This window comes from Lissotriton vulgaris, chromosome 5 (genome assembly GCF_964263255.1).
Source record: "Lissotriton vulgaris chromosome 5, aLisVul1.2, whole genome shotgun sequence".
In the NCBI taxonomy this organism is placed as follows: Eukaryota; Metazoa; Chordata; class Amphibia; order Caudata; family Salamandridae; genus Lissotriton; species Lissotriton vulgaris.
The window spans coordinates 1,554,364,368-1,554,915,988 of NC_141693.1; the positions used below are offsets into that span (position 1 = coordinate 1,554,364,368).

The 551,621-nt window shown below is 46.7% G+C and overlaps 1 protein-coding gene and 1 non-coding gene across 3 annotated transcripts; both read right to left on the reverse strand.

Annotated features, from left to right (window-relative positions):
- Positions 1 to 132,052: 132,052 nt before the first annotated feature.
- On the reverse strand, positions 132,053 to 486,968 carry LOC147715138 (receptor-interacting serine/threonine-protein kinase 3-like). 2 transcript variants are annotated; one of them, XM_086923624.1, is made up of 13 exons: positions 486,870 to 486,968; positions 441,720 to 441,944; positions 412,843 to 413,173; positions 394,705 to 394,856; positions 389,565 to 389,614; positions 331,729 to 331,887; positions 302,601 to 302,683; positions 226,960 to 227,137; positions 222,288 to 222,406; positions 201,211 to 201,259; positions 201,043 to 201,116; positions 171,190 to 171,232; positions 132,053 to 132,811 (listed from the first exon to the last, which is right to left on the reverse strand). In XM_086923624.1, the coding sequence occupies exons 2-13, from the start codon at positions 441,863 to 441,865 to the stop codon at positions 132,705 to 132,707; spliced, it is 1,491 nt and encodes a 496-aa protein (XP_086779750.1). In that variant the 5' UTR covers positions 441,866 to 441,944; positions 486,870 to 486,968; the 3' UTR covers positions 132,053 to 132,704. The 2 variants fall into 2 exon arrangements, with proteins under 2 accessions (XP_086779750.1, XP_086779749.1); XM_086923623.1 differs by having other exon boundaries at positions 331,729 to 331,890.
- Positions 273,118 to 273,249, reverse strand: LOC147715139 (small nucleolar RNA SNORA26). The gene has a single exon (XR_015296186.1). It is a non-coding gene; the product is annotated as a small nucleolar RNA SNORA26 (small nucleolar RNA).
- Positions 486,969 to 551,621: the final 64,653 nt, after the last annotated feature.

Consider the following 551,621-nt stretch of genomic DNA (forward strand, 5'->3'; position numbering starts at 1 on the left):
CTAAACATAGATCCCGCACCATTGCTATCTTTGGCATACTAGAAACCAAATGCAGTGTTTCATATGGCTGAGATACCCGCCACCCCCTCTCAACACAATCCCCAAGAATGGGAAGACGGAAACGGTTCTGAACTTTTGGAAGGCGGGAGGGAGTTACCCTCCCGGCCGTATTTATTAAAATATGAAACAAAATTAAAACATTAAAATAACAGTTTCATATCATGTACAATTTCATTTACACATTACGATGTTCTTGGCTGACCTTAACACATCTCTAATACAAAGGTTCTCCTAGCCGAAACGAAACATCCTGTAAATGCATTTCTCAAAATTGAAATTGTACATCCTAACATTACGGGCCAACGGCAAGGTCGTAACCGGTGTCAGATCCCTAATACCAGAACTCCCCCCTCACTTGTGAGGGGTGGGCGCACAGAGGACTGTACCTCTGTGCCCACTTCCAATTTCCCTTGTCTTAGCGGGGGCCCCTGTTAACTCGACGCCATCTTAGTGGTCGTCCGAGGACTCGTGTGAGGTGTCTAGAAGGTAGCGTAGACCCCCCTCCCACCCCACACTGCTTACCACATCTGCCGTCGCAGATGTCCTGGCCCCGGGAAATTCCCAGGAGGGGCCCGTAGCCCCTCCTCCCCAGGGAGGGGCCTATGACCGCCTTCCCTTTCGGCGTCCCCATCCTTAGAGGGGACCGCCTCCCCGTTTGAGGGGCCAATGGCCGCCTCCCCCCGGGCGCTCCCATCCATAATGGGTGACGCCCCACCTCTAGGGATCTTCCAATTACTGCTCACCGATCATGACCTTACCGCCCGACCAAAAATAAATACGACATTTTAAAACTAAAGAGGATGAAAAAGACAATTATACTGAGCAATTCAAAGTATAAATTCTACTAAGCATCACTGTTTAACTCTGGTGCAACTACTTTGCCGAAAAAACCTGCTGAAACAGCAACAACTTTATTACATACCAAATTACCAACTTTTATTCACAACAACCTGTAAAAGAAACAATATCACGTCACTCGACTTTATTCAAACAAATCGCTGTCATCAGGGGCTGGTGGGTGGGTCAAAATTGGCTCTTCGTTCCGTCTCGAGCTCACGTGCAACGGGGAGGTGCAGCTTCAGAGCACAGGAACAAGAGGATGCTTCCTTGGCTTGTTGCTCCTTTTATCCTTCTTCGGGCGGGCGTGGACCCTCCTCCAATCCGCCTCTGGGGCGTGGCCAGCGGTGTAGGTGTCTAGGACAACCCCCTCTTGGGCGGGAAAAGGCACGCCCCGGCTACGCCGCTTCGGGCATACCAGCCGAGACTCGCCTCCCGCCCAAAATGGCTTCCCGGGGGGATCGGGGCACTCCACCATACATTCGGGGGGACTGAGTGGTCGCCCCTTTCCATATGGCTGAGATACCCGCCACCCCCTCTCAACACAATCCCCAAGAATGGGAAGACGGAAACGGTTCTGAACTTTTGGAAGGCGGGAGGGAGTTACCCTCCCGGCCGTATTTATTAAAATATGAAACAAAATTAAAACATTAAAATAACAGTTTCATATCATGTACAATTTCATTTACACATTACGATGTTCTTGGCTGACCTTAACACATCTCTAATACAAAGGTTCTCCTAGCCGAAACTAAACATCCTGTAAATGCATTTCTCAAAATTGAAATTGTACATCCTAACATTACGGGCCAACGGCAAGGTCGTAACCGGTGTCAGATCCCTAATACCAGAACTCCCCCCTCACTTGTGAGGGGCGGGCGCACAGAGCACTGTACCTCTGTGCCCACTTCCAATTTCCCTTGTCTTAGCGGGGGCCCCTGTTAACTCTACGCCATCTTAGTGGTCGTCCGAGGACTCGTGTGAGGTGTCTAGAAGGTAGCATAGACCCCCCTCCCACCCCACACTGCTTACCACATCTGCCGTCGCAGATGTCCTGGCCCCGGGAAATTCCCAGGAGGGGCCCGTAGCCCCTCCTCCCCAGGGAGGGGCCTATGACCGCCTTCCCTTTCGGCGTCCCCATCCTTAGAGGGGACCGCCTCCCCGTTTGAGGGGCCAATGGCCGCCTCCCCCGGGCGCTCCCATCCATAATGGGTGACGCCCCACCTCTAGGGATCTTCCAATTACTGCTCACCGATCATGACCTTACCGCCACAGGCCGGATAGTTGACCGGCTATCCGGACCCTCCACAAAAACTCCTACTTAAAGGTCATGGTTGCAAAAACTCTTTAACCAAGCTACGAAGTCTCCTATGAGTAAAGTATTCCCCACCCGGGACAAATGGACCCCATCCTCTAGATACATATGGTGCCCCCTGATACATCCATGAGGAATAGAATGCAATGTACTTGTACGGAACAACCTACCAAGTTTGTTATTCACTTTCTTCACCGAATGATTTAAAGCTGACACAGAATTAGCCCCCCACCAAACCTTCCGCGGAATCATATGGGACCATGCAATCGTGCACCCCGGAACCCTTCTCGCCAACCAACTTACTGTGGATAGTATCAATTCGAGAAGTACTCGTCGACCAGTGGTCACCAAATCATTGCCCCCAAGATGCACTATGAGTACAGATGGCGGTGACCTTGTCCGCCCTAACAAACCCTCCATCAAAGTTTGAAACTGGTCAATACAGAGTCCGCCCCTTCCGTGGAAGGCCACCCTGTACCCGTATTCCCCAGCCATGTGAATCATGTCACCTGCTTTGAATACGTCTGCGGCACGCCTCACGTATGAGTGGCCCACGACCCACACCACTCTTTCCTCAGCCGGTGATCTTTGACCGCTGGTTCCCAGGTGTCGGGTCGACTGCACAGTCCGCCCCGCCTCGCAAGCTCGCGAAACTGTAAACCAAACAAAAGACAAGAAGCGTGAGTGCATGACATTAGCTTCACAACATGTGCAACCGCACATACCTTTTATAACAATTCGAGGACCAACGCCCCAACCGTTTCACTTTTTCCACACTCAGACCCCGGGCTGTAGCCTCTGTAGCAGCCCCTATCCGGAAGGAATGGGTCCCAAAATCGCACGGGTTCAAGCCCGCAGCTGCGATTGCCATTGTTAACACCCGCTGGAACTGGAACCTAGTCAGTGGGGTGGCGTCGGCATGCCTCAGCAAGCTTCCCCCCCATGATGCCGCCCTTTGCGCTAAATACTCCTCAACGCATGTTACCGGGCACATGGGAGATCCCGGAATCCGCTGGACTACTACACTGTCCCCCATCGCTCCCTGATCGGTCTTGGACCTGGCAAATGAGACTACCATTGTCTCCCCCTTAATTTGAATGTGCTCTCGGCACAGACCTCCCCCCGTACCCTGCTTGTTCCTCGCTACCAGTTCGCTTACCCGCATAGCCCCATGGAATGCTAATGCAAAAGCGGGCCGGAATAGCACTGTCTCTGATTGAGATGAACATGTCGCAGGGAGTACGGACAGTAGCAGGGCCAACCTATCCAGACCTATCGGGTGCCTCTCATCCACTCTGCGGCCCTCAAGGCGTTGCCACCCACGCAGCGCCTTTTGGACTAGAAAAGACGATGTGGGATCCTGGATGCCATGAGCCCGTGCCATGAAAGAAATGGCGGCCCGGTGCCTATTGGCCGTAGCCACTGCTTTGCCTGCCTGATGTAAAGATAACAGAAAATTCAGGACATACTCCTCTTGGCCCCAAAGCTCCCCCCTAGCTGAACCCAAAAAGGACCAATAAGAATGGAACGCCCCTTCATATGCCTTCCTTGTCCTGGGTGCTAGACTCTCTCCCACGAGGTTTTGTAGTCCGGGGCACCGAGAGACCAGAGAGCTTCGGGAAATGGTGCCACCACCGGGTCCGCTGAGGGCAGAAAACCCCAGAAGGCCTGCATATGGGAACGAGAAAGCGCATCAGCTGCCTGATTTAGTACCCCTGGCACGTGTTTTGCCCTAAAGTGGACGTTTAGTCTCATACATAGCAGGACAATTTCCTTCGGTAATCTCAAGATCCATTTGCAGCGAGCTGCCTGACTATTGATACACTCAACCACGGTCATATTATCAGACCAGAACACCACAGAGCGATCACGAAACCCCTCCGGCCAGGTTTCCAAGGCCACCAGAATGGGAAACAGCTCCAGAAACCCAATATTACCAGTGAGTCCATTATTGTGCCACCAGTCTGGCCAGGTCCGTGCCGACCATCGATTGCCGAATATGGCGCCAAAACCTACACTCCCCGCCGAGTCAGTCCACAACCCCAGTTCTTCCGAGGAAATAGGTGGCTCGGTCCAGACCACACGACCGTTGAAATCCGCCAGAAATGCCAGCCATATGCGCATATCCTGGTGAACCTCTGCTGACAGTCTTGTGCGGTGGTGCCCTTCCCTGAGGCCCACCATGGCTTGTGCAATAGAACAGGAAAAGGGGCGAGCCATCGGTATAACTCTCAGGGCAAAGTTCAGCTGACCCACAGCCTGCTGTAACTGATGGAGAGTTACCTTCCTTTCGTCAAGACATGTTTCTAGCGAGGCCCTCAACTTCGTCACCTTCTCTTTGGGCAAGCGGAAGCACCCCTCCACAGAATCGAGTTGAATTCCCAGAAACTCGAGTGTAGTAGATGGCCCTACCGTCTTACCGGGTGCCAGCGGCACACCAAACTCCTCCATCAGATTACAGAATTCCTTCAAAGCCTGCGCACATTCTGTGTCCCCGGCTGCCCCCAGAAACAGAAAATCATCAAGATAATGCATAACATGTGTAAAGCCCGTGGCTCTTGTGAACGCCCATTGCAAAAAACTACTGAATTTCTCAAAATACGCACAAGAGATGGAGCAACCCATTGGCATACATTTATCCATGTAATAGCGTCCCTGAAACATAAAACCTAGGAGACGCTGATCATCTGGGTGTACCGGGAGCAACCGGAATGCCGACTCGATGTCTGATTTAGCCATCAGCGCTCCGGGCCCCAGGCGATTCAAAATGGGGACGGCCTCATCAAAAGATGCGTACCGCACCGAACAAACTCCCGGGTCAATCACATCGTTTACCGAAAGGCCCTTTGGAGCTGACAAATTATGTATCAACCTGAACTCCCCTGGGTCCTTTTTGAGGACCACTCCCAGAGGTGAACAAACAAAATTGCCAACTGGCGGTATGTCATATGGTCCAGCAACCCGACCTCGGGCCACCTCTTTCCCAATCTTTGCTTGTACCACCGCCGTATTCTGTTGAACCGATAGTTGGTTCTTACATTGTGCTTCCCCCTGAAAATCCCCCGCCGGGATGCGGAAACCATACGAAAAACCGTCTCGCAACACCCCGGCGGAGATATGATCCGGGTATTCGTTCAGCCAAGGGATCAGTGCCATGATATCAACCGGGGTAGGTAAAGGCGCCCCTCGGACTACTTCAGACCTGTTTGGCGCCTCCTCTACTTCCCGTATCACCAGTCTTGGATCTGCACGTACTCTCCGGGTGCGAGGACTGTCCGCACCCTGCACACTCATGCCTGAACCTGCAAGACCCCTGTGGCCTAGAACACTTGCCTCTGTTAAAGCTCCAGCAGACCCCTTTCTTACCTGAGTTACCATTATTCCTCGTGTTCTGATCACTGCTTGTACCTGCCCGAAAGGGCGCCCCTGCCGAATGGCGGGAAGGCTCAACCCCGTTTCCACTTAAAGATGGCGACTTCGCTGTGCTCGACTTCTCAATTTTTTGCCAGGAAATGGAGTCGAAACAATCCCCGTCAGGGATGAGTCGTGCTCCTTGGACTTACGAAATATGCTATCATAACAAAACCATTGATTACCCCCATATGTTTCATAAAATTCCATGATACGTGTCTGATAAACGGCTAATTCCACCAATAATTCGGGCCTACGTTCCCCCATAATTGCAGTGAACATTCCAAACGCTCTGGCCCAATTGGCTATCGATTCATCTACTCTGAAACCGGCCATCTTTGCGCGCCATACACTAGGATGCAAAAACTCTTTCTGGTTTTTTACATGCTCAATCTCATAATGATCGGTCAACAAGGAAAACATGTTCACATATTTATCTGCCCATATCCTTTCTTTTACATCAATCGGGATATGTTGAACAACTTTTTCCCTTCTTGAGGGTACCGATCCCTCACCCGCCATTGGCAATGGCTGCTTACCTGAACCGGTAGCTGTGACCGTTGTCGCTGCCGATCCAACGCCCGATACTGGTTGTTCCACGGGAGCCTGTGGGGAAACAAGAGGACACGGTGCCTTCGCAGCATCTTTCGATTGCCGTAACTGCTTCATTATCGACCTGGCTTCTTCAGCCGTGGCCCCCTCATTCTCTCTTCCCAACCATGCCGCCAACTGGGCAGCCAACTCAGGAGGCATATCCTCCCCGTTCACAGGATTGACTACCACAGGGATCCGTTGCCCCGCGTTCGGGACCGGAATTGGGGCCTCGATCGGGGTGACCGGGTGCGCTGGAGGTAGTTCGGGAACTGTGGCCTCCCCACCCGACGCTCCCCTCTTGGCCCTTCTACCCCTCCTGTTAGGGACCACTCCCGGCAATGCTGGACCGACGACTCTCTTTGGCCCCCCCGCACCATTCAAAATTGGCTCTTCGTTCCGTCTCGAGCTCAAGTGCAACGGGGAGGTGCAGCTTCAGAGCACAGGAACAAGAGGATGCTTCCTTGGCTTGTTGCTCCTTTTATCCTTCTTCGGGCGGGCGTGGACCCTCCTCCAATCCGCCTCCGGGGCGTGGCCAGCGGTGTAGGTGTCTAGGACAACCCCCTCTTGGGCGGGAAAAGGGGCGCCCCGGCTACGCCGCTTCGGGCATACCAGCCGAGACTCGCCTCCCGCCCAAAATGGCTTCCCGGGGGGATCGGGGCACTCCACCATACATTCGGGGGGACCGAGTGGTCGCCCCTTTCCAGAAACACCCACCACCCCCCATACACCATGGACAGAGAGGGCCGACCAGGGTGGAGCCAGTGATGAAAACCAACTGACACTGCACGAATCATCAAGACCCTCACCCTGCCCATGAGGAAACGAGGAATGAAAGTGACTGATTAATTTTCAATTTTTATTGATGACATTGTATGGAAAATAACCTGAAATGTTCAGGTGATGTTCATCACAGAAGGCTGAGTCCCTTTAAATGGTCATGGATCTCCCAAATGACTTGCAATATCCCTTTAACTGATAATAGAGGGTAGAAAATGCCTTGCATTACATGGGCACACCATCGCCCTTTCCACAAATATATTAAATCCTTGAGGTCTTGCTCCTTCATATGAAAGAGATAGCATGATTGCAGACTTGATAAAAGCTAAATCTATAGTGGGAATGTAAACATGCGGTTAGCACTTTGCTGCAAAACATATTGGGATCAGCCAAATGTAAATAAGATTAAGAAAGGATGGTAGCCCGGCATGAGTAGTAACACAAAGAGAGATTGTTTCTTTCCTCAATGAACTATGTGCAAAAACTAAACGTGTTGTCACAAATCTCTACTCTCTGCTGATAAGTATTATTTTCAGCAAAACAGATCAAAAGAAGCAGAACCCAGTTCTCCTTTTAACATCTGCAATTATGCTCTTTGACCTACCTTTATGATCCTTGTCTGCTGCCTCCTGCAGAAGGCATTATGACATCACAAATCAACTGCAATAAGTTATTAAAGTTGAGTAGCTCTGCAAGTTTCTGTGTTCCTCCCCTAAAACTGTATTGAAACCTAAACCCAATTGGCATTTCTGGCCACATGTTAACCCCTGGTATGGTACCCTAGGTACCCAGGGCACTGTGATCAGAGAAAGCCCCTAAGGGCTGCAGCACATTTTGTGCCAACCTAAGAGGGCCTGTACCCTGACACACACAGACTGCCTTTGCAGGCCGAGTGTCTTGGTGCAGAACAAACCGAAGAGTCGACATGGCACACATACGTGTGTGCCATGCCCACAACACACTGCCCTTGCATACCTCAGTCACCCCTCTAGCTGGGTGCCCTATGCCAGTGGTGTGGGTAAAATGGCATGAGCCCTGTACCCCTACAGTACCAAGGTCTATTCCTGGGCACTGTAAGTGCAGTGCTGCCATTAAGAGTATATGGTGCTGGGAGTTCGTCATCACAAACTCCACAGTACCATGATGGCTCCACTGAAGACTGAGAAGTTTGGTATCAAACTTCTCAGCACATTAAACCCCAATGATGCCAGTGTGGGATTTAATGTAAAGTGCATAACAGAAGGCAACTTAGAGTTGCCCCTTGAAACTAACCCACAACCAGCATCCTGACTGAGAGGCTGCCTAGGCTGCCACCCATCAGACATGTTGCTGGACCCCTGGGTAGAGAGCTGTTGGACTTGGCCTTTCTCCTGAAATGTTTCGCTTTTGTCCCCCCCTAATCTGAAAATGTCTCCCTCATGAGATTAAACCTGTATAGGCCATGAGTGGTGTGAGACACCTTGTTAATATGTGAAGTCATGTAATGGTGTGAGCACTTGTAAATTCCCCCCATTGTAAAATGCACCTGACTGAAATGTACTGTGTTTAAAATAGATGCCATGGCCATGGGTTTTGCCACCGGACTGGCATAGGTCAGCGGTCTAGATATTATTACCCAGGCACCCCTAGCTTTTGGAGGGAAAGCCTGGCACCCAGGGTGCTCACCCCCTACCCTTGAGCCAGTTTAGGCCAGCTTTGCCAACATTCTAGAAGGTTCTGGCACTGCCTGAGAGGAGGGTATAAGTAAGGGGATGTGCCACCAGAGAGTCGGTCAGAGCTGGGACAAGACAGAGAGGGGTTCTGCTGCGAGGTGCTACCGCCACATGGGCCTGTGAGCTGGGCCCTGCACCCCTAAAAACCCCTTCCCCTCTGCTGTCCCCTGGGCCCCTGAATTATGAGGGCCCACCTAGGTCCCTGTCACTATTAGGGACCGTGAATTACGCCAGCGCAGCGCGAAAGGAGCGCCCAGGAGGTGAGGAAGGGGCCCCTGTAAACTGTACTGGGACTGTCCGCCCCCCTTGGGAAGTTGTGGCCCCTGTGGAAGCGCTGGACTGGGAGGATTGTGCCCCCGAGGAACGGTGTCTCGCTGACCGGCCTCAGATAATTTGCCCATGGACTGCCTACTAAGCGCTGTGGGGAGAGAAGCGCTGGGGCTGGTGTGGCCCCCGGAGTGCTGTTGGCCCTGAAAGCTACATGGGCCGAGAGAGGAGCGGTGCGCTGTGAATAGCGCCATATAAATAATTAAATAGAAGGGAGCCTACCCCTTATTGCCGCCGATATCACCGCCGCAGCCCGAGGAGTGTTGGCACTGCCTTGCACCGGTGGGAAATTGTTGAACATCACCGCTGTGGTGGGCACCGTTACGGCGGCCCCCGGTGCCAGGAGAGGGCCGCCGAAGTGAAGAGAGGGCCCTGAAGTCGACAGGTCCCCCATCACGTGACGGGGGCGCCCGGCCGCGTCATCGGCCCGCCCCCGCAAACGCCGTGCAGGGATTGGCTGCCGGCCGGCAGCCAGAGAAGAGGAGCCGTCTCCAAGCCCCGCGGCCTGGAAGGGAGAACCCGGAGTCCGTCGTCTCCGGATCGAAGTCCCAGGTTCCCCTGAGGCAGAGGGAACCTGGGCAAAGCCAGCCGGAGGAGCAGAGTGCCTGCGGGGCTCCCGTGAGGACGAGGGAGCCCCGATTGTGCTGCAGGAGCCCGTGGGAGGGGGGAGGAAAGCCAGGCAGGCTTCCACCCCGTGGGCCGAGTCACGGCGCTCGCCCCAGGTGGCCTCTCTGAGGCCGTTTGGAAATCCCGGGCCCCTGTGGAGAATAAGGACCCGGGTAAAGACACACGAGGAGGAGCAGCTGCTGAGGGAGAGGGAGCGTCGAGGCACAGGATCGGTGCTGGTCCCTCCCCCTCATCTAGTGAGGGTCCTAGAGGAGTCAAGAGGCCGGAGTTGAGGGAGCCCCATGGGGAACAGCCGAGCCCGGGCCTCGAGGCACATTGTCGGTGCCTGGCCCCTAGGCAAGGAAGATCCGGCTCTTGCATAGGGGGAGAGTGACCCGCGTGTTCCCTGCGCAAGCCTTGAGGAAAAGGAGTGCCAGGAGGCGAAAGAGGAGCCCCGGAGTAGCCCGGTGAGTCGGGACTTAGTCAGACTGTTTGAGGGGGTAGAGAGGGCAATGGGGCACAGGGTTGGTGTCCGCCCCCCCTCCCCCATGGCTTGGGATATTAGAGACCTTTGACGGTAAACTTACCCTGAACTGGACAACAGCCTGAAGAGTGAACTGGTGTAGGCTGGAGGTCAATGCTTTGCCCCTGGGTCCTCCAAGGAGATATTAAAGCCCCAAGAGCCAGGGCCAGGATCTATGTTAATGCTGGGTTGATGTTCAGGCCGATGGTTTCGCACCCAGTGTGCTTATGGCCTAGTGTTAATGCCCCTGTTAGTGGTGGGCATCCCCATGCGTTATGCTGCTGAGGCTGACTGCCCCTCTAGGTAAGCGTTAGTCGCCTGTAGAGGTATTTAGGGTTGCCCTACTGAAACGTTTATTCCTGCATAAGTGACCGGGTTAGAGGAAATGTTTGATTATCCCTGCCCATGAATGGTTGTGACCTGTTACTAATGAATATTGATGTTTCACGCCTGTTAGGTGATCCTTACCTGACCCCAGGCTGTTATGCAAATAAGGTTGTGGGCCCCTGCGGATGTTATTTACCTGCCTAAGGGAGCCTAATTTACGCACGGGTGAGGTGCGCAATGTGTTGGATGCCCAGGGTATTGCTCAGGAAAAATGCGCCAGTGTTGAAATGCTATGGTCAAATGCCTAATGTCACAACGTAATGTGTATGCCTAAGGTTCAATTGCATACAAGGTGTCTACTACCCTGATGAGATAGTCATCTCCCTGGCCTAAGGGAATGAGACCGATATCTAATGTTGATGTGCCCTTTTACTGCAGGTGTCCTGCCCCGGTGCTGGCCTGACGTGTCATTTCAGGCCCCTGGTTATATCCCATTTGCAATTTATTACAGGTGTTCCTGTCTGTTGGGATTTGCTTTACAGGGGTCGGGTTGGAATTATACTGCTAAGGAGGAGAGCCTGAGTTGGTCCCGCCATAGAGGCCCCAGGTTTTATGTCAATTTAATCACCTTCTTTATTTCAGCATGGACTTACAGACTCAGCCCTTACTTCCCATGTAAATAATCCCCCTTGATACACTTGGCTCTGGTGCCAGTTGGCGCCGTATTGTGATACCACTGTTGATGCATTTTTGTCTTGCAGGTTGGAGATATACTAAACTACTTATTGATTTTCCAACTCAAACTGGTGTCCTGCCTCTTTTGTGGTGTGCCTGGTAGGTCGTAGGTGGGTACTGCATGAGTGCTTCACATGTCCTCCGAAGTTTGGCCTGCCCGCTTGGTTCCATGCTACCCCCTTGGAGATTTGGGTAACCCCATTTCTTACAAGAGCCTCCGCTCTCGTGGGCCTGAAACAATGCACATCCTGGGGCGAGGTGCTAGGCCACCCCCCCAAGATGGGCAGGGGAAGCTTCAAAGGCATGCCACCTTTGTGAGCTGCTTCAGGCCACTTGCTGTACTCAGCAACTGGCCCCCACCGGTTCTGACCCCCACTCTGGCAGGAAGACAGGAGGGAAAAACAAAGTGAGGAAAGGGGGTGTGCCAGCCTCTGCCAACCCCACCAATCAGGTGGGGAAGGCAAGGTAAAGCACAACTCCGGGCTCTCGCCATTTTGAGAATAGGGAGCCCTACCCAATCAGAGCTAGGCTCCTGCCTCCCTCCCACTGGAGAGTGGCAGGATAGGGGTTGTACTCACCCCAGGAAAGGGACCCATTGGTCCCTGTCCTTGCCCTACCTGTAACCCTCCTGAATGTAGTATTTAGGGGCACTCTGAACCTTCCTTCCTCAGATCCGGATTCCGAAACAAGAAAAAGAACAAGAAGTAAGAAGACCTGCCATACGGCTGCTCACAAGAGGACGACACCAACTGACTTGGCCCCAGCCCTACCGACCTGTCGACCCTCGAACCTGCTCCTGCTAAACCCCGGCTTCTCCTGTGGTCAACAACCTCGAAAACGCCGGAGGACCTGACTGCCTTGTTCATCCAAATACTGGGACTCCCACGAGCCGTGGTCCTGCTCAAAGATCTAAAACCCCTGGTGCCAGCCAGGAACTGCAAATCCAGCACACTCTGCACCCGCCCTAGCCCGGCCCGTGCCTGAGTGGGCAAAGACCACAAGGATGTCCCCCCGGCAACTGTGACCCAGAACCCCGCACCAAAGGACCCTCCTCGACGCTCCTGACGATGCTTACAGCTTCACAACAAGGGACCCCTCCAACCGCGAACAGCAGAGGGTAATATTTCCCGACACCAAAAGACACCCCTGCACCCGGCGCCCCACGGCCCACTGTGCCCAACTCCTGGATGTCTACCCATCCTACAGCTTCCCAACTTACCTCTCGAAGTGGTGGTCGCACCTGAAGAATCTCCGTCCCGGAGCTTGCAGCCTTTGTTTGTCTTGCAGCTTTCCCATTGAAATATATTGGTTCCCTGACGGCCCAAAAGCACCCTGCACCCAGCCGCCCGAGTGCCACTGGAAGTGTAGTAACTATCCTATTCTACTTCCCCACTTGCCCTGTGTAAGTGACCAGGGGCTCAGCTCCTACAGCCGTGTGGCCTGCCTGCTAGCAGCCACCAACCAAAGGCCCCCTACCCGCCATAGGCTAACATTGGGCCTACTCTCTCTGCACCCAGCTACCCCTGTGCTGCTGAGGGTGTAACTATTGGACCTACCTGAACCTGGGAGACCCCTGAGTCTAACCCCAGAAGCTTAACTCTGCCAGTCAAGTACTTACCTGAAAACCGTTAACCAACATTTTCTCCAGAGGGTAACATTGACTGGTTTTCACTTGGAAAAAAAGTGTTGAGTTTTGAAACTTTAAAATATTCACAAACAATCATCCGATCAACGAAAACGAAATGACTCACCTGTTACCAGGAGAGATCCCAGTGCTGGATCTTTGTGCCCAACACTGACCATAAAAAGTAGTTACAACTGTGATTTTCCGATAACTTGAATTTCCTGCATAGGATAACATTGGCTGGTTTTTACAAGAAATTCTTCTAAGTGTCGATTTTTGAAACATACAAATATTCCTTAAAAAATTACCTGTGTAACAAAAACGTTTTCTTTCAACTGTTTACAGGAGATGCACCAGGGCTGAATCCAGGATCCAGCCCTGAGTAAGAAAAATCTATGCAAAGTAATTGATATTTCATTTACTTAAAATTCCCATTGAGCTGAACTTTATAATTGTGTTTAACTTGTGTTGCATATTGCAACAACTGAATCTATTGCATTCAAAAGTCTATTGATCATTGAAAGTAAACAACTGTAGCATCCCATTCTGAGAAAGTATTTTTATACCTACTTGTGGTAAAATTAAACAACAATATATTTTTATACACAAAACAATTGGCCCAGAGTCAAGTTCTTGAGTGTGTGAGACCATTTGCTGACTGAGTGTATACAACAAATGCTTTACACTGTCCTCTGATACTGCCTTACTGCTTGACCAAGCTACCACTTTAGATAGTAAGGTTATATTTAACTTTAACCTCTGCCATAACCCTGGAGACTGTGGACTCTGTGAACACTGTACCTTACTTTGGTGCAGTATATACAGAGCCACTTTTTTACATACCATATACAACATTTGAGCAAAGAAGTAAAAAAACCTGACTTCCTACCACCCATCCCCCACCACCCTTGATGTATGGCCTGCTCCCTTCCAAATTAAAAAATATGTAACTGCCAAACAACCTCCAACCGCTATAAAAAAACATCTTCCCCCGCTCATTATCAAATATTTAAAAAAAAACTGATGTCCTGTCTCCCACCAACACTACTTGCTTCATATCCTTCTTCTTTAAATACAATGGACCAAAAATATAGATGGCTTCTTGCCACCCACCAATCTCCTGCACCCTTATTACCAAACTGAGGCAAAAAAGATCTGGTGTCCTGCCACCCACCGCTCCCACCCTCTTCATATTTCCACCTCCTCCCATCCCAAAGCTGCACTTTATGCTCTTACACTGAAAGTGGAGATCCGGCACTTCACTGAATCTGGCTTTCTGAGAGCTCCTTGTCTGTACTAATCCTGGGTGGGTAACTCCGCTCCACCAGCGGAGTTTGCGGAGATTTGCCTACTTCGCACTCCATTGCGAATGCAGAGCAGACAAAAAAATCCTCCTCCATGGGGGTGGAGTTAGCCGCTCCCTCCTCCCTCCCAAAGGGGGGGGGAAGAGAGCCCTCAAGAACGCCACTCGCAAACACCACCAGCTGATCCGCACCACCAAAAAGACATTGTTCAAAGAGCGGCTGGACAACAACAAACACAACAGCAAGGAACTCTTCAGCATCGTAAAATGTAAATGTAAATGTAAATGTAAATGAATTTATATAGCGCAAATCACCGAGCGGTTTCTAAGCGCTTGCTTAGGGAACCCGTCCTGGTATTCCCCTGTGAGATAACCCCAGCAGGGTATCCGCAAGGTGAAAGCCAGGCATCCCGCCGCGAGGGGCCGTTGTGGAGATTAAGCAAGCTATTGCCCAGAGTCGGAGTGTGAACCCGTGAATCGAGTAGGCACTGGAGCGAGAATTGTCGAGTCCATGGACATTTTAGGACTCAAGACCCCGCCGAGCCGGAAATTGAACCCTGGTCCCGGGCTGACCTCTGCTTCCAGGTCTGCCTCCTCTAACCAGTGAGCCACACTTCTCCACCCCCAGCACCAGCAGCAACGACATCACACCATCGCAAGACCTTTGCAACTCCCTCGCAACATTCTTTCACCGCAAGATCGCTGATATACACGACAGCTTCAGTGCCCAGACTCCGCCCCTGCCACCGAACCAACATCCCCTACAACCACCCTCAGCGCTTGGACTCCCATCAGCACTGAAGACACCACCCATGTTATGAACACCATCCACTCCGGCTCTCCTTCTGACCCATACCCTCACCACATCTTCAAGAAAGCCGACACCATCATCGCACCCCACCTCCGGAACGTCATAAACAACTCCCACACGTCTGCCACCTTCCCAGAGAGCTGGAAGCACGCAGAGATCCACGCCCTACTGAAGAAACCCACAGCGGACCCTAAAGACCTCAAGAACTTCCGACCCATCTCTTTTGTTCCCTTCCCTGCAAAAGTCATTGAGAAGACCGTCAATAAACAGCTGACCGCATTCCTCGAGACCAATTGCTCCCTCGACCCATCCCAGTCCAGGTTTTGAGCCAACTAGAGCACTGAGACTGCCCTCATCGCAGCCACTGACGACATTAGGACCCTGCTTGACAATGTGAAAACCACCTCCCTCATCCTCCTAGACCTCTCAGCCGCCTTTGATACAGTCTGCCATTGCACACTAATAACCCCCCTCCACAATGCTGGGATCCAAGGTAAAGCCCTGGACTGGATCACCTCGTTCCTCTCCGACAGAACCCAGAGAGTCCGCCTCCCTCCTTTCCACTCCGCGGCCACCGAGATCATCTGCGGCGTACCCCAAGGCTTGTCGCTCAGCCCAACCCTCTTCAATATCTACATGAGCCCCCTCGCCGCCATCGCACGCAAACACAACCTCAACATCATCTCATACGCCGACGACACCCAGCTGATACTCTCCCTCACCAAAGACCCAGCCACCGCCAAATTCAACCGCCAGGAAGGAATGAAAAACGTCACGGAATGCATGAAACTTAGCCGTCTGAAACTGAACTCAGACAAGACAGAGGTCCTCATCCTCGGACCATCCCCATCCGCCTGGGACAACCCCTGGTGGCCCACAGCACTGGGCACTGCACCGACACCCACGGACCATGCACACAACATGGGATTCATCCTGGACTCCTCTCTCACGATGACCAAGCAAGTCAACGCCATCTCATCCTCATGTTTCAACACCATGCGCATGCTCTGAAAGATTTTCCGGTGGATCCCTACCGGCACTAGAAAGACTCTCACGAGGCCCTCGTCACCAGCCAACTAGACTACGAGAACGCCCTATACGCAGGAACCACAGTCAAACTCCAGCGCATCCAGAACGCATCCGCACGACTCATCCTCGACATCCCTCGCCTCAGCCACATATGTGCCCACCTGAGAGACCTGCACTGGCTCCCCGTCAGCAAAAAGATCACGTTCAGGCTCGTCACCCACACACACAAAGCGCCCCACGACCAGCCGCGGTTGGTAATGGGTGTACCTGCAGGGCAGTGACATGGGGAGTGGGAGGGGCAGGGTGGAGGGTAGTAATCTATGGATTACAGACCTTTACAGATAAGTAAACATATAAATAAATAAAGCAAATTTTGTTGCGTGCACTGCATCCCCAAATGCGATGCAGTGCGCGCAACAAAATTTCCACAGAGTTTTTTTTTTAAAACTCAGTGGAAATACGCTAATAGGCACTACACCTGCTACGCCCAGGGTTAGTCAGCACAGCTTTGTTTCCCCTCTCACACTCTCAGCACTGGTCTCCATTCTGACGGGGGTGGGGGGGAACAGGAGGTTGATGCAGGGACATTGTTTCCCACTTTCTTCTGCGTCCCGCTAAAGGTTTTCAGGGCAAGCCATATGCAACAAAGAGGTTAGAGACTACAAGAGACTATAAAATTATGCATCAATAAAATAATTATAAAAGTTACTCACCGTAGCGATTCCTGAGTCTTCCTTCCATCACATGCATGAGTACTGCAGTGCTCTTACAAATTACAGGTCTGTTCCTTTAAGAAAATGAATATCTCCCTGTCAAATACAGGCCAGCTCCCTCCATACCAAATGCCAAAGGCACTGCAGTGAGTATGTATTTATTACTATGTCCTGTCCCTTTTCCTCTATACTTGTGGGAAAGTTGAGAAGAATACAAAGTTGGAGCAGATGGAAGACCAGACAGAGGGAAGACCGAACCAGAAAGACTCTTGTGTAATGCCTGGACAGACTGATTGTTCAATTGACAGCTCCTATCCATCACATCACTTTTGGCAAGGTGTGTGAATGGGCCCATGTAGCATCCTTGCCTATTAAGTACATGGCGACGAGACACCTAAAAGCATTTTGAAACAGCCCTGGCTGAAACAGTAATTGCATGTATGGCTTTACACAAAGCAAGATCTTGTCAAAGCGCATAAATGGCAGAGTTATAAAAAGCATCAAGGAAAAGTAATCTTTTTCAGAGTTACTACGGTGAATAGTCTATGCAATGAACCTCTTGGTGAAGTTTTTTGATCCTTTGGTATGTTTGCAGCAATTATCTGGCTGGCAGACGAGACCTTATTGTAGTATCTTCATATTGTGTTATAATGTTCTATGTTATCTTGTTCCTAGCTGCTCAGCCTGTGAGTGTTCTGTGTGGAATGTTGGTGTGTGGGCCCTGAGTGGAATGCTTGGGTGACTGGTGTGAGTGATGGCAGTTGGTGGATGGGCTGAGCAGCTAGCAGGCTGCTCCTGCTGGGGCTGCTTTATGTAACGTTACTACCTGCTGTACAAGATCTAGCTGCACTTTGTCTACTTGAATAAATCTACTTGATCAACATCTTACCAGCGTGGACTACGTTACTACATTATTTTTGGCGACAAGTTTGAGACTTTCTCACGCTGACAGGAGTCACGATGACATCAACAAACTGTCAACTTGTTGGGAAAAAGCTACAAGCTTTACAAGCGCAGGCTACACACAGGAGGATACGCAACAAGTCTGTGTCACAGGAGGATGTTTTGAAACCTAAGAAACTGGTACAGCATGCCTTGCAGCCCTACCAGTGTCCATTACATTGGACGGCCACAGCTCAATCATGCTATACTTGGTTTCATGTGGTCACATCTACAGGTTCTGCACCTTCCGGGAGGGTAAGCCTCTTCCTTTTGACTTTCTACCTGTAAACTCTAATTATATGTATGCTGCACACATTGAGATGGACACTGCACATTGAGATACACATAGACATTTGATTGCTACTAGAAGGTGTGTTTTCATTAACAGTGGCAAATGGAATTGGCCACACAGCAGCAGTGCCTTTCAAGCGCCTTGAAAGCGCAAGCACGAGGTATGAGTAATGTCCAAGTTTAACTCGTCTCTGCTATGCTGGCCATTGATGCAGAGTTTATGTTGTGTGGAGACCTAAGTCCTGATGTTTAATTGTACACTTTATTAGCAACGCCTTCCTCTGAGAGATATCTTCACGGTGCATGGTGAGGAACATTGACGGTGAGACATCATTTATTTAAAAAAAGAAAAGTTGGCTGGTGTTGTACTTCGCTGTTAATTCACTGCTTTACCACACTATGTACGTTTGTGTCCATCATGCAGTTAAACCGCTGTGCAACATTTGAATCATGGCACAAGCAGTACACAGCGCTCACACACTCAGCTCATGCAGTCTTACTTGCGCTCATCAGACCTGCGATGCCTTCATTGGATCCTTCGTGACGTTTGTTTCTTCGCTAACCTTCCTGCTGTCATAGACGTTTGGCAGCACGGTGCGTGCCGCCATTTTGGGATTGGAGCAATCGACGTAGTGACCTGTAGTTTCCAACATACATTGTACACGCTTTGCCAACCACGTTGCCCTGTCAATAAAGTTAACTGATGGTTGAAGCTTAGCAGGAACGTCACAGTGTGCAAATCGGTTGCACTTCATCTCTTCATGCTGCATGGATATGTGACAGTTCGCAGGAGTACAGTGGACTAAAGTGAAAGTTTTGGTGGAAAAGGTAAACCTGACTTTGTTAGCAAGTTCGTGTGAGACATCTCTCACAACAGGATTTGCTGCGTCTAGTTTGTCAAAGGAAAAGCTTTTGCCTGATTTTGTGTTTTTTGTTACAGTAATTTATTTTATGGGCTTTGAGTGATGGCTTGGTACAACTCGGGTGAGGTATCGCTCATCGGCCATGGGTTTGTTTTAAGGAAAATACAACAGTCTATGGAAAAGTATTTTTGTGTCTTAAAGTTCACATTGTGTTGATGTTTCCTTTATCTTGGTGTCTTAGTGATGCCACAGTTTAAGTTTCCTTACGTTTATTTAATTTTATTTTTAATTTTATTTATTTATTTTATTAGGGGTCATGCTTGATCAAAAACTCAGTATGGAGACTCATGTAAAAAAAACGACCGCCTGCTGTTTTGCTATTCTTCAATCTCTGAGGAAAATCCTGCCACTTTTACCATTCCAGGCACGTGCTCAAGTGGCAAGGTGTACAATCCTCAGTAGATTGGATTATTGCAATGCTCTTTTACTGGGCGCCCCTGAGTTTCTCTTGGATAGGCTCCAAAGGGTGCAATCAGCAGCTGCCAGATTGGCTCTGGGGCTTCCCAGAAGAGCACACGGACCGGCCGCCCTTGCAAAGCTGCACTGGCTACCTTTGCGACAGAGGATACAATTTAAAGCCCTCTGTCTGGTGTTCAGAGCTCTTCACGGAATTGGCCCTGCTTCCCTGCAATCGAAATTTACCTGGTACACACCAGCCAGGCCCCTTCGGTCCTCAGCGGCCAGGCTGGTGAAAGTACCCAGATTTAAGAAGGTTAGAGCAGGAGGCAGATCCTTCGAGGTGGCAGCTGCAAAACTATGGAATCTGCTCCCACTCGACATAAGACAAACCGCGGAGCTTCTCCCATTTAGGAGAAAGATTAAAACCTGGCTGTTTCCTGAGTAACTAGTTGTGTGGTTTTTTGCTCTGTCTGACACATGTTCTTTGCCCGTGAGTTAGCTAGCCCCAGGATGCCTGCAAGGTGACAGTGCGCTTTAGAAATAATAAATAATAATAATAATAATAATTTATTTATTTATATCATTTGTAGAGCGCGCTGCAACCCTGCGGGTATCCTGGCGCTTCAAAAGAGGTGCAACTAAGAAGTGATCAGCATAGGGGCAAGGATGGAGGAATGATACTGTTGCTCCTGGGGTAATTATACTTTAGGGAAGAGCCAGTTCTTGACCTTTTTGCGGAAAGGCAACAGTTCTCTGGTTTTCCTGATCGCGATTGGAAGGCTATTCCAGAGGTGGGCCACTGCTATGCTAAAGGCTCTGCCACCCTGGGTTGCTTTCCTGATCCTAGGTATTCTGAAAAGGTTAGTGGATGAGGAGCGGAGGGCCCGTGTGGGCTCATACCATTGGAACTTGTTTTGTAGTGGTTTAGGACCCTGACAGTGTACTGCTTTAAAAACAGTATATAGAGATTTGAAGAGGATCCTCTGAGGCACAGGCAGCCAGTGCAGGTCGGCCAGTGCTAAAGAGGTGGAGGATCGGCGGGCTCGTGAGAGTGCCAGTTTAGCTGCTGCCGCCTGGATACTCTGGAGTCTAGAAATCAGATATGCAGGTGATTCCAGTAGCAGGGCGTTTGCAGTAATCCAGGCGGCTAAGAATGGTGCTCCTGACTACAGTTGTTCTAGTCTGTGCTGGTAGAAGAGGCAGCAGCTTTCGGAGGCCCCGCATTAAGGTGAAGCAGCTGCTCACTTGTTTATTTACGTTGGTCTCCAAGTTTAAATTCTCGTTGAAGCTGACCCCCAAATTCTGCACCGTTTTTACTGTTAGGGGTTATCCTAGTCTTTAGTGGGTGGTAGTCACAGTTTCCTCCCTATATGGGGGTTGGTCTTAATGGGTGCTGTTCCCTTTCAGACTAGTTCACGTCGATAACACTTACACAAGGTAGGTCTTCATGGGTCGTGACCCATGTACATTTAGTTTACGCCCTTACGTCAGGGTTGGGTTATGGGTTGTAGTCCCATTCACACAATATACATCAAATCCCTGCACAAGGTGTGGTGTCTTGGGTGTCAGTCCCATGTACATTTTTGGCCATGGGTGTCAGTCCAATGTACATTTTTGGCCACTTATTGCAAGGGCTTGTTCCTTGTCTGCGTAAGCCACCATGTGCCGCACGTTCGTCTTACACATGGTTCGTTGTCTTAGGTGTCAGTCCCATGTACATTTTGGCTACTTGTTGCAAGGTGTTGTTCCTTGTGTGCGTAAGCCACCATGTGCTGCACATTCATCTTACACAGAGTGTGTTGTCTTGGGTGTCAGTCCCATGTACATTTGTTGCAAGGTTTTGCTCCTTGTGTGCGTAAGCCACATTGTGCCGCACATTAGTTTTTGTTGTAGTGGGTGTTTTCATTACCTTTCTATAGGGTTTTTGTCCTCTTGGTCCCTTATTTAAGGGCAAGAATTTGGGTTTCGGTCCCTTTTTCCACATTTTTTCTCCTTACATGGGGAGTTTTCACATTGTGTTTGAATTTTTTGATACTTTTTAATATAGAAGGAGGATGTGTATATTGTATGTATCTCTCCTTCTTGTGTAATCCTTATCCCTACAGTGATGTGGTTTCTTACTGTTCATCCCTGAGTTATGGACTTTTACTTCTGTGTACTTTGTTGTCTATAGTTTGAAAAATGTTTGGTTTCATTATTCTTCTATTTTATAGGAAGGAGATAATGTAGTATCTTCATATTGTGTTATAATGTTCTATGTTATCTTGTTCCTATCTGCTCAGCCTGTGTGAGTTTTCTCTGTGTAATGTTGGTGTGTGGGCCCTGAGTGGAATGCTTGGGTGACTGGTGTGAGTGATGACAGTTGGGGGATGGGCTGAGCAGCTAGCAGGCTGGTCCTGGTGGGGCTGCTTTATGTAACTTTACTACCTGCTGTACAAGATCTAGCTACACATTGTCTACTTGAATAAATCTACTTGATCAGCATCCTACCAGCGTGGACTACGTTACTACACTTACACAACCCCCTACAAATAACAGAAAAGCAAGGTGGATATGATTCCATTCTAAGTGCTCTATTCACTTCCACCTGCGATATAATGGATTTCGAGGAACAATGATAAGATAAAGAAATGGTGATATAGAACAAAAACCAAAGAAGGTTTCCAGGCACTCTCACCCTCATTAGCTTATAGTTTATCATTTTAGCCCTTTAGATTAGCCTTGTGTCACAGAACGTATTTCTACATTGTCACCATGTGAGCATATGATGGGGAAAATGGAAAACAGGAGCAAAATACAGCCATACCCACTTTATGGCGCGATCTGGCTTCGGGATCGCGGCTCCCTAAGAGCTGAGAGCTGAGTCTAATCGCTGTATGCTTTTCCGCAATATGTCAGCAGCCAGCAGTTGGTTATACTTTCCAGGTTCTGCATTCAATTGTCGTTCCTTCCAGACCCCTCCTTTCTTAGGCATCTTCTCTGGCTCTAGTGTACCCAATGGCATTCCTTCTCTCTGATGTATTATGTTCTCTCTGGCCCGCCATTCTCTTCCCCTTCCACGGGCGGATCTTCATCAGACTCATGAGCCGCGGGGCTCCATCGGAGTCTCCTTTTATGGAGGTTCCGGCTCTACTGCTGTAATCTCTACTGGTTTATGGAATTCCCTCCGTTAAGCCTTTCTGTGTGTGGGGTCTGGTTTAAGCCTGGGCAGAGTTTCTGGAGTTTTACTCTGTGGATCTCCGCAAACTGCCAGAAAAACTTTGCCCCACTCCACAGTGATCAGCGAGTGGCAGAGTCTGCTAAGTCGCTCTGCTCACACTGATTTTAGCACTGGGAGTTTGCCCCACGCTTTCAAATCAGCACGAACGGCATTACGTGTCACACCAGAGGAAGCTGCTGCTTTCTGCCAGCTCGAGTAAACATTCTACCCAAGCAGCAGCTTCCTCAATGCAAATGGCAGATTTCTCAACGCAAGCGGTCGCATCCGCCCACAATAAGAAATCTTGCTGGGAGAAGGTCTAGACCATGATTGTTTCTAGCAAGCGCTCGCCAACTAACCAGTGGCAAGCCGCTTGAGAAAAAAAAATCCGCTCCGCGTCACTTCGCAGACATTTTCAGAACTCCGCAGTGGAGTGTAGAGTGGGCAAAACTCAGCGAACTCCGCCAGCGTAGCGGAATTCTTCACCCACCCCTAGTCTGTATGATGGGGCCCTTCCTAATGCGGCCACCATTTACCCGCAGGATTATGATGCTGCCCAGAGAATGCCAGGGAGATAAAGGACCGATTCTGGCAGTGAGGCGCCTTCAACCTTAATAATAGGTTTCTACTGATTCTCCCAATCTTTTACTTCCTTGTACATTACAGATATACCATACCCTGCCCTCGTACTTCCCTTACTTAATATTTAAATATATACGTTGCTTGTTGCTCACACCTCTATTGTTCTTTTTTTGTATTTCACCCTTCTTTTTTGTGACCTTCAATCAATCAATCAATCAAAGCATTTATATAGCGCACTACTCACCCGGAGGGTCTCAAGGCGCTAGGGGACCTAATCATGCTTTGATTAGGTCTTGCCTTAGCAAAGGCCTTTTAATTTTACAAAAATTATACATGTATGTACATCATAGGGCAATGGGTCAACTCAGATCAGACACAGTCTAACTTCGCTGTGAGTGACGCATTCTTCCCTTTCACTAAGAGCACATCCACACACAAAGTAGCTCCCTTAAGGGCCAAGGATGAATACAGCATTGTATGATTTTTGAGACAAAAAATATTTTTGCCTTTAGTCACTATTTTTATTTAGATTGATAAAGGCCCAGAAAGCTGCTCCAACAGTACATTTAAAAAAAAACATGACAAAACAAGCATTGCCAAAGCTAAAAACCTGGCAGCCAATGCCAGACTTATTGGCTTTGCCAAAGCATGTTTTCAATTGATTTCTCTTTTGAGGGCTTCTGTCATCTTCAGGCCACGCCCACTCTACCCTTTCGGTGGCAGGGCCTCCATGAAGGGGGCTCTTTGTCGCGGGTCTGCTGTTCCGTCCTTCTTCAGCCGGATAATGTCCAGACATAGCAGCATCGTCTCAGCCGATGCCAAGGGCTAGGGGTGCCAGTGGCACATGCATGTGTACGAAAGCTGACGGATGCAGCCATTTCTACCCAAGGCACAACACTCTGACCTCCTTTCTTCTGTCTCGCAGGTCCATTCATTCTTTTTGTGGGGCTCGTTGTTCACTATACATCTTTGGAGCTCCTTGTTTGTCCGGCCCCATTAGATTCATCCTTCTGATGTTTGTGGTCAGCTCAGGAAGCTTGCTGTGACGACCATGCTCTAGTCTTTTCATTCCAGAGTACAAGCTTCCTCTGCCGTGCTTTTGCTATATTTTATTGATGCTTTCACTCATTGCAGCAGTTACCGAGAGCTGTCTTAGGAAACACCTCCGGCCACCCTTCACACAAGTGAACCCTTTCTACCACGATCGACTTCTGCCATGCTTAGGAAAGGCATGGCTCAGGGGTTAGAGGCGGCAGACCCGGAAGCTGAGATCGGCCCTGGACCAGGGTTCAATTCCCTGCCCCGACGGGGGTTGGGCTCAATAATTCCACGGACTCGATAATTCTCGCTCTGGTGCCTACTTGACTCACGGGTTCACACTCTGCGACTCTGGGCAATAGCTTGCTTAATCTCCACAACGGCCCCTCGCGGCGGGATGCCTGGCTTTCACCTTGTGGATACCCTGCTGGGGTATCTCACAGGGGAATACCAGGACGGGTTCCCTAAGCAAGCGCATAGATGCCTGCGATGTGGGCGATTTGCGCTATATAAATACATGTACATTTACATTTACATTTACTGTGAAGGATAACATTGGGCTCTTTTCGCCCGAATCCTGGTCCATTTCTTCCTGAACTTCTAAAGTTCTGAGCTCACCATGCATTATGGGAGGTCTGGTTGCCATTTGGATGCATCTCATGCGCTCTCCTTTTCAAAAGTTGTTGGATTGTCTTTGTGTTCTGGACCTGTCATACAAAACGTATGGCCTTAAAGTCTGGAAGCACTGCGCATATACCAACAAGTATGTCACCCACCATTGGCTTGGTTTACTCCTAGTGTCCTGATCATGTCTCAGGGGGGGTGACTGCAGAGCATACCTGCCCACTCCCTGATGCTTCCTGTGGCACTGTCTTTGTCTCTAGGACTCCTCCCGGTCTGCGGTCCCTCACTGCCAGTGCCAAGGCTTGATATTCCTCTACAGCCGGTTCTTGCTTGTTTTGGGAATTGATGCTGGCTCTGTCTGCCAACCCATTCTCTTCCTGCACGTCTGACGCAACCAGTAAGGCAGCACAGCAATATTTAAGATGGAACAGAAACACAGACAGCCTGCTCCATGTTTTGGCTCTCAGCTTGCTCCCACAGCCCAAGCAGCTGAAGGCATGTAGCGCTGACCCTAGCAGCCTGCTGTCGAAGAGCTGCATGCATTTAAAATCGGTTTCTATTAATACGCTAATAGGCTCTGTGCTGTGTAAGAACTTCCTTTTATTCCGAGTGGATTTTGTCAGCTTCTGATATACAAAAGGAGGCTTTTCACATTGTTCTGGGATTATCCGGCCCGCCGTTCTTCTGATGCTATTCCTCCTTCTACCGAATTGTGTGCTAAGCTCTCCGGGGTGTTAGACTATAAAGTGGCATATTTCTGCTTTGAATCAGCTTTGAAAAAAGACTCGGGCTGCTTTGCACCTGCGGCTTTACAAAGCACACACTGATAGAGAGTGGCACTGTTTAATTAATAATGCTTTGCAACATTATGTTCACCTTGAGAGTATTTCTGTGTCGTTTTATATGTATGTATGTGTGTGGGAGGGTGTGTGTGTGTGTGTATATATTTTTTTTAAACTGAAAAAAATCAAAAGTTGAAGTGATGTTAACGGTGGGTATGGTTATGTTACTGTACATTTTTTTTAAATTAGACATTCAGTGAAAAAACGATGATATAGTTAGATAAAAATGTCAGTTAAAACGTTACATTTTAAACTAAAAATATATATGACATTCACCATCTATAGTCAACTAAAGTAAGTATAACTCACTCCATCGCCATGAACAGTGTTGTCATCAATGATGTAATTTCAGATGTCACATTGATGTTATCAATGATGTCATAGACCATGTCATGAGTGATGTAATTTGTGAGGTAATAAGCAGTGCAGTGCTCCACATAGGGTTTGTTGCCTGCACCCATCCCCCCGATAGAACCTCAACCTACCACAGACTTTGACCGTGTATGGGGTGTGGTTGGTGACAGCACCCAAGCTCCCTTCCGCCCCCCAGGTGCAGCCAAGACCCAGTTGCAGGCCAACTCCTATGGTCTTGCAGCACCACAATGCCCTGGCTTTTTTCTCACTACTAACACAGAATTGCACTGGGGCTTCACGAATCGTCGTGGCAGTTGGGGCTGTGAGAAAAAAAATTACATTTCTATTGTAGTGCTGCATAAATACTTTACACATTGCCTTTCGGTTAAGCCTGTCTGCCTGCTCTGTGCCATAGATAGCAGGGGCTTGAGCACAGGTGTATATAGTGACTTTATTGTTTCATACCGACTTCATTAGGTGCCCCCGCTTAGACTTTCTTCTCAAGACTCTTCAGTTTGAACTATTTTGTATTTCGTGTGTGGCCAGTATTCTGAATGTACATTGGATCTTGCCTGCAGAGCCATGTTTTGCTTGAATCCATCCTATTGAGGATATCGTTTTACAGTTCCGGTGGGATCGGGTTACTTTCTCTCCCACCCTCTTCTCCTTCGTTCTGTGACTTGGATTCAAGCAGTGGGTGCCACACGAACCATGTGGTTGTGGCACTTGGCTCTCCCATTTTTATCTACTGGATATTCATTTCACAACTAAGTGATTGTGAAGATTGTGAGCCTCTTGCCTAGTGCACAGCTCTGTATGATCCTAATTAGTATGGATGGCCCCCTGCCACAGAAGTTTTTTGTACAGACAGCGCCCTGATGAAGGTTGATATCATCAACGGCTAACTTCCGAAATGTGTATCAGAGTTTTTCTGTCAGCTATATCCAATACTCACAATGTCATTAATATTTTCATACTGAATAAATATCCCTATTTAATGAGACTTCTCTTATTGTTTGTGATGTAATTATTGTTTTGTCCAGTGTTTTGTAAGGTTTCATAGATTATTGTTGTCCCTGTTATTATTGTATTGTGATTTATTATGTGTCCTTTCTTTTTGCTTGTGAATTAATGACTGATTGTTCGTACTTGTGGGCTCACAACTACATCTATGTATGAACTATTTTCCCTGTTTTTATACAAAAAGATTTACATAAAAAGAATATTTTTGTATTATACATATATTTTGTTTTAGATGAATAAATTACAAAAAAATACTGGTCTGATTCATGGCTTTTTGTATATTGTAGACGTATTGCATGTGATATATACAGTGTTTTGGAGGAGTTCTTTTTTTTGTTTGCAACTCCTATGGTCTTGCAGCACCACAATGCCCTGGCTTTTTTTCTCACTACTAACACAGAATTGCACTGGGGCTTCATTGATCGTCGTGTCCGTTGGGGCAGTGAGAAAAAAAAGTTGACATTACTGTTCTAGTGCTGCATAAATTCTTTACATATTTCCTTTCAGTTAAGCCTGCCTGCTCTGTGCTATAGCTACCATGGGCTTGAACACAGGTTATATACAGACAAGGATTGTAATTATTACTTGCAGTATTAACTTACCCCCTCAACTAAATAACCGAATTTCGTACACTTGCTGCGAAATTTAGTGCTTCATGACGCATAATGCTAGTAGCCTTGACAGTGTTACGGCCCTGAAGAGTGGTTTGGGGTCTGTCATTTGAATGATGAAATTGGCAATTTACAAGAAACTGTGAAATGTTTCCCATATTTCACATTTCCCTGTGAATTCTGGGTTTTTAAACCACTGCATTTTGTGAAATAAAAGCATAAAAACATGCAATATATTCATCATACACTGAAGCCTGTTTTTATCTTTCTTGTTCGCAGATGTAAATTCCTTAAATGTAAATATTGAGCCCTAGCCCAAGCAAAGATTTCCCGAAATTCACTGGGGTACTGTTAATATGGATTTATTGATTTAAATGGAATGAATGAATTCACACCTTTAATATGAAGCCTATCCAAGGTGGCAAAATACAAATTTATATTTGCACACCAAAATCAGGCTTAATGAACTGATCACTTTGCTTTCTAAAAGCTAACTGCGTTAACACAGGAGGTCGATAGAAGTAATTAATATAGTGCACTTGGGGGTATTATGTAGGTGTACAGAATAACTTCGGATGGCCGTTGTACCAGTCATTTTAAGTCCGAAAGGGGTGTCAGGCAGGGGTGCATCCTGGCCCCCCTCTTATTTACCATTTATATAAATGCCCTGGAACCCGCGCTAAAAGAGGCATCCCTCGACATTCCGCGTGTAGGAGAACTTGGAATTCCAGTTCTCCTATACGCGGATGATGCCGCCTTGCTTTCGCGGACTGGGGTTGGTCTACAACGCCTTCTGGATGTATTTGAGAACTTTATGGGTTCTCTGGACCTTAAGATAAACGTTAAGAAGTCACAAATTATGATAATGGGTAGGAGTATAAAGAATAAGAACTTAAAAACCTTTACCTGTTGTAAAGAAGAACTTTGTAGAGTAGCTACTTTCCCATATCTGGGGATTATTTTTAATGAGAGAGGGAACTGGGGACTACAGTTAAAAAACAAATATTTCCCTAACAAGAACCTCTTCTGCTCTACAGGGTTTCTCGAAAAAACTGGGGGCAAGGCCAATAGTAACATTAATGAAAATTTACAAAGCAAAATGCCTTGCAGTGGCCACTTATGGTAGTTCAATCTGGGAATATTGTTCCCCGGATAGTATACAGATTACAGAGAACACATTTTTAAGAGCTGTTCTCTCTGTGCCACAGTCTACCCCGTCATATACAACCCACACTGAACTTGGAGTAGGTTTTATTTCAGATATGATCAAAATGGCCCCTCTACTACCTTGGCTGAAGATCTGGTTGAATCAGGAAATTCCCCTTAATCACATCATTTTGAAAGACTGCTTACAGCTAGATAGATATAACAAAATTCAGTGGCTAGCATACATTAAAGACAGTTTTGCCAAGTTAGGGAGACCAGAGCTTTTTTCCTCTCCAGAGTCGATAGCATCAAAGGACATTGCACTTATTAAGGGCGCAATGGGAGAAATGCTAAGTTTGGAGAGAGAACAAATGGAATTAAAAAAACCTACTGTGAGGGCTAACATCATTATGAGTACCCCAGAAGGTCCTGAAATGTATTTAACCATTGTGAATCGACCATATCACCGGTTCCTTTTAACTAGATTCCGTTTTAACTTGATCCACCTGAACCTTGGACATTTCCAACTTGGAGTAGCCCTGAAAACGAAATGCCGTGTTCTTGTGACAATTTCTCTACCCAGAACACAATGCACTTTTTGATGTTCTGTGGTCACTACACGGAAACAAGGGCGAAATTCTTGATCCCTATTCTAAAGGAGGCTGGGTTTATTCAAGTAAAGCCAGCACTTTTGTTTCTACAATTACTGCAGACCCCTAGGATCATGTTCCACGTTGCCAGTTTCTTAGTGGGTGCTGCTAGGATTAAGAATAGGAAGATGATCAATAACTTCTATAATGTTGCTTCATAGTTGGATGAAATCGAGTAGTATTTTTACATAACGGAAATGTTTACAGATTGATAATGAAATGTGGGTATCTATAATGTATGTTGCTTTGTATCCTTTTTAATATGACCTCTTTTTAAATGTATTTTTCACGTATTGTTAAAGGGTAATTTTTAAAACTTTTGTACATATTTTTTACTGTCTATATTAATTGTGATTTTATCTTGTATAACTTATGCATTACAGTATATGTAAATTTTGTATAGTGCTATTGTCTTTTTATGATATTGATTTATCGAAATAAAGTATTTTGACTGACGAAAAAACCCACTGCATTTTGTGAAATAAAAGCATGAAAACATACAATATATTCATCATGCACTGAAGCCTGTTTTTATCTTTCTTGTTCGCAGATGTAAATTCCTTAAATGTGAATATTGAGCCCTAGCCCTAACAAAGATTTCCCGAAATTCACTGGGCTACTGTTAATATGGATTTAATGATTTAAATGGAATGAATGAATTCACACCTTTAATATGAAGCCTATCCAAGGTGGCAAAATACAAATTTAAATTTGCACACCAAAATCAGGCTTAATGAACTGATCTCTTTGCTTTCTAAAAGCTAACTGTGTTAACACAGGAGGTCGATAGAAGATATTAATATAGTGCACTTGGGGGTATTATGTAGGTGTACAGAACACGTTTTCATTACCGACATCTCAAACTGTGCAGGGATCATCCCAGCTGCACACAATAAAGGGAAGAATTGTTGTTTTACATGTTTTACATGATCTCAGGAAAGTGCTATATATGAGCTAAAACATCCTACAGAACATTCCTTTGACAAATTCCATGAGGTTGGGGGGCACGTTTACCCTTACTTTTACTACTCTCTTGGCTTTCCTGATCTTGGCATCAAAACATCTTCCCTCTTTGATCCCAGGTAAACCAGGATCCTAAGGTCTTTTATTTTCCTCATTCTGCAATAGTATGTATACGGAGTTTTCAGGGACCCGCTTCTCTGTTTTCTGTTCCTTCACTACCCCTTTCTTTAATCCAAGGGCTGAAAACGGTTTTGGGGAGTCTCCCTGTGTGAGTATTCAGCGTGGGGTCCCCTTATTTCCATAACACCTTCAATAAATCTTTCCATTCTGGGGGAGCTAACCACCCTGGTTACTCACACAAGCACTTTGCTTGTATATTTATTGCCATCGCATAATCATTGGATATGTATAGCCCTTTGCATGTCATATAATTAGTAATCAGCATTTAGTTTGCAAACTGAGACTCCTCCCATAACTCCATAACTCCCAGTAGTTGTACTTCCTGCTGGGTTTCCCTTTTCTGTCCATCTTATTTACTCTGTTTATGGAGGCAACCCATTCCAAGTGTGTGGGGGTAACCGGTCTTATCCACTTAATACAGAGTTCCCTCCGTGCTAGCAAAATCAGCATGAAGAGATCCTCTTCTTTTTTTGTTAAGATTGTTGACCCTTCCTGCCTAGTAACCCCAAAAATAACAAGATCCATACTTACATTTGTTATTCTTCTTAATACTGTGTCTATGATTTTACTCACTTCCTGCCAGAAGACGTCCAGCTGGGGGCACTGCCAAAACATATGTATATCGTCTGCTCTCACTAAACCACTTTTGGGACAGCTTTTTGTATTTGACCCACCAAATTTAGATAGCTGCTTCGGTGTCCAGTAGGCTCTGTGGGTGGTAAAGAGATGATTTCTCCTTAAGGCAGCAGATTTCACAATTGACCAGCATTTGCTCATAGATACTTGCCACAGATTCTGGATATCCAGCGAAGGCAGATCTTTCCCCCAGGGCACCTCTTTAATCAGGAAGTCTTCCTCTCCAGCTAAAATGAGGGCCCAATACCAGCACGCTATTTCTTTCTTCTTCAGGGGGGTTCTTTATCATAGTTGTTTCTAGGGTCTTATATCCACCCCTTTTCTCCATCAAAGTTTTTGCCCAACTAGAGAGCTAGTAGTATTTAAATTTTGCAAGGGACGCATTTGTCTTTGTATACAGAGTTTCCCAGCCCACTATGGTATTCTCAACCATTAATTGTCCCCATACCTGGAAACCTGCTGTTTTCAAAGGGATTGCCAATTTATCTTTTAGGCATTCTGGGGTTCCTGGTGAGTCCTATATTGGAGCAAACTCACTATAATATGGTATATTTAGGGTACATCTTATCTGATACCATAGTTTTTCTGCTGATCTAAGAGTCTTAAGTTTCACCTTTTTAAAGTACTTTGGATGTCCGAACTTGTACAGGAAATGTCCGGTCTTTCCAGCCATTGCTTGTAGGTATTCCGGGTACTGGTCATAGTTTTTCAGCAGGATCCTCATAAGCTTAAATTATTGGAAGGCCCTATAGTATTCCAGTATATCTTGGCTTGCAATTCCTCCTTGTGCTTTTCCTCTCCTTAATTTCCCCCAGGCTATTCATGTGCTTTTTGATGACCAAATGAAATTTGCGAGTTCCCCTTGTATTTTCTTCAGGGTTTACCTATTAAATTCTAACAGGATTGCACTAAAGATAAACGTCAATTTGGGTAAAATAGACATTTTAATTATGTTGGATTTACCGAGAAAGGTCAGAGGGAGCCCTCCCCAGGCTTTTACCAGTTTTCTCACTTCTGCTGTAATCCTATCTAGGTTTATCTTCGTTATTTTAATCAGATCCTTAATCAGATCTATTCCTAGATATCTAATTTTCTCCCTGGTGTGACTATTGCTTACCTGGGTGTTCCAGCTCATAATCTCTGTTTTAGTTTGGTTGGTTTGATAGCCGGATGCCCTCCCAAATTTTGCCAAGGTATCTTCTATTGCCTTAATGGACCCTTCATAGTTGTCAGTGAAGATCATTAGGTCATCTGCACACAGGGCTATTTTTTTTACCCATCCATGATGGTTAAAAGGAGTTATGTTGGGATGAGATCTAAGCATGTTTGCCAAAGGCTCAATATATAAATTAAAAAGAAGCGGGATAAGGGACATCCCTGCCTTGTTCCTCTGTTGATATGTATATTCTCAGTCAGATTCCCATTGATTAGGACCTTGGCTTTCGGGTCTCTATAGAGTTCTTTGACCACTCCCTGGAATTTGTCCCCTAAATTATATTTATTTAATGCCTCATTCAGGAATTCCCAGTTCACCCTGTCAAAGGCTTTAGCCGTGTCCAGGGTGATTATAGTCAGATGAGTTTTTTCAGTTACTGCTATATCTATAGACCCAATGAGCTCATGTGTTAGGTCGTGCAGTTGCCTACCATTTACCCTTTACAAACCCTTTGTGATCTTATTTTATCAGGTTTCCTGCTATTTTCCCTAGCCTTTTTGCCAAAATTTGTGAGAAGATTTTATAGTCACAATTAAGTAGGCTAATAGGGCGGTATGACTCACATTTTGCTGGGTTTTTCCCGGGTTTCAACAGGATGTTTATCGTTGCATCATTCCAAGAGTCTGGGAGTTTCCCCTTTTCTAGGTAGATTGTGTTCAACAGGTTTGTAAGCGGGAGAGCCAGAACCTCACTAAGTTTGATGTATTTGTAAAAACAATAAAAAACATTTTGAAAAAAAAAGAATGATGTTTGATAGGGAATGAATATAAACGATTCTTGTTGTGAGACAGAATATGTTGTAAAGACTGCATTAATTCAGCCTTCCAAATTGTGAGGACAAACTACTCAGAGGCCGTGCGGGACGCTGCGGGTTGCTGGGCTCTGGCAAATGTTTCATCACTCCGTGTCGCAATGTTGACATACTCTAGAGAGAGTCTGTATTCCATCGGTCAGGTGAGCCATAGATGTAATCTTCCGCCTGTCCATCCGCTTTGCGGTCCGTACCGTTGCTCTTGCAACGGTTGGGTGCTTGGCCCTCCGGGGTGCATCCTCCGGAAAAACACCTCAGATACGCACCGCGTTAGGAGCTCTCCCTCCTTCTTGCGGATCCTAAACCTGAATGTTAGATCGGCTCTGAAACACCATCAAAACATCTACGATCTAATTGAGGATGAAGCCCCTGACATTTTTGCCATCACTGAAACTTGGCTCCAGGACGCGGACGCTGCTATTGTCAACTTAGCATGCCCCCCTGGCTACTCTATGTTCACCTGGAATAGATCTTCTAGAGGTGGGGGTATAGCTCTTATAATTAGGTCCAGTTTCTCTTGTGTGTGGAGTGGCCTTAACATTGCAGGGTGTGAAAGTGCTTCTTTTAAGATTTCTGTTAGTCCGGAGTTTACGCTCTCTGGGATGGTTGTGTATCGTCCGCCGGGCAGCGATGTGGTGTTCAGAAATTCTTTCCCCGACTTTGTTGGCACTTTGGTCACTGACTGTGCCAACTATTCCATCATGGGTGATCTGAACCTACATTTTGACACCCCTTCCAATCTGACGGTATGCAGCATTTCCGCTGACTTAGAAGCCTTTCAACTATCCCAGTTGGTGTCTCAGCCTACCCACATTGGGGGACATATCCTTGACCCCTTTTTTACCAACCTGCCGGAGACTAAAATTACTTCTATCTCTCCGCTAGACTGGACTGACCATTCCCTGGTGTCCATTCTCTGTCCTATATCTGTCACCCCCCCTACCCCACCAGCTAGACGGGTACCCAGGAGGCTCTGGAACAAACTCAGGCTAGAAGACTTCCATCATCTTCTGGCAGTGGAGCCGCTGAGTCCATTGAATGGCGTAGAAGAGGGGTATGACCTCTTCTGCTCTTGGCTTACCAGGGCTCTGGACACTCTGATACCCATAGTATCGTGTAAAATCAACACCAGAGAGTCGAGTCCCTGGTACGACGGCGCCTTGCGTGCCTTGAAGGGAGCCTGTAGACGGGCGGAGAGGGCGTGGCGGAAGACGTATGGGGCTGATTTAAAAGCCGCATACGCCGCGTCCGTCAAGCTCTATCATCGAGCTATCTGTCGTGCTCGAGCGGCATTTAATGCAGCAGAATTTCGAAACAGCACTAACCCATCGAAGGCCATCTTCAAGGCCGTGAAAGATCTCATGGCGAAGCGGACGACCCCTGTGACCGTGAGCTCCATCTCCCATTGCGAATCCCTTGCCTCTTACTTTTTGGGAAAAGTCCAAGCCATCTATCGGACATTCCCTAGCATAGGGATCGACCTGGGAAGTTCCAATGGGATACCTCACCAGTTTACCCTGCTCTCTTTTCCCCCCCTTACCTCGGATGGGTTTGACAAACTTGCGCTGCAAGTTAAATCTGGTTCCCCATCTGATCCAGTAAGATCTGCTCTCTTCAGAGATCGGGCCTTTATGGGACGCCCTGCTGTGTGTTCCCTTGTCAACCTTTCCCTGGAATCGGGTGTAGTTCCAACTAAGTGGAAGCAGGCGGTGGTATCCCCGATCATCAAAAAACCCTCTCTGGACCCGTCTAAGCCTGAAAGTTACCGTCCCATTTCGCTGCTTCCCTGGCCGGCAAAGATAACAGAGGCTCATGTCAATCTGGCCCTGTCAGAACATCTAGCCCGGACCAACGCCCTCGACCCCACACAAAATGGCTTCCGTGCTGGGCATAGCACGGAGACCGCTCTTCTTGTGATGGTGGAACATCTCTGTGCGAGGTTGGATGCTGATCAAACGGCGGCGCTGATATTATTAGATCTCAGCTCCGCCTTCGACGCGGTATCTCACAGCATCCTCCTGCATCGGCTCGAGGAGATTGGCGTCGGTGGCCAGGCGCTGCAATGGTTCCGCTCCTTCCTAGGCAATCGTTCCTTCTGTGTTGCCATCCCCCCCCTCAAGTCCAACTTCCAGCCTCTGGCCATGGGGGTTCCGCAGGGGTCCTCGCTGAGCCCCACGTTGTTTAATCTTTACGTGAGACCGCTGGCTGATGTCGCTAGGCAGTGGGGCCTAACTTTGGTCTCATATGCCGACGACACACAGCTGGCGGTTACTCTCAGCGGGGACGCGGAGCAAGATGCCCCCAGGTTCCAGGATGGACTGAAGGCGGTGGCCAGCTGGTTGACGGGAAACTGTCTCCAGCTTAATGCCACTAAAACGGAGGTAATGATTGTCGGAAGGGGAGTGGAGTTGTGGGGTGACCAATGGTGGCCACCAGAGCTGGGACCTACCCCGATCCCGGTGTCAGAGTTGAAAAATCTGGGGGTCTGGCTGGACGCTGGTCTTTCCTTTGTAGGACATACGAAAAGAACAGCAGCCTGTTGCTTTGGCCTGTTGAGAGGCTTAAGACCTGTGCTTAAGTTCTTCGATGCCCCAACCAGACAGCTGGTAATCCAGGCTACTATCATCTCTCGCCTGGATTACGCTAGCTCTCTTCTGGTTGGGGCTAACCAGGCTGAGCTTACTCGCCTGCAACGGGTTCAAAACGCGGCGGCCAGCGCGATTGTCGGCCTGCCCAAATTTTGCCCGGTGACTAGTGTTCTTCGCTCCCTACACTGGCTTCCAGTGAGGAAGCGTATTCTTTTTAAGGTCCTTTGTTTGACCTTTAAGATCTTGAGAGGTATAGGCCCCGAAATTTTGTCCAGCTGTCTTTCCTTCTATGTCCCCGCACGCGCCCTTCGCTCTCAAGGCCAGGCCTTTGCTGTAGTCCCTAGACTTAGGCTCTGTCGAATGGGAGGCCGCTCCTTCAGCGTAAAAGCTGCACTAACCTGGAATTCTCTTCCAGTTGACATCCGTTTGCTGGAGGACCTCATGACCTTTCGGAAGGCAATAAAAGCTTTCCTGTTTTAGCTGTCCCTTTCAGTTTTCTTTTCCTGTTGTGTTATGTTTCTCCTTGTCTATGCGCCAGGACGCTCCTTGGCTGGAGTAGCTGTGCGCTCAATAAAAAACATTAACATTAACATAACATAACATATAATTCATTTGGGAGTGCATCTGGCCCTGCCGCTTTGCCTCTCTTTAAGCCTCTCAACACTTCTTCTACGTCCTCTTTAGTAATTAGAGAGTTTAACTCTTCTTTTTCCTCACTTGTTAATTTTGGAAGTTCCTGATCTTCTAGGTACTCGTTACGTTGCTCGCATGATGGGTTAGTATCCTCTGTGTATAAATCTGTGAAGCAATCTACGAATTCTTTCATTATTACTGATTCCTCTGAACTCGGATCTGTAGCACCTTGCAGCTGAATATTGACTATCTTGTTTCTACTAGTGTCCGTCTTTATTTTCCATGCCAGCAACTTACTGCACCCCTCTCCATACTCATAGTGAGATAGTTTACTTACTTCCCATCTCTCTCACCTTGCTCTCTAATAGTCCTGTTAATGTTTCCTCTTCGTTCCTCCTATCTACTTCTAACTTCCTTTTTTCAGTGTCTTCCTCAACTCCTATTTGTAAATCCAAAATCTTAAAAGCATTTTCTAACATCCCTATCTCTTGTGTTGTTGTTTTTGTTTTGTGTGAGGCCAGACTAAGTATTTTTCCCCTAATTACTGCTTTGTATGCATCCCAAGTAACTTGTGGAGATGTTCCCTCTTTGTTATTCTCAAAGTACTCAACTGATTCGATTTTAAGTTCAGCAATATTTTGTGGGTCGTTAAAAATGGTACGGTCCACTGTCCACCTTGCCACTGATTTATCCTTTCCTAAATGTGTTTTTAATAGAACCGCTGAGTTGTCCGACAAAAGGCAGGCAAATGCACAACTTTATGTATTCTATCCACCAGGGCTTTATCTACCAGGAAAAAGTTGATTCTAGATTACAGAACCAGTCTTTTATTTTTGAAAGTAAAAGCGTATTTTTTGTCACTTTTTTCCTTCCAAATGTCCACCAATCCTAAATCTTTTTCACAGATCCCCAACCAATCCCTCATTTTGGGAAGATTTGCTTGTTTCATTGGAGGCAAACGATCCGCCTTAGGATCTGGAATCAAATTGAAATCTCCCCCTAATATTACTGGGGATGTAGATGAAATTAACTGAGTATACAAGTTTTGTAGTGGGGCAGGATCGTCCATATTAGGCCCATAATAGCCCGCGATAGTATAAGGGATATTGTGTATTCTTACCCTGGTGATTGCCCACCTGCCTTTTTTGTCTAATTCTGTTTTCTCGATTCTGGCTTTCAGTGATTTTTTAAAAAGTATTGCTATTCCCTTTACAACGCATTCTTGATTCGTGCATACGTAGCAATCCACCCAATTTAATTTTTTATGATTTCTTCCCATTCCTTTTTTAACAAATGTGATTCTTGCAAGATTATAATCTCGCTGTCTACCACCCTGAGATACTCCAGGATCCAACGCCTTCTGCTTGGTATTCTGAGCCCATTTACATTCCATGACAATAAGTTAACGTTATTCCCATTATTCCCTCTTTCTCTTATTCTCTGTCTTTTCCTACCATCCTTTAACGGAATTCGGAGGACCCTGATATCTCCTTTTTCGCACTTTGAGGACTTTTTTCCTTTTTTTTTTCCTAGTTTGCGCCCCACCCCTGCGCACAATGTTATATTTCTATCTTCCTTGTGATTTAAAATGACCCTCCTTGGGGAAGCCTCCCTTTTTTCTTCTTTTGGCTACATTGTTGGCCCCTTTTGAGCTCCGTGACTGCCCTTTTAGTGAATGACATTTGTTTCTGTTAAATTTATTTTTAACCTCTTTATGGTCTAGTTTTCTTGTTTTCTTGTTACTCACTTATCTCCTTTTTGGTTTTACATTCAGACGTTCGACTCTGACTGACTTCTCATTTGGTCCTTCATTTGTTCGAGAAAGTGGGCAACTTCTGCTGGCTCTCTTATGTTGTGCATTTTGTTGCTCCACATAATTCTAAGCGCTGCAGGGAACTTCATTTGTACAGTGGCTCCAAGGTTTTTAGTTCTTGCATATATTGGCCTAATTCCCACTGTCTCTCCTGAGTAGCTTTGGATATGTCCGACCGAATCCTGAAAAACGAACCCTCCTTATCCTGCGGGCCGTTTATTTAGTGCTTCACTCAAAGTTCTCTCTTTAATGGTGTATGTTTTAAAGTTTATTAGGATTTTCCTTGGATTCTTCCTGTCTTTATTCCTGCCAAAGGGGTCTTGATGTACCCTTTGGATATCCTCTTCCAACACTATGGTTTGGGTCCAAGGAAAGTGTTCTTCAAGCAATTGTACTATAAATCTCCTGACATCCGTCCCTTCTTTGCCTTCGGGTACATTTAGTATTCTTAGGTTGTTTTTCCTACCTTGATTCTCTAAAGATTCCAGTTTTTCACTAGTGCTCTTACCACTTTCTTTCAGGACCCTTATCTCCTTTTGATTTCTTTCTACTTTTTTAGTGAGGTCACTGACTGTAGACTCTACTTCAGTGACTCTGTCGCCCAGAGCTATCAGTTTTGTGTCTAATGCTTCACACACCTCCCGGAATTTGCTTTGATTTATCTCTGCAACTGCAAATTTCGCCCTCAATTCATCCAACATTTTCTCTAGGAACTGGTCTGTCAAGTTTTGGACCAGAGCATTGTTTTGGGGCTGATTTCCCAGGACCCTGTTGTCATTGAGATGTGTCTCGGTTTGATTTAGGGATAGTAAGGATTGTTTGGCAGCCGCCCCATTAAGAGCTGGATTTAGTGGTTCCTGTGATAATGCAACCCTTAGGTTGTTTTGAGAAGTTTCCATGCTGTGTTCTGGCCTTATTTTTGTAACAATTGGGGTCTTGAGTGATTCCGTAAGAGCCGGTGCAAAATTCAATACTGATGTTACTGATGTTACTGATGCTACTGAGGGTATTGCGGCTACTGAGAGAGCGGCTGCTTTTACTACTTGTTTCCCTCGATTAGTAATCACCTGTCCCTGTGTCTGCTCCTGAACTTTGAAAAAAGATCTGAGGGAGGGGGTTATTTTGAGGGGAAGTTCTGATGTACCTCCAACCCCCCTATTTCTTTCAGGGGTTTCCTCTTGGTAGAGTGGTTATTTGTGTCTAATTTACTTTATTTCTTGGATTTCCTCTTGGTACTACGGGGGGCTTTGGACTGTTTAGTGGCCACTGGGGGGGTATACTTAAGGAATTGTCTATTTCTCAGACAATAGCTTGACAATAGCTTGATCTACCCTTCTCTTGTGCCTCGTCAGGCCTGACTTCCTCTGTAATTACTTCCTCGGGTCATAAAGTCACTGGTGCTGCCCCACACTCTCCCCTTAGTGCTAAACAATTCCCCTTCACGCTGAGTACTTGTTCTGTACTTTCCTTACCCCCCTCTTTTAGAACTTTGTCCCCCTCATCCTCACCTCTTTCACCCTCGAGACTGCCTGAATTCTTCATCCGTTGTTGAGCCTTGCGACTTGCCCCGCTGCTCCTTCGACCACCGAGACCACCGGAACCCTTTCTGCTCTTTGAGGGAGTGTCAATCCTGCATCTGGGGCCTGAATGTGTTTCAAGAGCTGTCTTGCTCCCTTTGTTGTTGCCTCTTCTCTCCCAACCACTCTGTGCACCGGGAGCACTGCGGGTACTGATAGTTTTTTATCCCCTCCAGTCATTTTTTCTGTGACGCCTTCTACCTTGACTTGGATACTATCCTCGAGCTTCCTGGCTATGCTCTAGGGGACTGGAGCATTTTTCGCTCTATCTATCTGCTCTCTCAGTATTATGCCACTCACCTTCTTTTCTGGTGCTCCAGGTGCTCCAGGTGCAGTCTTCTGCCAAACCTCTGGACCTCTACCTTCGTCGTTCCTCACCGTCGAGAGGGCTCTGACGCTTCCCTCATTGCCCCGGAACAGGAAAGGGATTCTGCTTGCTGCTCTCAGGAACGCCCTGCGAGCTTCCTGTGCGGCGTCCCTCAGCCCGCTGTGCGCTAGGTCATTGTTATATGCACTGTTTCTTTTTTCTTAGCGTCTTCATTCTTTACATCAGCGCTAAGAGTTGCCAGCGCTTTCCGAGCGTCTGCTGTCCGAAATGAAGTTCCCCGCCTGAAGCTCCCCGCACATATTATAGTGACAGGGTTTAGGGTTTTGTGGGAACGTGCAACGTCATACCGGAAGTACCAAGTAACACCTATTCCAGGTTAGCAGTCTAGCTGCTCAAAAACTACAAATACTCTTGTTGGCCACGATGTGCAGCAGACGCGTGCAGCGGGAGCGCCGCGGGCGGCCCGAAGGCTCGCCTAAGGCAAGCCTGTCTGCGCCCGTCCGCGCCTGGCCCGGGCCTAGGGCCAGAAACCCTGTCTCTGTTCAAACTCACCCGACCAATCCCCCCCCGCAGTGACATCAAGCGCAACGTCCCATACTAAAAGGACTGTTTACTCAGCCAACTAACTTAAGAGCCTTCGTCCACCCCCACATTCACACTGTTCAAAAAATATACCACCGGAAAAAGACAAAACTTGCGATAACTGTGACTTCAAACTCACTTCCAAACAAAAAGTCTCAACCCACGCACCAAACCCTAATCCACTGACTGCAGATAAAAACTCCTTTTCCTTCATCAGCATAAATTGCCGCTCTCTACCAAAACATAAATCTGATATCTTTGATTTATTAACAAATGATAAACCAGATGCAATATTCCTTACGGAGACATGACTTCACGACAGCTCTGGGCCTGACATTGCGGCAGCGTTGCCAGAGAATTATGCCGTAGTAAGAAGAGATTGAAACGGAAAACCTGGTGGAGGGATAGCAATTATCTTCTAAAACCATTTTAAATGTGACCTGCAGTCCACTCACTGCGAGGCCGCCGCCTTCAAATTACACTTATCCCCCAATTTCACCTTCTCTGGCGTCGTGGCGTATCGCCCCCCTCCTCCCCATCCCCTGGACTACCTCCTTCCTCGAATGCATAACTCCACTAATCCTAAATGCCTCCAATTTTTCCCTTCTTGGCAATCTGAATCTCCACTTAGAAAAAGGATCAGATAACATCACTGCCAACCTACTTGCAGATCTTACCTCCCTAAATCTTGAACTCAAAAATTCTGGTCCCACTCATAACGCAGGCCACCTTCTTGATCCAATCTTCTCCAGTCTGAATTAGATAGTTTGCTACCCAGCCATACCCACTAGCTGGTCCGACCACTATCTAATTAATTTCGACCTAACCATTCCAAAAAGTATATCCCTTACCCCTAATATGCCTATTTCAAAAAGCAGAAACTGGAAAAATCTTGACATTAACAAATGAAACTCCGATCTAGACGCTCATATTCCCATCAAAACAGACCAAAACAAACAATTCTCATTAATAGTACAAAACTGGCTAAAGAAGGCCATTAATACTTATCTACCTATGACAAACACAAAATTAAGTCACATACGTCCCCCAGCCCCATGGTTCACAAAAACATTAAAAACAGAAAAATCACACTGCAAAAACTTAGAGAGAAAGTGGAGAAAAAACTAGACCACCGAGTCAAAAATTGCTTATAAGTCTGCTCTAAACAATTACCACAAACTCTGCAAACTAGCTAGAGCAGAACATGTCTTCAAAACAATCACTGAAGCTACGAACTGCTCAAAAACTCTTTTTAACACAGTCAAAATATTGGCTGGATCCAAAACACTGGCACCAGCGCCTGCACTAACCAAACAAAAATGCGATAACCTTGCATCCTTCTTTGTACACAAAGTTGAAAAAATATATCAAGACATTATATCTAATCAGGTCAATACCACCCTGACAATCGACCCTGTTCACATACAGTTCACGAGCACGCCACCAAACAATAGCTCCTCTTATAACCCTGTGGGAATAACGACACCTCTAAAACACACCTTGACAAACTGGCCTGCACTCACAGCCGAAGATCTAACAACACATCTGAAAAACATCAAATCAGGATCCCCTAAAGATCCCCTCCCTACACCAATACTGAAACAGCTAAATGCCCCCTCACAATCAGTCATCATTACCCTACTGAACACCTCCCTGCTGGAATCGTCCATTCCTCCGGAGTGGAAACATGTTATGATTCACCCACTCCTGAAAAAAGCCAACGCAGACCCGGAAGAACCTAGCAATTACCGCCCTATATCATTGCTCCCCATCTTCTCGAAGATTCTAGAAAGACATATACATAAGCATCTTAACCATTGCACAACAACACACAACCTACTCCACCCTTCCCAATCGGGCTTCAGAGCTGGCTTCTCGACCGAGAGCACTCTATTGGGAGTCACTGAAATGATACGGAAACAGCTAGACAACGGAAACACTGTAGCGCTCATTTTGCTAGACTTGAGCGTTGCCTTCGATACCATAACCCATGAAGTCCTCCTGAACACACGACACTCCTTAGGTATTAGGGACTCCGCTCTCCATTGGCTCACGTCCTTCCTTGACCAACGCACTTTTCAAGTTTTCTCACACTCTGTCTGTTCGGAAACACTTTCTTTCAACCATGGAGTTCCTCAGGGCTCTATCCTAAGCCCCCTACTGTTCAATTTATATGTCACCCCTCTGGCAGAAGTCGCAGAAAAATCTGGACTCTCTCTCTTCTCATACGCCGATGACTCTCAAATAATTTTTTCACTTTCCTCTCACAACAAAAATAACCCCTCAAACCTCAAAACTGGTTTCACCAACATAGCCCGCTGGATGCTGCAAAACTTCCTTAAGCTTCCTTAAGCGGCGAAAAAACGGAGGTCTTAGCTCTAGGAAAAGAAAAGGAACAAAGGAACTGTGGAACCCCTCACACTGGCCCCCTGAAATGGGCCGCCTCCCCACTCCAGCATCCCAAGTTAAAAATCTAGGCTTTTTAATAGACAACACACTCAGTATGCGCCCACAATCCATCAAAGTCGCAGCTACCTTTTTATCATTATCAAATGGTTAAAAAAAATCTGCTGGATGCTACCTGAGTCCACCAGAACAACAGTAGTCAATGCGCTAATAACATCTAGACTTGACTATGGAAACAGCCTATATCTAGGAGCAAATAAATCTGTCATCCATAGACTGCAATTAGTACAAAATGCTGCAATTAGACTCCTGGGTAAATTCCCAAGAACTTCCTCTATCACAATTCACAGACGTAAACTACATTGGCTCAAAATAGAGAACAGAATCAAATTTAAAATCGTGAGCTTCATGCACAAAATCAAGAACAATTGTGCTCCCCGTTACCTCCAATACCTTGTCAACCCATACATACCTTCTCGCAATCTCCGCTCCGCCACCCACGGGAGATTCATCGTACTGAAAGTCAAGCGAGTTAGGATGGGGGGCAAAGCTTTTTCTCATTTAGGACCCGCAACATGGAATTCAATGCCCACAACCCTCCGCAATGAACCAAACTACGCACAGTTCCGAAAAGCTCTGAAAACCTGGCTTTTTAATAAATAACATCACTACCACCTGTAAATCTCTGACATTTCCGTACCTTGCGCCGGGAAACCCTAACGTGGGTAGCTGTTGCGCATTACAAATTAAATAACTAAACTAACTAAACTAAACTAGGGAGGATGCGTCCCCAAAGCGAAACTGAATCTGTACAGGATGACCATTAACAGTCCTTATATGTCGTCAATTAGAGAGTGTCAAACAGCCCAGGACCATTCAGGTAAGAGCAGTGGGTGGTGTTGTCGGGTGAGGCGGTGAGGTAATGAGGGAAAATTTATTATTTATTTAATTTTCCCTCATCAACGTCCATCAAAATCTCCTTCACAAACCATATAAGATGCCACCCCAACAGTACCTCTTACTGGTGGAGATGGGACTTATGGAAGAGTCAGCAAGGAAGTGCAGAAAATCAGCCAGAACTCAAGCTAACACATTACAACCAAACCTCAGAGCAGAAAAGTGGACTTCATTAGCTTAGAATCTGCAAATAAATAGAGTATCCACCAGAGAGATTGTTATCAAACATATGTACCTTTATCTTCTGTGGATACTTTTGCCTGCAGATTTCTCAGCCCGCAAACCCATATTCTGGAACTTCCTATGCGGGCAAATCTGTGAAGGAATGAAGAGAAATTGTACAACTGGGCAAGTTAATACACCCCACCCACCCCACTCCGAGGCACCACATGCTGAAGGTGCAAAGGCGAAACCAGAGGTGAGACACACAACAACCACATTCAGACAGGAATTACAATCACATACATCAATCCAAGCATCCCCAAATAAGTCTGTCTACACAGCTTTACATAAAGCTCACCAATAGAACACCACTTAACATCAGTTGAGCCTCTAACTAGCACAATCAAATAAAACAACAAACCGAAGCTGAACATCGATTGCTGGATTCAAAGCTCTTAATGAGGAAACCCATTCTATCCCCATCACAAACACATACTCCAGCCACCTGAGAGAAGGACAAGGAAAAGAGACAACGACTAATACTAAAGCAGCGCTCTTGCCTCGGCTTTGCTGTATTCCAACAGGTCAACTCTCTATGAACACAACGACTGTAAACAATACAGCAGAAGCCCCTAAAGCTCCAAATAGCACATATCCTCATACTTTCCCACCCTAGGAAGCCCTTCTAATCACTGTGAAGTCTTTGATCAGGACAGCAATGATACAGTTTCTCTTTCACAAGGAATCCTGCTCACAAATACACTAAATGTTAAAACCTATTCTTGGTCCCTTGGCCCTCTACCTCGGTCATGCCTTGCCTCTCACCTAAGCTGTATGTCTATTAGTGCCAGATTAGTAATACAAAAAAAAGAATACACTTATGACCTACTATCTAATAAAAAAAAGTACAAAACTGTCCTTTTTTATCACTGAAACGTAGCTCGGAGAGAATATGGCTCCTGCACTCCCCCAGGTAATTCAATAAAGCTTCTTCTGCCTCACAAATAATTGGCAAGACAGAAAAGGAGGAGGTCTAGTGGTGTTATTTAAGGAACATGCACCCATTACCAAAATGGAAGGTAAGAATATCCGGATGTGCTACTAACAAGAAACACTCCACCCCAATATTCTCATACACATTTCTACTACTATGCGGACCTCCACCAAAAAAAGAAGAAAACATTCAAAGATGTCTTTCTAGACATCATATCAGACATTACCATCAAATATCGTGGCATTCAGCCTTCTCAGTGACCTAAATATTTAGTCTGACAAACCAAAAAAGCCACAGCCTAATACACCGTGGATAGAGAAGTAGAAGACCGGTCTAGACACATGCTCCATTCTAGTACTCCCAATATACAAGGCTAGAGGATGCCCCCAAAACTCCCAGATATTAGGTGACACAGTCAAGATATTTTGATAGGGAGGGAGAAATGCTCCTTATCACAATGATTTGTTCAGAACTGCGATTAACCATTAATTCAGTAAATTGCTAATGTGCCTATAGAACAGTGATCCAGCGAAAGGCCTGTGGTGAACACTTCACAGTCAACAAAAAATTACAAATGGGTCCATATACACTTTCAACTTTCCGGGCTATTTCGCTGGGGGTCAAGTTGAATCGCTTTGATCTTGATGAGTTAACTCACTGCAGACTCAAAATTATTCTTGAGAATTCTTATTCAATGTCTAACTAATCTTCACAGATCAATACTCTTCCTTTGGTCGATGGACCATTAGTTGAGTAGTTGATGGTGACATTAACAATTAATTAACTAACTTACAGATCTTAGTGAAATAAGCACAGATTCAAGGTAAGATTCAATGAATTTGATCTAAATCTCAATCATAAGATGGCGTTGGTGTGAGAGGTCGCAGAAGCTTTGCTCTGTGAGCCCTTGTCTGTGGTGTGTGGAGCAGATTGAGACCATGTGGACGGCTGGTGTGTGCAGTGTATAGTGGTGTATGCTACAGGAAATACACTCGCTATTGCAGGCCAAATTGTAAAAGGCAAACAAGATGACTGAAGCCTAGACTGAACTGTTAAAATGCCCAAGAGACCAATTCCGGAACGGCTGAATCGGAAAGACAAGAATTGTAGCTGTACCACAGAAGGGGGAGAAGATTTCAACCTGTGGCGAGGCAAGCCAAGGCAAGGCATTACACAGACTGAGGGGTTTATGTGCTGGTGTCTCTGTGCTCCTGCATCCTGCATCCTGCACGCCAGTGGGCCAGAGGATTAATGTGCCGAGCGTAGCATGGATGCCCTGTAAGCTCTGGAGCCCTTTGGTGATCTCTGCATTTTTTGGACTCTAATCGATGCCTGAGCCTGAGTCTGGGGGTGAGCAGCAACTGTGAGTAACTATAACTGTGTGCAATATCCGATAGTTGACGACAGTTAGCTTAAAGTTTAAAAGTGTATAGTTGTAGTTTGTTGCACGCCTAATCAACTCCGCCTGTGTCTCCGCTGCCTGTGCCTATGGACTTCTGGCTTTACCTGGCATTACCACGAGCTCTGTGGTAATGACACAATAGCAGCGACAACGGTAATGGCAACCGGGCGACCCAGCAACTCGCCAACTCGGCAAGATACGAAGCATCCTGACATTAATAGCTGGGTGGAGCATTGCGGCCGAGAGATTGAGAGATTGAGAGAAAAGAGCGGAATATAGAATACAGCTCCACATAAATCGGCCGATCTGCAGTTTCCTAGTACTTTTTTTGATTTGTGTGTTCTGTAATCCCTCTAATGCCCTGCAACGCCAAACCGCTCTGAGCTGCAATATCAACCCGTGTAGTAACGAGGTCGGGTTGTTGTCGTAGAATAATCTCAGTATTTATTTAGGATAAATACATACACCACAACAGGTGAGCGCCAGGGGGAAAAGGTACCATCAATGTTCATGTTCATGTTCATGTTCATAGTATTTCTAAAGCGCAACATACATCCTAGATAGGATATCACGGCGCTAAGATTGCAAGAGTGTGCGGAGAGCTGGTACATAAAACTGGGGAATTTAGTCTGTTTTAGGGAACAGTGTGGTTTTCAGTTTTTTCTAAAAGTAAGGTAACAATCCGAGAGCCTTAGATGTTGGCAGGTCATTCCAAATGTTTGCAGTCAGATGGGAAAAGACACGCCCGCCCATCCTGGCTCTCTTTGCTCGAGTGGTGGCTGCTCTTGCTGTGGATTGTGAGCGAAGATTCCGGTTAGGTGCATAAAACTTGATACTGTTTTTTAGGATGTTGGGGCCGGTATTATGCAGTGCCCTATGAGTAATGCATAACATTTTAAAGGAGGCTCTTTGCCTCATTGGGAGCCAATGTAAGGCTCTCAGACAACTTTTGGCGGAGTCGTACTTTTTCCTCTTGCAAACTGCTTTTGCTGCCGCATTCTGGACAAGCTGCAGCTTTGTGAATAAGTAGTCTGCCATGCCGACAAACAAGGAGTTCCCGTCGTCCAGTCTGCTTATCAGTAGTGACTGGACTAGTATCTTTCTACATTCCACGGGGATCCATTGGAAGACTCGTCTTAGCATTTTTAACAGTGCGAAACCTTTGCCGCATATTGTTGTAACATGATTTTTCATGGATAGAGTATTATCAATATGGACTCCCAGATTTCTTGCGGTCTGGGTTGGAATGGGGGGTGTACCAAGAGTATTAGGCCACCAGGTATTGTCCCAGAGCTGTTGGGATCCACCAAACAGGGGAATTTCCGATTTGTCGGCATTTAATTTCAAGCAATGACTGTACATCCAGTTAGACAGTTCGGTGAGGCAGTTAAGCAATTTATTTTTGGTGTCCTCTTCGCCATTTAGGGCGACCATTAGTTGTGTATCATCTGCGTATGAGCAGATGTTGATGCCCCACTTTTTCCCAATGGTTGCCAGGGATGATACATAGATAGGAATCTCTGCTGCCCTTGCTGTTGTTGCTCAGTTTTGTCCTGAGCGTACTGTGGACCTCTCCAGACCCCTGACTGCTTCCACGGACCAGCCCGCCTGTCTCCCGCTGCCCGACTGCTCTGATTCTAGCTAGAGCGGGGCCGCCAAGAGGAGACCGGAGAGGGGCGAACTACATCCCCCAGACGCCCTTGCTGGGGTCCGTGTCACCGGGGAGCGCCAGGCGGCGCATTAAAACTGCATCAGACCCGTCTCGCGGGACGCCGGGCGAAGCCCGGGCCAAGGGCAGGCCCGTTTTAGCCCGTTCTAATCTGTTCCAGGCTGGGCTGGGCCACTCCCCATGGTTCTTCTATCAAGCTTCACACATCTCGACGAACCAGGTACATTCATTCAGTCAACTGGTGTTGCTGCCAGTAGTCCTAACGTAACTTTCTAGGAAGAGTCCTAGACCTATTCACCATGACCCGGGAGACTAGAAGTAAGACAGCTATGACCAACGCCCTACCTACTGGTCCTATCGACCGCTTCATTACACAGACCAACGTAGTCATCAACCAAAGCATCTCCCTTTTAGAGCGAAGGGTGTCACAAGACCTCGCTATCGCCAGAAGGTCGTCACTGGGCCCCTTAGCTTTAGCCCAATCTCCGCTCAAATTGTCATCAGATATACCAGTGTTAGTACAATCACCAGTATTAATACAATCACTGCAATCACAGCCAACTGTTCTAGCAGAAATCCATTCAATTCCGAAATCTATTGATCTTTCTGTCTCGAATCTCTCACTAGATTCAGACACCCTAGGCAATCTAGAAAACACACCTGACCTCCAGCTATTACAGTCTCAAGAAACTTGCACAGGCTCTCAGCATACGGGGGTAAAGGAGGGAGCTGTCCCTAAGCAGAAAAAAGATAATCAGAAAAAATATAAGAAAAAAGACAATTGAAGAAACACCAAAGCTGCCTCAACTAACAAAGAAAGAACTAATTCTCAAACTACGCAGGGTTTTTCAAACGCTCCGCCCACCCAATCTATTAATTTAACAGATCAACCTGTTAATTTAATTTTTCCACCCATAGTTAACGCGGGGGAGCCCTGCAGTTTATGTAGTACAAACACCCAGCTTTTGCCAAGCTTCAGGGAAATCCTAAAACATCATCTCCAACCCCTAGAACGCAGCATAATGGCTATTGAAAAACAACTTGCAAAATTGACCCAAAAACAATCTAGCCATCATAGCATGGTTCAACCGAATATAGGGGCTAATAAGGGAATCTCCACAAGTTCTAGCGTTCAAGGCGGTCAAAAAGTCTGTGAACCCAAACCCTCCAAGACGACAATACCTCAAACCACACAATCAAAAGCCAAGAAGCTTCCCACCCCTGTTCCCCCAACCCCAACTTCTGGAAGCGGGACAACAGATGTGACCACGACTATCACCCTTACCCAGTCAGCGCCGCCACAATCAGTTCCAACTCGGCCCACTTTTTATAAGGGTCCCGTCCAGTCACAATCCCAGAGACCAATTCCACCCCTAATTCCTCGATACCCCACGTTAAACGCACCAGGTGACGGGAAAAGGGGGTTTAAGTCCAGACGACCGATTCATCTTCCACGAGAAGCGTCCCCCTTTACCGTCATTCTCACGGGGGTTCCGGATCTCCCGGAAACCACAAAGGAACCATTTTGGTCCCTTCAAAATAAGGTTCTACAGTGGCTTAACATTAACAGGCCAACACAATCTGCATATACCAGCAGAATATCCACTGTACGTAGAGTTTCGCGGATAGTCCCAGAACCTAAGAGTATACAGGGAGATTGGATCATAGTCAACTGTGAAGACCCGGCTACTGTTGATCATATCTGCTCATGGCCATTTCTAGCCATGAGCGGGGGGATTGACGCTTATTGTCTTTCCTTCTTTTATCCCCCGAAATATAACAACCAACATAACAACCAATACCCAATGGCTCCGAATTGGGAGCATCCCCTAGAGAGGCCATTGGACTATGAGGGTTCTTGGCTGACCCAGAGAAATAGCAGCAGAGAATGGCAACCCCGGCCTTGGCTTCCCAGCAGAGAACAGGTTCCTTTGGTGGGGTGGCAAGGTCTTCCAACTAGAAATAGTTATGACTGCCTGGAAATGGTCGACTGACCGCTAGCCATTCCACAGTGCTCTATTCAGCTTCAGAGGACATTTACCCCTTTATCGACTAGAATGAGAGCTTCGGCAAATTTACCGATAAACACAAATCGGTCACTCTCGACTCCTATCTGTGCCCGATCCCCATTATCCTTACCTCGTCCCTCTGTCCCTACAGGCTACGTTGTGGAGGACCCTGAAATTTTTCCTGGCCAAACGCCCCCCTCGACCGAGGGTTCCAAATCTCTCTTCCATACTGAGACTCGGATTAGCCTTCTACAACTAACTACGATTGACAACGCAACTACAGTTTTCTCACATACTCATGCAAGTGACTCCCTTCCATCTAACGAGATGTCCCTATCCGTCCTATATTGGAACATTGCTGGTCTCCGTACCAAGATCAACCTACAATCTTGGGCGGATGTGATCAATGAGAATCACATCCTTTGCCTCCAGGACACTTGGCTAACGGTCCCCATCCATCTGGTGGGCTTTAAAACGTTCTTTATTCCAACAACACAGGGTCTGTTCGGAAGACCTAACGGTGGTCTAACTGTTTACGTAACCAACATCCTTCCCCTTACAACAATTACCAGCTTAAAAGAAGAGGTTTGTTACCAAATTTTAAGTATCCATATCGACAACAGATTTGTATACCTTTTGGTAAACTTATATAACAATCTTTCACCCACTGATTGTGAGCAGATAATAAATGAAATCACCACTAGTTTAAAGTCACAGCTGAACAAGCCATCATCTCTCCCTCTTTATATCATTTGGGGAGGCGATTTCAACATCCCACTATGCTCAAACTACAGAAACGGGAACTGTGGACTGAACGACGAGACCGACTGCCCTCTGGCCCATTTCGTACATAGCACCAACGGTAATTCCCTGAACGAGAGCCTTTTCACGCTAGAGTTGGACTTCGCAAACCAGTTGGTCCACCCTCAAGTTGACTTCACCACAACATTTCATGGTAGGGGTTTGTCTAGTACAATCGATTTTATTCTTTGCTCGCAGAATTTAAGAGGCCAACTGGCAAAATTCTCCACAGGTACAGATAGTTGTAGTAATCACTATCCTAATCGAATTATAATACAATTACAATCAGTATCACTCCACACAAATGTCAGGAGCCTGTTAACGCAAGATTCGTAAAAAATGGACACATTGAATGGGTTCTCATTGAAATGGGCTAAAATAGATCCTGACGCAGTAACAGAGAAAGTCCTTAAAAAAAACATCTGTTCTGTTAACGATTGCCTAGACCCCTGCTCATCGCCCCAAACAGTGCTGGCCAGCTTTGGCAGGATTTTGGGAACAATAAAAGAGGAACTAACTCGCACTACCGCCCGGAAACCATCGGCCGAGGGCTGGTTTAATTCCGGGTGTCGGAAAGCACTTTCAAATCTCAAGGCAGCTCTCCAGATTACCCCGAGGGACTTCCAAGAGATAGCAAAACTAAGAAAACTCTATAAGGCCGAAAGGGTAAAACGAACTAAAGATATCAAAGCTACTCTGTGGTTACAACTTCATGATAGCTGTCGAACAAGTGATAGCAGACATTTCTGGCGTGTTGTAAAATCTCCCTTTTTGTCGAACTCGTCGTCATCCCAGCATCTCGACGTCGCAGTGACTGCAGAGGAATGGGTGGCCCACTTTTCAAGAATCTTTGGAGGATCCCTAACTAAATCAACCGAGGGAAGCTCTACCACCGTTTCTACAATGAACTCAAAGACCTTCCCACTAAACATCCGGTTTGAACACGGAGAGGTGATCAGGGCCCTAAAAATGTCAAAACCAGGCAAGGCCCCCGGTCCAGATGGGGTGCCGGTGGATATTTTCAACCACAACATCGAGCTTTGGTCCCCACTTCTCACCCAGGTTCTGACCGCGGTAACAACTTCGGGTCTTATTGACTCTTGGTCCACATCCATCCTCCTTCCCATCTTCAAAAAGGGCAACCGGAATGATCCCGTTTGCTATAGACCCATCTCCCTCCTGGACTCCCTGGGTAAGGTAGCGGGACGTCTGCTGCTGGAACGTCTCCAGGAGTGGGCAAAAACCAACAACATCTTAACCGACCTCCAATACGGGTTCCAGGAGGGTCTTGGGACCGTAGAGCAGGCCCTGAATCTTGCTCTCCTGATCGGGAAGTATGTGAACGCAAAAAAGGGCCACCTATTTTTGGTATACGTAGACCTCAGTGCAGCGTTCGACTGTGTACAGCATTCGAAACTCTGGGCTCTCCTTGAGGAAATGGGCGTCAATCCTGCTCTGATAGTATTTTTGCGCGAACTGTACTCCAACGCAACCTCAAGAGTTAGGTACGGGATCAGCGGAGAACTCACCCCCCCTTTCCAAATTACAAAAGGAGTCAGACAGGGCTGTGTACTGGCTCCCTTCTTGTTCAACCTGTACACCAATGGCTTGGAGGCAGCCTTGCTAGAAGGGAGCCAGGATCTTCCACAAATTAAACATCGCCCCATACCAACGCTGTTATATGCAGACGACTCAGTCATCTTCGCCAGGACGCTGATCCAACTTCAAGTACAGCTTAATAAGTACTGTTCCTATATGGATTCTCTTGGCCTTAAGGTTAACATTAAAAAGACATTCGTAATGCACCTTGGCCCTAAAATAAAAAGCCCTAAATCCATCTTTGTTGATAAGACCAAACTTGAAAGAACCCGCGTCTATCCCTACCTGGGCATCCTGGTGGACGATTCTTTGAGTTGGCGGCAGGCCGTGGCAAGCAAAAAACTGCTCTTCTTGAGAGCCAAGGCAGCCCTAGTTTCTTTCTCAAGGAAACTGGGGAAACCGGCTCCCCCTGAATTACTCACAATATACTACGCAAAATGCCACAGTGTGGCAACGTATGGTGCAGGGGTGTGGGGCTATGGTCCGATAAGCACTCTCCAAATGATTGAGAACAAGTTCGTTAAATATCTGTTGGCCTTACCACACAGTGCCCCAACCTATGCCTCGCTAGCTGTACTAGGCATGGATTTTATCACGGACACCATCCGTTGCCAACCTATGCTTTTGAGGCACCGTATATGGACCAAAGAGGAGTGCCACCTAACGCATTCCTTCATTTTAGATTGTACAGCCCTTGACAACTGGGAAAAAATACCCTGGCTAGTATACATCAGGAACTTTTGTCGGGACATGGACCGCACCAACTTCTTTAATGATCCACCGAGCATGAGTGACATATCGAGAATAGACCTCAAAAAGTTATATTTGTCCCACTTAAGAGCGCTCTGATGTTCAGCAGAACTTGTGAAACCTACAAACTCACAAGTTATTGCTGTACAGACCCATCTGGGTATCCAACCATACCTGACCTTCCTCTTGAACAACTATAAAAAGTATCTCCTTACAAGGTTTCGTTTTAATTCTTTTTTTTCGGCTTGTAACCTTCCCAAATGTCCAAAATTGGTCCCCTACTATTATTTGTTGTCCCTGTGATAATGTTTCCCCCCAATCAACAATACATATTCTTTTTTTCTGTAAATTTTACTCTTTTCCTAGGAAGGTTTGGATTTTGCCCTTACTAAGAATAATCGGCCTAAGAACTTGTCGTCCAGCATATTTATCCTTGCAATGTCTGGAGTCTCCTTTTATAGCGAAGTATGTAGCTAATTTTTTAAAAGCTAGTATCAAATACCGATGTAATCACGAGTAATTCATATTTTAGCCTATGCTCTTTTTATCCTGTCTATAACATGATTGATTTACTCCTTTAACATTGTATAATTTTAATGTTTTTCTTTGTACTTTTTATGGTTGCAATAACATGTGGCAATCGAATAAAAGTTTATGAAATGAAATGATACATAGACATTAAGTAATGTCGGACTTAGTGAAGCCCCCTGTGGTACCCCGTATTTGATCTTCCGGGGGTTAGAAGTGAAATTGCCTAGGCAAACAGATTGTGATCTGTCGGACACGAAGGATTCCAGCCAGCTCAAAGCTTTTGCCGGTATACCTTTTGCAGCCAGCATTTTTAGTAGGAAGTTGTGGGACATAGTATCAAACGCCGCTAATAGGTCTAATAGTATTAGGGCGACCGTTTTACCCTGATCAACCTGTGTTCTAATATCATCCAGCACGTCCAAGAGTGTTGTCTCTGTGCTGTTGTTGGCCCTAAAACCCGTCTGGGAAACATCCAACAGATTGTTGGTTTCCAAGAAGTTTGACAGCTGTTTATTTACCAGTTTTTCCAAGACTTTTGATAAATATGGTAGCTGTGAAATGGGTCGGTAGTTGGCGGGGTTGTTTATGTCAGCACCAGCTTTTTTCAGTAGGGGGTGACTACTGCATTTTTCCAAGCAGTTGGAAATTCAGCTAGGTCGACTGACAATCTCAAAGCAGCTCCGCAACTGACTACATACAGAATGCAAAAACCACAGTTGATGGACAGAATGCAGAACAATGTCATACATTCACCCCAGTACAGAGATCTGGGCCTAAATCCATTGTTTTTTTTGCACTACACACCACCCCAGTTCAGACATGGCCATATGCAAATTAGTCTGACCCTGTGCCTCATAGGAACAGTCCAGCCCGAACTGCCAAGCCATGCCTTCCCTGGACCGGCTGAAGACGGCTGGAATGCCAGAAACCGGTCCTCGGAAGCTTGTTTCCGGTCCAAAGGATTTAGGCCCAGATCTCTGTACTGGGGTGAATGTATGACATTGTTCTGCATTCTGTCCATCAACTGTGGTTTTTACATACAGAATCTCCTCAATAGAACTAACCTGACATTCTTACATGAGATAATTAAAGGAATACATACACAATAAGCAATACAACACATCCCCTCCATAACAACAAAAGGGAAGTATGTACATTCAGAAATAAAAGGATAAACAAAACTTAACCTAACTAAATTACACAAAGAAAAAAAACATAAATGCAAAATTTACATTACAAATCCTTTCAACCATCCAGGCAAAACTTTTGTTCTTTTGCAAGGCAAAGGCAAAACGTCAACATCATTAGTATGAATGTGATGCTGATCTTCAGCATCATTAGTATGAATATGATGCTGATCTTCACTACACCCAACCTTTCCCCCTTTATCATTAGAAAAGATGTTGGAATCAGAATCAGATTGAGAAGGAACAATCTGTCTACTTCCACCACAATCACTAGCCAACTGAGACTGTAATTGACTATTCTCAAAATGATCTTCAATCCACCCATAATCATCCGATGTTAAAATGGGCAGTTCACTTTCCTCTTGGTCAGGATTAATTGCCACACTCTTGAGATTCCAGGCCCTACCATCCTCAAGTCGAACAGCATTCTTCAACACTTCTGCCACCTTAACAGGAGGTTCAAAACGACTTTCACCCTTAGCTACTTTAAAAGGTTTTTTAATCCTAACTAAATCTCCAAACTTAATCTGTACCTCCTTAGTGTTATGATGTCTATCATAAAAATCTTTACTTTTAGTGTGAACAGATACCACACTCTTTTTAACTTCCACAGGAGACCAACTAGTCACTTTGCTGTCCAACAACCATCCAGTATTGAATTTAGCTCTAGCTGATCTACCTCTCATCATAGTGAACGGAGACAAACCAGTACCACTTTGAACAGTAATTCTGTAGGACCATACCGCTTTTTGTATTTGAATCTTCCATTCTAATCCCTTGTTCATAGAAGCTTCAATAACACCCTTTATCACACGCAGTAGTCTTATGCTTAACTCCACACCTGTCAAAATATTCTTTTGCAATCTTAGAGGTGAACTGCACACAATTATCAGACAAAATACACACTGGTAACCCTTCCATAATGAGAACCTTATCCAAAAATCTAATCACCGATTGAGTATCCACCTTCTCCACAAATGTTACAACTGGCCACTTTGAGAAAAGATCAATGACCACTAAACCAAATTCTTTTTGCTCTCCAATAGGTCCAATTATGTCCACAGCAATGGTATCCCAAGGTGAATCAGGAATCAACCCATCACTCATCATAGGCTTTAATGTCTTGAGTGTTTTGTCTGCTGAATTACAAATAGTACACTTCCTTACAAAGTCCTCCACCATTCCATCCACACCCGGCCACCAAAACATTCCTTTCACAACAGACTTTGTCCTCACAATCCCAGAGTGACCTTCATGACATAATGTAGCGACAGGGTAATTTTAGCCTATTTTTAGACTGGTGGTGACTATAATCCACTACCATCTCAGTCCTACTTGCAGTTGCGTTTATTTGTAGGGCTTAACTATGTGCTTTGACAGGGTTTAGTGCCTTTTTCCGTTTTCTCGGGCCTATAGGACCGAAAGCTAGAGAGAAATCATTTTGTAATTTTGTAATTCTGTCTCGGCTGTCCGAGGCGCTTGCAGGGTTAAAGTAGTGTTCAGAAACTAGCCTGTTGTTCGCTAGTGAGGAACCAGTCAAGTCTTATCGAAGGAATGTGTTTGTCTCCCAGCTCTAGACGCAATACGCAGGTGGCCACTGCGGAGGGCGAAGGGAACCGGGGACTGGTACAGGTATTTGGTGGTAGTCGGCCTAATACTGGAATTTTCCATAGAGAAAGAGAGTTCTGTATTATCAAGGAGCAAGCAGAGAGACAAGGAGAGAGAGTAACGTGTGGAGCAGACAGAAGAAGTTGGTCCGAAGGCTGGTGCAGAGATATTGATACCATCAGCTAATTTAAATCCTGAAACAGAGAAGGAAAGTGGCTAAGGGTCCTGTAGTGACATCATACAGGAGTGGCAGAGACTGAGTCCAGAAGAGGGTTCGAGTATTTCGGAACCATGGCAGCGTAGATGAGGCGTAGCGGTGCAAACGTGTATTCGTGAGCCATAGAGGAAGAGCAGAGTTCCGAGACGAAAGAGAGAGAGAAGATAGAGGGATCCGCTCCGCTGCTGAGATGGATAGGCACACGTTTAAGGTGAGGCGTTCTGAGCTTATTGTAGAATATATCTAATCATTCATTCTTATTTCCCCTTTTTAGGTTATAGGTAGCGACTAACTTAATTCATGTTTCTTTTGCTCATTCTGTCATGCTTAATTGTAGAATAAAGATTTAACGTTAAATATCTTTGAATGTTGTTTTTATAAATGGGATTGACCTTTCCTTTTAGCCAGATGCTGACATACAGAAGGATGGGATATGCCCTTCTGAAAAGGTAACTGATGATGATGGAAGAGTGTGAACTTCATTCGGGAAATAACTTTTAAAGGTGAATCCCCATTAGTGTAGATCGTCGGGTGACGTTAAAGATATCGTCGGGTGATGTTAAAGATATCGTCGGGTGACGTTAAAGATATGGTCAGGTGATGTTAAAGATAAAAGTCGGGAGACTATAAAGATATCGTCGGGTGACTTTAAGGATAAAAGCCGAGAGACTATAGATATCGTCGGGTGACGTTAAAGATAAAAGTCGGGAGACTATAAAAATATCGTCGGGTGACGTTAAAGATAAAAGTCTTACGGGACTATAAATATACCGACAGAAAGGTAACTATAGGATAAGATATGGAATCCATTGGATGTTAGTGGTATGTTTGACTGTACAGGCTTGTAAATAGCCCTTTTTCACTTTCTCAGGTGAGTACTATGGATATCATGTAAATAGTGGCCTGAGAAGAGTGTCGTTGCGTGACGACTGGGTTAGCTACGGTTGGTAAGCTGCTTGGTCTGAAAATCCGGTCGTTACACTTGGCGTCACAAACCGTTTTCGATTGATGGGTGCGGGTATGCCTTCGTGATTTCGTAGGGAGATCCGTGGGTTCTCGCCGTGAATGGTTTTGTATATATTTGTTTTATTATACAGTTTTTTTTAATATTTGATATTATTTTCTTTGTTTTTGTTTTGTTTTATACGATTGTGAAATGTTTTCGAAAAAAACGAAACCGTCCTGTCAGTTGCCTTTGGAAATTCCTGGTTGGGAAGTGACTGCTTATGAAGGTCTTGCTCATGAATGGGCTAATTCTACAGGTTTGAGTGAGAACTGGAATTCATGTTTGGAGGAGGCTGAGCCAGCTCAGGTGGTTGCGTGCTTGCAGAAGGTTCCGTTGGTGAAAGGTGATGAGCTTCCCATATTGGGACGTAGAGGTTGGATTTTATTAAATGCGTACAGGCTTGTACATGAGAAATGTTTCTCAATTACAACTTGAGAATAAAACTTTTGAAGACCAGATTCTTCAGGTTCAAAATGATGTTACCCTTTTACGATGTCAGAATAAGTTGCTTGCTGACAAGTTGGAAACTTATCAAGCTGTAGCCGAAAGGGCTGCTGTACGAATTGCAAAATACACCAGAAAAGTGCGTATGGTTATTGCGAAAGCAGGGCTCGATTGGAACCCTGACGAGTGGGACGGTGACATTTGGAATTCGTCTGATTCATTTTGTTCGGCTGAAGAGAATGCTGAGCGTGCGCCTTCTCGCACTAGACGTCATTGTCACTCTAAAGATCGTACTGAGATTTCTGCTCAACCGATTTATCACCGTAAATTACAGGGCAATCCTACTGCTCGTCATGGTATTCTGCTTGACAGTTTGGAAGATTATACTCAACAAGAAATTAATGACATTTTGGAAAGGTACCGGCAAAAGCCGGGTGAATCCTTACTTACTTGGATGGTTCGTCTTTTTGACTTGGGTGCTTCAGGAATCACATTAGATCATGGTGATGCTGTCAAGTTTTGTACTTTGAGTTCTGATCCTACGGTTCAAGAATGTTTTAGAAATTACAATAACAATAATCAGACTAAGCTGTTGCAATTGGCAGTGGATGGTTGTAGTCACATGTACCCTACTGAATCTGATTGGCCTCTTAACGAGAAGTCGTGGTATACTTTGAGAGATGCTTCTCAGCGACTGAAAGAGGAAGTTATGAAAACCGCTATCTTTTTAGGTACGGCGGATAGGTTAATGGATGGTTTGCTTACTGCCTTTGTGCGAAACAGAATAATTTGTACTTCCCCTGCAGCATATAAGCAAGTGATGATGACTTTGTTGATTAATCAGACTGGTAATGCTTTGTCTGAGGTGATTGAGGCTGTGCGTGAACTTGGTGAGTTGGGTGAATGGATTAAGCCTGAACGACAGTCTCGACCGAAAGGTCGCACTAATGATTACAGATTCACTAGACGTGACATGTTTCAAGCTTTAGTAAAGGATGGTGTGAAAGCTGATGATATTCATGATTTGCCTAATAATATCTTATGGACTATGTTTCGTAAGCGTTGTCTGGACAAGAAGGCAGGAGCTAGAAAAGTCCGTAAACAGGACTATGATGTTAATCGTTCTGATACTATGCCGCATCGAATGAGAGGCAGAGAGAGTGGGAGAGAGAGAGAGTGGAGTAGGACACGGGATTGATCGTCATATTCTAGAAGAGAGCGTGAGAGAGATAGAGAGGAGAAAAGAGATCATTCTGAATGCAGAGACAGAGGAGAGAGAGATCGATCCCCAGAGGTGAGGTTGAGAGACAAAAGATCACGATCCATTGAACGGAGTTCGCAATATTTTTCAAATTACAAAAATCCTTTTCATGAAGAGAAAGGGTATGAACGGGAGGCAACATTACCTAAACGATATGAGAGTCTTTATCCTGATTTGACTTGGGCTACAGAACACAGTAAACGAGACTAGGAAGTAGGTCAAGCTCCAGAACAAAATTGGGCTCACAAAGATTACAGGCCTTATGTAGATATTGAAATTTATTGGAGACATCGAAATGTACAGAGGGCCCGAGCATTGGTGGATACTGGAGCGGAGGCCACTCTAATTTCTGGAAATCCCAAAAAGGCTATACAATTACTGGATTAGGTGGTAAAGAAACCCCCTCAGTACAAACTAACTTGAAATGAGAATAGGTAGGAACCCCCGGAAAGAGTATCATGTATTGGTGGTACCTCTTGATGAATATATAATTGGAATTGATATTTTAAAAGGTATGACATTGTATTTAGATGACGGATGTTACAAATTTGGATGTAAGCATTACATATCAACAAAATCTGTGAGAGTAGGATGTTTAAAAATACCTCCGATTAAAATTCCCCAAGCCACGAAGGTGGTTTCAATGAAACAATATCGTATTCCCGTTGGGCACGATGAAATTAGTGCCGCCATTCAAGACTTAATGGATGCAGGAGTGGTAATTCCCATTACTTCGGCCTGGAACAATCCTGTTTGGCCGGTACGCAAAAGTGATAATTCTTGGCGCATGACTGTTGATTATCGAGAATTAAATAAACATACAACTTCTCTGACAGTTGCGGTCCCTGATGTAATTACTTTAATTGAAAGAATCCAGAAACATTCAGGAACATGGTATGCATCCATTGACATTGCTAATGCTTTCTTTTCCATCCCAATTGCCCCCGAAGTCAAGAACAATTCAGTTTTACATGGAATGGCTGTCAAATGACGTTCAGAAGTCTTCCCCAGGGCTATGTACATAGTCCGACAATCTGTCATCAGATAGTGGCAGAGCATTTAGATGAGGTGATTGCTGATCCAAACATTCTGGTGTGTCATTATATAGATGATATACTAATTCAAGGTGAGAAACAAGATCAGGTGCAAATACAGCTAGATCGAATTATTGCACATTTACAAAGCAAAGGCTGGGAGAATAATCCTGATAAATTACAGGGTCCAGCGCAACTTGTGAAATTCCTGGGTATTCATTGGCATGAGGGGAATCGAGAAGTGATTCCACAAGTAAAACAGAAAATTGCAGAATTTGCAGTTCCTAAAAACAGAAAAGAAGCTCAAAGATTCATTGGTTTTTTTGGCTTTTGGCGACAGCACATTCCACATTTGAGTCAGATTCTGGCTCCTTTGTACAAAGTTACACGTAAAAAGAACACGTTTGAATGGAACAGAGCACAACAAGATGCGTTTGATTTGGCGAAAGAAGCGATTCAACATGCTTTGGATCTGTGGCCAGTGCGTGATGGTGATGTGGATCTGAATGTATCTGTACAAGATATGTATGTAAATTGGAGTTTATGGCAAAAGCAGGGTAAAAAATAGAGTACCCCTAGGTTTTTGGACTAAAAAGTTACCTGAAGCTGGTGAGCGTTATACACCTTTTGAGAAACAGTTGCTTGCATGTTATTGGGCTTTAGTGGATACTGAGCAGTTTACATTAGGACATGATGTAATTTTGAGACCAGAAGTTCCTATAATGCAGTGGGTTTTGAGTTCACCGAAAACTCATAGGATTGGCCATGCTCAGGAAGTGAGCATTATAAAATGGAAGTGGTATATACAAGATCGGGCTCGTGTGGGCCCAAAAGGAGTTGTGATGTTGCATGAGAAAGTGGCGCAGGTGCCGATGGAAGAGAGAGAGAAAGAGTTCTCCGTACCTATAGTACAGGAATCTCCTGTTAAGTGGGGTATGCCGTTCAATGATCTGTCCGTGGAGGATAGAAAACATGTATGGTTTACTGATGGTTCAGCCAGGTACATAGGAGAAAAGAGACATTGGAAAGCAGTCTCGTATAATCCCACGACTCAGAAACTGTTGAGTACTACTGGTGAAGGACAAAGTAGTCAGTTTGCAGAATTGTATGCTGTGTACCAAGTTTTAAAACAAGAATTGCCAGGAACATGTCATATTTTCACTGATTCATGGTCGACTGCGAATGGATTGGTAATCTGGTTACCTACATGGCAATCTCATCATTGGACAGTCCATAGTAAGACGTTTTGGGGTAAAGAATTATGGCAGGAAATTTATGAATTACTTCCTCAAAGCAATGTGACAGTTTTTCATGTTGATGCTCATATGCCTATTGACTCACTTGACAAGTTATTTAATAACATTGCAGACGAGAAATCTAAAATTTCTGAGGCAGTGGTGGACCAACAAAATTCTGATTTGGCGGGATTGGCGAAAAGGGCCCACCAAAAAGGAGGACATTTTGGAGAGAAAATCACTAGCAGGTGGGCTACTGAAAGAGACATTGACATTCCCCTTAATTTGATTAAAACAGCAATACTTCATTGTCCTATATGTCAACATTCCCGACAAAGAGAGGTGCCTCGAATAGTAAAAGGTCAGTTACACCGAGGTAAATCCCCCGCACAAATTTGGCAGATTGACTATATTGGTCCTCTGCCTATGAGTAAAAATTGCCAATATGCTAGTACAGTTGTTGACACTTATAGCGGTTTCTTAATCGCTTTCCCATGTAAGAGAGCTACCCAGATTAACACTATGAAGACACTAGATTTGATTACATCATATTATGGTACTCCACTTCAGGTGCAGTCTGACAATGCATCACACTTCAAGGGAAGATTGGTACAAAATTATTTTGCAGAAAACAACATTGATTGGGTGTTTCGCATACCCTATTACCCGCAGGCCGCAGGTCTGATTGAAAGGATGAACGGGTTATTAAAAGACCATTTGTGCAAATTGTCAGATGGTACCTTAAAGAACTGGAGAGACCGTTTATCAGATGCTTTATTGATTTTAAATAACCAACCTTATTTGTATGCAAATTCTCCTCTGAAGCGTTTATTTCCTCCTGCTGTTGATGTTCAACCTAATTCAATTAAAGGTACAGTTTCCTATTGGGAAATCACTCCCGGAGCTTTGGCTCCACATAGAGCTACCCCTGGGTCCGCAGGCTTAGACCTGCATTCTTTGAAAACAACTGTTCTAAAAATTAACAGTATTGTTATAATTGAGACAGGAATTGGTGTTCAAATACCCTCAGAACATTTTGGATTGATTGCCCCGAGATCTGGTTTAGCTTTAAAAGGCATCCAGGTACTTGGTGGGGTGATTGATAGTGATTACCAAGGATAAATAAAAGTCATCCTGTTAAATAGTGGCGATTCCGAGATAATGATTCAAGAAACTGATCGAATCGCCCAATTGGTCATTATGCCTGTTTTCAGTGGTGCGATTCAAAAAGGCACTGCCCCAACTTTGTTAACAATGCGTGGAACTGGTGTATTTGGTTCAACTGATAATCCCGGAGCAAGAGTGTGGGTGCAATCGCCAAATAATCCCCCTGAACAGGCTGAAATTATAGCAACAGGATCTGACAACACAATAATAGTGATGAAGCCAGGGCAGGAAAGCTGGGATGTAGTCCCTGCAGACAAATGTTATCTGCGAGAATGAGTAATGCCTTTTGTTTTTACAGATCATTGCATGGATTGCTGCTGCCGGATGTGTCGTCGTTGGACTCCCTTTGGTCTACTGCGCCGAGAGTCAAGAGAGCGCTCAGGACCGGATTAACCATGTGGACAGAGAACGTCGTTCCATTGCTTCGTGGGACATCACTACTAACTTTTGGACGCATCTAGCCAAGACAATCATCAATTCTACCCACTTTTGTTTAGCATCGATGAGGTCTGTTAATGACCTCCTCACAACGTGCCTTGTGGCTGTCCCAATCTCAACAGCCTCCCTTCTACATTTTTTCAATGTATCTGAAGTTTATCCTACATTTATTCATTCAGATTTTTCAGCCTATGAATATTGCATTTCATGTACCGTTTTAAGTGAACCAGAACCCCCATTAACTTTTCAAATTTCTACATACAATATCACCGAAAGTGACATTTGTTATAACATGACTTGCCATCATAGATACATAGGCAAATGTGCCCAATTACGATTAGAACATGCTAATTCATTTTCTACTCATGAAGAAATGTTATGTGTCACCAGGACTCCTGCCGCGTGCATTTCAGTTCACAATACTATGAGTTGCAAACATTTTATAGTGACTGCAAGCCATTATTATCATGTGTTATTACCGTCCGGATGGCTCTTTTCCTGTGGCAATGTGTCCTGGTCCTATATCCCAGCAAATATTTCTGGAGATCCATGTGCTTTAACACGATTAAGCCTTTTGATGTTTTCCCCCGATGAGGTTGCATCATCCCGTATAGCGCGAGATGCACCTCTACTTTCAAGAGACTGTGATTATTCCTTACATTTATATTCTAAATCTGAATATCTTAGTTTAGCTATTTCTATTATTGGTGTTCCTGCACTATCTGTTTACAATGCTAAAACTATAGGCAAACTAGCTTGCTGGATGGTGAAATCCCTAAACAGTACTTCTGCTATTTTAACTGATTTAATATTAGATGCTCAAGGCGAGCGCCGTGCTATTTTACAGAATAGAGCTGTGATAGATTATTTACTACTAAAACATGTTAAGTTATGTTATGTTATAGGTTTGTTGAGCGCGACAGCTGCCCCAGCAACGGGGCGTCCCGGCGCTAAGAACCATAGGGGGGGGAGTTTATAGAGGTGGGAAGAGGTGAGTTTTGATTGCTTTGCGAAAGGCGGACAGGTTGTCGAGGCAACGGATGTGGAGGGGAAGGGAGTTCCAAAGTTTTGCTCCCAGCAGTCTGAAGGAGCGGCCCCCTATGCGGCAGAACTTCGTGCGGGGAACAACTACTTAGTGCTGCCCCGTAGAACGCAAATGGCGTTGGGGGGTGTAAGGTGTTAAAAGCGAGCGGAGGAGTTCGGGGCCATCCATTTTCAGGATTTTAAAAGCCGTGGTCAGGGCTTTAAATTGGATGCGGGCTTCCACGGGAAGCCAGTGGAGTCTGTGTATGGTGGCTCTAGCAGAACACCTTCTGGGGAGGCCTACTATTGCTCTGGCCGCAGCGTTCTGTATTCGCTGGAACCTGATTGTCTCAGCTTTATTAGCGCCCAGGAGTAGTCTAATCTAGCTAGGATGGTGGATTGGACAATGAGCTGGCGTGTTTTGTGGTCAAAGAAGCCTAGAATAGGATTGAGGCTTCTCAGCAGCCCGATGCAGGTAGCCGCTACTTTTTTTGTATGAGTCTGATAGTTCAGTGCTGAGTCGAGCCATACACCCAAGTTTTTGACCAAAGATTTGGGAGGGGGGGTAGGGCCCAACAGGGGGGGCCACCAGTGGTCGTTCCAGCAGCTAGGGTTCTTGCCTAGGAGTAGCACCTCGGTTTTCCCAGCATTCAGTTGTAAGCAGTTTGCAGTCATCCAGTTGGCGACTGCGGCCAGTCCATCCCTAAATCTTGTGGCGGAAGTGGAGGGCACCTCCGTCAGGGTGATTACCAGCTGTGTGTCGTCGGCGTACGACACCAGCGTAAGACCCCATTCCCTGGCCACTGCCGCAAGGGGCTGCATGTACAGATTAAAAAGGGATGGACTGAGGGAAGAGCCCTGCTGGACTCCCTGGCCTATAGTCTGAGGTTGGGAAATGAATGGGGGGGCTGACACACGGAAGGACCTGCCCGTAAGGAACGATCGGAACCACTCAAGTGCCAGTTCCTGGATTCCAATACTTTCCAAACGGCTTAGAAGGATATTATGGGAAACCGTGTCAAAGGCTGCGCTGAGATCGAGTAGTATCAGCGCAGCACTCTGACCGGAGTCCATAATCTTCCGGAGGTGTTCGGTGGTGGAAAGAAGGGCAGACTCTGTACTGTGCCCAGGCCTAAACCCGTGTTGGGAGGGGTCTAAGATGTTATTTTCTGCTAGGTGGTTCATGAGTAGTGTATTAGTGTGGGTCTCTGCCAGTTTGGATACCCAGGGGAGCAGTGATACGGGCCTATAGTTCTCCGGTTTAGTGGGGTCTAGGGTGGGTTTCTTGATAATAGGATTTACCCATGCTTGTTTCCAACAGGTGGGTACTGTAGCCAATGAAAAGGAAAGATTGAGAAGTGTGGCCAGCGAGGGGAGAAAAAAGTCTAAGGCTCCTAAAAAATAAGCTGGTCTCATGGGATCTGAGGGGGCACCAGATTTCACCTTTCTGCAAAATTTAGCTAGGTCCTCGTGAGAGATAGCTGGCAGATGGGTGAGCCTGGGTCCCTTGAAGGGGCAGTTAGGAGGGCTGGTGTGGACGGAGGGGTTTTGTGAGAAGGAATTGTAAATTTTCCTCACCTTATCAGTAAAGAACGTGGCAAAGTCTTCGCACTGTTGGGTGGAGGAAATAAACGAGGCAGGGTTGCCCCCGGTTTGTAGCTTTTGAACTAATTTAAAGATTGCTTTTGTGGGGTTGGACCTGGAGTCGATTTCCTTGGCATAGAAGGAAGCGCGGGAAGTGCGTATAGCTTTGTGATATATTTTGAGTGACGTCAGATACGAGTTTTTGTCCTCGTCCTTGTATTCTTTCCTCCATTGGCATTCTGCTCTTTTGCATTTTTTTCTCAATGTTTTTAGGTTTTCGTCATACCATGGATTAGATGGGGTAATACGTCCTCTTGTCCATTTGGCCGGTATGAGAGTATCAAGTCCTTTGGTAATCCTCTCTTGGAAAGCGGCATATGACGCATTAACGTCGTTTGTGATTTCAAAGTTAGGTTCTCCTAAGCTGGCCGGAAAGTCCAAATTCTGGAGTTTGTGCCAGGGTCGTTTGAGGCAAGAAGTAGGCGTCGCCCTGTTGGGTTGGGTAGCGACCGAGGACGCGACTGTGACGAGAAAGTGGTCCGTCCAACCCATGGGTTTAGGTGGATCCGCACTGGCTCCCGGGATATTGGTAAAGACCGGGTCAAGTAGGTGCCCGGCAGAGTGGGTAGAAGATTGTATAAGGGGGGTAAGCTGCAAGGCTGTTAGGTCAGCCAGGAGGTTGCTGATGATTGGATCCAAAATGGTATCAAAATGAAGGTTTAAATCCCCTAAGATCGTAAAGGTCAGATAGGGAAAAGTGGGGGCTAATGGTGATTTTAAAACGGGCACATTCACATCCCGTAATGTTTTCCTTTAAGAAAGAGCAAGAGTAAGATGTTCTATAAATGGCGGCAATGTCGCCTCCTCTAGAGTCTCTGTTAATGGAGGTCATAGAGAACCCCTCCGGTAACGTTAGATTAGGAATGCTAGTCAGTTCGTCCTTGAGCCATGGCTGTTCAGATTTTGAGGGCCTATGTTGTTTTAACCTATCAGATCATTCCAAATCCATTAGATCCCATCTTAATAAATTACTTGAGCTGGCACAAGAAGTGAGGGAACATTTAGATGTAGGGTGGTTTGATTGGCTTTTTAATTGGCTGCCAGATTTACATTTCTTACACCAGATATTAGGTGGAATTCTCTTAGCAGTTAGTTTCCTAATTCTTATTTGTTGTTGAATCCAGTGTATACCATCCTTTTTCGGCATATTCCGTCCACGAGTTATGGCTAGATCTTTTAGTCTTGTTTCATATTATTCTTCAACTGATATACGTCCTGTTTGAATTCCCTTCTTTATTTTAATTTTTGACTTTCGATGTTAGTACATTTAGTCAGGAGTGGAATGTAGCTACAGGGTAATTTTAGCCTATTTTTAGACTGCTGGTGACTATAATCCACTTCCATCTCAGTCCTAGTTGCAGTTGCGTTCATTTGTAGGGCTTAACTATGTGCTTTGACAGGGTTTAGTGCCTTTTTCCGTTTTCTCTGGCCTATAGGCCCGAAAGCTATGGAGAAGCCATTTTGTAATTCTGTCTCGGCTGTCCGAGGCGCTTGCAGGGTAAAGGTAGTGTTTAGAAACTAGCATGTTGTTCGCTAGTGAGGAACCGGTCAAGACTGACCCTTATCGAAGGAATGTGTTTGTCTCCCCGGCTCTAGACGCAATACGCAGGTGGCCACTGCGGAGGGCGAAGGGAACCGGGTACTGGTACAGGAATTCGGTTTGAGTCGGCCTAATACTGGAATTTTCCATAGAGAAAGAGAGCTCTATATTATCAAGGATCAAGCAGAGAGACAGGGAGAGAGAGTAACGTGTGGAGCAGACAGAAGAAGTTGGTCCGAAGGTTGGTGCAGAGAGATTGATACCATCAGCCAATTGAAATCCTGAAACAGAGAAGGAAAGTGTCTAAGGGTCCTGTAGTGACATCATACAGGAGTGGCAGAGACTGAGTCCAGAAGAGGGTTCGAGTATTTCGGAACCATGGCAGCGTAGATGAGGCGTAGCGGTGCAGACGTGTATTCGTGAGCCATAGAGGAAGAGCAGAGTCCCGAGACGAAAGAGAGAGAGAAGATAGAGGGATCCGCTCCGCTGCTGAGATGGATAGACAACCGTCTAAGGTGAGGCGTTCTGAGCTTAGTGTAGAATATATCTAATCATTCATTCTTATTTCCCCTTTTTAGGTTACAGGTAGCGACTAACTTAATTCATGTTTCTTTTGCTCATTCTGTCATGCTTAATTGTAGAATAAAGATTTAATGTTAAATATCTTTGAATGTTGTTTTTATAAATGGGATTGACCTTTCCTTTTAGCCAGATGCTGACATACAGAAGGATGGGATATGCCCTTCTGAAAAGGTAACTGATGATGATTGGAGAGTGTGAACTTCCTTTGGGAAATAACTTTTAAAGGTGAATCCCCATTAGTGTAGATCGTCGGGTGACGTTAAAGATATCGTCGGGTGACGTTAAAGATACCGTCGGGTGACGTTAAAGATATCGTCAGGTGACGTTAAAGATATCGTCGGGTGACGTTAAAGATATTGTTGGGTGACATTAAAGATAAAAGTCGGGAGACTATAAAGATGTCATCGGGTGACGTTAAAGATAAAAGTCTGGAGACTATAAAGATATTGTCGGGTGACGTTAAAGATAAAAGTCTTACGGGACTATAAATATAGCGACAGAAAGGTAACCATAGGATAAGATTTGGAATCCATTAGATGTTAGTGGTATGTTTGACTGTACAGGCTTGTAAATAGCCCTTTTTCACTTTCTCAGGTGAGTACTTTGGATATCATGTAAATAGTGGCCTGAGAAGAGTGTTGTTGCGTGACGACTGGGTTAGCTACGGTTGGTAAGCTGCTTAGTCTGAAAATCCGGTCATTACACATAACTGTAGAATTCTCTTCCTCAACGTCACTGGTGGAATCACTCTCTCACCTCTGAACAATACATCCTTTTCACATGATAATTCCATACGGACTTGCCAAAAGGCATTTAAACCATATTTAATACCACACTTCTTTGGCCATCCTTTACAAATAAATTCACAAACATCCTTTAAAATAAGATCCTTACTTTGTTCTTCCATCCACTCATTTTTACTAATAGCAGGAATGCCAGAATCATGTACAAATGCCACACAAAAATCATTCCACGGGTCATCAACACACTCCTCAAGAGGAGGCGGTAACCTAGATAGGCAATCAGCAATTACATTTTCCTTCCCTGGCAAATAAACCATTTTGTAAATGTACTCTTTCATCCGCATAGACAATCTTGTCATCCTAGCCAATGCACCGGCAATACCATCACTAGATAGAATCCTAACTAATGGCGTATGATCAGTGCGAATAGTCACTGGTTTACCCCAAACAAACGCTCGAAAATGCTCCAAAGCCCATACACATGCTAATCCTTCTCTCTCAATAACAGGGTACTCTCAGCAGGAGAAAGGGCTCTTGACGCAAACAAAATGATATTTTCCTTACCATCCACACCTTTTTGTGACAATACGGCACCCAGGCCACTATTGCTCGCATCAGTAGTCAAAATGCAGTTTACATTAGGATCAAAACTTGCAAGTGCACAAACTTTTTGTAAATCTGTCTTGATTACTTTAAATTCCTCTTCACATAAAACGGTCCACTCAAACTTCACATGCTTCTTCAAAAGAGAACAAATATTGTAAACCTTTGATGCAAAATTTCTAATAAACTTGGCACATTATTCAGCCATGCCAAGAAATGCCTTAACTTCTTCCTTTGAAGTTGGTGCAGTTAACTTAATGATGTTATCCACTAAGGCAGGTTTAGGTCTCACATCCTCTTCACTAATTACATGGCCTAAATACGACACACTTCTTGCACCAAACTTGCACTTAGATCTCTCAATCGTCAAACCAGCACTTTGCAACGTACTCAACACTCGTTTTAATTTTAAGTCATGATCACCTTTGTCTCCAGCGTGGAAGCAGAGGAGGTGAACCGTGGCTAAAGCCCTGTCACGCACATGCTGCGTGGATGCTCCAGGGTGGAAGATATAGAGACGCTAGACAAAACAACTAGAGTGTCAACCCCAGTGCAATGCGGTCCCGTCTAACTTCCGGGTACCGCAGGGGCAAAGCTCTGGATTGTTTGGAAGAAATGAGGCTAAGGGCGTGGCAAAAACAGTGCGATTCAGTAAGTATAAAGCAATGTTAGACAATTTAAAAATACAAGCCTAGATGGTGCAGTATTAAATGAACATAACTCTTTTAAAAAACGCCTCTAATTTCGGCAGGTGTAATGATTTACAGTGGCAAGTAGGAGCGCAGATTTTACCTAATAGTAAGCATGGGCGAATTTTGCGAATCTCGCGTTCGCGCATTTTGCGGATTTGCGAACTCGCAATCCGCAAAATCCGCGAATTCTCGCGAATTTGCGAATTTTTTTTTTTTATGTTCGCACGGGTTTCTGCAAGTTCGCGAGGGTTTTGTACAATTTCGCAAATTGCGAAATTGTACAAAACGCGTGCGAACTTGCAGCAACCCGTGCGAACACAATAATATGAAGAGAAAGAAGCTCCTGGTCACAGGAACAGCACGGGGATTGCGCTCATGAAAGTCAAGGATGCAAAGGCCTCTACACAGCATCACAGCTGACTTTCCACGGTAAATTTGGGAAGAGGCACACCTGTCCAGCCTCGAAGACGCTCATGATTGTTTTTGGGCTAATGAATGAGTCACTGAATTTGAGCATCAACTAGTTCGAGCGACCATGTGTGTGTTACTATGCAATCGCCCCGAAGGGCGCAGGGGTCCCTTGAGTGAGCTGTCCATCATAGTGGGTGAATGGCGGGAAGACGGTGCAAACCGCGAGTGTGTGCGCGGGGCCAAACGTGCGGGGCTTCCATGCGAGTTCACATGCCTCTTGTGTGCATAAAAGGTCAGAGAAAGATCAGTTCAGCAGATGAAGAGAAAAAGCTCCACAGGAAGGGTCACAGGAAGGGCATTTGTAAATATTTTAGGATGGCGCCGGCAAGCTGCCAGCGCCATCCTAAAATACTTACTAAATTAGCTTCAACAGGAAGCTCTAATAGATAAAATAAAGCAGTTGCGAGCACCTGCTTTATTTTATCTATTAGAGCTTCCTGTTGAAGCTAACTTAGTAACTATTTTAGGATGGCGCTGGCAGCTTGCCGGCGCCATCCTAAAATAGTTACAACAGGGCAGGCTTGAACTTTTGCCCCCGGAAAAATCCGCCGCTCGCGGATTTTCGGTAAATTCGCGGGAGTTCGCGGATTGCGAATTTACCGAAAATCCGCAAAATCCGCGAGCGGAACGGATTTTCCGCCCATGCTTACCTAATAGGCTGGCGCAGAGAAGGCGAACCGAGGATAAAGCCATCACCAACATGCTGACATTTTTAACTTTTTAATAAACCCTTTTGTTTAACAAACCCTTCCCCTTTAACTCATTCATTATTCTGTCTTATTTCCTTTCCCATATATCTAATGTTGCAAATCAAATAACAATATGAATACAGCTTCACAGTCGAGAAGAGGTTTCACACATCTTTCGTCCTTGGCTCTTGGCAGTCTGTTAGCGACACAGTCAGTGGGTCACATCATGATTCTACTGCGCATGCTCAGCTTGCCTCCATTTTCGCCGCCATCTTTTTCTCTTGGATGTAATACTAGGCCTAAACGTAGACTATTTATAAAGGAATGATTAACAGATGTTAATTTCTCAAATATGTTATTTTCACTGTTCGCCACCCACGCCACTTCTACTCTATCCCATGTTATTATCTCTTTCTTTAAGAAAAAGCATTAGCCGGAACAGCTCTCTTTAAAATCGGGCAAGCATATGGCGGGCATGCGGTGCCTCAAGACTTAATATTAGTAACTCCTGTGCATGCATGAGAGTTTTCTCTCTTAAACGGGTTAATCTCGTTGTTATCTTCGTAATTCTGATTTGCACATGCGCAAAAGCGGTTTCCAGTTTAAAGATGGTTTTAGTCACGTTGCATTTTATTCTTCGTTACTTAACCGTGCATAAAGCTTCTTCTGCCATATGTAAATGTTGTGCGTATATTTATTTTGTTTTCTTTACGGTTTTTACCGATTAATACTGTTAATGAGGGATTGCTACAAGCAAGTTTAATTTTCTTGAATCCTTGCTCCATAGATCCCCCCTCTGATGGCATTTTAGAGCGATCATAAATTACCCATTATTACCAAGTTCCAACTTTATTATTTAATCTTGGTATGTTCATTGTTCTCTATACATTCTTTATTTTTCTCTTTCATGTTGAGCTCTTCCATTTTTTCATGTAGATTTTCTCTTATTTCCACTAACTCTTTTTCTTCCCTTTTTCTCTTTCTTCCCATCCTTTTATGTTTGGTTTCAATCATCAATCCAGTTCTCAATTTTCCCTTGCAACACTTATAGGTCATTGTTATCAAAATTACTAATGCTAGTGAAATTACAGGAATTCATATTTTCCCTAATAAGCTACTCCCAAAAGTGGAAAACCAGCTACCTATAGTGGAAATACTTTTACTAAGTCTTTCCCAAACACCGTCAACCTCCAGTTGGGTCAAACCTTTATGAATCTTTGTAATATTCTTAATATATCCCTCAAAACCTTTACTTTTGTCTGGGATATATGCACAGCACTGTTGTACTTTCAACATGCCATAGACTCCACCTTCTTTTGCCAATAAAATATCAAGGGCAAGTCTATTTTGTAAAACCATAGATCTGATTGCAACCATTTTGGTATTAATCATTAAGAGCCCTCTGTAGGAAGGTGGAAACTGATGACTATATGGTTACCCCAACTTTTTTCCTGTTGTTTTGCTGGTTTTCGACTTAATTGGCCTGGGACCCTGCTATTCAGGGCCCCAGACTATCTGCTTTCTCTATAAAATGGACTCCATGTACTTTAGGTGCATGCCAGATTGGTTAATGGGTCACTCTTGTGAGCCCCTGTATAGTGTACCAGAGGTACCCAGGGCATAGCTTCACCCTAGGCCTACCAGGGGCTGCAGCATGTATTGTGCCACCCCTGGTTTGCCTTCCAAACTGACACCACAGGTCTGTTCACACAGCCTGGGTAACGTGGTGTAATCACCCCTTACTTAGATATAGTATAACTATATCTACCTTTACATATAGACACATAAACACTTATAAGTCACTCCTATGGTAAGCCTCGACAATCCTGGAGGCAGAGTGCTTGGTTTTATGTGAGAGGGTGCTCAGGTATGAGCTGAGACCCTCTGCAGCTTTTGGAACCATCTCCTTATAGCTATTCTATGATATAGCCATACCATATACTTTTAAGTGTATTATAATCCTCGTGGTCAATGCTAACTTTGGTTTGGCTTTATCAAAACATGTTGTGTAAGGTATCAAACACTTTGGAATACTACCCTCCCCCCCCCCGCATTCCACCCTTCTAGAGGGAAAAGACATGTAAGTTACTGCTTTACCCGGTTAAAGTTAAACAGAGCCTCAGCATCACAAAATGGATGCTGCTGCCAAAGACACAAGTCTGACCTCCTGTTGCTGGGGGAATCTCCCGCAAGGGCGGCCTGGACAATAGGGTTCCTGTCCAGGGAGGTGCCAGCACCTCCCCAGACAGGGTTTTTTTTTGTATTGGGGCAGGGAGGGCTGCATTCAGTGAATGCATCTCGAGACTGCCTGGGGCACACAAGGTGCTCTATGCATAGCCCGGTTCAAACCACTTACTGGGGCATTCCAGCCCCAAACCTGGCGCAAAACTGGACAAAGGGAAAGGGGTGTAACCACCCCTTCTCAGGTCCACCCATAGGAGGGACCTAGTCAGGTAATCCAGCCCCCATTCTTCGTATAAGTATAGGAGCTGTGCTCCCTGAGACTTTAGATTATCCTGGACGAATCTTTGTAAGACATATCTTGGACCTTTGACATTCCATTCTGACTGGAAGACAGAAGACATCTCCCTTGTGGTGAAGGAGTGACCACCCTGTGCAAACAGCCCCCAACAGCAACTTTGACAGTCTGCAGTTTCAAGGCTCCCGCCAAAACACGAAGACTATGTGACTCAAGAACTGGACTTCCCAACTTCTCTGACCCTGACCCACATCCACAGTAAAGTTGAGACCAGTGGTAGAAACAAAAGACGTGGGACCGGACATCTTGGACATCCTGCATTTTGCTACCTGCACTCCTTTCCTGAAGGCTCAGTAAGTTGTGCATTGGGTTACGAGAAGCCCCAGTCCCGAGCATCATTTGAACTGAAGCTCAGGCCCCCATACTCCACGATTGTCCCGTGGGCCCTGCCTTTACATTTGTGCTTGACGCATCTTCCTGGCTCCTTGCCCATTGGCTAGTGAGCCCCCTGAAGATGCCATCTTGAATCTAACTTGCGATCCTGGTTGCTCCAGGCTTGCTCCACCTTCCCTGAAAAGGAGAAGCATCACAGACATTGCTGGTCTGCAACAGAACCAATCTTGACATCCTGCATGGGTTGCGGTTGCCAAGGCTTGTTGGGTCCAATCTGGATACCAATGCTGCAGTCATCTATATCCATTGTGGGACAGCTCTAATCCACCTGCTAATCATCATCGTGCCTCCTGGATTACGTGACTGAAGAGACAAACTCACCTTCTTCACCTTCAAGCACCCGACATCTCCTGGTTCCTTCCTGGTACCTTACTTGTCACTGGCTAGTGATCCCAACTCTGTTCCCTCTGCTTTCAGGTTCTTCACATCTCCGATCCACCCGTGGATCCACCCGGACACTTTTCCTCTGGTCGCCTGCAGCACATCTTTGCAGCTTTCCATAGAAACCGAAAACGAAACCCGACACGAACAGGCACCTATGCACCCGGCTTCCCTGGGTGAGTTAACAAGAGTACTCCAGTGCTCCCATGGGTCTTGACTCTCGAAGTGTCCTAGTTTAAAAGGGTTCCATTCTAGTCCATCCGGAAGTGTCCTTAAACTGTAACTTTGTAACTTTTACAAACTCCATAGAAAGTCAATGGGAACCCGCGCCTGTGTTTAGACACTGCATGCGGCTCCCTTGGGTCTCCTACTTCCTAACCTTGGGTCTCCTACTTCCTAACCTTGGGTTGTTTAGTGTAGCCAAAGCGATTCTACAGGCCCTAGGCCTGTTTTCCAACTCTCACGTGGTACTTATACCACTTTCTTAGCATATGGTTTGTGAGGCCCCTAGGGCATAACGCATACTGTGCAACTTATCGTATATTAACTGTGTGACTTGTATTTTATTTTTACCTCTGACCTCATAAATAGTGCAGAGGGTTTGTGTTTAGATTAAACACATATATATTTGATATATACCTTGTGTAGTGTCCTTCCATTTGGCATTCAAGGGATTATATATGGTAAAACAACTTGCCTACTGAAGTCTTAGCCTGAAGATTGCTGGTTCATGCTACCACTAGGATAGCTTTCTATAAGGTTGACTTTACAACCACCATCAAGAAGGGTCGATTAGACTGGTACAAGGTGCCCACTAGAACTAGTGGACATCATATGCCAGGCTAACTTCTCACACCCTACAGCAGTATCTGTTGATACTTGATCAACTACTGTTGATAATTGACTTATTTTATGTGAATTCAACTCCAACTGACGTTATCAGTGCACCAAAAATGTCACCTACTATTTCTGAAAAACTTGCTCTTTTACTTCTTGTTAGTCCTTTACTTATTACATCCATTTCATTGTTCTTAGTTATGTGATACACATTCGGAAATACAATGGCAAAATAACTACCATACCATTGTGCAGGAAACCTATAATAGTCATTTTACCGCACATGTAATAGATACCTGTGAAAACAGGATCAGTTCCTCATTTCAGTCCCCATCCCCCCATGATTAGGAAGGTATGTTCACATTCACTAGTGCCAATGAAAATACTGTTATACTCTGTTTTTAGTCTATGTAGACAACACTTCCCCAATTTTGACAAGTCTAGGGACATTGCAGCATGAGTCTCGCCTTTCTTATAATCCCCCTCTAGAGAAGCCCATGGCGGTACATGTGACTGCTGCTCAACTGCCTTCTTTTGGAAATCCTGCCTTCTTTCCTCTACTAAGTTTAGAAAATCTTTCTCTTCATCACGCAAAAGACACTTTAAGTTATTTCTGTGAGCATGTGTTATATCTATGGGATTCGTTGTTAGGAAAATTCATCCATAAACTGCATCTTTACTACTAAGCACTGGATTCAAGTTTCTACGAATAGGGATTTCTGAAAAGACCAAATCAAAATTTGAATAGTAGTATTGCAACTTGCCGGTAACATAGAACCGACATAGAACACAGAACTAGACACAATGCTACAAGACACACCATAAGTTAACGGAAGATGGTGATATGTCACCCCTTCTGAAACAGAAGTAGCTATTTTCATACAGACTTAACTTTCACTCACATCCATCATATCAACATATTGATAAAGGAGTTTAGTAAATAAATTTAATGAGGATTCACAATCTCATTTGTCATGATAATACATGCTCTTATCCATTTGTTCTAATTCTATTGTAGTAGTTTTCTTAGTGACTGCATTCATTATTTCACTAGTATTTGTGTTATTTTGATTATTAGTCACCATTAGAATAGGTATCCTAACAGTTAACAATAACCAAGTCAACATTAGTATTGTAATACTACACAAACAACAATTAACATACATCTGTTTAAAACTAGATTTCAGATGTTCAATCACTTTCATTTCTACAGTTTTTAGTATCTAAATAATTTCTAAAAATATAATGTATAAATTAAAAATAATTGTGTGATCCCACACTTCAAAAGCTTTCAGCTTTAGTTAGCCCTTTTTCTTTGGATCTTTTCTTCTCTTTTCTTGATAATTTTCTCAATACATCCACCTTTTGTGAAAAAAGTATTTTCTTTAAGGAGGTCTCAATTCCCTTTCATCAGATCCTTCAAAAGTGTCACTTCTGGTTCTCCATTCAGAGAAAGATTTTCAAAATCTACCAGAATGATGTAAGTCCACTCTGGAGCCTTATATTTTCTACGTGGAACCCTCCCTCTTTTTGACAACCTTAATGATCTTCTTCTTGATTGAACTTGCTCAACCTGACTTGACACCTCATTTATTTGTTCTAATTCATTCCCTGTTTTTCTTCTTAGAAAGAGCTCAGTCTTTTTACTCCACTCGGCCAGTGATCATCCATTCTAAACCTTTTTGTCTGTACTGCCTTTTCACCTTCTTCACCTATTTCAAGCGTCCTTTTATTTTCTCTTTCTTTTGGTTGGATTTGTTCTGAATTCTCTTATTTTTCTTCTACTGTTGTTTGTATTTGTTCTGGACCCTCTGGTCTTTTCTTTACTTCATCTGACTGAGCTTGATCTGGATTTTCTTTAGTACATTCTACTATTCTTTGCTCACTTTGTTCTGGCCTTTCAAGCTCTAGCTTTTCCTCAGCCTCTACATCAGTCCCAGTAACTGGTGCCCACTCTACTTGACTTGTACATGGTTGTTCATCGTAAATGCATTCCTCAGTGTCTGTTTCTCTGATTTCTTCAACTTCACAACTTTCAGTTTCTGGTTCTTTACTTAGTTCTACCAGTTGCTGCTCCTGTTGTTCAGGTGGTCTTGTGACTTTCTGGGTATGACTGGCATGGATCTAATTTGGCAAGCCAGCACAATTCACTGCTGTTGTCATGACCAATATGATTTGATGTAGTCCTTTCTACCTGGGTTCCAAACATGATTTCCTTGTGTGCTTCTTCACCACGACCCAGTCTCCAGAACACAAATCATGAGCTTAGTTCGGAGGTGCTGTGGTTGCATCTTTTCCAACCTGGTGAAACACAGAACGTACCAGATCAGCTAGTCCTTTACAATAGTCCAACACTAGATCATCAGTTATACTAATCAATTTGTTTCCTGGTACAAATGCTTATCTCATTGCTCTTCCCATGAGGATCTCATGTGGACTTAAGCCTGTTCTTCGGTCAGGAATGCTTCTAAGGCTCATCAATACAAGGGGCAACCCGTCAGGCCATTTCAGTGAAGTTGATGCACACTCTTTTTCTAACCTGGATTTTATTGTACCATTGAGCTGCTCAAACACTCCAGAGGCTTCTGGTCAATAGGCACAATGCAATTTCTGCTCAATTTTGAAAGCTGTACAAATCAATTTGATTACCTCATTAATAAAATAAGATCCTCTATCTGATTCCAAAGTTACTGGAAATCCAAATCTTGGAATGAGCTCTCTCAACAGTAATTTTGCAACTGTAAGACTGTCATTCCTCCTTTTGGGGTCGGCTTCTACCCATCGAGAAAATAGACACACAATGACAAGGACATACTTCAAGCTGTTGCACGGTGGCAGCTCAATTAAATCAAGTTGCAATCTTAAGAATGGTCCCTTCACTCTACCAATTTTTCCCCAACTGTCTTCCTGCCTGGGTTTTGCTGTTGGCAGGTTAAACATCTCTGGCAGAGACTCTCTGCAATTACCCTAAACTTGGGATTATACCATGTTTGTTTGAAATGTCTAATCATGGCGTCCCTCCCAATGTGTGTAGTTCCATAATATACCCTAGACATTTGTGACAACAAACTATCTGGCATTATTGGTATACCATCTGGACACACCCATACTTCAACATCTGTCCTTCTTGTGCAACCTGACTGCATCCAGTGTTCCTTCTCTTTTGTGTCTGCCTCATCCTGTAACTGTCTAACTTTGTCCCATGTTTCAAAAGCAGAGAAAAACATTAGTTGGCAATTGGGAACTTCTTTTACCAACCCTCTGTTCAAAGACATTGTATTTTGAGCACAAAATTGTGCAACTTGGTCAGCGTACCGATTACCCAGTGTCACATAATCATTTCCTGACTTATGTGCAGCACATTTGACCACTGCAATTTCTTTTGGCAATTGCAATGCTTCCAATAGTTCTTTAACATTTTTGCTATTTCTGATGGGAGATCCTGAAGAATTCAGAAATCCCCTCTGTATCCACAATTGGCCAAAGTCATGCACAACCCCAAAACCATATTGACTATCCGTAAATATGGTTACTCTCATTTACTCCCAATTTTGCATGCTTTGGTTAAAGCGAACAATTTGGCTATTTGTGCAGACTTGACTCCTCTTAGACAGGAAGCTTCTGTGATACCTGACACAATACACACAGCATAAGCAGACATCAATTCTCAGTTCTCCCTTCTCAAGCATGACCCATCAACAAACAATACAAAGTCTGATTCTTCTAATGGAACGTCAAGGAAGTCAGGTCTGGGCTTTGTACACATTTCTGTCACATCCAAACAATCATGATCAACTTCCTCTTTAACTTCTTCACAATAGGAATCGGGCAACAATATTGCTGGATTCATCATGGTGCATCTTGCCATGCTTACATTCTCAGCAGCCAATATTATTCTTTCATACTTAGTCAGCCGACTAGGGGTCAAATGTTGAGTATAAGTCCTTGTTAAAAGGATCTCAACAGAATGTGGCACATACACCTTTATGGGATGTCCCATCACAATTGATTCACTCTGTTCCAGACTTGCACAAGTAGCAGCTACTGCTTTTAAGCAGCCAGGTCATGTTGCAGCCACTAGGTCCAGAGTAGCAGAAAAGTATGCAACTGGACGTCGGGACAATCCATGTCTCTGTGTTAACACTGAAAGTGCACAACCTTCCCTTTCACAACAGAACAAAGCAAATTCTTTTGTATAATGTGGCATTCCCAATGCTGGTGCTTGACACAAACAACCTCTCAGTTTTATGAATGTTTCTTAACTTTCATCATCCCACTCAATCAGATCCATCACATCCTTTCGTGTCAACCTTATTAAAGGTTTTGCAAGCAGCTAGAATCCACTGATTCATTGGTGACAATATCCAACCCCTCCTAAAAATATTTGCAATTCTTTCTTGGTTTTGGGCAGACTCATTTGTCGAATCACTTTTATTCTTTCTGGTGTCACTTTTCTAACTCCTCTTTCTGTCTTGTGTCCTAAATATTGAACTTCTTGTTGGCAAAACTGTAATTCTTCTGGTGACACCTTGTATCCTCCTTCTGCTAAATGGTTCAGTAAAGCTATTGTGTCCATGACACAAGCTTCTAGTGTCTTCGATGCCACTAATAGGTCTTCAATATACTGAGCCATAACCAAATTTCCTGGCATAACCAAAGTCTCCAAACATTTTTTCAGAATCTGATTGAAAATCGAAGGACTCTCTGTATACCCTTGAGGAACTTGCACCATGCCAAAACACGGTCTCAGAACCGGAACGCAAAAAGATATTGACTATCCGGATGCAATGGAATTGAAAAGAATGCTTAGCACAAATCAAACACAGTGTACCAATGGGCATCCCACGGTATCTGATAAAGAATTACTGCTGGGTTTGGTACTACTGGACAACCGGGTACTACTATTTTATTCATTTTCCTCAAATCTTGCAGTATTCTATATTTTCCATTAGATTTTTTAAGTCCCATGATTGGTGAATTACAAGGACTGTGCACTCTTTCTATTAAAATACCCTTTTCAATCGTTAGATCAATTACTGGGACAACTCCTACCTTTAATTTAGGACACATTCTGTATTGTGGTGTGTTTGGATATATTGCACCTTCCTTTACTACGATTTTAATTGGATCTACCTTTGCCATTAGCCCAATTTCCTTTCCTGTAAAATCCCACACACCTGAACTCACTGTGGTTCTCAATTCATCAGGCAAATCACAATCAGTAAGAAGTAAAAACATCTCCTCCACTTCTGTTCCTTGTTTCGCTAACATAATTTTGAAAGCAACGTCTTCATCAGGTGTTTGGAAAGCAACACCATCAGGCGAACAGAAGATGGTGCAGTTCATCTTACATAATAAGTCCCTACCTAACAGGTTAACTGGATCTGAGTCGCAAACTATAAAACGATGCATGTCTCTGAAATTACCAATAGTTACTTCCATTGATTTTGTGACTGGGGTCCCTATTTGTTTATTTGAAACTCCTACAGCTTGGATAGTTTCTCCAGAGAGGGGTAGGTTTGGAATTTCTGCTGCTTTCACAGTAGAATGGTTAGTGCCAGTATCCACTAGAAAAGTGATGTCATTTTCTCCAACCTTTCCATCAACAAATGGACCTGACTGATCTACCGCCAAAGATGTGCCAGGCACGCACTCTTCTTCCCCCCACATTCACCTTCATTGGGACATCTCTGAATCAGTCTCATTACTTTGCATCCAATATTGTTGAACAGTCTGTGTATTCTTACCACTTTCTCCACAAAATCCGGTGTTCACACTGTATCTCGGCACTTGAGTGCTGACATTGTTGGGCATAGGGGCTTGTGGCACCTGCAACTGAGAAGTAACTACCTGTTGCTGTTGTTGTTGGTTTACAACCATCTCATTCTACATCTGCGGATTCAAAATGTGATTTACTCAATTATTCTGTTGAATATTTCTACACTCATTCTTCCAATGTCCAAGCTTTCTGCATCCATAACAAGGATATTTATTTTTCGCTTCATCTCTACTCATTCGTCCTTTCTCCTTATTTCCATTTGATACCTAACTATTCCGATTTTGCCAATTCATCTGGTTATCATTTTGAGAACCAGAAGTTGCCTCTTGGTGTTCTGCCAACTTCACTTGTGCCCGCATCATTTTCTCTTTTAACCTTTTGTGCCTTGCATCAATATTGCCACTACAATTCTTTGCATACTTTAAGATATCATCTGTGGGCTTACTTTGCCAGCAAAGCCTATGTTGCTGAATCATCAGACTATTTTCTGATCTCAATCCATAAACAAGTCCATACACAAAATATCCCATATCCTTATCACCAATATTTTCAATTCCACTATACTGTTTAAATGGGAAACAACCTTTACACCACAGTCATTACAGTGCACTACCTTTACATAGCAGTCATTACATCGCAACATCCTTTACATCGCATGTCATTACAACGCAGCCCTTACATTGCATGTCACTACAATGCATGTCACTAAAACGCAGGCATTACATAGTATAGTACCCTTACACTATCCGACACTAACCCTACTGTTGCACTCACTGGAGTTAGAATAAGTCAAATGTACCTTTATTAGGGCCAACATAGCCCAAAAAGTGCAAGATATATATCACAATATTTGAACATTTTCGGCGAGATAAAATAGCATTAAAATGGCAGAAACCATGAAGTATGTACGATTTAAAATTGGGATAAAAGACGTGTAGTTAAACAAGTGGAAATAGTAACAAAGTTGTATCTACCTCCCCCACTCTTTACATAGCAGCATAAAGTTTAATAACAAAGTGCCTGGTGCAGTATTCAAAAAATTATTAGTATTTAATTGCCACCCTTTTTGAGTTAATATTTATTTATTTATTATTATTATTATTTTCGTCCACCCAGCACCAAATAGCAGAGTGAAGTGACAATGGCTAGTTCTTAGCTGCCAATATAATTGGAGATTTAAGAAGTATCCTTCTTGTACACCACATTGAAAAGAGAAACCCCGCCAGAGAGTAGACAATTGGGATGCTGGGGTCACATTTCAGTATCCTGAAAGTTTCAACACAGGTCCCCCTGCCTAAATTTCTGCATTTCTAGGCTAGCCATCTCCTTCTCATTTTGCTATACCCCGGACTTGCAAAGAAGACATGGAGCTCGGATTCCCCAGGATGGTCACAAGCCGGGCACCTGTGCTCATTTTGCGGGTTCCATTTGGTGGTCAAACATCGCAGGGGTAGAACTCCAAATCTAAACTGCAGATAGAGTTTTCTGGCTGCCGGAGGTTTAATTAAATCAAGAGCACTTTCAAAGACTGGGCTGTCCTTAATTTCCAGGAAGGTTAGTGATGTTTTGCATAAGTTAGAATTAGAATGCAGCAAGCCCATTCTATAGTTCTTATAAGTGGTTTTTAGTTGTTTTTTGGAAACTTGGGAACAAGCGGCCTCCGGATTAGACCAAAATTCCCCCATACCCATATCCACTAATAGATGTTTAATGTGGGTGAACAAAGGAAGCCTAGCAGCTCCCCAAATTTCTAATACTTCAGATAGCTCCTCTTTATAGATGATAAGTTCTGGGGTCGACCATATACGACGCCAATAAAAAAGGGGTCTGAGGCATAACACTGCCTCCAGTTCGATTAAACCCAGATCTAAATGAAGAGGGACTAAGGGGGTGCTGCGTGGTAAATTAAAAAGGTTCCTGATGTATTGGTTCTCTATCTGCTGTAACGACTTGGGCCTACAGTGTCCCCACAGTTCTGCTCCATAGAGTGCACCTCCGCAGGCCTGGACCTTGTAAATTTCCAGTGCCGGACTGACAGCGCTTTTGTTGGAATTATTGTAGACCTTCAGAATTCCCCCTGTAGACTGGGCTAATTTTAGTGTTGATTTCTCTATATGTGCTCCCCAATCCATTGTCTCAGTGATTGTGATGCCTAGGTATGTAAATGTTGTTACTCTTTCTAAGGGTACATTATTTAATAAAGGGTTTGGACGGGTGCTCTTGGGTTTATTAAAAACCATGAATTTCGTTTTCTGGAGGTTGATCTCGAGCCCTCTATCCTCGCAGAACATTTGAAATTCGTCCAACAGCCTTTGAAGCCCCATGCGGGATTTTGATACCAGGAGCGTATCATCGCTAGTTTCGGGGCATCTAGGTCTTTTTCCTCTGTCAACACTTTAATCAGGTCATTTATGTAAATGCTAAATAGTGTCGGAGCCAGTAGGCATCCTTGGGCACGCCTCGTTCAATCGGTATCGGGGCCGATAGATTGCCATCCTTACCATATCTTATCTGCGCAAAACTGTTTTCGTGCAGGCGTTGTATGAGATATACTAGGTATGCCGGGGCTCCCTGCTGCAGTAAGACAGACCATAGTTTTGACCTAGGCACCAGCTCGAAGGCTGACCTAAGGTCAACGAATATCAGGTACAAGCTTCCCCTCTCACGGCAAACCGTCTTCCAGTGGAGTAGCTGGAGTCTTAAAACCTGATCTAAAGTAGACATTTTTTCCCTGAACCCTGCCTGGAGCGGAGAGAGAACGCTCGCTTCGTCCATCCAGGATTGGAGTCTCAATAGTAGGACTCGTGCAAAGATATTTTGTGGGATGTCTATCAGACTAATTGGTCTGTAATTACTTGGCAGTAAAGGGGAGCCCTTTTTAAAAATGGGAATTATTTCTGCCCCTTTCCAACTTTGAGGAATTATCATGCCCGACAGGATTGCATTGAAAATGACCAACAGATACGGGGGCCAAATTTCAGGTTCACTCCTGAAGAGGTCCCCCGGGATTTTATCTAGACCAGGGGCTTTGCCTGGGGCTAGTTTCTGTATTGCAACCTTTACTTCCTCCATGGTTATGTTAGGGACCTGGATATCAGTCCAATAATCATCACTTCTGGGGGACTCTTGGATGTCTTTATATATAAATTCGAAGTGAGCCCGCAAGACTTCTTCTCCCAGGGTCGGTTCAATTGCATTTCCGGGAGCCGAAGTGCCCCTATTTACGATCCCCCTGAAGGATCTCATATCCCTTTCCCCAAGGGAAGTTTTTAATAAATCCCAGTTTTCCAGTTCCCACCTATGTTTTGCTTCGTGGACAGGCTCTTTATATGCCCTTCTGTAGGTTTTTATTTGGGAACGATTGTTTGATTCGATAGAGGCCACCAGTGAGCTTTTAGCTTTTTGGCAGAGTGAATTATACCATGGGTGGGGCACGGCCTGCTGATTGTAGTCCGACAACTTGGAAAGAAGAATTCTAAAGATATTTGCTTTAATTTTTCAAAATTTTCCTCGATCGCCTCTTTCTCCATACAATCCCTAACGGGGTTGTATAGAGTAGCGGCTTCAAGGAGCACCGGTATAAGTGTGTCAAAGAGGGTGCCCATATTTTCCTGGGATTTAGCAAAATTGGCCCATTTTATACGCCTTCTGCAGTTAGATAAAGTTTTCCCCTGATCATTGTGGGGATCAGTGCAGTGTGGTGCATTAGGAGTGACAGGGTAAAGGTCGATTACCAGTGCATCATGGTCACTGTCAATGCGGAGAAGTATTTTAAAGTCGATCATCCTGTCCCAATGTGTAGTGTTGAGCAGGATATAGTCCAGTATAAACCCAGGATTTTTGCTGTGAAAAGTCGGGGCAGACGATGTGTCAGAATGAGATCTGCCATTGCATGCTCTCATTGAATGATTTAGGAGGATACAGTTCATCTGAAGGACCTGGGGTGTCCATTTGGGTACTGGAGGGCAACCAGATTCTGGGATTTTGAGGAGCGAGTCCTCCTCAGATATGATGTCACAATTTAAGCCCTCTAGAGGCTCGAATTGGCAATTAAAGTCCCCTCCTAGTATAACCATGTTTTTAGGTCTCGCCTGTCGATGCGCATGCGCATCGAGCAAGCGAGACTATGGGGGCTTATCCACTCTTTATCCACACTGCAAGGAATCGTGGCGATTCCTTGCAGTGCCCGTGACTTTTAAGCTCAATGCGCATGCGCATTGAGCTTAAAAGCGCGTGCACGTCCGTCTTGTTTTACCCGCTCCGCCCCCTCCCCTTCCCGCCGTGTCGCATTTCTCCTCCCCCCTCCCCTCTCTTCCCTCCGGCTTGTTTGTTTATTTGACCCGCTCCGCCCCCTCCCCTTCCCGCCGTGTCGCATTTCTCCTCCCCGCTCCCCTCTCTTCCCTCCGTCTTGTTTTTTGTTTATTTTACCCGCCGTGTCGCCGTGTCTCCGATCCTTTCGCTTGAGGAGAAAATAACGCTAATATACAATTGCGGCACAGTACACATGAGCCTCGCCGAGCTCAAGCGCCCCAATGCTGACAATCAATGCATCACTTCACTCGAAATGGCAGAGCAAACACCCGCCCCCCAGCACGCACCACCAAAAGGAATGCTGTGACCCCCAACGGAGCACCACAATGGCAATTACCTCGTACAAACAGCAGCCGCCAACACGCAACTCTGAACGTAAACCCGAACACGCATGCGCCATCACCAGGCTATCAAATCCACCCGTGATAAGTCAACCAGCAAAGGCCAGAGCACACTGACAAAAGAGAAGGCGGCTGCTCCAGACTGGGACGAGTCTGCACAAAATGCTCCAATGTCCGACATCCCATACAGAACCGCACCACCGTCAGCTCAGCCGAGCTGGTCGAAAAGGGCGAGCTGGTCCACAGAGCCCCACGACAGCGATGCAGCCGCCTGGCTCCATGGAATTAAATGGCCAGCAGGACTGCAGTGCACTAGCACACGACAAATGCTCTTAGACTGTTGTGTCTCCGATCCTTTCGCTTGAGGAGAAAATAACGCTAATATACAATTGCGTAGAATGGTTTGGTTTTTCATTTTTACTCACATGTTTACTTTGCTGGTGGCACTGCCTTTATAAGAGGCCTGCTAAATACTGCTGCTGCTCCAAGAACAGTGCCCGCCTCCACGTCGTGCTGAACTCTGGCGGCAATGACTCTTGCGGTGCGTGTGCCGGGGCGTGGTCACGTGGAATTTAATTTGGAAAAAAAAGGTTACGCAGGCTGTTGTAGACTGCCCCTACCCCCCACAGGACCAAATGCAGTTATTTACTTTGTATGACGCCACATGTAGTGAGTTTGGAAGCGTCCTGCTTAATGTGAGTTCAAGTTGGCAGACTAGTATAGTGTAGACCCGGCCCAAACTGAGTTTTAAAATGACGTTCGGAAGCCCCCCCACCTTTCACTTCTGAAAGATATTGAGTCATTTGACACACAAAAATACTGACTGGAGCACAGAAGTGTGTTTTCACAACAAAGAACAGACGTTAATTGTTACAGCACTGTAGTTTTGCAGCAAAATTGAGTTTGCGATGCACTCGCTATTTTGGAGAGTTGCACTACAAAAGCAGAAAAGCTATGTTAGTGCAGAAACTGTAGCTGTAAAATTAGCTTGTTGTTCACCCCACTCACCCACACTGTACTAGAAACAATTCCTCATTAAAATATGAACTCCAACAAGCAATGTGGCGGCAGAAGGCAAGGCAAGGTGTGGACTACAAGATTACTGGCATGGCAGGCACAAATGATGCGTAAGTCTTTGAGTCTTTTCACATACATACCTAGAAGATCACCTCACACTCACTCACCCTCACCCTCTCTCACCCTCTACCCTCACTCACCCTCAATACCTCACTCACCCTCACCCTCTCTCACCCTCTACCCTCACTCACCCTCAATCCCTCACTCACCCTCACCCACCCTCACCCTCACTCACCCTCACCCTCACTCACCCTCACCCTCACTCACCCTCACTCACCCTCTACCCTCACTCACCCTCAATACCTCACCCTCACTCACCCTCACCCACCCTCACCCTCACCCTCACTCACCCTCACCCTCACTCACCCTCACTCACCCTCACCCTCACTCACCCTCACCCTCACTCACCCTCACTCTCACCCTCACTCACCCTCACTCACCCTCACTCTCACTCACCCTCAACCCCTCACCCTCACTCACCCTCAACCCCTCACTCACCCTCACTCACCCTCACCCACCCTCACCCTCACTCACCCTCACTCACCCTCAACCCCTCACCCTCACACAGTGCAATAGGTCTCGGAGCATTTGAGTTAGAGATTATAGAAATGTTTATTGTTTTTTTTTTTTCAATTCTTTAGCATTGGCTACAGGAAACAAAAATGCTAAAGATTTACAAAAAAACCCATAAACAATTCTAAAAGCACTAACTCTAATGCTGCGAGACCTATTGCATTTCCAATGCTTGTTTGCTGGAGTGATGGTTAGAACTGTATCCAGCTCCTCAAGTGTTGACGACTCCTTTCCTCCCGGGGTAGGTCTTGAGTAAACATTGATTAAGGTGATGGGGGTGTGCAGTGAAAACAACAGCTGCACACATAGTACATCCTTAGAGGATGTGTTTATTTGAGAAGCTGTGCCGCCTAGGTGAGCACCCACCCATATAATTAGACCTCCCGACGGTCTTCTTACACCCGCGTGGGTGGCCGGGATATGGAAGGAGGCGAACCCTTGCATGGTAACTTCATCTCTAGCCCACGTCTCTTGCAGCATACAAATATCATAACTTGCAATTCATATTCTCCATTCAGGGTCATCCAGTTTACTATTAATGCCTGCAACGTTCCAGGACAGGATTTTTGTAACGTCTCTATTTGGTAAACTCATTTGGGGGGTTTCCAGTGCCTTAGGGTAACAATTGTTGGAACCTGCGTTTGGAGTTACCTATGTGACTACTTTCTCTACACTGTTCTGGACTGAGGGGCTAGAGGGATCAACTAGCGAGGTGGACCCAACCCCATTTGAGGTGCTGGGTCGGGAGCCACTCAAGAGCTCTCCGCCCAGATCTACCCTCTTTAGGGGATAGGTTTTAGGTGCTAATACCCTATTGTCGGAGTCAGCTGCATTGTCCTTAAGCCCTTCCTGTGTTACTGCAGAAGCTGCCATCTGTCAATCAACTCCCTCCAGGGGACTAAATCTGTTGGAGGTAGGTATATTAAAAGTGTGTGGGTGTGACCAATTTTGATCATTATTGAATGGAAAATAATTTGGCTCAGGGGATCTCCACCCCATACGAGTGGCATACTGGTATCTTGGTGGTGCTGCTAAAAGGAGGTAGAAAAAAGCCAGGGGGAGTAATAAAATGTTGTCCTGACTCTTGCCCATCATGGATGCTAAAATTCTTTTGGTGACAACGGGATTCCTGAAATTAATAACCATACAATTTCCAAATATGTCTTTCTTACGCTGTCCAATCCACCCCACCCGTCTAGTGGTTAGAATTTCATCTGGCCTTTCGGAACCAAAATCACTGTGATTATTTAACCAATGTAAGCATTTGTTTTTCAATTCCTGATGGGATTCTGACTGCCCCATTCTCAGCTCCGGTATCCCAGCCAATATCAGCACATATTGAATTGAATTGAAACTGCACTTGTATAGCGCTATCTACCCGGAGGCCTCGTAGCGCTTATGACTGAAAACTTACTTAGCGCGGGCTCAGGGCAGATCAGCAGGATTTAGCATACAAGTGAGTTTTCAGGGCTTTCCTGAAGGAAAGATGATTAGTAGTTCCTCGAAGGGATAAAGGGAGGGTGTTCCAGAGCTTAGCCGCAGTGTGTGAAAAGGAGCGGCTTTCCCAGCGGGCTTTCCTGACTCTGATGGAGGTAGCCAGCTGGAGGGTACAGGATCGGAGGGAGCAGGACGGGACATAGGGAGTCACCAAGGGCTGTAAAATTGCAGGGCCGATGCGATGGAAGGCTTTGTGTAAAATACACATGGCTTTGAATTGTACTCTAGCCGCTATGGGGAGCCAGTGAAGCTCCCTTAGGGCATTCCTTGCTGACTGCCAGCGAGGAAGATTGTAGAGTAGACGGGCCGCACTGTTTTGGGTGACTTGGAGCTTCTGGATGGCAAAGGAGGGGGCTCCCATATAGAGGACATTCCCGTAGTCCAGGCGAGATAGTATAAGAGCCTGGACCAGGATCCTCCTTGCCTGAAATGGAAGCAGAGGGAGCACCTTCCGCAGCATCCTCATCAACCCAAAACAGGTAGCTGCGGTCTTTTTGGCTTGGACCGAGAAGTTCAAGGCTGTATCGAACCAAATCCCCAAGCTTTTTATTTGGGACTTGGGAACGGGGGGCGGGCCCAGACATGGTGGCCAGATGGATGCAAAGACAGAGGGAGAAGGATTACCCAATAAGATGACATCTGTCTTCTCCCCGTTAAGTTTTAAACAGGAAGATTGCATCCATCTGGCAACAGCCTCCAGACAGGGGCCTAAGGTGTTGGACGATCCCTCCGAGTGGTCTAAGGAGACCACCAGTTGGGTGTCGTCCGCGTAGGTGACAATGCGCACACCGAAGGGATGGACTATCCTGTCTAGGGGTTCCATGTAGGCATTAAACAGGGTGGGGCTCAGGGAGGAGCCCTGAGGAACCCCACACCTGAGTGGATGTTTAGATGACACCGCCTCACCCTCAAAGACCTGGAAGAAACGGTCAGCCAGGAAGGATGTCAGCCATTCCAGGGCCGGGCCCGACACGCCTATGTCCGCCAGTCGTTGTAACAGCGTGACATGGTTGACCGTGTCGAACGCGGCGCTGAGGTCTAATAAGATGATGGCGACTTTTCCACCCCGGTCTAACACTGCTCTTGCTTCCTCTGTTACCCCTAGGAGAGCGGTTTCAGTCCCATGTAAAGGACATATGGTGTTGATGCTGGCGGTAAATTTATGTTAGGGGGTGTAGGAGGAAGGTTAGCTTGGTCAGTCCGGGCGCCTACTACTGGTTGACTTATCCCAGTGCTCTTTGCAGTTACCCCAGCAGGATCTATTACTAGTTGTTTGGCCTCATTTCCCACCACTTGCTTTGTAGAAGGTTTAATAGGTTCTTTTTACGTTGCGCACCTTGCCTATAAATGTGCTCCCGGGATTATAGTGATTGTTGGCGATAATACTCTTCTACTCGTGCTAATAGCAGGGAGGTCTCTAACTGGGGAGTTTGATTCGATACCTCTGATGTTACTATCTTGTTGGGGTGCAATCTCAGTGTCAGCTCCCTTTGAGATTATCAATTTTAAACCCTCTAGGCTTCCTAAAATAGGCCTCAGTTCCTCCGTGACAATAACTCTCAGCTGAGTCTCTAGGTTTGTTACTATATTCCAAAACCCACCCGGGGTGTTCATCCGTTGTTGCGGGGTGGTCGCCTGTCGTGTTAGGCTTTGGGGAGTATACTGGATCCACGCTTTTACCTTGCCCATTTTTTCATTTGCGCTGTGGTTTGGTTTTGAGTCTGGTGTTAGTTTTAGTGTGCCTGTTAAGCCTGGGGCGAGTCCTGCCTATCCTGGTTTCCCCATTTGTGGTTTCCAGATCTATAAGAGAATCACTTAGCTGCTCTTGTGGTGATGGATCTGTTTCATCAGTATATTGGGGGATCAGTGTGCTGGTGGCTAGATTGGGTGTGATTGACAATCTCCTTTCCGTTCTTTCTATTTCAGTGGCTACTGCCCCCAAAGCTTTTGCTAGCATCCTATCTATTGATGTATGTTTCTGAACTGGTGTATGCAGCACTAATGGAGCTTTTTTTTCTAGACACACCTTTTTACCCATTTTGCAGAAAGTCAGAATCAAGAGGGAGGTAAATTAATTGTCAGTCAGTCAAAGAGCTAAAAGGCGAGATACATACAACAGAAAATGTTAATCGTCAGACTAACATTAAAAACACATAAGAAGGAATAGCAGCTTAATAAATACATGTTAAAATCTTAATTAGAAGGTAGAAAAATCTGAGCATCTCAAGTCTTTAGAGATACCGTTCGACCAGCCCAATTAGGGCAGGGTTGGTGGGGATGCCTGTTTTAAAATAGCACACCTTATGATCCACATAGATAAAAGAAATTTGGATGTAGCAAGTACAGTCAGAAATTCAGTGTCAGTCTTAAGGATTCTAAACACCTCCCTGTAATCCCTGATTCCCCTAGACCGACAGAGTAGTAATATCCATCTGGCTCTCGGCCGATGGTACGAGGGGCAGAAGAGTAAAACGTGCTGGGCTGTCTCCTTACCTCCCGAACACCCCGGGCAGATGCCAGACATCGGGGATGCGGGTTTTAGCCATTTGTCTGTTATGTCCCGTAGGGGAAGTGAACAATGCCTGAACTGGACATATATTTTCCTGTCTAAAGGAGGCATTATGTCGTCCAGCCAGCTCTCAAATTTAGGATGGGCCTTGATTTCTAGGAAGGTTTTGGTTAACCTACCCGAGGAAGAGTTGGATATTAAAAGGGATAAACCATACTCTCTCAGTGCCGCATTCCGATTTTTCCTAGGAAGCAAGGTACTGGTCTTCTTGGGTGAGGACCAAAGATCTCCCGTACCTATGGCCCGAGAAAGCTTCGGGACATAATTGAGCCAGGGAATTTTCTCAGCTCCCCTACTATCCAACAAGTCCCGTTAATCTTCCCTATAACTCTCTAGTTCCGGGGTGGCCCAGAGACGTCTCCAATATAGCAGCGGACGGTTCGAAACGACGTCCTGAAAAGGGGCCAACCCCAGATCTAGCCTAAGTGGAATAAGGGGAGTACTCTGGGGGAGTCTTAAAAGGCGCCTCAGAAAGCTGTTCTTGGTATGAATAAGGGGCGCAACATTAACATGCCCCCATATGTCCGCACCACATAGCGCACCGGCTCTCGCCTGGACTATATAAATTTCAACAGGGGGTCCCACCAATTTAAGAGATGATTCATTCAAGACTTTTAAGATGCCACCCGGGGATTGTGTGAGCTTCAGATTGGCTTTAGTAATGTGCAGGCCCATCCATTCTGTTATTTATAGTGACCCCTAAATACTCGAAGGTAGACACCCGATCCAGAGGCTTGCCGCCCAGGTGCGGTTGGGGACAATTAGAGTATTTCATATTAAAAACCATATACTTGGTTTTGATAAGGTTGATTTCTAAATTCCTCAACTTGCAAAACCCAGAAAAAGCATCTAAAGTTCGCTGGATACCCCCCACTGATTTAGAGAGTAGGAGGGTATCATCGGCAAACATCAGAGCCGGTATTTTCCGACCAGCTAGGCTCGGGGAGTCGAGATCTTTAGCACCCAACAAAAAAGCAATCAAACCATTAATAAAGAGGGAAAATAGGGTGGGGGCTAAAACACACCCCTGCCTCACACCCCTTTCAACAGAGAACGGGGTAGACAGCTCACCTCCCCTCCCGTACCTAACCATGGTGTATGTGCCCTGGTGCAGGCGCTTAAAAAGGTCACACAGATAAACTGGGGCCCCCATCTCCTTAAGAACGATCCATAACTTATCCCTCTGAACAAGGTCAAACGCAGACCGAAGGTCCACAAAAATCAGGAACAGGCTGCCCTATCCAATAGTAACAGTCCTCCAGAAGACCAGCTGGAGCCTGAACAGCTGATCAATCGTTGAGACCCCCGCCCGAAAACCTGCTGCAGGGAGGTTAGGATGTGGTGGTTGTCCATCCAACACTGCAACCTGGAAAGGAGGACTCGGGCGAAGAGCTTCTGGATGACATCAATCAAGCTAATGGGGCGGTAGTTGGCCGGGTCCAGAGGGGGAGCCTTTTTGTAAATGGGTATAATTTCGGCACCCAGCCAAGTCGATGGAATGGCCAAGCCCTGCATAATGGCATTGAAAAAGGTGCATATATATGGCGTCCAGACCCTTGGCTCTGACCTGAATAAATCACCAGGTATCTTGTCAAGGCCTGGCGCCTTCCACGGGATCAAACTCCTAATGGCTGCTTTACCTTCCAGCAACGTAAAAGGTTGGGCGCGGAGGTCGTCAACCTTCGGGGGCACTTGATCGTAAATGGTTACAAGTTCTTTTGGATCAACCACGGAAGCCTCACCCCCTAAGGAGTAGAGTGGCTTGAAGTGGGCGAGCCAAACCTCCTCACTAAGGTTAGGAGTAACTGCGGGGAGCCCTGTAGCTGGGCCTCCGCGTACCAAATTTCAAAAAGCCCTAAAGTCCCGGGCTTCAAGGGCTGCTTTCAGATGCTCCCATCTGGCAGCCTCCCACTCGACCTTGGCCGCATTGATTAAGGTTTTATAGGTCAGCCGTGCTTTCCTAATTGTCTGCTGAGAGCCCGAATTCACCTCCTTTAACAGGAATGATTTCGCCTCCCTGCAGCTTTTATTGAACCAGTGCTCAGACCTTGGCCTGGGCCCCCTACCAGGTACAGTGACTGAAACAAGATCAGCCAGTGTAGAAAAAAAAGAATTGTGGATAGACTGGAGGGCTATGAAGTATGAGGGCTCAAGATTACAACTCCTCAGGTCGCTGACCTTCATTAGGGCCCCTACTACCTGGTTATATAGGTTGGCCAGCTTCACCAGATTCTCCACCACCCTATCCCATCTTACCCACCTACCACCTGCTGTAAGTAAAAGATTACGATAATTGGGAGTGCTGGGGCCGTCCTGTGATGTTGGTTTCCCAAGAGGTTTAACTAATTCAAGAGACAGTAAATTGTGGTCACTGTCCACTCTTGGGAAAACGGTGAATGATTTATGTTGGGGCCAAAGTCCTAAGTTCACCAGGATGTAATCGATAGTCGTGGACTCCCCTATTCTATTATACGTACGCAACCCAGGTATATCTGGGGAGAGCCTGCCATTGCAGGTCCTAAGGGAGAATGCCACTACCATCTTATTGATTGCAAGTGACATCAGTGAGAGAAGTTTAGCGGGATACATAGAACACTCCGGTACTAAATGAATCTCGTCTTCGTCCGAGGTAACGCGGGGAATCCCCAGAAGCGGCTCAAAATGGCAGTTTAAGACCGCCCCAATTATTATGTTGTACGATGATGGGAAGGAAGATAAGAGAACTTTCAATGCCTCAAGAATGGATAGACCTTTTTGTTGGGGTGTAGTTCGTATATAGATATTGATCACTGCCAATACCATGCCACCATCAAATGACAATAAGAGGCGATATCCAAACAATTGGTGTCTAATACCTTGACTGCACACCCCAAATGGACTGCCACCCAAGTAAACAACCCACCCGAGGGTCTTTCCCAGGGTCCCTGGATAGCTGCTTGGTAGTAAGATGCATACCCCGCCCAAGTTGGAGCAGACAGGAGCCAGGTCTCCTGGAATAGACAGAGATCGTAATTGTCCACCAGCGCCCCCTACTCAGGGTTTTGAAGCTTGGGCCCCAAACCGGCTACGTTCCAAGACTCTATCAAAGTGGGACGATGTCCTGGGACAGCGCCAGAGGGGGTAGGTGTTGACTTTGTCAGGATAACTAGCTCCTGCCCATCATTGATGGATATGCCCTGGGCAGGAGAAAGAGCAGTAGGTGAGTCCGTAGAGGGGGCAACAAAAGATAGTCATTCCACACAACTCAGAACCGTAAATCCGTTTGCCACTGGGATATTGTACTCAAGGAAGGTGTTGCTATGGGGCAGGAGCAGTTTGGTACAGAGTTGCAGAGGCCAGACTTTGGCTGTAAAAGTATCCCAGGTGGTAGGTATTAATGGTACCTGGGAGAGCTGACCCACTAAACCCCAAGAGGTACCTAACAGCAGAGGGATCCCTAAAATTCACCACAATACAGTCACCCTCAATGTCTTTTGGTCTTTTCCCCAACCAGTTAACTCTGCGTGAAAAGAGATTCTCCCCCTGAGTGCTTCCCTTAGGGGGGGGGTTCCTAGATAGCCAATGAATTACCTTGTTCTGAAGCTCAGGATAGGTTTCACCCCGTGCACTGGTCAATGGTGGTACACCTGTCAGCACCACCACGTACGGTGCTGCCTCGGGGGGAGCTGCAAACAATGGCTAGCGTCTATAGTTTCAGGGGAGAAAAGGGGATTATAAGGGTGCCCTGCTGAGTGTGGAGGCGCGGTGGATGTCGGCAAGGGTTGCATACTAGCACCTGTTCTCCCCGGGGCAATAGAAAATGTGCTAGTGCTCCTAGCCTTGACAGAAGTATCTACTGGTATGGTGGACTTTTTTGTCTGGGTGGCGATCAAAGGTTGGGGTGGGATAGCTGATGCAATGGCGGTAGTTAGAGTAGTGGTAGACAAACATGAGCCATGACCTACACTTGTGTCAGGGTTACCTAGGACATTGGATGCCTTGGCACTCCCCGTGTTTTTATAATTGATAAAAGAAGCCAATCTATTTATCCTAGAAGAAAGTGTTTTAAAGTGAGAAGCTATACACAGTTCTAGGTGAGCCTGGAGATCAGTTAGCAAGTGTGTTGCCCACAGGAGGGGGCGTGGCTTGGACGCCGATCGGGATGGCGGCGTGAGCTCGCAGCTCCGCGCGGAATCCCGCTAATTCTCCTGTTTTTGGGACCCTAGGCGACCCGAAAACGACTCTCCTGTCCTCTGAAGTGTAAGGGGACGGCTGGGCGTAATCGGAGAATCGCTGGGGGACTGCTGGCCCCGAGGAAATCGAGGAAGAGGCGGCCGAGGTGTGGACCGGGGTGTGAAGAAAATGGCGGCGAGGAGGTCGGATGGTCCCGAATCTCAGCCCTGAATCTGGCTGTCACCAAGCAGAGAGGGACCCTGCACCCGACTGCCCGACGCACTGGGATTGGCGGCGTGAAGCCTTGAGACCGGGGGACGCTACCCGATTCACCCAGGGGACCCGAGGCTCCCGTCGGCCGCCGTCCCGTGACTCATCCTCCCCCCACCGGACTAGTGGGGGGCGACAGTACGGAGCTCATCCGCCTGGTCATTGCTCCTGAGTCCATTGGCGGTGACATTGTACTGCCTGGTGCCCGGTGCTCGGCACGGGCCCACGAGAGCACCCGCAGAACGGGTGGCCGGACTTGTGACGCAGCACCCTGACATGGCGGCGATCGGAGGGCCGACACCCGGGAGCCGCGACGGGGACTCGGCGACATCGACCCGGTTGAGTGAGAGTCCCTCCCCGGAGCTTGACCAAGAACAGCGGCTGAACCGGCGCTTGGATGCCATCCTTGAGGCGATCACCTCCACCAAGGAGGCGTTACATAACGACATTGCCCAAGTGGCCACGGGCCTGGGGCTACTACGTGCGGATCACGCGAAACTGGCGGATCGGGTCAAGGATCATGACCAACTATTGCTGGACCTGAAGCCCTCGGTGGTGACCGCGGAGCACAGGATTACAGACATGTTGGCCCGGCTGGACACTCTAGAGCGGAGGGCGGAGGATGCCGAAGGCCGCAATAGGCGGAACAACGTGCGGGTCGTAGGCCTGCCGGAACGGATTGAGGGGGAGGATGCGGTGGCCTACATGGAGAACTGGTTCCGCACTGTGGTGGCGCCGGAGGGGCTTACTCCATTTTTCACTCTGGAGCGAGCCCACCGGGTGCCCGCTCGCCCGCCGGGGCTTGGCCGCCCCCCCCGTCCAATGGTGGTGCGGCTCCTCCATTACAAAGACCGAGACCTTCTCATCCAGCGGGCCAGGATGTCGGGCCCTTACGGGGTGGAGAACAGCAAGGTGACGATATTTCCGGACTACACGCAGGCGGTCCAGAAGGACAGGGCATCGTTCCTTGCTGTGAAGAAGGAGCTCAGGGAGGAAGGCATTCAGTACTCCTTGCTCTACCCGGCCAAGCTGCGGATTATCATGGATGGCACCACGCACTTTTTCCAAACTCCGGATGAAGTTTGGCACTGGCTTGAGTTGTACAGAGCGGGGACGGACAGGACACACCAAAGTAGGCGAGACCAGCCCAAGCAGCCCCGGGTGCGGCAGTCACAACGCATAAGGTCCCGCAACAGGCGCCAGCGGGAGAAGCGGGAGGCCCAAATGGCGGCGGAGAAGAGGGACGCACTCGCGGCGACGGCGGCCATTACAGGGTCGCAACAGAATAGTGAACGAGCCGAAACGGACTCGGGAGGAGAGGGCAGCAGAACTGGAGAGGAACTTTCGGAGGCAGAGAGCCAGAAAGGGCCGACAGTGACCCCACAGACTTCGGATGATATCATCTGCGGCTAAGATAGACTTTGGTCTTAATCGGGACTTCATGGTAGGGTGATATCCTGTTGTTGGAGGGCGGGTTGCCGGGTGGGGGAGTGTATCAGAGGGGATGAAGGGCGGACGCGGGCTCCGCTGGCTGGGGTCGGCGGCGATTCACCCCCCCTAGGCCCTTAAGGCCGACTGTGGTGGAGACCACAGGGTAAGTGTGCGAGAAGTTGGTTCAAGGTTTGGATGGGGGCGGCCATTGGGTTCGTGTGCTCTGTCCTGGGGAATGGGGGTTGGGGAATGTTTCAGTTTTGGGCTTGTTGGGGGGGGGGCAACTGCATTGGGAGGGTCATGGATCGTTGGAGTTTGAATTGGACTGTACGGACTTGGAATGGGGACATTACCTAATTTGAAATGCCTAACGTGGAATGTCCGGGGGCTGCGGACTATGGTGAAACGTCACAAAGTACATGCATACCTGGTACGCAGGGGGGTTCAGATAGCTATGCTCCAGGAGACTCACCTCACTAAAAAAGAGTGCGCTGCCTTGCAGAAAAGATGGCGGGGCCAGGTTTTTGGCACCACTTATTCAGCGTATGCCAGGGGGGTCTTGATCTGGGTGAGGGCGGGGATCCCCTTTCAGGTGCTGAATCAGGTAATAGATCCGGATGGCAGATTTGTAGCGGTGGAGGGGAGATTGTATGGACGGGATGTGGTGTTATGTTGTATTTATGCACCAAACACTGACCAAGGCCGATATTTTGATAGCCTCTCGGGGTCCTTGGCCTCTTTCCTGGCGGGTCCGATAGTTCTAGGGGGGGACTTCAACTCAATTACGGATGTAGCTCTGGATAGGTCCCATCCCCCCCTGGTGGACTCTCCTGTGCGCAGGCTGGCCGCGCACAGGAAGGACTGGCAAGAACGATGGGGGTTGCTGGATGTCTGGAGGGAGAGGCACAGGGGAACCAGGGACTACTCCTTTTATTCCGCCTTACACGATTTACATGTTAGGATTGACGCGGTGCTTTGCGGGGGTTCCCTAGCTCCACTGATCACCCATGCTGAGTACCTTGCTAGGACGATATCTGATCATAACCCCCTGTTGGTGCATATTCAATGGCAGAGGGAGCGCTCAGTAATACCAACATGGCGGCTTCGGCCGGAGACGCTAGAAGATTCTGTGTTCGACGACGCGGTCCGGCAGGGCATTGAAAGTTATTTCGGTGTGAACGATGGAACGGCGACGAGCAGGTCTGTTGAATGGGATGCAATGAAAGTGGTGGTGAGAGGGGTGTGCCTGGGTAGGTTCTCGAATGCTCGAACGACTGTGCTGAATGACCTGAAGAAAGCGGAGGAGACTTTGAGGGACCTGGAACGCCGCAGGCCGACTAGGCCAGATTTACAGGCCCAGTTATTGGATGCGAAGGAAGTGGTAGCCGCGGAGACGGAACGTTTGAGAGGCTATGATTACAGGCAGTACATGATTAGGGCGCACGCAGAGAGGGACAAGGTGGGTACCCTCTTGGCCAGATTAGCTAGCCCGGAACTTAGGGGTTGCCCGATCCTCAGCATTATTGACGCACGGGGAGAGATGGTGTACTCTCAGGCAGCTGTAGTGGACCGCTTTCGGGGTTACTATGAGGAATTGTACCGGAGTCAGCTGGGAGTGGGAGAGCAGGACATCGTGGAGTACCTGGGGGAGAGGCCGCTTCCGGTCTTGGATGAGGGCGATGCGACGGACCTGGGTAGCCCGATCACGCTCACGGAAATTCGAGTGGCTATCAAACATATGGCCCGCAACAAGACACCCGGGGTGGACGGACTCCCAATTGAGTTCTATCAGCACTATGTAGACGCTCTGGCGCCCAGGCTGCTGGTGGTGTATGCGGAGGCCTTCGAGAAGGGGGTGTTGCCTGCCTCCATGCGGGAGGCCTTGATAGTACCACTCCTCAAGCCTGGCCGGGATGCCGCGGACGTGAGATCTTATCGCCCACTGTCCATGCTGACGGTGGATTACAAGATCCTGAGTCGCGTCCTAGCCACTAGACTGGCCCCGCACATGACGGGCCTGGTGCACAGGGACCAGGCCGGGTTTATACCCACGAGGAGCACGGCGATGAATATCCGCCGCCTAGTGGGAATAATGGACGCCATCTTGGAAGGGGAGGGGTCGCCAGCGGTACTGTCCGTGGATATTGAGAAGGCTTTCGATAGTTTGGAATGGCCTTTCCTGGATGGAGTGCTGGAGCGGTTTGGCATGGGCGATGGGTTTCGGAAGTGGACGAGGGTCTTGTATAACTCGGCGACGGCGAGGGTACGATTGGGCGGCCTGGTATCTGCCGCGTATCCGGTGGGCAGGGGAACACGACAGGGATGCTCTCTCTCCCCTCTATTGTTTGCCCTAGCGATGGAACCCTTGGCGGTCCATGCGAGGTCCGGCGACCGTTACGCGGGAGTGGTAGGGGATGGGCAATGGCATTATATATCGCTTTATGCGGATGACCTGCTCATGTACCTAGCAGACACCTCGGGGGCACTGGTCGGAGCGATGGATCTGTTGTCCGAGTTCGGCCGACTGTCGGGCCTTAGGGTCAACTGGGCAAAGACCTGCGTGTTTCCGCTGAGGGCGGGATCGCCAGCCCCTAACAGCGACCTGGGTGTGACGTGGGAACCCTCTTGCATCGTCTACTTGGGTGTCCGCATTTACCACTCGGCCGCCGACCTCCTGGAGGGCAACATTGGCCGTTGTGTCCGGTCACTGCGGGGTAGCTTGTCTTTCTGGTCGACCCTACCGCTGACGGTCCTGGGCAGGATAGCATTGTTGAAGATGGTGGCGCTCCCCCGCTTCCTTTACTATTTCCGAACGCTACCGGTTTGGATTCCCCAAGGGGTATTTAGGGACCTGCGGTCCATGATTATTGGCTTTCTGTGGGGGCATGGTCGTCGCAGGGTAGCCTTGAGCACGCTCCTTCGCCCCAAGCTGGAGGGGGGCATGGCTGTGCCCGACCTTGAGCTATATTATTTAGCGGCGCAGTTGCAGGTCCTAACGCAGAATGTAGCCAGGGTGTTCCGGGGGCCGGAGGAAGACCGGGGTAGGGGGATACAGCGCCACGTGCTGTCGTACATCGTTATGCAGCAAAGGCTCGAATTACGGGCCCTCACCATGGAGGAGCGGACGCTCCGGCTGTGTTGGCAGAGGAGCCTTCGGAGAGCGAGAGCATCGCGGCCTTATGCCCCGGAGATCCCGATCGGGATGTTGACGGCTTTGCCTCACGGAGGGGACTGGTCCCCGCTGATGGACTGGGAGGACGCGGGGTTGCAGGTGGTGGGTGACTTGTATATAGATGGGGCGTTGGCACCGTTCGACGTGCTCCGGGACCAGTTCGGACTGCCTGAAGGGGGCTTCCTACTGCACGCGGCTATAGTGGCTGCCGTGCAAAAGCACTGGAGAGAGGGGCTCCTGGAACCCGCGACGACTATGGCATGCCAATATGTGGTGATGGCAGCCGGCACATTTAAAGCTGTGACGTGCCTCCATAACAGGATGCTGAACGATGGGCTGGAACCACTCCATGGGCTCAAGGCGAAGTGGGAGGAGAGCGTTGGCCGGCCCATACCGGATACGGCATGGGGCCATATCCTGCGACGCACGTGGAAGGGCACTAGGAACGCGCGCTTTCAGCAGGTCCATTTTTATGTGCTCCATAGGGCCTACCTAACCCCAGAAAAACTGCAGCGGCACTTTAGGGTGCCGGATGCCTGTTGCCCCCGGTGCTCATACCTAGGGGCGGACATGGACCACTTGTTTTGGGGGTGTCCGCAACTGGGAGCTTATTGGGCTGAGGTAGGGGACCTCCTGAATGAAGTGACTGACAGGGAGGTAGACTTCGACATGGCGACGTGCCTATTGCTCTGGTTCCCGCACACTAAGCACACCAAGGTGACCAGTAAATTTATAGATCTGGGTCTGATATTGGCTCAAAGGGAAATATCGTGGCACTGGAAGGCCAGGGGGGGTCCCTCACTGCGTAGGTGGAAGAATGAGCTGCTGAAATGGTCTGACTGCGAGAGCGTGCTCCGGATGAAGCAAGCGGTGAAGTTGGGGAATGAGAAGGCTCTGGATGCAGTGCGTGCATGGGAGTTAGTGGTACAGGCTCTGCGTGATGCTTTGGTTGAGGATGAGGACGGCGAGGATTAAGCCGCTGGACACCGCGGGGCGAACACAGAAGTATGACATCACGCACTGTAGAGGACCCATCCAGTTCAGTAGAGCGAAACACACACCTTAGCAGTTGCCAGGGGGGGGGGGGGCGTTGGGGGGGTTAGTTGTAGGGGGAGTTGGGGAGGGCCGGAAGCCATTGGGAGGGTTGCTGGTGGAGGCCTCGGACCTACTGGGACTGGGGGTATTGAGTGGTGGGCGGTTTGATTGGTTGGAACGGCCTGGCACGAAGGCCCGAATAGCCTAGAGCAGGCCCCGATGGGGGCGATTACGTTGATACCTCAGGAGATGGCTGACGGGAATGTTGTTGCGGGTGGAGGGGTAAAAGCAGATACATAAAACGATCTTTCGCCAGGGTCCCAATGGGACGTGCACTGTGTTGTGCTCCTACGGAGCGTTCTGATATGCCGCCCGGCCTCCGGGATGCGGGCTGAATGGCTGTGTATAACTGTGAACTGTTACTGGAGGGGGGGGCCCGCAAGTGCACTGGCTGATTACTTTTTTCCTGCTGTTTATAACTCTGCAATAAAAATATATTTAAAAAAAAAAAAAAAAAAAAAAAAAGTGTGTTGCCCACAGTGGAGGTCCGGAAGAACTGAACTCCTCATGCGGAGCAACACTGGCTGAAGTAGGTTTTTTCCCCAAGTTATATGGAGAATGCGTCTTACTTCGCCTGGTTCGGGGTTTGGGGGCCTTTTTCACACCTGGGGATATGTGGGGCAGTGCATCTACTAAAGGGATGGGGTCTTCAGGGGCGGGTTGGGCACAGGGTACATCAGCAAAGGACATAAGGGATGAAGCCGAATCAGAGGGATTTATCAAGGCTTCTGAGGTGTCCCCTAAGGCCTGGGTTGGGGAGAACACCGGGGTTAGAGAGAGTCATCTCTCCGTGTTTTCAATAGCTGTAGCAACAACCCCAATCGATTGTTGAAGCATCTTATTGATTGCTGTGAGCGTTGGAATAGGTTGGTTAGCTGCTGCTAACTGTCTGGTCATCGGTCGTGCTGCAGTGGCCTTCCTAGATGTACCCATGATGCTCAAATATTAGTGATGAGAAAGGGCCCTACAAAGCACCAATAGAGATAAAAACTGGTTAGGGCAGTTGTGATGACCTATACAAAAAAAAAAAGAGTATAAAAAGATAAACAAACAGTCACTATGATAGCTGGCACGATAACGACTGAGCCTTAATTAATAAACCATAATAGATATAGAAGTAAACTTTGACCACAAGCTAAATACAGCAGTAGTAAAAAAGAAAGTTAAAACATTAAAAGTGGGTGCCCATGGGGTGTATTAAGTCAGTATGAGTACCAGTCTAGTTCTGGAGAAACGAAAGAGGGGTTGCCCGGCCCGGCCTCTTCTGGCCCCTGACGGCCACAGACGGTCCCACCCTTGTCCCGGGCTTCTCCCGGGACGCTCCAGGGACGCTCCCGGATGCTCCTGCGCGCTCCCGCGATGCGGGGAATGGTGCAAGAATTTAAGCGCCTCCTGGCGCGATAGCCCGGTATGCGACTTCCGGTCGCAGGGGCTGCAGGGTATTGTAGTTTCAGCCCCTCTCGCTCTCCCCCACTCAGCGGCGGCAGTGGAGATGTGGAAAGTGCGGCGGCGGAGGGAGAGCAGAGACAGCAGCGTAGGGCAGCAGTTCGAGCCTGGTAGTGGCCCCCAAAAAATGCAGGTACAATTGTTAACGTTTCGCCAGTTCTCCGAAAGAGTCCCCGCTCCACCGGGAATGGTGCAAGAATTTAAGTGCCTCCTGGCACGATAGCCCAGTATGCGACTTCCGGTCGCAGGGGCTGCAGGGTATAGTAGTTTCAACCCCTCTCGCTCTCCCCAACTCAGCGGCGGCAGTGGAGATGTGCAAAGTGCGGCGGCGGAGGGAGAACAGAGACAGCAGCGTAGGGCAGCAGTTCGAGCCTGGTAGCAGCCCCCAAAAGATGCAGGTACAATTGTTAATGTTTCGCCAGTTCTCTGAAAGTGTCCCTGCTCCACCCGGAATGGTGCAAGAATTTAAGCGCCTCCTGGCGCGATAGCCCGGTATGCGACTTCCGGTCGCAGGGGCTGCAGGGTATTGTAGTTTCAGCCCCTCTCGCTCTCCCCCACTCAGCGACAGCAGTGGAGATGTGGAAAGTGCGGCGGCAGAGGGAGAGCAGAGACAGCAGCGTAGGGCAGCAGTTCAAGCCTGGTAGCGGCCCCCAAAAGATGCAGGTACAATTGTTAACGTTTCGCCAGTTCTCTGATTAATACAATAACTATCTTAGGCACAATAGACTTGTGTGAGGTGGTAAGATTAGTCCATGTATAAATATAATAGACAGTTCTGTCCCATCTGCCGTCAATCAGTTTAAAAACCTATATATTGTCAACAGTACCTTATTATCCAGTACAATCACAGGTAGACGCAAGGGGGGTTGCCCGGCCCGGCCTCTTCTGGCCCCTGACGGCCACAGAAGGCCCACCCTTTGCCCGGGCGTCGCCCGGATTTGTCCCGCGTGAGTTCCACGGGGCGGGAGGTGCTCCTTGTACTTTGTAGCGCATCCAGGCGCGGAGATGTCGTCACTGGTGGTGCGCGGTGCGCCGGGCCCCGGGGCAGCTGGGAGATGTAGTTTCCCGCTGCCGACCCGTCCGGCATGAAGGAACTGCCGCCGTTGCCCTCACGGCACAGAAGGGGAGTAGGAAACTTCCTTTTGCCCAAGGACAGATAAGTAAGACTGGCTGTTGCCCTCACAGCATTTGTCCCAGTGTCAGCGTCCCCCAAGCACTCTCGGCCCTCCTTGCACTTTGTAGCGCCTCCGGGCGCAGAGATGTCGTCACTGGCAGTGCGCGGTGCGCCGGGCCCCGGGGCAGCTGGGAGATGTAGTTTCCCGCTGCCGACCGGTCCAGCGTGAAGGAACTGCCGCCGTTGCCCTCACAGCACAGAAGGGGAGTAGGAGGCTTCCTTTTGCCCAAGGACAGATAAGTAAGACTGGCCGTTGCCCTCACGGTGTTTGTCCCAGTGTCAGCGTCCCCCAAACACTGTCGGCCCTCCTTGCACTTTGTAGTGCCTTCGGGCGCGGAGATGTCGTCACTGGTGGTGCGCGGTGCGCCGGGCCCCGGGGCAGCTGGGAGATGTAGTTTCCCGCTGCCGACCGGTCCGGTGTGAAGGAACTGCCGCCATTGCCCTAACGGCACAGAAGTGGAGTAGGAGGCTTCCTTTTGCTCAAGGACAGATAAGTAAGACTGGCCATTGCCCTCACGGCATTTGTCCCTACACTATCCAACACTTACCTTAAATGCAATGTAATGGTATGGGTTGTACAGGTATAATTCGATGTAATGGACTGAGTTGTAAAGGTAGTTTCTGGAAAATTCAATGAAATGGCATGCTATGTAAAAGAATGCGTTTTAAAGGATGTTGTGATGTAAAAACTGTGTTGTAAAGGCATGCATTGTAAATGTATGCGTTGTAACGTTATACATTCAAAATACCTGCAATATCCTCTCATAAAACGCATGCACTGACTCTTTTGGTTCTTGAGTTGTTCTATCTATTTCAAGTGTGACAAAAAATACTCCAAAAAGCACCCTACTAAAGAAAGATTCAAAGTAGGTTGCGTTCATAGGAAAAGAACGGCCTATGTATGCGGAGGCAATAAACACTATACCTCTAGGGATGTGTTTGATATGCTAACCATATCTGTGTGTATGGACGGGGGCAACACTAGTTGTTTTTAGTTACCCTCACACACCCTAGTGGTGTCATGCTTCATCATCGGGTCACCCCGACTCCTATAGGTCAGGGTGGGCTCAACCACAGTGTTGGGAAGCTCTTAAGATAATGAAGGAAAAAATGGGGGGTATATATAAAATACCTCAATCAGACCCCCGGTATCCCTTTATTCATGGGTCTGGTTGGGTTATTAAAAATAAAATAAAAGTAGGGTTGTTTTAGGATTTTTATGGTCCTATGACCCTAGTGAAGTGCCAACATGTTTCAGTCCTTATGAGGCCCTAAAGGTCCCGGACTTTCTTCAGGGCAAGATTCAGAGACCCCCTTATGTGTGGGGATGCTAAAGAAAGGGAATTCCCTACTCTATTAGTATGGCGAGGGAAGAGTAGCTTCTCCTCGTGTTCATGTGATAATGGTATAAGAATTGCCAGGCTCCATCTGTAGAGAGATTTAGCATATAGAATTTTTTAGAAACAGACATTATCTGTATATTTGCATAAAATCCCTGTGCTTGGCATGCTGAGTGAACATGCTCAATTGGTGGAGAACACGTGTGGTCTCATTCTATGTCACTTCTATGTAGTATATAGTGGCATTCTCATTGTGTGACACCCAACATTCTGTGTCAATACATTACACTCCATTAAATTCTAACGGTGTGAGGCTGTTAAGTGAGGTATAAAACAAGTGATCGAAGTCTCAATGGCAGCAAATGAATCACACATAATACAAACACACATGCATATTCCACATTAATGTATCACACACCGAGAACATCTGTTCACATACTGCATGCACCGGTTGGTCAATGGTTTGTTCACTTACCCAAATTATGTTGGGCGCAGGCACCTCAGTGGGCGGGACTTTAGGGCATACTCTCCTAGTTAGAGTATGGAGGAAAGTTAGGTATCGCCTTTGAATGCGAGTGGATCTAACGCTAGACTAAAGACTCTAGCGGGGCTACGTATAACTCATATGAACCCCCATCGGTCGAAGCAGAGTCTCTACTTACTTGTTTTAGAGGACGTACCCTACCAAAATGTGGTTGGTCCCGCTCGCCGGCTTGTGGCTGCTTTGCGAGGCGATGCGGGAGAAGGGACTGTTTATTTCCGCATTCAGTATGACGTGTATGGCGTCAACCCCGGAAGTGAGTGCGTATTCCTTCGCAAGGGGTCATGGGAAATGTAGTTTTGCATCGCGATTCTCGTTCCGTAGTATCGGAAGTAACGCAAAAGAATGGGATTGAAGAAAGGGCTCTTCTGTTTATCTGTGTTCGATTCCGGGCATTATTTATTATTCCATCTTGCAATTTATATTATTGGTGGACAAATTCTTTTTATTTAAAAAAAAGGTTACTGACTTAGTGAGAAACAAAACTGTGCATTAGTAGACAGTATGTACAAGTATTCACTCAGCATATTGGTGGATTCTTCGGTGTGTCCATATAAACTCACACTGGTAGGCACCTAGTGTGTTGTCTTGTGCTCCAATCGTTGGTAGGTATGGTTTGATCTTATACATAAGGGAGAATGTATTGTACCGAGCTGGGTGTAGGTGATCACTCAACTCTGATCATGATCATTTTCAGGAATTCATGGGGTGGGCTATGTAAATGTCTATTACTCCAGATATGTGCAGCTGACTCAAAGCATTGTGATATTTTTTTTTTCTCATATATTAATATCACTTTCTTAATTGAGCCCATGGTATTGACTCATTAAGGCCTGATATAGGAGTCCTCAGACAGTAGACCCATCTCTGCTTTTTCTCTAGTAACACCTTTTGTAGGTTGTTGCCTGGCCTAACTTTCTCAATCACTGTCCATTTAATATCAGTGTCTTTATGATTATTTTGAACAAAATGTGCAGTGAGCTTGGTAGCAGTAACTCCTCTTCTTATTGTGCTGCGATGTTCGCTGATACGTATTCTGATCTTACGTGAAGTCATGCCTACATAGGACAATTGACAGGGGCACTTCATCAAATAAATTACTACCTCAGAGTTACAATTCGTGTGGCATCTTTGTTCCCAGGGTGTATTAAGGCCCAGATCTAGGTGTGTGGTGTGTTCAGTGAATGCACAAGCCACACATGTGCCACACGGGTAGTGTCCCATCACTGGAGTTGTATTCCAGAGTGTAGTTTGTATGTTTATTGTTGGTTTGAAGCTGTTGGTATGTACAAGTGAGTCTTTTAGACTCTTGCTTTTCTTGAAAGAAAACATAGGTTTTTCAAAATTTAAGGTATTGGACGTCAAGATATTCCATTTCTTATTTATGATTTTTTTGATCATGTTCGATGAAGAATTAAATGTGGTTACACATATTAGTTGTTGTGGTTCTGTTTTTACATTTGTTTCGAGTAGAGATTCTCTTGGTGTGTTCCGTGCTCGTTTTTTGGCTTTCTCAATTATTGTAGTTGGATGCTTCTTTTGTTTCAATTTATTTGTCAAAACCTCTGCCTCCTTTTTGAAATCTTTGACATCAGAGCAGTTTCTGCGAATTCGGAGAAATTGGCCCACGGGTAGGTTCTCTCTCAAGCTTCTAGGATGAGCACTGTCGAACCTTAAGAGGCTATTTTTGTCAGTGGGTTTAGTATAAAGAGAACTGGACAAGCTGCCATCCCTAGCAAAGATATTTATGTCTAAGAATGGTACTGTTTCTTTGTTCTGGTTCATTGAGAAGCGAAGGTAGGGGTTAAGACCATTTATCCATTGTTCAAAATTCTGTAAAGTTGTTTCATCCCCCTTCCATACCAACAAAATATCATCTATATACCTGTACCACCTACAGATGTTATTTGTGTAGGGGTTTGGGGCCCAGATGGTGTGGTTTTCAAAGTGGCTCATGTACAGGCAGGCTATGCTTGGAGCAAAAGTACTGCCCATAGAAGTTCCATGGGTTTGCAGGTACATCTGGTCTTCAAACTTGAAGAAGTTCTCTGTCAGCGCTGGTTTTATGAGGTACACTATCCATTCAACGGGAGCTGACCATTCCCATTCTTCACTTTGGCGTAAATTCTGGACCACTTCTACACTTTCAATTTGTGGAATACTAGTATATAGTGCCTCTACATCAAGACACACTAAAATGTGTTGATCCGGGTCATACTCGATGTTCATAATCAGATTTAGTAGATGCTTAGTGTCTTGTACTTAGGATTTGATACATTTGACTAGAGGACGTAGAAACCAGTCAGTGTATTGTGAGAGAGGCTCCAAAATTGATCCACACCCAGATACTATGGGTCTGCCCGGTGGTGGTACTTTCCCCTTATGGATTTTGGGAATTGTGTAGAATAAAGGAGTTCTGGGTTCTTGTTGGTTAAGGAATGTGTGTTCTTTCTTAGAGATCCAACCCTTCTCCAATGCATCCAGTGTTGCTGCACTGATAGTCTTCCTTAGTCTTTCAGTAGGATCTCTGTTTATTTTTCGGTAGAACTTCTCATCTTGTAGTAGTGTGAGGCATGCTGTTCTGTATGCCTCTGTGTCCTGTATTACCGTTGCTCCACCCTTATCAGCAGGCTTGATAATTATAGCCGTATTTTTACTCAACTTTTCCAGTGCCATCCGTTCCTTTTTACTCATGTTGTTGTATGTCGTATTTTGTGGTAGTGATTCAATTTCCTTCACTACTGCTTCCTCGAAGGCTAAAACTTCAGGTGGCATAAGGTTCGTCGGTGGTATGAATGTAGATTTGTTCTTTAAGTCTGTGTAGTTGCCTTCAGTATTAGCTTCTTCCTTATCCTTGAAAAAGGTTTATAATCTTATTTTTCGGAAGAACTATCCCAATTCGCATCTTACATTGAATTTATCAAGAGATTTCGTGGGGACGAAGCCTAGGCCCTTCTCTAGTACTTTGACTTCGTCTTCTGTCAATGCAATTTTTGAGAGGTTCACAACTACTCCCTCGTTCCACTCGGTCCTGGTTGTGGTTGGCCTTTCGTCGTACTCCTCGTGTTGGGGGTGGTCTTCTCTGTTTGCTCCCATTGGACTCTTCTGTTGTTGTTGTTCCCCCCGCTGCCTCGTCTGCCTCTTCTTCCGCCCTGAGCTAAAAAATGATTGTAGTTGGGTTGGAAAAATGGTCCCATCCGGTATTGTGGTGGTCCACTAAATGGTCCGGGGGCAAAAGGTACTGGCCATTGGTACATTTGTGGAGGGCCATAACTCTGGTTATATCCACCTCTACGGGGACGTCTTTGTTTTTGATTCCAGTTTTTTCTGGCATTGTCACTCGAGTTGCCACTTTGGTCTGAGTCAGTGGAGCATGAGTTATTACTTCTAGTGGATCCTGTATCTGATTCTTGTTCTCCCTGATAATCATCCTTGATGTAAGGATATACCTTTCATGGCTAAACTTTTTAAAGTCTTTTTGTAGTTTAGAAATTTTACTTTGCATCAGGAAGTCTTTGTGTTCTGTTATTTCTTTATTGACTTCCTCTAGTTTCTTTTTGTAGATTGTTAGTTTTATCTCTGTAAGGAGGTGATCTTCACTTGTCTTGATTTTAATTAGCATCGCTTCAGATAGGCGTTTGTCTGTATTGATAATAAATATGAGCCAATCTCGTGAACAGCGCCAAGCTATTAATGACCATTCCTTCATGAATAGAGGGTCGTCCAAAAAGATCCTTGGGGCATTTGAAACCAACAAGCCTGCTGGTGCCGCATTCCCCCTCAAGTACTCCGTCATGATTGCTCCATGAAGAAGGATACGCATCTGATTGCGCTTCAACTCCTTCAGTTCATCCCAATTTTGTGCTTGGGTCAGACTCTGATTGATGTTTGTGTCTGATAACAAGCATGGACCAGCCAAAATGGCTGAGGCATCATCGTCCGTATATCCTATGCCCATTAGATCGACCTATTCAGTTATGTGTGTTTGGGAGCAACTAAAAACTGCCAGAAACCTCTACTACCGGTAACAACTTCACTTCCCGAGTTGCTTGATATTTTTTCAATCAATATAAATATTGAAAAAATCCCACAGCTCTACGCTGCTCAAATAATTGCAAGATAAAGGACCCCTATAATTTAGTTGAGAGGCCCCGGAGGGATTTTAACCCAATCTGTTTCTTTTGGAGGAATCTTGCCTTTCAAGAAAGTAATCACCGGTTGATACTTTTTCATCACATCCTCTGAAGGAGCACCTGTCTTTTCGTCTCTAGGATACTCTTCAGTTGGCCAATCCACTGTAATTTTACATTCTGTCCACAAATCTGTTGGTACCACTATATCAAACAGGCCATCCAAATCTTTCAACAAAACCTTTACAAATCTCTTTACCTGCTTGTACCATTCAATTGGTTTCTCCCTCAATCTAGGAAAGTCATTCGTAAAGAACAAAATATCCTGTCTACTCCATGGAACCTGAACATATCCACAACCAGGAACTTCTCTCATCGGACACATCCTTTCAACCTTTTCTACTTTTCCCTTAATGGAAAGTAGATACTTCCTTTGTAGCTGCTTCATCTCTCTGTTTTGTCCATCTACTTCTCCATCGATCCATGTCTCCCCATTTCTTCAAAATGTGCAGTAAATCTTTTATTTGCAATCTCCTTCCTGATGCATTCAAACTTTCTAAGTCCTTCTCAGTAAATTCTGATCTATAGGGTTTTTGCAATATTTAAAATTTTTCTACATCTATTCCAAATTCTAAAGCTGCTTCCACTATCTTCTCTTGAAAATTCTTCGTTCTCAAAGTTATACTTTTGCACAAAAACAACAATTCTTCATCTCCATAAGAACCTAATCTGTCTGGATTTATCGTACCAATATCATTTCCTCCAAATCCACTCTCAACTTGCTTACATCTATGGTTTTAGGTTGGGGTTTCTGCTTTTCTAATCCTTTTGCACATTCTTCCAGATCATCTGGTGAAAATCCAGTAGAATTTTCTGCCACTGGGGTAACAGTTGTTACTTTCCTCCTTGCATCTATGGGTGAAATTCTCTTTGGGATTTCAGTCACAGTCTCTAGATTTGGGACATCTAATAATGAGACATTCAAATCACTCGCACTAATTTGATCTTCTAACACCACTATCTCTTTTCTAACACCATTCTGTGAGACTGCCACATTTTTGATTTTGGAATACCTCGTTTGTCACCATATATGGAAAAAGAAGACCAATAGTTACTGGCACTGTTTTACTTTCTGAATTATCTATTCTTTTGTTTCATTCAATGCATCCCTTTCCTTTTCTTGTGATGCTTGGATGACTGTTGGATCATGTAGCACTTGTGGAAACAATGGTGTTTTCATCATAGGTGGACTTGAAGTTGTATCTCTAGCACTTTCTAGATAAGGTGGAGGTCTTTTGACTAGAATATCCTCTAACCATTCATCATCAGATTCATCACACCCTATTCCTGTCACACCTAGGTGTTTCATTTTTTTCTTACATTTGCTCCCTTCTTGATCTTCAGCCATTAACACTGGATACAAGCCCTCTGTTACTACAGCCCTTCTCCATCTTTTCATTTGATCTCCTTGAGTGTCAAAGGGGTATCTGGGTAAAAATCCTTTACTAAGTCTCCTGCCTCCTCTGTAAAGCCTCATACTGTGTTAACCTTGTATTTGGTTCTAATGAATTCATCCTGTTTCTCAAATTCTGAAGAAACCTCACATTAACTGTACCATTTTCTGGGAACGCTAGATCACCATCACCTTTCGTATACCCCACCCAATTTTCCAACAACACACACGTATAATATCCACTTTCCATCATCATAAAGGAAGCAGGCGTGTTAGGAGGTGGCATAAGAATTCCCTCCCTAGTTACTACATGCTTGTCCTTCTTAAAAAAGTTCTTAATCTAAGTGGAGTGGTGTGGTTCACTGTGGAGTGGTGTGGCTCACTGGTTAGAGGCGGCAGACCCGGAAGCAGAGGACGGCCCGGGACCAGGGTTCAATTCCCGACGCGGCAGGGTCGTGGACCTTGGTCAGCGGACTCGATAATTCTCGCCTCAGTGCCTACTCTATTCAGGGGTTCCACTCGGCAACTCTGGGCATTAGCTTCAATCAATCAATCAATCAATCATTGACACTTATAAAGCGCGCTACATACCCGTAGGGTCTCAAGGCGCTGGGGGGGGGGTGCCGCTACTGCTCGAACAGCCAGGTCTTCAGCTTCTTCCTGAAGGAGAGGTGGTCTTGGGTCAGGCGCAGGTCGGTCGGGAGGGAGTTCCAGGTCTTGGCGGCCAGGTAGGAGAAGGACCTTCCTCCTGTAGTCGCTCTTCGGATGCGGGGGACGGCGGCGAGGGCGTGGTTGGCTGATCGGAGGTGGCGTTTGGGAGCGTAGAAGTTGACTCGGCTGTTGAGGTAGCTCGGGCCTTGGTCGTCTAGGGCTTTGTGTGCGTGGGTGAGGAGGCGGAAGGTGATTCTTTTGTTGACGGGGAGCCAGTGAAGGTCTTTCAGATGTCCGGAGATGTGACTGGTTCGTGGGATGTCGAGGATGAGTCTGGCTGAGGCGTTCTGGATCCGCTGGAGTCTCTTCTGGAGCTTGGCGGTGGTACCGGCGTAGAGGGCGTTGCCGTAGTCCAGTCGGCTGGTGACGAGGGCCTGGGTGACGGTCTTCCTGGTCTCGGTGGGGATCCACCAGAAGATCTTCCGTAGCATGCGTAGGATGTTGAAGCACGCAGAGGAGACGTTGTTGACTTGCCTGGTCATGGAGAGGGAGGAGTCCAGGATGACGCCCAGGTTTCGTGCATGGTCAGTCGGTTTGGGTGCGGTGCCTCATCTCCACAACGGCCCCATCAATTCTGGGGATGCCTGGCTCCACCTTGGGGACTCCCAGCAGGGACCATCCCACAGGGAAAAAGAGGAAGCGTTCCCCAGAGTTATACAGGGCCAGGAGACCTATGGACGGGTAGCAGTGCGCTTTACAAGCTCAAATACATTTGCAATCTTAATAATCAGCTTCATTCTTCCGATTCTCATCCATACTAATATAATAAAGAGAGAGCCCAAACCTTTGAGGCGGGTAATCTCGGGAACCACACACCCAATACAGCGTTGGAAAGGGCAGTTGCAGCAGAAGGACATAGGCTATGCAGATGCCCACCATATACATTTAATAGGTAAAAGAACCATGCCAGAAAAGTAGTCCCTTGTGGGCGTGTCTGCGTTGTGCTGTGGGCGTGTGCTGAGGGGGTTGACAAACGCTGGGGGTGTGTGGTACGTTCCGCCCTTCATGCCATGTCTCATATCATGTGCTAATCCCACCCTGCTCCCTTTAAATACCCCTGCACCCCATAATCATAACCCACCCATACTCCTTAAAATACCCCAACACCCTTAAACACTAACCCATCTTAACCCTATAAATGTACCCTGTACCCCAAAGCCCAAACCTACCCCTGAACCCTAAAATACCCCTGTACCCCAAAACCCAAACCTAGCCCTGAACCCTAAAAATACCCCTGTACCCCAAAACCCAAAATTAGCCCTGAACCCTTAAAATACCCCTGTACCCCAAAACCCAAACCTACACCTGAACACTAAAAATACTCCTATACCCCAAAACCCAAACCTAGCCCTGAACCCTAAAAATACCCCTGTACCCCAAACCCTATCCCTAAACCCTAAAACTACCCCTGTACCCTATAACCCAAAACGATATCTGAACCCTTAAAATACCCAAACACCCCAAAACATATACCTCAGTGCCCCAAAACATATACCCTTATATCCATACTTACCTTATCCAAACATTTTAAAAAAACATGCTTTTACCATTCATGCATTTACAACGAATTTCGTTGTAAATGTATGCGTGGTAAAAGCATATAAAATGTGATGTCATGCGTTATAATGGCATTGCGGAGTCATGGTACTTTCGTAATGAAAGTATGCGAAGTTATGGTATGCGGAAAGAAAGTTGCGGAATAATGGGTGTTTACCCTACCCTGGTAAGTACATTGGTGGCCCGGCGGCCCACATCTCCAGCAACATACTCATATTTTTTCACCACCCATTTGATAAATGCACAGGTCTCTCTCATTGATGGCCAGCACCGACATATACTTTTAGACACACCTCCCGCCACAAGTTCTAGAATTGCGAACTTTAGAGCTGGGGAGCTACGTTCGAATCTCGACATCAGCTCAACATCCTGTGATTCCAGGCAAATCGCTGTGTCTCCTCGTGCCTACCACAAATGAATGTGTTCTTCTGTAATGTAAATTGTGCTCATGCCATGTTGTCGAGTTCGTGCTATATAATATTGCAAGGAAAAATATAGTATGGAAACTCGAGTTTACACACTACTGAACGCGCACTGTTAAGTGCATCAGCAGTGCACTGTGAATCGGAGTGTTTCACAGGCCTGTCACAGATAAGAAATGCTATCTAAACTAAATCCTACAAAACAATATACTACTGGCCGGCAGCAATTCATACCCGGACAACGTCGGGATGGGCTGCTAGTACTAAATAATTCAGTCGGAAAATCAAAATTCTTCTGTATTTTCACAAATCCTGTTTATAAACACTGATACTATGCCAGCGCAATTCACACTAATAATCACATTAGATTTTATTACGTATCCTTTACGTATCCTTTTCCTCAACCAATACTAGAGCAGTTCTTTTCTCCTGGCCAATCAGAGCTGACAACACACCCACTCGTCTGACCAATGACAGCGCAGCTCTTTGTGACGTCAGTATTGCTCCTGCTACTGACCCTCCCTTTACAATCTGCAGTTTTCTCACGCCCGCTATGTCAACCATACCAGCGCAGCTCTTTGTGACACAAGTATGACCCCTGCTACTCACCCTCCCTTCACAAGGTAATAAAACAATATATTTTCTAACTTTTCTTTATAATTTTCAGTTAGTAACAAGATAAAAACAGCGCTACTCTCTCTGCTCCGCTAAACCAAAGATAGTTTCTTCAAGTGCTTCAAAGAGAAAAACGTCCGGTCACTACAAGTAAAAATGTAGATTTTCCCCAACTTTGTTGCCCAGAAAATCTGGATTTTATTAAAGACTCGGAGGCTAATATTATTTCAATCTTCTTTATTTAGCCAACCACAGCCACTTTAAAGAAACAAAGAGCATTGTGACATAAGAAAAATTCCAACCATATAAAAGGTCAGAACATCAGAAACACATCCTGATATTGTTTTTATTAAAAAGGTGAATATTCATCTGTTTCCTAAATTAGAGCAGCGTGGGGGCAGTCCTGACAGATTAGGGGATCTGTTCCAGATCCTCAGTGCATCGATGGAAAAGACCCGATTCCTTGTTTTTTTTCTACACTTCTTAGTCTGGAGTCACGTGGTGTTCTGGCTGCGGGTGCACAAACAACCGCCAGAGATGGTGCTTGTGTCTTAAAGATAAGAGGGGTTGCTGATCATGATGGCTTTGTAAATGATGCAACTGGTTTTGAAGATGGTGGTGGTCAGCCAAGGGAACCATTGCAGTTCCATTAAGATTAGGGTTTGTCTGATCATATTTCTTCAGGCCTTGGAAGAGACATAGTGTGGAGTATAGCATGCCCTTATGGGGTGCCAGTGTGCAGTCTTAGAGGCTATGGAACAAGGCGTTATTACAATCTATATGCAACTGTACCAGGGCATACACAGCAGTTCTGAAGTTGCTTTCTTGAAGGACTAGCTTCAATATCTTTAGAAGCGAGAGCTGCAACCAGGCTGTCTTTATTTAACTGGCAGTGTGTTCCTTGAGTGTGAGGGGTTGGTATCCAGGTTGAATCCAGGTGACTTGGCATTCAGAGAAAGTTGGGGTTGGAATCTATCAAGGCTCAAGTCACTCATGTCATTGACCCAGGCTTGTACCGTTTCTTATTTGGTGTTCTTGGCAGATAACAATTCTGTCTTGGTAGGTTTGATATTCAGGCAGGCTCTGCTCCTTCAGCTGGATGTTGTGCAGGCAGAGTATGATGTGCTGGATGGCTGGAGCAAAGGAGACTTTCAAGTAGAGTTGTGTATCATTGGCGTCCTCGTGAATCGTTTTGGTGTTTTCTGTGAGTAATGCTGTTCCAGAATCACTCAGGCAGCTGGACACATAACAGGATTTGGAAAGGCAACAGCCCCCCCGACCTGAGTGGTCCATCACAGACATCTGGACACGCAATGGAGGAAGACGAGGACAAGATGAGGTTAAGCTCATTGCCATTTCAAGCACAGGAAATCCAAGGCAGGACTCTGCTTCTATGTTGAAGGACAAGATAAAAAGGACTGTTGTTAGCACACTAGGTGCTGCATTATATGGCTCTGTGACATCATGACCATGGAGGAGCAATGCCCCACCTGCTGGCATAGGAGAGATATTTTATGTGTCTGGATCCGGTCGCACGTGGCAAGATTCAGGTGCGGAATCTGCAGGTAAAAGTAGCTATCAGAACATTTGGGATTGGCAACATCTATCCATCAATGACTTCAAGAGGAGTGACACACTACACAACAAGCTTTCCCACAGCAAGAGAGACTTTTACCTGTCTCTCCTGCCACTCCTGCTTTTCTTTACTTCTAGTCAGCTCCTGCACCCTGCTTGGGCATTTGTACTTCAGCTCCCACAGTTACCCATCCAAACCACTCTGATTACCAGCGATAATCTCCTTTCATGGCTCCATGCTCTCACCCAGTGTGACTCAAGGGGCAGAGGGCTGCCATATAATCACAGGGCTTTGTTTGTGTCGTTGGCTCTAGGATGGTGGGAGGTTGGTGGAGGTGTGTGGGTTGTGTGTGGCAGTGAATGATCATCAGGCATAGCAGCCACTGAAGAGGGTCTGAAGCTGAGCACCATTGCAAAGTGCAAAAGGCAGCACAACACAGCTACACATTGAGCTGGACCTATGCTCTAGTGCTATTTACTTGTGATTGTCGAGTTACTGGTAGCTCATGAGATAATCCTTAAACACCCGATTTAGGCGGCTCCTTCTCGGTTCCTCCTCTAATCTTTAGGGTTCCTCCTAGGGTCTTAAATGGTAGTTCCGTCAACTATCCCCCTCACCCTCCGGGGCTCGAATCCGGTTCTCAAGTTCCAAGGTGGAAAGCTGTGACAGTCAGGCCACATCTCTATCACTTGATTGGATCTTTTTGATGTCAGCAACCTGTTTACTTAAAAAAAACGCAGCGGTGTATAAGCACTTTATATGTGTTTGTTCTTCATCAACAATTGGATGTGGCATGTAAACATGTGAATTGGGGGTAAAAAAACCATTACTCTGTAGACAACACAATGTATCTGTCAAGCATCTATTGTAGCATTTATAAGGTGTCAAAGTGCATTATTGAACAGCTAATATGTTGTCGAAAGGATCCTGGAGGACTCTCTCTCTCTCTCTCTAGATGCATAGATACATGACCTTACCAGGTAGGATGGAAATGAAAGGACATTTTCTCAAGGAACAGAAGGGCCAAAGGACCTCCTTTTCCAGAGTCTACTGGTGAAAGCATTGCCACTTGCAATGGCATCGCTTCTCAGTGTAAGTCTTGCTGGATACAAGCCAGACGTCTATAATGCCCTGAGGCAGAGAAAAGTGACCGTAAAGTTAGTGGCATGAAGCAAACTGTCACCAGCCGCCTCACCCCATCCCTTGCAGGATAGGAGTGGGAACCCCCGAGTCTCCAGCATCTTGTAGATATTCACTGGCTTTGGGCTGAATGGGGTTCCCCTGATGGGATGTGACCGAAGGCTTGCGGCATGGCACCTGCGAAGAGTAACTCTTCATTCATCACAAAGTCAAGTTCAGAGACTAGGGGGAAGGATGGCAGGTCAACAACCCTGCCAGATGTGGAAGAATATTCCCCCATCCCTTTGGAGGAGAGATGGAAGGGGCCAGAGATTAATCCATTCAGGCAGACCTGAACACCAGCATCACTTGGTTGATGCGGGGATGCCATGTTTTCTTGCTTCATGTGTCCTTGTGAATCGATCGGGGCACAAGGAGCAGAAAAGGGGGTGCATTAAGAAGTCAGTTATCCGAGCAGATTACAAAACCATCCCCCAATGACAAGAGACTGCTGTCCGATTAGGGTGCACAAATGGCATTTCATGTCCCGTGAAGCAACCCATCTCTGAAGAAGGGTGCTCCCCCTTAAAACTTTCCCTCCTGAAGGCAGTGGTCCAGCCAGGGGCCTGCCAGAGTGCTGCTGGTCCATAAATACTAAACATCAAAAAAAGTGCCAATACTGATTACCATTCATTCAACCATTCGAACCATAAGCACATAACCCGATCAATATGATCAACTGAATTTATTCAAAAAGTCTATAAACGGCAGCATGAAGCCTGATGCTCACAGAGAGGCACATCTCACTCACAGCTCTACCTGCAGAAAAACCTCTCTGACAGTGCTTAGTTTGTAAAATATATATATATTTTAAATACATAAAAAATAAAAAAAAAGCGCCAGGGCCCTTGTTAGGAAGCCACTGCAGCTTGCACCACCCATTGCCCCTGCCTGCGCTGCAAATGACAACGACTCCAAAAAGAACAATTGATTGGCAGAATGTTGAACAATGTCAAACATTCACCCCAGTACAGAGATCGGGGCCTAAATCCATCGTTCCTTTGCTCCCCATGCCATTCCAATTTAGACCCAGCCATATGCAAACTAGTCTTGACCCAGTTTCCCATGGGAACAGTCCAGCCGGAACTGCTAGGCCATCCTGCACGGGAAACAAGCATCCTGGGACCGGTTTCAGGGTTTTAACACTCAAGATGCACCAAACTGGAGAGAAAGAGGGTGGAACACCAGCGGGCAATGGAAGGCCTGGTAGACATTTGGGATGATTTTTAGGTTTAAAAGGGGTTGCCATGGCTGGGACCCCCACATTCAGTGGGGCAAGGAATTAGTAGACATTATATTCCTATATTGTGCCAACTTGGGGGTACATTATGTCGGATAATAAGTGGAGTATGCAGTGTATCTCTGCTCCGTGGTCTTTCCTGTCTGACAGGTGTAAGTACTCCCAAGAGCCCATGTTCCTGCATCAGTGTGTGAGGAGGAGTGCAATAATCCTAGCGCAAGAAGCCAATCATGTTTGAGAATCTGCAGCAGACGGATGAGCTGGCCTGTGCGGTCACCTCAAATGCTTTACGCGCCGCTTTGGACAGCCACTAGTTGCTTGTAGAAAATTATTACTAATGACGTAATTTCTTATTGCAATCATAACCTGACATCAGCGACATAACTAGACCTTTGGCCACCATTGGCGATCCCTGCGTGTGTCGCTGTTTGTAGAATGTCTGTCTGGATATGGTAAATCCTTGTAACTAAAGATTGGGATTATGCGTTCTATCTCTAACCTCACTGGATTTAAAATCAGGGGTAAACTTAAAGATACATCTAACATCTCTTTCTGTTTCAAACCTTGCCACAAGCTCTCTGAATTTCCCATCGATGGTATGGTCTTGAATGAGTTTTGTAACACATTATTGCCCAGGGGTACCCTGAGATTTATTCCTGTCATCCGTTCTGGGATACACTCTTTAACACCTTCCATGCTGGTGACGGAACCGCTCCGTCACCAGCCTTGGTCGCGCTCTGCTGGTGACGGAGCGGTTCCGTCACGGCCTGCTCGGCGCTGATTTTGCGCCTGCGCGGCTTGTTCTATTGAGTGGGTGGGGCTGTGATGGAACCGCTCCGTCACAAGCCAGTGCGCCCGAGGCTCGTGAAGGAGCAGTTCCGTCACGGGCATGGGAGCGCCGTGCGCCCCCTCCTAGCGCTGCGGCGGAATTGCTGCCGCAGCGAAGGTGTTATTGGCAGTAGATGCTTGTAAGGTCATCATTGCAAGTGGCTCTCCCAACTTTCCTAATTAGGAGGAACCTTGCACAACAGATCTGCCATACAGGGAGGGGAAAATCAACCGCTAATCATCAGCGAATGATCAGCAATGAGACCGGAGATACACTTAGGGCCATATTACAGAAGGTGCCCCGGGGGTGCAACAGGCATTTACGCCCGCTTTGCGCGCCCCCGGGGCACCTTCGTATTATATAAGGGAACGCAGACACCTGTGCGCCCCCTTCTATAATACAGATAGCGCTGGCGTACTTAATGTGCCAGCGCTACCTTCAGAGGGTGTTCCTTCATTTGCATATGGGTTGCCCTATGCAAATGAGGGAATTCCTTTTACTCTGCGCCCGTGCCACATTACAGATGGGGGCGCAGAGTCAAAGAAGCACTCAGGAGGCACACCAACAGTGTGCCATTTAAAAGGTGGCACACTGTCAGTGTGCCTCCTGACAGCAGCCCTCTATAGGAGGTAGAGGGGGTCCCATGGACCGACCAAGACAGTCCCTTACAGGGGGTGCAGTCACTGACTGCACCTACCTGCAAGGGGATCTCTAATCCCCTTTGAAAGTGCAGGCGGATGCTCCGTGTTTTCACATGAATGCGCTGCCCTGGGTGCAGCGTGAGGTCGTGGCTGACCTGGGGGCAGTGTATATTTCATAATAGGTCGCATTGGCATTGTTTGCTCCCGGCGCACCTTTTGAAAGATGCACCTGGCGCAAACAATGCCAGTGTGTAATATGGCCCCTGGCTCCTATTGGAAAGTTTTTGACTGGGCAGCTAATGCACTGCGCTGGCTGAAGAATTAGTCTGGCTGCTTGGTTTTTGGAGACTTGCAGTTTGATTAGAGTCAGGCCTTGTATTTGGGTAGTTCCATTATTGACCTTGTATGCCACACTAATATCATTTCTAATCATAGACTTGATTTAGCAGATTTCCACCCTCTCGGATGTGTTTTTAAACGTTCTGCCTTATAGTCTCCTTTTACCACATTTTTAGATCGACTAGCCAGGTCCTCTTTTCAACGTCAGCCCCTCATAGAAGTTTGTCAACTCCCCTTGATTTTCCTATCTCTTATACACGTGTTTGTTCCCTTTCAACTGCTTAAATTTCGTCTCATTAGGATTAGATTTTTGACCATGTATATTATTCATGCCTTAATACTCACTTTGTATAGCTCTGCTTTCTCTTCCCTCCCCTCAATTGTATGTTTTATAATTTGATTTGACTGTGTTATCTTGTTGTACCTTGTTTATTCAAATAAATGTTTTTAAACTATATGTAAAAAAGATACTTTTGTTACATGAGTTGTAACACTTGCTGATGGTAGGAACTTTACGCCCCATTGCAACTATGATGTTATTTACCTTTGGGCCAAGACTGGTGCTGAACTTGGTGGCGATGACCCCAGGACGACTAGGATACCACTGCCACACCTACTTTCATCATCTCTACTTGCGTTACTGAGAGTAGGCAGTTGGCAACCATCTCTAGTCAGACATTGAGACCACAGTCAAGTATCACTTGAGATGGAGTTGTGGAGTAATGTGTGACCCCATTCCTGTTCCCTAGGTTCTTTCCTATCGTTGTAACCATCAGGTGAGTTTCTACCACACAGATCTGAAACTTCAACCAAGGTTTCTAGATAAGCCAGGCTAGCACGCACATGCTAGACAAGAACGGTAGAGGCCAGTTTGGCAAAATCATTAGAGAGGAGCAAGCAATCTAAAGACAGTCTGGAGATGCGGATCCATGTCTTAGGTCAACAGCCCAAGGCTTGACTTGGCCACTACGTCAAAGGTGGCCAAAAACGTAAAACAAACAAAGTCTACCCGATGAAAAAGAGCACAATCAGATATCAAACACCACATGTGGGGTAACCCAGACTGCGAGTCATCCATAGTAACACTGGCTTCAGGATACACTCAAATGCGAAATTACATAAGCTAGGAAGAACCCAGCTCTAATACCCCATTCTGTATTCCCTACCTTCAGTACAATTAGAAAATGGCTGTCAACTGATCAAGTAAAAGGAGGTTGTAAATTAAGGCTTTTCAGGTTAAGAAAAAGGTTACTGGCAGAGTAAAAGGATCAGTCTCTACGCACGGGGTTGTCAAAAGCCCGGTATGAGGGGAGCATACTTTTACACTCCCCATAAAAGGAAAGATAGAGCCTCTTCCACCTTTGCAAGCAGACGATGAATGTTTTAGGCAGACTTTAACCGACTGGGGAATATGCAAAAACACAGATCTAGAACACAGAACTACACTATGCATCTAAAAGCCTGAGTGGAAAGAAGCATCTCTGATTAATAGAAGATGTTCTAAATTAGAAAGCTATCCACAGGAATGCTGCCCACAAAGCAGGCTCAGGACAGGTGCTTCTGTTAGCAATAGTCTTTAGCTCACTCGGAGCTGCCTCATTGGATATAACCCTGTCTGGAACATGTCCAGAAGCTGGAATGAGAACTCAGGGCTTCTTTACTCTTTCGTTACTAAGAATTTGGAAAGTCCTATTTTCCTGTTGGGCATAAAGTTCCTTTTAACCCAATACGGTTTTTATCTGAAATTATTTTATCGCCCAGAGTTTACAAGTCAGAACATACCATACTCTTTCGTTGTGATTCACAGCATGAATTAAGATACTACATGGACTGTACTGAATTTATTTATTTATTTTTTGCATTTGTATGGCGCTCAGCTACCCAACAAGTGTTTCCCGGCGCCTTTGACATTAAGTTGGTCAAAGGAAAATGCTGAGTTGGATATTTAGCACAGTTGTTTCTGAAACAGCCAGGTTTTTACGTATTTCCGGAAATTAGTGTAGCTTTCCTCTTTCCGGATATGTAGAGGGAGTAAGTTCCATAGAATTGGTCCTCTGACAGAGAAAGATCTCCCGCCAGTTCTTTGTAATTTAAATCTGGGGACGGCTAAGTTCGAGGCCGTTTGGGAGCGGAGGTTTCTTGCTGGCAGGTAGGGGAAGGCTAAGGCTTGCAGATAGGTGGGAGCCGTTTTGTTTTTAATTTTGAACATGCAGTTCAGGGTTTTGAAGCTGATCCGATGTTCAATCCTGAGCCAATGTAATTCGTTCAGGTGTTTTGATACTCTTTCAGACTTTGGAATCCTACACAAGAGTCTTGCGGCAGAGTTTTGAATCATTTGGAGTCGCTTGATTACTGATAAGTTAGAGCTAAGATAGAGGATGTTTCCGTAGTCAATACGCGATGTTACTAGTGCGTTGACTACGGTTTTGACAGGGGGCAGCATCCAAATGATTTTCTTTAACCATTTTATTATGGTGAAGCAGAGTCCTGCGACTTTGTTTGCCTGCTGTTTCATAGACAGAGTATTGTCTATAATGACCCCTAGATTTCTTACCTGAGTAGCTGGCGAGGGAAGATTACCCAGCTCAGGCGGCCAGTGGGAGGGATTCCAGAGTTCCTTGTTTCTTCCCAGTGGGAGTACCTCAGTTTTATCCCCATTTAATTTCAACTGGTTAGTAGTCATCCAGTTGAAAATTTTCTGGAGTCCGGTTTTGAGTAGAGAGGGGGCTAACGGGTTTGCCTCAGAAAGGGAAAAGATAATTTGGGAGTCGTCAGCGTAGGTAATTAAAGTCAGGCCTACTTATACCTTAGACCCAGTGGTCTAAGGTATAAGTTAAAAAATAGCGGGCTCAGGATGGAACCTTGTGGTACTCCATGTGGAGCGGGGAAAGTGTCTGAACTTGCGATACTGGATTTAATCTGAAAGGTTCTTTCGGAAAGAAAGGACTTTATCCACTGTAAGGCGTCATTGCGAATGCCGTTTTTCTCTAGGGTAGCCAGAAGAGTTTTGTGTGATATGGTGTCAAACGCCGCACTCAAATCTAAAAGAAAGAGTGCAACCGTTTGACCCTCGTCCAAAAGTTTTCGAATTTTTTCCGTCACACCCAGTAGGGCAGTCTCCGTGGAGTATCCTGCTCTGAAGCCTGACTGTGAGGGGTGGAGGAGATTGTTGTCCTCTGTAAAAGTGGTGAGGGCGGAGTGTATGTGCCTTTCCATGAGTTTGGAAAAGGCAGGGAGCAGGGATATAGGCCGATAATTAGAAAGAACAGTAGGGTCGGATGAAGGTTTCTTCAGTAGTGGGGTACCACTGCATGCTTCCAACTCGATGGGACGGTGGAGGATTGGCGGGAAGCATTTAGCATGTCTGTTATGGTAATCAGGGGGGTAGAGTCAAGTTGTTTTAAAATACTCACAGGGAGAGGGTCGCAGGGGTAGCCTGATGAAATGGACTTGAGGGAGGTTTTTAGGGAGTCCATGGTTACCAGGGGCCAGTTCTCCAGGGTGTTTACTTTATCTGATGACATAGGGATATCCTGGTGTGAGCAGTTGCCAAGGGGCCTAGTAGTGATGTTGATGATAATGTTCTCAATTTTATCATTAAAAAATGTCGCAAGGTCTTGACATTGTTTTTTGGTTAGGGGATGAGCAGTAGCAGTTGTTTGGGCACCTGCTAGGTCCTTCACTGTATTGAATAGAGTCTTTGCTTTGTTAGTGGCATTATTGATGGAGTTTGCTACATATAGGGACCGTGCTTTGATGCAAGAGGAGTGATATGCGTTTCTCGCCTTATTGTATATTATCTTTTTTTCAGGATTATAATCTTTGCGCCAATTTCTTTCTAGTGCTTTACATTTAGATTTTTCAACTTTGAGAAGTTCGTTGAACCAGGGGCCTGGGGGGCGGTGGAAGTTTTTATTTGCCTTCGTTAGGGGGAGGCATTGATTGGCTGCAGTTTCAAGCCACTGGTTTGTGGTTACTGCGAGACTTTCCACATTGTGGTCATGGAAGGGTGTGCTAATTGTTAGCACTTGATTCAGTTTATTAATGTCGAGTAGTTTCCAGTTTCTTATGGAGTTTGAAGGCCGTGTAGAATTTCTGGGGAAGGGAGTTCTGGCTAGACTGAAACTGATAAGATGGTGATCTGACCAGCATATAGGGCTGGTTAGAGCCCATTTTAGTTCAGGGAGATTTGTGAGTATGGGGTCTAGCAGATGTCCTGCCTTGTGCGTGGGACCGGAGTTGAGGAGTGATAGGTTTAAGGCCATTAGATCATCTATTAGATTGCAGCAGGCTAGGTTGGTTGGGTCCTCAAGATGCAGATTTAGGTCCCCTAGGAGTGTAAAACTTTTGAAGTCTAGCAGAAATGGCGAGATATAGTTTGCTAGGCTGGCTGTCAAGGTAGTGGCGTTCCCAGGAGGTCTATATATTAGGAGGCCGGAGAGCGTAAAATTAGGGTTCAGAGTGATTTGAAAGGAGGCAGCTTCACAGTCTGGGATGTTCACTGGGAGCATGTTGCAGATAAAATCTTTGCAGTATATGATAGCGATACCCCCACCCACTTGGCCTTGTCTGTCTTTTCTTGCTATGGCATAGTTGGCTGGGAGAGCGGTTGCTATATCCGGGCCGGAGCTATCATGTAGCCAAGTTTCTGTGAGGAAGAGAGCACTGGGTGCTTCTTCTACTAGAAGGGTGAAGATATCTAGTTTGTGCTGTGGCAAGGATCTACAATTTACGCTAGAAAAGGAGTAGTTGCAGATAGAGCGTTTGGATGGGGTTTGGGTATGGATTTCTGGGTCCGGGTATGGTTGGATATTTGTAATTGGAACTTTACAATTTGAGCAGTGTGTGTCGCCCAGTGGTGAAAGCACAATACAATCATGGTGTGGAGCAGGACGTAAAGCTTTTAGTTGCGTGGAGCTCATACCTGGGAAGTTGTTTGTGGAGGGTTCTCTGCCCCATGCCCCGTCCTGTCCCGGACGGGCCCAGACGGGCATGTCTTAGGCTTGTCTTTGGCGCGTCTTTTGCGCGGCTGCTGCGAGTATTCACTGCGCGTCATATGATGTAACTGGTTTTTGTAGAGGCCGGGCTATTGTTCAGCTCCGCCTCTACAACTCAGTTAGCCCAATCAGTGCCTGCCCCAGCCAGAAAGCCGGAAGAAGGTACCACCCTGCACCCTCCCATACTGAATACTGGGAAACAGTGTAAAACGATAAACTCTGGAGAGTAGGAGTATGAGTCTAGGGCGCACAAGGATGTGGAAAAGAAAGCAGACCCCATTATGACTTGTAAAGTCGACTCCTTTTCAATAAAGTTCAAATCATCTTTATTGGCAACTCTGCTACCAACGATCATACAACAACATCCACATAACATGGATTCCTCATCAACTGTCCCACCCAAGAATATCCCGTACATTCCTATTCTATTAATGATGTCCCTAGCATTCCAAATATGGAATGCTCCAACATAACACATCTTCCCCCTTACAAAAATAATAAAACAATATACAGTATAAGGATAAAAGAAAATAATCTTATTCGAACATATAATCTGAGTTTGTGAGGGGTATGGATAACTCTTCCAAATCTTCCCAATCTTCTTGAATCCGCACAAGTTTGTTGTTCACACAAATCTCCATTCCCTAGATCATTCTCCTCTTCTATTTCTATTTCATCTTCCACCTCATCCTCCCACAACCATTCATCAAACATAGCTGTAGTTTCCCCAACATCCTCCCCTTGTGCTTTTTTAATATTTCTACATTTTGCTATATGACTCAAATGCCAAACCCGACTATCACTAAGTCTGGCCGAATTCCTCAGGCATTCCACTACTTTACATGGTTTTGAAAATACACTTTCTCCTTTAGCTACTTTTCCCCACTTCTTAGTTTTTACCCAATCACCAACTACAAGTTCATCCATCCTTGTGACATGTTTTTTATCAAAATTCCTTTTGTATACTTGTTATGCTTTTATAATGTTCTCTTTGGCTTTCCTTGGTGACCATTGAATGTGTTTCGTACTTTCCATCCATCCTATATTATCTTTCGTAAAGGGCTCTCTACCTCTCATTATCACAAACAGACTCATACCAGTGAGAGAGGGTGTGAGACGATAACCCCACAACATTTTTTTAAGTTCAACTTCCCAATTCCTCTTATTCTCACAAGTAAGTTGGATTGTCCCTTTAATAACACGATTAAACCTCTCTACTGCGCCATTACCTGCAGCATGATATACAGACGTCAAACTATGTGTTATTCCCTTTTTTTAAAAACTCCTCAACTCTCACTGCTGTAAAATGCGTTCCATTATCACTAATCATTCTTTTAGGCAATCCTTCTCTCAAAAATACACCATTGAGAAAAGTTACTACGGTTTCTGCATCAGCTTTCTCAACAACTTCTAAGTCAACCCACTTACTAAAGAAGTCTATTAAAACTATAATAAACCTACTTTCTCCATTCTTGTTCCGAATTGGGCAAACGAAATCAATAGCAATCAAATTCCAAACCATTTCTGAACACTGCACAGGCAACAATTGTGGTCTCATTGTCGTTAAACTTTTGTCAGAATCAGCACATTCTTTGCATTCCCTCAAAACACTTTCCACCTCTATGTCTACGCCTGGCCACCAATATTAACCTTTAACTCTTTTCTTTGTCCTAAAAATGCCAAAATGTCCTTTATGACATAAATCTACTATCTTTTTCCTCAAACTTCTTGGTGGTATCATTTTTCCTCCCCTTAACACAAATCCTGATTCTACACTCAACTCACTTCTTACCTCTCAAAAACTCTCTTCTGCTACATCAGGTTTCCTTTCTTCCCAACCTTTCAAAACCCGTTCTTTGATTTTCTCCATCAACTCATCTTTTCCATAATGCAATAGCCATTCTTTCTTATCAATAGATTTGACAGTCTCTTCTTCCACCACGGCAATTTGATAATCATCCCACTCACTCTTAGGTACTTCCTTAATCGGTAAAGGCATTCTACTCAAACAGTCTGCAATTTTATTTTGCACACCTGGAACATATTTGATCCTGTAGTTGTAATCCTGTAATCTCATTGAGAGTCTTGCTATTCTCGCCGAAGCTCTTATCATACCACTAGTAGTCAATAAATTCACCAAAGGCTGATCTGTTCTCACATCAAACTCATTCCCCCACAGATACGCTCTAAAATGTTCCATTCCCCACACACAACCTAAGGTCTCTCTCTATTACAGAATAAAGTTCTTCAGCTGGTGTTAAACTCCTTGACGTAAATCCAATGATCAGTTCCTTTTCACCACCTTTATTCTGTGTCAAAACTGCACCCAAACCTTACCCGCTGGCATCCACTGTTAATACACTCCTCAAATCTGGATCAATGGCACTGCACGAGACACTCCTCTTCTCTCGTGCACAACGTTCAAATCACTCTTCACGCTTCACGCGCTATTCTCCTCGCGCAAGGTACTGTAGCTTAACTTTTCCTTCCTTATGCCACTCGTAACTCATTTAATGCTTATCATCTCTTAAATCTCCCCGTCCTCCTCACCTCAGTTCTTTTTTCAATTTAATCTTTTACATGTTCCGCTCTCCTTAAATGTTCATGAATTCCTTCCTGAATTCCTCCTCAGTGGGTCCACGCAGAGTTGCCTATCCTCTGTCGCCAATTTGTAAAGTAGACTCCTTTTCAATAAAGTTCAAATCATCTTTATTGGCAACTCTGCTACCAACGATCATACAAACAACATACACATAACATGGATTCCTCATCAACTGTCCCACCCAAGAATATCCTGTACATTCCTATTCTATTAATGTTGTCCCTAGCATTCCAAACATGGAATGCTCCAACATAACATGACCATATCGGTTTACATTTTAAGACATGGTTTTAATCTAATCCGCACAACAGCTAAATTTAACCTCATGTGTTTAATAAACAAAACGCTTTGGATCTACCCGTAACATAAAGGCTTTCCGAGTAACAAGAAAGAAAAAACCCAATTGCTCAGTAATAATTCTACCCATCTAGAGATGAATTCCAAATGAGTAACACATTTAATTTACACGGTACCACAAAACACTTTCAATGCTCTATGTAAACACCTATTTCACTTTGTTTACATTTATTTATCACAAATATCTGCTGACATTCAGTATCCTTGTGTGAACACTGTGATTTATTAACACGTGGGACCAATTTAGCAGCATTGATTTGTAGTAAACATTTTCCGAAAAAGTTGATCAGTCCCTTACATCACCTGGATGGAATTCTGGCCCATTCCTAGATACAAAACTGCTTCATCTTGGTGATGTATGAGGGCATTTGTTTTAGACATAACCCTCTTTAGATATGGCAACAATTTTTCTCTGAGATGGTCACAAATTAATTTTGTTCTACTCATGATCTATCACCACAAACCTGAATACGCCAGACTAATATGATTACGGTTTTGATTTTATATATACAGGTGGCAGCACTTCTAATGAGTAAGTAATTATGTGTATTTGATTGGTTGTACCTAATTATAATTACCATCTTAACTGATATGGAAGCAGTAAGAGTGCACTGACTTTTTCACACAAGGCTGTACATTAGCTGACTTTTCTGTTTCTTAACCACTTAACGCGACGCGGCGGTTTTTAATGAGTGGGCAGGGCCATGTTGGCCAACAGACGAGGACAGCACTACGGAGGTAGTGCTTGCGATGGCCGTTGGCCGACTGGAGCACTTAAGGAGTTAAATGATTACATAATCAAAATGTTGTTTTTAACTGTCATGAGAGGTTGTATTTTCAATTGCTACAATCTACTGTGGACAAGAGGAAGGACATTGGAATATTTAGAGCTCCATTGAAGACAATGGAGTAGCTCCAGGCTTATAATGGCAGGCATAAGCCCATAGCTCCAACATGCCAATGTTTGTCTTCATGTTTCTCCCTATTTAATTTAGATAAAAAATACCCTTAGTGGATGGAATGTTCTAATAGCCTTATAGCCCTTATGCCCCAGGCTATACCTGTTGTTAAAGGCCTTCATCCTCACCTTCGTCTAGGTACTATAACTCGGGTTTCGGGTCTTTTACAACATGTATAGCTCTCAGTAGCAGATTATATAAAACGGAACAATGTAGAATCTTAGGAGGGTCACTTTCTTTTTCACGTCACTGTAGGGGATATCTAGACCAATATATAGCCTAATTTCTCTACAGGTTTAGCCACTGAACTCCATTGCATCAGTTTGACGTTTAAGCAAGAGTTCCAAAAGACCCCAGCAAAATTATCACATGTAACCCACTAGATGTTCCTATCCACAAGGTCAAATGTGACTCCTTAATGAGTATGCTGAGAGTAAAGATGAGACACAGCATTCTGGTTGAGCAGGTAAGCTAATACTTACATTTACTCATCCTAAATCAAGCCTGATGGTGAGACTAAGGAAAATGCTACTTAGCCAGTATGCATCTGTTCTTGGCATATAGAGCTGTAGAGTCATATGCTGTGCATAGCTCGCCAGCTAGTATTGGGTCTGGATGTTTGCACTTTTTTTTTCTTCGTAGAAGTCTTTCCAGGTAGGAAACTCCTCCTTTCGGTGATAGTGCGTATGGGCATCAACTCCATTGCTAGATTGTTTTCCCACTGAGGGTTGAGGTGAGGATATGGGGTTAACTGCAGACATTGCTAAGTTAGCATAAGTGAAATATATGCTTAAACACCATTCTGCCACTTTAGCACACAACACTACATGGCTCTGTTCGCATAAATACACTGCTTGCACTTCTTCACATGAGAACTGTCTGTTTTTCACATATCTAGTCATACACTGTGCTCTCTGTCTGCACAGCGTGTTCAAGGTGGATTAACAATGTATGCTGTTGATTCACGTTGGTCAGTCCCACGCACATAGACATAACAGGAGGCACAGCTGTCCAACTAAAACTCGGGTGCTTTTTAATTTGGCATTACATGCATGAAAGGGCACTTGAAAAAAACCTTTCCAACTAAGCAGATCTGTGATTGTCCTGGGATGCGATTTTTTGGCTTTGTATGGGGTCCCCCTGACAAAGCCTTGAGGTCTTCTATTATTATAATAAACTAGCTCCCAACATGGGGAGGGTGGTAAAGGCGCTATTGTACTGTTTCCACTGTCATTGTATTATGATTTCCCCTTTTGTGTTTTTATGGAATTGTAACAATGCTGATTGTATTATTCTTATGCATTTTCTGCTAGTGTTGGCTAGGGTACTGCCTCTTAGAGCACGTTAGTTAAAATAAACCTTAAAAACGATACTGGGTCTCCGATTACTCATGTTATGGACTCTTATGAGTGTTAGAGCAAAAGAGTTTCCTTGATTCCCACTATTCCTGAGAATTTACTAAGTCGCATGTTCTAGGTTGTCTAATCATTGGTAGCTTCGCTGTAGCACGGAGAACAAATGAGACACTATTGCTAGTCAGATTGGGGTTCTAGGCACTGAGGTGGCTTTTTGGTACACCACAATACACTGAGGTCCTGATTTTCTAGCTGAGGAAGCCACAGTTTTTTCTGTGTTCAAGTTTCGCGAACCAAAGAAAGTTGAAGACGTTTGGATGCATATGGCAAGTTACAAGGTGTCTGGATCAGATAAAAGACACTAAGGGTATGATCTGGAGCTTGAAGAGAAGGAAATATCCTCCAATTTCTGAAATAAATTCAAATATGGAGCAGAACGCACCCTCCAAATTTGATCCACAATAATATCCCTAAGGTGGAGGAAAGTCCAGTCAGTGGACTGTACTCTACGAATTGAAGTTTTGTTGCTTCCCTCCAAACTCTAATGAGATCCTAAGCGAGTAATAAGGCATTATGTGGTGGTCCATCCTCTCCTGCTGCCACTCATTGTAATTAATGTGCTTGTAGATACATATTGCAACACAACAGCATTTAAGAAGCTGGAATCTCCCTTTACAGCATGTAAAGCCCACAGTGAATTGGAAGCATAAGAGCATTGAGAACATTATAAACAAACAAAACATTTAAAATCGTTTTTTGACCATAGACACATCCTGAGCTCCAATGGGTGTACTTAAAATAGATATAAATGTGTCCCCTGAGTTCACTATTGAAAAAGAGGCTCCTTGTACCGACTTCAGTTCATGGCGAGCACTGGCCTCTACAGCGGTGTGTTCTGTGCTTCCTTTTATTGCTTTCCTTGTGAGGCCTATCAGACAACAGGCTTCATTATTTCGGAACCTGGTGAAGGGCGATATCTCTATAAAGAGAGAACAAGAATGAGAGAGAAATAACCGTGGAAGAGTTGGAGAAAAGCTGAAAGACTGGATTGTGGAATGACTTCAGGAACACAGCAGAATGCAGCCCAACTCTGATCTGACTATGATACTTAAAGTGCGGAATAGGGATGAATTAAGCTCACCTATCAAGAGAGAGGGGCGCTCGAAGGGACTGATCACTATACAGTGGAACAGATGTTAGAGAGGGCAGGAGAAAAAAAGAACAGCAGTCAGAAGAGGTGTGATTGAAAACGTGATATAGAATAAAGACTGGATTTGCACAGTTTGCCGGATCTGCAGAAGCAAATCACTTTTTCTTTGCCGCTTTCTGTTGACTGTTGTCACTTATGTACATGAAGTTATTGTTCCCCATCTGCATTCCACTTATTTCGCTGCCATGGATATAGATAGAACCTGCAGAAACAGAAAAACAAGCACGTCAGTAATGGTATGGCTCAATGTTTGCTCCTGCAGAGATGAGCATCATACTTGGAGGAGGTGTCCAGAGACTAGTAAAGAATAAAGGTAGTACATCTGGGGTCTTGTAATTGAAAAGGCACAGGTATACAACTGGTGGTAATTAGGTATTAAGGCTGGTGTAAATACCACTCACTTACAAAAGGAGGAATGATGGCCTACCAGACAAAATTCACTCTATTGGGTTATCATTAATGATAAAACTACTGCAGCAATATTTGCATTACTCCCTGCAACCCTCATTCCTGAAATGTTTACTGCCTGGAAGAGATATAATTTACGGCTCAAAACAAAGTCAACTCAGCGTTGATCCTAAAATGGGGAATACCCATCACCAGCTTTAGAACTGCAAAGCTTTGGTTATATGGCGTCATTGAACATGCATATGTTTATTAAGGAATGTTTTATCCCCAAGGACCCAAAGCCAACTAATAAAAAGTAAGGATAATGTTACTTACCCAGTAAGCATCTGTTCTTGGGATGTAGAGCTGTATATTCACATGCTTTGCCCCCTCCTGCCATCTAGTGTTGGGTCCAGATGTTTGCAATTTGTTTTTATTCGAAGAATTCTTTACAGTCAAGAGGTAGGTGGCACCTCCTTTTGGTGATAGTGCGCATGGACATCGACTCCATTGTTAATGCAAATGCTACTTACCAGTATGCATCTGTTCTTGGCATGTAGGGCTGCTGACATTCATATCTGTGCATAGATCGCCGCCTAGTGTTGGGTCCGGATGATTGCACATTGTTGTCCTGGAAGAGTCTTCGAAGTATCACGAGATAGGTGGCTCCTCCCCTGGACTACAGTGCGCATGGGCATCGACTCCATCCCCAGATTGATTTTAGCCATTGTGGCCAAGATGGAGTGAAACTTAGTGAATGATGACCATGCTATGAAATGATATGTGAACACTGCAGCTGCTACAGGCGCCGGGGAGGAGGGCGGGCGATATGAATGTCAGCAGCCCTACATGCCAAGAACAGATGCATACTGGTAAGTAGCATTTGCAGTTCGAGGCATGTGGGCTGCTGAATTCATATCTGTGCATAGAATACATAGCAGTCCCTCCATTAGCGGCGGCCGCCCGTGCCAGCTGCAGCAGTTTGGAAAAGTGTCTTGAGAACAGCCTGCCCTACAGCTGCTTGCTGTTTGGAGTGCACGTCTAAACAGTAATGCTTAGTAAAGTATGTGTGGTAGACCATGTGGCTCCTCTACATATGTCCTCCAAGGGAATGTTTCCAAGGAAAGCCATAGAGGCCCCCAACTTTCTGGTGGAGTGGGCTCTCGGTGGAATTGTAAGAGTGTGTTTTGCCTTTGCATAGCAGATTTGAATACATTTCACGATCCACCTGGCAATGCCAGCCTTGGAAATAGGGTTACCTTTGTGATGTGGCGCAAAGGCAACAAAAAGCTGCTTAGTCTTTCTAAAATCCTTGGTCCTATCAATGTAATACATAAGGGCCCGTTTAACGTCAAGGGTGTGGAGCATCCGCTCCGCCAGCGACTCTGGATTTTGAAATAACACCGGCAACTCAATGGTTTGGTTGATGTGGAACTGAGACACAACCTTGGGTAGAAATTTAGGGTTAGTGCGGAGCACTACTCTGTTTGAATGAACTTGGAAGAAAGGCTCTTGGATTGTGAGGGCTTGTAGCTCACTAACCCTCCGTAGCGATGTAATTGCTACCAGGAAAGCCACTTTCCATGTTAAGAACTGAAGTTCGCAAGAATGTAGTGGCTCAAAGGGAGGACCCATCAGCCTTGTAAGAACCACATTGAGGTTCCATTCTGGAGCTGGTGGAGTCCGTGGCGGAATGACTCTTTTGAGGCCTTCCAGAAATGCCTTGATGGCAGGCACTTTGAAAAGTGAAAGGTGCTGCCTATTTTGAAGGTATGCGGCCATCGCAGACAGGTGAATGCGAATGGAAGTATACGCCAGATTACACTTGTATAGATGGAACAGGTAACAGATGATGTTCTGAATGGAAGCATCCAGTGGATCAATGTTGTGGTTTGCGCAATAGATGACAAACCGCTTCCATTTTGCCGCATAACATGCTCTAGTAGTGGGCTTTCTCGCCTCCCGAATGATGTCCATGCAATTGGGAGGAAGGTTAAGGTAGCCAAATTCTAGGACTTCAGGAGCCAGATCGCCAGGTTGAGCTGTTGCGGATCTGGGAGCTGAATGTCGCCATGGCTCTGCGTCAGAAGGCTGGGTGTGAGATGAAGCCTTTGATGCGGTACCACGGAAAGTTCCAGAAACGTGGTGTACCAGGGTTGGCGAGCCCACGTTGGAGCAACTAGGATGAGAGTCATCGAGTGCTGCCTGAGCTTGCGCGCCACCAGCGGTATCAGAGGTGCTGGGGGAAAAGCGTACGCAAATCTGCCTGACCAGTTCATCCACATAGCATTGCCCTGCGACTGAGGGTGTGGGAACCTGGCGGCAAAGCTTTGGCATTTTGCGTTCTCCCTTGTGGCGAACAGGTCTATCTCTGGATGACCCCACCTTTGGAAGTACGGTTGGAGTACTGATGGATGTATCTCCCACTCGTGCATTTGGTGGCTGTGCCTGCTGAGCAGGTCCGCCATCTGATTGTCCTTGCCTGGGAGATGCTCTGCCATGAGGAAAATGTTCCTCTGAATGGCCCACTTCCACATGCTCTGAGCCAGATGAGACAGCTGCGGAGAGTGAGTGCCCCCCTGTTTCTGAATGTAGTACATGGCCGTCATGTTGTCCGTCCGGATCAACACGACCTTGTTGCACAGATTTACTTTGAATGCCTTTAAGGCCATGAAGATCGCCATCAGTTCTAGTACATTGATGTGCATCTTCTTTTGCTGTAGTGTCCATAGTCCCTGCACAGTGTATTGGAGTACATGCGCTCCCCATCCCTGGAGAGAAGCGTCCGTCGTCAGGATAATCTGCGGCACAGGCTCTTGAAACGGTCGGCCCTTGCAAAGGTTTTGTGGATTCCACCAATGCAGAGAGTTGTATGCCCGACCGCTCACCAACACTAGGTCTTTCAACTGCCCGTGAGCCTGAGTCCACTGACGTGCTAAGCACTCTTGAAGCGGACGCATATGTAGCCTCGCATGTGGGACTATGGAGATGCAGGAGGCCATCATGCCTATCAACTGCATGAACACTCTTGCTGGAAGCGAGTGCTGAGGTCTGAATCTTTGGATCAGCGACTGAATGCTGTTGACTCTCACTGAATTTGGCTGTGCTGTGGCCGCCAGAGTGTTTATGGTCGCACCCAGATACTGCCGTATGTGAGCGGGCTGGAGATTGGACTTTGGGTAATTCAGTGAGAACCCCAGATCGTGCAGAAGGTGAATGGTTTGGGACACGTGTGCGGCACACAGCTGGGCCGACTTCGCCTGAATGAGCCAGTCGTCCAGATAGGGGTAGACGTGGATGTTTTGACGTCTTAGATGCGCCGCCACCGTCGCCAGGCACTTTGTGAAAACCCTGGGCGCTGTGGTGACCCCAAAAGGCAAAACCTTGAACTGGTAGTGCTGGTTTTGAATTGTGAACCGGAGGTACTTTCTGTGAGAAGGATGCAGTGGAATGTGGAAGTACGCATCCTTGAGGTCCAGAGTCGCTAGGAAGTCCCCTTGCTGAAGCAGTGGGAGAACCTGCTGCAGCGTGAGCATATGAAAATGCTCTGACAGAATGTAAAAGTTGAGAGGTCTGAGGTCTAGGATGGGCCTGAGGGATCCGTCCTTCTTTGGGATCAGAAAGTACAGGGAGGGGGGGCGTGGCTAGCAGCCGATGATGGCGGCAGCAACCTAGAGAGGCTCCCGTAGCAAGGCGGCATCCCGCAACAATCCGCATGCCTATCCGCTCACTGATCAGTCCAGAAGGGGTGTCCTGGGTGCGGTGACCGAACGGCGCAAGCAAGGAAAATTTGGGTCCACTCAGACCCCAACATCGGGACGAAACTTCGTCCGAGTCCCTCACGGAAGACGGGCCTGGTGGCACGAGGCGAGCACCGGTGTCGAGTGGAACCTTGGGCCGGGCGGAAGTCTACCCTCCCCGGCACGACCAACCGGAAGTAGCCGCTGACGACGGCACCCGACGCCACCGGCTGGCAATCCTTCCCGCCGACCACTTCACCCTCCACGCGGCATATCCAGTGGCACTACGCTGTGGTGCCCCCTTTGCTGCGCTCGGCACACACCGTGGGACCTGCGAGGCACCAGTCGCCATTTTGCTTGAACTTGCCGATACCGCAACAGCTCCGCGGCCGTCGGCAGCACCTTGCCATCGTCAGCGGCCCCTGGCCCATACCCTGCCTGGACCTTCTGCATACCCCCTCCCCCCCAAGCGAACGGCTACGGGCGTCCGGCCCGCTCCATCATAAACGGTGTCTCGCCGTAAAGGAACAATGGCGGGGAAGGGGCTACGACAGACCGCCGCTCAGGCGAAGCTCGGAAAATTTGCTTATGACAACCAGACATCCACTCCACCTGAGCAGCGCAAATCACTGGGAAAGGGCGCGGACAACGACGGTGCAAAAAAAGCCACGCTGGACGATGTACTGAGAGCGCTGGAGCAGGTGCAGGCCACGGTGGGCTCGACCGCGGCCGAGGTTACCCTTATTAGAGCCGACCTCCAGAAAATGAGCGAAAGGGTGAAGCAGGTGGAGGTTGTGACCAAATCATTGATAGAGGACGTTTCCGACCTACAAGTGGCAATGGAGAGACTACAGGCGGACAATAAACTTCTTAAAGGCAAGCTGGACGACCAGGAAGGGCGTTCCAGACGCAACAATGTCCGTATCTTGGGGGTTCCGGAGTCCGAAACAAAGGGAGCCATGGATTTGTATGTTGAGGACCTTATAAAGACAAAACTGGCCCCGAAGGGACTATCCAACTTCTTTACAGTAGAGCGGGCCCACCGGGTCCCCGGGGGGACACCTACCCCGGGGGCCACCCCGCGCCCCATCCTGGCACGACTCTTTAACTTTAGAGACCGTGATGCAGTCCTCCAGGCAGCCAGGGTGGCACCGCCCATCCAAATCCAAAATTCACGGATATCCTTTTTCCCGGATTACACGGCGGAGGTCACCCGCAGAAGGAGGACCTTCTTAGAGGTTAAAAAAATCACTCCGCGACCAAGAACTGCCGTACTCCATGTTGTTTCCGGCCCGACTGAGAGGGGTGGCCGATAAGAAGGTCTGGTTCTTCGACTCGGCGGAGTCTGCAAAAGAATGGCTGGATGGTTGGCGCACGGTGGACCGCACTTCCAACCGCCGACGCAACAGGACGGGAGAGGAGAGCCGGCCGGGCTCACAATCGTCGACCAGGGGCAGTGCGAATGGATCACCGTCGCAAGACCACATGGGAGCTGCTGGAGGCAAATGACACTACCATGAGGAACTACATGTGTAACCTGGACCTTATTCCCACTATGATTGTTCACCAAGTCGTTCATGGACGCTGGCCCGGACAACCCGAGGGCAGCAGAGGGACCGCCTGCTTTGGGGGACACTCTCCCCTGACGCGCAAGTACTCTGTTTTTGGCATGGGATAAGCGCTCTGCTAAGTTGGGGTGGCGGGCAGTTCTGAGTCCGTTTGGCAGGGAGGCAGGGTGGGGGGGGTTGGTGGGGGGTTTGTTTGTTTTTACGGGACGTTCACAGAATCGATCAAAAACTGTAAAATGCACTATGATGCTTATTGAACTGTTGCTGGGGAGGTGGAGTCTGCTCCGATGGTTTCTGTTTCTGATGTTTACTGATGGTGGATGTACAGCCTAATGTAACGCGAACGGGGGAGACGCGATGTGGCGGCTCCTCCCTCAAACTTCTAGCATGGAACGTGCGCGGCCTAGGTGATAAAGTGAAGCGCGGCCTCGTTCTGTCCGAGGTGAAACGTCACAAACCTGACCTAATACTCCTCCAAGAGACCCATCTAATGGGTAGCGCCACTAAGGCCCTGGACAGAAGGGGGTATAAAATGTTAACCCACTCGGAATTCTCCACTGGGTCCCGGGGCACGGGTATCCTACTTAGAAAGTCCTCCAATTTTATCACCCTCAGCACTAGGACTGACACACAGGGCTGTTTTGCGGCAGCGGCAGGACAATGGGACGGGCGCCCCTTGACAATAGTTTCAGTTTACATCCCACCATCATTGCACTCCGTGATGTTGCCAGCCCTGGGCGACTTCTTGCTGTCCCTCCCCGAGGGTGACATGCTTCTAGGCGGGGACTTCAATGCACCTGCGGACCCGCAACGCGATAGGTTCCCAGCGGCTGCCCTCCCGGGGGGTCCTTCCAGGTTTCAGCGCTTCACAGAGGCACTAGGGCTGGTAGACATATGGCGCCATGTTCACCCTACACTGCGACAGTACACGTTCCACTCCACCGTCCACAATAGCCTATCCCGCATTGATCACTTCCTGGCGTTGGGGGATGGGTTACAGCGCGTAGAGGAAGTGCACATACACCCTAGGGGCATCTCAGACCACTCACCACTGACTCTCACCATTACCTCAAGGACACGAACACGCCACCGCGTCTTTCCTATGCACGCCTCTTATCTAAAGGTCCCCAAGGTCAGGAAGGCCCTGCAGACCGCCACGACACATTATTTCACGGAGAACGAACCAACAGCAGCCTCGGCTGAGGTCCTCTGGGAGGCCTACAAGACAGTCCTAAGGGGGCAAGCCATCAGTTCCATAACGTCACATAGAAGAGAACAGGCAGCTGAACACGCGGCCCTTGAGCTCCGACTGCGCGTAGCCACCACTGCCCATGAAGCAGACCCCACGGATGACACAACACATGCACTAGCACTTGCCCAGCGCCTGTATACAGACCACGCTCGGCTCGTCACACAAGGCCACATCTCAGATACACAAAACCGAGTATATGATGTTGGGGACAAAGCGGGAAAAATATTGGCCTGGCTCGACAAGAGAGGGGGTAGCTCCAGAGGGATCCAGCAGGTGAAAGACGAAGAGGGCATTACTCAGACTGACCCAGATCGCGTAGTGGAGGCACTGGCTACCCATTTTGAGAAAGTATACACTCCGGAACGGGACATCACCGCGATTGCAGCCCAAAGCGCACTCTACGACATAAACATCCCAGCACTGCTACCGGAGGCCGCAACTGAGCTTGAGGCTCCATTCACAGCTGACGAACTGCGGATCGCCATTGGGGCCCTCCGTACGGGCAAAGCGCTAGGGCCAAACGGCATCCCAGTCGAATGGTTCCAAGCACGCACCGACGTTCTAAGCCCATACCTGCTCCGAATGTACGAAGAGTGCCGTGATAAGGGGGTGCTCCCGCTAGACCAACGAACGGCCGCAATCGTGGCTATTCCAAAGCCTGGCAAGCCCCCTGAGGAATGCTCCTCATACCGCCCTATATCTTTGCTCAACGCAGAAAGTAAGATTCTAGCGAAACTTCTGGCAAATCGTCTCCTGCCTCATCTGTCCGATCTTATTCACCCGGACCAGTCAGGGTTCATGCCCCACAGGAACACCTCGCTCAATCTCAGGCGGGTGCATGGGGTGTTAGCTAAAGCAGTTGACATAGGCGAACCTGCGGCCAGATTGGCGCTTGACGCGAAAATGGCCTTCGACATGGTGGAGTGGGCCTATCTCTTTGAGGTACTCCAGTATATGGGATTCGGACCCATCTTCATCTCCTGGATCAAACTGCTATACACCGCACCGGTAGCGCACGTGGTAGCGAACGGCCACATTTCACGCTCCTTCCCACTCTTTCCCCCCTTCTCCTTGCGCTCTCACTAGAGCCCTTGGCTATCCGCATCAGGACTACCCCTTTGCTTAAAGGGATTAAATGGAAAGAGGGCTGGGAAGACCGCGTCTCGCTTTACGCGGATGATATGCTGGTGTACCTGACGGACCCCGATCACGGCATACCGGCCCTCTTGCGCCTCTGTAACGACCACGGAGAGATATCAGGATACACTATTAATTGGAGTAAATCTGAACTGTACGCCCTGACGGGTAGTCACCCAACGCTTGGTCCAGACTGCCCTCTGCGACTGGCCGGCTCCTCATTTAAGTACCTTGGTATTCACGTTACGGGTGACCCGGCGGAACACGAAAATCTGAATCTCACGCCACCGCTGAACCGCCTCAAGCAAGATGCGAGCTTCTGGGCGGGATTACCGTTGACGATGCTTGGGAAAGCAGCCCTGTTTAAGATGAAATCCCTGCCCGCTTCCTATATATCCTAGACAATACCCCCTTTGCTGTGCCCCAGAGGTACTTCAAGAGGGTGGCGGCAGTGGTCTCTGGTCTGCTGTGGGACAACCGCCCGGCGCGTATAGCACACGCCAAGCTCTGCAGGAGCTGGTACGAGGGCGGCATCGCACTTCCCAACCTCTATCTCTACTACTGGGCGGCACAGCTCAGACCGATCAACCAGTGGCTGCATGAATCGCAATCGGACCCGGCATTCCAGGCGGACAGGGCCCAACTGGGTACCAGTGGCCTACTGGCCCGCTTTATGATAGACGGAAACTCAGACCGCTGAAGGGCCCCACTAGGCTCACGGTGGCCACCTGGCACGCAGCCACCGCTGCACTAGGGTGGAAAGACACACTCACTAAACTCACTCCACTCTGGGACTCACGAGCCCTGGGCAACCTTCGGACCAGTAAGGGATTTTCCCGCTGGGACGATATCGGCATCTCAACGGTAGGGGACATGTGGGAGCATGGGGGAGTCATTACTTTTGCCCGCCTGAAAGAACTCTATGACCTAGGGCCACACGAAACCTACCGATATGTCCAAATCCGTCATGCATTACTGGCGGCTGCTCCGGCGGGATCGACTCTCCCCGAGTCCTCCCCGCTAGAGGATCCCCTTCTGACGGATTACATGGTAGAAAAAGCCACCTCCCTCATCTACCGAAAACTCCTTAACAATTCCCCGGACCCGCTAGTGCCTCTTAAGGAGAAATGGGAGCAGGAAGTGGGCGAGATGGATGAACATGAATGGAACGAGGCACTGGCGTCCCCTAAGGAAGCAGGAATATCGTCTAAAATGAGGCTCATCCAACTCAAGGTCCTACATAGAACATATTACACCAGGACATTGCTTCACCGCATACAACGAGCCCCTGACCCTTTCTGCTTGCGAGGCTGCGGGGAGGAGGGCACACTCTTCCACACATTCTGCGAGTGCTCAGTTATACACTCCTATTGGCGTCAGGTCATGCGCACTGTGTCACAGGTGTTGGAGGTTTCGGTGCTCCCGGAACCGCGGCGTTGTCTCCTCAATGTGTGGGAACCAACTGACTTGTCCCGGCATGGCCGCCTCTGGGTAACTTTAGGGATGATGATGGCCAAGAGAGACATCGCGCAGCGCTGGGGGGTGGCGGACCCCCCGACGGCCTCACAATGGTGCGTAAATATGGACAGGGCCATGGTCACAGAACGGGCAGTTTACTTGAACAGGGCATGTCCGGCCAAGTGGAACAAAGTGTGGTCCCCATGGAACATGTACCGGGGCGACATCTGTGATCCACTACCTGAGGATGATCCACTAGACTCAGACGAAGAAGACGGGTTGGGCTGAGGAGGGCTGAGTGAGGCGGGGGGGTACACCGGGGAGGGCTGGAGGGATGAGGGTGGTTTGCTCACACTCTATCTAGCATAGAGGGCGGCTTGGGGTTGGCTCTAACTCAGGAGTTAACTCATATCTACCTGGCAATAAGCTTATTTCACTGATCGTACTGTAACTTCTCGAAGTTTTGAATGTTCTTTTCTTAGGTATAAAACAGAAAATGGAAAACCTCGTACTTTAAGCATGGACCAAAAGAAAGTACAGGGAGTAAACTCCTGTACCTCTTTCTTGCAGGGGCACGAGCTCTATTGCTCAATTTCAATTTTATTAAATATGTTTTGGAACTCCGTAGAGATCCACATATTATACACTTACAGACACAATTTAAAATTTAAATCGTATATAACAACTCATACAGGCAGTAATTATACAAAACATTATACCATTCTACTAATAAAGTTCTAAGAAACATTTAAAAAAATAAAAAATTTTGTTACAAAAAATTCCATTTGGGGGACTAAGGATAGCATCCAACAAGGCTGTTACGGTAGAAATACCAAACTGGGTACAAGCCGGTTTTATCCCGAAACGACGGTAAGACAATAATGCGGGACAAACTAGCAGGACGTGTTTGGCATCTTGAATTGCAAGGTTACAGTAATTGCATACATTAGATATGCCATACCATTTGGCCAACAACTTGTTCAGGGGGAGCAAGTCCTGCCTGAGAAGTAGCCAAAAGCGGCGTAAGCCGTGGGGGATGTTCCATGACAGGTAGGGTTGTATTTGTCTAATTGTATAGGAATCAACAACTTGTATGGCCCCCTTTTTTTGTATTATTAAATTCCGATCCCTCTCGTAACTTAGCTTCCATGTAGCTTGTTTTAGTTGTAATTTTAATTGGTTCATGGAAAGCTCTAGGATGGATGCTTCCTCCAAGTCCAAGAGAGTGATGGCTCTCCTATAGTTCTTTATTAGGATCGAGTATTCATTTAGTGGGCCCATCAACTCTTTTGTGATGAGAGATCTGAGAGTAGTTGGCTTTCCTTTGATCAGACTAATAACCCAGCGAATCACTCCTGCAAGTCCCTGAGCCCAGCTACTCCTAAGGCCGAATTCTAAACGCAGGGTTGCAGCACTACAACTGTTATTAACCGAGGATAGATTTCTCAATAGGGAGCCCTCCACTGTATCTAAGAAGCCCCATTCCGCTAGGTCAATTAATTCAACCCCATAGAGCAGAGTCGGGGGGACTTTTGCCCGAAAGGCCTCCAACAAGTGAACAAAGTGTCTCTGGCCAGTTGATTTATACAGTGCTCTTAGGCCTTTACCCTGTGACTTTGCTTTTCGGGAGCTGCTTTCAATATGTGATTTGTTGCCTAAATTACTAGTGACTACCATACCTAGAAAGACATACGATTTTACTCTTTCTAATTTCTGGCCTCCCAATTCCCAGCTAATGTGGTCCAACTTTAGTTTATTTCGTCCTTCCAAGCACATTATCTTACTTTTAGAAATGTTTATTTTCAAAAAGTGCTCTTCCGAGAAGGTGTGTAGTGCATGTAGAAGACTATTAAGACCCTTAGGGGTGAGGTCTAAGATTAAAATGTCGTCCGCATACATTAGGCAGGGGATGTGTCTTTCGCCTAAGCGTGGTGCAATTCCTACACATGTCGATAAAGTGAGGGGAAGGTCGCTAACGTAAAGGGAAAATAAGAGGGGAGCTAATAGGCAGCCCTGTTTGAGGCCATTTGCATATGGAATGAGCCGGGAGAGACCTCTTTCTCCTCCCAACAGTACCTTACACCATGTGTTATCATGCAGATCCTGGACCAAGCGTAAGAGACTATGTGGCATTCCTAAGTTGTGTAGCTTTCTCCACAATACCTGACGGTCGACCTTATCAAAGGCCGTGGAGAAGTCTATGAAGGCCACATAGAATCTCCCTTTCCTTGCTCTTATGTACTTGTCAACTATTACCTGGAGGGCAGTTAGATTATCCATGGTCCCGTGGTTTTTTCTAAAGCCTGTCTGTTCGAGTGGAAGGATATTTGCAGATTCAACCCATGCATTTATCCGTTTAAGCAGGCATCTAGTAAAAACTTTGCCGATTGCATCCAACAATGCAATCTGGCGATAGTTCTGGGGGAGGAGACGATCACCCTTTTTGAACAATGGGACCAGGATGCTTCCCTTCCAGGAAGGTAGAACCTTTCCGCTTAATAGGCAGGAATTAAAGATAGGGCACAAGAGTTTGCTCCATTTGACCCTGTTCTGCTTTAACACATTGATTGGAACTTCATCGGGGCCCATAGCCAGTGGCGTCACTAGGGTTGGTGTCACCCGGTGCTGGTAACTCATGGTGTCACCCCCTCACCAGTTACAGCATGGACCGCATGTGCCATCAGCGGGTTTGCCTTCCAGTCTGCACCCTTTCCACTGTTTACCTAGGGGTACCCTGCGCGAGTTTCACGACACTCATCTGCGTGTCCAGCGTTGTCCCCTGTATTTTGCAAGCATTTGTGCCTGTATTTGCTCAATATAAACTCACTTGACTGCAGTTTGGTTCACTCTGCGTCTGGGCGTTATACTTAGTTCACTGGTTTCCACCGTATTGAATTATTCTCTGGTTCAGGCCTTTCCTGAAGCCACTTTTAATAACCACTAACTCTGTGTTGATACAACCATTGCCAGGCAGTTTTCTGTGTCTCAACCCACTGCCCACTAAGCAAACTAAAATGATCGCCTTATTGTAAATGGTTCCATTTACTCTGTAGCGCCAAGAGGCCTGCATAGTTAATGTGTGCCATCTGACATACATTGATAGTGAAATGAATGTCACAGCGCCCAAGTAAGGACCGGAATCATTCTTACAGGTTTGAAGCGGCCACTGGGCCATGTGTTTAGTTCTCCTTACAGTATCCGTTCCTGCTCTCTTAATTATACATATTCCTTGCTTTACTTTTTGCTCTCTCGCCTGCCCACCGACCTCTCAATTCTCACTGTAGCCTATCCTCCTTCCATGTCCACTCCTTCCTTTCAGACATCATACTAAAATCAAATTTGCGAATTTCAGGAAGGTGTGCTGTTGGGCTCTATTATAGTGACAGCATGTGGTGTGCCTTCTGCACAAATCATGATTGCAGAAAGGGCCTAATCTCGCTTTGCAAAGTTGCGCGCATACTGAAAAACTGTGAAGTGCACGCATGTCTCAACCTTATATAAACTTATTTTTACTTGTAATTATTTTGGTTATCTATTTACTTATATACTTTTGTGCGACCTCCTGATATGTCTGTAAAATGTACTTTTTGCCTCAAAATTTTGTCCTGAAATTTGACCTCCAGTCCTGAATTTTTACACTGATCGTCCTGAATTTGCACCCATGCCAGTTGGTCACACTATTAGACAGACGGCCCAAAGTTAGTTAGCCCATCTGTCTAAGGTTTCCACCGGTGGAAACATGACGATCGGCCCGACTCTAAACAGAGCAGGTAACCATCAGTTTAGTGGACAGATTACTGGGACACATTTGTGGTGGAGTACCCTGCCTTCTAAATTCGAAATAAACCCAAAAGTGGCTTTTGGCTGGAAACTAAAGAGATTTCAGCAGAATCAAAAAATGTTAAATACTGGGCCATGTTTGAGCATGTTAGACCTTGGGAAAAATCAGCCACGTTAACCCTGTCTTTCCACTTGCGTTGAAATGTATCGATTTTAGCGCGGCTAGTGCAGCCTTAATAATTCGATATAGCTCTACATAGAGCTTTCTTCTCAGCTAAATCCAACTCTTCAAACAGGGGCGAGGAGCAGTTAGACTTCCTCCAGCGACAAGCACAAGGCCTTATTGCGACCCACAAGAACAAAACTGCATGAACATGCGAGCTGTTGTACAAATCGTACGCCAGAACAAGTCTCCACACAGTGCCCACTGCCACTTCCTGCCAGTCACAGCTCAATATCCCTTTTTAAAGAAAAGTGTCACCCACTCACCCTAATTACATAAATCCTTTAAGCGCGTGGTCTGAGCTCGTCATGGAAATTAACCTCGGTGAAGATCACATTTACTGAAATAAGGAACGCGCTGTTTTGGCCTAGTGCAGTGAAATGTGAGACGCTGCTGCCTTTCGTGCAAGCCTTCATAAACAGGACCCGTGCGGTGCGCCCATCTCAGACTCCATTACCTCCGCCCGCCCATCGTCGTACTGTCTCACCAACTCTCACACAGACTGCTCACTTGCCGTCCGAAAAGTACTTACGAACAGCTGGAGTACCAGCGGTAGGGGCAGATATGACAGGCACGTTCCTTACCTCTGCACATGAGGTCCCGCGGGCCCCGGCCGGTCTCGGGGGCCCCGGCCGGTCTCGGAGGCCCCCGCCGGTAAGCCATGGTGTGGGGGCACAATCAGGAAAATATGGGGTGAAACCCCGAGCCCCGGGAGCTAAACCCTCCGGCTGGGCCAGGTGGGTATCGGCCGCGCGGTATTCCTGGGTTCAGTGGATCACGCATAAGCATTCCGCCGCTCCTTGCGTAAGTGACGTTTGGAAGTTGAACGTCATTGACGTCCGGACGCTGACGTCGTATAGCAGCAATAATAAACATTAATCTTGGCTGGCAGCCGGGTAATGGGCACCTCACCTCCTGATATGTAACAATACGAATGATTATTTAAAGCAGAGGCTCGGTGTCACCCCATAAAACGGTGTCACCCGGTGCGGTCCGCACCCCCCGCACCCCCCTAGTGACGCCACTGCCCATAGCCCCTGAACGTCTCATTTCCCCAATGGTAAGATCTATGTCTTTTTCTGAAAAGGGCTCTACCGGCGGGCTTGTGTCTATTAACCATACCTGGGGTGAAACTGTGGGGTTACTGGCATAGAGGTTTGAGACAAAGTCCCTCCATGTATGTTCCTCGATAGGGATGGGAAGCGGACTGGTTCTCGTGCTGCACCCTTCACCTATAAGGGACCAAAATTGTCTCATTTCTCCATAAGTTGCTGCTTCCCTTATTTTTACCCAGATGGTGTCCTCTTTTTCTTTGCGAAGAGCATATAAGAGTCGTCTCCTTCTCCTTTTTAGTGTTGTTATTTCTCGGGATATGTCCTCGGTTCTATTTAAATATTGGGTCCTTATAAGTTTATTCAGGTCAACGTTAAGCAGTTTCAAGAGACAGGGGATTATTTTGGTGGACTTTTCCTTGTTCTGTTTTTGAGCCCCTGTTTTTATCGAATTCAAAAATAGGGAAAAAAGCTCATTTTCGCGGCCATACCATGAGGGGAGCTCAGAAATTGCTATATCCAGCATATCCTCCAGGTAACGGTGAGCCCTTGCGTTCCAATAGCATCTTCCAGAACTGTTACCAAAATTTATTTGGTTACTATTCAAGGACCATTGGTCACATTTAGGAGGGTGTACGTTCATCGAGATGGAAAGGATTTTGTGATCGCTGAATATGGTTTCGATTACAGCGATATCCTTTAGTAACTCAAATGAATGAGACCCTATTATAACGTAATCAAGAATCGATTCCCCTTGATACGATTTGTGGGTAAAATTTGCTGGGAAGTCCGAGGGAAGACGTCCGTTTGCGATTATCCCATCGGATTCTGCCAACTCGTTTAATAATAATTTACCCCGTTTATTTGTTGATATACTTTCAGGGAACGTTGCTCGAGGAATATGGAGTGTTTCTTCTCTTATTTTATCAGAAAATAGGCTTAAGCTAAAGTTGGAGATCTTACAGTTCAAGTCCCCGGTTAGGATGATAACCGTTCTGGGATCTTTCTCCTTAATACTCTGTATATGGAGGAAGATTTTATTTAAAATTGTATCAAAACCTGTTTCAGGTGGAATGTAAGCGTTTATCAAGGCCAGGCGGTTTCCAGCTAAGAGGTTGCCTGACCCAAACAGAGTTACTACCTGAAAAAGTTTACTCGGGTCCAAGAAGTGGTCATAGTCCCAGTTGATACGGTTTGATAGAAGGCAAGCTATACCGCCACTGGCGTGGCCTTTTTTGTTCGCAGTGGCGCTGCCTTCCAGTACAATATAGTCCTTCCCTGTTTGGATATTTCCATTGCACCATGTCTCCTGGAGGCATATAATATTTGCCTCTAGCGACAAAAGGAATTGTATTTTCTCCGGATTATTTTTTAGGCCTGCTGCGTTCCACGATATTAAGGATAGATCCGTGCTAAAGGAACTGATTGGATAAAGGTTTACCCGAGGATTTGTCGGCCAATACTTTGGGGAGCCAATTCCAATGATCCTTCTCCTCTCTAGGGGCAATTTGATGAGTTAAAAAAGAGGATTGAGCATAGGATACCACACAAGAGTCTTTAGACTTGCTTATTTTTAATTCTTTGATTTCACCCAAATTATTTATGTTGCCTGTTGCAGCTAGCAGCAGGGAGGAGGGTGGGTTCTGTTGGTTTAGCGCTTTGGCGGCATTATTCCGACTGGAGGGCATTAATACAGGAATTACATCTATTCCTCTACTCTGGAGGTCTTCTGCCCGTTGTAAAATGAGGTTAGCTACTAATTTTGAATGAAACTTCACCCTCGTAACCGTCCCCACTTCAGACTTTTGTTGCAGAACTATGTCTAGGTCGGCTGATTGGATAAGTTTCAGATTGGCAGATTCTTGAAAGTATTTCAACAAGAGGGATCTGTTCAAGATACAGTCTACTTCGAAAAGGGGAAAGAATTCTACCCATGCGGTATCTATATTATTTTTCATATATTCTTTACCCAGGGGAACCTTTGTAGGTGCTTCCATAGGGGCAGTTATGAAAGGATTGAATGATGAAATTTTTTGGGCGGGGAGATTTTGTTCATGCCCTAATGGAATTGGTTTATCTGCTTCTTGGTTCGTGGAACCTTGGGGGGGGAACACCCTGAGCTGTTATTCCCTGGAAGGCAGGAGCAAAGGGATTAAGTACCATTGTTGCTTGGGTAGGTGGCTTTTGCACCTGACCTGGGGAGGTCGATTTGTGTGCCACTTTTGTATCCCTAATATTGTTGCTTTGTTGACCAAAGGTGAATATGTTAGCAATTGCTGACAAGGGGGATGTATGGGTAGGTAGGAAGGGTGACGTTGCCTTGGATGTTAAGGCAATGTTTTCTTTGGCTGACATATTGACTGAGTTTTTATTTTTTCCCACTGCCATCTGTACTTGGGGTGTCACTTTCGGTGAGGGAGAGTTTAAGCATTTCCTGAATAGAATTTTCCTCCGCCTGTTTTTTTCTATCCGTCTTAGCAGTTTCCTCTTGTGCTTTCCGTTCTTTTTTATTGGCACAATTTTCCCTCTATTATCAGTTTCCCCCTTGATAGCTTCCTCCTCTATGTCCCGTCCCCCTTCTGCTTCATAAAAATAGGGAACAGATCATTTCCTGTTTTTAGCGGGGTTTCCGCAAGAAGTTTTATTTCCAAATCGTTATTTGCTGAGCCGTTTAAATTGGATGATGACTGGGGAACGCTTATTTTCTCTTGTACTGTTTTTGAAGTAATTATAGTTACTGGGGAATGACCATTTATACCTATCTTATCCGAGGCCGAGGGAGGGGAGGAGGGCCCCATCCGACCACATCCTTCTCTTTTTGGGTCCTCAGCAGGACTTTTAAGATTTGAGTCACTGTGTCAAGCACACAATCAGATCCCCCCACAAATTTTTCCAATAAATGTAAGATAGAAGCCAATAAGTGTTCTAGATGTGAGACCCTTGCTCATTGCACCATCAGGATTCAAGCAAACCGGGCCGAAGACGGCTGTAATGCCAGAAACCGGTCCCCGGGAGCTTGTTTCCTTCCCAGTGTAAGAATTGGCTTCTGTAGTTTGGTTTGTCCTGTTCCCATCATGCACTGGGACAGGAACAGACTAATTTGCATACAGCCAGGTTCTGAAACTGGGATGGTGCAGTGAGCTAAAAAACGGTGTTGGATCTAGCCCTGATCTTTTGACTGGGTGAGAGCTTTCTGCTTAATTCAGAGACTCTGTCCCTCACCACCCCTTTTTGTAAATAATTTTGTCCACCCTAAGCGTGGAAGGGTATTCTCAGATGTGAGACCCTTGCTCATTGCACCATCAGGATTCAAGCAAACCGGGCCGAAGACGGCTGTAATGCCAGAAACCGGTCCCCGGGAGCTTGTTTCCTTCCCAGAGTAAGAATTGGCTTCTGTAGTTTGGTTTGTCCTGTTCCCATCATGCACTGGGACAGGAACAGACTAATTTGCATACAGCCAGGTTCTGAAACTGGGATGGTGCAGTGAGCTAAAAAACGGTGTTGGATCTAGCCCTGATCTTTTGACTGGGTGAGAGCTTTCTGCTTAATTCAGAGACTCTGTTCCTCACCACCCCTTTTTGTAAATAATTTTGTCCACCCTAAGCGTGGAAGGGTATTCTCAGATGTGAGACCCTTGCTCATTGCACCATCAGGATTCAAGCAAACCGGGCCGAAGACGGCTGTAATGCCAGAAACCGGTCCCCGGGAGCTTGTTTCCTTCCCAGTGTAAGAATTGGCTTCTGTAGTTTGGTTTGTCCTGTTCCCATCATGCACTGGGACAGGAACAGACTAATTTGCATACAGCCAGGTTCTGAAACTGGGATGGTGCAGTGAGCTAAAAAACGGTGTTGGATCTAGCCCTGATCTTTTGACTGGGTGAGAGCTTTCTGCTTAATTCAGAGACTCTGTCCCTCACCACCCCTTTTTGTAAATAATTTTGTCCACCCTAAGCGTGGAAGGGTATTCTCAGATGTGAGACCCTTGCTCATTGCACCATCAGGATTCAAGCAAACCGGGCCGAAGACGGCTGTAATGCCAGAAACCGGTCCCCGGGAGCTTGTTTCCTTCCCAGTGTAAGAATTGGCTTCTGTAGTTTGGTTTGTCCTGTTCCCATCATGCACTGGGACAGGAACAGACTAATTTGCATACAGCCAGGTTCTGAAACTGGGATGGTGCAGTGAGCTAAAAAACGGTGTTGGATCTAGCCCTGATCTTTTGACTGGGTGAGAGCTTTCTGCTTAATTCAGAGACTCTGTCCCTCACCACCCCTTTTTGTAAATAATTTTGTCCACCCTAAGCGTGGAAGGGTATTCTCAGATGTGAGACCCTTGCTCATTGCACCATCAGGATTCAAGCAAACCGGGCCGAAGACGGCTGTAATGCCAGAAACCGGTCCCCGGGAGCTTGTTTCCTTCCCAGTGTAAGAATTGGCTTCTGTAGTTTGGTTTGTCCTGTTCCCATCATGCACTGGGACAGGAACAGACTAATTTGCATACAGCCAGGTTCTGAAACTGGGATGGTGCAGTGAGCTAAAAAACGGTGTTGGATCTAGCCCTGATCTTTTGACTGGGTGAGAGCTTTCTGCTTAATTCAGAGACTCTGTCCCTCACCACCCCTTTTTGTAAATAATCTGTACTTGGGGTGTCACTTTCGGTGAGGGAGAGTTTAAGCATTTCCTGAATAGAATTTTCCTCCGCCTGTTTTTTTCTATCCGTCTTAGCAGTTTCCTCTTGTGCTTTCCGTTCTTTTTTATTGGCACAATTTTCCCTCTATTATCAGTTTCCCCCTTGATAGCTTCCTCCTCTATGTCCCCGTCCCCCTTCTGCTTCATAAAAATAGGGAACAGATCATTTCCTGTTTTTAGCGGGGTTTCCGCAAGAAGTTTTATTTCCAAATCGTTATTTGCTGAGCCGTTTAAATTGGATGATGACTGGGGAACGCTTATTTTCTCTTGTACTGTTTTTGAAGTAATTATAGTTACTGGGGAATGACCATTTATACCTATCTTATCCGAGGGAGGGGAGGAGGGCCCCATCCGACCACATCCTTCTCTTTTTGGGTCCTCAGCAGGACTTTTAAGATTTGAGTCACTGTGTCAAGCACACAATCAGATCCCCCCACAAATTTTTCCAATAAATGTAAGATAGAAGCCAATAAGTGTTCTAGAATGTGTAGGGAGTCAGAAATCGGTTTGTCGGGCCCCTTACATTGGAAGGTATTATTTCCGGTCAAATTTAAATTAGGGCTGGAGGAAAAATGAGAGTGTGAGGTTTTTGATGGAGTACTACTGTATAAATGTAAGCCGGCATGGTTTGACATTAACGGGGTGTTCTGGGGTAGCTCAGCTTTTGTGGGATCAGGTTCTAAATACCGTTGACATAGGACTTCATCTAGAATCATTGGGGACAAACCGTTGTGAAATGACATTTTGGTTAGTGAATTGTTAACTGGTTGAGTAGCTTCATCGTGAGGAATTACCATGATGTTTAAATTATCTTGCTCTCTGTCTTTTTTTGTTTTTATGATTACCTCTGGTGCTAGGTCAATATTGTTTTTCAAAGTTGAAAATAGGGGGGGTGAGAACTCGCTCTTGGGGGGAGATTGTGGCGTCCTAGTTGGCCCTGGACTCGAGTCTGCCGTTACCTTTTTAGTTTCAGGGCTCTCCCGTAGGTTATTAGGGGCAGAATCTAAGTGGGTAACTCCGGAGTCCTTTGGGTCCATTGCTTTATTGTCCACCCCTGTGGCTTTGTTTTTACCCTTTTCCCAGAAATTGAAGAGCTGACACGTACTTTTCATGTTAGTAGATTGGCTATGTTTATTTCTAAGGGGATTTGATTTTGTTCTGGTGCTGGATCTTCCTACTATTATTTTACCAGATCTTAGTTTCTTTGTCATCGTGACTGGGGGACACTGGTGTGGTTTCACAGAAGAGTAACGTGGCAAAAATGGATAATGAACTCTGTGATTACACTACAAGGGAATATTTGTAGGGGTTGGGAACTTAAATACCTACCCAGCTATACACGGGCTGAAGCTGCAATCTCACAGGTAGTTTAAGGTAGGAGTGGAGTATGGTTTACCGGGCATAAGGGGGTGGGCCTAGCCTGGCCTTCTCGTGCCTCTGAGGGCCTCAGAGGGCCCGCCCTTGTCCCGGGCTTTACCCGCGCGCTCCCGCGCAGCGGTATACTGCCACTCTATTTATTGGGTGGCCTTGAGAGAGGGCGTGGCCTTCAGGGAGAGCGTCACCAGGTGTTATCGGTGATGGCAGCTGCTGGGACTCTTGGGAGTTGGAGTCCAGCAGTCTGCTCGCTCGCAGCCCTGGTTGCCTCAAGCCCTTAGTTCAGAGAAGTCAGTTTCTGCAGGATGTTGCTCCAATGAAGCGGGACCCGTGGAGTGGGTCCGGCGAAAAGTAGCGCTTTAAAATGCGCTTCGGCAAGATCACAGAGCGCTGTCTCAGTCCTCCAGCACTCGGCGCAGGCAAGGTTCAACAAAGGAAAGTAGCAGAAAGGTATCCACTGCGGCAGTAGATCCGGCGCCTTTTGCAGGGTAGCAGGGGGCGTGGCCTTCAGGGAGAGCGTCACCAGGTGTTATCGGTGATGGCAGCTGCTGGGACTCTTGGGAGTTGGAGTCCAGCAGTCTGCTCGCTCGCAGCCCTGGTTGCCTCAAGCCCTTAGTTCAGAGAAGTCAGTTTCTGCAGGATGTTGCTCCAATGAAGCGGGACCCGCGGAGCGGGTCCGGCGAAAAGTAGCGCTTTAAAATGCGCTTCGGCAAGATCACAGAGCGCTGTCTCAGTCCTCCAGCACTCGGCGCAGGCAAGGTTCAACAAAGGAAAGTAGCAGAAAAGTATCCACTGCGGCTGTAGATCCGGCGCCTTTTGCAGGGTAGCAGGGGGCGTGGCCTTCAGGGAGAGCGTCACCAGGTGTTATCGGTGATGGCAGCTGCTGGGACTCTTGGGAGTTGGAGTCCAGCAGTCTGCTCGCTCGCAGCCCTGGTTTCCTCAAGCCCTTAGTTCAGAGAAGTCAGTTTCTGCAGGATGTTGCTCCAATGAAGCGGGACCCGCGGAGCGGGTCCGGCGAAAAGTAGCGCTTTAAAATGCGCTTCGGCAAGATCACAGAGCGCTGTCTCAGTCCTCCAGCACTCGGCGCAGGCAAGGTTCAACAAAGGAAAGTAGCAGAAAGGTATCCACTGCGGCTGTAGATCCGGCGCCTTTTGCAGGGTAGCAGGGGGCGTGGCCTTCAGGGAGAGCATCACCAGGTGTTATCGGTGATGGCAGCTGCTGGGACTCTTGGGAGTTGGAGTCCAGCAGTCTGCTCGCTCGCAGCCCTGGTTGCCTCAAGCCCTTAGTTCAGAGAAGTCAGTTTCTGCAGGATGTTGCTCCAATGAAGCGGGACCCGCGGAGCGGGTCCGGCGAAGAGTAGCGCTTTAAAATGCGCTTCGGCAAGATCACAGAGCGCTGTCTCAGTCCTCCAGCACTCGGCGCAGGCAAGGTTCAACAAAGGAAAGTAGCAGAAAGGTATCCACTGCGGCTGTAGATCCGGCGCCTTTTGCAGGGTAGCAGGGGGCGTGGCCTTCAGGGAGAGCGTCACCAGGTGTTATCGGTGATGGCAGCTGCTGGGACTCTTGGGAGTTGGAGTCCAGCAGTCTGCTCGCTCGCAGCCCTGGTTGCCTCAAGCCCTTAGTTCAGAGAAGTCAGTTTCTGCAGGATGTTGCTCCAATGAAGCGGGACCCGCGGAGCGGGTCCGGCGAAAAGTAGCGCTTTAAAATGCGCTTCGGCAAGATCACAGAGCGCTGTCTCAGTCCTCCAGCACTCGGCGCAGGCAAGGTTCAACAAAGGAAAGTAGCAGAAAGGTATCCACTGCGGCTGTAGATCCGGCGCCTTTTGCAGGGTAGCAGGGGGCGTGGCCTTCAGGGAGAGCGTCACCAGGTGTTATCGGTGATGGCAGCTGCTGGGACTCTTGGGAGTTGGAGTCCAGCAGTCTGCTCGCTCGCAGCCCTGGTTGCCTCAAGCCCTTAGTTCAGAGAAGTCAGTTTCTGCAGGATGTTGCTCCAATGAAGCGGGACCCGCGGAGCGGGTCCGGCGAAGAGTAGCGCTTTAAAATGCGCTTCGGCAAGATCACAGAGCGCTGTCTCAGTCCTCCAGCACTCGGCGCAGGCAAGGTTCAACAAAGGAAAGTAGCAGAAAGGTATCCACTGCGGCTGTAGATCCGGCGCCTTTTGCAGGGTAGCAGGGGGCGTGGCCTTCAGGGAGAGCGTCACCAGGTGTTATCGGTGATGGCAGCTGCTGGGACTCTTGGGAGTTGGAGTCCAGCAGTCTGCTCGCTCGCAGCCCTGGTTGCCTCAAGCCCTTAGTTCAGAGAAGTCAGTTTCTGCAGGATGTTGCTCCAATGAAGCGGGACCCGCGGAGCGGGTCCGGCGAAAAGTAGCGCTTTAAAATGCGCTTCGGCAAGATCACAGAGCGCTGTCTCAGTCCTCCAGCACTCGGCGCAGGCAAGGTTCAACAAAGGAAAGTAGCAGAAAGGTATCTATTGCTCCTTTTTGCAGCATGACGTTGACTTCCTGCTGCAACAAGTGCAAGTGCTCGCCGGACATAGGGCGGCTCTTTGGGGGTATGTTGGGTGGAGTGGATGTGAGCTCCAGACAATAACCATATTGGATAAGAGATCTGACCCACCTGTCCGTGGTGATGACTTCCACACGGGCAGGAACTGCTGGAGTCTCCCCCCGACCGGTGTTGCGTGGTCGGGGGGCAGTGACAAGGCGTCACTGTTTGTTGGCGGTGGAGGACCTAGAGCTGTTATTACCACGTACTCTGTCTTTGACGTTGTTGCCCCGGTATCCACCCCGACCCTTGTTGGTATAGGAGGGTTGGGTGTTACTTTTATAGAATTGCGTTGACTGTGACACTTGACCCCTCGAGGTGCCTCTATTATTGGAGCGTCGAAAGGAACCACCCCGAAACTGCTGGGACTGCAAGGCACCCACAGACTTAGCAGTGTAGGTGTCCTTTTTCATTTTCTCGAGGGTGGTATCAACTTCTGGGCCAAACAGGTGGTCTGGGTTGACAGTTTGGTTGAGGATGGTAGTTTGAATGTCTGGTTTGAAACCGGATATTCTGAGCCATGCATGCCTACGCAGTAGAACGCTAGTGTTTATCGCTCTTGAGGCGGTGTCAGCCACATCCAGAGCGCACTTAAGTGAAGCATTGGTGATAAGCTTCCCCTCCTGTATCAACATTTCAGCTGCTTCCTTATATTGCTCTGGCAGGTGTTGTAGAAGGGTCTCTAGAGTGTCGTAGTGTGCCCTGTCGTAACGCGCAAGCAGCGCCTGTGTGTTGGATATGCGCCATATGTTGGCTGCCTGCGCAGCAACACGCTTCCCGAAGCCTCAAATACTTTTGATTCCTTGTCTGGGGGAGGAGCATCACCCGTAGTCTGTGAGTTGGCTCTTTTGCGAGCATTGGAGACAACCATGGAATCCAGAGGCAACGGTCCTTTGATGTATGTTGGATCAGTGGGCGCTGCCTTGTACTTCTTGTCAATACGTGGGTTGACGACTCTTGCTCGGGTGGGCTCCTTGAAGACCTCTGGCGCATGTTTTAACACCCCTTCTAGCATTGGCAAAGTCTTTACAGTTTTTTCAGCGACTGAAAAGGTGTCAAAAAGAAAATCGACGTCTACCGGGTCAGCATGGAGATCGACGTCATGGTTGGCTGCCGCTCTTTCGATTAGAGCATTGAAAGCTGAAGAGTCCTTAGTTGGGGAAGTTTTTGCTGAAAAGAGCTGAGGCTCCTGTCCTGACTGCGGGTCCCCAGGGTCGCCACCTGCAGCCCAAGGCTCAGTCACATCCTCTGGGTCTGAGTAGACTGGATAGGCATACTCATCCTCGTCGTTACCATCACCCTCCTCAACATTAGAATGAGTGGGTGAAAGTTCATGGCCTTGGGGTGATGCAGGCTCCAAAGGGGCAGAGGCACCAGCAGAGTCCATCTTTTTCTTAAGTGGGATTTGGAAATGCTCCAAAGCTGGTTCAGGGGTGATCTTCCTTTTAAGGAGAGAGAGCTTGCCTGTGTTGGCGTCGATGATCACTTCTCGATGCTCTTCTTCTGCCAGTGGTTGGTGGCGCGGGCTTGGAACCACCAACGATGCCTTCGGCGTCTAAGATAACTTCACGGGCACCCCGGCCCCCGGCTTCGCTGTGACAGCCTTCGGCGCCGTCTTCGGCAGCAACGTGAACAGAATCGGCGTGGGCGCTTTCGCCGGTTTCTGAAGAGGCTTGGGCAGCACAGTGCCCTGCGGCTCGACTGCCGCGGTCCCCTCTCTAATACGCTGAAGGGACTCGTTGACCTTTTTAGTGAGCGAGGCGGAGGGACGTACCGGCTCGAGAGAGTCTTCTGAAGCAGATTTTGGGCCGGCGACCGAGGCCGCAGTCTTCGGAGCCGACGCAGCTGCCCCCTTGGCCTTGTCGATTGGAAGCAGGGCAGTGATAGACTCGGGTCGTCCTGTCTCTTCTTTGTGATCTTCTTATGGTCGTCGACCTTCTTGGTATCGATGCGACTTTTAAGTGCGTCGACCAACTTCGGCGCCGACGCAGCCGCGTCGGACGTCTTCACCTTCGGCTTCGACACCGTAGTCTTCGGGTCGGCCATTTTGGCGTGGCTCTTGAGCTCGACGGCCATCTTGGATTTCTTCGGCGCCGAGGCCTCCGAAGCCTTTGACCCGACCAGTGCGACTTGCGCTTTCGGTTCCGATACGATTGGCGTCGAGACCGATGGTTTCACTTTCGGTTTTTGTACCGTAAGTGATGCCGTATCAATGTCCGTGGCCGGGCCGGAAGGCGGAGCCGTGGGACGGGAATCAAGACTTTGGGTAAGGCCCAAAGGCGATCCCTCGGCCTGGGCCTTAGAATGGTGGCTGGCCCCGGAGTCAGTGTGAGGAAGCTCCTCTTCCGAGCTATCCTCTACGGTGGCAATGGCCCCGTCGTCGACCCCTACCTCCTCGACGACTTCATCGAAATCCTCGTCTTCCGCGTCGTAGTCTTCCTCGACCTCCGACACCGGGTTAGACTCCGTGATATCCTGAATAGTGTCGTCGCCGACATCCTCCGTGTCGAAGATGTCCGTCGGAGGGGGTGCCGATCGCTGGGCCTGCAGTCTTGCAGCTCGGCGGAGCTTGAGCGTCTTCTTTGATCGGAACTTGGAGCAGGCCATACACTTGGCCTCGTGGTGGTCTGGCGACAAGCATTTATTGCACACTGGGTGCACGTCGATATGTGGGTACTTCGAGGCACACACCGGGCACCTCTTGAATGGACTTCGTTCCATGATGAAAGTAGTTTGGAGCGTCGTGTAGGCCCGTCCGCGCCGAAAGCACGCGGAAGGGCAGTGTTGGCTCGGAGTCGATGAAACAAACGATCCCGAACGATAGACAATACCGACGCGAGTCCTAAAGACCTTTTGGTCTCAAGTAAAAGAAGTTAAACAACTATCGATTCCAACGGAGGGAACCGAAACACATCCGAACCCAATGGCGGAAAAAAACAATCTGGGGATGGAGTCGATGCCCATGCGCACTGTAGTCCAGGGGAGGAGCCACCTATCTCGTGATACTTCGAAGACTCTTCCAGGACAACAATGTGCAATCATCCGGACCCAACACTAGGCGGTGATCTATGCACAGATATGAATTCAGCAGCCCACATGCCTCGAACATTGTTTTCCCGTGGAGGGTGGGAATGGAGTTAGTAAAGGTAGAATAGAGATGTCCATACTTATGTACGTAAAGTAGGAAAAAACAGCAACAGGTATAGGTGCCCGGGGGGGCGGGGCGCATGTGAATATACAGCTCTACCTGCCAAGAACAGATGCTTACTGGGAAAGTAACATTATCTGTTCGAGGCATGTGAGCTGTAGATCACATCCTTTGCATGGACTATACAGCAGTAACTCTCAAGGCGGTGGCTAACTTGTAGCTGTTGCAGCTGTTTAAAAAAGGTATTTTAAGTACTGCCTGGACTACATTAGCTTGTTGCCTCGCTAACACATCTACACAATAGTGTTTGGTGTATGTGTGAGGTGTAGACCATGTTACAGATGTCAGCTAGGGGAATATTCCCTAAGAAGGCCATAGTAGCCCCTATTTCGTGGGTGGAGCGCGCTCTAGGGGGTATTGTCAAGGCTCTTTTCATTTTCACAAAACATGTTTGGATACATTTCACGATACATCTTGCAATACTAGATTTAGAAATGGGATTGCCTTTATGTGGTGGCGAAAGAGCAACAAAGAGTTATTTTGCTTTACAAAAATGTTTTGTTCTTTCCACATAATATAGTAGAGCTCTTCTAATATGTAGTGTATGTACAGCTCATTACGCTACAGAATCAGGTGAGGAAGGAAAACAGGTGTATCAACTGATTAACTGAAGTGAAAAACAGAAACTACTTTAGGAAGAAATTTGGGATTGGTTCAAAGAACCACTTTGTCTTTGTGAAGTTGAAAAAAAGGCTCTTGTATAGTTCGGGCCTGGAGTTCAGCAACTATCCTTAAGAAAATGATTGCGATAAGAAAAGCACCTTTCACAGAGACAAATTGTAGTTGGCACTGATTCAAAAGGTGGACCCTTTAGCCTGGTAAGGACTATGTTTAAGTTCCATACTGGAGCAGGTGGAGCTCTTGGTCGTATTACTCTTTTTTTTGTCCTTCCATAAAAGCTTTAATCACTGGTACCCTGAATAAAGACACATGTTGTCTGTTTTGCAAGTATGTAGCTACTGCTGCTAAATGCAATCAAATGGCTGTGTAGGCCACTCCAGATTGCTGTAAGTGTAAAAGATAACAGATGATGTTTTGAACTGAAGCATCAAGAGGATTGATATTATTGTTAAATATATAACAAATCGTTTCCACTTTGCTGCATAAAATGCTCCAGTAGTAGGTTTCCTAACTTCTTTTAGGATATTCATACAGTCTGGCGGTAATTGTAAATAACTAAACTCTATGACTTCAGGAGCCAAATCGCCAGGTTGAGTTCCTTGGGATTTTGATGTCAAATTCCTCCATGGCTCTGAGTGAGGAGACTGGAGTTGAGATACAGCTTTTGGTGTGGAAATATTGAGAGCTCTAGCTTGGGCATTTTGCGTTTTGAACTGTGGCAAACTGTGAGGGGAATCTCCATTCCTGAAAGTAGGGAAGAAGAATCTGGGGATGAAACTCCCACTCATGGATTTGCTATCTGTCTGCTGAGAAAGTCTGCAATTTGATTGTTCGCTCCTGGAAGATGTTGTGCTAGGAGATAGATTTTGTGATGTATGGCCCACTACTTACTCAGCCCAAGCAAAAGGCTCTGTTCCCACCCCCGTGCCACGGTCAGCATGAGAAGATGTTTCCGATGCCCTGCCTTCCAGCTCTGCACCGAAACATGCAACAAAGCCTTCCGGCTCGGGATCTAGTTGACTAAAGTCGGGCACCAAGCCGAAACCTTCTGGCTCGAACCCCCAAACCGCTTTGGAGCCAAAACATTTGACGCCAAAACCAAAAACGGCTTCTGAGCTTAAACCTTCGGCACCGTAAATTCATCTGACCCGTCACTGAAAATTTTGGGTCCGAAACAGAAAGATGCTCCTCTGCAGCAACAGGACCCTTGTTTTGATGTTCCACCCCCAAACTTGAACCCCAAACAGAAAGAACTCTATATTGGAAAGGGGCGACCATTCGGTCCCCCCGAACGTATGGCGGAGTACCACGATCCCCCCGGGAAGCCATCTTGGGCGGGAGGCGAGTCTCGGCTGGTATGCCCGAAGCGGCGTAGCCGGGGCGCGCTTTTTCCCGCCCTGGAGTGGGCTGGCCTAGACACTGACGCGGCCGGCCACGCCCTTTGGGGCAGGCAGGGGCGGGTTTACGCCCGCCCTGAAGACGGATAAAAGGAGCAACAAGCAAAGAAAGCATCCTCTTGTTCCTGTGCTCTGAAGCTGCACCTCCTCGCTGCACGTGAGCTCGAGACGGAACGAAGAGCCAATTTTGAACGTGGTAATCTTTCTTTTTGTCTTACAGATACTCTGTCTGAGAATGCCTAAGAAAGTTGGAAAGCGAGTTACTACCGACCAGATGCTCCGTATGCTCATGAAGGAGGTAACCGACCTAAAGAAGAAGGTGGCGGCTAGAGACGGGGAAGGGGGGCCGAAACGACCATCGGCAGGAGCCGCTCCAGGAGGGAAGGGCAAGAGGCCCAGACGGGGGGCAGCTGGGGGAGACACCCCGGTTCCCGATACCCCACTCGGAGGGCCAACTCCGGTGCCGACAGAGGGGAACCCGATTCCCGTGGTGGTCACCCCCGTGTCCGGGGACGATATGCCGCCTGAGTTGGCAGCACAATTGGCAGCGTGGTTGGGAAAGAATGGCGAGGGCGCCACGGCTGACGACGCACGGGTGTTGATGAAGCAACTGCGACGGCAGATGTGGTAAGTTGTGTGGGGTTTGGGAGGGGGTCTACGCTACCTTCTAGATACCTCACACGAGTCCTCGGACGACCTTTAAATGGCGTCGAGTTTATTGGGGCCCCCGTCAAGTCAAGGGAAATTGGTAAATGCACTTGAGGTACGCCTCTGTGCGGTCCCCCCTCACAAGTGAGGGGGATATGTGTGGTTTAGGGATCTTGACACCGGTTACGACCTTGCCGTTGGCCCTTAAACGTTAGGATGTACAATTTCAAGTTAAACGTTTTGTAGGATGTTAGTTCGGCTAGGAGAACCTTTGTATTAGAGGATATGTTAAGGTTAGCCAAACATCGCTATGTGGAAATGAAATTGTACATTAATATGAAACTGTTATTTTAATGTTTTAATTTTGTTTCATATTTTAATAAATACGGCCGGGAGGGTCACTCCCTCCCGTCTTCCAAAAGTTCAGAACCGTTTCCGGTTTCCCATTTTTGGGGAATGTGTTGAGAGGGGGTGGCGGGTATTTCAGCCATATAATCTTCAGACAGGACATTTTTCTTCCAAATTACCTCAGAAACGTAAACCAGTGTCAGAGGACACATCATATTCCTTTGAAGCAGAAGCAGGTTAGTACTAACCCCTCTCCCCCTCCTCCTCCTCCTCCATCATCACCTTCCCCACAGTTGCATCACTTACTAATTACACCAACTAACTCTCCAATAACCTGATGATGAGGATGGTGGGAATGGTGGGGATGATCCTTTACCAGCAGATCCCTGGAAAAACTATAACACTGAATCACCCACAGATAATGACTCAGACCTTTACCCTACAAAAGCCTTTCCCACCTTACGACAATGTGGGGTTACATAGAATTACTATCTAGAGCTGCAGAGTATCATGGGGTAAAATTACATAAAGAATCCCTAAAAGAGGACTTTCTATTTGAAACCCTTAGCAGCTGACAAAGGTCCACTCACACTCTCCCTATACTCAAAGGCATGATGAGACATGCAGACGATATATTCAAAGACCCTGTTCATGCTCGAATTCTCACCCCCAAGATAGACAAAAAATACAAGCCTGCCCCCATCAGTTTCCGTTTTTATTAAAGGGCAGTTACCACTGGCCTCTCCAGTAGTCTCTATTGCCCGTAAAATTGCCATTTCACAAACTTCAGGTGTTGCCCCTCCTCCAGATAAAGAGTCTAAACTGATAGACACCTCCGGTAAAGGGGTAGCTGCCCAAGCAGCAAAAAACTGGCATATTGCCAACACACAGGCGCTTCTAGCCAGGTATGATAGTGTACACTGGGACGAGATGGAGCAATTACTCCAATTGCTACCAGATGAGCATAAGGCTAAAGCTCAAGACCTAGTCCAAGAAGGAAAGCTCATCTCAAATTCATCAATTAGGAGTGCCTTAGATGCTTCTGGCACTGCAACTAGAGCAATCAATACTAGTGTATTATTAAGGAAGCATGCATGGTTATGGATCTTTGGATTTAATCCTAAATTCCAGCAACCCATTTTGAATACACCATTTGATTAACAGTATTTCTTTGGACCTGTAGTAGATACGTCCTTAGAAAAGATGAAAATGGAAGTGGTTAAATCTATGGGAGCCCTACAGTCTAGTCATGGCTCCTTTTGTCGCTCCTTCTACCGTGGGGGGGTCCCAAGACCTCTCTGAAGAAGCCGTAGAACCTGTGACATTACAACATCGAGGAACAGTACTTTCTCATCCCCAAAAAGGACAGATCCCTGAGACCTATTCTAGACCTCAGAGAACTAAACCTCTACATTATGTCAGATCGTTTTCACATGGTAACACTTCAATGAGTGCTCCCACTTTTACAACAGGGTGATTTTAATGTCTACTCTAGACTTAAAAGACGCATATTTCCACATTCCAATTCATCCTGCTCACCGCATGTAACTCGGATTCATGACAGCGGGTCAACATTACCAATTCAAAGTACTCCCATTTGGAGTCACCAATTCTCCCAGGGTATTTACCAAATGTATGGCAGTAGTCGCAGCACATCTACAAAGCTAACGCATTCAGGTCTTCCCATACTTGGATGACTGGCCCATCAAAGCCAGCAATTACCAAATGTGTCTCTAACACACTCAAACCAATATTCACTTACTTCAAAAACTAGAGTTTACAGTAAATATGTTAAAGTCTCATCTACAGCCTTCCAACACACAAACTTATCTGGCAGCCACAATAGATGCTCAGAAAGCTCCAAAATCTCCCAATGCAGCCAGGATTCACAATATCAGTCCATTCTCACTCAATTTCAGCCCAACCAGTCATTACCAGCAAAAGTGTTCTTGCAACTGCTAGGAACGTACAAGAGCCTCCACATAAATCACCTAGAGATACTAGCAGTGTTTCTAGTGCTCAAAGCCTTTGACATTCACCTAATATGCATAACTGTCCTTGTCCGCAAAGACAACATGACAGCTATGTAGTATATACAAAGACAGAGGGACACACACTCTCTCCAACTATACACCTAGCACAAGCCATGCGAGCGGTGTTCGGTACTCCCGACACCTTGACCTTGCTGCACGTGTTCTTCCAGGTCAGAGTCCGATTCCGAAATGGATACAGGTTCTACCTGTTCTTCTTCGGTCCCTTGCGCTTCATAATTTTCTTGCTCGGAACCTTCTCCGAAGATGTCCAGCGTGGATTCAATGTTTTGCCTTTCACGACGTTGAGCCAGACAATCTTTGAACGGAAAGATTTACTCGTTTCGCAGCTCTGTTTGTTGTGCTCCGGAGATAAGCACAAGTTGTGCACGTGTACTTCGCGTGGCACCGAGGACAGAATTTAAATTGAGTACGTTCCATTGACTGCGAGGTGGCCAATGCGGTGAGGCCCGATGGCCTTTCATGATTTTTCCGATAGAAATAGAAGTTTTGTCAACTAATACAAAACACAAAGAAGTGGGATACGCGTACGAAAACAATACCGTCGAAGGTAGAGTGGATTGCGCACTGAGGTGAACCTGTAGAATGGTTTAGAACCAGAGCACAGCAATACATTTCCGAACCCAATGGTGGAAAAAACACAATCTAACAATGGATTCGATGACCATGTGCACCATCACCGAAAGGAAGAGTCACCTACTTTGTGACAGGAAAGGATTCTTCGAAGAAAAACTAATTGCAAACATCCGGACCAAACACTAGAAGGCAGGAGTATGCAAAGCATTTGATCTACAGCTCACATACCTCAAACATATATTTTATATTTTTAAGTAGATATATTTTGCCCAGCTGTAATTTTATAACATGACAGTAAATTTTAGCCCCACTTGTATTTATTTATCTGTAATTCGCACTGAAATAGGTTTCATTTTATACTCATAGGAGATAATTCCAGAGCAGCGGAATTCACAGAAAATCAGTAATTTACTGCCCTCAGAAACTTTTAAGATTTTAAGAAATTGAGTGCTAGGTAAACTGTTAGATTCTGGAAGATTTCTACGAATGATTGGAAAATGTGTGCATCTTCATGGTGTACCAAAATATAAAAAAAGAAGACAGCCCCTAAACTGCAGCATCTGAGCAGACAGCTTGTGGTCTAATCCTCTTTCACACCTGCACCAGACAAGACCTGGGCTTCAGCCTAGTCTCAGTTCTGCCACTGACTCTTGATATGACCTTGTGAGAAGTGCAGCATCTTACTCTGGCACAGTATATGCTGCGCTCTCCCTCCTATAGCAGGCCTATAGGTTCCTAATTCTACATGTGTATAACCCAGGCTGTTCTGCTCTGGCCTGGACTCTCTGTGTGCCTCACACTGGTCGCTTCCTCTTTTCGGCTCTTGGTGCATGCTCAGCAGAGGCCCTAACTCATGGCCTGTGATCAGCAGTGTGGTGCCATGAGGAGCTGGCAAACCGGGTCTGCCAGCTCAGCATGTGCATGAGTTTGAATAGTACCAAGGCAGACTCAGACTTGCATCCTTTTGAGCAGGTGGTAGTTATTTAAAGCTATATAAAACAAGCATTGGCACAGCCAATAGGTCGGTTTTTAATGCGTTCAAGTCGTATTTGGCCATGCATGATCACATGAGTTTCTAAATTGAAGCCAGACCTGATGGCTTTTCTGATGCTTATGTAGTATTAAGAAGCTGGATTGTGTCTCCTTTAGAATGTGTGTGGGTACATTTATGACTCACGCAAGAGCCCTCACAATTTTTTTTTTTTAAATCAGGTTTCTGGGGGAAAAAAAACAGAACATGCAAAACATTGTGTTGTAACCTCTCTCTTTCCCTTGCCCACCCCTCTACCCTCTCCCCTCTTGGTACTGCCCACTCTGCCTCCGGGAGTGCATGATAGAACGTTCGTTGTGAGAGACTGCCGCCAAGCTGGGAGCACCTGTTTACCTAAGACTAAATAAATTGAACATTGGAACCTTCACTGAGTAGTGGCTCTTTACTACATTTCTGGCGACGAGGAGCTGAGCAGGGTCAGTTAGGTGTTTTCCCCCCTGGATATTTGATGCTTGTGCGGAGCTTTGAATTGAAAAGACTCACCAGTTGATGTTTGAAGATCACTGGACAGCAGGCATATCGGCAACCCGGCTGAAATCATCGAGGTGTTCCCTTGGGGGGACGTGAGATTCACGATTCCGGTATTAAAGACGAAGTCGGGTGTGAGGCCTCGGTGAAGGTGAGCAGGTGCCGTGTGGAAAAGAGGAACGTTCCCTCCTCGTTTGAGGCCTGACTGGCGACGGTGGATCTGGTTACAAGTGTCCCATGGGAGTACCCCGCGGTGTTGGAAGTAGCGTTTCTGGAAGCAGCGGATGGTACAGCTAGTTGTGACGCTAAAGTGAAGGAGTTGTCCGGTAGCGGGACACGGTTCGGTCGCAACTGTGAAAGGAGACACTGAGGGGAAGCGCATGAGGAGGTACGCCGGCTGTTGGTGCAGTGGAAGAATATAGCCGGACTGTCAGAGCAGCGCGGTTCAGGCACAGTCTTCTTCCGATGTCTGTTTGGTCGAAGACGGGTTCCGACAGCAGCAGTGCCCCTACTTTTACTGTCCTGGTGACAAGCGTGAGGCAGCCTTCAACCTTAAGGGTTACTGATCGGGAGACAAGGCTAAGCTGAGAAGCCGTCCCAAGAAGAGAAGCTGTCGGCTGTATTACCCATCCCCGGAAGAAGTTGAGGTACGACATCGTGTGGTGTCTGTCGTTCACAAGAGGAACATATGAGATAAGACAACTAAAGTCTTATAAATGTGATATTTAGCAAGTTATTTACTAATCTCCTTGAACTGATAGGGTACTTAAAAAAAAAAAAAATTAAAGCAATCTACTGCATAACTTGGGGAGAACTAGTGCGTGAAATATTGGACGAAAGAATTACCCTGCTGGCAGTACAGTGACTTTTCTCTGATCTCGAGTGGTGTGCACCTATGAAATTGATCTGGAGGAGAAGTGGAGTGAAGCTAGGGTTTAACTGCTCTCCTACACTGCAGAGGGAAATTTTAAAGTTTGACAGGCGCGAGTGTCGTCTTCCACAGTTTATAAGCTGAGCAGGCGCCATACTGCACTGCCACCTTGTGGGCCATTCTCATCAACGCACGCTTGTTTCTATCCGGGATCGAAGGAAAGAAAAAAAATAATAGAAACGTATTTGAGGTGGGCGCCAAGTGTTCGAGGCAGTAGTGAGTGACAGTTTTGGGTAGCGGGCATCTCTTTACTCCAGAATAATGGTGGCGAGTAATTAAAAGTCACAGAGAATCAGGGGAGCTATCCTTATATTTATTTGGAGGAAGATTAACCGCACGTGGACCAAAGCAGGACTGCATAGTTGTGGTGAGCCCTTGAAACATTGAGAGGAGCGTGGAGTGTAACACAGTGTGTTGTAACTGATGAAACTGTACGGCAGCAGTGCATTGAGCGGTGTGAGGAAATATCGGAGGAACAGAGAGTGTAGCGAGCTTTCGTTCCAGTTATTGAAGATTAACTGTGGGAGCACGTTTAGCTGTATAAATTATCTGAGATGATCAAGGAAGGGAGTTAACCCCTGTGGCCACGTGTGAAACAGAACAGAGGCAGCGCTTGGAAGCGGCGTGAGAAGATTGCAAAGGGACAGGTAATGCAAGGAACCCCTGTGGCGGAGTCTATACAGATTTGTGGCAGCGCGTCTTGTGAGGGACAAGTAACCTCTTTGTATCTGTGACAATGGAGGTACAAGGGCCATAACCAACAGACGGCGCGAGCAATGCACATTGAGTGAATTCAGGGAGCCAAGTAGGACAACAGTTGACGGAGTAGGAAACGTGACCTTCAAATTTAAAACCCTAGTACCCACAGACTGCGCATTTCTTTTATTCAGCTCGGGGCGACAGAGAAATCTATAAAGTGCACCCGTACCGCCATCCTTCTGCTTGAGGAGGATAGTACATCTTCACGTCAATTCCTAGATATAGTTGCGCATTTAACATGGAGGGGGGCCTAAGGTATAAGTTTCCGCCACCAGTGTCGTTTATGGAGGGGAATGGAAAAACCACTGCAGAATGGAGTGAGTGGAAAGAATATTTTGAGGAGTACATATCAGTTGTCGAGGAAGAGGAAGTATCTCTTATACCTGAGGAAAAGGCTGAAATATTACTTCACAGTTTAGGAACTGAAGGACGGAAAAAGTACCACGAAATGGGAAAAGTATTCAAGAAAGGGTCAGTCAGAAATGTGTATGAAGACATCTTGAGTGCGTGGGACGAATATGAGAAACAAGCCCTGATGGTAAAGGTACAAAGGTATGAAGTGATCGAGGAAAGAATGGATAGCCAAGAGGAAGATAATACTAGAAAAATAAACTCGGAGGGTACCACATTCATAGGTGGAGTAAAGACAGATTTGATCTCAGTTTCAGGATCACGATATAGTTTGGAAAACAAGAGAGAATGGAATAGAGAATTAGCTAAAAAATATGGAGATGAATTAAAGGAGGCCAACATATCCCTAAAAACGCACACAGGGGAGGACAGCAACGTTATAGGCTACAAAGAAAAGGATTTAATGAACAAGGGAAATAATACTTGGAGTAACATATATATAACGAAAAGAGGATCTACCATGCCAGGGTGGAAGGATCAAAAGATATTGAAAATATCACGTAATGGTAGAAGAAAAGAACATGTGGGTGAGCTGGTACAGATCCAAAGCATGCAGAGAATTAATAGTGAAGCACTGAAGACACGCGCGCCGACATCTAAGGATTCGGGGGTTATGGAAGGAGCTGCAAGTAATAAAGAGTATGGAAAAGAAGTAAAGAAACATGAGAAAAAAAACAGTGAAGGAAAAGGTGGAAAAAAAGGAGAATTCGAAAGAAAGGGAGAATGCATAATTACCACGGCCAATGAGCGGCAAAGGAAAAAATGTAAGAGTAACCAATTCAATCACAAAGGGACGTGGCAAAGAACCACATCGTCTGAGTCCCGGACCAAAATTATGGAGGAGTATGAAGACAAATTTGAACAGGAAAGAGATACAGATCTCCACAGACCGGGGCGAGAGAAAGCAGTTAAAGGGAGTGTGGCCGGTACGGAAGTAACCAAGGGTGAAACATGGATCGCTCGCACGTCACCGTCCAAAGGTTTGGTAGTTTTTCAAGAAGCTACAAGCAAAAAAAGATGTGGAAAAGAGGCAGCCAAGGACAAACTAAGGAAAAAACTGGAAACGTGCCAAAGTTGGGTGGACGAAAGAGAATTACGTAAGAAATGCGAGAGAAAAGGCAGAGGAAGTGAAGATGCGAAAAATGGAGAATTCGAGAGAAAGGGAGAGTGCAAAGAAAATGCAACAAAGGAGCGAGGGAAAATAAAATGTAGGAGTAACCACTTTAATCGCAGTGAGACGAGGCAAAGTACCACATCGGATGAGTTCAGGACCGAAACAAGGGAAGAATATGTGGACAATGGTGGACCGAAAAAAGAAAGGGACTTAAGTTTGTTGGAGGATAAGGTGAGAATAAAGCAAAATATTTTCAAAGGCATTACAGTGGTAAGATGGAGACTGAGAGTGGGGAAATGCAGAAAATACTAAAAGGTTTCCCACTCAGAGGCCTGTCAGGGAAGAAGGGTCCTCTCGATTTTATTGGAGCAAGCAGGAGGGTCATGGCCCAGGAAACACAACTGAGTTCTTCCAGGTGGGACAAGGAAGGGAGCAGGGTGACAGACAGAGGTCAGCAGAGACTGATGCTAATGATCCGGAGCTGTTTGAATTGGAGTTAGGAAAAAGTCTGGACTCTGCTCACGGCCAAGGTTAGGAGGGCAGAAGAGGGACCCCACCGGTCACCTAGGATGACATTGAGAGAGAGTTTTATCTGGTCAGAGGGAGCAGGCGGGGTGTGTCCGGGCCCCAGTTACTGCCCAAGGAAGAACACAGCGTTACCGCCGAGACACCCTCCCTGAGGGGTATGGACAGTCTAGCAGAAGAGTGCTCAACTCCAGGTTGGGATAAACTGTACAGCTTGTTCACACTAATAGGAGCTTGGGGTAAAGTTAGGTTGCACTCGTTCCTGCCTTGTATCCATGCCATGAGACTTACCCCGCAAGTAATAGAAGCGCTATGGCGGGGTGGCAGAAGAGGACTTCTAAGGATCGGCATAACCGGCTACACCTATGGTAGTATAAAGGGTGTTCATTCTTTGGGATTAAGGTCAGGACTCGGTTCGGGTCCTAGTGGACCTAAGGAACCTAACGCTCAAGACTTCTTATGGTCAGTTCTTCACTGAGGTTAACGTGATGGTTTTATAGTTTGCTGTTTAACTGGTTCCTTGGATGTAGCTCCAACCTTCTTTTTCCCCTCCCTTCTCTTTGCCTACCTCTACGCCTCCTCTCCTCTCATCTCTCACTTCTCCTTACCCTCCTCCCCCTGCTTACTCTCGTTTTCTTCCCCCCTCCCTTTCCCCCCGCCTGGGGCTTCGCATCTCCTCCTCGTCTGTTCTCCTTAGAGGGGAAGGTGTGTTGTAACCTCTCTCTTTCCCTTGCCCACCCCTCTACCCTCTCCCCTCTTGGTACTGCCCACCCTGCCTCCGGGAGTGCGTGATAGAACGTTCGTTGTGAGAGACTGCCGCCAAGCTGGGAGCACCTGTTTACCCAAGACTAAATAAATTGAACATTGGAACCTTCACTGAGTAGTGGCTCTTTACTACACATTGCTTTCTGTATGAAATGAATGGGGGAGATAAAAATGTACGTGTGATGTAAAATAGTCTCTCAATGCAAGCATTCCATAAGAAATGAAAAAACACATCAAACAGCCAATAGCATGAGGGGACTTTAGGGCGAGTAAAAGCCCACTCTGTACATTTTAAAAGACTGCTAACAGCAGGAAACAGACCTGCGCTGTCATACCAGACCTAGACAAGTTACTATTTAAGTTTCCTCTTCTAAGAAATCTCAGCTCTGCCACTGACTCCATGAGTGGCTTTCAACGTGTTTCTCCCAATGCTTGTGTTATTGTCATCACTGACCTTCACAGAGCCACTCAGTGGGCAGTAAAGCTGTACGTTATAGAAAGATCAACTCACTTGGAGAAGTGTATCTCGGGCTAGGGGGAGGCGGGAATGAATGCTGGGAAAAAAAGAAAAAATATTTAAGTACAGGCAATTCATGGACTAAAACCTTAACAAGAAATCAGAAGAGAAAGCATCACAAAAAGCGCCAACAAAACCTCTTATTTATAGTAGGGTGACCAACCGTCCGTAAATTTCACTGACCTTCTGTAATTTTGGTTTCCTGTCCGTTGTCTATCATTATTCCTTTTACGGACCGGCAGGAGCGGTGACCAGGCAGGAGCGGCGACCGGGCAGGAGCAGCGACCGGGCAGGAGCAGCGACCGGGCAGGAACAGTAAACGGGCAGGAGCAGTAAATGGGTAGGAGCAGTAAATGGGTAGGAGAAGTGATGGGACAGGAGCAGTCGACAGGCAGGTCGGTGACCGGGAAGGAGCAGTCAACGGGCAAGTCAGTGACCTGGCAGGAGAAGTGACCGGGCAGGAGCAGTTGATAGGCAGGTCAGTGACCGGGCAGGAGCAGTAAACGGGCAGTTCAGTGATTGGGCAGTAGAAGTGACCGGGCAGGAGCAGTGACCGGGCAGGAGCAGTGACCGGGCAGGAGCAGTGACCGGGCAGGAGCAGTGACCGGGCAGGAGCAGTGACCGGGCAGGAGCAGTGACCGGGCAGGAGCAGTGACCGGGCAGGAGCAGTGACCGGGCAGGAGCAGTGACCGAGCAGGAGTGGTGAATGGGCAGAAGCAGTGACTGGGCAGGAGAAGTGAACGGGCAGGAGAAGTGAACGGGCAGGAGAAGTGAACGGGCAGGAGAAGTGACTGGGCAGGAGTAGTGACTGGGCAGGAACAGTGATGGGACAGAAGCAGTCGACGGGCAGGTCGGTGGCCAGGCAGGAGAAGGGACAGGAGCAGTCAACGGGCAGGTCAGTGACCGGGCAGGAGAAGTGACCGGGCAGGAGGAGTGACCAGGCAGGAGGAGTGACCAGGCAGGAGAAACCAGGCAGGAGAAGTGACTGGGTAGGTCATTGACCGGGCAGGAGAAGTGACCGGGCAGGAGAAGTGACCGGGCAGGAGAAGTGACCGGGCAGGAGAAGTGACCGGGCAGGAGAAGTGACCAAGCAGGAGAAGTGATGGAAAAGGAGCAGTCGACAAGCAGGTCGGTGACGAGCAGTCAATGGGCAGGTCAGTGACCAGGCAGGAGAAGTGACCGGGCAGGAGAAACCAGGCAGGAGAAGTGACTGGGTAGGTCATTGACCGGGCAGGAGAAGTGACTGGGTAGGTCATTGACCGGGCAGGAGAAGTGACCGGGCAGGAGAAGTGACCAGCCAGAAGTGACCAGCCAGGAGAAGTCGGCGGGCAGGTCAGTGACCGTGTAGGAGAAGTGACCGGGCAGGAGAAGTGACTGGGTACTATGGCACTGCTATCCTCGTCATAGTTTGAGGAGGAGAGATGCACCTCTTTTAAGCTGCGCAAAGTCAGAGAAATCACGGAGATTGAAGAGGCTGTTTTTGGACACCCTCAAAGCTGATTTCAGGCTCCCTAGTCTGCCCTGCAAACTATTCATGTTCATTGCTTGAGTTCAGAGAGGCCCGTGAATGCTTGAGCTGATGCCCTACACAACAGGTCTCGCATTTATGCAGTTTAAGCTATTGGCACTGTAAATGACAATGCCCTTTATTTATGTTTTGGTTTTCAAAAAATACATAAAAGTCATTGTCATTTACAATGCCAATAGCTTAAACCCGCGTTAATGCGAAACCTATTTAATTGCAAATGCTTGTTTTGACAGTGCCCGGCCAAATTGTGATCCCAATCCGACCCTGTCTGGCTCCTGAGAGGCAAGGACAGGCTCCGCAGCCAGGGGCCAGGTAAGGGGAGGGAAACCACCCCTCTGATAAGACCATTGCCTGATCAGCCAGCTGCTCCAACGCCTTCCAGCTGCCGCTTCTCGTGCCCTCCCATCCATGGGAGGGCACCACCATCTACTACAGCTACCTGACACGCAAGACTGCTTTGCAGCGCTTAGCAAGAATAACACGGCAGCAATTCTAAACTGATCCCGTTTTTCATATTTGTTTTAATTTTGGTTCGTCATACCTTGTTTTTAGGCACTCACTTGCACTGTAATTGGTTTGCCACCGCGCTTGGCGGGTCCCTGGTTTCCCCGGTATTTTGCAGGTTTGGGCGCCATATGGGGGGTAGTTTTCTGGACGCCTGGCGGCCCCAGTTCTGCTAGCAGACTAGCTGTCGCAAGGACACGCTGGCCTGCATAAAAAACGATCCCTCTTTCGCGCAGCGTTCTCGCGAAGCGTTGTCGCCGGAGTCACGCCAGAGTCCAGCCTGGTCTGGTTTCTGGGGCTTTTCTGTTTTTCTCTGTTATCATGCTCCAGTACTCGGCGCAGGAGCTCCGGTCATTACAAAAGATGGGGAGCTCTTGTCGTAAGGTATTTCCGGCCCGCAACAAGGGAAAGAACCGGTGCCCTGACTGTGGCTGGTTGCCTCAGAAAAAGTGCGCTCCCGTATCAGATAGGGAGGCACATAGCGTTAAGCATCTCTGTTTGCTTTTAAATACCAGGTTTCTCTGCCGGCACGCTCTGGATATTTATGATCTGCTTGACAACAGAAAAGCCTTTGTGCCTGATGTTGACTGAGACGTGGCTAGGGGAGCTTTCTAACCCCGATATTGCTGCAGCTATCCCCTCTGATTACAATATCTTTAGACAAGATAGGCTGAAAGGGCGAGGTGGAGGTGTAGCACTCGTGGTAAACAAACGAGTCACCTGAACCACTGTTCCTACGGATATTATCAAGGGATGTGAATCCCTTGCTTTTTCCATGATATTATCCCCGCACCAATCTCTCAAAGGCCTTCTTGTCTATAGGCCCCCCGGCCCGACTGGCACATTTTTTGAAGAGCTCCAGTCGACAATTTCGTCATTGGTGCTCCGATCTGAGCATTGTATACTGGCAGGCGACTTTAATATCCATATGGATGATGAAACGGGTGGAGATTCGATCAAAATGATGGAATTGACGGCTCCTCTCGGCCTTTCTCCATATTATTGTGGACCGACGCATGAAAAGGGCCATATCCTGGATCTTGTCTTCTCGACGACCTCTATAGAGATGTCAGCACCGTTACAGGTGGTGTGGTCGGATCACAGGCTGGTCAAGTACTATGTGTCGGAAACAAGTAAACCATCTAGTGCGCCTCCTCTGGAGTTTTACAAAGGATCAAGGGCGTTCCATCGGGTGACTCCAGAACTGCTGGCACAGGCGTGTCTGGCTCACCCTTGCCTCTTGACAGGGGACCTAGAAAGGGACTCAGAGCTGTTGCAATTGTGGCTCACGGAGAGGTTGGATGATCTTGCCCCGGTGAGGCCCCCTCGCAATGCTGAAAAACGGGCGTCCGCACCCTGGTTTACCGAAGCACTGGTGGTCTATCGACGGCAGTGTAAGGTGGCAGAGAGAGCGTGGCGCTCGCAATATAATCCCGCGGCAAAACTGGCCTACAGAGCCTCTGTCAAAGCATACCATCGCGACATTCTCACTGAGAAAAGAGGCTATTTTTCTAGGAGAATTGAGACTGCCTCCAATTCTTGCAAGGAGGTATTTGCCATCGTAAGGGAATTTATGGCTCCTTGTGCCCTTCCGACTCAGGGACCCCCCACGGAGGCATGGGTGAGCGCCCTTGCCAATTTTTTTACCTCCAAGATCAAGTTGATTCAGGACTCTTTTCCCTTGAAGGGCCCTGAAGTATCTTACTATTCAGAGGATGTTTCTGCCTTAACAGCGAGCGCAGACCCGGTTCTGGCAGAGTTTCCACCACTTTCAGTATCCTCATCCTTGGATCTGATGGCCTGCCTCAAATCAGGATCACCTCTTGACGCTTGCCCGGCCAAATTTTTGGCTAAAATGGCTGAAGTCATTAATCCCATTGTGAATCGTATTTTGAACCGCTCTCTTAGTGAAGGTGTGGTTCCTCAGACCTGGAAGCAGGCGATGATTATCCCTCTTCTTAAAAAGCCCGGCCTGGATTCGGAGGTGTTGGCTAATTACAGGCCTATTTCGCTTCTGCCCGTCTTTACGAAGATCCTCGAGAAGCACGCGCACAAGATGCTCTCCGATAATTTGGAATCTCATGATTTACTGCACTCCACTCAATCCGGCTTCCGCACCAACCTAAGCACCGAAACAGCGCTCTTGGAAGTTTCACAGGCGATTAAGGAGGTGCTGGATTCAGATGGTAAAGCGATTCTGGTGATGCTTGATCTGTTGGTGGCCTTTGACACCATCCCCCATGAGGGTCTCCTCGCCAGACTTTTTGAGATCGGTCTGAGGGGGACGGTGTTCAGCTGGTTTCGATCTTTCTTGGCCGGCCGCCGACAAACGGTATGGGCCTCCTCGAGCTCCGCCGTGATGCCGTCATTGGGTGTCGGAGTCCCTCAGGGCTCAGTGTTGAGCCCGACTCTTTTCAACATCTTCATGACCCCTCTGGCGGCACTGGCTGAGTCTTTCGGGGCCCAGATCGTTTCCTATGCCGATGATACCCAGCTCCTCTTCACTTGCCGGAATGGAGCGGATTTTGATGGAGAGAGTATCCAGGGTTGCCTTGGGGCTGTTTTTAACTGGTTCCAGCTTAACAGCCTCAAGTGCAACTCGGATAAATCGGAGGTACTTTTTTCCGGCTGCAAAACGGACCCAGACTGGCAGGAATGGTGGCCTGCGAATATGTTTCCTCCTGCAGGCTCCTCCCGGTTAGCCAAGAACCTGGGAATTAAGATAGATAGTGGCCTGACTCTGCGATCCCAGATTCTAGGGCTCACTGGCACCTGCTTCGGGCTTCTCCGGATGCTCCGTAAGTTTCTTCCTATACTACCGGAGGAACATAGGAAAATAACAGTTCAGGCCATAATTGGTTCGAGAATGGATTACTCGAACATCCTCTATCTTGGCCTGCCGGAGTATTTGTTACAACGACTACAGGTGGTCCAGAACTCGGCAGCACGGGCCATTTTTGGACTATCCAGCCATGCTAGAACTTCGGGCCTCCTGCAGTCACTCCATTGGCTCCCTATCCGGAAGCGGATAGTTTTCAAGGCCCTGACCTTGGCTCATAAAGCTCAGGAGCAAAATATCTTCAGAAAAGGCTAGCCTTTTATCATCCCGCAAGGTCCCTGAGGTCCGGGTCTTTGTTTCTTGCCGTGGTCCCTCGCATAAAAAGAGCACGCATAGGAGGTCGCTCTTTCAGATTGCTGGCCCCGCAGTTGTGGAATACTTTGCCAGTGACACTGCGCAGTACCTCCAATCTGTTGGCGTTCAGGAAGGGCCTTAAAACCTGGCTTTTTACTTTGTAGATATCTGCCTACTGTTAGTTAGGGTTTTTTATCCCACTTTTCTGGTTATTTTCTGTCCGTTATGTTGTGATACAGGTTTACAATAAAGCCCCGGGACACTCTTCGAGTAGCCGTGTGCTATATAAGTCTAAAATAACATAACATAACATGGTGCTGGGTTCTTAATGCCAGGGGAACAGAATGTTAGAACGTTTATGAATTAGAAAAGTGGTGTTCGAATGTTTCCTTTGGAAAGGTGGCAGCTGCTGATCCCTGCCAGGGCTACTGGTCGCTCTTTGATGCTCATTAAAGACTTCCACAGATTTCCTTTGGATTTGCCTCTTTTTACAAGTGCACCAACAGTGCATTAATGCCTTATTTGCATGATTAGGGTTGTTTGACTCCCACAGCCCCGAATTTTGCTGCAGCCCCCGATGTGTCATTTCTCCTGACCCTTCTATACTATTCACTTTGACAATATCATGTTTAGTGCAGTTCTGCGCGTGCCAGATACAGCCACTCTAGAGCCTAGACGTAGACCAGGCAGTGGGCAAGGTAGCAGTGCACGGTGCAGGGGAAACACAGGGCTGGCAGTGCACAGCGGAAGCAGGCACTGGGCTGACGTCCGGTCTGACACACTGTGGGCCTGGTACCATGTATAGATAACATGCAGAGTACAGGGCTGGCTGTGCAAAGTGCGTGCACAGTGCAAGCCTGGTAGTATGCAGAAGTGAGGAGTGCCAGGTAGGCGGCAGAGCACAGCATGGCAGGCGGAGCAGTGGGCTACTTTGTGGTTGCCAGTATTCAGGGTTGGCAGTAGACCGAAGTGGCAGTGCTTACACTTACAGAACGGAGGGGAATCAGGTCTTGGTGCGCTGCATGCGGCTTCTCTGCTGCATAATGAAGTTCTGTCTGGCTAAAGGCACGGCTGCTCCTAGAAATGTATGTGTGAGGGCAGTGAATCATCTTGGCGGTTGGTGCACCAGTTTACCTGTGCACGCGCCTGCCAGCGTGCACCTCTACCAGCAGGGCTGACTGGGCAAGAGCTGCCCTCCCTAGGGCTGTGGACGCACAGGGTTCTTTCTCTGTGTGTGGGACTGCCAACAGAGCATTCTCAGATGACATCTTTATTTGTAGAGCTGCCATTGCAGAGGGCTTGAAGAGCACATGGCACCCATTCACAGGGCATCCTGTGTCTAGGATGCCTGTGTGCAGGGATGGACGAAAGCTCTTAATGCAGGGCCTACATCTGTGAATGTGCCAGCCTTTCCTTAGTGTGTACGTAAACCGGCATACACACATACATACTGCTGCTAACGTGCAGCTCTATCAGTGCATGGGGCTGTCTGCAGGCCCGGCCACTGCAGAGGGCTCTCTTGTACAAACATTGGGAAAGGACGGCGTCACTGCAGGTTGGGGAGGATGGTGCTTGGGTGGAATGCAGAGAGTGGAAAACAACAGCAGCCGACTAGGAATGATGAGTATTTGAACTGAATGTATTGGTGAACAAAATTATTTTTTTAGTTCAATTGTTATCCAACATGGTTGTCATGCCCTCGGAAGAAGGCAATGCAACAAACAAAAAAAAGTGAATGCGCGCAGTTTCAGCACACCATACCCGTGCACATGTCCTGTCCAGGCGCGTGCCTATCTCCTGTCCTAGATGATCTGGAGCCGACGGGAAAAAGGAGGGAAAGTGAAAGCACGCCATGCACGTGTCGTGCTGAAACACCGCGAGCCGAAAAGGTGCACATCTCCTGTCCCCCTTCGGAAGCTAAATCGACAACAATAGATCTCGCCAAAGCGAGTAACGCATGCGCTGCTTTACTAGGCGAGACCTAAAAATGAAAAAATTAACCAGTGGAACATGCCGACCACAATAAAGAAGCTCAAAACCACAACCACAGGACATTGTTTTTATTTCCACACCAGTCTGCAACACATGGGGATCGTTTAATGATTTCTGCCTTTTGTGTGATACTTCATAGATGGGTGGGATCAGCCTGAGCAATGACAGATCACTGGACCAAGATTTCAGAGCAGTTGAAGGCACTGTGCCAGTGTGGCCAGAATCTTAGGGGCCTTCAGCATTAGCACCTTGGGCTGTAAAACAGGTGAATGTAAGCAAACATCCAAAGCGCCAAGAACTTTAGAAGAGTGCCTGTGACGCAGAAAAAATATTTTCTTCTACTCATTCGTTACCTGTGCTGGCCACATAAGAAAACAAATTTACTGGAGATGGCCAAAGTACAAAGCCTCACAAGAGAAGCACTCAAAAAGCAGCATATGCTATAGTACATCAGTGGGATTTTGGAAGACAACCTCGCACAAAGCAAGATTAGTCCACACAGACACACATGCTGGGTCCACAAAGGGTTCAAAGGCTGGGTCCCACCCCAGACTCTCCCAAGTATATTACCAGATGCATGAACGATGAACTAGGACCATGAACTGTAAACAAAATATCAGGCTGGACAACCCAGTGCAGTAACCATATAAATAGATTATGATTATATGAAATACCACAAAAATACTTGCACAGTTGCTCAAAGCTGCGCCCATACTGGAAAACCATGAAGTACAAGATTGTTTCAACCTAATATAAACTTATTTTGACTTGTAATTATGTTCTTTGTCTATTTACTTACTTATATACTATTGCATGACCTCCGCTGATGTGTCTGTAAAATGTATCTTTTGTCCCTAATATTTGTCCAGAATTTTGACCTTCTGTCCTGAATTTTTGTACTGAATTTTGACCCTTTGTCCTGAATTTTTACTCTCACCCTCCTGAATTTGCACCAATGCCAGTTGGTCACCCTAAATTATAGGCCCCCCTAAACACACAGTGAGATGGTCTTTTGTACCATATTTTATACATATACATCACTCACAGTGAAAGTGTATAGTTATAGCAGGTGGTAGAATACACCATCAATCACACCTCAGTGTATAGAACTAACATGGGATGAAATATTTTATTCCTCAGACATCATGAAATCTTTTATTCCACAGACATCACTTACAGTGCAGTTATTATTACATGTGAGAAACGGACTCTTACTCATGCACAAGATCTGGCCATTTAGAGCAAGTGCAAGATGATATCTTGTAGATCAGTGAAGACCCCCAGTTACCCCATGCTCTGAATGAACACATTCATTCTATCTTTAACACTTCTCTAGCAATAAACATGAATTTGAACCATCCCCGCCCTCCGAATAGAGTCATCACACCCCTATCGCTTTTTACTTTTTGAGCTGCTAGGCCTTGCTGTAGAAATTCCACTCTGCTCACAGACCTGACTTGCAGCAAGTGCCAAATTCCAGTGCACTCACATCACTCAGTAACTTACAGTGTAAGCTGATGAGATAGTAAGTAGAGCGCCTAGAAACTTCCAATGCAAGATAATACGAGGCAAAACTCACTGCGCCTAGTAACTTCCAATTCCACTTCCTACTTAAATTAGGTGTTAAATTAAGATAGATTGGTCATAAATAGAGTAAATGCATTGTATTTTTCATAAAGACGTTTTAAAGTTTGGTTTGAAATCTGTAAAGTCCTTTGTACCCCCAATGAAAACGCTGCAGCCACTGTGTGGTTAACTCTTAATTATTTATTATTTATGTCCCTAAAGAGCGCCGAGCCTCTGCTGCTCGTACCGGCTCTTCGCGCTAATAATCGCGCGATGCGTGCGCAGCCCAACATGGCCGCCAGCACGTTACGTCGCCGAAGTGACGTGCAAACACTAGACTGCGCCACTATATATCTCCCTTTTTTCCAACACAGAAACATTTTAACTTACAGTCCGCTGTTCATATCATAGTCTCTGAACCTTGCTGGCTTGACCACCGCTCTACCCTTCCGGGTCAGTCTTACCGGGGTCGTGGGGGTCACTCCTTCGCTTCTTCCTCCGCTTCCTGGCGCAGCCGCGCTTCCATCTCCACCACTCAGGTCTTCTCCGACATCTGCTCCTGGTCGCCGTCCCCAGTCTTTTTCCTTTGTCGTTCTTCTCTGCTCCCGTCAGGTTCTGCTTCCAGATGTTCCTGTTGGACAGTTCCTTTTTCCTCGTCTCCTAAGTCTGTTCCGCCATGGTCCCAACTTAGAATCTTGTTGCATCTCGCCATGCGGTCCTGCGACCATACGTTCCCGTCGTTCAGCAGGGCCGCTCTGCCCAGTACTTCCTTCACCTGCATGGGCTTGCTGTATTTACTCTCTCCTTTCCTTTGCAGCGTGGCCAACTTTACTCGTACCCATTCCCCTTTTTCCAGTCCAGTGTCCTTCACGCTTCTCCGGTTGTCATAGTGTTTGGTGTAAACGGCTTGTGCTTTCTCTAGGTTGGCTCGCACCACTGCTGGGGACCACTCGCTTGTTATTGTTTTCTCTTTCCACACCCTGTTGTCTTGGGTGAATGGTTCGCGGCCTCTCAATATCTGGAAGGGGCTATAACCGGTCCCTGTGGGGGTGATCCTGTACGCCCACACCATGTGCCATATGTCCTTTTACCAGTCCTTGTTGTCAGAGATGGCGGCTTGGACCGACCCATCACCACTCTGTTAAAACGCTCTACTAGACCGTTCCCTTCGGGGTGGGGATGTATGCTTAGCTAGAATGCCGTTCCTTTGCATAAAATTGTTCCATTTTTCTGATCTAAATTGGGGGCCATTGTCACTGAGGATGGACTTTGGGATACCTTCCCTCACAAACGTGTCGGCCAGAAATTTTATGATGGTCTCAGTGTCCATAGCTTCGTCTACCTTCAATTCCGGCCGCTTCGAGTGCCTGTCCACCAGAACACATACATACTTTTGGACTCCATGTACATCTAAGATCGGGCCTAGAATATCCACTGACAACTCCTCCCACGGATTTTTTGGGGGGTCGAATTTGCCCAGTGCTGGGCGAAGAGGTTTGAGAGTCTTATCTGCACCTTGGCACCGTGAGCAGTCTCTGACGTGTCTCTCAGCTCTTACATCCATTCCTGGCCACCAGTAGTTTTGCTTGGCCCTCGATTTCAGTTTGCCAATTTCGAGGTGACCCTCGTGGAGCATGTCCAGTAGTCTGGGGATGATGCGTGTCGGGGGGATGACCTTCTCTCCCCTGTACACAAATACTCCTCGGTCGTCCATCGACAACTCTTCCCTGACTTCAAAGTATGGGTTAAGTTCCCCGCGGGTCTGTCTCTTGTCAGGCCATCCTTGAGTGATATATGTTTTCACTTCTTCTAGGGTCTGGTCTTCCTCATACGCCTGTTTCCATTCTTGAAGGCTGATGGTGTTTTCTTGATCTTCTGTGAGTGCTACCCATTCTTCTGTTCCTACCTTGTCTTCCTCACATGGTTCCATGGCTGCTGCTCTGCTCAAATAGTCTGCCACTCTGTTCTTGCTACCTGGGATATACTCCACGTCGTACCTGAATTCGAGCAGTTTCAGCGTTATTTTGGAGATCCTGGGCGTAGCATCGGCATGCCCACTCGATGTTACCACTTTCAGTAAGGGCTTATGATCCGTCCCCAATTGGAACCGTGTGCCCCATAGGAACTGCCTGAATCTGGTCGTTGCCCATACCACTGCCAGCATCTCTTTTTCTATCACGCTGTACTTCTTTTCTGTTTCACTCAGCGTCCGGGATGCAAAGCTTAGTGTCTCCATCCTTCCTTGCCCGCGGTCTTGCATGAGGGCAGCGCCCATCCCCTTGTCGCTGGCGTCTGCAGTCGGCACTGTCTTCCCTTGAGGGTCGTACCCTTGGAGTGGTATTGCTCCTGCTACCTCCTTCTTGATGACTTCAAATTCCCCTTGTGCCTCCTCTGACCAGCGAAACTCCGTATTCTCTTTCGTCAGCTGCCTCATGTGATGGGTCTTGGAGGCAAAGTGCTGCACAAACTTGCCATAGTATTCCGCCATTCCTATGAATGATCTGACTTCTTCCTTGTTGGTGGGTGGAGGTGCTTCACAGATCGCTTTCACGTTCTCTGCTTTCGGAGTCACTCCTTGTACTCCTATTTCGTGTCCTAGGTAGGTCACCGACTCCATTCCGATCCGGCACTTGGACCATTCCGCTGTGAGGCCCTTTCTCTCCAGGATCTTCAGTACATTTCCGAGTTTTGTGTCATGGTCAGGTCTATCTCGCCCCATCACCAGGATGTCGTCCTGGAAGTATTGGACGCCGGTAGTGTCTTTGAACAATTGGTGCATCAGCTTCTGGAACACCGCTGCCGCAGAGGCCAGTCCAAACGGCATGCGGCGGAACTGATAGCACCCAAACGGGGTGATGAATGATGTGAGTCTGCGGCTCTCCGGGTGTAATGCTATCTGGTGGTAGGCTGAGGTCAAGTCTATCGTGGAGTACCACTTGATTCCCCTGATGCTGGCCAGCATCTCCTCTATTCTGGGTAAGGGGAACCTCTCCACTACAATGTTCTTATTCAGTTCGCGCAGGTCGACACACAGCCTGACCTTGCCGCTGGGTTTCTTAACTACCACCAGAGGCGCCAGCCACTCAGCACACGTGATGGGCTCAATGATCCCCTTCTTTTCTAAGTCCTGAAGTTCTTCCCGTACTGCTTCTCTCACTGCCAAAGGTACATTTCTCGCTTTGTGGGCCACCGGTACGGCATCTTCTTTCAGAAGGATTCTATGGAAGAATTTCTCCAATCTTCCCACCGTGCCACCAAATACCTTGGGGTATTCACTCCTCCATCTGTTGAGGTCCGGCCATGCTTCCGGATCCGTTAGTAATATTTGCTCTTTGCCTCCCGGATCCAGCTTGATGCCTTGGTCTAACCATCCTAGGACCGAGGGGCCCTTCTCCGACACAGAGCTTGCAGTAACTGGATCAGCCTCTAAATTCGAAGTTTAAAGGTCTGAATCCTGCCAATGGTATGCGGTCCCCATTGTACGTGACTCGGCGGATGTCCAGCTTTTCTAGTTCTGGGCCTAGACGCGGTGCAAATTTCTCCTCCCACACCGCTCTCTGGACGATGGTGTAGGGTGAGCCTGTGTCAGCCACCACACTGATTGTGATTCCCCCTATCGACATCTCCAGGACAGGTTTCATTGTCCTTCTTCCATCGATACCCAGAACTTGGCCATCCACGCTCAACACCTGGTCGTAGATGCAGAGTACCGTGACGACATCCTCCTCCGTTCCGTCTTCATGTTCGTCGCTTCCTTGACCGACGTATCTCACCGTGCCCTTGGAGGTCTTCTTCCGACATACCTTCTCGTAGTGACCGATTATTCCGCAATACATGCATTTGGCGCGAAATGCTGGGCACTTCCTGTCGTGCGCCTCGTGCGACCAGCTCCCGCACCTGTAGCATGGCTTCCTGTTGTTTCCCGCCTGTTTCCCCGGGGGGCCTGTGTTGCGTTGCCATTTACTGGGTCCTTTCTCCGACGACCTCCTGTTTTGGTAGTCTCTGCGGGGCTCCTCATCGTCCACTCTGTTTACCATGGTGCTAGGCACTGTTTCTTTCTTTGTCGCGTCTGCACACCTGCGTGCCAATTCAGCTCTTTTGACGATGACCATCACCTCTTTAAGGTTAGTGTCCCCGCTGGCCCATAGTTTGTCCTGCACCGCAGTACACGTGGTGTGCATCACCACTTGATCTTTAATGAACTCCTCTTCCCAGTTATCGTATTTGCACGTGGACGCCAGCCGCTTCCGTGCCGCCACATATTCTTCCAACGTCTCTCCTGGGCGTTGCTTTCTCTGCTGGAAGTTGAATCTATCCACCGATACACACACTGCTGGCCTGAAGTGTTCATTTAGATCATCAATTGCATGGGCGTACACATCATCGTCTGTGCTTGCTCTCTGTTTTTGTACTAGGCTTTTGTAGATTCTCAGACCTTCCGGGCGTAGGTTTAACAGCAAAATGCGTTTTTTTCTCGTGGGTTTGAATTCTTCTTCATTTTCGTCTTCCAAGACTCCTATGAAATTATCAATGTATTCTCTCCAGTCCTCCCACTTCATCAGTGGTTCTCCGGGTCTGGGTAGGAACTGCACCGGCGCCATCGCATATCCCGCCTGCGCACTCATCTTCTCACTCTTGATCGTGGGTTGTGCGCTTGCTTGGCCTCTAGGGCTCCCCGGCGTGTTGTCTTGTTCTTCCTTGTTTGCGTGGGTCTGGGGACTTCCTGCGTCAGCCCCCTTGCTCTTTTGTGAGGTATCCAGCGCGGTTCCCCTTGTCTAGTGTGTTGTGGCGTGATCTGGCGCGCTTTCCCTTGCGTCGCTGGGGTCTGTCCCCCTCTGTGGTAGCTGTCCTATCCCTCTGGGTGCTCTTGGGCTATCCCACGCTCTTTAGGGTACCTGTGTGGTAGTCGTTGGTCTTCCTGGCCCTCTGTTCCTCTGGGCACCTGGCTCTGTGGTCCTGCTTGGCACTGGTGTTTCCTGCCCACCGGTGTAGTTGCTGTTTCCCTCGTTGCCGTTTCCTTGCTGTGGGGGGTCTGCTATCCCACCCTCGTCGCCATTGTAAAGTCCTTTGTACCCCCAATGAAAACGCTGCAGCCACTGTGTGGTTAACTCTTAATTAATTATTTATGTCCCTAAAGAGTGCCGAGCCTCTGCTGCTCGTACTCGCTAATAATCGCGCGATGCGCGCGCAGCCCAACATGGTCGCTAGCACGTCACGTCGCCGACGTGACGTGCAAACACTAGACTGCGCCACTATAAAATCCATTTGTATATTTTGTGTACAAAGCAATTACCCCAAGGTCCCTGGGTCCGCGTCCCATTCATTACTTATGGAGATCTAGTATCTCCCTAAGAGAAAAAAAGACCATTAGGAAAGCTGTGTCCCCCTACTAAACCTCCTCCCACCGGGAGTACATAAAATGTACCTACCGAGCAGTCGTTCTGTTCTTTTTTTCTGTCTTGACAGAAACAGGACAAAGGTTTGCTGGGTTGTTCCTGCTCGGCAGGAGCAGCGGTGATCCTGTCGTGGCCATATTCAGAGATGTGGCAGTCTCCAGGCCTGTGGGGCTTGCCAGGAGACGCGTCGAGCGGAAGTCCGACCCTTGCAGGCTGGGTTGCTTTCGGTTCACAGTAGCATCTGCCGGCGGGCCGAGCATGCTTGGCAGATGTAGAGGGTGTGCTCCAAAAGTGCCTGAACTCTGGTTTCAGCTTGGAGGACCGTGGGGCTGGGTCCAGGTGAGCCGGTTACGATGGGCTTGCCTGGGCAGTTCTGGGGGCAGGTTGCCTTCTGATTCTTGGAGATGGAAGGCTATTTCTGCTTGGGGTGAGTACAGCATAGCGGGTATGTTTTCCTGGGGTCCTATTTGATTCCATTTGGTGTATACTGCTGTGGTCTGTGGTTCTCCTGCATATCTGATTATGAGGAAGCACACCAGGAAGAGGAAGCATGATGCGGATTCTTCCTCCTTCTCCGCTAAAACACAGGGAGTGTGGGATGCTAAACTGAGGAGGTTGATCCAGGAGACGCTTTTGGAAATGAGGGATTCCCCTAAGGGGAGGGATTCTATTCCGTCTCCCTGTTCTTCAGGGTCTGAGGAGGAGCAACAGGGGCCTGAGGATCTGAAGGGGAGGTATGTGTCCAGAGACAGGCTGCCGGACTTAATCAGGCATGTGAAATCTAATACGGGTTCCCCAGATGAGGCGATGCCTTGAGCGTTGTCTAGGGCATTGTTGCTGTAGTTCCAGAAGTCGGCACCCCTGGATGTCATCAGTGTATTTCTTAGGTTTTCAAGAGGGAGTGGAAGGGACCGGATAAGATAATGTTGCCCCGCTTCATGGCGAAATTGTACCCCTTGCAGAATAAGCAGAAGGACCTTCCTGATGCCATTTCCATTGATTCCTTTGTCGCAAGTCTGGTGGGGTGGACCTCCTTGACGAAAATTGCGCTCATCAAGAATGTGGTGAATTAAAAGGTGGATGCCTCCCTTCAGAAAGTCTAATTTGGTTCCCATCTCGCTCTTCGGGCTGGGATCTATGGTATTTATGTGGTGCAATCTTTGCTAATGGATCTCAAGGCGTTGTTCAGGTCCTTGGACAATGCCTCTGACTGTGCTGGGCTGCTGGATCAGATTGAGGGCCAGGTTGAATATCTTTTGGATATTTCCTTCGATGTGGTCAGGGCTTCAGCCCTTGCTGGAGGGGCTTGTGTGAATGGCTGGAGGAATATTGTTCTTAAGGACTGCCGGACTGATTTTGCCCATAAAGCGCCTGTGCTGGGGTGGCCTTTTCTGGGGTCATTATTGTTTGGAGCAGAGTTGGTGGACAAATGACATAAGTTGTTCAAGAAAAAGAAACGTCTGTCCTTTAAGCCAAAATCTCCCTATCGCTTCATCCAGGAGGCAGTTCCCGAAGGATCAAGGTCATTTCGCTCTGTTCGGCGTGGGATCGGAAGGCAAAGCACCCCTCCTAAATCTCATTCCTGACTATATGATGGGCCAGGAATTTGTGGTAGGCGGTCTTCGTCCGGCTGTCTATTTCAGACACCTGTGTGTTGGCTACAGGATTGAGGTTGGGGAGGTCACTTCAACATAAGGAATTAGTTGAACTCATTGGCCTTCCAAGGCCACGAAGCAAGTCGTTCTAGTACAGGGGATTCATTGTCTGTTACTAAAGGGAGACATTCAGGAATAAAACCCCTCCCCATGGAGGTGGGAGAGGGGTTTTATTCAATCATCTTTCTGGTGGCAAACGCTAAGGGGAATTTTGGTTGGTCTTGGATTTGAAGGCTCTTAAGCGGTTTGTGTTGCATCTCCCCTTCAAGATGGAGACCCTGCAGCAGATTATCCCTTTGGTGCTGAATGACCATCTGATGTGCTCCTTAGACTTACAGGATGCTTACTATCATGTGCCCGTTCATCCCCGCTGCCAGATGTTTCTGAGGTTCGGCATCAGGGGGGTTTATTAAAAGTTTGTGGTCCTTCCGTTTGACCTGAGGTCAGCCCCCAGGGTGTTTACCAAGGTGGTGGTCCCTCCGATGGCCTGCCTTTATCTCCAAGGGATCCAACTGTACCCTTATCTGAATGATTGGCTCCTACATGAACCATCCAGATCCGGGAGCATCTGGAGATAAGGAGTGCCTCTCTCAAGGTCCATGGGTTTCTCCTGAAATGGGAGAAGTGTCAGCCGGTGCCCTCTCAGGATAGGACGTTCATTGGTGACCAGTTCGGGACCATCCTAAACAAGAATATTCTGCTGGTTGCTCAGATCCGTGCACTTTGTTCGTTGGCCCTGGAAGGGATGGGAAAATCATGTCTATTGTTCGTCTGTGGTTGTTGGGGCACATGTCAGCATGGGCGTTTCTGGTGCCTTGGGCCAGTTATCACCTCTGTCCTCTGTGGCTGCATCTGCTGTCTGTATGGGATTCCTGCTCCAGCAATTTCGATCGGGTGTTTCTGTTATCCTCAGCAGTTTGCTCACAATTGGAGTGGTGGACTCGGGTGGTCCATCTGGAGCTGGGTGGATTGTTGCAGCCCGACCCCCCCGTTGGTGCGGACAATGGATGCAAGTGTGGGTGCGACTCAGGGGGACAGGTCCTTGCAGGTCGCTGATCACCGAGGCAGGGGTGGAGGCCCTCCAATTGGAGCAAACTGATGGCCTTGACCCGGGCTATTGGGGGAATTCAGGCTTTGCTGATGGGTCACCAACTGGTGGTGCGTTCCGACAACCAGGTCTCTGCCACATATTTGAACAATCAAGGGGGGATTCGGTCCCAGTACCTCTATGTGGTGGCTTGCCCTTTGTTGCTCTGGGTTGAGCAAAGCCTTCTGTCCCTGTGAGCTGTATGTGTTCTGGGGTTGGACAATGGGTTGGCAGATGCCCTCAGCCAGTTCTTCCCTTCCTCTCCTGAGTTGTGTCGGACCAGCGAGGTGTTTCAGCAGGTGGGCATGAGGTTTGGTGCACCTTTTCTGGATCTTTTTGCTACCTGGCACAATGCTCAGGTTCCTTGGTTTTGTTGTTGGGCTCCTCAGGTGGTGGCCTGGGGGGTGGATAGCCTGACGGTGCCTTGGTCCAACCACCTATTCTATGCTTTCCCCCATTTCTGGCGTGTTTTTGGGGCAAGCCCAGGTTGGTTATTGCGGTGGTGCCCTTCTGGCCCTGTCGGTCTTGGTTTTCCTGTCTCAGATTGATGGCTGTCCAGGGTCCTTGGATGGTGCTGTGCTTCCCTTCTTCACGGCAAGTTGTCCCGGCTCTGGCTCTTCCGCTACTCAGTCTCTCGGTTTGGAAGTTGAAAGGAGGGGGTTGCAGCGGCAGGGGCTGCAAAGGCACCTAGCGCTGGCAATTCAGCAGTCCCGTCATCCTTCCACTCTGAAGTCTTATCAGTGACATTGGTGGAATTTTGGCCATTGGTGTGGTTCCTTTGATCACGCTCCCTTGGTGTGTTCCTTCATGGATGTATTACAATTTTAGTGGGATGTCTTTGAGAAGTGCTTGGTAGCCTTTACGTTGAGGTTCCAGTGGGCTGCCATTAAGGCTTTTTTGACTCTCTGGGGTAATCTGGCGGATATGATCTGGTGGTCAGGTTGCTTCATAGCTCGTCTCTGACACGTCTCTGACACGCCCTGTGGTGAAGCCACATTTTCAATTATGGGATTTGCCTTTGGTGTTGAAGGCTCTGATGTCGGCCTTCTTTGAGCCATTGGAATTGGTTGACATTAAGTTTGCCACTTTTAAGGTGATTTTTTTAATGGCTACCACTTCGGCCCGGTGGTTTGGGCAGTTGAGCGCTCTCGTGGCCAGAAGAACTTTACTTGTCGTTTTCTGAGGTTGGATGCTTTTTTGTGCCTGTGGTGGTGTCTCAATTCCATAAGTCTCAGGAGCTGGTTCTGCGGGTGGCGACATGGTCTTCCTCGAATACTTTTGTTCGCCATTATTGTCTCCAAAATTAGTTGTGGAAGGATGTGAATTTCTAGGTTAGGTGTTTTGCAGGCTGTGTGCTCCTAACTTTCTTTTCTTTTCTGTACCTGTTTTGAAAAAATTTACTTGGGTGCTCCAGTGCAGATGGTGCCCTGGGTGTTTTTTTCTTGGGTATGGAAGGCCAGTTGTCTGCCTTATGTATTCTCTATAAGTAATTAATGGGGCGGGGACCTGGGGGTAATGTCCTATTATTCCTGGCCCTGTGGTCCTCATTCCATTCATTACGTCCCTCCCTCCCTCCCCAACAACCGGGCTTTGTTGGAGGCTTGGTAGTTAAGAACAAGTGCTGGGTAAGTACATTTTATTCACTCCCAGTGGGAGAGGGTGGAAAGGAGGGACTCAGCATTTCTTATGTTCTTTTTTTTTTGTCAGGGAGATACTAGATCTCCATAAGTAATGAATGGGATAAGGAACACAGGAAAAAGAGTAATGAAGATTACCAGTAAGTAATAAGACAAAAGCAACCACTACCTCAGTGCTGCCACCTGGCCTTGAAACCTACTTGGAAACGGTGCAGTATGTTGCTACATTCGACAAAAGCGGACTTCTAGATAAAATATTGCTCATTTCAATATTTTAAGCAAGTAGCCATCAGATTAGGCAGTGATTCGACCATACATCAGGGTTTGAGGATGGTTTCTTTAGCGAGGGAGTTACAGAGACACATGTAAAGCGAGTAGGAACTCTTGACAGTCAGTGGCATTAACTATCGCATTAGGAAAAGCAACTCTTATTCCAGCATGTAGCCTAACCTCGTTAGATAACAGAACAAACTGTCATTAAATGGCTACCAGGCTCAGTGTGCATGTCAGATGGCAGAAAGCTCGGACGAGAAAAGGAGTATGACTGCATACATTCTCTACCAAAATCTAACCAGCAAGAGGCTAACCGCATAAACAACACTGTACTAATGTTCTAAGACAGTTGTGGCTAACCCTGCAGAAGTATTTCTTATTGTATACAGTATATAAAAATAAGAAGAAAAAAAAAGAAGAAAGGGAATCGGATTTTAAATTAAATTTAACATGCGAAACCTCATCAGTTGGTACAATTCATGGGTTTCTTATCGCCACCTACATGCTAGGTGGAGAGAAAGTACGCAGGGAGAAGACATATGGCTTAATTTTTAGTTAAGAATGATGCACTTCTAAATCAAATCTAATCTCCATGCAAGTTTAACAGAAGGGTCATACTGGTGCCACCAGAGACATTCCAAAACACTCAGGTCAAGACACAGGGCCACTACTTCAGTGATAAATAATTTGCTGGATAGACAAGAAGTTTTAACTCTTCTTTCAGGAGTGGGACAATCTGATCTAGTGCAGAGCCAAGCAGAACACACTCCTGGAGGTCATCAATGGTGCCACAAGAGTCAGCAGACAAGTGGAAAAGTAAGGCTACTGCCAAAACAACCTTCCACTTATGAGGTTTAGTTAGCAGGATCTGTCACGTACCAGCTGATGCCAAGAAGTAAGGGGATACGAAAATGATCGCCGGCAGAAACTGGAGAATGGCAAAAGAGGTAAATAAGGAAGAAGTTAAGCATAACATATCTACAGTGTGACCTCTATTGTGTGATTGAAGAGGTGGGAGGTGTACTCTCGAGATTAAGAGTCAAATAGCTCATTAAAATTAGTCATTAAAAGGTGGGTCAGATTTTTAGAGTGAGTATTGAAATCCCCTAGAATTACTATTTTAGTCGCCTCAACAGCCATCTCTAACAAGGTCAGTTAAGAAGTACCAAAATTGAGGTCTGTAGGTCATTAAAAAGGCTCATAAAGAATGCAAGAGAGACAGAACTTTCACAGTCACAGTTTCATGTCGGTGTGATCATTTCCAAACAATTTAGTGTATTCCAGATGGTTCTAGCTCAGCACTCCATTGATTCTGATGATTAGCAAAATTGAGTAGCCGTGGGGAGACATGCCATTTAAAACATCAAATATTTAAAAATCTATTAGTCTCTTTATGCCTTTTTCATATTTAATTTATTCTTTCCTCAGATGTCCTTGTTGAACACAACTGATCAAAACCTGTTTCGCAACCTGTACAATTATATATGTCAGTTCATCATGGCTAAAGAAGGATGCCAACTCTTCATCAGACTTAGTGTCTCTCCTTTTCATTAGGAAAGTATTCTGTTCTTCTCATAATAGTTGACGATGTGCATGACTATTACTTTTTGTTATCGTAGGTCCAGAGAGTGAGATGTTTAGGGTTGATGTGGGGCAATATGTCAAATTAGTGGGTTCTTTAAATGTTTTTGTGTTCAATGTGACTTGATACATGTTGGATTAGATGTGCATGCTATGCTGCAAAATTGAGAGAAAGAAAGAGTGAGTGACTGTGTGTGTGTGCGTATATATATATATATATATATATATATATATATATATATATATCTATATCTATATCATATCTATATCAATATCTATATATACCATCCACCCATTGCACATTTGCTTCTGCAAGGAAAAGGTATGAGCACATATTATCCTCCTATTCCTGAGTGGGGATTAATTCTAATATGTAAAACAGTTAACTTTAAGTTACAGCAACATGTGGAGGATGGGTTAGGATAGTGGTGGGAGGAGCTGACTGAGAATTTGGACCTAATACTACCTCCACATAGACCTATGGCTAGCATTGTGCGCTTTCATGTAACCTCTAGGGGCGAGTGTTCTGCCTAAAACTTTTTGCCAGTAGTGCTGGAGTTTGGTGGCCTTTCCTCCTCTCAGAGAGATAGACATTGGAATTTGAGAGGATCGGAATTATTCCACTGCTTTAAAACTACGATCATTGATGGCTATTTTGCATTGGGTATGATGCTCCTGTGGTGGCTGCACTGTTAGATGCTGAAAAACCATTTTGTACATTTATTTTATTTATTTATTTGAAAGTTTCATATAGCGCGAACAAGATCTTTGCAGATATCAGAGCGCTTTACAAAGCCGGGAATACCAACAAGAGAGTGAAATTAAACATAATAAGTGGGAAGGGTAGGTACGTGAGGGAGCAAAGTAGGACAGCAAATCAATAATATAAATATTACAGTTAAATGTGTGCATAGATAGTCAGTAGCGTCAATAATACAGTAGATAGTTAGTAGCGTCAATAATACAGGTGAAATACATAGTCATAGAGTTCGAACAGAATAATACAGATCGGTGTAGAGTCTTTCCAGATCCACGCTAATAGGTCAAGTGTATTTGGCCATAAAAATAGCTTTTACTTCTTTCTTAAAAAGTGTGATGGAGGAGATGAGCCTGGTTTCAGGAGGGAGTGAGTTCCAGATCCTGGGTGCCATTCCTGAGAAAGAGCGTTTATAAGTTTTTTCCTTCCCGAATCTTCGAGGTTTTAGCAGAAGATTGTTTGTGCCTCTAGTGTTTCTAGAGCCGCCAGAGATTGACAGCTTCTGAGTGAGGTATCCGGGAGAGCTCAGGTGTAGAGCCTTGTGTGTCATGCAGGCGATTTTCAAATGTATTCTGGCTTCAAAAGGCAGCCAGTCCAGTGTTTTCAAGTCAGGGGAGATATGCGAGTGTTTTTTTGATCCAGTGATGAGTCTCGCTGCAGCGTTTAGAGAGGCTCTTAGGGGTGCAGTAGTGGTTAACGGGAGACCGCAGAGGGCGGTGCTGCCGTATTCAATTCGCGGGATTACTAGTGCTTGTACTGCAGTTTGGAAGTCTTTGGCTGGTAGGAAGGGTTTAAGTTTCCTCAGGGTATTGATTTGGAAGTTCGCTCCCTTAGTAGCCTTGCTGATATGATGCTGCATGTTGAGATTGGAGTCGAGAGTTATGCCTAGGGATTTAGCTGAATCCACTATGGTGGGTTGGACATTGAGTGCAGTTAACTGTTTAAGCCAGGTTTGAGTGGTAGAGATCTTCGCGGGAGGTGAGATTAGCAGGAATTCTGTTTTCAGAGCATTGAGTTTGAGATGATTATCAGCAAGCCAGGATTGGGTGCTTCTGATCGTTGAGTTCAGGAGTAAGATGTCATTGGGGGATTGTAATTTGAGATATAGTTGGGTGTCATCTGCGTACATGTGAAAAAGTGCATTGGATGCTTAAAGCAAGGTGGTGAGAGGTTCCATAACTAGGTTGAACAAAGTTGGTGATAGGGAGGATCTTTGGGGGACGCCTAACGAAACAGGTATTGGAGAGGACATCAGGTTGTTACTCTTGAATTTCTGCGACCTGTTGTGTAAAAAGGAGGTGAACCACTTGAGAACAGTCCCAGAAAGACCCATTCTTGTGTTCAAAAGATCGAGTAACTTCTCATGTTTAACAGTGTCGAATCCTGAAGAGAGATCAAGAAGGATGAGGAGGCAGGTATCACCTTGATCTAGGATTTGAAGGGCGTTGTCAATTATGTGAGTCATAGCAGTTTCAGTGCTGTGTCCTGCTCGGAAGCCTGATTGATGAGGGTTGAGGAGATCAAACAGATCAATGTGTTTAGTCAGTTGTAGTTGTGCGCATTTTTCCAATAATTTGGCGAGAGTGGGAATATTGGTAATGGGACGGTAGTTGTTTAGGTCGGATGGGTGGGCAGTAGGTTTCTTTAGCAAAGGTGTGACTTGTCCAACTTTGAGGGAGTCAGGGATGGTTCCTTCTTGGAGCGAGCTGTTGATAATTTTAGTCCAGAGTGGAAGGAGCAGTGGGGTGAAATCTTTGACAGCGTTAGCAGGGAGGGGATCTGTGAGGTGATTGGAAGGTTTGAAGGTGCTGAGCAGTTTGCCTATTTCTTCTTCGGAGTAGGTTTCAAAGGTTGACCATGTTGCATTGTTTTTAGGTCCGGTGGGTGTTATGCAGTTGAGTGTGGTGTGGAGTCTTGCGTCAGCGCGGAGATCATTCTTTAGGTTGTCAGTTTTTTGGGTAAAGAAAGCGGCAAAGTCTTCACAGGAGGGTGCTTCGTGCAAGGTACTGAGAGGTTGGGGTTGTTCCTTGGCTTGTGTTCTGATTAACTCAAACAGTTTTCTTGGGCGGTTTTTTGCTTGGTCGAGCTGGAGGCTGAAGAAGTTTGCTTTTGAGCGCTTTATTTTCCTGAAGTAGGAGTTTCTCTTTTTCTTCAGGGTTTTCAGGTGCAGTGCAGAGGGAGCTGCCCTCCAGGTGTGCTCTGCCAATCGCATGGCTCGTCTATCTTCATTGAGACTCCCGTCGTACCATGGATTGGAGATTTTAGCAGAGACTCTTTTTACCTGCATTGGAGCAGCCTCATTAATTATTGAGGTCATGGCGTTGAGATAGTGGTCAGTCAGGGATTGTACATCTGTAGCGCCCGTAGGCGGGAGTAGGATGTCGCGGCTGTTCGGGGGTATGGAGAATGGGTTGAGTTTTTTCAGGTCTCTTTTCCAGACTTTAGGTCTGGAGGGTTGAACCGAGTTGAGTTTGACTTTTTCATTGATGTGGAATGTGACAATATGATGGTCTGACCAGTCACAGGGTTGGATAGACTCAAGTTGAGTAGAGTCCTCTTTGGCGGATGAAGGCGTCCTCTGGCCTTGATGAAGGAGGTTTTGAGATGCATGGAAAGCAGCTGGTATTTCCTGGATTTGACAAATATACTATGCACAGGACCTGTAGCTCGTGTGATGATTAATAATCCTTGCTCGAATGTTCTTTCCATGGGGAGGAGCACTCACCAAGGTTGTCCGCTATCGCCCTTGATATTTGCCTTTGTCCAATGAACCCTTGGCATGCTTGCTGCATGAGAATCATTTGCATCATGATATTTACGAAGGAGGCAGATACTTGTTGGTATTTCTATATGCTGAGGATATTATACTCTACACCCAAAAGCCGGAAAGAAATATGACAGCCTTTCCCCCATTATCAGAGATGTAATTACATTTAACAGTTACTTCAGGTAGCGGATTAATTTGGAAAAATCGGATATATTCCCACTTATAGGCAGTACAGACACATTTAAGGAGGTCTATACCCTTATATGTGCAAAAAAGAAAGAGGGAGTGAGGCCAGCGTTGGATGGTTTCACCGATCTCATTGGTGAATATCCTTGATCAAAATAGCTGTGATACTGAAGTCTTAATACCAATTTGAAAATATTCCCATTTGTATACTAGCTGATTTTTCATAGATAACCTGAACAGGTATTGTTAAGGCTGATATTGAAAGTAAACCACTGTGGGCTCGCTGGAAAGTGCTTGCTCAGCCGAAGCCAAAAGGAGGATTGGCACAACCTGACCCTGTTTTATATTGCCTAGTTGGCTAAGCACGACATGGTGAATATTGGTTTCATGAGTAGTACTGTCTTAGGTGCATGAGACCTGAGTGTAGGATGGTTGAAACTCATTTGTTGGTGTCAGCCTTGTGTAAGACACCTGCTCTTCAAAAAGGGAGAGGGGGGGGGGGTGTAGACATAGTGGGAATGGCAGACGGGCATGGTAGGTACTGACCAAAAGTATTAGAGCCACAAGAACATATTTCCCCCATTAACCGTGATCGGCAATCCTCTTTTTCCCTCCACCCTTGAAAGATCCTCAAATATATTGAGACTTGGGGCTAGATGTATAAAGCATTTTTTAAGGTTGCAAATGGGAGGATTTGCAGAATCGAGTCATTTGCGACTGCAAAAATTGTATTGTAAATGTACATATACCAAATTGCGATCCAGGAACTTGCGTTTAGGGTGTCTTTTCAAAATACCAAGTCATCGTGCAATGTATTAATGCTTTGCAACCAAATTCGAGTTGCAAAACAATACTTAACCACCAATTCTAGGTTAAGTTTAACATTCAGTCATCACGATTGCCAAATATCTTGGTGGACCACATAAGGCAAGAAACATGTTGACCTCAAATTACATCACTGTTTGTGCTGTCAAGGGTCATAGGACCCAAATAATACATTTAATAATGTACTTCTTGGTAATTTTTAATCACTCATTAACCAATCTACACTTGCAGGACCCTCACTCACACACTTCATCACAGCATTTCATTTTAAAGATCTCTGGCAAAGAAACCCCTAAAAGGGACCTTGGGCATTGCATCACCGGCCCAACAAGGAGCTGCCTGATGGGTGTGTAAGGGATATTGCTTTTGATTAATCAGATCCCTCCAATCCAATTGATTAGCTCTTTTCGACTTACAGCCTAACCCCTCCCTCTGCTCGTCTGTCTAGGAACAGTACACTCTTGCGGTTTCTGATACATTCGTGTAGTATGTGTGCTGGACCCGCATAACACGCTCCTTGTCCCTATTTATTCTGCTTGGATAAAAGAATATACTGCTATCACTCATCCTACCACGCCCCCAAAAGACTCATGAGCACCTCTTTATTCCTACTTACTGTGTTGTGATGAGGACTCTGATTTGGAATTTACAGGCCCAGACTGGCCTTTGCGGGCACCGGGCAATCCCCGGTGTGCCGCAAGGGTGGGGGCCGGTTTTAGGCCCCTGGGGGCCCCGTTTTTGTTACAGGGCTGTTTTTGCAGCATTTCTGCAAAAACTGTCCTGTAACAAAATCGGCCGAAATCCCCCTCTGGCAACGAGCGTGGTCGCACCCCAACGCCCCCACTCCTGGTGTCTAGTAACTTACAACTAGAGTGTGCTGACCTCTCTTACAGTACCAGAGGAATCATCTATAAACCTGTTACTGTATCACCAACACTGGATTCGAACCATGTATATTCATACTCATATGCCAGAGAAGTGAAACAACACTTTACTTTTTCACTTTTCTGACATTAGTGAAACCTCACGATCCAAGCATGTGATTTGGCAGACGCTGATTCTCTGCCTCTTCTGGTCTACAGAGGCTTGAGGGAGGCAGTGGAATGATCATCCACAGCTCGCCCTCCTTCTCCCACTTCTCTATGGTCTCCATAGACCGGGGTTAGGCAGAGGCATGGGTGTGGTGGCCTTGTGCTGGCAACCTCCGCTTGCCCAGTCAGCCACAGGTCTCTACACATATTCCAGTTCACCATGACAATAGCTCCACAGAGTCATTATCAGCATGGCACAACCTCTCTTCTTGGATCACGAGAAGAGAGTGCTAATTCAGGAGAAGAGGAGAAGGAAATACAATGATTGTGGCATTAAGGAAGGGCTGGAAGCCAGGTTTTTCAATTGTTTAATACTGAGACGAGGCGAGGGACTGGGCTATGGTGAGCAGTAAGGGAGGGTGGCAGACAGTACAAGGCAATGGTGTTTTTTAAATATTGCCATGTGATGGGGGGTGTCATCAAGGGTGGTGGGGAAGAGTGGCTCAACAGTGTTTTTTTTTATATCTGTGGAAGGCGCTGCTAAAGATGGTTAGGGAGAGATGCAGGATAGACCTATAAAATATTTGGGTGGGGCGGAGAAAGATAGCCAGATGGCGGCGTGTGTAACTGTACAACAGGTATATATTATTTGCAAAGTATATTGAAAGGAGGAGGCTCGGGCCTTGTTCTTCATGACTACAGCATAACTCCTCTGCTCTCATGCCGCCGATGATGTGATCAGCTAAGGAGAGGCATATTTCATTTTGAGGGAGGGGGGGGGGCATTTCCAAAATAACATTGGTGATGACTAGTTGTCAATAAGAGGGTTGTTTACCATTGACCAGCTGGGAGCGGACATCTCAGAACATGATTAGAGCAGCCATTAAGGGCCTGGCAAAAGGCAATACTCCAGGCACTTCGTACGGAATTCTATGCCCCCTACATAGAGGAGCTGGCTCCCAGACTGGTGGAACTATACACAGCGGCCGGGGAGGAGGGAACCCTGCCACAGATTACCCGGGAGGCAGCGATGATCCCACTATTTAAACCAGACAAATCCTCCCATGACTGCACGGCTTATAGGCCTTTATCGATGCTCAATCTCAACTTTCAAATTCTAATCCCATACATGACCTCTCTGGTCCTTCCGGACCAGGCAGGTTTCATACTAGGCAGAAAGGCGACTCCTCTCTATCCTGGAATCAGGCATCAGTACAGAGCAGGAGGGGGTGATATTCACCATAGACATAGAAAAGATCTTTGACAGCCTGGAGTGGGAATTCCTGTACGCTGTATTAACGAAGATGGGACTGGGCCAAGGATTCATACGCTGGGTGAGACTGCTGTATGCAAGCCCGACAGCTAGGGTTCGCACGGGCCATACAATCTCGGAGGAGTGTCGGGTGGAGAGGGGCACACGTCAGGGGTGCCCCCTATCCCCACTCCTGTTCGCCCTGGTCGTGGAACCGTTGACCTGTGTGGCATAGATGGGGGGCAGATACAGAGGGTTACGACTGGGGGAACAAGTAAATCATATAGCGCTGTACGCTGAAGACCTCCTGCTGTTCCTGAAAGACTCAGGGGAGGATATGCAAGGGGCCAAGAATATGATGGAGGAGTCCGGGGCTCTCTCCGGCCTAAGAGTAAATGACAAAAATCCAAGCTGGTCAGAATGGTAACGGACTGACAGCCGCCCGAGGGTTTGGGGGACCTGAGGTGGGAGCCACGATGCTTCCGATACTTGGGGGTGAAGATCTTCCACTCGCCCCAGGATTTACAGGAAGGGAACCTCAGGGGGGGACTGAGTGCCTTAAAAGACAAAATGGGATTCTGAGGAAAACTCCCTTTCTCAGTAGCGGGAAGGATCTCCTTGCTAAAAATGGTGGCCCTTCCCCGACTGTTGTACTTCTTTGTTACGCTGCCCATGTGGATCCCCAGGGCATGGTTCCAGGAGTTGGACACATGGCTTTTGGACTTCCTATGGGGGACCGGACGATGACAAGTGGCCCTGGCCACGTTAATGCGGCCAACAGCAGAGGGAGGGTTGGTAACCCCGGAATTCGAGGCATACTATCTAGCAGGGCAGCTGCAGAGACTCACTTGCTGATGACTAATAGCCCATATTGGAGGGACACAACTAGATCAGTTAGTACAATTACAGGGTTATATAAATCACTTGCTGGATAGCGGGGAGGATTATACCAGATGGGGGGTGCCCCCTTTCACCTCGGGGAGAGATTAATTACTCTGTACACTAACGAGGACCGCAAAGCCACAATACAATGAGCATAGAGTGATACAGCGATGCTGGAGCAGATACCTTCAGAGGACACAGACGAGACACAGGTATTCACCGGAACTTCCAATAATGACAATCAGGGCGCTGCCACACAGGGGACAATGGGAAGGATTAGACGATTGGGTACAGGCAGGGGTGACGAACGTAGGAGACCTGTACAGAGATGCAGAACTGCTTCCATTCCAGGAATTCAATACTGACTGGGACATCCCACAGTGCCAGTTTTTGCTTCACAGAGCAGTCATGGGGTGATGGGCACACTCGAACCGCCATGGCACTCCACATGCGAGTACATTGGGACAGCAGGGGGTGTTATAAAGGCAGTCAGATGCCTATCCAGGGCGATAGGGAGAGACTCTGCTAAACCGCTAGATGAGCTAAGTAATCATTGGGTGGAGGATCTAGGATGCTCCCTTGAGGACAAGGACTGGGAAAACGTATTGCAAAGGATGCCAAAGTAGTCCAGAAACGCAAGGTTTGGGCAGATAAGCTTCTACACACTACATCAAGCATACATTACCCCGAAACGAATAAACTGATACTTTCACAGGGAAGACGCAGAATGTCCTTGATGTAAGGAAGTGGGAGAAAACTTCATATACAGGATGTGGAACTCTGGGCACTGGTGCGCTACTGGCAGGAGGTGACGACGGAAACGGCCTGAATCACTGAGAGTAGTACCATGCACCCAGCTTACTGCAGGCTCAACATGTTCCCACACACAGCCAAGACCAAAGTCACTGCTAAGTTTCAGGACCTGGCCTTTGTCCTAGAAAAGAGGTAAACCACCAATCATTGGAAAGAACCAAATGGCCCTAGCATCACCAGGTCGAAGCGGGAACTAGAGAAGTCGGAGAGCTGCAAGAGCACACTTCTGATGAGGAAGCGAGATGGGGCCTAGGCGGAATAGAGAGTGCCCAGGCATGGGAGACACTGGTGGAAGAGATGAAACGCAACAACCAGGGATCCGTTAATTCTACCCCAACGGCAAACTCTAGACAGGGGAGCCCTCAGAGACTGGGCCCAGGAACTGACCCAGGGCTGGAACCCGGGGAGACTAACCCGTAAGTTTATCAAGGCAGATAGAGCAAGACAAGATAAGAGAAAGAAAACACGTAGGCTACACAGATAGCCAACTAGCAGAAAAGGAAAGCGACATCTACTGGAAGCGAAGCTCCTAAATGGCTTGCAGTGCGGGAGAGGGAAGGGGGAGTTAAGTGGGGGACGGGGAGGGTTCATACTCGAGTAACCAAATCGGAAAACACCTGCAACATAGTTGGACAGTTAGGAACGATGAAAGTATAAGAGAAGGTAGTTATGCGAATGGAAAGCACTGTAATGTACTAAGGTGTAAGTGTATGAACATGCATTGTACCAAAGGAAATAAAACATGTTGACAAAAAAAATGGGTTGTTTACCATTAAGGGTTTCCACGTGACACCAAATAAGCAACTGTTTTCTAGCATTTTCGCTTGGATGCCACCTGGAATACCTCCATCATAGAAAACAACCCTGATATTGAAAACCATTGCATCTATAATTAAATGTATGCCTACTTTAGGACGACATTGCTTGCACAACAAATGCATGTCCAGCTCTTCAACATTTCTGAGATAATTCTATCACTTACCTGGGGTTGATATAGGTGCATCGATGGGTGATGTTGTTGTGGGGGCATGGGCCTATGCGGATGATAAGGGTACCCTAAGGGAGAAAATACAGATATGTTAGATCACAACTGAGCTGACATATGCTTTGCACCAATGGCACTCAGTAAGAGAGAACTATCTTATGGTACCTCTGTTGTAATCGAAGGATGGAAGAGGGAAGTGGCTGGTAGGCATGGCCTAAAAAAAAGAGAAAAAAAAAGGAGGATGAAGATTGACCTGTCCTAAAGCCGAAGTCTCTCAATCAATACATGGAAGTTTTTGAGAAAATATAGGGGAGTTAAAGAAACAAGCTGCTTACCTGTAAAAACATTTTTGAAGCTTGAAGATTTTCAAGCTTCTCATGTTGTGTGCATTATTCAACCATCTTCAGTTTGGGTCTGGAAAACATGCTAACCCAAACAAAATTATTATTTTGAACATCGACCCTAGACATTGTCTATATTCTCCTGAAGAAGTCGGCAGTAACCCTATAATGCCCCCTACTGGCAACAATTTTCAGACTTGCCTTTGCTTTGATGATTTCAAGTGGGGACAGGATTTTTTTTTCTATTTCTAAACTATCTATTCACATTGTTACAGATAAGGGACTGGTTTCTTACGCAGTTAGATTTTTTTTAGCGGTGGGTAGATTACCGCAATTACCTAAAAACTCTGAGTGGCAGAATTCCAATCCGTCAGGCTGCTGGTGTTAATTTTTAGCAATGGGAGCTTGTCCTGCGCTGTAAAACTAGTAGGAATGGCACCACACAACGTGCCAGAGGGCAATGCTTCTTTCTGCTGCTCAAGCAGATTTTATAATCAAGTGGCAGCTTTTGCAACGTGAGCGGTAACTTTCTCAAAAAGAGCTGTAAAGACATGCTGCGAATGCCTGAGTTGAAAAAGCTTGCAGAATTTTGAGAAATGTAGGTGCTCTAGCACTCGTTTTTTCTCGCTCTCCAACTTAATGTTGGCGAGGCGCTCACGATTAAAGCTCTGCCATGCGGCGGTTGGCAGAGTTTTTGCTGAACTCTGCGCTCCAAGAGGAGTAGGCAAAACTCTGTGAACTTTGCCGGCGGAGCGGAGTTTACCGCCTACCCCTAATTTGTTTCTAGACTCTATTGCATACAGGAGCAAATACATTGTTTAACACCTTCAATGCTATGGGAATTCCCCTGCTGCGCTGACTTTGGCCCATTTCCATTAGTTCATGACGAGCTCAGCTCGTCATGAGTGTAGCAGCAGGCTACTGCATGACGAGCTGGGCTCGTCATGAGTGTGGAAGGAGTTAACCGTTCTTGGCCCGTGTCCTCTTTCCTTGACTACACACCAATGCAATAGTGTTTGGTGAAAATGTGTCTAGGCGGCACAAAAATCTCGGAGAATAATAAATGTGGGTGACATCGAGCAAACAGTAATAATTTATACCAAAATATAGTTTAATATTTTATTCAGTATATAGTGATAGTCAGTTATATACTTTGACTGTCAACAGATGCATATAAATTCTTTACTTTTATCAGCTTCAAAACTGCAAATTAGCAAAGTTTTCCTCAACATTGTGCTCTTAACTCATGTATGAAGCCAAGCCAAAAAGACAGAAAAAGAAGTCTGAAACTGGTGGTTCCGTTATGGTTCATTGGGGTTTGCAGTCAATGTCATCGGGAGTACATAGGCTCCTCATTTGACTGACTCTCAATATAAAATTTACTAGGTCAAGTTGGTTGTTCCAGACTCAATCACTAGATGTCAGAATATTGTGTAGCATATAAATCTAGAAACAATTTATTTTGAAAATGTCACTGTTGACCTTTAGGGTTTGAAGTCTTGGGGAATTGACACAAAAATACAGAAATCTTAGTTTATTTTTGTACTTCAGTATTTATATATTTGTACATACGTTGCCACTTTTCCTTGACAAATAAAGCAAATACAAACATGTGAGGAAGGGAGAGAGAGGAAAGCAAATGGATGGGTAGGAATGGAGAGAAGATAAAAGGAGGGAATCAGGATAAAGAGGAAACAAATATTAATGCAAGCACATTAGTAAACAATCCGAGAACTTGGGTACAACAGCAAAACGTGTATTTTTATGCAGATTCAGAAGCTTATAATTTCCTTTGTAATAAAAACATGAATGGTTGGTTTTAATATAGCTCCTTACAGCTATCAGAAAAAAACTACTTAATTAGATCCATGAAAGGTAAGTGCAAAGACTTTTGCCCACCAACCTATTTTGGTTTTTATGATATGATATGAATATTTATATGACTCCTCTGACATATCTAGCAGAGGAGCTGGGAGCTAAGGTGTTGGCTTATGCGGATGACACCCAGCTGCTTTTCACCTGGGCCAAAGGCACGGACTCTACTTCTAGCCCAACATTGCCTTTCATCAATTTTTAAATGGCTGGCAGAGGCACAGCTCAAGTGCAATGAAGGGAAATCGGAGATTCTGCTCTTCGGCACATTTCCCTTGAATTTTAGAGAGCAGCTCTGGCCTCCCGAGTACCCACGTCCGACCTCTACTGGGTAGCCAGCAAACAATCTTGGGGTTTGGTTTGACAAAGAACTTTCCTTCGCAGTACACATCTTGCTTAAATCTTTTAGAAGATTCTTTCCCCTTCTGCCAGCTGCAGCGAGGCAAACGATCATGTGTGCACTGATCCTGTCTCGGCTAGATTATGCTAATGCCCTTTTTGCTAGCATCCCGGGTTACCTGTTGAAGAAATTACAGGTGGTCCAGAATGCAAATGCTACTTACCAGTATGCATCTGTTCTTGGCATGTAGGGCTGCTGACATTCATATCTGTGCATAGTCCGCCACCTAGTGTTGGGTCCGGATGATTGCACCTTGTTGTCCTGGAAGAGTCTTCGAAGTATCACGAGATAGGTGGCTCCTCCCCTGGACTACAGTGCGCATGGGCATCGCCTCCATCCCCAGATTGTTTTTAGCCATTGGCAGAGATGGAGTGAGAAGTGAGTGATGACCATGCTATGAGCATATATGTGTATATGAATACATACTGCAGCTGCTACAGGCGCCGGGGAGGAGGGTGGGCGATATGAATGTCAGCAGCCCTACATGCCAAGAACAGATGCATACTGGTAAGTAGCATTTGCAGTTCGAGGCATGTGGGCTGCTGAATTCATATCTGTGCATAGAATACATAGCAGTACCTCCATTAGCGGCGGCCGCCCGTGCCAGCTGCAGTTGTCTGAAAAAGTGTTTTTAGAACAGCCTGACCAACAGCTGCCTGTTGTTTTGAATGCACGTCTACACAGTAGTGCTTAGTGAAAGTATGAGTGGTAGACCATGTGGCTGCTCTACAGATGTCTTCTAAGGGAATGTTACCTAAGAAAGCCATAGAGGCCCCCAACTTCCTAGTGGAGTGGGCCCTCGGTGGTATAGTGAGAGTGCGCTTTGCTTTAGCGAAGCAGATCTGAATGCACTTTACTATCCATCTAGCTATTCCTGCTTTGGAGATTGCATTTCCCTTGTGTTGTGTGGCAAAAGCAACAAAAAGTTGTTGGGTTTTGCGGAAATCTTTTGTCCTGTCCACATAATACATCAAAGCCCTTTTTACATCAAGGGTGTGGAGCATCCGCTCCGCCAGCGTCTCTGGGTTTTGGAAAAACACCGGCAATTCAATGGTTTGGTTTATGTGAAAGTGTGAGACCACTTTTGGTAAGAACTTAGGGTTAGTGCGGAGCACCACCCTGTTAGCATGTACCTGGAAGAAAGGTTCTTGGATGGTGAGCGCCTGCAGTTCGCTAACCCTCCGTAGCGATGTGATTGCTACTAGGAACGCAACCTTCCAGGTTAAAAATTGCAGCTCACAAGAGTGTAGTGGCTCAAAGGGAGGACCCATCAGCCTTGTAAGAACCACATTGAGGTTCCATTCCGGAGCTGGTGGAGTCCTTGGTGGAATGACTCTTTTGAGTCCTTCCAGAAAAGTCTTGATAGCAGGGACCTTGAAGAGTGACAGGTGCTGCCTATTCTGGAGGTATGCTGCCATAGCCGACAGGTGAATGCGGATGGAAGAGTAAGCTAGATTACAACGATACAGGTGAAAGAGGTAGCATATGATGTTTTAAATGGAAGCGTCTAGCGGGTCAATGCTGTGCTCCACGCAGTAGACGACAAACCTCTTCCATTTAGCCGCATAACAAGCTCTAGTAGTGGGCTTTCTTGCCTCCCGAATGATGTCCATGCAATCGGGAGGAAGATTAAGGTAGCCAAACTCTAGGACTTCAGGAGCCAGATCGCCAGGTTGAGCTGTTGCGGATCTGGGTGCTGAATGTCGCCATGGCTCTGCGTCAGAAAGCTGGGAGTGAGATGAAGCCTTTGATGCGGTACCACGGAGAGTTCCAGAAACGTGGTGTACCACGGTTGGCGAGCCCACGTTGGAGCAACCAGGATGAGCGTCATCGAGTGTTGCCTGAGCTTGCGTGCCACCAGCGGTATCAGAGGTGCTGGGGGAAAAGCGTACGCAAATCTGCCTGACCAGTTCATCCACATCGCATTGCCCTGTGATTGGGGGTGTGGGAATCTGGCGGCGAAGCTTTGGCATTTTGCGTTCTCCTTTGTGGCGAACAGGTCTATCTCTGGATGACCCCACCTTTGGAAGTACGGTTGGAGTACTGATGGATGTAACTCCCACTCGTGCATCTGATGGCTGTGTCTGCTGAGCAGATCCGCCATTTGATTGTCCTTGCCTGGGAGATGTTCTGCCATGAGAAAGATGTTCCTCTGAATGGCCCACTTCCACATGCTCTGAGCCAGATGAGACAGCTGTGGAGAGTGTGTGCCTCCCTGCTTCTGGATGTAGTACATGGCCGTCATGTTGTCCGTCCGGATCAACACGACCTTGTCGCACAGATGTACTTTGAACGCCTTTAAGGCCATGAAGATTGCCATCAGTTCCAACACATTGATGTGCATCTTCCTTTGCTGAAGTGTCCATAGTCCCTGCACAGTGTAGTGGAGTACATGCGCTCCCCATCCCTGGAGAGAGGCGTCCGTTGTTAGGATGATCTGTGGGACAGGCTCTTGGAATGGTCGGCCCTTGCAAAGGTTTTGTGGATTCCACCAATGCAGAGAGTTGTATGCCCGACCGCTCACCAACACTAGGTCTGTTAGTTGCCCATGAGCCTGAGTCCACTGACGTGCTAGGCCCTCCTGAAGCGGGCGCATATGTAGTCTCGCGTGCGGGACAATGGAGATGCAGGAGGCCATCATGCCTATCAACTGCATGAACACCTTCGCCGGAAGCGAGTGCTGGGGTCTGAACCGTTGGATCAGCGCCTGGATACTGGCGATTCTCACTGAATTCGGCTGCGCAGTGGCTGCCAGAGTATCGATCGTCGCGCCCAGATACTGTCGCACGTGGGCGGGCTGGAGATGGGACTTTGGGTAGTTCAGAGAGAATCCCAGATCGTGCAGGAGATGAATGGTGCGTGACACGTGGTCCACGCACTGCTGCTCCGTCTTTGCCTGAATAAGCCAGTCGTCTAGATACGGAAAGACATGAATGTGCTGGCGACGGAGATGCGCCGCCACAGTCGCTAGGCACTTTGTAAATACTCTCGGTGCCGTGGTGACCCCGAACGGCAGGACTCTGAACTGGTAATGCTGGTCTAAGATCTTGAATCTGAGATACTTTCTGTGGGAAGGATGCAGGGGAATATGGAAATAGGCATCCTTCAGATCCAGCGTTGCTAGGAAGTCCCCTTGCTGAATCAGGGGAAGCACCTGCTGCAATGTGAGCATATGGAAGTGCTCCGAGTTGATGTACCAGTTCAGGGGCCTGAGGTCCAGGATCGGCCTGAGTGATCCGTCCTTTTTGGGGATTAGAAAATACAGGGAGTAAACTCCTGTTCCCCGTTCTTGCAATGGAACGAGCTCTATTGCCCCTTTTTGCAGCATGACCAGTACTTCTTGCTGCAACAAGGTTAAATGCTCGTCGGACATAGCACGGCCTCTTGGCGGTATGTCCGGTGGAATGGACGTAAGTTCTAGACAGTACCCGCACTGGATAATAGACCTCACCCACCTGTCCGTGGTGATGGACCTCCACGCCGGCAGGAACTGCTGGAGTCTCCCCCCGACAGGTGTCGTGTGATCGGGGGGGAGTGACAAGACGTCACTGCTTGTTGGAGGTGGTGGACCTGGAGGCATTGTTTCCACGTCCCCTGCCTTTGATATTATTGCCTCTGTAGCCACCCCTGCCCTTGTTGTTGTTATACGAGGACTGGGTGTTACCCTTGTAGTATTGCGTTGACTGGGATGCCTGGCCCCTTGAGGTGCCTCTTGAATTGGAGCGGCGAAAAGAACTCCCCCGAAACTGCTGGCTTTGCAAAGCCCCCATAGACTTGGCAGTTTCGGTATCTTTCTTCATCTTTTCTAGGGAGGCATCCACCTCAGGGCCGAACAGATGGTCAGGATTCACTGTTTGACCCAATATAGTGGTTTGTATGTCGGGTTTGAACCCAGAAATTCGAAGCCAGGCATGGCGTCTAAGTAGAACGCTAGTATTGATAGCCCTGGAGGCAGTGTCTGCCACGTCAAGGGCACATTTGATGGATGCATTTGTTATAAGTTTACCCTCCTGAATGAGCATCTCCCCCGCCTCCTTGTATTGGTCAGGCAAGTGTTGCAGGATGGCCTCTAATGTGTCGTAATGGGCCCTATCATAACGTGCAAGCAGGGCTTGGGTGTTAGAGATCCTCCATATGTTTGCTGCCTGCGCAGCAATGCGTTTGCCTGATGCCTCAAATATTTTGGATTCCTTATCTGGGGGAGGAGCATCACCAGTAGTCTGCGAATTCGCCCTTTTTCGAGCGTTGGACACCACCAGGGAGTCCAATGGCAAATGTCCCTTAATGTACGTGGGGTCCGTGGGCGCCGCCTTATACTTCCTGTCGATGCGAGGGTTGACCACCCGCGCCCGGGTGGGTTCCTTGAACACCTCCTGTGCATGCTTCAGCACCCCTTTAAGCATCGGCAGTGTCTTGACTTGTTTTTCGGCTACCGAGAAGGTGTCGACCAAGAAATCGGCATCCACGGGGTCGGAGTGCAGTTCGACGTCATGGTTCGCTGCAGCTCTCTCTATTAATGCATTGAATGCCGCCGAGTCCTCCGTCGGGGACGTCTTCGCGGCGAAAAGTTGAGTGTCCTGGCCCGACTGCGGGTCGTCTGCGTCGCCACCTGCTGTCCAGGGCACATGCTCCTCTTCCGGATCCGAGTACGCAGGATAGTTGTACTCATCCTCTTCCTCGTCCACCTCAGGCACGGGGGAGTGTGCCGGCGAGTGTTCCGGGGCCTGTGGAGACAGAGGTTCCATCAGAGCCGAAGAGTCTCTCTTGTTCTTGAGTGGAATCCGAAAAGGTTCCAAGGCCGGCTCCGATGTAATCTTTCGCTTGAGGAGCGATAATTTTCCGGTGTTGGCGTCGATGATCACCTCACGACGTTCCTCCACCACCAGCGGTTGGAGCCGAAGCTTCGATACCACCAATGCAGCCTTCGGCGTCAACACTTCTTGAGAGTGTCCGCTCTGCTTAGGCGCGAAAGCCTTCGGCGCCGACTTGGGAGGAAGGGTAAAACGAATGGGCGTTTGTTCCTTGGCAGGCTTCGGCGTGGGCTTAGGCAGTACAGTGTCCTGGCTGGGAACCACAGTAGACTGTTGGATCCGCCTTAAGGATTCTCCCACCTTCTTTGTAAGGGATGCCGAGGGCTGAACCGTCTCGAGCGACTCTTCGTCTCCGAGAGCCCGGTCGTCGGTAGGCCTCTTCTTCGGTGCCGACGCCCCATGGCCTGGCGCACCGTCGGCGTGACGCTTCTTCGAAGCCGTCTTCGGGTCCGCGACCCCTTTCGGTGCCGACGCAGCCGCGTCGGGTGCCTTCACCTTCGGCGCCGACCCCAAAGGCTTCGGGTCGGTCATTTTGGCGCGGCTCTTGTGGTCGGCCATTTTGGCGTGGCTCTTCAAGTCGGCCATTTTGGGTTTCGTGGAAGTTGACGCCTCCAGAACCTTCTTCACTAGCGCCACTTTCGGTTTCGGTTTCGCATCCGAAGGGGCGAGACCAGTTGGCTTCACTTTCGGTTTCTTGGCAGAAATGTCCATGACCGGGCCCGGGGGCGGGGACGTAGGACTTAAAGTTAGATCATGGGTAAGGCCCGAAGGCAATCCCTCGACCTGGGCCGTATGACGGGGAGTAACCCCGGAGTCTGGTTGGGGATGCTCTTCCTCTGAGCTATCACCCATCGTGGCACAAATCAGTTAGTCGTCCCCTACCTCACCGGAGACTTCGTCGTAGGCCTCCTCATCCGCGTCATAGGTCTCTTCCTCAGACGCGGGGCCAGAGTCCGATCCTTGTACGTCGTCCGCTTCCTCGACAGATTCCTGAAAGATGTCATCAGGCGGGGGCGCCGAAGCCGACAATTGAGCCTGGAGCCGATTAGCCCGGCGAATCTTCAGAGTCTTCTTACTCCTAAATTTGGAACACTCCATGCAGGTGTCTTCACGGTGATCCGGTGACAAGCATGTATTGCACACGGGGTGCACGTCGAGGTGCGAGTATTTAGAGTGACACAGCGGACACTTCTTGAATGGAGTCCGCTCCATAGCAAAGGGTGTAGTGTAGGCCCGTCCGCGTCGAAAGCACGTGGAAGGGTTGTAGGAGATCGGAGCTGAGAGTCAGTAAGAAACCCGAACGCAACTATACCGACGCCCAGCCTAAAGACCTTTTGGTCTCGAGAAAAAGTCGAACAACTATCGGTTCCGATAGAGGGAACCGAAAACACATCCGAACCCAATGGCGGAAAAAAACAATCTGGGGATGGAGGCGATGCCCATGCGCACTGTAGTCCAGGGGAGGAGCCACCTATCTCGTGATACTTCGAAGACTCTTCCAGGACAACAAGGTGCAATCATCCGGACCCAACACTAGGTGGCGGACTATGCACAGATATGAATTCAGCAGCCCACATGCCTCGAACCACCGCAGCCAGATCACTGGCTGCCCTTAGCAGCCAGACTGAAATTCAAACTATTGATCATGGCCCACCGCGCGCTCCATGGGTGTGGCCCTCTTCACCTGCAGAGACGCATTTCCTTTTATGCTCCTGCGCGCTCTTTGCACTCCTCGTCCCTATGCTTTGCCGAAGTCCCACACTTTAAGTGTTAAAGGATGGGGGGCAGCTCCTTTTCAGTTAAAGCAGCAGTTGCATGGAATGTTCTTCCTCTGGTCCTGCGTACCATCCAGGATCCAGTTGCATTTAAGAAAAAATTTAGGAAAACATTGAAAACTCCTCTATTCACTTGAAGCTCATTGCCGCACCTTGTTGGTCTCACGCCGGGACACTCACGGGTAGCCGTGCGCGTAACAAATTCATATAACATAACATGGAAGGTTATCTGGGTCGGCAGTTGTAGAAAGATTTTAAGGTGCAGAGTATTTATTTTATTGCCTAGAATTAAAATAAATGTAACACTGCAACATCTTATGTATTCAAAGGAGGTTATATTTGTGTCTTTGCTCCAATATACTTAACCTAAAAAAAAAAAGCAATCGATGCTTTATCTGAAATATGCATTTAATTGACAGGTGACTCTTTAAAGAACCTTCTTGTGCTAACTTCTAAAATCAAGTATCACAGGAGGCTACAGCAGCCGACAGGTCTACTGACATTTAATTTGACACTCCAATTTATTTTTTAGTATCAAAGATCTATATTGGGACCATAAAGACCTATGACATTCAGATGCTTCATGATTGTGTTCCATCAACCTCTAAGCTCATCTTCCACAGCATCCTGACAATACTGATCAAACCAGCCACTACTAAAATTACACTGTCCTTATATTTACTTTCATTCTTAGTAGGTTTTCTCAATTCTTTCAGACAAGAACCTTAATTAAATTATAGTACTAATTATGCATTGCATATCCTATTACGTTCCTTGGAGACAGATTTATATAACCCTGTAATTGTACTAACTGATCTAGTTGTGTCCCTCCAATATGGGCTGTTAGTCATCAGAGACATTAAATGTTCAGTGGCAGAGCTCTGCCTTGAACTGTAACCCATTTCATTTCGGGTTAGAAATCTCTATTTATATATTTGTACATACATTGTCACTTTTCCTTGACTAATAAAGCAAATACACACACGTGAGGAAGGGAAAGAGAGGAAAGCAAATGGATGGGTAGGAATGGAGAGAACATAGAAAGGAGGGAATCAGGATTTTAGAGATGACACTATAAAATCTTAAAGTAAGTAGCCAGCCCAAAAAAGCATGTTGATATAAAATATAATCAATGTGACTGCCGATTTCAATAGCGATATGTCTGAGAAGCTGCAGTGTTTTTTTTCTTTATATCATCCGTATAAGCTCACCACATCAAAAGATGAAAAGTGATTCAATAGATTTTCATTTCACTTAAGAACTGGACCATTTGGGAAATTCTGTTGATGGCCTTTTGTAAACCTGTAATACATCTTCGTATATGGGTACTATACGTTTTGGTTTTAACCAGCAGTTAATACAGTAAAGTAATACAGTATAATGAAGTGTCTTCCACATGCATCTTTCTAAGTATAAAAACAAACATTTGGGTAGCACATTCGCTTCGTAATCATTGGTTAGACGTAGAGTTTGCCCAGTGGTGGGGAAGAATGAAACCCTCCTGAGGTGGCGTTCCTGGTGTTACTTATGCTTCCGTTTAGCTGGGCCATGCCTTGCAGTTTGGACTGATCACAATGGAGTAGCAGAGGGAGACTGAACCTCAATTGCAATTTGAAAACATGCAATTTTTTTTAAGTTCCTTTACTCTTATTTATTTGCTCCATTTTGTTCTACATTTTTCACCCTAAAGCCTAGTATTGTTGGTCTGGAGAGCTCAGCCTAGTTCGTTATTAGAGGAGTTTCAGGACAGGCCATAGAGGTCATTTTCAGCCTTTGTAAAGGGATGTAGAACTGGGAGCCCTACAATGTACAGGCAGTTGTGCAAACCTGTCCCTCTCCACTTTTCCCTGACCAATCCTTTTGGTTTACCCTTGGTGAAATAGATAGTCTGTGCATTCATTACGTTACAATAGTAGAGCACAAACCTCTGTTGGCCAGAGGGACCACCCATCCTAGTAAAGTGTTTTTTTTTTTTTATTGAGACCAAAACTTAAAACAGTTCCAATTTACAATTTAAACAGCAGAGTTGGTTATACAAAAATACATACAAAATACAACAGAAAATAAATAGTCCAATTAGGCAAATAATAGCACAAATACATTTCTATCTATTAAGACTGAGGAAAACACATCGGAAACAAATGAAAAAGATACTAGTGCTATAATATAATCCAAACTGCACTTTTTTCTTATCCAATCCATTCGGCCACAGGCGCCCAGATTTGGGTGGCAAGTTGCCGTCGTCTCCCCCCTTTGCAAGAAAATGCAGAAAATTGTAAACGATGTATGGTTAACAATCTTGCCCGCCACTGTACAAATGTGGGGGCTTCCGAAGAAAGCCACTGAGAAGTAATACATAGGCGAACCTGTGACATAGCAATAAATATAAGAGCTGATTCATTAAAGGTGTTGCCAGCAACTGATATATTACCTGCCTCAACCCCAAATATCACAAGTGCCGGTGTTATTATGCATCGAATCTTAAGTGTAACATTAATAAAGTGCTCAATGTCATCTAGAAAGCCACGAAGCAATAGGCAGGAATAAAACATATGTGTTGCATCGGCTGCCAGCAACTCGCATCGTGCACATGTATTTCCTTTTGGGACCCCCCATTTTGCAATCTTAGCAGGCGTATAATATAAGTCCAGCATGGACATATAACTTTGGGTTTTAAGCGAGCCAGATACTATAACCTGACTAGCTAGTTCTATTACCGAAGTTAAATCAATACCTGCCATACCTAATTTCACTTCCCACTTGGCATTTTGAACAGGCAAGTCATCCGGAAGTGTTGATAAAATATATTGGTACAGATTACCTATTCTACTTCTCTTTTTTATCAACTCAATGAGAGACACTTTCTCCAAAATACAAGGATATATCTTCAAGTATTTTTGGATAAAATTTTGAATCTGTAGATACTTAAAAAAGTCACGTGAAGATAACTGAAATTTTTCTCTTATTTCACTATATGTTAGGACAGCTCCATCCTTGACCATGTCACCCAACCCATAAATACCCTTGTTTTGCCACCTGTACATAACGTGATCCTGAAAGATGCTGGGAAATATTCGACTAGCTTTGAAAGGCGTATATAAGTTCATATTTGGAATAGTTAATTTCCTCCTAATCATTCGCTAAATAGTATATGCTGCTAATAAGACCTTAAAGCGGGTTCTCTAATAGTAGCTGGGTTCAAAGACTTCAAGTGAAATAGCTTTTGCAGCTGAACCGAGCCCGATCTCATAGATAGTGGGAGTGTTACATATGGGTATGCTCACTTTATCTCCACATAGCAACACTCCCATTATCTGCAACATTGCAGCCCAGTAATACATAGCAAGATTTGGGACCGCCCAGCCCCCTCGATCTCTGGGAAGACACATCCACTTAGCTGCTCTACGTGATCGCCTGTAGCCCCACAAAAATCTGTAGCAAAGTCAATCTGCTTTTATTTATTTATTTATTTATTTATAACAACATTTGTAGAGCGCGAACGAAGGCCCTAGGGCATCTCGGCGCTGATAACTGAAAATGTTTAACCCACAAGGGGTGCTGAGGTCAAGAGTCAGGATCTTAAGTTAAAAAGCCAGGTTTTCAGATTTTTTCGGAAAGACCAGAGGGAGGTGCTGGCCTTGATAGAGAGAGGGAGAGTGTTCCACAACTGCCCGCTACAAGAGATCGTCTGTCACCCCAATGGACCGTTTTTGTTCGGGGGACCACCAGGTCAAAGGAGCTGGAGGAACGCAGTGTTCTGGAAGGGCAGTAGGGGGTCAGGTTCTGAGTGAAGAACACTGGTCCAGCATTATGTAAGGCTTTATAGATCAAACACAATGACTTGAACTTGATCCTCTTCTTCACTGGGAGCCAGTGAAGTTGCCTTATGATGGGGGACACCGATTGGTATTTTGTGGTTCGCCCTAGTAGCCTGGCGGCCGCGTTCTGGATGGCCTGCATTTTCGATAACACTCTCTCCTGGGCACCTAGAAACAGAGCGTTGCCATAATCTAGGGTGGAGAGAACCAGGGCGGTAACCAGTGTTTTGGCGGCATTTTCGGGCAAGAAGGGCAGGATTTTCTTAATAAGCCGTAGCTTGTAAAAGGCTGAGGAGGAGATCTGGTTGGCATGTGGAAGGAAGTTCAGACGATCGTCGAACAGAACGCCCAGGTTCCTCACCTTGTTGACCGGTTCTGGGGGCTGACCCATGGGTGAGGGCCACCATAAGGGGGACCACTCCGGGGAAAGATTGCCAAAAATAACGACTTCTGATTTATCAGAGTTTAATTTCAGGCAATTATGGGCCATCCAGCTCCCAATTGCCTGCATACCCTGATTGAATATGTTGGCTTTTTGAGGCCCGTCATTCTTGACAGAGAGGACCAGTTGGGTGTCATCTGCGTAGGATGTTAGGCTCATCCCGTGTGCTCTGATGACATTGGCAAGGTCCGACACATAAATGTTAAACAGTGTCGGACTAAGGGATGAGCCTTGGGGAACACCACATGGCAGTGACAAGGGAGAGGATTCAAACGGTCCTACAGTAACAACCTGGGTCCTGTTAGCCAGGAAGGAGGCAAGAAGATTTTTTGCGTTGCCTCGGATACCTATACTCTCGACACGGTCGACCAAGGTGGTGTGGTCGACCGTGTCGAAGGCCGCCGATAGATCCAGTAGGATCAGGACAGCAGTGCCTCCCGCATCCCGAATGGATCTAATGTCATCCGCCGCCTTGACCAAGGCGGTCTCGGTTCCGTGGAATCGGCGGAAGCCGAACTGAGATTCGTCCAGACATTTGTTTTCTTCTATAAAGAGGGAGTGTTGTGCGTTCATGATTTTCTCCACTATTTTGGCTAGTAGTGGAAGACTTGCAATGGGTCGGTAACTTTTAAGTTCTTCTTTGTCCAGGGTGGGCTTTTTAAGAAGCGGTTTTATGAGTGTTTTCTTAAGGGTATCCGGGTAAGTGCCTGTAGAAAACATGGAATTGCAGATTTCGGTTATGGCAGGAAGAACTGCTTCCATGATAGGCCGTAAAACCTTCATGGGACAGGGGTCCAGAGCTGACCCCGATTTGATGGTGGAAGTGATGTTTAATACCTGAGAGCAAGACACTTCTCTGAACTGATGAAGCGTAGGTCCGTCAAGGTGGGTGGGGGGCCTGTGGGAACGGGTTGAGGAATTGGCAAAGATCCGATAAATGTCATCAACTTTGCTGAAAAAGAACTTTGACTGAGCATCGCAAAGAGCTTGGGACGGGGGAGGTGTGAGATCCACAGAAGAACCTGCTAGTTGTTTAGTAGTCTCATAAAGGCATTTATGCGAGTTTTGAGCGGCTTCAATTTTGTTACAGTAGTGCTTTTTCTTGGCGTCAAAAATAAGATTTTTGTATATAGCTTCCGACTCTTTATACAAGGATTTAGCTTCCTGATTGTAGTCTTTTCGCCAGTGTCTCTCTCTGTTTCGGCACTGTTGCTTTTGTGTGCGTAGTTCGTCCGTATACCACGGGGCCGAAGGGGTGGATCTATTACGTGACCGTTGTTTAACTTGAACCAGGTCTTTGGCTGCGGAACTGATCCAGTTGTGATATTGGGTGGTAGCAGTGTTTGGGTTAGGAGATAAGGTGCGGAAGGTATCGTTGAGCGTGGTTTTTAGCCTGCTTTCATCTATGTCATCCCATGCCAAATAGGGTTGGCGAGAGTTGGGGTTTGATTTGTTGGTCAGGGAATCGCGTATTAGCAATGTTGTCAGGATGAGGTGGTGGTCAGACCAAGTTAAGGGAAGTATTTGTGTGACTTGAAAGTCCGTGGCATTTGAAAAAATGCCATCTAGCGTGTGACCTCCTTCATGCGTGGGAGAGTGAACCAAGGGAGTAAGGCCGAAGGTAGCCAGGTCGGCCGATAGCGTGGCTGTATCAGGGTTGTCAGGGGCATCAAAGTGGAAGTTAAAATCACCTAAAATGGTGAATGAATTATCAAGTGCAGACATTTCCAAAAAGGACCTGAAAGAACTAATGAAGTCGTACCCACGAACCCAGTTGCTGACTGATGTTTTACCCTCTGAGGCGGAAGCCGGAGGTTTGCTTGCTCACTTGCACTTGTTCTCTGATAATTTAATTAAACGATTGATCACTAATTCGTTTATGTTTTTAAAAATTGTATAATATTTTAATCAGGTGCTATTTGAGCTTATTTGAGAAAACAAAAGAGGAATGGTCCTAAACAAATATAAAAACGTAGGTAGAATTAGCATTTTAATAACACTGCATCGTCCATATAAGGAAAGATGCAGGCTATCTAGTCTTTCCAATTTTTTATTGGCTTCATCTATAACCGGTAGAATGTTTAAATCAGGTATACTATCTACTACAGAGGTAATACGCACCCCTAAATACATGGCATCCGGAACCACTGGGGCATCTGAAATGGCCATACCAGGTGTCTGAACCACCTGCGTCTTTGAAACATTGGGCTTGTAACCGGACACTGCCCCAAAATGCCCTGCTAATTGCTTAAGTTCACTAAAAGCAGACGAGACTTCGGATGTTATAACCACTATATCATCTGCGTACGCTAGCAGATTATAAGACATATCGCTGACTCTTATAGGTTTTATGCGCTGATTAGCCATAATCTTAGAAAGGAAGGGATCTATGTACAGGGCAAACAACAGGAGAGAGCAAGGACACCCCTGCCGCGTGCCCCTAGTGATCGAAAAAGGATGAGTCTGCTGGCCGGAGATACGAAGTTGTGCTCTTGGTGATATATACATTGCACATATTGCCTGTATAAATTCTTTTGGAAATCTCTTCCACTTCAGGACAGCCCACATAAACCCCCAAGAGACCCTGTCGAACGCCTTCTCGGCGTCCAACAGGATCAACCCGAGGGGTGAGTTTGTGACTTGAGCCCAATCTAATAAAGCTATGGAGCGTCTAACATGGTCAGCAGTATCTCGGCTGGGTATAAATCCGTGCTGAAACACCGAGACCAAAGGGGTAATCACCTGTGCAAGTCGTCCGGCCATTATTTTTGAATATATTTTAGAATTACTATTGATTAGAGAAATAGGCCGAAATGATGATGGTAACAGCTCAGGTTTGTCTTTTTTTTTAAATAGAACTATGGTTGTATTTTGCCATGATTCAGGTACTATACCCTTCTGGGCTGCTCTTAATACCTCCAAGAAAACCTGGCCAATTTCAGATAGAAACACCTTATAAAACTCCAATGGCACTGCATCCGGTCCACAGGCCTTGCCATTAGCCAGAGATTTTACTGCTGTCTTGACCTCCTCCCATTGAATGGGGGTGGCCAAATGCTCAGCCTGTTCAGGAGAGATAATGTCAGTCAAGATCTGCTAAAAAAGCTTCGGCAGCTCTCTCGGTGTTGAGACGAGTGGTATCTTCGCTATATAAAGAGGAATAAAATCTTAGGAAGACTTCATTGACCTTTTCCTGTGTTTCATGTACTACACCATGTTCATCTTGGATTTTCACCACTTGAGTCTGAATGCTCCGCTGACAGAGCCTCTTAGCCAGAACCCTGCCGGAATTCTCCCCAAACTCAAACATTTCTGTACGATATTGTAAAAACTTTAACGCAAGATCCTGCCCAAGAGCCTCCAATAGCACAGCCCTGAGAATCGCTACCTTTTGTAAGCTGGAAGCTATATTTTTCCCATCCTTGATGTCTAAAGTCAGTGCTATTTCTGCCTCCCGGAGTTCTCTAACACCGTTACGCATCCGTTCTTGTTCTAATTTCCACCTGTAAGAAGAGAAACTTTTAGTCTCACCCCGTAATCCACCTTTCATTGTGTCCCAGACCACTTGATCTGTAGCAGATCCTCTGTTAATATTCAGAAATTGGACTATCCATTTTTTAATATGTGAACGATACCCCTCGTCCAATAAAAGTTTTTTATCAAAGGTCCAATCTCTAGGTGGTTTTCTAACTCGTGGCCAAGGACATTCAGCAATCAGTGGATTATGGTCTGAAAGAAGTTGTGGTAAACAAAAAATAGTGCTAACAGCTGCTAACTGTTTAGACAAAAAAAATAAAATCTAACCTGACATTTTTCTTATGAGGAATAGAGTAAAACGTAAAGCCATCTTCTGTTCTTTTATGGAGATACCATAAGTCTGTAAGACCATGCTCCTGGAGTAGAGCCTGAAGGGCTTTAAAGTCTTTTGATTTTCTCCCCGCATAATTACTGACGTTCTTAAACTCCACATCGCTTGGCATATTAATGTTCATATCTCCACAAAAGAGAAATGGACTAGGCCAACCTGCCAGCTCAACATCTAAATATTCAAATACATCAGGGTCATCTAAATTCGATCCATACACATTGCAGATTGTTAACAATTTCCCATTGATGCACAATTCCGCTATAGCCCACCTACCCATTTTATCAGCCAATATCCTTTTACATTTACCCAGGCCGACCCTTGCATATATAACGACCCCTCTAATCATAGTTGTCTGTTTAGAGCAGGTTAATATCTCAAAACCAGGTAGCTTCAAGCATTCCCGCTTCCCCCAGGGAATATGTGTCTCTTGTATACAAAGTATATCTATATGCATGAAGTCAACAATTTTACGACAAAGAGCCCGCTTTTTAGCGTCATTGAGGCCACAGATATTCCAAGTGCCAATAGCTATTTTATCCTGCCCCATCTAAGCAAAAAAGAAACAAACAGAACCCAGATGAGCTTCCCTCAGCCATTATATAGATAATTGGTACTACCAACTCTGCAAAATAGGTCTCAATTTTTTTTGCTACGTGTGAGGCAAGATGGCGGCCGCTACTGTGGCCGTGTGAGGTGCTACGTCGTATCCCTGGTTGAATTCCCTGCCTTCGGTGGATTTTCCTACCTTTCGGACTGCGGGTTGACGGCTTTCGGTCTTATATCGGCCTTGTGGAGTCTGAGCGAGTTCTGAGCAAGGGCGGAGCATTCTCCTGCGTTTTTTAGCGGTTTCAGCTTCTGCCGTGTGCTGCCCGAGTGAGTAACGCTCAGCTGCTCTGAGCCGACACCTGTTCTGATCCCGCCCCGACGCTGGGCTGGGTTGGGACACGTTGCTTGCCACCCTGAAACTGACAAACGGCTACGGAGGTTCAGAGCTGTGTTAAATTCAATTGCTGAATCAGGCGAAAAGGTCCATTCCGGCAACAAAAAAAAATAAGGAAGAAACACTGTTGATATTTTGTGACTTTTCCAGCTGTAACAATCGCCTGAATACATTTTGGAAATTGGAACTGTTGAAGCAATACATTGAAACACTGCCTAATTAAGGTGAGAGCGGGACATTTTGCTAGCAAAGCTTCTGCAGGTTTAATTATAAAGATTTAAATTCGACAGGGATCTTGCTTTATAGCATTTGTTATGGCACTGAAGGGAAGGGGAAACGTGAAGAATAAAGGTGGGGGAGTGACTGAAATTCCGGTTGGGACCCCCACAAGGAGCGGACCTCTTGAGGGAAATGGCAATGGTGCTAAAACGTGAGGGGCTGCCTCCAAGTCTAATCCTCCAGAGGTAGATAGTCGCCCGACTCGGGTGGCTATAGATGCTGGCGCAGTTGGAAAGACTAATGTTTTAAGTGTAAAATCGCAGCCCCTTTTGCAGTCACAGGCACGTAGTGGGCAAGGAGCTTTAGGAGATTTACAGACTAATTACAGAGACTCAGCAGCCCACCAGTTTCAAGAGACACCAGCTAAACAAAAAACAGTTGCAGTTGCAGCAATCTTTGATAAAAGGCGGAGAGCCAGGTTGAAAGAAAATTTGGAACTGAATAGTGAGCTGATTATTAAGTCTATCGTTAGAAACGATGTAGCTGGAGCTGGTAACGAAGTGAACATGTCTGAGATTGATATGAGGCAGGATCACGTAGAGTCAACTACCCCTGTAATGGGGGTTGAAGATGTGATTTCCCAGCCTGTCTAAAAAGTGGTGTTGGATAAAGATCTTGAATCTGAGGCTGAGGGGAAATTTTACTCTATGTCAGACCTAACAACCCTATCTGATAAAGAACAAGAATTGGATAGTATCAGCAATCTGGGTGACTGGGGAGACCTTCTAGATTATGAAGAAGGAGAGGACCCGGAACAGTTTCAGACCCAGGATACAGTGAGGAAGATGAAGGATATCAGTGAAACAGCACAGCGTGATCAAGTACAGCCATTCGTTCAGATTAACTTGGATGAAGAGCTGGAAGAGGAGGCAATTACACTAAGTCTCATCTATAAGACTATCATGACTCATCGCAATGAGACAAAAATGGAGGGTCTGCGAACGCAAGGTGCTGTAAGGAAACTACAGAACAACGTATGGCGCTTAATAAAAACCTGCGCGGAAGTTACATCACGTGTGGTGGAAGTAGAGGAGAGAGTGTCTTCTGTAGAAGATACTTTAGGGAAGCAACAATCTGCTGTAGAGTCACTACAGAATGCAAAAACTGATGTGGACTGGAAGCTCACTGATTTAGAAAATCGATCACGCCATAATAACTTGCGAATTTTAGGTATAGCAGAAACAAGAGAAGGGGCAGACCCTCGCAAGTTTATTGTACAGCTGTTTAAGGAGGCCTTTCCAGAGCTGACTTCTTGGAACTGGGAAAGGGAGGTAATCCGGGCTCACAGATTTCCGTTCGCAGTGCGACAACATGCTAGAGATAGACAGGGTGAGCAAAATCTATACCCAAGGGCGATATTGATTTGTTTGAATAATTATTTGCTGCAAGAAGCCCTCTATGATTTAGCCCGTCCTGGGAAAAACCGCACTGGTATGGGGTGAGAGTTCTTTGTACGCCCGGACTTTTGCCCAACAACTGTTAACGAACGATGGCAAATGCAGAAACTATTTATTTCCTTCCAAGCAGTAGGTGCCCAGGTTTTTCTGCTCAATCCCTCTAAATTAAAGATTGTCTTTAATGGGCAAATGAGGTACTTCACATCTAGCCGGCTGGCACAGGACGATCTGTCTGATCTCAAAAAGAAAGAGGGTTGAAATGGATGTTTATTGTTAAAAATTACTAAGTGGAGAAAGATGATTTATATAGTTCTGGTGCTTTTACAACGTGAATTTGTAACTTGTAATTGGTATGGTGTTTCTATAAATTTGGGGGTGGTGGGTAGGGTTAATGCTTTATTTTCAGCTGAAGGATAATGAGCGTATCTCTCTTCATGCAAAAAGTATCGGTTGAGGTATTTTATAAACAAAAAGAGTAGCTCATCTGCTTGGTTAAGAGAAGGTCCCTAGGAAACAATGATGTTAATTGTATCTGTTTATATGTATAGAAACAGTAACTTTTTTGTTATTTTCAATTTTTTTTATAGATCTTAGGGATTTTGACATTAGAATGACTGAATACCGATATTTGCAATTAGAAGTTAAATATATTTGAGAAGTGGAGTAAGAGAGTACCATATGAGTGGGGTAGGGAATTCGATGGGGTGGGGAACGGTGGTTGCATCTCAACATCACTGAGGACAATGTCCTTAAGCCTCTTTTTTGGGTGGTGGTGGGGGTATGGGAGGTGGGGGGAGGGAGTTGCAAGGGGTGGCGTGGGGTGGGGGAGGGAGAGCTGGGTAGCAAAAAAAAAAAACTAGTAAAGTGTTTCTGCATTACTTTGGTGCTCAGATACAGTTTGGCAAACCCCCATTCTCTTATAGAGGAAGCCTTCACTGCGGACCCTCTCTCTACTATACTAAGGGAATCATCTCATTATCCAATGGAGAACAATAATACTTGCAGCTTTGGGGCACCAGTGCTAAACACCTGTAACCATCAGGGATGCTGCCCATGGACCACTCACTACCCCAGGAACCTTAGAAAGCGGATGGTATTTACAATTAGGTTTAATGTTAAAGTCAACCCCTGGCTTCAAGAAGAAAAATCAAAGAGAAACAGAAATACAATCCTTCACAAAAATGCAAAAACAAATGACAAGGGACTTTTCCAATATATAACAGACCTAGCTGGCCCTCTAAGCTGCGGTCAGGCACAACACCAGAGACATGTTATAAAAATGGGGTGTTCCTTCTTAACCTGCTGTGGTGTATTATTGCCCTTCGAATAGCTGGGGTCTGGGTACGGTGTTGGAGCGCAGGCTTCTTCTCTGACGGGTAGTGCTTTTCGATCAGTGCTGGCACCTGCGGGTACTGCACCTGTAAGAAGAACAAGCATACTTGAGCGTAAACTCCTCTTCTTAGGATATTTTTGTAGAAACACACCATGCAAATGCTACCTGGCAAATTATGAACCGTATCCATTACTCACTCCATCGCTATGCTGTGGATGCCACCTCTATAGGAATTCAGAGATGAGTGCTCTCAACTACGCACCTTTCACAAGAACCAGATGCACACCTTAAATCACCAGGCAAGCTAGAGGCAATTCAACTCACAGCATATGGTGTACAAGAAAACTCGCTCCGATTTGGAAAAGGCCTGCAAAGCCAAAATAGACACCATAGACTGAGCTATGAGTCGCAGTTACTGTCTCCCACTGAATGTTCTGGTTACTCGTAACCCAACATCGTGCTTACAGATGAACCTGCATATTATGTTACAGTTAATTTCCGATCTGTGATGTCTTTTTACCCCTCCGGCTCATAAGATGCACACATGCACTGACGTTGAGGGGCACTGACAGAAGGGGATCATACTCAACCTCATTTTTTATCAAGTGATTAATTTTCTATATCCTTTAGATAAAGTATCACAGCGATAGCGGAACCCAAAGCCCGGGTCATCAGAAGCTGTGAGTCTGTCAGCGGCAGTGTTTGTCCTAATCAGGGTCAAACGTAGGCAGCTTCAGTCTCTTGGGCACACAGCAGGATGATGAGCATCATGATGATGCTCAGTACTTAAAAGACTTAGTGCAGTACGCAGTAGGATCTGCTCAGAGCCCCCTTCAAAACATGGATCGCTCCTGGCTTCACTCCTATTTGGCAGTCAGCTGCCTCTGGGTGTTCTCCTCCTGGACAGAGTCTCTTCTTGCTGGGCAAGACATTATCCTTCCCTCTCTCTACAGGCAAGCATCTAGGCTCTATCTAGACCCTCCACAGCTCCAGGAGAAGTGCCGTCTTCAACTGATGGTCCCTCATACCATCACCTCTGGGGGACTAGCTGTCATGCAGAGACCAGCTAGAATCACACAGATTTCCTTCAAGCACTGATGGAGCAAGGATTCACACGTTAAGCGACTTGCTTGTATTCATGAAGCTCGAATAACCCTAACTACGTAATCAATCCGTTTTGTCTTACTAATCTGCCCCTTGTACGACATTTGGGCGACCGAGTGAAGCTTGCTTATGTGTCTATTAACATTAATACGCTTGCAAAATAAAATGGCTGCTGCTAAGCGGGAATTTAGACTGCGCATGCGTCGGTCATACCCATGTGACGTGAAGTATTCAATGTCTTGGTTGGAAAATAGTTGCACATGCACAATATAGCTAAGATGGCTGCTCTGTGTTCTCACATGCTTAAAGCTTGCATTGCCGCGCTAAGCTGTTAGTTCTGCATAATCCTAATGCTATAGTTTATTATAAAGTAATGGGTGTAGTATAGAAATTCATGGTATACAGTGAAATCAATAATTCTATGTTTTAAAACTGTTTCTTTTCCATTTCATGTACACTTCGAAAACTTGGCCCATTGTAATATGCTGTGCTCCATCTTGAATGAAACGGAGTCTGTGCCAGATCTACGAGTCTCCAGAGCAGATGACCTTTGAAATCCCGCCAAGGAGCTGATTGGCTGAGAAGATGCTTCTGGGAACCTGAACTTCAACCCAGCTTGAAGAAGCTGAACTGTACTACAGGTGTAACAAACGTATACAATATTGTATTCACCCTTGTTAACTGAAAAGCATATGTCATTAGAATCCGGAATTTAGGGGCGGGTACAAAAATTGAATATTAAGCCTGAGAAAGTTTAGAAAATAGGTGGTGTGGTGACCTGTCCTCCTCCTCTGTCCAATCAAAATTGGGGATCCTTACACTTGCAACATTGTGGGGTGGTACACTGACCCGAAAAACAGTATAACTAGCGTAGGTTTAGCTAGAGAAATTGACCGACTTGTCCGAATAGCTGACCTGTCACTGACCCAACGCACTCAATAGGTGACTGAAAGCAGAGAGCTGCGAAGCACTTTGCTGGGAGGTTCGAGAAAACCCATTCGGGATTTTGGCAGATTCCTTGCAGAGAGGGAGTAGCGCAGGCGTTGCATCCAAAGCTGCAGGTGTTGGTCGTACCCTTTGGTGAACTCGGTCCTGATCCAAATTCTGGGGTTATCCTGTCCTGATTGTCCATGAGCTGCACCTGCTCGCCTACCGGCACCTAAGTCATTGGGTTTTCTTCCCGTCTTTTCCAACTGACCCGTGGCCAGGGTTGGTCTTCACTCTATCCTAGGTTAATATAAAGTCTGTGTGGGTGATTGCTTTTCTATTTTTTGCATTCCTAATTCTCGAATATTGCAAAGCTTAATTGCATATGCTCCATTTTCTTCCCCGTCCATTGGTAAATAAGATATTCATGTATTACTGACCTTAGCATGTTCCACTTTTCAACCCACCTTTAGTCAATGCTAAATCGTTTCTATTATTAGTATATGTTCCTTTTTCTTACCCTTCCTTTAGGAAAGAAGTTGAATCTATAGAATGTTCCAACTCTTACCTTCCTTTTAGTTTAATGGTACTGAAACCGAATTCTAGAATTACCTAGTTGCATTTCTTTTTTGCTGTTGTTGTAAAATTGCGAAAGTCTTTGGGTTTCGTATGTTCCCTTTCTTTACCCTCCTTTAATCAAAGTTGTGAAAGATTGTTATCTAATTATAGCATGTTCCTTGTTCTTACCTTCCCTTTTAGTTTAAGTTCGTAAATGCTTAGCATACTCTATCTCTTGCATAGTTATACTTTGTTTATGATCTTGATTATAGATATTCTTATCTGCGTTAATCTTATGCTCATGACATATGATGATTAGATAAAACTTTTGAACCTACCCAGAGTCTGTGGTTATTTCATTATTCAAATGTTATAAGTGTTCTTGAATACATAGCTTAATACTCAACTCCCTGATCCTGGGTGTTTAGGTTCCTAGTATCTACATTGCTAGGTTATAGATATAGGAATTAGTAGTATAGAAATCTCAAGTTATACTGATAGTAGAGGGTGAGTTACCTCAAGTGATGTTAAGGTGTGCGGGGTTATGAAATTGTTGGGCCCAGGTGAGTATTAGTAAAAATATCCTAGCTGAGTGACCTGCGCGCTCTATCAGCACTCTGCATAACACTCCCGTCCTTGGTCAAGAAGAAACTGGAATGAAAATAATCTGATTTGGATCCCACCTTTATATTTATTTCCAGACAGGAAATGTAAATCCACTCTCCGGGGTTTCCAAACTGGCTTGGTTCTCTTTCAAGTGACACTTTTCGTCTGTTTCTCAGACACCAACTTAGTACAAGCTGATGGATCTCACAGCAGGTTTCAATTATGCTGTTTCCAGGCAGAAATGCCCAAAACAAGGGTACAACAGAGTACAAGATCTCTGCATATGGCTGTTATTAGTCATCCTGACACAGTAATCAGAGACAGACTCGTGGAGCAACAGAAACTGCACTCCCACTCCTCACCTTTACAATCCACCAAATGGCAATGCTCAGGAAGAATTATTCATCAGTCTTTTGCTGAATTCCTATTTCACCCTGTTCCATCTGCCCTCACTTCAGTGTCGGTGTCGTCCCCATCCAGCCACATTACTGCAGACAATATATTTCTAATGTCTGGTGAAGCTGTATTCACCTCCATCTTGTGCCATGCGAAACCAGGGACCATCCACAGTGGATCCCATTGGCCACAGTACTTAAGACTCTCATCACACACTCAGTCCTACTACCGTGTGTATCTGCTACACATCCACTGCACAAACACACATTTGACACACATAGGATGTCAGAGCAAAGGTCTGTGGTTCACATTGCAGAATAACTTTTTACAAGAGAGGTGAGTAGACTGCACTCTCTCCTGACAGAGACAAAGGTACGTTCATATTAAAGATTTTCAAAAACTCTATACAGCCACCACTGCGTTATGTGACTTACCAAGGACATGGGCAGACCTGTGCCTACAACAAAGTCATGCTTGGTGAACGCATCCAAGTTCTAGTTCAGATTCTGGACCACAATTAGCAGGGAGAGGCCTCTGAGCATAGGCCAGATTAGAATGAGGGTAGGGTCAAACAAAATGTCAGGATATCAGTTTCATATGCACTCAGATGTTCAGAGCAGGGGACAAGCCGCATTTACCATGTAAGTGACGTTACCATCCCAACATCTTTCTTCCTTAAAACAAAGGCACACCATTTCAGAGTGATGGGCTTACTAATTTGTCACATAATCCTTTTAAATCTTCCCCAACCAGAGCAGCAAAGTACAGGACTTAAACTCAATCTATGTATGAACTCGGTGAAAGAGAGTCCAAGGACAGGTAGAGGTTGAGACTTCATAAGTAAACAAATGTAGGGACTGGTCTCTGTACCTGAATGTTAGAACTGGAAGAGACACGTGTCACATGTTAATGTTGTAGCTAGGTCTGACCCAACAATACTAGCCTTTCAGAAACACTGACCTGCCATTTAATCCTCCAGACATTCCTTAGAGGTCTTTTCGGTTATACTGGCAAAATAATAATCTTTCCTCCAGGCTCAGCACTCACCAAGGTCCTGGATGGGCGTACTTGTGAATTGCATGGTCTGGAACTCCTTCACCAGTTGAGACATGTGACTGTCAGAGGTGGCAGTGCTGGATGGCACTGAGCTATGCCGGATTCTGTTCGAGGTGCCATATGCTTTTTGGGTACCTGGATCCTCTCGGGAAGGAGCTACCATCTTCACCTGAGGAGAAAAATGATGTAGGTAAGTACATGGGTTTGACTGTACAGGATGGTTTCTGAAAACATGAGAGCTCAAAGCTCACTTATAAATGTCAGTTGACTGTGAGTTTATTTCCAATACGTAGCTCAATCGACTTCAATTGAGAATATCACACTATTTTTGCAAACCCATAGTTATTAGCGGACAAGGGGAAGACTATGCTTGTCAGGGAATAATCAATGCTCATGCACAATGACTGGTCCATAGGTCCTACTCTTAGTGACCACCAGATGTCACTCCTGCACCATCATCGAAGACTGCAGTGTCTTGGGCCCTATGCCTGTATGTAGATGTAATAAAGACACTGGGGCAAGGTTATGGCATCTGGAACTGGCCACGAGCACATGAGATCGGAGCCTTTTATTGGCAGAGTCACCTGACCGGCAATGCCTGTGTTGGATCGGTGTGGTTTGGGTCTAACTGCCAGCCCTCGAGGAGTGGCCGTGTAGCAAGCACTAGAATGTGTCCAGTAGGACATGACATTCCTCCCAAATTTTATTAAAAATAAAACAAAGTCCAACCTTTGGGATGAATGAAAACAACTCAAACAATACTACATCGAGCAGCCTCTGGAGGGAGTCCGCAGGACAGTAGAGGAAAGGTGCAGCTGGGAACATACAGACATCTCAGCATGCCTCCTTAGATTAACCAGCTACCACTGGGCATGAACATTGTGTAGATGTAGTCCAGATTCTTTGGCAGCATGTCAGTTGGGTCAATGTCCACTTACGCACTGTTGGATGGTCATGCTTGATCTGGCTGTGATCTGGCTGGTGTCAACAGTTTAAACTTGGTGCATCAGGAGCGTTGATGGGAGTCCCACATCAGAGCAAGACCACTGGCTCATTGTCAGTGAAATTGCTCTCCCACCCTCGCAGTTCCACCATTAAGTGAGAAGCCCCTGCCCCTGCACTCTTGAGTGTTAGTGATCGAGGGCCCTCCTCCACCCGCAGGTTTCCCTGCGCCTCATCCCTGGTGGCCCAGTGGACCTCTGTCTCCTTTCTCTCACTCTGCTCCTTCACTCCTTTTTCTACCCTTTCTATCTTTCACCTTTCTGCACCTTTCTGCATCTCTGCTCTTTTGTGCCGTATTTCTGCCCATTTTCCCTTTCTCGCCCTCTGCTCCTTCACTCCTTTTTCTACCCATTCTATCTTTCACCTTTCTGCACCTCTGCTCTTTTGTGCCTTATTTCTGCCCATTTTCACTTTCTCTCCCTATGCTCCTTCACTCGTTTTCACTCGTTTTTCTACCCTTTCCATCTTTCACCTTTCTGCCATTTTCTGCATCTCTGCTCTTTTGTGCCTTATTTCTGCTTATTTTCCCTTTTTTCTTTATCCCTTCTCTCCTCCCTTTACCTTCCCGCCGCTGCTGCCCCCGCAGCCCCTCCCCCCCCGCCAGCGCGACCGGCTCAATCCAGCTCCTCTCCCCGCTCCCGCCTCCCAGCTGTCCAGCCCTCCCCAACCCCTACTTAATGGCGGCCACTGCGGGGACAGGCGAGCAAGACCACGGACTCATTGTCAGTGAAATTACTCTCCCACCCTCGCAGCTCCACCATTAAGTGAGGTGCCCCTGCCCCTGCACTCTTGAGTGTTAGTGATCGAGGGCCCTCCTCCACCCGCAGGTTTCCCTGAGCCTCATCCCTGGTGGTCCAGTGGACCTCTGTCTCCTTTCTCTCACTCTGCTCCTTCACTCGTTTTTCTACCCTTTCTATCTTTCACCCTTCTGCACCTTTCTGCATCTCTGCTCTTTTGTGCCTTATTTCTGCCCATTTTCCCTTTCTCTCCCTCTGCTCCTTCACTCGTTTTCACTCGTTTTTCTACCCTTTCCATCTTTCACCTTTCTGCCCTTTTTCTGCATCTCTGCTCTTTTGTGCCTTATTTCTGCCCATTTTCCCTTTCTCTCCCTCTGCTCCTTCACTCGTTTTCACTCGTTTTTCTACCCTTTCTATCTTTCACATTTCTGCACCTCTGCTCTTTTTTGCCTTATTTCTGCCCATTTTCCCTTTCTCTCCCTCTGCTCCTTCACTCGTTTTCACTCTTTTTTCTACCCTTTCTATCTTTCACCTTTCTGCACCTCTGCTCTTTTTTGCCTTATTTCTGCCCATTTTCCCTTTCTCTCCCTCTGCTCCTTCACTCGTTTTCACTCATTTTTCTACCCTTTCCATCTTTCACCTTTCTGCCCTTTTTCTGCATCTCTGCTCTTTTGTGCCTTATTTCTGCTTATTTTCCCTTTTTTCTTTATTCCTTCTTTCCTCCCTTTACCTTTCCCCGCCGCTGCTGCCCCCGCGGCCCCTCCCCCCAGCGCGACCGGCCCAATCTAGCTCCACTCCCCCGCTCCCGCCTCCCAGCTGTCCAGCCCTCCCCGACCCCTACTTAATGGCGGCCACGGGCTGCGGGCGCGCCGCCGGTGCACCGAAGGCGCGCCAAAGGCAAGCACGTCTGCGCCCTTCCGCGACCCGTCCGCGACCAGCACCAGGAACCCTGGACCTCCGCCCCGCCAACGCTACGACCCAGCAGCACTCCACGCACTCAACCCAGGCTGCAACAACAACTGCAAGCTAGCATCACCAGCCGACACCCATTGACCCTTCAGCTGTCACCGCTGCCAGCACACCTGCAGAACCGCCACGAACACGGATCCAGCACAACCCGCCCACAAGAACACAACTGAACCGAAGACCCTGCAATGCATCCTCCTCAACGTCCGATCCCTCCACAAACATGCCACAGAAATCTGGGACCTCCTCGACAGCACCACCCCGGACGTAGCATTCTTCACCCAAACCTGGACCAACGCCACCTCAGGACCGGACATCGCCATCGCCATCCCCCAAGGATACAAGATCTACAGGAAGGACCGCCCCACCCACCCAGGAGGAGGAATCGCCATCGTCCACAAATCCAGCCTCCGCCTGAGCACACTCCCTGACGAGTCCACAGAACTGATGGAACACCTTCACTTCAAGATACTGGCCAGCCCCCACTGCCGCCCTCCGAGGAACCCTCATCTACCGACCCCCTGGACCCCGCGCACCCTTCGCCAACTACATCACAGACATTATCTCCCCGCAGGCCATCGCATCCACCAACTACACCCTGCTGGGAGACCTCAACTTCCACCTCGACAATCAACTGGACCCCAAAACCACATGCCTCCTGGACAACCTCCACAACATTGGACTCTGCCAGATCGTGGCCGAGCCCACGCACTCAGCAGGACACACCCTCGACCCCCTCTTCACTACAGGAAACTCCATCACCTTCAGCCACACCACCAAACTCCCATGGACCGACCATCGTTGCGTCCACTTCACCTTCAGAACACCCACCATCCACAGACACCAGCACCTGCTTCCACAAAGAAACTGGACCATAATCACCGACGACCAGCTCATCTCCTCACTCAACAACTCCACCCCAACCATCGCGGAAAACGACGATCCCAATACCGCAGCCCGAACCCTGCATAGATGGATCTCGGACAGCATCAACACCATAGCCCCCCTCACGAAAAACAACAATACCCGTGCCAAGAAAGCCAGATGGTTTACCACCGAACTTCGAGAGTCCAGGCGCACATGCCGCCGCCTCGAAAAGGCCTGGAGAAACACCAAATCCACAGAAGCCCACAACAACTTCAGAGCCGCCACCAACGCTCACCATCAACTCATCAGAGAAACGAGGAAAAAAGCGATTGAAGACAGAATCTCCACCCACGCACACAACAGCAAGGAACTCTTCAGCATCATCAAGGAGTTCGCCCGACTCACCAGCGAGTCTACCGACATCCCTCCCTCACAAGACCTCTGCGACAAACTCAGCACCTTTTTCCACCACAAAATCAAGAGCATCTACGACAATTTCGACGAAGACAACCAACACACTAAACCCTCACCAACCACCCCCGACACCCGGAAACCAGCGATTGATGAATGGACAGCCCTCACCACCAAAGACACACTGAAGACAATGAAGTCAATCCACTCAGGGGCCCCCACGGACCCCTGCCCCCACCACATCTTCAACAGAGCCGCTGACACCATCGCACCTATGCTCTGCCACACCATCAACCGCTTCCTGGCGACCGCCTCGTTCCCCGACGACTGGAAACATGCCAAGGTCAACCCCCTCCTGAAGAAACCCTCAGCGGACCCCACCGACCTCAAAAACTACAGACCCATCTCCCTGCTCCCTTTCCCAGTGAAAGTCATCGAGAAAGCCATCAACAGCCAACTCGCCACATTCATTGAAGAACACAACATCCTCGACTCCTCCCAATCCGGCTTCAGAAAAAACCACAGTACGGAAACCGCCCTCCTCGCCGCAACAGACGACATCCGCACCCTACTGGACAAAGGAGAAACAGTAGCTCTCATCCTCCTAGATATATCAGCGGCGTTTGACACAGTCTCCCACCACACCCTAATACGCAGACTCTACGACGCAGGAATCCAGGACAAGGCCCTCGACTGGATCTGCTAGTTCCTTTCCGGCAGGACGCAACGGGTCAGACTCCCCCCTTTCCTCTCAGACCCCACACCTACCACCTGCGGAGTCCCCCAGAGCTCCTCCCTCAGCCCGACGCTCTTCAACGTCTACATGGCTCCACTTACCCCCATTGTCAGAACCTACGGACTCAACATCGTGTCATACGCAGACGACACCCAGCTCATCCTCTCCCTATCCAACAAGCCCAACACCACCAGACGCAACTTTCGAGAAGGCATGAAAGCCGCCGCCAAATGGATGAAAAACAGCTGCCTACAACTAAACACCAACAAAACAGAAGTACTCATCATGGGCCCAAACCCCAACGCCTGGAGCGACACCTCGTGGCCCACCGCCCTCGGAAACCCGCCAACCCCCACAGAACACGCACGCAACCTGGGATTCATCCTGGACTCCGAGCTCAAAATGGACCGCCAGATCAACTCTGTCTCATCTTCCTGCTTCCACACCCTCCGCCTCCTTCGTAAGACCTTCAAATGGATCCACCTCGAACACCGAAAGACAGTCACTCACGCCCTTGTCACCAGCAGACTCGACTACGGCAACGCACTCCACGCAAGAATAAACAAAAACCTCATCCGCAAGCTACAGAACATCCAGAACGCCGCCGCAAGACTGTTCCTCAACCTGCCAAAACACTGCCACATCTCCCAGCACCTGCGCACACTCCACTGGCTCCCCGTCGAGGCGAGAATCACCTTCAAGATGCTCACCCACGCACACAAGGCCCTCCACGGCACCGGACCAGCATACCTGAACAGCCGGCTCAAATTCCACGCACCCAAAAGGACCCTACGATCAGCCCAGCTCTCCTACGCCGAGGTCCCCCGCACCAGAAAGACCAGATCGGGAGGCCGCTCCTTCTCCTTCCTCGCGGCCAAAGCATGGAACGCCCTTCCGCTCCACCTCAGACAGACAACATCGCTCACCATCTTCGCAAGAAACCTCAAAACCTGGCTCTTCGACAGACCCCCTCCTTGATGGAATGGAACCTGCACCCCCCCACCCCTAGCGCCTTGAGACCCTTACAGGTGAGTAGTTGCGCTTTAACAAACTCCTGATTGATTGACTGATTGATACTCTTGGGGCGTCTTGTCACTGTGATGACAAGTCTTGCCAGGACTGGGATGGCGTTGACAATGCTCGGGATGTTTTACTCTGAAGCTCCGGTGCCTCGCAGTTCCTTGTCAGTGGGGTAGCTTCCAGACCACCTCTTATACCAGGATACCTTTGTGCAGGAATGTTCATGAGGCACTTTTTTCTGGGTGCCTTGGGACCGCACAGACTGTGCAGAATGGCTTGTGGGCTGCCTGGGGGCCGCTGCAGGATCGCTGACAGAATCATGGCGGGGTCACTTGTGCAAACCACAAGGAAGGCTGATACATGGTTGGTGTGCTTACCAACTAGCCCCAGGTGCGGGTGGGCTGTCACATAGTCTCTGGACACTTGGTCTCTATCACATTGCCAGGGGCATCTCTGTATCTTGGTGCTTTACGGGTGTACGGCTCAACCCTGGTGATGAATTGCTCCTTTGTTGGATTGGGTGATGCACATGGCAAAGATGGTGTGGCTGCTCTTTGATGACGTGGATGACAGGTGGTGATGATTTGCATGGAGTAAGGGTGGCTGGAGGGATTTCGCAGCCACGTAGCTCAGTGACGTTGCTGTTGCTGTTCGCCTTTGGCATGTGCAGTTGCAAGCAGGGATGCCATCTGTCTCAAGCAGCCAACGCTTTGGAACTGATGGTCACACTGGGAAGCATGGGCTAGAGACGCAGTTTGTGCTTGCAGGTGGCTTACGTTTAGTTGTCCCGCTGTGCTGTTGCGAGGGACATTGCATCACCTTGGTGGCGAAGGCCTGTCTCTTCGGAGGCAGTCACCGGTAGTGGCATGAGTCCTCAGTTGATTTACCATGTGATCTTGCGCTCTTGCTCATCTGTGGTCGTCCGGTCCTTCAGTGTGACAGGTCTGATCACACACTCTTTTTTTCTTCCTTGGTTCTTGATTGCAGTGGGGTGTCCTGTCACGTGTCGTCAGTTCTCTTCACTGAGACCTCTTGCCAGCTCCGTCGCGTTTGTTGGACTGCATATCTTCTGTCGGTTTGGACTACTCGCTGGTCTGGTACTGTCTGCAGGACTGGGTATCTTCTAACAATTACGTCAGCAGTTTTGTGGATGGGAGTGGGAGTAGGTGTGCTTAGACGGATCCGGTGTGCAGTCTCTTCCATACCTTGATTCTCCTAGACAAGATATTCCAGGTGCAACTCGGAATCACTGTGGGAGGTGAGGGTCGCCTTTCTTTTTCAGTGGTGGCAGCCTTACACAGGAAAATGGCAGGGTTTAATAAATCATGCGTCAAAAAGGTAAATTATGCAGCCTAATGCAGCGCATTTTGTAGTGGTACTAATTAATTATTTTTGCATTTTTACACACGTTAACACTGTACTGTTAAAACTTAGGCTGCAACGTCAACATTATCGGCGCCATCTTGCCCCCCTTTCGAGCCCATTCGTGCGCGTAAGCGGCAGCCATTTTGAGTACCATGGCCTCTCTGCCCCTCGCTGATAGCCAGCGCGTCTCTCTCTCCCTCCTAACCTCGCAAGCATCCCCCGCACGCTGACAACCCCCACTCTCGCATGCCTTGGGTCATAAACCCCTCTTCAGTGCAGCTCTGCCTCGGAACCCCATCCTGTTCCCAGCGCGACACCTCCCTTCATGATCCCGGGTCCTTTGATAAAACCCCCTTTTCCTGTGTGCTCGTTTGTCTTCCTCGTTCCCAGGCCGCCACCTGGCCCTGCGGATACTGTTTATTGCCCCCCCCTGTACAGTAGGAAGCTTCCCCAATCAAAGGACCCTCGAGTTGATCAAAGCCCCCACCCTATGAGATCCAATCAACCCCACACATTCCGTGAATCGGCGGAATATCCAGCTGCGCGATAATCATCACCTGTTGTGACCGGGGTGGGGACTCCAACTGTAAATGTGTGTGGGAACGGGCCTGAAGGGGGGATTCCGAGGATGTCTTTCTGTACATCAAAGTATTGACAGAGATGTGTTTCATACAATAAAGCAATAAACTTGTGTATAAGAGGCCAGGCCTCAGAGATGCGGTTAGAGCACCTCAAGAAGATACCCTGTTGTCTGATTTGATGTGTTCTGCTCCGTCGGAATAAAACTTCTGTTTCCTGCCTTCCAGTCTCCAGCGCCTGCCTCTTTGTTTGGTAATTTGAGTGGGTAAAGAGGCGGTTAACGCCGGGCAACTTAGAAAAAGGTCATCGGCCCTACCTTTTTCCACAATTGGCGTCCCAAACGTGGGGCCCATCAGCGACTCGTGGATCCAGTGAGAGAGGTCCTGACGACAGAGTGAACGACTGCAACGATCGGGAAGAGATCCTGTCCGATAGACCCTCGTCTGACAGCCGATCATCCGAACTTCACTGGTTCTGAACAGACCTCTCTCGAGTGATCTACGGTCCTGACTGGGAACCATCAGGAGTGCCGCGAGGATCACGAAGAATAGAGGACGATCGGGCGCTGGATTCGGAAGACAAGAAACTGTCCATGCGGTCCGGGTAAGGTCGTGTAATCACGACGAATTGCGAAATGATTGTTTGATTGTTTGGAAAATACTAGTATTACTCTTTTGTTGATTTGTTTGGAGATTCATTGTCTGCAAACGGAGAAACAACAGGCTCTCTCTTTGCAAGCAGTGAAGGATAGGTAACGCAGACTTTTGTCCCCATTGTAATCCGTTGTGCCTATCTTCCTCCCCCACTGATTGATTGTTTGGCCCGAACTGCTGTTCGTGTATTGTTCTCTGGAGATTCTCTGTCTGCAAACAGGGAAGAACAGGTTCTCTCTTTGCAGGTAGTGAAAGGGTAGGTAACGCAGACCTTTGTCCCCGTTGTAACCCGTCGTGCCTACTTATTCTCCCCATTGATTGTTTGATTGACCGAACATTGACTGTTCGATATTGGTTCTTTTTGGAGGTATTCACCGCCTGCAAACAAAAAGGAATAGAAATATTCTGTCTAGTCTTTGCACGCAGTGATAAGATAGGTAGTGCAGACTTTTGTCCCCGTTGTAATCCGTCATGCCTGTCTTCTCCCCACTGATTGGTAGCCTGTTTAGCCCGGACCGCTTATTAGAGATGAACCATCCGGCTCCTCTGGAAGGCACCCCTAATAAGAACATGTTCATGAAGCATGGATTGATCGCTATAGCTTATAGCAAGCTGTGGCATAAATATACGAAAAAGGGGGGGGCGGAGCTAGCCAGCGTCAATGGTGGACGCGTAAGAGCAGAGCTCCGCGGCGACGCCATCGAATATTCGTCAAATATCCTCATCCAGCGAAGAAATCCTGCCGAAAACGGCAGAAATTGCCGACCCAGCCCCTGCTGCACCTCCGACCGAAGTTTGGGAGCGATCCGCGCTCGGGAGCACCACTTTTCCTCATTTACGAGATCGCGCGGGACCAGGCCAGGATCCCCGACCCCTCCTGAGCACCGAGGCCGGGCTGCGTGACCCGACGTGCGGCCGCACGGACCGAACGACCCGGCCCCTTCCAGGTCCCAACGAAGTCTGTCCCTCTGATTCCCCAGCGCCACACCGCCACGCAGGGGAGCCCCGATAGACAGCTGGTGGGGGCTCCCGGAGACACGAGAATCGGAGGTACGCCGGCCCAGTGGTGGGAGAGGTGACGCACCTACGGGCGCCAGTCGGATTCCGGTGAGACGCGGTCACCCGAAGCCCTTTCCACGAACGAGCCCCCTCAGCCTCAGGGCTCGCAGAACAGTTTGGAGCAAGTCGAGGGCCCCCCCCCTCCGACAGTGCCGCACTTTTCAGGGAACTCGGACAGTGCCGCTGGATCTGGGGTGCGGACGTCCGGCGGGAGACGAGCACGACCGGCAGTTCGGGCGGACCCTGACACGTCCTGCTGGACACAGTTGCAGACCTTTGGACCCACTGTAACGGCTGGCACTCGGCGGGGGCGCCCCACAGAACGCTAGCACCTTGCACTCTTCGTGGCCACGAGGCCCCCAGGCCGACTGAGGCCCGCAAAGATGGTCAAGGGGGACAGGACCCAGTCGAAACTGTCATTCGACCAACGCAGGCATAAGGAACCGGACCCTCCGTCCCCCCAGGCTCCGGGGGCTACCAATGAACCGGGCTCCTCACTCTGTGTGGAAATAAAAGGAATGCTCACAACTATGGAGAAGGGCCTGCAGGAAGGCATGTCGGCCATAGGCAACAAGATCGACGCGCTGGCATATCGGATGGACCGCATGACGGAGAGAGTGGATAAGCATGCGGAGCGACTTGATATGGCCGAGCGCAGACTAACGGAGGCCGAAGAGGCGCAGACGGAGTGGGACACTGACCGAAAACAATTTGGCCGCCTGCTTCAAGTGATCCAGGAGAAGTCGGAGGACTTGGAGGCGCGCTCCAGGCGCTCCAACATTCGCATAACGGGAGTGGCCGAATCGACCCAAGCGGGTAAGATGGAACTCTTTGTTGAAAAACTGCTGAAGTCGCTTTTGGGGGACGACACCTTTTCCCCTATGTTCATTGTGGAGCGCGCCCATCGTACCCTTGGACCAAGACCTCCACCGGGCGCAAACCCTAGACCGATAATAGCAAAATTGTTGAACTACAGGGACAGGGACACTCCGCTCCGCGTGGCCCATGAGAAGGGCTCACTCCAGTACGAGGGAATGAACATATCCTTATACCCTGATTTCACCACTAAAGTACAGGAGGAACGACGGCGCTTTCTCCCGTACAAACAACAGTTGCGGGACCTCGGATTGGACTATGCTATGTTATACCCGGCGCGGCTGCGCATTAACAGACAGGGCCACTCGCACTTTTTCACGGATCCCAAAGAACTGCAAAAATCCTTGAAGGTGTGGATAAGGGAGAACAGAGGAAGCTCTGAGACGCACGCGCCGGACCAATCTGGCGCCGAGGACCTGGAGGAACAGGACTGAGGAGTAGAGCGTGTTTGGGGGCACAACGGTTGCCCGCTCCCACGGGGGCACCCAGGGCACCTCTCCGCCCAGGCACGAGGCGGACTCCCGCTTGGCCCTTGTTGCTGGTCTTTTTTTTGATCTACTGGAAGCCGTCGAATGGGTGAGATCCGAATGTTCTGGACTGATGCCCCTGGGTCCACACACTTGCGGCACGGTGCTGCCCTGGGCGGGATCCCCCGCCCTGGGGCCGGACATGAGACAGGTCAGATGCGGTTTGGGGGGCGGGGGCCCGGGCAATGGGCCGGACCCTACTGTTTACCTTTGATTGCTGGGCTACTTCCCCAGGGCGCTGCCGCGGAAGCAGCTTATAAACATAGTGTGGTGGTCCGAAAGGACCGGTGGACGACGTAAGGATTGAGTAGGCTACCTCTGCCCTGGTGCTTCTAGCTGTCACAGCTCGGATAGAGCTTGTTTGGGGTGTTATTGAATGGGTTTGCTGAAGGGTGGGGGGGAGGGACGTAGGGGACTCGGTCGCACCAGGTTGGGGTTGGTGGGCTGTGGGAGGTGGGATGGGATTCCTTTTCTGAGTTTAGGGGAGTTTGGGGGGGGGTCCACAATGTGTTCTGCAATGTTACGTATCTTGGAGAGGACTGGTGGTGGTGGCACGCGCCGGAGAGCGCGACAAGTACTGTTAGTGATCATAAGATGTTGCTACTTCCCCAATGGCTGACACACTACCCGGCGAGTCGCTGAATAACACTGAGACCCTTACAGCACTGACATGGAACGTTCGGGGCTTGAATGATTACCGGAAACTCCGTAAGGTACTGCACTACCTCCAAAGACATCACATAGACCTAGCCCTGCTGCAGGAGACACACCTACCCAACACCAGTAGAATGCACGCACATAGAGGCCTCCAGGGTCACTCCACATATGCCGGCTTCACCTCACACGCCAGGGGGGTCCTCACGTGGGCAAACCCTAAATCCAAGCTATCCCTCACACTACTGAAAGCGGACCCGGAGGGTCGTTTCGTGCTGAGCAAGTGCACGGGTAAGGGACATAATCTCCTGGTCATGAATGTGTATGGTCCGAATTACGACACCCCTGACTTTTATGCAGCAGTAGCGGGACAATGTGTCGACTGGCCCACAGATAGCATGATTTGGGGGGGGGACTTTAACTTCACTTTTAGCCCAGAACTGGACAGGTCGGGGGGGCCCCTCAGGCGCCCGGCAGCGGCTGCGCAGAGAATGCAGGCGGAAATGGTGAGACTGGGGCTGGTGGACGTCTGGAGAGAGAGGCACAGCGCGCGGGGGGGTTTCACACACTACTCTGCGTATCACAACATCCATACCAGGATTGATTACTGGCTGTCCGCACTTCCCCTGCTGCCGATGGTGAGAGACTGCAGGGTTCTCCCACGGACGCTATCAGACCACTCCCCCATACTGTTGGTCCTAAACACTCCACAACCGAGAATACCCCCTTTCACTTGGCGCTTTCCACCGCACTCCCTGCTGGATGAGTCATTTCGGGCAGAACTAGGGGAGGACATAGATACGTTTTTTTCTAACAATATAGGCACAGTGGACAGCTTCGGGACGGTGTGGGAAACATTCAAGGTCTACGTTAGAGGAGTAGTCATGGCCAAACACTCCAGTGTCCTAAAAGCCATTAGGAACAGACTGTCATTCCTTGAGGGGCGGATTGCGGAATGTGAACGCCTGCGGCTGACAGACCCGTCCCCGGCTGGGGATGGGACACTGCAGGAGCTCCTGACAGAGTTCCACGAGGAGGCAGAGAGGTTAGGCATCTGGGAAAATACGCGACGGCCCGCACGTACGGTGAGGGAGACCGGCCGGGTGCACTGCTAGCCAGAATTATGAAGGTAGCCAGGCGGCGACAGGCAGTCACAGAATTGCAGTCAGCGATCGGGACGACGCTAACAGCCGAAGAAGATATCCTGGCGGAATTCAAGGGATTCTATCAGGAGCTGTACTCCAGCAAAATTTCGGGAGTAGAGGGGCAGATAGACAATTACCTAGATTACATCAAAATGCCGTTCTTAGAGAATTGGCAGAGGGAATTCCTGGCGACTCCCATACTCCGGGAGGAGATTGCGGACGCCCTAGACAGCATGAGGTCTGAAAGCGCGCCTGGAATCGACGGCCTAACTGTGACCTTTTATAAGGCGTACAAAGACAAGCTATTGCCCTATCTTTCCACCCTCTTCGACGAGATCTGCGAATACGGCGCCATGCCCCCGTCTATGAGGGAAGCACTGATTGTGACGATATTAAAACCGGGCAAGCCACACGATCTCCCGGGGTCCTACCGCCCCTTGTCTCTTATCAACGTAGACGCGAAGCTATATGCTAAGGTTCTGGCAACCAGACTGGCGCTCGTAGCCCCCGAATTGGTGGCCCCAGAGCAGGCAGGCTTTATTCCTGCCAGGAACCTTACGTACAACATCAGAACAGTTATGGGAGCCATGCAACACACCAAACATGACACCAAGGCCGTTGCAGTCTTCTTGGATATGGAGAAGGCGTTCGACTCCGTGGAGTGGTCTTTTATGCGCAAAGTCCTCAGAAAGCTGGGGCTGGGTGACCTTTTCCTCCAACTGCTGGGCGCGCTTTATCACCGGCCTACCGCGAGAGTTCGACTGGGCGATGTAGTCTGAGGCCTTTACTGTAAGCAGGGGCATGAGACAGGGCTGCCCCCTCTCGCCGCTACTATATGCAGTGGTTGCAGAGCCGTTGGCCTGCGCGATGCGGGAATACCACTCCTACGAAGCGATCAGCTACCCTACCTACAAGATCGGCATCTCCACCTACGCGGACGACACGTTGTTGTACATCAGAGATCCAGTGAACAACCTCTCATCGGTCTTGAGGGAGGTGGTACGGTTTGGGGCCCTTTCGGGACTGAAAGTCAACTGGCCAAAGTCTGTGGCATTCCCCCTGACCCCTGTTACCGAACCCTTCGAGATGGAATATCCACTCCAGTGGTCCACAGACCCGGTCAGATATCTGGGCATACGGATACACACGGACCCTGATGTTGTGCTACGGGAAAACTACGGGGTTGCCTATAGCAAACTCGCAGACGATGTTGAGCTCTGGATTAAGCTCCCACTTTCTCTGATGGGCCGCATCGCCTTGATGAAGATGGTGGTCCTCCCGAGATTTTTGTTCCTCTTTAATAACCTCCCGATCGTCCTCTCTAAAGCTTTCTTTACGACCTTAAACAAACTCCTTGTCAGACTCGCCTGGGCCGGAAAACAGCCTAGAGTTCGCTGGACGGTACTTCAGCTCCCATACGAACAGGGGGGGTTGGCGGCCCCGGACCTTGAACGTTACTATAGAATCGCGCAGGCCTCCCACCTCCATACCTGGATACATGGCAACCCGGACATACCACATGTGATCCTGGAACGACTATTCGCAGCCCCAACTCCACTCCCGGCGACTATCTGTAGCCCTGGTGACCGTAGAGTGGGAGTCCTGGACTCCATCCGATCTACTAACCACGCTTGGCATACCATAGTGCAGAGGCAAGATAAGGTACTGTTGTACGCCCCTAGTATGCTGACACACTTTGCGCTTTGGCTTCCTACACTGACGGAACCGGGTGTTCACAGAGCTCTCGGTGATTTGGGTGTACGCACGCTGGGTGATCTATTCGAAAATGGCAAGGTGAAGACGTGGGACCAGCTCACGCGGGGACGCGACCCCCCCCCCTCCCTACTACACCGCTTCCAATACCACAGGGTGCGCAGTGCCTTCCTAGACCACTTAGGCCCCGACATGGAGGAACCCCCTGCGATCCCAGAACTAGAATACGTCATACACACTGAATCTCCGAAGAAGCTCACTTCTACACTCTATAGCATGGGACACGTGCACACGGCATTGCGGTACACAAGGGCGCGGCTGGCCTGGCAGACCGATTTAGACACACACATCGATGATGGAATGTGGACGTATTGTTGCGCGGCCTCCAGGAGAATTTCATTGAACGGGAGACACCGCCTGGTCCACTTTAAATTTCTACAGCGGGTGTACTACACGCCGGAAAGGCTGCACCGATATCGCCTCCGCGACTCGCCCCATTGCGAGAGATGCCGCGCCCCGGTGGCGGACTTTATACATGTTGCCTGGGTGTGCCCGGGGGTTCGGAGATTCTGGACCGACATATTTGCGGAACTGAGTAGAATAGTGGACCTGGATTTGGACATAGACCCCGCTCTCGCCCTCCTGGGCTATGCGAGGAACGTCCCAGCGCCGGTGCGTAGAATGGTCAGCATGGGCATGCTACTAGCCAAACGGGTCGTCGCGTCTTGCTGGATGAGGGGCCCGCTCCCGACTCTGAAGCGTTGGGCCAGCGACATGCTGTACTGTAACACGCAATCGGAGGCATATAGCGAACTACTCCCTCCCCGAAGTCGCCCCAAAAACTTCTGGGAACTTTATCGGACCTATCTCGCTTCCAGGGTGGACGAGGATGACACAGCATTGGGGGAGGGTGAGGAGCAGGGAGGCGCAGCGACCTTTGATCCGCCTTGACTCCAGCAGCGGCACCCTTCCATAGCTAGCGTCACCAACCCCTGTAGACTTTCTGCCTCTCCCAGCGCTGCAGGATCACGCAAGCGCCCGCGCATTCGGCAGTACGTAATTAGCACCACATGCCATGTCACTCCACCGGATCACGTGTTACTTCCCGGGGAACACATAGACTAGGGACCAGTTGTGGGTTGATGGGCGTTGGGGGTGGGGGGGACGAGTTGGGAGAAAAAAGTAAAATTTATGGATATGTCAAAATATGCACAGTGCACGTTACATTACTGATGGAAACACCATTCTGGAGCCGCAGCCGCTAGAACTGTATACTGGACTGATCCTGTGTTGGTACTCATTATTTGTGGTTTCCACCTGACACTCTCCTACCTCATTGATAAGTTGATCGGGCCTACTGCCGGCCCGTGATGGGATGTAGGCGAACGGCTCCATGTGCATTGTAATGTGCTGTTTTCTGATAAATAAATTAAAAAAAAAAAATATATACGAAAAAGGATCGAGAAAGTCAGTGGCCACTGACAGGATCCTTCGATGAGGATAAAATAAGCGCGCTAGAAACAGCCCTTGGTAAACACAAGAAAACGCCCACTATGCTTGATAGTCTCGGCATGTGGCGCAAAGAAACCGAACAACGTAAAAAGAGAAGGGAGAGTAGGTTGGGAAAAGAGCTGCGAAAGGCAGCCCACCTAGCTGCTCAGAAACTAGAAGAAGAGATCAAGGAAAGAGAGGAAGCCAAACAGAAACTAGAGGTGGAAACATCAAGCCAGTGTCCGGTTAGAACGCCCTCTACGCTCTATCCTGAATTGCCCTTGAAACAGCGAGCCAACGATGATCTGTTGTTAGGTCCTCCGATCATCTACATGCCCCCTCCATATGCCCCTTCCCAACCCTTAGCACAGCACCCACCACCCCCAAGCACAGACGAGAGTAGTACCAGAGCTTCGGCCCCCGTGGCCTCTGTGCCAGCCGAACCCCTTGTATTAGGTACAGCACAAATAACAGTGTTAAATGACCCAGAGACCCGGAAGGCTGATTCTGCAAGAACGAACAGATTAAGCAAGGATGAGCGAGCAGGGATTGACAAGGTAGTGAGGACATTGGTAGAAAGAAAGGAAAGTGAAGAGCACGTCACGGACATGTTCAACACGTATACAGGGAGCCACAGACGACATTTTACCGTACGACTGTGTTACCACATCTTGAATGCGTACGAGGACCGATATCGAGAAAAAGGCCCCGAGAGCCTAACGACTCTGTACAGGAAGGTCGATATCGGGGATGAGGGTGAGTGTGATGTGACGGACCTCCTTACGCGTACGCTTGAGGTTTTCCGCCACCTCACTGAACAGGAATCGGAAGCTAAACCCCCGACACCTGTAGCAACCGAACTCCAAACTGAGCGAGCTAGCACCATGATGCCAATAAGAGAGGCTGCCCCCTACTGGGTTCCTCCACGAGGTCTAGGAACTCACGATGACGTCAACCACAAAGATGCAAGAGGGAGGGTAGTGTACAACTCGGTCTACCAGCCATGGGATCGGCAGGATATTCTGACGTTCCGGAAATCTCTGCCTGATTTACGTAAAAACCCCACTGCCTTCTATACTGAATTAGGTACAGCCCTAGGTTCAACGATTATGACTCTGGCTGACATCGATTTGTTTTTCGGGTTATGTCTACCAGCTGATGTGTGGAAGCAAATCCGGAAAGTCGACCACCTTGAGCTGTTCGGACATACCTGGTCACAACTCGATGACATAGATGGGCAACGAGAACCTGGACAGAAACCTTTGAAATCCATTTTAGACCTCCCAGATAAAATCGTACAGAAATTGAAAACCCTGATTCCAGAAAAGAAAGTGGACTGGTCGATAGTAACGGCTTGTCGTCAGAAACCCCAGGAGGATGTATCGGAATACTTCTCCCGGTTTGAAACGGTGTTCTCCGATTACAGCGGCCAGGACATGACTACTGCAACCGGACACCATCTGTTTGTCCAAAATTATGTTAAAGGTTTGTCACCGGAGGTCTCCCGGAAACTGCAGGCCAGCGAGAGTAGTTGGGCAGCCTCCAAACCTGCGGCTATCCTTCAGATGGCCCAATATTACGAACACCAGAAAAACGAAAACGATAGAGCGACAGAGAAAAAGAAGAAAGACTTAAAAGAGAGGGTGATGATTGCGCAATTGCAAGGGGTGACTATAGGACGAGAACAATACAAAGGAAACTATCAGACGAATGTCCCTAAGAACGCACCTCCTAAAGACCGCACCTCGACACCCCACATTGGACGTACAGACATTAGAGAGGACCAGTGCGCCTTCTGTAAAGGATTCGGCCATTGGAAATCCCAGTGCCCGGTTCTTTCAGAGATGAACAGAAATAGGGACCCCAAGGACGTAGCGGGTGGACCAAGAAATAGAGGACAGCAACGGGGGCCCACAAATGACATGACTAACGATAGATCAAACAGACCGAATACATTTGACCGACCCAGACAGAATCAGTACCAACAGTCTGACTGCGACGATGCCCACGACTTTGCATAGGACTGCCAAGGGCAAGGGAGGGATCCAGTCGAGCTCTATGTTGACCAGCAAGGTCCTTATGTCACTGCTAAGGTCCTGGGTACAAAGTCTCCATTTCTGGTACACACTGGCGCAACACGTAGTGCGTTATCTAAACGACTGATTCCAAGGGCACCCTTGTCTGGCTCACTTGTGACATCGATAGGTTTCGATCTAACGCCCTCCACTAACCCTTTGTCCGCTCCGATCCCCTTCGACTTAGAAAACAATACCACTGACACGACGTTTTTACTTTCCTCCAATACTCCTGACGCCATTATGGGACTAGACTTACTGAAACACTTCCGAGCGACCATTAGATGTTCCCAAGACGGAGTTCGAGTTTTCCTGTACGACAACCCCATTCTGCTTAGACATTGCCCTTCCCGACGCATGTTTTCTATCAATGACGCTGACACATCCCTGCTTGACACTCTGCCCCCGCATCTGTGGGCCAAGACGGATTCGGACGTAGGGCGCATGATGATTGACCCAGTGCACATTACTGTCCGACCAGACGCAATACTCCCAAAACTGCCACAATATCGGATATCGCCCGAGGGCGAGAAGGCATTGGTAAAGATTATTCAGTCACTGATAGACGTAGGAGTGGTAGAGGAAGTGGTTAGCAACGTTTGCAACAGTCCTATCTTGCCCATCATCAAGAAACAAGGAGAGGGGGATGAGAAAGCATACCGCTTCATCATCGACCTTCGAGAGATCAACAAAGTGGTTGTACCCCAGTACCCCGTGGTCTCAGACATCACCACTATCCTGACCTTGATTCCTTCTACTGCCACCACCTTCACTGTCATTGACCTCAAAAACGCATTTTTCTCTATCCCCATCCACCCAGACAGCCGATATCTCTTCGGCTTCACCCTAAAAGCCTGCTCATATAGGTTCTGCCGAGCACCCCAAGGCTACACTGAAAGCCCCAGTATCTACAGTCAGGCCCTCAAGAGACAATTGGATCAGGTCCAGTTACCCGATGGAGTGGTGTTAGTACAATACGTCGATGACATCCTTTTGGCGGCTGACACCACTCCACTGGCAGTCACAGCCACCATTCAACTCCTGCACTTCCTCGCGGAAAATGGCCACAAGGTCTCCAAAAAGAAGTTGCAATTCTGCCAACCCCAGGTCACTTACTTAGGCCACCTCCTGTCCAAAGACGGAAGGAAACTTACTCCCGACCGGATCCAAACCATTCTTGAAACCCCTGTCCCTAAGACTCAGAAACAGGTCCGCTCCCTACTAGGCCTCACCTCCTTCTGCCGACAGTGGTTACCAAACTTCAGCCTCATTGTGAAACCACTGCTTTCTCTGCTAGCTAAAGATGTCCCCTTCCCACTCCCTTGGACCCCCGAGTGCCAAACCTCCTTCACGGAACTACGAGATGCCCTTTGTTCGGCCCCTGTCCTAGGTACCCCCGATTACACAAAGCCCTTCTCCCTCTACACTCATGAAAGGGAGGGGTGCGCTTTATCTGTCCTAACCCAGTCCATTGGCCCAAAGCAACGACCGTGCGCTTACTTCTCTGCCACTCTTGACCCTGTAGCCAGAGCCTTACCTGCCTGCCTTCGAGCTGTAGCTGCCGCTGCTATCTCTATCCGACAGAGTGAGGGGATCGTGCTCTCGAATTCCCTCACGGTACTAGTACCCCATGCAGTTGACACCCTCCTGAACCAAACCAAGACGCAACACCTGACGAGTGCACGACTGACTGGATACGAGCTGACTTTGCTTGCACCCCATATCACCTTGAAAAGATGCACCACACTGAACCCGGCAACTTTGCTACCCCTACCAGAGAACGATCCCAATGTGCCCCCTGTACACGACTGTGTGACTCTGACGGACGAACAGACTAGAAGTAGGGTTGACCTCAGAGACACGGCTTTTCCTGACCCTGACGGAGAGCTGTGGGTGGACGGCTCTTGCATCAAACTCCCCGATGGCACCACTTCAGCTGCCTACGCAGTCACCACGGCTCGTACTATAGTCGAGACGGCCCGCATCACACAACGATCTGCCCAGGCAGCGGAACTGATTGCCCTGACACGAGCATGCATCCTAGCAGCAGGAACCACAGCGAACATTTACACCGACAGCCAGTATGCCTTCGGGGTGGTTCACCATTTTGGGCTCCTTTGGAAGGAAAGGGGATTCTTGACCTCACACGGCACCCCTATCTTGCATGGAGATTTAGTCTCCGCCTTGATCGAAGCTGTCCTTCTCCCCAAAAGACTTGCGGTCATCAAATGCCAGGCACACAAGAAAGTGACAGACATTATTGGACAGGGAAATGCACTAGCGGACCTCACTGCTCGAACGACAGCTGAATACAGGACGACAACACGCATGTACGTGACCAGGTCACAAGCAGAAAAATGGACTGACGCTAGGGACACTGTTAGGGACATTCAAATGGCTAGCACACAACGCGAATTGACTGAATGGGCACGGGTGGGATTAAAGGACGATGAAGGCTGCTGGCGGACAAAAGACGCAAACAAATGGTTGTTACCTGACTCATACCTGATTCCCATACTGACTATGGCACACTCCCTTGCTCACATAGGATCAGCCCCCATGATTGAACTTGTCTCCAGAGTTTGGCACAACGATAAAATCACGGACTCCGCCAAACGTCTGGTCCAACAATGCCTAATATGCCTGCAACATAACCCTGGGAAAGGAACTGTGGTCCCCCGGGGAGGGTTTGGGGTTCCCAATCACCCATTCGAAGTCCTACAGATGGACTACATCCAACTAGACAGATGCCAAGGCCTGAAATATGTGCTTGTAGTGGTGTGTGCATTTAGCAAGTGGGTGGAGGCATACCCAACCCGTGATAACACTGCTATGGCCACTGCAAAAGTACTGCTAAAAGAATTCTTCCCTCGCTACGGCCTTTGTCGAATTTTATGGAGCGACAATGGCCCCCACTTCATAGCCGAAGTCATCCAGCTCATCTTAAAGGGGCTGGGTATCACACAAAAGTTCCACGCAGTCTTCCACCCCCAGTCTGCTGGACTAGTCGAGCGACACAATGCCACACTGAAGTTCAAATTAGCCAAGATAGTGGCTACCACAGGACTGAAATGGCCAGACGCTCTCCCGCTGGCATTGCTATCAATGCGTTCCACCCCCACCAAACACCACCTGACACCATACGAGGTCGTTTTCGGCCGGCCCATGAGCGTCTGGTCTGCACCAAAACCAACCTCCATTCATGATGTCCCGGACGTCCTAATGTCTGATTATTTGTACAAGTTAACTGAAACTCTGTCTGTCATTCATCAGCAGGTGCAGCAGGCCATCCCCGATGCTTTCAGGGGTCCGGGCCACGACATCCAACCGGGGGACTATGTACTAGTCCGGAATTTTCAGCGGACGAAGAGTTTGGAACCCCGGTGGACGGGCCCCTGGCAAGTACTGATCACCACCCGGACGTCGCTTCGAGTGGAGGGGAAACGGCACTAGCTGCACGCACACCACTGCAAGAAGGTCTCCTCAACCCTGGCCACGACAGAAAACATCGACAACCAAGAAGAGCTCCTGGGCAAGGATCGACCATCACTGAACTGCTATCCTGACACCGAGGCACTTGAACTTGCCAAATTCTCTGATCCCACCGTGCCAACCAGAGAAGGGTATTTCCTGCGTCGAAAGGAGGGAGCTTCGGCTAAGCAGACCACGGACTAAGTTAAATCTCAGAACGGTGACCTAAACACTACCAAGGGTTACCCGGAGAGAAGCTAAACAAAGTCTGTGGTTCTGCCCGCTACCGAGCACCTTGAAGATGAGGGAAGCGCCAGATAAGAAGATGATGGAAGCGCCAGATAAGATGATGATGGAAGCGCCAGATAAGAAGATGATGGAAGCAACAGGAAATACCCACTACAGGAACCCAAAGACTGACAATATGCACAAATCAAAGACAATCGCCTTCTTCATTGTCTTCCTCTTTTGCCTCCTCCTCATGACTTCCTTCTGGATCTTGGAGGAAAGCACACCTGCTCATCAGATACTGCTAACCACCGCACAGCCTACCACCATGAAAGAACATCATTTGATCTCACTCTCTCCTCAACTCAGAGAAAGGCGAAAGGAGTTCTGGAACAACTCTTTTGTGCAGCTACTCCACCAGCACAATCTCGCCACCAATGCCACCAATTGCTGGATCTGTGGGTTGCTACCCCACGCCACTGGACATTCAATACCTTTCATCCCTTCACCCTTCTCGATTCACGGCTCCTGCCTTGCTTGGCTGATCCTCCTGCAAGAAAGCTATAAGGACAATGCCACCTCCAGCAAAACCATGACGCACTTCTTTCATGAGGTCTGGCGAAACAAAACAAAGACACATTTCTGCCCGCAGACCTCCAACGACTCTATCCACATGGACATCCCTGCTAAAGAACGAATTGAAATGCAGGTGTTCAACAACCCAACCAGACCCACCTTCTCCTACTTGCGGAAATGAACGGCTGCCACTCTGACTGTGGCCCTGTCTGTCATCAACGTCACAGGCCACATGTGCATAGAAGGGCTTGGGACACAGCTGGTAGGCCGCAGTGCTTGCCGTTTCACCAGAACTTTGGACTCTACCGATCCACCTTCCTTTGTATCCTCTCCAAATATGTACTTCGTTTGTGGCACAAAGGCTTACACCTGGCTCCCCAAAGGCTGGGGGGGGCACTTGTTTCATCTCCTTCATCCTTCCTCCGACCTATGTGGCCCCAGCAAATCACCATAGACAAAAGCGAGCCAAGGACATTGAACAAGCCGACTCAACAGGAGCACAGTTCCTCGATGCTATGAAGGGACTTGTTCCACTCTGGGGCCCGATGGCAAACAGCCGTGCCATCCGACATCTGACTCAGGCAGTCGAGACAACAATGAACATCACAGCTGGTATCCTTGCTAACAACACAGCCGAACTTCAAGCGGTCCGCCTAGTGGCTCTCCAGAACCGCCTGGTTCTAGACGTGGTTCTTGCGGACCGTGGTGGAGCATGTCGCATTATTGGGTCCAGCTGTTGTACATATATACCGGACAATTCACCCTCAGTATACAAGGCCATCGAACACCTCCACAGACTCTCTTCAGAAGTCCACCAGGAACAGGAAGAATGGTCGCTTGGTGGTTGGTTCTGGAACACCCTTAAGAACTGGGGCTGGAGACTGTTTACCATTATCCTGATTCCTGTAGTTGTTATATGTGGGTTGTGCTTAGGAATTCAATGCCTGCCGCCTTTGTGTTCCTTATGTATGAATTGTATTTGCCCTAAGACTGTGGACTTTGGAAATGAACGCATGGGAGCATTATATGATGCCGAGGTTAGGAATTTGATGCAGATCGACATCGAGTAGGCAAGCTGGCTAGATATGTTGAAAAGGGAGGACTGTTAAAACTTAGGCTGCAACGTCAACATTATCGGCGCCATCTTGCCCCCCTTTCGAGCCCATTCGTGCGCGTAAGCGGCAGCCATTTTGAGTACCATGGCCTCTCTGCCCCTCGCTGATAGCCAGCGCGTCTCTCTCTCCCTCCTAACCTCGCAAGCATCCCCCGCACGCTGACAACCCCCACTCTCGCATGCCTTGGGTCATAAACCCCTCTTCAGTGCAGCTCTGCCTCGGAACCCCATCCTGTTCCCAGCGCGACACCTCCCTTCATGATCCCGGGTCCTTTGATAAAACCCCCTTTTCCTGTGTGCTCGTTTGTCTTCCTCATTCCCAGGCCGCCACCTGGCCCTGCGGATACTGTTTATTGCCCCCCCCTGTACAGTAGAAAGCTTCCCCAATCAAAGGACCCTCGAGTTGATCAAAGCCCCCACCCTATGAGATCCAATCAACCCCACACATTCCGTGAATCGGCGGAATATCCAGCTGCGCGATAATCATCACCTGTTGTGACCGGGGTGGGGACTCCAACTGTAAATGTGTGTGGGAACGGGCCTGAAGGGGGGATTCCGAGGATGTCTTTCCGTACATCAAAGTATTGACAGAGATGTGTTTCATACAATAAAGCAATAAACTCGTGTATAAGAGGCCAGGCCTCAGAGATGCGGTTAGAGCACCTCGAGAAGATACCTTGTTGTCTGATTTGATGTGTTCTGCTCCGTCGGAATAAAACTTCTGTTTCCTGCCTTCCAGTCTCCAGCGCCTGCCTCTTTGTTTGGTAATTTGAGTGGGTAAAGAGGCGGTTAACGCCGGGCAACTTAGAAAAAGGTCATCGGCCCTACCTTTTTCCACAGTACTGGCAAAGGTTTCACCTCATTAATATCAGTTTAATAATTAAATACAGTCCTAATAAGAGCATGACCAGTCCTGGGTTGCTTGTGTTACGGTTCAGGAAGGACCTGGCGTGGTAGTGTGGGCTGGACAGTTCTCACTGTAGCAGGGTCAAGACTGATTTACATATGGTTGGGCCAAACTGAAGTGGCACGGTGGGCAAAAAAATATAGCTTCAAATGCAGCCAGAATGATTGTCAATGGCTGAGATTAATTCAATCATTTAATTTATCACTTTGTTTTAGATCCACTAAGTGGGACAGGTATGCCCAGACATGGGTTGCATGCTCACTGTGCCGCTATAACTGGTTCATGAGCCCTAATAAGGGTGAAACTACTCCTGGGTTGCTTGTTCAAGGAGAACCTGGCCTGGAATTTCTGGCTGATCTGTTCTCATTGGAGCAGGGTCACGATTGATTTGCACATGGCTGGGTCAAAATTAAAGTGGCACTGTGAGTGAAAAAATATGGATTGGGATGCAGCTCGAGTGATTGCCCATGGCTGAAATTAATTCAAGTATTCCATCCATCACTTTGGTTATGAGCTTCATAACACAACAAAGTCTCAACATGGACAGTAGCAGCACAGCTTTACCCAACACAAAGAATACGTTCAGGATAGGTGGTTGTGTAAAGAGGAACATCACACAATTCTCTCACTCATAGAGGACAGGTACAACACAAATAGCTAACACTCTAAAGAGGCCATGAGAGGAGTTAAAGGACAGTTGTTAACTCGCTGTAAACACACCTAAACATATAAGAAGCACAAAACACCTGGAAGAAAGAGCCAAGTCCCTAGCACAATGACCATAAATTCATGCACTTGATGGAGCGAGGCTGTAACAAACATTTTTGTATACCCTCATGAAATTAATTTCTCATAACTAAAATATGTATTAATCGAATGGACTTTTAAAATAATCAACAAAGAAGAAAACACAAACAGAAAAGTACACGTGGAACACTAATTTGCTTGTGTTGCAAATCGTAATACATCAATAATGTGAATTTGTCATACTAATATAGTGCAATAACGTTCTAAACAAAGCCTATTTGTAGCTTAAAGGCTAGGTAACCACTAATAGGGTAAACTTAGAATGGGGGGGGAGGTAAACAGAAGGGCTTCACTTCGAAATCTAAAGTTTAATTGTGTTTGTTTTTATAATAGTTCCCATTATGGCCCATGCGGCCTAATAAACAAGCATTTGCAATGCATCGTCTCGCCTTTGGGATCTTAGATGTATTTAGCAATGCAGCAAATTAGCCTGGATGCTGAAACATCTGTTCTTTAATATGGAGGGAAAGTGAGGGGCGTGGCTTGCAGCCGATGATGGAGGCTGCCTGATCGGGGAGCTCCGCAACCGAGCCTCCTGTTATCCTGTCTCATCGACACCCTGACCCCCACCTCCCGCATAGCGGTAGAGGAAGGGAAGGCCCTCACTTGGGTCCGAATATCACAGGAGGCATATGGCCCGTGTCCCTGCCGGGACCGGTTACAGTACCGCCGGGTATCCACGAAGGGCGCGACCAAGATCGCGCCCGCGGCGGTTCTGTGAGGCGCTGCAAAGATCGCACGGAGAAGCACGGCGAGGTGCGCTCAGGACCGCACTGGGGGTAATCAGCACCAGAGGCGATAACTGGAGATCGCCCTACGCTGAGGAGAGCTCGGGAGGTGCGGCCGGCGTAGGCGAAGCCAAGGTGTGTGGGCTGTGTGGTTGGTGCCCCCCCTTTCACCCCTCCGGGGCGGCGACCACCGATGGATTGACCGTGCCCTGCCGGGGGTAGAGAAATGTGAGCGGTGACCCGGGGTTGGGGCCCGGGGAGCACTGTGGATAGCAGGGTGGCAGAACAGCGTGAACTACGCGGCAGGCGAAAGGCCGGTGGCCGGGAGCGGTAACAAAGAGGCTGTTGGGAGAGGAAAGGTGCTGTTACTACAGCTGGAAGCCAATCGGCGTGGTGAACCCCCCTGCGCATGTGAGGGGAAGCGACCACCAAGGGGGCCCTGCAATAACTCCACGAAGAACTGCATGGTCGTAGGGGAGGCAACACCGAGACACGCAGCACCTAGGGACCCAACCAGCAGCTAAAGCGATCAGGGCCTGGTGCCGCCGAGAACCCCAGAACCGGGGTCCTGCGCCCGGCGAGGAGCCCGTCATCGCCCTGAGGACGCCCCAGCACCCCATGGAACACTGTAGGGCGCTGCTACTGGCTTCCTGGCGGCTGAGGCATAAGGGTGACACGAGTGAGGCGGACACATGCATTCAGTGATGGCGGTCCTATGCGGTACGCCCGGGACACCCCCTGCTGGGACAGAAAAGATGGGCTAAAACCCCCCGAGAACTGCAAGGTGGCCCGCTGACTGATTCACAACACAAGCCTGGAGGTGGTGGGGGGACCTGCTGGTAGCGGACTGCGGAGAAGCCGGGACCCGCGCGGTGTCAGGGCCTGGAAGGTTGCGGCAGAGTAGGAAAGACACCCTACACGTGGCAGTTGTGGCCGCTTTGCCAGATATTCGGCAGGAGATAAGCGCCCTACCCACATGTTGGAGATGCGACCCTGAGCTTTGGACAGACGGAAGTCTCTACCTGGGCTGAACGTGCGCTGGGGGGACCGGTCGGCCGGACCTAACGAGGCACCTGATCAGGGAATTGCTACTCGGAGCAACCATGGGCCTATTAACGGTGGTTCAAGATAGGGGCGAATGTCTGGAGCCATCCCGGTTGCCGCTGGCACTGAACTATTGCACCAAGCTGGAAACCCTGTGAGGAACCGAGTCTTGCTTGTGTAGATTCTACAACAACTACGGCGAGCTGCCATTGCGAGGTGGGTCGAGTGTGCCAGGGAACTGCGGGAGCTGGCTGCTAACCTGTGCAACATACACTGAACTCGCCCGTTGAGGCAGTGTGGCCGGCAATCGCCTTAGGTACGCCTAAACATGGGAAAACCAAGAGGGGCCAAGGGCGGAGCGCAGTCCTCTACGGAGGGAGACCCTGCAGAACACGAAGAACGTGTGGGACCTGATTCGGGCAAGACCCCGGCCTGCAACAATAGCTGGCCGGCTGTTGCACTTCCAAGACCGAGACTTTATATTGCAGAAAGCGCGAGCAGACGGCCCATTCCAGGTAGATAACAACAGGGTTAACTTATTCCCGGACTACACCTATGAAACCCAGCACTGGTGCACATCTTTCCTGGCCGTTAAGAGGGAATTACGCAATGAGGGCATCCAGTACTCCCTCTTATTTCCAGCCAAGCTCAGAGCCATAATAGATGGTAAATCATGGTTCTTTGATACTCCGGATGATGCCGCTGCCTGATTGGAACTGTATAAAGCGGGAAAAGATGGGGCTGGCCATGGCACAATGATTACTCCAGAGGGACTCCCGCCGCGGAAATCGAGACGGACTAGGAGCAGACGGAGTGGACTGAGGAAGCCTTCATCGTCCCAAACAGCAGCTGAAAGGCAAGATGTGCTAGAGGTGGTGGCCACACTGTCAGGTGCGCAGGGGCCCCCTTCACTGGAGGGCACGGACTCGGAATAAGAAGGCAGTCGGTCTGTCTCAGAACATTCTGAAGCGAACAGCGAACACTTGTCGAAGATAAATCTGGAAACGGCGGAAGGAATGCTGGACAAGGGGTAATTGGACCTTAGGGGTGGCCTGGGAGGTGAACTCGAAGCTGGTGCGGACCCCTGGCTGGGACCTGATTGGGGGTCTCATGCAGGGCTCGGTTGACCCACGAAGTCCGAGAGGGTGTGCAGCTCCGGGTTGGTGCATAGTCCCCCCTCATTGCATTTAAGGCATCCCTACAGCTACTGCTGTGGGACTTAGTCGTTTTTTGCTGGATGCTAAGGTTTGGATGGGAACTAGATGGAAGATGCTAGCTCCTGTTCTTGGGAGGGGCGGGGTTGAATGTGTGAGGGGAAGTTGGGGAAGGGTAGTCACCGATGCAAGCATGGAGATGAGGTTGCATTCGAGCAGGGAACAATGGGAGAATGGTTGATTCCACTAACCTACGATGTATGACCTGGAATGTGAGGGGGTTGCATACAATGACACAGCGTCACAAGATCCACGCTTATCTGGTCCGCTGGGGGGTGCACATTGCACTACTCCAGGAAACACATCTAACGAAAGCCGAAAGTGTAGCGCTGCAGCGCAGATGGAGGGGCCAGGTGTATAGTACCACATACTTGGCTTTTGCTAGGGGAGCGTTAATTTGGATCAGAGCAGGGGTCCCCTTCCAACTGTCTAAGCAACTGATAGATCCTGAGGGCCGATTTGTGGCCATAGAAGGCAAACTAAGGGGTAGAGATATTGCCTTTTGTAGTATATATGCGCCAAATATAGATCAGTTGGGCTTCCTAGCAAGGATGTCAGGATTGATGGCACACTATCTCGTGGGCCCCTTGCTAATGGAGGGGGGGGGGGGACTTCAACTCGGTTATGGATGTATCCCTGGATAGGTCGCACCCCCCATTGCCGGACTCTCCGATGCATCGCTTGAGCAAGGGTAGACTTGACTGGCAGACACGTTGGGGAATGGCAGACGTTTGGCGCGTGCAGCACCCAAGAGACCGAGATTACTCATATTTTTGTGGCATGCACGAGTTACATGTAAGGTTGGATGTGGTGCTGTGCTCGCCCGCGGTACTGCCAGCTATAGTGAAGACTGAATATCTAGCCAGAACGCTATCGGACCATAACCCGCTATTGGCTACTATGCAATGGATGACCGGAATCTCCTGTGTTCCCACATGGAGGTTGCGCCCCGAAACGCTAGACGATCCGCTCTTTCGAGTAGCGATAGAGGAAGGGATCACCCACTATTTCACAGAAAATGCTGGCACAACTGAGTCACGAGTCATGGAATGGGATGCCTTTAAGGTGGTCCTACGGGGGCTCTGTATAGGGAAACACGCGGGGTGCGGAAAGTCCTGCTCGAAGACTTGGCCACGGCCGAAGACCAGCTCCGCCAGGTGAAGCTACTGAGGCCGGGTCGCCCTGAATTACAGACGGAGGTTAGCATGGCGAAAGAGGCGGTAGCAGCGGAGGTGGAGCGATTGCGTAGCTTTGACTACAAGGCTTACACGATGAGGGCGCAAGCGGAAGGGGATAAGGCAGGTACACTACTAGCCTGGCTTGCCAACCCTTTGAAGAGAAGCTCCCCCATACTAGCTCTAACAACAGGAGACGGTGCAGAGGTCTAAACCCAGAACGGAATCCTGCATTGTTTCAGGCGCTACTATGCGGAACTCTATGAGAGCAAACTACTACCCGGTGACCCTGCCGTCGATGGTTTTCTGTAGGGTGTGAACCCACCACAATTAGAGCAGGATCAGGCGATAGAAATAGGCAGAGACATAGAGCTAAAGGAGATCCGAGGGGCCATTAAACTTATGGCCCGCAACAAAACCCCAGGGCTGGATGGACTCCCCATAGAATTTCATGGGACATATGTTGACCTGCTGGCACCCAAACTTCAAGAAGTCTACAAAGAGGCCAGAGAGATGGAGCGGCTGCCCCAATCAATGCGGGAAGCGTTGGTGATCCCTCTGTTGAAATCAGGGTGAGAAAGTGGGGACACAGCTTCCTATAGACCACTATCGATGTTAACAACTGACTATAAGATACTGAGCAGTATATTAGCGACCCGGCTGTTAAAATACATGACCGCGATAGTACACGAGGATCAGGCTGGCTTCATCCCAACGCAGAACACGACCGCAAATATTAGGCGATTAGTGCGCATTCTAGAGGAATACCACCCTGATGCGCGCCAGCCAGTGGTACTGTCGGTAGATATAGAGAAAGCATTTGACAGCCTAGAGTGGGAGTATCTGTATACAGCAATGGGGCGGTTTGGCCTGGGCGACGGCTATCTACAGTAGACAAAGGTCTTGTATCCATCGGCGCTATCCAGGGTGAAAGTGGGTGCGCTGATATCTTCGCAATATTCGGTAGAACGGGGGACGAGGCAGGGTTGCTCGCTATCCCCATTGCTATTCGCCTTAGCAGTAGAGCCCTCGCGATCACGATTCGCACAGGAGCCCATTATGGGGGACTTGCGGGCAGAGCTGGACAACAACACGTATCGCTATATGCGGGCGGCATGCTTCTTTTTCTTGAGGATGCGGACGATGCATTTAGGGGAGCCGAGGCCTTGCTCTCCCGTTTTGGGACTATCTCGTGCCTGAGGGTCAATTGGTCCAAGACGTGCATGCTCCCGGTGAGAAGAGGAGTACCCCGTCCCGCTACGATCCGAGCAGTGAGATGGGAGCCCACCTGTTTAAAATACTTGGGAGTATATATTTATCACGCGCTGACAGATATGCTGGAAGGCAACGTGGGTCGCTCTGTGAGAGCGCTGAAGGGCAGCATGGCCTTTTGGTCCACTATCGGTGATGGGCCGCATTGCCCTGCTAAAAATGATAGCACTCCCCCGCTTCCTATTTTATTTTCGGACACTACCAGTGTGGATACCGAGCTCCATGTTTAAAACACTGAAATCACTCATAATATCCTTTCTTTGGGGTGTAGGCAGATGGAGGGTTGCGCAGGCGACGCTTATACGGCCTAAAACAGAGGGCGGGTTGGCAGTCCCTGACTTCGAGTTGTACTATCTGGTGGCCCAGTTACAGAGCTTTACGCAGGAAGTGGCACAGGAATTTAGGGGACCGGATCATAAGAGAGGCACAGGAATGCAGCGCCATGTCCTGTCTTTCATAACGCTGCAACAGAAGTTAGACCTTAAGGAACTCCTGACAGAGGAAAAAACACTCAGGCTCTGTTGGAATCGCTCCTAACGCAGAGCGGGAGTGCTACACCCGTACGCACCTGAGATCCCGCTAGGCATGGTGATGGCGTTGCCACACAGGGGTGATTGGTCGCAGTTGCAGGTTTGGGAGGAAGCGAGACTCCAGATGATAGGGGACCTATATCAGGACGGCTCTATGTTGCCCTATCAGATGCTACTAGAGCGGTTTGACTTGCCGAGAGGAGGTTTCCTGCTGCATGCGGCGATGGTGAGAGTGATACAGGCGCACTGGCGGGACGGGCTGATAGAACCTAAAACGGCACTGGCCTGTCAGTATACTATGATGGCGGTGGGGACGTTCAAGGCGGTTACCTGCTTGTACTCCAGGATGCTCAATGAAGGGTTGGCTCCCTTGGAGATATTAAAAGGCAAATGGGAGATAGATCTAGGGAAACCCATTCCCAAAGCTGCGTGGGCACAGATAGTGAGGAGGGCCTGGAAGAGCTCGAGAAATGCACGGTTTCAACTAATACACTTCTATATTCTGCACAGAGCATACCTGACACCAGGGAAAATTCAGAAATACTTTAGGGTGGCTGAGGCAGCCTGTCCTAGATGCACGAAATCTGGAGCGGAAATTGAACATTTGTTATGGTCCTGCCCTAAGTTGGACAGTTACTGGGAGGAAGTAGGAAATACCCTGAACGCGATGACAGAGAGGGGATTAGAGATGGATATGGCCACCAGCATACTACACTGGTTCCCCCCCCACATCCAAGAATAAGCTCACGAGCAAGTTCATGGACATGGGTCTCATTTTAGCAAAGCGAGAGATTACGAGGCGTTGGAAAGCAACAGCAGGACCCAGCTATATTCGGTGGAAGAGCGAGTTCTTAAAATGGGCCGCCAGCGAGAGCGCGTTGCGATATCAGATGGCGCGTAGGAAGAACAATGAGAAAGAATTGGAGGCTGCGACAGCATGGGAGATGTTAGTGCAGGCATTGCGAGATAGTGGGCTGCAGGATGGGGGAGCGGAAGACGCAGATGGCAGAGAATAACCCGAGAGCATGACAGGTACATACTACAATATCATACATGGTGACTCCAACGCAACCGACACAAGGGGTATAGAACAGGCTATGCGTGTCGGTGATACGGTGGGCTAGGGAGGGCACATGTTTTGATAGTGGAGGGGTTGAGGGTCTAAACTTTGAGGAAAGTTGGCGTAACTACAGCTGGAGGCCAATAGGCGTGGTGAACCCCCCTGCGCATGCGAGGGGAAGCGACCACCAAGGGGGCCCTGCAGTAACTCCACGAAGAACCGCATGGTCGTAGGGGAGGCAACACCGAGACACGCAGCACCTAGGGACCCAGCCAGCGGCTAAAGCGATCAGGGCCTGGTGCCGCGGAGAACCCCAGAACCGGGGTCCTGCGCCCGGCGAGGAGCCAGTCATCGCCCTGAGGACGCCCCCAGCACCCCATGGAACACTGTGGGGCGCTGCTACTGGCTTCCTGGCGGCTGAGGCATAAGGGGTGACACGAGTGAGGCGGACACATGCATTCAGTGATGGCTGTCCTATGCGGTACGCCCGGGATACCCCCTGCTGGGACAGAAAAGATGGGCTAAAACCCCCCGAGAACTGCAAGGTGGCCCGCTGGCTGATTCACAACACCAGCCTGGAGGTGGTGGGGGGACCTGCTGGTAGCGGACTGCGGAGAAGCCGGGGCCCGCACGGTGTCAGGGCCTGGAAGGTTGCAGCAGAGTAGGAAAGACACCCTACGTGGCAGTTGTGGCCGCTTTGCCGGATGTTCGGCAGGAGATAAGCACCCTACCCACATGTTGGAGATGCGACCCTGAGTTTTGGACACACGGAAGTCTCTACCTGGGCTGAACGCGCGCTGGGGGGACCGGTCGGCCGGACCTAACGAGGCACCGGATGTGGGAATTGCTACTCGGAGCAACCATGGGCCTATTAATGGTGGTTCAAGATCGGGGCGAATGTCTGGAGCCATCCCGGTTGCCGCTGGTGCTGAACTATTGCACCAGGCTTGAACCCCTGTGAGGAACTGAGTCATGCTTGTGTAGATTCTACAACACCTACGGCGAGCTGCCATTGCGAGGTGGGTTGAGTGTGCCAGGGAACTGTTGGAGCTGGCTGCTAACCCGTGCGACATACCCTGAACTCGCCCGTTGAGGCGGTGTGGCCTACAATCGCCTTAGGTACGCCTAACCATGGGAAAACCGAGAGGGGCCAAAGGCGGAGCGCAGTCCTCTACGGAGGGAGACTCTGCAGAATACAAAGAACGTGTGGGACCTGTTTCGGTGCAAGACCCCGGCCTGCAACAACAGCTGGACAGAATCTTGGCAGCCATCGCTGAATCCCGCACGGCGCTCCATCACAACATTTCGAAGGTGGCAACAGGATTGGGGCTTTTAAAAGCTGACCATGGAAAACTAGTGGATAGAGTCAAACTGGTAGAGGGTGCACTCCAAACTATTGAACCGGCGCAGAAAGACTTCGGAGCGACCATGGCAAACGTGATGGAACGGGTCAACGCCCTGGAAAAAAGAGCGGAAGAAGCTGAAGGTCGAAATCGGCGGAACAACATTCGAGAGGTGGGTCTGCCAGAAAAAATGGAAGGATCGGACATGGTGCAATATCTCGAGGGTTGGCTATGGACAGTGGTGGCACCGGAGGGCCTGTCCACCTTCTACACCTTGGAAAGAGCCCACCGGGTCCCGGTACGACCGCCTCAGCAGGGGAGACCGTCGCGGCCGGTGGTGGCACGGCTGTTGCACTCCAAGACCGAGACTTTATATTGCAGAAAGCGCGAGCAGACGGCCTATTCCAGGTAGACAACAACAGGGTTAACATATTCCCGGACTACACCTATAAAACCCACATCTTTCCTGGCCGTTAAGAGGGAATTACGCAATGAGGGCATCCAGTACTCCCTCTTATTTCTTTGATACTCCGGATGATGCCGCTGCCTGGTTGGAACTGTATAAAGCGGGAAAAGATGGGGCTGGCCATGGCACAATGATTACCCCAGAGGGACTCCCGCCGTGTAAATCGAGACGGACTAGGAGCAGACGGAGGGGACTGAGGAAGCCTTCATCGTCCCAAACAGCAGCTGAGAGGCAAAATGTGCTAGAGGTGGTGGCCACGCTGTCAGGTGCGCAGGGGCCCCCTTCACTGGAGGGCACGGACTCGGAAAAAGAAGGCAGCTGGTCTGACTGAGAACATTCTGAAACGAACAGCGAACACTTGTCGAAGGTAACTCCAGAAACGGCGGAAGGAATGCTGGACGAGGGGTAAATGGACCTGAGGGGTGGCCTGGGAGGTGAACTCGAAGCTGGTGCGGACCCCTGGCTGGGACCTGATTGGGGATTGTGGTTTTATAAGATCTGGGAGGAGAGGGGGTATCCGAAGTCTCTGATCATGATGGGCTGGGTTGACCCACGAAGTCCGAGAGGGTGTGCAGCTCCGGTTTGGTGCATAGTCCCCCCTCATTGCCCTTAAGGCATCCCTCCAGCTACTGCTGTGGGACTTAGTCGTTTTTTGTTAGGTGCTAAGGTTTGGATGGGGACTAGATGGAAAATGCTAGCTCCTGTTCTTGGGAGGGGGGGGTTGAATCTGTGAGGGGAAGTTGGGGAAGGGTAGTCACCGATGCAAGCATGGAGACGAGGTTGCATTAGAGCGGGGAACAATGGGAGAATGGTTGATTCCACTAACCTACAATGTATGACCTGGAATGTGAGGGGGTTGCATACAATGACACGGTGTCACAAGATCCCCGCTTATCTGGTCCGCCGGGGGTGCACATTGCACTACTCCAGGAAACTAGCTGAATAGGATAGGTGCACAACAACTGCGTGGTGGTTTTCTGATGATTATGTCTTGATATGTGGCCTGTATTCACAACATTTATTAATTTGTTTGAATGTTTAGAGACATAGTAACAATGTGTTTTGAATCCACAACTTTATTTAACATGCAAACCCACCGGTGCACTTTTTCGCCCCTAAGATGGCCACGAGTTTAGTCCAACTTTTATGTTGGTCTAACATGTGACTACACACTCATCCAATGAGAACGAAGCGGTTTTTAATTTGGCTACGTTATCGCCGTCTACGCACGGTAACATCACTGCATTACCCTCGCCACGGCTGTTCGCCTCACTACGCTTCGATTAGTGAAAGAAACTGAATCTATTTTGGTAAGTCAGCCCTTCGAGCTGCCATGTCATCACCATTTTGTTAACATACCGAACTCATCTGAGTTCGGACTACATTTCTTTATTTTTTGACAACAGTTACCTTTGAGCTTCGTGATTGTCATTCACGTAAGTGTATTTTAACTTCATTTGAGTCACGCTGTTTTTTCACAAACTGGTCACGCGCCGTGAGCACTTTTTCACAAACACGTTGTTTTCACTCCGGGCACTCACGAACTACATGATGTTACTTATTGCTTAGAATTGACATGTGTTCAACAGCTTGCATTGTTACCAAAAGTCGTATAATATTTGGCTATATCTTATTTGTTTATAACGCAGATCTCCTTGATAAAGGGCTACATTAGCCCGAAATGCATTGGAGTTATCAATGAAATACTATGGATGAATTTATGTTTACGTTTATGGCTCAAATGTGGAACTGATATGAAGTAAAAATATCTGATATGAATTTCTCAGAAAATAAATGAAAACATATGATAAACACAAAGGAGTCTGTCATAAAAGAACCTAACCCTTAATCAGGGATGCATTCACAATTGATGTATGCACTTATGATCATTATAAGAAACGTAAAACGGACGGATATGTTACCTGTAGGCAGCACCCTACCTTTTTGAAAATACTATTACTTTTGTTCAAAACACATAAAAACAGTGGTTGTGCACCTATCCTATTCAGCTAGTATACTCAATTAACCGACCTCGGAACAGGAAGCACGCCCCATAATGCAATACGATTAAATTTCCAAAACCACGGAAGCCAGAGCTGCAACCCTAGCATTTGCAAATGAAGAAACAGAGCGAATATATGCTCTAATAAACGAAGATATAGCCCAAGACACTGGAGGCGCACAAAAGAACAGAACATCAGACAACTTTTATACCTCTTGAGACGCCAAGTAAATCAAAAACTGCACGCTAACACACTAATAAAATACCACAAAGCTTCAAGAATTCCCCGTGGACTAAGGATAGCGCTGAAACCATCCTTATGTAAAAACTCTAAGATCTTCCAAGAAAAATGGAATGCCATACTTAATAAATGCAGCTTGGACCTTATCTAACTCATAATAGAGGAGTTATCTAACATACTTAAAGAACTGGAAATCGACATAAAAGAAATAGAAAAAGAACTACAAGACACAGTGACACCAGAGGATTGGTCTAACATCTTAGAAGATATTAAAACCCAGTTAGGCAAACACACAAAAGAGATTAATGAAAGAAAGATCCGCAAGTTCAGGAGAGATACGCTGGACTACAAATTGGGAGAAGTCTACACCTGGGCGGAAGTGTACGCCCAGAGACGGAGAAACAAACCATATAGTCAGCAGACCGACACTTCATCGTCGGGTAGTGAAACATCAAACCGACCACCAAAAAGAACGGGTGCTCCCACAACAGTAACATCGAGAGACGCAAGTGATAAACCTAGCACCAGCGACAACACCACAACATCCTCTGTGCCTTTTTTAGAGGCTGGCCCAAACGACAGAGAAGACTCCGGAGGAGAAAAAGAAAAAGAAAAGGAGAAAGGTCCCCCCAACACAAGGAGCACGATCTAGAAAAAAGACAACATCTCTGATACCACCTTAACTCCTTATGAGATGAAATTATTGGAAAAAGGGACATCATTTATTCCCACCACAAAAAACAACCTGCTAGAATTGGAAGTCAGCACATTTAAATTCACACGGAAATTACGACTACGTCATTTCTTCAACAACGTACTAACACCGAACACCGACTGCAAACCAGGTCAATTAATGGGCTTAAGACCCACAAGCTCTTTTCTGGCTTCATGTAGCCACAAATGTATCGATACATTCGAAACGCTAGTCAAAAAAGATCTAATGAAATTAAATTTCAACAAAAAAATAACCAAAAACATCACCCAAAAGGATCAAGATACGCTTATAAAGATTGCCAACAACAAAGATATCAAGTGTATTAAAGCAGATAAAGGGGGAGCATTAGTGATTGTAAACACACAAATGTACCAACAAAAAATGATGGAACACATCTCGGATCCTGAAACATACATACAATTGGAGAACAATCCGACCACCCAATTTAAAACTACTCTGTGTGAAATCCTAACGAGAGCACATACAACAGGAACCATTGATGAAAGAACCTTCAAATACCTACTGGTTGAATACCCCAGAAGCCCGACAATCGAAATCACCCCTAAAATACACAAATGTATCAAAGACCCCCCATTTCGACCTATCGTATCCACCAGGGGTTCCTTAAACGAACCTGTAGGGAAATTCCTTGATAGGTACCTCCAGCCACTTGTGAAACAGATGAGAAGCTACATAAAAGATACTTCCGAATTTCTAATTAATCTGTCTGAAGTCACCATACTGGAAGGAGAAAAGCTAATTCTGGGCACTGCTGACGTAAAAGCCCTATACACATCCATCCCCCATGGAGGAGGATTCGATGCAATTGAAAATTCCATCATGAACAGTGAAATTGACAAACCTATGCAGGAATTTCTAATGGAACTAATGATGTTCTCATTATATCACAGCTACTTTAAATTATGAAAAGGTATGGTATATGCAACTATCAGGCATGTCCATGGGAAATAGCGCAGCGCCTTCGTACGCGAATATGTACATGAAAGAATTTGAGGAAACAAATATTTACAGCAACACCATCTGGTCCAACAATCTCAAACTATATGTGAGATATATAGACAATTTATTTTTCATATGGAAGGGCACAGAAGAGCATTTGCAACAAGCATTAACTAAATTGAATACCCAGGATGATTGTATACAACTTACATGGCAATTAAATGAACACAATATCACATTTCTTGATGTACTCATCTCAAAAACCTCCAAAGGTTTTGAAACTGACCTTTTCCGCAAAACAACGGATCGCAACAATACTCTCCACTTCTCCAGCTTGCATCAGGGTTCTTTAAAACAACATTTACCATATTCTCAAATGCTTCGCGCTAAACGCATAGTATCCAACAGTGAAGTAGGAAAAACACGGATCAAAGAGATGGGAGAAAGATTCACTGCAAGAGGTTATCCTCAAGACATCATAACAAAAGCTGAGAACCAAGTATCTCTTATCTCAAGAGAACAAACATTGAAAAAAACTACTGAACCAAAAGATAACAGAATGGTACTGGTGTCGAAATTTTCAACCCTTAGCAACACATACAAAAAAATAATAATGAGACATTGGCCTATATTGATGGCCGAACCTGAATTCAAACATACTTTTCACACATCCTCCGATCTTTGCGTATACACGCAGTAACAACATTAAGGAAATTTTGTCTGAAGAACAACCAAAACGCGGAGAATCAAAAGGCACACGACCATGTTTAAATTGCAACAGTTGCAATAACGTGATGAAAGGCAACAACATCGCCCATCCAATGAAGGGTCATAACATTAAACTCAACGTTAATGCCACATGTGATTCATCAAACCTTATATACATGTTAAAGTGCCCTTGTGGAAAAATCTATATCGGTTAAACTGAAAGAAAAATCAAAACCCGATTAAACGAGCACAAATCAAACATTCGAACCAGAAATGAAAAATCCAGCGTTGCTGTACATTTTGTTTAACACAAACACAACATTGCGCAATTGAAATATCTAGTTTTGGAAATCATTGAAAAACAAGAGGGGAAAGACAATAATAAAACTTTGTTACAACGCGAGATATCATGGATATATCGCCTCCAAGCCATGAAGCCCTTCGGGCTTAATGAAAGGACTGAATTTAGCTGTTTTCTTTAACCACTGCGTGGTGGTTTTCTGATGATTATGTCTTGATATCTGGCTTGTATTCACAACATTTATTAATTTGTTTGAATGTATAGAGACATGGTAATGTGTTTTGAATCCACAACTTTATTTAACATGCAAACTCACCGGTGCACTTTTTCGCCCCTAAGATGGCCGCGAGTTTAGTCCAACTTTTATGTTGGTCTAACACGTGACTACACACTCATCCAATGAGAACGAACCGGTTTTTAATTTCGCTACGTTATCGCCGTCTTCACACGCACGGTAACATCACCGCATTACCCTCGCCACGGCTGTTCGCCTCACTACGCTTCGATTACTGAAAGAAACAATCTATTTTGGTAAGTCAGCCCTTCAAGCTGCCATGTCATTACCATTTTGTTAACATACCGAACTCGTCGGAGTTCTGACTACATTTCTTTATTTTTTGACAACAATTACCTTTGAGCTTCGTGATTGTCATTCACGTAAGTGTATTTTAACTTCATTTGAGTCACGCTGTTTTTTCACAAATTTATTTATTTATTTATTTATTTTTAATATTTATAAAGCGCTACTTATACCCGTGGGCGTCAAGGCGCTAAAAACCAATATTAACAATAGAGGTGTGAGGGCATAGGTTGAATAGAGCAGATATGACAGTATGGAAAAAGAGATTACTGAGAGAACAGCCAGGTTTTCAAGAGTTTGCGGAACAAACTGGTCACGCGCCGTGAGCACTTTTTCACAAACACGTTGTTTTCACTCCGGGCACTCACGAACTACATGATGTTACTTATGTTTTAGAATTTACATGTGTTCAACAGCTTGCATTGTTACCAAAAGTCGTATAATAATTGGCTATATCTTATTTGGTTTATACCGCAGATCTCCTTGATAAAGGGCTACATTAGCCCGGAATGTATTGGAGTTATCAATGAAATACTATGGATGAATTTATGTTTACGTTTATGGCTCAAATGTGGAACTGAAATGAAGTAAAATATCTGATATGAATTTCTCAGAAAATAAATGAAAACATATGATAAACACAAAGGAGTCTGTCATAAAAGAACCTAAGGAGTGCCCTTAATCAGGGATGCATTCACAATTGATGTATGCACTTATGATCACTACTCCAGGAAACACGTCTAACGAAAGCCGAAAGTGTAGCGCTGCAGCGCAGATGGAGGGGCCAGGTGTATAGTACCACATACTCTGCTTTTGCTAGGGGAGCGTTAATTTGGATTAGAGCAGGGGTCCCTTTCCAACTGTCTAAGCAACTGATAGATCCTGAGGGCCGATATGTGGCCATAGAAGGCAAACTAAGGGGTAGAGATATTGCCTTTTGTAGTATATATGCGCCAAATATAGATCAGTTGGGCTTCCTAGCAAGGATGTCAGGATTGTTGGCACACTATCTCGCGGGCCCCTTGCTAATGGGGTGGGGGGGAGGGGTAGGGGGGGGGGGGGGGGGGGGAGTTCAACTCTGTTATGGATGTATCATTGGATAGGTCGCACCCCCATTGCCGGACTCTCCGGCGCATCGCTTGACCAAGGGTAGACTTGACTGGCAGACACGTTGGGGAATTGCAGACTTTTGGCGCGTGCTGCACCCAAGAGACCGAGATTACTCATATTTTTCTGGCATGCACAAGTTACATGTAAGGTTGGATGCGGTGCTGTGCTCGCCCGCGGTACTGCCAGCTATAGTGAAGACTGAATATCTAGCCAGAACGCTATCGGACCATAACCCACTATTGGCTACCATGCAATGGATGACCGGAATCTCCTGTGTTCCCACATGGAGGTTGCGCCCCGAAACGCTAGACGATCCGCTCTTTCGAGTAGCGATAGAGGAAGTGATCACCCACTATTTCGCAGAAAATGCTGGCACGACTGAGTCGCGAGCCATGCAATGGGATGCCTTTAAGGTGGTCCTACAGGGTCTCTGTATAGGGAAACACGCGGGGTGCGGAAAATCCTGCTCGATGACTTGGCCACGGCCGAAGACAAGCTCCGGCAGGTGAAGCTACTGAGGCCGGGTGGCCCTGAATTACAGAAGGAGGTTAGCACGGCGAAAGAGGCGGAGGTGAAGCGATTGCGTAGCTTTGACTGCAAGGCCTACACGATGAGGGCGCAAGCGGAAGGGGATAAGGCAGGTAGACTACTGGCCTGGCTTGCAAACCCTTTGAAGAGAAGCTCCCCCATACTAGCTCTAACAACAGGAGACGGTACAGAGGTCTACACCCAATACGAAATCCTGCATGGTTTCAGGCGCTACTATGCGGAACTCTATGAGAGCAAACTACTACCTGGCGACCCTGCCGTCAATGGTTTTCTGGAGGGTGTGAACCCACCACAATTAGAGCAGGATCAGGCGATAGAAATAGGCAGAGACATAGAGCTAAAGGAGATCCGAGGGGCCATTAAACTTATGGCCCGCAACAAAACCCCAGGGCTGGATGGACTCCCCATAAAATTTCATGGGACATATGTTGACCTGCTGGCACCCAAATTTCAAGAAGTCTATGTAATGGCTGCCTTTCTGCCAGCTCTTTGGAGAAGAAGAATGATGGAGAGTGACTCCAGCCTATCACCCCCATAACATAGGGATTAGGCCGATAGACAGGGACCTTGTCTTATAGATATAAGGGCATTTTCGTGCCATTTCCCTTAGAGTAAGGCTTATGAATTTAAGTGAGGGGTTAGATATATAAGTATTAGTCATGATTTACTCATTTGCTAACATGCCGATCTGTTTCTCATGGAGCTATGCATATTATGGGCTCCGTAGGCCTTAAGCGAGACAGACTCCATGTTGCTTTCTGCCTGGTAGCTCGAGAAGGCTTTCTAGGTGAAATGTAATGTTTTAGTTTCAAGCTGTTGTTCGCTTGGAGAGAACCGGTTCAGGCTGACCCTTATCGAAGGAATGTATTTTTCTCCACTCCGAAGACACAACTTCAGGCCGGCCGGCTGGGAAAGTGTCCTTGGTACGGGGAGGTACAAGAATTTGGTGGGCGGCAGGTTACTGGCCGTGAATTTCCATGAAGGAACGGGCTTTGATATTAGCGAAGGTGTTAGTCTTTGAGTTAGTTAGTCCGTAGGCGGCATCTAGCCGTTAGCATCTCTGCCATTATTCACTTTTATGGTGGACAAGTCGCCATCTTTGAAGTCGGAGAAAGATTTAAGACCGAAACTCTCTGAAGATAGACTGAACGAGAAGTGGCGCGGAGCGCACTAATGCAGAGAGAGAGAGAGAGACGGTAGCTAATTAACAGCAAGGTTCCGAGGTCCTGAGGGAGAGCAGATGAGTTTGAGCCTATCGGTGCAGACGTGTACTTGTGACGGCTGAGGGTGACTGCAAAGCGAGCCAGGACCCAGAGACGAGACAGGAGCCTAGATGACTGCCGAGTCCCGATTTCCCATTAACCAGGTGAAGTCCAACCTATTCTTATAGTGCGTGCACCCTAATCTTTATCTTTTATTCCCTTTGCAAATGTAATGCTGCTTAGTAATGTGATTTATGTCTATTGTTAATAAATACCCTAATTCATATAGAATTATTGTGTACCTGGTGCTTATGTTCAATCTTGGTAAATGAGGCTTCTAGTTGAGCACTATTAAGACGAACGGATGAGAAATCCCGATCAAACGAATGGTAGCCAAATAAAGAGGGAGTGAGTGGACCTTTGATGTCATGAGCACGGAGTACATTATACAATCTGAACTCATATCCAAAGTTATTATTTTAGTTTTATCCTAAGTAGACTGTTGAGATATCATCCCAATAATGTTTCATAGGAATGTGGTCGTCGTTGATATGCGGCGTTAATGAGAACGGCAGGAGGGATACTGCCGTGTAAAGCCACCGGATTGTGGTATAAGACTAAATGAGAACGACAGGGGGGACACTGTCGCGTATGTTTCGCAGGATCGCGAACGATTTGGAAAAGGGAGCATTGGGTTCTGCAGGCCCGTGTGTAGACACGCCGGATTGTGTGTCAGATCTGCCCTAGGGTAGAACGGTCTGGGTCGAGGCGACCGCGAGGCCAACTGATGTGAATAAGATATTGTAGAAAATCCATATATGTATATTGTCATTCCCCATTCTTAGGTGCGACCTGTATATTCATCTTTATATCTACTTAGTGTAAATACGATCTAAGAAGGGAAGGTGAGTACGTTTTGGCTGGGTCACAGGGGCCCCCGGGGGCTGATCCCATCTAAACAGAAAATCCAGCCATTACAGTCTACAAAGAGGCCAAAGAGACAGGGCTGCCCCAATCAATGCGGGAAGCGTTGGCGATCCCTCTGTTGAAATCAGGGAGAGAAAGTGGGGACACGGCTTCCTATAGACCACTATCGATGTTAACAACTGACTATAAGATACTGAGCAGTATATTAGCGACCCGGCTGTTAAAATACATGACCGCGATAGTACACGAGGATCAGGCTGGCTTCATCCCAACGCGGAACACGACCGCAAATATTAAGCGATTAGTGCGCATTATAGAGGAATACCACCCTGATGCGCGCCAGCCAGTGGTTCTGTCGGTAGATATAGAGAAAGCATTCGACAGCCTAGAGTGGGAGTATCTGTATACAGTAATGAGGCGGTTTGGCCTGGGCGACGGCTATCTACAGTGGACAAAGGTCTTGTATACATCGGCGCTATCCAGGGGGAAAGTGGGTGCGCTGATATGTTCGCAATATTCGGTAGACCGGGGGACAAGGCAGGGTTGCTCGCTATCCCCATTGCTATTCGCCTTAGCAGTAGAGCCCCTCGCGATCACGATTCGCACAGGAGCCCTTTATGGGGGACTTGCGGGCAGAGCTGGACAACAACACGTATCGCTATATGCGGACGGCATGCTTCTTTTTCTTGAGGATGCTGATGATGCATTTAGGGGAGCTGAGGCCTTGCTCTCCCGTTTTGGGACTATCTCGGGCCTGAGGGTGAATTGGTCCAAGACGTGTATGTTCCCGGTGTGAAGAGGAATACCCCGCCCCGCTACGATCCAAGCAATGAGATGGGAGCCCACCTGTTTAAAAATACTTGGGAGTATATATTTATCACGCGCCGACAGATATGCTGGAGAGCAAAGTGGGTCGCGCGGTGGGAGCGCTGAAGGGCAGCACGGCCTTTTGGTCCACTCTCCCACTATCGGTGAAGGGCCGCATTGCCCTGTTAAAAATGATAGCGCACCCCAACTTCCTATATTATTTTCGGACACTACCAGTGTGGATACCGAGCTCCATGTTTAAAACACTGAAATCACTCATAATATCCTTTCTTTGGGGTGTAGGCAGACGGAGGGTTGCGCAGGCGACGCTTATACGGCCTAAAACAGAGGGCGGGTTGGCAGTCACTGACTTCGAGTTGTACTATCTGGTGGCCCACTTACAGATCTTTACGCAAGAAGTGGCACGGGAATTTAGGGAACCGGATCATAAGAGAGGCACAGGAATGCAGCGCCATGTCCTGTCTTTCATAACGCTGCAACAGAAGTTAGACCTTAAGGAACTCCTGACAGAGGAAAAAACACTCAGGCTCGATTGGAATCGCTCCCAACGCAGAGCGGGAGTGCTACACCCGTACGCACCTGAGGTCCCGCTAGGCATGGTGACGGCGTTGCCACACTGGGGTGATTGGTCGCGGTTGCAGGTTTGGGAGGAAGCGGGACTCCAGATGATAGGGGACCTATATCAGGACGGCAATATGTTGCCCTATCAGATGCTACTAGAGCGGTTTGACTTGCCGAGAGGAGGTTTCCTGCTGCATGCGGCGATGGTGAGTGATACAGGCGCACTGGCGGGACGGGCTGATAGAACCTAAAACGGCACTGGCCTGTCAGTATACTATGATGGCGGTGGGGACGTTCAAGGCGGTTACCTGCTTGTACTCCAGGATGCTCAATGAAGGGTTGGCTCCCTTGGAGACATTAAAAGGCAAATGGGAGATGGATCTAGGGAAACCCATTCCCGAAGCTGCCTGGGCACATATATGAGTAGGGCCTGGAAGAGCTCGAGAAATGCACGGTTTCAACTAATACACTTCTATATTCTGCATAGAGCATACCTGACACCAGGGAAAATTCAGAAATACTTTAGGGTGGCTGATGCAGCCTGTCCTAGATGCACGAAAGCTGGAGCGGAAATTGAACATATATTATGGTCCTGCCCTAAGTTGGACAGTTACTGGGAGGAAGTAGGAAATACCCTGAACGCGATTACAGAGAGGGGATTAGAGATGGATATGGCCACCAGCATACTACACTGGTTCCCCCACACATCCAAGAACAAGCTCACAAGCAAGTTCATGGACATGGGTCTCATTTTAGCAAAGCGAGAAATTACGAGGCGTTGGAAAGCAACAGCAGGACCCAGCTATATTCGGTGGAAGAGCGAGTTCTTAAAATGGGCCGCCAGCGAGAGCGCGTTGCGATATCAGATGGCGCGTAGGAAGAACAATGAGAAAGAGTTGGAGGCTGCGACAGCATGGGAGATGTTAGTGCAGGCATTGCGAGATAGTGGGCTGCAGGATGGGGGAGCGGATGACGCAGAGGGCAGAGAATAACCCGAGAGCATGACAGGTACATACTACAATATCATACATGGTGACTGCAACGCAACCGACACAAGGGGTATAGAACAGGCTATGCGCGTCGGTGATGGGGTGGGCTAGGGAGGGAAGGGGAGGGCACATGATTTGATAGTGGGGGGTTGAGGGTCTAAACTTTGAAGGGGCGTTGTTTTCATTTGGTGAATTGAATGCATGGAGCTGACATATAATTATACTGGATGTGGGTCAGTGGGCGGGGGGCAGCCGCTTGACTAAGAAATTGATATGATAAAAGTAACGTGAAATGTTATGCTGTTTTTTTGTTGTTTTTTTATGCACAAAAACCAATAAACTATGTCTTTAAAAAAATGAAGGGAAAGTGAGCACCAAACTGCGTGACACTCCAAGTATGGGAACAGATTGTGAGAAATATTGCCTTTACCAGGAAATGGTATAGTCGAAAGCTCTGTTTTTAATACAGAATCAGGGCCTTGTTAGGTCATATCACCTAAAATACATGATTTGAAAAAAATATTATCTATGGGTGCTGTTAGAAGACAATTTCTATGGACCAATCTCCGTGTGAGCAGAAGGACATGGAGGAGGTAGGTAGTATGGGCGGCAGGCAGTGTGTGGAAAGCTGGGCACGGTAGACCTTAATAGCACTTAGTATGAATTCATGTACCCCATGACAGGATCCAGAGAGGCGTGCGAATCTCCATCTCCAGGTTTTAGTGAGAAATGCTCTTTCCCCTTGTGTTCGCTATTAGAAAGCACAATATGCTCTAAATACGAACTTAAAGGGAGTCGCAAAATTTGATGAACAGTATACAAATATAAAAATAAAGTCACTTAACCAAGCACTTACTCACTGAAGTTCCTCTGCAAACTTCACATTTACGTTATTTGACCCACAAATCTTTTGTACTACGTTTAATTTCCAGTACCCATACAAAAAGTATCTTCACATCCTGAGAGTTTTACAGGGGTCTTTCATAGAGGTAGTGACAAAAAAAATGATATTGGGCCATTCAAATTAATACAGGCAGGTATTCCTCTCTCGGTGGCGTCACTACTGCCCAATGAGGGACCTAGTAGGGGAGCCAGCATACCTCTGTCTAGACGACTTAAGTCCCTACTTTAAAGACACCATTATCATTCCCATAAAAATCTATTTAACCCAACATCTCTCTGTTGCTCTAAAACCTTTAAAACACTTTAAAACAGGTTAGTACACCACGACCATCAACATTCGCAACACATACTCCATCAAGAAAGCTCTCAACCACATCGATGAGCTCAAAACCTTCATCCAACACATCTATTTCTACTCCAGCCTCATCCAAATAGGCCCATGTAAGGTCATAATTCCTAATTGAGAGCTGTGATCCAAAATGATTTCAGTGTGAATGCACACTTAGCAACTAATGCTAATTCTGAAGCCAAAGGGTTTGGCTTTGAATACAAGGACACTGGCCTGTGTTGCCTACAGTGTTGCACCCCAATGCAGGGTTAATGGAAGCCCACAGAATTACGTTAATCAACTGCTACTGCAACCACTGGACAACTCTGAATTACAGGATAACCACTGAGAATGTAGATAATTCATGCAAATGTATAACACCTGGATACCCTGAAAAGCAGCCATGACTTCAGCCTTCCTGGACCAATGCGGGACACCAATTACTTTGCCAAGATCATCTTTCCATAACTCAAATAGCTGCCCCCCTGTAATCCTAAAGCTGTAATAGACTCCACCGTAGCCCTATCACCTTCAGTAATTTTCAAAATAGCCCTAAAGCATCACCTCCATCAACCTAAAGAGTCTACCTTACCTAGTATCATCTTCACAACCCACTGGAAGCAACCACACACATCCTGTAACGAAATGTAAAGTTTCAATGTCACCACCATAATAGCGACAGATGGCAGCACGCACCACGATAACTGCCAAATATCTTGCTATTAACGCCCATCCGTGAACCGATACCTACCGATGTAAACTCCAAAGCATTTCAGTGTACTATACACAGGCACACAATTGTGTTAAATAATAAAATTAATGTGTATTTATATAGTGCTCCCTACTGCACTTATGCATCTCACTGCTATCAATAACATAGATAACCATTACCAGACTTAATGGTAATCAGTTCGAAAGGATGGAAAGCAGAACCAGTTTCCCTGATTTAAACACAAAACCTGCAGATCACCACATATCTTAGTGGTGAGTATTTAACTCACTGAGCCATTTGAATGCCTTTAATAAATACATGTTCAGCATTCTAGATAATTCCCTTAACATGGGTATTTCTCATCAAACTTGCTGAACACAATGTCATGATTTGGTACTAACCTGTGATATGTGGTGCGTGTGAGTACGGTGATATGTGGTGCGTTTAAACAAGGATATGTAAGCGTATGTGTGTGTGTACACATATGATGGAATCTAAAAAATCAGTTCATAGAGGGAGCTGAGGGCGACGAGAGGACACTAAAACCTGCTTCTAATAACTTCCCAGCGGTGTTCATAGGTGATGAGTCCACCACGGGGCAGGAACAGCGCATTAGGCCAGGCGCCCTTCCCACGAGAACGGAATCTGGCAAAAGTCCATTGAAGCAAGAATGCAGCGTAGTACCGGAGCTCAGACAGGTGCAATAGCTCAGTAAGTCAAGTAGATTAGAATCCTGGGCGGGCCTTTCTGCCTTTCCTCCTTCAGAAGTCGTTTAAAAGAGTACCATTGAAGTGGAGCATTGAAAGGGTTGTTTTACAGTGCTATGAACCAGCAGAGATGCAACAGCAAGCACTAAAAAAAAAATCAGAGCGTTAAGAGCAGGTCTGTAAATTCATTGTCATGACTGACCAGCCTGGCACAGCGGGCGCTCTGGTGGTATGTATGGCCTGGGCAGTATGATCCAGTCCTTAGCAGATCTCTCTGCAAAAAATAGGCACATAAGGGATCACACTAGGAGTCCGGCATTAAAGATAATAAAGCAATTACGGCGTCAGCGCACAGCACTAGGGAAAGCCGGGGAAAGTGGCAGTTCGCCGCTCGGGTTGAGAACAAAGACCAGGCTTCTGGGTTGAAAGGCGATTTGAAGTGCTCACAATAATCATTAAATGTATTAATTCCCATAGTTTATCTTTTTTTTTTTTTTAACATCATTTTTATTGCATCACCAATATAATTGTACAGACAAGACAATCGAAATTATAATTATTCTGTGTACAAGAAATAGCATTGTTCATTGTGTTCTTGTCCGGGAGGTCCGCCCCTTCCTCGGGTACGGTTAGCCTCTGTCCATGAGTATTTCTCGTACCATCTTACATTGTCCGACACAAGTGGTACTTAGGTATTGCTGGGTTGCTTTTTTGGTTTTCACCCCTCCCCCGCCCCATAATTTCGTTCCCCCAACAGCCCGCCAATTCCAGCTTCCTTCCCTCCCTCCCCCGTGGTCGCGCTGCGCTGATTCATCGTTGTAAGAACGTCTGTTGTGATGCAGGGAGTACATACATTCGCTAAGGTGTGCCCCCTGGTATGATGACAGGGCCTGCTACATCCAGCTCCTCCTCGCCCTCCTGCTCCTCATCATCTATGTCACGGAGCGCCTGCACCATCATTTCCCACGCAGTTGCCCTCTCCAGAGCCTTCTCGTCATTTGTCCTCCAGGCCATCTGGTACCTCAAGGTGCTTTCACACGCCGCCCACCTCAGGCATTCCCCATACCATCTCTTATACGCGGGCCCCACTCTCGATTTCCAATTCCTCGTTATCTCCCGCTTAGCTAGAATGAGCCCCAAGTCTATAAATTTGCTGGTAGTCTTGTTTCTAGGCGCGTGCGGGAACCAATGGAGGATGCCCACCGCTTTCGTGTATTGGATGTCCCTGTCTGTTGCACTGTTGAGGGCTCGCCCCACTTCCTGCCAGTAGTCTCCCAGAGAGGGGCAATCCCATAACATGTGACCTAGGTCCGCCCCAACCGTATTGCATCTGGGGCAAGCAGCGTTTTCTATCCCAAAGTATTGTTGTATTTTCCCCGGTGTGAGGTATGCCCTGTGAATGATGTAGAAGTGGATTAACTGAAACCTGGCATTTCTCGAGCTCTTCCGTGCCCGCCTCAGTAGCTGGCCCCAGGTCGTGTCAGGGATCTCTAATTGGAGGTCCAGCTCCCACTTGGCCTTCAGAGCCGTCAGAGGTTGTAAGGCCTCCCTCTGTATCCTGGAGTACAAGCAGGTGACAGCCTTAAAGGTCCCCGCAGCCATCATCGTGTATTGACATGCCATGGAGGTGCCCGGCTCCTGCAATCCTTCCCCCCAGTGAGCCTGCATAGCGCCCGTGACCGCTGCGTGCAACAAGTAGTCGCCCCTCGGTAGGTCGAACCGCTCCTGCAATTCCTGAAACGGCAGTAGTACCCCATCCTCATACAGATCACCCAACATTTGTATCCCCGCCTCCTCCCAACCCAACAAGCGCGACCAGTCTCCTCCATGTGGGAGGGCCGTAACCATTCCCAACGGGATTATAGGGGCATACATAAGGCGGACTCCCGCCCGCTTACGGGCCCGGTTCCAGCAGAGCCGGAATGTCTGCTCCTCGACCGTCAAATCTCCTAGCCGGAGTTTCTGGTGTAACGTGATGTACGCCAGCACATGTCGCGGGGTGCCTTCTACTCTCGCGTCCTCGGCCTCTATACACTTTCGCGACCTCCTGAGTAAAAATCTGCAGCTGCGCGGCCAGATAATATCCCTCAAAATCAGGTACCGCCAACCCTCCTTCGTCCTTGGGGCGCAGCAGAGTGTCGAGCGCTATGCGCCTCCGTCCCGTGCCCCATAGGAACGCTATGACCAGAGATCTCAGGCGCTTGAAAATAGAACTCGGGACCCACACCGGGAGCGTCCTAAAATAATACAATAGCCTGGGCAGGGCCACCATCTTGAGCAGGGAGATCCTACCAGCCAGGGATAGCGGCAGGGTAGACCAGAAGTCCATGTTCCCCCGCAGGGTAGTAATACAGCGGGTGATGTTACCTTCCAGCAAATCAGCCGGGGTATGATAGACATAGACTCCCAGATAATGCAGACAGCGCGGTTCCCACCGGAGTTCTTGCGCGGTGAGTGGACACGGTTCTCCTGACCTCAGGGGGAACAAGCAGGATTTAGGCCAGTTGACCCTCAGGCCTGATAGCCGGCCGAACCGCCCCAGTAACCGCCGTGCCCCCTCTAGCTCGGGGCCCGCGTCAGCCAAAAACATCAGCAGATCATCTGCCTATAAAGAAATGTAATGCGGCCTGCCCCTAAATGATAAACCGGCGTAGTGGCGGCCCAGCCTGGCCTCCACAGCGAAGGGTTCCATCGCCAGGGCAAACAGGAGCGGAGATAGGGAACACCCCTGTCTGGTGCCACGCCTGACCGGGTATTGCCTCGAGATCAGAGCGCCCACTCGGACTCTCGCTACCGCATCAGTATACAGGACCTTGGTCCAGTTTATGTATCCGTCCCCCAGCCCGAAGCGTCGCAGCACCTCATACAAGTACCCCCATTCAAGGCTGTCGAAGGCCTTCTCTATGTCAATAGAAAGGACAAATGGAGAGACGGCGCCCGGCCAGTCCGCCCCCATCAGTCTCGTAAGTCTGCGAATATTGTGGGTGGTGTTGCGCGTCGGGATAAAACCGCATTGGTCCTTATGAACAAGGCTAGTCATGTGCCCCAGCAGTCTGTTGGCAAGAATCTTACTCAGGATCTTGTAGTCCGTCGTCAACATGGACAACGGACGGTACGAGGATAAAGCCGCTCCTTCCCTGCCCGGTTTCAACAGCGGGATCATGAGGGCTTCACACATGGAGCCCGGGAGCCGACCCCTCGATTGCGCTTCATTGTAGACCTCTCGCAGCCGGGGAGCAAGGCACTGCAGATATTTACTATAAAACTCTATCGGGAGTCCGTCGAGTCCCGGGGTCTTATTTCTAGCCATTTGTTTCACTGCACACCCTATCTCTCCGAGCGTAATGGGCCGACCCAGCTCCTCTGCCTCCGAATCTTCCACCCTCGGCAGTCGTAAGCCGTCCAAGAACTCTCCTAGCTCATCTGTCCCCCCTGTTCCACCACTCTCATAGAGACCCTCATAATAAGTCCGAAACTTATTCAGGATCCCGGGTTGGGTGTGGCAGGGTTCCTCCCCTGTCTCTTGGATCATCATGATCGGCATACCCCTCCTGACTGGGTTAGCGAGCCACGCCAACATAGACCCCGCCTTATCGCCTTCCGCGTGCGCCCTCGTCACGTACGCCTTGTGATCAAAGCTGCGCAGCCGTTCCAGTTCCACAGCTAGCCCCTCCCTGGCCCCACTAAGCCCCTCCTGTAACTCAGGGTGATTTGGGCGACCCTTCTCCAGTTCTCTCAACCGGGTCTCAGCCTTATCCAAGTCATCCAACAAAGTCTTGCGAGCCCCAGCCGTGTGTCCAATACAGTGTCCCCGCACCACCACCTTAAACGCATCCCACTCTATCGCCCTCGTGGAGGCCGAGCCGTTATTCTCCTCAAAGTAGCACTCAATGCGCTCTCCCAGGGCCTCCCTGAACAACAAGTCATCCAGGGTGTCGGGTTGCAGGCGCCATGTTGGCACGCAGTTAGCAGTCACCATCCAGTTCAGGGATAGCAACAAAGGGTTGTGGTCCGATATCGTTCGAGCCAAATATTCCGCCCCTCCCACCGCAGAAAGTACGCATGATGAACACAGAAACGCGTCCAGCCTGACGTGTAGATCATGCAGGTGCGAGTGAAAGGAGTAGTCCCTAGTAGTGGGGTGTAACGCCCTCCATGCATCCGTGAGGGCCCAGCTCTCCTGCCACTCCAACCTACGCTTGGCTACTCTATGCACTGGGGACGCGCGCAGTGGGGGATGGGACCTATCCAATATCACATCCTCGACCGAGTTGAAATCCCCCCCCAGGAGTACCGGCCCGCCAAATAACCCGCCAGTTTACCCGAGAGTGTAGACAAAAATGCGGGCAGATCCACATTGGGAGCGTACACACTGCAGAGAGACACCACCCTGCCTTTCAGCCTCTCCTCCACTGCCACATACCTGCCCTCAGGGTCCACCAATGTTTTTGTAACCTGGAAGGGAACCCCCGCCCGTATCCAAATCAGTGCCCCCCTCGCAAAAGCTGAGAACGTCGTGTTAAACAGCTGCCCCCTCCAACGCCTCTGCAGTGCAATCCCTTCTTGCTTATTAAGATGTGTTTCTTGCAGGAACGCTATGTGAACCCCCCTACGCTTGAGGTATGCCTGAACTTTATGCCTGCGTGTCATGGACTGCATACCCTGCACATTCCAGGACACACATTTCAACGCCCCGGTACTAGCCATTCCCCTTCACACAAACAGACCGAACAATATAGCTCATTGACCTCGCTCGCTCCGCGACCACGGACCAACCCACCCTCCCTCTCCAAACAGGAAGCCAAACCCCCCCAACAACAACTACCTCCCGAGCAACCCCAACTGCTCTCAACTCCCACCCCCCCAGGACAGGCCCCCCCGCAACTGGAAGTACCCCCATCCAAACCAACACTCCCAACCACCCCTCAAAGAAAGGCAGTAATGGTCGCAGTCTCCACTGCGATGACCTTAAGGGCCAGTAGGGCGTGGTACGATGCGAAAGGTTCGTGAAAGCAAATCAACCCCGCGCACTCCACCCTACAATCCCCACATCATAGCGCCCCGAAACCTCAAGTAACAGTGTTCCACTGCCACGGGCCCAGCGCCCCGGTGTCCAACCAGCGAGTCCACTCCACTAGTCCAGATCAACACGCCTCAAGTATCTCCTCCGAAGTCTGCGGCGTCACGATAGGGCCCCTGGCTCCACCATATTCCGAGAGTCCCGTCTCCGAGCCCGTGCCCGGGCCCTCCGAGTCCGTGCCCTTCCCGGGCTGACTTCTGGTAGTTTTGGATAAGTCCGCCACTGCCTGTAGGGCCGCCTGTCTCTCCGTCTCCGTCTGTGACACCGAAGGTCTGCCGGTCCTCCTGCGGTTCTTCCTGATCCGTTGAGATTTCCTGATCGGCTGTGCCACCTTAGCCTCCTCCTCCCTGGCCTTGGCACCATCCGTTCCCGCTTTATAAGTGTCCCACCAGGCCCAAGCGTCTGCCGAGGACGTGAAGAAGAGTGTCTGTTCATCTATCACCACTCTCAGCTTCGCTGGGAACAACAGGGAGTACTTGATGCCTTCATCACGGAGCTCCCGCTTAAGGGACAGGAAGTTCGCCCTGAGCCTCTGCGTCTCAAACGTATAGTCCGGGAACATAGTGACCCTGTTGTTGTCCACTTGAAAGGGCCCTGCCTCTCTCGCCCTTTGCAAAAGCCAGTCTCTGTCCCGGTAATGGAGCAACTTGAATACCACTGGGCGAGGCGGGAGGCCCGGGGCCGGCGGGCGCGCCGGAACCCTATGCGCTCGCTCAAGGGAGAAGAAGGGGGACAGTCCCTCCGGTGCCACCTCCGTTCGCAACCAATTATCGAGATAGCCCACCATATCGTCGCCTTCGATTTTTTCCGGCAGGCCTACTAGGCGTACGTTGTTGCGCCTATTCCGGTTTTCCGCGTCCTCGGCCCTCCGTTCCAGCACCTTCAGACGATCCATCACCTCCGTCATCTGCGCCTTCACCGCTGCATGGCTCGGGGCCAATTCCTGGACCGTGATCTCCACGGATTTCACTCTGTCCTTGAGCTTATCGTGGTCAGCTTTTAGGAGGCCCAAGCCCGTCGCCACCTGGGCTATATCCTGCTGCAAGGCCTCCTTTGTGGTGGCGATGGCCTCCAGGATACGGTCCTGCATCCTTTGTAGCGCCGACTGGTCTCGATCCGCTCCTTCCGCGGCTTCTGTATCGGTCGCACCATCTCCCTTCCCTTTCGGCTTCCCCATCTGGGCCGGCACGAGCGGTGGCCTCCAAAGCTGTCTCTGCCCCCGCTCCGCACGTCGCCGGGCTTCGCCCTCAGGAAGGTCTCCTTGCAGCAGTAGCGGAAAAGGCCCGCCGCGTTCCGTGCCTGGGGCACTGCTCTAGTCTCCGGATTCAAGGCTGCCTCTAGGGAGCAGGGTGCTCGATCGGCCGCTAATCCGGCTGGCGCCAGTCGTGCTCAGTGGCCTGGGGCCATCGTCACTGGGTCGTCGCCGTGTCGTCGCCGCCACTATCAAGGGTTCGGATCCCAACCACCGCCGGTGGCGCGCTAGAGGTCCACTCCAACACCCCGAGAGGGGCGCGATGCAGCCGTCAACACCTCCTATCTGTGGAAGTAGCAGCCCTTAATGTGACTCCGGGCCAGCGCCTTCGTTGTCTCTGTGCCTCATGCCACCGCCGCCATTTTAGGTCGAGGTCTTCGCGCCTGGGTGCAGCTTTCAAAGTCAGATATCGGGCTTGGAATGGCCCGAGTCGTCTGCCGTCGGCGCCGGACCCTCCGTGGTACCGTCCAGTGTCGGATTATACCGATTTCATCGGGGTACGATCAGAAATTCAGGATATTTTCCGGGATCGGGCGCGGAGCTCCGAGCTCACGCTGCCTATCTCCTCGGCATCCAAGCCACGCCCCTTCCCATAGTTTATCTTGACCACAATTACCATTAAATATTCAATATTTGTGAGACTGAAGCCATTGAAAACTACAATTCTCAGAAAACACTGGATAACGTGGTACATAACATACACGTCACGAGCCTTAACAAAATCATTTCAGCCGACATTTGATATAATATTGAGGTTAGGATAGGGTCTACTAGAACACAAGAAAATCGTACAAAAGTCAGTCTCCACCTATATGTTCAAGCATAAAAGCCTCGCTCGATGACCCTGTGTGTTCTGTCCATTAAATCATGAGTTGCTGCCGCGGGGGAACACCGCCCTGCTCTTCGAGGCTCCGTCTCCCATCTCGGCGTCAGCACACATCACTAGGGTAAGCCGGGGAAAATGGCAGAGCACGGCTCGGGCTGAGAACAAAGACAAGGCTTCCGGGTTTACCTTGTCAAAGGCGCTGCTGGAGTTATCGCCACAGGAGTGCGTGGTTATGTGTCCCCACCCCAGGGGGCATCGCGGGCCGCTCAGCAGCTCCCTGAGCCCGCGCTCACTGAGGGGATGGGAGAAAGCACCCTCCCGCCCCCACCCCACATTCAGATCACAGGGGGAGGCAGACCATGCAGCCAAACCGCTAAGGGGGCTTTTACATGTTGCGTCTAAGGACTGCACAGACGTGTGGGAAGAAGACAGCCGGGGAGAGAAAAAAACACTAATTTATAGAAACGAGCCTCATGTACTAGATGTGCTAGAGAAACGAGAAGGCATTGGACTGCTGGAGGGAGGGGAGGGAGTGGTGGAAGGCACCGGAAGAAAGTAGTCTACAGTAAAGGGAGCAATAGCTATGGAAGGACACAAATGAAGACATGTCCATCATAAGGAGGGACTAACAAGCCTACAACCAATCAAAAGGCAGCATTTGAGACACACGCCAATGAAAATGATGGGTGGAGAGAGGGCGGGAAGCTTCCACACTATAGTGTATACTGCATGTCTCAATGAGACAGTGCAAGAGCTGCCTAGGTGAGACCTAAAAATGGAGGGTTTGCAAAACTCAGAGAAAGTGTAATTCTTCGCATGCGGGACTGCACTCAAGAGATGTATGAGCAGCCTGTGCCTGGGCTACTGATGTCAAGGTCAGTGTGGCCTGAAAAGTAGAATGGTGCCAAATGGAATGCTCGAGTTGTGAGTCTGGGAAATTTGACCGAAGTGTCGATATAAGGACAGAAATTAAATGTTACAAACATGAACAATTATGACCGTATGAGAATTATGGAAGTGACTTTGCAAAATTCGAACAATAGGAGATGAGGTGATCTTCATTCACCTCTCGAATGGACCAATAAGAAATGAGTGTGGTCCCTAAAGATTCAAACTTTAGTTAGATAGTTAGGGGAAAAGGTTATAAAAGAGGCTGTTTAGAAGAGAGATAAAACCTCTTGTTTTGAATTATTTTCGCACCACGGCACTCTGTCAGACTGATCGATTTTCTAGGTGCAAAGACTTTGAAATTTTTCTTGACTTTAACTTTTGATGGGGACAGAGTCCTGATGGGAGGTGAACATCGAGGAAGATAGAGAGGCTGTTTTTGGGAACTTTGTCGTTTAATCCTGATTCCCTTTTTGATCAAGAAGATGGGTAATATGTCTTTGAATTTTCTCATTTCTGAACTATTCTGCTAATAAATGTAAACAAATTGAACTCATTTTATCCTTTACTTGAAGTGATTAGAGAAATGCTTAACTAAATTTTCTGAATAAAGATTAAAATTTTAAGCGTAAGGTCATGCTGGAAGACTTAAAAAGAAATAAAAATGTAATAAATGGAGAATTAAGCTGGTCTTGTTGTCCATAGCTAACTTTTACTAGCTGATCCATTGACCAAAACAGTGGGGTGCCTTAAATGCTGTTTATAAAATGTAAATACCATGGTGAAATTAATGAAATGCTTATGTATATAATGTGTAGAATTTAAACTGGTAGATGAATTAGGGTACTCCGCTATCCAGTAGCTCGTCCTCTGGTTTTCGCTGATCTTGGGAGCAGTGTGATTTGCGGGAATAAGTGACTCGCGGTGCTATGGGCCCCACTGACGAGTGAAGTGTGATAGCTCCTGGGGTTTTCAGTGATGGTTTGGAGGGTTGTTTGAGAGCAGTGATGGATCAGTTTCCTTGGTAGCAGGAGTCTGGTTGCTATAGGTTAGTTTGGATAAGCAATGTATAGATTGACAAGGTTAATGTATAAAGAGTTTTGATGTACAGAAATTATGACTAACATTATATGTTGAGTCTGTATCACGTTATGTGTAGTCAGAAATTTGAGGCTTCTGGGAAGTAGGAAGCTGGTTACTCTGCAGGCAGAGGGGAATGTGTGGCAAGTGAAGTCACACATTACATAGTCTGTTTCAAGGTGGTAATATCATTGTGTTTTACAAGTTAAGGACATTTTACGTGTGAAAGTGGTGAATGTATAGCGAAGGCAACCTATAAAATCTTGGGCTTAAGCACAGGAATCAATTGGGGATTCCGATTAAAACTTATCATGGAGAGAGTAACTAGAGTTTGACCTCTAAGCTTGAGAGAAGGGTAAGGTAGAGGGAAGTGCTACTTAATCGGCAAAACAAAAATTCTGTGGCAGAGAAGAGGTAAGCTCTGTCTACTGGAAATACAGAATTCTTGTGAGTTTGAGGAAACTATCACTTTGGTTTCAGCGAAACAGGCGAATGGAAATGTTTTATGTGGTTACTAACTGATTTTAGTTGTATAAAAGTGTAAATATAGTGTGTCGATGAATTTTGTAAAGGAGAGGTCAGCAGAAGCTGCAGGAGCCGTAGTAGGGCTGACGTCAGAAGTGTTGCGCTGGGATTGGTCCGCGTGACTAAAAGGTTTTGAGCGCTGATTGGTGCATTAGATAGAACTTTACAAGCATTGGTTGAAGTGATTGTGACGTATTCTATTCTGATTGGTGCGTTAGTGTGAATCGTGCTGTGATACGTTGGTGCAGCAAAGCAGTTTACGGAAGAGAGTTTTCTTTTGAAGTCAGAAATCCGCAGGATAATGGAGTTTTATTATGGAGAAGAAAAAGAGAACCCTAGATGGTTTAAGAAATGTAAGAACTTGTTTAAAAAGGACAAGGAGATAGTTACCAGAGAGGGAAAATTGCTTCCTCCGCCTAAAACGCCTGCATCATACATGATGACGAAATATGGCTATCACATCTGTATTTGGTTAGAGAATTGGGCAAGATATACTAAGAATGATGGAGCTTTGGCATTTCCAGAAGTAGGTTCATTTAGTTCTGCAGAGTTATGAAATTTGAGAGAGAAGATGACAAAGCTTGAACTAAAACCTAGACCGACTCAATTTGAGACATTGACAGAATGGGAAGATGAGATGCATGAAGAAAGATTTGAAGGGTTCAGAGAACCAAGGTGTAGGTTGAGAGGTTTATGGGGAACGACTCGTGAGAGTAGAATGAGAAGATGGAGAAATGCTGACATGTGGGATGGAATGTATCCGGTGAGAACAGTTGATGAAATGGTGGGACTGAAATGTACGGAAAAGAGAAATAATGTGGAACCGGAGAGAAAGAGTTATGGGATCAGTGATACAGAGGATGAGGTATTGGAGGAGATATTGAATAGAAGACTCCCTCCATATCAATCGAGTTCTGAAGTAGTGACCCCAAATGCACAACCAATGGAGACTAGATTTACTGGTACTCCAAGACGATTTTCTGAAATTAGGAGTAGTTCTGATAAAGGAGAGCAGAAACCTGAAGAAAATCAAAGTACCTCTGAATTTATGCGATCTACAAATGAATTGACTGAAAAGATACAAGAACGCACTAAAAACATAGAAGCTGTAACTGTGCCTGTAACAATAGGCCCTGTAATTCCCGTGTTTGAAAATCAGAGGATAAAAGAACCATCGTTAACGATCCCTTTGAACCAAAGTTTACAAAAAGTAAAAGAAAAGGTTTACCCAGATTTGTCTAAAATTAGGAATACTAGTTGTATGACCCCACCCGAATTAACAATCAATCAAAGTCTACCGTACATGTATCCGATTGGTGTGGAATCTGAATCAGTAACATCCGAAAGGAGTGTAGATAAAATTGATTTAACAAGAACCCCAGTAGGACCAACTGCATTCGAGTTAAGTGATTGGGTTAAAACGTTGCAATTAAAAGATCAGTAACCTAAAATGTTAGATGTAGTCAGATTAAAAAATAGACCTGGAAGAATTAATCATTGGTATGATTGGAACTGAAAGCCTAAAAACTTTTCAAGATGATGGACTAATGTTTATGTGTAAAAGCATTACACGGAGGGCTAAAAATCTGCATGACAGATGAAAAGGAACAGCACATGAACTTGGAATAGAATTTGCAAAAATTAAAGTGCTGGCAAAGCCTTAAAGAGTAGATTTCACTGAAAAGGATATAGACAATTTGAATACTATAGGAAAGTTGACTCGGATAAAGAATGTATTGTGTTGCTGAGAAAATGGGGAGATGTGGAACGATGGAGAAGCAAATGGGTAAAGAAAAGGGAAGAAATCAGCGATAAAACATCATTAGCATTTCCAGTTAAAGAAAAAGAACCTGTAGTGAATGAATTCCCTATGAGAGAAATACCAGGTGGAAGTTATGTGCATGTTCCATAGACTAGGCAGGATATATTGTCATTTACAAATGATTTCCCCAGATTACGAGAGAAACCAGTAGAATCGCACTTTCAAGTAGATCGATTTGTGAAAGTCTCAAAAGTACTGTGGGAAGATTTGGATGGATTGTTTGATATAGTAGTACTAGCAGATTTGTGGCCTGAATGTAAAATAACAGTGGACTGTCCAAAAACAGAGTATCCGAGGGATACTAAAACAGGTGCTCCGAGACCGGAGGTAATGCGCAAATATGATCAGGTAATAACGTTCTTGAAGAATAAAATTCCTCCAAAAGAAACAGATTGGGTAAAGATTGATAGGACATTGCAGGAGTCCAAAGAATCAGTGCATTCATATTATGAGAGAATGCTCTTAGTGTTTAAACAGTATAGTGGGTATGAAGAACTGAGCGAAAAGGATATGAGCCATTTTGTATATCGATTAGTCTTCCTTTTAAGACTGAAGATAGGTGATATGATAAAGCTCAACCTGATGTGTTGGCAGTCCTGCTCGGTGGACGAGGTTTTGAGACATGCAAAATATTGCAGTAATGAGCTTGAAGCTAAACAAAGAAAGCTTAAAGAAAAAGTTATGTGGGCACAAGTGGCAGAACAACAAGTAGCTCAGTTAGAGAACCAAAGTAATGATGGAGGTCAGGCCAAAACAAAAGGTAACCCAAATAAAGGAAAAGGATTAGGCGGCAATTTAGGGCATTGGAAGAAAGAGTGTAAGTTACCTCCAAAGGTTACCCCCGAAAATACATCATTGAATCCACAGGTGCAGCATGAGGTAAATCAGCAATCGTCGGCACAGCAACAGGTAGTTAACCAGCAGAGTCAGGTGCCACAACCACCACTCCCACACAGTGGGAATCTGCAGAAATACAGTGCAGAGACAGGATTCTACGTTAGAGAACAGGTTACAAAACCGCCGCGTGTGAATGCGATTCCACAGTATTGGCTGAAGTCAGATGGAAATGAATCAGATGAAAGTTGTTGACGGTGCCTAGGAGAGGAAGAGGAGTGCATGCTTGGAGCAACTCTAAAGGTATATCAATCTGGTCCTTTTGTGAATGGAAAGGTGAATGGTGTAAATGTTACCTTCCTAGTGGACACAGGTTCTACCATTAGATCAGTAGAAGTTCAGAACCTTCCTCTCTCAGGTGAATTTATCCAAGTAGTAGGAGTAGCGAATAGGCAGATTAAAACACCCCTTACTGAACCAGTTGAGTTTGAAATTGGCAATTTTAGGGAAATGCATAGATTTGTAGTATGTGACAGTAGTCCTGTTAACCTACTTGGACGGGACATACTATGCAAGATGAACTGTGCCATTTATTGTTCACCAAGTGGCATTGAATTCCAAACAGCAGATGAAGATAGATTGTATAAAATTACCTGGTAAATGATGGATTCAGAGCAAAATAGAATGTTTCCTATGTTTGACAAAGAAAAGATACCTGGTGAATTAAAAGTAACAGTCAGAGAAGAGGCGTGGGACTTTACAGGAGAAGAGATTGGATAAATGAGAGGTGTGGGTCCTGTGAAGAATTATCTAAAGGAAGGAGTAAATTATCCAAATACCCCGCAGTATAAATTGACAACCGAAATAATTGAAGGAACAACCCCTGTTATTGATAAAATAATTGAGCAAGGAATTTTGAGAGAAATAATGAGTAGTCCATGTAATTCACCTATAATGGGACTAAAAAAGCCAAACGGAACGTTCAGAATAGTGCAGGATTTGCGAAAGGTAAATAAGATTGTTGTCCCATGTTGTCCCATTGTACCAAACCCAGCAGTAATCTTATACCAAATTCCACACGATGCAGAATGGTATACAATAATTGACTTATGTAATGCGTTCTTTAAAGTTCCATTACACCCTGATAGCCAACCAATATTTGCATTCCGGTTTGGAGATCGTATTTTGGCATGGTGCTGAATTCCTCAGGGGTTTACCGAGAGTCCTTCCATTTTTAATCAGTTGCTAAAAAAGTCACTGGAGAGTCTAGACATGCCAGGAGGATCTGTACTGGTTCAATACATTGATGACCTACTAATTGCATCAGGAACCAAAGATGCATATGTTTCAGATACCATTGCTTTTTGAATCGTTTGGCAGAAGGAGGACATACGCAATCTCCATCAAAATTACAATTCTGTCAGAAGGAAGTGCAATACTTAGGTCACAAGATTACAAAGGGAACCAGGCAAGTCAACATGGAAAGAATCCGAATAATTCAAGGAATGAAGCCTCCCAGAATGCAGAAACAAGTGAGAATGTTCCTGGGAATGGTAGGGTACTGTCGACAATGGATCAGTGGATTTTTAATGATTGCAAAGCCTTTACAAAGACTGACTAGAGCAGATGTGCGAGACCCCATTGTGTTGAATAAAACAGAAATGGAAGCCTTTGAACAATTGAAGACCAGTGTATGTGAAGCACCAGCACTAGGTATGCCTGATTATGAGAAAGAATTTGAACTGTATTGCAGTGAACGAGAGGGATGTACATTGTCAGTTTTGATTCAGAGACATGGAAAATTGAGAACGCCCATCGCATATTTCTCAGCAGTGTTGGATCCAGTTGCCAAGGCATTGCCAGGATGTCTGAAAGCAGTTGCTGCTACGAGTGTGAGTTTGGAACAGAGTGAAGGTATAGTGATGGATACCCAGTGAAGATATATGTACCACAATCTGTGGAAATTCTCCTCACTAGGACCAAGACTCCATTCCTGAAGAACAACAGGATGACTAAATATGAGAAGGTAATCCTGGGTGCAGATAATGTGACAGTGACAAGATGTGTAAATGTGAATCATTCTACATTGTCACCTGACACTTTGGATGTGGAAGTGAAGTATGAAGTTGATCACAAGTGTCTGGATGTACTTGAGTATTGTACTAAGCCAAGACCTGACATTAAGGATGAGCCACTACCTGACTATGTGATGTTTGTGGATGGTTCAGGTTTGAGAACTGATGAGCGTGTTTTGAGTGCTGCATATGCTGTATGTACAGTGGCAGATGTCCTAGAAGCATCTTGTCTGAAAGGGATTCGTTCTGCTCAAGTGGCGGAATTGATTGCTTTGATTCGAGCATGGGAATCGGGAAAGGAAATTTGAGTAACCACAGTGACTGACAGTCAATATGGCTTTGGGGTAGTCCATGACTATGGCCAACTGTGGTCCTAAAGAGGTTATTTAACTTCTGCAGGATCCCCCATTAGAAATATTGAATTTGTGAAGATTTTGATTGATGAAATTCAGTTTCCTGAGAAAATTGCTGTTGTGAAGTGTGCAGCTCACAAGAAAGGAGATGACTAAATTACTGGAGGCAATCGTTTCATTGACTCCACTGCTAAATATTGTGCTAAGAATTTTGCATTTATAAATCGAAACAGGAAAGAAGAACATGCTTCAAGTCCTTTAATGCTAACAACAGTGGTTGAAACTTGGCAGGAAGTGAAATAAATGCAGGAAGAAGCATGTGAGGAAGAAAAAGTCATCTGTTTGAAGACAGGTTGTAGACAAAGAGAGGAGGATGAAATGTGGGTTTACAAAGTTGAAAGACCAATAATGCCTGATAGCATGATCTCTAACATGGCTCAAATGTATCATGGTCAAGCACACATAGGTAGGGATGCCATGATTAAATGTTTAGACAAACCTGGTACAACCCCAAGTTTAGGATGATCGCTGAGAGCCTTTGTCAGCGATGTTTGGTGTGCCAACAGCTAAACCCAAGAAGAAAAACAGTTGTGAGTTTGGGAACCATAGGACGGGTGGGGGTCCTTTTACCAGAATGCAATTAGACTTCATGGAGTTGCCACCCTGAAATCTACTTCGATATGTACTTGTAATCATTTGTCTTTTTTCATGGTGGGTGGAAGCCTTCCCTACAAGGCGGAATGATAGGGTGACTGTTGCAAAACTCTTGTTAAGAGAACGCATTCCACGTTTCAGTTTCCCAGTAACCATCGAGTCAGACCGTGGTACACATTTCCAAAATGAACTTGTTCAGATGATTTGTGAAGTACTGGACATTCGTCAGAGATTACATTGTGCTTATAGACCAGAGGCTTCTGGGGTAGTTAAACAAGTAAATGGAACAATAAAGAACAGAATTGCAAAAATTTGGCTGGCCACTGGACTGAAATGCTTAGGCCTGATGCTTTGCCACTTGTTTTGATGACCCTGAGGAGTACACCTGATAGAAAGACAGGATTAAATACTCATGAAATACTAATGGGAAGAGTAATGAGACTAGCATTTGTACCAGTTGATAAACTGTTGGCTATAAATGATTACATACTGGATTACTGCAAGAACCTGTCTGATGTGGTGACTTCTGTATTCCATCAGGTGGGAAATGACGCAAGTACTAAAGAGAAACATCCAGTTCATGATCAAGTCCCTGGAGATTGGGTTTGGATAAAAGTGCACAGGAGAAGAAACTGTCTAATTCCTCACTGGGGAAAGCAGAGGCAAGTTATCCTAGTTAGCCCAACAGCAGTTAGGTGTGCTGGAGTAAAGAGATTGGTGCATGCAAACAACACAATTTGCGTGCCTGAACCCGTAAACCCGCAAACAGAAGAAGCAGAAAGCACTACTGACTGATTCTGAAGGTGAACCAGATCAAAGTCCAGATACTGAAGCTCGACCTGTTCATCGACATCTGGAAAGATCAGATACTAGTGCAGCATCTGAAGGAGAGAGTGAAGTCATTGAAGTACCAGATTCGGAAGATCGACCTAAAAGTCGGGGTTTGGTAAGGCCTAGTACCAGTTTGGACACTGATCAAAGCAAAGAAGAAACTGGTAGCCAAATAAGTTCTGAAGGACAGTTTGAAAATTCTGAAAGCAGGAACGTAAATCTTGAAACTGGTGAGAAGGAAAAGACTCATGATGAGGATGAGTTTCCAAGTACCAGCTATGGATGAGTTCCTAACAGAGTAACTGAACTGACAAAAGAAAAGACAGATTCAGTGAATGAAACAGACATTAGAAAGTTCAAAATAAGAGGAAGTGATGAGAAATCTGAAACTGAGTCTGATGAGAGTGATGATGAGAGACAATTAAGGAGGAGCTCAAGAAAAAGAGCTTGGAACGTGGTATTGTAGAACCTGAAAGTAAGAGCCTACGTAAAGGAGACAATTGTCTCAAAAAAGTGATGGACTAAAATTTAAACTGATTAACAAAGTCAAAAGTCAAGAAAAACAAGTAAATGAGATAAGTCAAAAGGAGTTGTTGGAAGAAAGGAAAGAGATTTTGCAAAGGCCAAAAAGAGTAAGGAGACCAAATCAAAAGTATAAGTCACCTGAGTGGGCCAATGGTGCACTGCCTCCAATAGAGGAAATCAACAGCAGCCAAGAAAATCTGAATTGTCAAAGTGAGCAAAAGAGAGAGTGAGTAAAAAGAAATAGAGACAAAAGATTGCATAAACTGGGAAACAAAAGAGAAAGACAAAAAGGAAAGAGAGATGATCAAACATTGAATTCGATATTAAAGACAATCCTGTAAGTGTAAAAGGAATTGAAAGGACACTATAAAGGTGGGAAAAGACTGTGAATAAATTGGTGTGGTAATAAAATAAATCTATGGCTACTAATGAAGTACAAAAATCGAAGTGTGCTATCTTTAGAAAATGATGTAGAATGTGGTTAATATGTACAGGATTATTAATGGTGGTATGGTTAATATTAGCAATTGTGATTCCTTTTAGACCTGAATTTGAGAATGTAAAGGCAAATTAAAGTGCAAAAGAGAAGGCTTATGAGTCTGATTTGCTTAACGATAATTCTATAAGTGATTTTTCAAAAAATACTTTTTTCAAACTGTTGTCTGAATATGTGAAAACGATGGACACAAGTGACTGCTACGTCTGTATGAAGTTGCCTGCATCTGTATCAGAGGGCGTGACTTATCATCACCTCCCTTTGACGTATGGAGTTACTTGTAGTGTGTTATCTAGTTTGTTTTACAAAACAGGTAAATTGGAGTATTATTATTCAAATTCTGATGACACTTTTGCAACTTTGAAAATCGTACCTGAATTGAACAAAATTAAACCTGGAAAAGTTTTTGGTGAGTATGTTTTAGAAACGCAGGAACGGACTTGATTAGGCGTTCAAACATAATTTGACTTGTAAAACGCGCAATGAAGAGAAATCCTTTTTAGGTCTTGCGTGGCGTACTGCGCACATGTGCAGTCAAGCTCACAAGATTTTATGTTTTAAGGAGAACTTCACTAGTGAGGGTTAAGGCCCGCCCCTCTTCTCCATTGGCTGGCCTCCTAAAGGGTGGCTAGCCATTGGAGAAGAAGTCCTAGTGACGTTCTTCTTTCTCGTTTAGCCCCGTCCTTTTCAGATTGGGTTCCTTGACTTACTGCTGAAGTAAAAGGTTTCTTATCTTCTTTATGGGTCCAGAAGGCCCCATAAAGAAGATAAGGAACGTTTTATCCCAGCAGGAAGTCGGGCGCCCAGTCTGTAAGGGACGGGGCTAAAAGACAAAAGGCAGCGCCTTTTTTATTTGGGTAAGGGCTTGTTGACTTGGGCGCTTTGTTTAGGCCTGGGCTGGTTTCGCGTTTTCCCTGCTTATCTCATCGCTATTGCCCTTGCCAGCACGTGGTTGTTACTGCTATTTGCAGCCGCAAATATTGACATGCGACGCAGCCCGCTCTTACTGCCCGCACCGCTGTGGCCTTTGATTGCTGGTGGTTGGTCCGGGAGTCGTTACAGTTGCTGGTGTCAGCATGCAGTGCGGCCCGCAGTCACTGCTCCCCACCGCCGACAAACGCGATTTCCTGCGGCTGCTCCAATGTTCTTTGTAGCCTCAGCTGTGGACATATGGGGCAGCTCTCACTCACCACTCAGCTGTGGTCCTGGGGTATTGCTGGCTGCTCCAATGCACTTTGCAGCTACTAATATGAGGTGCGAAGTGGTCCGCTCTAACCGATCCGCACTATGCCAGCCACTGTGTGGTGGTTCTGGCGGTATACTCTCAGCCACATGTTGTCCTTCGCCTCGCTCAGTCGTTTGGCTCCATTGCAGGCCGCATCAGCACTTCTCTTGCCACTCTGGGCATTGTTTTAGCACAGCTTGCACTCACCGACCGTACTTGATCAGGCTGCCGGTCTTGGGATCTGGTGGGGCCGCGGTGTTTTCACTTTTGCGTCGTGGCTAAGTGAGTGAGTCTCTGGGCGCCGCCATTTTCGTAGTTTCCTTCGCCGCCACAGTGTGGTTTTTCATTACCTTCCTGCTGTGACTCCGCGGATTTGTCCTGCTTATATTGGAGCCCGTGACTTCTGGGAATTTTTTTCATAGATTGTATGCCTTTGAACCGGATTTGAGACAGATATGCACCCCTCCTGTTTGCCCGCATCCCCCCCACCCCACTCACGTATTTGGCTCTTCCTGCCATGCCTGGTGGAGTTGCCCCCGCATCGACCCACTTCGCCAGCCTGCCCCCCTGGGCCATAGCAGACCTCCTTGATCCCCCTATCTCATACTTTACTTCCTTCGGATGGCCCGTTTGCTGTAACTAAACCCCCCCGCTAGATGTCTTCCCTGGCTGCTCTAGGTTGGTGCTGCCCCCACTACCCCTGGCACGCTTTGCCTTCCTCTCCCCTTACGCCCTTAGCACTGCACCTTAAAACGCTGCACTGTAACTCCCAACCCTCCAACCAATAGACCCGCACCCCCCCTCCCGACCAGCAGCAGCCCTAGGACTCTCCCAGAGTCCCCACCCTCGCCGCCACATCCATCTCCTCACTTAATTCCAATCTCCGCCCACCCCATCTCCGCACAGCCTGCAACCCCCCGGTTCTGCCATACGGAAAACAGTTTATTTATTTTCCTTCACCCCATGGATGCCTGCAAACGCCCCCACGTCCTGCGCGAGAAGGCACTCTGAGTCAAACACCTTCACCCTCAATCTTCTATCCCTAGCGCCCAAACCACCATCCTTCAGCATTCGTTCTTTGCCATGCCCTACCAGCCTAGACCACCACCAACGCACTGTATTCTGACACCCCCCCCCCCCCGAGCGCCTGCAGTGACACCGCACCACCCCCGATCCCTTGGCCTCAAGTCTGGCACTTTCCCAGAGGCGCGCCAGCCCTCTCTGGACCAAGGAGCACAAAGAGCCTCCCGGGCGATCTTGTCCCCCCCCTCCCAGGTCGGCTAATCACCCCCTCCACTTTGTACTTAGACCCCTTGCAGCCTTTTTCTTAGTCGTTCACTACTGTACTCATGGAGCATTTGTGAACCCGGCTCCTCCCACCTTTGAATCCCAATCTGAAACACTTTGCTGCAAAAAGCACCAACACCGCCTCCTCCACCGCCACCCCCCCTCCAGATCGCGCCCGACCCCCGCTTCGCCCCCCTATCACCCGCCCAACTGCACTCTAACCCAAACGGCCTCAGAAGGATGAAAGACCCCCTACATGCGTCCACATCCCTCATGCAAGGTCTCTCCTGCAAGCATTCCCCCCCAGCTCCTCCCGCGCACTGCCGACCGCCACTCTCTACTGCCAGCCCCAGGCGAAACCGCAACCTAACCCACCCCGTGGGTACAGTGTGGGAGCGTGCTCGGTTATGCATAGGCATGCCGCATAGAGCCCCCAAGAAAGCGTGGTGCTCCGCCCTGCTACTTGCACAGGCCATGTGGGGTTGTTGCGCTCTGCCAAGGTACAGTCAATGGATGAATGTGTCTGCTTGTGTACACACTTTGAGCTATCACAGATTCAGGCACGTATAGCGCTTGGCAGATGGGGAGTCAAGGCACATGCAGCCCGCTGCCCAGATGAGGTTACATGCGCATGGGACGGTTAGCCTCACAATTCACAGTTCAGTTAAGTTGTGGGTCTGTGTTTTGCACCCAGTACTTGTGGGCCGGCAATCTCCAATTTAACCAGTAGCGCTTCTCTTCATAAAGCGCTACACCGAAGTGAAGTGGGTTTCGATTTACACTTTGGTATGTGATGGTACGCTTTATTATATTCTGCCATGTGTATGTTATGTGTTGTCACGCGCTGCGCTGTATGCCATGGTACATCGTGCTGTGCTCTCGTATGTTTTATGTTTTGCTTTGCTATTGGATGCTATATGCGATCATATGTTTGTTATATATCAGTGTGTGCTATGCACCGCTGCCCTGTGTTATGTGTTGTTCTGCGCTACGTTGTATGTTGTGGTGTATATCATGCTGTCATCTGGTATAGTCTATGCCATGATTTGCTATGTTAATCTTTATGTTATGAAATGTTTTGGTATATAGTATACTGTGCCGGGGACAAAATCATAAGTCAATTGTGTTTACGAGGCATGAGGGCACAAGGTCATGAAGAGGGGTCGGGGCTTTGGGCGGAGATCTGACCCCCAATATCCCTCCCCCAAAACAAAAGCTTCTGAAGTTACCACTAATGCCCTGGGGAGTATGCAAAAAAAAATACCCATGAAACGCAGCAGCTCCTACCCTCCAGATATGAGATGGAAACCCACATCCCACAACCCACACCTGCAGTGTGAGACAGCAGTGTGTGTGAGAGACAGCATTGTGTGTAAGAAAGACAGCAGTGTGTGAGAGACAGCAGTGCGTGTGAGAGAGACAGCAGTGTGAGAGACAGCATATGTGTGTTCTAGGGAGAGACAGCAGTGTGAGAGACAATTTATTTAGGTTTTGGTTTTTGAAACATAAATAAAACGCGTTGTTGTTTGCATTGTCAATAGCTCAAACTTGTGTAAATACGCAACCTATTGCTTTGCAAATGCAATAGGTCTCGCATTTGTGAGAGATTAAGCTATTGCCATTGTAAGCCATTGTAAATGACAATGCCATTTATTTATCTGTTTTCAAAACCAACACATAAATAAAAATGTTGTCATTTACAATGCCAATAGCTCTTACTTTTGCAAAGGCGAGACTGTTGCATTGTAAATGCTTGTTGGATATGGTAGAGGAAAGGAGAATCCAATACAAAAGAAAAGCAACTGCAAAGAAAGCAAAATCAACAATGTGGACCTTTGAGGATGAAAATATTGAGGGAAACAATGTGAATGTAGCAATAAGTATAGATACACCACAAATAGGGAAATAATGTATTCGGAGAGATAACACGTTGTATGATAATTATTTTCAAGTCAATGTGAAGATACCTATATTATAAAAGGGAGATGGGGATTTAAAGGTGGCAATGATCCTGTTTTCCCTGGTATATATTATGTGTGTGGTAACAAAGCTTACTGTAGATTACCGGACCATTGGTATGGATCTTACTATGTAGGTCTGGTCTTTCCTAAAATGTTCAATGTAGATAGAGGAACTAATGGAATTCATGAAATTGGTAAACCATTAACCCGTAGGAGAAGGGAGAGTGTATTAGAAATAATAGGTGATGTTTTTGGAGCATTGATACCAGCAGTGGGCATATCTTTTAATGCAAACAAAATTCGAAAGTTGTCAACGATAGTGTATCATTTATCAACAGATACTGCGGGAGGATTTTTAATGGTAAATACAGAAATGGTTGCTATGAGATGATATAATATTGGCAAAAGAAGGAGGAGTCTGTGGAATGTTGAAGGTTGAACACTGTTGTACCTATATTCCGGACAAAAGTAAAAATATTCAAAAGTATATTGCAAATGTTACAGAACTGCATAAAGAAGTTGCTCCACTGGAGGTTGATGGTGTTCTTGAGAAACTTGGTAAGAGTTTTTCAGCTGTATAGAAATGGTTTTTTGTAATAGGTAGCTCGATAACAGGGAAAGTATTAATTCCACTGACTGTAATGATAGTAATGATATTCATTCCTTTATTCTTTATATCGGTTAAATATAACCATAAAAGATTACACAAAACAATACAACTATTTCCGGAATACATCCTATGAGAATTAAAATACAAAGCTACATAATTTATTATAGGGTAAAGCAAGATCCAACCAATCAATTAGATGATGTTCTAGCGGTATTTACAAGTTCATAAGTGTTAAATAATTAAAAAATATTAATAAAAGAAACAGATTTGAGGAACAACTCTTTCAGGACAACCTTGAAAAGAATACCTATATAAATAAATACCAATAAAATGCAATTCATTACAAAAGATATTCTCTTAAAACAAACTTTGTACATGATATAAAAAAATATATATATTTCATTTATTTTAGTAAAGTGCACGTGCCTAATTCATACTAACTTTCCATTCATTTTCTCAGCCTAGAGTTTCAGACCTTCCCTTTTTTCCTTATTAAGCTCACACCAAACAGATATCGACTGACACTAAAAACCACAGGCTGTCTAGTGTCGGAATGTAATAGTCTTTCTGCTTCAAGGCAAGATCTAGTACCAAGCAAACGGCAAATAGGTTTTATCCATTTATTCCTACAGTGCGCGTAGGCCGGACAGAAGTACAACAGGTGTGCCTCAGTCTCCATCATACCTAAATCACATGAGACACATCTATCCCCTTTATCCTTGCCCAGCGCCCATTGTACTGTATTTGATTTTATTTGTAGATGCCATAACAGTACTTAAGGTATAGGGACTTAGCCAATTGTGTCTGTATTTCATCTATTAAGGGTTCGAAATTCCAAGCTATTTTCATTTGGAGAAATCGTGTGGTCAATGACCCAACCCTAGAAGAATGGGACATTGAGTTGTGTATGAAGGACCAATAGTTTTCCTTTAAAAGCTTTTTTAAGGCCAATGTCAGATCAGACGGCTCATCCCAGTAGTGCCCTAGTCCCAATTTAAGGAACCATTCGTGAATGTGTTTTAACCAAGGCAAACCCATACATTTATTTAGTCCTAGAATTTCTTCTAGACCCTCCCTGTAGTGGATAATCTCGTCTGTGCTCCATAAGCGAATCCAAAACAACAGTGGTGTAGGGTTAGCCTGGTCGCCCACACGATTAAAATTTAAATCCATCAGCACAGCAGTCAATGGTGTCCAGAGTATTTTTCAAAGGAACTTATTTTCACACACCCTGAAAGTTTCATTTACAGCGGGACCCCACAACTCTGCCCAGTACAGTGAAGCCGCCTGTGCTTTAAATTTATACACTTCAAGAGCGGGTGAAATTGCTTTGGATGTACTACTTTCAATTTTCCCTGTTAATGGAAATGTGTTCTGGAGCAGTATGGTTCTGCTTTTTTCTAGCTGGTAATGATATTAATCCTAAGGTTAGCTTGTAAACTTAGAAAAAGGAGAAATATTAAAAGTCAATAAAAAAGAAAGTTGAGGAAAGCGAAGAAAGAGAACGTGAGAAAGGGGAATAGAGATGGAAGAGTTTAAAACAAAGACTGTATCATGATAGAAAGGAAATGGAAGATACAAGAGTTTAAGACATATTAACTGAAAAGAACCTGAAAAATTCTACAACATTTGTTGGTGTTATTTGGTGATAAGATCACCAAAGGGGGGAATTGATGGAGTGAGGCTCTAATAATAAAAAAAATGTGTATACCCCTCGTGCAATGAATTTATCATAACTATCATATGTATTAATCGAATGGACTTTTGAACTAATCAACAAAGAAGAAAACACACACACAGAAGTACATGTGGGATATTAATTTGCTTGTGTTGCAAATCGTAATACATTAATCATGTGAATTTGTCATACTAATATAATGCAATAATGCTCTAATTTAACAAAGCTATGCATGTATGCTCTTATAAGTATTCATTGTGGCAAAAACTAAGGCGAAATTGTAAGAAACAATGCCTATTTGTAGCTTAAAGGCTAGGTAACCACTATTGGGGTAAACTTAGAATGGGGGAGGTAAACAGAAGGACTTTACTTCGAAATCTAACGTTTAATTGTGTTTATTTCTATAATAGTTCCCGTTATGGCCCATGCGGCCTAATAAAAAACGGAGGGTTTACGAGACTCCGCAAAAGTGTAATTATACGCATGTGCGACTGCACTCACGTACGAGCAGCATGTGCCTCAGCGTGGCCTGAAAAGCAGAATGGTGCCAAATGGAATGCCCAAGTTGTGAGCCTGGGAAAGTTGACCGAAGTGTCGATATAAGGACAGAAATGAAATGTTACAAACATGAACAATTATGACCTTATGAGAATTATGGAAGTGACTTTGCAAAATTCGGAGAATGAAGAGATGAGGTGATCTTCATCCACCCTTCGAATGGACCAATGAGAAATGAGGGTGGACCCTAAAGTTTCAAATTTTAGTTTGATAGGGAAAAAAGGCTGTTTGGAAGAGAGAACAAACCTCTTGTCTTGAATTATTTTCGCACCACGACACTCTGTCGGACTGATCGATTTTCTAGGTGGAAAGAATTTGAAAATTTTCTTGACTTTAACTTTTGATGGGGACGGAGTCCCGATGGGAGGTGAACATCGAGGAAGATAGAGAGGATGTTTTCAGGAACTTTGTCGTTTAATCCTGATTTCCTTTTTGATCAAGAAGATGGGTAATATGTCTTTGAATTTTCTCATTTCTGAACTATTCTGCTAATAAATGTAAACTAATTGAACTTATTATATCCTTTCCTTGAAGTGAGTAGAGAAATGCTTAGCTAAATTTTCGGAATAAAGATGAAAATTCTAAGCGTAAGGTCATGCTAGAAGACTTAAAGAGAAATAAAAATTAAATAAATGGAGAATTAAGCTGGTCTTGTTTTCCATAGCTAACCTTTACTAGCTGATCCATTGACCAAAACAGTGGGGTGCCTTAAATGCGGTTTATAAAATTTAAATACCATGGTGAAATTAATGAAATGCATATGTATATAATGTATAGAATTTAAACTGGTAGATGAATTAGGGTACTCCGCTATACAGTAGCTTGTCCTCTGGTTTTCGCTGATCTTGGGAGCAGTGTGATTTGTGTGAATGAGTGACTCGCGGTGCTATGGGACCCACCAACGAGTGAAGTGTGAAAGCTCCTGGAGTTTTCAGTGATGGTTTGGAGGGTTGTTGGAGAGCAGCGCTGGATCACACTCTCAAGATGATGACCTAGCTAGTGTGGTATGGCTCATCTGTGGGTTCCACTACTAACATTATCTGGGAGCACTATTGTTCATTAGGTGGGCAATTCCCTAGTTACAGGTTTCCTAGTTTTCATGAGTATGTATCCCTTATGTCAACATTTATATTCCCCCCTTTGTGGAGCAATATCAAAATTGTGTTAGTGGGGTATTCCCACCTAAGATTAAAAATAGACAGTAATGCAATGGACCCAGCTTCTCTTTTCTGTGAAAATGTTATGATGCTTAGATATTCACAATTTGGGCTAAGAATTTCCCCAGGAAGACAGGCATCTCTCATCAAATACTGTGGAAAGGTCCCTGTTGAAAGGGCATGCTATGCAGGTCCAATCTATCTTTCATTGTTATCTTCATAAGCAGTGGAAGCACCATCATTTAGCAGTGGAAATACCACTCCTTCATTGACAGGTACACGTTGGGCAGAAATAGTTCAGGCTGTACTCCTGCATGGGGCAAATATTGGAAGGGAAGCAGCAGGGCAAGCTTCGCCCATCACATGATACATACAAATCAGGTAGCAGCCATGCATATTTCTGCTTCCTCACTGAATTGGTACAAGATGGCAAACAAAGCTTCCCAAATCTTTCTATGCCCAGCAGAAAAGATTCAGCAGGGCAGACTAGCACAAAACATACTTTCATTGCTCATAGAATGTACAGTTAAGGCATGAGTGGCATGTACGTTAGAGACAGGTCTCAAGAGCTGGTGAGCTATACAGTGAGTGAATATGCAAGTTATGAAACCATTCTCATTTGATATTTCACTCAACATCCCGAAAGTCCCAACGTTTGCAAATATTGAGAAGTAGCCATTAGATCGCCATGCTCTATACAGTCACATAGGTTGCAACATGTTCAAAAAGATTTTGAATGCGTGTTTATCAGGTGCTGTACAATCCCGTATTTGGTGCTCCATCTGTTCAAAATGTTGAGGGCCGCCAGTGATGTCTAGTCTCACACAGTTCTGCTACACCATACCTCAGCACAGCCACAAGTTTGCAATTACACAGTTTGTGTAATCTGCCATAAATGCAGGACACCAAACCCCTTCTCAGATAGGCCACACTGCACTCTATATATCCTTTCATACAAGTTCATCGAATGCTTAAGCATTCCATATAAAACTCCTTTTTTGTTTCAAATTTATGCATCACAATACATTAAGGGCATCAACACACTAAGAGCACAGCTCTGGCCCTCACACACGATACCAAAACTCTAAACAGATAGGCAACATCCCACACCTACACTCTCAGTCATAGCACTCATTTAGAGCAACATACTAACCGTCCGTAATGCACTTTGGTGTCTAGTTAAGGGTTGAAGCACTATAGAAATGCAAGCACAATATACAAATCTGGCCTTCTTTCATCTTAACTGTTTTCTTTTGTCATTATCTTATCCTTTTTTTGTACTTTCGGAAGTCTAAATGAAGTTTCATCAGTCTCGGGTCTTCTGAGTGACGTTCTCCAATATGGTTTCTTCCGCAATCGGGTATAGTCTCGTAATATGCCCTATCCGGGGCTTCAGCATGTCTTCCAGCCTTACCACTGGAAGTCTCTGCTGTATTAGTGTCTCACTGGCTAGCTTCTTACTCCAGGAGCTTAGCTATAGGAAATTCTTAACAGCCACTTGCTATCATTGCTGCATCAAGGCCAATCTAATCTGGGTTTTTGGGGCCTGCAAGTGCACCCCATTCATGCAAAGTGAAGTAATGCATCCACTCCAGGAATCTGCTTTTGGCCTAGTGGTCAGATTCAAATCCCGACGAGTCCATTCGGCCTTTCATCCTCTCAAGTTTGACACAAAGAGTACCTCCAGGTTATGTAACAAGCATCTGTTATACAGTGAAAAGATTCCCGAAGATGTGAGCGTGTCACATACATATTGTATGCCTTCAGGGGTCTCAACTTACCAGAATGTCTTGCACCTTTCTCACTGCTGAGATGATCCCGGACTTGTGAACCGTCCACATTTTTTCCAACTCCATGGAACACTCTGAAGTGGAAGAAAGAAGATACAAGACCTGATCAGTGAACCGAAATGTACAAAGTGCCTACAAAAAGCAACACCACTGTAGATGTGAGAGATTGTACTTCTTTAGTGAAGTAACTACGAGCTCTAAATGCACAACCAGAACATTATAACATGCCTCAGGGGTGGTTTGAGGGTTCTGTCCAAGGAAATATTTGGAAAAACCTACTGTTAAGTAATACATTTTACAACACAATTTATCAGTTATCCTGTCTAAGGCTGGATAGGTAATAGCTTTTATTTGCATCGTTAATTAAAACCATTGCAATACAAACATTAAAAATTGTGTCTATATGCAAAAAATATATGGCACTACAAATATTAAAATGACATCTAAATGCAAAGAACAGTATATCCCCACTGACAATTTTTTCTTTCAAATTAAAATCATAAAATCTCAATTTTTTAGACGACCATAGTAAGAAATAGATATAGATTGTATTGTGATATTATCTAAAAGACAATTAAGGCTGGAGATTTTGCAGGCAGTTCTGGAGAGGTCCTAGTGACATATTACAATACCTTAAGGTCTGCCACAGTGCATGAGCATTTTTTTTTTAACAGGAAGCGGTTCATATTTGTGCCTAACAATATCCAGTTTGTAAAACGATTCAGAAAAGGGGGTGGTGATGGACAGAGTATCTGAATTAAACAGAACACTCATACCCAGTCAACAGATTAGGGCTTGATCCATCACCGTTTTTTAGCTCACTGCACCATCCCAGCACTGGGCCAGGGACAGACTAATTTGCATGTAGCCAGGTTCTGAGCTGGGATGGTGCAGTGAGCTAAAAAACGGTGATGGATCAAGCCCTGGTCTGTTGACTGGGTAGGAGTGTTCTGCTTAATTCAGATACTCTGTCCATCACCCCCCACCCCCTTTTCTGAATCAGTTTGTAAAACAGCATATTCAAAATCATTTCTACACGATGCCTTGAATTAAAACAAAGTTGGCAAGAATGTTTTGATGGTCCTTAAGTAAGTAAAGTAGTGGCACTACATTTCCATAATCCCCTGACCACCACACTCTGTGAAGCAGTTTTCAAAGTTATTTGCCTACTTCAATATGTAAAGAAATGTTACCAATGCAGACTTCATTACACGCATCAGTCAGCTAAGCACCCCCTTAAAGCTTCCCTTCTCGCCATTGCACCAGGTGGTCAGCTGCCTGCTGCAGTGGTAGGGAGGTCTGCCAGAATGAAGTTCCTGGGACAGAACAGGAAGAGGTTGACTGTATGGTGGGTTTGTCCAACATTTTATTTGTGTCCTATATTACTCTCCTAATGTGCTAACATTTTAAAGTTTTAAGCAATTCTGGAGAAATCTTTACTGCGCTTTTCTTACCCCTCCAAGAAAGGTCAATAAGTCATGTATTTGCTGCCTCTTAGAATACTCCAATACTCAAGATATTGAACTTTTGCAAATGTTTTTCATCTGTTCTAAGGTATCTTGATCTGTAGAGTCACAAGCTTTGCATACTCCTGCCATCTAGTGTTGGGTCCAGATGTCTGCAAGTTGTCTTTCTTCGAAGAAGTCTTTTCCAGTCACAAGGTAAGGTGACTCCTCTTTGCTGATACTTCGCATAGGCATCTACTCCATTGTTAGATTGTTTTCCCGCAAGAGGGTGAGAATGGATTAAGTGTAGCAGAGATATCCATGCATATGTAGTGTGCATAATAAGAACTGCAATAACCACAGGTGTACGGGAGGAGGGAGGGCGCATGTGAATCTATAGCTCTACAAGCCAAGAACAGATGCTTATAGGGTATGTAACAATCTGTTTGAGGCATGTGTGCTGTAGATACACATGCTTTGCATAGATTGTATATCGGCACCCTCCGAAATCGATGGCTAACTATTGGGTGGTGCAGTTTTTTGAAAAGGTGTTTTTAGCACTGCTTGTCCTACATTAGCTTGTTGACGTGCTAATGCATCCACACAATGTTTTGTAAATGTGTGCGGTGTAGACCATGTAGCTGCATTACATATGTCAGCTAAGGGAATGTTACCTAAAAAGACAGTAGATGCTCTCATTTTGTGTGTAGAGTGTGCTTAAGGAGGTATCGTTAAAGTTATTTTAGCTTTAACATTACCAGTTTGAATACATTTAACAATCTACCTAGAACTACCAAATTTAGAAATAGGATTTCCTTTACGAGTTGGTGCAAATGCAACAAAAAGTTGCTTTGTTTTACGGAAATCTTTTGTTCTGTCAATATAGTACAATATTGCTATTTTGACATCAAGTGTGTGTAGAGCCATTTCTGCTACTGAATCAGGAGGATAAACACAGGTAACTCAACAGATTGGTTGATATGAAAAGCAGAAACTACTTTCAGAAGGAATTTAGGGTTTGTACTAAGAACCACTCTATCTTTGTGGAGCTGAAAGAAAGGTTTGTCTCAGGTTAATGCCTGTAGCTCACCAACACATCTCAATGAAGTCATAACAATTAGAAAGGCAACTTTACATGAAGTAAATTGTAATGCACAATTGTGTAAAGGCTCAAAAGGTGGACCAAAAAGCCGTGTGAGAACAATATTAAGGTTAGAGACAGGTGTAGCTGGAACCCTGGGCGGTATTATTCTTTTAAGACATTCCAAAAAAATCTTTAATTACTGGATCTTTAAATAAGGATAAATGTTGCCTGTTCTACAAATATGCAGCTACTGCAGCAAGGTTTAGTCGAATAGATGTGCAGGCTAAGCCAACTCGCTGTAGATGCAAAAGATAAATAATATTTAATATAGATGCATATAGCAGGTCAATTGTGCTATTATTACAATATATAACACGACTTTTCCACTTTGCTGCATACCATTCCCTAATGGTAGGTTTCCTTGCTTCTTTATGAATGGTCATACAATCTGGTGGTAGATTTAGGTATCCAAACTCTATGGTTTCAGGAGCCAAATCACTAGGTTGAGCTCTTTGGGGCTTGGATGTCTGAGTTCTCCATAGCTCTGTGTGGCAAGGTTGGATGTGTGGGACCACTGACAGTTCTAGTAGTGTGGTGTGAGGAGCAGCTTTTGGTGTGGGACCACTGACAGTTCTAGTAGTGTGGTGTACCACGGTTGACGAGCCAATGTGGGAGCCACTAGAATCAGTGTGAGTGATGTCTGCCTGAGTTTCTGAACCAGATATGGAATCAGAGGGAGAGGCGGAAAAGAATAAGCAAATATCCCTGAGCAGTTCATTCATAAGGCATTGCCTTTGGATAGATGGTGTGGGAATCTGGAGGCGAAGTTTGGGCATTTTGAGTTGTCTGCTGTGGCAAAGAGGTCTATGAGTGGAAATTTCAATTTTTAGAAGTATGGAAGCAGAACCTGGGGATGAAGTTCCCATTTGTGTACTTATTGCCGCATCCTGTTGAGGAGGTCGGCAAACTAGGTGTGTATGCCTGGAAGGTGTCCTGCCAGGAGATTAATTTCATGATGTATTGCCCAATGACAAATGTACTGAGAGAGGTGTGACCCCCTCCCCCTGTTTTTGTACATAGTACGTGGCTGCCATTTTGTCTGTTCGGACTAGGACAACTTTCCCTACTAGGTGAGGCTGAAAAGCTTTAAAAGCTAGTTGAACTGCTAGAAGCTCCAAGTAATTTATGTGAAGACTTTTGTGCTTGGTGTCCCATAAACCCTGGATTGTTAGATGATGGAGATGGGCACCCCAAACTGTGATAGAGGCATCCGCTGTTAGTACGACTTGTGGAATGAGGTCGATGAAAGCCTGCCCTTTTTGTGTGTTCAACCACTGCAGAGAGAGCGATGATTGTGGCTGTCCACCAACCCTAGATCTGTTAATTGACCCCGTGATTGATTCCACTGACGTGCTAAGAATTCCTGTAGAGGACACATCTTGCATGAGGCACAATTGCAATGCATGATGTCATCATTCTTAACAGTCGCATGAAAGTTCCTACTGTTAGATATTGGTTGTTTTGAAACTGTAGTAATAAAGTTTGAAAGTTGTGAGTTGTGACTGGATTGGGAGAGGCTAGAGCTGTGTGTGTGTTTAGCTCTGCTCCCAGATATGTTTGTTGTGGGAGGGTTGAAGATGGGATTCTTGTGCATGGACTGTAAATCCAACGTGATTGAGAAGGTTTATGGTATCTTGAGTGTGTTGTGGACACTTTTCCTTTTGTGTTGGCTATGATGAGCCAATCGTCCAAATATGGGAAGAAATTAATTTGTTGTCTTCTAAGATGAGCTGCTACTACTGCTAGACATTTTGTGAATACTCTGGGTGCAGTAGTCACCCCAAATGGAAGTACTTTGAATTGATAGTGCTTTCCTGCAATCACAAAGCTGAGATATTTGCGATGTGCTGGGTGGATATGAATATGGAAGTATGCATCCTTTAAGTCTAGTGTGGACGTAAAGTCGCCTTGGTGTAGAAGTGGAAGCACTTGTTGAAGGGTGAGCATGTGGAAGTGCTCTGACAGTATGTATAGGTTTAACGGTCTGAGATCTAAGATTGGTTATAGAGACCCGTCTTTTTGGGGGATTAGGGAGTAAAGAGTAAACTCCTGACCCCTGATGGTTTAATGGAACAGGTTCTATAGCTCCTTTTCTTAGATGAGCTTGTACTTCGTCTTTGAGAAGCTGTCAGTGTTGTAGCAAGGTGGAATATTGGGAGGATTGCTGGTAAACTCGAGGCAATAACCATGTTGGATAATACCCAAAACCCATTTGTCTGTTGCGATGGATTGCCAAGTGGGAAGAAACGGTTGTCATCTTACCCCGACAGGTGATGAATGGTCGGGGAAGTGGTAGCAATTTACTGCTTTTTGGAGGACTGGGACATACGTGTTGGTGTACCTTTCCATCTTCCTTGAAAATTGTTCCCTCTATAGTTACCCCTGTTGTATCCTCTAAAGGGGGATGATAGTGCTCGTGTCTTAAATGAAGATGCGCTCGCATCTGTGGCGTTAGTGTTAGTTTTGGAGCCTCTTCTATAAAAGGAGCGACACAAAGGACCCCTAGTAGAAGGAGATTGAAGTGCTCGCAAAGACTTTGCTACTTAAGGATATTTTTTCATTTTTTTCAAGGGAGTGATCTATTTGAGGCCCAAAACGATGTTCCTTATCAAAGGTGCATTAAGAATGGTTTGTTGCACTTCTGGTTTAAAACCAGAAATTCTGAGCCATGCATGTCTCCTGAACATAATGGCTGTGTTGATTCCACTAGCTGCATAGCACTCTTTTTCCTTATGCATCTATGTATTTGGATTCTTTATCTGGAGGTCGTGCTTCCCCGGATGTTTGTGAATTTGCTCTTTTACGGGCATTAGAGACAACTAACGAATCCAAAGGCAAATGACCCCTAATAAAAACTGGGTCAGATGGAGGAGTTGTATATTTTATGTCCATTCTCTGTGTTAATATACGCGCTTTATCTGGGTCTTTAAAAATATAATTAGTATCTCTCAACATACTTTAAAGCATAGGCAACATTTGTGTTGTTCTGTGTGTTTCTTAATGTTTCAAATAGAAAATCATTCTCCACTGTTCCTTTGTGTGCAGGTACTCTGGTAATTATCTGCCCTAGCAATTAATTCCTGATATGCAGTATTATCATCACGAGGGGAAGGTTTTGCTGGGTACAGATCCGGATTTATATCTTGAGGTGGATCTATGTTATAGTCATCCAAGGGATCTGGTGGTGGCTGATCATAAATCACATCATCCTCTTCTATTTCCGGATTTGTGTTAGGAGAACCTGATGGTGTAATGCGTAGAGGATTTGTATGTGGTAAAGTGGGCATTGGTGAAGGTGGATGGGTTTGGGGAATATGAATAGGGCTAGTAGCTGCACCTATTTCTTCTTGAGAGGAATTTTGTACTCCCTATCTGCTTTCCTTTTTAGGTTTCGCCTGCGAAGAGATGCGCTCTGCGCATCTTTTCGGCGCAGGCGAAATCCTGTTGAGATCTGTAGTGTGGCTTGGTTCGGCCCTCGTCCTTGATTGGCTGGCTCCGTAAACGGAGCCTTGCCATTGGACGAGGGGCCTGTCCGTCAATGCCGGACCAGACACGGGGGCGTTCCCGACATTCTTTGGCTTTTGCCGACGTCACGCGACGCCGGGAACGCCCCCGTGTCTGGTCCGGCCGTCCGTGTTTGCTGCCGCCCCCCTCGTCCTCTCCCGCCCGCCTCGTCCTCTCCCGCCCCCCTCGTCCTCTCCCGCCCGCCTCGTCCTCTCCGAGGTGTCTTCAGCCGGCCGGCCGGCCAATCCTAGCGCGGCCGGCCGGAAGTGCCCGCCCCCCCGCCGCCCAGGGGAAGAAGGAAGACGGCGGCCCACAGGAAGTATGGCGGCCCACGCGGGGCTCCCGTGGCCTGCCTGGAGGGAGCCCCGGAAGAAGCGGAGGACGTTGCCGGGCAAGTGTTGCGATCTGTTCTAACATTTTAGTATCCCTGCCTGACCCCACCCCCACCCACCCGTTCTTTTCATATTATATGCATTTTTTTTAATGGAACTTTCTTTTGCAAGTCATGGATTGTTCTGCTCAGGCGGAAGCATTTCTCTCTTTCTTTATTCGGGACGTGCTACCAATACATTTTCCATTAAAAAAAGGAAACCGCGCCCCAGTTTGCCAATGTTTGTTTGAAATGGTGTCTGCTGTTTCGAAGCTGGTGGTGATGTAGTTTTTTTTTAAGTGTACATGTACTTAATTCATCAAGGTTAGGAAGGCCGGTTCGGCGCTCAGTCACGTGCACGTGGGAGGCGGGTCCTCTACAACCGTCAGCAAGCGCCCAACCGCTGAACTCTGACCCGAATTGAGTTCATGATGTGTTGAATGAGAACGGGGGGGAACCCGACGAGAGGTGACGTCATCAATAGAAAGGCCGCACTTTGCCAAGCCCTCCGTCACCTTAGCGCTTAGAGCACTGATTGCCCGTCAATCATTCTATTGAGGAGCAGGGGATTAAGGCTGTTGTGCGCTCAGGCCTCCTGATGGACCCTTAACTCTCCCTTGCCCTCTGCTGAGGGCATCCCGCCCCTATCTGGCCAAAACAATTGGGAAGATATCGAGGCGCCTAGAAGCCCGGTGATTGTCCTCAAAGCGGCTGGGAAGCACTCAATGGTTTCGCTGCAAGCATGATGGATGGATGGCTAGGCGTGCGGCCCAGCAGCTCAGCAGAATGACAAGGCGGCTAGAAACTGCTATGACGTGGCGCATAGCAGCTTTAATGTGTTAGGGAACAGCAGAAAGTCAGTTGGAAGGGGTGGGTCCTAGCAGCTTTGAAGATACTCGAGGCGGCTAGAAGCGAGCATCTTGCCGCGATATCTCACCTGAATCGCTTTAATAGGACGATGGTGCATCTGCGACAAACCATTTTAAAATCGGGTAGGTTTTTTTGTGTTCAGTGCACAAAGAGTCAGCAAAAACCCGTATATAGCGGTAAGCTATTGCAAATGGTTTGCACTAGTGCTAATCGTGGGGTATTTCATCAAAAATGTGCTTGGTTTAGTTGGTTTTAGATATATGGTCCCTTTCTGGTAATTGAGTGTGTTGGAATGCTCCTTGTTCTCACCTCTGTGCGTCACGCAGGCTCTTGCGCATGCGCGCACACCTTGAACCCTCTAGTTTCGATCAGGCCAGAGACTCGAGTGTTTACATTCCTCGCGAGTGTCTTGTCGCACAGTGCAAAGGGACACGGTGTGAAGGAGGCCATTTCTTGGGCGGGAGGGACACTGAGGGATGCTCCCATTGGCTGCATCCTGCCCCCGCCCACATACCAACTATTGAACTGCCGCCCTCTGCACCCAGGCAGCCCCGAGATCTGCCTAGGGCCTGCAGGCAGGAATCCAGTACCAAGACCAGGACCCGTTGTCTTGAGGCAGTGTCGAGACTGACGTTTGTGCCTGTGTCTCCTTTTTCCCTGACGCTCTTGTGACCCCAGGAAGGCCTCCGTGTATTTTGCACAGCGTACACTCCTAACTGCAATCAATCAACTGTCAGTAGCTTGATCTTTCATGGAGGTCTTGTGTCTCAGCCTGCATTGCTTGTAGCTGCAGGCCCAGGGTTTATTTTCCCCTTCAGGAAAAAAGCCCCTTTCTGAGTAAGTGTTTGGTGTGTGCGCATGTGTTGAGTGCTAGCAATAGGTCTTGAACGCTGAAGCTTTCTGTGCTCGCACCTAGAAAACATTCTATCGACACCCACAACAACACGAAGAAAACCAAAAGTCCCGGGCAGTCTAGTGTGCCTGAATTAATCTCCGCCACTAGTAATTGCAGCGAGCCCCCATCCCAGTCCCTCGGTTTTTCGTCCACTGTGTCACTCCAGACAAAGACCAGCCATATGCAAAGCACACTTAATCCAGCTCCAGGTGGAACAGTTGGTCCAAACTGCCCGATCAGGCCTTTTTTAGAAGGGAGAACAGGCGGCCCCAAACCAGTTTCAGCCTCGTGCGCTTTGTCAGTGCAGCCTCCTAGTTGCAGCATCAGCCCCCTCGTGGCGGTGAACGGTGCTCTCCAGAGGCAGGAGCAGCGGGCTAGTGACGGGGACCTCACCGAAGCCCCTATCCCGCCACTGCCTGCCCCCTGGAGGAGCAGCAGGCCTCTAGCTTGAGAGAACGCTGCCAACCCCTCTCCAACTACAGCTGTGCCGAAGCAGCTGTCCCCTAGCGACAGGGACCTCTGCCACCCTACCCTCGCCACCATCAGCATGCCCACTAGTGACAGGGACCTCTGCCACCCTACCCTCGCCACCATCACCACCTCGTGCAGGAGCAGCATGCCCCCTAGTGACAGGAACCTCTGCCACCCTACCCTCGCCACCATCACCACCCCGTGCAGGATCAGCATGCCCCCTAGTGACAGGGACCTCTGCCAACCAACCCTCGCCACCATCAGCATGCCCCCTAGTGACAGGGACCTCTGCCAACCAACCCTCGCCACCATCAGCATGCCCACTAGTGACAGGGACCTCTGCCACCCTACCCTCGCCACCCCGTGCAGGAGCAGCATGCCCCCTAGTGACAGGAACCTCTGCCACCTTACCCTCGCCACCATCACCACCCCGTGCAGGAGCAGCATGCCCCCTAGTGACAGGGACCTCTGCCAACCAACCCTCGCCACCATCAGCATGCCCCCTAGTGACAGGGACCTCTGCCAACCAACCCTCGCCACCATCAGCATGCCCACTAGTGACAGGGACCTCTGCCACCCTACCCTCGCCACCATCACCACCCCGTGCAGGAGCAGCATGCCCCCTAGTGACAGGAACCTCTGCCAACCTACCCTCGCCACCACCCCCCCCCCCTTGCAGGAGCAGCTGCCCCCTAGCGACAGGGACCTCTGCCACCCTACCCTCGCCACCATCACCACCCCGTTCAGGAGCAACATGCCCCCTAGTGACAGGAACCTGTGCCAACCTACCCTCGCCACCACCACCCTAATTTTCTACGACATGTCAGTGCAGAGTACGACAGGAGCTGTGGGTTCTTAGAAATTGGTTTGAATTGAGAAAAATAGGCACATAGGTGATGGTAAGTTCTATCACGAAGTAAGTTTGAATTGTGATGTACAGGTATGAGTAATGTCAATTTTTCACTTTTTTGCACTTTCTGCTACAGGGTGACGTTTCCCTAGTGCTGAAAGTAGTTCTTACTGTTAGCCAGTTGTGGTAATTTGTGACTTGGGAATGATGAAAATCACCTGTTGTCTACTGAGATTCAAACTTGTGTACGACAGATTGATGCATCAGAGGCTTAAATCCACTGAACTGTACTATTTGTCTAAAAGAGGAACAATTAGCTGGGTTATTTATCTGTATGTAGCGCGTTATCCTTTTTCTGTACTCTTCCTGGAATAGTTAAACCTGTTTTACAAAAAATGAAAGATTTAATACATTTTTTTCTTCCAGACACTATAGGGAATAGTCTTTTTCTTTATGTTGCTGTTTAAAGGCATAATTTTGTAGTCGCGTAGATGGATTTTTATATGAAAGTTCAGTCGAATAATTAAATTCCTCTGTTTCAATACACAAAATACGTGTCTCTAGAAATCCAAATTTGTAATCATTTTGAGTGGCACTTTGCCGGAGATTTATCCCCTGTAGCCTCGAATTCTGAATCTGAATAGTTGTCAATTTACCTCCTTCTCCTGTTTCTCCTACCTTCGCATTGGGTTCCCTCAACTTGCAACTTTTACTATCCCCTCACCCCTTCCTGTAAAATCTTCGGTAGTGGTGGTTAGTTGGTCTCCTTCATTTCATGCCGTCAGCCTGAATTTTCTGTGTATTGTGGTAATATGGATACCTTTTCTGCTGCTCAGAGCTTTGTGCTAGTTCCTTCAACAATTTCTTCCCAACTCCTGTCAACTTCCAGCGGGGGGTTGTATCACCCAACCAGTATTTTGGTTTTTGCTGTGCTTTCTGTTCTTGCATCCAGCTATATAAACCAACAGCTGACATGTGGGCCCCTGTTGCCTGCTTGTGCCTCCGTGTGCCCCTGTTGCCTGCTTGTGCCTCCGTGTGCCCCTGTCGCCTGCTTGTGCCTCAGTTTTCGTGCCCCTGTTGCCTGCTTGTGCGCCCCTGTTGCCTGCTTGTGCCTCCGTGTGCCCCTGTTGCCTGCTTGTGCCTCCGTGTGCCCTTGTTGCCTGCTTGTGCCCCTGTTGCCTGCTTGTGCCTCCGTGTGCCCCTGTTGCCTGCTTGTGCCTCCGTGTGCCCCTGTTGCCTGCTTGTGCCTCAGTGTGCCCCTGTTGCCTGCTTGTGCGTCCGTGTGCCCCTGTTGCCTGCTTGTGCCTCAGTGTGCCCCTGTTGCCTGCTTGTGCCATGTGGGTGTGTGTGGAGGGCTCTGTGTGGCTGTGTGTGTGGGGAGCTTTGTGTGGCTGTGTGTGTGGGGAGCTTTGTGTGGCTGTGTGTGTGGGGAGCTTTGTGCGGCTGTGTGTGTGGGGAGCTTTGTGCGGCTGTGTGTGTGGGGAGCTTTGTGTGGCTGTGTGTGTGGGGGGGGCTCTGTGTGTGTCATTTGCGAGAGATAAAGCTAGTGGCATTGTAAATGACAATGCCATTTATTTATGTTAAAAAATACATAAATAAAAATAATGTCAAGAGCAATGCCAATAGCTCTAACTTTAACAAAGGCGAAACCATTGCATTGTAAATGCTTGTTCAAGGTATTACTGGTTTTGTTGTTATGTGACCAGAATCAATATTTATGTGAATTTTCTTTTGTTTTTTGATCCAGTTTTTCTTTCATTTTTTCCAAGATTGCCTCCAGTGGTTGTAAAGGAGAGTAGTTTTCTTTTGGTGCCAAGATGGATTTCATTTTTTTCTCTTTCGATCCGAAATGTTTCGGACCTGAAGGGGTGTCATCTTCGCTCGGGCCGAGCCAGAAGGCTTGACGTGCGGTTTCTGTGCTGAGTCAGAAGGCGGGGAGTTTGAATCAGAGTCTCAGGGCCGACCATGGCCTGTTGGAAGTGGAGGCCCAATAGCCTTTTATTTGTTGGACTTGGTTTGGTGGACGAAGGGCCATTTCTTCCTGCTCAATATCTTCACTGAAGATATCAGGCATGTCCTCGATACTTTGTCGGTGCATATCTCTCCATCAGGCCCGACGGTCCTGTAAAGTCTTTTTTTATCGGAGTGACCAATACATGTCACAGTCTTTCTCCTTATGTTCTGGAGAGAGACAGAGGTTACAAACCTTATGCTGGTCAATGCGCAGACATGTGGAATGGCATCAAGGACAGAACTGAAATGGTGTCTATTCCATCGAAGGAATGCAGGATGCTGGTTCTTGAAGTAGAAGCCGACCGAGGAAAGATGTAGACCCGAATTAGATAACGTTTTTATAAATTTCGACAAGAAAAGGTAGAAGATGCGATCGAAAACAATACCGACGAGGGTAGAGTGAACTGCGCACCAAAGGGTTTTGAATCAGAGTGCCGCAATGCACAGCCAAACCCGATAGTGGAAATAATTAAATCTAACAATGGAGTTGATGCCCATGCGCTTTTCTTCCAATGCATGTCAGAGACTAGACCCTCCATCATCAGCGTAATACCTTGTTGAATATAAATCTTTTATGTTTATTCAAAATTATAATCACATTCAGGTGGTAAGCACCAGTTTTGTATACCATAACATAGTAAATGAATTAACAACCATTGGCAAAGCCAATAGGTCTTGTTGACGCCAGAGCTATTGGCTTTGTTAATGACTTTGAGTAATGTAGCCCAAGAGCACACAATTTAAGCAGGTAAGCTGTGATTTATCTTTGTTTTCTGGGTTTCAGTGCCAGAACTGTAAATGTTTCAAACAGTATCCGTTTTCCTCTCTGCCCAACCTCAGTGATCTTATTGCGAGCGGCAATCACCAGTGCATTAAATAATTGCAAAATGCTATAGTCACATGAGAAAATGTAATAGTTGGCATGAAAGGCAAAAGTAAAAAAATATATATATTAAAAAAAGGGGACACACACACAACAAAGCATTGCCAAAGACAAATAGTCTCATCCATGGAAGAGCTATTGGCTTTGACAATACCTTCTAGCCATGTTGTGCAGCAGCACGACGGCTGTGTAGCACGGAAGTAAAGAAGAAAAAAAACTGTTTAGCAGTCATCGCCAGCCACATGTTCACTGTTGAGACTAGCTATGCCCCCTCCTCAGATTCACCTTAGAAAGCTTCACTTTTTCATTGTAAAAAAAAAAGTCTTATCTTGTTGCAGCTTCAATGCTTGTTAGGAATTACCTTTATCCCTTCTGCAATTAATATGCACATTGGTTCAAAACCAGCTGGTGCATTTTTGAAGCCCTTTGTCTGGCACTATTGCCCACTGGAAAATAATGACCAGAGCTATTTGTGGAGCGGTTTGTGTTGCTTATAACCACAAGCTGAAAGTTCAGCTGCATTTGGGTGGCATAAAGAGCTTTTTCTCAACCCAGGAAGAAGATTTGGAGAGATAGAGTTAAAGAGTGTTATACAGCTTATACTTTCCCATGTAAAACTGTGCGTCTGTTAGGCAACATAAACGTTAGAGATGTGCAAGACTGATTCTGAGCACACCATCAGGATAGGTTGGCCTTAGTCCTGCTAGCTGACGGTGCACTATCTGTACCCCTAAGGTAACAAATAGATTGTGGTACCTCAGAACATGAGAGCCCTGACTCCACAAGGAAATCGTGGTAACAAAAACCTTTTGGTGGTTACTCGTTGATACTCAAAGAGATATACAAGAAATACTCGACATGCAGTTTCACTATTTATTGAAGCATTGCAAACCTTGAATAAAATACGTGTGCTGCAATAATCAATGGAACTAAACCAAATAATTTGTTTAGTATTACGAAAATGGTGAAAAATATAAACAGTTAAACCATGTTGTTTTTTACAGAGAATATATACCTGCATACAAGTACAGCAGTATATTGTACTCCTACCTAGCGCTTCCTAACCTAGTGTGCCTAGGGTGGGTGAATCTGCCAAATCCCTGTGGGGTAATTCAACTCCCTGTTTCATGTGGGTAAGTGTCAGCAAGGTGCCTGTCTTGGTGGAGAGCCTGGCATCCATGGCAAGAGGTAAACGGGAATCAGCTGGGATGGAATTCCGGCATGGAGGTGACCCCTCAGTGCCAGCAAAATGCTCCTCTGTCTAAACAAGGAGTGTTGTTGCAGAAGCCCCAGTAAGGGCACTATTGTTTATTCTATTGTGATAGCTCTGTCGCCCAACGGGCAATAACAAATAACATTTTGCATATTAAACTTAGCCCTTGTACAGAATGTTCAAGATATTTGATAATGTGCTAACGAAGTGGAAATGTAAGCAGAGCTAGTTTAGAGAATAATATCCAGCACAGGCACGAAAAAAAATGTGTCAAATATCATCATGTTTAAGAAAAGAAGGCAACTTAAAAATGTGAGCATGTAAAATGGTGGTGTTTCTACCCAGGCCTAATGTGACCACATGAAAGGAGAAGCTCCTAGCTCCATTATTTTGTTTTGCCAGTGGTACTGTTGCCTTGGAGTGGGTGTCTTATCATGTAATTACTTCAATTCAGAATGAAGACATGGGTAGAAGCTTTGGTTATGTAATTGTTTACCTTAGAAACAGATTTTTTAACTCCAAAGATGCCAATCATAATAGAAAACAAGCATTTGCAATGCAATAGGTCTCTCAATTGCGAGGTTTTGAGCTATTGCCATTGTAAAGGACATTGCATTTTATTTGTGTTGTAAAAACCTGCATTAATAAAAGGCATTGCTAGTTTTAATACCAATAGGTCAAACTTTCTAAAATACGAGACCTATTGCATTGCAAATGCTTGTTGTTTACAAGCGCCCATGTTCTTACACTAGGGGGAGTGAGGCAAAAGCTCAGGTAAAGGGCGGATCCCGCATTTTAAACAATCGCGGTACCCGCGCTTAACTAAAGTAAAGCCCGGGTGCGGCGATCATACCATTTTTGCGTGCTCTGCTCGGGGAGTGAAATATGGCCCCATCGCACTTTCCTTTTATTATGCAGCAAAATGGCGCTGACTCCCCCAGAGACAAAAGCCCAGGTAAAGCGCAAGTGCCACTTTTTCTACAATCACTGCACCCAGGCTTAACTAAAGTAAAGCGCTTGTGCCGTGATCATACTGTTTTTGCGTGCTCTGCTCGGGGATAGAGACAAAAGAAAGGCGAAACTGTCGTCATTACGCTACCACCCCGTCTCCTTTTTCAAAGGCCCATCCGGCCTGGAACCTTTGCATCACTGCTTGTTTATATAACACGCCCCCTTTAGATCAGAAATTCCTTCACGACAGCCGTGAAGCTGACGACCCAGTCCAGATGGGCCATCCAAAATGGAGACAGGGTGGTAACTAAGAAGCATCCTTTTCAAGGGGAAGCCAGCGTTTAGCATAAAGGTTGACGCGACCCAATGAAAATGATGGGCGGAGCTTCAAGTCCCCTTCTGAAATCTGATCACATTAGCTCTTCCAGAGCGAGCAACGCATGCGCGGTTGTGGGATGATTTAAATACTGTATATAGATTTCCAGAATCATGCCCTTATATAGGTACAATTCACATTGCCCTTATTTAGGCATAGAAATCCAGCCCTTATTTAGGCATTGCTCATGCTAACCAAATACAGGCATGGTCAACTACATCCGTTCATCTTCGTCACAACGAGTTCTTGGAAAACCAGACTCTTAAGCCTTTAGGACTTACCCTTGCCTGGATATGGATTTCTCCAAGAACTCATTTATTATGCAGGAACATCTATTCCTTAGGGGTTAATTCATGACGTTCTTATGTACGTCAATACTGGCATTCCTAAAAACCTTCAAGGTATAAATATACCTTCACTTGCTATGGCAAGGCACTGTGCGGTTCGGCTACCTACTTGCATGACACGGCTCGCCACAGCAAGTACCGAAGGAAGTCAAATCACCAACTGACGCACTAACCAGATGCTGTCATCCTCCTCGCCGAGAATCCAGCTCCAGTGTTTCTGACTCCCCTTGTGAGGTGTTACTGATCGAGTCCTGGGAAAGAGATACCAACCTCTCTCATTCTAAGGTATGGAGCCGATTAGAACCTAAAGAAACATTTGGCAATTCTTGGCAAAACTAACCTAAACTGGACTATAGCTAAAACAGCACCTACTTCGTCCCACGTACTACACTTAGGTTAGGTACACTGGGGTAGGATTATTCTAGAAGCATCAGATGAGTATTTTAGCCTATGTTATTTATGTAGGTATTTTAATTAATATGTAATAGCCACAAAACCATGCTATTACAGTATTTTTTTATCTTAATGCTAACGCTATACGTTTTATACTTCGCATTCTGTCTTACGACTGTAGCAACTCGTATCTCTTGCATGAGAAATAAGACTGTTCAATAAACCCTTTAATTGAAATGCCCGTCTGTCTATTTCTATGCAACTCTGTAGAAACGAAGCATGCACAATTGACTGAGAGAAACTGTAATCTATTGTTTCCACGACTCTGAAGATATTGTTCTGATTCAAAGGGAAAAAAGTTGTCATGTTTATGCGGTTATCACAGACTAATCTCTTCTTGTTTATTTGGAAAGTTTCTAGCGACCTCTGAGTTAACTAGCACACACAAGTAATTAAGGTTAATGTACTCAATAGAGGCATACTGACCTCAGCCCTATGTCAAAACTATAGTGTATATTATTCCAATGCGCAGAGCCTATCGGGGATTTAGGAACTACACTACAGCGCACTGCAACAAGGCAAGACTTAAAAAATCATCCTTGAGCCCCTTCACTCCAGCCTTTGGTAATCTGCAGCCGTCCAAAAACATTACCTTAGATCAGCAGTAGATGCCGCCTTTCATACACATAAATACAGAGGCAGCACATGTGAGCTGAGCCCTGAAGTGCTACAATTACAGTAAGAGTTACTTCTTAAACAAGGCAGAAGATTAAATAACATTTCAATTCCTTCTTTTGTTTGTCAAAAGCTCCATGTAAATGTAGCAAGTGGGGCCTGCTGAAACATCCAGATTGCTACCAATGCAATGGGGGGATGTGGCATAACAGCCAGCGCTGCCGACGTTCGACCTGGGGAACGGGGTTCGATCCCTGGAGTCTCAGCGCCTTGTGATTCTATGCAAATCACTTATTCTCCCTGTGCCTACAAAAAAAAAAAAGAATGAATATGTTCTTGTGTAATGTAACTTGTGCTCATGTAAGAAGCGCCAATACTTTCAGTCGAGTTTCCTGCTATATAAAAGTTTGAAAAATGCAATTGATGTGTGCCCATGATGCTAAGATGCTTCTAGTAAGGTGCACACTTGGCGCTCACTGTTTCGCGTTCAGATGTCATGGAATGTGGCTGGGGTTGGGACAAGGCGGGGTGGAGGAGTACTGAGCGCGTGAACACATGAGCAGTCGTGGGGACTACTGAAACACACAAGTCAAGAAATAGCTCCTAAAACAAGAGCAGTGGATGGACACAAGTACTAGGTCCATGCTCTGGGGGAGGGATAAACACAAGATAAGGGATGATGCCTGCAGGCTATGAATAAATGGGGACAATGGATATGAGACTAGCGATGGAGCAAGCAAATGGGAAACCTACGGGAGGGCTGAAGCCTTAGATACAGCACATGACCTGTCTAGCTGAAACCTAAAAAGGGGCTGGTTAGAGAAAGTGGGGGACCATCCAGCCAAACTTTCGGTTCCATCACTATTTAACTTGAGGGGTTATAATGGGTTTAGACTAGCATTAGGGAAGAGCGGAAAAGAATATGGGGTGGTGGGAAGGTGGGGGGGGGGGTCCTATTTTTACATCCTTGAGACATCATAACTATCGTACTAACAGCATTTGTCTATACTAATAATGTGACATCACATGCTTCAAATTCTATAAGTATGGCTTGCCATTCCGTTGAGATGTGCGTTTTACGGAGGCCTCTACGCTCCTTCCTCTGCAGTTCTGTCCCTTCTACTTTCCCCTATCGTAGCACCTCCCCCTGCCAGTCACTAGGGTCAGGTGGTCTAGCGGATTTCCACCTCATCGTTATTGTTCTTTTAGCCAAGAGGAGGTCCAGATCTACGAAACGTGTGATGGTGCTTTTCTTCTTTTCGGTGGGGCCCAGGCCTAGTATACAGTATGCCAGGGAGGAGTAAGGTCTTGCGGGTGCAATCGCTGTCAGCGCCTTGTGTATTGTTCCCCAGTAATGACCTAGCCTGGGGCATTCCCACAACATGTGCAGGAGGCCAGCATCCGCCGCCATGCATCGTGGGCATGCGTCCGTCGCCTCCGGGACATTGCATGCAGTCGGTGGGGGGTAAGGTACACTCTATGCATAATCATTAGTTGAATCAATTTAAATTTTGGGTTTCAAGACACCTTTTTGAGAAACTTCAATACATTTTCCCATTCCTTATCTCTGATCCCCCAGCCTATATCTTGTTCCCAACACTCTCGGGTGGGTTGTAGTGAGATCGCCCTGCCATTTTGTATGCCATATGCCAGCCATTTCGTTAAGTGACTGCCTTTCCCCATTAAATATTGCATGGTGAGTAGTGTGTTCGTAGGTGGCTCTGTGCCGTACTGTGCCCATGTCGTAGTAATGTAGTGTGCCACTCGTGCATGCATTAAAAACAACGCTTCAGGGGTCTGGTGTGAAGTCCACATGTGTCCTGAGATTGCCATCTGCAAAAAAATCACCTATTTGCAAAACACCTGCATTATGCCATGTTTGGAGCTCGCGCTCTGTCAGCGACCCCAATCCAAGGGGAAGACCTAGCAAGGGTATTGTGGGCGCATAAGAGGTCGCCGCACTCGTATACTTGACAGCTTTCTTCCAGCATCTAATTGCAAGACGCAGTAGGTGTGGCGTTGATCTGGGTGTCTTAACTTCTGGTAGTAACAAGCGGTGTATGATGCCGCGGTCCCTATCGGCCCTGGTCATATCTAGTTCGTGGAGGTTACCGCCCGCCAGCCATTGGAGTTGGCAGGCGTAGCTGTATGCAGTAATGTCTGGGACCCCCATACCGCCCTGGGATGTTGGAAATTGTAACTTAGCAAGACTTATAAATCCTCTTCCCGATCCCCATATCAGTTCCGTCATGTGTTCAGCAATGAAAGGTGCTCATCGGTACAAGGAGCGGCAAGTTCGTGAAGAAGTACACCATTCGGGGTAGGGCCACCATCTTGGAGATTGCCACCTTACCTGCTATTGACAATGGTAGGGTATTCCAAAACTGTATTTGTGTTTTAAGGGCCTTACCCAGATTACCGCCTAGGAGATCTTGCATATCGCGGTATATTTGTATCCCTAAAATTTGAATCTCGAGAGTGCAATCTGGAACTTGTGCGGAGGAAACTATAACTCGGTATCCCTTGAGGCGTCAGCAAAGCAATAACCGTACGATTTAGTTTCATTTATAGCAAGGCCCAATATTTCTCGGAAGGTTTCAAAATTGCAGGCATAGGATCAAGGCAGTCAGACATGTCCCTAACGAATAATATTATATCATCTGCATAAGCAGATACTACGTGTGGCACTGAATTGCGTAGTATCCCCCGTGCCGTGGCTACAGCTCGGAGTTTATGTAGTAAAGGTCCAGGGCCAGTATGAACAGCAGGGGCGACAATGGGCAGCCCTGTCGCGTGCCTCTAGCTATCATAAACTGTCCGGATATACATTGATTAGTGCGGATACGCGCCGTCAGGAGTAGATATAAGAGATTCACCCATGTCAGAAATTCAGGCGGTATGCCAAATCTCGCCAGGGCTGCAAACATATAGTCCCATCTCAAGGAGTCATATGCCTGCTTTAAGTCCAGAGAGATACATCCCTCTGTTTTACTCCTCGCATCCTCGTGTAACATTTTCTGACTCAGTCTCCTTAGATTGAGCGCCGTACTTCGACCGGGCACGAAGCCACATTGGTCCGCATGTATGAGCTCTGGGATGTATTGGTTCAGTCTTGCCGCTAATATCTTGCTAAGAATTTTGTAATCCGTATTTAGTAGTGACAGCGGTCTGTAATTCGCCAGCTGTAAACCGTCCCTACCAGGTTTTAAAAGGGAGCCTATCAGTGCCTGTAGGGTTTTGGGTGGTAGGGCACTGGACTCCATCGATTCTCGATATAGGAGATTCAGTTGCGGGGCTAGTAAGTCAATATACACTACACAGAACTCGGCTGGTATGCCGTCAGTCCCAGGGGTCTTATTCCGTGGCAATGCTTTAATTGCCTGTCTAATTTCTGCGGTCGTAATGGGTCGCGCTAGATCATCTGATTGCGCAGGCGTAAGCTGTGGGATGGGTAAGTCTGCCATAAAGGACTCAAAAGTCATGTCCGTCATCGGTGGATGTGGGCCATATAGTTGTGTGTGATAGTCTTTAAAGGTGTTATTGATATCTAATTGTGTCCCTATCGTCTTCCTAGACTGATAGTTAACCTCTACTATAGGGGTGCACATAGGTGCATTTCGTTCCATTTGTGCTAGCAATGGCCCCGACCTGTCGGCTTGAGTGTGTGTTCTAGTCGTGTATTCCCTGTAGTCAATTACCCTTAACTCCTCAAGTAACTCTGCATGTTGTATATGGGCCTCTTGGAGTTGTGTAAGTTGGTCGTTCGTGCCCGCGGCCTCGCTTTCCAGCATCGCTAGTCTGTCCTCTACCTCCGTAAGTTTCTCCACCACAGTCCATCTGATGCCTACTTTTGTGCCCATTGCCGCCCATCGTATGGTCACCTTGAAGGCGTCCCATTCTATATGTCTGGAGCTAGCTGTGTTCGCGTTCTCGTTAAAATACTTGGTAATGACATCAGATATTGTGGACCTAAAAACCAGATCCTCGAGTACCCCCGGCGGTAGGCGCCAAGCCGGTATCTGGGTTGGTACCCTTCCCCATTGCATTGTTAGTTCTACTGGGTTGTGGTCGGAGCGTGTCTTTCCCATATGTGTAGCGGAATCGATAGACCCCAGCAATGTGTTAGAACAGAAAAAGCGATCTATTCTGGTATGCAAATTGTGTGGTGGTGAATAGAATGTATACTCCCTATGGTCCGCGTGTTTGATTCTCCACGCATCTGACATGTCCCAGCTTTCTGCCCAGTGTGCTAGCGCCTCTGCTTGCTTTCTGCTATCAGCTGTGTGTAGTGGGGGAGGGACCTGTCAAGGGATAGATCCAGGACCCATTGTAGTCCCCGCCTATTATCCAATCATGTTCCGACCAATCTGATAACACTCCGCTAAGAGTGGTAAGGAACTTCATCTGGTCCGTGTTGGGGGCATAGACGCATCCTAGTACTACAGGGGAGCCATCTAAAATCCCTCGTATAAAGACATATCGTCCCTCCTTGTCCACCCGCTGCTCCAGTAATTTAAAGGGGACGGAATTTCTAATCCATATAGCAGCCCCTCTAGAGAAGGCGGAGTAGGTAGTGGCAAATAATTGGCCCTTCCATTTATGGTGTAATTTGGAGCCTTCTGCCCCATTTAGATGGGTTTCTTGCAGATAAGCTACAGTGATCTTTCTTCTGTTCAATTGTGCTAGTATTCTGTGCCGCTTGTGCACTGATCCCATTCCACGCACATTCCAGGTGCAGAACGTATATGTGTTAGGTGTCGTCATAGTGAGGAGAATATACAGTGGATGCCATACCCAGTACAGCAGGTGTGTTAGTCATGATGAGTTTTGGTTCAAGTGCTCTAACTGTGCTAAACTTCCCAACCTGTAGGTCCTCATCCATAACTAGCAGGGGACCAAACAACTGTTACCCAACGTGGGCAAAACAAATAGATAAATGTAACTGTGCCTTTGCCTAGGGGGGTGGGTCCGGTTACGCTCACCCGGTAATTATCCACTGAAAGTTCCTAACTTTCACCCTGTTAACACCAAGAACCCTATATCACGTGTGCCCACCTCTTCTTGGTCAAATTATACATTTACATACATTACCAATCGGCATCTTCATCACGGGCATTCAAAATTCGTTCGCTATTTGCGCCGTGATACGCGGAAATAATTGCAAGCTAGTGTCCGAGTCCGAAACTTCTGTGCGTGTGCTAGACTGGCGATCCATGTCTGGCTGTTCCTGGGCGTCGTGGGCTGCCAGAGCTGTCGTCGTTAGGAGCGCCGCCTCCACCACTGCCTCTTCCACAGTCGGTGTCGGGGTCGAGTCTGTGTTGGTCGTGCCATGCGTGTGTCCCTCCTGGTCCGTGTGTAGTTCCATCCGGTGAGAGGGGCGATCTTCCAGTTCCTCAGTCAGGGGATCCTGCGAGGAGTTTGGCGTGAGTGTTATCTCCATCCATTCTGACGCTTCCTCCGGGGTGTCGAAAAAATAAGTCTTGTGTCCATGCATGATTTTTAGACGTGCCGGGAAGAGGAGGGCGTATTTTAGGTTACGATCCCGCAGCGTACGTTTCACTCCCATGACGGTCGATCTAGCTTTCTGGACTGCTGGGGTGAAATCCGGGTACAGTGATATTGTCCTATTTTCATATTTCACTGGGGCGTTCTCTCTGGCAGCTTTGAGGATCGTGTCTCTATCCTTGTAGAGATGTAGGCGCGCAATCAGGGGGCGCGGGGGCGCTCCTGGTCTGGGCGGCCGCGGAGGTACCCTGTGTGCTCGTTCCACACTGTAGAGTGGGGTAAGACCCGTTGGTGCCACCCCATTCTTGAGCCAGTCTTCCAAAAACTGGGAGGGGTTCGTCCCCTCGCTGCGTTCCGGAATGCCCAGGATGCGGACATTGTTGTGGCGTGAGCGCCCTTCCGCATCATCCACTCTGTCCCGCAATCCTCTGAGCTGATGCTCCAGTTCCTCCAGTCGCATGGAATGTTCTGTCTGCTGCTGTATCAGGTCATCGAGTGCCAGTTTATGCGCAGTGACTCTCTCAGCAAGTTTGTTATGGTCAGCCTTCAGCAGGGATAGTCCTGTGGAAATTGCGTCCATGCGGGTTTCCAGCGCCTCTCTAGAGGCTCTGATTTCAGACAGGATTAAGTCCAATTTGGCTTCCTGTGAACCCATCCCTGTTGGTGGTATCACTTCATTATTGGATGAGGATAGGGGGTCCTCACAACCGGTAGACTGCATTGTAGTGCCCACCACTGGATCCGGCTGCCTGGCTCTGTTGCGCCCCATGATCTTCCTACGCAACTGTGCCTAGATTGCTCCCTAATGTGGCCAGTTGGCCCCTCTTGCTGCTGGCTGCGTATCCTTCTCTCACGTCTCTGAGAGTCTACATGTGTGCCACTGCAGGCCCAACGGAATGTTCTCGAAAGGCATCAGCAACTACCCGGGTAATGGTCGCCTCTACATGCCCCACTCCATTCTCCCCGTTGTACAATGTGTGTCTAGGCGCCGTCTTCTCTGTTACGCCGGTTGCAGATTCCGCCTTTCAGGGGGTGGGGCTGGTGTGCATTATCAGGGGCTTCCAGTGGTGCGCCGCCACTGCAGTGCGTTTCACTTATCTGTACTTTTATGTCGCTGTCAGCTCCCCCTCACCTGCTGATTTAATGTCCCCTCTGTGCTTACGCGCTGGGTTGTAGCTCTCCATCCTTCCCGGGCTGGTGTCTCCCTTCATGAGGCCTAGTTATTCTTCCCTTGCCTCACGGCGCCATTTTGTGCCCTGCAGCGGTGGTTGTGAAAACTTTAATATTGTCCCGCAGGGAGCTCAGTGTCTATGGGTGGGGAGGCGCTCTCTCTCAGCAAGCAGCAGGTACTGTTGTAGGTCTAGTTGTTCTCAATCAGCTCGCTAGCCATTGGCCGCATAGCTCGCGCAGCTGCTAGCTGTCAGTGTGTATAAAAGTGACGTCAGAGCGGCATCCCGACACTGACAGCTTCACCCTTCTTTCCTGTCGGTCAAAATTACAGATTTTTTCAAAGCACATGGAATCACCCAAGAGAAAACTCCTTTGTATTCGCCTAAATCTAATGGACAAATTGAACGTGTCAACAGGTTCATCAAGGAGGGTATCCAACTTGCACTATCGTCTAACTTACCAGTCAAAGAGTTTATTAGAGAAAGGGTGTTTACTTACAACACAACACAAAACTCGGTCACAGGTTTCTCTCCGTTCTTTCTGTTGAGAGGAAGGAGATGTGACCATGATGTAACTCCCAAGTTTCCGCCAGCAGGGAAAGAATTGCCTCCCTCTATTGTCATTGACGATGATATGTTGCATGTTAAGAAAAGAATAACGGATTGTCAAATGAAAAGTAAGTTATATCATGACAAGGTGCATAGGGCTGTATGCAAAGAATTCTGTATAGGAGATTGGGCTTTAGCCACCAAGCCAGGTCATCAGGTCAAGGGAGAGTCCAAATATTTTGCCCCTGAAGAAGTAGAGGAAGTTTCAGAGAGTGCTGTTCGCCTTAAATATTCCGGGTGGCGCAATAGAAGTGATGTTGTCAGAATTAACAAGCAGCAAGCAGATGTTTGGCTTAATGATCAGGTTGTAGGAAGAGGCTACAATGAAGAATACTCATGGTTAAACACGTTGAACGGCAACCAGGAATGTATACATGATACTAATGCAGTCAGATCTAGTTGGGAAAATGAGGGTCACAATGTGTGTGAAAGTAGTAGGGATAAAAATTATTGTGATACCAGTGATGTTGTTAATGAACCAGTGTATGACGAAGAAGGCGTCGACCAAGATAATGCACATGACAATGAGTACAGTAATGTTCCTCGCTCAGACGATGCAGGTACTTCTAGTGAAGACTGTATACATGGAGGGTGGCAAGGGACATGTACCAAATCAGGCAGGATCGCAAAGTTACCCACAATGTACAAAGACTTTGTTATGAGTTAATGCTCCTTTTAGAAAGGGAGATGTTGTAGGTCTAGTTGTTCTCAATCAGCTCGCTAGCCATTGGCCGCATAGCTCGCGCAGCTGCTAGCTGTCAGTGTGTATAAAAGTGACGTCAGAGCGGCATCCCGACACTGACAGCTTCACCCTTCTTTCCTGTCGGTCACCTGTTCCTCCCCGCAAGTTCCTGTAGTAAATAAATTCTTAATTGTATTAACAAACGTTCATTGGTGATTATTTCCACTGTCACTACAGGTACCTTTGATTTTAGTGCTTTTCGGCACTTTTTCTCCTGTCTCGGCACCCCGGGCAACTCTGCCAGTCTGACTCTGTCTGCTCCGTTCCCAGCGCGCAGAGGCCACACCTCCCCGATGCGTGCGAGCCAATGGTTCTGCCAGTAGGAGCATTTGCTCTGTTCTTTGTTCTGCTGCTCAACAGTAGGCCTGTGGGAGGGTGGACGGGGGTCGTACACTCTGTGGCAGTAGGCGCTGCAGGTCACAGTCTGTGCTCAGCGGGGAGCAGCCCGGCAGCCACCCCTCTCCTCAGCCGTCCGCTCGGCTCCGCCCTTCACTGTGGGCCGCGGCTTCACTCCAGTTACGGCCTCGCTATGATGTACGCTCGGCAGCTCCGCGTAGTGCCTCCGGCAGCCTTCTATTTCGGCCACGCTCCTTTCATACTTGTCCCTCGCTGCTTCAGTGTGGAGGTGGGGATTCCGTGGAGTCGGGTAGTTCAAGATATTAGGCTAATATTCAGGGTGATGGACGGAGCAGTCTTAGCTCACGTCCTCCATGTTCGGCTGGTAGCCACGCCCCTTCGTATCACTTGCGATTGTTTCGTGGCTCTCAGCAATGGTTTTCTGAGTGCAACTCAATTCACTCAAATTCTACTCCGAAGAAACTAGGATTTTGATAATCTGCAAAAATCCTACTATTTTGTCTACCAAATGTTGGCCTGCAGACCTTGCCCCTTTCTCCTCTTTAGTGCCCTCCCTGAGGAATCCCAGTTTCCATTTTCATAACTCTTTATCCATTCTTTCGGATTAGTCAAGTTTATTCTTTTTCTTTCAACTTTAGTCATCTGTTGCTCAAAACCTCTCACTACTGTGACTCTCAGCCAGACAAAATGCTGTGCAATTGATTAATCTTAATCCTTTAAGCTATGATCGCTCTCTTTACCCAAGATTATCTACATCCTCAATTACCAGACCTTCGAAAATCCAAAACGTGGAGGACTATCCTCTGTCAGCTCCTTCGTTGCACCCATCTCTCCTCCTCACTTTATCTCTGCACTGACTTTCCATGCCAAGTTTAAAGCTTTCTGCTTAGTCCACTACGCCTTCCAGTGCCCGGGCCCACTCATCATGTTAATACTTAATGTCTACAATCTTTCACCAGACATCTCCTGGTTGTCTGCAAGATACACAGTAATCACCCTGGAAATGTTCCTTCGAATTCATGCCATACAGAGCCTGGAATGCTTTTGGTTTAATTGACAACCTTTCGGGAAGAGAGCAATACCCCAGCCTTTTCTCTCTGCTAATTAGAACTTGTTTCTTTTTTAATCATCGGTCATCCACTCTAGCGCCGGGATGCCCTTGGCTGGGTGAAGAATGATTTGGCAACAAATGAACACATAACCCACAATCTACAGAAGGAAGCTCAAATTGATCGAGCATCTGATAGCACTGCTGGGGGATGTTTATATTACAGGGATATCCATGACTATAGAATGAAGTGGTGACACTGCAGGAGGATGCTTAAACTGCTGGAGTCATATAACATGACGGAAAGTGGTAATAAATGACAATATTTGACGGATGAGAGACCATTAAGTGAACTGCCTAACAGCACTAGCATGTTTATTCTCTTGGAAGTCTGACTTGCTCTTCTTCGACCTCTCCTGCTCCTTCAATAGCTTCTTCTAGCCTAAGTTTTTCCTAACACTCTCTGCCTTCTGTAGTCTACTGTGCATTTATCTCAAGCTCCAGCATTCTAAGCGCTATCTGGGGGCTAACTATGGTTGCAGGATTAACAGGATGAGGTACGTGGCTAGCAAGAGAAATCAGGGGCACAGAGGAGCATACAGAAGTGACTGAGGGAATACATTTCTGATTCACCAGCGCTAACCGCAGTCTCACCAACGTCCTAGGATGGATACCTTGCAGTCAGTCTTGTAAGTTCAGCCACTGCTTTTGTCTTATACATACCAGCAGACTTCATCTGCTTTAAAGCACTGGTTCTTGTCCATGTTTACTAAAGCAAAATGATGACTTGAAGTGATTGAGGCATTTCCAGAGAAGTAGGGTTGTACTCTCACTGCTGCCACTGATGTCAGTCTAGTTGTCCAATCCTTGTGACAAGTATTGCTTCTGTCTCTGCAAACACAGACTATTGTGAGCTCAGTGAATTGACAAGCTTCTTCTCTCTTTAGCCTTTGACTTTTAGGAAGTGGTAAAGTCAAATAGTCAGGGATTACCACTGGAGGGAGGTGTGCGGTAGAGAGTCTCTTTCAGGCAGCAGATTTATCAAGACAGGAACGCAGTAGAAAATATTCAAGACCAATCAAATTTAGCAGATAAAAACATTTCCCATACCAGATTACTTACAGTGATTACAATTCGGTGATAATTCGGAAGAAGCTGCGGAGAGTCTTTCAGATACCCATGTGTGACGGTCCCTTACAGAGCTGAAACGAAATGAAGATACATGCAGACAAGCTAACCCCCCCCCCTCCAAGTGCCTGGTAGTGGTGATCAAAGATTGGATTTAGGTATGAGCAGATTAAAAGAGAATCCAAAAGATAGCTCACGCAGCTCTGTGCGCTATGTAGTGTTCAGGTCTTGGATAGCAAAGTGGAAACAAATTAACAGTGAGTAACAATCTAATCTAGTGGGCACTTCACACAGACGGTGAAATGCAAAAAGGTGCAAGTCATTCAAAAGCATGCCTCAATGACTTCAACCACCAGGGACCTGTAAGGAAACCAGTCTGGAAGAAGTAGAATATTGTATAGAATCCAGAGACATCCATTGTGGTACTTCACCAGAAAAACATGAGGCAAGTTTCATCACACGTGAGCACTCTGCTGAACCTCAACAATCTCTGCGTGGTCACGAGTTGATGCTTGGCAAAAGGTGATAAGCATGGGAAGGTATCTGTAGGCCAGTCCTGGAATCAAGATGTGAGGAACCTTAGAAGCTAGCAAGTTTATCTAGTGGGTCGTGGAGTATTGTAGGTACAGAGGAACTTAGGGATTATACTGCACAGCCTTATGCAGAAGAACTGAATGCCGCTATTAGTTCAAAAGTACAGAGTATTTCTCAATTATTAAAAAATTAAGAGCAGCCAATAAGCTAAAGTTGATGCACCGGTATGGATTTACATGGCTTGAGATCCAGGGCTGCAGGAATTTCTGAAGTGATCTGCATCTTCCATCATAGTAATGTGAGTGTTTTATCATCTATTTTATGTATTAAATACATTTCTAACTTGATATAACTAAAATCAGTTATGGGAGTGCTACTCTTGTTACTAATGTTGATACACGAAGACATTATTTCTCTCCCCTCTCTGTCCCCCTCCAGTGCTGCAGATAAGTATACATAGTCTTCCAATTTTCTTTACTCAATGTATGGATACACAAAGAAATCCAAAATAGGTGTGTACTAATATCACCAACGGGAGTACGAATCTCAGTCTCTGAATACATGTAAAATATGGTGTGAAAAAATGCAGCTACACGTTTAGATCTTGTAGAATGTAGATAGTTTTAACCGTTGGCTCTAGCTGTGTGGAGAGTGATAGAATGTCTGTTTGAAGACTTATTGAACACTAAATGGACCTATTGGCATTGCCAGTGCTTGTTGAGAAGTGTGCCCTGATTGGAGTTGTATGGACCATCTTATGCTAAGCACCATGTTATGCTAAGAATGACCCTGGTAGAATGAAGTGAAGCTTATGGAATGCAGCAAGATGTTTTCTTCACAACCTCTCCACACAGATGGGAAAAACTGTGAAAACAGTCAACAAACTCCAAAGCTGAAGGAGCAGACCAAAGGTAAGGAGGATCGAGGGGCAGCGGGCAAAGGTAGGCTATAACCCTGGAGGAAAGGGAACCAAGGAAGCTCATCACAAAACAAACATTTTAAACAGACATGTTTAGAAGTAAGACATCCAGGAGTTATCTCCATCAAACATCACAGTTGTAAACACATCTAACACAGCTAAGCCTTTGTCAGTAAGACTGTGCTCTATTTATATTTAAAGGTATAGCAGCAGGTTTCACATAATATTTTATATTACAAATAGTCAGTTGTGAGACTAATATTCCAACTCCCGTTGATGAGATTCGCACACAGAAAATGCATAATACGACATGAGCCAAATCCAATACCGTAAAAGTCTCGGAAGCACCACCACGCACTACAAACAGTAAAGATGGGTTACCAAATAGAAAGCTACAATTGTCTGCTGTACCACCTCCGACTATCGTTAGTCACCCACACCACCCTATTCACCTGTACCAGGTTTGCGGAATACCAAAGCAATTTTGCACTGATAACTCCTATGGAAAGTCAGGTAGGTGCACAAACTTCTGTGAAAAAACTCCCCTGGTGTTCCTTTTTTCTAGGACCTCATCTCCAGGGGAAGAAGGTGGCTTCCTCTGCTGTAATCATGCCCCATAGTTTTTCAATAGTTTCAGCATATTTCACTCATATATCATTTGGCCAGCTCTAGGGAGTCTAAAATTAGAAATTACAGGGATTGGGATACCTTTAAAAGTTGGTCTCTTGGATGTCTCGTGGTGCCAACAACGATGCATTAGATCCTTAAGCTCATCAATATTCTCCACAGAGCCCACCTCCTCCAGGAGCCTCAGGTTTGGTCGGTCACCCAACGGAATGCGCAACTTGATGAGATCGTGCATGGCTCCTGCTGGGTGAAAGGGAGGTAAGATCAGAACTGAGGACATGCTGGGTGGGAGGTTACCTGAAGTTTAGCAACTGTTTTGCACATTTGAAAGGTTTTAACACTAAAATGTGTTGCCCTACTTCCCACCATGCGGTAATGATTTCCTTAGGGTAGTGTCAAAGAACTAAAGAACAGATAGCTAAGTTTGAAACTTAAGAAAAGAACTGGCCTATTTGGGGAAATTCCATGGCCTTACCAGACTGAATTATCATCTGGTGGCCAATCCGCTCCATTGCAAAGAAGGAAATGAATCACCAGTCGAACCCTTACAGAGAGAGAGAGAGAGAGAGAGAGAGACAAAATGTCAACTGCCTAGGTTGACATCTGGGACATGTTCACATAGGTGTATACATCATTTTTATTGCATGCGTTTTGGGCACAATGCAATACAATACAAAATTCTAGAGGGTGGCAATTCACCCTCGAGAGTTTCCAGGCGCTGAGAGCAAGCTGCTCAGTTTCGTCAAAAAGCCAGGTCTTGAGTCCTTTCCTGAACTCAAGAAGAGAGGATGAAAGAGAGGATGAGGTCAGTAGGTGAAGGGGGGTTGTTCCAGGATTTTGCCCTGATACAGGAGAAGGAGCGTCCTCCGCTTTTGGTCTGGCGGATGGGGGGGTGTGATTGAGGGAGAGGGAGGTGGAGAGCAGGAGTCTGCAGGGTTGGTTGAAGTTCAGGTGGTGGTTGATGTATGCTGGTCCCTGATTGTGAAGACCTTAGTAGGTGTGGATCAGCATCTTGACTTGACATCTCTTCTGAATGGGGAGCCAGTGGAGCTTCTTGAAGTGGGGGGTAATGTGGGTCCATTTGGGGAAGACAAGGATGAGTCTGGCTGCTGTGTTCTGTACTGTCTACAGTCTCTTCAGGGGGTGCATTGTGATTCCTACATAGAGAGTATTGGAGTCGATGAGCCAGCTGCTGAGTAGGACTTAAGCGACGGTTTGTCTGGTGTTGGAGGGGGGGGGGGGGCATTTGAAGATCTTACGGAGCATGCAAAGATTTAGGAAGCAGGTGGAAGAAACTGGATTGATCTGATTTTTCATGGTGAGCTTGTGTTTTTTTTAATTTATTTTTTTATTTATTATGGTTTAGAATTCCGCAGAGTTCCACATAAAAATGCATCTTAAAACGCATTTCATTCCACGAAAAATGTTCAGTATGATGCCAAGGTTGCATGCGTGGTCTGTTAATTTGGGTTCTGGTCCAAGTTCTGCAGGCCACCACGAGTCATTCCACACTTCTGTTTTGTCTATATAGAGTCATAGGCAGTTGTTTGTTGCTGTAGTTGCCCCTAGTGGTGGAGTGGTCTGATCGTGAGAGGTGGTCGCCTGCATAGGATATGATGTTCATTCCATGACATGCAACAATGTTGTATAAACACATACAGGTACTGGGAAAAATCCCAGTGCCTAAAGGGTTTGAGAGGTAATTATAACCGGAGTATATTCTCCCTAAGTAGAATTCTAATCACCCAAAAATACTCTAATTAACCGCGTAGTGGTCAGTTGTGTAAGCAAGTAAACTGTACCTGAGGTAGAGGACAGAGGTAGAGGGGGTAAAGAAAACTCTCTAGTGAAAGGTTGTACCTAACCCAACCATGAATGTAGGGAAAAAAACTCTTTTGTTTATATTACCCTCACACACCCTAGCGGCGTCGTGCTTCATCATCGGGTCATCACGACCCCTAGAAGTCGGGATGGGCTCAACCACAGTGTTGAGAGCTCTTTGGATAGACAAGAGAGAAGGGGTTCTAAAGATAAAATATCTCGGGCAGATCCCCGGTTTCCCTTTATTCTTGAGTCTGTCTGGGTAATAAAAAATTCTAAAATTGGGTCTTTTTTTGGAATATTATGGTCCTAAGACACTAGTGCCGACATGTTTCAGTCCAAACCGGCCATAAAGGTCCAGGACCTTCTTCAGGGCAGGACTGACCCCCTATTTGAGGGAACTTAAAGGATGGGAGGTCTCTATCCTATCAGTGAAGCGAGGGCAGAGTAGCTGCTCCTCGTAGAGTGTAAAATGTGGTGTTTGCCATCTTCCAGACTCAGACCCAGCATTTGACTGACTGACTGAAATATTTGTAGAGCGCACGAATGCCTCGGCGTCTTGGCGCTAAAAGATACAGAGAGAAGGGGAGGGCAGTGGGGCAGATCGGTTTAGGTAAAGAGCCAGGTCTTTAGATCTTTCCTTAAGTTCATTTTAGATTTTTGGGCACGAAGTGCTGGGGGTAACGAGTTCCAGATTTTAGCCGCCTGGTAGGAAAAAGACTTTCCCCCCCATCGGGCTCTGTTTATTCTGGGTTGGCAGACTAGGTCGAGGGTGGCTGACCTCAGTGTACGCGAGGGTACATATCGGGAGAGTAGGTTATTGAAGTCGTCAGGTCCCTTGCCGTGCAGAGATCTGTGAACCAGGCAGAGAGCTTTAAATTGAATGCGACGTCTAACCGGGAGCCAATGCAGCTCCCAAATAGCTTTGGACGTGGGGTGGCGTCTGGGAAGGTTCAGTAAGGCTCTGGTCGACGCATTTTGGATTGCCTGAAGTTTAGACAACTGTTTTTCTCCTGCTCCCAGATAGAGGGAGTTACAGTAGTCTATCCGGGACATTACAAGGGCTCCCATCACCGTTTTTCTTAGAATGTCAGGGATGTAGGGTAGGACTTTCCTGAGCAGTTTGATGCTGTGGAAGCAGGTGGAAGTCACCTGATTCACCTGGGCTTTGCAAGAGAGTTCTTTATCTAATAAAAAGCCAAGGTTTCTAACCTTGTCTATGGGGAGAGGGCAAGCTCCTGCTTCGGGGGGCCACCATAGATCGTTCCAGATGGAAGGTTTATGACCGAACTCGATGACTTCAGTTTTGTCTGTGTTCAATCTTAGAAAGTTATTGCTTATCCAGTTTTTAACTGGAGTAAGGCATTTCCTAAAATATTCCGCCGTAGCATTAATGGATTGTAAGATGGACACAATGATTTGTGTGTCGTCGGCGTAAGACACCAATTGTAGGCCATGGGATCTAATCAGGGCAGCTAGAGGGGTGACGTATAGATTGAATAGTGTTGGTGACAATGCCGAGCCTTGTGGGACTCCACTGGAAGAGAGTTCAGCGGATTGTAGTCCATTCCAGATCACTTGGTTAGTGCGGGAAGTTAGGAAGGCGGCGATGAGGGCCAGGGCAGGGCCGGTGAAGCCTAGGGACGTAAGTCTTTTTAATAGGACGGAGAGATTTACGGTGTCGAAGGCCGCTGTGAGGTCTAATAATATCAGGGCCGACCGCCCACCTTCTTCCATGGTTTTGCGAATTTTTTCAGTAGCCATGATAAGGGCTAATTCCATGGAGTGTAAGGATCTGAAGCCATGTTGTGAAGGATCGAGTAGCTTCTTTTCCTCCGCGTGTCGCATTATTTCATGGTTCATGGCTTTTTCTAAGATTTTTGCGGGTAGGGGCAGACAGGAGATGGGACGATGGTGTTTGGGCTCAGAAGGGTCAAGGGAGTCTTTTTTGAGAATAGGTCTGGTGCAGGCCATTTTCCAGTTTTTTGGAAACTCTCCTTGAGAGATGATTTTATTAAGCAGAGGAGTCAGGGTATTTGCGATGGTCTCAGGGATTTGATGCAGCACATAGGGGGAGCATGGGTCCAATGGAGAGCCAGATTTCATCTGGATAATTAAGTCAAAGGCTTGCTGTTTTTCGAGTACAGAGACACTGGAGAAGCAGGGGGGGTTATGTCGGTATGTCCAACTTCGTTAGAGGGTATGACGGATACCATGGTCCTAAGGTCGTCATATAGTGTTTGCACTTTCTTTTGAAAGAAGGTGGTGATTCCATCGACAAAACACTGATCAGGACTAAATACTGTGTCTCGAGGAGTTTTTGTTAAGTGGGCAACAGTTTTGAAAAGTTCCCTGGAGGAATTTGCAGAGTTTTGAATTTTCTCTGTGAAATAAGCGGATTTAGCTTGAACTATAGTCGTTTTATACTCCTGTAGAGTTTTTAAGTATTCCAGTTTTTTCTCGTGACTATAGTCAGTGCGCCAGGTCCGCTCTGCGCGTTGGCACTTAATCTTGACTGTTTTTACCTCGGCCGTATACCATTGAGCGGTAACGAGCCGTTTTCTGGGCTTCTTTGATTCGATTGGGGCCAGCTGATTGACTGCCTCAGTGATCCATTTGTTGAAGTTGGAAGCCCAATCTTCGCTGTTGCCACATTCAAAGTCGGGGGATTTCTATCCAGTGTCTCAGCAAGTAGGTTGGATTCAAGTTTTTTCCAGGGACGGGATTTTTCAGGAGGTAGGTAACTTCGGCGCTAAGTTATAAGATTTTTTATTTGTAAGATCTTGTAAGAGCCGAGGACCGGAACCTAATCAGGTTGAAATGCTGGGTGAGAAGATCAATTGAAGCCCACCAACACTATTGTACCGGTCCTGTGTGAAAAGGTCAACTTCCCTAATTGGATGGAGTCTGGCAGATGACACACACCACATTTTACACTCTACTAAAAAAGTGCCCCAAGGTAAGAGGTGACCACTTGTTCCGGAGATGTGCTTGCAGGAGGAAGACTTCTCCAAAGCAAGTTTTATTACTTCTCTTCCCCCAGTTTGGCCTAAGCCTTTCCCCTTTTTAATTAGCATTAGAATGGACATAGAGACATAAGAAAAATAGCTGGGACAAGGACGTGGGTCTCATTCGCTTAGTTGCTTAAAGCTTAGTTGACGTTTACCGACTCGAATACCAAGCATAAAAGAGAACCATGTTCATCAAAAACATACATGAAAAACAATGGCTGACATAAACAACCTTAACAATAGTAGTTTCTCCATCACATCCATTTACTGTTACGTGCTGCATAAGACAGAGCTCGTAATTCCCACATAGCTAGAAAATGTTAACATATAAGTGAAAACAGCTATAAACTGGTATATACACATTAATCAATCATGAAAACAGACACATTAGTTAAAAAAAACCATACCATTTGATTAAATCATATATATAAGTGCTGTTGATCTAGGAGGATAAATAAACATTCCCTTACTTGACCTAAGTGAAGTTGGACAGTTATGATTAGCTAAGCAAGAAAAAATGTAACAAGTGCTGTTTCAAAGGTAAACCAGTTTCTTTGCAGTCTCCAGAAATGTTTAAACTCAGAAATGTTGTTTTCAAAGATAAACAAAATTAATCTGTTGGTTGCTTGAAGTCTCGCGCCATACTGTAGTTACTATAATTAGAAAGGGTCTCTTGGGCAGGTTTGGTTTATAAAGGTAACTAATTTCAAAAGAGGTCTTGATTTGCAGTGCACAAGAATACGGCAGTGCTTTAACTGGAAGAAAAATTGTGGTGGAGGATCTCTTGAAAGGGCGTGGCCATAGAGGTGTAACTAGAAAACATTTTATGCCGATCAGGTATATGTAATTAAGGGCATGGCTTGATACACATGAACTAATATCCTTTGCTCCACACAGTGTGCCACCTAACTAGGATTTGAGGGTCTCTCCATGAGTTTTAAAAATCACACAACGATGAACATGTGCTTAAAACAAACCAGAGATTTTGGCTTTGGCAATGCTTGCTATCTGTACCGGCAACAACAATTAATTTGCTGTGAATTAGTTAAATTGATAATGTTTCAAGTCTGAAATTCTGAGACTGCAAAATTTAACATGACTGGGGTCTGAGGAAGGCGTAGAGGTCTGCGGAGTGCCTCAGTCACTACCGTTCTCTCCTTCACACCACTTTCCTCTGCAATCTCTGACTCTTAGGCTCGTAAGCGCTTTCCACCCCCACACACTCCCCCAACATCTTTCTGGATCCTCTTTCTGCACCCATCACACTTCTTCTCCTTCCCCTTCATCGCTGCATTTTCAATCATTTCTTCAGGCATACGCTTCCATGCAACATCTTCCCTTCACCATGCAACCTCTCTCACACACAAACATGTCATCTCCTCACCTTTGAAAACAGCATTTTCTTTTCCTTGGGCGCTGTCCATATCTCACAACTGTGTATACCTCCTTCATACACTTTCACAAGAAAGCGTAATTCAAACGGGACAGGTGTGCTCTGCAGAGAGGCCAATGCAGCAAGACTACCCTTTTCTGTTTCTGATCTTAGCTGCAATTTCACTATACCTATGCTACCCGTCGGAAGCGCAGAGATACTCCTTCGGGAATCGATTCTGGCGCTATATAAACAAATAAATAAATGCAGTGTGAACATCTTTGTGACCCACTCACAGGCACAGTCAAAAACTTGCAGTTAGAAACTCGCACTGCTTCAGCCGCACCTCCAAAGCTCTCAATAATGCACCATAATGAACACATACCCACAACCAGAGTTGTCTTATTACATTTAATAAGTGCTAATGTTTGACTAGATATCAATAAGCATTTCATGTTTGGGATCAATGAAATTAAAATGAAAATTCTTCTTCAATGGTAAAGAAAATGCCACCTTTAGAAAGATAAGCAACAGAGAACAACGGTTCATGTGGTCGATGTATACAATATTTGATCGTTTAAAAAGCTCAAAGGCATATATTCGTGGGAACGGATTGTCAGAGAGCGTATCAAAAGCATACACACCATGGGCTTAAAAAAGTTTTTTACTTAATTTTTTCACTTTGTGTCATAGAGTCAAACAGACAGTGTGTTCAGTGTCCCAAGTGAGCTAGAACCTAAACAAGCATTTGCAATGCAATAGGTCTCGCATTTGCGAAATTTTGAGCTATTGGTATTGTAAATGGCAATGCCTTTTATTTAGATGTTTTGAAAACCGGCAAGGAACAACTAGAAGTACAAAGTGCACGTAAATAAAAAGTATTGTGTTTTACAATGCTAATAGGATAACATTTCTAAAATGCAAGACCTTTTGCATTGCAAATGCTTGTTTTGCTTAGGTTATAACTTAAAATAAAAATAAGGGCACTTATATAAACTGCTCCTTTTCATGTATAAACAAGCACTGGCGACAACTTAAGCTGTGTAATTAAATTTCACACAGTATGAAGCAGCAAATGACAAGTGTAAATTATGAATAGCCTCGGATGAGTTTGCCTATAGAGCATTTGCATATATTTGAGCATGTGTACGGCAATATTTCAATTTTGTTCAGAGACTGGATCAGACTTTAGTGCCGAGGGGAAGGGAATAGAGGACAGAGGCTGAAACCTGTGCAGCAGACGTCGGGCAGCTGTGGACAGAAGTAGGAGTGAAGAGCTGGAGTAGCTGAAGCTAGCAGGGAGAGGCCAGGATGTTCGAATGAGACCCAAGGGGTGACCCGCCTCACCTTTTATAAACTCTGAAGGTCTGATTAGCTGAAAACATTTTGCTCTGCTGCTGGGGTAGCATTCCTATCATCATTGGGGCAGAGCCTAGAAGTCAGGCCAAGCACTTGAGCCCCGGAGCTGGCCTGCTAACGTGGATTTTATATCCCACCCAAAGATCCCTTCCTGCTGTTTCTAATACAGCTTGGACCCAACATCTATAGCGCCTATGACTTTGACAAGCAGCCTCCGGGTGTTAACATTCGCACTTTAGGAGCATTTTCTATATAAAAGGATCAGCACACGAACAAACCACAAGAGGGTGTGTTAAAGGAAAGTGTGTAGCTCCGCCTCTGAACGACCTCATTCGACCCCAACGCACCTATTACAATATCTCTGAACAAGCACAGCCGGTGGGCGTCGGGGCGCTGCAAATATCACATGAAACATGCTGACGAGTAAGATATACTAAACGCAGTTTTTTAACAGATATCCTTTAAATCCAAAGTGGTCAAATGAGGGACCATAGACCTTTCATTCGATGGGTTGTTACTACACTTCTGGCACAAATGTCCTCCTCCCAGCCCCACATGTTCCGGCCCCACTACTGGACTCTCCCAGCCGGGGGCTCCGCCTCCCTGGAATTCTTTTGTGGGGGGGAGGGCTATGAATTAAGAACGCTCAGCTTGTTGGGTTTGAAGGCCCTGGGCAGGGGGGATGGGCATGCAGCCTTCAAATAACAAGCAGAGGGTAAGGAAGAGGCAGCCGAGAAAATTAGCAAATAGCAGCATGGCGCAAGTGTTGCTCGAGTGTTAAAAGGTGCGTTCCCACCCATGCTCCGCCAAACCATCAACCGCTCCCTGGCAACCGCCTCGTTCCCCATCGACTGGAAACACGCCGAGGTCAACCCCCTCCTAAAGAAACCCTCAGCGGACCCCACCGACCTCAAAAACTACAGACCCATCTCCCTGCTCCCGTTCCCAGCGAAAGTCACCGAGAAAGCCATCAACAGCCAACTCGCCACATTCATTGAAGAACACAACATCCTCGACTCCTCCCAATCCGGCTTCAGAAAAAACCACAGTACGGAAACCGCCCTCCTCGCCGCAACAGACGACATCCGCACCTTACTGGACAAAGGAGAAACAGTAGCCCTCATCCTCCTCGACCTATCAGCTGCGTTCGACACAGTCTCCCACCGCACCCTAATACGCAGACTCTACGATGCAGGAATCCAGGACAAGGCCCTCGACTGGATCTGCTCCTTCTCCTCCGGCAGGACGCAGCGGGTCAGACTCCCCCCTTTCCTCTCCGACCCCACACCGATCACCTGCGGAGTCCCCCAGGGCTCCTCCCTCAGCCCGACGCTCTTCAACGTCTACATGGCTCCACTTGCCCCCATCGTCAGAACCTACGGACTCAACATCGTGTCGTATGCAGACGACACCCAGCTCATCCTCTCCCTATCCAACGAGCCCAACACCGCCAGACGCAACTTTCGAGAAGGCATGGAAGCCGTCGCCAAATGGATGAAAAACAGCTGCCTTCAACTAAACACCAACAAAACTGAAGTATTCATCATGGGCCCAAAGCCTGACGCCTGTAGTGACACCTGGTGGCCCACCGCCCTCGGAAACCCGCCTACCCCCACAGACCACGCACGCAACCTGGGAATCATCCTGGACTCCGAGCTCAAAATGGACCGCCAGATCAACTCTGTCTCATCTTCCTGCTTCCACACCCTCCGCCACCTTCGTAAGACCTTCAAATGGATCCCCCTCGAACACCGAAAGACAGTCACTCACGCCCTGGTCACCAGCAGACTCGACTACGGCAACGCACTCTACGCCGGAATAAACAAAAACCTCATCCGCAAGCTACAGAACATCCAGAACGCCGCCACAAGACTGGTCCTCAACCTGCTAAAACACTGCCACATCTCCCAGCACCTGCGCACACTCCACTGGCTCCCCGTCGAGGCGAGAATCACCTTTAAGATGCTCACCCACGCACACAAGGCCCTCCACGGCACCGGACCAGCATACCTGAACAGCCGACTCAAATTCCACGCACCCCAAAGAACCCTACGATCAGCCCAGCTCTCCTACGCCGTGGTCCCCCGCACCAGAAAGACCAGATCGGGAGGCCGCTCCTTCTCCTTCCTTGCGGCCAAAGCATGGAACGCCCTTCCGCTCCACCTCAGACAGACAACATCGCTCCCCATCTTCGCAAGAAACCTCAAAACCTGGCTCTTCGACAGACCCACTCCTTGATGGAATGGACCCTGCATCCCCCCACCCTCCCCCACCCCTAGCGCCTTGAGACCCTTACGGGTGAGTAGTCGCGCTTTAACAAACTCCTGATTGATTGATTGATCGTTCCTCACCGGGTGCCTTGGTGCACTTACTCCTCACCCTAAAGAAAGACCTGCACCCAGGCAGACTTCTGCACTACGGTGGTTCGTCGCATACATATGTGTGCATTTGTAGTGGATTAATTAAATAACAGAACGAAAGTAAAGCACCTGAACTGTAAATAGGAATAACATGGTTACTTTAATGCACTCCAACCGGGCCAGCAGAGCAAAGAATAAGACACTGATACATGCAAAGACAAAACGCGGCAACAAAAGTTGGCAGCCACCATATTCTTGCAAGGTCGGGGTGGAGGTGGGGCTATAATGAGGCAAGCATTATAGTATATCCGGAGCCCTCCGGAGCCGCATGGACTGCTTGTGTAAAGCATGTGAAATGTAAGCAGGAACAACATTCTCCGACCGGTCTAGCAGTGCAAGAATACGATGCGTATACATGTAAATATAAAACGCGGCAAGCTGCGCTGATATGCAGTACTAAAACAAAAGTGGGCAGCTGCCATCTTCATGCAAGGACAGGGTAGGGGGTTGGGCGATCATGAGCTAAGAATTGTGTTAAAAAGATTAAGTAAAGCATGTGAAATGTAAGCAGGAAAAACATGGTTACCTTAACTGTAAGAACGTGATTTAGCAGTCCAGTAGTTGGTGGGAGGAGATGTGGGAGGGACAGGAAAGGGAGGAGCGGAGGCAAAGGAAAAGGGCAGTTAGAGCAGGGACAAGACTAGAAATGGTCACCAGAAATAAAGCTCTGTACAAATCAATAGCGTGTCCGCCTCGTTATTGTGGGGATGACGCTACAGCTGGCGACGAGGGTGGGATGATCGCGCTGTGCAACTGCGCGTATCCCAGAAGCTGTGACCGGTCTCGTGAGGCACGCGTGTGAAGTCGCCGTCGCGACGAGTGTGCCCTGAGCGAGCACCGCGGCAGAAACTGAAGCCGTCAGCCTCGCATCATCTGTACTGAAGCTCCATGGTCGGGAAGCCACGTGGAGCTGATCCGCAAGGGCGCTGTCGTGCGCCGGACACTGGGTGCTCACCCCAGATGCGTGGTGATCTGTGCGGAGCAAAGGCAGCGACGTCGGGAGCCTACCCCGGTCCTACCTGCAGCGTGGACCTCCTTTCTACAGACTGAAGTGACTGAAGGAGACACGGGAGCCCTGAGAAGACTTCAATCCCCAGCGCGGTGTGCACATGCCCGGTGAGTGCCCGATTGCAACTGAAGCTGAGAAGGGAGCCAAATCTCGTGAGACACGAGATCTTGAGAGCAGCGGCCGTTTTGGAGTCAGGCGACTCCACCTATCCCCTCTCAAGGACAAGGAGCGGCCATCTTAAAGTCAGGCAACTGTAGAATTTGCCAGCAAGCACAAGCCAATGCAAACCCAAAGACCATAAGCCTTGGCAAATGCAACTGTCTGAAGTAACAAGCACGAGTAAATGCAATTATCTGAAGTCAATAAGCACGAGCAAATACAAAGTTTGAGTCCAACAAGCACATGGAAATGTAAAATCCGAATTCAATAAACCCAAGAGCAAATGCAAGTTTGAGTGCAATAAGCACAAGCTGATGCAAGTACTGAATGCAACAATCACAAGCAAATACAAGTCTTGAATGCAATAAGCACAAGCAAATGCAAATCCCAAGTATAACAAGCACGAGCAAGTGCAAGTCCCGAAGTAAATTTTCAGCACCAAGTGAAGATAAGTAACTGAAATTAAAGGAAGAAAGAAAATAGATGATCTAGAAACACGAGTAAAAAAGTGTCAAGGAAGCTTTCTCTCATCAGAAAAAGTGGCTGGTAACCTGCGTAGGTCTTAAGAAAAGGAGCAAGATGTCGACATCGACAAGTACCAGTGCTGAGGAAGCATAAATCACCTGCAGCGAAGTGGCGACCATTTTGAACTCAGGCAATCCAATTCTACCTCAATGAAGTCTACTGAGACGGACATAAAAGCTGGAACATCTCTAAGGAAAAGGTGAAGCTGGCGGACACAATACAGTGGTCACCTGTGAGTGAGTTTCCCCCCCCAAAAAATAAATAAATAAATAAAATCAAAGGAATACAACTATACGCAAGGTCTCGACCGAAGAGGGTCACCAAATAATACGGGAAGCATAGTGAACAGTCCTGTGGGATTTTCATACTAGCACATTCCACCATCATGTCGGTGAAAAAAGAAACACAAAAATCTAACCCCTGCATTGGAGTACCACCCCCAGTGACACAGACCGGCACCCAGAGTTTGGGTCCCAAATGGAATGGGTGGCTGGAGTCACTGGATGAATTTCTTGCAACAACCGGTGAGCGAAGAGATGGAAAACGTCGGCTACTACTACTTCAGCTGGTCGGTCACGAAGGCCGACGCCTAATCAGAACATTTTCAGCAAAGGACACAGAGACATATGGAAAACTCAAAGACGCTATGCGCTCATTTCAACACAAAGGAAGACGTGGATCATGAACGCATCGTCTTCAACGCAGCACGGCAGGAACCCGGGGAATCATTACCAAACTTCATAACAAGGTTACAAAGTCTGGTGCACTACTGCCATTTCAATACATTCACAAACGAGGAAGCAATTCGACTCCGGGTAATCGAGGGCTGTTCAATACCTGACACAAAGCGCAAGATCCTTCAAAGGCAGTTCTCGCTAAAGGAAATCATCAGGAGGGCCGAAGCTGGAGAGCGGGCCAAAGCAAGAGAATTATCAAAAGAATTGCACCTTAATGCAAGAAAGGAAGATAAAAGAAAGAAGATATCTCTCATGTCTGTGAAAGCACAAGAAACAAAAAAACCAGAAAGAGGGAGGGCAAAAGCAGACTAGAGATAAGACAGCAGGAGAGACAAAGTGACATGAAATACTCTGATTCAACAATACAAAAGACAGTGGAGGATGGCAAACAAAAGACCGGGATGATCCAGGATTATGACAGCCTCACTGATATAACCTCAAGGAGTCATTCAACTTCAAGGAGTCATTCAACAAACATTACAAACTATTCTGAAGAAGCATCAAGTGGGACAGACCACACAAATGGAACAGAGGACAGCCTGCTCAACAAGTATGAAGGAAAGATAAACTACAGAAGACTGGACCAGTCATGCCAACCCTGGAAACTGGTACACGAACACACCAGAGCAACCCACTGTTCATCAATCTTCGTAGACGAGTCAGAAGAAGCATCAAGCAGTGGGAGACATCACACCCATGGCACAGACGTCAGTGCACCCAACAAGCGAGAAGAAGAAACAAACCACATAAGATGGGGTGATTCACTCAGACACCGGAAAGGGGTAGGCAAATACACTCAAGACACCAGTGACAACGAGGAAACTGAGAGGTGACAATTAACATCATATGAGAGAGGCAGAGACAAAACGCCCTGGGATCAAACAAAAGAAATAAACGCGTGGCTATCAAACAATCTCTCCATTGCAATAGCACAGAAGACCCTTCGAGAGATGTACCCAAAGAAATGTCCCAAAGATAGCTCCGACTCCAAGAGCAGTTCGTCACAGCCTACCAGCTCAATAAACTTACCAGTCAAGACACACCCAAAAGAACGTTCTCAAAGGAAATCAGTAAAAGACTCCTCTGATTCAGAAGGCATGTCTGTACAATCACTCGGGTCAACAGAATCAAGGTCACGAAAACGCCCATGGCATCGATCACCCGAATGCACAATGGAAACAGAGAACGTTCTCCCCGTCCAGAGCAACATATCTCATGCCGATGACTCAGAATATTCGATCACCCCGCCACGCAACATGTCATGTCAGTCACAGTTATATCAAGACATGAATAATACACCGTCACCCCGGATGGGGTCAGCGAGGCTGAGTCAACGGGCTTGCAGAAGGAAAACGAATTTATGGGACATTACCAACCATGTCATCACTATGCAAGGAAGGCAAAATGTGTTGACAGAGATAGATTATTCTCAAAATAAAAAGGGATGAGAGAGGAACATGCACATGCCAGGATGGTCAAAGAGTTCAACATTCCCAAACGCGAGTGGGAGTGGGTGAGACGAACAGAGCCAGCAAATGAGTCCCAGAACCGAATCAGGACACCCACTTCAGATAATGCCTTACCGTCTGATATGCATGACTTTGAACATGAGGACATTGCTGACTCTGACCGGAAAAGACAAAAAGAAGTGAAATTACATGCAGATGCTCGGAAGAAAGCCAGAACCCCATCCACTCATGAAGGAGATAGAGTGTCAGTCGATCAAGAGCTACAAAGGAAGACAGACTGCTGCTATCGAGCTGGGTCATTAATAGTCACCCAACAAGAGGGAACTATAATCGCATCAGAGTCTGAAAATGAGTGGATTGCGAGAAATGTGTCATGTTTCTAAAAGTGCCCATCCACAGTCAAAGACGCCCTTGCCAATCCGTCGAGGACCCTGGTTAGTGAGAATGACATAGCTGGTAATGTTCAGCCGAGACCCGATAATCTCGTTGAGTCCGAAGGCAAAAACTCAGAAACTTATTGGAAATCGCAACGAACCATTCGAAAATATGCACGGCTGATTGAAGAACTGTAAACATGCCCACACCCTCACCGAAGTAGCAAGCTGCTATCAGCATGATTGACTGTTGCATTTGTTCAAGAAGAGGGGAGATGTTAGAACGTGATTTAGCAGTCCAGTAGTTGGTGGGAGGAGATGTGGGAGGGACAGGAAAGGGAGGAGTAGAGGCGAAGGAAAAGGGCAGTTAGAGCAGGGATGAGACTAGAAATGGTCACCAGAAATAAAGCTCTGTACAAATCGATAGCGTGTCCGCCTGGTTATTGTGGGAACGACGCTACACTTAGCGTACTCAAACCTGGCCATTTCACAATAAATGATGACATGCAACGGACTGGTGGTAAAGGGAGGGCACCCCATGGGAAGATATGGCACTCCCTTTCCTGTTTTTTTTTAATCTGCTGTGGACTGCGTGTTGTTAAAATGCGTGCAGGCTCCAAATTACAAGCAGTGGGAAAGGAAGAGGCAGCTGAGAAAAGGAGCAAATGCAGCTGAGTGCGAGTGCTGCTCGAGTGTTGTTAAAAGGTGCTTTCCTCACCGAGTGCCTTGGTTCACTTACTCCTCACCCTAAAGACATGCACCCAGGCAGACTTCGGCACTACAGTGAGTCGCACGTATATATGTGTGTCAATTTGTACTTGATTAAATAACAGAAGGAAAGTAAAGCACCGAAATGTAAGCATCAATAACATGGTTACTTTAACATACTCCAACCGGGCCAGCAGAGCAAGAATAAGACACTGATAAATGCAGAGACAAAACACGGCATGGCACATTAATACGCATAACCAAACAAAAGTGGGCAGCTGCCATATTTATGCAAGCGGTACAAAAGGGGGTGGTGAAAAAGGGGGTGGTGATGGATGGTTTTTGCATATTTATGCAAGGACAGGGTAGGGGGTTGGGCGATAATGAGCTAAGAATTGAAGCGTGTCTGAAGCCCTCAGTGGCCGCATGGACTGCTGGGTTAAAAAGATTGAGTAAAGCACGTGAAATGTAAGCAGTGGGGAAGGAAGAGGAAGCCGAGAACAGGATCAAATGGCAGCTGAGCGAGAGTGCTGCTCAAGTGTTCACAATTAAAACAAGCGACTGCCATTGTCCTGGCAGCACACGTCGTCCTGCCTGCAGTAGGAAACAAGGAAGCAGTCCCTACACTAATACATGACATCTGTGAGAAGTTGGCCCGATATGCAACGTTCACTATTCTAGCGACCGCTATGTATCGTTCCAACGACCCTTATGGTGTTTGGTTGTAAGTCAACCTATAGACCAGCTATCCTAGTAGCGTGGATACGAGCAGTCTAAGGCTAAAGACTCGAGAGGGCGCGTTAAGCCAGCTGTTTACCACACATGTACCCCTTGAACACCCAGTGAAAGGACACCACACAAGTGTTATGAAAATAAACAGTATATTTATTAAGAATCACAACAGCCCTGTACTCTTTATGAGGACAGGGTACTAAGCACAAACCAAATCTCTTTAGCAAATACTTCAAGTGCACAATTAAAACAAGTGTCCGAGGACACGGAAAGGTTAAGGTCTCGGGTGGACCCGATAAGGCAAGTCGGAAGCGAGGGACTCGGGACCCTAGAGTAAAGAGGCTATGCAGGCACCGAAATGCCGAGTTACCTAGCCACGAGGGCTGCGGCTGCACAAGTCTTACAGGCGTCGGGGTCTTCGCTGACGAGCCAGGAGCCGGAAGAAAAGGAGTTGCTGGCCGGCGACCAGTGATGAATAGTTTGTAGAGATCCAAGCCTGGATCGGAGATTGATGATACCTGAAAGCAGAGGGGACCAAGTTCGTACTACTAGCCAGTAGTCAGAGGGTACCAGGAAGGCACCGGTTGGCCGTCACCTCGACCAGGTGAGTGGGCGACGCTAGGCTCGGCAGTCTCACGGACCAGGAGGCGTTGTCGGCGACCACGGTGGAGGTGCGAGCTGTCCCACGAAGGATGATGCTGTCGGCGTCGCTGGGCCCAGGATGGGGCAATAAGCCTTGGCAAATCTCAGGGCCACGTGGTGGGCCTAAGATGGCGTCTTGAGTGGACCAGGAGGGTCCGGGGTGCTTCTCGAAAAGATGGAAGCAAGGGCCGGTCTGGAGCAACCAGACCAGCAGTGTTGATTTCCGGATGTCGTCACAGAAGGGCACAAGCCAGCGGCTAGTGACCAGACAACGTGCTGAGCAGCGAGCAGAAGGGCCCCAAGCAGATCGTGGAGATGCTGGGAGACTGCACTTCGGTGCTGGAGCGGCTCAGGGTCGGGGCTTCTCGGACCCCAGAGCACTCACCAGAGAGTTACCTCGATGGTCGTGCTGGTTAAGAAAGCGTGCAGGTTTTGATGATGGCCGGTCCCTCGAGGTCTCGTCGCACCCACAGATCACAGCTGAGCTGATGACGTGGGTAGAGGTCAGAGGTGCCAGGGAAGCCGGTTCTCGTCGAGCTGGGCCGTCGGATTCCTTGAGGAAGGACTTACAGCAAACCGCAGAGTTCTTAGGTGGTGCCCGCTGATGCAGGGTGACTACTCCTTAGTCACAAGGGAGAAATCTTGAGAAGAGTCTTGAATGTCCTTTCGTAGAAAGTAGTTCTTGAATCAAAGATGATCTAATTTGGAAGGGTCCCCGCTCCGGCCTTTATTCTAAAGAAAGGGGTGGGTACATGACTAGGTCCTGCCCTAAGGGTGGGACCAGGAAGGGGGGTAGTTACACCCCTCTCCCCTGCCGGACTTTCCCCAGGCCAGGGCTGTCGCCCCTGGAACTGGTTCTAACCGGCAGATGCGTAGTGAGCACCGGGGTGCCACTCCGCAGTCACCTTCTCGCAAAAGCCCTACCTACCCAGAATACACAAACCCTGTCTGGGACGGTGCGAACACCGCCCTCGACAGGAAACCCTTTGTCCAAGCTCTCCTCGCTGGAAGGACTCCCAGCAGCAGGAGGTCAGACTCGTGTCTGTGGTGGCAGCATCCATTTTGTGGAGCTGAGGCTTTAGTTAACTTTAACCGGGGTTCACAGTTACGTACATGTCGTGTCCCTCTAGAAGGGCGGAATGCTAACCTCGTCGCCAGAGTTGGGGAGAGGGCAGCATCCCGATTCGTATGACACCTTACTCGACATGTCTTGATAACGCGACACCGAAGTTACCGATATGGTACGCGTTATCATGGAACAGCCATTGGGTCTTGATTCAGCAAGCTGCAACCGGGCTCGGCTCGAGCCAGAGCTTAGTTCACACGAGCCCATGCACTCTGCCTTCAGGATTGTCAAGGCCTGCCATAGGAGTGACTGATAGGAACTCGAGTGTCCATTGTATGGTTAGATATAGTACTACTATATCTAAAGCAAAGTGTGTGTACACGACTTCGCCCCAGCTGTCACGCAGCCAGTTGTGTCAAATTTAGGAGGCCAGCCAGGGGTGGCATAATACATGCTGCAGCCCCTGGCGGCCCTGGGTACACCTATGCCCTGAGTTACAGGGTCTGATAAGGTGGCCCAGTACCAATTGGTAAATGCACCTAGGGTACATGTCGTAATTTTAGAAAGAGAACAGCCAGGCTGTGGGTCTGATTAGCAGGCCCACAGCCAGAGAAAGTCGTAAACCAGTGAAACAAAAGCGAAAAATCTGGGTGATCATGGGATTGCAGGCCCTACTCTCCTACATGACCCCCCCCCCCCAAACGTCGGAACAATAAGCTAACCTTGACCAGGTGAGTCTTCTTGTTCTAAGTGGAAATATCTGGAGAGCCCATCGGCATTGCCATGATCAGTACCAGGTCTATGTTCCACTGTAAAGTCCATCCCCTGTAGGGAAATGGACCACCTAAGCAGTTTGGGGTTTTCACCCTTCATCTGATTTAGCCACAAGAGGGGCTTATGGTCGGTCTGAATCTTGAAGTGAGTGCCAAACAAGTATGGCCTCAACTTCTTCAGGGCCCAAACCACAGCAAAGGCCTCCCTCTCAATAGCTGACCAATTCTTCTCTCTAGGGGTCAGCCTTCTGCTTATAAAAGCAATGGGCTGGTCTTGACCATCAAAATTCAGTTGAGAAAGAACAGCTCCCACACCCAACTCAGAAGCATCTGTTTGGACAATGAATGGTTTGGAGTAGTCCGGACTCTTGAGGATAGGCGCCGTGCACATGGCCTGCTTTAGGTCATCGAATGCTTTTTGACAGCTCGCTGTCCACTGAACCTTTTTTGGCATTTTCTTACTTGTCAGTTCATTTAATGGTGTCACAATTGAACCATAGTTCCTGACAAACTTCCTATAGTAACCAGTCAGGCCCAAGAAAGCTCGAACCTGAGTCTGGGTGGTTGGAGGAGCCCAGTCCCTGATTGACTGTATCTTGCTCTCCAGTGGCTGAACCTGGCCTCCACCTACAAGGTGGCCCAGGTATACAACCTGTGTCTGCCCTATCTGGCACTTGGTGGCCTTGATAGTGAGGCCTGCCGCTTGCAGAGCCTCTAACGCTTTCCGCAGGTGGACCAGGTGATCCTCCCAGGTGGAGCTAAAGACAGCAATATCGTCAAGATACGCCGCACAGAAGTCATCCAGCCCGGTAAGGACTTGATTCACCAACCGTTGGAAGGTGGCAGGTGCATTTTTCAGACCAAAGGGCATCACCACGAACTGATAATGCCCACCAGGGGTTGAAAATGCGGTTTTAGGCTTGGCGTCCTCAGCTAACCTGATTTGCCAATACCCAGCTGTCAGGTCAAACGTACTTAAGTAGTTGGCCGAAGCCAATCTATCGATAAGCTCGTCTGCCCTTGGTATTGGGTGGGCGTCAGTCTTAGTGACTGCATTGAGACCCCTGTAGTCTACGCAAAACCTCATCTCTCTCTTACCACCCTGGGTGTGAGGTTTCGGCACTAGAACTACGGGACTAGCCCACGGGCTATCCGAGGGCTCAATGACTCCCAGCTCCAACATTTTCTGCACTTCACTCTTGATGCAGTCTCTAACGTGATCAGGCTGCCGGTAGATTTTACTCTTAACTGGCAAGCTTTCACCAGTGTCAACCTCATGGGTGCACCAATCGGTCTGACTGGGTGTTAGAGAAAACATATGTCTGAACGACTGAAGAACCTGTTTACAGTCGTTCTGTTGATGTTCGGAGAGGCTGCCACAAAAGACAACACCATCTACCGATCGATCGTCAGGATTCTGAGTGAGCAGGTCGGGGAGAGGGTCGCTCTACTCTTCCTGTCCCTCATCTAGGGCCATGAGCAAACTCATGTCCTTCCTGTCGACATATGCTTTTAGCCTGTTGACATGAAGCACCCTGTGGGGGCTCCGGGGAGTTCCCAGGTCGACCAGGTAGGTGACCTCTCCCTTTTTCTCCAGGATGGTGTGGGGCCCGGACCATTTGTCCTTGAGTGCTGCTGGGGCCACTGGCTCCAACACCCACACCTTCTGTCCGGGCTGGTAAACAGTCAAGACAGCCTTTTGGTCATGCCAAGCTTTTTGGAGTTCTTGACTGGCCTTAAGGTTTTCAGATGCCTTCTCCATGTATTCAGCCATCCGCGAGCGGAGGCCAAGCACATAGTCCACTATGTTGGCTGCAGGCTTTTTGAGAGGTCTCTCCCATCCTTCCTTCACCAAACACAGGGGTCCCCTTACAGGATGTCCGTACAAAAGTTCAAAAGGGCTGTAGCCAACCCCCTTCTGTGGGACTTCTCTGTAGGCGAACAAGAGGCAGGGGATCAGGACGTCCCATCGCTGCCACCAATGTGAGAAGTTGGCCCGATATGCAACGTTCACTATTCTAGCGACCGCTATGTATCGTTCCAACGACCCTTATGGTGTTTGGTTGTAAGTCAACCTATAGACCAGCTATCCTAGTAGCGTGGATACGAGCAGTCTAAGGCTAAAGACTCGAGAGGGCGCGTTAAGCCAGCTGTTTACCACACATGTACCCCTTGAACACCCAGTGAAAGGACACCACACAAGTGTTATGAAAATAAACAGTATATTTATTAAGAATCACAACAGCCCTGTACTCTTTATGAGGACAGGGTACTAAGCACAAACCAAATCTCTTTAGCAAATACTTCAAGTGCACAATTAAAACAAGTGTCCGAGGACACGGAAAGGTTAAGGTCTCGGGTGGACCCGATAAGGCAAGTCGGAAGCGAGGGACTCGGGACCCTAGAGTAAAGAGGCTATGCAGGCACCGAAATGCCGAGTTACCTAGCCACGAGGGCTGCGGCTGCACAAGTCTTACAGGCGTCGGGGTCTTCGCTGACGAGCCAGGAGCCGGAAGAAAAGGAGTTGCTGGCCGGCGACCAGTGATGAATAGTTTGTAGAGATCCAAGCCTGGATCGGAGATTGATGATACCTGAAAGCAGAGGGGACCAAGTTCGTACTACTAGCCAGTAGTCAGAGGGTACCAGGAAGGCACCGGTTGGCCGTCACCTCGACCAGGTGAGTGGGCGACGCTAGGCTCGGCAGTCTCACGGACCAGGAGGCGTTGTCGGCGACCACGGTGGAGGTGCGAGCTGTCCCACGAAGGATGATGCTGTCGGCGTCGCTGGGCCCAGGATGGGGCAATAAGCCTTGGCAAATCTCAGGGCCACGTGGTGGGCCTAAGATGGCGTCTTGAGTGGACCAGGAGGGTCCGGGGTGCTTCTCGAAAAGATGGAAGCAAGGGCCGGTCTGGAGCAACCAGACCAGCAGTGTTGATTTCCGGATGTCGTCACAGAAGGGCACAAGCCAGCGGCTAGTGACCAGACAACGTGCTGAGCAGCGAGCAGAAGGGCCCCACGCAGATCGTGGAGATGCTGGGAGACTGCACTTCGGTGCTGGAGCGGCTCAGGGTCGGGGCTTCTCGGACCCCAGAGCACTCACCAGAGAGTTACCTCGATGGTCGTGCTGGTTAAGAAAGCGTGCAGGTTTTGATGATGGCCGGTCCCTCGAGGTCTCGTCGCACCCACAGATCACAGCTGAGCTGATGACGTGGGTAGAGGTCAGAGGTGCCAGGGAAGCCGGTTCTCGTCGAGCTGGGCCGTCGGATTCCTTGAGGAAGGACTTACAGCAAACCGCAGAGTTCTTAGGTGGTGCCCGCTGATGCAGGGTGACTACTCCTTAGTCACAAGGGAGAAATCTTGAGAAGAGTCTTGAATGTCCTTTCGTAGAAAGTAGTTCTTGAATCAAAGATGATCTAATTTGGAAGGGTCCCCGCTCCGGCCTTTATTCTAAAGAAAGGGGTGGGTACATGACTAGGTCCTGCCCTAAGGGTGGGACCAGGAAGGGGGGTAGTTACACCCCTCTCCCCTGCCGGACTTTCCCCAGGCCAGGGCTGTCGCCCCTGGAACTGGTTCTAACCGGCAGATGCGTAGTGAGCACCGGGGTGCCACTTCGCAGTCACCTTCTCGCAAAAGCCCTACCTACCCAGAATACACAAACCCTGTCTGGGACGGTGCGAACACCGCCCTCGACAGGAAACCCTTTGTCCAAGCTCTCCTCGCTGGAAGGACTCCCAGCAGCAGGAGGTCAGACTCGTGTCTGTGGTGGCAGCATCCATTTTGTGGAGCTGAGGCTTTAGTTAACTTTAACCGGGGTTCACAGTTACGTACATGTCGTGTCCCTCTAGAAGGGCGGAATGCTAACCTCGTCGCCAGAGTTGGGGAGAGGGCAGCATCCCGATTCGTATGACACCTTACTCGACATGTCTTGATAACGCGACACCGAAGTTACCGATATGGTACGCGTTATCATGGAACAGCCATTGGGTCTTGATTCCGCAAGCTGCAACCGGGCTCGGCTCGAGCCAGAGCTTAGTTCACACGAGCCCATGCACTCTGCCTTCAGGATTGTCAAGGCCTGCCATAGGAGTGACTGATAGGAACTCGAGTGTCCATTGTATGGTTAGATATAGTACTACTATATCTAAAGCAAAGTGTGTGTACACGACTTCGCCCCAGCTGTCACGCAGCCAGTTGTGTCAAATTTAGGAGGCCAGCCAGGGGTGGCATAATACATGCTGCAGCCCCTGGCGGCCCTGGGTACACCTATGCCCTGAGTTACAGGGTCTGATAAGGTGGCCCAGTACCAATTGGTAAATGCACCTAGGGTACATGTCGTAATTTTAGAAAGAGAACAGCCAGGCTGTGGGTCTGATTAGCAGGCCCACAGCCAGAGAAAGTCGTAAACCAGTGAAACAAAAGCGAAAAATCTGGGTGATCATGGGATTGCAGGCCCTACTCTCCTACAACATCGAGCAGCGGAACAAAACTGTAGTTGGTCGATGCTGCTTCCTGCCAAACTGGAGACAAACGGAAGTGCCACATCGGTTTGCAAGCCAACAATAAGCCCGCTAACAAATAAATGCCAGAGTTGACGAATGGCAAGCGTCAGAAGACATTACAGCCAATAGGCGGAGTTTCACACTCAACATACAGATTACTTGATGCCTCGTAGAGTCATTGCATGCGCTGCCTATGCGAGATCTAAAAAGTGACCGTTTTGTGACATATAAAAGGGTACAGTTTGTATAAGACAACCACAGGTATGTATATACAAAATATTAACAGCCTTCGGACAAAATAATAGAGGCTATAAAAGTGTTCGTTCAAAATAAGTGTTGACGGTGTTTCGACCCCAAAGGCAATTAAGTGGTCTTATCAGGCTTAAACAATATGTAACACTTAAAATAGAGTAACAAATATAATAACTAAATCTGACAAAACATTGACAAACTATCTACCAGAATGATGCCAAATGGGTGATTTACTTGGAGTAAGAACAATTGAGTGTCAGTGTGAAAGGTGCACAACAATAAAATAGTGGGTCAAGACAAGAGCTCAACAAGATAAAATTGTGCGCTCAGAGGGGCCAAGCCGGGTGTTAACAGTAGATGAGAGAGGCAAGGAAACAGTTAGGATATACTGCCCTTTTAATATTGTGTTATAAGGCTTGTTGGCCGTTTTGATAACTCACCCCGATGTGAGAAGAAAGAGAGGACTAGCAGTCCAGCAATACTTTAGTTACGGCGTGCAAATCACTAGTTAATGGAGGATTGTTGGGTCAGAATTCCATCTAAGCGCAGGGTGTTAAAAATATAATGTAATAATAATCTTGTTGTTAAGGCTTTTTCTTTCAACTCACACGACTGGAAGAGAAGCTATTCCATGTATGTAACTCCAACCGGCTGCCAAAGATATCCTGGTTCCAAGAGACGTTATTCCATATATGTAACTCCAACAGGCCGCCAAAGATAGCTGGGATCCAAGATACTGATCTCTACTGGTTCATAATTCACCAAGTTAATTGCCAAGTATTAAAAGGAAAACAGCCGGTCAGCAGCATTGTGCAAAAGCGTGTGCTACCTAATTGTTCACCAATGCGATAAGAAAACATCCTGCTAGAATGATTTCAAAGCACATGACTGCTTAATAACCTAATAAACAATTCTCCACGCGAAACTCACCAAGGTTACAAGAATATAAAGTGCAAATCTAGCGTGTGTACGACTTATTAGTATGAGATATTCTAAAATTCACCAAAGTGAGGGAACACGTTCTGTTTTCAGCGATGTCAAGATGTGGCTGCAGAGGTCAGCTGGTCAATACAGAATGAGAGGGAGTCGAGGCACACTTATCCTCCATGGTCGTCAAGTGGCAAGATCTTCGTAACAGGGCAGCGGGGGGCTTCTCTAGTTAATTTGAAGTTGTGCCTGAAGGACCCCTGCGGTGTTGCGATGTGGCTGGCGTCACTACAGGTGGAGAGCCTGTTTAAAAGAGGATTGCTTATTGAAGGAACATAATACATACAATATCAATTTTAAAGGGACTTGTACTTGGTACATATACCCTTAGAAAGATGTCATTTTCCTACCCATAGTCATGTGGTGCCTGTAAGTCCTGGGTCACAAGACTGGGCGTAACTAACAAACTTTATGGATTACTCCCAGACAGTCACACAATAAAGAAATTAGTTGTGCCTGAATTGGCCATCAGCTGGCAGGATGGGGTGGGCGTGGAGCAGAGCACATCCTCACTTGCAACTAGATAGGCTGTGATATGCCTTCACAAAAGGACTTATCACCTTTACATTGCCAATGCAGCCAGTTTGGATGCAGGGTAGAGGAGTCAGGAAATTCCATGCACTTCAAAGTAGAAACTTCTCCCAACTTCAAAGGCAGAACTGGATACAAAAATAGAGCCCTCATACCCACTCAGTTCACTTTCTGGACCTGTGGAAGGACTCAGAGGATTGCCTCCTGCTGTGACATGCTGTGCACGCTTCAAGACTGCTTTACTGCACCTGAAAGGACTGCTTTGCTGCCTGGAGTCTGCCTTGAACCCTCAGAGGTCAGCCATGCTGTTTGAGCCCTACACATTCACCTAAACCCAGGACTACCAGAGTCACTCAAAAGGCTAGTTTTCAGGCCTCTTGTTCTGAGTCACAGGGACATAAAAGGCGTCCACCATCTTGAACCCGTACCTGGACCCAGCCTCAGTGAGTCCTGAACCCCCAAGTGGTGTCTCACCAGTCCTGGTCCCTTGGTTGTGGTGCTAAAGGTACCCAGAAAGCCTAAATCTAAAACTGAGGACGGACATTTTTTGGCTGAAAACCAGTCTGGGAACCGAGGGGAGACCAGGACCAACTGCTCATCTATCCGCCCAAGGTACATTGCGGGTCAGCCTGACTTTGCAGCTGCTCCTGCTACTTTCTTCTATGCAGCAGCCAATCCTGTTCGTGGGCCTTCGCCAAAGGAGTATCCGAGTCCTGGAACGGTCTCTGGCTACAGTCTTCTGCCTCATACTGTTGGAGATTTCCCCCCCAAAAAAACTAAGTCCAAAATTAGAAATCTTTACTGTGGCTTCGACCAGAGACTCTCCGACGATGACGCTCCCTCTTCGAACACCGCCTGCAGCCTTGCCCCACTTAACTCTACCTTCTCAGAATGTTTTTCTTAAAATTTCTTCTATGTCCGAAGGCAAGTGCTGAGTGGGCCCAATCCACTTTTTGTATCTGAAGCGTGCTCTATCGCAGTCGGCCATATATTCTGACTTTGAGCCAGTCTTGCGCGAACAGATGTTCATGGTTGACGCTTAAATCTTTTAGATGCTAGTTCTTACTAAAAACTTTAAAAAATCATAACTCTAGTTCTACTAATTGGATTTGTGCCACTTTACTGTCAAATAATTTATTAAAATGGACAATTTTTCTATATGGGTGTGAGATTTTTCTTGTATTGTATGTTTACTGTTTATGTGCTGCATAAATACTTTACACATTGCCTGTAAATTAACCCTAACTGCTTTTTGTGCCAAGCTACCCAGGGGTTAATTTTGTGACTTTTTGTGGTTCTCCCTGCAAGGGATTGGGGCTGTTGCTTGACCGGGGCTGTTGCTTGACCGGGGCTGTTGCTTGACCAAGGCTATTGCTTGACCAGGGCTCACATCCCAGTCAACCAACAACCCAATTTCTCACAGTGCTCAACACCGGACAGAGGCATCTGAAGAGCACTTTTTGTTGCTGAGAACATGCTAGCTGTACTTTTGTCATTGCTGTCCTTTCACGATTAATGAGATAGCTTTTGTCTTTGTGGCCTATTGGTTTTGCCAATGGTTTTTAGCAATGCCTTGTAGTATGGCTTAAGAGGAAAGCAAAAAAAGGCACATGCACACAAAATCTACAGGTGGTTTTTTCTTTTTAGAAGTTATTCTCTTCATTTTGGTAAATATTTCTTGTTGATATAACAGTATTCAAAGTGCATCATACATTCCCCATGAAAAAGAGACACAATTTTGAACATAATTTGCTTCGGCCTTTGGTATAGCATACTGATATGTGTCAAGCACCTTCAGAGAGTTAACGTGCTGGCTGCCCAGGCAAACTCAGCCTTTCACATCCAGAGGTTTTCGATGAGCAGTGTAAACAGCAGCATATGGTAGGTACACAGTGCATAGAAGCAGCCAGACGAGTCCGCATGCAGAGTATCTGCACACACATACCAGCATTGTATTTTTTTTAGACCAAATTGTTAGCGTTATTTGGTCAAACTAGGCACCAATTTAGCAGCGTGTTAGGTTATATTAATTTGAAATACCACTCTAATAACCCATGAGGGTATCAGGTGCTTGAGTAAATGTGTAAGCATGTGGTCCCCGCAGTGTTATTTGAAGAGCCTGGTCTTATGCCTTTTGCGGAACTCAAGAAGCAAGAAGGAGGCGGTGATGTTTTGTGGGGTGTTGTTCTATGATTTGGATGCGACATATGATAACGAGCGACCTCTTGCTCAGTTTGTGTGAAAACAGGGAATGTGTGTGAGTGAGCGTGAGGCTGAGCATAGATGCCTGGTCGGCTGGTGAAAGTGTATGCGGCAGCTCAGGCATGCTGGTCCAGTGTAGTGCAAAGCTTTGTATATGTGCAAGAGGAGTTTGAATCAGCTGCATTTGTGAATGGGATTCCAGTGGAGTGTTCTGAGGTAGGGTGTGATGTGGGTGTGGCCTGGGAGGTTAAGTATGTGTCCTGTGGCAGCTTCTAGATGGTCTAAAGTCTGGTTAGAAGCTGCTTGGTGATTCCGGTGTAGATTGCATTGCCGGAGTCAAGTCGACTTGTGATGAGTGCTTGAGTGACAGTTCATCTACTGTGGTTCGGCAGCCATTTGAAGATCTTTTGTAGCATACAAAGGAAGTGGAAACAGGCAGCTTGCTGTTCAGGATGATCCCCAGGATTCCTGGAATGGTCAGTGGGTGTTATCCTAGCTCCGTCGGCCACTAGGTGGCGTACAATGGGGTGGTCTTGTTTCTGAAGATCAGTAATTCCGTCTTGTCGGAGTGAGCTTCAAGCAGTTGTTTCTCATCCACTCTGCTACCATGGTCATGCAGTTGAAGAAGATGGTTCTGGTGTTGGCTGTCTTGTGTTCAGGGAGAGGATGAGTTAGGTGATGTTAGCGTAGGAGATGATGATGATGCCTTGGGTTCGAATGATGCTGACAAGGGGCGTCATGTAGACAAACACAACGGTGCTGAGAGCCAATCCCTGGGGGACTCCATGGATCAGGTTCTTAATCTCCAATGGTGAAGGATGGCAGTCTGATTCGAGAAGGTCCTTGAGCCAGCTCCCCTCTCGTTGTACAATCAGCAGGCCTTCCTGACTCTGCTGATCATGTTCTCTCTGCCGCCACTTTTGTTTTGCATTGCAGCTCCCGCCTCAGTTTACTGTGCTTTACTTGTTTTAATAGCCTCCTTGTAAAACTCTGGTTGTACTCATTATTGTAACCAATATAGCCTTGTTTTGTATCACTGCAGTCATCATGCTGTTTAATATAGTAACAACCTTTGTTGTAACATAGTTTAATATAGTAAAAGCCTTGTTGTAAACAATGTTGCTATTCTCTGTTGATACACTGTTGTCTGTATCACTGTTATTTTTCTGAGCCGGACAGCCTAGCCCCTGGCTGCTTTCCTGCTGTTTTTTGCCATTTCCAGCCACCCAGCACCCCTTCCTCTTCCCAGGACTTACTTAATGGAGGTGCAGCACAGCCACACATCGGGCGTTCTGCCAGTATCCCAAATGCAAGCCTGTCTGCACGCAGACCGCACCAAACACCTGGACAAAGCCCAGTGCCTGGACCATGCCCAGCGCCAGGTACCCTGCCCACTCACGACCCACACATGCACCGCCACCCAACTCCGAGCACTGGACCCCAGGCCCCACAAAAACAACTGCTGCCACACCTCTCTTCAAACCACAGTAGGACCTTTTAAGTGCCAGAACTGTCACCTCACCTGCAACACCGGAGCACCCACAAGTACAAAGAGAATCACCACCACGCCGATCCCAACTGCTTCAACACAACTCCACTGCATCCTCCTCAAAGCACGATCTCTCTGCAAGCACACCACTGAGATTTGGGATACCCTCACCCCGGCATCACTTCCTCACCGAGACTTGGCTCAAACCAGAATCCGCACCAAACACTGCCTCAGCAATGCCACAAGGCTACAAAATAGCACACAAGACCACTTCAACTAACACTGAGGCAGAATCACCATAATCCACAAAGAAACCATCCACTGCACCACGGCCGCCGCGGATGACACCACTCAGATTATGGAACACCTCAAATTTTAACTTCACGCCAATGGCAATACTGCCATCAGAGGCACCCTTGCCTATTGACCACCAGGTCTTCAACCCAGCTTCTGCGATTTCATCCATGAATTAATTGCCCAGCTTGCAATTGACTCCAAACACTAGATTTTCCTCGGTGACCTCAATTTTCACCTGGACAACAGCAACACTGCCAACCTCCTCGAAAGCATGAGCAACAACGACCTCAGCCAGCTTGTCACCAATCCCACTCACACCGGATGACACACTCAACTCTATCTTTATGGCCAGAGACAGAGTCAAGCTCAGCCATATCACCGAGCTGACCTGGAAAGACCACATCATCGGACACTTCACCATTCCAGGACCCCCCTCTGTGCCCCCCGCCCCCTCTCTGGAACTGCCACCAAGCTGCCCAGAACCACCCACCGAAAGTGGAGCAAAGAATCTGAGAGCCAGTGGTCTGACGCCCTCAACATCGCCTGTCCTGGCACTGCAACTAACCTTTAACAGGCTGTCAAGAACTTCTCCGTATGGATCATCGATTGCACGGACAGAACCGTCCCTGTCCAACCTACTAAACCCAAGAGATCTTCCAAACAGACCAGTTGGTGCACCACAGAATTGAGAACTATCAAACGAAACTGCAAGTGACTCGAAAGGAAATGGCATACCAGCAAAGAGTCCACAGACCGTGCCTCTTTCAAGACCTTCCTGAACCTATACCACCAACTCCTGAAAGAGACTCAAAGGAATGCCCTCGCCGACCGCATTGAAGCCGGTTCAAACCACAGCAAAGAACTCTTCAACGTCGTCAGAGAATTCTTAAACCCTTCAGCCACCGAAAACATCATCACCCCTTCCCTGGAACTGTGCGATACCTTGGCAGACTTCTTGCATGAAAGGATCTCCACTATCTACAAATATTACGTGCCGCATTCCCACTACCGCTGACATCGTCAGCCTCCTCACTCCAACACACACAAGAGAAGAGTGGCGTGGAGTGCAGTGGTGCAGAGTAAAGTTATGTAGGGTTGAGTAAGTAGTGTAGAGTGGAGTGATGCAGAGTAGAGTGGTATAGAGTGTAGTGGTGTAGAGTACAGTGGAACAGAGTAGAGTTCAGGGGCATAGAGAGCAGTGGCAGAGAGTACAGTGTTGCAGAGCAGACTGTCAAAGTGCAGTGATGTATAGTAGAGTGCACTGGCATGGAGTAGAGCGATGGAGAGTAGAATGGTGTAGAGAGCAGTGACGGAGTACAGTTGCGTAGAATGCAGCTGGCTTACAGTGCAGTGGTACGGAGTGTTGTAGAGTACAGTGGCATAAAGTACAGTGTTACAGAATAAATTGGCACAGAGTGCACTGACGTAGAGAGTATTGGTTGTGAGTAAAGTGGTTAGAATGCAGTAGCGTAGAGTAGTGCAGAGAAGAGTGCTATGACACTGAGTGCAGTGATGTGAAGTAGATGGTTTCAGAGTAAAGTGGAGAGTGGCATGGAGTGAAGTGCATAGTAGATTAGAGTGTGTAAGGCGGGTGGCGTGGCTTAGCCGAGCAGCAGAATGGCCGTCTGCTGAAGAGGCTCTGCCGGCCAAGCCCGATAAATCCGACATTTATCGGTCCATTTGGCTGATGTGCTCCTTTCCTGCCTGGGACTCGAGTGCTGGCAACCTCTGGCATCTGTTGGTGAAGTTTGGTGGTCTCCCTCAGCCGCAGAGATATCGAACCAGCGGCTGGCCCCGAGAACCAGACTGAGGCCTGGAAACAGCAGTGATGCCGGGGCCTCGAGTGGCGGTGGCCCCGGCGGGAGGCCCCATCAACAGAGCGCAGCTGAACACGGCGCCGGGAAAGGGAGCGACTGGACCCCGCTGCGCCTACCCGACCATCGCGGTGCGGCAGGTGTGCCCTGCGCGCCCCCCCTGTGGCGCTGAAACTACTGCCGGTGGGCCCGGGCCCACTGCGGAAGAGCGGTGGCGCGTCTGCCCCGAACGGGGCCGCTCGCTTGCGGTGTGACGCCGGAGGACGGCCACAAACACAGAATTGAGGTAGGCCGACGACCCGGTCGTTAAAACATTGCTCATTGGGGCCAGAAACAGCGCTATTTGAGCCGACTCGCCAGGCAGAGAGGAGGCCCGGTTGGGCCGCCATTTTGTAGAGGAAACGCGACCTGGTCACGGAGACCTGAGCTATTGACTGCGCCTGCAGGGGTCCTACAGGAGAAGGAAAGAGGGGTGCTGGAGCAGTGCAGAGGCCCATCCAGGGAGACTGTTGATATATAAGCCCGAGGGATCGGCTGAGGGGTGATCCCCCGCATCGGGAGACTTATTGCACAACTGTAGTGGGCGGCAGCCGCAGTAAGACCACGCACTTAGGCCCATGGTGTGGGCCAGCTCGACATTTACACAACGTCGGTTGCACAGTTGGGTCCTGTGATGCTGCTGTCACCCTTCCGGGCAGGATTTGCACATTTGGGCGGCAGGAGAATATAATGTTTGCTCCCCGCAATGGACATATTGACTGTAGGGAGCAGGTGGGACTGCGTGGAGTAGTGCAGCACCCGATTTGCGAACGCTGCCTGTTATCCTAACATTCACCGAGACTGTGTTCTTCAGCGCTCCCTGCCAGAGGTGGTTGGTGGACCTACCCGGCTGGACCAGTTGGCGTCGCGGCGCCTAGATCTCAGTTGCCATGGGGAAACCAGACACGCGCCAACCCCGCATCAACTTTGAGGGGAAAAAAGGGAGTAAATCCACTGAGGCTGAGGAAGGCGATCGCAGCTAGGCAGAGGGGGGCGCGACGAACCAGTTGCCTGCGGACGACGTCAAGGCAATGTTCCAAGAGCTGAAAACTGGGTTGAAAGGTATAGACTCCAAAATGGACGCCTTGGCTGACCGGATGGATAAAATCACCCAGCGAATGGATAAATAGGAAGGCTGGTGAGTGTCCTTGAGACAAGAGTAACGGAGACTGAGGAGGGGCAGACGGAGGTGGAAAAGAAGATTAGGGGTATGGACAAGGTGTTGGAGCTCATACACCAAAAGAATGAGGATTTGTAAGCGCGTTCGCGCAGCAATAACATACGCATACTGGCGTGGCGGAATCTTCAGACATCTCAAACATGGAGCTTTTTGTGGAAGGCATGATGAAGGACCTCTTTGGCCCTGGCCTATCACCCATGTTCCTCATAGAGCGAGCGCATAGAACACTGGGCCCGGGGCCTAAGCCGGGCGCTCCCGCGAGGCCAATCCTGGCGAGAGTATTAATTATAGAGACCGTGATGTGATACTCCGTCTTGCTCGTGAAAAAGGTGCTATTCAATACAAAGGGAACGAGATTGCGCTGTACCCCGATTTTACTCTACAGGTCCAGGCGGCGAGGAGAGAAATCATTCCCGCCAAAAAGATTTTCCAACAAATCGGAACCAAATATGCACTAATTTACCCGGCAAAGTTGAGAGTGCAGGGACCTGGGAAGCCCACCTTCTTCACCGACGCCAAAGCCGCATTTACATTTGCGAAGCAGTTGGCCAAAGATCACAAACTGCAAAAGGCACAGGCTGATGGCAATTTGCAGGACAGACTCAGCGACAATGACTAGGTTTGGCTGCCATTTTGGGACAGAGGAGGAGCTGATAGCCGGCCGTGGTCGATGGAGGCCCGGAGCTGGTAAGGTCAGGGTAAGACGACCGCCCTGGAATGATGTGAGAGACACGCTATACATTATGAGCCGGGGGCTGCCTTGAAATGATGTTCGATGTAGATGATTGTGGGCGAGGGGAGCGAGTACTAATGTGCCAGTTGCAGCTTGGCCACCCTGCCAAAAGTGCAGGGGTTGATGCCGGGAACACAACGTACCCACTGGGATGATTTCCCATGTTTGATTTTCTATTTTGGTTTGGGGGCGAGTATGGGAGGGGGTGGCGGGGCTTCACAACCTGATTGGGGGATTGGTGTGGGGGGTGGGGGGGAGGGGGAATGTTTGAATGCAGGTATTGATCGTTCAGAGGTCAATTGCCATATCGGAAGACACACTCAGACACTGTAATATGCGGGCATGTGATATGGTTGCACCGTCCTGTCATGCCACAGCGTGGATGCATGTTAATAGATGTTGAAATGTCAAAGAGTGTTGCAATGTTCTAACATCATTTGCCGTACAATTGTTACTCCAATGGCTGCGATGACCAGTTCAAATACTGTCACCACACTGAAATGTCTTACATGGAATGTGCCAGGTCTTAACGACCACAAGAAGACCAGACTTATACATTCATATCTCACGAGACATGGGGTAGATATATGCTTCTTGCAGGAAACACACCTAATTGGCTCAGCAGCGACCACACTCAGGAATAGACGGTGGGAGGGGGTATTAGCTACTGGTTACTCCAATTATTCTAGAGGGGTCGCCATATTGCTGCGGAAAGGTCTGCACTGGCGCACGCACAACATGATTATAGATAGGGAAGGAAGGTACATAATATTGGTGGGAGCACTCTGTAGCACGCCCGTAGCCCTGGTAAACATGTATGGCCCTAATACTGACAGTCAGGAATTCTTTCAACACATATGGCATGAGCTAAGAAAGCTCGGACACACCGCGATAATGTGGGGGGGACACTTCAATGTAACCCTATCCACCTATCTCGATAGGCAAGGGATATCCCGTGCGCACCATCCGAAGGCGGCGGACCTCCTCCATGAGATCATGGCTGATCTCTATTTGATTGACTCATGGAGGGCCACGCACCCAACGAGTAAAGAGGGGACATGTATCACACATAATAGAAATGCCTGGTCACGGCTCGATTATTGGTTGCTCACTGGCGACGCACCTTTCCCGTACCCTGTCTGATCATGCCCCTGCACAGATAAGGCGCCGCTTCCCCTCAGCATACACTCAACCTTTCTCATGGCGGTTCCCAACGGGAGCTTTACGAGATCAGGTATTTCGGGAAGAACTTCGAGTCCGGATTGAGGACTACTTCACGCTAAACGAGGGCTCCATAGACTCTCCTGGGGTACTATGGGAAGCTTTCAAGTCTGTAACGAGGGGAGATTATATCGCCTTGAAAACTGGGGTACTACGCGATATCCGTAACACGCTACAGCGCCTAGAGCGAGATATTGGTGAGCTTGAGAGGCAGCAGATGAGTAGTCCATCACAAGACACGATTGCTAGTATACGGGCTAAACATACCGAATTTCAAAGTGAGGCCGGGAGAGAGACTGCATATCTGCATAAATATGCACAAGCAAGGCGCTATGGTGAAAGCGATAGGCCTGGCAAAACACTGGCGAGCCTGCTTATTACGCCTAGGGGTGCCTCCTACATTTCTGAACTCCACACAGCGGAGGGAACAGTACTTCATACCCCTCTTGATATTTTGGAGGAATTTGCTCAGTATTATTCCGAGCTGTATACCTCCCGGGTGGCTCCATCGCAGGCGGATTTAACTGATTATTTAGATGAGATAGAACTAGCATGGTTTAATGATGGAGCCCGTAAATACATGGAGCTGCCCATCACAGTGGAAGATGTGAAACAAGTGATTGGTTCCATGCCGGGGGACAAGGCCCCGCGGGCGGATGGTCTGACGGCGGCCTTCTATAAGGAATATGTTGACATATTAGCGCCCCGGTTGCTGCAGATGTACCTAGAGGCCATGGAGACTGGGAAACTACCACCTACACTGTGAGAAGCAACTATTATCACTATCTTGAAGCCAGACAAAGACCCCACCAAGGCAGAATCGTACCGTCCTCTTTCCCTCATTAATCTAGATGCGAGGATTTATGCCAAGTTAATAGCGAACAGGCTACAGCCCATGCTACCGCAAATTGCGCTGACAGACCAGACGGGTTTCATACCGGGCCGCTCCAAGGTGCATAATCTGCTTACCATCTTCGGAGTACTCCAGTATTTGGCACCGCACATGCAAGCCTCGGCAGCCCTACTTGACGCCACAAAGGCGTTCGACTCTTTAGAGTGGAAGTTCTATTTACGCTACTTTCTCGCCTAGGCTTCAGCCCGCTCTTTATCAGGCAGATCCAGGTCCTTTTCACTGGACCAATGACAAGAGTCCGGGTAAATGGCCAGGTTTCTCAGCCTTTTCCCATCACTAGAGGCACAAGGCAAAGATGCCCATTATCTCCCTTGCTATTCGCGATTGCCGTGGAGTCACTCACGGCGAAGCTCCAGCAACATCCTGCGGGCAAGAGTATTGGATTCACCACGCGGGGCATCCTGGTCTCAATGTATGCAGACGATATCACCATTTATTTGACTAACCCTCGTGAAAACTTTGATACATTAATGCAGGAATTCATAAGGTATGGGGGGCTGACAGGAGTTCAAATAAACTGGGCTAAGTCAACTATGATACCACTGACTGACGAGACCGCACCTTTTGTCTCGGAGTTTCCGATCCAATGGGCGGAAAGTGAAGTGCGCTATCTAGGTATTTACATCAGTAGAACGATGCAAGACTTGTGGACGACAAACTATGGCAGGGTCATGGATTGGATAGAGGGTAAGATAGCGAGGTGGACAGGGCGCATAGCCATCGCAAATATGGTAATCCTTCCTAAATTACTGTATTTGTTTGTAAACATACCTATGCCGCTAAATTTGCATTTCTTCAAGCGTTTACGTACCAACATTCTGGACCTGGTATGGGCTGGCAAACAGCCCCGAGTCTCATGGAAGATACTGACTTTACCTTTTTCACAGAGAGAACTGGGTGCCCCAGATTTTGAACTTTATGCACATACACGCAAGCTCAGTTTTTACATTTTTGGCAACACCCTACTCCGTTTCAGCCCCATGTGGTGATAGAAATTGATAGGGTTGCGCCGCTTCCCCTAAACACGGCCATTTTCCAGCCTTATAAACGCCCATGGCAAGACATTGATACTGTTGAAAGTGTGCGATGGGCTTGGGCAAATATCGCGAAGAGGGCGCACCAGGAGGTGCTCTATGCTCCATCCATGTCTTTGAGCGGCAACCCACTGATCCGACCCCTTTTAGACAATGCTATCTCGCGCAGGGCTAATGCGCACGAGCTACACAAGGGCAGTGATCTGTACCCAGCCGGAGAATTCTTAACGATGCAGGAAATGTGCCCTTCACAGGCCCCAACTGCCTCTGACATGCTACTTTACTACCAGCTGCGAGCGGCTTGCAGAGCCACTTATAAGGAATTTCCAAGCGAGCCCCATAGGTTGCCTGCGCTGAAAAACGTACTATCTAACCCATCGCCCCGACAGCTTATAACACGCATCTATAGCATAACACAGAGGGAGACCCCACTCACTCGTACCAGATCCCGGGAGGCATCGGAGGAGGAAGCAGATCTAAACATAACCGAGGAGCAATGGCTGTACTGCTGCACTCAGCTAGAATACTTATCACCCAACTACTGGCTTAGGCTTATACATTTCAATTACTTACACCGCTTATACCGCACTCCGTCACAAATGCACCGAATGGGAGTTCAGGCAGATACCAGATGTTGTCGGTGCAGTGCGTAGGATGCTACATTCACACACATGGCCTGGTTTTGTCCCCCTGTGGCACGATACTGGTTGGACATATTTAAACATATTGGGAACATAACGGGAGGCACTCTAGAGAGGTCTGTGATGCTAGCTTTGCTGGGGTATGTGCGAGATGTTCCGGTGTTACACCGCAGGCTTATTGCAATGCTGCTGCTGATGGCTAAACGACAGGTGGCAATACACTGGAGAAAACAGAGACCACCTGCAGTGGCGGATTGGATTAGGGCTGTCACATATTATAAAGACCAGTTAGAGGCCTTCTGGGAACAGATGCCCAGCAGTTCTAGACCTGCGGATATATGGGCCCCATTTGCCGACTGGTTGAGATTGGGAGGCGTGGATTATCAGTCTGAAAAGTCCCTGGAACATAGCATCCGGATTGTATTGGGGGGAGGGGGGGTGCAGTAGTGGCTCCATGCTTATGTGTCTGTATGGTGTGACAGCTGCGCTGGAGTGGCGCTGACCTTTTAGTGATATGGCTTCCAAAATTTTTAGGAATGCATCTGCATATTGGTGAACAACATGTCCGGACTCTGGAACGACAAGGGGGGTGGGTACTAGGGGGGGGTTATGTTTTTTATTATTTAAGGCCATGATAGCATTTCGATAAAGTGCATTCACATATTTTGGCATCTTATTACAGAGTATATCACGCTGCCTGCCCCTGAGGTTGTTGGGAAAAAAAAGCTGTGTCAAAAGATCCTCGTAAGATAGCCGCCGGCCTCCGGGTTGTAGGAATGAGGTAGTGTACTTTTTGGATATTCAGTAAATTGCTTTATAAAATAAATAAATAAATAAAAAGATTGCGTATAGTGGATTGGCAGAGTGAATTGGCATAGAGTGCAGTGGTACAGAGTAGAGTGCATTGGCATAGAGTGCAGTGGAACAGAATGCTGTGTTGTAGAGTAGAGTGGCGAAGAGCAGAGTAGCACACAATGGGGTACTGTGGGGTAGAGTGCATTAGCACAGAGTGGTGAGGAGTGGTGCAGAGTAGAATACAGCGACAGTGTGGAGTGGTGCAGAGTAGAGTGTAGTGGCGCAGAGCACAGTGTAGTGGTGCAGAGTAGAGTGTAGTGGCGCTGAGTAGAGAGGAGTAGGGTAAAGTGGAGGATGCTTGACGTGTTAGCACACTGCCATTCGATTGAAATGACCATTACATTTGCACAGATAAACAGTTTTAATGTTGAATGTATATAGCGCACAAACGATAATGTGTGGAAATGTCATCACCTAGTGTATTGATTTGTTTTGATCATATTAAAATATTTGTTTACACCAACAGAATTACCAAAAAATTGGCTTAATTTGTGATGTCCTAATTCTAATATATACACACACACACACACACAATATGGACGGCCCATCCAAACCTCTTAACTAACACACACACACACACCCACACACACACACACAGATATATCACATATGACCCGGGAAACCCTTTAGGCTCTTAAAATTTCCCTTACTCACTCATTAGTGGCATGCTTCAACATTGGGCTGTTAAAACATCCTGATGCAGACAAACATTCAGAGTGGAGTGCTGTGTTTTTTATATAAAGAAACTGACTCAAAAAGGTTCGAACAATGTGCAGAAAAAGTGAAGATAAAACTGTCTAAGGTGGTACTCTCTCATGGGCCTTGCTTGGCAGGGTTAAAATCTTAAAGGCGGGATACACTCTGGAAAAGATATTCCTGTCCCCCTATCTGCTAATATCAACATGTTTCAGCCATGTCATTGCCACTGAGGGGTATGGGCCTACACCAGGATAAAGATCCCGTAGATAGTATCTCTAAAGAAGTTACTCCTCCCTTCTGTCTATCTGGAGGTGAACAACGTTTAACAGGCCCTACTTGCCACTTGTAACATTAAAAGAAATACCTAAAAGACAAATATCAGTGGCGGTGCGTCCATTGGGGGCGTTGGGGCGTTGCCCCACTAGCCATGGGCGACCGCGCACTGCCAACATGAATTAAAAAAGGATTTTTAAATAAATCTGAGCGCGCACTGACAGGCACCCGCACTACGCGTTATCGGCCCCTGGACAAGCCCGACAGAATCGGGCACCGCATAGGGATGTGGGGCGGGGCTGCGGCAGAGAGTGACAGGCAGTTTACAGGCAGCCAGAGCAGAATAGCGAGGGTGACAGCGCGCATGCAAAATCCAGGAGTAGTCAATATTTTGACTGGCCCGCGCATGCGTACTGTAGACCTTCCCTCCCCCTCCTCCCCTATAGTACTTAGAGACACAGGCAGGGACCCGGGGCCCCGGGTCTCATTATGGGCAGATAGTGTCCTGCTCGTGAGCCAATCCTGGCGCAGTGGCGCTGTTAACGCTGCGCCAGGATTGGCTGCTGCAGCAGGATGGTGCCGTGCGTGGGGATCGTCTGGCTGTCTGCTCTTCTGCTGAGGGCCGCACTATGTGGCCAATCACCTATGGCTATATCCAGCCATGTTAAGGTGATTGGCCATTTCCCCTACGCTGTCGGGACGTCAACGCGGCACCATGGTGGGAGTCGGGACGGGACCCATCCAGAAGCTGGCGCAGGGCGGTAAGTTTTATTTGATTTTTTTTTCATTAAACCCCTCCCGCCTCCCCCCGCGACGAGCCGATTACCCCATTTCCACCCCCACCCACCCGAGACAGAGAGAACATGACCCCGATTCTGCAATGGCAAAACTACATAGCACGAGCTTAGGTAGCGAGGGACCCATAACGTATAGCTAAATTAGTTATTAGAAACTGCTAAAACCCAGAATGAAGCCGTGGTCAGGGTCTTAAGGGCATGTAAGGACCAAAAACCACGGTATAATTGTGGCGAACTTTGCGTGCCCTGGTGCAGCTTTGTACCCGTGACACAGTCACTGCGAGCAACTCAGCAATATCATCTTCATAAAGATGCTAAGGATGGGACCCCCTAACCTAACCCTCGAGTTCCCTTTGACGTACTTACCGTGACCTCCGACTCAGAATGAAACCACTGTGTAATCCTTCATTTCGGTGGACACCAAAATTTATATTTTATAACGTAGCTCTGCCTCGTACTTTATTTTAGATCACGCCTTTGAAGTTACAGCCAAGAATCACAATTTATAGCTGATGCGCACAGACAGGCGTGTAGTGGGACTACAGTGCCTAAGTGCCACCATTGCCTACGTAACGTTTGTTCTTGTGTTGGAGTGTCTGTCTGCCATTTATACCTCTACTTGTACTTTGTTTGACTTTGTACGCTTTTGTAACCTGCACAGTGCACACATGTAACTTTTTCCTCCTGTAATGTACCGTTTGCGCCTCTTGTATTTTGTTTGCTAACGATTGTCACTTTTGCCTCATGTAATGTAACTTTTGCAATGTTCACTTGTAATGTTCTCTTGTATCAGTTCTGTTCCTATTGTGAAGCGCTCAGACACCTTCGGGTAAAGTCCGCGCGAGAGAAAAAACCCATAAATAAATACAGTAATGAGGGACATCAAAGGTCTGAGCTGAGGAGAAACTTGCAAAAGGTTAGGCAGCAGAGGAAACGTGGGATGACCCGAGTGATGACTGTATGCAATTCGTACTTGCAGAAACCCAAATGAACAGGAAAGTGTCTAAAACTGACATAAATCAAAGAAAAACAAACGCGCCAGAAACATGTGACAAACGAACTGAGAACATAAAGAGGCCAGTGTGTATATAAGACGTTTCCCTCAATACTTAATACAGATTGAGCGGTCGCTGTTGGATTTATCTTTTTCCGAAGGCTTATATCATTGAAAAATGTGAATATTATGGCTACTGTGAGAAAGACGGGTTAGAGACTCTTTGGAATTCAGAAGTTATAGGGCCTCAATTCTAACAACTGGGAATGTGTTCTCTTACGTGGCTGTGACCCGGTTATTATTATGGTGAGCAAGACTCTGGGGATGTTGTTTGATTGAGGTAAAGTCACAAAGGGGTGGGGGCTGAGCCCGATTCCATGATAGTCGGGGCATTGTGTGACTGTCACATCCTTGTTTCTGGGGCAGTGTTTTAGAGATGTGGGTCCTGTGTTTCTGCCGTGCCTGCTCTATCCTTATTATTGGGGCAGGGGGTGTGCGGTGCGATGTGCAAGTCATTCTAGTTTGTGTGCCTGCTCTATCCTTAATACAAGCACCACCTCTTTAAGGTTGTAATGCCCAGGGGCAGTATATATTCAGTGCCCATTTTGCCCTTGTTGATGGATGGAGCGGTATTTGTGAGGTTGTGATGTCCTGGGTTTTTGTTCCTTCAGTGCCCACTCTGCCCATGTTATGGCGCAGTGTGCAGTTGTGAAAATGCGATGCTCAGGCCCTTCTTCCTCCAGTGCCCGCTGTGCCTTTGTTATTGGGGTAGTGTTTCTAAGGTTGTGATGCCCAGAGCTTGTCTTCCTCCAGTGCCCGCTGTGCCTTTGTTATTGGGGCAGTGTTTCTAAGGTTGTGATGCCCAGAGCTTGTCTTCCTCCAATGCCCGCTGTGCCTTTGTTATTTGGACAGTGTTTGACCCACAGTCTACGTGTACCTCCATCACCCATCTGTCTCTTCCTGTTCTAATGAATGACACGAGATCTGTACATCACTTACCTACCTGCCTGGTCACATTGTCGGTCCATCACCCCTTCGCCTGCCTGTGTTCATCACACTGTTTCTTCAGTCCCTATTTGTAGATCTCTGACCTGACACATTACCTGTCCATCACTTGCAGGACTCACCCTGATCCCTTCTCCTTATCTCATTTTTGTTTCCGTTATTTTATCACCAATTCAGTCTGTTCTTCTCATTATTGCTTGAAAATTCACCCTTTTCCCACTCTTTTTTCTAAATTTTCTCAGAGGGAACCCCACCAAACCCCCCCATAGGTAGTTCAGACTTGCAAGCTACCCTCGCTCGCCACAGTTAACTACTACAAATGTTTTACGCCACACCACTTTCATATGTCACCAGCCGCCACTGACAAATATAACATCATTATTCCAAGAACCTTAAAGGGTTGAAGGTTTCCCTCCTTCTATACCTCCATTTACTAAAACCATTCTGTCAGTGAACCAGTGTAATCCAGATATTCAATGTGTACACCCTCACAGTGCATAGGCGTGAAACACACACACATTCTCCCAACCACCTGTGGCACATAATAAAAAAGTCCTTTACCCCAGTCTTTATTCCAAAACTGGGGTAAGAGTGGGAATGTCATCCTTCAGTCAAACGCTGAACAGATGTGTGGAGAGACAGTGAATCTACCCCCTCTAAAGTGGTCACAATCTTTTTAAAAGGGTAGTTGCCTTTTACCATTAATTCTGTCATCTATGCAGTAAATGTAAATTCTGTTTGTTACCTACCTCCACTTCAAATGTATGGGGCCACCTTTCCACCTCTCCTATATTCAATGTCACATCATTCACAGGCGGAAAACGAAAGTTACAATTTAAAAAAAAACGTATTATACCCCCACTACCTTCCAAAACGATATCACTTGCTCCTCCAACCTCACCTCGGCTCGTGGGTCGCTGCTAGTTGTTCTACCAGCCCTGCTTATACAATCCCAATGTGTATGTTCCATAAGTGGACAAATCAGCGGGACCACTATATGCCTATTTGAAATTGCAGAAAGGCTAACTCTCGGGTGACTTATTTTGTAAAGGTCTGCTGTCTCCCTTCACTAACGCCACTCTGTACCCTCCGATTCTAGCTGTGAGAGTGTATGGATGCCACTTATAATGGTGGATTTGCAGTCTTTTGCAACACGTGACCCCCTTTCCGCGGCCTTCTTCGACACTAGAACATGTCTCTATTACGTTCCTCATTCCTTTTTGTCCACATTATTGTGGGCACTAGGTCTCCTTTATTCCACATACGGGACCCTATAGAAACTGGGTCAACAGATAGAAAAAAAGAGATTTTTTGTTTTTATGTATATTCTATATCTTAGTCAATTGAATCCCCATTATATGTATTAAAACCCCAATGACTAACTTTAAGCCAGGTTCATAATCAGCGGACCTCAGACTCATCCAATACTATAATGTTTCTCTGTGACATTCACCACTAGTTTTTTTATGTCATACTGTGGGAAATACATCTGCCACTTCATACTTGCCGGATTTATTATTAAAATGCTGAGTGAGTAGATATTAATACCATATGTATACTTATATAAAGCAAGCACCAGAATGCACATTTAGGGGCCAATTATGATCGCGGTTTTCCCGCATCCTCCGGGCCGGCGGAAGCCACCGCCGGCCAGGAGGATGCGGGAAAACCGCTGCGGAGCCTCCAAAGACCCACCGCCAAATCAGGATGGCTGGTGGGTCTTGAATTCCGTCCGCAGCTTTTCCGGCGCGGTCGCCTTCCGACCGCGGCGGAAAAGCACTAACATGGCTGGCGGTGTCTATCAGACACCGCCAGCCATATTAGGATGGAGGAAATCACATGCTTTTCCGCGGCGGCTTTTCCGCTGTGGAAAAGCATACGGACATTCACTTCGGGGCCCGTTGCGGGCCCCTGGGTGAAGGGGGGGTGGGGGTGCACATGGGGGGTACCTATGGTACCTCCCTGCCTTTGCGTGCACGAAGCGGCAGGCACCGCGCCGTGACTGCCGCTTTGTGCATGCAAATGCACTGCTTTCATTTTTTACATTGCAGCAGGTGCTGCTTCAAGCAGCACCCGCCGCAATGTAAAAAATACAGGATGTGACCGCCAGGGTGGCGGTCAAATCCTAATTGCCATGGAGGGACCGCCGCTGCCCATGCGGACGGTCCCTCTTACTCAGAAGTGGCAGACGGACGGAAGTCCGTCCGCCATCATAATAGGGCCCTAAGTGCCTGTTCGCTTTTCCATGGAGTTTGCTCATTGACAGGTCATAGTATCCTTATGTTTTTCGACATGTAAATGTAAATGTAAATGTAAATGTAGTGTACTTGTAAAGCGCACAGCTTCCCCAGCAACGGGGCATCCCGGCGCTGTATAACGCTGTGGAACCCTTCCTGTCTCTCCCTGTGAGATGCCCCTCCTGGGCACCCCCAAGGTGAAGACAGGCATCCCAGTGTTGTTGAGGCTGTTGTGGAGATTTAGAAAGCTATTGTCCAGAGTTGCAGCGTGGGACTCATGATTAGAGTAGGCGCTGAGGCGAGAATTATCGAGTCCGCGGACTTTGAGCCCAAGACCATGCCGCGTCCGGACTTGAACCCTGGTCCCGGGCCTGATCTCTGCTCCGCTCTAACCAGTGAGCCACACTTCTCCACCATTCGACTAAGTACTCACTGGTGTAATTATTTATTGACCCCCACCATGGTCATCCTGAAAAACTGGGAGATCACAGTCCCCCACTTGTTGGTGCATATATTTTTGTCTATTTTTCATACCATAACCGTTATAATCTTTTGCTTGTGTAGCTTCCTACTGGTAACAAATCAGATGTGTGTGGACATTCCTAGGTATTGGCACTAGGCTAAGCCCACATGTTATATTCAGGGGAACATTTACTCCCCAACTTCCTATCTCTCCTGTAGAATCCAATGTGTCCTGTTGTCTTATTGGGTAAAATTTAAATAGTGTCTGGGGATATCATCGTTCAATCCCCTCTCGCTACTATTCAATTGATGAATCAGCTCTGTTTGAAACTCAACAGGAAGACTTTAACATCTCTCACTGTGTATGAAATAAAGGGTTTGTCAATCAATACCTATTTTAGATAATTCTCTGAGTGTTTCATATCGGCAAAATGAGAGGGGAGTCTTGTCATATTTTCTTGCACCACACATTATTCATATGTTCCAAACTTCTGATTCTTATTTGTCTCATTGTCATTTCCCCATACACAAGATTGCATGGGCACTTGATTAAGTATATCACATTCTCTGAGTTACATGTAGTATGGCTTGTTTGCACTCAGGGGTAATTTAGGCCCAACTCCATTGATTTCATACTGGTGCTAAGTAAGCTTTCAAGTTACCGGAGGCAGACCCCCTTAGGTTAGGTCCTGGTTTTGATTTTGCCACTTGTGGTGTGGTGTGTACCAATAACATCTTAATGCTTTCATTTTTCTTAAAGGAAAATAGTGGTGTTCCTAGGTTCAACCTATTGGAATTCAGAACACTCCAATTTCTTGCCACAATTCTTTTCACAAAGTCAGAGGCCGTCCTAAAAGTGGTCACACAGATATCCCTATCCACCTTAGGTTTTTCAAATGTCTCCAAGAGGGAGTCTCTGTTGTTGTTACTTGCTCTCTGCCAAGCCTTCTTGATGACTTGTCGGAGGTAATTCCTTTCCTGCAGTTTTGCACCGAGTCTTTCTGCTTCCATTTCGAAGTGACTTTTCTCAGAGCAGTTTCTTTGCAAGCGAAGAAATTGCCCATAGGGCAAATTCTCTCTCAGAGATTTAGAATGGAAACTCTGAAAGAATAGCAAATTGTTCGTATCTGTCGGTTTGTGATTAACTTCACTCACCAACCCGCCGGCCCCTGATTGAATCAACAAATCCACAAAATGGCAAGGACAAGGTGGAGATGGTTGTGGTAAAGAGTAAGAAAGTGTTTCTACTATTCAACCATCTGAGAAATTCCTCCACCGACTCTCTGTCACCTCACCAGATCCAAAGCACATTGCCAATATAACAACGCCAAATACTCATAGGATCTGAAAAGGGATTTTCAGGAGAGTAAATAGGTTTTCTCTTGGATTCCGAAACATAAGTCTGCCAGGCTCTTCATGAACGTACTCCTCATAGAAGTGCCATGTGACTGAAGCCACGTTGTTCTATCAATTTGGAAAACATTCCTAGTAAGGGTCATTTCAGCTAGGCTCAGAATAAAAGACATAAAAGACCTCAGAGTTTATTATTCTCACTTCTCCAAGTACAAGATATTTACTTTCCATAACCCTCAAAGTTTACTCTTGGGGAATATTGGTGTACATGAATTCGATATTCAACCCTACTAGAAATTTCTTCTGGGTGTCGAATGAAAGGTCCTTGATGAGATTCAACACTTCCCTCATATTCTTATGATAGGACGGCATCTTCTCCACAATTGGTCTTAAGAAAAGTCACACATTTTTATAAAGGTTCTAATACTTAACCAATCCCTGACAATATTGGTCTTCCAGGTGGGGGTCTGTTGGGTTTGTGAACTTTTGTCAGTGTATAAAAGTAAGGGACAGCTAACCTTCTATAAAGGAAAATTGCTTAATTCTGGTATATCCAATTATTCGTTAATGCCTCATCTATGAGGGAGCTGATAATCCTCTAACTATGGGGTAGGATTTTTCCTAATATTTTGTAGTGGTAGATGTCTGTTAGCAGACAAAGACATTCCATCTCTTAGGTCTCCATTGTCTGAATTACCCCTTTTGTCCACTGGCTCAATGATTATAGGGGGTCCCCCTGGAGTTCCTGGAATGCCTGTCGTTCCTGTTTTGTCAGATTAAAAGAAAAAGGTTTTCTCTTTGTCTTATTCATCAAATCAATCTCATGGATCACTGCCTACTCAAATATCTCAATATCTGGTAGCAATTGTGAAAGAACTGGTGTAAAAGTTGATTTTGGGCTCAAACTCATGTCCCTTTGTTGATTAAATTCCTATTCCTTGCCAAAAAAGACACTCATGTTCCACAACTGTACTAGTTTTCATATAATCTGAAATATCTCCACAATTCATTTACAGAAACTAAAATGTTGTGTGCCAGAAAGTAAATATCATTGTACAGTGTCCGTCCAGCACATCCCCTGTAGCTAGCATGATTGCAACATACATCCTCTCACTTTAAGGTCAGAAAAAGAACAGTAAACACCAAGCTCCCTGGAAGATGAAGCCTGACATTGGACTTCTGTCTTTGACTGCACAGCAAATATGAAAAGATAAGAAAAAGATTTAAAGGCCTGTTTACAGAAATCCATTACTGGTAGAAAAATACAGTAAATGAGGTTTGGGCAAGGAAAGGAACAAACACAAGCTGGACAGCCTAATGCAAATAAATCCAGCAAATAGAAACCGGGCAAATGTGAGTTACAAACTACAAATCAAATGGTAAGCAATGGGTGGAATGCATTCCCAGAGAAGCTTTCTAAATGTCCCCAAGATGATTTTAGTTGGCTGGTAGGCTTTAGCCTAAAATTGGGTGAAAACACCCACCAAAAATGATTAAAAACAGGTACAAACAAGCTCTGGCAAAGCCAACAGATGTCGGCAATCCGAGAGGTATTGGCGCAGTCAATGTTAATGTCTTTTAGCCATGTTGAATAGCAGCATGGCTGAAAGCAAAGTAAAAATTAATGTAGCCTTAGCCTGCAGATGTGTAGAATAGCTGTAGGTGCGAGTGTGTGAATTAACTGGGTGCATAGTAATGTTTTAATTGCAAAATCGTTACAACAAATGAAAAGATCATGCCCATTTTAAAAGCATTCCAGTATATTGAGCAAGAAACTACGTTTTTGTTTTTTGCAGTTTAATACAGCAAACTCAACCCAAAGGTATGGGAGAGCTGTACATAAGCACAAGCTACTTTCATTCATTTTTAGGAATGAAGAAAGCGATCAGCTCAGAGTCACTGGATATTGAACTAATGAGATACTCGAACCCAGTTCCCCTGCTTCAAAGTCAGATGCTCAAGTAGTTATGTCACATCCTCTCCCGGGTGTTTAAAAAAAGAAGCATGGGGGAACAGTAAAGAGGAAAGCTTTTAACAAATTAGAAGGCAAGCTTTTCCACTGCACACAGCGAGTGAAAATAAATATGGGCAGTGGCAAGTAGCAGACATTGTAAGTATAAAATTAGCCAGGATTTGCCCAGAATCACAGAATGTTGAGCCTGTCACCGAGACTCGAACCCGGTTCACCAAGCTTTATAGTCAGCAGATCGAGCAGTTTAGTCACATCCTACCCAAGCATTTATAAAAAGGAAGCATATGGGGAACAGGAAAGAGGTAAGCCTTTAACAAAGTAGGAGGTAAGCTTTTCCATTGCACACACCTACAAAAAAATCACAACAAAACGTGCAGTGGAAGTTTAAATTGTTGATGCGATCATATCTTGGTCATAAATCAGATTTAAAGAGCGTGCATTGAAATCTGACTTGTGTGGCAGAGGTGCATTGCCTTCATGGTCCTTTCACTTGTGCAGCTGTTAGTTACCAAGGCAAGGGAGCAGTATAGCACACTTTACAGTTGGCACAGTGAAGCGAACAATCTCATAGCACAGAAGCAACATTCCAGTGGCATGCTCGAACAGAAATAAAATGAGCAAGTCAAGGGAGCAGTAAAGCGCGCCGTACAGCTGGAACAGAATTTGGGAGTGTCAGGGCAGGTGGGAGGAGATGGAGCTGGTAAGTGACACATTCAGCAAGGACAGAGAAACAATCAACTATGGTGGAAGAAAAACAAACTACCTTGAGAATGAACAGTGGGAGGGCAGCAATAATGACATGGATATGTACTTGGTCCATGCTCCATCAAAGGACGAACAGACTAATAGGAAGTGAAGGCCACAGGCGCTTACCAATGAGAAGCGAGGAAATGAGTGACTATGAAGCCAACCAATGATAAGAAATGGGCACGCTCTAAGCCCTTTTTAAGTTAACAAAATATCTCTACGGACAGTGGAGACCAAAAGAGGTAGCGGTTACTGTGATAATTTTTTTCAGAACTGTTCCTTATTTTCGGGTGTTTTAGGTTTAAAGTATTTTATTAAGGTACAAAAAACATGGGGAAGGGAATAGGAGGTCAAGCGAACATACAATACAAGACGTAAAACGTTGCAGCGATTTAGAAGGAAAGTAGGGAGGCAGGAAGCCCCGGAGGGTAACAAGGCATAAGTCATAAGGCAAGAAGGCAGTGCAAATGACCCTCCAGAAGACCCCCAGTCCCCAAGCAAGGCCGAGCTAGAGTAGCATCCCGCAACACAGTGAAAAACACACCATCCCTCCAACCCCCCGTCCCCTGAAAAAGAGAAGAAAGAAAAGCAAAGGAGAAAAAGAAAGAAAACAATACCCCAACCTCCCCGTCCGAAAGTCAGCATTAGAAGCATGTAACCCCGCCTCCCACCCCCAGCCCCAAACCCCCGATCCCGCTACATTCACTCCGCTGGAGCCGCCGGCGGCGTCAGCCTAAGGAGTCGTAGGTACCGTGGACATGTGAGCTCGCGAAATTCCGTGGACAGCAGTGCTAAGAAGGGGTGCCAGAGCTCTTCAAACTGGTCTACATTCCCAGCCACTGTTAGCGACATCTTCTCCATGCCCAGTAACTGCCAGAGCCTGTGTAGCCAGCCAGTGATAGAGGGGGCAGTTGGAGTACGCCAGAGTACAAGGATGTTTTGAACCGCTGAGCCTAGCGCAATCGCAATCTGTCTACCCCTGCGGGACTTCAGCGGGTACATCAGGTCATTGGGGAGGCCTAGCAGGACATACGCAGGGAAGCGCGGGAGTTCGATCTCAAAATGCCTGTCTACCTCATCCAAGACCTCCTTCCAGTAGGCCGACAGCACCGGGCATTCCCAGAGAATGTGCGTGAGGGTACCTTCCTGTCCGCAGCCGCGCCAGCAACCCTTATCGCTGATTTTGTGCATCTCGTAAAGCCTCTCCGGGGTGTAATACCAATAGGTGGACACCTTAGTAAAGGTCTCCGTCAGCCCAGTGTGGTACGCAGAGTGCCTCGCCCGATACGCGATCCTGTCCCACTCCTTGTGGCTCAGGGTCCTGCCTAATTCCCTGTGCCAGCGCTCCCTCCCTGGGTTATGGTAATGAAACGGCGGGGGTTGGAGAAACTTATACAAGTCGGTGATAAGCTTGGCATCCGAGAACCGGGTTACTAGCCACCGCTCATAGGGCGTAATCGAACGGGCAGCGACGTCTCGCACTGGGGGTTGAAGAGCCCAGTGGCGGACTTGCATATAACGCAGTCTGTCCCCCTCCGTCAGGCCAAATTCCTGTCGGAGCTGCTGGAAGGGGAGCACACCCTCCGGCCCGTAGATCTGGAAAAGCGCCCTACAACCCGCGCTCACCCAGTGGGAAAAGGCTCCCGGTTCCAGACCCGGGGTGAAGTCTGGATTGCCAGCAATGGGAGTGAACGGTGATGGAAAAGTGGTGAGCTCACGAAGCTCGCACACCGCGTCCCACACTCGCAGCGGAACTTGGGTGATAAAGGAGGCGTAGAGATTAGGCAGGCGGTGAGTGCGCCGCAGGAACGGGACTTCCTGGAGGGTACGGCCCGCAACCGCCTGGTCCTGAAAGAGCCAGTGCTTGTCCGATTCCCACCGGCTCCACTCCACCAAGTATCGGAGTTGCGCCGCCTGAAAGTACTTCCGGAGGTCCGGAACACCGAGACCCCCCGCCTCCGGGGCAAGCATGGAGAGGACCCGTTTCATTCTAGGCTTACGGCCCTGCCACACAAAGCGGGAGATGTCAGCCTGCGCCTGCCGTATCCAACCTACAGGGGGCTGGAGAGGTAGAGCGCGAAAAAGATACAGGATCTGAGGCAGTATCGTCATCTTCACCGCTGCGATACGGCCCAGCCACGAGAGCAGGCCCTTGTTCCATCGGCCGAGTTCCTCCTTGATCTTTTTGCCCAGGGAGGAATAGTTAGCTGCGACCATTGCAGGGTGGGAGGGTGCCAGCAAAATCCCTAGGTAAGGCACCGTGGAGGAGGACCATTGCAGAGGAAAAAGACGCTGGAGGTCCCGTCTGGTGTCAACAGAGAGTGACACATCCAGGGCAGCCGATTTAGACATATTCATTTTGAAGCCCGCCACGCGGGCAAAGGAGTTCAGCTCCTGGACGCAGGCAGGGAGCGACCGCTTGGGGTCATCCAGGGTCAGCAAGACATCGTCCGCATATAAGCTGACAGTATGCGTGTATTGCCCCATCTTCACCCCAATAGCGTCCGGGTTATCGCGAATCCTCTGGGCAAACGGCTCCATATAGAGGGCAAACAGGAGTGGCGAAAGGGGGCAGCCCTGTCTCGTGCCGCGCTCAATGGCAAAGCTGCTAGAGCTGTGTCCGTTGACACGCACCGATGCTGACGGCCTCCTGTAACAATTAAAGACCATAGTGCGGAACCTCTCGCCGATCCCCAGTTTCCGGAGAACCAGCTCGAGGTACGGCCAATGAACCCTATCAAAGGCCTTCTCCGCGTCGACCGACAGCAGCATCCGCTCCCCCGGGACGCGTGAGGCTTTTTCTAGCACGTGCGTCACCCTCTTGGTGTTGTCGACCATCTGCCTACCGGGTACAAAACCGGCCTGGTCCGCCTCCACCAGACCTGGTAGGTGCAGACCCAGTCTGGCCACCAAGATCCCCGTGTAAAGCTTGAGGTCCACATTTAGAAGCGAGATGGGCCGATACGAGCCGCACAGAGTCCGGTCCTTCCCCGGTTTCGGAATAACCGACACAGTCGCCGAGAGAAGGTCCGGCGGGATGGCTCCCGGTTCAGAGAAGGAATTGAACAGGCGAGCCAGGAGAGGCGCGACAGTGGGACAGAAGGTCTTGTAAAACAAGGCCGTATAGCCATCCGGGCCCGGAGCCTTGCCGTGCTTTAACCGTGCAATAGCAGAGATGACTTCCTCCACATGAATGTCCCTCTCCAGGTGGTCCGCCTGGGCGGGATCCAGAGCAGGGAGGGTTACTGATTCCAAGTAGGCCTCAGCCTCTCCCGGTGGGGAGGGCTCTGCAGCGTACAGCGCCTCATAGAAGGCACGGAAGGAATCCGCCACCTCCGCGTCACCGGAAACCGGGACCCCATCCGCTCCCACTAGCTCCTTTACTACGTTGCGTTGCTGCGCAGCCCTGAGCCGGTGGGCCAGGAGCTTACCGCATCTGTCTCCGCCGGTGTAAAAGGCATGCTTCAAGCGCAACGCCGCATACTCCGCCCGGTCCAGGTCCAACGCAGAGAGGAGTTTCCGCGCCGCCTTCAGCTGCCTCCAAACCCGAGGAGCTCCCGTCCGGCGGTGAACCTGTTCAAGTTCCCTGACCTGCGCCGTTAGTTCCTCCCTCTTACGTTGCCGCTCCCTGTTCTCCGCCGAGGAAATGGAGATAAACTCCCCTCTGACAACCGCCTTCAAAGCCGCCCACTGCGTTGCTAGGGACGTGTCGGAGTTGTTATTGTGGGTCAGGTACTCCTGAATGACCTCCTCCACTCGTTTCACCACCGATTTCTTATGGAGAAGCGTGTCCCGAAGCCGCCACATCCCTCTGGAGGGGGGGGCCGCCGGCCAAGCAAAAACTCCGGAAACCGGCGCATGGTCGGACAGGGACAAGACCCCGATGTCTGCCGCCGTGGCGGCCGAGCGGAGCAGGCCGCTCACCAAGGGGTAGTCCAACCGCGAATAAGTGCGGTGTGCGTGGGAGAAATATGAGTAGTCCCTATCGGCGGGGTGCATGGTGCGCCAGAGGTCATGCAGATCCATCTCTGCAATCTGGTCCTGTACCGCTCTGGAAAGTTCCCCCGTCTGCGGGAAGCGCTGGGCAGACCTATCCAAAGTGGAGTCGAAGACCATGTTCAGGTCTCCCCCCAAAATGATGTGGCGATCGGGCGAGGCAGTAACGTCTACCAACACAGATTCCAGGAAGCGATCCTGGTGGTCATTTGGGCTGTACACGGAGCCAACCGTGAAGGCAACACCCCCTAGACGCATGCGGTACACTAGAAGCCTCCCCTTCTGCTCGGCATGTTTATACAACACCTCACCCCTGAAGGAGCTGGCTAGAAGAATGGCTACCCCCGCAGTCTTAGTCGCAGCCGAGGAAAAGAGTTGTGTGGGGAACTTGGCAGAGCGCAACCTATGGCAATCTTTAGAGAGTAAATGGGTTTCCTGCAGGAGGCAGATATCCGCCTGCGACCCTTCTAGCAGGGAAAGGATCGCCCTACGCTTCACAGGATTATTCAGACCCTTAACGTTAAGGGTCACTACTTTCAGGGACGGCATCGCTCCCAGGGACGCAAAGCGCTATGCAGCAAGCGAGGGATCAGGGGAAGGGGCGCGCGGGGCAAGGGCGCAGGGAAGGCCAGAATCGGCTTCGCATGTGTTCGGACAGTATCGGACGGGACCCCCCCAACACCAAACCAGCTTTTGAACCCCCCCAAAACCAACCCATGGCAACCAGCCAAAACCAAAAACAGGAAAAAAACACCCCATTGTCTCAGTCTAGCCCAAGTGGGCGAGTCTGTAGAAACCAGTCAGGTGGACGTCCAGCCACACACCTCCAACCTCTCCCCCTCAACCCCCAGCCCCAACTCAGCATCGCAGAAGCTAAGAGTCTCTCCCCCCGGAGAAAAGTTAGGCCGTCGGGGCCACGTCATTAGATTCAGGCAAGTTCCTGGCCGCAGTCCTCAGGGCCTCCGCCATATCCGCCCTGATGGTAGGGGAGTCAGGGCGACTCGCTGTCGCCGACGATTGGCGCCTCCTCGACCTCCGTCGGCCCCGCCGCTCGGGGCGCCTCCATGCGGGTGTTGCCCCCTCTTCCTCCGTAGCTGTGAGTCCCAGCACCCCACAGACATCTTGTAAGGAGCGCAGCTGATGAAGCACCCCGTTCCATCGGAAGATGAGTCGGAAGGGGTGACCCCAGGAGTAGGCCGTCTCATGCTCCCGCAGAAAGTCCGTAGCGATGCGGAAAGACCTGCGCTTCTGCAGTGTGATGGCGGACAGGTCTTGATAGAGCGCCACAGGTCGTTCTCGGAAGGACAGCGGCTGCTTCCTGCGGGCCTCTGTCATAATGCGCTCCTTTAGGGGGAAATCCGGCAGGAATGCCAGGATATCAGGTGGGGGTGCCGATGACTGGCACTGGCGGCCCACCCTGTGTGCTCTGTCGATGCGGATCGGGAAGTCCGCTCCTTCTCCCAAGATGTCGCGAAACAGGTCCTGCAGATAGGCCACCAGGTCCGAACCCTCATCCGCGGACGGAACGCCTTGCACCCGAATGTTATTCCGCCTGGACCTGTTCTCGAGGTCCTCAGAGTGGGCCTGGAGCTCGACACATTGCTCTCGTAGGCGGAGAACGTCCTGCTGGAGATGAACTATCTCTTCATCACGACGCTGGGCTGCCGTTTCCACAGTGTCGACCCGCTCGCCCAGGCCCTCGATTTCTCTGCGCACTTCACGGACCTCTCCGGCCACCTCGGTCTTGAGAGTCTGGAATTCCTCCTTGAGGGAGCTGAATAAGTCCTCCATGAAGGACCTCGTGACTGGTGGTTCGCCTCCGGTGGCGTCCGTTGAGGCCCGGGAGGACCCCGGGGACGGCTGTGTCCTGTCTCGCAGTTGCTGGGCCCTGCCGAGCAGGTCCGGCAGAGTGCGATCTCCCCGTGCCGCGCCTCGTCTCCCAGCCATCCTGACCTCCGCGGTGGGTGAAGCCTAGAGCAGGCCGCTGTAGATGCGCCCCGCCGCTCGCGGGCACCAGATGTGAAGACCTCGCCGGGGACAAGGGCAGTGCGTCACAGGCGACAAAATGGCGGCACGGGCCAGGGCGAGACGACCATCGAGCCAGTCAGGGCGATAATCAAGGTGCAGGTCGGAGGCTTACAGCCGCATGCTTCCAGGGAGGACGGCAGATGCTTAGGCACCAGGATGAGCCGAGACGCCCGTACGACAAGGGCGCGGGCGAGGGTCCCCAATACCAGCTCCTCAACGACAAGATGGCGGGAGGGCGGAACCTAGGAGGGCAGCCCAGGCCAGCAAGTCTATGGGCGACCCTCGAACAGCAATGGGTCGGGAAAGTGCGATGCCAGTGTCCCCCAGTTGCACCGGCTAGTACGCCTAGTCCGATCACCGCTCAAACTCCACCGTCCCTCGCCTCCAGGCTCGGGGTCCGCAAGGCATCACACACCGACACCCATGGCAGGGGGATAGATCGCCGGTGCAGGTCTGGGGTCTGTCGTCCAGCGATGACTCTGGCCACAAGGGCGCCGGCCAGGAAGCCTCCTCACTCCACGGAGTCCGTCGAGTCCGCTCCCTCGGGATCCCCAGCTTTCAGCACTCGGCCCAGCCGGGGCGCGCGGACAGCGCCGCAATACGCTCCGCCTCCAGGCCCTTCTCCTCGGGGCGATCCAGTCTCCACTCCTCGAATCGATCGTTGATCAAACTTTTCGGGGACTTCCCCCGGGGCAACAGAAGTCAACGTGGCATCAAAATGTGCCCCAAGAACTCCGGCACAGTTCTCCCGCCCGCAGTGCAGCCGCGGTGGGAGAGAAGCGCAGGAATCGGGGCTCGAGCTGAGCTGGGCCGGAGGAGCTACGGGAGGAAGCGTCCGCTCAGCCCGCCATCTCGGCCACGCCCCCTTTTCGGGTGTTTTAGAGCTGATTGCAGTCAATTTCATTTTTTAAAACAGCTCCATTATTCGTAGGCAGCGTACGTAATCGGCAGAGACAGAGCACATTTTTAAAGGCTTGAACTTCACAGCTGCTGAATCCATGATCATTCCGGTATGTTATTTCAGACCATCTCTCAGTTCACGTTTTAAAGAAAACGTGCAGCAGGGCTAGAAATCTTGGATTGTTGTGTGACCAGGCACAAGCTTACCAGAGAAGCAAAATGAAAGTAATGATCTCTCACGTCAGATATCAGGAGGATCCAGTGGGTGGCGTGGGGAACAACGTCTCCAATAGGAAAACATATAACTTGCAATATTTGCCAGGTTTCCTAAAGTAGAGGTCACTTAGGAAGTCTCACCAAAGAGAAACCCGTGGCTGGTTTTATGTGGGTCTCTATGACACTGTCACTGCCTTTCTGGTTAGCTTAAGGACTGCAAACATACATTTCATTATGACGCACTATTAATTGAGAGAACAGCACAAATGGACAATAGTCACAAAGCTATATTGATGCCTGTAGTTCCTTACTTTGTTTTCTTTATATGCAGCATTAAGAACTGATCGCAAGTAAGGCAATAAAATGAGCAATTTTGTCAGGGCCTAAAAAATTATGTTAATTATGTTTTCATTCTAGTACAGCATCTTTGCAACACCAAGGTAAGATTTTCTATCCAGGTCCACTGTTTAATGTACATCTGTGGATTCATGCTTTGAAGAAGAAATAATGAAATGAAATTAAAAGAAAAAATGTATTTATACAGCGCACACAACACCCCGAAACAGGGCAGCTTGAAGCTAAAAACCTGTAATGCACAGTATTATACAATCTGTCCAATGGAAAAGCTAATTAAGTTTGGGGGAAAAGTCAAGTTTTAAGGAGCTTTCTGAAAGTCATTTCATTTTCGGCTGATCTGATGAAAGGGGAAAGCTAATTCCAATCCTCGGCCCTCAGTGCGGAAATGGATGCACCACCTCTTAGTTTTTAACCTAATTTTAGGTATCTGTAGAAGTTTGTTGTTAGAGGATCTTAGGACTCTAAGCGTAGAGTATGAATTTATTTTTATTTTTATGCAAAACATCATAAAACTATTTCACTTCACCCTTTTCAATGCCTTGTAAATGACAGCTTGTCACCCATGGACAGACAGAAGTCTGATTAGCCCTTCTGGGATTTAAACTATGACCTATCATAACAAATGTCAGCAAGACTTTTCTGAAATACTGCTTCAAAATAGTCTTATCATAAAGGTTTCTTGTTCAGCTTTCTTCAGCCCTGGGTTCGCTGGATTGTCAAATAAAGACAGACTACAATATTGCTTCATTGTTTGTTTCAATGTGGCCTTGTTGTTCCTCCTAATGTTTCCCGTTTCTTTCTCACACGTACTACATGTCTTGTGTTTCCTCTCTCCTGTGTTGGTTATCCCTTTTCTTTATTGTGGTATTTTTTTTTCAAATTGGCACATTGTGGTTATATCTTGGTTTCCTCAGTTTCTTATCATATTTCCATGTCTGTGCTCCTTATGTTTTTACCAAGTTCTCTGTTTTTCCCTGTGTTGATTTTTCAATTTTCTTTCCTCTCTTGTTATTGTGTTCTTTTCAGTGGTGTTCAATCTGAAGTGTCTGCCAGTTTGACACCCAGCTTTCGAGTTTTAAGTGAACCTTGTGCTGCAGAGTCTCAAACCCGTCAGTTATTAAAAACTGTGCTTGAAACACGTCCCTACTGGGCTCTAAATTCATGTATTTAGCTTTACTGGCAAAACAACTGATCGATTTCTGAACAGCGACTGTAAAAAACTTTCAGGTAATCCATATCAGAGAAGCAATCACTATTTAAAATTCACATGCTTTACTTCATCTTACATTCCCTAACCTAAAGCTATTTGACATTTTTCAAGATGTTATGCTTATGTAGTTTTTCATGACTTTTTTTATAGAGTCCGAGTCTGAGTCAATTTAAGTCGTGGATAGAGTACTAGCAAGAAGAGAATTATCACATTTAACAAAACACTTTACCACAGGGATTAGTGTGCACTAGTGCTTGGCTATGGTGTACATACTTCCAGGTGCTGTATGATGCTCAATGCAGTGTTTTTCTTGGTATTCCCCAAGACATCGCATGCAGGGTCACTTGCAAGACACTTTGTTTAATACAAGAGGCTTGGAGCCTACCCATTGCTTACCATTCGTTAGCTTCATTGTCACTCGTATTTACTGCATCCTAATTAGCCATCGATTGTCTATTCCACTTTCTCTTCTTTTGTTTCTCCCTTCCTTGGAGCATGGACCAAGTACTATTTGCATCATTTTAATTAGTGTCCTTCCACTACTCGCACTACGGTTCAGGTACTATTTTTTTCTTTCTTCTTCCACTATCATTGTCATTAGTTGTCATTGTTGCCTCACACTCTCCTGTTGCCCGTGTTGCTTATTTCCTCTGGTTGTCCACGCTGTTTGTTCCCGTCCATCCTCCCGCTGTCTGTGTTGCTTGTTCCCACCCACCCTCCTGTTGACTGCGTTGCTTGTTCCTTCACAACAGCCCTCCCGTTGTCTGTGTTATCACCCGGCATAATAACAACAAAAAACAGCTATGACGCCACCAGCGCTGGCAGCTCTGTGTTGCTCATTTCCCACCCACACTACCGCAGACACGCCGATGTACAAACCTTGCACAGGTAATACCTACCGGCTATGCCAATGCCTGTTCTTTTTATATTTGGTATACATGTGAAAGGAAGTAAGGACAACCAAAAGGCTTTGTACCTTTGTTTGGACCATGCGGTCAGCTTGTATACTTTTACAGCTGCTCGCCATATACCTTCTGGCTGCTACAGTAATGTTCAACCTTATGATTTTATTAGGAACATTTTATTCTGGGCTTGTAAAAGAGAAATTCAGTTGTGGCACCCAAAGCACAAGTCATCCATGTTCTTCCTTGTGACTGAATGATCAGCCACATACTATGCTACTGGGATACATTTCTCGAAGGTATTGGGTGCAAACATGTACATCTGCCTCTTACACCAGCATAACCACTTCTCTATCCTATGTCTCCAACAGGACTGTCCAAGTATCCTGGACAACGTCCCTACTGCAAGGTCCATTACTTCACTAAGCATCTACAAAAAACTAAAGTGTGACAAATGGCCTGGTTGGGCCTCTGTCCTACTAATCTACTACTAACCTCTCCAAAAAGCATTACGAGCCAACCGGGTTAGTGGATCCCTATGCATAATATATATTTAATATGCAAAACTCAGTATGGACTGAAACATAGTAAATACAATTATGTTTTTCCTCAGTAGGTCAAGCTAATTATGGGACGGTTTATTACATGTTATGAAGTCACATTTGAAAGTACATCTAATGTATTAGCAGACTTGTAAGCATATATCTTCACTGGGGAATGTAACTGCGTAAACAAAAGATGTGCTTCGATCCATCGATTTATTGTTATTACTAGTTAACACTTGATGGGCGGACCTCCACCTCCACTGGAGGAGCGGTGTTGAAGAAGGCTAAAAAAAATACTCACATTTAATGAATCTGCAATTAAAAGAATATCACTGAAATATCAGGTACTTAGGAACTGACCAGGATATGGAACCTCTTCAGTCAGCACTGCCCACATCAGGATTCCATAACTGCAAACAAAAAGGATAAACATATTCAATCATTTGGCTGTAATGCCCTTATAAGGCACTGATATGAATACCAATTCACAACACTGTTCCCTGGTATTTGGTGAATTATGGTCTAACATCATTCACGAGAGAACTTATTGGCATAAAATTCAGGCCAGTGATTCCCATTTACAGCCGAGACCAGAGCTGTCCAACGTCAGTCGGAGAGGATTAAAAATGTTCACATAGGATACATTTATATACAATAAATCTCAGTGGAACTCCTTTCCATCGTTCAAGGTTAACCCGAAAGTCTCGAATAGATCCAGTCTTCTTTGACCTGCACTGAACACCGTGACCTGGGGCAAAGCAGAATAAATACCACTTGATTTCTTCCTATGATAGATATTAGGTGGAGCAAATGAAGTCCCCAGGAAAACAAAAACACCCCTGAGTAACCTCCTCCAACACCCTACAGATGACAAAAAGTCACTGGAGTAATGAGATCGAGATACAAAAACAAGCCTCTCCCACTGTGAACCCCTTACATAAAATTATTTAAGTCACATACTGTAGGAAAGTACAACACCCTTTTGGTGTTGCTTCTATATGAATTCCCATACTTTACTGAAGTTCATTAGCTAACAATGACGAACCTCAACACTTGTGTTTCAGATTCACAAACAGCATCAACTCCTATGTTACAGATGCATATACTCAGCATCAGCACCTATATTATGGATACATACACCCAGAATCAGCACCTATGTTACAGACACACTCAGCACCAGAACCTACACTCTTTGTCCGTACAGGAAGCCCATAACCTTTCAGCACACACTTCATCAGTCCCCTTAGATTGATGTGGTGGAGGCCTAAACACTCAACCATTCTGCAGGTTGCATGCAACTGAAAAATCAGCAACTATCCAACATTTCTCTGCTATTAGAGGCAGCCTAATGCACCAACAGAAACCAAGGCTAGGCTACGTCAGTTGGAAATCTATAACATCAAAATGCACATTCGTATGACTTAGGTGATGGGGAACATCACAAGACCAGACAGTTACTTCATAGGCATTGCATACGTGCAGTAGTGGGGGTGAGGGCGACCCTGCAGAAAGATCTAATATGAGTTGAGGAGTCCCTGAGTGGTCTGGAAGCTGCACCCAGCACTGACCAAGCAAACAATAGAGCACTTACTGAAGCCTTAGAACTTCATATCCAACTTATCTGCACTGCGTATATTTCCATGCTTATCAAGCGAAAATGCACTCAGAAGGGAATAAGTCTGGCCGGTTATTAGCTTGGCTCCTACATAGCAAAAGACAAACAAAGTATGGACAAAATGAGGAACAAATCAAACATTCACTCCAGTCAAGTGATCTGGGTTAAATTAATCATTCTTTTACTCGCCATGCCACCCCAGTTGGACCCAGCCATACACAAACCAGTCTTGACCCTGCTCCTGATGTGAAAAGTCAAGCCTGAACTGCTAAGCTAGGTCCTCTCTGGACCAGAAACAAGCCTCATGGGAATTGTTTCGAGGTATCACCTCTCATCAGCCAGGCTGGCTTTAATCCAGTGGGACAGTGAGCCCTGGACTCACATCTGGGCATACACTGCATAATGCCACCACAGTTACACCAATTACAATGATCAGCTCTCCAGGCGTTCAGGTGGAAATGTATCATATGGGATATACAGGACGCATTAACCACACATTACCAGTCTTAGTATGACCTCTCTCACCGCGAATCGCCAAGAAGCTATAGATCACTTCCTCGCAGCGGTGACTCTCACAATTGAACCCCTGGATTGACATGAATGCTGATCTTACCTTGCAAGAGGTGCGTGGAACAGCGACTAGTACAAGCCTGGGCCTCAATGGATTCCCTATATAATACTACAATGCATAAGAGGCCCATCAAGTCCCCTGAACTGATGGAGATGTTTCAGGTTGCCCAGATGGAGGGGCGTCACCCCACAATGTGGGAGTCACTCTTGGTGTCTTTACCGAAGCTGGGAAAGGGCCCTCTGAAGCTTGCCATTTATCGCCCGCTAACCATGCTGGGGTTCGACTATAAACTGTTGAGTAAGATCAGAGTGGGCCACCTATATGAACATCTGCCACATCTGGTGCACCCAGACCAGAACAGATTTGTGCCCGGAGGTTCCACAACCCTTAATATCCATTGTTACATCATGTATTGGAACTTTCCCGGGCCCAGTGGCCTTATGCAGCTTGCTTGGTGCTAGATCTGGAAAAGGCTTTCAATACGGTGGATTGGAAGTATGTTTCACCAGCCTTGACTGTCTTAGGCATCTTGGGTAAGTTGCTAGGTCTCATTCAGCTCCTATACACTGAGGCTTCCGCTAGTGTCAAAATTGGCCAGTGTACTTCTCACTATTTTGCAATGGAGCCCCTGGCCCAGCGACAGACAACTGGGACAAGCTTGGGGTATTCCACTGCATAACGAGACACCTACTGTCTCGTTATACTCAGATTAATTCTTAATATACAAAGGGCCATATGGGAGGGCATTGATGGAATACATGCAGTGCTGCATAGAATTCAGGGAGACATCAGGCTTAGCAGTGAATTGGGCTCAATCCTGCCTGTTTCCATTGCAACTGGACTGTCCCCAGCAGCACTATGAGGTCAATGCTTGTCCAGTTCTATGGGAACATCGTTCATTCAGTTATCTCAGGATAAACATGTACCATGAGACGCAAGACATAATTGATGGCAATCGTACTAGAGCTATAGCTTTGCTAAGACCTCAGATGACTTTCTGGAGTACGCTACCCTTGACTGTGCAAGGCTGTGTCTCATTGGCAGAGATGGTGGTATTGCCAAAACTCTTATACTTTTTTAGTAACCTTCCAGTCCACATCCATAAATCCACCTTCGGACATTGTACGCAGAGTTGGGGAGCTTTATTTGGAATAAAGGGAGGAGGTGCATTGCGATCTGCAAACTGCAATTGTCCACAGAGCAGGAGGGGTTAGGAGTCAATAATTTTGAGCTTCATTATTTAGAGGCACAGCTGCAAAGGCCCATGCTCTGGATGGAGGGTATTCTTAAGGAAGAACTGGGTCTTTCTGACAATGCCCAGGCATGGCAGGTTATGCATTGCACCTATCTACCACATGCCAGGCTCCCACATAGTGCGAATAGTCTGTTTCAAATTGCCTTTATCAGCTTCCAACTCAGCTTGCGACTTATGCCATGCATCCCCAGGTACTCCCACGAGATTTCATTAAGTTCACTTGAAACTTTCACATGCAGGCTGAGCAGGGGGATGGATTCCTGGGAGGAAGCGGGAGTGTTCACCTTAGGCAACTTGTCCCTTGATGGCATCCTCTTGCCCTACCAGCAGTTTAGGGAGGAGTATGATCTTCTGGTGGGAGACTGGCTTATGGTGGTCTCCTGGTGCTGCTGAAGCAACATTGGGGTGTTACAGAACCTTCTCAACACCCCTTAATACATACACTGTATATTATGGGAGGTGGTCGCAAACTTATTACGAGGATTGTCTGCACACTGACACACATCACATGCAATCCATTGGCAGCAACCGAGGATTATTGGGAGGTGGACATGGGCAGAGAGCTCACACAGAAGGAGTGGGAGAAGTGTGTTACGTTACCCTAGGAAAGTGTCGCGGAACACAACGTTCCAATATATCCAGCATAATATACTAAGTAGGGCCTATCTCAATCAGCTAACCTACTTCACATATTTGGGTTCTCCTCGATGTGCCCCAGATGTTCATAATTGGGAAAAGACCTCTTGCATATGTTCTGTTTAGCAGCATCTCTTTGGAGGGAGGTTCTTGAGGTGCTGGGGAAAGTGATTGGTCCTTTGGATATGTGCACACTGGAAGGAGCCCTTCTGGGCCTATTCAAACATTTGAGGGGGCAAAAGTGAATGCCAACTTAATTGATTTAGCCCTGCTGATCACTTGCAGACTTATTGCCATGCATTGAAAGGCATCGACATTGCCAGGGCTGTTGCACTGGTGTAGGGCGACTTTCAAGTGGGGGGTGCACAGAAGGGGTGGCGCTCACGAGAGGTTCAGGGACTGTGTAAATGTCCAGTCGCAGCGGACTGGGAAACGCTGCTGGCTGATTTACACACTTACAGCGGAGGTCTAGTTGCCTAGCGCTTCACTGATTGCTGTTTTGTACTTTACCGGTCCTGCTCAGTTAGAGATTTGGCCCCTGTCCACGCAGGGCCCTAGCTCCTCGCGTCGAAACACCCTGCAGGGCTGTTATATATCTATATATACATATATGTTCACTGTGCCCACACTACATTCTCTTAGTTGTTAATTTTTTTTAAGTATCGAATAGCCTTACAGAGCCTGCATAGACCATCGGCTGGGATTTCCTGGGGACCAGTTGATCTAATATGGAAAGGATGTACGATAATGAACATTTTAGACGTTCAGTGATTTACTATTGTCACTGCATTTTACTGTTGGAAATTGTTTGGGGTATGTTCTCTAGGTATTCTCCCACTGCCCTGGCTGATCGAGAACTGCCTGTGTTGCTGTTGGTGAAAAATAAAAATGTTTTAAAAGCACAAGACCAGACCGTCTCACCGAAACCCACAGCTGAAGACACGTCTCTCCTAATGCAGACAGCCAACAATGCCAAAAGATAGCATAAATGGTGAACATACCATAATATACCACAAATCAGAATATTAGAATATCAGAATGAGGCAAGTGATGAATGGGATTCCAGGGCACCCTTGAAACGGATACAGTCCTACTTTTACCCATATGTCTGTAGCATGGATATTGAGAACAGCATGGTAACACCTCTAGGACAGTGAGTAGAAATCCCATCCTAGATTCCTGGGCACCACTGGAATGGATATTAACTCACTGCTACAATCAGCAAACAGGGTCAGAAAAATTACAGGTATAGAAAGAATTCTGAAGTTACTATTGGTAAAGGAGAATGAAAAGCTTGCTAAGGTAATTTACACTGAATCGTACACTCTTCTATGACAGCTATAGATAATTGTGGACCGCTTTGGAAAAGATAAACACAGAGTTGTATTTTTATGTCCCAAAACACTGTCTCAAATGCACTTACCTATAAACATCAAACACCTGTGTTGGCCTGTAATTCACATCATCTGTTAGGCTCTCTGGGGGCATGTACTCCAGGGTGCCCCCATAATCGTCGACAGCCCCTGCGGCGGCCGACACACCCCGCTTAAATCTGGATAGGCCAAAATCAGCAATCTGGAAAATATACAGTCAACATAGTCATGAAAAAGGCATATGTGAAAATAGCAAGGTCAGTAATATCAACCTGCACTTATATCGACTCCAGATTATCAAATGCCAGCATATCATCAGAATAAAAATTTGTAGGGAAAAATAGATTTACAATCCTTAATTCCACATAAACTTAACTCCTAAAAAAAACTCTTTATTGACTGAGATCATTTAGAACTGTAATAATGATGTACAGCTCTTGATCTTCTCTAAAACAACGCCAAAGATCCATAGGCCTAAAACAGGGGGGATTTAGCCCTGATGATCGTAAACTGAGACTTTGATTTAAACAAATCCTCATTCCAACAGTTGCATACTGAATCTTACTCAGTGAGTATGCAATGATTTGGAGTCAGAGTAGCTTGATGGTTAATGTAGGATAAACTCGGTATGCCTTTTTCAATGATTTATGCCGATTTAAAGAAAATGTCATCTGGTTTATCCACAGCCATTTTAATGTCTTGTTATACCTGAGCCTGCACTGCAATAGCTCTTCACGTGTTTATAGCCTCCTTTTTTTTATTGCCACTTGTAATTGAAGATTCATAAATGACTAGCTCAAAGTCTGAGAAATGTACATTATCTGAATCTTTTGAAGGTCCTCTCAATTAATATCAAGAGACAACCTGGGTCCTCTCTAAGATTTAGATTCTTTCATGGGTATATTTTCCATGAGTGCTTATTATGAATTGAGAGGTCAGCATTATATAGTCATTAGCTAGGGTAGGCAAAGAGCTTACTTTTATAATTTTGCTTTAATGAACAAGTTGTAGACTTCTGGAGGTTTGAAGACATGGACATTTTGTTATATTGTAGAAGCTCCGATGTAAAGTGATTCTATAGTGGAATCGGGGGCGGGGCATCAGAAATGTGGTCAGTGAGAGGCGCTGAAGTTAAGCTACTAGGACTGACTGTGGTTGGGTACCACTTATGAACCACACCTAAGTTACAAGAAAACTACTTCCTGTGTGAAAAAACACCTTTCTTTGTTACATTTTTCTCTTACATAAAATGGTGCATTGGATGGGAACTGCCTACTTTTGACCTGAAGAGAGCTGGACTGTACTCCAGGCACTAAAGATAAGGAAATAATTTCTCCATGGAATTAGGGTGAGAAAAGCCCAGCAGGAGGTGCTCTAATCAGATCAGGCAGCATTGGGGCAGCCGGATTATGAGACTATAAACATGTTTATGTTTTTTTGTTGCTAGGTGTGCTCGCATGCTCATTCTAAAAATGCAATCAGTCGTCTGGTGAGGAGGCTGCGGGTTTAGACTGGCACTACACAGGACTGCAACATATCCATATCTGGGAATTGTAATCGACAAAGAATTTAAGTGGAAAGCAGCAATCAATGCAAGAAAATTGGCTTTTTTAAGGACAACTTCAGCACTAAAATCGTTCGCACAAAAATTGGGCAAGAGACCTCCATTACAATTATTGAAAATATACAATGCAAAATGTGTCAGCACTGCCACGTACGGGGCAGGGCTATGGGGTCTCGCAAATATAGATGAACTGCAAAAAATTGAAAATTCCTTCATAAGATATTTACTTGCAGTACCAAAGAGCTCCTCCACATATGGGTGTCACCTAGAGATGGGGATAGACTACATATCAGATACCATAAAAACTCAACCAGTAATGTTGTGGCGTCGTAATTGGGTAACTGAACAATGTCACTTAACAAGATCAATTGTACAAGATATTAAGACACTCGACCACTGTGGGAAGATAAAATGGCTGGCATATGTTAAGGCTCTATTAACAGACCTAGGCTATGAAAAAAAGGTTGTTGAACCATTAACAATAGCAGAGATTTCGAAGGTAAACCTGAAAAAAGCATGCCTGGCACACCTGGGGCAGGTGCGCTTGCTAAAAGAGATAGGGAAACCTTCTGTGCAACAGGGTCTATTAGTTCAGACTGCTTTTTCTATTGAACCTTACTTGTTGTATAGATTAAGTCAGTTTGAAAAATTGTTGTTGACACGTTTCAGACTCAATATGTTTCATCGAATGGTATCTTTTCCCTCTCAAAACGATTGGACATTAGAATCGTCCCCATGCCCTTGTGATTCTGTTTCGGCACAATCCACCATTCACGTAACCCTTTTTTGTAAGTTTTACACTATACCACGAAGGCGTTGGATACTGCCCATATTGAGAAACTGGGGGTTGCGCCAATGCCGTCCAGCATATTTGGCGCTTCAGTACCTTAAAGATGAAATAGTAGCAAAAGCGATGGCGTGTTTCCTTAAATTTTTTATCCGTCATCGTTCGAACCTTTGACAAGAACAATCATCTTGTTTACACATCAGAGGGCTGATGAAACCATTGTTAAAACTGTACGTCATGCCATGGCCATACTTTTTATGAACTGTGATTTACATGTAAACCGTGTTTTATTGTATAGCAAAAACTAACATCTAATTTTAATTGATTTTTAACTAAGAAAGTGTATAAACAATGTATTTTATGAACTTTTATGGTATTTCTATAATTATGAAAAACCGAATAAAGTTGGTTTTGAATTTGAATTTGACTGGTTGGGTAGGTACAACGGATGTATGGCTTGCTGGTACTCAGGGCTCCGGGGTTGTCCCCCTCCCTGGGGAAAAGTATTTTACTGTACAGCTGAGCTTGGCTTAAACGCACCTGGGGCTAGTGGCCCGAACATTATTGGGGATTTGGCCATATTGTCCTTATGGGTAAGCCGAAGTCCAGGTTGTGGGCTCCCAGCCTGGACCAAGGGAGCCTTCCCAGCTCCCGCACATGGAGACTGAGGGGACAGATGCCCGTCAAACTCATTCATTTCCAATTAGACAAGATTCTTGCCACCACAGCTGACACCAAGGCCACCCTTCACTAAGACATTAGTGCAGTATCAGGGGGCCTGGGCCTTGGCCTACTGTGGACTGAACACCGCAAGTTAACTGACCAGGTCAAGCAAGTGGAGACCTCCGTGGGGATACCACAGTCGGAACACCAAAAAACACTGTCTTACCCAATAGACAATCTGATCAATCGGGTGTACATATTGGAACATTGGGCAGAAGGATGCAATCGCCGAAACAATATTCGGGTGGTTGGACTTCCTGAAGGTACAAAGGGAGACGATATGGTGAAGTATCTGGAATGTTGGCTTTAATCAGGCGCTGCCCCAAATCATTTTACCCCCCTTCTGCACCCTGGAGTGCACCCACGGAGTGCCGGCTCGCCTACTGGCACTCGATCGGCCAACCTGCTCTGTAGTGGCAAGGCTACTCCATTATAAGGACAGTTACATTAAAAATCAAAAGGCACGAGCCTGAACCCTGTCACAGTGGACAATAATAAAACATCAGTGTTCCACGAATTCACAGCGGCAGTGCAGGCTAAGCGTGCCTCTTTCCTGGAAGTAGAAAAGGTCCTCAGAGGGGAAGACTAGCAAAACTCTTTGATGTTTCCTGCTAAACTCTGAATCATACTTAATGGGACTACTCACTTCTGAGAAGATCCAGGCATGGCAAGACACGGGTTGGAGGCCTATAGGGCTGAGTCCACTCTGCTGGAGGCCCGACCCAGGACGGGATTGCCTAGACAGAGGTCCCGGAAACACTCACCAGTGGCCCCGCGGAAGAAGCCGTCCGTTTCACAGACAAACAGGAACAGGTGGCCGCACTCTAGTCGGAGGCTGAGTTTGCAGCAATGTGGGAGTCTGACTGAGACTGGCACCCTCCCTTCGGACCAACAGTCAGTGGTCTCAGAGTCTGAAACTTCGCTGGCGGATGGTGCTGCTCTAACTTTGGTAATTCTGCAGTCAGTGGATGATCTGATCTTAAGTGCTGGATTACTGGCAAAAAGCCTGACAGATGGTGTTTTTCCACTGCTGGGCAGGAGTTTTTGGAAGTTCAAGGTTAGGGAAAACTGTCTATGTGGGGTTCTGCTGTTTATTTTGAGTCCCTGGATCAAAGGTATCATGGATGCGGGTGTGAGCTTGGCTAAGTGCCCAGACAGTAATCAAATGTGGGTCCAGCGCAGAACTAGCTTAGCCAGCACATCATGCCCTACCCCTACTGGATTGCCTCCTGCCAGGAGACTAGAAGTGGCATTCTACTGACAATGTTTTCACTTTACATGTTTGTGTGGCCAGCCGTTGCTGGGCTGCTCTTGGGCAGAGAATTCACAGTTTGGGTTCTTATGTTTGTCTCAAGATTGCATAGTCTGTTGATAAGGGAGGGTTGGTCACAGGGGGGGTGCTCAAAGGGTATATATGGACACACACACACTGCTTGATCGGATGCAAGACCAGCGTTGTATGCCAACGTTCTTGTCTTGTAATTTCCGAGGGATGGGCACCGCCTCTAAATGCCATAATATTCACAGCTATTTGCGATGTTGGGGGGTGCAGGTGGCTATGTTGCAGGAGACTCATCTTGCTGGGGGAGAAATTGAGCGCTTACAACAGAGATGGCGAGGCCAGTTGTATGCTACCTCCTATCCGCATATGCACAAGGGTCACTTACCTGGATTAGAGCAGGGACGCCCTTTGAGAGTATCCACTTCACCATCGACAAGGAGGGGTGCAATGTCCTACTTAAGGGTAGATTGATGGGCTGGGGTATTACTGTAGGAAGTATTTATGCCCCAAATCAGGAACAAATTACCTTTTTTCGCTCACTCTAAGCTGCTTTAGCACCAATGTTGAAAGCCGACATTTTGTTGGGTGGGGATTTTAATTGTTTAACTAATGCTCTGATGGACCATTCTATCCCCCCCTCACTCCCCCCCCTCAAACTGCCCGGTACACCAGTTCACATGACAGCAGAAGGTATCAGGGACTGGGTGGATCAATGGGAGAACCATGGAGGACCCAGCATGAGGTAACACAAGATTATTCCTATTATTCCCACATTTATTAACTTCACGTTAAGTTAGACAACTTTGTTTAATAGAACAGACTCGACCAGTATGTTATATACACTGAGTACCTGGGGTGTACCCTTTCAGACCACAGGTTGAGGAGCGCCCGGAGATTCTTATGTGGAGACTTAACCCTGAAGGTTGCTTGCTTTCAAGACTCCTTCTGGCAGGCTATAACTGGGTACTTCAAACTTAACCAGGGTTCAGCATCCTCTGTTCTCTTGTAAAGCGCTCCAATACCTTCCGGTCGAGTTTGCGCTACATAAATCTACAACAACAAAAATAGATGCTCCAAGGTTTCCTTTTTTATGTGGCATAGTCTGCACAGGCCGACCCTGGCTAGTGACTTCTATCTTCTATTGCCTTCTTTAATTGGGACTCGAGTACCATGAGTCTTGCTAAGGATCTGCTTGAGTACTCTCTTTCCTAGGGCTCTATTCAGGTATGGCTGGATGAGTTTTCTTGTATGATTTCGTTTTCAACTTAATGTTACAGTTAGCTTCTATTGTTTTGATGTCTTTCTACCTGCCCGGGCTACATAGGCTCGTGTAAAGTTTGCATAGATCATGTTACTAACTTCCGCCGTCCTCCATGTGGGTTACGTGCAATTTTGACTTTCCATTAGCTGTGAAGGGTGCTCTGTGTCGCGAGGCATAGGATTCAGCGCATGTGCGTCAGATATAAATTGAATGCGCGCACTCGAGCCTGCAGCAGTTTATGCTGAGGTGAGTCACAGCCAAGTGCCCCGCGGGTGCCCAAGGCGCTGTAACAAAGCCCGGAACGCAGCACAGAATTACTTAAAAAGTTTAGAATCTGGATTTGTGGCAGGTGAGATGAGGCAGACAAAGGGTACTTTGAATGAAGATTCTGAAAGTGTCAGTTTGTCACACTGAGTACTATTGTGCCTCAAAACAGCTCAGACACGTGAGACACGTCAGTTTAGATGATATGCCCATTCATTTTTTGGCCCCTCTCCGGAGATTGCCCATAATAACGTTGTTTTGTTGGTAACCTACTGGTAAAAGAAAATAGCCGTATCCCTTTTAATAAAATATACAATGTTGCCATGACCCCCACGGCACGAGCGCGAGTATTGCAAGAGGCTGAGCAGTGTGCCTGTGTGAGTCCGGGGTGAGTGATGTCTGTGTGAGTGCAGGCTGAGCAGTGTGCCTGTGTGAGTTCAGGGTGAGTGATGTCTGTGTGAGTGCATGGTGAGCAGTGTGCCTGTGTGAGTCCAGGGTGAGTGATGTCTGTGTGAGTGCAGGTTGAGCAGTGTACCTGTGTGAGTCCAGAGTGAGTGATGTGGATGGGTGAATGCTGGCTTAGTGATGTCAGGGAAGGGCGAGTAATGGGTCTATGAGTGCAGGGTGACTGTGCCTATGTGAATGCAGGGAGAGAGATGTATCTGTGCAAGTGCAAAGAGACTTGTCTGGCTACTCCCAGAGATGTATTCGCCAAGCCACCTCTTTCTCAAATGTGCTTCAGAATGCACCATTTGCCCACTCTTTTTTCAAAATGTTCTCATGGCAGAACCCCCCGAACCCCCCAAACGCCCCATAGGTGGTTCGGCCTCGCTTGCTAAAAACTCGCTCGCCACAGTTCAGTATTTACGCCTCACCACTTTCAAATGTCACCAGCCGCCACTGGGTTTGGCTCAGGCGTAGTGGTGGCCAGGAACATATTTCTCTATAAGCAGACGGCCTCCTGCTTTAGTTTTCTGATAGCCCTACAGGTGCTGCGACCATGCTACACCTTCTGTGGGAATTTGAGATGCTTTCTGGCCTGCGGGTCAATAAAGCCAAGACTTCTTTGTTCCCCGTATCACCGGGTGTCCAGATTTGACCTTGTGCGCCCACAGCGCTCAGCAACCTGGGAATTCAAGTGTTTCACTCACTAGAAGATCTATGAGAAAGCAACTTGGGGGTGGGCCCTTAGATCAGTCAATACTTGCGTTCCCTTTTGGAGATCTCGTAAACTGCCAATTATATCCAGGATTTCGTGTCCAAAATGGTCATGTTCCCAAGATTATTATTCTTTTTCATTAATCTGCCAGTTGGGAGTGCTTGCTTCTTGGTTCCGGCAAAGCACACCCTGCTTTGGGATAGGGGCCGTCATGGAGTTCTTGAGCTCCCACCTAATGAGGGGGGCCTCGGTGCTCAAGACTGAGATATGTTTTAGAGGAACAACTCCAGTGGGTCACCCTGTGGCTTGACAAGGCCCAACAGGAGGAATTACGCCCAATAGAACAGGCTAACCATCAGAGTGCACTGCTGGCAAAGCTGCTCTGCACAGCAATGACGATTCCCAGACCAGGTGTGCTGTTAGCGGTGGCCTTGAAATGTTTCAGGTGCTTTGTGCAGATGATGCCTCTTTATACCCTTGCCCTACCGTTTGTGGGTCTCGCACATGGTGACCCTCTCTTATTTTTCACTGCTGTGCTGTTGTCGGCCTGGATGGATGCCAGCCTGGTGACAGTGTATCGACTTATCAACTGGGAGCCTTGCTTCCACTATAAGATTTGGTGGCCCATTACGACCTGCCTCTGGGTCAATTTCTAACTTATGGGGCCTTGACATGGACCTTGTGGGCCAGAGGGCATAATGAACTGATGACACATGTGATACGGTGATCATGGGCATGGCGAGCCACTTGGTGAGGTGATTTCTGTAAATCACTGTCCAAAATGGTCCTGAAACACCGGCTGACACTTCAGCATAGGTGGGAAGGGATACAACGGGAGACTTTACAGATCCAACATGGCACAGAGTTTGGGAATATCCTAAAAAGGTCTCCAGGAACATGAGATTGAGATACATGCAATTTAATTATGTTCATGTGACTTACCGGACACCCCACAGAATACAGGTCATCTATGGTGGTGAATGGCGTGGTTGTCAAAGATGGATGCTTTTGGATACAGATTTTTTGCCACAGGACCTGCAGTTGTCCCCAGTTACATCCATACTGAGATACAGTGATTTGTATACTGAATGCCATCCTGTGCCTGACTCTCAGTTGTCTCAGGTCTGTCTATTGAGAATATTTGAAGGACCTAGGATGCGGAAGGTGAGCTCTAGATTCTTAGATTTGACCCTGTTTGCTAAGAGAAGAATAGCAATGGAAGTCCACGATGGCGCTAGTGACAGATACGTGGGTGTCGAAGGTCACAATGTGGACCAGGGCCAAAGAGAGGGTCCCCGATTCGAGAAGATGCTAGAGAGGTGCCGCGACGACCAATTATGGGGTCGTGGACAGAGGTGGAGGAGGCCTGGGAGCACCCAGAGGGTGATGCAAAAGGGAGTCCCGACAGACAAGCTGGGCCAGCCAAAAGTGATAGGGAAGGGCACTAGGTATGCCTGTTGGCTGTGATCTGGGGTGCACCGTTGTCTCCTTTTGCTGTAGCCCTATTGGTGTACCCCCCACCCCACTCTCCCTCTCTCCGGAATTCCCATGAATTGTTCCTGTCACCAGGATCTCCATTGGCACCTATGAGGCTGTCCTACCTCTCCCTCGCGGTTGTGATGTATTAGTTTCCTTTTTATTGACTGGCTTGTGTGATTCCCGAGACAGTTTGGTTACCCTGTTTATTTATGTTTTACATATTGGCTTCTGCGATTCTACATCCCCATGAGTTATAGGATGCATGATAAGATAGACTGGAATGAACGGGTACACCTTTGAGGCCTCACAGATTTTGAGTTCTGGGTCACGATTTGGGTGGGACATTACTTAAGGAGAATTGAGAGGCATGATTCTGTTATTGCTTCTGTACTAGACTACTGGGCTGTCTCCCACTCCTGTTACAAGGCAGCTTTGGCTGTTTGAGCTTATGTGACCACTGTTTGTACATTTGTTGGGTCTCCTGGATGTGCCCTGCTCTTTGTGTTGTTGCTCAAGTTCTAAATTTTTTTAAACACATTTTTATTGCCTTTTAGATGTCATGTAACATGCTCCTTGGTGTGTTGAGGTACAGTAGACAGGACCACACAAGAAGATATATCTGAAACACTAAGTTTGTTGGTTGCTCAAGTTCTGAATTGCCATGACTCAAATGTGTTGTTTATCATAAAATGCCAATACATTTTTTTTACAGTAGACTGATTGTGTAGGTACTAGGGTAGATTCATTAACAAACATCAATGTGTAGGTAAATCCGACGACAGAGTGAGTGAGCTCTAGAAAGAGTATGGAAAGGGGAAGATAGGCCCGAGTGCCAAGTCTCTGACAGAAATCTAAAGTAGGAGAAATGTACACTACAGAAGGGACTCTTGTACGCTCTATGTATCACCAGTATGTAGAAACGTGCAAGTATGTAAAACAGATGATGGTATTCAAAGTCAAGAACTGCAAACTGTGTTCGAAGTGGAAAACAGGAGTTTTTATTGGTAGTATCAAGTGAAGTTAAAGATTGATTGGTGGATAAAGGCAGTTGCCTTCAACCGCGCACGGCAAATGATGCTGCTTTAGCAGAAACAAAGGACAGATTCTGGAATGCTGTGATGGAAATGTGTCTGGTCAAAACCAACTGGACAAGATCTCCAATTGTAAGTAAACCAATGGAGAGTAACAAAGTTGTTTAATCATAACACTTCTGATGATGAGGAAATTACTTAGGAAAGGAAGAATTTTTTTTCTCCAATTATTTTACTCCTGGGGATCTCAAAGTGTATAACTGTATTGAAAAGATATTAAGTCTATCTACACAGGGAAATGTTTTTCTAAAGCATGGGTACTTGCAATTTTTTTCTGAGGGGTCAAACCCTTGGTCTTGTGTGTCCGAGGGCCACATTGATGCCTGCAGGGTGGAAGTTGGGTGGGGAAGAATTGCACAATATGAAACCAGAAAACTCTGGATCAATCCTGGCTTTCCCACCTGATCAAATTGTGTGATTCTAGGCAATTGCTTCATTCAATTTTCCCTCCTTTTTCTTCATTATCATATATAAGAGGCCCTTGAAATGCATTACTTCAGTATGTAGGCTTTAAAAAATCCTTCTCCTGTGCTTGATTTAATAAATTTTAATGTTGTTCATGTATAATAGCAACCCAGGACACCAAAGGGTGCATTTAACAACAGACTTGTCTTTAGTTTACTACAGGCATTGTTATCAGGGTGGGGTAGTGGGGGACATGAATGTTTCTTAATTTATCTTTGAAAACTATTACTTTAAAAAATACTTCTCAATTCACTGATATAATATGATCCACTAAGGTGAAACGGTTCTCCATATCAATGAAGTACTCTTTTTGAATTTTGAAGATTTCTTGTCATATTTTTACAGGGTGCTGCACGATGTCTTTCAAAATGAATGTGTTTCTAAAGTTAAGCGGAGCAGGACACCATAGTTACTTGCTTTCTTTCACTTCAATTATTCACCATCTTTATGTATTCCAATAGAAAGATTTAATTTATTTGAAGAGGAAGGCTGAATGAACCGATGAGCAAATGTCATCACTGAAAATCTAGCTACTAAAGTTTGGTTCCCCATATTACAAAGTTTTTGGGGGATCAAACTATACTACATGCAAATAATGGGCATGCACGGGAGAAGATATAAGCTTATGAAGATTCACAACATAGTAAGGTAATGGCTGTTGTACACAAGGCTGAGATTTCAAACAAATAGGCAAAAGGTGCATTAGAAAATTCTTCCACAGGGTTAAGGGCTGTTGTTGGGAGAGCAAAATCCAATAATAAGCATATAGCTAAGATTCAACTCTTCCCCGATAACCATGGATGCGCGAGGGATAACTGGGTAAAGAATAAGAAAAACAGTTCACATAAATTAGAAAGGGAAAAACGTTACAGGTGTAGAAGTCAATGTCACTTAGCATTTAGTAAGAGTTGTCCAGCGATTAATCGAAAATGATCCACATTTGGCATGGAGGGGCATTCAGCAAAGGTATGCAGGAAAAGTACCACAGGGGTATATGGAGCAAGGGATGTAGAGGATTATCTTCTGGAAGTGCCTGATGGTTAGTAAACGGTGGGTTTGATTACATTCCTGACGCTCATGGGTCATCGTTGTCTCAGTTTGCCATTCAGGTTTGACTTCGGCTACTATAGAATTTCAACAGTAAATGTAAAGGATTTGACGGCGCTGTGTTTTTAGAAGACAACTTTTTTATGATGAAAGCTAACAGCAAACAGTATAACGGATGCTTGTAGAAGTAGTTAAATACTTTCAACGTGTATGCTCTGAAATCAGAGTTTGTAATTGCACATTTACTGTCCACAGTCTAAAGTTAGTAGAGAAGGGATCAAGCCCAAAAAGAGTTAGTAAAATCAATCAGAGATGCCCCAGCTCATTCCAGTAAAGATGAATTAAGGTTCTTAGATGAATTCTATACAAAAGCTGTGTGCAACTTTTTGGAAAAAATCTTTTATGTTTAGACAAATATTCAAAAACAGAATGCAGGTTTCGGTGGTCTGAAAGCTGCCAACAAGACTTTATACATATTAAATCTGACGTTTGTTCTGCTAACTAGAGCATTTAGGTAAAACACATGTTTTATCCAAATGCTCTTTGCATTTTGACCATGGATGCAAGTTCCAGAGAAATGGGGGCAGTCCTATCACAGAAGGTTCATGTTACCAAGGAATTTACTGTAGCTTACGTTTCAAGAGCACTGTAACCGACAGAAGAGAGTTACCCTGTGGAAAAGAAAGATACTCTGGCTGCTGTATGTGGTCTGAAGCACTTCAGGCAATCTATATGGGCTTAGAGGTTTTATTTAAATGTGCTCATAAACCACTAACAAAGCTTCTTACCACAGAGGGTTTGCCATCAGCCCCCATATTGCTCGGTTTTCAATGAGACTAATGGATTCCATTTCAAAACACAATATGTTCCTGAGGAGTACAGAGTAGCTCACTGTTTGCGGTCTTCCTCTACGTTTAGATTAAGTGCCAAAATATAACTGGGAGGATTACCGAGTGGCATGCTTGGGTGGGGAGAGGGGATGGGGGTAGTAATTATAGAGGCTATGACAAAAGAGTGGGAAGCTCTGAATGTTAAGAATTACAGCGAGGAAAAGATGTGTGGTGGAAAATTGGCTAGAGGTAAAAAAAATGGAAAATGGGTGTAAATAATTTTGGGAAGTGCCTGATGATCTTTCTGTAATAGATACAAAGTTGTTACATGGTGCAAGAGTGGCTCTACCGATTAGGTTAAGAGAAAAAGTTCTGATTTCTGTCACAAAGGACATCTAGGAATTCCGGAACGAAAGAAGTGAGTCAATTAATTTTATTGGTGGCCCAAGATAGATGTTGAGGTGAGAAATGTAGGACTCTTGCTAAATTGCACAGGACTTTGTACAGGACATAAATGTAGTTTTAAAGTCCTAACATGAGTTGGGAGACGATAGGGATTGATATGATGGAACATATAGTGCAGAAGAATGGTAGATGTACATTTATTCTAGTGCTATCAATTTTTCAAAATGGCCAGAATTAGATTTTTTTTAAGGTGTTGAAGCAGCTAGTACTATTAACTATTATTTTCAAAAAGGCCAGAATTGGATTCTGTTATATGTTTCTTAGATGAGGTCTTTCAGAGAAAAGGAGTACCTTAGAGATTGATTATAGGCACTGCTCAGTTAAAGGCCCAAAAAGTTTTAGGACAGACTGGGGTGGAACATACGTTCACATTTATCATCATGAAGGAAATCGTGAGCTTGAGAGGTTCCATTGTGTTACTGAAGGTGCAATGCATATGACTAAGAGTAGGAGGGAGACTGGAAACTTAAAGTGAGGAAAATTGTTTGTATATACCAAATGACCTGCATAGTGACAGGTTACAATCTGTTTACTATCATACATGGAAGAGCGCCTTTTACCAAAGGCAATCAAAATTGGATGCCCAAATCCAGAGATGTGGAATAGCCCATTGATGTGGTGAGGAATATCATCAAGAACACCCAATGAATGTACAAGAACTTTTATAAAAGGCTGGAAGCAATGTAAAATTGGAAAACAATACTACTACATTCAGGAAATACAGCTGGCTTTCCCGCAATGATTTCAGGTTCATCACATGATACAGGATTAACTTTATAAAATCAAAGATTGCGTACCTTACAGTGACTTTCCTCATGGTGGTTAATGATTGGGTCCACGCCTCGGTCACCCACCCCACATATGCTCTGGATAGGAGTATTATAGGTAACCGTCCATACACCTACTATTTATATGGGGGTCAAGGGAAGGGCCAGCTACTGCCGGCCACTAGACTGATGTTGACAATTTGGAATAGAGCGACCAGGACCATAGGATTGGAGAAAAAGCTTACTAGACAAACGCCATTGTGGAGGTCCACTTGGCTAGGGGAACTGAATAAATTGAAAGGATTCAAGAAATGGGACGATATAGGTATATCAACGATAGGGGACGTGACTGTAAGAGGTGTTCTGAAGTCATTTCAGGCTATGAGGACAGAATTTGGACTGCTCCCCACGCAATACCTGAAATATGCTCAGTTGCGTCATGCGTGGCAGGCAGAAGGGATAACAGAAGATACCCTACCCGAGTATGCTCACCTGGAGGGTAGGTTACTGCAGGAACATATACCCGAAAGGGCAGTATCACTTACATATAGAACCATTATGAACAACATGCCAGTCAGCCTGGACGCTCTTAGGACTAAATGGGAGGGAGATGTAGGAGAGATGGATGTGGTAGATTGGGACACGGTACTTATGCACCAGAGGGAGGTAGCCATTAAATCCCGGTTGAGCCTCATACAATTTAATGTACTGCATAGGACTTACTTTGATAGGGTACGACTGTACAAAATTGGGAAGATAGGAGATACGAACTGCCTCAGATACGGCCAGGAAGGGGGAGATTTTTTCCATATAATATGGTCTTGCCCAAGGATCCAAACATGTTGGGGGGAGATAATGAAAGAATTGGCAGCGGTACTGGAAGCTCCTTTGCACATGGACCCCAAGCTTATCTTATTAGGAATGACTAACAATATAGATTTGGCGCGCCCACTATTGATCTTCCTGGTCCTGGTCTTTGTAGTAGCTAAGAGAGATGTAGGCAAATATTGGGGGGCGAGCACGACTGCACAGATTGAGGAATGGAGGATGGGTATGGACCTCTATATGACGGCAGAAAGGGTCACCTATAAGGCGAGAGGTTGTCCCAAGAAATTTGGAAGAATTTGGAACAAATGGCGAAAATATCATGGCCTTGATGGAGGATTGCAAGAGGGGTAGTAAGATAAGGGCACTTTCAGGGTATGGAAGGTACGATGGGACTCGAGACACTGCGATGAGGACAATAGTGGACATAGAAGTTTGGAGCTGGATTGGAAAAAAGAATGCAGTAATATTTCTAGACATGTGGCGAGGGGGGTGGAGTGCTGGGAGTCGGGTGCTGTTGATTGATGATGACATAACTGTAATATTGTTATTGGAAAAAAATGCAAATAAAAATATTTTATTTTACTGTGACTTTCCTCAGATATGAGCTATCCAATGAGGGCAAGGGTTTGGCATCTGATTTCCTTAAGCAACGTGCTACCTTACAGCCTCTAGACACACATAAATAGCTGCAATCCCCACTTTTGGATGCACCTACTTGCCTCACAATGCTGAGAAAATATATTCCTTGTATGTCTTGATTTCTCTCACGTTTCCAGCACAACAATGGACAGACAGACTGATATCTTGTGTGCTCTGCAAGCAGACATGATAGAGACAAAATATTTACAAACTAGAGACAGTAAGACCAACCTAGTTCTCAGTCAAACCAAGCTACTCTTGTTATACTTTTGTGACCTTAAATGAGGGAAAGATAGTTTCTATAGCATACAAGTCTCACTTGTATTTTCCAGCTGAAGCACATTTTGCTTCCATTAAAAAAAATTCTTACAACTGTATAAAGAGCTATTTTCAAGGCGCACCCTTCGGCGCAAGGAAAACTCATGATTGTGGTTTCTCCCAATGCTCGCCCCCTACACATGAGGTGGGTGCAGTAGGCCTTTTCTTTAAGTGCAGTGGATGATGCAATTTTTCATAAACAGGCTTTTCTCTAATACGAAGAGAATGTAACTCGAACTCCAAAAGCCATACACATTGAATCTTATCAGAAGGTGTTCTTGACGGATTGCTCTGCTTAACCAGTTGCAGGAACAAAATATAAGTTACTCAGCAGCCTACGCGGCAGTGCAAGGTGAAGTGTAAGAAGGTGAACTCTGTCCAAAGTGCACCCACACTAAGATTTTAGGCAATAGCACTGCACAACATGCAGAACTTCACGCCCTGTTGCTTGCATTACAGAAGGCTGATCTATTAGTTCCCACACTCACTTTGTCGGATTCATCCTTCTGTTGGCAAAGATATAATGTTGGCTTGCAACATTGGCGCTTGAATTAATTCAAGGATTCAAAGGGAAAACCTATCAAGAATAAAAAGATTTCGGGAAAAGTAGCTGTCTTACTACATGAGCTTGGCCCATGTGAGTCTCAATTTGAGCCATCAGCATGATAGACTTCATGGCAAAGGGAAATGTGCGGCTGACTTTGCTGCCAAAGCTGCAAATCAGACCGTCAGAGTAGCACCCTTAACCAGATCTAAGACGATTGACACAGATATTTTAACAGCCATACATACAACTGAATAAGGCAGAAAGCCTCACACAGGCTTTCCTCCTAGATAGCCCTACACCCTTAATTCAGACCACACTCCTGTAATCACTGTACCAGGAGTGGGAGACAGGATTATTCCTAATAAGCTATCCAGATTAGATGTATTCTGAGAAATACATGAGGGGTTGGCATCTGTCCATGCTGGGGTTAATGCAATGCTACATCAATGCCAAATGTGGTCTTGTTTAAAGAACAAAAACTCAAGACTATTTTAGAAAATGTGACATTTTCAACAGAGCAAACCATCTACTGATAAGAGACCCCTGCCAGCCTCTCTCACAATCTCCAACATCCCATTCAGGGTGATTTTTTTGTACTATATTGGCGCAATAAATTCTGTTGACCAATGTAAGTATATATTGATAGCCATGGATTCATATTCTTGATTGTATGGATGCAGCCAGAGAGATTCATTAGTCATAATGGATTTGCAATGTCTGGTAGCGATGGGAGCAGTTAATTAATTTCACTCAGATAATGGTCTTGTGTTCACCTCAATGGCTGACATGGATACTACGTTTGCTCTGGCAATTGGTCTGTGATATTGCAAACCTGCTTAGAGTGGAGTCCAACGGGTTACTTGAGTGTACTAACGGCATGATTAAACTAGGTTTGACTGAATCGCTATTTGGTATTCTAAATGTACAAAATGTTTATTTCCTAATTTGCAATTACATTTGGGTTGCAAATCGACCTGACTAATGAATATTAATGAGGTAGGTTGCAATTAGCATGCCACCATATCTGTGTAATGGATAAGACTATATTAATTGTGCCACAAGAGGAAGTTCTAGGACCCAGGGGAACACATCAATTACTTAGTTAGCAAGATAAATGAAAACACTGACTGAGAGGACATATGTTATGGAGACTGTCACCCTGACGTGGGACAAAGTCCCAAGCTGGGTGTTTCAAACTTTCTACGAGTAAGTATAGGTGGCCAATTCCTCGTAGTCCGAGCCACATATATAGTGCTGAATTTCAAGTCTATAGTAGAAGTGGCAGTTACTAGGGACATAAGTGTTCATGAAGCTTATAACACTCCTGGCCCACGTGGCTTCTCTGGGCACTTATACAGCTGGTTTACTTCCAACTGTGTATCAAAGTTCATTCAGTAGTTCTGGCACTACTACTTTCTTTGTGGGGGAAGCGGATATTACCTATAGTCTGAATAACCCATGTCTGTAGCCTAGATACAGGCCTATCAGCCCTTCTCGATATAATGCCATGTGTCCTGGTGATCTAATTCCAGGGATAACCAACCAAGAATTATCTAGGAGAAAGAGACCCATGACGATATGAGGTGGGTGATCCCTTTTGTAGAGAAAGCAGAGGAAAGTGTTTGTAATCATTGTGTCTCTCAATGACAAGAACGCCACTGATATAGTGGAATGGGTCTTCCTGGAGAAAGCAGTTAAGAGGTTGGACTTCAGCCAGTCTTACCTTATTAATGGCCAATTAACGGGGAGGCCTGAGCTACCTTTCAGCTATGTAAGCCAATCTGAACAGAATTCATGGAGAATCATATCAGGACAGATCAGGGCATAAGGAACTTTGATTTGGAGGCAAGAAAAATAAATGAAAGTTCTTCCCAGATGATGATTTACTCACCTTGAGTATCCTGGAAACCTCACATGCTACCATCTAATTACATCTGAACCAGTTTGAGTAAGTAGCTTAATCAATGTGAGGAAAAAATTTAACCATTGGCTTAGCTAGGTCATTGCCTTGAAGCTCTAGAGCCCCATCCTCTTGAGATGGACAGACGTTCTGACGGTAAAGGTCACACATTCAGCTAATGACCTATACTAGGCTAATTTCCCACATCTACTTGCAGTCCTGAGGCTGCATTTGTCAAGATGGTATGTGAAATTCATCTCCTAGCTTGAATGAATCAGTGTGGTTAAGATGTCAGTTTTACCTAGAGTCCTGTGATGTTTCCAGTCCAGTTATGGACCTTCAATTGACGTATGTCCACCTTTCCCAGCAACAAACGTTAAAAGAACAAAGCCATGTAGGGCCTAAACTCAGGAATGCCTAGTACCCCAGTCTCCAGTCTGGGAGAACATTCCAATAACCTATAGTTCAAATGACTTCTAGAATTCACCAGATCTCTGGCATCAACAAGAGTAGCGTTCTCAGAATGCCAAACAGGGATGCATCACCTCACATCAATGAGACTCTCTGCCACGTTAGACCTCTTCTCATTCTGTCAATGCTCTGAAGAAGCTGCCAGGCTAGATGTCCTGCACTTTACAAGAAACTCCTAGGTAATAAATAATTTGATCTTGTTCTTGACTAGTAACGTATACAAAAACAGTTAAACTATGAGAAATCCATCCACATCATCCATCAGTCCAGCCAACTAACTATTAAAGTTCCAAGTGCTTACTCGAACATGAAGGTCATCGTCCAGGAGTACATTGCTGGGCTTGAGGTCAAGGTGCAGTAAGGGTGGCTTCAAGCTGTGAAGGCGGTTCATGCCTAGGGCTACTTCATGCAGAATACGGATCTTAAGCTCCCAAGGCAGTGGGTTGACACGGTGTAGCAGAGAGGCCAGGCTACCGTTCTCCAGGTACTCCATGATGATTCCATGACAGACATGCCCATCATCAGTCTTGCCCTCATACATGCCAAAAAGCTTGATCACATACGTGATCGACGCAGCCATGTCCATCATTCTGGCCTCCGATAAGAGCTCCTGCAGTCCTTGAGAGAAGTTACTGTAGGGACAAAAAGAGGCATAGTCATTTCATATATGCATCCCACTGGAGGTTTAACCAGCCCAAGAGAGATATCCTAATAAGCACTCTAACTAGTCCTAGAGTGACCACCATCTTACACGACTCTTCCAATAGATACCAATCAATACTGGAAGGAACCTCCTGTCACACACTTCGTGCCAGATCGAGTACAGCCTCTTGGGTTAACCCTTCCTCTCACACAGTCGTTATTCAGCCATATCAAGTCCAGCCTCGAGAGAAATTTCACACAAAATATTACAACAGTGGAGCATAAACTACATGAGCAGGTAAATCCCTCTTATCTAAGTGGGATTTGGAATGATCCTCTGCAGTCTTGCTCTAGATTTCTGGTTGGCTAATAGGATATTATTGAACACAAAGTTGGGGAGAAGGATAGGCCATGGAGAAACATTTTAAGAACAATGGGATTATTTTCTATTGGGTATTTTTTAAAGACAAAGCAGGGTGGATTGTTCTGCACTTAGAGAGTCAATGGTCTATTCCAGCAATAGTCTAAACAGAAGCATAGATATCATGTACAGGAAGATATAAATACTGGAAAAAGAGTCATGGAAACAGTCCCTGTAATTATTTGCATATTAAGAACAAAGCAAGGAGTCTGCAGAGCGGTGTAGAGCCGGTTCATGTCTGGGACAATTAATGTGGTTTTTTACTTTCCTAAACCTGAACAGCCATTTTCTCTGCTTGGTTGGTTTAGTTGGGCAAAATAGTTATTTTAAATGGGAAAAGTATAGCGATGAAGCCACAAACTTTCGTTATATTTTTCTATAAAACCACAGAAAACTTTAACCGCTGTCTGGGCACATTGGGCTAATCTTCAGGCTCTGAATCTCCCAAGTGACTTATAAGTGTTCTTAGCAACTACATCTTGTCAAGAAGGGGCTCTTTATATAACTCACAAAATACCTCTTCTACGACCATAATTGGTCTGAAAGTTGCAAGCTCTGTTGAACCAATTACAATTGATCGTACAGTCCTTATTTGCTGCACATTGTGTGGCTTCTTAAATTTAATCGTAGTTACCTCTTAATCTTCAGTCTCCTGATGTGGCGGTCGGGTGACTGCTCCGAACGGATTCTTCCACGAGTCTTTTAATAGGTTCAAACCCTTGCCAGATCAAAACTACTAGGACCTCATGGAATCAGGAACGTAGACAAACATCCTATATACTTCCCTATCATTAAAGGCTTAGAGTCAGATAAACTGGAGTGGAATGAAACGCTACTAGACGCTCAGCAGATGCCTTCAGCCTGAGTGTCCAACTGTGGACCACAAGATTAAGCCTGTGTCTCAGGAGATTGCTGCTAACTGTCACATGGGATAAAGAAGAACTTAAATGAAGACCTTTGCAGGACATACCAGCTTTTACACCTTACATCACCAACGGGTAAATATATGTGCACCTATAGAATATTCTAAATTGGATTAAAAGAACTATTATAAATTAACAAAATAATTAGAGTATGGTCTAGTTAGATAATGATTTAGTGTTCTGGGACAAAACCTATAATTGAAAAGTTCTGAATTTATTGATGTCCAAATAACATCCTCAGTCCTATATTTTGTTTAAACTCTGCTAATACTAGCCAGTATACAATTTATTGCCACAATTATGCAGATTCATGAACTGATGCTTCGAACAATGACTAATATGCACGTTCGACATTGAAACCTGTTGTGACTACAACATGAAGCAGAGACTCGGTTCAAGTACAAGGTTTATTAAACATGGCAACAAGACATCAGCGCGCCCGCCGCCTTCAGCCAGCAGATCCACACTGACAGAACAGCATGCGGCTATTAAACATGGCAACAAGACATCAGCGCGCCCACCGCCTTGGGAGGGAGGGGCGAGGGGGGAGTGAGCAGACCACCAGACAAGTATATGTGTGTGAAAAAGGCCGCTTTTATTGAAACAGGTGCAAATTAAAACCTCGGCCAATGCCTTACAAAACTAAACCTCACTAAATAATAACTTCCTTAATTTTCCCCCAGCCCGCCCCCACCCCTAACACGTCATTGACCCCGCCCCCACCCGAACATTACATTATTACAAATCCAACAATGCAAAAACCCTGCATAAACATTTCAACTTTACAAACCCTCCAAAGCATAAAACAAGCTCCACTGTTTGCCCTCAAACCCCTCTTGGTCCCCCAACCTATACAACCATCCCAAACAGTCGTCATTTCCAATTCCCCCTGCCGAATGTGCCAACCAAGTAAAAAAAACACAAACTTACCAAGCCTGACAAAAAACAACTAAACCCCGCCACCCAAAAAGCGGGGGTGGGGGGTGGAGAAATACACCCACCTTTCTGCCCCCCAAAAACCTTGCAGATAGACTAGGAAACGAAAAATGCGAGATTACCCAGCAAACTCCTGAATCTTCAGACAGCGAAACAGAACTTCACGCAACTCCAATAGATACAGGTCCATACCTAACCGAGAAAGGTGTACACCATCATCCCGAAAGAATTCCACTGCATCATACCGTATGTCACCATGCGACACACAATCAAAACCCAGGTCCCTGCAAAACTTAGCAACCTCGGAGTTAATCTTTTTCCGAGCCTCATCAATTGCCTTGGGTTTGTGAGCTCCTCTCCAGGATCGCCTCGGAACCAATTCCGTCCAAAAACATGGCAACCCGCCCACTGCTGCTTCAATAGAGAAAGGTCCTTCTTTATTGCACGTAACAGGACCACACCCTTCACCTTGCATAAATAATTATCACCCAGATGAATAACTAAAACATCAGGACAGGGGCCCCCACCCAACCAAGAATTAAGAGCAGGCACCAACTCCTTCCAACACATGCCCCCCTCCCTCTCCAAATAACATTGAAAAAACGTTCATTAAAACCAAGAAATGATCCAAAATAGCTATCCCGTGCTTCACGAATTAATGGCCCACAATCCAAATAGTCAGAGCCGTTGACCGGGGACCAGCCACCGAACCTGGAATGAAAAAGGCAGCATAAAATTTTAAGACAAAGATGAAGACGCATGCGCATCGCCCACAGCAGGTCGTACATAGCGCTGAAAACACCTGGAGGACCAACGCCCTAAGCACATAATATCTTGCCCAGACCAACCCCGATTATGAGCCTCAGTTGCTGCCCCAATTCGAAAAGAGTGAGTGCCATACTTCTTATCATACAAACCAATACTACTCAAAGCCATGCGGAGAACCATGCGCAACTAATAATCGGTGGCCCTGGCGCCATCTGCATGCTGAAAAACCCCAGCCTCCAAAGCCCCACCAGAAACAGTACACCATCTCCTGGCCCACCGCAAAGGACACGTAATACAAGGGGAGGAAGCCTCCAACCAAACACCCTTACCCTTACCTCTTTGATCTGTTTTTGAACGATGTAGCCAAACATGAACCCCTTTCTCAGACAAATGAACATCCCCCCAACTCACACCCTGATGGAACTTAGAGCCCAACAACTCCGAAACCCTAAATGCTCCAAAAAACATCCACACCATAAGGGTGGAAAACAAGCAAACCTCAAAATCATCCATACAAACAGAAGGTAGTGCTTCCACCACCCGGGCCAAGTTCTGCCAAGACAAAGGGTTACGAACTGACTTCTGCATACTGCTTTCTCGAGCCCAGCCCTCCAACAATCTCCTCCCCACTTCACCGGCCGAAGGAGCATATCCCCAAAGGAGTTTACCCATGAAGGATATGCCAGCTAACTTCCCAGCAATAATAACCCTAGATAACCCTTTATCTATCATGTCAGAATAAATTGAACCACATCATCCAGACGCCTCCAACCAGGTTCAAGCCTGCAAGCTCCAGATGCCAAAAAGTCCCTCCAAGCCAGGTCATATGCGGCTCGAGTAGAAGATGACAACGAACCTACCACCAACTGTAGGACCCTGTGTTGCCGACCTCCCAAAGGTGCTCCGGCATGCGTGTCAGTGTCCTGTCCGCCTCCGAGGCAAGCCCATGGAACCTCTCCCACTGCAAACGAGACAAAGCATCCGCAATGTCATTGTCCACACCAGGAATGTGCAGCGCCTTAAAGCTGATGTCATATCTAAGGCACCCCAACACAAACACTCGCAGCCATTTCAGAATCTGGGGATCCTTGTCAGACTGTTTATTGATAATGTCCACAACAGCCCGATTATCAATGCGGAACAAAACTTTTTTATGGGCAAATTCGTGCCCCCACAGTTTCAAAGCTACCAACACCGGAAACAGTTCCAGGAAAGCAATACTTCTACCACCATTCGACCATAATTCCGGTCACTTTTCCGCACACCACCTGCCTTGCCAATATAAACCAAAACCATCACTGCCTGCTGCGTCAGAAAAAATTTGAACCTCCCACAACCAGTCCTCCTCTCGGGCCAAAGGCACCCCATTAAAGGAATGCAAAAAGGCGGACCACATCCGCAAATCCTGTTTCACTCCAGCTGTCCAACGCACACGGTGACCAGACAGAGCCCTGCCCAGATGCCTGCAGAAAGTTCTGCCCGCCCTCACCACCCTGCAAGCAAAAATTCAAATGACCCAACAGGACCTGTATCTCCTTCACTGTAACTTTTGATTTTGCCAACATTGTTTGTAAGAGGTCCAGCATTTTCACTTTCTTATCCTGAGGCAAACGAGCCTGCATAGATCTTGAATCAAGCTCAATTCTCAAAAAGGACATGGTCGTGCAAGGACCCATTGTCTTTTCGGGTGCTAATGGCACTCCCAAAAAAGTCAGAAGGTTTTGAAATGTCTCCAATGCTGCCTGACACTCAGAGGATCCCTGGGGCCCCACAAAAAAGAAATCGTCTAGATAGTGAGTGACCAGCTCATGACCAGATCTGTGAGTGAAAAACCACTGTACAAAAGTGCTAAAAGTTTCGAAAAGAGCACAGGACATCGAGCAACCCATTGGCAGTGCTTTGTCCACGTACCACTTCCCCCGGAAATGGATACCCAGAAGACACCAGTCCTCAGGATGGACTGTAAGCAATCTAAATGCTGATTTGATATCGCATTTTGCCATTTCAGCTAAAGGGCCCGCTGCCACTACCAAGGACATGGCCACATCCACAGATGAATAGGACACTGATGCTGACTCTTCATCAATGAAATCATTCACTGAGGCACCCTCTGGCCATGATAAATGTTGGATTAACCAAAACTGTCCAGGCTCCTGTTTGGGAACAAGTCCTATTGGGGAGATGATCAAGTCTTCCAAAGGCCAATCAACAAAAGGACCTGCCATCCGTCCTTCCAGCACTTCTTTATCTAGTTTCTCTTGTACCACCGCTGGAAACTCATCAGCTGATTTCAAATTCCTTGACCACCTCCGCATCCGAGGGCCTGAATATCCCAGTCTGAAACCATCACGAAAACCTTGTAACAAAATATCCTGAGGCCTCACATCACCGTAGCCTTACCAACCCTTTGTTGAACACTTTAAGGGGGAGCCGACTGCACATGCCGGTACTCCCCTGACCTTTTATTACTCCTCCCAGGATTTGCAATAGAATAATCCATCCTCCGTGTGTGAAGATATGTAGGGGCCAGCGAGGTCGAGCCGGACCTGCATCTGCTGACCAAGCCAGGATCCCCCGCCGGTACGGAATGTGCCGCGCTGGGCTCCTCCCTCCCTTCTCCTCGGCGAAAATGGGCTGGACTCCGCCCTACCGATTCCGCTGTCCCACGGTGATCCCCGACCTGAAAAGAAAAAGGTTGTACTGATGTGCCGGGCCCCTGACTACTAACACCAGGACCAACAAGCCCCCTCAACCAATCTCCCTGCATAAAACTCTTATCCTGCAGCACCACTTCACCTGGAGGAAAACCAACCCTACGAGGAGGAGGGGAAGGCTCCACCACCTCCTCACCACTGCTCCACTCCAGCACAGATTGTAACACAGCAGACCCAGGTCCTAAAGATTGGCCAACAGGGGCCACCTGCTTCTGAGCCCCTACATCACTGGCCTCCTGAAGACCAAAACTCACTCCACTCCCGCCTTTACCGTCCCCACGAACACCCTCAGCCCAAGAAGGAAAAACATCCAGTCCCTCCCAAGACCCAGCTCCCACACCATGAGTCCTTCGACCGACTCCTTTAGAGGGAAAAGAACCAGAAGGCAATACATTCAAAGGAACCACCTTACTGGTCCCTAATATAGGAACAGGAGAAGTCAACCTGCGAGTTTCCTGGCCCTGAGCCCCAAAAGACATATCCACCCAACCACCTGACTGCGCCCACTCCCCTTCGCCTACTGACCCACTATGGACAGAGACCACGTCACCCCTATTGGAAAGAGAAGGGGAAAACAACAAGGGGTTGAATTGTCCCATAGCACCCTGACCGAAAAATGGCTCTGCCACTTGAACTTGAAGCTTCTGTTCCGTACATTAACCTCCTGCCTCTGAAAAGAACGAACAGGAGACAGAGGGCCTGCAACTCCCCCCAACACACTCAAATTCGGCATAGAATCACTCGTGGAAACATTCGCCAAGTTATGACCATCCCCATCGAAAGTAAAGGTATTCAATTGGGGGAGCGACGGTGAGCAAGTAACGCGCACCCGCTCCTCACCCCCTCCCCGGGTAACAGACGCTGAAACCAACGCGGAGGCCAAAGCAGAACGCTTCTGCCCACCACACGGAGCACCTCTCCTCCCCCGCAGTGCTGACACCGAGCCCGCCCGCACCGAAATCGTCGGGGCCTGAAACAGCTCCCGCGGACCCCAAGCAGTCAAAACCTCTACCTGAGCAGGCCTTGCCGTAACCAAAGACCGCTGGGCGTCGTCACTCGCCACCTCGTCCATCTTCCGTGCCTGTACATTCTGGGCCGATTTTTTAACACGAGAGCGGCCACGCTCACTCAACGCCCCCGAGCGGGAACGCTTGGGGGTGACACAGGCCGCCACCACAGCGGGGACACCGTCAGAAGCTTGACGGTGAGGCCGCTACGGGCCCTCAGTATTACCAATAACTAAATCCAACCTCCCAGCCTCACTGAAAAGTCGAATAGCCTCAAGAACTCTATAGTCCTCAGCAGCCATAATTCAAGAATATGACAACGAAAAGACTAAGCAACACAAAAACTACACTAAATACCTCAAGACAAAAATGTTTTCTCACAGACAAACTCCCGGCCACCAGGTCACCGAACCTAAAATGGTGTCCGAGAGGCGGAGTCACCAGAATTTATACTTGGGCTATAACTAGTCGGGAAAACCAGCCCAAACTCCAAAAATGCCCGGGAGACTGCAAAACCTCCCCCCCCCCCACACCTGCCCTCCCAAACCGCCCGGGGGGGACCTCCCCAGGGTCGGCTGCCCCCCCCAAGCCCCCCTTCAGCCAGCAGATCCATACTGACAGATCAGCGTGCGGCGGCGCTCAACTTAGAACGTTCTGAATACCAACATTCTACCCATGGCGCGTGGAGCGAGCCACGGTGTCAATCACGTCACAACAAAACCATATAGATGGGCCCACGTTTCCTGACATAATCAGCTCCGTTCTCCTACAGGCAACAGAGTGTCTTGTTCAAGAGACTTGCTTTCATATCAGTGGAAGTGGGACAAGGTACCCCTGTGAATTTCCTTTTCTGAACGGATAGTTGCGGTCATATTGCATTGCCCTGGCCAGCAAATCGTGCAGGCAAGGATATCTAGATGTAACATGCCCTCTATTAAAAGGGCTTCATGATCAAGCATCACAGTATCTGCATGTACATTGTTCGCACCTTTAGTCATCCCTAAATCTGACCTCAGAACATCTCTCCCCCATGTACATGTTAACATACAGAAAATGTGCTTTAATGTCCTTGCACATATTATTGGCCTTCGAACTGCCTCTTCCCCGCTTCACAGACATATAAATCGATACAGTTAGAATGTGTAAGTGTAGCAGCATATCTGGCATCTATAACTACCTGAATCCAATTCAGCGCTAAGCTTTACACAACAAAATAGCATAACAGAGCAATTGCGCTGTTCATCTTCCACACGGTTATGCATTCTCATGCTGTCATACATATGCTGCGTTATGGAAACAGAGGTTCCTAGCTTATTTAGAATCATCACAATAAAGTATAGAACACAATAGGCTGCTACACGTGAAAGTCTCCTTGAGCAATAGGGATCGAAACGTCGACACCCATGAGTGGGCATACATACAGTATATTGTAAATGTGATTGTGTATGTTCCACTCCAGGCGACACTGTCACTATCCTTTAATTTACTTACAGTGCCCTGTTTTGCTCCTTTTTCTTGCCTGAAAACACCCCTTTCACTCTGTTCTATTTTTCCTTCTCCTTTAGTACGGCACAGGCTTGTGCCACACTACTTGTGAAAAAATATACTGTAATTATAATTGACATTGTTTCATAAATAAATTCCTTGTCCGGCTGGGCAAGGAGACTGTCACGTATAGCAGCCTATTGTGTTCTATACTTTATTGTGATGATTCTAAATAAGCTAGGAACCTCTGTTTCCATAACGTAGTTATACCCATGGTTCTTAGCTACCCTCTGGGTCCCCCTTGTTCCTTGAAAATATGTCATACATATGCTGAGCACTTAGAGAATATTCCTGGTTTTGCTTTGAAGAGTAATGGTGTTCCAGTGGTACATAAGCCACGCAGAGTGCCTTCATGTCTTAGACGAGGGTTAAAGGAAGAACTAGACAAATTGTGTTCCACGTCTAATATTGAACCCATAGAAGGGTCTGAATCGTTATCTAGAAATATAATGGTGCATAAAGCAGACAAGTCCCTACGTTTATGTGCGGATCTTTGTGATTTGAATCACAATATTACAGCAATATTACATCATTAGCCTCTACCCAACATGTATGAGATGTTAGCTACATCTCATAAAGGTGAAGCTGTTTTTACATCTTTAGCTATGTCTGCAACATATTTTCAAATAGAGGATTCAAAACATCTTACTTCACGTGCGACACCGGAGGGAGCATAATGCTACATTTCCATGCCTTTTGATTTGCATCAGCATCCTCTGTGTTCCGAAGAGTGATGAATCTCTTGTTCAAAGAAATATGGTGTAGAATGTTTCCAAGAAGATAATTTAGTTTATGGAAGGGACAAAAGTAAGCATGAGGTTGATGTAGATGTTGAATATATTGAAGAAGAGTGGCTTGGCATTAAGGAAAGACAAGTATAAACTTGCAGAGTTTGGTATCGATTATTTAGGCCATCATGTGTCTGCTAAGGGTGAACAACCCAAACTAAAACCTAATAGCCATGGAGGAGGCACCTTCACCTAAAGACAAGTTTTGGTTGCAGTCTTTTTTTAGGGTTAGCTGAATTGTATTCTATGTTTCAATCAATCAATCAGGGACTTGTAAAGCACAAATACTAACCTGTAAGCATCTCAAGGCGCTGGGGAAGAGGGGGTGGGGTTGAGTCTGCGGTTCAGTCGAAGAGTCAGGTCTTGAGGTCCTTCCTGAATTGCAGCAATGATGGTGATTGCCTGAAGTGCAGAGGCTGGGGGTTGCAGGTCTTCGCAGCGAGCTAGGAGAAGGAGTCTTCCTCCAGCCGTAGTCTTGTGGATCAGTGGGACAATGGCCAGGGACAGTTGGGCAGAGCGGAGATGTTTGGTGTGGGTGTAGAAGGAGAGGCGGTGGTAGACATATGCAGGTCCTGCATTGTGGAGGGCTTTGGAGGGCTTTGTAGGTGTGCGTGACAAGCTTGAAGGCAATTCTATTTTTGACAGGTAGCCAGTGAAAGACTCTCAGGTGGTCGGTGATGTGGTTGCAGCATGGGAAGCTCTGGTTTGTCTGCAATTTCTTTTGGAATTTCTGGGTGGTGCCGGCGTAGAGTGCATTGCCGTAGTTGAGTCTGCTCCAACTACGGCATGTTTGTCACTCCAGTAGCGAGTAGAGTTGCTGTTCTGCAAGAATTGTTAAAACAGAATCTGAGGTATGTGTGGATGAAGAAGTGCGATATAGTGTTTTATCAAATTAAAGAAAGTATTGTCTGCTCCACCATTGAAATAGTTTGAGATCAAGGATGTTAATATCTTGAGGACTCATGCGTGTAATGTTTTCTGGTGATCAGTATTGATACAGAGGTGGATTAATGGTAGGGAAGAAATCATTAGCTTTGCATCAAGCGTCCAATGAGGAGCAGAAGCCACCCATTCAACGACTGGAAAGGAGGCTTAGGCCATGTTTTGGCGGTGTGGACATTTTAAAAAACATTTATGGGGTAGTGAATTTATCTTGTGCACGGACGACAAACCATAGGTGGATTTATTTTGCACTCATAGTGGGGGAAGGGCCACTCCTTGCACTGCTAAGTGGCAATATCGGATGCAGGAATTTCTGTACAAATCAAAGCATGTTTTAGGAGAGAGATTTGCATCGGATGGTTTGTCGAGACTATCGGTACAAGATGAGGAGGCAGATTGTGGCAATAAAACTGAAGATCTGGAAATTCTTTGTATGTTGAATGATGTGAAAGAGGTGTTGAATGGTGTTTTGTGTAAGGAATTATGGCTGCAATCATTGAGGGAAGATGAGATTTTAAGCAAAGTAAAAACAATTGTTGTTCAGGGTTGACCTAAGGTAAAGGATTTTCAGGAAGAGTTGGTTTTGTTTGATAAAGTTTTGGAGTTATCCGTGGTTGCTTGTATTTCAAGACGAAGAGGATTGTTGATTGTACCTAAGTGTTTGCAAAATAAAGTGCTTACTTTTGCACATTGTGGTCATGGAAAAATGAGGGCATTGAAACTTAATAAGGGAAGATGTCAGGTCTGTGATGCTTGTGCTATTAGTGACAAGACTCAAATTATGGTGCCAGCTCCTGTCATGCCCATGAAACCCTCATCCATGCCCTGGGTCCATTTGGTGTTTAGGGAAGTGCTCCAAAATTGGCACTAGTCCTCATTGATTGCTTACCTAGTTGTCTGGATATAAGGATGGTTGATAATGAATCTACTTCTGTTCTGGATTTTCTTAGAGTATCTTCCAGAGAGGGTTATCCAGAAGAGTTAGTCAGTGATAATGGTGCATGGGTGGTTCAGATAGAGATGAAGAATTGTCTTCTGAAGCATGGTGTTCATCACATCAAAACATCTATGATCCTAGAAGTAATCGTTAAGTGGAAAGATTCAACCTGGAATTAAAGGATCAGTTACAGTTAGATTTGTTGAATAACATGAATTGGAAACAGGTGATTGTGGACCTATAGAACTACCCCCACAATGCGACTGGAGTGTCACCTTTTACCGTCATGAGAGGAAGAATTGCGGACACTGATTTGACCACAGGATGGATGGATCGGAAAATGATGAATGGTGATGTTCTGGGAAAGGTTTTGGATGAGAAGAAGGCGTTGACTGGCAAGCCGGGTGAGCATTGTATGAACAAGAAAATGAGAGAATAGGTAGGAGATTGGGTAAAAAAAGAAAGTCAGTGCAAGGCAAGGTCTAGATTTTCATTACCCTAGAAAAGTCATTAAGTTGCAAGACAATGCAATTGTGTTTGAAGAGAAAAATATGGAATACGAGCATTTCCTGTTGGGGAACCTCTGTGGTAGGTACCAAATTGTGGTTATGTGGTTATTGGTGATGGTGTTATGTGTGACAAAGTAGGGGGAAGTTCATTGTGCTAGAAGAGAACTACAGCCAATGATAAGTATGTTAGAGTGAGAAGAGCGCCTGTACGATATAAAGATTATGCAAAGGGTTAATTTTCCAGCCCCTGTGTAGTTTTCACTTTTAGTTCTCGTATTGTATTTTTTATATTTATATTAGAACGTAGTATTTATGTGTTTCTGGAAACAAATGGTAATATGAACATTTTGTTGCTATGTTACATTTGAAATTTTTCTTGTACTTAATATTGTATTGGCCTTTTATCCTCATATTGTCCTTTTGTTTTATATAATTGTGTTAAGGGGGTTATGTGTGGGGACAGGTATGTGGTTATGTAGTAGTGGGCAGAATGTGGAGAAGTAACAGGATGGTTGTCAGTGCGGCAGTTGCTGCCTGGGTTGGAGAGCTGATCATTTAATAGAGTTGGCTTACTACCACGTCTGTCAAGTGGTGTCTTATTATAAACCCAGAAGGCAAAGAGCCAAGTCTGGACGCACTGAATCCTAGACAGCAGAAGGTAGACAGAGGAGATTCTGGTGCATTTCTGGAGAAATATTAGTCATGTATCTCTCATTTTGGAAGGTAGGTGGGTTTAGAGGAGGAACAATTGAGCATTTCTTGAATCTCTGTTAGAACGAGAGATTTTCAGTATCTCTGAAAGATACCAGGGTAAAGAGGAGCGAAGAGCTTTATGAGTGGTCCAGGCAGTTTTCATTTGAACTGATGCCTCTATGGGATGTCACTGAGGGGAGAGTAGAATGGTGGGAATGTGATTGAAATTCTTGTGTCCTCTTATGAAGTGGGCGGTCACATGTAGTACTGTGCTGAAATGGACCTAGGTGGACTATGGGAATGTCAAAAACAAGTGCACTTCCATTATCACATCTGGAGAGCATGAGAAACTGGACAACAGACTTAAGTCTTGTGCTGGGATGAGGTTCATGATTCCCTAAAACAGCCTAAGTGAGAACCCTTTTTAGACAGCCTGGAAGAAGCCCTGATCCTAGACCAGTAAAGTAGGGCTGCCCAAATGGGTAGAAGCAGTGTAGCTAGGAATTTCATGATGAAGGCCAGAATACCTTTGCAAAAATTGTTAGAGGGTTCACCTTGGATAAAGTTAGTAGTAGATCTGCCTCTCGGATTAGAGAGAAAGAGGATAGTGGCTGCAAAGCCTTGCAAGACAATTTCTTCTTGACTATGTTGTTGAGTTTGACCAGAAGGGAGATATTAATGTTTTTGATTTGTTTGTCAAATAACTCTATAACGTTATTGCAAAGGATCCAATATGTCTTAAATGGGGAGTTGGAGTGAGGGTTGTTGGCTTCATTAATTACCTCAAATAGTTGTTGTGTTCTGTTCTTGGTCATATCCACAAGGTATACGATACATAATGCCTTGGCTTTAAAGATGGGGCCTTTGTAGTTGTGTCTTGCAGCACAAAGGTTTGTGAGACTTAATGGAGAGCGTGCTCATTGCTAGTCTTTCTCTAGATGGGTATGAATTGCCCATGGCCTTGTTCATGTTGAGTTGAGGAAGTATACATATGAGAGGTTTGATAGGGCTAGGTTGGCCCTGGTTTCCATTTCTCTGAACAAGACTTTCTTTTTACTTTTTTTTCTTGTTCACGGAAGACGCTGCAAAGGGAATGTGCAGGTGATCAGACCAATCGCCTGGAATGGCTCACTGGTCGACAGTTGAGGTGTTCTCGAGATTACCAGATCAAGAGTGGCGCCTTTGCAGTGTGTGGGTTTCTTATAGTGTTGGTGGAGGTCCTTGTCTTCTAGCAAAGCAGCAAAGTTATCCAATGATTTGTTTCATAAGGAACCCCAGTGGAGGTTGAAGTCCCCAGAAAGATAATGTTGCCTGTGCCGATTAATTGTGCTGATGAATTTAATACTCTCTTTGATGAAGGTGTTGCTGTGACCAGGTCAGGGGGGTGGTAGATCACATTCAACCTGTGGTTTAAGGTAACATGTGAGATGATTTCTAATGATAAACACTGGAAAGATTGAAAGCGTGTATTGGGGAGTTGCCTGCAGCTTAGAGAAGCTTTGTGTGTGGCCGCTAGGCTCTCACATTGTGTTCCTTCCTGCTCACTTCTCAGAATGGAGAGAAAGGGAAGGACATCAGGAGCAGAAGAACACTGTTTGTAGTATTGTTCAGCCAGATTTTGGTGAGGAACAGGATGTCGATGTTGTGGTCAATGATCATGTTGGAGATCTCAAGGAAGTGTTTTGACTACAGAGCAGCAGTTTTGCATCAGGCAAGTAAGGGGGGGAAAAGGCGAGTTTGTTCTCAATTTGATTGAGAGAAAGAGTGGTAATATGGATCAAGTTAGAGAATAAGTTGCGATTTGGTGGATAAAGGTATGGATCTCGTGTACGGTTCAAGATAATGGTAGGGATAAGAAGGACGTTTTGTATTTGGCTAGAGTACCAAGTGTCAGAGGCATTGGTCTTTTCATAGATTTTCACAAAGTCTTGGATTACATTCTCCTTGAGTCAGGAGTATGCATGCTTGCGGTATGGGGTAGTGATTATCCCTAAGGATAATGTTTGGAAAGGTGCTCTTGAACTGCACTGGCTGTGATTGGTAGCACATCTGAGAGGTAGGCGAATTGCTGAAACGAGAGAAGGCCTGGATAAGGATGTATATTATTGTTGTGAGATAAGATAAAGAAGACAGGAAAGCAGAGAAAGTGGGAAGCTTAATAATGGGGAGGGTTGAGGCTTATGTGGTAGGAGTTGGAATGGGCTTCTGGTTAGAAGAAGTCGGATGCATTTGCGGTGGATTTGGCAGAAGTGGAGAGAGAAGGTGAGAGGGATTCTGAAGGTGACTGCTCCTGTTGAATGTTAAAGTAGGATCAGATAGTTTGAGAAGTGAGTTAGATGGGAGGGGTTTGAGAGTGCGAAAGATACTGTCAACCAAGACCAGGATCTCACCGTTCACTTGGATCATAATTTTCCTGTTAACGAAGATAGATATTGCAAGGATACCGGGCAGGCCAAGGGAGAGATGTACTTTTCATTTTCCACCAAGGGCATGTTTGACAGTGAGAGGGCATGAAACATATTTCTTAAGGAGATGTACCATAGGCCGGTGGTGAGTGTTAAGAGGAGGAGGTCTATTTTAAGGGCTCCTTTCCGCATGCAGTGGTCTGGGTCTGCAAAAAGGGATTCAAGGATGTTTCTCAAGATTTTGTGTTTCAAATTTTTCTTTGAGTATTTAACGGGATTAGGAAGGTATGTAATCTTGAAAGTGTTGACACCGTATTTAGAAAAGTAGTCCAGGGGTGATGTGTTGCGTCATTGCCATGGTTATGTGGAGAGTAGATTGGGATGGAAGAGAAAAGTATCAAGTTAAAAAAAACACTTAAAAATGTGATCTACCGCTGCAAAAATGACTCCTTAGGGATAGTTAAAGTAAACAAAAACGGAAGGACATGTTAAAAAAATGAATACAAATAATTTTCATATAAAATTCTATTTAAGTATGCTGTCTGAGTTGTTGCACAGTATTAAAAAAAGAACAGATGGCTTGTACGTTTCTCAAAGAAAAGTGGAGACCCTAGGTGGGAGGAATGCAGAGATGTTAGAACTGTGAGGGTAGTTTCAATAAGCAGATGACCAACCCCAAATGCTTCTGTTAATCTTCTTGCTGTGAAATCTATTGTGATGACTATTAGGTGTAATACGTCTCACTGACCTAGTGTAGTTTGGAAACCTCTCTGTTCTCCTTGCTCTGTTAAAGTCCCTACATCAAGACCTGTCCTTGCAGGGAATTCTGTCATTCTCAGATGGTGTCTTCTGTACTCCTCTGGGATTCGTTCTCTCTCCTCTCTAGCTGGTTGCTTCCAATTACAGAACTGAATACATGTTTTCAAACATGCACTACGTCAGAGGGAATTCTTAGATATGTGACTGTTTCCAGCACTACAAGCCTGTTGCTCACTGCTCTGACGTGACTAAATTTGAACCAGTTGTACCAGTCTTTTAAAGGTAAACCAATGATGCCTCTGACCCTCATCCAGAGGTAAACTTTGGTACGCAGCTAACTCTTACACGCTCTAGGAATAGTAATGGAGTCATGTAATGATATCTGTCCTAAGTCTGACTGTCGATCTTTCAGAAATGATCTGGACAAGTAAATGCCTGTAATGTTGCTCGCAATCATGAATTTGAATTTTAAAATATTTATAGAGTGCACGTCTACCAAGCTGTTTCTTGGTGCTAGGAATGCAGACCCGTGAAAGGGACAGGAAGTGGGCCACTAGTGTAGAAAGGCTTGTGAAAAAAGGAAGGTTTTAAGAGCTTTTCGAAACTCTAAATAGTGAGGAGAGGACCTAAGGGAAAAGGGAAGAGAGTTCCAAAATACAGGGGCGAGGGTAGAGAATTTCATACCTCCCAATTTCTTCCTCCTGAATCGAGGAACTGAGAGGAGGAATTGGGAGGAGGAGCGCAACTCTCTACAGGACAGATAGGCCTTGATTTCTGAATTGATAAATGCAGGAGCCGTTCCTGCTCGGGCCTGAAAGGTGATGCAGCCCATCTTGAAGAGGGGACGTTCACGAATAGGAAGCCAATGTAAGGCTTTGAACAATAGGGTAACGTGATGGAATTTGGGAAGGTTGTAGACAAGTCGGGAGGCCTGATTTGAACCAGCTGAAGTCGCCGTAAATCATAAGCAGGGATACCAGAGTATAAGGCGTTGCCGTAGTCGGTGCGAGATATGACCATGGCTAAAACAATGAGTTTAAGGGCAGAAGTGGAAAAAAAACGTGAAATCTTTCGGGTAGTGCGGAGAATCAAAAAACAGGAAGAAACAACAGAACTAATCTGGGAGTGCAAGGTAAGATGATCATTCAGTTTTATGCCTAAAGTCTTTACTGAAGGAAAGGGGACAGGAGGAGAACCCAGGGGAGGAGGCCAAAATAAAGGGTTCCATGGACTGGAGCACCCACCTGTAAGGACCAGTTCAGTTTTGTCTGGATTTAACTTCAGGTGGTTGTGATTCATCTAGTCCCTGATGAAAATCATAACGGATTGAAAATTATAAATGGAGTCTGGGGAAGAGGACAAATTAAAAATGAGCTGGAGGTCATCAGCGTAGTTATACACCGTGACCTCCATTTGCTGTAGTGCAAAAACAAGAGGGAAAATGTACAAATTAAACAGCAAGGGAGAAAGGGAGGAGCCTTGTGGTACACAGCATTGAACCTTGCTGGAGGGTGCAGAGAAATCGGCCAGGAGAACGGCCCGAGTATGGTCCCTCAGGAAGGAAGAGAGACAAACCAGGGCCGAATCCCTGACACCAGCCGCCCTGACACGGGTGAGCAAGATGGAGTGGTCAACCGTGTCAAAGGCGGCGGATAAGTCAAGAAGGACCAAGGCCTGGGGCCGATTGGTATCCATTCCCTCTCTGAGTTTGTCCATAACGGAGAGGACTACCGACTCCATGGAGTGCCTAGGGCGGAAGCCTGCCTGACACGGGGCTAACCTGCCAGTTTCCTCAGCAAAAGCGCTGAGCACTTTGGTGACATGCCGCTCCAGTATTTTGCCTAAAAAGGGAAGGAGGGAGATGGGGGATAATTGGCCATAGAGGTGGTGTCTGCACCGGGTTTCTTTAAGATGGGAATTATAGTAGCAAATTTGTGAGATAGAGGGACAATGCCCTGAGCAAGGGAGGTGTTGAGAAAGGTAAGAGGGGGCAGAGCACAGGCCAGGTAGATTTGTCTAAGGATTTGCGCAGGGCAAATGTCCGAGGGAGATCCGGACTTGACCCTTAAAAGTAGGGACAAGAACAGCTCCCTGGTCAAAGGAGGAATACAGTCAAGAAATAGCTGGTTGGGTGGAGCCGGAGGGTCGGAAAAGGAGGGGGAAGGGGGTGAAATGTTAGACTTTATAGTAGTAATTTTCTCAATAAAAAAAAATATTGAGCGAGTCACAAAAGGGCCTGGGAAGGGGAAGGTTTGAGAGTGGCTCTATCAGAGAAAGCTAGGTCCTGTACAATTGAAAACATTTCTCTTGGTTGGTTTTCGGCAGACAAGACTTTCGAGGAGAAATAATTGGTCTTGGCAGCGAGAATGGCTTTCTTATATTGATTGAGAAGTGAAATATATTTTAGTTTAAGTGTAGGGCAGTAGGCGCGTCTCCAGGCGCGCTCAGCCTGCCGAACCGCAAGTTTCCTCTCTTTGAGATCAGCGTTAAACCACCTATTCGCCTCAGAGCGGCTACTTGGTCACATCCACTTGCAAGCCACTTAGTGTCTGCTTGAGCAGAAGAGGAAAGGTCTTCAATACAAGGAATAGAGGCAGAGAGAGAAGAGCAGAGGGAGACCATATCGACATGGTTCCAATTGCGCGCCCAGGTGTTCCTATGAAGAGGGGGTCTTTTAACAAGAGTGGGGTGTAGAAGGAGGGAAACTAAAAAGTGATCAGACCAGGAACATGGGACAACTGCAGGGGGAGAGACGGGACAATTAAGTGACCAAACCTGGTCCAAGGTGTGACCGTGGATGTGGGTAGGGGTATGGACATGAGATAAAAAGTGGTGGCTATAAAGAGATTCCGAGAATTCTCTGGACATATGGTACTCAGCAGGATCTAAAGGCCAAAAATTGAAGTCCCCTAGCACTAGAACGGAGTAATGGTTCACAGCTAGGGTAGCCAGTAGTTCCTGTACAGTGGGGATAAAGTGAGGCATGGGTTGAGGGGGACGGTACATAAGCAAACAGGTCATAGGTGTTTGGAAGGAGGCAGAATGGACGACTAAATAGTCGACCAATGTGATGGAGGGGGTCAATAACAACTGAAAATGAAGCTCAGATCGAACAATCAGAGCAACGCCACCACCAGCATTCCCCGTGGGTCGGTCTGCGCAGAGAGCATAGTAGGACGCAGGAAGGGCAGCTAAAATAAGAGGCAGAGAATCAGGACAAAACCAGGTCTCTGTAAGAAACAAGAGATCCGGTTTATGAGTGTCCAGTAAGACAAATAGTTTGTGGTGGTGCTTGACGGCCGATCTGGTGTTGAGAAGGCAGACCGAAATGGCAGGGACACCATGGGATGGGAAAGGCCGCTCCCGGGAGGGAAGGTGAAGGGAGGGCGAGGAGGGACAATGGATTATGGGTAATGGAATAGAGGGTGTCTGCCTGAGACCGAGAGTAGCAATATGGGCAACGGTGGAGGATGCCAGTGGCCACGAACCTTGAAGGGAGTGGAGGTGGGCTGATGAGTAGGTGATAAAACCGGCATAGTGGGGTGCCCCTAGCCCCGTCCGGCCGCGAACGGGCGCAGACGGGCTTGCCTTTGGCGCGCCTTCGGCACGCCCGCTGCGCGCGCCCGCCTTGCGTTCGTATGGGGCGTTGCTTTTGTACGACTAGGTGCGTGATGACTAGTGCGCCGACCTGTAAGCCACCATTGCCCCTCCTAAAATGGCACCCGCAACCCCGTCAGCCCTCCGGAACAAACGGCACTCAGCCGGGCCGGACCGGGGCTAGAGGAGCAGGAGAAAAACCAGGAGGGCAGGCAGCGGCAGAAATTTGGAGGAAGAACACAAATAGTAATTTAAAATTTCAGCGATTAAAATAAAGGAGCGAGCCCACACGCGACCACAGCAACCGCAAACCCACTGCCACTGTGTTCTGAGCGTCCTCTGCGCGTTCGCATGGGGCGTCGCTTTTGTACGACTAGGTGCGCGATGACTAGTGCACCGACCTGTAAGCCACCACTGCCCCTCCTAAAATGGCACCCGCAACCCCGTCAGCCCACTGGAACAAACGGCACTCAGCCGGGCCGGACCGGGGCTAGGGGAGCGGGAGAAGAACCAGGAGGGCAATCATGACCCCTTCATCCTGTCCAGACATTTAGCCAACAGCACTTTGCCATCTGGGACTTTTAGTCTTGCTTTTGCTCATTAGACAGGTGTGCTTCTCAGTCTCCACAAGGGATGTGCTGATGAATAATCAGCTAAAACTAGCTGCGGTTATCACACTTGACATGGGCCACTTAGCCGATAGTGACTGCTCTTCAGTCCTATCAACCTTTCAGAGGTAGGTTATGGCGAGGTGGTCATAAAGTATAAAATATTTCATTAGTAATACAAATCGTACACGCAATGTTGTTCAGGAATTTACACAGATTATTAAAACTATACATCAATGAATTCATGCATTTCACCCATGGGCTGTTCAACTCCTCATCAGCCAGTGGACTGAAGAGATCAATGCTACGTCACCAACAGCTTGCTCTTAAAGGCTCCAGGCTGAAGAATTACTAGAAGATCAAGGAATCACTGTGCTGCATAGAGTAATTTACTTGCAACAGGGATTGAGTAAAGAGGTTAAGCTTGGCTACCTTGACCTTATTACATTTACTAATGCAGAGGCCAAGACAAATTGCTCCAAATTGTTTTATTAAAGCCTCGTGGTAATATTGCTCCTGTGAGGTGTGATGGTAAGGAGGAAAAGGTTAATGGCCTGGGGAGTTATCTGCAAGCGCATTGGGGTAGGTGTGGGAGAGAGTTGAAGGAAGGAGGAGGGTTTTTGCCTGTCAGGTGGGAGGGTGTGCCGACTCGTGCTGAAGATTTTGGGAGTAAGGGTAGGTGCCCAGATCGTGCTAGGCGGGTGGACAAGTAAGACGGTGTATGATGGCAAAGGGAATTGTGGGAGGTGTTGGATTTAGGTGTGTTCAGTGGAGGGGCAAATCAGAGGTGCGAGGCCTTGAAAATTGGGAGAGATGAGAATAGGCAAGTAGGGTAGGAGGGTGAGGGATCAGATGGGTTGAGAACGGAGTTAGTTGGAAGAGGTTTGAAAGTAGGAAAGGCATTGTAAACCAAGGCCAGGATCTTATCGTTTGCTTGGAACAAGATTTTCCTCTTATCAAAGAGGGGTATTGCAAGGTTACCGTGTAAACCAAGGGGGAGAGGAATCTGTATTTTTTGTTTCATTTTTCATGTTTTTATTGTGAAGCTTCTGTTTGGCTGTGTTGTAAATAAAATATTCGAGGCTCGATTCACAGATGTAAACTTAAATCTGAAGTCTAACATCAGACCTGAAGTCTAAGTTTAGACTTCAGGTCTAAACTTAGACTTAAGGTCTAAACTTAGACTTCAAGTCTAAATTTACCTTTGTGAATTAGGCCCTAGATTTAGTAGTCAGATTATAATAATGAATTAAATTTGAGTAAAAGTATTGTCTTTTGTTCTGTGATTTGGGGAAGAGGTATTGTCGTAGTAAGAAAGCCCACAGGAGGCCAGGTTGTGGTTCCAAGAAGTTTTATTCAGGTACAGATTACAGAAGTTTGATGTTATAGCCAGTATGGCGAGTGGGCCTGTATGTATCTGTAGTAATCTGTATTATGTTTAGTTTACTGTTTCTTGTATTTCGCCTATGCACTATGCTAATGTTCTTAGAATGCTCTGTCAGAGCTTAGCTACAGTAGAATGTGTATCTTGTTATTCTTGAGTTAAGTATAGTTGGGGCTGGCTGCTGCTGTGGCTAGCTCATTTCCATGTAACCTAATAAATATCTACTCAAGACATCAACATTGTTTCCTGCAAGTTACTACAGTATCCCTGTAAGTACTCCCCACCAGGAGCAGCCTCCTAGCTGCTCAGCCTGCAGACACCAACTGACTCACTTCACCCATTCAACATTCCATGACATATACAACATTCCACACATACTCAGGCTGAAGAGCAAGGGGAAGAAAGAGAGCAGAGAAGTAGAGGAACATTAACTCTACTACAGGTATCCTAGTTCATGGTGTCTGACTTGTACACAAATCAGGTTAAACAAGCAAGATCAACTAGGTTACATTAGCTCTACCCCTACCTTCACATTTCTGGCAAAGGCAGCCTGCGGTGTCCACAGACGCAAGATCACCCCCTTCTGCTACTGGTTGTTGTAATTGCATTCATCACTTGCCAGCCAATGACTAATTATTCATGAAGCATGGAGTTTGACCATTACACTAAAGAACATGGGTGTCACTTTGACAGAGCAGTTATCTGGATATACAGATAAGAGAGGTAGGCTTTTTGTTTCTTTTAGGTGGTAAGAATATTTGTGAACTTTTGAAAACAAACTTCCTATCATACTTATCATTACACTTATCCTTCTTTAATCTGCAATCAGGTACTTTGGGGAACAAATTAGTAAGTGTGTTAAAGCTTTGTAAATGTAATTTTCCAAAGCTTTTCTGCATACTGTGCAGGGAACAGGTTTATATAAGACTATTTAGAGGGGTCTCGTTTAGCCTGCATTTTGTATCATCTTATCTTTGCCTAATTTGGCATACATTGACAAAGAGTACGAGAATTAGCTCACACAGAACTGCGATCTACAGTCTCATTTAGATTATGTACTTTTTTTTTAAGAACTACAATGTTCTGCAGTATGAAACTATTCTCCACAGCAATGAGTTTGAAAGAACTATATTTTTACCTGCAAAGTTTTCAGTTGCTTTATTGTGGCTTCACAGTGCTGTACATTTCAGATGTAAGAATTACTATTTTGGTGGTAACCACTTTTTCCTAATGGGATAGAAACCTGTGATGTGCAAATTACCCAGATATTTGAGAAGCAGGTACATTATCCCCATGTTGTAGTTTGCCAGCTTAGGGACCCAAAAAATAAGTGGTTCTTCATCGCCTGCATCTTGGATATAGCGGACCTGCGGACAGAGACCAAACTGCTGTGTTTTGCCTCCCGAGCCCAACGCTACAGTTCGCCGGACCCGCTTCGCGGGTCCCGCATCACCTGAATACTTTGTGGGGGTCTGTGGCAGCTAACAGGGCTGCGAGCGTGACGGCAGGGACTCCAACTACCAGGAGTCCCTGCGAGGCCAATTGTTGACACCTGGCCCGCTCTCCCTGTAGCCACGCCCACAGCGCATACGTATATAACCAGCCTAATAACCGCGCACGCGGAACGTGCGCGGGACGGCGCCGGGCGAAGCCCGGGCCAAGGGCGGGCCCGTTTGTGCCCGTTCGTGACCAGTAGTGACCGGACCGGGCCACCCCCGTTACTTCCTTCCTAAACCATCTGCACGCTCCACTGGGCTTTATGGCTGGCCGGGAAACCCGGAGTAAGTCCTCGCTTGCTGGAGGACCTGTAACTGGAGGTATAGAAACATTTCTCATCAGGGCGAACACTATCATTGACACTGAAATTAATATTCTTGAGAAACGTTTATCCAAGGAACTGTTGTCTATTAAAAGATCCTCCTTGGGGACATTAGCTAATGCAAAAACACCTGAAAGACGTGTTGATACCGTTACCACCATAGTGGCTGACCAACACCCCCTCCCTGAAGCTGATAATCAGGCCTGAGTGGACCTTGATATTTTGGTGAACGAAATGCTACAAGAAATCAACCAAGTTCAAGATATTAATAATGTTTCCATTGTTTCTGTACCCGAAGATACTTTCAATAATTCTATGTCTCAGGGGGTGAAGGAAGGGGCTACTGCTAAACGGAAAAGATCCTATAATAAGAAAGCTGGTAAGAACTCGAAAACAGCAAAGATTCAACACGATCCCACCCCATCTCCCACGATTTCTCCAACAGTTTCCCCTATTAGAGAGGTATCTATTGAAAGTTCGGCCACCCTATTTAAATCGATTCTATTCCCTCTAGAGGCCAAAATGGAAAGGATAGAACTTAGATCGTCTAATATCGAGAAAGCCACTGCCTCTATTCTAGCCAACGTTAACAAACCCAGTAGCTCCAATACCTTACAAATCACTCCCACCATCCCTGGCATTCTACAAGCTGATGTAGCCCAACACCCTACTTGTCCTCCAAAAGGCCCCTCAGTAGCACATCAAGATCCCTCCCAAGATCCCAACCAGTGTAATAATGTTCCCCCACAACAACTTCCTGGACTCCAACCCTGTAATACGTGCCCACCTGGACCAACGGTTGATGGTATACAAGGGTCCCCAATCAAAGTATCTAGAGCCCGCAGACCACGCCTGCCTGATCTCCCCCCGGAAGCAAACCGCTATATGGTGGTTTTGGCTGGAGCCCCTGCCCTGGAAATAGGAGAAACTGAAACCTTTAGTTCCTTGAAAGGTAAAGTCGTTAAGTGGCTTAACTGGAACAGACTCCTACCGGCCCATCTTCACAATGAGATTATTATGGTAAGGAGGGTACCCTGGTTAGGTAAGACGGCCAAGTCCATCAACGGGGATTGCATTACGGTCAGCTTCAGAGACCCCAGAACGGTATCCCATATTTGTGCTGGATTTAATAGGTCTTTTGACTCTACCATCCAGACCCTCCCAGTGTCCTTCTTTTTTCCACTTAACTATGTAACTCATGGTAGAGGGAGGCATGATTGGACAAGGGTTGAACGAAGGGGCAGACCAAGAAGCCACGATATAAGACCGGCTATACCGTCCCAGTACACTCCCCAGTATAACCCCTTTTTTGATTGTAATCGGTATAGCTGCCTAGATGGCCTAGAGGGAGTCGATTGACTACTGCCAACATGTGATTTAAGATCTTCTCAACCTGTGATGGGTAATAGTTTAATGGACGGGGAAGTTGTGGTCAATGAAATTTGTCCAGTTGAATGCTTGTTGCCTCCTATAACACCCAAAATGTTGTCAATAGCACCACCTCTGCAAGTTGTGATAGCGGATTTCCATCAGCCGCCTTATGCCCAGAGTACGTCAGAGGTGTTGTTAACTACTCCGGTTTCGCCAACTAACCTTGTGCTGACCGAGCCGGCATTGGTATCTAGTCCCCCAGGCTGTAAAATGGCAAGCTGGAATATCGCTGGTTGGCGGCAGAAGATGTCAGCCCTGGGTTGGAAGGAATCTATCTCCGGGTTTGACATCCTCTGCTTACAGGAGACCTGGTCCACAACTGATATTCATCATGATGGCTTTGTCTCTTATAATTGCCCAGCACAAGAATCTTCCATGGGTAGGGCAAAAGGTGGGCTGTTGATTTTACTGTCTGTGCATTTCCCAATACGTGTGAGATCCCACTCCATTGTAGGCTCACACTCTCAAATACATAGGTTAGAACATAGAGGGGGCCGGAACACTTTGTTGATTAATCATTATAACAATACTTTTGACCCCGCGAGTACCCTTGTTGTAGATGAACTATAGTCTGCTATAAATACAATCTGCAATGATACCCACAAGTCATATGACATTATCTGGGGGGGGGGGGGGGACTTTAATATCAGATCCTGTCCCTACTCATATACTAATGTATGTGGGTATGATGGGGACAATGGGAAGAACTGGGCTCATTTTACCCACACCCCTTATGGTGACTCCCTTAATACCCTCCTGTTAAAATTCGATCTGGTCATCCATCAACCTGCTCTGGATAACGAGGGTAATATTGTTCCGACTTTCACAGGGAGAAACTCTGCATCTGTTATTGACTACTTGCTGATATCAACACAGATGGTCCCCCTTTGTACGGTCCCCACTATTGTGGATTTTGGAATTAGTGACCACAATGCCATTACTCTGTCATACCTCATCTGGGGTCCTATGACCCGTCTTGACGGTAGGATTGTTGATGAGATTATACCATGTAGGCAAAATGGCATCCGGATTAAATGGTGTGGAGATAATTCCGATAAATTACTAAGGAAAATTATGGGCGCAGGCCACAAAGTGCTATTTCGCTGTCTTGAAGTTGATGCCGCCCCAAGTTGTATTATAGCTAACTTCGAGGAACTTGGTAATATAATTAAAAAGTCCCTTACCATCACCAAGAGCATAACCAAGCGGGCCACGTTAGGCTGGTTTGATAGAGCCTGCACATCCGCGCTACAAGATCTTAAGAGGGCACTATCTAATCACCCGAGAGACAGGGATGCTGTAATACTTTTGAGGGCTACATATAAACACGAGTTGAAGCGTAGGAAACAGGAACTAAGAGAACAAGTTTGGGAGGACCTGACTAAGGTGGCAGCACTACGGGATTGTAAGCTCTTCTGGAGTACTGTCAATAGCCCTTTCCTCCAGAAGGAGGCATTCCCAGTTTTAACCGCTCAAGTTAGTGAGGACAGTTGGGTCCAATACTTTACTGGGATTTTTGACCCAACTTGTAAGGTTCAGGATAGCTCCAGTGTTAACTCCACCAGACCCAAACAATCACTGGGGATTACCCTTCAAGAAGTTGACATGGCAATTCGAAACAGCAAAGGAGGGAAAGCCCCAGGACCGGATGGGGTGCCGGTCGATCTATACAAAACAGATCTGGCCTTGTGGAGCCCCCTATTGACCCAAGTGTTTAATGCTGCAGTTAGCGATACTACCCCTTCTACCTGGAGTGAATCCATAATCCTGCCAATTTATAAGAAGGGAGATAGAGGAGAGGCTAAGAACTACCGCCCTATCTCCCTCCTAGATTCCTCGTTAAAAATCATGAGCAGGGTTTTATTGCTACGTTTGGAGGAGTGGGCTGAAACCAACAACATCCTTGCAGTCTCCCAATATGGTTTTAGGAAGGGCCTTGGCACTATTGAGCAGTGTATCAATTTAGATCTTTTAATAGGGAAATACACTAAAGCTAAACAGGGTTCTTTGTTACTTTTGTTTTGCGGACCTCTCTAGTGCTTTCGATCTGGTTGACCATACTTTGTTGTGGTCAACCTTACTCGAAATGGGTGCACCGGCAGCAATAATCCATTTTCTGGCAAGACTCTATAATAATCTATCGGCCCAGATTCGCTACGGTCATGAGGGGGAGTGCACGAGGAAGATCAGGGTAAAATCCGGCATTAGACAGGGTTGTGTCCTGGCCCCGCTACTTTTTCCCTGTTTATAAATTCCATGGAGCTTGAATTGAAAAACGTGCAAGCTGACGCCCCGCAAGTCGAGGGACAACCAATCCCGGTGCTGCTTTATGCAGACGATACCGTTTTACTTTCGAGAACCCCCATAGGCCTGCAGAAACTTATGAATAGTTTTTATGATTTTATACAGGGGAAGACATTAAAAATTAATAATTCCAAAACATTCATCATGGCATGCGGAAAAAAGGTGAATCAACTTAAATCATTTTATTTTAAGGAAAACAGCATCGAGGTTGTGAATAATTTTTGTTATCTGGGCATTACTTTTGATAATGATGGATCCTGGGCCCCAGAACAACACAATGTTAAAGCTAGGACGGGCAAGACTTCCTTAAGTGTATATCGTTTTGCTGCCAAATTGGGAAGCCGCCGCATACCAGACATGCTGAATATTTATCGACACAGGTGTGCATCAATTGCGCTTTATGGCTCAGAAGTTTGGGGACACAGGCCTCAAAGGGATTTGCAAATATTGGAAAACTTATTTCTTAAGAGACACTCCTCTGCCTCCCATCTTCGGCATCCACTGAACTGACCCATAAAGAACTAGGGCTGGATTACATAACTGACTTAATCGGTTTGAGGCCCCTAATGGCTTGGAGGTCCATCTGGTCAAAGGATGAAACAGGCTTTACCAGTGGAATAATTCAAGACTGTTTACGCCTGGATAATGCCCACCAGATTCCGTGGCTAAAATATGTCATTTTATCTTTTAAGGAACTTTTTGATCTGGATGTTCACGATGACCCCAAGTGTGCCACTGTTTTACCGAAGCACAAGGTTAAAGGTGTCTTTTTGAGGCATAAAAATAACAGACGTAACAAACAATCTAGTGATTATTCAACCCATGTTTTCTATTCTTCAAACAAGGAAGAAGGGACTGGGATTCCTATGTACCTAAAAGTTATCACTAGACAGCCTCACCAGTACGTACTAACAAGGCTGAGACTAGGTATTGTGCATAATTTGGTGGCATTTCCGAGGATGAAAATATACTCTGCCACCCCTTGTCCGTGTGACGGAATTACTAAACAAAGCACGTTGCACTTTATGTTAATATGCCATCTGTATAAACCTTTGCGTATTCTCTACCTCAAACCACTGTTTAAGAAATATTCAGTGTCCACAACTGCTAATGCTATGAGATTTCTATTTGCACTTGCCACCCCGGATATCTGTTTTTTCATCGCAACCTTTATTCTAAAATCAGTATGTGTCAGAAAAAGTATGGTTTTTAAGTGTTGGTCCAAATCCTTTGCCGCTAGTCCATGTTCTTACTTATTTGAGTATTACTATGTATTGTATTCCCCTATCTTGTATTAATTCATAAGTGCCTTTTTTATTCTGTATACTTTTATGATGTTTTTATGAACAATCGAATAAAGTTTAAGAACTGAACTGAACTGGTAAGTGGAACTGAAATTAGGAGAGTGATTTTATGTTGGATGAAATACAATTTCTTTAAAAAAGTAGATATTTTGATAGTCAAGAAATATGCTTCATACTTGTGGATACTTTATGTGGGGCTACATGAGACATGCCTTAAATGTTCATAATTTTCTTCTTTATTCAGCCACCAGAAACACATGTATCAAAGGGCTGTACTATGTCTGTATTTGTAAATTACACACAACAAAATAAATGAGCATTTGAAAGGGATGCATCTGGGTGAATGTGCATCTGTCTGTATATTTCTTGTGGGCGCTTGTGTCCCTACAAGTATGCTCTCTCAGTGTGCCTGTAGTGGAGCCTGTCTGACATGCCCTGTGAAAAAAATTGACCTTTTGCCTTTGTGTTATGGCAAGTAAGAAAACTGGCATTGATAAAGTTTCTCCCATACAGTGCTCTCCTTAGAACACCTTTCAGTATTAGTGCACTCTACAAACTGCAAATAAATTCATCAGAAAGGCGGAGCGTTGAGCAGGATAGCACTCTAGGGCATGCCAACAGGTTCTTCCAACACATCTGAAACTTGCAAAACCCTCTATAAATCTCTAAGACACTATTAGGCTACCTGGAACCACGCATACAGTTTAATACTACATAAGTGCACCTGGCATCTCCTTCTCACCTGTTCAGCTTCTTGACTGCCACATCAACGCACCAGTCCATGTGCCGGACTCGGTAGATGTTGCCAAAGCTGCCACTGCCAATCAGCTGCCAGCCGGACAGTTTTTCTTCCGGTATTGTTTCACAGTCTGGGAGTTCCTTAGCCATTCTGATGTTGTAGCAGAGCACAGACCGTGGCTAGGGTGACAAGATGTAATGCATGATGGATGATGGATGATGGAGTGGCCTGTGAAAAAAAGCAGAAGATCCCGAACTGAGGTACTGCAAATAGCTATTCAAGGTATTTCAAAATACACTCAAAGGGTCGTTCAGAGCAATGTGCAGGTCTAATGGCCACGTTTGCTTTGTAGTTTTATTGCAATATATACTTAGCTGTCCTGCTTCATTGTTTTTTTTTTAAATTAAATGTAAATGTGAATTGTTCTGTTATGTTAAACAGAATTTATAAAGCGCAGGGGTCTCTTAGCGCTAGAAAAGATGAAAAGACAAAACTGAGTAAAGTCCAGTATAGAGATTTTTCCTGAATAATGAGTATGAGGGAAACACTTTTAGATAGAATGGGAAGCTATTTCGGAGGCTAGCTATGAAAAAACAACAGCAAAAGAATTGTCTAAGGAAAGTGATTTCTTGAACCGTGGAACAGGAAGCGTGGCATAAGATGAACAAAGAGTATACAAGGGCCTATAGTTGGCTTTACAAACAATCCTCCCTCCGCTACCCACTACTACCAGGTCACAGGTAGTGAGGTGTGTAATAATGAGCATATTGGATTATTGTAACGCCTTGTACCTAGGTGCACCTAAATCAGCAATACTAAAGCTGCATAGGATTCAGACTATAGCAGCTAAATTGGCAACGTAGGTCCTCAACATCGCTGGCTCTGAAGAACCTCCACCGGTTGCCAACTGATCAAAGAATAACATTAAAATCCCTATGCACTGTGTTTAGAGCAGTACATGTATTTAGCCCGAAATCCTAGCAGAAAAAATGTAAGTGGTATGCTCCCAGGAGAAATCTCCGCTCAACAAACACAAACTTGGTGGCTACTACGAGTTTTAAAAAGGCTAGAACTGGTGGGAGAGCCTTTGGTGTAGTAACCTTGCGGCTCTGGAATGGTCTCCCCATGGACATTAGACACAACCTGCTCTCATTTAGAAAGAGACTGAAGAACTGGCTTTTCCCTAGGGAGAAGCAATTTTGAGTCACTATATCTTCTGGATCGGCCATCCTCATGCACACTGACAACAGGTTAAGTCCCAGCGCCAGGACACCCGAAGGGTGACAGCTGCGCTATATATGTTTATTTTACATTACAAAACATAATACCAGTGAAGAGTGGAGAACCATTCAGAAATTTGTAAAATTATCCATAAGGCCTTGAAATTATTTAATTTCTGGAAGGGAAGCTCGTATTATTTGTGGAGCAAGGGCTTAGCAAAGGAGTCAGTCCATATTTGCAGAATTGATATGGGGGTGGTAATTCAGTCAGGGAAAGCCCAGGTGCCATCTAAAGAGTGGCCTGCATGTCAGTGGTAAAATGAACAAGTAGATCTGTAGTGTAGTTCCTATTTTCCCAATAGGCTCTGCACATTGGAATAACAAACAGCAGTGTAGACGTAGGACTGAGGTCATCTAGGTCTCTACTGACTATGTTAAACTTAATTTAGGTTTGCGCCAGCTAGCTCAGAGGTCACTGGAATCTTTCTTGAATGAATAGGGAGGGATAAACTTCCCTGGCTCAGACAAGAAGGGATTCAGTTTCCGACAACCGCATAAACATGACAACTTTGCTCCCTCAGAATAAGAGTGTATCTCTAGAGTCGTGTGAAAACAATAGACAGCTATTTCACTCAGTCAGCAGTGCATACTTAGTTTCACCAGAATGCAGAGAAATAGAGAGACGGGCGTTTTCAATAAAAGGTGTTATTTATTGAGCAGTCTTCATTCTCATGCAAAAGAAATGAATTTTCACAATTGCAATACTTAAAGTAAAGTGCTACAGTAAAAGTAGTATTATGAAATAATACTGTAAAAGCATTGATGTGGTTTCTTAGCCATATGATACTTTAAAATGGATAAAATATATACATACACAAATACCTTGACTAACGTACTCAACTGGTGCTTCTAACTAAGCCTACCCCGGTGTGCCTGACCTAAGCCTAATACATGGGAAGGGATTAGTAAGAAGCAGTTAAGTTAAGTGGTTTAAGATTATTTTGCCAAGAATCTGCATCAAGAATTCTCTTAAGGGTTTACTCAGCTCCGTACCTTGGTAATAGAATGTGGGAGGTCTGGTATCTCTTTCTTCAGGACTCTATCTCCCAGCAACCCGCAAGGGTAGGCTGGAAACACCGGAGCTGGATTTTCTCTTCTGGAGAAAAAGCGTCTCTCTCAGTGCGTCAAACGGGAGGGGCGGCTTCCGTGGGCTCTCGCATCAGCTGGGCTCTCGGGCAAGTAGATAGCCGCTCTGCTCCAAACCACCGTGTCTTTGCTTAAGGCAACTATTGGTATTTTATACCTGGAAGGTGCCGGGTTTGACGTAAGGTTGGACATAAGACGTCACTAAGAACCAACAGTTCTTTCTGGGCTTCAGGAGTTCTTGTTCAAATCAAAACAAAAGCAGGGGGGATTTTCCCGGGCTGCTGGAGGCTTGGTTTGTTTAAAGAACGCGTTGTGCTTTCTAGGAGTCGATGGGAGTAGCCGTGCTGTGCTTTGGACTGCATGGGCTATTACTGAATATGGATCTGATTCTTTTGCCTTTATCAGGATATTATTGATTATAACCTCACAAGGGCATAAATCGGGAATATTGAATTAGGGTCCTAGATATAAACACGACAGATCAAGGTCAAGGTCCAGATGAGAGTCCTGGGCCAAGAAGTACAAAACATTTTTGGGGTCGCAAATGACCCGATTGTACCAATCAGGCTGTTTGTACATTTGGAAAAAAACATTTTTGCGCTTGCAAACACCAAATTGTGATTCAGTAACTTCTTAAGAAATCGCAATCCAGGTTTGTGACCAAATTCAGATTTGGAAGTGAGTAAGTATGGGCGAATTTTGCGAATCTCGCGTTCGCGAATTTTGCGGATTTGCGAACTCGCAAAATCCGCGAATTTTTGCAAATTTGCGGATTTTTTTTTGTGTTCGCAAGGATTTCTGCCAGTTCGCGAGGGTTTCGTACCAGTTCGCAATTGCGAACTTACATTTCGGCGCGCAACAGTCGCGATTATGTTGTTTCTACGTCTGGATCATCATCACAGGTTCCCAGCACCCTCTGTTTCACCACTGCAACCCTCTGTTACATCAATGCCACCCTCTGTTTCATCATTACTGTAGATTATGGGAGGGAAAAGCAAGCACACCAGCCCTGTTTCAACTGAGATTAATTAATTCGGGGTTAGTTTATTAATGTGTCACTGTTTTAAAATTCCAGTCTGGCACCTGCTTCCTTATCTGTAAGTTTGCTTTCTGTTGCAGTGCATTTTTTTCCCCAGGACCTTTGTGGCCTACTTGTAGCTATTCTATGAGCCTGCTGTGAGGGTCAGAGCAGGGTCATATAATTGTTGCAACTAGCAACTGAATTCTGGAGGGGCCCCAGTCAGGAAGCACTACAGGGAATTGTTACTAATGATGAGTTTGAACTCTTGCCCCTGCCGACTGCTTTCAGTTTTGAAAAACTCGTTTTTCTGCAATTTCGCGGGGTTCGCGGGGCGCGAACACGCGCGAGATCGGATTCGGAAGCCGCAAATTCGTGCGAATATGCAATTTGTTTTTTTTTGCGGCGTGTTAGTTGGCAAGGTTTTGTGCGTTTTTGCGAGCCGCTCGTAGCGCAAGGCGCGAAGTTACCCTCGCAGTCGTTCAAGGGCACAGCCATCTTGTTTGCCTGACGTATTTCCGTTTCCGGGCGCGAAGTGTAATCTCGCAAAGTCTGCGGCTTGCCAGTACAGTTTTGCGCGTGTTCGCAAGGAAAATCTCGCGCGAACTTACCCGCGCGGTCGTGAACGGGCGCGGCCATCTTGTTTCTCATTCATTGCTATGGTTCTGGGCATGGTCTTTGTATCCTCTGTCAATCTCTGCCATCCTTTGCTTGTTTGAAGTTTTTTTTAATCTATTTTACTTATTATCTATCCCTCTATTTTTCTAGCCCTATATTTTGTGTTTACTGCTACTTTTGGTTAATTTTAAACTACTTTTGTAAACTCTTTTCTTTTCTTCTCTTCCCTATTCTATTTTCTTTATTCCTTTACGCCCAGACCATGGTGAAGGGAGCCGGGAAGCATCCCGAGAAGGGGAAGGGTCCCGCACCCCGTGTCCGGCTCCCGTGCGGGCGTTTGAGGGGGGAGGAGGTCGTACCCAGGGAGATCTTTACCCCGGAGGAGGTGGGCCAACTCATTTTTTATGTTCAGCGCCGCCTCCCCAGGACCATCATGGGAGGCGGCAAGATCAGTGCCGGGTACGGGGCCCGGGAGCGCCGGAAGCAGTGGGAGAAGGTGTGCCAGGCCATTTACCACCACTCTCGGGTCTGGCGCACCTACAACCAGGCCACCCACCGCTGGACGGATGTCCTGACCCGTGAGCGAGATCTGCTCGACCTCCTTGGCCTTGAGATCCCCGGGCTTGGTGAGTAGTAGTAGCTATGTCTTTAATACTATGTTTTCTCCTGCTGTGTTATTATATTGCAAATTTTTGTTTTTTACCAAGAGCAATAATGCTGCTCATTACATTGTAGGTAAATTATATTTCAAAATCTTCTGTGCATTTCAGGTACACTGCTCTCCTTCTTCTCAGTAGTGTTGCTACTATGCTTATTTGTTTTAGATTTTGTGTTAATTTCATTGGCCTGTGAAATTATGTATAAGTAGTTTAAAGAACTGGGTAATGCTACACACTAAGGTTCAGATTTTTAAATACCGGCGCATCCCTGCAAAGTTGCAGGGATGCGCCAGTAATAGTGCGTCACGCCACCATCACCCATGGTGCGCCGTATTTACAATGCGGCGCACAATGGGCCCAAAACGTCGCCAAAGCGTTACGCATCTGTGCCGTAAAGGCGGCGCATTGCTGGAGTTGCGTCGCAACGATGGTGCAGCTCCATCAATGCTCTGGGGTGCCCTATCTCCCCAATGCTGCGTCAAGCCGTACGTGTGCTTCAAGCAGGCGCAGGGTTTGAGTCACGCATCATTGTCCTCAAAGTGACTGATTGAAATCTTGTAGATTTCCCTCAGCCACTTTTAGGATGCGTTCCTGTGCAGGAACGCCCTCCCTTGCGCCGGAACGCCCCCTATTGGCGCAGGGCTTTACAACGTGATGCATCTCCCATATGCGTCACGTTGTTAATATACGCCGCACCATTGCGCCTCTTTTGTGCTGTCGCTGCGTCACAAAAGTCACGCAACAATGGAGCAAAAGACCCGCAAGGGCCTTCTAAATCAGCCCCTACAGACTCAAGTCCAGTCCTTCCTTTGTACACATGGCGATAAGAAGAAATAGTGGTGGTGGATTAATAGTTTGAGTATTTTAATGACTGGTTAATGTAGTAGGAAACTTTAGTGTTGTCGCTGATCTTCAATCACGATGGACTTTGGCTGTCACTTTGCGTGCTGCGGACTGCTGCCTGCCAATCCTAGGCAAACCTTTTTAGTACTTTGTTTAGTGAGTTACATAGGGTAGTTTCCAATTCAACGGTCCGCAAATCAAGCAATACTAAAGTAATGACGTAGTCGACCACATGAGATTGGTCAAGAATATATCCCGTGGAGTCGTTCCCTATTTGCTATTTCGCAAAAATATTTTGTTACTTTGTTAGTTCTTTTGAAATGTTTGATTTGGTTGAGAAATATCATCCATGTTTTCTGTTTTTCTTTCTTTCATGTTGTACATCAGCTTCCCCCAGGGGCAAGAGGAGGACACAGGAGGAGGAGGAGGGTGCTGTTGACGATGCAGGCCAAGACCGGGCAGGCGAGGGCTCCTTTGCTGGCCCCAGTAAGTTTTAATTTTAATATAGAGTACTTATTTTTTCCTAGCGTTCCTCATTCGATTTTTTCAAAATCGTCTTTGATCTTCTTGTAGACAGGATCTAAATTCTTATCCTGCCTCGACTATGACTCCGTGTGGTATTACTAGATTATTCTTATTAGTCTGTCTGTGTAGCTAACTAAGATTGCACATTTGGCATTTCCATTGGACTCCCATTCTAGTCAGCAATTACTCTATGCACTGAGTGCAGTCCTCTGGGATTGTCCATAATGTCTTTTCAAGTATTCTAAATGTTTATGCTTTGACCATTGCCAACAATAACAAGCATTAGAAATGCAATCGGGCTCGGATTTATTTGAGTTTGAGCTAATGGCATTGTAAATGCCAATGTCTTTTTGCCATGTGTTATGGAGTGTGTGCATGTGGTGTGTAGTGGAAGTATGTTGGTTGAATTGTAATTTTACCAATGGTGGCATGCTGTGCTTTGTATGAATATGTTTAAAAGTAAAGTGTACCATACTGCGATTGCTTGGTGGAAAAGTGCACTGCCGGCTGGAGGTGTGTGTGCCTGGTGGAAGGGTGCACTGACGGCTGGTGGGTGTGTGCTTGGTAAAAGCGTGCACAGATGGATGATGGTTGTTGGTGTTTGTGCATGGTGAAAGCATTCATTGACGGCTGGGGGTGTGTTGTTGTGTGTGTTGTTTTCTGTGTGCTGGTGAGTGTGTGCTGGTGAGTCTGTGGGGGTGAGCCTGGGGAGTGAGTGTGGTGGTGAGTGTGTTGTGTTGAGTGGTGAGAAGTGTGTGGTGTTGAGAGACTGAGGTGTGTGGTTTGTGTGTGCGTTATGTGTGTGTGGTGTTTTCTGCACACTCACACACTGCCCCGTAACATTCACACACTGCTCACCCGCACACTCCCAATGTCGCACAAACTGCCGGTGGTAATCAATCACGTCTGCGTAAATGTTAACTGTCAAGACAGAGGAACCAGCTTACTTCTGACGAACTGCACAAGTCTGCCCCTCCTACACATGCACTCGGCTCAATGATGGATAAGAGGGAGGGGCTACCTGGTCCAGATGTCACATAGCAAGTGATCGCTTGTTTATTGACTGTGCTATTATTATAAGGGTGTTTCAAAGTGCTAAAAGATGGGTGGGGAGGTGAAGGGTGCATGGTGTTTCAAGCAGCTTGCATAGCACTCAGTTAAAACTACAGGCGAATCGAAGCGCTGAGGGGGAATGGATGAAGTCGACTTTAATTGGATTTTCCAATTCATCACTAGTCACCTCTACCACTCATCTACTTATATAGTCATTCAAGTTACATATCCGGTGTACAACCTTATTACCTTGTACTGTTTTCTGATAATAAATACTTTGGTAACAATACAATTACTTAGATGAGAGAGAGAACAAGGACTATGGCAGAAGGAAACAAAATGATATTAGTTTAAAGTAGATTCTGGCGCTTCAAAGCGCCAAGGGTGAAAAAATTGGTATGGTTTGTCGTTTCTATGGCCGTTTCGAAGAGCTGCGAGGTCGGAAGGAAGGCGGGGCAGCCAAGGGTTTCGGAATGCAGAGGAAGTCGAATAATCAGGCTTCACTCACTTCATGGCTATTGCATACAATGTACACATTGTTTCATTAAAGAACAAAACTCAGTACAAAAGTGCATAGACAATATACATATAAAAACTATTCGCTTGTCTTAAAGTGTTTAAATCGAAGGCCAAGAATATTTTTCTTTTAAAGTTATTCAATCCTGGCATTCGCCCAGATACCCCTGGATTATTTAAGCGTGCAATGTTAAAATGATGGTCGAAAACCCGAGCAGGGCCCCTTGTAGGTCGGGCGCTACCTGGACTTTAAATTTTACGGTAATTGAGGTGACGGTCTTGCCCCAGAAAGTAGGAAGATTAAGAACAGCGGGACGTAGGGCCCGATCCTGTGGAAGCCCACATCGAAGTTGCTGAAAACATTTGATGCAAGTGGTATAATAAATTCCAGTTGGAATAAAAACAAAAAATAAACATTCTTTTTAAGTTCGCTCATCGGGCAGCTTTATGGGCCATAAGATTAATAACAATCCCCAGAAGCGAAAACAATTTTGGAGCCGGTGCTGCAGCTTCGTGCAGATAAAGATAAAGTACGGGTACCAGTTACCCAATCCTATAAACTGAAGTACACTAAAGTTATCACGTTGCCAGTTTGACGCATTAGCGGTGCTTTCCCTCTTTTTGAACGCGATCCCTGGGGAGCCACAGCAGGCTCACGTTTCACCTGCTCACCGCCTCTACCCAAGCCTGAGATCGAACACAAGACACTGGGTTAAAAAGCAAGGCATTGTTGCTTCACCTCACGTGTACCTTGTGTATCCTACCTGCCCCAGGCAACAACACGGCCTTCGAAGCCAAATAGCGATTTGCAAGGAAATTAAACTCTTATCAACATACAGAAACGTTTCCTGCATAACAAGGGACAGTTGGTCCGTGGAGAGATCGGTTCTCGATCCACCTTAACCCCATTTAAGGTTTGTTGTTTTCATTCCTGGTTCCCCCTCCGCGCATAAATGAATTGTTTACTCCGCCTCGCGCTGGGAGCGGAAAGGTTCATAGGCGCCGGATTCCGTTTCCCAATAGACTGGAGAACCCACGCTGTTAGCGAGTGGGCGTTGTTGGCGCGGAAGAAAGAGGTGACTGGGAAATCTGAATTAATGCCACCGCCATGCGGGTGGTCCCTGGGACACCAAGAGGAAATTATTTTCCGAGAGGCTCGCGGCGGTTTATGCTTTAACGAATTATTAAAAGGCGATGGGCGCTTTTCAGTGGAAGTTGTAACGTTGTCCAAATACTACCATGAATAGTAGCAGTAGTTTGTATTGCAACTGCAAGCACAGCATATATCCGGTTATTACGGTGGACACTCCCTACCTCTCTTAATAACTTTAGTTTAGTAGTAATACGTCATTCATGTGTGGGGGTATCACTGTTCACTCAATAATAAGCAAAGCACCTAAAGTCATCCCATATGTCATCAAATACATCCCATGTGAAGTGATAGATAATCAGATAATTTAGCTTCTTCATTTTCCTTTTCTAATACTCATTTGCACTGTAGGGTGAAAGCTAAATTAATTAAGCAGTAGCCCTTTTAACAGAGTATTCTCAGTGCCACCCGTAGTAGAAAAGTAAGAGCTTCACCACCTACATGTACTGGACCGGTACAGTAACGCAAGTCTGTCTCACTCACCATGGTGTGCGTCTGTTTTTCTCGGGTGCAAGTTCACTGCGCTGGCATTATGCCGGCTTGCATAAGATAACGTACCAATTTTCCTAAACAAGAGAGAAGAAGAAGAATAAGAGTGGTGTACTGTCATAGTCGACTGTAATGGAAGTCCATAGTGCTCATAGAATTTGTTCCTGAAACTCCCACTAATGTTAGAGCAAGGGTGAAAAAGTCGGAGGTTACATAGATACTGTCCTCAATAGTTATGTACTGTACTTTCAATTTGCTACTTGTACTGTGACAACTTTCTGCTCAATCATTTTGTGTTAATCTTAAGGAGCATTGGTTACAGACTATGTCTTTCTTTTTTCATGTAGTTGCTCCTTCCAAATCCAAGACACCATCAAGGAGGAAGGAGCTGGCTCGAATGGCCCGGCAACGAGGCTGGATGCCACTGTCGCTGAATATCGGCGGCTGGTGGCCCTGGAGGAGGAGGAGACGCAGTCTGGTACAACAACAACGTCCAGTGGGACAGCTGCATCCTCCTCCGTGCGGGCTGCCAGCCAGCGCAGTGCTCCAGCGGTACGGAGCCGGGCTACCAAAGCCAAACGCCACCGCCGAGCAGCAAAGAAAGCAGCTTCCCCTCACAGGATTTGCAAGGCACACCGGCGCCGCTTATCCCTCAGACTGTCCTACCTGGAGCAGGAGGTCCATAACTATAAGAACGTGGTGGAGGGCTTCCGCTTCGAACTTGCCACCCTCCGCAAGGAGCATGATGCCCTGGCTGCTAATTCCAACAGCACCCTGCCATAGTGTCCCTTGCCCCTTTTTTAGAGACTTTTGGGGGGTGGGAATTGGGAGTTGGGATTTTTGGGGACTTTTGAAGGACAATTGTTGGGGTTAGGGAGGGTCTTGCGGGAGATTCTTTTGTTAGGGCTATAAAAATATACTTTTTGAAACTTTATCTGACCATACCTGGTTTTTACTGCTTTTCAGTCTGGTGGGTGGGGGTTTAACAGTAAGTTTGTTTTCCTGAATAGTCCTAGGACTTTAGTAGTACTACCGTCAATCCAATCTCTCGTCTCTCCTAATACTCCATTATACTACCTCCAACCAAACGCCTATCTTACCTGTAATTTCTGTTTGCAAGTAGGGCTAGGCCCAGGGCTGGCTCCACGGGAAACAGTGAATAAGGTTGGCAATCCTGGGCGGATAAAATTTCCTCATAGCGGTGGTACTAGTGGTGTGACACAGTGGCAGTTGCATGCCTATGAAAAAAAAGAAAATGAAATCTGGTTTGTCCTCCTGAGCAATACAACGGTACAATAGAGAATATAGCAGGTGACAGAAGTACACTAGAACAGTGCCACATTGTAGCCTAACAAATGTTAAAGTATAACTAATTCGGTTGAAGTTCTTTGACATTAGCCATGGGTCTTTGTCAATCAGAGTAAGAATATATCCTCGGATTTCTTCACCAGCCTGTTGCTATCACCTTATCCTCCCCAGCAAGTGTGTGGATTTATTGCTGTAATTTAGTCACACATCAATGAAAACCACACAGCCCGGGGAAAGAGGGTTAGGGTTTGAAAAATGGATGGGTACGGGGGTTTTTGGGAAAGGTTTTGGGAGACAAGAAAAAATAGCACAGCATGGACAAACAATTGTGAACATAAAGAAATCTTTGGGTACAAACCTATCCATCAATCTTTGAAAGTGCATGCACTACTGGATGCATGTCAGTGAAAAGTAAGTAGTACTTTCGACAACTGTGGAAGAAAGAATGCAACAGTACAGGGCGTGTGTGGAATTATTGATAACTATCTTCAACATAAGGTCTCTGTTGCCAGATACCTGAGAGAGCCTTGCTGGTCACTATAAATCCATTCACAACACTCAATGGGGTTGGTCTGGAAGGTATAGTAGATAGAAAAGGAGAAATTGCTCTTTTTCTAGGTGACCCCTCACTCACCAGGGTTGCCCCTTGGTGACATGCTTCATCATATGGGCCATCCCAGTCCTCTACGGGCTGGGGCGTGCTGCGACTTGCGAATTACGTAGGAGCACTTACAAATGACTATGTGTGGTGCAGAAGTGATAGTGGAGTGGGCTAAGTGATGTGTTAAGGGATCAATTTAGAAGCAGAGAGAGATCCAAGAAATGCAGTCACAGTCAGAGAAAAAGACAAAGGATACTGTATCTGTATGTGTTGTTGTAGTTGTCCTGTTGAATTTGGTAAGTAAGTTGCCTGCAGAAAAAAATCCTCTTATTAGCGGCACTACTCCATTGCAGCCGACGCTTCGTCCATCGATGTTGGTCACCACCAGAAGACACCCTGTAAAAAAAGCACAGCATGGACAAACAATTGAACATAAAGAAATCTTTGGGTACAAACCTATCCATCAATCTTTGAAAGTGCATGCACTACTGGATGTATGTCAGTGAAAAGTAAGTAGTACTTTCGACAACTGTGGAAGAAAGAATGCGACAGTACAGGGCGTGTGTGGAATTATTGATAACTATCTTCAACATAAGGTCTCTGTTGCCAGATACCTGAGAGAGCCTTGCTGGTCACTATAAATCCATTCCCAACACTCAATGGGGTTGGTCTGGAAGGTATAGTAGATAGAAAAGGAGAAATTGCTCTTTTTCTAGGTGTCCCCTCACTCACCAGGGTTGCCCCTTGGTGACATGCTTCATCATTGGGGCCATCCCAGTCCTCTACGGGCTGGGGCGTGCTGCGACTTGCGAATTACGTAGGAGCACTTACAAATGACTATGTGTGGTGCAGATGTGATAGTGGAGTGGACTAAGTGATGTGTTAAGGTGGGATCAATTTAGAAGCAGAGAGAGATCCAAGAAATGCAGTCACAGTCAGAGAAAAAGACAAAGGATACTGTATCTGTATGTTGTTGTAGTTGTCCTGTTGAATTTGGTAAGTAAGTTGCCTACAGAAAAAAAATCCTCTTATTAGCGGCACTCCTCCATTGCAGCTGACGCTTCGTCCATCGATGTTGGTGACCAGAAGACACCCTGTCCACTGCCTGCCTGATGCTGAATTGTGGCTCGCTAATGTGAAGCCTGACTCCATCCTTTTTTCCCCATTGCACAGACTGAAACCCGGCCTGTAATTATTCAACGAAAAACAGGAAGTGATATAATATTACAAGACCACTGATAAATAAATATAAGGTATGTAGGCTGTGGAGTGCAAAAAGTCACACTTTGATTTTCCATAGTAGACAGTACAATATTTTTGAAAGTGCGTACTCTGTCAGAGTCACCTTTTGAAGGATAAATAAGTATGGGCAAATTAATGTAGCGGATCTTTCCCCTCAAGCTAGGTGTCCTGTAAACTGTGTTTTAGAACAAAATTAGATCTTCCCAGCAGTGCTCCCACCCAGACCCTTACTAAAGCCAGTCGCAAAAATGTAGAAGACCCCCAATCAAATCTCAAAAAACTAGACCTAGCAGAAACTGGTGACAAAACGTACTTTGAAAGTAAAAGTAGGCCCAAGTACCCCCTTACCCACCGTGGATTGCATTCAAACCACTTGCAAGCAACCAAGCAAAAGTATCCATAGCCAGCATCGCTCCAAGACTCGAAAACCCCCCCACCCAAACACATGCAATAGAAATACTGCTAACCCTAACGAACCCTAAGTTAAGAATAGTGGCAAAGGCTTTCTTTAACTATGCCAAATCCCCCCTTTCCCACCATGGATTTTCTTCAAATGACTTGCAACCAAAATTACACATTCTCACGAGTGCTCTAAGACCCCAGAACTCAGTTGCAAAAATCTAGAACACCCCGAAACACATGCAATCCTGCTGCTAGGGCTAACCCTAACGAACCCTAAGTTACAAAAAGTCCAAAAGGCTTTTCCGCGAGGATTTTGTCCCAACCACTTCTACCCGGTATTAGACCTTCCCAGGAATGCCCCAAGACCCGCTAACCCACCCGCCAAGAAGCATAACACCCCCAAACCGGCCAAAAGCAAAATCTCATACTTGCAATATTTCTCGGCCTTCGGTCCAAACGCGCTGCGTAGCTAGGCCATAAGTCGGGGTTGCCACCACGGATTTCCTGAAAAGCAAATGCAATCAAGGTTAAAGTGTCCCAGCAGTGCTCTCAGACCCCGAAACTCACCCACAAACACCAGGAAGCCCCCCAAACAGGCCCCCGAAAACGCTACATTGAGCAAAATGTCAGAAATAGCACAAAAAAAAAAATCGACGTGGATTTTGTCCCAACCACTTTTATCCGGTATTAGAGCTTCCCAGCAATGGCCCCAGAGCCGTCAACCCAGGAGAAAACGAGTAGAAGACCCCCAAACAGCCAAAGAGCAAAAGTACAAAAATGGGGACTTCGTCATTTTTTTCCAAATTTCCCAAATCACTCCGCGCGCGCTCTGCAGCTAGGCCCTAACTCCCCTCTGCCACCATGGATTTGCTTCAAATCTCTTGCAAAGTAAAGTACATATAGCCAGCAGTGCGCCCAGACGCCGAAACACACCCACAAACACCAGGAAGCCCCCCAAACAGGCCCCCGAAAACGCTACATTGAGCAAAATGTCAGAAATAGCACAAAAAAAAAATCGACCTGGATTTTGTCCCAACCACTTCTACCCGGTATTAGACCTTCCCAGGAATGCCCCAAGACCCGCCAACCCACCCGCCAAGAAGCATAACACCCCCAAACAGGCCAAAAGCAAATCTCATACTTGCAATATTTCTCAGCCTTCGGTCCAAACGCGCTGCGTAGCTAGGCCATAAGTCGGGGTTGCCACCACGGATTTCCTGAAAAGCAAATGCAATCAAGATTAGAGTGTCCCAGCAGTGCTCCCAGACCCCGAAACTCACCCACAAACAGACGGAACCCCCGCTAAGAGCACCTCAAAGGCAAGCAAGTCAGCAAAAACACTAAAAAATGTGCGCCTCGGATTTGGTCCAAACCACTTTTATCCGGTATTAGAGCTTCCCAACAATGGTCCCAGAGCCGTCAACTCACCTGCAAAGAGGTAGAACAACACCCCCACAAGTGCTGAGTCTTTCTTCATTGGGCGTAAACCAGCCCTCTGGTTTGATGGAAATAGGAGTCTGAAGGAGGAGGATAGAGGAGCATGTTCTTCTGAACTTGTGAACCTGAGGAATGCAGACTGCGGCAACTTCAAATCAATTAGCAAACCAGTGAAGACAGTTCTGCTGATGGGCTTGTTTTTGTGATTATCTGATTAAAGTTTGAAATATATTAACTGTGCACAACACAGAAAGACAGACACACAGGAATAAAAGTGAATAAGGACGAAAAAGAAAGTTATTGATTCGTTGTCTCATTTTCAGGGCTCGGTATCACGGTCCAGGAATGAGAATAAGGCTTTGTCATCATACTCTGCGAATTCAGGCAGGGTGAGCTAAGTGTCACCTGACAGAGTAGAAATTCCCTCATCTATGTTGCTGCCCACCTCGTCTTCATCCGGCGCTCTTTCTCTTACTCTGAAATCTGGTGGTATGAGGTGATGATTCATCTTGATCATTGTTAACCTCTCCACATTTTTGGGCGATAGGCGGCTCCGTTTGGGAGTTACAATGCCACCAGCAGCACTGAAAACACGTTCAGAAGACACGCTTGCGAGTGGGCAAGACAAGTAGTTTAAAGCCAGGTTGGTGAGCTGTGGCCACAATTCTTTTTTCCCATGCCAATACGCCAATGGGTCAGAATTAACATAGACCTCTGTTGAGTCATTCAGATAGTCCTTCACCATCGACTCAAGGTCCTCATCCAAGGTTCCTCCACTTTGCTTAGCTCTTGCTGTGCCTCTGACCTTTTGAGAACCAAACCCACGCAGAGCTAGCCAATCCTCTTCAGCCTCCAATGTTTCTGTTGTGTCTGGTGCAGATGATCCGGTTGCCGGTGTCTTTAACGGCTGAGAGGTCACTTGTGCCACAGCCACAGGTGCAGAAGTGGATTGTTTTGACTGGGGATGGCCTGCTGATGTACTGCCATTTCCTTCAATTTTCAGCCGTTCTCCTTCAAACCTCTTGGTTGACAAGGCTAGCCAATGTTTGTACTTTGGAACATGTTCATCATCAAAAGGAAAGAATGCTTGGCCTGCCAGCGCCTTTTTGTAGCGTGGATCCAGAATAGTAGCACAAATGTAATGCTCTTCTGAGTGGATCGCTTTAAGACGTTCATCACCTTGTAGGAGCTCTAATAATTTCTCAGCCAGAACAAAAGAGTCTTGGTTTTTTACATCTTTTTCAAACACAGAACACACCTCCTTCAGTTGGTCCTCCAGCATGTACAACAATGGGATAGCTTTTCCCAAATTACAGTCCTCCTTGCTGACTGCACGCGTGAAGAACTCAAAAGGACGAATCATGCGTGTCAGGCTTTGAACTATGTTCCATTGCGCCACACCGATCCTCAGGTCCTCTGTACCCTCTGTTAAGAAATATTGATCGAGTACCGTATACTGCTCATACAGACGCTCAAGCATGTAGAAGGTTGAGTTCCAACGTGTTACCACCTCCTGGATGAGTGCTTTCACTGGCATTTTACGTTGGGATAGCAGGCTCCTCAGCTGCTTTCGGGCCTTAAAAGAATGGCTGAAATGGTTGCACATTTTTCGGCAGGTGTCCAATACTTTGTACGCTGCACTGCCTTTATTACCCAAAAATTTTTGGACAACCAGGTTTATACAGTGCGCCAAACACGGCACTCTGAAATAGTCACCCTGCCTCATGGCCTTAACTATATTGGCGCCATTGTCCGTGGAAACATAACCAACCTGGCGTTTTAGTGGGGACAGCCAGTTAAGGACCTTTGTGTTAAAGACATCCAAAATGTTTTCTGCTGTGTGACGTTTCTCCAAACCAAACATGGCTAGTGTTGCATGTTTCCGAGCAGCTTTAAAACCAATGTCCGTGTCAACACCTGTGTTTAGCTTTGCTTTAGCCCCTGAAAAAGAGCCCCAGTGTGCAGTGATGCACATGTAATCAGCGCCTGCGCCACTGGTCCACATGTCTGTTGTCATATGTATAGTGTGAACAGCACTCTTCTGCAAAGCTGCCCCAATCACCTTCAGAACATCTTCATGTAGTGCTGGAACCGCAACTCGGGCAAAATAGAACCGGCTAGGAACCTTCCATTTAGGGCAGAGCGCTGCCACTAATTCTAGAAAACCAACCCCTTCTACAAAAGAAAAAGGGAGAAGGTCCAGAGCTAGCATTTTAGCCAGCTTAGTGTTATACAGACACGTCAGTGGGTGGTTGCGTTCACATTGCGCTTCTGTAAACAACATCTTTTTAATGTTGCCCTGGACCAAGGATTTACGGGATGATGATGATATCTTCGACCCAGTTACGCTCGCTGATTAACTTTTCCGCATTGATGTCTCACTCTCTCCCACACTCTTAGTGTGCCTCACATGGGGTGTGCTGCTGACAGGGGTACTGGGTGTAAGTGAAGTGTTTGAATCGTCTTCTTCCTCCTCGTCATCAGATGAAAAATCAACGTTTTCATTACGTGCAATTCGGGTTTCCTTGACCGCCTCTAGGTGCGGAAACCATTGGACATGGTGCGCTCTCCTAAAATGACCTCTCTGGCCTCCGGTACCATAGTTGGTACCAAACTTACCACGACTAACTCGAAGCTTACAAATGGCTACGTTTTCCATTCTTGGGCAAACACTAAAGAAGTCCCAAACTGGAGACTTGAAATGTCTTTGGGGGCCGGAGGAGGCGGCGATACTGGTGGTGGTGGTCCTGCTGCTAATGCCAGATGAAGTGGAGGATGTGGATTGCCGAACTTCAGTACGTTTTGCACTTTCACCACCACGAATTGAGGTCGAGGTGGATGGAGGTCCCTTCTTGCGAGGAAGAAATATGGAAGCGGTAGGTGTTGGTGTACTAGTTAACTCCAAATCTAATGATTGTTGTGTTTCCATTTCCATTGCCTCCTCGTCGACATCATCATCACGCTCAGCAGCTTCTCGGGATAGGGTCAAAATGTCTCTTTGCTGCATGCCCGCTGGGGCTGCAGTGACATTTATGATGACTGGATCGTCGTCGTGAAGGGCTTCATCAGCAGCAGTATGCGTCACTTCTTGTTGAGCCACATCACACTCCATAGGTATGAGTTTTTCGACGACCTTCCTTTTACGCTTAGGTATCTTTGTCAGATCATGGTGTGCCTCACTCTCAGGCTGCCGTGGTGGTACCCATTCGTCATCCAGATCCTCAGTAGGAGGTGAGCTTGAAGAAGATGTAGACACCCCCCCTTGATCTTTTCCTTGCTAGGGATGTGGAAGACAATGAATGATCATCAGGAGGAGTGGCTTCCTCAAATGATACCTCAGTCTGATTGTCGATTTCCTGATGTGCCCCTACTTCGGGAGGGACAACTATTGTGGGAACTTGTTGTGACCCTCCATGCACCTCTACTTGCGCATCTCCTTGTGCTGCCTCTCCTTCCACATGTACTTGGGCTTGTACTACTTCCACATGTTGTTGTTGCGGCTGTGGTTGTTCAACACTTGTCAGATGAGTTACAACAACCTGTGTTGATTCAGGGACATTGCTGCTACTTTCTTGCGATGAGCCAACATCACTGGTCGATGGTGATTGGAGAAGTACACTGACTGCCTCTGAAGCACTCAAGGGCTTTGACTTAAGTTGGCGTGGTGGTGGAGGCACTGAACCCAATGGAGCGGGGGTGCTGCTCCCAGCTTGGTCCCCAGCAGATCCTGCTGCTGCAGGCGTACTTTTTTTTTGCTCCCAAAAAACGTGGCGGTTGGCACACCAGCCTCCTTGGTAACTTGCTTCTTCTGCTCCTTACTAGCAACTTTCTTGCTAGAGGAGCTACGGACACCTTTTTTTGGGGCCATCTTCTTCAGAGCAGGTCAGACAGCAGGCCGCAGTTGCACGAATTGCAGAGTTGTCTGAGGCCAGACGTGACGTCGCGTGACGTTATGCTGCACACACACACCGCTGCAGGACTTCTTCCTGACACTGGTGGTTCTCTTGAGTCTTGTGCACCTAAAAACAATGGAAGACAGAGGAACATCAGTTCAGTTATACACCTAAAAAAAAAAAAAATCGAAAAAAAACCCAGAAAAATCAGCACAATCCCATTCCATCCATGCCCTCCATGATGTTTAAGTTCAAGACACCCCACAGAAAGACTAGGCCCATGCTAGACTCAAATACCCCTGGTGAAAAGGCCACAAGTACAGCCCCAAAAAACGAAAATCACTGAAAAATCAGCACAATCCCAATCCATCCATGTCCTCCATGATGTTTAAATTCAAGACAACCCACAGAAAGACTAGGCCCATGCAAGACTCACTACCCCTGGGCATAAAGGTTGAAAAGTAGGCAAAATGGTTGCAGGCCTAACAACAAAGCCTGCATTCAAAATGGCCACTTGCCTCCCAGCACATGGCCAGGGCCTGTAGCAGCACTCAAAATGGCCCCCAGCCACATGGCCTGTCCCTCCCCATGAACACCCCCAAAAATCGAAAAGCACTGCAAAATCAGCACAATCCCATTCCATCCATGCCCTCCATGATGTTTAAGTTCAAGACACCCCACAGAAAGACTAGGCCCATGCTAGACTCAAATACCCCTGGTGAAAAGGCCACAAGTACAGCCCCAAAAAACGAAAATCACTGAAAAATCAGCACAATCCCTTTCCATCCATGCCCTCCATGATGTTTAAGTTCAAGACACGCCACAGAAAGACTAGGCCCATGCTAGACTCAAATACCCCTGGTGAAAAGGCCACAAGTACAGCCCCAAAAAACGAAAATCACTGAAAAATCAGCACAATCCCATTCCATCCATGCCCTCCATGATGTTTAAGTTCAAGACACCCCACAGAAAGACTAGGCCCATGCTAGACTCAAATACCCCTGGTGAAAAGGCCACAAGTACAGCCCCAAAAAACGAAAATCACTGAAAAATCAGCACAATCCCAATCCATCCATGTCCTCCATGATGTTTAAATTCAAGACAACCCACAGAAAGACTAGGCCCATGCAAGACTCACTACCCCTGGGCATAAAGGTTGAAAAGTAGGCAAAATGGTTGCAGGCCTAACAACAAAGCCTGCATTCAAAATGGCCACTTGCCTCCCATCACATGGCCAGGGCCTGTAGCAGCACTCAAAATGGCCCCCAGCCACATGGCCTGTCCCTCCCCATGAACACCCCCAAAAATCGAAAAGCACTGCAAAATCAGCACAATCCCATTCCATCCATGCCCTCCATGATGTTTAAGTTCAAGACACCCCACAGAAAGACTAGGCCCATGCTAGACTCAAATACCCCTGGTGCAAAGGCCACAAGTACAGCCCCAAAAAACGAAAATCACTGAAAAATCAGCACAATCCCTTTCCATCCATGCCCTCCATGATGTTTAAGTTCAAGACACGCCACAGAAAGACTAGGCCCATGCTAGACTCAAATACCCCTGGTGAAAAGGCCACAAGTACAGCCCCAAAAAACGAAAATCACTGAAAAATCAGCACAATCCCATTCCATCCATGCCCTCCATGATGTTTAAGTTCAAGACACCCCACAGAAAGACTAGGCCCATGCTAGACTCAAATACCCCTGGTGAAAAGGCCACAAGTACAGCCCCAAAAAACGAAAATCACTGAAAAATCAGCACAATCCCAATCCATCCATGTCCTCCATGATGTTTAAATTCAAGACAACCCACAGAAAGACTAGGCCCATGCAAGACTCACTACCCCTGGGCATAAAGGTTGAAAAGTAGGCAAAATGGTTGCAGGCCTAACAACAAAGCCTGCATTCAAAATGGCCACTTGCCTCCCAGCACATGGCCAGGGCCTGTAGCAGCACTCAAAATGGCCCCCAGCCACATGGCCTGTCCCTCCCCATGAACACCCCCAAAAATCGAAAAGCACTGCAAAATCAGCACAATCCCATTCCATCCATGCCCTCCATGATGTTTAAGTTCAAGACACCCCACAGAAAGACTAAACCCATGCTAGACTCAAATACCCCTGGTGAAAAGGCCACAAGTACAGCCCCAAAAAACGAAAATCACTGAAAAATCAGCACAATCCCTTTCCATCCATGCCCTCCATGATGTTTAAGTTCAAGACATGCCACAGAAAGACTAGGCCCATGCTAGACTCAAATACCCCTGGTGAAAAGGCCACAAGTACAGCCCCCAAAAACGAAGATCACTGAAAAATCAGCACAATCCCATTCCATCCATGCCCTCCATGATGTTTAAGTTCAAGACACCCCACAGAAAGACTAGGCCCATGCTAGACTCAAATACCCCTGGTGAAAAGGCCACAAGTACAGCCCCAAAAAACGAAATTCACTGAAAAATCAGCACAATCCCATTCCATCCATGCCCTCCATGATGTTTAAGTTCAAGACAACCCACAGAAAGACTCAGTCCACCCACCACTGAGTACCCCTGGGCAAAAGGCCCCAAACAGCCCAAAAATCGAAAATTCCAAAATTTTAGTTGCAGCAACTGTAATGCCCCAAACAAACTTACTAGTAAAATTTCTAATCCAAAAGTGATCCAAAGAAAGTCAAAAAGGCCTCAAATCCAAATATCCAGCAGCATCCACAAAAAGTAATCCTTCCAGCTCCAGATCCAAATGAAAAGTGACCAGGAGATGGACAAAGCACTGGGAGGAGCCTGCTGGACAGGAACAGGAAGTTGAGACTGTGGGGCACTTCCTTCCTCCCACCCCCCTCCCCAAAATGGACTCCTCGCTAAAAAAGTGCAGGCAAATGTCAACCTAAGGAGTTATTCAGATAAAAATCATCATTTCAAGAAAGTTTATGCTGCTTGCTGGTGGATTTCTTGTGCAGAATTGCAAATTTTATATTTTCGCTTGTGCGAGATTGTTGCTGCTCGCCGCATCTCAATCTCGCAATTGCGAAGTACCGCGAGACGTGATCTCGCCGTACTCGCGTTGACAAACTCTCGCTGTGCAAGTTGGCAAGCCGCGATGACGTAATCGCGCTCGCCAAATTCCCGCGGGATCACACAGCAAGATCCAAAATGGCGCAGCACTCGCAAAATATCGAGAAAAACAACTCGGCAAACGATGATAAACGCCGCGCGCCGCAAAAATTGTATCACCAGCGCCGCGCGCCGCAAAAAAAATCCGCTGCGTGCGAATTTGCGGATTTTGTGGGAAATTCGCAAATCTCGCGGATTGCGAATTTCCCGAAAATCCGCAAGCGTAACAGATTTTCCGCCCATGCTTAGAAGGGAGGTGTTTGGGGTGTCACTATTAAACTCCGAATTGCAGTGGTATGTATTGATGTTTTGCAAACAAAATGCGGGTTCAAAATAATAATATTTTACCGACACCTCAAACGAGGTGGCAACCCTTTCCCCTTTGTAAATATTAAAAACATTTTTTTAAAGAGTTGGCAGGATCCAGATGGACTACAGCCTTCTCTTTGGACTAATGGGTCGCCCCTTTGTTGGGGCAGCTATGCACTCTATAAAATGTATAACATAACATAAATAACAATTATACTTTTAATTTGCTTGTTTAAATCCATCCTATTTTCTTTTAAGGAAAACGGGTTGCTATTAACGAAAAAAAATGTACTTTATTTAAAAGCAAAATCACAGACATGGTAATGTCCTGACCTCAGCATATTGCCATCCCTGTGATGGCTGCCATTCCTAGTGGGTCACAATTTACAATTTTCCTCTTTAATATAATGAGATACCTCGGATTGCAACCCATTACGGATTAGTAATTTACAAAACAACCTATTAGTACATAGTCCACTTCGTAAATTACTACAATAGTCGCAAATTGAAACTAGTATTTTGCAACCAGTTTTACATACATCTGGTTGCAGGTCCATACAGTGTCTATCGGTCGACTATCGTTCTACGGGTTACCTTGCTTTGATCGCTGCCACTGATTAGCGTGTCTCTATCTGCCTCAAAGCCTAGAACACTAACTTATTGCTTATTGTCCCAAACCTAATCATAAAGTGACTGCACGTGTTAGGTCTCATTTTGCTTATCTTTCTATAAAGATGTCCTTAAGATGTAGCAATCTTGAATGGGCCGAACATAGCAAGCTTTTGTTTTAGGATGAGACACCTGTTTGAATGTGTTACACATTGGGTAGTAGAGCATTAACCCCTTCGATGCGGCCGCTTTTTTTCCCGTGTGGGGCCGCCGGCCGAACACGGGCGGGCCATGACGAACCCCAGCCGTCATCAGCACACGAGCGCCGTAGTGCATGACGGCTGGGGTTCGTCACCAGCATGGAAGGGGTTAATATATCTAGACTTAAATCAATTTGCCTTTTGGAGGCTGGCAGAGGTGAGCCCCTTCTCTGAAGACACCCAAGTTGGGTTCCTTAAAGGGATCATAGGTCATCCAACGTACTTGTCAGCGTATCCTTTATATATTGTCTTTATGTTTAACAATGAAGACCTTTGTGTAGAAGGAGCTCCTGGCAATAATATTTGGTGCCAAAACCTTACCTTCACCAATCGTCAGTGCCCAGAGAAATTTTATTTTCAACTTCTGCAAGGTGTGAAAAGCACTATATAATTAGCAATACAGTTTAATGACTGGCCATCTCCAGATTCGCCTCTGTAGTCTCATACTAGAGGTGGTAAATTTTTGAAATTGTTCCGCAAGTGAAACAAACAGAACATGTGCTAAAATTTCTCAGGATGTTTACTGTGATTTGGCGACGCGCCCCTCTATTAGCGTTTATGTCACAAACTTCCCTTTGAAAATTAATCTCTTGTTTGGAAAGTCAAGGACTCTCCATCTTCTGTGAATTTGCAAGAAATATGTTAAAAGATACAACACCTTACCTTTTCATTGATTTATTGGATTAGTACACGTTCAGATTATTCAGGACTCTCACCTGTCTGGCCAAGTTCCCAAGTTATTGTGGTTGCCCAGCCAAATAGATGCTACTTTACATGGTGCATGACGGGGATTGGTTTGTGCAGGCTGTCTGTTAGGAACAGGCCTCAAGTGGTCAGCCTGATTTGTGTTGGTTACAAATATCAACAGCTCATATGTCCATGCTCAGAAAGCGGTGCTCTTAGGTTTCAGGGCACAAGTGTGAACATTTAAAAATCTGTTTATCGCTGTAGCTCACAAGCTCAAAGGAGACATCTGTAGAGGCTGTGGTGGCACTAAATTCATCGGGTTTGTGGTTTTGCACAAACTAGTCAGTTTTTCAAGTTAGTGTTCTTTCTTGTGGCATCGCTCATGTCACATTTTGTTAAGTTATCCATTTTGCTCTTCCATCATTCTTTACGTTTTTCCTCTGAAGAGTTTTTCATGTTTTATTCTCATGCACACCTGTAACCCTTCAAAACGTGCCCTTAATAGCATCATATTTTTGATTACACCAAGTGTTCGTTCATTCCGACTCATGTTTGTTCAATGTATCCAATTGTTTATTTTGTCTGATTACAATGTACTTGCAACGTGGTTCTATTCACGTAGCCACGACTGACTTCTTTTAATGTTCATTGCCAGAAGTTATTCTGTGGTGCCTCCATTCACCTTGCCTCATCTGAGAGTTGAATATAAATCCTTGGTAGCTGTGGTATAACAAATGGCACAACCCGACATACCTAGGGTCAAAGTGTCTATAACTTTCTTAAGTATCAATCCAGGTGCTCACATGACATCCCACACCCAGCAATCACTATGGTGTGCGTTAATCATGAACCATCATTTTTACAATCCACAAATAAAGAACAAATGATACCGAAGAGCCCCCACCATATAGTCCTTTCAGCAGGAAGTCGTGGATGTTTTATTCGAAAGTTCCAGAAGTGTTTATTCCATAGCAGTACAACGTTTCACATAGTCCTGGATTGCTAACTCGTATGAAACAAAAGGCAACCTGCAGACGTTTCGTCACAAAGCAAGTTTTACAAGGCTGGAATAGTTAGACAAATGTAAACATGTGTATCTTCGAAACCTCGGAAGAAAAAGAGAAAAGAAAAGGAGAGGCCTGAATGTGCATGTGCTCGTACCAGAAGAAAATGTTTAGAAACAACGAATATAGAAAGCAAAATACAAAGACCAATGACCCAATGTGAATGAGGAAAAACAAATATTTACAATGCATGAAAGCATAAGTTCAAGTAGAACATGAACAACACAGAATGAAGCAAAAAACCGAGTTAGAGCCCTTACACCAAGTAGGACCCCTGGATAGTGGATATGGTGTACTTGGTTACCTGCAGCGGTCAGTTTATTGCTGGGTGTTGGTGCTTAACAGTTTTTATGCTTAAGCCACCTGCCCTAAACGTTTATGTTTATCCAAATGGCATGTTTCAGTACTGTACATGCCACATGTGATTACACTCCTGCATGGTGGCATTGTGAACTGAGTGCTTGCAGTAGTCAAGCTGAGAGTCAGCCTTTGTCACTGGGCACTAAACGTCATGCTTTACGTCATCCTGCATGCTCTAAAACTTTTGATTTAATCTAGGTGGTGTGTTTCAGTACAGTTTATGCAACCCATGTATTGTGGCTACTGTGAACTAAGTGCCTCGGGTTCTGATGAATTTAAGAGCTCTGGAATCAATGCTTAAGGTAGTGCGAGTTTCTCACTGTGCCTGTCACTGCGTCATAAATGTTATTTAGACTATATGCTAATCAAGTTCTTGGCCTCAATGAACAAAGGCTACATATGTGCCAATTTTATTAGTTTTTTGTAAAAGTCTGAAGGTAGGCTTAGCTTTTGAAATAGTTACTGCAGCTTAACTTGTATGTCTAGAACGTTCTTCATGTTACTAACCTTCCAACTGTCCATATTGTATTGTAGATAGATAGATAGATAGATAGATAGATAGATAGATAGATAGATAGATAGATAGATAGATAGATAGATAGATAGATAGATAGATAGATAGATAGATAGATATCCAGTGAAAAAAACAAAGGTGTAACCCGTTCCGTGCTGAGGACAGCCCCCTGCCGTCCCATGTGACGGTGGGCGTGTGCGGAGGACAGCCGGGGGCCGTCCGAAACCTCCCACTGATTAAACTGCCCGCACCGCGGTCAACGGGTTCATGGACAGTATAGTTAGGGGAAAATGTCAGCTAAAACATATAATTTTAAACAAACAAAACATCTGAATTCCACCAGTTATAGTTATCTCAAGTAACTAAATCTTGTGCCCCAAACTAAAATTTGCACCACCCCCTTGCACAATGCTGTCATCAGTGAGGTCACATCAGATGTTGCAGTGATGCTATTAATGACGTCATAGAACATGCCATGAGTGATGCAATATAGGAGGTAAATAACAGTGCATCGCAAAGGGTTGAGTTATAGTTCATTTAGGGTACGATATATAGACCTCCCACTCCATTTTTCTTCAAAAAACAAACTTGTGCCTTATTTAGCCTATTTTATGGGGATATCCACAAAACTGGAGTATATTTAGAATGCCCAGGATGTTGGGGAAAAATAATTAAAGCTTGGCAAGGATATTTTTTGTGGAAATAAACTTGTAAAGGTTTAAGTTCGAACTACGGCAAATACCCAAAGGAAGGCTTATCACTGGGTTTGTGGCAGCAGTGTGGCATGGCTTGGCAGCCGTACAGCAATTTCAGAAGGCGCTAGAAAAGCCAACAGGTTCCCAAAGGTGACACCTTCTGGCTTTCCCAATGCCTTATTATTTTTCTGTTCATGGTTCTGTATCTGGATGCAGCAACTCTTTTCATAGTTTCGGTAATTGCAGATATATTAGATACGTATAGTCCAGTTCAATGGCAGGTATTTGCTTCACAAATGGTACAAACTGATCTCCTTCATGTTCTCTATTGCTTATTATTGTTAATACACTGCTTGCAAACTGTGTTATTCGGAAAATGATTTTTTTTGACTGAGTGCCAATATTGCCCCCTTTCTTATCATTTTGTATAACATGTGTTGTTCAAAGTGTCATCTTTATTTGAAAAAAAGCGAGTTGTGTCATATTCTTGTGTTTGGACACAGAAAGCGATAATGTTAATCTACATTCCCAGTGGTACACTCTTAAACATTGTAGAAGCCACTGGTTCAGTATACTAACTTGTGGCCAGATGTAAGACCATTTTTAGAGGTTGCAAACGGAGAATCAGGTTTCAACATGTACTAACGCTATTTTGCGAGTCTGTAACTTATTACCGATTCGCAAAATGGGGTTTGCGAGTCTGTATTAGGAAGGGGCGTGGCGAGGGCATCCCTTCCTAATAGTGAGTCGTAGGGGCATGTATAATGTTTTGCGACCGGAATGCGGTCACAAAACATTCATATTTTACAGACTCCGTGTAGGAGGTTATAAACCATTCATAAACAGGAAGGGGCCCTTCCCCTTTGTGAATGTGGGCACCAACATTTTTTAAGAGCATGCAGTAGTCTCACTGACTACTCTTAAACAAGCATTGGAATAGCCAATCGGTCTCGCCTCTGGAACCTTGTTATTTATTTATGCAGTACAATATCCTTGGTGCAACAACATCAACTGTTGCATGTATAAACACTTATAAGGTCCCAAAGGCGAGATCCATTGGCGATGCCAATGCTTGTTATTCTTCTGATCTGTTTTTCTAAAATAAAAATTGAGTAAAAATGGGACATTTATGGCAAGATGTTTACTTTCTGAAAGTTATAAAGCACTACAGAAACAATCATTCTCTCTGCATGTTTCTAGATATTCTGAGCTACAGCGTTTTTGTTTTTTAACCTGGCTAAAATAATATTCAACACAGAAAAGGTGAAGGGAGGAATGCTTGCATTAAGAGTAACCATTGGCAATCTTGTGGAGGGCACCATTCAGAGGCTGTGGCATGCAGTTAAATGTGAAAGTGTAGTTCTGTCCTTCCCCACTCTCCAGACCACTCATGACACATGCTTCGATTGCAAGCATGGGCTACATTAGGTTAAAGAGTTAATGAACAGAAGTTTCTTTTTTCGGAGAAGGCGGAAAAGTTGTAAAGGCAGATGTAGTACCCTGGGTGAGATTGGAAAAGGGGGAGTAGTCACAGTATGTTACCGTGATAGGGAAAAGAAGAGGAGGTCAGAAAAAGTTAAAAGATGTGGGAGCGCAAGAAACGGTGGAGTGTGGAGGGTTAAGAGAAGACTGCAGGACAGGAAGAAGAAAGAAGGTATGTGGTTGTAGTAGGAGATTTTCACCTAGTGGCTGTAATCCTAGACAAATCACTTTACTTCATTTTACCTCAATTTGGCTGAGAGAACCTTGAAACAATTCAGTTCTGGATGTGCACTGTATGAAAACCCGACTTGAAAATGATTTAGTAGCCAATAATATTGCTTCCCTTATTACACCAATATTGGCAATATAGAACGTGTTAAAACGTATATCTCTTGGTTAACTCGTGACAGTGACATCAGGGGATGATGCCTTTATACATATAAAAATGCTCAAAACCTTTAATTTTAACAACTGCATATGAAGAATATCATGGTAATCTACTTAGTGATACACGAGCATTCAAGAAAAAAAGTATAATTTCAAAGACTATTTAGCATAGTTTTGGATGATGTTTGCTGTGTGATCTATCTGCCACATCATTTGATGGCTCGACTCAGGCTCGGCTAGCTCTATGAAATTTCTTGCTTGCCTCCCTCTAGTGAGACGCTCATGGTAGTATTCACATTCATTGATGCGTACATTTTTGTAGCTGATACCATGTATGCCTCATGCTCAGGTATGTCCAACTCTCAATCAGTGTCATATTAAGGATTTTGGGGGACTTCGGACAAGAAATATTTTGGAGCACTTTCTTTGGAACAACTTTCAATTGTATTACCCATTTTCTGCCAATTCAACTGCTATGTTCCGGCAATATTTATTTATGCATTAATGGTTATGATACAGAAATACACATAAGTGATCTAGAGAAAAAGTTCACTTTCCCAGGGAGACCTTGAAAGGTAAATGGCCCTGAGCATTCGCCCACTTTGCCCATGCTTTAAAACATTTCTGCCGCCATTTTGCCTACTCTGCTCCCTCAGGTGAACAAAATGAGTACCACTACCACATGCAGCGTGGTGATAAACTTATGTAAACATTTTGCAAGTGCATTTGTAGTTTGATAAACGTAGACGATTAAGAGACAAACCACACAAGGTAAACACAAGGAATATTCCCATTATCGTGTTTCATGCACGGGCAATCAGCAATTTCCGTTTTGCGATGTATTCACGAAAATAAATGAGAACATCTGTTGGCTGTTTGCCATCTGCCACTCACAGTGGGAATCTAATCTGCTCTTTGGCTGAGAACCGAAAAGTCTCATGAAGCTCATACAGACTCCTACAATATACTTAAGAAAAATGGCAGCTCTTTCAAACAAGCCTCTTAAGGACATCATGTCTGCTACTTGGATAGTACCACAAACTAAGGGTGAGCAATAAAAACGAGATTCATATTAAAGATGCTGCTACATAAAAATTATAAACTGTATTACTGTGGACACTATTCACGCCAAACAGGCACGAGAAATGCAGCTCAACTTGCACAGCATCCCTGCAGTGTTTCCTTCTAATGTGGAGGACGTATGCCAATTAATAGCAGGCACTAAGGAAGCGCCTGCAGGTCTCCCTCAGTGTGCACCGGGAAAGCTATCTCTTCTGTTGCACTGATTTATATATGTCACTGTTGTGCCTTTCCAGAGCGGGCAGAATGCGGCCTGTGGCGTCCAGCTGCAGCTGGAGGTGGCTTCCAACAGACAGCGAGTCTCAGAGAGACACGTGTGTATTAAAGCGTTCTGTCGATGAGCGCAATGCCACAGCAAGGAGCGCCATTTTATTTTTAGCAAGCATCAAACGAGTGACGGGGGAGCTGGAGGGGAGCGGTAGGCCACCTGCAGGGCGCGTCATGCCTGGGGCCCAGCGGGCGACGAGCACGAGCTTCCCTGAAAGCGCGCTGAAGGATGAGATGCCACTGATTTTCAGCACTCTTCAAACTCTCAAGACAGCAAGCTGCTAGTGCCTGAATTTCCTGCCCTAACAATCTCCCTTCAGCCTACGCAGTTATTTGGATGGAGCATTAATCAAGTGCTTCCCGATGCATTATGTTAGATAGTTGCAGGAGAGAGGCTATTACTAAGCAATTGTCGCTTTGCAATTGATTGTGAGCTGCTTTTCTTAACTCCCTTTTCTCCTGCTTTATTGACTTTTTAAGGACATCTGGGCCAGAAATAAAAAAACAAGCATTGGCCGCGCGTGAGTTGGGGAGGGGGAGAAGAGGGAGTTGTGTGCACGCTCAGCCAATGCTTACAAAAAAAGCATTGCGTGCAGGCGCGCGCAAGGGGGGGTGCAGCCGAGAGCAGGCACCGTTTCCCTTGCGGGAGCGTGCGACCAAATGGCGCTGCAAGCTCCCGCCAGTTGTGCCTGGAAAGCTGTATCGATCTCAAGAGGTATCTTTCCTATACAGGGGATGCGCGCTGCGTAGGCGAGACCTAAAAATGAAAAAGTAGGTTTTAATTTTTATTATTGAAATGCATCCAGTTTTCCTTTAAGGAAAATGGGCTGCATTTCATAAAAAATAAATCTTTATTTAAAAAGCAATCACAGACATGGTGGTCTGCTGACCCCAGCAGGCCACCATCCCTGTGATTACAGGCCTTTCCCTATGGGTCCCAAATTACAACAAGCCTCATGAATATTAATGAGGCAGGTCAATGGAGACCCCATTGGGAATTCCTAAATGTGTCTGAGACACATTAGTACATCGCATTTTGTGACTTCCTAATTACAGATCACAAAAAGTCGCAATTAGGAAGTCAAAAAATGCATCAGTCGTAAATCTGGCCCTAAATTCCATAAATTTAAATCTAAACGATATAGTAGCTATTGTGTTTCTAGAGCCATTACAGAGTGTAGAAACGTAAACACTATGAGTTTCACAAAATACACCCTTTATCAGGGCATTATTATGTAAAACGTATATCGAAAATCAAATATTAGCCCATGTTAACATCTGCAACCACACAGCATACATTTATTTTGTACTTAACAAACTATCTGCACTGATATACACTCAGCATGGCTGTCCTTGCAGGATCAACCAATTCGAGTTACTATTGCAACTTATTGTTCATAGGGAATCTCAGTTCAAATATTTGTGCTACTGTAATGTAAACTTACGGGTCCCATGATGGTAGTAGTGTGATAGTGAACTATTAGACCCAAAATGTTTCAAACATACAGTTAGTCATCTTACGTTATTGGGGTCTTCAGAAGGTGAGAGCTTTTCTTGAACTTATTTACTACAAATATTGAAGCCACTGTAGTTGCATATATATTGTGGACACGGATTGCAAGGACGGAACAGCTCAAATAAAATAGGTTTGTAAACTGTAAAATGTAATACCAGAACTAGACATTAAGTCCTTACGAACTGCTGGCCTCGATAAGACTGGAAAGGGGCGACCACTCGGTCCCCCCGAACGTATGGCAGAGTGCCTCGATCCCCCCGGGAAGCCATTTTGGGCGGGAGGCGCGTCTCGGCTGGTATGCCCGAAGCGGCGTAGCCGGGGCGCGCTTTTTTCCCGCCCTAGAGTGGGCTGGCCTAGACACTGACGCGGCCGGCCACGCCCTCGGGGCAGGCAGGGGCGGGTTTACGCCCGCCCTGAAGATGGATAAAAAGGGACGCAAAACCAGAAGACATCCTCTTGTTCCTGTGCTCTGAAGCTGCACCTCCTCGCTGCACGTGAGCTCGAGACGGAACGAAGAGCCAATTTTGAGCGTTTTAATCGTTCTTGTTTGTTTTGCAGTTACTTGTTGGAGAATGCCGAAGAAGGCGGGAAAGCGCATGACTACCGACCAGATGCTGCGTGTTCTCATGAAGGAGATGTCCGAGCTAAAGAAGAGGGTGGACAAGAATGAGGAAAGGTGTCCAAAACGTCCTTTGGCGGGAGCAGCCCCGGGAGGGAAAAACAAGAGGCCCAGGAGGGGGGCAGCGGGTGAAGACATCCCGGGTCCCAGTGCCCCGCTCGAGGCTCCAACTCCCGTGCCGGAGGAGGGGAATCCGATTCCCGTTGTGGTCACCCCCGTGTCCGAGGATGATATGCCGCCCGAGCTGGCAGCACAGTTGGCAGCGTGGTTGGGTAAAGGTAACGAGGGCGCCACGGCTGACGATGCGCAGGCGCTGATAAAGCAATTGCGTGAGAAACGGGAAGCAGCCAAGGTGCCCGTGCCGGCTGCAGTAGGGGACAAGACACCAGGGACGATTGCGACCACAGAGGCAGCGTCAGGTGCAGGTAAGCGGCCATTGCCGATCGCGAGGGATGAGTCAACACCCTCTCGGAGAGAAAAGTTGGGGCAACATGTTCCTTTGGCAATTAAGGAAAAGATTTGGGCGGGGGAGTATGTGAACATTTTTTCATTGCTTGTAGATCATTATGAGGTAGAGCATGTAAAGAGTCAGAAGGATCTCATGCATCCGAGTGTTTGGCGCGCAAAAATGGCCGCCTTTAAAGTGAATGAGAATATCGGCAATTGGGGCAATGCTTGGGGAATCTTTACATCAATCTTGGGGGAACGTAGACCTGAGTTGCTTTCCGAGTTCCCAATCTATCAATCACGAATCATGGGGTACTCGACATCGCACCAGGGTAATCATTGGTTCTGTTACGATAATCTGTTCAGAAAGGAAAAGGAGCATAATAAAAGTTTAACCTGGGATTGTTATGATGCCTTGACTTGGGATAAAATGAAGGAGTCAGGAATGTTGAAAATGCCGTTGGTGGGAAGTAATGTTGGCGAATCCTCCCGGCAATATGCGGGGACGCCCTTTCGATCAGGTACGGGTGCCGACGATCACTCGAAACCTACCGGCAATACCGGAAAAAGGGGTTTCTGCTTTAATTACAACAGAGGCAAATGTACTAGACCCCAGGGATCGTGTAAATTCAAACATGAATGTAGTGGTTGTGGGTCGTCCCATCCTGAGGCCTCGTGCAGAGCCAGAACGGGTGATAACGGGGGGAGAGGAGGTGCCAAACAGGTCTAATATAGTCCGAGGGGCGCCTTTACCCACTCCGATTGATACCCTGGCGATGATCCCTTGGCTCAGTGACTACCCGGATCGTACTTCTGCTGGGGTGCTGCGGAACGGTTTTTCGTATGGTTTCCGCATCCCGGTAGGGGACTTTCAGGGTGTGGATAAGTGTAAAAACCAACTTTCCGTCCTGCAGCATACGACCGTAGTTCAGGATAAGATCCGGAAAGAGGTGACTCGAGGTCGGGTCGCCGGCCCGTTTAGTGTACCCCCGGTCCAGAATTTTGTTTGTTCTCCCTTAGGGGTAGTCCCCAAGAAAGACCCCGGTGAGTTCCGACTGATTCATAATTTATCAGCTCCACGAGGTCTTTCCGTAAATGAGGCAATCGATCCAGAAGTGTGTTCGGTGCGGTACGCATCCTTCGATGAGGCCGTAGCCATTTTGAATCGCCTGGGGCCCGGGGCGCTGATGGCGAAGTCAGATATCGAGTCAGCGTTCCGATTGCTCCCGGTACACCCAGACGACCAGCGTCTCCTAGGATTCATGTTTCAGGGTTGTTATTACATGGATAGGTGTATGCCAATGGGGTGCTCTATATCCTGTGCTTATTTCGAGAAATTCAGTAGTTTTCTACAATGGGTCTTCACAGAGAAAACGGGTTTCCGAGATGTAATGCACTACCTTGATGATTTTCTGTTTCTTGGGGCAGCCGGGGGTCTTGAATGTGGCCGGGTCTTGGCCGAATTTCGTGTGTTGATGAAACAGTTTGGTGTGCCATTGGCGCCGGGTAAAACAGTGGGTCCTACGACTTGCCTCGAGTTTCTGGGGATCGAGTTGGACTCCATTGAGGGGTGTTTCCGTTTGCCAGCTGAGAAAGTGTTGAAGTTCAGGGCTGTGCTGCAAATGTGTATAAATGCATCAAAAGTTACGCTGCAACAATTACAGCAGGTGGTGGGACAGTTGAATTTTGCCTTGAGGGTAATACCAATGGCTCGCCCCTTTTCCCGTTCAATTGCTCAAGCGATGGTCGGCCTTAAAGAGGGCCATCATCGCACGAGACTATCGGCCGAGATCCGCCAGGACATGCGTATTTGGTTAGCATTTTTGGCGGATTTCAATGGTAGAATCGTCTGGAATGAACCAGCCGTGTCTTCTGAAGAGCTGGGGCTATGGACAGATTCGGCAGGAAGCATAGGTTTTGGCGCCATCTTTGGCACAAAATGGTCGGCACAAAGATGGCCGACATGGTGGCATGAGAATGGTCTGACGAGTAATATTGCTTTCCTGGAACTGTTTCCCATCTTGGTGGCCTTGAGAACATGGCCCGATGGGTTCAAAGATCACTCTGTCGTATTTTGGTCTGACAATATGACCGTGGTCGAGTGCATCAATAGTCAGGCAGCACGTTGTAAACTGATTTTAAGACTGCTTAAGGAAATTGTTTTACTATGTATGCAATTGAACGTGCTATTCAGAGCAAAACATGTTCCAGGGGTGATGAATCAGGCGGCTGACGCACTGTCTCGTTTTCAAATACAGGCTTTCTCGGGTTTCCTCCCCTCAGCGGACCCAGAGCCGGCACCCTTTCCCGAAGCTCTCTGGTCTCTCGGTGCCCCGAAGTTCGTCACCTCGTGGGAGAGAGTCTAGCACCAAGGACGAGGAAGGCATACGAAGGGGCGTTTCGGGCCTATTTAGGCTTTTTGGGGAGTGATAGAGAGCGACTTTGGGGTCACGAGGAATGGGTGGTGAAGTTCCTGATGTCCTTACGTAGGGCTGGGAAATCGGTGGCTACGGCCCAGAGGCATCGTGCTGCCATTTCCTTTGTTGCCAGAGCACACGCTATTCAGGACCCAACAGCGTCTTTCGTTGTACAGAAAGCGCTGCGTGGGTGGCAACGCCTTGAGGGTCGCAGAGTAGATGAAAGGCGCCCGATAGGTTTGGATAGATTGTCCCAGTTGTTGGCCACACTCCCGGCCACATGTTCATCTCAGTTTGAGGCGGTGCTGTTCCGAGCCGCTTTTACGCTAGCATTTCACGGAGCAATGCGGGTGAGCGAACTGGTTGCAAGGAACAGACTGGATGTGGCGGGGGGTTTGTGCCAAGAACACGTTCAGATCAGGGGAGAAACAATGACTGTCTCCTTTGTAAAGTCCAAGACCGACCAAGATGGGATGGGTGACTGCGTCATCATACGCAGGATTCCCGGGTCCTCCATATGTCCGGTAAAGTGTTTAGAGGATTACCTAGCACGAAGGGTGGCATCATGGGGGGGGACTTTGTTAAGACACGCTGACGCCACCCCACTGACGAAATTTCAGTTTCAGCGGGTGCTTGCGATGTCAATTGCCGCTGCGGGCTTGAACCCGGGCGAATTTGGGACCCATTCCTTTCGGATAGGGGCTGCTGCGGAAGCTACAGCCAGGGGTCTTAATGTTGAGCAAGTGAAACGAGTGGGGCGTTGGTCCTCCAATTGTTATAAAAGATACGTGCGGTTGCACATGTTGTGAAGCTGTAATACTGTACTCACGCTTCTTGTTTTTTGTTTGGTTTTCAGTTACGCAAGCCTACGAGGCGGGGCGGACTATGCAGTCGACCCTACACCGGGCCAGCGGTCAGACATCACCGGCTGTGAAAAAGGAGGTGTGGGTCGTGGGCCACTCATACGTGAGGCGTGCCGCAGACGTATTCAAAGCAGGTGACATGATTCACGTAGCTGGGGAATACGGGTACAGGATGTCCTTCTACGGAAGGGGCGGTCTCTGTATTGACCAGTTTCAAACATTTTTCGAGGGTTTGTTAGGGCGGACAAGGTCACCGCCGTCTATAGTTATAGTGCATGTTGGGGGCAATGATTTGGTCACCATCGGTAGACGACTACTCCTGGAGGCAATGCTTTCCACTGTAAGTTGGTTGGCGAGGAGAGTTCCGGGGTGCACGATTGCATGGTCCCATTTGATTCCACGAAAGGTGTGGCGGGGGGCTATCTCTATTCCTGCTTTGAACCACTCTGTTAGAAAGCTTAACAATAAAGTGAGTAGGTTGTTCCGTTCCAGGACATTGCATTCTATTTCTCATAGCTGTATTAATGATGACAGTATGTATTTGGGGGATGGTGTGCATTTGTCTTGGGTGGGGAATGAGTTACTCTTAGGAGACTTCTTAGCATGGTTAAAATCATTGAAACATGACCTTTAGGTAGGAGTTTTGTGGGGGGTCCGGATAGCCGGTCAACTATCCGGCCTGTGGCGGTAAGGTCATGATCGGTGAGCACTAATTGGAAGATCCCTATGAGTGGGCGTCACCCAACACGGATGGGAGCGCTCGGGGGAGGTGGCCTTTGGCCCCTCAACGGGGAGGCGGTCCCTTCTAAGGATGGGTCGCCGAAAGAAGAGGAAAGGCGGTCAAGGCCCCTTCCTGTGTAGGAGGGGTTACAGCCCCCTCCTGGGGAATTTCCCGGGGCCAGTGACATCTGCGACGGCAGATGCGGTAAGTTGTGTGGGGTTGGGGGGAGGTCTACGATACCTTCTAGATACCTCACACGAGTCTTCGAACGACCTTTAACTGGCGTCGAGTTGATAAGTGCCCCCGTCAAGTCAAGGGAAATTGGTAGTAGTTGCACTTGAGTACGCCTCAGTGCTGTCGCCCCTCCCAAGTGGGGGGGGGTATGTCTGGTTAGGGATCTTGACACCGGTTACGACCTTGCCGTTGGCCCTTAAACGTTAGGATGTACAATTTCAATATTTCAAGTAAATGTTTTTGTAGGATGTTAGTTCGGCTAGGAGAACCTCTGTATTAGAGAATCTGTTAAGGTTAGCCAAACATCGCAATGTGGTATGAAATTGTACATTAATGTTTAAATGTTTTAATATTTTGTTTTAATAAATACGGCCGGGAGGGTCACTCCCTCCCACTTCCAAAAACTTCAAGAACTGTTTCCGGTTTCCCTCCTTTGGGGATTGTGTTGAGAGGGGGTGGCGGGTATCTCAGCCATATGGAAAGGGGCGACCACTCGGTCCCCCCGAACGTATGGCAGAGTGCCTCGATCCCCCCGGGAAGCCATTTTGGGCGGGAGGCGCGTCTCGGCTGGTATGCCCGAAGCGGCGTAGCCGGGGCGCGCTTTTTTCCCGCCCTAGAGTGGGCTGGCCTAGACACTGACGCGGCCGGCCACGCCCTCGGGGCAGGCAGGGGCGGGTTTACGCCCGCCCTGAAGATGGATAAAAAGGGACGCAAGACCAGAAGACATCCTCTTGTTCCTGTGCTCTGAAGCTGCACCTCCTCGCTGCACGGGAGCTCGAGACGGAACGAAGAGCCAATTTTGACCCACCCACCAGCCCCTGAGGACAGCCAGTTGTTTTAATAAAGTTGATCAATTATTCTATTTCGTTTACAGGTTGTTTTAGTGTTATGTTGATATTGAATGTGTAATAAAGATTGGGCTAATTTTACAAGTTTGTGATTAAAGAACTTCGGATTTAAGGTCCATTTATAAACAGGCTTTTTTCGGTCATAGTGGCCAATGTAGTTTCGTTTGGTTAGCATTTGTCGTATTCATTTTGGTCGGGCGGTAAGGTCATGATCGGTGAGCACTAATTGGAAGATCCCTATGAGTGGGCGTCACCCAACACGGATGGGAGCGCTCGGGGGAGGTGGCCTTTGGCCCCTCAACGGGGAGGCGGTCCCTTCTAAGGATGGGTCGCCGAAAGAAGAGGAAAGGCGGTCAAGGCCCCTTCCTGTGTAGGAGGGGTTACAGCCCCCTCCTGGGGAATTTCCCGGGGCCAGTGACATCTGCGACGGCAGATGCGGTAAGTTGTGTGGGGTTGGGGGGAGGTCTACGATACCTTCTAGATACCTCACACGAGTCTTCGAACGACCTTTAACTGGCGTCGAGTTGATAAGTGCCCCCGTCAAGTCAAGGGAAATTGGTAGTAGTTGCACTTGAGTACGCCTCAGTGCTGTCGCCCCTCCCAAGTGGGGGGGGGGTATGTCTGGTTAGGGATCTTGACACCGGTTACGACCTTGCCGTTGGCCCTTAAACGTTAGGATGTACAATTTCAATATTTCAAGTAAATGTTTTTGTAGGATGTTAGTTCGGCTAGGAGAACCTCTGTATTAGAGAATCTGTTAAGGTTAGCCAAACATCGCAATGTGGTATGAAATTGTACATTAATGTTTAAATGTTTTAATATTTTGTTTTAATAAATACGGCCGGGAGGGTCACTCCCTCCCACTTCCAAAAACTTCAAGAACTGTTTCCGGTTTCCCTCCTTTGGGGATTGTGTTGAGAGGGGGTGGCGGGTATCTCAGCCATAATGTAGTATTGTACACTCCATTCGTCATGTGATAAAAAGCATGTGTGCAGGTACCTTGTAAATGCTCACAAGATCACATGTGCCATGATTGCTCAACACTGCTGATGGCGGGAAACAATACAGTGAGCATGGAGAGATCAGCAATAAGTTCTTGGATGTACAACAGACCACCTCACGCCTCCTGGCTCAAAGCACACACTCCTGGGGTGGCAATGCATTGCCTAAACATAGTGCTAATGTGAACACATTTGAGTCACATGGGCTGTTCCGGCATCCAGATGTCAATAAATCTGAGGGGCTACAGACATGCCAACGTGATTCAAGCCTTAACAAGCCAAACTGCACTTTTTCCCCAGTGATAGCCGCGCATGCACACACAGCAGTGCTGGGCAACGGAATATCAGCCATGAGCCAAGCCCTGGGGAGCAGGGCCACTTGTGTGACATCTTTACCTTAGAGCCCATTCAGGTAGCTGAAAATTGCACCAGCCCCTAGAGCACCATAGCATGAGAGAGACGTTTCTCCGTGTCTCCTTCCTTGTAAGGAGAGAGTTGTGTCATCTGTGTTCATATAATGCAGGAAGTGTGTCCTTGCCTGATGGTTACCCTGGTCTTCCATAGGAGGAGTGCCTTGGTTCATTAGAACTTGAGAGGTCAAGAACATTCTGTGTTACACAGTTTACTGTGGTTAGTGGCTGATGATAAGAGGGAAATCAGGCCAACACCCAATGAGCTAGCGCCTTTATCATCTAACGAGCATCTGCGTCCTGTATCTAAAACAATTAAAATCACACTCCTTGCACAAAGGCTTACAGGTCTTCAACAAAGCCTTCCATGCCAGTCAAAACTATCTTGCCTACATCAGTCAGTATCAACATCGCCCATCTGAGACTTTAAAGAACGAGGCGTCAAGAAGAGAAATTCTCTCCAGCATTGTGCCCATATGGAATGGCTTGCCCATACGCATTCATCTCCCATCATCTGCATAAGAACCCTCGCCCATGTTCATATTAGCTTTTTTGCCCACAAAATTTACACTCGTTTAATATAGCGAGAGGGTTTTCTACTCGGGCTCTGATGGAAGTGGTTCTGTTTGTTCGATAGGTACCCCCATATGACCTCAATAAGTACCCCCTTTGTGATCTCAATAGGTACCCCCTTTATAATCTGTAACCCACCCAAATTGCAACTGATTAAGGAAAACAAACACCCAATAACGGAGCACTAAATTCAGCAACAATGGAGACTTTGGGTAACGGGTTACCCTTTGCAAATGCCTTAAGCTACACAACAGTGAATTGTAATTTGTGTTTTTAAGAATCGTGGCACCTACATAAACCTTAGCAATTGGATGCTGCTTACTCATCTCCTATTGTAACCACACATCTACTGAGTGGAGCCCTATGAATAAAATAGGTTAATATTTCCAAAATGTAATAGCACTCAAATTACAAACATCAGAAAGATGGAAGGACGAGTCTCCCTTATAGGATCTAAACTTGTGATATTTAAATCACTGCAGATGTCAACAACTAGCGTTAACCCAGTTAGCCATCTTACGACCTCAATACGTTTCTCTGTATTCCCTTGTTATATATATGTTTTTTTAAAGTGCCGGGTGTAACAGGGCAGATATATGAATTTTCTCTAGTTTGTTTCTGTAGCTAGTGGCAAATGTTGCTTCCAACTACAATCCTTTCAATAAAAAGTGATAGTGGGGTTATGATGCAGGCTGCTGACTTGTCCGTTCCAGGAAAGATCTCTCATTATTTTATTAACTTTTTTCTTTCAAATCTTTCTAGTGAAAATTTTCAATGAACACTATGAGGAATACTTAGCACTTTGCATACAAAAGCAACAAAATGGCAATAAAGTAGCAAGAGGTAACCAGGCTATGGTTGACATTATGGATCATATATTATCGTGATCTGGTTCAGTTTGCAACATGGAAAGTAAGATGAAAGTGCCATGATGACAGTTAACAACCCCTATACTAAACCACTACCCAACACATGCACATAGCAACACTAAAGAAATGAATAGTCCAGAAGAAGCTCTGAAGGAGAGAGAAGGGCTGGTAGATTGAACCTGGGAGTGGTAATAGAGAGCTTTTAGTCAGCATGGTATATTATCCAATGAAGATGTCTCACACTTCTTTGGGAGTGGATCTCTCCCAGGGGAAGTCAATGTCATTGTAAAACATTTGTACAATACCATAATACCTAGTAGGGGTCCTCAAAGACCCCGAACCAAGGTACTGCAAAATGTTATCTAGTGGGTGTTAAGCCAAGACTTCACCCTCGCCAGATAGTTCATAAGTGGTTTCTAAATGTTATATATTTTGCATCAGGGCGCAACAGTGGACCTCTTTCTTTTTTCAAGACAGTGCAATGACTGTTTAGCTGCTCCAGTCATGTGGCATAACAATCTCCAGTCTGCACGTGTCATACCTTTAAGTGTTGATGGTCAAAACCCCAAGAGTACAGTGAAGGGATCTGCTGGAATTAGATGTCCTAAAGTTTCTTTAATGTGACACAGTATATCCGTCCAGGAAAACCACCATTTGTGTAAGAAACCCCCAAGTTGAGTGCCATCCTCAAGGGAAACAATCTGCTTAAGCGCAGCGGGCTGAGGTATCATTGGTACTGTAACATATAGACAGAAGCTTTATGGCGGATTCTCCTGTATGTCTTAGTGAAATCGCATCAATTGTCTTCCCACTGTTTCTGGAGAATAGGCGTCCCCTGGAATGCTTCACAATGTGTTGGCATGGGTATTTAGTACGCAGTTTTTTTAATGTTCCAAATATTTTATAACATTTTGACTAAAGACAAGAAAATCATACAAAAAAGAGCTCCGAAAATGTACAAATATACATTAAAACAGTATGTGAAAAAAACACTATTACAAATCACTTTCAAGTATGATTAATAAAAGTACCTATAATACTAAAAGTATAACTTTGTAATAAAAAATAAAGGAGACAAATTCAAAACCTATGCATATAAATATATACAGCTACTAAAGTTAAGTATTAAACTTATACAATTTACAAGTAATAACTATAATAAAATGTACACAGTGATTTAAACCTAAATAATCATCAATTGGTTTCCAAAAAATGTGATGTCAGAGTATTATGGATGATACCCGATAAAGACAAATTAGTACCTCTCCTGGTAAAAATTGCCCATGCACACCATGCATTAATTGATAATAATGAGCTATTTTTCCAATTAGCAGTAATTGATTTTTAAGTTGCAGATATTAGGAATAAAAATGTTTATTGTTCATAATTTGGTGGAGAGTGAAGTGGATTTACATATTACTAGTGTATAAGATAATGAATCTGTGATATTCAAAATTTTAGTAATAACCTGTCAAACTTAGGGGCTGATTTTGATGGCGGAAGGACCGCCACCTGCAAAGCCAGCGGTGGCAACTGCCGGCCCTGCAGTGGCGGTCGTTCCGCCATCAAACGGATATTCCCCACTGCCAGATTAGGATTGCAGTGGGAACAGGATTGTGTCTGCAGCGGATGCAAAGACCGTCCGCCACCAGCAATTGTCCCAACTGCCTGGCGGACGGTCCAGGGAGCCCAAAATGGTGGCAGTGCCTAGCACACACTGTCCTCCAGATTAGGATGCAGGCAAACACCGGCCTTACCATGGCGACGTTCTGCTACCGGGCCTGTTGCGGGCCCCCGGGGGGGGTGGAGGTAGGGGGCTGCACTTGGGGGGTACCTATGGTACCCCCCTACATTGCCATGCTCAAAGTGGCACGCGGGCCGGACACGTTGTGCATAGCAATGCAAAACATTGTTTAACATTGCGTATATTGCTGCAGCCAGCAGCACTGTCCGCAATGTTAAACTGCCAGCATGCACCCACCAGTGTGGCGGGCGCATCCTAATTCTGCGGGCGGGAATGCCGCACCTATGGCGGACAGTCCCAGCTCCGCAGGGATGGCGGGCAGACCTCCGCCCGCCATTCTAATAGGCCCCTTAATTCCAGAACTTAGTAACAATATGACATTTATATAGCATATCTCTCAACGAACCTGTATTTAAAGAACAATTCTAACAATAAGATACATTTAAATGTTGTTTCTTATATAATCCTAAAGGGGTCCATAGACAATTAAAAAGTATAAAGGGATTAGTATGAAATAGAGATACAGGTAACCATCCTGAAACAGAATTCAACCACATTTTCCTCCACATATATAAAAGAGAACAATCAAATTATTTATTCCAAAAGGTAGAAAGAAAATTGATATTGTCCCCATTAGAATTATTTCTTTTTTTATATAACAAGGACACTACATGGGATCAAGCAGCTATTGTTCGAATATTTAATTCCAAATCAGAGGAGGCAATTAAAGGAAAATCATTCAGGAATGAATCAAGGACAGAGTTAAATAGCAATTCATATTTATACATATCTGTCTGTTGCAAATTAAGTGTTGAAATCCATCAAAACTTAAAAAGGCATTGTTATGGTAAATATCCTTTAAATAAAAAATACCAGCTTTAATCGAAGAAAGCCAAAAGGTTGTGTGGCGAGCTGATTTTAATGACAGATTATACCAGAATGATAAATTTAACATATGTGAAATAGGACACTGAAAAACTGAATCCAAATCATGTAAAATCAATTTTGTAGATTTCAATATTACTGGTTTCTTTAAAAAAAGTTGTAAAATTGGATATTGTGGGCAAAGCAGGCAAAGGAAACGGTGATGTGAAACTTATTTCAATGCAAAGCCAGGAAGGTAAAATTATTATGTTCTATATTTTGAAACCATAAAGTAATTTGTTTTAAAATAAAAACTTTATGATAAACAAGGAAATCTGGCAACCCTAGCCCACCATTGTTTTTAGACAATTTTAGTTTTTTATAACTTAAACAGGGAGATTTGCTATTCCAAATAAATTTAGGGAAATATTTATCAATATTCTTATAAACTTTAGGAGGGATTACAATATCATTATACCCCGGAACTCTAAACGTTAATAAAGATCAAAATATGTAAACTTGATAAGTTGGTATCATATTACCAGTAAAATAATATCTTGTCAGGCATACAACAAAGATGGGTTTGTAAAAAAGTTTATTTCCTTTAATTTATGCAGATATTCTTCTGTATACAAAAAAATTGTCAGGACAGTGTGTATCCCTTATTGCAACAGATTCAAATACAAAGATATTGACAAGAATCGTTGCACTACACGGTCCTGATCAATATTCACACGGACAGCTGACACGTGTTTCGTCACATCCAGTGAAAAATCATTTTGATAGAAGTAATGGTAACCGACCATGTTACTTCATGAACTAAGACATAAAATGCATGGCCTGAAATAGCAAAATTCTGAATAGTAGGATTAAAAATGTAACACATTAGGTAACAGGATATTAATAAACAAGTCGAGAATAAGAATTAAGTGGGTTAGAAAACAAGCATTTGCAATGCAACGATATTTCAAAAGATTTTTCCTGATTAAATTCCTTCACATTTCTAATGAAATTATACACACGAGATTTTGCTGAAAAGTGTGCTAAGCAGCTCCCTATCTCTGTTTTAATATGTGGGATAAAGTACCTGCAGCTGTACATTATAAGCAGACAGCAAGTCACCAAGAAGTTGCATGACCGTATAGAGTAACGAGCCTTCAAGCAGCCTTTGTCTATAAGGTCATGGAAAAAATGCTGCATGACCTGCCTTTCACCTTGGTTGCTGGCAGCATGCGTTGTGACGTTAGGACTCAACTGTAATAACCTATTACAGAAGAGCAGCTATATAATTTATTACAGATGACATGAGAACTCTCAAGTGGACTGTAGTGAGGAAATTATAGAGTGGCTTTTATAGAAGGAGTGTAGGCTCCCATACAATGTATATTGTATTGTTGCCGAACCAGGCAGAGTCAAAGCCGCCTTCATCATCAAGCTCTCCCGATTAGTAAACTGAATTCAAACATCAAGAACTAATATTTTGCTAACATAACAGCATGGGTACCACCTTACCGGCAACTGCTTTCACAAGAGTGATGCACTACAAAGCATTCTGTTAAAACAACAGAAAGTTGACATAATACTGGTTGTGCTTATCTTCATTCTTTACCCACGAGGAATCCAAGATAAGTTAATGCCCTAACACTGCTACAGCTTTACCACTTCTATATTAATTCCAATTTAGCCACTATGAAAATACCGTTGGATTTTCTTTTACAAATGAGTCATTTTTGTTTTAGCTGTATTTACTTTTAAATGTATTAAACTCACAATATGAATAAAAGGTCTTTTTCCTTAGTAGGCCAATTGCAGTTTGAGCAATCAAGAATAGATTGTCTTCAAAAAAAGAGATCAAATAGGATACCCCCAAATGTTTGTGTTAGGAAATGTGTCTCAGCAACTTTGCCTGGTGAATCTGCTAAAATTAGACAATATTGCAAGATGCTCAAGCTTTCGAGTTTCATGCTTGACTAGGTCATCCATGCCAGTATTTGGCATGACATTCTGGCATATATAGTCCTTATTTGATAATATGTCAACAGGGTAATACATTTCAGAATTCACAAAAAAAACACCTCTTGACTGGATGAGTTATTCACGCATTTGCCCGAGTAACTTAATTGTTCTGATTTTGGGGTAAACAGGCATCTTTGCCTTAAGCCATGTCTAACTGGGATTGCAAGAGACACCCTACTATTCATCAATACCTATACTCTTCTACTGTTGCCCAATTGTTAGCATGTAACAACTGTATTATTGATAAAAGCCCTTTTAACTCTTTAGTGTTTCCAAAAGGTGCTGCAGTCCACCGAATCTGAAGTAGCCCTAAAATTACCTAAAACAACACAATAAAGTTCTTTTAGCAACTTTTCAGATTATGAGGCAATGATCCACATTTGAATGGCCACACTGGAAACCTGCTTGTTCAATGGAAAGCATAACATTTTCAGCACACCATTCATTTAATCTCCTTAGTATAGATGTTATGAAGATGTTTAATGCTATACCCATTCATTCCTAACCTATAAGGAGATACAAAGTGGCCACCAAACAAGTGACTCCTTTTTAGACAACAGAAAGTTGCATGCTGGGACTTGGATTTCTGCTTTAGACATATGACAAGTACAACACAACTGTAACTAGCGGCCCCACAACCACACCGACAAGTAGCTGTTGGCTTAAAAGCCAGGACTGGCTAAAGAAGTCACAAAGAACACGTGGGCACTTAACTCGGTGTATCACATGATGCAAAATCGCTGGATTACATGTTTCCAGACAGTAGTTTAATTTAATAAATCCGTGCATTCCTGGGAGTTGTGTTTATGGTTCATTTCCAGACAGCCAATTGGACTAGTAGGTCAGATCAGAAGGATTTGTGAAAGAAAAGCCCGTGACACGGCTGGGAAAGAGTTTCCAAGTGGCATGGAGTCATCTGCTTAACATACACTTACAATCTTACATGGCAACAATGTTGAGGAAATCAAAACACTTAATGTTGACAGCGGTTACTTTTAACATTGTTTTCACCGCTGTTGACTAATAACTACAGCTCCTGCCTATTCTTTTCCAGAGGGTAGACACTCACCTTCGTCCCGGTTCGGGCGTCAGGCGCGGGACGCTGAGAGCAGCTCGCGAGCCCCGTCCTCCTAAGGCTGACACATTCATTCGCCGCACTTCCGCCTCCGTCCCTCGGACAGGCGCACGCAGCTCGCTGCTTCCCCCTCCGGTGTCTTCTGGGATACCCCACCGAAAAGCAGCTCTTCCCTTCCTGCTTTCACTTTCCTTCCCCTGTGCACTTAAGTGTACGTTTCCTCTCATGCTTCGACAAGGAGCTGTACACGCTATACATAGTTCATCATAACACAATACAACTGGATGTTTTTGAGGCTTTACTTACTTTACTTTAGTTGTTTTTGGTATAGCACTGCTAAACAACAGGTGAAGCCAGTGAGTGCTTTACAACAAAGATACATTTAAGAAAGGATATTTGGAACGTAGAAAGTGGTACACCTATCTAAAAGTATTCTATATTGAGGCAGATGATGGGTAGATCCAACATTATTAATATGAATTTGTAATAATACGCCTGGAAATGAAAAATATACTAGAATAACACGCAGTTAACTTTTTTTTTAGCCATGCCTTGCAGAGATGATGAGGGAATCATGTCTAGTAAACAAAAATAAACGGAATGGCCTTTAGTGGCATTGACACGGTGACGCATATAGTGGATGTCTACGCCGGAAGCACTAAATGGTCATTGTATAATAAGATGTGCAGGATATAAAGTCATATATATGAAATGCAACTTTTTGTGCAAATTTTCAGTTAAATAGCTCTTATATGTATGGGCAATGTATTCCAGATCTAAGGTGCATTCCCTGAGAAGTGCGTCTGGGGATAGGTTTGTTTTTAATATGGTCTTTTCGGAAGCAGCATTGATTTGCTTCTTACCATTCTAGTTTCGCCGTCAGTCCTGGTCATTGTGTGAAACGCAGTGGAAGTGGGAGTGCGTGTTTGCAATTTCAGAGTATGGCCTTGTAGGTGAGACAGTCTGTTTTATAGGACGAGCGATAGTGTAGGTCATTGCAGGATGAGTTGCCTGGATGTGTCTATCAATTTTTCTGTGTGAGCCATCCTTCTGCTTGAAAGAGAAGGGTAGGTTAGAGTGCGGTCAGGCAGGATTTCGACAGTCCAGTTAGAGTGTTTATATTGGGAATAACGGCACTGCACATACAGCAGACTTGTTTGGGGACGAAGTGTCTGATTTTACAGAGTGATTGAAATCTGGCATTTTTAGTGATTTGTTCAATACGAAGGACAAGATTGAGATACTTATCTGACTTGAAATGCAATTTTCATCTCAAAGGACTAATTTAAATATCTGTAATTTCAATATTTGATCTAAAGGGAGCAATTTAAAACTGTCTTGAAATAGCAGGAGGAACTCTGTCTGAGGGGGAGGGGTTCACTTTAAGCTTCATCTGTGACATGCATGAGTTGATGTTAATTAGGCATTGGCTGGAGAACCAAAGATTTCAGGATAGTCATCCTTGAGATACAGCTTTTTATCGTCCACGTTGTGGATGTGGAAGGTGGGACGCCTGCTTTGGAGAAAATGTAATCCAAGGGTTCGATATGGAGGTTGACTAGTAAGGGGGAAGAAAGGGAAGAGGATGATTGCCTGTGATAGTCTAAAAGGAACATCACATTGCCCTTTTTAAATACATTGAGTTCTGTTTGATAGATATGCTTCGCACTTGCTTATATATGTATCTTTGATACCCACCCTCTTGCATAAAATGTGAGCTTGATTACTTTGAAAATAATCAGTTTTTCTATGACTTTTAATTTCCTCTAAATGTCTGTAGTTAGCAACAATGTCAGCATATCTGTTTAAGAAGAGGAGGGACATGCATTGCTTAGTACGGTAACAGCAAAGGAGCCAAGTACAATTCATGCATTTTTGATATCTAGCATTAGGAACAAGAGTGCATCAGCATATTCTCTTGCCAGGGATGAATGCGAAGGTTCAGAGGAATATGATGATGGCTTGGTGCTTGAATGGCTCATTTTATGTCAGATTTCAAAAGGCGTTAACCCCTTCCATGCTGATGACGAACCCCAGCCGTCATGCACTACGGTGCTCGTGTGCTGATGACGGCTGGGGTTCGTCACGGCCCGCCCCTGTTCGTGCTGTTTACAGCACACCAGGGGAATCGCGGCCGCATGGAAAGGGTTAAAGGAGGACCATAAGGCATTGAGTACCTTCCGGTCGGAGGGAAAGTGTTCATGTTCCAGCGGCCAGCAAGGGGGTCTTTCTCATCACTGATTTTCTAAATGTATAATGAGAAGTGTTTGGCATTGTCCACTGGTCTAGTACCTGTTCTATAGTTTATAACTCGGATACCTCCAGGAAGGTAGGTAGCTCAGAGATCAGCATGGATACCTCTGTCCTACTTCACTCAGCCCTAGATACTTCTGTATCTCCCATGCCTGATGTGGTGGCAGCCTAAGCTCTCATGGTCATTGTAGTGTCTTGTATGGAATGAAGACAGACACTTACGTTATATTTTAAGGAGCTTTATTATCATACTCCTCACTCATCCCTGTCCCTACTCTAACTGCCCCTTTCCTGTCCTAGCTCCTCCTCTTCCTCCAACCCCCTTGCTCCATCCACACCCAGCTACTAGACCGCTCACATCATTACATCTCCCCCTTTGGTAACAAAAGAATTAACTGACTTGATTACAGTTCTTCAATTAGCCTTTTGGGCTTTTGAATGTACCTTCTAGGACGCAGATTCACGCCAAGATCTCCGGACGCAACTTCAGTCTGGATTTCAGGTCTCTGTATTGCAACCACCTGACCAGGTTCCTCTGATTCCCGTTGGTCTGGTGTTCTGTCAAGAACCTCTCTCATGGCAGGTGTACACTTTTGGAAATGGGAAACATTTCGTGTGATCCGTCTTTTCTCTGACTCCGCAGGAATCATTGTACCTTTCTGCTGAGTGATTACTAAGGGTTCATCTTTGAACTTGCAGTCCATTTTCTTCAGTTGATCTTGTTCAACCACCACACAGTCTCCTTCATGAAGAGATGGAGATTTGCCTCTCCTCCGAGCGTCTGCATAGACTTTCATCTTACTCTTGCCAGCGTGATCAGCCAGTAACAGCTCTTGATGGGCACTTGCTGGAGACACGGGTCGCAGCGCTCCTTCCCATGTCGGGATCCGGGTTCGAATGGGTCGCCCCAACATGAGCGTGGCAGGACACTTTCCTGTGGTGGCATGTGGGGTAGTCCGATACGCTCTCAAAACCTCATTGAGAGCCACCTGTAAGTCCCTTTTGTTCAAGGTAGCTTGTTGAAAGGTATTTTTCAAAGTCGCCATGAATCTTTCAATGGTGCCATTGGCCTGTGGCCACAGGGGAGTAATTTTGCGATGTCTGAAGTTGAGGTGGTTCGCGTATTCACTGAAATCATGTCCGTTGAAAGGAGGACCATTGTCTGTCTTGAGATCCTTGGGGACGCCCCAAGCAATGAATACTTCGTCTAGCACTGCAATCGTGCTGGAGGCATTGGTGAAAGATACGAACTGCGCTATTGGAAACCTTGAATATTCGTCCATTATTGCCAGGACATATTTACCTGACTGAAGGGGTCCATAAAAGTCCATGGCAAGCTCTTGCCATACCCCACTCGGCAGCTTGGCCATTTGGAGAGGAGCAGGCGGATCTCCGTGGCTGACCAAGTGACACTCAGGACAGTCCTTTAAGGTGAGCTCTACCATTTGATCCAGCAGTGGAAACCACACCCTTTCTCGGAGAGCTCGTTTTGTCGCGACCACTCCACGGTGGCCCTCGTGGGCTAAGTTGATAACGCCTTGTCGTAACTGCCTCGGGATGAAGATCCGATGATCTCTCAGTAGGAGCCCCTCTGAGGTGGTAGACAACTCTTCGCTGATGTGCTTGAATGCTTGCATTTCCTGACGAACCTGAGGGTCATTCTTTTCGTCTTCACTGTCATGTCTCCAGCGGTGTGTTCGCAGTTGACGCACCACCTTCTGAAGGATGTTGTCCTGTGCAGTGGCTTCCTGTATGGACTCCAGAGGAACCGGGGGTGGTTGGGTACGCCCACTACAAAGTGTATATACTCCTCCGCGATTGAGGGAGGTGAGACCTGGGATGCTTGAGGATGTCGGGACATGTAATCCGCAGGATTCGCTGACTTCACCCGGTTTGTGTATTATTGTGTAGGTGTATTCCTGTAGGCGCAAACCCCACCGTTCGATTCGAGGTGGCATCTTGGCTCTGGGGTTTCCAAAGATGGTGACGAGTGCCTGATGATCAGTCACCATAGTGAAATGTTTGCCATAAATAAATACATGAAAATGTTTGCAGGCCCAAACAACCGCAAGGCTTTCTTTTTCGGGTTGGGAATAAGCTTTCTCAGTGTCTATAGGCTGCGGCTGGCATAGGCCACAATGTGTCGTTGATCAGTGTCATTGTCATACTGAGCCAGTATTGCACCCAGTCCCACTGAACTGGCATCTACCGTTATCTCCATCTTCCTCTTGGGGTTAAAATAAGCCAGATTTTCCGCTGATTCTACAGCTTGATTAATCTCTTGAAAGGCCCGCTCACACTGTGGGGTCCAAACAAACGGTTGTCCTTGCTTGGTGAGAGCTCATAGTGGGTGACTGATGGTAGCGTAATCTTTTATGTATCTGGCACAATAGCTGGCCATGCCCAGAAAGGATCGGAATCACTCACATCCTGGGGGCTCTTGGTGTCATTGAGTGCTGTCACTTTCTCTGGGTCAGGCTTCATCCCGGCTCCAGAGAACACATGTCCGAAGAACTTGAGAGTGGATTGATGGAACTCACACTTGTCTTTATTGAGGGTAAGATTGGCTTCCAGGAGAGCATGGCATACCCGATCTAGTGCTTTGTCATGTTCCTGGGTGTTTGACCCATACACCAAGATGTCATCACTGTAGTTCAGCGTATTGGGTATGTGTCTGATGGTCTGACGAATGGTTTCTTGAAATATTTCCGCCGCAGAGGAGACACCAAAACTCAGCCGTTTGTATCGAAACAAACCCAGATGGGTGGCGAAAGTTGTTATGTTTTGCGTCTTTTCATGTAATACTAGCTGGTGGTACCCCTTGTTTAAATCAAGTTTGGAGAAGACTCTTGCTCCATTCAGTGCAGATATCATGTCACTCAAATGGGGTCCTGGGTGGCGCTCTCTTTCTATGGCGGTGTTGGGGAGCCTCATGTCCACGCATAAACGCACCTTCTCAGGGGTGCCCTTCTTTGGCACAATAATGATGGGTGATACCCAGGGTGTGGGGCCGTCAGTTCTTTCAATGATGTCTGCTTTTAACAGCTCCTGAATTTCATCCTCCACCGCTTGCTGAAGATGAAAAGGCACTCGCCTGGGGTGCTGTGCCACCGGACGCACTTGCTCATTGATGTGTAGTCGAATCAAACATTTGTTCATTTTCCCAAGCCCTGTGAACAACTTGGGGAACTTGTGAATAATGTCCGGATCATCACTGACTCGGTATAGGATCTCAACCAACCGCAGGCGCTCCACAGTAGGCAGACTGAGGAGGCAATCAGCTTCCGGACCTTCAATTACGTGAATGTATGCCGGCACAGAGATGGATTTGTGTCAGAGTGTCGTTGCAAATTTGCCCAGACATGGAAGAGGTTTTTTAGACATCCAGGTGAACACTCTGACATGTGCCGGACTCAAGGGGGGTGACGGCTTCATTTTATTATACTCGGTTACGGGGATGTAATTTAGTGACGCCCCGCTGTCCAACACAAATTTAGTTGCATGCGTTCCCACACTTATGTCCAATGGGGGATACTTCTTTAGTTGATCCGGATCCGCTACCATGCAGACATACTCATCTGTGTATTCTGATTCCAGAGATGCTGATCTCGATTCTCTCGATGGCGACCTTCTCTGTGACCTTCTCATCCATTGGGACTTGTGAGACTCCCTGCTAGAGTGAGACGAACCAGAAGATGACTTGGCTCGATCCTGTACTGCTTGCGCATGGTGTCGCCTTGTGTCCGGGCGAGACGATCGTGTGGCTTCCCTCATTCTGTCTTTGCTGTACACTCCACACATCACCTCAAAGTGATTCTTCCGTCCACACTTTCGGCATTGTTGACCCATCGCTGGGCACACATCTATATGCAGGAAGTCGTACCCACATCAATAGCATTTTCTTGAGCGATCTGGTTTCTTTTCTCTCCGGACAGACTCGTAACGTCGGCGTCGGGTGTATTGATGACGGGATACTGGTCGGGACTTTCTCTGTCATTCTTTTGACCTTCTGCGAGTGCTGTGGGCTTGCACCCTATATGCTTGATCTCTTCTTTCACTACGCCCTGTTTCCATCCTTTTGGCATGCTCTTCCGCTTGATCATGCACCCTGGTCATCTACTCAATTTCATTGAGATTGTGGCTTTTCCTTAGCAGTTGCCTTCGAAGTGTTTCTGAGTGACACCCATCAATGACTCGCAATCGGATGGCATCCTCTGTTGAAAATGCGTCGACGCTGCAATACCGAGACAGTCAGCGTAGCCTGGATATGAAGGTGTTCATCATCTCTTCCTTTTATTGACAGGCCTGGTGGAAATGTATCGCTCATAATCCACGTTTCTTTTGTGTAAGAACTTCTTGTTTAGCGCGTCTCGCACTTTGTCATAGGTTCCTGTATCGTCTGTTGGCAAATCTTTGATCACTTTGCATACTTCCTTTCCGACCAGATTGCGCAGTGCAATTAGCTTGTCTCGGTCTCCTGTGACTTTCGATCCTTCAATATAGTCCTCAAAGTCTTCAAACCACTCTTGCCATCTGGGTCCCATCCGGGGGATGCAGATGCGAAGCTCCAGTCGCAGTTGGCGCGGCTGCTGCGCCATCTCCGTTCTGTTGTGGTGGATTCGACATTTATTGACAACTGTGTCCCCAACACCTTTTCACTGACTGATGCTTGTTTGCTTATCTCTTGTTTTTGTCAACGTTTGTTTGGCATTTACCAATGCTCGCTTGCCTGCTTCTTGTCTTCATCAATGCTTGCTTTGCATTCACCAATGCTTGTTTGCATGTATCAATGCTTGTTTGCTTGTATGTGCCAAAGCTTGTTCTGCACTTATCACTGTTTGTTGGCTTGCCTCTTGTCTTTGCCAATGCTTGTTGGATCTTTGCCACTGCTTGTTTGCTTGCTTCTTGCTTTTGCCAATGCTTGTTTTGCATTTACCAAGGTTTAATTGCTGGCTTCTTTTCTTCGCCAATGCTTGTTTTGCATTTACTAATTCTTTGATTTGCATTTACCAATGCTTGTTTTGCATTTACCAGTGCTTGTTTTGCATTTGCCAGTGCTTGTCTTGCATTTACCACTGCTTGGTTTGCATTTACCAATGCTTGTTTGCATTTACCAGTGTTTGTTTTTCATTTACCAATGCTCATTTGCTTATGTTTTGTACTGCCTGACCTCTAAATGGCTGCTTCCAAATTGCACAGAGGGATTGTCCTGTTGGCTGCCTGGTTCCAAGATGGCCGCCGCTAGGGAAATCTCGGCTCCCGCGAGATTTCAGCTTCATTCATTACCCTCACGCTGATTCAGTCACCGGGACTCACCGGATCGCCGGTCTTGCAGGCAGCGACACGGTGGTAGCGCTCCACACACCTTCACTTTGCTGGACCCTCCAGATAGGATCGGGGTGGGCTCCCGACTTTCCTTCTTCACTCGCTGGCCATTTCCGACGCCGTGCCGAGTTGCACTCATCTGAGGTAAGCTCTCAACATTGGCGCGAAGTAGCGCTTGGCTGCAATTTCTTCCAGCGCTCGATCGCGCTTGTCAGGCAGGGCTCCACGCGATCAGCAAAGCGAAACACAATTACCGCTGGCCTGGGTCTTTAGGCGGCGATCTCTTTGGGGGCACACATGTCATGACGGTGACCACGTTTTTTGTGCTGCCCGGGACAGGACGTTTTCCTTGTTCATTCAGGGATGGCTGGCCACATCATCCCACCCTCGTCCCACCCTTGTCGCCAGCTGTAGTGTCTTGCATGGAATGAAGACAGACACTTACGTTATATTTTAAGGAGCTTTATTATCATACTTCTCACTCGTCCCTGTCCCTACTCTAACTGCCCCTTTCTGTCCTAGCTCCTCCTCTTCCTCCAACCCCCTTGCTCCACCAACACCCAGCTACTAGACCGCTCACATCATTACAGTCATTTCCTCCCAACCTCTGAGTTTCTTCTCTAGAAGTATATCTACATGGAAGTCTTACCACCTACCTTCAGCTATGCATTGATACTTGAAAACCTTGTCAGCTACAGTGACACTGGGATAGTAAACCTCAAAAATAACCCTGAAAGCATTAACTGAGTGTATGTCAACTATTCTGAGAAATGTGGAGTCCTGCATGCAAGTCAACGTGATGCCACCACACTTGCAGAGGCCGCCGCACCCGCCCGAAGGGTGGGGGAGGCTTGAAGGCCGGCGCCATAACCCTCGTGGTGCCACCAGCGGGGGTAAACTGGTTCTAGGCGCTTCGATGCGCACAGGAACCAGCGGAAGCGGGGTGCGTACCAGCCACCCGACCGGAAGTGACCTGTTGACCTGAGCGCCCCCAAAGGGCGCCCAATGGTCAACCTGGCTTTGTTTGAACCCCCCAATCAGGGGGACTCACCTGAGGCCTGCACGGAGGGCTCAAGAGGATTTAAGCGACGCCGCCCTCCCAGCAGAAGCACATCGCATTCGAGGAGCTGGGAGAACGGCGCGACAGCAACAACGACTGAAGAGGAAGAGAGGCGACGCGGCGAAGGACGAAGAGGAAGACGGCAAGGCTCCAGTTGAAGATCTAGGTCATCATCACCGAGGACGCCTTACGGAGCGCGGCGCGCCGTGCCAGCTCCCCCGAAGCAACAACAGGTAAAAACCGCGGCAAGCTCAGAGCCCGGGATAAGCACACACAGCTAGCTGTGCCCCCAGCTGACGGCCTGACGCAGACGCGAGAAACCAAGAAGCCACACACAAGTGCGCAGTGACTCACGACATGTCGGAAGGCCAGCCGAACGAGATGGCGGAGGTGCTGTTGAAGATCCGCGAGTTATCGGCCATCCATGGCGACGATTGGCTTCACCCCCACCTGGGCAAAGGGAAAGAGAACAGATCGGTAGAACAGGCGGACGAAGAACCAGGGCCTTCCGCACCCAAGAAGTTGAAAAACACGCCGATGAAGAGAACATCGAAGAGGAACCCTCCGAGGAAGGTGCGGCAGAAACCCCTCCCGCCGAGACCAGAGGGCAGCGACCAGAGCGAGACCACCGACCAAAAGAAAAAGGGTGAGCATATTAGCAACATCGTAAGGGAATGTCTAAAATCCCTGGCGCCGGGGCTACTTAATGGCACAGGGCAAGGGGTACCAGGGCCTAGGGAGCAGCGCGCGGAGGAAGCGGCAGGTCTCACGTGGCATATGGTCGACCCGGGGTGGGCCCGTCAGACAAGAGTGCAAGAACAGGTAAGCTTGTCCGCCCAGGGGGAGCAAATCTCCCCACTTCCCGGTTGGGGTTACGGCCCCGTTTCGGGAAGCCCGCCTCCGAGCGGGGTAGTCAACGATCATTACATTAGGCCATCCCCCGGTCCGGCGTCCCTGACTACGAAAGCCACCGGCTTGGCATGTCTCATCCCCCTAGCGGTAAAAGAGAGGATATGGCGCAAGGAATTCATTGACATATTTTCGCTGCTCGAAATACAGCTAGAGGGACTTGATCTAACCACGTGCGACAGGAAGGAAGAAGACAGGAGAGAAAGGCGTGGGGCCAGAAAAGAGCGCAGTTTCGACAATTGGTTAGATGCTTTTAGAATCATGGCATGCATTATAGTGGAAAGGTTCCCCCATTGCGCGGCTGACTTGTGGCTTTACGAGGCCAATATCCACCTAGCACAAAGGCAGTTCCCGGGGGATGCCTGGTTAGAATACGATAAAGGGTTTAGATTAAAAATGCAGAGGCACCCCGAAATGGAGTGGAATGAGGAGGATGTCTCGGGTTTCATCCACAAGATGCTCACAGCCAAAGATGTTAGGGCATGGGCGGGAAAAGGCGACCAGCCCTTTCGGAGCTCCTACCAAAAGGGGAAGAGTAGTTCTTATCAAAGGCGGTCGAACGGGAGATCGTACTCCCCAACCGCAACCAAGGCGATCTGTTGGAGATACGAGGCAGGGGACTGCTCATGGGGCTCGTCTTGTAAGTTTCAACACGCATGCGCTAGCTGCGGGGGCAAGCACGCCACCGTTGCGTGCAAAGGTTCCAAACACGAAGCGAAAAGAGAGAAGAGAGAAAAGAGCAAGAAGCGTTAGCCCCAACGCAGGGGAAAGGAGGGGACTGGTGGACATTTGTAGGCGCCAGCTGGCCAGATCCCCCATTATTACGCAACAGCTGCGCAGATTAACAAACAAATACCCGAACAAAGCAGAGGCCAGATCACTGGTAGAGGGCTTCGAGCAAGGCTTTGTTATTCCATTCCAGGGCCCGCTCCCCTCGGCTGGGGCGAGTAACCTGAAGTCGGCAAGCCAACACCCCGAAGTGGTTAGCGCCAAGATAGAGAAAGAATTGAAACTGGGTAGAGTTGAGGGCCCCCTCTCAAAGGAATTACAAGAAGGCATAGTCATCTCCCCGCTAGGCGTGGTCCCCAAGAAAGAAGAAGGTCAATTCAGGCTGATACACCACCTATCGTTTCCGGAAGGTTCCTCCGTGAACGACGGTATCGACCCCGAAGCTTGCTCAGTGAGCTATGCGTCAGTCGACAACGCTATCGAGCTGGTTAAGGCGACAGGCAGAGGAGCCCTCATGGCGAAAGCCGATATTGAATCTGCGTTCCGACTATTGCCGGTCCACCCCTCCAGCTTCCATTTATTGGGTTTCCAATGGGGCGAGGACGTGTTTATTGACAAAGCCATGCCCATGGGATGCGCAATTTCATGCGCATACTTTGAGCAGTTCGCCACTTTCTTAGAATGGGCGCTGCATGACCGGCACCAGGAAGGTGGAAAGCTGCACTACCTAGACGACATCCTGTTCACAGGCCCGGCAGGGTCCTCAGTGTGCGCAAGCACATTGGCAGCCTTCGAGGATCTATCTAGGTCCCTAGGGGTCCCCCTCGCAAAAGAAAAAACTACAGGCCCGACCACAAGTCTCACGTTCCTGGGCATAGAATTGGACTCTATAGCGGAAACGGCCAGGCTGCCTCCAGGCAAAGTGAAAGAATTTCGCGAGGAAGTATCGAAGCTACGGGGTCGGAGCAAGGCCACCCTGAGGGAAATTCAACGAGTGATAGGTAGACTTAACTTCGCAGCTCGGGTAATCCCGCCCGCCAGGGTATTTTCAAGACGCCTAACAGGGCTAACGGCCGGCGTCACCCACAAGCACCACCACATCAGGCTGAGCGCAGGCGTGAAACAGGACCTGCAGGTGTGGGACGAGTTCCTACAAGATTTCAACGGGGTGCTGATTTGGAGGGCAGGGTGGGTAACGGCCGAACAGATAGCTCTTTACACAGACGCGGCCAGAAGCCTTGGCTTCGGCGCGGTCCTGGGAAACAGTTGGTGCGCCAGCCAGTGGCCGGATGAGTGGCATGCGCAGGGGCTCACCAGGAACATCACGTTTCTCGAGCTGTTCCCGATCATTGTGGCTCTGACCATTTGGAGCGAGAAAATAAAAAACCTGAAACTCACGCTTTGGTCAGATAACATGGGAGTAGTGCAGGCCATTAACAGAGGCGCAGCAAGATGCCCGGACATGCTGAGGCTAATGCGACGGTTAATTAAATTGCAGCTGGAAGGGAACCTGGAGCTGAAAGCACGCCACGTGCCAGGGGCAGAGAACTCAGCAGCAGACGCGCTCTCACAGGCCCAAATGAAACGTTTCAGAGAAGTGGTGCCCGGGGCGGACAAGGAGATGACCCCCTTTCCATCGTCCCTTTGGGACCTGGGGGAGTAGACTTATCATGGCTAATAGGGCAATCACTTACCGCAGAGGCTAACAGAAGATACAGGACATACGCGGGCACGATAATGAGAGTTGGGGGCCTAAGATCGCTGGAAGACAGGGCAAAAACTCGCACAGCAGTCGAGAAATTCGTGCAATGGGCATTCGAGTCGAGAAAAACGAGATCGTGGGCCCAGGCGCATTTGTCCGCCATCGCCCATTTTGCCAGGCTTTACACAGGCGAGGACCCCACTACCTCGGCCTATCTAAAGACGGCCTTAAAAGGCTGGAGGAGGGTTGAAGGTAAAAAAAAGGGCGACAGGCGTCCCATCGATTTTGCCAAACTGGGCCAGCTCCTCGGAGCCCTCACGGGCTTAATATCGGATAAATATGAGCTGCTGCTATTTAGGGCGGCTTTCACGACGGCTTTCTTCGGAGCATTCCGTATCAGCGAATTGGTAGCCCCCAGCAAATCGGGCCCAGCGCAGCAATGCCTGCAGGCAAGAGACATTAAACCAATGGAGAGGGCAGTTGAATTAACGCTGAGACAGTCCAAAACGGACAGGGCAAGGAGGGGGACGACGATACGTCTCCATTGCATCCCAGAGTCGGGGCTCTGCGCGGTATGCTGGTTATTCAAGTACATGGGGGCTCGACCAGCTGGTGAGGGCCCTCTCTTCATACATAAGGACGGGAGGAACCTGAGTAAGTTCCAGTTTACAGCCATAATGCGCCAAGGCCTTGGTAAAGCCGGGTATTGCGCGGCATCGTTTGCCTCTCACTCCTTAGGATCGGCGCAGCGACCTCGGCAGCGCAGCATGGCATGCCAGAGGACAGGATCCAGGCAGTGGGCAGATGGCGCTCCAGGGCGTACAAGTCGTACATACGCCCTCACCTCATATAAAAAAAAAAAAGAGAGAAAAGAGAGAGAAAGCCACGGGGGGGGGGGGAGGAGAGGGAGTCGCCTTGGGATGCCGCACGGCAGGGTGACAGCACCCCCCTCCCTCTCTTAAATGCACACGGTGCGCAGAAAGCCACCTAACAGAATGCTTTCTCTCGACAGGGGGACGCCCGCAGCTGGTCTGGGTGGTGGGGCACTCATTCGTGTCCCGGATGGAGTCTTGGTGGCGGCAGGGGGGCCTCAGCATAAACAGGCCCAAAGCGACGTACATCCGGTGGATAGGGCAGCCAGGTATGAGATGGGAGCAGCTACTGCCGACGCTGGACGGCCTCATGGCAGATTCGGCCTGGTTGCCCGACGTCCTGATCATCCACCTTGGGGGCAACGACCTGACCCGGCTAAGGCGAAAAGCAGTCGGGCAGGCCATCCAAAGGGATCTCACCAAGACAGCAGCGTGGCTGGGACCCACGACGGTAGTCTGGTCTGAAATGATCAGCAGGAAACATTGGAGAGGGGCCGATTCCAACAAGGCCGTCGACAACGCAAGAAGGAAACTAAATGTGGCAATGCACAAGTTTTGCCTCGCCAATGGCCTGGAATCAATTCGGCACGGCCTCATCCACCCGGGCCGCCCGGAACTCTATGGGCAAGACGGGGTACACCTATCTGAAAAGGGGATGAAGGTGTTTTGGGATAACTTGTGGGGTGCAATGTCACTCGCAGGTTGCAACTAAAAAAAAAAAAAAAAAAAGAGAAAAGGAAAAAAGGGGAAAAATATGGAGAAAGGTGGGAGCCACGAACCAGGTGCAGGGGGGGAGCCACAGTGAGACGTGGGCCTCCCTGCGGCGTGGCGGAAATCCTACACTGGTTGGCTAAGAAAACACACCGGCGGGCGGTGTGTAAGAGGATGGCCACTCACTTTTGAATGCCGCACGGCAGGGTGACGTGGCGGCATAAAGGAGGGGAGTAACAGGAGGAGACGGCACTCGTGGCCCAGACCCGGCCGGACGGCAGGGCGCAATTTGGTAGCGAGCTGGGGACCTAACTCCCGACTGGAAAGCTCCCCTCCGCAACACGCAGAAGGCGTGGGCAACCAACCACTGGGGCACCAATAGACTGGCAACAAACTGGTTTGTGTACAAGCCCCATTTTCGAACTAAGGAGGGCACAAAGAGACTGACACCCGCTATCACAAGAGGGTGTCATAATGTGTAATATACCAATTATGATTGATGAGTAATGTTCACAAAATGGAAGATTGCTTGAAACCAGTTTGTGTTATTAATATGTCTTTGGTGATTAATAAACTGCGGCCAACAACGACCACTAATGATACCAGGTTTTGTTGGCTGACATTATTTCCCACCTTTGGCAACAGCAGAATGCGGGGGCCGGTAAGTATTGAGACTGGGGTCTCCGCTGAATAGGCACATGCGAGGGTTATGACAGGTTTCAAATGGGGTGGCTGTGTAGAGGGATCTGAGGTTTGATGCATCTCTTGCCATCCACAAGTAACAACATTACTTCTGCGCGGCCACTCCGAAATGGGGATCATCCATTATGATGCAGTGTTTTCACCGCACTACCATTACAACCCTGGTTTTACAACGCAAGTCGTTACCACGAGTTGCGCTGGACGGCGCTCTAGGCTAAGGAATAGTAGATTTACTATTCCAACACCTTCCCTACTGTACGTAGGTTGGTGTTGGAATAGTAAATCTTACTATTCCTAAGTCCAGCACCCTACAGAGCAAGTCGTGGTAATGACTTGCGTTGTAAAACCAGCGTTGTAATGGTAGTGCGGTGTAAACACTGCGTTATATTGACATATAACCCTCTGAAATGCCTCATGCGAAATGAACAGAAGGTTATACACCTGCAGTGTTGGTGGTTAAGGTTGGTAACTATCCTTGGTGTGACCTTGAGATTCACAATTATATTATTCACTCACATGTTTTGTCTATTGTGCCTCTTGGCTACCTCCCCCATTCCAATGCTGGGTATACACTTTTCTCTTGCAGAGTTACCCGGTAACTACTGCTGCTGCTCTTAAATGTATGGGCATGCTTAGAAGTACTCTGGTCAACATAGTCTTTCAGTATTTGAATACCCTGTTCTCTGTAGACTGCCTGGTTTGCCACCCACCTGTCAGCATTTGTTGCCGGTTTCTTGGATCAGCAATCTGTGAATCAGTCACATACTAGGACATCTCTACTCTGCAAACTCCCAAATGTTGCTAAGACAACAGCAGATTAAACAACCTGCCAAAAGTTGCAACCTTCTTCTCCTTCACATACCCACTCAGACTCTTATGAATGCCAGCATAAATGTCTACCACTTCACACCCAGCATCTTCTCAGCACTCAAAGATTTGGTAGCACTGATTGGCTGTATGCTCAAATCATCTGTTGACATTATCATGCAGTAGTACCTTGTTGTATTACTGGTATTCAACTGTGCCACAACTTTATTATAAGACTTTCATCTCTACTCTGAGTTTCTCTCTCTGACTCTTATTTTCCTTCCTAACCTTTCGCAACTCCACCTCTAACTCAAGCCTCTTGGGTGCTAGTGTGGCGCTTCCTGAAGACATGGGGCAAACAGCAGGATTCATCATCTGGTTAGAGAAAGTGAATGCAGGAAAGTTAGCAGCCAGTTGTAGGATCAAGCAGTCTGTCATTATCCATGTTAGGCAGCTGTTGGTCGTCTTCAGATACTACGTACAAGTTGCAGTTCTGGGATGCCATTGTAGCAGCAGAATCATAGGCACATGGCTCTAATGCCGAGCAGATACTACTCAAGCTGTAAATGTGGATGTTACAGTGGCACTCGTATGCATCCAGGCCCTCACACTGGGAACACCACCACTCCTTGGGCAGTTACAGGTTTAGTGCTGTAGGGACAGGAATGACCCCTGCAAGATGTATGGCCATGTCCCCTGCCCTAGAGCCCCAATAGCATATCCCTTAAATCATGACTTTCGATGTTTGGTCATGCCCACGTTAATCAAAGCCCCGTCTTTGACAATTGAAGGTTGTGGACCTTGTCCTGAGCCGGAAGGGGCACACCAAGCACATCCTCATATTGAGAGAGGACTAACATCCCCGTTATGGGTTTCAGAGGTGGAGCACAGTGGTGGGAGCATACCATGGTTGGTAAATTAGAGTGACAGGCCTTTTTACCTGTGAGCCATGAATGGACACTTCCAGGCTCATTCATCTAAAGTTCCATTGCTCACGATGAAAATGGAATCCTGTACACCGACATCCTATGTGTTGTACATGTGCATGTGAGCTAGGGCTGATAGTGTGCCATGCACAAGTGATTCAGGCCTGCAGGCTCATTTTGGAAGGCCACAGCCTGGGCCAGAGTACAAGATGAAGGAGAGGTTGCTTTCCCTAGAGATAATATGAGTATTGCTGGCATCTCCTACATGAGAAAGAGACACACCAGATGCTACAGTAATGAAAGAGGAGACAAGTTTTCTTTAGAACTGACAGCTGTCAATAGGTTGATGCAGGGTGAGGCATGCAATATCTGTTGTTAGGCAAAGGAGTCTTCCTGATATCTGTGAATTGAGGTCGTAAGTAGGGTGGGTGCAGCCAGCTTACAACTCTTTATACTTCAGTGGAAGGCACTCCACCATGTGATGGTCTTGTTGGGCAGAGGAGAATAGCAAACAAAAGCCAGGTCTAGAAGTTGGCCTTACCAGGACACATAACAAGGAAACTGACCCAAACCTAATCTGGATTACAACCTTGCCTGCAACTTTACGAAATCGGACATCGGACCGAACGGCTCGCTCCATTGATAATTAATTGAGACAGAAGGATATAACTGTGAAATATATTGAGACTAAACTACGTCATTTTGGAGAATACTTATCTCTGCTTTGTGGCAGGCACAATTTTACCAGTGATAGGAATACGCAAATCAAACTATCAGGCGCTCTTTTGAGCATGACTCATTAGAAAGTATGAACAAAGGATTATAAATAAAACCTTGAAGAAGTCTCGTGGAGACGAAACGCGCCGCGTCGGCTATGATCATGTATCATGTTTTTAATAATTTTATGAAAATATCATCTTTCAAAATAAAGAAAGAAGAAACGTTTTTTTGATAAAACAAAGTCTTCAGCAAATTTATTGGGCTTTGGGAGCGTATTTATTATGATTGTGATTGATACTAGACTGCATTCTCAAAAATGTTCTTATATTACTCTTTAATACTCTAAATATATTGGTATGTGCTGAGCATTTTTGTTTGTGGATTACACATCCTCAATCTGAAAAATCTGGATAAAGACTGGGACCCGAGACCCATGGTTGTTTGATGTTGTGATCTCTTCTACGGAGGAGGGGGCACTCCATAGAGTAGTCGGGAACTACTTGTCTGCTAGTGGTGGACAGCCAACTCCCCAGAGGTGAAGGAACACTGCCTGAACTCAGATCTGAAGGAAGAATTACTGGACTGTCCTAGGTACCAATACATCCTGCCTGTGAAAAACGGGAGGAAGCACCAACCCTACAGGAGGAGATGATCGTGGAATGGAATGCCATAATTGACCAAGGCATAGGGTCCATCTAACAGAAACTCCCTATGCATCTGCATCAAACGAATCCCGCTAGTACCAGGCCAGGCAGTGCAGTCTTTGTCATTTATCCCCGTTGTAGTTGCCACAGCACCTGGAGCTGTGTGCCCGAGTGGTAGGCCTGGTTGAAATAGGGATAAATGCCTTCTGGAAGCCCCTGTGCCCTGCAAGTGGACTGTGTGGTCACAGCAGTGCCATTGGATTGGGACCAATCCTGAAGCCTGAGTGATCTGAGAGGTGCCCCAGGGGTGCCTCATGAAGAATCAAGCTCATCACCTCAAGGCACTACGTGCCAATGGTAGTGCCTGGTGACTCCCACGCCAAAGAACAATCACCTCCAGGTGTGGTCTTGTCACGCTCAAGAAAAAGTGGCAAGTACTCACCAGAGTGCCGGAGTGAGCAGCGCCTTGAGCAGAGATGTACCGCCAGCTGCTTAGAAGAGGGCCACAAACACTCTGCATGGCCAACTGCCACATAGGTCACTGTAAGGCTGCTGTGTACCCCTTGGACACTACCTGCTACTGTTGAGCTCCTCCTGGCATCGAAGTGCCGAATGCCGAATAGCCACACCTATTAACTTGATCGGCGCCAAAAAGGGCCTAGGCCTGAGAGACTGAGTGTTAAAACCAAACAGAGCAGGGAGCACGAGCTGAACCCATGAATGAATGAATGACTATAAGTCTTGTAAAGCGCAAACTATGCCCAAAGGCGTTAAGGCGCTACGGATAGGTCCAGAGGTGAAAGGAGCGCAAGGAACACCCAGCGATTAAGGGGTGAAAAGCCATGACCATGGGCAATATCCCCACACCAACCACTCTGAGAAGCCTGTGACTGTTCACCCCCACTACCACAGAGAGTCAAGTGCGGGAAAGGTTGTATGTGGCCCAGTTTGCAGAGCCATAGAAGGGCAGGCCCTGGGACAGCAGTGGTAAAAGCCCTCAACCCCCATTTTTGTGTCCCAGTAGCCCTTTACTGCCGAGTGGTCTGAATGGGGTTTGACAAGTGCCAAAGTGGAGAGGCGTACAGCCCTGCATTAGTGCTCCTCATTACAGATCACAGGAGTCACAATGAAGTGTGGAATCACACAGGCCCTCAAACTGTGGTCAGAGTAGCTCATGGGGTGATCTACTGCCAGATTCATCAAAGACCTGTGTTGCGAGTCTGTAATAGCGATTCATAAGGAATCGCTATTACAGACTCGCAAAACGGGATTCATGTAGGAATCGCAAAATAAATTGCGATTCCTACACATTCCTTATTTGCGATTAGCAATTTGCTAATCGCAAATAAGGATGCGATTTCAAGGGTGGTAGGGGTGTCCAAAGGACACCCTGTAGCACCCCTGAAAGGTAAACTACATTGGTGTTGCGCACACACATGTCCAAAGGACATGTGTGTGTGCAACATGCAACTTAGAAAAATGCTTTTAAAAGCATTTTTCTAAGTTTTCGCTATTTACCACGAGGTTTGACCTCACGGTAAATAGCGGCCCGAAATTGCGATTTCGCAATTTAAAAATGGTAGATGAATTGCATTTAAGGAATCTCAAATAGAGATTCCTTAAATGTAAATCCTCGCAAATTTGAGAATTCGCTATTACCGTTTTTTGCATTTGGGATGATGAATCCCAAATGCAAAAATTGCGCTCGCAAAGGGACAGATTCTGAGAATATGGCCCGTTGCGAGCGCAATTTAGCTACATGAATCTGGCCGCTAGGGTGAAAACCTGGTTCATATGAGTATATTTAACTGCTAAGTTGATTTTTTTCAGAGGACGAGAGGCAATTAATCGAATTCTACATATGGATAAAAGTTGAACTCCTGAAATCACATTTGGATAAAAGTTGAACTCCTGAAATAAAACAATAGAACAATAAATTAAATTGTAACAAAAAAAACCGAGCACATGAAGCGCAACAATGGATACAAGCAACCCGGTAGCTCTTTGTAGCTGCCAGGCCCTCGATACTTAAATAAATAAAAAAGATGTTATGGAAAGTGGGACGACAGCAAAGAATTGAAGAGAGTGTGGAGAGGCAGGAAAAACAGGGGAGAGATAGAGCAAGGAAACTCATGCACCCAACTGTAGGACTAAAAGTAAAGTTAAACAAGCAATGGCAAAGTCAGTAGGTCTTCCCTATAGCAAAGCTGCAGTAACACAACAAGGAGCTACTACATGCCCCTTTTGAGTCAGGTGCAAAAGCTTAAAAATGCTTTCATAAAGCTGCAGTATCGCATGGTGTTACTGGATGTCACTCTTGAGTCAGCTGAAACTGCTTGAAGTCTTTCACATTACTAGATGTCCCTCTCAAGTTAGACACAACTGTTTGAAAAGTCGCACAGGATGGCAAACCCAGGGATGTAGCTTCATGGGGGGTGTTTCGGGTGGTACACACACCTAATAAATTTAATTTCTGATGAATAGTTGGGTACAGGTGCTTTTAGTCGGGTATGAAAAGGTGCCTGTCGGATTTCACCTCGGATTTTTGCAGGCACACAGACAAAATCTCACAAACTCTCTCTCATCTCTGTTTTGAAAGTCCTCAAAAATGTTGGTTATTTTACAAAATATTGTGTTTCCCTCACTTAGTACTCCTACCAATCCACATTCCTCTCCATTTCCACTGCCCCTTAAGTCCCTCTCATGCACCCTGCTTGTAGTATACTATATTTTAACAGTATATGCCAGCCTGATTGTTGGAAAATCTGAAGCTCCCTACCCCTCTCCCCCCAATCTTACTGGGTAAAACCATGCCCACTGGAGTAACAGCAAGAACTCTTGTCTGAGCGCCAAACACCCACCACTGTAAGGCAGCGTTTTTCACTCCGTTTCCATGCTTGTTTCCTTGTATTTTCCTAAGCTGACAACCCACAGAAAGGCACTTTATTGTATCAATCCACAGCTTCCTAATTCTTGCAAACGCAGACCTCTGCCTGGCCCATTCTTCAATCTGTTTCTGTGTTTTTTCACATTTTCCTAAATTGAGAATCACAGTAGTTAAGAGATTGTGCTGGCAGCAGAGCAGTGATAAAACAATACACTGTATCAATGCACAAGGGTCTAGTTCACCAGAAAAGTGAAACAGTGTTTGTGAGAAAGTGCCCTCTCTCTTGCATGGTATGCCCTTACTTTTTGCTGAATTGCTGATGTTCTTTGACTGAGTGTGCCCTGGGCTCCTGCTAACCAGGTACCCAGGGCCTATGTTCCTTCCCTAAAATTGCATTGAAGCCTAAACCCAATTGGCATCTCTGGCCACATGTCAGTCCCTGGTATATGGTACCACAGGTACCCAGGGCACTGTGACTAGAGAAGGCTTCTAAGGGCTGCATCACTTATTGTGCCACACTTAGAGGCCCTGTACCCTGACACTAACACACTGCCTTTGCAGGCTGCGGGTCTTGGTGCAGAACAAAGTGAAGAGTCGACATGGCAAAGATTCCTGTGTGCCATGCCCACAAACCACTGCCCTGGCATACATCAGTCACCCCTCTAGCTTGGTGCCCCATGCCAGTGGTGAGGGTACAGGTACATGGGCCCTGTACCCCTACAGTGCCCATGTCCATTCCTGGGCCCTGTAAGTGCAGTGCTGCCATTAAGAGTATATTCCACAACACCATAATGGCTACACTGAAAACTGGGAAGTTTGGTGTCAAACTTCTCAGCACATTAAACCCACACTGATGCCAGTGTGGAATTTAATGTAAAATGCACAACAGAGGGAATCTTAGAGATGCCCAAACTCTACCAAATCCTAGTGACCTGACTGAGTGGCTGCTTAGGCTGCCACCAACAGACATGTTTCTAGACCTGCTGCTCTCGGGGGCCTGAAACAATGCACACTCTGAGATAAGGTGGCATGCCTCCTCCCCCAGGATGGGCAGGGTTCACAAGAGGGGAAGCTTCAAAGGCATGCTGCCTTTGTGAGACCCTTCGCTGCTTTCAGCAACTGGCCCTTACTGGTTCTACCCCCCACTTTAGGTGGGAGAGCTGGTGGGGAAAAACAAGTGAGGTGTTGCAAGGATCCTGCTCATACACAGAACTGTGCACAGAGACCCAGGCCATCAGTGAATTGTGGTGTACCAGAAACTCATCTCAGTTACTAGAAAAACCCCAACCAGCTAGCATCAGTGTCAAATTAGCTCTTTGTCCTATAGCAAAGTAACCAATGATTAGACAACCTAGAACATGCAACTTAGGACAAACTCAGGAATGGTGGGAAGTGAGAACACTCTTTCGTTATACTCTCATACCAGTCCACAACAGGAGGAAATAAGAGACACAGGTAAGGTTAAAATATTTATTTTAATGACGCGCTCTCAGGTGCAGTATCTTAGCCAACATAAGCAGACAAATGATTAGAAATAATATGGTCAGCATTGTTACAATTCCATAAAATACAAAAAGATAAATCATATTACAATGATAGTGAAAACAGGTCTTATAGCGCCTAGTTATCAATCAATCAATAAAACAAATTTGTATAGCGTGCTACTCACCCGTTAGGGTCTCAACGTGCTGGGAGGAGGGGGAGACGCTACTGCTCGAACAGCCAGGGCTTGAGTTGTTTCCTGAAGGAGATGTGGTCCTGGGTCAGCCGTAGGTGGGTGGGGAGGGAGTTCCATGTCTTGGCCGCCAGGTAGGAGAATGATCTTCCTCCCGCGGTGGCTCTGCGGATTCGTGGGACGGTGGCGAGGGCGAGGCGGGCGGATTGGAGCTGGCGGGTGGGTGTGCAGAAAGTGAGGCGGTGTTATCTTCTTCTTCCTCAGGATCAGCGTGTAGATAGAAAGGCCCCCTCAAGATCTATCCAAACCCAGCGTGCTATAAAAGCCTTGGGCTAAGGAAGGATCAGATGAGGGCTGAAGGAACAAACGGGAAGGGAAGGAAGGGGACAGAGGGGAGGGAGAGCTGTAAGACAAATAACAAGAAAGTTGGAAACGTCTCTTGTACCAAAATGCACAACAAGGCAGTTTCGTTCTATTCTCTCCCTACCTGTAAAACATAAATTGGCTGCGATACTCAGGAGATACCTCTCTTCTACTGAGAACTGGCCCTGTCTGAATAAAGGAAACTTCCCCTCTGAAACACACAAGAAATTTCGAAGTATGAATAACCATGCACTTGGAATCTTTACCATAGAAAATACGTAAATCCTATAACTGCAAATCACATACCCTATACTCCTTCCCTTCAGGGTTCAACGTGGGGGTCTAGGATCAAAGCCTTAACAGCAGCCCATAAACGATAACAGGAAAGGTATGGGTTACGTCACCCGAATAAAGTAAAGTTAATGAATACCTTTTGTATGGAGACACTTGCCAGCAGCCTCCAAAAGAAGAGGGAGTACGCTTGGTTGAACTCACCAAGACCATTCCCCAGTAGTATCTAATGAATCAAATCCTCTGCAATAGCCGTGGAAAGAAGGCTCGCCAACAGAGGATTAAATAAGAAAAGATAGCAAGCAAAAGAACCACTTCCGCATTAGCCGTAGAAAGAAGGCTCGCCAACGGAAAGGTTATGGAAAAGGAAACCAACAAACTCCGTCTCTGCATGAGCCGAGGAAAGAAGGCTCGCCAACGGAAACGGTTTACACCAACTGCGCATCAACGGCTGAATACTGCCCTCCGCATGAGCCGAGGAAAAAAGGCTTGCCAACAGAGGAACCGGGAATGAAGCGCTCGATTAAATTCAATGTAACAAACTCCAAGGAGTAGCGGTTACCTCACCGCTAACTATCGTTGGACTCAGGACACCACCACAACTCCTCCAGGATCCAAGAACAGGAATGACGAAGCAAGGAAAGGTAAGACTCACCAGCATGAACCAGTCTGGTCGAGAACCATCCGGGTCAAGAATCAGAATATCCGACACTGGACCTAGGAAGTGCTTGCCTTATATACCCGCCTCCATGCCGCTAAGCATTCTGGACAATGTAGTCTCAATCCCTGCGGCTTTAAGGTGAGGCGCGATTCGGACCATAACAGGCGGCTGTTGAGGTAGTTGGGGCCCATGTGGTGGAGAGCCTTGTGTGCGTGGGTGAGGAGTCTGAACGTGATCCTCTTGCTGACGGCGAGCCAGTGCAGGTCTTTCAGATGGGCAGAGATGTGGTTGTGATGGGGGATGTCCAGGATGAGTCATGCCGAAGTGTTCTGGAATCTTTTCTGGAGTTTACCTGTGGTTCCAGCGTAGAGGGTGTTCCCCTAATCCAGTCGGCTGGTGACGAGGGCCTGGGTGACCGTCTTCCCGGTTATAATACCCTCCCTATATAGGAACTATTTTTATAAACTAAAGAAGGTCTCTTAGGTTTGTTTGGGGGACCCCATTACCTCTCCGCTCAGCAAGAGTAGATCACATTAGGATCATCAAAAGTTCTTTGCATCCCTGGTAACGGAAAATCTTCCAAGTGTGTGAACTCATGGCAACTGTGCCATAATATGGGCGCCAGAATCTCAGTTGGCTCACAGCTGCCAATTGTTGTGTCTAAAAACGTTAGCCAATCATTTCAAACAACAGCTACCATGTTATGAAAACCTTGACGGCTTCAGGACTCACTGTGCAGACTAGGGGCACAATGTTAGTCTAGGGATGTCGAAAACAAACCTTTTTCTTATGTGCAGACATTCACGAAGCGTAACTTACAAAAACAGCTATATGCAGTGTCGTGTGCAAAAGCGGCAAAGGGTAAAATGGCGTTTAAATTTCTAATAAGCCATGCTAACATAACATGCGTGCAAAGCAGGCTTTAGGCCAGACTACACCCTCCCTTGATCGGAGAATGCACAATAAAGTGGGCAAGATTCAAAGAATACAGAGTTCAAGTTCGAATGAGACAGAACCAAGTTCAGAAATTTGCCAAACTTGATAATTGGGAGTACAAAAAATCTGAATTGAAAAGTCACCAAGTCAGTACATACATTCACAGGTGTCCATGGTTTAAATAAGATCTAGAAAAAAAAGTAGGAAATATTAGTACATCATTGAAAAAAATTCACGAGATCAGTACGTGTCTACAAAGCAGAAAAAAATCGCACTTCAATCCAACAGTGTATAGGCACTGTATGTTGCAACTGCCTCCAACAGGATGTCATTGTTATCATCTGTGAACATTTCAGCCATCCAATTCAGTAATGGAAATGAACACACATGTTCTTCAATAGCCAGAGCCTCTAGCACCATCAGAGGACAACTCAGGCTTACTTCGAGATAACTGCGTGCCAGAAAGTCATTGGTCGCAGTCCATATGTTCCAATTGCCAAGGACCCCATGAGCCGCTGCGCAGGCCATAATCTCGAAACTAGAACAATCTATTTCATGAGCAACTAAGGGACTCATTAGTAGATTAAAATCCGGGTCAGGAGGCACCGTGTTGCAGAGACACAAATCCAGGGCCCATTCAAATCCACAATCCAGGCAATGGAAAACAGGATGCACGCAAGTAAAGTATGAGAACCGGTAAGATAAACCATACGCCACACTCAGAGTCGCCAGAGGTAGCGATCCATAGTATTCTAGCATCCATTTACGAAGCTGGAGCAGTCGGGGCAGATCGTCGTGGGGCACAGAACGTGCTTCCATTCTGGAGTAAATAAATTAACAGCAGTATGCCCGCTCCCAAAGTGAGAATTAAAGGGAAACCGCCAAAGACATTCGAAAAAATCGAATGAAAAAATGCTTTTATGACACCAAATATAGCTTGAAATGAGGTCACAAGGCCAGAACTTACTGCTTTAAAAAAGTGTGCCAGGCCTGTGGTGGAAGAGGCATTAAAGATCGTGTGAATCAGAGCACCGAAAATGCAGGGGCAGATCTGTAATTAATAAAGCATGTACCTCAGTACTAGTGTTTACAACGTGAAAGACGAATGTTTCACGCCCAGATGTAAGGGCGACTTCCTTCTGGGACAAAAGAGCTCTTATTTGACTCATATTGTTGAACTCTACTTTCAATGTCGGAATAGAAGGCCAGATGGAAACATCGAACCTCCCATGTGGAGGAGGAAACAGGACATTCTTACAACAAACTACACGTTGGGAAACTGTAACAATATACGGAATACCAGCAAGCATACCACAGCAATCTTCATTATTCAATAACAAATAACTACCTACGTGAACTTTGGTGTAATAGCCATTACATTACAAGATCCGTGCAATTGCAGATTCCTGCACACTAAAGAGTGATCTGGAATGGATGTGCAGGCTTCACCCTTTAAATAAACTTCTTTTCCTTCCCTCAAGCACCTATATGTAAACAGGAGATTCCAGACTTCATGAAGATAAGCGCCAACTAAAGGTTCAAATCTACCTATGGCATAATATTTCATGCCTGACTCAAATTTAAACAGAGGAAAAGGTTGAGTTATTAACCCATGGATGAGCCAAACTGCCGAATTTGACTCGGCTACAGAAAATGGTATTGGCTCCAATTTTTCAATATGTAACAGAGAAAAAGTGGCATCTTTCATTGACATAAATTGTTGTTTAATAGTCAAATTAAAAGGTAAAAATAATGAAGTCGTGTTCATGTAATCCCAAGGCACCTTCCCAGATTTCAACGTTTTAAGAGTCCAAGCAAACTGCATAATAGAACGCAATTGATTTTGTCCATTGTACAGAACTGCAATATCATCTTGTACAATATCAACAACAGATATTATCTAATGTGTAAATACGGGAAGAAATTGTGTTAATGCTATTATCTACAACGGCAAGCACTTTGTCTAAATTGGCCTGATCAATAGCTCAGAGCCTAGAAACAGCTTCAATTTGGGACGGTTTCCAAACCTTGTTGTATGTAGTATATATCCATCTTTTCGACCTGCCTGCTGCAGGACCTTTTACAAAATCATTCAAATCAACAGCGTCAGTCAGTTTAGATGAATTCAATTTCACTGACGCCAAGGTAGAGTGTTTGAGCCAACTCTGACACAATTTGCTGACAGAATAGGTGGTGACTGAAGGTTGACTCTCGAATCGGGGATCTACTCTAACCTCTGTATAGCTAGGGGTCAGACCAAGAAAACAGTGCTGGCAGGAATCCGCACCTTTTTGCCACAGCAACCAGCCTTCGGTATTAATGCTGGAAACATTAAAAGAGGAATTTCTCAACAGGGCTTGTAAATCGCTAAGCGGAGTACTGGTGTAATTATTCCAATGGGTATATTTACCCAAATCAGGAAATGAAGGAGCATTACATTTTTTAGAAGTAGCCAATCCAAAGCAGGTGGTTTGTGAAATAGTAGTATTCAGAAACAACATATGGTTCGGGATGAGGCATGCACGATGCAAAGCCTCTGTGCCTTGCACTTGCCAACTTTTAGAACCCCAAACAGATTTAAGATCAACGGTATCTTTCCACGGCTCATAGCCCCCAACAGCCAACTGGTCAATAAAGGACTTCGAATACAGTAATTTTGTGTGGGTAAGTCTAACCTTGGAAGAGGACTTCTCAGTCATCCTAAAATAAAATGCATCAGGGTTTCATTAATCAAAATCCGTAAAATAAGAAAACTTTTTCAAAAGAGTTTTAGAGCTGCCTTCAACAGGTGCGGGACCATGTTCCCACTGTGTATAGTTTACTACATTTCTAAAAGTGTTTGCTTTATGCAGAAAGTGATTTCCAAAATGCTGGTAACAGAATAAATCGCCATAGTTAGCAGAATCTAGATACAAATCTTCAGCATCAAAAGCAGCATAATATTTCAAATCAGAAAATAGAGCCTCTACGGCCTAGACATCCCAATCATCAGAGCGAATATTTTGTTTAACCAAATGCCCCATAGAAACAAGAAGCACATTGGGGACATTAATAACCTCTGGGGGCCTATGAATCTGGAACTTTACAGCATCCCACACAATCCCATCTAAAATGGGCCAAGCAGTTATATTCACAAATGTTCGGTCCCTCTTCATTATGTGCGAAGAGGAGTGGGGAGCCAAAGTTCCATCAATTAGTCTAATGGTAGTTCTTACTTGAACGTAGTGTCCATTTACAAAATGAAAAAATACACCACAAATCCAATGGACATGGATAAAAAAATCGAAAAAAGCACCAGCCAAATGTGAGTCCAAGGGGTAATCAAAAAATGTTTTTTAAACCAGGTAGCAAAAATTGAAACTTTTGAAGGGGACTTTGATGTGGTAGAGCTAGTGTCAAATGAAAAACGTGATTGATTAGCCACACAGGTCTCCAAATCAGGCAAAGACAAGTCAGTGGGGTAAGTATATTCGGTATCATTAAGAGTATCACCAGCAGGTGGATTCAATAAAGGATTCAGAACTGTATTTATCTCAATGGCAACATCATGCCCGATGGCAGGATCCGGGGCCAAAACAGAGTGTCACACCATTTGCTGGACACGATACTGCAAGTGTCACACTAAGAAGAATCAGCCACTCTGTGTAGTTTGACATTGTCAATGGAGATGTGCCTGTTCCCCTTTTACCCAGGAAGAGGACTGTTCTTGTACCCAGCACGCCAAGCACGGCAACTGGAGCTCGATAGGAGGGACCGAATTCCTTCTTGTTGTCGATCTTCTCTCGGACCAGTTCTCCAACTTGGGGTAGCCAGCCGACTACAGGAATCTGCACCGCAGCATCAGATGTGGAGGGCAAATGTTCCTTTGCAAGACTGTCTCTGGTCTTTTGTAGGTTCTGTAAAACATTAGAATGTTCATCTACGTCAAAGGATGCGGCAGCCACCGCCATGTCTAGAACCTCAAGGTCCGAAACAAACATTTTGATGCCAAACAGCATTTCGTATGGGTTCCGCCCACCCAGAGGCCCTATGGGGAGATTATTTAGTGCACGCTGTATGCTATTGAGGTGGGTTAGCCAGTCTTGACTAGTACCTAATACCTTAGCTGTCAAGTATTGCTTTAAGTTACGGTTCATTCGCTCCACAACTCTATTGCCCTCAGGCCTGTATGGAGACAAAAATTTGACCTGAACCCCCAAAGAACTCATGGCATCCTTGTATACCTTAGAGGCCAACGCTGGACCCTGGTCCGGATGGAAGGTACCACACACAAAAATTCCCACAAAGACACGCAAATCCCTTATGACAGTTCTGGAATCAGCACTACATTGCGACCACAACCACACAAAGCGTGTGCCTGAATCAACTGCAACTAAGATGTACCTATATGCAGTATCAAATGAGAAAGGACAGCAGTTATCTAAAAAAACACACGCAAGCGGTTTATTAGATATGTACAACTGAGTTTGGGGTGGGTGTGCAGCAGTAGAAGGTTTAATCTACTGACAAATGCCACATTGAAGGACATATTCACGCATCTGTTTATACAAACCCCTTCACCAATATCGTTGTTGGAGAAGAGATACGCCGGCATGCGATGAGGCCATCCCAGCTTGGGCTGCTGTAATCAAAGTCTGCCTGCGGTCCACGTTGGCAATCAACCTGTCACCAATGTCGTTAATTCTCACATAGGGAACTTTATCAGGACTTAAATGATAAGAGTATTTAGAAGGGAAACCTCTAGGGTAATTACCTCCCTTTTCTGTTACGGCAATAGCTGCCAAGATGTCATCTTCAATCTTACTTTTGGAACTTGTAACTGCTACTACTGCGTATGTTGCAACTGCCGTCTTAGCGGCTTCATCCGCAAGACAATTGCCAACAGCGTGAACTCCTACACGCTGATGACCCAGAGTGTGAATTACAAACACAAGTGGCAGCCGTTCTTTAAGCTCAGCCACTCGAACCCAGATCATTTTATGTTTTATTGTGTGACCTTAGGAGTCACGATAATCACTTTGAGTCCAAAAGGGGAGATTGTCATTGTATGATTAAACACAGTAGTAAGAGTCACTTACAGTAAGAGTAGTCACACTGAGATCTGTGTACTGCAATGCAAGCATCAGAGCACGAAGCTCTGCCTATTGGGCGGTACAGTCCCCTAATGTCTGTGTATGCAAGACATCGAACTTGGATTCACCATCCACCATCGTACCAACCACAATAGCGCAGGCCAAAGAATATGCATTCTTTGAACTCGAAGTCGCTTGCGCGCTTCTGTCAGTGTAAATGATACATTGGAAATCCTCAAGTGGGCGCATAGTCAGGGGAGCAGGATGAACAAACTCATACTGCAAGAACTCCTGAGTCTGCAGTGAGGAATCAAAAATGATTGTGACATTCGGGGATGTCAAGGACACGGCCCATTGTATCCACCGCGGGTGCAACATTTTTTGAATTTGGTACACTGGCTTTCATCACTGCCTCCAAGGCAGGATACAGAGTAACAACCAAAATGCGTTTTCCCTGCGACAGTGCACGTTCCTTAAGAATCGCCATTTGCACTGCTGTAAAAACTTTTTCCACTGTGGAAAACCGCAACTCAGCCGAAGTGTACAAGTGTGACTTGTAAGCGATTGGGAATGTGTCACCCTCATTAAAAGTTAGGTACGTGAAACCCACCACCCCTGGCACGATTCTTATCAGCAGGTTGGTGTGATTATCACGAGTCAACAAGAATTTAGATTCCAGAAGATCAGCCTGCAAAGATTGCAAGATGGCTGAATGTTCAGGCAGCCAGTACAATTTGGGGAAAGTAGGTTGAATCAAGGCATAAAGTGACTTGATACGCTGGGCATATTCGGGAATGTAGGTACGCCTGAAATTCAAAAAGCCCAGTAAAGATTGAAGTTTTTTCAGTGTTGTAGGAGCGCTCAAAAGTGCGCATTTCTCCAAGAAGTGAGGGGCCAAACCTCTACCTTCATTCTTGAGCTCGTAGCTCAGGAACAACACTGTGTACTCTGCAATGTGACTTTTCGCAAAGTTGAATTTATAGCCAAATTCTGCAAAATGGCAAATTATGCGGTCTACAGGGCACAGATGTGGCCATAATTCATCGTCTGCGAGATAGATGTCATCCACATACGAACATGCATCTGCGTCGAGTCCCTCTAAGAGAGAGACTATCCGAGCAGCAAACATGCCTGGACTGTTCTTATAGCCCATAGCCAAACGGCGAAATTGGCGGTATTTACCACCACTGGTATAAGGTGTCCATTGACTACTAAGAGGGGACAGATTGTGGACAAAAAAACCATTGGATATGTCAAGTGTGGTTTTGAAACTTTTACGCAAGAGACTATCCACAAGAACTGAACTGTACTGCACACGTACGACAATGGGAGTTTAAGTGGTGGTAATCCAATAGCAAACGGTACAAGCCATCCGGCTTGGTCACAGTAAAAAGAGGGTTGTTCATCGGAGACACAGACGTTTCAATTACACCTTGATATTCCAATTGTTCAAGGATTTCCGCCACAGAAGCTTTCGCTTCACGGCGCATGGGGTATTGGGGTTGAGGCTATAGCTGTGGCATAGACCGCAAAGGAATCTCATGTCGGTCGAAATTTGTCCCACCCACAGTGAGTACGGTACAAAGCCGGCGCAAGCGCCTTAGCCCAATCTTCTGCAAAATACAGGGCCTGCTCTTTCGGCACTGTGTGTGCGAAACTAGGGAGAATTACCTCCTCCCCTTGTGGAGCAGCTAAGACAAAGAGTGGGGACCAGTTGACGTACGCCAACAAAATATCATAGGTAGTAGTTAGATTCTCCCAAAATACCCCTTTTATGGTACGTGCTATGTCACCTTCAATTATAAGGACAATTTCATAAAGTCTTTCAGGGGGAGCCACTCTAGTGTCAGCTGTCTCAACTACAACGTAGGCGTCAGTCGCTGTCACCTTCGGTAGTGGACGCAACGCCTCTCGAATTATGGTAATCTCCGAAGCGCTGTCCAACCGTGTCAGCGCTCATGTCAGATTCCGAAGCTGCGTTCTCACTATCTGTGGCATATATTGCTGTTACAGCAGAAACTTTCTTCTTCTGAAACTGGGTCCTTTGACGTGGTGACTCATCCTGCTTGCCTTTTCTGTCAGCCGTGCGCGGCTGTTCACAGCTCTGTTGGGCACCTTGTCCTCTGCCGCCGCCTCCTCCACTGGTGGGTGAGACCGATGTTTCCTGCAAAGAGCGAGGAGAACGTTGTTCAGGGACCTGAAATCTATCAGGTGATTAAATCGTAGTGCGGTCGCGCAGCTCATAAGTACGCTCAGTAGAGGCAGGTGAAGGTGAAGCTGGACGGGACCCCTGTTTCTGTTGCTGTTTCCCCTGTTTTCGTTCTTGCTTCAATTTTGTTTCGGAACTTTCTGGCGGTCATCTTTATCAGGCGACGCCTGCTGAGTTTGCTGTTGTGTTTGTTTTTTAGCAAAAGGCTTAATACGGCCAATGGTTTTATAAGCCTCCGTAATAATTCTCTGTAACTGACAGGGTTTCTCAGCTTCAGGAATATCGTGCAAAGCATTAGACACCTGAAAACTTACCGCATCTCCCTTAATATTTGCAAGGACGACATCGCAAACCATTTCAAACGCTCCCACGAGTCGCATTCCCAACTCTACAGCCGCCTCCAGTCCGTGTTCATCCTCAACACACTTAATGACGGACCGCAAGACAGCCATTGACGGGGTACCGAAGCACCTAGTATAGACTGCCTTAAAAATCACACGCCAAGTGGTAAAGTCATTTACGTCCGGCACCAAGTCTTTCTGCAGACTAATAGTAAGGATCCTGTGTTTTTCCACAGGAGTGGCATTAGGAAATACTGCCTCCAGTTGGTCAAATTTCTCGGCAAACCAGAACGGCATCCCATCCTTATCTGGGGACGCTTGCCCATAACCGCATTAACCATAACGGGACTAAGCTTCCGCCCGTTCGGCCCAACTGGATGCGCTGCACCTCCCTGGGCCCCACTTGGGAAGTTGCCGGAAATGTAATGAACCAGACCCCTTATCACTGACACTGCAGAGGCATAAAGGGGCCTTTATTCAACAGCTGTACACCGCCTCGCATTAGGATGCAGGGTATAACCAGCCAAAACAGGCCAAGAAGCGCCTGCAATTGACAACGGTCCCATTCTGACCACCGTGAATTTGTGGGAAAGGGCACCATTAAACCAACCTGCATGCTGCCAATCAAGTTCAAGTTCAAGTTCAAGTTGGAATTTATATAGCGCACTACATACCCAGAGGGTCTCAAGGCGCTTGAGGAAGGGGGGGGAGGTTTACTTATCGAATAACCAGGTTTTAAGCTGTTTTCTGAAGGCTAGGTGGTTTTGAGTAAGGCGGAGGTGGATGGGAAGGGAATTCCAGGTCTTGGACGCTAAGTAGGAGAAGGATCTTCCCCCCTTGGTGGCTTTGTGGGTGCGCGGAACAGCGGCGAGGGCTTGGTTGGACGAACGCAGCTGGCGGGTGGGGGTATAAAAGGAAAGGCGCGTGTTGAGACAATCAGGTCCAAGTTCGTATAGGGCTTTGTGTGCGTGGGTGAGGAGACGGAACGTTATTCTCTTGTTGACGGGGAGCCAGTGAAGGTCGTTCAGGTGAGCGGAAATGTGGCCTTACGGGGGATGTCTAGTATGAGTCTGGCTGAAGCATTTTGGATGCGTTGGAGTTTTTCTGCAGTTTTGCGGTGGTACCGGCGTAAAGGGTGTTTCCGTAGTCCAGACGGCTTGTGACCAGTGCGTGGGTGACCGTTTTTCTTGTTTCGGTGGGGATCCAGCTAAATGTTTTTTTGAGCATGCGTAGGATGTTGAAGCATGATGATGAGACGGCGTTGACTTGTCTGGTCATCGAGAGTGAGGAGTCCAGGAAGATGCCCAGGTTCCGTGCGTGGTCCGTCGGTATCGGGGCTTTTCCTAGGGCCGTTGGCCACCAAGAGTCGTCCCAGGCGAGAGGGGATGAACCTAAGATGAGGACTTCCGTTTTGTCCGAGTTTAGTTTCAGACGGCTGTGCTTCATCCACTCGGCTACTTCTTTCATCCCTTCATGTAGGTTGGTTTTGGCGGTGGTTGGGTCTTTGGTGAGTGAGAGGATCAGTTGAGTGTCATCAGCGTAGGAGATGATGTTGAGGTTGTGTTGACGTGCGATGGTTGCGAGGGGGCTCATGTAGACGTTGAAGAGGGTGGGGCTGAGTGATGATCCTTGCGGGACGCCGCAGATGACTTCGGTGGCCTCTGACTTAAAAGGGGGGAGGCGGACTCTCTGGGTTCTTCCAGCGAGGAACGAGATGATCCAGTCCAGTGCTTTTCTTTGAATTCCGATGTTTCTGAGGCGTTGTATCAGGGTGCTATGGCAGACTGTGTCGAAGGCTGCGGAGAGGTCAAGGAGGATGAGGGCGACTCTGTCACCATTATCGAGTAGTGTTCGAATGTCGTCTGTTGCTGCGATGAGGGCGGTCTCGGTGCTGTGTTTGGCTCGGAAGCCAGATTGTGAGGAGTCGAGTGATTTGTTGGTTTCGAGGAAGGCGGCGAGCTGATTGTTGATGGCTTTCTCAATGACTTTGGCAGGGAATGGGAGGAGCGAGATGGGGCGGTAGTTTTTGAGTTTGGTGGGGTCAGCTGTGGGTTTCTTCAGAAGGGCGCTGAGTTCGGCGTGTTTCCAGCTTTCTGGGAATGTGGCGGAGTTGAGGGAGCAGTTGATGACGTCTCGGAGATGGGGTGCGATGATGGAGTCTGCTTTGTTGAAGATGTGGTGGGGGCATGGGTCTGTAGGGGATCCTGAGTGGATGGAGTTCATCAGGCGAATGGTGTCTTCTGTGGTGATTGGGTTCCAGTCGAAAAGGTTATTTGGAGGGGGTACAGGTTCGGAGGTGAGTGGGGTGGACTGGTTTACGGGTTGGTTGTCAAAGCTGTTATGAATGTCGGCGATTTTGTCATGGAAGAATGAGGCGAGGGAGTCGCAGAGGACTTGAGAGGGGGTGATGTCGTTAGAGCTGGCGGTGGGGTTGGTGAATTCTTTGATGATGTTGAAAAGTTCCTTGCTGTTGTGGGCGTTGTTGTCTAGTTGGTCTTTGAGTGCTGATTTTTTGGCTGTTCGGATAAGTTGGTGGTGTTTGCGGGTGGCGTTTTTGAAGGCGGCTTGGGTGGTAGTGTTTGGGTCTTTTTTCCAAGTTTTCTCAAGGGAACGACAGAGCTTCTTGGATTTCTTAAGATCATTGTTGAACCAGGGGGCGTTCTTGCTTCCTTGTTTGATTTGATGTTTTTTCAAGGGTGCTAGTTTGTCGGCGGTTTGGGTTAACCATTGTGTGAGGTTGATGGCGGCTTGGTTAGGGTTCGTTGAAAAGGCAGGGGGTTTTTGAAGAAGCGATGTGGAGATCTGGTCGCTGTTGATTTTGTTCCAATTTCTTCGCAGGGTTGATTGAGGGTGGTTGTGGATCGTGGTCTTATTGTAAATGAAGTGGATGCAACTGTGGTCCGTCCAGTGGAGGGGTGTGGTGTGAGTGAAGGAGATATGCTTGCTGGAAGAGAAGATAGGGTCGAGTGTGTGTCCTGCATAGTGTGTGGGGGTGTTAACAAGTTGTTTGAGTCCGAGATTGGCGAGATTGGCCAGAAGGGGGGTAGTGTTACTGTCGTTGCTCTTTTCCAGATGGAAATTGAGGTCTCCCAGTAGAATGTATTCTTCTGAGGAAAGGGCGTGTGGGGTGATGAAGTCAGTGATGTCTTCGCTGAATTTTGCACGGGGTCCTGGTGGCCTGTAGAGGAGGGTGCCTCTGAGTGTGGTCTTGGGGTCGGTGTGGATCTGGAAGTGAAGGTGTTCAGCGATAGCGAGATTGTCTTCTGAGCTGGTTGAGACGCGGATGGTGTTCTTGTGAACGATGGCGAGGCCTCCTCCTGTTTGGATGGTGCGGTCCTTTCGGATGATCTTGTAGCCGTCAGGGATGGCTATGGTGATGTCTGGAGCTGAAGAGGCATTCATCCATGTTTCTGTTAGGAAGGCGATGTCCGGAGAAATGGTGTCGAGTAGATTCCAAAGGTGGATGGCGTGTTTGTGAACCGAGCGGGTGTTGAGAAGGATGCATTTAAGGTGGGTGGTGTTGGATCTCTGTTTGGCGTTTGTTGGTTTGGTGTGGGTCTTGATGCAGGTGAATTTGCAGGAGTGGCAGCTGAAGGGTTCATGGGTGTGTCCTGGTGCTGCTTGGGCGCAGTTAGGGTGTCGGCCGGGGTTAAGTGCTAAGAGGGTTGAGGCGTCATATATAATGTGGGAGGGGTGGGTGATGCGTGGACCAGGGGGTCTGGCGGTGGGCGTGGTCCAGGCGCGGACGGGTGTAGACGGGCTTACCTTTGGCGCGGCCGCAGTGCGTGGGCGCTGCACGTTGGGACATCAATCATAAATGGATAGTGGAGGGGGCGGAGTGTGGGCGGGTCAGCTGGGAGGCGGGAGTGTGGTGGAGGGGCGGGCTGGGAGGCAACAAAACTGTATTTGCTAAGTGTTGCATCCTACTGCATCCCCTGTAAATCAAACAAAGTACAATTTCTATTGGATTTTCAAACTCTTCTATATGCAGTAACTTATTACTGAAAAGTATTTTGGGCCAGATGTAGGTGGCCGTTTGAGGCCATTTACCGAGCTGTAACGGCCGGTTTTGGCCGTTACCGATCGGTAAATGGGTGACAGGTATGTAGGGGGCATTATTTTACCGAATCAGTAAAATTACCGATTCGGTAATTTTACCGATTCGGAAAAATTAAAATTCAGTAATTTTACCGATTCTGAGGTACCCACATGTAATTGGGACTCTTCAGAGTCCCAGAGGCCTTACCGAATCGGTATTTTACCATCAAATCCAATTTGATGGTAAGATACCGATTCCGGTGTGCATGCACATGTGTGCATGCACACCTATGCCATGTGACAGGCAGACCTGCCCTTAGAAAAGGGTATGGCTGGTCGCACTGCGTGGTTATTAGAAATATTGTAATTTGTAAGGAGCTCTGGAGTATCTCCCTCCGACCAGGGGAGTAATAAAATGCTGCGGGTAGCACTGCTCGATTTGAGAAGTGTCCTCCAGGCTGTACACGAGTCCTTTTATTAAGGATCCACCAATTTAAACAATAAGTTCAATTATTTTTCATCCATATGTGCTTTTTATTGTTATAGTCTCATCTTGTTGTATTCACAAGAAACTCTTTGATTCTGAAACATCTCTTAATTTCAAAAGCGCACTCAAATAAATCCCAATGCATTTCGGCATTAAATAAATGCCTTCTTCCTGGGGATGAATCTCTGTCAATGAAGAGAAAATGAAGTGTGTGTAAGAAAACAAACCGGAAATGAACCAGGTGCACGTTTGAAAACATGTGCTCGAAGAGATATTCAAAATGGTTAAAAGATGTGCTCCAACTAAACGTGTGCCAGTTATATAATGAATTACATCCATGCCGAGAGATATAAGTGGTAATGGGATAATGCTCCCAAAGTGAAGTTTACTGGGTAAGTACGAGTGTGCAGCATGCGCGTGATGAACGTGCACGAAGATGGAGAATTAAAGTGCCAAAACATGCTTTACCGCCTAACCGAAGAAACAAACGATAGATGAAGCTTAGGCACCCGAGCCTGTTTTGGGGGTGCCAGAGGGTGTCAAAGTGACACCCCCTGCACCCTTGTGAAAATCGGTATTTACCGATTCGGTAAATACCGAATCGGTAATGCCCATTCATTCCTATGGGCTTCAAAGCCCATAGGAATGAATAGGCATTACCGATTCGGTATTTACCGAATCAGTAAATACCGAATTTTTCCGATTCGGTATTCCTGAACATCTGGAATACCTACATATCCACCCCTTAGATTTACCGATTTTTAATTACCTAATCGGTAAAATTCGGTAATTAAAAATCGGTAAATCTATTTTACCTACATCTGGCCCTTAATGCTTATCTGTGCCAGGCTTGCCTGGTTCTAAAAATAAAACAACAGTATATATTTTTATACAAATACAATTGGCCTAGAGTTCAGTTATTGAGTGTGTGAATTCATTTGCTGACTGAGTGTGTACATCAAATGCTTAACACTGTCTTCTGATACTGCCTTACTGTCGACCACTCTACCACAATTAGAGAGTAAGGTTCTATCTAACTTCAACCTCTGCCTAGCTCTGGGGTCACTTGGTCTCTATACACACTATACCTCATTTTGGTGTAGTATATGTAGAGCCAGTTTCCTACAGTGTTGCTTTTAGCCAGTAGCTGGCCTGTGAGGAAGGAAACAAGCAAACTAACATTGATATCTGAACCAGGATGATGCACTGCTTGTTGAAGGAGCGATAAGAGAACTGGAATGGTTCTTGCCAATGTCGTGCTATGCCTGCAGGATCTGTGGTCAGGGGGGATTTTTCAGTGTCCTGGGGGGATTTGCAGAATTTTAACCATGGGAGAGAGTTTTTAATTACCTTCAGTTTCGTGCAGTTTACCTGCAGTGAATAGTGGACATCTGTGGATTCATTAATCTTGTCCTTTATTCTCGATCTAAGTTATTTCTAAGACCAAGCAGTTATTAACTACTGTATGCGTAAACCGCCCAAAGAGACAGATATTTCAAGTTTTATTGAGGTCGCAAATTGCCTGATTTGGGGTATCTGGCAGTTTGCAACTGCAAAAAGTATTTTTCTGATGTATCAAACCCAAATTGTATTTAGTAACAAGTTAATGAATAACAATTTGGGTTTGTGACCAAATACTATTTTGGTATTTGGAAGGGGCGTGTTCAGGGCATGCCTTCTAATTACTGAATCGTAAGGGTATGTATTAATATTTTGTCACCGAATTTTAGTCACAAAATATTAAAATTGTATCTTCTCTTCAAAGAAGGTGGTACATTGCTTGCAAATAAAAAGAGATTCCCAAGGGACCACCTCCCCCTTTGAAAATGTTGACAAAAACATTAGTGTGGTCCCATTCATTCTGTTTTAGTTTAAGGACTTTAAAAAACCTAAAAAAAAGATTGCTTTATTTAAAAACAGCCACAGACATCGTGGTCTGCTGTCCCCAGTAGGCCAGCATCCCTGTGATGGCTATTATTTCTAATGGGACGCAAACTGTGACCTACCTCATTAATATTCATGAGGTAAGTCAATTTACAACCAAGGGGGAATTGCAAATTTAAAAATAGGAACAGTGATTTCTTAATTGTGATTTGGGAAAAAGATCACAGATTGCTATTCCCATTGTCAACACATCTGGCCCAAAATCTTTCAAGACCTTGAGAAATCTCCGATATCCTAAGAGAAGCAGCATGAAGTTATTCAGGGATTCTCAGGGCAGAAGACACAGATCCAAAACAAGCTCCAACAAGCATTTGCAATGCAATAGGTCTCGCATTAGGTAAGTGACGAATTTTTTATTTATGTGTTGGTTTTGAAAATAGCGAAATTAATAGCTTTGTCATTTGCAATGCCAATATTTTTAATTTTTGCAAATGTGACACCTATAGCATTTATACTGCAACATGTTTTGTATTTACGTGACTTAGATGTATTGATATTACAAATAATGGTTTGTAATTTTTTTAAATAATTAATACTTAAATAAAAGTTATTGTAATTTATAATGGCAATAGCTTACATTTTTGTATGTAACTTTTGTGAAGATTATGTTCAGTGTATTTTATTGTGACGAAAATCCAAGAACAGAAGTGAAATATTAACATCTTTTGGTGACATTTGTAATGAAGCTTGAAACATTGAGAGAACATATCTGAACCAGTTGTTGTTGAAATGTTGCACAGATTGATGCTGGGTGGCGCTGAGTGATGTTGTGTTGGCGACGAGTGATGCTGTGGTGTTCACCGTGTGTGTGGTAGTGCATAGTGATGTTGTGGTGCCCCTGAGTGATGCTGTGATGCCCCTGAGTGATGCTGTGGTGGTGCGATAGATAGATAGAGTGAGGGAGATAAATAGAGGGAGGGTGATAGATAGATAGAGTGAGGGCGATAGATATATAGATAGAGTGAGGGCATTAGAGAGATAGATAGATAGAGTGAGGGCGCATAGATAGACAGATAGATAGAGTGAGGGCAATAGAGTGAGGGCGATAGATAGATGTGTGTGGTGTGTGTGGTTGTGTGTGTGTGTGGTTGTATGTGTGTGTGGTTGTGTGTGCGTGGTTGTGTGTGTGTGTGTGTGTGGTTGTGTGTGTGTGTGTGGTTGTGTGTGTGTGGTAGTGTGTGTGGTTGTGTGTGTGTGGTAGTGTGTGTGGTTGTGTGTGTAGTTGTGTGTGGCTCTGGGTGTGTGGTTGGGTGTGTGATTGGGTGTGTGGTTGAGTTTGGTTGGGTGTGATTGCGTGTGTGTATGGTTGTGTGTGTGTGTATGGTTGTGTGTGTGTATCAGCACTAGCGTCCCCTGCTCGTTTCACTGCACACCCAGTGAAAGCCAGCCAGCACAGCGGCGATACAGTGGGCGTGTCTGCAGGAGCGATAGATGAGGGAAGAGTCTAGATAGTGTTATTTGGTAGATCGTATTAGTTAGATGTACCTGCGTTGGCATCTATAAGCGGTCAAGCGCCTTTGAGTGAATCAGTCTCATGCTTCTGTGCCAGTCTCTAATCTTAAGAACGATTACTAGTGACCTAGTCCCCTTGTAACATTAATTATTTTAGCCATCTTTCACTACGGGCATGTTGCTTTGGAAGTGGCTCGTGTGCTGCTGTTAAAAAAGGTTCCCTTTCCTCAACTCACTTCTCTGGCTTCAGCCCTCGTATGGCGGGGAGCTGGGGAAGGGAGACCCAGACTGATTCAGCTTCACTTAATTATACAGTGAAGTGACTCCACTTTTATTTTGTGGGCCAAATCCAAAACAGCGGCCAGACTCAGCTTCCAGATTTAACACTCAACAGATTCAATTTTCAACTGCGGGAAACAATTTCATTAGGGTTTTCAGAACACAACTTGGCTCATCAAAGTCCAGTCTGAGAACATAGGCCTCCGATCCTATTAGGATCCATTACTAATTCTGGAGATGCAGAAAGGAGACGCAACTTCACTTTCAGCCCTATAGGGGAAAGGAAGCTCTCGCTCACAGCATGCTAAATATCACACCTGATAAGAATGGCTAAAACTTGAACTCTACATCTATTCTCAAGGCTCTGCTGTGCTCAGAGCAGCTCATAGATGCTATGTATGCTGCAGAAACAACACGTCCGGCGACACACAACGTGAATCCACGTAACAAACTATTGAATCAATTTAGTTTGAAAACCAAAAAGGACAGCGATGGGAATAAAAGATTACACCAGATGTATTACTCCCTTTTCAATAGATAGAAAGTACGTCTTCCACAAGGGAGACAGCCAGCTACTTCTCAGTACCTCAAACAGCCCGGACTATTTTTACACAACACAATGGTTGTCATGTGTTATCGATGTTGGAGGAAGAGACACCAAGGCGACCCTGACGTATTAGAAACTGTAACCGGCAAGTGGAGCACGTCACGACATACCTTGCCTGAAAACAATGAACGATTCTATATACTTTGGAACCCGTGACCCACTCTTTTGACATGCTGTTCTGCAACAGATATACCGACCCTCAGAGCCACGTGCGGATTTATGAAAAAATACTCCTGCTCAAGATCCCCGAGGTAGAATTCCATTTATTTTTCATTTGCATGCTATGTTTGCCTGAAGTCCGCAAACACATGGGAATGCAAATACAACCATGCTGGAGATGTACACGCCATGCCTAGATTGCAGCAGCTCTCCATCCCTACTCCTGCCCGTGATGATAGCACACAAAGGGGGCATTATGATCTCACCTTCAGCCGGTTAATGTGTCTAGCCAGGGCACAATTCAGGCCATTCAGGGCTTCGGCTTCCCGTACACGTAACGTTGGACGCTAAAACGCTCTCAAACTTTCATAGGCTGTGGTACCGGTCAATCTACAGACCAGGAAAAGGGCTGGACTTCCCGAACCATTCTCCTCCTGGAGGTTATTAACAAGCCGTGAGCGTGCACATCCCGAAACCGGAAGTTCAGGAGCATCACGGCTGTCACGCGGAGGCTGCAGAAGTCAGGAGTGGCGACTGAGACCGCCGATGCTGTGAGTGGGGCTTAGTTGTAGGGGGGGCAGGTGTGTGTGTGGCGTGTGTGTGTGCATGTGTGTGTGTGCGCGCATGTCTGTGTGTGCGTGTGCGTGTGTGTATGTGTGTATGTGTGCGTCTGTGTGTGTGTTCAAGGGGGGCAGGCTGTGTGTGTGCGGGCCGTTAGTGCATGCTAGCCAAGCGAAAGCAGGGGCTGTGTGTGTATGTGGAAGCGCCTCTGCGCAAGCACGTCTCTTTAGAAGCGCGTCCACAGACACCAATCGGCGCGTGCCCCGGTCAGTACCACTTGGCAGGCAAGACGACAACAATAGATCTCGCTGGCGACAGCGCTATCGCGCTGCATCACCAGTGAGACCTAAAAATGCAGTAATCGGTGTCTCCGACAGAATGACTCAAGAACCAGTGCAAGTAATCTGCTAAAACCATCAGCATCTCAGCGTAAACTGCGCCCAGTGCTAATTGAGAAGTGCAAAGATAATCACCTGAAGCACTCTGTCAAAGAGAAAGCATGGCAACAGCCATCATCACTTCATAGCATCACAGGGGAAACTGAAGTGCGCACCCTGCCGCCCCCGGGATCAATCAAGACTCAAAATATATGGCATTTACAATAATAGGACAACTATCTCAATTAGCCCAGTCTAAACCATCAAGAAGGCAAGAGGTAGGAGAAGAACACGAGTAAAATGGCTTACCAAAGAATACTGGAGTGTCAAACGTGGTTACGTTGGCAGATTCATATCCTCTGTTTGCCAACAGGAGACGCAGTCTTCCTTTCATGTTGGAGGTGAAGCCTAAAGTGTACAATCTTTCAAAATCCCTGGATGCATGAAAATAATAAATTAAGATTGAAAAGGGTGAGACGTTGCAAACAGACCTCTGTCACAAACCAAATAGATAGAAAAAGTACAGAATTCTCATGAGGAGCCAAAGAAAGATGGAGTAGCAAGCACATCCATGTCAATGATAAAAGATTCTAATGAAAATAATTGATTCCCAGATAACACCATAGAAATGCGAGCAGCAAAAAGAGAACACAATCAATGAACATTCCACTATCAAACCTAGACACAGCAGAGGAATCTTCTGTGCATTTTGTTCCAGGGTACACGCAGTCTCCCAATAATATTGCATCCAGTGATAACAATTCCTAGTTGTTCCTCTCAGATAAATCAAATAAAAGAAATAAAAAAGACACAATCCGAAACAACTGCTGTACTACATACCAAGATTGTGCAAATTGATGGGCATATTGCCCAGATGGAAGGTCGACTATTTGAATTTGAGCAGAGAGTCTTGGATTGTTCGGACCAACAAGAGAACATTAATGCTGAGACAACAAAATTAACAAAGGTCGTCTCTTGGCTTAAGTTAACGCTCCTTAATTTAAGATTTATAGGCATTTCCGAGGGGAGGAAATCTCAAGCAATAGTATAGATCGCATAAGACCACATACTTCCAATCCTTTCTGGTAACCTAGCGATAACTATGGGGCATCATGTACCTACCATGAAATCAAGCAATTCAATTGACCTCAAACTATTCTCACCAACTTTGCATATCACAGGGTAAAACATAGGGTACTGAAAGAAGCTGTAAGCAAGAAATCTTTTCAAATCAGAAAGGAATACACCATGCAAATTGTTTCAGATATGTCTGCAGAAATGTGTAATAATAGAGGGGGTTTAAAACATCAGCATTCAAGCAACGCTATTTCAACAAGCTAAAATAAAATTGATCTTTAACAATAAAGAAGTCATCCTTTCATAACCACAAAAAGAATTTGCCAGCCAAGTCCCTAGACGTTTCTAGATGAAATAGCAAAATATTCAAGTCCCTGCAGGAACCAGGACAATGACAAGAAATGGCACCAAGACAAAAACATGAAGAAATCAATGTCTGCAAGAAGCATTGGCTTACAGGGAATGGATGGGGGGGCTAAGAGAAGCATTGAGGGCGGATGGGTGGAGTAGTGTTGAAGGAAGACAGGAAGTACTGAAGGCGCACTGAAAAAAAGACCCTTTTGGTGGCAGAAATGAAGGATTATGAAACTAATTCTGAAGACTCCACAAACAACTATCAGCTTTATTCATGAACAAAATGATTTAGAAGATGAGTAGAATCAAAATATTTTATTTGTTACATGCTAAATACCCATCGTAAATCCAAAGCTGTTGAAAAATAGATACTTCATCGTAAGCTGTCCAATGGTTAAATGTAAAACGACATCATTATATGTGAACACAATATAGATGTTATATCTCATTCGAGGTGGCGGAAAGCCTTGGGGCTATATTAATGTCAAAACTTTTCCATATAGTCAGTTCAACAGACAAAGGTAAAGAGCAGATGAGTTGGGTCAAGTGCAAGATAGCTGATCATTTACATATGTTGGCTGGTTTTGAAGGCCCAATTTAAGAAGGCCCTCAATTGCTAAGTGATTTTCAAATATCCATTTCTTCACTAAAAGGAAAACTAATACTAGGGAGCAATTGTCATTGTATCCAAAATTACCCCACTAACTTACATAGGAAACAAAATAAACCTAGAGCAGCAGCCAGAATGAGAGATTTTAAAACAGAGTTAAATCTGGTAGATCACTGACGGAACAAAAACTCCAACCTGTCTGAGATTACCTTCATACCGAGAATGTTTAACTTGGCTGCTACAATAGATCACTTTCTAGTTACTACTAAGATAGAAGTAAATGGACATTCGAGAACCTTGGATTGTGTGTTGGATATTTTGGGACCCGCAAGCAGAACATCAGGAAGGAGTTCTAACTGGACCCAGCCTGCTGGAGAAGCTGGCACAACACAGTGGTGAGAAATTCTCCAGAACAATTTGTAAAGGTGTGTCCCTGTCGGAGAAAACAAAATTACCAAAGGGGCACTGTTGGTTTCTAAGCACTGGAAAGTGACTCATCTTTAAAAAGTCATATCTCTGGTTCCCTACAGTGGATTCTTTTTATGTTGGTGTCATTTGAAAGATAAAAATATTACCTATGTTTATAAATTGGTGTTGGATTTCTATTTTGTGTTGTGTCTTAATTATTTACTGAAATTGTGTTTTTAAATGCTTTACATACCTGTCTTTGAAGTTAAGCCTGTCTGCTCGCAGCCAAGCTACCAAGGGCTGAGGCGAGGAATAATTTTCTAAGACATATGCTGAGCCCTACCATGAGTTAGTGGCCTTCTTGCCAGTGGCAGACCTGCATTTGCCCCTACTAATAACCCTCTTTCCAACATTTGGTGACAGCGGTGGGATGAGGACTTGCATTTTAAGTGTACACCTTTCAGTAAAGTGAATTACGATTGTAAAAATCCTTTAAATTGCCTTAGAACAAAACTTTTGAGTTTGGTTTTTGGAATTTGGACTAAACTGTTTTGATTTTTCCAAATTGTTCTAAGTCTGTTGTGCCTAGTTATTGTGACCCAAAACTAGGGAACCATGAAGCTGGACCTGGCTAAACTGTCCCAGTTCGCAGTGGGTGATCTTAGGGTATAGTGTAGGCTTAGGAGGCTGCCTGCTTCCAACAAGATTAAGAAGACAGTGTTTCTTAAGTCCCTAACGGCCTGGGCTGGGGTAACTGAGGAGACTCAAGGGGGAATGGAGTGTGAGTCCTCCCAACCTCACCCCAGAGGGGGGTGAGGATGATGCCACTTCCATTCTTTCGAGTGCTAACCATATGATTCCAGGTGGTGGGAGGGGGGAAGGTCCCTTTCGCCAGAACCCCCTCTGTCCCTTGCAGAGAGACAGCTTAAGGCTCAATTAGCTTTGATAGTTTTGGAGCAGAGGAAACTGGAATTGGCTGAGAAGAGACGGGAGAGGGAGGAGGCATTGAAAAGAAATGGTGGCAGTGAAAATGTTCAGGGGTGGTGGTCTTGATCACAAACTTCCCATGGTTATAGTACCCAAGTACACTGAGGGGGATGACATTGACAAGTGGCTAACAGCTTTTGAGAGGGCCCTTGAAATGAGTAGGGTCCACTCTAGGTATTGGGGTGCAATCCTGTGGGAGTTGATTCCAGTAGCTAGGATGGATAGGCTCCTGACCCTGAAGGGAGAGGAAAAAGAATCATACCAGCAGATGAAGGCATGCTTAGTCAAGAGATTTGGTCTGACTCCAGAGCAGTGCAGGGTAAAGTTTAGAGGCACCCAGAAATTGAGTTCAAAGTCTTGGGTAGACTTTGTGGACATTTTAGTGAAGGCACTGGAAGGCTGGATTGTTGGTAACACAGTTGACACATATGAGGGGTTGTATAATTTGTTTTTGAAAGAACATATTTTGACTCATTGGGCAGAAGAGAAGGTAAGCCAGTATCTAGTGGACTCTAAGCTGACAGACCCCAGAGGGCTGTGGGAAGCAGCTGATGAGTGGGTGAGGAGCCGGGTTTCCATTCAGCACCATGGGGGTGACCAGAAGAAAGGCTTGTTCAGCTGAATGTCTGGCTTCCGTTTTACAGCACAGGACACTCCATGAATGACACTCCAACCTAAGGATTGAAACTATCGGAATTAACAAAGAGGAAACATTTTGGATTGCAGACAGAGGTGAGGCTGAGGAATTTTCACCCCCCTTCACATGACTCCATGGCCCCCCTGGAGGTCGCTACTCACTGATTGAAGACCTCAGAGTTAGAATGTACTTCTACCTGTTGATGGTTTCACTGGACTCTGGTCCTGTACACTGCCCAAGTTCCATTGCAATTGGCCTGAACTTGTTTCTTTGTCCCGGTCTGGCATGACCAGATACCTCTAGTTGGCGCTTTGCTCCTTTTGATGCTATTTTTACCTAAAACTTAAAAAATCATAACTCCAGTTCCACTGATTGGGTATTTTTTGTTTTGGTATCATTTTATTTATACAATTATCCTCTATACTTCTAAATTAGTTGTTCTTGTGTTGTCTTTTCACTTTATTGATTGAATACTGCATAAATACTTTATACATTGCCCCTGAGTTAAGCCTGACTGTTTTTTAGCCAAGCTATCAAACGGTTAAGCACAGGTTTATTTACTGACTTTTGGGGTTGATCTGACAAGAATAGTGATTATTATTTGATTTGGTTCTTCTCACTCCCTCAACTAATACCCAAATCTCTTACATTAGTGTTAAAGGGTGGGATTCAGTACTTGTGTTTGGGTAGTGGCACTCAGTGATTAATGTAAAATAAAAAAATCCTTGTTATAGGCATTTTGCATTGAGCATTTTTTTCCTTTTTCCAAATTCAATTCCTGCTTTATGCTTTGCACCTGGGACCTTTTGCAAGTATGGAAGGAGAACTCAACAACACTGAAGGATTTATTGTGGCAGAGCTGAAGAAGTTGTGTAAGGAGAAGGGGCTGAAGGTAGCATAAGGCTCCAAGCAATTGGAGTGTGAGATAGCCCTCAGAGCCAGGGAAGAGGTCCACCTACTGCAAGCTACATTAGAAGGGGAAAATGAAGTGGAGGAAAACGGAAAAAATACCTTTACAATGGCCCGAGTCAGGGGAGAGAGGAGGGCTCACAGGATTGAGGTGCCCCTGCCAGGAGTAGCGGGCCCTCACACAGCCTGACCCCTGAAGTGTTGGAGGACAAAAAGCTGAAGAGGGACCCGAGACTGCAAATAACCACCCTAATCATGGAAAAATAAAAAGTAGAAGCAGCTGCAAAAAGGCTTGCCCTAGAGGAGAGGAAAATGTTGCTGGTTCATTAAGTGGGTCAGGAGGAATTAAAGATGAAATCCAAAAGAGGTACTGATTTCAGTGACAGGAAAGTGCTTAGAGGAGGTAAAAGGGTCGGCATTCCTAAGGACCGATTGCCTATCTATGTGGTGGGGGATTATATTGTTAAGTTGTTGATAGCATATCCGGTAGTCCTGCATATGCATAGAGTCCCACAGGAAGTCTTGGGGGCTAGTCTACTATGGAAGCACTAACCAATCATTGGGAAGGATGCCCTGTTTGGCCCTAGAGGTTGCTGACCAGACGGCCTATGCCCAGTGAAGGAAGCCCTTAATGCTAAGTTTGGTCTTACCTGAAGTTCAGGGATAGCCAGAAACAGTAACACATGTCCTGGGTTGACTTTGTGGACTCATCAAGTAAAGCACTAGCTGGTTGGGTGAGGGGTAACAAAGTAAATGATTGCAATGGGATTCATAATTTAATCATGAAGGCATGCATACTGAGTAATTGTTAGACAGAGTTGCACTGCACTAGTTGATTCTAAGATCACTGTACCCCGAGAGGCTGATCTCTGGAAAAGAGGCTGACCTCTGGCTCAATCCCAGAGTGTGTAGGAAAGCACCTGGTTGGGGGCAAGGGGGTGCCCAAGTAGGGTGGGTCGGGTCCCTCTCAACAGAAGCCTCAGGGAAAACACAGGAAAACCAGAATTAATTCTCTGAAGGCCCTCTAAAGAGTTTCCAAGAGAAGGAGTTCCATTCATCCTCTGACCACAAGAAGAAGGGATATGTTGGGGAGATGGTCCAGGGGCCCTTCCAGCTCAAGTGCTACGAGTGCTACCTTCCAGGGCACAAAGGGGATATGCCATCTGCTCCCGCAGGATAAAGCACCCCAGTGGTATTGTTAGTGTAGTGTAGTGCTTGGGGAGGAGGTGTTCACAGTTTGTGGGTGGGGAGAGGGCAGGGCTTACCCTACCGTACCGGGATGGCAGAGAGATGATGCCTACAGCTCACATGCCTGACAACACTAAGAAATACAGGCAATGTCTCACCATCAATGGACAGAGGGTGGATGCTTTGAGAGACACACAGCCAAGTATTACCACGGTTAGGTGTCAACTAGTGTTCTTAGAGCAGGTTATCCCAATGTAGAGCACTGGGCTGTGACAGCTGACAACAAGAGCCTGTGTCTTTGGTTCCCTGAGAGCGCTGGGAGGGGTCCCAGGTACTCTGAAAGAAGCTGTGAGTCCAGCAACACTGGTTGATTGTCTTCTGGTTAATGACCTAGAGCACACTATCTGGAAGGCAGTGGAACTCAGGTCTCATCTGGAGGTGTTGGAGCCACCTGCGGGGTGCTCATGACCACATGGTCCATGGCAGTCTGTCAGGGGATTACGAAAGACCTGGAGCCTGAAATAATGGTTCAGGTGCCTGCCAGGAAGATGAGGGCAAAGAGTGTGGGAAATCTGTGCCAGAAAATCTCACAGTCCAAGAGGAAGCTGAACCTGACTGTGATACATCTGAGGCTACTGGGGAAAATATTGCTGTCCGAGGAGACCTGCCTGAGCTAGCTTGGCAGCCAGCTGCAGGAAAATAACCCCCCCAGGCAGAGATCTGACAAACACAGAGGGAGTACACTACTGTTGAGGACTGATGGAGACAGTCCGAGGCCCAGGCAAAACCTCTAGTGATCACCATATTTTTGTGGGGAACGGTCTCCTGCATAGTGAGCCTAAGGTCTCTAAGCCTGGAGCAACCTGAGCATTGGTGGTACCACACTACTATCAGACCTTCTGACTGGAGCTGGTGCATAAGATACCCTTAGCAGAATGGCTAACCTTACACCACTTGGTCATCCACTTCTACTGGCCCCTGATGTGGGCCAAGACAGATGCATTCTGCCGGTCCTGTGTTAACTGCCAAGAGAGTGGTAAGTCAGGGGTAAAGCATAAGGTTGCCCTGCCTCCTTTCTCCATGGTGGGAACCCCCTCTGAGAGGGTGGGCATTTATATTGTTCAGCCTCTGGACCCCAAGACAACCCTAGGCAACCCGCTTGTCTTGTTTGGCCATACTTCTGAGGTAGATGACTGCACCTGTGGTGGTCAAGCACTGATGGGGATATTTACCCGACTGGTTTTCCCCAAGGAGGTGGTGCCTTACAGTGGCATCAACTTCATGTCTGCCTACATGACCTGGCCACTCTGTCGATGAAGCAATGCTAACTCACTCTGAGCTTGAAGCAGGGTCACTAAAGGCATTGCTTTAGTGACCTCCTGAAATGCTACTGGGGCCCCAAGACATAATTGATTGCCACTACTGCATTGAAGAGGGGTCTACTTTTCACTCAACCCCACCCCCTTTATTCCCCAGCAGTACCACTTATATGCATGTCCCTATATACTGGGAGGCTATCCTCTAGGACATTAGCCCAATGGTCTGTCAGCACTATCACTCAAATTGGGGAATTATATGCCGCCCATCACTCTGATGAGCTTCCATGAGCTCCATGAGCATACACGGAGGGCAATTCATAACAATGGCAGGCAGTTCCACATGAACTCTTTCAGACCTTATACAGAAAAGAGCATTGGTAAGCACACCCTTAAAAAGTCAAAATATCCTCAGGTATTGGAAAAGTACGATTTGTTCAGAAACATAACATCAATACAAATAAATTCACTTAATTGATGCTTCGTCCATAACCATATTCTATTTTAAGATCCTGGCCATACCAAACTATGCAAAGTCCAAGCAATTTGTATTCTTCAATATGATGTTTCTTTATTCTTGTTGATGTTACATCCAGCAAGAAAGACTGTGACTATGCCAACACGTTTTTCGTCTTCCCTTAGACTTTATCAAGGCAATTGAAAACGTAATTGTGGTCCATCCAGTGTAAAACCGTGGACCCAAGTTGTCTATTCCTCCCCATGGAATATATATCAGTGGCTTTTAAAGACTTAGCTGATTATCATACAAACAGTCCAACATACTTCCCAAGGCTTCAGAGTGTAGCCATTAGTTGTTAGACTTGTTTTATAATATCCTCAAACAAAAGCCGTTTTAATCAAAAACGCGACTGGTTAGTCTTTAACTGTCCACAATACTTTCTAAGGCTTATGAGTGCATTCGTTAGTGGTTACACTCATTTCTTGATAAGCTCAAGCTGAAGGAATCTTTACTCCAACTCCTTTGCGTTGTTCCCCCTGCCCAAAGCTACAAACCCCCTTACCTGCCCCCCGCATTGAGGCCCAAAAACTTTGACCCCCTCCGATCCCCACACTGTAACTAACCATTAGCATACACTACCCTGACCCCCTCCCGCCCCCAGGCTGCCCTAAAACTACCCCAAACTTTTCCACTGCCCTTAGACCTAAAATCCTAACCCCTAATTAAAACAAGCATTTACAATGCAACGGTCTCGCCTTTTGAAAAGTTAGAGCTATTGGCATTGTAAATGCCAACATTTTTATTTATGTTTTGTTTTTGAAAACAGATAAATAAATGGCATTGTCATTTACAATGCCAATAGCTTAATCTCTCGCAAATGCGAGAGCTATTGCATTGAAGTAGAGAGAAAAGAGGTGCAGATGAGGTAAAGAGATGAGGCTCATACAGAGGAAGAGCGAGGGAGAAGTAGAGAATGGTGAAATAGGGAGAGAGAGACAGAGGTAAGACAGGTGTATTAAACGAGCGAGACATTGGAAGCAGAGAGAGTGAACGGAAACAGTGAAGGGGATAGAAAGAGAGATGAAAGCAAAGGGAGTGATAGATGGAGCAGAAGAGGCAGAGAGAGCATTGTAGAGAGAAAGAAATAAAATAATGGGAAAACGTGAGGGAAAGAGGACATCAATGAATAGAGAGACATAGAAGGCCAATAGGTGAGGTAAGAGAGAGGCTAATGCAAGCAAACACTCAGGATGTGGTAAACCAATGTGTGCTTCACAAATTATAACACGAGTAGAAAACTCATGGCTGTGCAAACATCATGCTTGACTCAGACAGACTGCCTGTAGCAAGGGTAAGAAACAATGCAGCCACCCTGCATAGGCAATAATGCAGGTGAGCACCAAGCAAGATCAGCCGATATGCCACACCATGAAGGGTTTAAAAACACACTAACCATCCACTGCACATGAATATATCCATTTTTTGTACAACTAAACAATCTGTTGCACCTGGGCTCATAGATCAGAAGAGTGGACAGGACATCCCTTGCAGGTGAGCACAAGCATTCCCTGGCAGCGAACACATGCACTAGGAGCATGGACAAACCATTCCTAGCAGGCAAGCACCATAACAGTTCAACCTGAATGACATCACAGAAGATGTGCATTGAAGGCGAGGGGAACACTGCAGTGAGGGGCCAGAGAACATCTTCCAGGGCTGTGAACATTCTCAGCTTAAAAACGGAACTGCTGTGCACGGAGACTTTATTTGGGCTAGGTGTATAGGGCACACAGAACTCTTCGACCCTGCATCTCCAGCATGAGCACCGTGCAAAGAGGGTGAGTGTATGAATGATAGAAGTGGCAGAGACATATCAATCCATCAGGAGTTGGTAAAGCACAACTACGCACCGGTCAGGGTCTGAAGGCACTGGGTCACCCCCTCACATGAGCTAAATGACGGGTACAGACAGGCCATGCCAATGTTAATTGCGAGTTTGTGCATCATGTCTGGGGCTTGTGTGGATATGCACATACAGCATGTAACCGATGGATCAAAGTAAGATCGCCCACAAGGATGGGGATGAGAGCAAGCACAATGTAGGTAAAAAATCTTTATCTGAGCAGTTAAGTATAACCATTGGAATTCAGAAAATAGGTTAAGGAGGACGACAAATGTAAGTCAATTCATCAAGGCATTTGTCACAATTATAACACCAGAAAAGAGCTAGGATTATAAAGTCCTTGGCATCGAGGAAATAAATTCTTACACAGCTAAAAAATAAAAACACATACAACAACAATTGGTGCTTACCTCCTCTGAATCCGGCTTGGATATTCCTTCCCTGATTTTCATTGTAATATTCCAGATGAAAGATTTTCTTCTCGAATGTATGCGACTGTGCAGAGTTTGGGGGACAGACAAGGCACATACACACAGCCCCCAAGCGCAATTTTTGACAGAGGGAGACCGAGACAGAAACAGGCAAAAAGGGTTATGGTTACCCTCTCACTATGAAAACCGATGAGAGAATAGAATCCGCGTTCACCGCACTATCCCCTGTTGAAGATCAGTCCAGGAAGATAGAGACGAAAAGAAGCAAGGGAAACACGGCACAACTCCCTAGCTCCTAATAAGCAGCCCAGATACACACGGCAAGCAGACAGACAGACAGACATGAAAAGAGCCCTGAAAGCAGCGAATCTTAATCCAAAACCACCCTAAAAGTAACACAGTGACATACTGCACAGTGCGATCTGTAGACCCGGAATCTGATTTGGGAGTGAGGAAGCATGCTCAGTGATATTTTTGTTCGCAGCCCTCAGAGCCGGCTCATTACCAAGATGCTGTTTATATGCGCATGAGACATGAGACTGCCTGGGAAAGGTGGATGTAGTGAATACGGTGCAGCGTGTTCCACGTGCGAGGCACAATAAATTTAGCAGAGTGACAGAAACAGGCCTCAAGCCCAAAGGCAATTTGTAGTGGGTCCCCAAAAATTGACCCTGCCACCAAACACAGCACCTCCCCCGCTACCGGCCCACGCTCGCCACAACAGAAATGTAGTCTCCTATACCTCTGCCCCGGCCCCTATCCCCACTCCCACACATAAAATAATGCCTTTACCCCCGTATCCATGGGATCCCTTTTCTCTGACTCCCAAGTCGCAGGGATTTCTAAACTCTTTCTTCAGTGGTATGGTGCATCTTGCACATTATCAAGGGCTCTCTTCTTTCCCAATCCAGCGTCAATAGGTAATCCTGTTGTGTCTGTGTACTGACGAACAGATTTTATACTGGGATACACAGGACTGCAAGTCCCAGATAGCATCAGACTTGCCTGGTTGAGGTTCTGAAACATGCGCATGGGAAACAGAAGAACTCTTCTACGAACTCAGACTACCCGTCCCCAAGCTCCCACCAGAAAGCAGGACTTTCTCTCTCACTCACCTTTCCTTTTGTTGGCTTGAACGTCATTTGTACTGTCAGAAAGGGCCGGGAACAGAGATATCGCTAGCCCTCAGTTTCAGCTACCGTAAACAGCACTCCACGTCGCACAGAATGTATGTCAACTTGCCAGCCACGGAGCTTGAAGGGATAAGTAGTTCTAGCGGTCTCCTTCTGTCAGTGTCCGAGAAGGCAAGTAAAAAGCGGGAGTGTAATAAATAACACGCGTCCTGCAGAATTTCGGGGATCGGGACCTAATTACGCGGCTATTCTAGTCACAAAAATAGTAGAACACAATACATGCATTTAATTATAATAAACAAATCCGGTACAGTCAAAGTTTCTTGTTTTCTGAAACACATTGCGGCGCATAAATAAAACAATTATAGATGTTTTCTCTACTGAACAAGACAAAGCAGTTTGGGGAGCTTCTTATGCGCTGTGAGTTAAACCCCTAAAGAGGCATCGAAGCGCATTAGTGCTTTGCAATTATAGGGGAATTCATGCGGTCCGATGTTTTGGAATAGATTAGAGAGAGTTTCAGGAAAAAATGCAGGGGAAATTCATTTCCTGATTGATTCGGATTGAAGAAAAACATTGATTCAGCCTGCTCTTTCCTGCAAAATCGGTTGAAAAAATATACTTTCCTGAAGGAGCCTCCTCGGTCACCTGATGCAACAAAGAAGAACTCGGTGGGATTTAAAGGAACATTGGGCAAAAAGTCAAAACAGATAAGTTCGAAAACAATGTGACTCCTCGTTGTAAAACGTCAATTATTATTTAACAGTTTTTATTTTATTTTATTTTACCTTAACAGTGGAGCACAGTGCCCAAGCATCAATCGGTAACAGGGTACTCGCCGTAAAGGAGGAGAGCCAAAGATATGCAAGAGAGTTGTACAAACTAGTGGAGGCGTGTCTGAGAAGCGGGCAAGGTCTGGCTGTCAGCAACACAGAAAAGGGACAAACAGGCAACTTCCAGGCACGCATGAGAATGAAGGCGGTCCTTTTGTGTAACGATCGTCATGAAAGTGGTGCATCTTGTCTTGTGCTCGCCGGTTTAGTTCTGCGTCAAAACTGAAATGAAGCACTTATATACCCAGGTATTGTAAATGTCCGTGTAATTTTCTAATTTTTGATTCTGTTGTTCAATGTAAATTTCAAGCAAAATTACAACATGTAGCAAATGCAACATGTTTTTGTTCTTGCTCATAAATTCACATTAATTGCATTAAACAGATAAACGTCGCAACGTTTGCTTTCTTACCGGTAGATCTGTATTGACTGGGCTTGGTATCTAGTTCTTCCAAGATGGTGGCTTTTGTAGCGTCCTTTCAGTTCCGATGTAAGCCAATCGGAAGGAGCACAAACGAAAGGGGTGTGTGAAAGGGGGTAGACGCACTCTCCAATGAGTGTGCAAACCTTATTTGCATATAGCCAAGGAGCATTTTGGGAATGTAGGAATTCGCTTAAAACGCGATATCTTAATACTAATTATGTGTATATACATTTATAGGACAATTTCTTTGTCCATAATTTCAACTCTGCCCAGAAATCATTCATATATATCTGATAAGTACTCACTCTAACATTACTAGTTTCCTAAACATGAACCATATATACAAAATTGGACTTCTCTACGTTCGACACCGAAGAGATAGAGGAGCACCGCGGCCCACGAGACAGAGAGCGGAGCATGGAGAGGCAGGTAGGGAAAGGACCCGGAGAGAGCCTTAGCGAGAGAGAGGACAGCAAACTTTAGAGGCAGTTGAAGGGCGTGCACATTCTCTTTGAAGAGAGAGGATGTGTGCGCGTTCACGAGGTCTAATCTCGGCAGGAAAAGCGAGTGGCACGGAAGCGCACGGCCCATTAGATGCAGTCAAGGCGCGCTCACGAGGTCAAATCTCCAAAGGAGAAGCTCGTGACAGCCTGACTACAGCAGAAAAAGCTTGTAACAGTCTGATGTCCACAATATTCCCAGAAAAGCGGCAACATAAGTTGTCTCGCATAGACAACAAAAGCTTCGCTTTTGCTTTCGTCTAGGCGAGACCTAAAAACGATCTGACCCCCCCTGAGCCCTAAAAACCACCCCGTCCTCCCTATAGCCCTACAAACTACCCTGACTACCCATTCCCCCCCCTGCCCTGAGGCCTAAAACCCTGCCACATAACATACACTACCCCGCCCCCCCTACCACCCTGTGCTGTCCCTAAAACTACCCAACCATTCTACTGCTCTTAGGCCTAACACCCTACTCCCAACCCCCCAGCCCAGAAAACTACACCACCGCACCACTTACCGCACTGCGTCCTAAGGCTCTCTTCCTGGTGAGGTCTTCCTGCGTCTGCCCAGCAGCATCTAGACCGCACACTGCCTTAACCACGCATAGGCATGGTTAAGGCATTTGCGTGGTAATAGCAAGGCGTGGTTACGCTTGCGATGTTGAAACATGCATGGCTGAGGCCGGGGTGTTCCGACTGTTTCTCACCCATAGCCTACAGAGTAAATGATTCCAGTGGGCTGCAGCACTCATCGTAACACCCACTCTGGTGACCTTATTGAACAGGTCTCCAGCCTGCTCCTGTGGCCTGTAGTACAGTTTTAAACTGCCGTCTCAACCTTGCAAAATAAACCATTTTGGAAGACCTAAAACCTTCCTTTTTAGTGCTTATAAGTCACCTCTAAGGAAGGCCCAAAATGCCGATGGTACTTAAAAAGTAGGACATGTCTATATAAAGCTTTACATGTTATGGCAGTCAAAAACACCCAAAGTCGTTTTTAACTGCAGCAAGGCTAGATTTCCCAAAGAAGAGCACATAGTTACATTATAACTCCTTATAATTCATGACACCAGTTTGAGACTAGCTAGAAAAATGTTTCAAGGGTCCATTGGAATAGGAATTTAAAATCCAGCTGGATTGTCAAGTTATATTTTTAAAAATACTATTTTGAAAATGGCATATTTCGAAAGCCAAATGTGTCTTTCTGTCAGTAGCAACTGTCATCTGACTGTTAATAGCCCTCCTGTGGGGTGATGTGTTTTTCTCCCAGACAGTGAACAAATGGTCTAGGTTTTGTGTGGAGAGGACCTACCTGGCAGGATGGCTGGGGTGAAGCTGTGACCCTGCCCTGCTTGCACTTCAAAAAGATAGCCAGGGGGCCAAACCTAGCCCTTTGTGACTTCAGACGAAGCCTGCCCTGTCACTGACAGATGCAGCTCACACCTGGGCCTGCCTGCTCTTTGTTTAACTAGCCATGCTAGAGCTAAATCTAGGGGAAATGGAAGAACTGACCAGAGCCCATTTAGGGTTAGATAAAGGGGTGTCCTCCACCCTCAGGCTGGCACTGGCCATAAAGGTGGCATCCCCAAAATCTGAACTGGACATTACTGGACCTGAGAAGAATAAAATGAAGGACTCCTGCTGTCTGAAGATTGATTGGACCTGCTTGCCTTGAACTCAGGACCCCAGAAGTGACTCCAATGGCTAGTTGACTGACCTTCTGTTTTATCTTTAGGGACACCTCACACTAGGCCATAGGCGTCCCTCATTTTCAGCTGATCAGACAAACTGGACCTGACCTGGTCCCCTCTACTGGCCTCTGTGAGACTCCTGACCACAAGTGCTGTACTCAAGGTCCCGGGCCTGATTCACAAATGGCCTCCACGCTTGTGGTGGAGGCTCTGCCTTTGTGGGGGAGTCACAGCACTCGGTGCAAAATCCCTGCAATGAGAATTCTTCAGGATATCAGGATGCAGCACCAAACCTAGCCCTTGACATTATTGGTTGTAAAAAGGCTTGTGTTTTCACATCCTGTCATGGAACATAGCAGTCATTCAGTTGAAATTGTTAAATGAAGTTTAGGTGAAGTGGGTTAAAGATTTTGATGTAATCTGTTGTCAGGAGACCTGGGCACCTAAGAATTTTTATATAGATGGCTTTTTAACATTCTGTACTCCAGCTGTGCCATCTTCATCCGACAAGCCGAAAGGGAGATTAGTTGTGCTAATCTCTCTCAAAACATTTACTATAAAAGCTGTAATGTTATTTAGCACTCCCTGGTTTAAAATGTTCTTGTACTGTTAATTATTTTTTATAATGACTTTTTCTCTAAGGAAACTACTAATGTAATTGACAATTTAGAAGTCTCTCTTCAGGCTCATTCGAGTAGATGCCAAGGATACACGGTTTTGATATGAACAGGTGATTTTAATATTAAAAAGTGCCAACACAGTGGCAACCCCTTATGTGGAGTTACGGCCTGACAGGGGGAGGATACGCTGCATTTTATCCATACACTGCATGGTGAGGCACTGAATCAACTTATTATTAGAAATAACCTGTTCTTTTCTTTGGATTTGTGTCAAAGAGGAACGATTTCACTTCCAACATATACAGGAACCAGGAGGGGTAGTGCCATTCATTTTATTTTATTTTCTAGTAATATTGCTCCACTTGTTTCAGGTTCTCAGGTTTTATCTACAAGTGTTATTGATCATAATCCTTTGTCAATTAGCCTTGATTATCATTCACACAGGAATTAATTAGCCTTGCTGAAACACAAAACTTGAGTTTGAGCCCCAACAAAGGCCTACGAATCTAAGGGGACAAAATTGACCCTGAAAAATTATTTTAAAAACGTATAAGTGAAAATAAGGAATTGTTAGACAGCTGTTTTTCAGAATATGCTACCCCAAGGGAAGTACTTAGTAACTTTGATGAGATGTGTTTCTCGATTCCTAGTATGTGAGTATCAAATAAAGAACACTCCTATTCATAGATGGTCTAATCATGCATGCTCAGCGGCGCACAGACACATTAGACTTGAAACTAAAGCCTAACCACGTAATCTAGAAGATATCAAAACGTCTTGACAGTTATATAAATTGGTCCTGGAGGAGCATAGAGAGGAAATCAGAAGAAAGTCCTGGGAAGATTTGGAGATAGATATACATATTAGCCCAGCACACTCAATATACAAATGTCACAAATACGCAATCAGTGATAAAGAAGTTGTTCCAAAGGCGAGTCGATGTTAGATTCCAATTCATCCTTTATTTTTTAGTCTTTAAAAGCTTTTGAAACCGCGGTTTGTATATTGAGTGTGCTGGGCTAATGTGTATATGTATATTTGAGGAGCGCCAGGTTCTGGTGAACCAGCTTCTGAATTTAGGAGGTATAGGGAATTGTGCCTTCAGCCCGTGTTTTGCACCTTTTTGTTTCTTCGATACTGATAGGGGATTTTAAAACTGGTGCAGGCATTTATGCTTTGTTTCCCGATTTTGTATATTTTGAAGGTTTGGAGATAGCAACGCCCACAATGCTACACCCGGCCTTCTGGGAAGTCGTTAATCGGCCGGGCTTTACAGAATCTGACAGACTAAAGACAGATTCTTTCGAGGGCATAGAGTCCATAGAGTGTCACTTTGTCTGAATCAGAACAACTGTAACCTCCAACCTTTAATTCCGATGGCGCGCTATTGTCGGTAACCCGATTGGTATCAAAGATGTATCAAAAGCTCTAAGAGGTTTTGCAGGTAAAGCCCCATTCACAGGAGGGGTTCCTATTGATATTTTTAGACAGACCCTCCCTATTTGGGCAACGTTAGTAATCAACATTCTTCAAGACGCACTAAAGGGTGGCATGTCTACACCATGGAGGGAATCGATAAAGGTCCAATTTTTAAAAAGGGTGATTGGATCCCACCGACTTGTTTATGTCCCATGTCTATTTTGTATTCCACCTCAAAAATAATAGGGAGGGTTATCCTCCAGAAACTCGAGGAGTGATCAGAACATAATAAGTTCTCCTCTGAAATCCAATATGGTGTTCGCCTTGGTAACAATGGAACAATCATTAAATCTGTCCATATGAATCAGGAAATATGACAAAGCCAGGAGAGGTTTCTTACATATGGCTTTTATGGATTTCGCCTGTGCTTTTGACATGGTGAATAGGGAGAGGTTATGGGATCTGATGAGTACAATGGGTATCGATATCTACCTGTTGGATTTGATTAAAAGCTTGTATTGGGGGATGGTTATGAAGGTTCATTATGGCCAGGATGGAGAATGCACTTCTCTAATTACGCCAAATCGAGGTGTCAGGCAGTGATGTATTTTAGCGCCATTTTTATTTTATATTATTGGTCTGGGCAGTGAACTAATACAAAGAAGAAAAGATATGCCCAAGGGGGGAATCATCCCATACCTGTTCTTCTATACGTAGACGATACCGTTCTTATTGCCCATCTAGCAAAAGGCCTTCACATTTTATTGAGTTCTTTCATTAATGTTATGAATAGTCTTTGCCTGAAAGTGAACCAACAAAAATCCTATGTTAGGATATATGCCCCCTAAAACACAAGGACAAAAAACAATGCGTTAGATGGGTCCTTTGTCACTAACGTAAAAAATTTTAAACTACTTAGGCATTTTATTGGACTCTATTTAAAGGTGGGGGATCTTTTAAACCAAAGAGGACAAAGCATTTTAGGGGTTACTGAAGAATATTTAGACTCACTGAAAAATTGGACCATAAGCCCATTGAGGAAATGATTCAACTCGACAAAAGTAAATGTCTTTCAATCGGCTCCTACGGGGTGGGAATATGGGGCTACATTATCTATTGGAATCTGAAAATTTCAGAAAATACATTCATATGTAGACTGTTGTCCATCCTTCAGAGTACCACAAGCTATATTGCTTGTTTATAATTAGGATGGTCCTATATTGAAGATTCTATCAGAATCGCACACCTACTCCTGGGGTTAAAGATTAGTCATACCACCCTGAAGCAAAATTCTCCTGCCTGATACTTGAGGATTGTGTCAATCTGGATTATATGGATAGAAATACCCTGGTTATCATTTGTCAAACAAGGTTTTTTAGATCTGGTGATTCTAGAACTATTTTCTTTCCCCCCAAAACCATTGATAGCAAAGGCACATAGTGATTAGACACACTATGATCCTAACCACATCAGAACCGGAACCATATTTAGAATGGATAGCTAATACTGAACTAGATGTTACCTCACTCATTACACTGTGCAGTTTTGGTAGCTTACCTCCTGCAAGGATCTTGCTTTCCATATTTGCCATGTAGCCCCCTGTGAAAATATATCCTCTCAGTCTATTGTACATTTTGTATTATTTTGCAAGCTTTACAGTCACCTCAGGTCACAATTTTTTAGGCCAGTACTGCGTGCTGAAAATAGCTGTACCTATACATCAGGGCTGCAATTTGTAAAGTGTCTAAATATCTACTCAACCTGTTATGTAGACATCAGTTGTATTCGCTGGGCTTTAAGTATTATAAATAACTATGCTTTATAGTCAAGTCAAGTCAAAGATAGCTTTATTCGATTTCCAATAAAAAATCATAAAACCACATATAAAATACAGTAAATACATCAGTTAATTATTACATTCAATTTAAAAAAAAGTTCAATTTAGCTCATGGTTAATCTGCATCTAATAGCATTTTTTTTAAACATAGCTACTAAGTGAATTACCATCTCATCTTCTAGCATTTGGAGTTTCAGTAACTCTGGTCTACATTGCCTGAGACCTCATCTTTTCAGCAGAACACCCACTGACTATTGAATAAAATTTACAAAACAAAATGCAATGTAGAGCAGACTGCTGGGATACATCGTCACATTGACAAAGAATTAGATCCCTTGACCAGCTATTCACTTCGGGGAAAGTAATTAATCTAAAAAAGCTTCCAACTCTGAAACGTGTGAGGAGGATCCTAGTATAACTACTCTGCGTATTAGATAGATATGGCTGGATGCCCTCCCCTTGTAGCGTCAGTTGGTTCTCCTGCGCCGAGATTTTCTTACTTTCTACTCGCCAGCGCCTATTTTCCAAGAAGAGGAAGCAAGCATTTCTCTTTCAACTTTTTTCTAGAGATTGTCGTTAAAGTCATCGGAGAATCAAAGAATTCAGGGTGACCTATCTCTTTCAAAAAGCCCTTAATATAAACAAACCAATCAATCTTCGATGCCCCCTGTAACTTCCAGCAATCCAGCACTACCTCTCTATTAAAACCCGTTTCTACTGTCGTCCAAATCTAATGCTACAATAAGACTGGACTAACTTTTATAAGGTCAGTAATGTAAGCCATTCCTATCTCTTTATGGCACACAAATGTCGAGGTCGATCTGGGTACTGCTAGCAGATAACGCAAAAAAGTGTTTTCACATAATTAGATCTCCTGGGTGTCCGCTAAGCCCCATAAACCGGCTCCGTAAATTGCAGTAGAGACACATTTTGAGTTATAAATGTCCCTCAGAATGTTAACTGGTTGACCCCCCAACTTATTTGAGGAATGGCGTACCGCGCCAATGGCCCGGGAAAAGGCCAGTTTCCTCATGTTTACCACAGATGTCCATTTCCCATTATTATTAAAATTGATACCCAAATAAGTAAAAGTATTGGTTAGTTCTATCTTTGACTGGTCTAAATAAATGTTGCACTGAACATTTCTCTTAGGTGAACAGTACATGCTAAAAGTTTTGCCCATGTTTATCTTTAAACCTCTGACACCCATATAGCCTGCAAAAATTGCAAGCGCTCTCTGGAGGCCTACTTGTTTTCTTGCCATAATGACAGCGTCATCCGCATAAAGTAAAATCGGAACCAAGCAGCCATTCATTTGTGGGAAATCTAATCCATGGCTAATGAGGTGACTTGCCACACTATTTATGTAGAGGTTAAATAAAAATGGTGCGAGTATGCAGTCTTGCCGGACCCCTTTTTTATGGGGAAATTCGCTGTACACTCGCCCATATTACCGAACCGTACCTTTGCACCAACCCCCCCGGTATAGCTCCTTTATAATATTTAAGATATTACTTTTGATACCAAGTTTCGTCAGGGTATCCCATAACATTTCGTGGCTTAAACAGTCAAAGGCCGAGCTTAAATCGACAAAGGTTAGGAACAAATTCCCCCTTTTTGATGTTACATATTTGCCTAAGATGATAGCGAGATTAAGCCCTTGTTCAACTGTGCCCAGCCCGCTTTAAATCCATACTGGAATTTTGAAAGAGCTCCTGTATCGTCTGCCCATCCCTGCAGTCTATTCAGAATAATTCTACCAGCCACCTTCTTCAAGGAGTCCAATAGTGATATTGGGCGGTGACACTTGGGGTCATTTCGGTCCCCCTTTTTAAAGATGGGGACCAATATTGCCTCTTGGCATGTTCGTATAAACCCCACGTTGTTACCGCTATTTAAGACATTAGTCAGAAGGGGGGCCCATAGATCTAAATTCAATTTGTGGATATTAACGGGCACCCCATCTGACCCTGGGGCTTTACCTGCCGCACTTTCTCTAATTGCAGCCTCAACTTCAAGTGTTGTGAAAGTAATATTTAATGGATATGATGCCTGTAAAATGTTTCCAAGCTGCCCACCAGGTTCGACCGGGCTAATTCCCAGTAAATCATCTCTTTTGTAGAGCTCTGTAAAGTGTTTTAACCATGAGCCTTCCTCTATAGCCATCTCTATAGTATCAGTCTTCCTATCCTGGAAAAACGGAGCATTCACTGCTTTCAAAAAGCCAACGTTATCTTTCAGGACGCAGGTTTGGTGAAGGGCTCGCCATGCTTCTTGTTTAATCTGGGTCTTCCTTTTCTTAATAGCGCCATAATAATTAGCTCTTGCTTTCCTTATATCTAACAAATTTTTAGGCTTAGTTTTAAGGCTCTGTAGCAATGCTGCGTGGGCCTTTCTACACTCTATATTAAACCAGCCCTCTCTCTTATCACTTGTGATCCTTCTTTTGTTTCCTGTAAGTGCCTTCGAGATCGCTGCCGAAATGTTTTGGTAGGCTGTCATAGTTAAGAGACTGTCATTCTCATCTGATAGGCAGGTCATAAACTCCTCTAGGTTATTGCTTAGGAGACTTTCCATAAAGGACAGGGGCTCTATCTTTTCCCATTTTATGGCATAACCATTTAATTTTGCTAAAGATAACCTGTACTTAAATAAGCCATCTACAGCGTCATGTTTCTTATTGTCATTTTTTAAAATAAGGGATAGGGAGAAGCTCATAGGATAGTGATCGCTTATGGCAATGTCACCTATATTGAAGTTGGACACTTTTCCAGAATGACAATTTGACAACAAGGCATAATCCAGTACAGAGTTACACCCCCTACCATTAAAGGTAGGACTAAAATCCACCTGTGGTTACATAGTTCATTCCCATACCCTAAGTCATATTGTGATAAAAGAGTATTAAAAAGATTTCCATAAATAGTATGGACAAAGTGAGTACATGGTTCTCCTTTAAGATTTTCTAGCCCACAGATCCCTGTATGGCTATGCTGGCATATGTAACAATTAAAATCTCCCAGCCAAAGGATGCAAGCCCCTGCTGGGGCATCTACTTCTATCTCATTCACTTGGTGTAAGAGCTCATTGAAAGTGGAGAGCGGATCAGCTTTTGAGATGTTATTATAAAAGTTGATCAGATTAATAATTTCATTACCTCCCCCTTCTAGGATCAGAGATTGAAAGTGGGCCGATCCCAGATTATGGTTTTTGATTTTTATATTTGCCTTGTTGAAAATGTAGGTACAAAGACCCCCGAGTTTCTCCCCCTCACTGAAGGCTTAGCAGGAGTGTGAAATGTTCGAAAGCCATTTATGTGTATGGGTTCCAACGCCCAACATTCCTGCTAGCATATAATGGAGGATTGATCCACCAGGGATAAAAAAGCTGGCTCCCTAATTCTACTCGCGAGTCCTGCTATATTCCAATTTAGGATACCAAGTGTGTCACCTGTGTGCCTTTCACAGGGAGTTATAGGACTCTCGCCTATTGCGGGGGACTTTAATTCACCTGCACTATGCTTTATAGTGGTACATACAGTTGTGCCGTGATTATGATAATTTTATATATGTAACGGATGAATTATGCTGTTTTTTAGGTGTTTTGTATTCATGGAAACTATTTGTGTATTTATTGTATATTTTTTACTGATTAATGTACTTTTATGGCAACAGCTTTTGACTGACTGATCTCTGAGAATGAAAGCCAACTAGTGTCAGTGTGTGGCCCTTGTGCTGTTGATTTTGCTAGTTGCCTTTGATACAGTGAATCTTGAGATTCTGATCTCTAGGTTGTCGGAGGTAGCAGTTGGAGGTATGGCCCTCAACTGGATTCAGTTCTACTGAAAGGATAGAGTGCAAGCTGTCCACTTGCCCTCTTTTCATTATTCCTTTAAGAAAGTTGGTTAGGGGGCGGCTTAAGGTTGGCACTGATCCCAACACTGTTTAATGTACACCTGTGATGACTGACTTTGTTGATCAGATCTCACTGTATCAATTTCATAAACTATGCGTATGATGGCTTATTCTGACAGTTGACCACTCTCTGGACTCTTTTCATAAATGTATGAGTGATAGCTCTGCCTACCTTAATGCAAATTCCCTGAAATTCAACGGTGAAAAGACTGAGGTGATTTGCTGTTCCATCGGGAAATGGATGCATGGATTACCAATAGATTTCTGGCCCCTTGATGGCAGGTTGGTGCCGGTGATTACTCCTTCTGTGCGCAGTTTGGGAGTGCATATGAATAGCGACCTTTCACTTACAGCTCACATTAATAAGCGGTCTTCATTCTGTTTTGCCTTAATG

What these genes read in the sequence shown, in the direction of transcription:
- LOC147715138 (XM_086923623.1), bottom strand. Translation starts at nt 441,865, where the DNA reads ATGGCTAAGGAACTCCCAGACTGTGAAACAATACCGGAAGAAAAACTG. An exon ending in GAAAGGTGCAAGACATTCTG is followed by an intron (nt 227,138 to 302,600) that starts GTAAGTTGAGAC and finishes TTTTCTCCTCAG; the next exon opens with GTGAAGATGGTAGCTCCTTC. An exon ending in CCCGAGATACACTTCTCCAA is followed by an intron (nt 132,812 to 171,189) that starts GTGAGTTGATCT and finishes CTGTTTCTGCAG; the next exon opens with GTTCTATCTATATCCATGGC.